Source organism: Ochotona princeps, chromosome 24 (assembly GCF_030435755.1).
Source record: "Ochotona princeps isolate mOchPri1 chromosome 24, mOchPri1.hap1, whole genome shotgun sequence".
Taxonomy (NCBI): domain Eukaryota; kingdom Metazoa; phylum Chordata; class Mammalia; order Lagomorpha; family Ochotonidae; genus Ochotona; species Ochotona princeps.
Window position 1 is genome coordinate 31,355,667 of NC_080855.1, and position 487,587 is coordinate 31,843,253.

Consider the following 487,587-nt stretch of genomic DNA (forward strand, 5'->3'; position numbering starts at 1 on the left):
TAGTTTCACTTTGGGGTCTGGCTTATTTCATCGAGTGTAGTAATTTCCAGCCATAGCCATTTTGTTGGGAATGTCAAAATTTCATTCTTTTTTATGACTAAGTAATGCTCCAGTATGTGTATATATTTTTTTCTTTAGTCATCAGTTGATGGTCATCCGGATTGTGTTTGTATGTTAGCCATTCTGACTTGAGCTGTAGGTGCTCCTTTTGAATGCTGCTTCTGTTTCCTTTGGGAGGTTCCCAGGATGGGCTAGCTCGGTCATTCGGTAGATCTAGCTTTGCTTTTCTAAGGAATTTCCATACTGTCTTCCATAATGATGGTGCTGCTTGCCAGTGCCATCAACAGTGCATTCAGGTTCCCTTTTGTTCACCTGAATCCTCACCGCAACTTCAAAAGATGAACTATTCATTAGGCAAAAGTTACTGTAAAGTAGTAACTGCTAGATTCTGTTTAAGAGAGTGTTCTTTCAAGCAGCTTTTCTGGAAGGTGGTACGTGACTATGTAAAATGATCTTTAAAAAAAATCTATATCCTGCCGGTTTTTGCATAAATAAATAAATAAGGAAATGAAGGAAAGAAGGAAGGAAGGAAGAGAGGGAGGACAAGCCCCCATCTAAGCAAGTTGAATGTCTATGAGGGAGGAAGAATGAACCTTAGAGAGAGAAAAGGAAGTGAGGATGGGGAAGGGTGGGATTTCTCTTGCACGTGTTAATTTACACAGTAGTGCTATTTCTTACACCTTCTGAAGAAATGAACACTTAAAATCAACCAAGATGTAGAGAAAGCCAAAATAGAACACAGAGAACAAGAGCGAGCCTCAGTGTGCTGCGGAGGATTGCCGAGCTGAAGGGAGAAGGGAAAAGAAAGCATGGACCTTAGTCACTTGGGCCATGAGCTGTCAGGCTGAGCCCACCCGCCAACCAGAGCAAGCCTGCCCACAAACGCATGGGCTCAGGCTAGTGAATCTGATCTCCGGGAGACTTGCTAGGTCTCTACATAGTTTCTGACACTAGATGCTTACCAGATGTTTGGATATTTCTTATTTATTTCCTTGTATTTGATAGGTAGACAGAAACAGAAATGGGTCAACGATAAACAAATAGAGATATTTTCTATCCTTCCATGCATTGGTTCTTTCCGTGAATGCCCGCAACATCCAGGACTTGGTCAGGCTGAAGCTGGAAGCTGAGAATTTATTGCAGGTCTCCACATGTGCATGGCAGAGACCCAGCTACCCGAACATCCTCTGCTACCTCCTGGTGTGCACACCAGCAGAAAGTTGGGACTGAAAGCTGAGCTGGCCCTGGAGCTTTGCTAGTCTGACTTGGGGGGAGGAAAAACATTTTGCTTATTACAAAGGCAGAGTGAAGAGACAGCGAGAGATTTCTCATCTGCTGGTTCACTCCCCAATGCCGACAATAGCTGGGACAAGCCCAGGCAAAAGCCAGAAGCCTGGAAGTTCATCATGGTTTTTTCCTCCATGGGTGCGGAAAGCCAAGGACCTGAGGCATCTTGTGCTTTCCCAAGTACACAAACAGAGAGCCAGCAGGAAGTGGAACATCCGGGACTCAAAGTAGCACTAGCGTATGGTTTTCCAGAGTTGTAGGTAGCAGTTTAATGCATTATGCTGTGGCACCAAATCCCACATAGCTTTCATTTCATTTTTCCAGACATTTTAGAGTGTGTGCATGTGCGTTTTTGTAAAGCTTTTTCTAATTATAGGAAGAAAACTTAGCCTCCAAGTTTCTGGATCCTATTAAAAACTTGAAGGGAGAGCTATTAAATCATGGCTCAACTAGTTCAAACCTCTCTCATAAAGCAGCTTTTCACACTGAGTCCACCCCAATCCCAGGCACTGCACAGCAACTGCATCCTTGCAAAACCACCTCCCAATAAGTGTCAGAGTTTATGGCTTGCTGCAAAATCATGGCCTATGCTAAACCACGCTAGGGGAACCCAATGCCTGTGTCAAGTGCCTTTACCCTGACATTGTCCCTGTAACAGGGGTCCCATTAGGAATGGTTCTAGCTTGACAGTGATCAGCAAGGGAGAGATAATGTTCAAAATTCCCCAAGGTGAGAGTGTTACCCCTCAGAGAGCAACAGCATTACCCACTTTAGAACCACAGGGCAGCTTGCTACAAAGGAGTGTTGGCAAGCCACATTTCAGAACTTTTCGAGGTCTCTAGGGCAATGTGTGGACTGAATGTGCACACTTAGTGTCACTTCCCTATAAACCACTTAATATGGATTTTGGTCTAAATTGTCACATGGAAACTGTACATACTTTTCATTACTATTTATTTTTCTTTGTTGAAAGAGAGAGAGAGAGAGAGAGAAATATCTTTCATTTGCTGATTTACTCTGCAAATGGCCTTAGGAGCCAGAGCTGAGTAGAAACCAAATGAGGAACCAGGAGCCTCTCCCAGGTTCCAGGTCTCCCACACAGGTGTAGGGTCCCAGAGCTTTGGACCATCCTGACTGCTTTCCCAGGCCACAAGCAGGGAACTGAAATTGGAACTAAAGCAGCTGAGACATGAACCGACACCCATATGGAATGCCAGGGCCACAGGTGGAGGATCAGCTTACTACACCAGAGCCCCAGCCCCTAGACACAGTAATTTTGTATTAAATGTTGGACTCTGAAACTCCCAGGGCTCTTTGTCTCAATGCATGATGTTAAGTTTTATTACCAGGGGACTCTGAGGGAGTGTATGCATTCTGTGACAAACCCAACCCGTTCAACAGGGAAGACCTAGAGGCAACAGCACTTAGGGACAATGGGAGCAAACAACTCACATGGGTGAGCTGCCATTCCAAGCAGCGGAGGCCTACCAGGGGCTTGTGGAGTGGTGAGCTCCTGTCGCAAGCAGCCAAGGCCCACCTGGGGGCCGGGTGGTGAGCTCCAGGGGCCCATCCCGGGGCCAGGGACTCCGGGTGTGTTTTTATTCCCACTTCCTGGTGGTAAGCACACAGTTGAGAATGGCCCGACATCCTCAGGAAAGCTGCTAATGTGGAGAGTAGGTATCAAAGCCCCAACCAACCAGCAAGCCATTTTGAAGCCAAACACAAGTGAGCCAGGCAGAAAAATACTGTTTTTAACACTACGTCATTCACAGTTTTAGAAAGGTAAAAGGCAAAATACTGCATTCATGAAATATAAGTCAAAAATTAAACAAAAAATTTAGAGATCAAATGCAATGATTTTAAAAATAAAAAGCATGACAAGAGGGGCCTGTCTTGGTGGCATAGCAAGCAAATCCTCTGCCCACAGTGTCAGCATCCCATTTGGGTGCCTATTCCTGGCTGCTCCACTTCTGATCTAGTTTCCTGCTTGTGGTCTGGGAAAGCAGCAGAGGATGACTCAAGTCCTTGGGTTCCTGCACCCACATGGGGGACCCAGAAGAAACTCCTGGCTTCAGATTGGCTCAGCTCCAGTGGTTGCCATTATTTGGGCAGTGAACCAGCAGATTGAAAACCTCTCTTTATCTCTGTCTCTCCTTCTATCAGTAAACATGCTTTTCAAATAAAAATAAATGAGTCTCAGGGCCTGGTGCGGTAGCCTAGTAGCTGAAATCCTTGCGTTGCGTGCACCAGGATCCCATATGGGCACTAGTTTGTGCTCCAGCTGCTCTGCTTCCCTGCTTTATGACCTGGGAAAGCAACTGAGGACGGCCCAAAGCCTTTGGATCCTGCACCTGCATGGGAGACTGGGGAGAGACTCTTGGCTCCCGATTTCAGATCAGCTCAGCTGCGGCCACTTGGAGGAGTGAACCAGGGCACGGAAGATCTTAATCTTTGTATCTCCTTCCCTCTGTTTGCCTTCCCAATAATCAATAAATAAATCTTTAAAAAAATAAATTAATCTTAACCCTCTTTTTTTTCCTCTTTCTTTCTCTTCCTCTCTCTCTCTTTCCCTTCATTTCTTCCTTTCCTTTTTAAAAGCACGACATGAGAGGTGAAAAAAAATTCAATGAGTTTGAAAAAAAAAGATGAAAGACATACCCCCAGAAGACAGGGCAAAAAATAGATGGGAGCAAAAGGAAAAGAATTCTTCCCAAAAAAGAAAAGAGAACAAAACCAAAAAACAAATACTGATGATCCAATATCTAAGGAATAGGTGGTATTGTAAGTGTACATCACACCACATCAAAAGAGCAAGCAGATAGGTGAGACCTAAACGGGATGAACCAAATGAGATCAGCACCTGCTATCGAGACTCAAGGAGAACATGCAGATGTCAGAAGAAACCAGCTCTGGTGAAACAGAGCAAAGGAAACAGTGATATTTTAGGTCTAAAAGCTGCTTTATTTTAGTGCTATTGATTTTTTAAAGAATATATATGTGTTTGTGTAACAAAACAATATAATAAATATGTAATAATTGCTAATGAGTACACACAGGTAAATGAGTATGTATCGCATGTATTCCATGCAAGTATATGTGCGCGATCTGTGCACAGATACATAGGCATATATAGCAAACAAGAAATGTCATGTATCCATGAACTCAGACTTTGTTCTAAAGCAGAATTTAAAAAGGCTTCATATGAAACGTTGATAATCAGTCACTTTCAGAAGCTATTGACTCACCAAAGACCTGCTGAAGTGCCAGCAGTACACTAACCAAGGAACACACTGACACTAAGCACAGAATTAGACAATAAGGATGGTTTTGGAATTTATTTACTTGAAAGAGTTCATTCTTTAAGTACCTGTCACCAGCTTGGGGCTGGGCCAGGCTGAAGCCGGGAGCCTGAAACTCCATCCAGGTCTTCTAGGTGGGTAGACGGGACTCGATGACTTAAGCCATTAGGCTGCTTCCAAATGTGTGCAAGAGCTTGGAGTGAGCAGGAAGCAGATCGGGGAGTTGAACACGGGCACCCAGATATGTGCATTCCGGGAGGCATCCGGACTCCTGTGCTCAATGCCCACCTGCAAAATGGAGGCTTTTTGCTGTCCAAGAGTCCACAGTGAAAGATACTCACACTCCGTCAGCAGTCATCGTAGAAGTCGCTGCATGAAATGCCAGAGATGCTCCAAGGCTGGTGGGAGCAGAGAACCAGGGATGAAGTGGAGGCTGGACTGGATACCTTTTCTGTGTCTGATGCTACTCGAGCTGAACCTGGTGGGCAGGTTTAGCGCTTGCAGGCAGGGAAGAGATGACATTCCCAAGAGGGAGGCTATCTGAGCCACACAGCAAAGACAAGAGCCCGTCTGCAGACTCCAAGGAAGAGTGCACATCCTTGCTGCAGGAGTGTGACGCGGAAACATAGCAGGTGGAAGAGTGTTGAGGGTGCAAGATTAGGTGCCGGGGTTTGGACCTTGTTCTAAAGGAACGGAGGACAAATGGTGGTTGTGATGCAAGAGCCAAGTGTGTTCGCTGTATGCCTCTCAGGCAGCTAGTGATGACTTCTGTGTGAACAATTGGTGCAGCTTCAAGTAGAGGCAAAGAGACCCACAGACATAAACTTGTGTTATCATGGGTGTGGAGGGGATGATGATGGTAGAGATGGACAGCAAGGACACAGTTGCATAGATTCAAGAAGTAGAAGTTGGAAGGACTTGCGATCAGTTCGATATCAGGCTTGATGGAGATGCAGGGGGTGGGCAGGGGTAGGCTAGGAAACTTCCAGAGTTTTGTCTCGGGTAGCTGGAGGAAAAAGTGGTCTTCAATCAAAGAGAGGAAACTGGGGCTAGAGAGATTCTGGACAGAATACAGCTTGGCACCCAAATCCTTGTGCCTGTGGGACCTGGGTCCATCTTGAGAGAGTTTGGTGAGGCAAAACTTCCTGTGTGCTTCTCCCAACTACCTAAAATTAAACACAGGCAACCCAAAATAAACGTCAAGAAGCAACTTTGCAATGCAAGGGAATTTCAAAAGGGTTGTGTGAAACGGAGCTGAAAGATAAGTTTATTTTGGTGTGAAAAAATAGAAATATATGCCTACAAGGGATATTCAAAAGAGTTCGTGAAAAAAAATGTGTATAATGAAAATAACTAGACATGAACTTCTTTTGGCACCAAAGTAAACTTATCTTTAGATTCCATTTCCCAAGAGCTGTAAAAAATGCCATTATACAAGACGAACACTTGGGGCTGGCAAGGTAGCACCGTGGTTAAGCTGCCACCTGCATTGTTGGCATCCCATGTAAGTGTGGGTTTTAGTCCTTTCTGCCCCACTTCTGATCCACCACCCTGCTAATGTGCCTAGGAAAGCAGTGGAATATTATCCAAGTGGTTGGGCACCTGTTATTCATGTGGGAGATCAAGATGGAGTTTGGTCTCTTGCTTTTGGCTTTGCCCAGCTCTGACCATTATGGGCATTTGGGAGAGTGGACCAGTGAATGAAAGCTGTCTCTTTGTCTTTCTGTCTTTCTGTACCTCTCCCTTTCAAATAAACAAAACACAGGAATGTAAACAGGGTGAAAATTTGAAGGTTAATTGTACATAATTGAGATATTTTTCCCCTGGCTCCAATCAACTAAATTCCAACCCATTATGCACTTCCTCTAAAAATCATGAAGTTTGTACAAACTGCCTTGGGTAATAATATTCTGACTCTCAGAACTAAAAGGTAACTTTACCTAGGAATGCACACAGCCTTGATCCAGAGACTGTCAGCTTCCTAGAATTTCTTTCGTGTCACCGACGGCTATAAACACCTTTGAGTTACACATTTCTGACATTCATCAGGAATTTTCTTCTAGAAATGTACTGAAATGTCTTTGTCTCAGCCCAGAGGCTTCATTTTTTAGCTATCTGAATTCAGCTCCTGGTCAGACACAGTAACCTGCCAGCGGACCAGGTCCAATGTTATTATAAAACCACTTTGAAATAATTTTTGTGACAGGTTTGAGCAGTAAATAGACAGCTTAGTGTAGCCTAGCGTTTTTCAGTTTTAAGTAAAAAATCTCCTTTAAAGAAAATAAAAACTGCTCTCAAACCTTTAGGACAGCTTCATAGTATTTTTATTGGTTCCTGAAACATACACAAACATTAAGCATGATATGAATTCCTTAAAAAGTTTCCACTATAAAACCCAGGCAGATATTGCAGTTGAATTTTAACAAACCACAGCCAGAAAACCCACCATGCTTTTAAATGGATAGCACTGAGTCCCGCTGTCATTAGGTGCAATGCCTGAATATGACTGTTCTATCCATAATGACCAGGAATCCAACGCACACAGTTCTGTGTGTTTTTCAAGATATCAGATTGGCATAGGCAGACACTTTCAAGGAATGAACGTCCTTGGGCATATGGTCTGTAGAGTTAAAGCGGGCAAGCCAAAAAAGAAACAAACCAGTAAGAATGGAGGTACCAAAGGGAGGGCATCAGAATCCAGAGTTGTTACAACATGTTAGGTAAAACATTTCCTTCTCAATAATAATAACAACAACAAAGGCATGGAGAAAAACAGAAGAGTGTGATCAATACCCAGTAAGTGAAGACAGCAATGGAAACAGCCTGTGCTAACAGGAGAGGCTGTCACAAGTTGGCAGAGTTAAACACAGTGGAAGCTTCACCGTGAGATTACAATAAAATATGCTGATATGTTTTCATCAAGGAAAATATCAACAAAAGTAAGGACATTATAAGTTAAGCAAAATATACAACAAAACTAAGTAATGAGAGCCGGAAAATGCTGGCTTTGACTAGTACTGAAATGAGTTTGTCAGTAGGATCAGAAGAGCATCCAAGGTGAATACGTAGAAGAGTCAGTGATCTGGAAGATAGATCAGCAGAAAGTACTCGATTTGAAGTACAGGTAGAAAAAAGAATAAAGAAAAGGGAATAATAACTCACATGAAACTTTTGAATCAGAGAAGAGAAGGGGTGGGGGAAGGGGAAAAATCCCAAATTTCATGAAATGCATACATCCAAGAAACTCAGCAAACTCAAAGCACTACCAATACAAAGAAATTCAGTACTAGTTACTTCAAAGCGAGAGAAATCGGAGATCTCAATCAGGAAAGAGAAGGCCATGTTCTTGTATTGGAAGCTCAGCATATTTAAAATGTAATCATCCCAAATCGAGCTATAGAAGGAATGTAATCCCTCTTGAAACCCAACTAGACTTTCATTTTTTTCTCAGAAGCTAGCACACTACCACTAAAATTCATATAGAAAAGTAAGAAACTTAGAATCGCTGAGGCTGCTTTAAACAAGAACAAAGTTTGAGGACTTTCAAACTTTGATTTCAAACCTTATTATAAGGTAATCAAGAGAGCATGGTAGCGGAATGTCCAGAAATAATCCTCACTTATTATGGTCAATTGATTTTGATAAAGATTTTAAAGCTACTTCAACAAATGGTTCTGAGACATTAGGTATTCATAAACTAAAAAATAAAAGGCTTATACTTCAAAACAGACTACAGATCTAAATGTAAGAAGTAAAATTATAAAGCTTCATAAAAACTTAAGAGAAATCCTTGCAACCTAGGAATAAGAGTGCCTGTACATATAATACCTTATTTTTAAAATTTTGATTTATTTGAAAGGATGGAAGAGTATGCAAGAGATAAACACACAGAGAGGGCTCTCATCTGTTGATTTGCTCTGCAAATGCCTGCAGGGGCCAGGATGGGGTCAGGCCGATGCTATGAACTGGGAGCTACCTCCCAACGTCCACACTGGCAGGAAGCAAGAATCAGGAGATAAGATGGGACTCAAACTCTAACGCTGCAATATAGCAAACTGGCATTCCAACTGGAATCCCGACAAGTTAAACTCTGGTTCCCCAAATATGATTCTTATGAAATAATTTTAAATATTTGAACTGCTTTTAAATGAAAAAAAAAAAAAAACACGGTATTCCGAAGAGAAACTGAAGGAAATAAGAATATAACAGTAGCATGAATGAAATAAAGCAGCTTTGTACACTGATGTTGAGTGCCTTTCTCTGTCCCTCTGAACCAGTTCTATATCAACTACGGTCAACTACTTTTATACATCTTTCGACTATTTCTTGATTGGGTCTCTTTTTAATTAAAGGACTTCTTTTCTCTTCTTCCATTCTGAAAGTTCTCTATGTGTTATAGACGAAGGTCCTGTATCAAATATGTGAGTTGCAAATAGCTCATCCTAGTTGGTGACTTATTTTTGATCATCTTAGTCTGATCGCCAAGCATTGGTGTTCTCGGGCCACAGGAAGATCTTGCCAAGTATGTACATGGCTTCACTGGTTTCAAGGGACATGACACCATGGCCAGCCACTTAAAAATCACCAACTGTGATTTCTTAGAACACTTATCAAGTGATGGCAATAATGAGGGAGCGCAGAAGTGATCCAATGCTTGAAGCTTAAAAAAAAGAGATGTATTTATTTATTTATTTTATTGGAAAGTCAGATTTCCCAGAGAGAAGAAGAGAGAGAGAGACAGATCTTCTGGCCTCTGGTACACTCCCCAAGTGGCTGCAACTGCCAGACTTGTGCTGATCTGAAGCCAGGAGCTTCTTATGGGTCTCCCGTGAGGGTACAGGGTCCCAAGGATTTGGGCTATCCTGGACTGCTTTCTCAGGCCACAGGCAGGGAGCTGGAACGGAAGTGGAGCAGCCGAATCACGAACTGGCCCCACTCATATGGGATTCCAGTGCATGCAAGGTGAGGACTTTAGCTACTTACTAGTCTACTGCACCAGGCCTCCAATGCTTGAAATTTTAAGAGAACAGTTTTTCTTCCCCAAAAGAGAAGGAATGGTTACTGCTAAAAGAAAAAAATAAAACAACCCACTTATTTACTTGTATCATTACAGTCTTATTACTGTAAGTTCCCTATCAAATAGTTCCTTATGGTTAGAATACATTTAAACATATGATGTGACTACCCTACTATATTTTTAATGTCTTATTAAAATATTACAAGAGAACTAAAAGGGTTTATTTATAAAGACAAGCTTTTCGTTTTCCTTTTCTTCTCCTCCTTTCTTCTCTTCCCTTTTCAATTATTTTCTTATTTTCTCTTCTCTCGCTTTCCTAGGTATTCCGGTCCTGAAACCATGCAATGGGGTAGAGCAGAGAGATACGCGCTGGGCCCAGCACCGTGGTTTAATTGAGTAATCCTCCTCCTTCAAGAGCCAAGGAGTCACATGGGTGCTGGCTCCTGTCCCAGCTGCTCCACTTCCCATCCAGCTCCCTGCTCGTGGCCTGGGGAAGTGAAGGAGGATGGCTAAGGCCTTGGGACCCTGCATTTGTGTGGAAGACCCAGAAGAAGCTCCTGTCTTTGGATCAGTTCAACTCTGGCTGTTGTGGCCATTTGGGGAGTGAACCAGCAGACTGAAGATCTTTCTCTTTGTCTTTCCTTCTCTCTGTAAATCTGTCTTTCCAACTTAAAAAAAAATCTTAGAGAGAGAGAGGAGAGAGAGAGAGAGAGAGAGAGAGAGGTATCCACGGTGAGAACCCTCGAGGCCAAGTGTCAGGTTTGGTGAGTGGGCTACCAAAGCCACGAAGTGCAATCATTGCAAACATAACTCAGTCCTCCTTTGGTTGTGGAACTAACCTGTGTCGTTCCAGAACGACACAGGTTCTGGAAATCAGTGCAGGAGGGTTTTCTCATCTTGGGGTAGGATAAAATTTCTTTTAAAAGGCTATAAAAAAATCACTACGACAAAAGAGCTTCAACATAAAAAAAACAAAAAACAAACAGGAACTTCTGCTCAACAGAAAGAAACGCTATGGAGAGAATGCAAAGGCCTTGAACAGAGTGGAAGCAGATGTGTGTGACCCGAAGAAAAGGGCTACAAATCACCCGGGGCTGGAGAAGCAGCGGGAAGACTGGACAGGAAACTGAAACAACGCTGCAGAATAGAGAGCAGAGCTCTCTTATTAAAAAGTATTAGATTTCATTAATAATCATGAAGTTAGAATTAAAACCATAAAGTTTTACCACTGCACATTCCTATAGCATGGCTAACCAAAATTTTTTATTTGGCAGTGAGATACAGGGATAAAAACACATATATAGTTTCTGTCTGCTAGCTCACTGCCTGAATGCCTGCAACATTTAGGGCAGGACCCAGTCAGGCCAAAATCAAGGAGCCTGAACTCGATGTAGGTCTCCCACGTGGGTGTTTGGACTCAATTCGTTGAGCCATTGTCATTGCCTCTAGGCAGGAGGCTGGTATCAGGAACTGGGAGCAGGAATCTAACCTAGGTACTGTGATAGGGCACCGATTGTCTTACTACTGGGCTCAGTGCCCACTCCCAGTCACAAGATGGCTAAGAAAGATGCGATCAAGTGGAATTCTCCTATATTGTGGGACTATGACTTGTTTAAAACTGCTTCGGAAAATAGTTTACATATTTTAACATATTAAAATTAGAGACACACTTATCCCATGACCAAAAAATTTCAATCCCCAAATTTTCATCCAAGATAAATGCATCCTTGTGCTGAAAGATGTGAAAATGGATATTCTTGACAGCATGACTCAGAACATATGTCACCAATAAAGGCATCATGGCCAAACTATGAAAAAACTTTTAGAAACGAAAAAGGAAAATAATCAACAGGAATACAGACATAAGTCATAGTTAATCTTTGTTAGAGAAGACACCCAAATGGCCAATAAATACAATTCTTTGAAAAAAAAAATGCTCGTCTCTTGAACGTTCATGGAACTTCAAGCTAAAGTCATGATCCAATAAACCTATGTAACCAACTGAAAAGTTCAAAGGAAGCCAGGAAATACTGACCAGTCAAGCGGTTCGTGAAGATATGAAGCCAACCTGGCTGGTGGAAATGAAACTTGGACAAAATGATTTGGCAGTTTCCCCTAAAGTTAAGCGCAACTGAACTGTGAACAAGGAATCTTACTGGCAGGGCATATACCTGAAAGAAATAGAGCTAAATAAAATGTGACAAGTGAAATGAGATAACTCAAAACCATAGATAAATAATGGTGACATATTCATTCGGTGGAATCTGCTAAACCAGCTAAATTCACAAGCCAGTGCTGCATCCAACCAGTCAAATGAAGCATAATGTGTGACATCATTTGTGTCACACCCACAGGGTGCACACTCAGGTAATAAACCCATAAGGAGAAGCAAGGAAGTGCTTGTCACTGACAAAGTCTCCCATGGACCAAATTCTAGTCTCTCAGCACCTTGAGCTGGACACAGGCATTGAGCCAGAACTCAAATCCAGGCACTCTGATAGGGCAGGTGAGCATTCCTGGCGGTGTTTTCATCGCACAGCATGCCAAATGTTTTTACTGTTTCATGTTTGGAACGTATTTAAAACAGAGGATAATCAGTTTGGTTCCTACCCCATCCTCAACCCCGAAAGTGCTGCACTCAACCCACTGCATTCTAAGAATGTGAACAGAAAGCACCACTCGTGGTTGGCTTCAGGGTAAGAACTATGCAGACTTGGGTATTGCTGATAGGATTCATCATACAAAGAACACGGACGTATTCGTGCCTTTTGGAGAAGCCACTTAGATTAGATGTTAAGCCTTACATATTGAATATTTCTGTATACCTAATGGCTTCTTTGCCTTTCCTAAAGTCTGCGCCTTGTGGCAGCAGAAACTGCTAGGGAGTAGCATTCTGGTAAATCAAGGGGTTTGAAGGATGGTCTGTCTGGATGTTGTGTTTTTGTTGTTGTTTTTTTTTTTTTTCTCAGCTGCAATAAAACCAAGCACTTTACAGAGTGCTTCTGTGCCAGGCCCAAGAGGTTTACGTCTATGCTGTCTTCATCCATTTTTCTGTTGCTGTAACTGAATGGTAATTTGTAGAGAATGGATGCCCATTCAGCTCATGGTTTGGGAGGTTCAAGGTCAAGGATCTTCTTGCTGGTAGTGGGCTCTCTCAGAACTTGGAGGGGTACAGAGCCATACATGGCCAACAAGTACATGAACTCAGGCTCTCTCTCTTTCTCTTTCTCTCTCTCTCTCTCTCTTTTATAAAACTACTAATGCAATCACAGGGCACCACATTCATGAGCTCACCCAATCCCAATCACCTACCAAATTCCATTAACGTGTAATTTTGGGGATTAAGCTTCATCACGAGTCTTTTTATGGGGGCAAACACCCAGGCCATACCATATATGAACTCACTTAATCCTAAAAATAAGCCTATAAAGTGGATATCATGTTTGTCTCTTTGTCCTAGACAAAGAAACAGGTCCAGAAAGGTTAGGCTATCAGCCCAAGATCATGTGGTCTGACTATGAAAGTCATATTTTTAGACAGCATGTTATGCTGCTTTGCGAATATGAAGTGTGTCATTTGCGTATGGCAACAAGTTGTGTCATTTACACACCTATAGAATTAAAGCAGATGTGAGCAATGTGTCTACAGATGAACAGTGGACAGATCATGTATACAACCAGAACAGTCTGCAGCGATCACCCCAAGAGATCCAAACCTTCAGGGACAGTAGGCAGCTGCAAGATGAAACCTCTGTTCACATAGGCAACTTGTCCAGGAAGCCAGAAGACAATCTGTAACAATTAGTACCAGGTGGCCAGGAGCTGGTTAATGACTGACACCCTCCATAAGTTTTGTTTTTATTTCCAGCTTAACACCACTAAGAGAAAGCAAATTAGGCTCCTTTAATGCTTTCTCTTGCTGGTCCTAAGTTGAAAATAGGCCAAATTCGCATAGAACGCCTGGTTTTTAATTCATCCTTTGCAGCCTTCCCAGGTCAGTCTCTTCCAAACCCTTCCTTTTTTGTTTTACATTCTAAAGTTTTCCCACTCCAAGGTCTGCCTTAGAATCTCTGCCAAAGACTCCAGTGACAGTAGCCAGTACTCTTGTTTGGGCAAGTTTTGAAAATGAAACGTTTTCATTTGGATCGTATTCGTTTACTTCCTTAAATGGCAACAGTAGCCTGACCTGTAAAAGCTAGAAGTTCTGTATTTAAATGGAAATGGCCAGTATTCAAGTACTTGGAATACTTTCCTGAGTCACGAACTCTCTGGACACGTGATCCCAGCCATTATCTGATTGTTTCTACAAGTCTGTCCTCGAGTTTAATTACCGTGATAAATTGTGTCTGCGCTATCACAGCCAGGCCATCCTGCTTCACTCAACCTTCTCCCAGACTCTGGCATCTCTTTGATGCGTTTCTCTCTTTTGGCATTTTACTTCCGTTCAGGCCTCCATCCTGCATTCACTTCCCCTCTTCTCTGGCTCCCAAGGCCAGTCTTGGTCCTCAGTTCCAAACAAGGAATAAAAAATTCAGAAGAGGTTTCCAAGAACAGTCTTGTTACTTCCTTTTGGGATGCATCATGGCTTGGGGCCACAAGAGGGAAGGCCCGCTTGGTTCTGCACAGATGAAGGAAGAAGGCCTGTTTGACTTTCAAAAGCCCTGTTCCAACTGTGAGATTCTGCAGTCTGCTGATTAGACAGAATGAAGAATGGAACCCCGGCTCCCACCCATTAAAGCAATGACGAGTTGGTCTAATTTGTGGCATCTCTTACTGATAGTTTGCATTTTAAGGTTAAGATATTTTATTGCTTCCAGATGGTCAGCTAACTTCCAGCCAGAGGAGCATTATTGCAGAGTTTAAGAATAGCTGTGATGCTGAGAGAGATTTTAATTATCATGTAAAGGATCAAATTAAAAAGACATACAGTAGTCATCTTTTTACATGCTCGAGCCTATAAAAATCAGTAGTTTAAAAAATTAGCTTAAGGAGGAAACTGGAAAATTATTCAATTTGAGGCAGAAACACTCGAAGAATTTCTCAAATTAGAGAACAAGAAGTAGGTTAACTACTTGTTCCTTAGGTGCTTTGTTACAAAGAGAGACAGAGCCAGAGAGAGACAGAGAGGTTTCCATCTGTGGTTTACCCTCCAGATGAACACAATGGCCAGAGCTGAGCTCATCTAAAGCCAGGAGCTCTGGGTCTCCCATGTGGGTACAGGAACCCAAGGACTTGAGCTACCTGCTGGTTTACAGGCCACAAGCTGGGAGCTGGATCAGAAGTGGAGCAGCTGGGGCTCAAATTGGCACCCATATGGTGAAGGATTAACCTACCATGCCACCCCTTACATTCTGTTTCTCAATTCTTTTTACATGTTTATTATTTATTTGTGGAATAAGGCAGATGTGTGCCCATCTATTGAACCATCCATCCACCCAACTATTCATCTATCCATCCATCCATCCATCATCCAGTTGTTTGTACACCCAACCGTCAGCCCACCTACCCACCAATCTTTCCATCCATTAAGCAAGCAAGTAACTGGTTTCTTAGTCTGTGTACTTGGCACTCCACATTCATCCCTGATGCTGTCCCTTGTTGGATGACCTTGGGTAAAGCACATAACCTCTTTGAGCCTTAGTTTCCTGATCTGTAAAATGCTAAGCCTTCCTTGGAGGATTTCAGGAGCCTATCACGGTACATTGAATGTTAGCAATCATTATCTGTGAGTTTTCAAACATGCCCCTGCTCACAGAGGAGGCCAAGAACTCAGTGGAAAGACGATGATGAGTTGGGACTATTTCAAAACCCTGTGAGGGACATGCACTTAGCCTAGTGGTCTAGATGCTGGTTTGGATATCACGTACATGGAGGCTGTGGACTGTGTCCCAGCCCTGGTCTTTGATGATGTTTCCCACCTTGATCACATCAGTGAGGGCATTTGGGAGTATGAGCCAGCAGACGGAAGTCTCGCTCTTTCCTTTTCAAATTAAGAAAAAATTATAAATCATGGAAGTAGAATTAAAAATGTATGTATTTTGATGCAACCTCTTCTCCCTCACCTAGATATCCACATGTAGTTTCTTCATTAGGGCACTGTGTTGTCCAGGACATCCTCTCCCTAGAGTCTAAGTTCTGCAGCACAAACACACTTGGCTGGAAGAGCATTGATGCTTGGAGCAAGATGGAGCAAGGGGTCCTGCTGGAAGGCAATGGGACACTTCAGACTTAATGGTTTGGAACCTGGAAGCTGCTAATGTGTGACATAGCGACCTTGAAGCCACACTGTCATTCCACTTCATGCATGACGTCATGTGGACCTCCCTGTCTACTCCTCCCTCTGCATTCTTCGGGGTGGGAGGATGCCAGTTTTCTCCAAAACAGTTCCATCTCAGCCATGCACCATGCCTTCTCGTTTTCTCATGGCCTCCTGCTGCCTCAACGATGTACTCTCACTGTCCCCACATCTCCTCTCTGGTCCCCATCTCATCCTAAGTTGATCCTGGGGATTAATTTAATTAGGATAAACTGGAAGTCTCTAAATGTGCTAATCCCCCTCTCAGTGGTGCATGTTTCTACAGCACAGTGTCCTTCATAGCTCTGCTGCGTGCAGGGAACCATGTACAGCTGCTAGGAAAGAGGAACAGCTTCCTCCTGCTGCTCTAACTTGAGAGCCCTAACACACTGGCACCAAGGCTGTTCCCCTGGATAAGAAGAAGAGAATCTGACAGCTGACCCCCACCTGCAAACTGTAGTTCTCAGCTCTCAGTTATCACACCTGCCATTTCACTAAGCGGAATGGATGAGACACAGGGAGACAATTAAGGAAGAGGGAGGCATCGTCTCCTGCCTTATATGTCAGCGGGTAACAGAACACTCTTTTTCTGGACACAGTAGGATTTCAAAGACAGAAAGTTGGGCCAGGTCAAGGATGTTTAATTCATCACTTGAGTGACTGTAATAACCGGGTCTAGGCACCGTGGGACTTGTGGGTAGCTCATAAAGCCCTAAAATATTCCTTTCTTTCTTCATTTTGTGTTCAGAAGTCAGATTTAAGAATAGGAAGAAGATCTCTAGATTATACCTCTTTTCCTCCAGGCAAAAAAAAAAAAAAAAGAAAAGGCATTAACTAAATGCAGCAGCTGTCTGCCTCATACAAAAACCCAACCTGGTGCATGGAACTACTGCAGACAGAGGAGAGTTAATTCTGATACCAGGCCGAGTGATTCCCTCCTGCCAATTGCATATGAGAGCAGGACTCACACCTAGCATATGCACAGAACTCATACAATGCAATAATGAGAGCAGGACTCACACCTAGCATATGCACAGAACTCATACAATGCAATAATGAAATACGTTAAGCAGAGGAAGGAGATTTGAAAGAACACTTCTTTACCCAAGACCCATGAGTGTGACCCAGACACAAGAGAAATGGCTCATCATGCTGGTCTTCAGCAGAAGAGCATAGTATTCCAGGAGGAGGTCCTGTTTTCTACCCACTCGTGTGGGTGGAGAGTGAGAATGAGAACGGCTGACTATAGCCAGTACTGGTGAGCACACGTGAGAACTTTTATGTTGCTGACGGGAATACAAAATGGTAGAGCCATTTGGGAACCAGATGGGGAGTGGTTACTTAGGAGGTCAGCCACACCTTCAGTTGTTGTACCTGCTATTTGATGAAGATGGAGAAAGTCATGAAAGAATAAGGCATGATCCCCTTTCTACACACCAGGGACAGGCACTTCTTTTTTCTGGAATCAGTAGTGCTCAAAAGACAGAAAGCTGGCCCAAGACAAGCTATGTTTAATGCATTACTCAAGTGTCTGTATAGTCAAGTGTCTGTATAGTCAAGTGTCTGTATAGTCAAGTGACTTATCCACTTATCATGTCTTCCAGCAATTCCTCTCCTAGGCATGAACTCAAGACAAACAACATGCACAGCTACACAAAGCCCCGTGTCTGTCCACAGCAGCCATGTTCATATCAGCGAAAAATGGAGACAATTTAATGTCCACCAACATGTGTGTAAGCAAACAGCCTGGAAGAAGTATTATTTAAAATGGTAGAATGAATGAACAACTGATTTGTGTTACAACATGAAGGAATTTCAAAATAACTATGCTGAGTGAAAGAAGAGCAACAGGAGATGGGCCACTTTTTTATATATAGAGAGAAAATCAGTGTTTTCCTAGGATTGGAGCTGTGACATCAGGGGACAATTTGGAGAGATGAAATTTTATTCTCTGTCTTGAAAGGCATGGTTAGCTTGGCGCTTACCAGAATGAATATGCTTGCAAAAATTCATTGAACTATGCACATAAGCCAGGAATATTTTATTCTGTGTAAATGATCCTTCAATAAAATGGGCTTGAAAAAGGAAGAGGATGGTCCCACATTGTGGCATAGCACAAAAACACTACGATTTGGAATGCCAACGTCCCATGTGAATACTGGTTCAAGTCTAGGCTGCTCCACTTCTGATCCACCCAATGGCCAAGGAAAAGCAGCAGAAGATGATCCAAGCATTTGCACCCCTGCCACACATGTAGGAGACCTGGATGAAGCTTCTGGCTTTAGGCCTGGTCCAGTCTGGCTGTTGTGGCTATTTGGGGAACGCGCCAGTGGATGGAAGAGTCCCTCTCTCGTTCTCAATCTCTGTTTATATAATTCTGTTCTCATATAAATAAATACCTTTTAAAAAGAAAAGTATAATTCTAAATTTGAGCCAATAAACACAACCCCAAAACATTCCTATGGCTTCTTCATGGTGTCAGAATTGTGATTAAAACTCAAGGCAGGAAGGCTGTCAGTAACATCAAATCAACATGTCTGTGATCCATCAGGAAGATACCCCCCGCCCCCGGGGGGAAATTGCCTGTCCACAGTAAAGCTTCCTCAACCACACAGCCGTGGCCAGTGTTTCTTCAGCCACAACCATTGTCTGACCGGTGAAGCCTACAGCGAGGATATTGTTAGATGCTGCTGTAGAAAAATCACATTTATCATGCAAAGAGTAAAACAAAGCAACTTGTAAGTGGCAGGCGATAATGGAGAATCAGGGATTTCTGTACTCTGAAAATGTCAGCTCCCAGGCTTTTATGGGTCTGCACTGAGACATGAATATTCTAAGTTTGGTGATGCTCCTATGGTCTGGAAGACACAGGGCAGATGTTTTGATGTCGGTTTTATGAGATCCCATAAGGAAAGCTCCAGTGGACTGTGCACAAATGGGCTTTCTCCTCACATCAGATTCAGAGCTCTCCTTACTTTCTTTCTCTAGGAATAACAGTCTGCATGTACAACAGCAAACATGAACCGAATCTCGGTGGAAATGCTTGATATTCTAGTCCAGGACCCTTCTGGATTGGGGACCATTCACTCATTTCTTCAGTTTGTGAACTTGTTCATTCCTTTCTTCGGCTCGTGAACTTGCTTGCTGATTTTTGCACATGCTCACAATGAAGTGACAGCATGATTATTTTTGGAGCTGTAGAATATGATTTCTGATTTTTACCCTGGATCCTTACCATCCACTGGGTGACAGAAAAGGAAAATATTCATGGTGCAACGTTGACGATTGGGATGAACTATGAGTATGCAAATGTGGAAATTAAATCAATCTGGGAAATGTGGAAAGTTTTTTTTTTTAATATTATTTATTTGAAAAGTAGCACTGTGGGGTGAGGGGAGGAGGAGAGAAAGAGAGATCTGCCACTTTCTGGTTCATTACTCCTAAGGCTGCATCAAACAGTTATAGAGCAAACTGAACCAGGAGGCAGAAACTACCCTGATCTCCCACGTGCCCCACGAGGATCTGAGCACTTGAGTCATCCTCCCTCGCTCTTCCAAATGCGTTAGCAGAAAGCTGGGGCGGAAGTGGAGTAGCCAGGACTTGAACCCACACTTTGCTGTGGGATGCCGATATCACAGTTGGCAACTTAATACCCTGTTCTAAAGCTCTGGTCCCTAGGAAAGAGATTTTTAAACGCACACACTTGCATATACACATTGGCACACGACACTCACATTACAGAGTTGTCAAGGACTCAGTATGTTCTTCAACAGCACATAACGAACAAGAACATGCTTCAGAAAGTTCATGGAAAACAGAACTGAAAGATGAGTAAAATCTGGAGCCAAAGTTTTTGAAAGTCGTGCATCTAAGCGGTCTTCGAAAAGTTCATGAAATATGTATCTTGTGAAAAAATTGTGTGCATTTCAAATACCTTCGGCACTCTAATCAACTTCTCTTTTCATTTCATGTCTCCATGAAATTTTTTTGAAGCACTCTTGTATTTTTTTTTTTTTTACTTATGTAAGGCCAAAGTAGAAGAAAATAAGAGAGAGGAAGATGTTCTGGTTCAACTCCAGAATTAGGATGAAGAAGATGGTAATGACATGAAAAGTAGAGCTAGGAGGTGGTGAAGGGAAACCTTATTTCTTTCATCCTACTAAAACATAAGCCATCTCCTGGATGTGAAGACGAAAATAGCACTCTGGCATAATTTATTTATTCATCTCATTTATTAATGTGTGTGGATGTATTCATCGATTGCTATTAGTGCAATTATGCAGACGCATCTCTACGGATTCACGGGACACATAGATTTGCTTGCATCACTCCTAATCTCCATTCTTTACTCTGATTTTCCTTTTTTCCTTTTGTACTTTGAGATGCCTTCAACCTCCTCGTCCCCTTACATAAAAAGATGATAAGAAAATGCTGCGTGTGAATTCTGCCATGACATTCCGAAAACCGCAGTTGCATAACACAATACTCTGGCTGACTGTACAATGGGACAGGAAGCGGATGCCTTGATTTCTTACTCTCTGATTTCAGTCCAAAGCAAATTGACGTCTGTTAAGTCATGATGTTCTAAGAAGCCTGGGTGTCGGGTTCTGCCACCTGCTTTCTGCACATTCCATTTGCTTCCGCTTGTAGATGCTTATTGTCAACCCTGCATCAAGCCATTCCCAGGCTTAACCCAGCCCGCTCATCTGGGAGTTGGCCTAACTTTGAGCTTACTCGGGTGTAGTAGGATGCTGATCTGGATCTGACCACATGGCCAAGGTCAGGGCCTGCCCTTGCACCCTGGTTCCCCATACCAGAGTCCCTCCCTCAGTGTTTGACCCGATATTCATTAATTAGGTCATCTTTTACCTGGTCCGTGTCCTCCCCTAGGTAGGTAGTCAGATCTGGCACCCTGTACCTATAGTCCCCTTTGTGGCCTGATGACAAGAAAGGGCATCACACTTCTGCCTGTTTCCATTCCCCCAGGTGATCTGAACTTGTTGCTTGCTGTGGAGTCTCTCACTTCACCTGTCTTCCTGTGCATCCTTCATCATTTGCTTTGACTCCTACGGTCATGCCTACTATCATTGCCTTCCATCTCATGGATACCATCTCCTAGATAGCACCCACCTTCCACCAAGTAGGCCACCTTAGTCTGTCTCTTCTCCCTGTAGTTGGAACTCTCATTTAGGGAAAAGATAATCCATTCAAAAGATTTTTTTTCCAGCTTTCCCTAGGGCATTGCTTGCCAGTGTGATACGCATAACAAAATGGAAGAAGTACCCTTTGGGTGGGTATATTTTGTAAAAAGCTAATATAGATTTTTAGAACAAGCTCATGAGAAAAGTGAATTCTCGAGTGAATTCTAGAGTCAGATTACATGGTTCCAAAGCTGGCTTCTCCATTCACCAGCTATGAGACATCTCTGTGCCTCAGGTTTGCTATTTGTTACAGGGGAGAGATACTATTCGTACCTTTCTTACAGGATTCACATGAGGACTACAGCAAGCTAGTGCACACAAAGCTTTAGACAGTTGAAACACGTATGTTGAAAGCACCTAGTAAAATGTGCTGTATTACTTTGTGTATATTATTGTATACAATAAAAAAGAGAAGTGAGCTTGTTTAAGCAAACAAACAAACCCCCTAAAGAAGATAATGCAGTTGATACTGAGTTAATGAGGAAAATGTTACTATATCCAGCTTGCAAGACTAAGCTGCGATAACAGATAACTCCCCAACCAACCAATGCAATGATTTAAAGAACCAGAAGAGCGGATGTTTGCACAGTGGTGAAGGTGTTACTCAAGGCACCCACATCCCACATCAGACCGCCTAGATTTGAATCCCAGGTCTTCTTCTAGCTTCAGCTTTCTGTCAGTACTCAGCCTGGAAGGCAGAGGTGCTGGTGCAGGTAGTGGGATCCATGCCATCCATGTGGGAGACCAGGATGGAATTTCTGGCTTTAGCCTGGTCCCGGCACAACTATTGCAGGTATTTGGGGTGGGGAGAAGGAACCAGGAGATTGAAGATCTCTCCCTCTCAAATAAGCAGCATGACTGAAAATAAAAATGCAAGCATCCATTATTTCTAAGCAGCATAGGTGGAGTTTCTCGTGATCAGGTAGTCTTGAGAAATCCAGGACCCTGTTCCCTGCCATCATCACATGCATGCTGAAGGATGGATGTTGCCTTCAGGTTCCAGCACATAGAGGGAAAGAGGAAGAGGGCCCAGCACGGTAACCTAGTGGTTGAAGGCCTCACTTTGCACCTGCCAGGATGCCATTTGGGCGCCGGTTTGTGTTCTGGCTGCTCCATTTCCCATCCAGCTCCTTGCTTGTGGCCTGGGAAGGCAGTAGCGGACGACCCAAAGCCTTACACTGTACCTGCATGGCAGACCTGGAAGAAACCCCTGGCTCCTGATTGGCCCAGCTCTGGTTGTTGTGGCCACTTGCGGAGTGAACCAGAGGCCAGAAGATCTTTCTCTCTGTCTCTCCTCCTCTCTGTAAATCTGACTTCCAATAAAACTAAAAATTAAAAAAAAAAAAAACTAAAGGAAGAGAACAGAGAGGCTCTTAGCTGTCTGAAGTCCCAGCACATGTCACTGCAGCTCCTGTTCAACTAAAGCTTAACCCTGCATACACATGTCATTGCAAGAGAGAAAGGAGTCTCACACATCTTGTATTGTGATGAAATCTGGCTGGCTCTGAATGTCAACAACCAGAGTTTGGCCAACACTGCATTTGGAACAGGTGTTAAGATTGTTTTTGGAACTACAGGTCAAGGCGCCAAATGGGAATTAAAGATTCTTCCATCAAAGGGAAGCCTAATGGATGTGAAGCCCACATTATAATGCTTACTGTGGAGCTTTACCCTTCTGCTTGCTGTATTGCAGTTCCTACAGTGTGATCTGCTCTTCCATAAAATATCCAGGTCTGGCTGCTCTGCTCACAGGAGTCTGTGTAAACAGAGTTTTTCTTGCTGTGGTCAGAGAACCAGAACAGGGAGATGATCTCAGTTCGAGGCTGTTGGCTGTGAAAATGGAGGAAGCAGACATGCACTCAGCAACGTGAGGTGGCTTGACGGATCTCCAGGAAGAAGTGCAGTCCCTTTGACACCTTCATCCGTGTCAGACTTCCTGACCTCCAGGAGATAACAAACTGGCTCTGTGTTAAGCCACTAACGTGGTATTCAGCTTTCTTAGCAGTAGTAGAACGCTAACTGATATGCTTAATGCTCCCTTGAGAAGAGGTGGAGTGGAGACATAGACAAATAGCAATAAGGTCATAGGAGACAAGGATCCCAGGTGAAGGGGAGCGTGCTCAGAGACCTCTGCTTTCCGACGTACCTGGGCAGGTATTGCACTTCCTGCAGCAGCAGAAGTGAAAGATGTCGTAAGATGCAGGGAACTGGGACACAGTTTATATGCCCTTAGCCTTTGAAATGATTTAATGATGGCAAAGAGAAAAACTTATCAACTGCTATTCATGATCTGGAAATTGAACCTGTGCTCTGAAAACCTCAGCAGTCTTGCTCATTTCTAAAGAACTGACTGAGTTCTTGGGGGGCTATTCCAGGAGAACCACTCAAATCATGTTTTCCTGGGCATCTTCTCCAAAGAGATTTCTCCTTCAGCTAAACCTCCTGAGAAGCTGTAATACCGCAGGCCGCCTCTGGGGACTTCAGGAGAGTTCCCAGGTAGCTGACCTAGAGCGTCAATCTGAGCCTAAGTCGCCACACTTCAGACAGTGGTAGCTCCTTTCGAACCAGCAAATCCCAGAGCATTTCAAAAACGACATGGGAAAACAAAATTGAAAGATGAATTGATTTTGGTGAGGAAATTATTGAAAACGATGCATAACTTCCTCTCACAATGTTCTACCATGATGTTTCGAAGACTTCTCATGTCATGAGAAAGGCATCCTGGGGAATATGGGCTTAATTGGGTTCTGGTGCACAGGTTAAAGGATATGAGGTTGCTGGTGAACACAACTATGTCAGGGACATGCAGAAACAGAGTTACAGAGGGTGGAGTCAGTGGCTTAGCAGCTGTTCAAGCTTGTACTCCTCTGCCCCATGAGCTACCTGGAAACAGGAGTGATCAGTCAGGACTAGAGTCAAGCTGCTGAAGTAGACTGGGGTGCATCAGAGGGTGAGGATTAGTGCGAGGGACTCCCTGCTGCAGACCTTGTTTTGAATGAAGTTCCTTCCTGGATTGAGTCCCTGGATGCCCATTCCATGCAGCCTTTCCCAGCTGCGTCTTCCACAGTCTCTCTGTGGCTGTGACCGGGGCTGTCCAGTGCTGTAACTTCTCAACACACCCCAAAGCCAGCCCTGACCCTGGAAACAGATTTGTTCGGAGTAAACCTCAGGCAGTGGACAATTACTGGGAAATCAGTTCCAATGCTCTTCCTTCAAACCATTCTCTTTGGTTCACTTCTGGTACCCCAGGACAGAAAATATTGTGGTTCTGCAAATATTTGCTGAATGGACAAAAGATGCATCCATAAATAAAATCAAGACATAAATTAAAAATGAGGATGGGCGTGAGCTTTGTCTACGTTTCAGAAGAATGTTTTCAGGCCCGGATATTGGCAGAGGTGTCATTCTTAGGAGGAATGGGTGAAGAGGGGTAGTGATGAATGAAAATGAGGAGGTGCAGGTGTAGGGAGCATTTCCAGGCAGCTTGTTAGTCTGGACCCTTTGAAACACCATGACTTTGCGGATAAACAGGAGGAGGCTGAACTGGCCCAGGCGCCCTCGTTTCTCCTATGTTTACTCTAACAATTTCACTGTTATGATTTATGTTCTGTTTGCCTTTCCTGCTGGATCCTAAGTCCCAAGTGGACCAGGAATGCCCATCTATGGTATACAGAATGGCACATCACAAGCACTCCATCCATCTTCAATGAGTGAACCAGTGAACAAGCAGGGCATTTGTGGAGTTTGTAAGATAAACTTGTGGAAGATTCAGAGACGGAAAGCTGCCCAGTCGAGGAGCTCTTTGATAGGACTCCACTGAGCACAGGTTGCTGAACTGAGTTGTAGAGGGATCCAGCAGCAGAAAGGAAGTGGTAAGACAACAACCTGAGGATCTCTGTGGAACACTGCCAGTGGCCTTCGATGGCTTTTTCCTTGTGGACTTGATCAGGAAAAGATGAGAAATGTGCATTCCTGTGATATGCATATATATCCTCAGAAGTTATGCACATACATGACCATGGGCACTGATTGCATAGATTAGAATGTAGATGTTTCAGTGTCTTTTTAGTGGCTTTCTGGTGGGCTGTCTTGTGCCACACTCTGGGAACCACTGATGTGGGCTGATGAGATTTTGGGCATAGGACAAGGCCTTGGAGTGAGGGTGGTGAGAACTGTTTCTAAGACCGATGGATTAGGCTTTGCTCTTGAAATGTTTGTTTAGTTTGTTGAGAAGGAGAGTACATATGGTCCCATGTGCTGATTTAATCCCCAAGTGCCCACTATGGTGGCCAGTACTGGGCACTGGGAGTGTTCCCAGTGCTGAAGCTGGGAGATAGGAAGTCAACCCCACATGGGTGGTGGAGATCCGATTACTGGAGTCATCACTGCTGCCTCCCAGGCAGGGAGCTGGAGTTGGGGTCCAGGTCTGGGTAACAAACTGAGGCATTCCAATGTGAGAAGGAGGTATCTGAACCAGCACCCTAACCTAGAAGCCAAACACTTGACCCTTGAGTAGGTTGTGATGTTCATTTCCAACAACTGCTGGCATTTATCAGTTATAATGATTTTATTAGTAACAGTGTTAGTAAGTGCTATTTATTGAGTGCTGAGAAGATGGTACAGAAACAGACAAAACCAGGCCTAATGTCACAATGGAAGTTGGACCTGTAGTTTGGCAGCCATTAGCCAAGGGACCCAAACACAGCATCTGTCAGGATTGGACCAAGCTGACTAGGGCTTGATTCAGCATCAGCAAGGGATGGTTCTGTACTTGGGTCGCTTTCACCCACCTGGGATGGGATTCTGGGCTCCTATTTCCCCCCTGGCTGTTGAATTCACTTGGAGAATGAACAAATGGATAGAAGACCCACCATTTCCCTTTCTCTCTGTCTTTCAAATAAAATGAAAATAAATAAAAATCTAAAAAATTAACCACCAGCTTCTCCAATTTTTGCTAACTTCCATTTTAGTGCCAATGCTCCAAAGTCTAATGTGTTCCCCTAACCAATCGCCTGAGAAGCAACTACGGAAGTGGTTCTTCTGACTTGGGACATGGGGTCTTAACCACCAGACTGCCACCTGCCCTGGGAGATGCAGGGCATGTTAAACAGGCAAATAAAGGCAATAGAATCGTGCCAGAGGTATGGATCACATGATTTGTGTCTGAGTAACGTACACATTTGGAATAAAAATCTTTACTGGCTTGTGGGCAGATATATCAATCTCACCTCTTTCAAATAGGCCATATGACCAAAGATGAATGAATGAATAAATAAATAATTAAGTAAATAAAACCCTCTTTAGAAAGCTTCTATTGGGGCCAGTGTGTAGCATAATGGTCCAAGTGTTGGCATCCTGGCTGCTCCATTTCTGGTGCAGCTCCCTGCTAACCTGCCTGGGTCAAGCAGTGGAGGATGGGCCACGAGATTGGGTCCCTTTGACTCCCAGGGGAGACCAATAGAAACTCCTGGCTTTTGGCTTTGGTCTTTACCAGTCCTGGCTGTTGGGACCATCCAGGAGTGAACCCAGTGGATAGAAAATTTCTCTCCAACTCTTTCAAGTCAACCAATCAGCCAACCAACCAACCAAGCATTTTTTTAAAAAAGCTTTTGGGGGCCCAGCATTGGTAACCTTGCAGCTAAAGTGCTCACTCCATTCCTGGCTGTGGTCACAGGCTGTGGGAGGTCATGGCTACTGACTCATGTGGGAGACCTGGGCTGTGTTTCTGCCTCCTGACTTTGGCCTTGGCCTGGGCTATTGTGCATATTTGTGGAGTGAATTACCAGGTAAGGAGCTTCCTGTCTCCAAGTAAATAAGTAGATTTCTTTTTTTTAAAGTAGCTTTGGTTGTTTAACTAGACTTTTTGATTGGAAAATGTTTTTGAAGACATTTGATTCAACAACTGATTTTGCTCCTTGATGACAGGAGTAGGCTTAAAGCCCAGACCTCCTGTGGGCAGGCTCTACAGCCCTGGAAGCATGTGGGGACTTCGAAAAGTTCACAGAAAATAAAATTAAGAGATGTCTATCAGAGTGCAAAAGTTTGGAGATACACACATATGCAGCACTTTCAAAAAGTTCACGGACACTGCATTATATGCATGGATTTCGACCTTTGTTGGCACCAAAATAACTTCTTTAACTCTACTTGTCCATAAACTTCTTGAAGTGCCTTGCTATAGTTTTGTTGGTTTTATCAGCTGGAGAGGGGCAGTTGGCTATCACCAGGTGAGGGTGGATTGCCCACCACATAGGGAGCTTCTGGAAATGATACAAGGGATTACTCTGCAAACGTGTTTCTTGATGTTGGTGTGTGTGGTTTAGGAGTTAGGAGTGTTCTTCCTGGGCCCGAGAATTTATGCAGTAGTAGAATCTGTGTAATGCTATTCCTTCTTGAAAATTCAAACCTCACTCATTTTGGAATAGGGCTCCTTTTATTATTATTTTTTAAAAAGATTTATTTATTTGAAAACCAAGGTGTGTGTTTGGAGTTGGGGCGTAAGACACAGAGAGAGTGAATGAATGAGAATCTTCCATTCACTGATTTACTTCGTAGATGGTTAGGACTATACCAATCTGAAGCAGGAGCCAGCAACTCCATCTGGGTTTCTTGCATGGGTAGCAGAGACTCAAGCAATTTGGGCCATCCTCTTTTGCCTGCCTTTTCCAGGTACACTAGCAGGGAGCCAGATTGGAAGTACAACAGTGAGTCTTGATTCAGTGTTCATATGGGATATTGGGGATGCAGGTGTTGGCTTAATCCCCATGCATGGTGCCAGTCCCAGTGCGTGGTTCTTTAAGGGTGGAGCTTCTTCTGCGTGATCTTGAATCTTGGAGAAACCTGTGTTCCACCAGCAGCGAGGACCCTGTCACGGCTGCTTTCCTGAGCAGCCAGCATGACCCCACCCATCTCAGACGAAAGTGCCTGGAAAGGGGAAAACAGGCCCTGTACTGAACAGGAGCAGGTGTTTTCTGGTCATTTCTGTCTCCATAACGCAGCACCACAGCTATTTACACAGCACTTGCATTGTGTTAGTATTATAAGGAAGTAGGGTCAGGAACCTTTTCTCTGCCAAGGCTATTTGGATATTTATAGCATCATTTGTGGACCATATGAGATTACCCACTTACACATTAGCCTGCTATAGATGCATTGAATTTCGAGTTCCAGCTGCTGTTGCCTTGGCAGGGCCAGACTTGCCTGCCTTGTGTGGCCATGGGGCTACATTTTCCTATTCTTCATTCCTGACAGGTATACAGGAGGCTGTGCACAGGTTATACCTAAATACTGCACCCTTTTATTTATTTTTTAGATTTATTTGAAAGTCAGTTAAAGAGAGAGGGACACACTCTCTCTCACACACACTTAGATCTTGTTCACTCGTCAATGATGGAAATGGCAGAAAGTGATGTGGGAAGGAACTTTATCCACGTCTCCCTCCTGGGTAGCAGGGTGGTAACGACACCTAACTGACCCAAGCATTCGACGATATAACGAGTCCATGTCATCTGACCCAGTGCCTGCCATTCCAGAAATGCCCAGTGACCCACTTCTTTCCTCCCCCTGTTCCTATGGCTAAACCTGTGTTTAGAAATTGTCATCTTTTCCTGGAGGCATTGGATGGGCTTTTCCACTGAGCTGTTTTGCATCTACTTTCTTGTGGATTACAAAGCACTCCCCCTCCCCCCCCACACACACAAGGCACCCACCCAACCTAAGCACAGAGTTCCTGGAGAATAAAGGAACAGGGCTATTCCTTATCTTAAGTGCTTTGTATATTAGAAATCTAAACTGAAAAAAAAAAAAAGCCAAACCCAACTAAAGCTCAAACAAAACTCACCCCAAGTCAAACAGTCCCAAAGAAAAAAAGAACTTTGAAATAGAAACGATAATACCAGACTCTTTGGTCTTTACCGCCTCGTTTTTAATAGTTGGGAGCTTGGGCTTTTGTTTGTTGTCGTTTTTTGTTTGTTGCGCCCCCCCTCCCTCCTTTCTTTTTAGGACCAAGGAATTAAATGGATCAGACAGAGGGTTTGGATTCCGGTGGTTGGAGTTCCTGGGTTCGAAGAGGAAGAGGTCGTGAAAATCGCAGCAGCTAAGTACGCAGCGGCTCTGACAGTGCCCGGCGGACCACGGCGTGGGCGGACGCAGAGACAACGCGTGGGATCCGCAGAATCCTCCCTCCCAGAGACCCTACCGACCTATGAACGGGCCCCGGCCTGGCTCCGAAAAGTGACAGAATCCGAGTCTCCAGGCCAGATTTTCCCTCTAGCCATCCCGGCCACGCAGAGCGAAGCAGCGAGCACACACAGAAAGGGACGTCTTCATCGCCAGCCGGGATGGAAGCGACCCGCCCGCACAGCCAGTGCTGAGAGACGACGCGTCCCCTCCAGCGCCTGCCGCAGCCGGCATGCCTTGACCGCCCCCGGCCAGCGCGCTCCCCGCTTTCCAGGCGCTCCCCCACCACCCATCTCCACCCCAACCTCCGGTGCGCGCGCACGAGTCGGCGAGCCCCGGAGAGCCGTGTGCCCGGCAGCCTGAGGGCGGCGGTGGCGGCGGCGGCCGACAGGCTCGCTGGGAGGAGGGTGGCCCGGGCGGCGGCGGCTGAGCCTGAGGAGGAGGAGAAGGAGGAGGAGCTGGCGCTGCAGCCGCTCCCCTCGGGGCCGCGCCCCGCCCTCCGCCGCCACCTGCGCGTCCCCTCAGGGCTCCTCAACCCGGGGCTGTGCGGGCGCTCGGTGCCGCAGCGGCGGTGTCACTACGTCCGCCAATTGGGAAGCGGCGTTTGGCTCCTCAGGGCGCGCGGGACGAGCTGCGCCGCCGGCGCTGGCCAAGCCGAGGGTGCGCCCGGCACGCGTCCCTTACCGCAGCGCTCCCCGCCACGTTCCGCGAGGGGGAAAGAGAACTGCTGTGACTTTTGAGGTCCGCGCGCCTCCTTCCCGCCCGCTTTCTGACGCGCCAGGCCAGTGCGCGGCAGGCCCCGGAGGCTTCCCTGAGGGGTGTTAGGACTTGGAACGCGACCTGGAGCCGGCGGCGCTGGTGCGCTCTGGTGAGTTTACCCGGAGGAGTGAGGTGGCTCCCCCGGCGCCGGGGGCTGGGAACGGAGAGGACGTCGCGTTTGGCCTCTGCGCCCGCTCCGCACCCTGCCTGAGTGCCGTCTTCACTTTGAGAGTAATTGAGACTTGAGCGTGACTGCGGAGTCGGGAGGATGCGGTCGCTCGGTGCAAGCTTTGCTTCTACCGGGCGTGATGTAGCCGGCTGGTGAGCGAACAAAGACGCCCGCCCCGGGGGAACCGATCCTCGGCTGAAGAGCGCGCCCCGCGCCCCGAGACGGCCGGCTGCGGACCAGGGTGGTGACAGTGTACGGCCGAGGCGCGGTGCGCTCCGCCACTCTGTGTCAGACACCTGCGCGCCGCTCCCGGGCAGACCCGCCTGCCAGCCGGCACGGACCCTAGGATTCGAGAGGTCGGCAGCGCGAGGTCCAGAGGTGCAAGGGAGACCCCCTTCCGTCTCCTTTCCTATAGCCCCCACCCCGGCCCGGCCTTTCTGAGACACCAACGAAAGATCTCGTCCTTTGACTGCCCCGTCCTACGCGAGCCGCATTTGCTACCCAAGCGTCCCCGGCAGTGTGAGGCTCTCACGGTCTCCGGCTCTCCCCCGCGCCTAGCCGGAGTCCAAGGGGGCGCGGGGTCCGGGGCAAGGGCCGGCCGGGCTGTTTGATGGCTTCACTGAGAAGAGTGAAAGTGTTGCTGGTGTTGAACTTGATTGCTGTGGCCGGCTTCGTGCTCTTTCTGGCCAAGTGCCGGCCCATCTCGGTGCGCAACGGAGACGCCTTCCACGAGTTTCGGCCGCGCGCCGAGGCGGCCAACCTCAGCGTGCACAGCTCCAGCCCCATCCAAGAGGCGGTCCTGAAGCGCCTGTCGCTTCTCGAGGACATCGTTTACCGGCAGCTGAATGGTAAGGACGCGTTTCGGGCGCCCACGGAAGACTCGGCGCGCCGGGCAACTTGAGCACTGGGCGAACCCCAGGGACCTACGCGCACTCTGCTCGGGAGCCGGATCTTCCCTTCCTCCCTGCCCAGTCTAGGGTTCGAGGCTGGGATGTGGGGGAACGGATAAGGGACGTAGGGAGGAATAACTGCCTGTTCTTTTTCTTGTCCCCGCCCTCCTAAGTTTGGTTTTATATTCCGGAAGCCGGTCGGCAGAGTTTTCTCCCAGGCCCTGGCATGCCAGGCAGGAACTCGTTCCCTGGGCGACTCCAGAAAGAAGTGGCGCGGTCCCACGACTTGTAGGGAGGGGATTGCTGTCAGCCCTTAGCATTCTGCGGCTGGAAAGGAGAGGGAAGGAAACGGCTGGCAGGGTCAGGCCAGGTTAATTCACTTCTGCGAGTAGGGGGTGCCTGTGTCGGTGCTCTGCGCAAGCCCCCCAGGATCTTCATTCTGAAGGAGGACTCCTCTAGGGCTGCTGGAGTGGGGCAGCAGCTCTTCCAACTTCCCAGAGGCCCGAGGGAAACAGGTGTTTATGCAGAATAGCAAAGCCAGAGCTGGTGTTTGATTTAGTCAAGATGTGCCCCGTCTTAAAGTGTTTTCCCAGAGCTTCGGGAGAAAAAGAAAGCGTTTACTGCATCCCCAGCTGCCTGAGGGACTGACGGTGCTGGGAATGGCTGGAGTACCGGTGGCTGTCCGGGGTGCTCCCAGGGACACCCAAGGCGGACACATGCCATGCTGCCTCCTCGTATGCTGAGCGTCCAGCTTGGGTTCTCACTTGTTGTGCAGGTCATCATTAGGGGAGGCAACAGCAACTGATGGACATTCTTGCCAGGCGTCAGGTACCGCACGGGTTACAAGTGTATAATCTCATTGAATATTCATATCCCTCCTTCTCCTCTCCACCCCACACCCGGTGGTGGGGAAGGTCTACCTCTTTACAAGACAAACACAGCTAGGGGAGATTGACCAGGTGGCCGCGGCTCCCTGGCTCTGCCCACAAAACCTCTGGCCACTAGACACGAACTTCAGTCAGTGGCCTCTTCCTGATGATAAGGAGTATTAGTTTGTGGAGCAAAGAATTGGGGGAGGGGAAGAGGGGTGAGGCTGCACCTACAGCCAGTGTGAACTGGCGAAGACCAGCTCAGTCGTGCTACTGCTGTGGGATCAAGACCTGAGCCTTGATGGGCAGGTGGCAGGGGCAGGGCGGAGAAAGAGGCAGGGCTGTTCCTACTCTCCAGTTCCAGGGAGGCTGTGGTCGGATCTTGCGACACTTAAAGGACATGGTGATTTCTCATTGTTAGTTGCCTTGAACTTGTTTCTGCTGCAGTGGGTAACGTGGCTCAGCATGGCCCATGGAGGTCGTGCACATGAAACCAAAAACCCACTGTCCTTTGCTAGAGGGGTTAGAAGCATGTGGGGGAAGGGTCTCAAAGTTCTACACAAATATGTTCCTGAGTCGTACCCATGAGACCCAAAAGGTCGACCCTCTCAGGCTGTATGCCCATGGCACAGTTCATTTTCATGTCAGTTATGCATGATCTGGTCACCTTCCTTGGGCATTCTAGAAAGAAGAGTACAGTTTTTAAGTGCTGCAGATACGCGTGAATCCCGTTTGGACTTTCTGGTGTCCGCCCACCTCTGTGGTTCTGTGCCCGAAACTTCACTCATAAGCAGCGGCTGGTAATTGTCACAGCTGGAAATGCTTGCTGAGCCATCTGGCTCCAGAATGGGGGTGCTGAGCTGCTGTAACGGCGTGGCTTGATCTTTTGTGGGCAGCAGGAACACTAAGAGGACCTGCAGAGACAGAGAGTTCTGCGTCCCACCTGTCAAAGTAGGATTGAAGAGGTACCGCCTGGCCGCCTGGGGATTGGCCTCTCTAATGCACTTGGGGCTGGGACTAGGATTGGCACGGCCTGCATGGAGCCCAGCCCGGGTAGGCAGGAAACCCACCCCAGGTCGACTCCCGAGACACTGCCTGCTTGCTTCTCTCTGTAAACAATTCCCTGGACCCTGTGCTGGAAGGGCTGAGTTTTCTTGATTTGGAACCTGGGAGGAGGCGCTGGCAGGAAGACCCAGTGGAGAGCCTCCCTGGGCAGGCAGAGGTGTTCAGGCGTTCAGGCTGGGATGCCAGTAGAAGTTATCTCCTTGACTATCCAGGGTAATTTGTAAGGACTGGATGCCTGGGGTGGGGGTGGGGGGTGGAAGAGCTGGGAGAGCTCCGCCCTCCTGCAGCATCCCATCCATCCCCATCCGTCCTTCGTCTGGACTTGTTTTGCTAACACAGGTTCCATCTGTTCCTGCAATGGGCTTGCCTGCTTAGGCCGCCTGCTGTTCTCAGGGAGGCTGCAGAAGGGAGCTGAGGTGTCCCCAGTGCTGGGGGGACCTGGAACCTGGACATTGTGGTTGCTCCTGCTCTGATTCTGTCTCTGTTTTTGTGGAATGGGAAGGAAACTTGACCTCAGCGTTGCTGGTTCTTCAGCTAGAACTGAGCCCTGACCATACGGCCCAGCAGGCATTTTTAAAGGCTGCTCGGGTCTCCCAAACCTGGTTATGGAAAGCCCCGTGCCCTGGTTGTTGAACATCACCACCCCTGTTCTCTTGCTGAGGGAGCAGGTTTCGTTGGGTGGCCTGGGAGTGGCCCATGGAGGACCAAGAGGTGACCCAGAGGTTCCCAGAGTTTTTTTCTTTTTGGCCAAGAATTGGTGTTAGGTTTCCTGCGTCTTGCCTTTTGCAAGACCGTGGAAAATTATTGCTGTTGACATTTTGATTTTCTTAGTGCTGGTTACGCTTTCCGGAGCAGGTGGACTTACTTGCTAATGTGCAGAAGAAAGCACAGGAGCAAACAGAAACAATGACTTCTGGATTCTGTCATCTACTCTCTCCGCTGGACCTGTCCCTGGCTGCCCCTGGCCTCTCCGTCCCTAGCCCTGAACTGTCATCTGTTCCCTCACATCCTGCCTCTGAGCCCATGATAACTCCAGCTGTCTGAGAGGGGTACACCACCCACGAGGGGCCCCACCATCTCACAGTGGCCTCCTGTGTCCTAAAGCATCGGAGTTCAGCTCCAGTGGGCCTCTCAGGTGCTCCGTATCTCGCTTGGAGCCTCTGCCTCCTCCACTGACATTTCTTGCACTTGGCCTTGTGCTATTTGGCCTCCATATTTTAGCTCCCACCTGGGAAGCGCTGAGTGTCTTGCTTTCTTGTCTTTGCTCTGCCTCCATCTTTGGGGTGTCCATCCTTCCAGGTGTCCTCCTGGGAGGAGGCACTGTGACAGGTCACACGGTCCACACTCCTCTGGACAGCACTGTTTTCTTGAAGCTTTGGTGCCCATAGCCATTGGCACTCCTGGCCTGCTGTCTTGTGGCTTCTTAATCCACGCCTGAATGATGGGCTTTCTAGGGACTGGCATTGTGGTTTCCAACTTTTTAAATAGCATCTCCGTCCAACACCGTGATGTAGGTGGATTCAGGTTTGTTGGGTAGATTTCATTGGAGGGGAGCTAGTTTTAGGACATCAATGAAAAGCAGGAGGAAGTAGCCTCCAGGCCTGGATTGGAGGGGGCGGATGTGGGAGGGAGAGTGGGGTATGCTGACTCAGCTGGTGAGGCTGAGTACGAGGACGGTGTCTTGGCCCTGTAGTATCACATCTTTTGCCATTTTGCCTCCACCATCCTGTCTATGCCGTCTTGAGGCCGGTCTGCTCCACACCCTAGGAACTGGCCAAATGTCAGAGTGTTTCCTGTGAATGAATGATTTTATAACATGAATATGGGTTTAACTTGTGGGTAGCAGGAACTGGATTGATATTCATTGTAGAAAAGTGAAAAGATCTAAAAAAAATTTTAAGGAAGGAAAGAATACTATGTTGAAATATTTGTTTAAAATGGCGGTGACGTGGGAATTTCTTTTCCCCCAGCCTTAGGAACATGGACCAGGGGCAGATTTCCTGTTAGAATTCCGCCACATCACCTTGCACGTGGGTTTTGGCGTCTCTGCTTGCCTTTGCATCAGTGTCTGAGAAAGTTGTTTCTGTCCCTCATCGTAAAGATCAGAAACAGAGAGGCTGTGGGATGGATCCAGGATGACACAGCTGGGGAAGGGTGGAAAGCCAGGGTTCTCAGATTCTGCTGCGATGCTCCACAGCTCAGCACCTGCTGGTGGGGATGCGGGGAGGAGCAGCAGGTCAGGGGCAGGGGGCTTTGCTTGTCTCCTCCCCTCCCCTGCCCATGTTCCAGGCCCTAGCTGGTGATCGTGACCAAGGGCCTTTGCAGAACCGCTTGCGCAGTGAGTCTGAGTGGTGCAGGTCAGTGAGCCCAGGGCAGTGCTGTCGTAAGAGGAAATGCAATTGATTTGAGTTAGGATCCAAATTTAGATTTCAGAAGGATATTGAATAGGAGCAGAGTGGCTTAAAGAAATTGAAAAATCTTTGTAGAAATGGAGAGGAGTCCAAATGACCTTACCCAGCCCCGTTCCCCACCAAGTCACACGGGCACATGAATGCGGAGTCTAACTCACAGGGAGGTCCCTGGGATCCTCATGACTCCCGACCCCTGCCCTCAGCAAGGCCAGCGGTCAGTGAGGATGGGGGAGTGGCAGTGCAGGAGATGCACTGTGGGGTCCGAGGGGGAATGGCCTTTGCGGAACAGCTCTTCAAGGATGGCAGAGCCGGCCTGGCAGAGTTTCCTGCTGGGATATAGATGTGCCCCTACAAACCACAGGCGCTGGATGCTGCAACATTTGCTATGGGCAGGAGGTCAGAGGGAAGCAGGGAAGGGCCAATGTGAAAATGAAGATCAGCCTAGTTTAAAAGCAGCGCTAAGTTGGGTCCAGCTACTCTGCTGCAACTCCCTGCTCAGCACAGGCAGGGGAAGGCACCGGAAGACAGCTCTCAAGTGCTTAGGCCCCTGCCACCCGTGTGGGAGCCCCAGAGAAGGTCCTGGCTCTTAGCTCTGGTCTGACGCATGCCTGGTGGTGGTTGTGACCTCTGGGGAATGAGCCAGCCGATGAAAGATTTCTCCTTTTCTTTCTGTCTTCTCTCTCTGTGTCTGTGTGTCTCTTCCTATCTGACACTTTGCCTTTCAAATAATAATAATTAAAAAAAAAACTTTAAAAAAGTAAAACGCAGTGGTGAACATCAGAGGGAAGCCAGGGCAGTGCCCTGGTGGGGGTGTGGAAAGGGGTGGGTGGGAGGAACTGGAAGGTTCTGTTGCTAGAGCTACAGCTCAGGCGCTGGCGGGAGGCCCTGGGCATCGGGTCACAGCTGACCCCTCCTGGAGGAACTGGGAAGCCCCATGAGGTGCTCATGGCACATCTGTGCTGACCACTGTGGTGTGTGTGTGTGTGTGTGTGTGTGTGTGTGTGTGACAGGCACCCTGCCAGCCAGGGCAGCTGCCACCAAGCTAGCCCAGAGGTAGCAGGGCAGGCGGCCAGTGTCAACTCTCACAAAAGAAATTCGACCCCTTGACCTTTGCTAGTGGCCACATGGGGACAGGAAGAGAAACTGAGGATGACACGGGGAGGAAGGGACCCTGAGAGGCCCAGGTCAAGGGCAGAAGGAACCTGGGTATGGTGGTGGCTGCCTTTGGCTTTTGGCTCTGTCGCTCGTCAGCTCCATAACCTTGAAAACTTGTCTTCACTCTACCGCTACACCATGGGGTCTTCGGATGTCAGGATGGACGGAGCTGGGAAATGTGGAGCAGCAGCCTGGGGCTCACACGGGGTTGCTGTGGCAACAGCAGCAGTAGCTCCCCAGTGGGGGACCCTGCTTGCTTGTTCCTGGAGGACCCTCAAGCCAGGGGCTGCCCGGGCTCCCAACAGGGGCTCTGACAAACTTTTTCCGAGTGTGATGCATGGGCAGCTTGGTGATGTCACAGAGCATGTTCTGTGTCATCTCTAATGGGAGTTTCTTTATTGGACACTGTGTGTGCTTTAATCTGAAAGGCGGACTCAGGGGAAGGAGCTGCTTCTAGTCACTGGTTTACTCCCCTACATGTTAGTAGCAGCCAGGGCTGACTAAGCCAGAGCAAGCACCTGGCAACTCAGTGCGGGTCCCCAACACGGGTAGCAGGGATGCCAACCCTTTGAGCTGTGCGATGTGAATTTGCAGTGAGGAGGAGGTCCTGCTGTCTCAGTGTCTTGCATGAGCTGTCACCACTGTTCCACGCATGGGTTGGCTTCTTCCTCCTCCTCTCCGTCTCCCTGCCTCCTTTGCAGAACGATGGTGCCGTCAGGTGATGGCTGGGAGGTTTGGGGGAACACATCGCAGCCTGTGCCTGGCTACGCCGTCTTACCCACAACTTCACTTCCTGTGCCTTCAGCTGACCACGGCCAAAAAGGGATTAGGGGAGAGAGGCAGTGACAGGGAGACAGACTACATTCATATACATTTTATTATACTATGTGGTTATTTTTATTGTTCACTTCTTGTCGTGTCTACATTAAGCTCATAGGGTGTGGCACCATCTGGGAGTTTCAGAGGTCCACTGAGGGTCTTGCCTTTGTGCTACATGCTGTCATTGTAGCTGGGTGTGCGGCAGGTACAGAACGGGGTCTCCTTTCTGTTCCCCGGAGTCAGAGAGGAGTTGTGGCGAGTGGGAGTGAGTTCTGCAGGAGGCCAGGATATGGGGAGGAGAGGGTTGACTCCTTGGTCTGTACACCTGTCCCTGGCTCTGACTCCGCCTCCCCAAAGGAGATGCAGAACCTTGTCCTGCCTCAGCAGACGCAATAGCAGCTGGTGATCTGCTGGTCTTGTCCCAGCTGTGGTTGTGGCTGTCATCAGGTACGCACAGGTGGCCCGTCAGAGGCCGCACCAAGCCCCTGGGGCTTCCCGCTGTTTCTGGAGGTGGAGGGAGGCCATGTTCCTCTGGGAAGGACATGGCTTCCTCAGCAGCAGCTTCAGGGACCAGAAGATGAAACTTAGGGATGCAGTGAGTCTTGTGGCCAGGGTTAGGGTTGCAGGGGCCTGTGGTAGGGTTGGTGGAGCAGATCAGTCTGAGGTGCCCAGTGCCATCCAGCGAGGAAGTTCAGTGAATCGGAGGACTTGGCCCTTGGTGCCTTGGCCCCCTTCTGCTGCTCAGCTCCCCTTCCTCCATGCTTTCCTTCCGTGGCTCCCACACTGAGTGTAGGACTCCCAAGGTGGAGAGGACTCCCTGGCTGCCTTAGGAGCAGTTCCTCCCGGGTCTTTAAAACCCTCTGACATGTGAACGACAATTGGCTCAATGCTGATAGAGGGATTTTGACTTCCAATAATGCCGATGGCAGCCAGTGCCATGGCCTTGTCCGGTGCCAGCATCCCAAGAGGCCGTGTCCACATGGGGAGGTGAGGTTGGAAGCTGATCGGGAGCAGGTTTGCCTTGAGACCTCTGCCTTCAGAGCCTGGACATAGCAGCTCATGGTGCGATTGGTGTGTATGGAGGGTTGGCCTGTGTGGCTGTGCAGTGCATGTTGGGTACCTCAATTCACACAGCCCAGTGCCCTGGATCCAAGTCCCAGCCTCACTCCCGACTGGGAGGTTGTGTTGATGGCTCGAGTGACTGGGTCCCTGCTGCCCATGTGGTGGGAGACTTGGATTGAACTGCTGGCTCCTGCCCAAGCCTTGGCCAATGTGGACATTTAGGGAGATGGGAGTTCTGTCTGTCCCTCTGCCTCTCACATACATGAAAACTAACTCCACAAAAATTAAAAACATCTCCTGCACTCACCAAGGGAGCACAGCGGAAGGCATCGTTCCTTGGCATGCTGCCTGAGTACCATGAATTCTCCTTGCTTCTGGAGTTTGAGGCCGTTGTTAGGGGGCAGCTTTTAGCCCTTGTTCATCTCTGCCTTTCTTTATAATGAGTGGTCGACACGGCCAGACCCGGTAGTTGGAAAGACTATAGGCCTTCTTCAATGTTGAAAATGTCTCTGCGTCATTTAGCAACTAATTCCATAGTGAGTCACTTATTCTCCAGTAACAAGTTCAGAAGTAGTGGTGGCAAGCATTGTTTTGGCATTACTATGTCAACGCTCACCTTAACATGTTTCTCTTGGTCTTTACCTCATGGTTGCAGGATGGCTGCTGTCATACCAGCCATTGCAACTCCATACAAGGTAGGAAGAACTGTACCTGTGAGAACATCTGTGCCTGCTGCTTGATCAGAAAAGAAAAATCTTTGCTAGAAGACTTCCACATGTGGGCCGGGTCAGAGTCCCATGGGAGGCTGTCCGATAACTACATTCTGTCCATGTCACACCCCTGACATTGGGATACAGGTCAATGTCAGTGGTGTGTCATTATTAACTGGTATCATTTGTTCCTCTGTAGGTACCTGGTTGACAGCATCTTAAATTGGATGAAATGCAATAGATGGTGTTTGTCCATACGTCATTCCAAAAATGAAATGAAAAGATAATGCAGGGCCCGATGCGGTAGCCTAGCAGCTAGAGTCCTCGCCTTGAATGCGCCATGATCCCATATGGGTGCTGGTTCATGTCCTGGCTGCTTCATTTCCCATCTAGCTCCCTGCTTGTGGTCTGGGAAAGCAGTTGAGGATGGCCCAAAGCCTTGGGATCCTGCACCCACATGGGAGACCCGGAAGAGGCTCCTGGCTTCAGATCAGCTCAGCATTGGCCGTTGCAGTCACTTGGAGAGTGAATCATCGGATGGAGGATCTTCCTCTCTGTCTCTCCTCCTCTCTGTATATCTGACTTTGTAATAAGATAAATAAATCTTTTGAAAACAAAAAAGACAATCATTTGGAATGCAATAAAGATAATAAGCATTCCATAATGATGTAAATTTTTGCTGATGGTATGTTCGAGCTTTCAATTGACTGGGATGATGCTCTGCTGGCTCTGTCATCAGACCAGAGAGGGTATACCTAAGAAGCCGTTGAACTTGACGGGACAATAAGATGCTGGACTCTATGTTTGGTATACGCTTGCAATGGGGAAATCTCAACTGAACTTGAGCTGTGGTTATGCAACAAGGTGGAGGAATCCACCATGGTGGGAGGGTTTGGGGAGGGGTGGGGAGAACCCAAGTATCTATGTAATTGTGTCACATAATACAATGTAATTACTGAAGTTAAACAATAAATAATTAAAAAAAAAATAAGCATGAAAAGAAAAGATACTGTATATTTCCACAGACTTTTCCAAGTAGCCTGATGTGTGCAGTTTACCACACACATCTATTTTTATTGAGCTGTTAGTACATGCTGGCAAAGAATTTTGCGTGACTTTAATTGATACCACAGCTACTTGTCGGGGCTGGAGTTTTGCATAGAGGTTGACGCGTGGCTTGGGATGCCTTCATTCCCTTTCAGACGACCTGAAGTTCAAGTTCTGCTTTCAGTTCCAGCTTCCTGTAAGTGTGTACCTTGGGAAGGCAGCTGATGATGGCCCAAGGCCTTGACGCTCCTGGCTCCTGGCTTCAGCCTGGCCCAACACTTACCAGCAGCCTCCCTCAGTGTCTCCCTTTGTGACTCTGACATTTGCTGATCCCTGGGTGTGGGGTCCAGTCCTGGACAGAAGTCATCAGTGGGGGTGGGGGAGCGGAGTCGGTGCAGGGACATGGCCGCCTGTGCTTGGCTGGTGGCAGGAGCCTTCCTTCTCCCCTGGTCGGCGGACACTAGTGGGCAAAGTTACAAGGCTGTTAATTCCAGGGCTTGGAATTATGCTGCGTGAGCTTTAAATCCAGTCCATAATTAGAACAAAATGTGAGAAAAGTGAAATTGATATTACGTTAATTAAAAGGCTCGGTTTATATCTGCAAGGAAATTAACACAACAAAACAAGAGTGCTGGCGAGGGGGCATTGTTAATTTCTTCTTCGTCCTGGTGATTCTCAGCTGGCCCCAGGCAAGCTTAGCGAATTGGCTTCTGCCCTCCAGGCAATTGCTTCTCCATCTTATGATAATATGTATATTTTTATCTTTATTTATGTATTTGACTGTGGAGGGGGGGAAGAGAAAAAGAGACAGATGGAAAAAGAGAGATATTCCATCCTGTGTTTCACTCCCAAACTGACTGAAGGCCAGTAGCCTGAATGCCCTCTGGGTTGCCCTCATGGGTGGAAGGGGTCCAGATATTTGAGCCTTCATCCGCTGTTTTCCCAGGAGCATTTCCAGGGAGCTGGATCAGAAGCCGGGCAGTCAGGACTAGAACTGGTGCTTTGGCACTACAACACGAGCCTCTCTCTCTCTCTTTTTTAATCTTTATTCACTCTTTTTTAAATTTTTTTTTTAATTGGCAAATCAGATATACAGAGAGGAGAAGGAGAGATGGAAAGATCTTCCACCCACTGATTCACTCCCCAGGGGGCTGCCACAGGTGGAGCTGAGCCGACCCAAAGCCAGGAGCCTGGAGCTTTTTCTGGGTCTCCCACGTGGGTGCAGGGTCCCAAGGCTTTGGGCTGTCCTCGACTGCTTTCCCAGACCACAAGCAGGGAGCTGGATGGGAAGTGGAGCATCTGGGATTAGAACCGGTGCCCATATGGGATCATGGCGCATTCAAGGCGAGGACTCTAGACATTAGGCTACCACACCGGGCCCAAGCCCCTTATTTTGGATACCTGGTGGCGTTCATTGAGTATGATCTAGCTTGTCCTCTTGCTACGATCTGTTCCTGATGGTTACCAAGCGCTGGTCAGAGCTGCTTGGTCCAGTGGAAGGCTTCACAGGCTGCATGTCACTGTGTTAGATACCTGCCGCTCAGGAAGCAAGTGCCTGATATATAGGCCCCTTTGTCCAGCAGTAAGTGCTTTGGCTGCAATGCTGCCTTGGTCTCATTTCTGTTCGCTATGTGTTGCCAGGCACCCCATATGCGTACACAGATCAGATCTGCATTAGGGTAGCTGATATTAGGCAACGTAGAACTGCCTCTTGTTTTTCTAGATGCTATGTTCACCGAGGAGTTTCTCCTTCTCTTGGACACAGAACTCATTGAGGCAACTCAGTTAGGCAAGTGATGGCTAGAAAGTGGGTGGACACAGTCTTTGGGAAGAAGTGGTGTTTGCTGACCTCAGGCCTGTTTACAAAAGCTCGTGTGGGGTCTTCTGTGCCATTGGTTCTGGTCTGTTTTGTGTGACTATCACCAAATAGCCCAGACAGGCTATTTCTGAAGAAAAGAGGTTCGTTTAGTTTATAGTTCTCAAGGTTCAAGGTCATGGTGCCAGCGTTGGCTCAGCTTTGGTGAGGACCCCATGGCCTGGGAGGAGTGCACTTAGGAGGCAGAGATCCTTGCTGGAAATAAGAAGCCAGGGAGTGATTCCAAGGTCAGGCCCAGGTTTTTGTAGCAACTCATGCCTGTAAGAAACTCAGGAATCTCATGAGAGCCACCTTAATTCCTTCTACAACCCCCTCTCGCACCCATAGGAACGAAGACCTCTCACTGGGTCCCACTTCTTAAAGGGCCACAACTTGTCCACACGGCGGATCAACCTTCCAGGAGGGCAGAACGACACACATTGAAACCATGTCCGAATAATAGCAATTTCCTTTCCCTTTCCCTGGAGGCCTGGGAACCCTCTTGTTGGTAGCCTACGAGAGAGAAGGAACCTGAGTGCCTGGGTGTACACGTGGAGCAGAGCTCCAAGCTCTTCAGCTCTTGTTGGCTTGCCTTGGGCATCGACCATATCACGTGAAGCTCTTAAGATGTCGGCGTGTAGCTGATGTGGATTGAGTTGACCAGCAGCACCGGTCTGCTCAAGTGACAGGTCGCTGCCTCTCCTCCTAGCCTCTGTTCTTGGTGAGCATCATCCACGGATGTGGGATGGGAGAGGGAGCTCACGTGGCTTGACTGGGCTAGCCTCTGTGTTTGATCAACTGTTGAAAACAGTCTCGCTTCTCGGTGTCCCGGGGTTCTATTTACAGAATGATGGAATGATTATAATCATCCCCTACTTATGCTCCTTGTTGGAGCCCAGGGATCAGTATTGAAATATAGCTAAGTTGTTTGCAATTATAAACAACTAAATAATATATGCATTGTCTTTATTACAGCTTCTGCTGATAGGAATTGGCATTTTTCAGGATGAGACGAACTGAAAAGGTTAGTTTAAGAATTAGCAATTAAAAAAATCATGGTCTTTCTGCCACGGCGCTTTAAATCATGCAAACATTTATGTTTGTGCCAGAGTTTCACAATTTCCTTTAGAGCAATTACTGAAACGCATTCAGAAGATAAAAATGGAGTTGAGGGAAGAATATTGAAGAGCTCTTTAATGAGGTGAAAAACTTGGTTAATTTGCCAGATTCTAAAATCCCTTTTTAAGTTCTCCCCTTGGCTTACCTGTCATCCCACCACAGAACTGGTTCCAGAAGATTGCGGGAAAGGGACTGAAGCTACTGTTAAGATGCACACGTCTCCTGATGTGTCGTTTCGGGAGCGTTCCCTTTGCCTTGGTGAGCTGAGGGTGAGCACGCAGGGAGATGGAAAGACTCTAGGGTTCTGTTTACTTGTGTGAAGCATCTGGGGAGAAAACGAAGGCTGAGCCATACTTTCTAAGGGGTGCTTGCATAAAATGCTCCCTTTTGGCTCTTCCGTTACTGGAAGCCTCTGGCTTCTCCCTGCCGTCCTCCTCAGCTTGGCATCACTGCAGGAGGGGCATCACCTGTATCCCTACCCTGCACCCCAGCATCATTCCTTCTTGCTCCAGTTCCTTCTCCACAGTTCAGAAAATGCAAGGACCCCAGGAGACCCCGATCTGTCCTCCTTTGTTCCTCTCACTCGTGCCAGCGATGCATGTTTTTGTGGCAGGGGCGAGTTTGTCGAGACTGGGCAGGTGTGAGTGTACTGGAAACCTTATCTTTCCAGCAGAGGAGGTTACAGACTGGAGCCCGAGATGTGAGCCTGGCCTTATGACTGCCTCTCCTCACATGCTCCTCGAATGACAGTCTAAACGCTGGACTGGGAATTGGACAGGTGGAATCTCACACTGGTTTCTGGTGACTTAGCAGAGCCAAGCCAGAGCCTGGACTTTGTGTGATGAGCCTCACTGGTTGAGGGGAGTCAGTAGCGGCTCCTGTACGTATGACCGGGTGATGTCTGTGGCGTGCCTCGGAAAGTGTCTGTACGTTGGAAAGCGATTTGTATTTTGAGGATGGCAGTAATGACCATAATTGCTCCTTAGAAGAAGTCAGTCATCCCCTCAGAACTCAGATGTCTGCCACCATAAAATTTAGATAAGCTCTGGGTGAGCATTTAGTCTGGTGGTGTGATGCCAGCTAGCACGGCCGTGTCCCGCGTTGTGTCCTGGCTTCTGGTTCTGACTCCAGCTCCTGCCTCTGGCTTTCTGAGAAACAGCGGTGATGGCTCTGGGTTTGCATTGTTGGCTCCTGGCTTTGACCTCAGACCAGCCTCCATCCACACTGTGGGCATTTGGTTAGTAAATCAACAGCAAACAAGTGGTCTCTCTCCCTCTTTCTCAAATAAATAGTAATAATAAAATTGAGCCAGTCTCAGTTAAAAACAAACCTAGGGGTTGATGTGGTGGTGTAACGGATTAACCTACTGCCTGCAATGCTGGCATCTCATATGGGCACTGGCTTGAGACCCAATTGTACTACTTCTGGTCCTGCTCCCTGTTCATGTGCCTGGGAAGTAGCAGAAGATGACCCAAACACTCAGGTCCATGCACTCCAGACTCCAGTGGAGATCGTGGCTCCTGAGTTTGGCTTGGTACAACCCTGACCAGTGAGTGTATTTGAGGAGTACATTTGTGGATGGAAGATCGCTCTCTTTCTCTCTCTTTCCCCTCCCTCTGTGTAACTTTGCGTTTCAAATAGATGAAATACATCCTTTTTTTTTTTTCATTTTTTAAATTATTTTATGATACAGTTCCATAGGCTCTGGGATTTTCCTTAACCATTCCTCGAGTTCCTTCCCCCTCTGCCCACAAATTCGCTTCTGTTATTACAATAGACTAGTTCTGCATAAAGAGTCTGAGTTCATCATTCTGCTATTTAAATGTATCCTGACTTTGCAGGCATGGCCAATGGTAGAGGATCCAGCATCCTATTCTCAAGATATGTTTAGCCGTTTCGTTGGGAATCCATCTTTTTTCTGGAAGTAGAGATGCATACTGTTGTTGCATCCTCACATCTGGATGTGATAGTCTCCATTACACAGTTACTATACATCCCCTCAAATAAAAATCCACAAAACAAAATCAAGATAGGAAGAAAAATAGAAAGTTACAACACCATGCAGTTAAAGAACATGCTACTGAATGACTAATATGTCGCTGAAGAATGAAAAATAAAATTAAGAATCTCCTTGAAGAAAATGATGCTACTGTATGACCTATGAATCAGTGAAGAATTTGCTATGAGAAAAAAAACTGTTTTGAATAAATTAAAAACGAAAAACAGCAAAATCCGTGAGGTATAGTTGCTGCTGATCTTTGTTGGTGAGGTATAAATCCATAGGCAGCAGATAAATGGGTTTTGTTTTTCAATCCAGCCCACTAATCTGTGATGTTTGATTGATGAATTTAAGCCATTTGCATTCAGGCTTATTATGGATATGTGGTAATTTGGTCCTGTCATTTTGGCAATGATTTTTTTTTCATTATTTCATTTAGTCTTCTGCTGTTATTTTACTGGGATGTTCTCCACATTTGCCTTTGGTTTTGATAAATGCTATTCCTTTTCTCTGTTAAGAGAACATCTTTAAGTATCTTTTATAGGGCAGGTCTAGAAGAGGCTTTTCTTTGAGCTTTTCTTTTCTTTGGAAGAATATTCATTTTCAAAGACAAAAGAAAGCTTTGCTGGTACGTTATTTTTTCCTTTTAGAATCTGGAGTATGTTGCTCCATTCTCTTCTGGCCTGTAGAGTTTTCTCTGAGAGGCCAGCTGTGAGTCTGATTGGGGTTCCTCTATATGTCAGTTGATTTTTTTCATGTGCACATCTAAGGATTTTTTCTATGTTTGATTAAAGAGAGCTTGATGATCATGTGTCGTGGTGAAGATCGCTTTTGGTCAACCCTGTTGGGAGTTCTGTGCTCCTCCTGGACGTTGTGTCCAATTCTTTCTTCGTATTAAGGAAAGTTTTATTTATTATTTTATTGAATATTCCTTTAACACCAGCTTCTCTTTCTGTGTCTCTGGAACTCCTATAACTCTTACATTTGGCCTTTTAATATTTCAATAGTGTCTTTTAATTATTGAATACTTTTTTTTTTTTTTGCTTGACCCAGCTCCACATCCAGTTTTTTGATTGTTTCCTCGTTATGGCAAGCAATGTCTTCCAATTCTGGGATTCTTTCTTCTGCCTCCTTCATTCTATTGTTGAAACTTTCCACTGAATTTTTAATTCATTGAGTCCTTCATTTCTTTTAAAAGGTTTATTTATTATTATTGGAAAATCAGATTTACAGAGAGAAAGAGAGACAGAGAGATCCTCCATCTGCTGATTCATTCCCCAAGCGGCTACAACGGCCAGAGCTGAGCCAAGCCAGGAGCTAGGAGCCTCTTCTGGGACTCTCATGCAGGTTCAGGGTCCCAAGGCTTTGGGTCCATCCTCAACTGCTTCGCCAGGCCACAAGCAGGGAGCTGGATGGGAAATGGAACAGCATGGATGTGAACTGGGCACCCATATAGGATCGCGGAGCATGTAAGGCAAGGACTTTAGCCAGAAGGCTACAGTGCCAGGCCCGCGTATTTCATGTCTACTATTCTGCTTGATTTTGTCTGTGTTGCTATTTCTCGTGTGATGTATTCCTTAAATTCCTGTTTGAGTCTCTTGTTGATAGGAAGCTTTATAATAAGTTTTTAAAGTTCTCTGTCCACCATTTCCTTGATTTATTCCTCAGTTAATTCTGAGGTTGGCAAAGGGTTTTGCTCCTTTGCAGGGGAATCTTCAGTAATATTCATTGTGCCTCTGTCTCTTCTTTTGCTCTTGGTCATTGCACTGCTGGTTAATAGATTATTTTCCTTGGGGCTGGTTTACAAGCTGCGGTTCGATTATACTGATTGCGTTTGGTATCCAGTTCTTCACTTGTATTACTTGTGCCATTCCTTCCAGTGAGTTTCAGGTCTGTGTTAGGCTTCCCCTACGGTCTCTGTAACCTCAGCTCCTGGTTCACCACTCTTCATCTCCTGTGATCCCGTGCTGTGGCTGCACTGCTGCCTGTATTACCTTTCTGCCACTTGCTGTTCAAGCAGTCCCCAGGATTAGGGAGACACCAGGTGTCCTAAATCACTAGGTTGTTGGTGGTGCTGCTCTTACTGGAACATACTGGCCTTTAGAACTGAGCACCACCCGTAGCTATTTTTGGTGGAACCTGTAGGATGCTAAGGTCGGTATTCTTTTCCCTGTGGGACCAGTGCAATATACTGAACTGAAAGTGAGTTTACTCCCAGCTTAGCACATATACAGCTCTCTGTTGTCCCTCCAGCCCCACAGTCTCTGTCACACTGATGTGGCAAAATTAGATCTGGGGACTACCTGAATCTATTTTGGTGGGAACCTGTAGGATGCCATGTCAATACTCTTTTGTTTATGGGACCAGTGCAATGCACTGAACCGGAAATGAGTTTGCTCCCGGCTTAGTGCATGTACAGATTCTGTGTCTTTCTAGTCCCTCAGCCTTTGCCTTGCTATAAAAAAATGGCACATGATGTGACTCTGGTGTGGGCCTGGGCTGTGAAATCTACCCTGTTCCTGCACTTCCTGTTTGAGGTCTTCTGCACTGTCTATGTTCCTGGTGGGAGCAAACAAATCTGCAGGATGGGCAGGTTTTTTTTCTTGGCCTGGGTTCACGTTCTAAGCTCCCTTCCCTTCCCACTTGGCTGCCAGTGGGGCTCTGAATGCTGGTGGAGCTCAGATTGCCACTCGCTGACTGCCGCTGGGGTGTCTGGTCACTGCAACACGACTCCGTTATCTCCACTGCTTCTGCATGTCCATCAGTCTGGAGGTGTCCCTCTGCCATCAGCCTGTCTTCTCCTGTTTCCTGGAATCTGACTTTTCTGCTTCACCCTGCCTAATGATTCTCTGCCTGTTTAAACCCTAATCCACCATCTTGATTCTGTTGAAATAGATACAAATATTTTTTAAAACACAGCAAATCTAGCTGGATCTAATGTGGTTGGGGTTCTGTCATTTTGTAGATCAGAAAGATAGTGATACGAAGTGTTTTCATGTCAGTGGTGAGTAACCAGCACTTGAGAGCTTGTGTCTTTAGCAGCCAGGAAGACTTCATCCCAGAGGAATTGGGGAGAATTTTCCACTGTGTACTGGTTTGGCCATGAGTCTGCAGGTTCTCCATCCTTCTGCTAGCAGCAGGTGGAGTTTCATCCACTTGTTGCCGATTCAGGGGCTGGCCTCAGTACCTTGCTTCTGGTGGGCAGGATTCAGTGGAAGTGAGAGCTCATGCCTGCTCTGGAGCCTTTAAATAAAAAGGGTGGCTACCTTGGCGCCACTGTTCTGGATGATCACATGGAGACAGATGCAGAGATACATCCGAGAACTTCTGATTGTCCAGGTTCCCAGCCATTTGTGTCTGCCCAGTGCCAGTGCCACACCCATGAAGGAGTGAGCCTTCAGGAACCTCAGCCTCTGGCCTTTGAGTCTTCCAGCTGATTCCAGGTGGCCCAGAACTAAGTTGTGATCCCAGACCAAACCCCAACACCGGCCTAAATCTCAAATTCATGAGGAAGTACACGCAGTTGCTTTACGCTGTTAACCTTGTGGGTGGTTTGTTAGGAAGCCGTAAGTGGTTAGAACATTAGGGCAGGATTCTGACTGCTGACTCGATGTTTTCTTTCTTCTAAGCCTGGTAAATAATAGGCTGCATAAATGATGACAGTGATGTGATCAGCGAGTGATGTGCTATGACCTAATGTTTTTGCGCGTTGGATGTGGTGCTAAAGACTTGGATGTAAAAGTGCGTACCAGGATTTATTGGGTCCATGTTGGGCTTACACTGCCACTAGTAAACTACGGATAGCAGTTGTAGGAGAGAGGAGAGTGGGAAGGAAATATACCTTGGCCAAGCATTTCAGATGCCTTTCAGCCAAGTCTGGTAGTTGGTCTGGGCCACTGGGCACTGCTGGTGTGTAATGAAAGGAGAAGGAAGGGTGCCTGTCCTCTAGTGGTTCCCTTCCAGTGGGTGTCAGATCACACTCTGTCCCCACTGTTTCTACATTATACTCTAATAGTTCTTTTTTTCTAAGCTTTACTTGTCTGGGGCCCAGCACAGTAGCCTAGTGGCTACTAGGAGCCTTGCATATGCCTGGGTCCCATATGGGTGCCAGCTCATGTCTCAGCTGCTCCATTGCCCTTCCAGGTCCCTGTTTGTGGCCTGAGAAGGCAGTCAAGAGTGACCCAGGGCCTTGGGACCCTGCACCCATGTGGGAGACCTGGAAGAGTCTCCTGGCTCTTGGCTTTCAGTTAGCTCAGCTCCAGCCAGTGAGGCTACTTGGACTCTGCACCCATGTGGGAGACCCGGAGGAGGCTCCTGGCTCCTGCTTTGAATTGGCTCAGCTTTGGCTTTGGAGGCCACTTGGGGGAGTAAACCAGTGGATGGAAGATCTTTCTCTCTGTATCCTTCCTTCTTTCTGTAAATTTACATTTTCAATAAAAAGTTAAAAATAAATAAATCTGTGTCTACTTTTCCCCTAATGAGCATTTTTCTAGGAACTCTGGCGACGACTCATATTAAAGCGAATTCAGTGGACCAGTGCTCACCGTTTCAGGCTGAGCTTCTTGTTGGACATTTTGGCAAAAACGACCAATTCCCAGATCTCTCAATACAGAGGTACCTGTCTCACATGCAGGAAATGGAACCTGATTTAAGAATATTTTATTTTTTTCAGGTGCTCAGTGGGTGACTGCAATGAGTCCCCTAAAATGGTTGACACCCATCTTTCGAAGTACAGTGGGGCCTCGTTAGCCATGATGCAGTCAATTATGGTGCCAACAGAATAAATGGAAACTTCCAGAACTAAGCAATTCGTACATGTGAAGTTGCACTCAGTTTTGAGTAGCACGATGACATATCATGCTATTCATTTGTCTCACATATCCATGCTATATGCCATTGGTTATTTAATGTAAAACATTACCTGTACCTCCTCTGGCTATATAGCATCCTCTGTCAGAGTACTGGCTCGAGTTCCTGCTGCTCTACTTCTGGTCCAGCTTCCTCTGGTTGCATCCTAAGAGGTGGTGGATGATGCCCCAAGTGCTTGGATTCCTGCCACCCAGGTAAGAGACTCGGCTGGAATTTCTGGCCTGGCCCAGTCTTGGTTGTTGAAGGCATCTGGGGGAGTGAATCAGGAGATGGAAGATCTCTCTCTCAAGAAGAAGGAAATAAATAAAAACCATGGAAAATGTGCCGTTGCCACTTTGGGTTTTCTTGAAAGTGCTCATGAGGGTTAGAAGAATATATCTACGTGGGATGTTTGAGAAATTCCTGGCTTGTGGCGGATTGCAGGTCCATGGCAGGTGTTTTTGGAGGCGAAGTCGTTGGTATCCCTTGTGGGGCCGCTAGTGCCAACTGTGAACACTGTCTTGCCTCTGGCTGTGTTGTCTGCGTTGTATCCTGGCCTTGCTCTGTTCGGGGTGTCTGTTTGCTAAGATGGATCTTGGGGAATATGTAATGTTCTGTTTGGTATGAGTACAATCTCCCCCCCTGCTCCGCCTTCTTTAAATGTGCAATCTCTCTTCCTCTGGTGTTTCCTTCCAGGTTTGTATGACACTGCTTTCTGGTTTTGCAGACACTCGGGGTGTCTCCTCACACCCAGAGCTGGCTCTTGCTACCTCACATGTCCTCTGCCCTCTTCCTGGTTCCACCTCCTGTCTGCCCTGGACTTGGGGAAGAGACCATGCCCCTGGCTCTGCCTTTTCCAGCCTGGCTTCCTTCGCCAGCCTGTTCTGCTCCCCAAATGCAGTTTGGATCATTTCGCTCCCTCCCCTGCCCCTGCTGTTCCTTGGCCTGGATTTTGTCCTACATCTCTGAAAATGTTTCTTATCCCGTGGCTCAGGAGTGCCTTTTCTTGGGAGGGTGATGTCATAGCACAGCTTCCAAAAGTAATGGGCGGCTTGTTGGATACGGTGTCCTCGTTAGTAAGGAAGGCAGAGTTGGGACAGGCATTATGATCCAGTGGGTTCAACTGTCATGTCGGATGTTCCCACCATTTGAATTGCTTGGGATGGACTCCCATGTCCACTTCCAGTCCAGCTTCCTGCTGACGTGCACCTTGGGAGGCAGCAGATGAAGGCCTAAGTACTTGGGTCCCGCAACTCACATGGGAGAGACCCAGATGGAGTAATTCCTTGCTCTTAACCATGTTGTGGTTCTGGGTCTCTGTGGGGTTGAATCAATGGATGGAAGACCTCTTTCTTCTCTATTGTTGTGCCTTTCAAACACACAAACAAATCAATGAGACTTCAAAAAAAAAGAAGGCAGCATTGTGATACTGTGGCAGAAATCTGTATTTTATGAGTTCGTCCAAAGCTTTTGTCATTGTTTTGCCCCAATCTGACTGTGTATCTTCCTCTCTCTCGTGTGTGTGTGTGTGTGTGTTTTCAGTCTTTCCTAAGCATTCCACTTGTTTTTCACTGAAATGGTAACCTTCATTCTTTTCTCACTCGTCTTGCCATCAATTCATGTAATTTAATCGAATTACATAATTAGAATAACATGCACAGCTGGCATGAAGAGGTTTGGGGCAGAAAAAAAAAAAAAACAGCAAATTGCTGGCAGGTAGACAATTCAGCTGGTAACAGCCAGAGATGGCCGGGCCTGATGGATAGACGTGGGCTTTGCCAGCCGCAAGCATGCCCCAGGCACCTGCTGTCACTGGTGTACGAAGATGGAGAGTGACAGTCATGTGCAGAGTCAGTTAAGAGCGTTTACTGTATTCGGTCAGCATGGCCATTGCTACACATTGGGGAAAGAGGGCAAACTAGAAACATGAAAATAAAATTGTTATAATGCGGTAGCATTAAAATGATGACCTGGCCTGGCATTGTAGCCTAGTGGCTAAAATCCTCGCCTTGCTCATGCCAGGATCCCATATGGGTGCCGGCTCATGTCCTGGCTGCTTCCTTTCCCAACTAGCTCCCTGCTTGTGGCCTGGAAAAGCAGTTGAGGATGGCCCAAAGCCTTGGGACACTGCACCCACATGGGAGACCTGAAGAGGCTCCTGGCTCCTGGCTTCGGATCAGCTCAGCTCTGGCCATTGTGGTCACTTAGGGAGAGAATCATCAGATTGAAGATCTTCCTCTCTGTCTCTCCTCCTCTCTATATATTTGACTTTCCAATTAAAAATAAAATGATGGCCATTTACTGTTTCTTCCTATACACATATCCTTAAGTTCATGCTGTTATATTAGCATTTTTATCCTGTATCTTCATTTGACATTTGATATGAATGGCTTTCCCATGCTATGTAAAACCCTTATAAGTATTAGTTGTGATTGTTGTTATTATTTTCTTGTTACAAATATTTATTTATTGACCTAGTTATTTGAAAGGCAGAGATTGAAAGAGCAAGAAACCTCTTATCTGCTGATTCAATCCCAAAAATGGCCACAACAGCCAGGTCTGGGCCAGGCTGAAATTAGGAGCCTGCAACTCCATTTGGGTTTCCCACAAGGGTGGCAGGCCCCACGTGCTGGAGCCGTATTCTGCTGCCTTCTGAGGTGTCCCAGCAGGGAACTGGATCAGAAACAGAGTAGGGGCTTTAAATGGTGCTCTCCTATGGGATGCCGGTGTCCTAGGGCTATCTTACCTGTGATGCCATCCTGTGGGACCCTAGTCGTTATATATAATTTTATTCAGTTATTTTACTTGGTAAGTTATTTTTCCCACTTGGCTGTAGGTAGGTTTGAGTTTTTATTATACACAATCATGTGATAGGCATCTTTATATAGAGAGCTTTGTGTTCAGTTTCAGAGAAGTAGGATGTGGAATTATTATGTACTATAAGATATGGCCCCTTTAAAGGCTTCTGATGTATTTTGCCTAACTCCTTTCCATTTGGTTTTGGTTCACCAGCAATGTATAAAATCTCATTTTCTTCCACAATGAATAGATGTTATAAATTTTAAAGCCTCACTAATTTGATAGATTACAATCACATTTTTTATTTTCTTGATTGGTGATAAGCTTGAATATTTTCCTAAATGCCGTTTATTTGCATATGCATTTTTGGGGGTAAAATTTTTAATTCTGATTTGTCTGTTAAAAAAAACAGAATTTATCCGTATCTGTTGATTAATTCAATTGTTGATTTGCATGCGTTTTTATGTAAAAGAGAAATCATGTGTGTCTTCAATATTTATGATGAATATCCTTTCCACACTCTTTGCTTACCTTTTAATATGGGTAATTTGAGGGGTGCACTCTGTGTAGCTGCCACATTTTCATAGATCATTGAAGCTTACAAAGTTGTCTGTTATGCTGAGTGTCTGAGAATTGACTCAGACTACAGTTGAATTTGAGCCTGCAGCCTTCTCGATGTGTAGGAATGAAGGTTCTAACTTGAGCTTTCCCACTTGCTTCAGTTACTTCAGCCCAGTTGGTTAGTTCTGTCTTCCCGAGCTGATTTGCGATTCTTTATCTTGCTTTCAATTTACACAAAGAAGGATGATTTTTCTGTGTTGTCTATTCTGTTCCAGTATCCTACCTAAATTTGAATCACTGCTGTGTTGTGTTATATATATGGTCCTATTAGTCCTCATCACCTCATCATTTATCTTCTTTTCATTTTTGCAAGGTGCTTGTTGCTGTATCTCCTCATGGTCATTACTTCCGCTGCGTGGAATATTTTTGTCTACCAGAGACTAGTGGCATTCCTAAAGGGAAGGGACATAGATGTTAGCTTTTTAAAAAAAGAGGATTGTATTTATTTAAAAGGCAGAGCCGTGGGATGGGGCAGACAGGGGGACAGAGGGGACTTACTTTTCATCCTGTGGGTCACTGCCGACATGGCCGTAACAGCGAGGACTGCTGCAAGCTAAAGCCAGGAGCCTGGAGCTCCCAGGGGTCTACCACGTCGGTGGCAGGAGCCTTCTACTGCTGTTTTCTCAGGCATATTAGCCTGGAGCTGAATGAGAATCAGAGCAGAAAGGACTTGAGCTGACATGGTGATATGGAATGGTTGGGTTGAAAGCAGTGACTCTTCACTCTACACCTCAGTGCCAGTCCCTGATAATAGTTTTTTTTTTCAGAGAGTTTGTTTTACATTTTCCTTTGTTTTTAGCCTATATGCATTCTGATGACGGTAGGCTCCCATTGTCAAAATCTGCTTCCTAGCGTCTCTACCATAGTATTGGCATCCGGCAGCATGTAGCTGAAGTGAAATCCATCTGCCCGTCACAGACCAGATACAGAATCTAAAGGGTCCAGTGACGGGTGAAGATGGAAAGCCCCTGGTTCAGAAATCGGTAGCAATTTTAAGATGATAAAAACAGAGCACAAAGCCACGTACATCCTGGATACACACACAATCCATGGATGCTTACGATTGGGCATCCCTGTGTGTGGTGTGCTTTGGGGGAGAGAGCCCTGTAGATACCCAGAGTGAATGAGGACAGTGGTGAGTCTGCCGTGTTGCAGGTGCATGCAGGGTGCGTGGTCGTTCAGGGGACAGAGCCCTTCACCAGATCCAGCTCCCAGAGAGGCTTTCCTGGAGAACACAGTGCTTGTTTATGCTCTGAGAGGGATATGGTAGCCTTGGGAGGGTTGTGAGCTCAAAGCCACACACCCATTCCTCTGCTTTGCAGTAGTTATCCTGTGGCATGGATACAGCCCCTGCTGTAAGGAGCATTGATGGAAATAGTTGGGAGGTGGATGCAGTCATCCAAGGCCGGGCAAGGTGAAGCTGATGATTTGGATCTCTTGGGTGGTGGCTGTGGAGGTGATGAGAAATGGCCAGATCCTGAATGTATTTGAAGATAGCACTGCTGAGATGTGGTGATGAAGTAGATCCGAGGCATACGAGAAAGACCCATTCATGATGACTATGAGGATTTAAAGGGTATCATTGTTCAGATAGCGCTCAATAGAGGCACTTAGAAAATGGCCCGCTAGTTGCAAGAGTGGATCTGCACATTCACTGAGGTGCAAGGCTTATAGGAGGGTGGGTTTTGGGAGAAATGAAATTTTATATTGGATGGGTGGAGTGTGAAATGCTTCTTCAGCAAGTGGGTATGCTGAGTAGACTCCTTGGTGGGATAAGGGCTTGGTCTAGAAGAGGAGAGAGGGGAAGCAGATTGGCCAGCCAGACCCTTGGCTAGTAGAGGCTAAGAAAGATGCTGTTGTAAAGTGTGTGTGGTAGGTGGACACAGGGCAAAATGTTCTTGGTGAGTGATATGAACAAGGAAATGGAACCGGCCAGTATCTTAGGTCTCTCTTCCCTCCATGCCTTCCAGGCATGACTCCACAGAGGTTTTGGTCATTGGAATCATCAACAAGAGCTAGCCTTGTTCAAATTCCTGTGAGTGATGGGGAAGGTAATTTCTTGATATTTATTTATAATGAAAAGAGAGTACGCTGCTGCTGAAATGTTGAATTATTAATGGCCTAGGAGGAAATGGCTTTTTTTTTTTTTCAGAAACACCTGCTCTGAAGACCCATTAGATAGAGGCCAGGAAGTAAATGACCTCACCAGTGACAGCCCCGAAAGCTTGATGCAAATCAAAGGGAGACACGGATTGCCTTCTGCGGCCTGGGATCAATTTGTTTACAACTCTCGATGCACTTAAAATTTCATCTGTACTTGTAGCATCCATTAATCCCGTTACTTTTCAGCAGCTGTTTTGCAGCAATCAGAAGGTGCTAGAGATCCTGAGACCATCCACTGGGTATGGTGTTGAGAAACCCTACTGTTTTAGAACCAGTGGATTTGGACCTGAAACAGGACAGTTTGCAAAGGGGGAAAATCATCCTCTTGTCCCCTAAAAGAAGTAAGGGGAACTTTTGCAGAATGGGGGAATGTGTGCACTTCAGTGGAATTTAATATTCTATGTTTTCCCTGTGAAAAGGGAACAGAGAGGGGACATTACGTTGAGCCTATTTTAAACAGTTTGGTGACCCATTGGGTGCGAGTGGGTATGAGATACAAGATGCTAATTTTGTCAGCCTCTTGGTCATTTCATTCATTCACCTAAAGAAGGGGTTAAGTTATCTAAAGGTGCTGGCTGTGTTCTGAATTGGATTAAAAGTCGCCTCACTTCCAATGAGTGATTTAAATATTGTATAGCTCATTTATAATTGAACGGAAAAATGGTGGTGGCTCGTCACAGATTGTGGAATGCATTCTCTCCAAAAAGGCTGTTTTGTTTTCTCTTTTTGAGGTAAACACTGAATTTGCATAAGAACTAGGGAGCCCGTGAAAGGAATCAATAAAATTAACTAGAATTGGGTTTCACACTTTGAAGGCATTACATGTTCCTATTAGGGGAGATGGGTTGGGGGGAACAGGGATTCAGTTCAAAGAGAATCTGAGAATCATAAAGGAGTGACCTACTTCAAGATGATGAATATTTAAAGTAGGAAAAGCTTTAAAAATAATGCACCGTACATTCATGGACCAAAGCTCAAAATTACAGGAAAGCTGAGGTATAGGTGTTTAGGGATGGCCAGGGGCAGGGCTGGCACTGGGTAGGGGGCAGTACTGGACACTTGGCAGGGAGCCTGGGGGTCTGGGTTCGAGTTCTGACACTGTACGTTTTGTATTTCGAGTGTATGTTTTGGTTTTGACTCATAACCACTGTTTTCCTTGGTATTAGAAAGATAATGTGTTTTACTTGGTACTAATGGTAAAAATGAAGCCTCAATCTCTTTGTATTCATCCATTCAGAGGTAGAGACACAGAGAGAGCTGTGATCCACTGGGTCACTTCCCAGGTGCTCATGGAGCTGGGCGACGTGGAAGTCCGGTGAAAGGGATGCATTCCAGGTTTCCTGTGTGTGTGTGGGGGGGATCCAGCTGCCTGAGCACTGACGCCTTCCTGCGCCAGCATCCATAGGACTCTAAGGTCCGGAGCCACAGCTGCAGGTCAAACCTGACTATGCCGCTGGAATCATTGGCCAATCCCTCTTTCTTGTCTTTGGATGTAAAAAAACAAACCAAGCACTGTCGTGCCCAGGATAGACGGGGTCCAAGAGTCAAGAAGCCGAGTGTGTGACTCTGAGCAAGGGTGGCTCATGGCTCCCCCTTGACTGTACATGGCTGTCCCCTCGCTGGACTTGGCATTTAAGGACGTCTGTGAAGAGACACTCTCCTCTCCTACCTCTTGCCCATGAAGCCTTCTGTAAATAGGACCCTGCACCTTGCTATTGGAAATATCCTGAGAGAACCTTTTTGCATGTCCTTCTGGAGGGTTGTTCTTCTTGCAGTTGTCCTGCCTTCTCTCAGTGCAACCTGCACGGCGTCAGGTGTTCGTTTAAAGGAGGAATGTTGGTCCTGAAAGTCAAGTTACCTTGCACAGCCATGGGAAGGTCGCTGTTTGCCCTTGGGGAAGTACAAGGGGACTTCAGAAAGTTTGGAGCAAAATAGAATTCCAAGATGAGTTTGTTTTGGTGCCCCAAATTTTGAAATCTGTCCTTTTTTTTTTTTTAGCATGCATTTTCTATGAGCTTTTGGGAACTTTCCTACAAATTGAGTGTCCCCCTTATTTAGCGTTGGGACCAGGAGAAGTTCAGATTTGGGGCTCCTGTAAAAATTATGGAATAGTGGCTAGACTTCAGTAGTTAAAGATTCCTGATCTTCAATCTGAACTGCTTCAAACTGAATTTTTGGAAGCTCCTGACTTTCGCGTAGTCTGCATTTTGGATTTTTGCTGTGTTCGGATTACAGATCCTCAACTTGTAAATCTGAATTTGCTCATGAATAAGGTGGAGATAATGGCCATCTGTTTGGCTCGGCAATCTGTATTTCTTGATACTTTCTTGGATCGAAGAACCAGGTTTCTGGAAGTGTAATTGATCTTCAGTAACTGTGTTTAACGCTAATTGCGTTAAGGAGCAGTTGCAGCATCCCTCAGTTTCCGTGTGCTCCTTGGTCCATCCTCCCTCCCCTCCACTGCGAGGCAGCCTGTTATCTCTCTTTCACATGAACGGGATCCTGTTGTAGGTGGTTGTCTGCCTGACTTCCTTTGACATTTGCCCATGTAACGAACATCATTAATGCATTCTTTTTTATTACTGAGGACATGCCCTGTTACTATGGATCTAGCATCGTTGATTTCTCCGTTTTTGTCACTTTTTAAAGATTTACTTAGTTGGAAGGCAGAGTTTTAGAGAGAAAGGAGTGGGGGAGAGAGAAGTCTGCTGGTTCACTCCCCAAGTCATCGCAATGGTTGGGGCGGGGCTAGGCAGAAGGCTGGAGACTGGAATTCTACTCGGTTCTCCCACAAATGTGACCAGAGCTCAGGCACTTTGGCCATCTTCCATTACTTTCCTAGGTGCATTTAGTGGGGGGCTGAATTGGAAGTGAAACAGCTAGGACTTGAGCCGGCACTCCCTGCGGACTGTTGGCATAGCTGTGAGCCTTCATGCAAAAATTTGTATGTGAACATACATGTTCTTTTACATATGCACTTGGGTGTGAAGTGGCTACAACAGACAATACATGTATCCCCAGCCAACTAGCATGTTGTTTTCTGCTACCAGCAGCAATATATGGAATCCCAGTTCCTTCCAGTCTTAGCTTACACTTTTACGTGTAGCCGTTTCAATGCATTTGTGTATCTCATATGTGTATGTGTGCTGTAGGCATCGATTTTCATGTTCCTGCTGACTAATGATATTGATCGTCTTTTCCTGAGCTGATTTTCCATTATATATCTTTGTGGTATTCCTGTTAAGTGTTGCCTGTTTTTATTTTTTGCTTTTTATGACTTCATTTTCAGAGTTTTGTTTGTAAAGATGTATTTTTTTTAACGATTCATTTATTTTTGTTGGAAAGGTGGATATACAGAGAGGAGGAGAGACAGAGAGGAAGATCTTCCGTCTGATGGTTCACTCCCCAAGTGAGCGCAACAGCTGTAGCTGAGCCAATCTGAAGGCAGGAGCCAGGAGCCTGGAACCAGGAGCTCTTCCGGGTCTCCCACGCGGCTGCAGGGTCCCAAAGCTTTGGGCTGTCCTTGACTGCTTTCCCAGGCCACAAGCAGGGAGCTGGATGGGAGTTGGGGCCATGGGGATTAGAATCTGTGACCATATGGGATCCTGGGCATGCAAGGCAAGGACTTTAACCACTACGCTATCATGCTGGGCCCATTTGTAAAGATATATTATATTTTTGTTGGAAAGGCAGATTTACAGAGAGAAGGAAAGAGAGAGAGAGAGAGAATCTCACATAGGTGCAGGGTCCCAAAGCTTTGGGCCGTCCTCTACTGCCTCCAAGGCCACAAGCAGGGAGCTGGATGGAAACTAGAGCAGTGGGATGTGAACCAGCACCCATATGGAATCCCCGTACATGCAAGGCAAGGATTTAGCTGTTGAACCAATTTTGCTGGGCCCATTTTCAGAGTTCTTTACGAATTCAGTAGGAAACCTTATCAATTGTATGACTTCAAAGTGTTTTATTCCAGGACCCAAGGCGGTAGCCTAGCTGCTGGGATCCTTGCCTTGCACACGCCAGGATCCCATATGGGCATCTATTTGTGTCCTGGAGGCCCCTCTTCCCATCTAGCTCCCTGCCTGTGGCCTGGGAAAGCAGTTAAAGATAGCCCACAGCCTTGGGACCCTGCACCTAAGTGGGGAATCTGGAAGAGGCTCCTGGCTCTTGGTTTCGGTTTGGCGCAGCTCCGGCCATTGTGGCCACTTGGGGAATGATTTAAAGGATGAAAGACCTTCCTCTCTGTGTCTCCTCCTCTCTGTATATCTGACTTGGCAATAAAAATAAATAAATCAATAAAAAATGAGGGGCGTTTGCTTTTCTTCCTATAAACATGTCCTTAATATCATACTGTTAACAGTTTTATCCTATATGTTCATTTGACATTTGATATACATGGCTTTCTCATGCTGTGTAACCCCTTATAAGTGTTTATTGTAGCTGTTGTTACTATTTTCTTATTTAAAATATTTATTTTTTGAGCTAATTATTTGAAAGGCCATTTGGGGAGTGAATCAATGAACAGAAGATCTTCCTCCCTGTCTCTCCTCCTCTCTGTATGTCTGACTTTCCAATACAAATAAGTAAATCTTAAAAAAAAATTTCTTCCAGTTTGTAGCTTATGTTTTCATTCTCTTTTTTATCTGAGAAGTTGAGAAATAGATAAGCTGAAAGAGAGGAGAGAAGGTTAGAGGGCAGCAAATGTGATTGACGGGAATCTAATTCCTTGGGTCAATACCACTGGATATGCGTTAGCAGGAAGCTGGAGTGAGGAGCTGGATCTGAGGGTTGTATCCAGGCTCTTGGATGTATGATATGTGTGTCTTAGCGCCTGGGCTAAACACCTGCTTCATATTTTCATTCTCCTGGGTTTGTCTTTCAAAGAGCAGGAATCTTGAACTTTGATGAGCTGCATTTTTTCTGCTCATGCTTTTATTGGTCGTGCTTTGGGTGCCATTGTTATAGAGGGTTTCTTGGTAGTTTCCTCTATAACTATGATCCATTTTGAGTTAATTTTTGTGATAGAAAGAAGTACATTTTACAATTTTTGTATAAGGATATCTAATTGTTCCAGAATATATATTTAATATATATTTAGTTAATAATTGATAATTTAGTAATATTTATTTAATAATTATTTCAGGAGCTGGTGTTGTGGCATAGCAGATAAAATTGCTGCCTGCAACGCTGGCACCCCATATTCCCTTATGTCAGAAAGAACATCTGGTATTTGTCCTTTTGGGATTGGCTTGTTTCATTGAGCGTAATGGTCTTCGGTTGTGACCATTTGGTTGCAAATGGTAGATTTCATGCTTTTTAATGACTGAGTAGTATTCCACAGAGTAGAACTCTTGATCTATTATTCTTTCAACAAACATACATGTTGTTTTCCTGTTTTGCTATTGTGCTGCTGTAAATACAGGGGTTCAGGTCACTTTGTCATATGTGTATTTCACTTCCTTTGGATATATTCCCAGAAGTAGTGGGATAGCTGGTCAATTTTCAGTTGTCTGTGCACTTTCCATACCAACTTCCATCGTGGTTGTACTAATCTACACTCCCTGCAACAGTGAAATAGTGTACCTTTTCCCCCACATCCAAGCTAGAGGGTGTAGTAGAGTTCTGAATGTGTAAACAAGGAAATCTAGTGACAATTTTCTGTGTCTTTAAGAATATGTTAGAGACGCTGTCTTCTCTCTTCCCCCTCAAACAGAAATGCAGATCAAAAAGGGATAGATTGTATTTGAACATGGGAACTTTTAAAAAAATTGTTTTGACTTTTGTGTGTGGGTGTCTGCATTCGTCTGATAATGGTGGAGTGATTGATGTCTTGGTTTTGGTATAGGAAGAACTAGGTGGGAGTTAAGTAGCACCTAAAGTCAGTTTCCTTCTAGGAGCTAATGGTCTGGGACCATATGATATTGTTTTTTAGTGAAAGGTCATTAAATAAATTCCTTTATGGTTTATAGCTATCTTAAATGGTATGCATTGTATAATTACTTTAACATACATATGTTATATATACACATATGCATATGGATTTATATATAAAATGTATTTGTTTGACAGGCAGAGTTACAAAGAGAGAAGGAGACAGGGAGAATTTTCCATCCATTGGTTTATTCCTCAAATGGCCACAACAATTAGGGTTGGTATAGCTCCCAAAACAGGAGCCTGGAACTCCATTTGAGAATCCCTTGTAGGTGGCAGGGGCTCAAGTATGTGGGCCAGCTTCTGCTGCTTTTCCAGCAGTGTCAGTAGGGAGCTGGATTGAAGTTGGGTCAGCCCGAACTTCAGCTGTTGCTCAGAAGGGCTCCCAGTGTTGCAGGTGAGTGCTAAACCGGCTGTACCACACTGCTGGCTCCTTCATTAGAAATGTTTGATTGCAGGTTACACCAGGAGAAGGAAAGTTTACTGACTCCTGGTGTATCGTACTTGGTCAGTTCTCTGTGATTTCTACTTGTATCCATCACAGAACATAAAACGTAAACAAAACAAAACAAAACAAAACACAGGGCCTGGGTTTTTGAACACTCGGGGGAGATGTGTGTCCCACAGGATATGCAATTTGGCTATGTGGAGCTGAAGGGTTCTTATCCTTCTGAAGTTCAATATTATTTACTTTTTTAAATGTTAAAACATTCTGGGATGTTGCCAAGCACAACTTGGAATTACTTGTGAGTGCCTTAGAAATGCACACGGCACAGCCGAACATGGCAGCACAGCTGTAAGTGTTGGAAATGAGACCTAGAACTGCTGTGGGGCTGGGTAACGGCTTTCTGTAAGTAACTTTTACAATCTCATTTGCAGAGAGACAGGCAGGCAATATTGTGGAACAGGTGGGTTTGTGGGAATTTTACAGCTGGAGCAATTGGAGTGGATGTTTTTAGAATGTTTTCTGTGTTTCTGATTTTCCGTTCATTTTGCACTTACTTTCCAGAGTTTCCCTCTCCTGCTCACTTATCTGGACTTTAAAACCATAATCTCTTTATTTGAAAGGTAGACCAAGAGAAAGAGAGAGTGAGTTTGCCCCTACTGGTCTATTCCTCAAAGGATTGCAGTGTCTGGGGCTAGGCTAGGCTAGGCCAAAGGAGCCAGGAGCTCTGTCCTGGTCTCCCATGTAGAGGGGGAAGCCATCTGGTGCGTTCTGCAGGTCATCAGCAGGGAGCTGCATTGGGAGCAAAGAGCCTGGGGCTTGAACGAGTGCTCTGATATGGCATGCTGGCATCAAAGAATCAGCATAACCCATAACACCACAATGCCAGTTCCCTGATTGTCTTTCAACATTGCTAGCTTTTTAACTAACAATGAGCGCCCTTGAGTTCAGGTTTCTTCTTTTATGTTATTGCTTCGTATTCTCAATACCTATCATATAACTTACTTGGCACACAGTGGGCACACAGTAGGTGGAATTGAATGTGTAAGTTTTTGCCGCGCACTGAAGTGCAGTGAGTCAGGGGTCAAGACAGTGAAGGACTAAGTGCATTGTGCCGGAACCCCTTTCTGTGCAGTGCGTTCCTTTTTCCAAGGTGGCAAGAGGTTTTCTGCCTCTGCTGTGTCCCAGCACAATGCAAGGGATCTCATGAAGTGACAGGGGGAAATCCTACTCAGGGCTCATGTGCAGGCAGAGAACAGTGATGGAGGTGAATAAGCCAAAGCTGCTTAGAGAGCTGCCTTGGGATCTGCTTTGGGCTCAAGGCATTCTGGTAGGAACTGCAGGACCAGGGAGGCCCCTGTGGAGAAGGGACCTCTGCATGGAGTGCTGATCCTGCTGCAGGTTGACCAAGGAAACAGCTAGGAGCGCATGGCCTCTAAGAATTGGCCCAGAGGTGCGAGCCTTTGAAAATATTTTAAGTGGGAAAAGTTCAAACATGCATAATAGTTGAAAAGACAGCACAAAATATCCACCAACTAAAAGCCTGGATTCTGCAATTAATATTTTGCCACGAGTGGCTGGTGTTTGGCCCGGTGGTTGAGTAAGGGTGCCAACAGTGCATTTTGAGTAATGGGTTTGAGTCCTGACTGTACTAGAAATTCCAGCTTTCTGCTGATGCATACCCTAGGAGTCAGCAAAGGTGGTTTATGGAATTGTATCCCTGCCACCCATATGGGAAGCCTGGATTGAATTCTCAGCTCCTGGCTTTGGTCTAGTCCACTCCTGGCTGTTGTAGGCATTTGCAGAGTGGACCGCTAGGCTGGCTTTTTGCCTAAGTGTCTCAAATCCATCCATCCATCCATCCATCCATCCACCCACCCACCCACCTAAGTTTTCTATGTAAAAACCCATGCAGGAAAATGGGCAGCATTTCAGAGGGTCCCTCTGTGAGGAGATTGGAGGGTTACATAGGGAAGGGAATGGAGGTTGTGATGAGAGTGTTGAAATTGTTGAGGTGAAGTGAACTAAATTCGTGTCAATTGGGTTGGAAGACGGAGGACTCAGGGATATTTATTAGGGCTATTTCTGCAATTACTACTCTCTAACAGATTGCTGCCAGATTGGTGGTTTAAAATAATGACAGTATTCATTTGGCTCGCAGACAGGTAATTTTGGTTAGGCTTGGCAAGACTGCCTTGATTCTGGTCAGATGGGGCCACCTCTGGGGGCTCCAGAGTGGCGCTCTGGAATCAAGTGAGTTCCATGTACTCACCTCTGGCTGGTTAATGCTGCTGTTGGCCAACAGCAAATTTGCAAACCCTCCTGTGGATGGGAATTTTCACAACACAGCATCTGAGTTATAAGGATGGATAGGCAAAGCGCCAGAGGGAACAAAGGATATTTTCAGTGGAACAGTATTGATTTTTTTTTTTTTGATGTAAGCATGGTTCTGAACCTTCAGTGTCACCACCTCATTTTGTTCATCAAGGCAGGCTAGAGGTGGGATGGAGTCTCTCTCTACCGCCTGATGGAGTGTGCTAAGGTCCTGGAAGAGTATGTGGATCTGGAAATACTGCTGTTGGCCACTTTTGGACAATGCAGGCTGTCCAGAGGCAGGAATGCCAAGTGCTGTGGTACCGATGTGATCTCAGAGTATCCCCTGATGGATTGTTGTGCTTGAGGCTTGGTCCTCAGTGCTGATGTTGAATGACCTGCACTCATGGTCTTAGGTTTATTAGCAGTATTGTTCACCTGAGCCAAAATGTAGGATCCAACGTGATGCCTGCCGTCAAGATGAGCAGAGAAAGACAGTGTGGAACACTACTCACCCTTAAGAAAGAATGAAATCCTATCCTTTGGAGGATAGAACTGGAGGACGCAGGGAGACAGATGTCACATTCTTCCTCCTACGTGGGAGCTAAAAAAGGAAAAAAAAACTCAAATGAACACAGAATGTTGATCACTATGGGCTGGGATTGGTGGGAGGTGTAGAGGGAGCATGGGTTAAAAAAATCAGGGGAAGTTAAGTGTGGTCATTAATTGTGACAATTATGCTAACATGAGATGTTAATAATAGGGAAGTGGGGCGAGGGACCTGTGGAACTGTTTGGATTGCCACCTCATCATTTTCTCTTTGTACATTTAAAATTGCATTGAAATAAAGTGCTAAAGAAAAAAAGAAAGGGGTGGTGGTGGGATCTTTAAGAGGAGGACCCTCCTAAAGAGGTCACAGGGTTCTAAGTGGCTTCAGTTGGTTCTTGTGGGACCCCGAGCGAGTTGTTGCTGATGGGTTTACTGTGGAGTGACCAAGCCCACCTCCCAGCCTGGCACTGACTCCCTGTCTCCTCTCATTATGCATGCTCCCTCCAGGATGCTGTCCATCATGACACCTGCTCCAGAGCCCAAGAAAAGCTGGCGCCATGTCCTTGAACCTTTGCTTTATAAAGTTTGCAGCTTCCGGCGTTATAGGATAGGAGGGGGGGAAACGAGCTTGTATAAAGCTGATATGGCACCAGAATTCTGCCTGGTGTCTCCCAGATGAGGGTGTTATGCCCAGAGAGCACAACATGTGTATTAGGATAGAAGATGAGAGAGTTTGTTTGCAAAGGCCGTCAAAGCAGCAGAAACTGCAGACTCACAGAGGTGGCTCGTTCTAGGAACAGAGAAGTATATTTGCTAGGAGCTTTCAGCTGAATAGGGTGTGCTGTCTTCCCTGGATCCCCGATGGGGGGGTGCTGCTGTACCTCCTGAGCCCATGGGGAGGCAGCCAGCCCCTGGAGTGTCCCCCAGCCTGCTGGAAAGGGTGTGTCATCATTGTTTTTCCTGTGTGGGTTCAAGAGCAAGCTGGCAGGATCCACCTTGGTGGAATTCATCCAACAGGCATTTATGAGACGCCTGCTGTATGCTGGGCTCTCAAAGCAGTCAAGTGTGTTTCAGGTGGATCCAAATACTTCTTGGGCCATCATGTTCTATCTCCTGGGCTTGTTAGCAGGAAGGTTGCTCAGAAACAAAGTAGCTGGAACTTAAGCTGGCACTGGGGCACGGGGTGTAGGCATTCCTGGTGGTGGCATAGTCTGTGGTGCGTAACACCCACCCTGTGTAATCTTTAGTTTTCTGCAAACTCGAAGCTCCTTTGTATTTTCAGTGAAACTGCTTGAATGTCTGTATAACAGCGGCTTCAACATCTTTATCCATCCATTTCAGCATCTGGGCCACTCTGGATTTGAGTTTTTAAAAACATGTGTCTATGTTTCTTTATATGTCTAATGATTTCTGATCAACTCCTAGATATGATTGAATATATGCTATAGAGATTCTGGATCTTGTTGTATGTTTTTTGCGACAGAAATTTTGTTTCAAGATGGTTAACATGGTTGTATTCAGACTTCAAACGTGGTCCCTGTGCTGAGATCTCTATTTACTCTGCTTCCAGTTCCTGCTTTTCCATTGTATCCCCTGTGGTTGCTCACGTGCAGGTATAGTTGGAGATCAGCAAGGATGTAGGAGGACTTTTATCTGTGGAATTTGAGAACCACCGCTTTCTCATGATTTCAGTCCTTGCTTTCTGTAGTTAGTTCTTCTAGTCCATCAGCTTTCCCATGGTACTTTCAGCCAACCCAAAGTGAATTTAGGTTTCTGTCACTCTAAAGTAGATTTAGTACACGTGCTGCCGAAGTGAGCACCCCAGAGTGGATAAATCGGGCGGGGGGGATGTTTTAGGACCTACTATGGTATCCTAGTGGCTAAAGTCCTCGCCTTGCCTGAGATGGGATCCCATATGGGCACCGGTTTGCATCCCTGCTGCTCCACTTCCCTTCCAGCTCCCTGCCTGGTGAAGGATGGCCCAAAGCCTTGGAACCCTGCAACCATGCAGGAGACTTGGAGGAAGCTCCTGGACCTTGGCTTCGGATCAGCTCAGCTCAGCTGCAGCTGTTGTGGTCACTTGGGAAATGAGCCAGCAATGGAAGATCTTTGTCTCTGTCCTTGTTTCTATAAATCTGACTTTTCAATAAAAATAAATAAATCTTTAAAAAAAATTGGGGGGCATTTTCAGACAAAAGGCCATTGCACGTGCACAGATCTTAACTTCCAGTAGTTGTCTCAAGGATGCTTCTGTCCCTCACTCTTTGGTATCTTTACATTTTAAATTCTAATTAATTGTTTTCTGAACTTGATTGTTGTAACCTACAGGATGGATATCATTGATATGCTTGGATTCCAATGTGAGATTCTATTTAAAACCAGTGAAATTTTATTTAAAATTAATCGGCACTATAGTTGATATCTGCTCAAATGTGTCCATGTTAAGTCTGTAATTTGGTGAGTTTGGGCATAGGTTTAGATCTTGAGACCTACAATCTACTGTCAAACTGACAATGAGATTTTGAGTTTTCTTAAAAAATCATGGGAAGATGGATGGTGAGAAAGAGGGCCTTTTCATGTTGACCCACTGCTTTATATTTTTATGGATTACTTTCAAATGCAATATGTCATTTTGATCTTCACAATACCCTGGCGAATGCAGAGTGCTTTTTAACACCATCCTCTGCAGATGAAAAACTGAAGTGTGTTAAGTGGCTTGCCCTTTCCCTGACACCTGCCATGTTTCCTTACACCGCTCCATATCCAGGACATGCAGAAACTGTGGCTCTTCCCTTTAGGAGTTATATTTCCCTTTCAGCTGTGCCAGGAGAACTGTTTGGAGTGAGGACAGAGAGGTGTGGAGTGGAGGAAAGAGAGACGTTGAAAGCCAAGGGGAGGCCTTTTGGGCTCTGAGAAAGGAAGGGCTGGGGAGGAACAGCGCCGAGGAGCTCAGCTTGGTAATGAGGTTGTTGTAATGTGGTTGCGGAGATAGAAAACAGATATCAAAACTGTGCAAAGGAAGGAGTGCAAAGAAACAGACCGGATGGAAGAAATGCAAGGGGATATCAGAAGTAGCCTCTATATTTCATTCCTGATCCTTGGGTGTTAGAGCTGAGCCCCTGCCACAGTGCTTGCTGTGGCTTGGTGTTCTTCATCTTTCAAATGGCATGGTACTGGAAGCTTGGTTCCCAGGATGGTGGTGTGGAATGGTGGGTGGGACCTCAATAGTTGGAGTCTCCTGAAATATGATTCGGCCTGATTGCCTTTGTGAATGGGATTAATGATCTTCTCGGGCGGAGGGGAGTTCTTGCAAAAGTGGATTAGCTTCTGCAAAAGCAAGTTGTTGGGTAGATGGGAACCTGGTCTCCTCTTGCTTCCTCTCTTGCCACGTGTCTGACGTGTTCTTCTGCGTGTGGTGTCATTGGCCATCCCGTGATACAGCTAGGAGCCCCTCACCAGAAGCCAGACAGATGGGGGCTGCCCAAGCTTGGAATTTCAGCGTCAGAAATTATGAGCTTAAAATTTATAAAGTTCATTGTGCATGAAATACCTGGCCTCCTACATTTAATTACAACAGTCCTTAGACAGACTAAGGCAGCGTTCAATATTGGATGAAATGAATGAGGTGAACAATTAAAAAAAAAAACAAACCAGAAAGGAATGACCTAAAAGGAGAAGGAGTAGAGGGTGATACTTGTGTATGAACCACTGCACTAGCACTTGCCTCTGCGTGTGCGCATCAGGAGTCACCGGGAAGGTGATTGTTGGATTCCCCCTTGAATTTCTCATTCTGTAAGTTGGCCTTGGGCCCTCAGATCTGCCTTTTGATTGACAGCAAATGCGTCATGCTGCTGATGCTGCCTCGGGACCCACATTTTGGGACCCAACTGCACTGAGCCAAGAGAACCTTCTGTGTCTTGCACGTTTTCGAAGCATCTGGGGAGGAACACTTTCCTCCCAGCCTTGTCTCATGGAGTGGACAAAGGGTTGTCCTGGGATCATTAATCATGATGGAACATTTATAGGAAATCTACTTTATGACATCTCTTAAAACTGCAGAACTCAGAGCCTTGTTTCGGGGGCCTCTCGGGCAGCATTTGGACAGCACTACGTATTCTGCCACAAATTGTTCATGAGCAATCCAGAAGGCTTTTGAAACATCCCAGCAGACCCAGTGTCCCAGACAGATCAGAGCTGGCTGACCTCTTCCTGGCAGCTGACCGATTGGGCCAGACACGCCTGGGATTCTGTGCTAAGGGCAGAATTGCTGCTTCACGTACCATCAAGTGGGCATCCTCATCCTGCAGCCCATCTGTCAGGGGTCTCCTTGGCTTGCGGTTTGGACTCAGAAGAAGGAAACATTGCCCTGCCAATGAGCCGCTGCATGTTTTCAGGCCTTGCACGCTGGGCCTTGGCATGCAGAGGATAATTGCTTCTTAGAACAGACTGTGAGCATTTCTGGCCGGTGAACCACGGAGCTGTTGGGGCCTTGTGGACCTTGTCGAATTTCCTTTTATGCTTTTATGACTCAGATGTGCAGAGTCGGGGAGAGGTGGGAATTTTTTTTTTCCATTTAGTGTCTGTACCAGACAAGATGCCAGTGACCCAGCTGCCTTCCTCCTTTCTCTAGGAGCCAAGTCTGAGCCTGGTGTCCACTCTCTAGCTGCTGTTTAACCCTGTCTGCCACACACATGGTCCCAGCACCTGTGGGCTTTGTTCTCTTTCTTCTTACAGTTCTTCCCAGGATAGCTCCTGAAAGCAGGAGCCATCAGCCTAGAGAAGACCACTGGCCAAGACTTGATGTCCCTCCAGACGTTGCTGTTTTCCCCCAGATCCTGGTCCTCCATTAAGATGGCATGCAGTTTTTTTTTCCAAAGGCAGCACAATCACATTTTGAAATCTGGGCACTTCTCAGTGTTATTGATGTCTTCCCGAGGAATTTTCCTTTTAAGCTCATTCTCCCAGGTGAGTATTTATTCCCGGCACCTCTTGCCAACAACCTGAGGTCTCCTGCCTTTGAGAATTCCTCCTGGAGCTCCCCCAGGCCAGAGTCTAATGCCTGCTGACTTTTTGTAAAACCAGCAAAACTGTTTGGGCAACCACCAACCACATCTTTGCTAAGAATGTAGTAAACCATAGACTGAATTAGGTCCTCTAAAACTCATTTTGAAGTGTGGACCTCTAGTACTTCAAAATGTAATGTGTAAGATACCTACTGCCTGAAGTTCATGGGGAGTGAGTGTTTCCCCTAGTGGTTAAAGGTGCTCATGTTCTCTCTCCCCTACTGTGGGGTTCCTGGATTGAATTCCCAGCTCAAAGCTTTGGACTGGTATAGAAGGGCATTGTGACCCTAGAAGGTCAGTGAGCACAGATTGGATAATAGTTGCATGAGAAGAGTTGAGTGGACAGCATGTGAATGGTGGAATATATAGAACAAAAGAGTTCCAAATAAAAGTATAGAAACAGTTGATGGGTTTTGTTGATAAGCTGTATACCTCCTCCTTTATCCTATATGACTCTCAGTGTATGAAGTCTGATGCCGCTAATAAACTTCAGTTTCTGACCATCAATCAGAATCCACAGGTGTTATTATCGGCTCCGTGCACCAGGTCCATTGCTGCAGGACAGTGACAGACTGGCTCAACCCCAGAGATGTTGAGTATTTGAGGAATGAAGTGGGAGATGGGAGGTCTCTGTCAAACAGGCGAAATGAAATGCAGAATAGTTTCACAGAAAAATGGTCTTAGAAGGTAAATATCTTTTGGAGGAAAAATTCTGATATCCGTGCATCATTGCTTCATAATACATTTTTCTTGAACTTTTTGAAGAACCTCACAGAAGCACGCACTTTGAAATTTTGGGGGCTCAACTTTGTCTTCCCATTCAATTTTCCATTATGTATAAAAATATTTCTTTGTTTTACTTATTGGAGAGGGTGAGAAAGGGAGGGAGGAAGTACCCATTTGCTGATTCACTCTCCAAATGTTTACAACAGCTGAGGATGGATCCGGCCGCAGCCAGGAGCTGGAAACTCAATCCAGGTCTCCCAGCTGGGAAAGAAGCCAGCTGTGTGAGCCATCACCTGCTATCCCCCCAGGATGTACAGTGGAAGGGAGATAAATTCAGAAACTTGGGCCAGGTAGTCCAAGAGGGGATCAGATGTCCAAGTGGCAAGTTAACCACCGTTATTAACACCTGCTCTCATGTTGATGCGCTTTTTGGAGTCCACACATAATTGGACATAGTATCTTAAAAGAGTAATGAGCTGAAAATGACAATGTCCTTACAGGAAGAGACTAGGACACCGACAAGCACAGAGAAGGACCGGGGAGATGGGAACTCGGAGGACCCCATCGCTGCTGGCACTTTGACCGCCTTCCCAGCCTCCAGGACTGGGAGTAAGCAACTTGCTATTGATGGGGAACATGGTGCTTTTTATGGCAGCCCAGCAGTTGAGCATACAGTGTTGTGGCAATGAAGTATTTGTGAGCCTTCACTTGTAGATGACTTGCTCTGTGTTAGTGTGGTTGCTGGGGACCAACTGCACTGACTTTTCTGGTTCTGTTTTGCAGACTTTTGGCTGGAAGCCATTCCGATGTGGCTGTTGTCCTCACTGACATCCTGTTTAGCTCAGGGTGAAGCTTCCCCAGTTTTAGCCGTACCATCTCACAGCCTCATCCTCTTAGGATGGAGACCAAAGTCACCAATACCCCAGCCCAGGGGTCACACCTCCTTTTCCTTTCTCAAAAAAGCAACTGGCTGCTTTAAAAGGCTCATGTACAATTTGTCCTCCTTCTCTTTAGTGTATCATGGGCATTGGTAAAGACCTGTTTTACATGAGCCTGTGCATAGCCACACCTTGCAAGTGCTGAGTCAGTGAGCATTAGCTGGAATCTCAAATGAACTGTTACAATAGCACTAAAAATAGGATGGGGAGTGGTGTAGAGCGGGTAGGTCCGGTCATGAGAGTTCTGGATCGGCATTCATCCGGCTACAAAGTTGAAAAATGGCAAGACACTGAAGGTATTGTCTGCTTTTTGAAAATCCAGATTCTTCAAGATTTATTTTTATTTACTTGGAAGGCAGAGAAAAGAGGAGAGACAGAGCGCAAGATCTCCCATCTGTTAGTTCACTCCCAAATGACTGCATTGGCCTGGACTGGGCCTGGCCAAATCTGGGAGCCCAGAGCTGCTTCCAGGCTTCCTAAATAGATGCAGTCCACTGCTTTCCTAGGTGCATTCACAGGGAGTTGGGCCAGTAGTGGAGCAGCCAGATCTCCAACTGATACCCATAGGGGATGCTGGTATCTCAGGTGGCTTAACTTGCTATGCCATGGCACCGGTCCCGAGGACCTCGATTCTACCTTCGCAAGACGGGGCTAGCGTTTGTAGAATCCTGTGGAGCTCACAGTGACAAAGAGAGGCTGTGCCTCATGAAGGCTCCAGAAACACTGGCTACTTGTGACTATGATTGCTTTCACGGTAGACATGTTCGTGGTAACTCAAGACACCTGGACGCCTGCTGAGTCAGCAGAAATATTAAATGATGGTGCTTGTAGTCTTCATGTTAGATATACATGTAATATTCTCCAAAGATCATAATCTTTGGATCCACATTCTTATGTTTTAAGGACTTTTCTACTTGTTTGGAAGGCATGGTGAGAGAGAGCAAGCCCTTTTAGCCACTGATTCACTCCCCAAATACCTACAACATCCAGGGCTGAGTCAGACCTCCATCCAAGTCTCTCACGCGAGTGGCAGGGACCCAGATACTTGGGGCAACACCTATTGCCTCCCACGTTGATTAGCAGGAAGCTGGATTGCAGGTGGAACAGCCAGGACTTGAGCTGGCTTCTTAGTATGGGATGCTGATGCTGCTATGTACTGTATCACAACCCACCCTCCAAAACAAAACAAAACAAAACAAAACAAAACAAAACAAAACAAAACAAAACAAAACGATTTTTGAACAAAAAGAAATATGCTTTACTGTGAGTCTTTAAATCCTTAGTTTTAGAGTTCCTGGCAAATTTGCATTATCTTTTCCCCCTTGTTTTTCTCCAGGAGGAGGGGCACATTGCTCATTTGGGTCACTAATTAGGATCTCATGGGCTAATGTCACGGTGAATGGAGTTGCTGCTTTTGAAAACCTTGTACATAGGAGTCAAGGCCCCTCGCATTCCTCTCACCCTGCTGTAACTCCAGGCTGAATGAGGCACCTCCTGCTTGGGAGACCCAGCTCTCCTGCCACCCCATATTGTAGCTGGGGAACCAAAGAGCATGCATTCTCGGTTCGGATTCAGCAGGTAGAAGAGGCCCTAGGAACTTGGTCCTGTAAGCTGCAGGCCCCAAGCTGATTTCTTTTCCCATTTACCCTTTCCCTTGAAGGCTGATCAACTTTAGAGATGATGGAAAGTGGAGCAATGGAAGTGTGAACTCCAAGCTCAAGTCCCTAATCGAGGTGTTGACAGCTGTTTATTTCCCCAGCCAGGACCATGGGACTGTACACATACACAGAGCTACTTGGTCATATATTCAAGACTGATGCTATCCTGGGAAAATAGATATTTTCCCCCAGGCAAGAAAGGCTGGGCTTGCAGCAGCCTGGCAACTCATTCTCCAGGGAGAGACCCTGCGTTCCTCTCCTTTTCTCTTTTCTCTCTCCCCGAAGGTGAAACAAGCAGGCGGGCAGTTTCTCCGACCTTCCTCTTCCTGTCTTCTCTGGATTTTATGTTTGAAAGTAAAGCTTAAGGCTCTGACAGATGCATTTGGCTGTGGCATGAGAAGGCGCTTGCTGCCAAAAAGGGAAGCAGCCTCTAAGTATTAGGAGATCCCTTGAACTTGTTCACTCGGTAAGAAGAGCTGGGATAAAGGCATTAAGAAACATGAGACGGTTTGTCTACTGTATGTCATCGTTATTAGCTTGGCTGGTGGTTTTGCCTTTAAAATAGCACAAAAATAGCATGTTTTCCTACCACTCCTGGTCCAGTTTTCCATTGTGGGATCCTTTTTTAAAAACAAACAAAAAGATTTATGTATGTGTGTATGGATGGATATTGGAAAGGCAGATTTACAGAGAGAAGGCAAGACAGAAAGAAAGATCTTCCATCCTCTGGTTCACTCCCCAAATGGCCACAGCAGCTGGAGCTGAACCAATCCAAAGCCAGGAGCTAGTAGCTTCTTACAGGCCTCCCACATGGGTGCAGGGTCTCAAGGCCTTGGACCATCCTCTCCTGCTTTCCCAGGCCACAGCAGGGTGCTAGAAAGAAGTGGAGCAGCTTGGACATGAACTGATGCCCTTATGGGATGCTGGTGTTTGCAAGGGGACATTTAGGCAATTGAGCCATTGCACTGGGTCCTTAAACAAATATTTATTTGTTTATTTGCAAGGCAGAGTTACAGAAAGAGGGTATCTCTCTCTCTCTCTCTCTCTCTCTCTCTCTCTCTCTCTCTCTCTCTCTGTCTCCCTTCCATTCACTGGATTATGCCCAGACTGGCCTAGGCTGCAGTCAGGAGCCAGAAGCCAGGAGCTTTTTCCAGGTCTTCCATATGGGTAGCAGGATACCAAACACTTGGGCTTTTTTTTCCCCAAGCGCATTAACAGCGAATTGGTTTAGAAGTGGAGCAGCTGCGACTTGAACTGGTACCTGTATGGAATGCTAGTGTTGCAGGTGGTAGCTTTACTCTCTGTGCCACATTTTGGCCCCCGTCAGATTGTTTTGAAAGGATGATTTGTGCTTCAACTGCAGTACATACTAACTTACAGTAGGCTGTGATTGTTTCTGTGCGTTGGAAGATGGCTGAGGACGGTATTCCCTGCTGAGGGCCAAGTCACATGCCATGTAGAAATACCCACAGCGATGGTTTCGACATGTCATCAGGTGGACCGCAGAAGTACATGTTGATAGGAATGGGGCCACGGGGAGACAGTGTGTGGGAAGATGGGCAGGCCTGATATATGTGGGCACCTTATGGAAACAGGTGCAGACCTTAGTAGATGAAGTGCTGTGGCTTCATTGCGTCTTCCTAGAGCTCCTGTGTTGGAAGCCTGCTTTGATAACAATGGGAGGTGGTGGGGTTTGGAGGGAAGAAATTAGGTCACTGAGAGCCTTGATCTAGGAAGGACTTGGTGTAGCTCTCCCAGGACCCCAGTTAGCTGGCGAGAGTCAGCTGGTACTGTGATGGAGCTTGCTCCTGCCACACTGTTCACCACAAGACTTGCTCACACAGTACTGCCCGCTAGTGTGCCTTCCCCAGCGGCCACTAGCTTTGCTTTATACAATACCCAATCACAGCTATTTCACAATAGCAAGACAGTAAGACATCAGGACGTGTGGTTTGGTTCATTCTCTAAGCACTTGAAGACAAAATGAAGTTTTCAAAGAAGTGCAAGGGTTTGTTGCTCATTAGAAGGCTGCCTTTGGCACGGTCCTTCAGTGCGAAGTTGCTGTGCGTGTCGAAGGTGTAGGGATAGAAGTCTAACCTGCATGGTATGCAAATGAATGATACGACATGGGAACTGGGTGGCCTGCAGGCCTGGGTCACTGGAGAGAAAGGGCAGTTGGAGAGAAAGAAGAGCACGGACAGTGTTGGTGTCAGTGTGGTCTGGTGGTTAGCGCAGGGCAGCGAGACTGTAAGGTCATGAGGGGCATGTCCAGGGAAGGCCCCTCGAGTGTCATCCTAGGTAGCAGTTCAGGTGAAGGTTCTCGCTTCTGCCAGAACATCCTGGGTTGGAGGTTTCTATGCTCTGGGCACATCCTGCAGGGACAAACCACTGCTTCTGAGGAATCTCAAGAGACCCAAGGCTTGGTCATGAGGAGTGCATGATCATTAAAGAGAAAGCAATTGCACAGATGGGCTCGAGATTGAATTTTAAATGTGACGCTAAAGAAAGCACAGAGTGCAAAGAAAAGAGATAGTGAGCCCAGCTGAAAGCTAGGGGCCCGTTGCTACTGAGCTATAAGTTATGGGCAAGGTGAAATACACAGAACCTAAATGTATAGTTGGATCTGTTTGGGAAGCCAGCCTTCTAACATAGCATGTTAAGTTGCTGCCTCTGATGCCAGCATCCCATATGGTCCTGGTTCTCCTCTACTTCTGATTCAGCTTCCCATTGATGTGCCTGGAAAGGCAGTGGAGAATGGCCCAAGTGCTTGGGTTCCTGTGCCCATGTGAGAGACAAGGATGGAGTTCCAAGCTCCTGGCTCTCGCCTGGCTCAGCCCCAGCCATTGCAGTTATTTGGGGAGTAAATCAGCAGGTGGAAGGTCTCTGTCTTTCCATCTGTTTCTTTGTAACTGTGCATTTCAAACAAGCAAATAATCAGGCTTTAAAACGACTTGGCCTGTTTTGACAAACACATGTGTGTATCAATGCACATAGAACTGTCCCGATGCTTCAGAGGGTCTCATCAACCCTTTGGATCCGCCAGAAACAGACACTGATCCTGGTATTTTTAACCATTCTTTTGCACTTTCTAAAGGTATGCAGTACCTTTCTTTAGAAACTCCTTGGGTTCTGTGTTTTACATTTTGCTGCATTCGGAAGTCTTCTGCATTTGTTAAGGGTCTATAGTCTTTTTCTTTTCCTTAAAAAAAAAAAAAGATTTATTTATTTGAAAGGCACAGTTAGGGGTGGAGAGAGAGAGAAAAAAAAAAGCTTCTGTCTTCTGGTTTACTTCCTAAGTGGTTGCACTGGTCTGATGGAGATGGGGAGATGGAAAAAAAAAAAAAATGTGCCTGAACACTCTCAGCTATTGTGTTTGTGTCTGGATGTGGAGTTCAATTTGTGTACAGAAATAACAATATTCTGATTTCATTGATGTCCTTTTTTTGCTGTTTTCATAAAAGGGCTAAATGGAATCTGAGAAATTAGCTACAGAAATTGCAAGTGAATAATAATGTGATGTTGCTCTGTGTAATGTTAAAAAGGGAATGATATTTTCATCTCTTTCGGTCTGTATTGACAGTTCACACTGGCTCCTTATCTGTAGTCTCCTCCCCACAACCCCAAGCCCCTCGGGAAGATGAGATGCCTGTTTTGTAAGTGAAGAGTCTGAGGGTCTCTCAGAGGGGACTGATAGTCACTAAGCTTAGACAGTGGGCTTTGGCTAAATGAAGATGTCTTTGTTTCAAAATATTTCAGTGAATTTATTTTCCCCTTTGCCTGAGAAAAGAAAATGTGGGATCTTAAAAATAGCATACAAAATTTGGATTGGGTGTTTGGCGCCATAGTTGAGAAGTGCTTGAGACACCTGCATGGCATATTGAAGTGTCTGGGTTTCAGTTCCATCTCAACTTTCGATCCAGCTTCCTGTTAACACACAACCCAGGAGGCAGCAGGTAATAGCTCGGGAACTTGGTACTCTGCCCCTCACATGGGAGAACCAGGTGGAGGCTAGCTTTGAATATTATGAATAATTTGGAAGTTTGGATGATATGGGAATTTGGGGAGTGAACCAGTGAGTGGGTGATTTCTTCTGTACCTGTTATTCTACCTTCCAGATTAACATGAAGGCAAAGGCTGCCATCCCAGGGCGTGGGAACCCTGTAATCACCTTCAGCCGCAGCTTCTGACCACTGCACCCCTCTTCTGGGTCCGCAATGTAATTGATATAGAAATGGGTTTGCCTGTATCTGGTTTGAGGTTGAGAAGGCAAATGGGAAGTAGCTGTAGCTAATATGAGGGGGCTTCCAAGAATTCACATAAAAAACACACTATAATATAGTTATAATTGATGTCAATTTTTTTTAACTCCAAGATAAGCAGATTCTTTAATTCCATTTTCCATGAACTTTTTTGAAGGCCCTTCATATATATGGGGACATAGGAGAGTGTTTCAAAAAGTTCTTGGAAAATGGAATTAAAAGCGAAGGTAAACTTTACACAAACTTAAAAATTATTTAAGAGGCAGAGAGAAGAGGAAGAGGGAGAGAGAGAAATGCTCCCAGTTGGTGTTTTACTTTCCAGTTGCCTACACAGATTGGGTCCGGATGAGGACAGGAGCTGGGAACACAATCAGAAGTGCCTCATGTAGGTGACAGAGTCCTATTGCCTTGAGCCATCTGCTGCCTGCCAGGGTCTGCATTAGCAGGGAGCTGGAATCAGGAGTGAGGCTGAGACTCAAATTTAGGCATTCTGCTGGGGATACTGGCACCTTAACCTCTAGTTCAAACCCCTGTCCCCTCTTCCCATGACTTTTTGAAGCTCCCTTCACATTCTTGGCTTAGCATCTGCTCAGAATTTTGTATACTTTAGCTTCTTATAATCTCATAAAAACTTGAAGAGGGTGGGTTCCAGATTCACTCCATTTTATAGACGAAAGCTGCTAAAAACCTTTGAAGATGTGATGAGATGTGGTTTGAATCTGCGTTTGTCTAAATTTTGGAGCCTGTGATCTTAACCATGATTAGCTATCATTGAGTAATACCCAGAAACCAAAGCCTCTTGACACTGTGGCAAGTTCTGTGCTCTCTGTTGACCTTGAGTCTACCAACTAAGTTTGAAATTGTGAGGGCCCAGTGTGGTAGTCTAGTAGCTAAAGTCCTTGCCTTGCATGCACCGGGATCCCATATGGGCGCCGGTTCATATCCTGGCGACCCTACTTCCCATCCAACTCCCTGCTTGTGGCATGGGAAAGCAGTCGAGGACGGCCCAAAGCCTTGGGACTCTGCACCCACATGGAAAACCCGGAAGAGGCTCTTAACTTTGGATTGGTTTAGCTCTGGCCGTTGTGAATCATCGGACGGAAGATCTTCCTCTCTGTGTCTCCTTCTCTCTGTATATCTGACTTTCCAATAAAAATAAAATAAATCTAATAAAAATTGTGAGGAAGCCAGGAGACTGACCTTTCAGAGTTTTCTGACGACCACTGGTCTGCATGAGTAGTAAGTGGCAGATGGCTGCAATAAAGGAACGATGCCAACCCAGGACTCCAAGAACAAGGAACCTGCTAATTAGCCACACTCCAGCTTCGTGGGATGGGAGACAGTTACCTAAAATGGCAAATGAAATGCTTGGGGAAGTCTCATCAGTTACTCACTCATCTGACCCATCTATCTATCAGCTCGCTGAAAGCCCATCCATCTGTCCATTCACACGTATACCCAACCACCCTTTCCCAGCCACTCATCTGCTTCCGGTTTCCATCCATCCCTTCAACTATCTCTCAATGCCATTATGTTGGTGGACTGCAGAAGTAAGTTCTTGGAATAAGGAATTAATTAAGGGATGAATTTATTTGGATGCCACAAATTGTTGAAATTCATGGCCAGTGTGTGTTATAAACAAAAAACTCACATGCGAATTTCAACAATGTTCACACGAAAAGTTCATTTTCTAGTCCCATTTTCCATGGATTTTTTTTCATTTTTTATTATATTTTTGACAATCTTTACATAGTTAATTAGGGTAAAAAGGTTCAAGGGCTAAAGGAAAGTGGGTAAGACTATTATTTCCATATTGTTTCCTTCATGCACATGAGGTAAAGGGGGATATTTTGAGGGAGAAGCCCCACCCAGTTTCCCACCCACCCCAGGCCCTGGATGTGGGGCATGCTCCGAGATCCTTGCTCAAGTGGTTTTGATAGTTCACCAGTTATGATTCGCTGCCAATCTCGCCACTCCAAACATGATGAGGTCGTTGAAGAATCCACTGATTGACGTAGTCCATCATAGAGTCTCCATTTGCCCAGTATTTTGCTGCCAACATTTAGCTGAGGTGGTTGATTGACTTGTTCTGTCTTCTGTCTTTTCTTGGTTAGGGTTCTGAGTCCAGCAGTTCGATTGGGGAGATCCCCAAAGAGACTTTGAGGTATTCCCAGACCAGCTAGGTGTGACCAAGGAGCTTGCCATCAATCACAGGTAAAGGAACCCGCAAGAGTCTGGACTGGTCAAGGCAGCAGCACCCGAATGTGCATCTTAGATAGGGTGCGGGGTGGGCCGGGCTGTAACATTCACCACCCCATACAAGGCCAAATGGAAGGCCAGACTGTGCTGGGCACTGGCCTAAAACCCAATGGCATGTATGAGAACTGGGTCTGGGAGTGGAACAAGTGGAGGAACTTGGGAAACTCCCCTGGCTAGTCATAGCTCCCGCTGGTGAACATATGGCTAATGTGTGAATTGGTAATGGAACAGGATGTACTGGGCAGGACTGAGCAAACCTTAGCCTATGAGCGAAACTAGAAATCAGGATGGAGCACAGGTCATGCCAAGCTAGGCTCTTGCACCTACTGGTCTGCGTGAGTCAGGGACTCTAAACCACAGTGTCTAAGGCAGAGGCCGGGACAGGTGAGGGGCTGAGCTAAGCTGAGTCAGAACAACCACTGGCATGCGCGTGATCTATGGCTGGGAACAGGCCCGGTTGGGGAGCTAAGGGGACACCCTAATTGGGTTGAGGTTCCCACCCCGGGGCGTGTGGGCTGGAATGGGAGTTGTGTTCTGATCAGGATGTGGTTGCAGTCTCCCTTGGCACAAGTGTGGACTGGGACTGGATGCACCAAGCTGGACCAGACACCAACATCGTCTAGTGTCCTGGAGGACCAGGTTAGATGTGGGATGGACTAGGCTAGGTCTCAACCCCTTCTGAGCCATGTGTGAGCCATATGTGGGAATGGACGAGCCGTGGCTGGGCTGAAACATCCAACAGCAAGAACCAGCTTGGGTTGAAGGCCAGTCAGGAAAAGGCACTGTTCCTGCTAGGACAGGAGGTGAACTGAGTAGGACTGGCTCATGGACCCCCTGGTATGTGCAAAATCTGGCACTGGAAGGGGTTCTGATGGAGGAGCCTGGACAACTCCTCTGGCAGGACACAGACCCGGCCGGTAAGTGCAAGAAGCATGATAGGAAACAGCCCAGAATAGGCCACGGAAAGTTTCCCACGCGCATATATTTGGCATGGGTCGGGGGCAGACCAGGCTGAATCAGTCACGTCATCCACTGGCAAATCCGAACATCAGAACAGAGTGAGGGTCGGGCCAGGTTCGGTCGCGACAAAAACCAATGCATAATACGGAATGCCAAGGTGAGGTTACCTGTACCGGACTTGACCACAGCGCCCAACCAGCACGCGTGAGGGGGCAGAGCCAGCAGGAGGAATACGGGGGGGGGGGTTCCCTTGCTGGACAGCTACTCCCATTGCAGAGTGTGAGCTGGGATGGGAGCAGACCAGTCTAAGCAGGGATACAACACCAATGGGCCTCATGTGGACTAGATCAGGGAAAAGCCAGGCTGGGCTGATTATTCCTACTGGTGCAAACAAAATTATAGTGGGTGAGGGTTGTTTGGGCTTAGCCATGAATTTTTTGAAGTGCCCTGCTTTAAAGAAAATGATGGCCAAGCTCCTTTCTTCAGAGGGTTTATGGCACTGAGATAAAAGTTCCTTTTTTCTGGGCTTCGTTAGAGCACAATGTGCTTTCCTTGTTTTTTAGGGAGTTGAGATAATAGTTGAATCCATTAGATTAATATTGACTGTTCTTGTAAACACACATCCCAGTAAATGTTTCGAGAAATGTGCTGACTTGTGGAAGTAAAGGTCTGAATGTCTTTAACCCACCACCTTTTGCTAAAAATCAATTCCTTTCACAGAAGCTTTCTGTGGTCTCCCGGTGCTGATGACAGGAAGGGTTCCTCTGTTCCAGAAAGATCTGCCATGAGTCCAGGTTTGCTTGTAATGGGCCCATGTTGGCTTCTATCCTGGGCCACAGCACTGAGCCAGATGTTGGTGAATGACTTTGGCCATGATGGGAGCGAATCTGTTGACTCTGTGTACTCTCAAACATTCATGTGAGCCCCGGTATATAATTCTAGCCCTGGTATATAATTCTAGCATCTTCCTTAGGATCGTTTAAGCAGACACGTGTTGGCATTTACTGCCAGGTGGGGTCGTCATGCAGGTGACGGCGTGGCTGCTGGTGGCAGCTACTTGGTTAGTTTTCCAAGGCTAGGTTGTAAATGTTCTTTGTGTTCCTTCAACGTGTGCAAGTGCTTATGAAGATTTGACTTTATATAAAAATAGATTTGATTTTATTTAAATGTGAAACTATCTGAATTCTTTTCCTCCTTACTTAAGCACGTGGAGCCATTTACAAGATTGCATTGATTATGGATATTCAATTTTCCTTGCCTGTCTCATTTCAGATTATTTGGTAAACGTTCTTTCTTGCTCCTGTAAGCCTGTGATGACTTTGTGACACTCCGTGGTTTAATACACTTTCATTGCTGTTCCACTTCGTGTTGCTGGGTATTGGGTTATTTCTATTTTTAAAAAATCATGAATAGCTCCTCTATCCAACATCTATAATATAGAACAACGCAAGCAAATCTTTTCTTTCTTACGAATTACTAACACACACTTACATAATGTCATTCATATATACAGTCATCAAAAAGTTTCATTTATATAGTGTTATTTATATAGGTGGCCTTCGGAACGTTCCTAGAAATGTATATTATGAAAAAAATGTGCATGGATGTCCTTTTTTCCCACCAAAGTAAACCTAGCCTCTAAGTCTTATTTTCTCATGAAATGTTCAAAACGCCCTCTTCTGCTCTTGTTCTAGTTTTAATTATTCCTTATTAAAAGATGTATTTGTTGGAAGTCAGACTCACAGAGAGAAAGGGACGGACAAGAGAGATCCTCCACTTGCTGACTCATTCACCTGAGAATCCCAGAAATTAGGCGCTTCTTTCTGGTCTCTTACCCGGGTGCAGGGGCCCAAGGACTTGGGCCATCCTTTGCTACTTTACCAGGTGCATTAGCAGGGAGCTGCGTTGGAAGTGGAGAAGCCAGGATTTGAACCTGCACTCATATGGGATGCCAGTATCATAGCCAGTAGCTTTACTTGTTACAGCACACTGCCATCCCAAGTGTTCATTCCCACCCCCCCTTTTTTTGTTTGTTCTTAAGATTTTTTTTGTTATTGGAAAGGCATATTTTACGCAGAGAAGGAAAGACAGAAATATCTTCCATCTTCTAGTGCAGTCCCCAAATGTACACTATGGCTGGAGCTGAACTGATCAGAAGTCAGGAGCCAAGAACCTCTTCAGTGTTTTCCACGCAGGTGCAGGGTCCCAAGAGCCTGTGCCATCCCAGGCCACAAGCAGGGAGCTGTTTGGGGAGTGGAACAGCCTGGACATGATCTGGCACTGTTTAGGATGCTGGCACTTGAAGTGGGAGGATTAGCCAGATGAGCCATCGTGCCAACCCAGTTTTCATTACTCTTGACACAGCTAGTCGTATTTCCAACCCTCCCCCCATGTCCTCCTAGTTGAGCCAATTTAGTTATTTCTCCCTCAAATTTGGATTGAAGCATTTTTCTTGACTTTCATTATTTCGTACATTTTAAAAGGATTCGCCACTCTTAACTTGCATTTCTTCAGTCACTAACACCACCAAATCCATTTTGAGCGATGGGTTAAGTAAAGGGATTCTTCTTAAAAGTTCCTGAGTGTCTAAGGGTTTGTAGGATTTTTTAAATATAATGTATTTGCACATTTATCATTTGTGTGTGCATCTCTGGGTATTAATAATGTATGTGTCTGGATTTCCCAAGGTTGTTATTTCCTTTTCATGCGTTTTTTTTTTTTTATTGCTTCACGAAACTTGGCAATTTTTCTAAAATTATGTGTAATAATGCCTGCTGCTTTGGTAGAACTCAGATTTCTTTAACAAACGAATGTTTATCTTCCCTTTAAATCTCTTCTACTATAATAATTTGCAAAAATCTTAGAAAAAGACTGTTCTTTTGTGTTATGCTAGTCTTTTCTATTTATTGTAGTTAGCATTTTTGGATCACTGAGTTTAGACTGGGTGTGGATCTAAGATAATTTTTCTCGATTTTTTTTTTTTACTTTGATTCTGTTATAATGTGTGAAGTTGTCTTTTCTTTCACTTTTGTAGTTATTTCATTTTTGGTTAATTGGGCCTATCTCTGAGATGACTACTTTGTCTCAGTAATCTGTGGCTTGGTTTGAGTGCCATTATTACTGGTTAGGAGATGTTTGTTTTAAACAAATTCAAGTGCTTAGTGGCGAGCATCTTTCCCTTCCAAATAGTGAGAGTTTGTGTTACTATTTATTTATGCACTGATTTTTTTTTTAATTCTGAAAGACACAGAGACAAAGGGAGAAGGAGGGGTCTGGAGAGAGAGAAGGAGGGAGTGACCGCCTCCTCCAAATGCTGACACCAGCCAGGGTCAAGCCACGTGGAAGCCAGCAGCCAGAGTAAAGTACTCAGCACTAAAGTATTGGAGCCATCACCTACTGCTTCTATAGGGTAGAATCTAAAATCTGAAACAGAGTTGGGACTTCAACCAGGCACTGCAATATGGGATATGGGTATCATAAGCAACAGCTTAACCGCCTGGCCAAACACCTGTGCTATTCGTACTATTGTTTTTATTTTACTATTTCTTCTTCTTATTATTATTATCATTATCATTTTATGACACAGTTCCATAGGTCCTGGGATTTCCCTTACCCTCTCTGCAATTCTCTCCCCGTCACTAGGTTCCCCTCTGTTCTTACTGTAGTATAGTTCTCCCTGAGCAGTTGTATGTCCGTTGCTGCAGGTATGAACAATGGCAGAGAGTTCAGCATCCTATTGTCAAGATAGAGTAACCAGCTTCATTGGGAGTCCATCTTTGTCTGGAAGTAGAGATGCATACTGCATTGTATCCTCGCATCTGGGTATGATAGTCTCCATTACACAGTTACTATACATCCTCTTAAATGAAAAGCCACAAAACAGGATCAACAGGAAGAAAAATAGAAATTTATAATGCCTTGAAATTAAATAACATGTTACTAGACATGATAGTCTGCATTACATAGTTACTATACATTCCCTTAAATGAAAAGCCACAAAACAAAATCAATAACAGGAAGAAAAAAGAAATTAACACCACCATGCTGTCAAATACTATACTACTGAATGACTAATGTGTTGCTGCAGAAATGAAAAAGAAAATCAACCTTCTTGAAGAAAAGGATGCTTCTGTATGATCTGTGAGTCACTGAAGCATGTAATCACAAGAAAGTGTTTTTGAAGAGGTGACAGTCACAAAAAATCCAGAAACCGTGAGATACAGTTTCCGCTGATCTTTGTTGGTGAGCTATGTCTCCTGTAGGCAACAAATAGATGGGTTTTGTTTAATGATACAAATAAGTCATGAAAAGCATCAGAAGAAAGTTTTAAGAATAGCTTTGCAAAATTAAAAAAATAGCTTTCCACTCTAAATTTCCGGTGATTGCATATGTATGTGTGTGTGAATATAATATATATATATATATTGTTTATTTATGTTTATGATATCATTCTGTATGTTCAGGGACTTCCTCCTTCTCCTCACTATTTCTCCTCCTTCCCACTGTTTTCCTCTATATTACCTATGTTCTTAAAATGTATCACAGATTAAACATTACAATAGTAAAAGTTCTGTGAAAGATTAACCCGGAGTCAGCAATGACAGTTTCTTTTAAGTCACATGTGAAGTTTAGAGTTTCATATTGTAACTTCTCCATTCGGCTTTCTATCACATTCATTTTTTTTTTTTTTCGAAGATACAGTGCTTGTACATGAACATGACCTTGGTCAGTTTGTGTGATGCGTCTCCAAGCTGTTCCTCCCGTGTTAAAGGATCCTTTGCGAATGGCCTCCTACTTTCCAGGCCCTCCTTGGTGGTCACTATGCCACTGTCCTCTAGGTTCCACATGTGACTGTAAATGACGTCATAGAAGGTCTTTATGTGCCTGGGTAAATTCATTTACCATGGGCTTGGCAGCATGGCCTAGTGGCTAAGGTCCTCGCCTTGATCCCATATGGCCGCTGGTTCTAATCCCGGCAGCTCCACTTCCTCTCTATCTCTCCTCCTCTCAGTATATCTGACTTTGTAATGAAAATAAAATAAAAAAACTTTAAAAAAAAAAAAAAAAAAAAAAATTCATTTACCATAATGTCCCGCAATGTCCCCATCATCCATAATGGCAGAATTTCCTTCTTTTTGGTGACTGGCTGAGAATATGCTGCTGGGTGTAAATGCTATGTTTTCTTTCATCTGTTCACGTGGATTGTGTGTCCTGGCTGTCGTGAATAATGACACGATGAATGCGGTATCTCTTCTGTTTGTTGAAGTCAGGTCCTTTAGATATGCATGATCGGATAATGTGATGCCTCCAGTCCTATTCTCACTACTTGGTGCCTTTCGTGGTTCCATAAAAATTAGAGAATTGGGGTCCAGTGTAATAGCCTAGGAACTAAATCCTTGCCTTACATGCACCTGGATCCCATATGAGTGTTGGTTCATGTCCCAGCTGCTCCACTCTCCATCAAGCTCCCTGCTTGTGGCCTGGGAAAGCAGGAGAGGATGGTCCAAGGCCTTGAGACCCTGCACCCACGTTGGAGGCCTGTAAGAAGCTTCTGGCTCCTGGCTTCAGATTGGCTCAGTTCCGGCCATTGTAGCCACTTGGGGAGTGAACCAGCAGGTGAGAGATATTTCTGTCTTGCCTTCTCTCTGTAAATCTAAGTTTCCAATAAAAGAAAATAAATCGGGCCCGGCGGCCGTGGCCTAGCGGCTAAAGTCCTCGCCTTGAACGCCCCGGGATCCCATATGGGCGCCGGTTCTAATCCCGGCAGCTGCACTTCCCATCCAGCTCCCTGCTTGTGGCCTGGGAAAGCAGTTGAGGACGGCCCAATGCATTGGGACCCTGCACCCGCGTGGGAGACCCGGAAGAGATTCCAGGTTCCCGGCTTCGGATAGGCGCGCATCGGCCCGTTGCGGCTCGCTTGGGGAGTGAATCATTGAACGGAAGATCTTCCTCTCTGTCTCTCCTCCTCTCTGTATATCTGGCTGTAATAAAAATGAATAAATCTTTAAAAAAAAAAAAAGAAAATAAATCTTTGAAAAAAGTTTGAGAATTGATTTTTTTATCCTTTTTTTTAAAGAAAATATCATTCCTATTTTGACTGGGATTGCACTAACTATGTAAATAGTTTTGGGTGGCATGAATGCTTCAACAACTTTCACTTGTTTAGTTCATGCACAGTGGATAGTTTTCTGTTTTTGTGTGTCCCCTTTAATTTTTTTCTGTATTACATAGTATCTGATATTTTAGATAGTAATGTATACATAATTTTTCTCATGGCTTATAGTTTTGCTGTGGCAATTTTTACCTTTGTTTGAATTTTTCCTAACTATTTTATTTTTATGCCACTGTACTTTGGATTATTTTCTTGATTTCTTTTTCAATGACTTCCTTGTCGGTGTATGGAAATGCCGAATTCAGTGCCTTCTCCATATTGCTATGTTTTAAATAGTATTTCACACAGCTATTCCCTTAAGTTAGTGTTTATTAATCTACTTAACTAGTTCATTTGGCTTAGTAAGTAGCTCGTTTCCGACATTTTGCTGTTACAGATAATCCGATAACAAACTGCAATATAGGTGAATCTCTTGCAGAGAATGATTTTGAAAAATTTTTTGAATGTTTTGTTATTTAAAAGGCAGAGAGACAGATAGAAATTTGAGAATTGGGGACAGGTGCATGGCTTAGACACTGCGTTGTGTACTCTTGGATCCTATATGGGCACTGGTTCGTGTCCTGGCTGTGCCACTTCCCATCCAAGCGGAGCACTCCTCCATTGGTTCACTTCTCCAAAGCTTGTACCAGCTGGGACTGGGCCAAGGCAGAGCCATGGTCACAGGACTGACTCTAGGTTTCCTGTAGGAGTTTCAGGGCAACAAACACTTGGGCCATTACCTGCTTCCTTCACTGGTTCTCTAGGCAGGAGACTGGAACAAGTGGAGCTTGAACTCAAGCACTGTTTTATAGGGTGTCACTACTGTGGGCTCACTGAGGTTACATGTTCAGGTGTATATAAATTGCCAAGTTGCCTTCTTAATGAGAATTTGTGTAAACGAAATAATGTTTACGCAAATGCCCAGTGAATTTCAAGACAGTTCTGCTCCATCATTGAAATATGATAAAAGTGTTTGAATAGGGCCCAGCACGGTAGTCTAGCGGCTAAAGTCCTTTCCTTGAACTTGCTAGGATCCCCTGTGGGCACCGGTTCTAATCCTGACAGCTCCGCTTCCCATCTAGCTTCCTGCTTGTGGCCTGGGAAAGCAGCCCAGGATGGCCCAAAGCCTTGAGATCCTGCTTATGCTGACGCAGAAAAATGTCAAAATCTGTGCACAGCTTTTACGTACTATGCATTGTTTATGAACTTTTTGAGACCTCTTGTATGCCATTTCACTTACAAATAGGAGATTTCTGTGCCGGACCGATGTTTCCTCAAGACCCAGGCCTCCTACAAATTGCCGATTCGATCAAGGGCAGCAGGATTCTGAAACAGTCTGACCTCAGGACCCCTTTGCTATCTTACAGATTATGGGGGATCCCTTAGCTGCTTTTAGTTTTGGAGGTTGTTCCTTTTAATATTTAACATATTAAAATCCCAAGCTGGGAATGGCTCACAAGTAGATGTAGACTTACCCTTTCTCTGCTGACAGAGGTGATGTTATCACATGTCATATACTTTCTGAAATTTGGTAGAGAACAAGTGTGATAAGAGCAAATAAGTCTTGTGAAAAGTGCTTAGATGTTTATGGTCATTTTCTAGAAAGACATAGTAACAGAAATAGAAACATGTGGAGATTTTCTATCCGTTTGGCTCACTCCCCCAAAGCCTGCGGTAGTCAAGGGTTGGACTAGGCCAAAGCTCAAAATCCAGAACTCTCTCCTGGTCTCTGATGTGGGTGGCTAGGATCCACGTGTAGAACCACCGTCTGTTCTCTCCCAGGGTGCAGTAGCAGCAAGCTGCATGATGAGCAGCAGAGTAGCTGGGATTTGAACCAGCGCCGTGATCTGCCATGCTGGTGTCCACTATAGTACTTTTCCTGCTGTGGCAGATAAGTGTTGATATTACAAAGAAAATCGTGTTGATTTTCTTGGCCCTCTGATGCGGTCCTGGGAAGCTCACTGAGGGCCCAGGCCACCCTTGAGAACCAGTGCAATCGGAGGGCTCAGAAACATTGGGGTTCTTGTGTTTGATGCATTGGTGGTCCTGTGTGCCTCCCTCTGCCCATGCGAAGGACACACGCTGTCTGGTGGGCCTGGGAGTGAGGCTCAGGTAACCCACAGCTGCAGGGCACGCTGCAGCTCTGGAGCCTGAATTTTTGAATATCTCACCTACGTCGTGGTACGTATCCATTCTAGTCTTCTGTTGCGTGCCTATAGCTAATTTAGTCTACATTCTAGTTTCTTGATTTGAAGCATTTTATTTTCCATATAATTATCACAGTAGGATACCATCTCCACCAGAAATTTCTTTCTGCAGTTTGTGTCAATTTTACACACACACACACACATACACACAATTACTGCTGTATTGTTTAGAGATGCAACTTTAATATTTTGGTTACTTATTTTGTCCTTATTATATAAGACTACTTGGTGTGTGTGTGTGTGTGTGCATGCTTGCACATGCATTGGTTTGTTACTATTATTTTACTTCACATTTTTGGCCTCCCTTTTCATGTGTATGAAGGATGCTACACTTGCATGTGATTAACCCAGTTCCATCTTAGCTGTGCTTAGTTTTCATGAGCCGTCAGTAATCAGCATATTGTTGCATTTCCTGAGATGGAAAATTTCCTTCTTTTTATCAGCCCAATTAAATTGTTTATATCTGGGACTGTGATTGTTTAGATTTGAAATCTCTTGTATTTGTCTCGTTCTCCCTCCTTCTTAATCTGATCATTGGAAGTCATGCCTTCAGTTTTCCTTATTTTAAAAAAAACACCGAAGTCATATGTGTATATGTTCTTCTTATTAAAAAGTCCTATAGTAGGGAGGGGGAGAGGAACGAGGCCTCCTTCAAGCTACTTGCTGTCCCATGCTAATTAACACCATCTCCAATGTAGCGTGTACCTCTTTGAAAACCTAGAAGTCGGTATTTATGCAAAAAATTGTCATCCAGAGAAAGTCCATTTTAGGCTTTTTAGAAACGATGAATGAGTGCGTGTGGTTTGTCTTCGTCTGTAGCCTGTTTTGTGTTTGAGGCTGACTGTGGCGCGGGGAGCCGTGTGTGCCATTGGCATTTCTGTGCCTGCCTCCATCACCTGCGCCAGTGTCAGCACTGGACATCTGACATCACCAGCTTGCAGTTGCTGGACCTTGGCCGCTCTCATGTTGGAAGTGGTCTGCAGTTCATGTCCCATGGCAATCCCTTTGGGATGTATGTAGGGGTTCTCCACACAGATCTCTGAAACAGGAAGACTCCACTGAAAGTTGTATCTGCCTGGCATTGTGTTGGCTGCCACCAAGTCCTTCTCCCAGCAGCTGCACCAAGCAGTCAGCTCTGTGTTCACACCTCCTGTCCATTTTCTTCCCCCTGGGTTGTTTGCTGACACCGTGTATCCTCGACATTATTCCTTCACTGTATTTATTGTTATGGCAGATGTTTGCTTCCAAGGCTTTGCCCACTGTTCAGCTTTGTCACTGTTTTTTTTTTTTTTTTTTTGCAAACACATTTCTTGGTATCCTTTTAAAATGGCTTATTTATTTGTATTTGAAAGGCAGAATGAGAGAGAGAGTGCAGGAGCTTGTTCATCTACCGATTGGCTCAACCAGATGCCGATAACAGCCAGAGCGGACTGAAGCCGGGAGTGTGGAACTCCATCAGGCCCTCTCTTGTCAGCGGCAGGGACCCAGGTCCTGGAGCCATCATCTCCTGCCTCCCAGGTGTACATTAGCCGGAAGCCAGGAGCCACTGCTGCAGTTGCTTTCTGAGCAATCTGTTAGCCACTATACCGAGCATCAGCACCGCCCCCCCCCCCCCCGCCCCTCCTTCTCTTGGCAGTGTTTTCTGTTTCCAGCATCTCGGCACACTTCAGCTGTTTTGATGGCTGAAACATAGTGTTTGGCTTCTTTGTAATTGTTTTCTGCTCTCACCATTATCTCTACCAATGCCTCATGATGCCCTGTTCTTCCCTGTATGGGAGCAAGGCCCTGAGATCTTGGGCTCAAGAGTTTTCTGTGCACTGGGACTGGGGATTGGACACTCAGTGATCCCTGCTGTTGGAAGCCCAGACAGGCTTACTGGGTGTGGGGAGCTGAATTCTGTTCCCCTCTAAAAATCATTACACTGAGGTGCATACCCCCAGCACAGCACGTGGTAACTGTTTAGAGATGGGGCATTTAGAGGAGTAAACGTGAGCCATAGAGTGGCCCCTAATCCGGGCTGACTAGTGTCCGGATAAGATACCCCATAGGCAGACTGTGTGAGCACACTGGGCACATGCAGCCATCCACATGCCCAGGAGGGAGGCCCTTGAGCGAAGCCGACCCTGCTGGGACCTGATCTTAGACTTGCAGCCTCACAACAAGAACACACATTTCTGATGTTTCCCTAGCAGAGAGACGTCCAGGCTCCTGCTGGGTCCTAGCCGTGCCTGTGTACATCCTTGGGGACTGACTTTTAGGAGTGGCCCGGAGCTCTGCACCAGGCATGCAGATGTTTTATTGCGACCTTCCTGAGATCCCATATCCCAGTACCCCAGCACGGGAGCCTGCGGGGATACGATCAGGTGTCTTGAGCAGACTTGTCGAGGAGCTGGGTGCTGGAGGGTGGGAGGCCCGGCAGCCCCTGGCAGAGAATTACGGAATGCCTGTCCAAGCTGCAGTTTCCCTTCAGCTTCAGGGTCCCCTTCTGGGGATTCTGGAATTGCACTGGCATTTCCTCTGATATCAGTTGGTGGTCCACTCTGCCGGCTTCACCTTTATTTCTTCTAATGTTTCATTGCCTTTCAGCTGTTTTTTTTTCCCCCCACGATCTGGTCTTTGTAGATCTCTACATCTGCCCTTATTGGAAGACAAGGAGAATATAACAGAGAGTGCACAGTGGTCAGGTGGAATCCAGCATGTGGCAGACCTGGAGAAATGTTACCCACTACCTATTCTTTTTGCATCTTACCCTACTGCTACTGGTTTTTGTAAACCTTATTTTTAATTTTGTATTTCAAGATAGTTATAGATTTTTTTTTTCAGAAGAGTTGCAAAGATAGCTCAGAGAGCTCCCTGATGGTAACATCTTATATAACTGTGGCATGATTGTCAAAGCTAGGAAATTAACACTGGTACAATTCTGCTCACTAACTTTAGGCAATCTTTAGATGTTCCCAGACTCTGGTGTCATGTTCTTTTTCTGTCCCCAAGCCCGACCCAGGATCCTGCATTGAGTTCAGTCGCTAGCTTCTCTCATTCTCTTCTCATCTGTCAGATTTTCTCAGTCTTCCCGGGTCTCACGCCTCAGACACTTCTCACAAGGGTCCATCTACTCTGTTGTTGGCTCTCTTTTCATGGGGGATTTGTCTGCTGTTTTCTCATTATTTGATTTCTATTTGGAGACAAGACACTGTATTCGCTTGTTGTTACTACTACAAATTAGCTGAGGGAAGTGATATTATAAAGAAAAAAGGTTACTCTAGCTTCTGGGCTTAGACATTCAAGCCCTGGATCAGGCAGCCTCATCTGATGAGAGTGGCAGGTGGCAATAGGAAGCTCGTTTGATAGGCCAAGGAGAGAGAGAGAGACATGCTGGGCCCAACTCCAACTTTTATAATCAACCTCTGCCTGAGAATGACCTTCCATACACCTCCCACTGGGACCATATCCCAAGCACCATAATTGGATAGGTCTCTCCCTACACAGTACCATTAACTTAGGACTTCCGAGTTCAGACACTAGAGGGGTGCCCTTCTCTGTGCGTCATGTCGAGTGGACCTGATGTTTGTGTGTCTTGCTATTGGGGATGTCTACACTACTTACTGAAGATGTTTTCTGCCAGGCTCTCCCCAGTGACATACCAGTGGAGATTTCTGCTTTGCAACTGAAACATATTTGGAAGGCGGGTATTTGCAGGATGTGCAAATATTCTGCTGATGTTTGAAACTTGGACCCCTATGGTTGGCTTTTTTTTTTTTAATAAAAAGATTATTCGTTTGAAAGAGTGAGTAAGGGGGGTGGGAACGGAGACAGGGAGAACTTCCATGCAGTGGTTTATTCCCCTAAGCAGCTGCCACAGTTGGCTCTGGGTCATGCTGAAGTGAGGAGCTTGGAACTCTAATTGGGGTTTCTCACATGGGTGGCAGGCGACCAAGAACTAGGGCCGTCTTCAGCTTCCTTCTCAGAGGTAAGATTGAAAGCAGAGCAGCTGAGACTCAGATTGGTGCCCTTAGATGGGGTGCCAGAGTTGCAAAGTGTAGCTGAAAATCTGTGCCACAATACCAGCCCCTCGTGGTTGGTATTTATGGAAGGATATTGCCTGTAATATTGAGGACTGTGGTTGCTAAGCTTGACTTTTCTATTTCTTTTATTTTTCCCAGATTTATTAACTGGAATGCTCCTGTAAGGAAGAGCTGCCTTTTTGCATTTCTTTGTTTACCAGTCATTAATTCATCTGTTTTTTCCCCCAGTATAGCTCTTGGATGTTTATTGTATTCTTCGGGTTCGGATAGTACATTGATTTCTTTTGTCGTCCAGGTTGTTCCAGCTTTGGCCACTGGAGGGTCTTGCACGTGGGTTCTTGGGGGTTTTCAGCCCTCCATGTTTTAATTTACTTGTTTTTGTCAGTGCTTATTTTCTGGCATCACAAGATGCTCCAAGCTCTTCTTGTATAGCTCACGCATTTTTAAATTCCTATACCTCTCTTTTGATGAGATTTTATGAAGACTCCAAGAAGGGTATTTCAGATTCACATTCTCCTTAAGCTCCTTTGCTTGTGGAGAGCGTCTTTGTCTCCTGTGATGGTTTTGTTGAGTTAATTTAGATTCTCGGCCACCTGTGCAGCTAATCTTGACTGCAGACATCTGTTTGAACAAGTGCTTCTAGTTGCCGTCCGTCCAGTGTCAGTGAAATAGAAACGGATGTTCTCCCTGTGCCTGATCTGGTGAGCTTGAAGCTGGCGTTGCATCCAGGTTGAAGCCATTTGATGTGTTGCATCCCGGCGACAGCCTGCCGCCGAGGCTTTCTTGAGATCTCACTTTGAAACGTCACTGCTGTGGTAGTGGTGTCATGTGGGCCCTTCAATGGGTGAGGAGGTGGGGGAGGGGTTTGATGTGTCTGCTTCCTGCTGATGTGCACCCTGGGAGGCAGCAGAGGATGGCTCCTGGGTTTCTGCCGTCTGTGTGTGAGAACTGGAGTGAAGTCCAGGCTCTTGGTGATGAACTGGCATGGCTCTGGGTGTTGTGGGAATGTGGCAAGTGGGCAGGAAAGAGATCTCTCTGCATCTGTCTTTTCCTCTTCTTCGCAAGGTAGTAAAATAAGTATGTTCTTGTTAATCTCACAAGACAGGATGTGATTAGGTTGAGGGAGTGAACTGTGGCTCTGGCTCCCGCAGGACTGGATTAGTCACCATGACAGGGGATTGCCAAAGCAAGATATTCGCATCTCTTCCAGGGCCACATGCGTGCCTTTCCTGAGTTGAAGCAGCATGTGGGCCCTCACTGGCACCGTGCTCATAGACTTGCCGGCCTCCGGAACTGTGGAATCTCTGTCACTGTCTCAGGCAATAGGAGCTGGAGTGAGAAAATGAGAGAACTGTGACTTCTGGAAAAGGACAGCTTTCTGTTTGTTCACAGAGGCCGCTGCAAGAATTGTGCTCCTTTCATTGGGCGATGATGTGTTCTGCAACATCAAGTGTAGAGTGGCTGCAGCCCTTTTAGCACCATGAGTTGCAAGCCTGGGGCTGCTGGGAGCCCGAAGTGAAACCAAAGGCAGCAGGAACTGGACATCTGAGGAACCACCTTGGGGCTTTGTTTGAACTATTGCTTTGGGCAGCCTCACTGAGCCCCTTCTTTGGGCATCGGCGTATGAATCAAATCAGTCTGTTTGTGACTGCAGCCAATGGACTACCCATTCCCTTGGCACTTGCATTCCCAGCTGATGCTGCTTGGTTCTTCCAGAAATTGTACTGTACTTGTTTAAAACTGCAGGCAGACATGCCATTGAGATTATGAGATCCAAATCGATCTGCGAATATTTTGGAGTGAGCGCGTCTTGTTTTCTGCTTCCAGGCTGGTGAGAGCTTTTTTTTCTCTTAATGACGGTGGCAATTATGCTGGAAGCTGCCATTCTGATATCTGAAATGTCTGAGGCTGTGAACTGCTGCCTCAGCCTTCTCTCACAGATGCCAATTAAGTCCTCTGAGCAAATAGGGACTCGTGTTCCCACTGCTATCTAGAGACGTCCTGCATCCTGTTATCCAAGGAACCTTCTGGAATGTCTTATTGCCATGGCTAGTTCAGCCTACCCTTGGCTGACTGAAAAATTCCATCTCAGGGATTTATCTAAAGAAAATAAACTTGGAGGGAATGTGCCAGAGGGTTATTGCAGTGTTATTATCCAAGAATATTGGTCATGACATAAATGGCCAATAAGGAGCAATTGATTAAGTAAAATTATGATACAGTCATGCATTGGCATACCATGCAGACATTAGCAATGATGTCCATGTGGCTATTTGTCATGAAAAGATGTTTATGGTGCACCATTACATTATACAGGAAGCTAGTCCAATCATAGTAACTAAAATACGGTTGCATTTTGTACAAAATTATTTGTACGTGTATACATCATGTGTGAAATGTTGAGAACTTTATTGCAGGTGTTTTGGTCTTATTATTTATTCCCTCTTTTTTTTCCCAGTCAAATATTACTTCTGTATAGCACATGAAGAAGGTGAGTTAAAACCAAACATCAGCTGTGTGGCAGCAGGAGACTTCTTGGGAACTTAAGTGAAGGGGGTGTGAGTTGCTTTTTCAGTCATGAAGAATTTGGGGAAAAAATAGCTCCTTTTTTCACAAAAGGTTTATTTTATGTATTTGAGAGGCAAAGCAACAGAGAGATGGGGATACAGAGAAGGGGATGTTCCTCTGCTGGTTCACTTTTCAAATAGCCACAATAGTCAGAGATGGGTTGGTCTGAAACCAAGAGCCAAGAGCTTCGCCCTTGGCTGTGCAGCCCAAGCACTTGGACCAATCTCTGCTGCTTTCCCAGGCATGTTAGCAGGGAGATGGTTATGAAGTTGAGCATCTGGGACTTGAACCAGTGGCCATATGGGATGCTGGTGTCACAGGTCCTGCCTTGCCTGCTATGCCACAATGCTAGCCCCTTGGATCTTCCATGTGCTGGTTCACTCCCCAGTTGGCTACAACAGCTAGGTATGAGCCAGGCTGAATCCAAGAGCCAGAAATTCCATCTGAATCTCACATGTGGGTGGCGGGGGCCCAAGTATTTGGACCATCTTCTGCAGCTGCTTTCCCAGGAGCATCAGCAGGGAGCTGGATATGAAGTGGGGAGGCTGGGACTTGAACTGACTCCGCAGCTGGGATGGATGCCAGTGTAGCCTGCTGTAATTGTCACAGCAGCACCTGGACTTGGATTTGCATTTGGGGCTCTCCTTCCCATCCTTGCTGTCCGGGTTCAGTGGTTTCATTGGGTTCAGGCGTGGTAAAACCAGCTTTCCCCACATCATAGCGGTATTGTAGAAAGTGAGGAGACACACCCAAGAGAGCATTAAAAACAAAAAAGAAAACATCCTTCAGCAGGCGCTGTGGTCCCTTCAGGTCTCCTTGGAGAAGGAATGCAGCATTTGCATGCAGTTCCACTCTCCTAGGGGACAGTCTGACCCCATCCTGTGCCTTTGGAATGGAAGGAAGCTAGGGACCTCACCTCTGCTCCCTCCAGTCCGGGAGCTTTTCTTGGAGTCTGATTTTGGAATCTTCAGAAGAGAACCTATGGGCTTGGCATGGTGGCATGGCAAATTAAGCTGCTACCTGCGGGGTTGGCATCTCTATGGATGGGTTTAGGACTCACCTGCTCCATTTGCAGTCCGGCTCCTTGCTAATGCATCCAGGAAAGTTACAGGAGATTATTCAAGTCCTGTGCCCCTGTGTCTCTACCTGGGAGACGCAGATAGAGTTACAAGATGCAGGCGTTAGTCTGTCTCAGTTTTGGCCTTGACAACTGTGGATGGAAGCGCTCTCTCCCTCTCCAACTCTGTCTTTCAAAAAAAAAAAAAAAAAAAAGGCAGAGAGAGTCTGCTGGAAGTTGGATTGCAGGTCCCCAGCTGAGCAACAAGGACAATGAAATTCTATGGAGTCTGGCCTGTGTAGACACTTCCCTGGGGCATCCTACCTGACTGTATTCTCACCCATCCTGCTGCTTTCCATGGACACACAGACCTGCTACTCTGTGCCCTCTGCCTAAGCTGTGGCTGTGTGTTTGTGGCAGGAGGTCTTTGTCCTCCGGCCCCACCCGTGGGCCCTGTTAGCTGCATGTCATTTGCTCCCCACTGTTTGATGTGATTTGCTGGTGGGCTGGGTAAGGTCCTCCAGTCATTTCTGCCTGTTAAGCAAACATATATTTCTGCAATGCATGCTTTAATTTAATGAAGCACATTCTAATGAGGGTCAGCTGCAGCCATGAATTTTTGATGAGTGCAGCGCTGAGGGGTACACAGAGCGCTAACAGCCTTTTCCGGGGGAGTTTGAGAGCATCTTCGTGTAGGATTCTGAGTTGAGGAGGATGCTCAGGCTGTGTGCTCCCCTTGACTGGCCCTTTGCTCCTGGGCCTGTGGCTTATCCCATGCCTTGTTCCTAAGGTGGTCTTTCACTGTCACAGATAGAAATGATTCAGCTCTATAGAGAAAGGGACACTGACACCCCCATGGATCGCAGCCTGATTTTTTGTTCGGTGGCCCATCTTCAGAATATAGCTCAACAGAGGATCAGGAGGACCTTGCCTCTGTGTGTGTGTGTGTGTGTGTGAGTGAGTGTATCAGCTTCCCATTAGCAGGAAGCTGATTTCAGAGCCCAAGCCCTCCAGTATGGAATGTCAGCATTCCTAATGCTGTCTGCACTAATGCCTACGCCTGGAGGAACTCCACCTCAGACCTATCACTGTCTGTGGTTTGGATATGTTATGAATGAAAACCCCAAGGTTTGTGTGACTTGATCCCCAGGATGGGGCCATTGAGGGGGTGGAACCTTTAAATGGCTTGGTAGGAGGTCACTGGGTTGGAGGAGGAATGGGGATGGCCCATCTGGGGGAGGGTTGGGTCTTGTGGAACTGGGTTAGCTCCTGTAAGAGTGGGATGTTGTGCAAAGAGCAAATGCTGTTCCTCACTGCGGGTTCATTTTCTGTCTTGCCATGGGACATCTCTCTGCGCCCTACTGTCCTACACATTCCTGCTCTTGTCATGAGACCGTCACCAGAACCAAGTAGATTCTGACACCGTGCTCTTGAACCTGGCAGCTGTGAGTTGAGTAAGTCTCTTGTTTATGAAGTGACCGTCCTTGAAGCATTTTGTTCCAGTCACACAAATGGACGAAGACACCTGTTGATTCACAAACTCTGGCCTGGGGTCCAGCTGTGTCTCCAGATGATCCTGATACACATTCGGGTTGCAACGCCTCTGACTTTCGAACTCCGAATTTTGAAGCAAGAACTTTGAAGCTTCTGAGCGTACAAATTTTGAAGCCAGACATGGCAGGGGAAGTGAAAAAAGATAGGAAGAAATTCCATCACATTTGTAAATCACTCCTCTTTTCCTCTACAGTGGTCGCAGCTTTAAATGTGTTTTCCCTTAGAGACAATTAGCAACATTCATGAGGAGAGATGTGGAAATTCTTCCATCTGTGGCTCGCACTGAACTGAATGATTTCTTTCCTGTCTCATCGGGTAGACCCTAGGATGATTGACCTCAAACTTGAACGTGCATAGGAATGCCCTGGGAGCTTGTTTATGAGGTACCTTTACAGACAGATGTCTGAGCTTCCCCTAGAAGTTTCTAGATTCAGCAGATCTAGGAGTAATTCAGGCACATGTATTTGTGAGGTCACCACAGAGGTTCTGTAAACCACACTTGGAGAAGTACAGGGACAGGCCTTGCTGTGGAGGGTTCCTTAAAAGAGCAGAGGGGTGTTTTCTGTCAGTTTGGGCTGCTGGAATAAAACCCTACGGACTGGATGGGTTAAACAGGAGTCCCAGGGCCAGTGTAGCTGTTGTGGTGTAGCAGGCTAAGTCGTTGCCTGTGACACTGGCATCCTGTATGGGAGTTGGCTCAAGTCCAATTCACCCCCCTGCTAATGTACCCAGCAAAGCAGCAGAAGATGGTGTGGATGCTTGGGTCTCTGAACCCTCGTGGGAGACCTTAATGAACTTCCTGGTTTCCGACTTCAGCTTGGCACAGCCCTGGCTGTTGTGATCATTTGGGGCATGGACCAGATATGTCTGTAACTTTGCCTTTCAAATAAATTTATTAAAAAAAAAAAACACAACAAGAAACAGAAAGCCCACTGGACTTTTTTCCCAGGGTTCTGGAGGCTGATTGGTCTGATACCGGGATGCCAAATGGTCTCTATGTGCCCATCCATGTCAGAACAAGTGAGCAAGGGGCGGGAGAGAGCCCTCTAGTGTCTCTGTCTCTGATTGGTATTCTTTTTTAAAGTTCCAAGCACTGGCTCACTCCCCAGAGGCTTACACCAGCTGGGGATGGGCCAGTTGGAAGCTGGGAAACTGGGACTGTGGGTGTCCGAGGTGGGTGCAAGGGCTCAGTCACTGGTGTCATCACCGACTGCCTCCCATGGTCACACTAACAGAAAGCTAGATCCAAAGTGAAGTTGCTGATACTTGAACCACGCAGACATTGCAAGCGGTGGCTAAACTTGCTGTACCATAACATTTATCCCTCTAATCTCTTCCTATAATGCCATGGACTCCCATGGGTCCTGGGTTCTGCACCCAGGACCTCATGCAAACTCTATGACTGCTCAGAGGCTTCCCTCCCACAAGCGTGATCACACTGGCATTAGGGTTTACGTATATGAGATTTTGAGGTAAACAACCGTTCAGTGCTTGACCACGGGGCAGAAGGTTCTGATGGGAATGGAGTCCGGGTTGCACTCATTTGGGACTATATGAAGGTGGTCCATTCAATGTCTCCAGTTGCATTGGAGAGTTCCAGACTTGCTGGATAGGCCAATGACCATTGGGAGATTCTGTGGGGATAAGGGTGGTAGTGGTGGGGGTGGTGAGAAAGAGTGTGTCCTGTGAACCTTGAGCTGTAATCAAAGTATGTGGCTGATGGAGCCTGCCTCTGTGGGTCAACTGGTAAACCCTGAGACTTCTGCTTAAATTTTAGCTCCTACTGCACCATCCATCTAGGTTTTATAAGGCTGAAGGCTCCTCCTGGAAGCAGTGGAGGTAGTACAGCCATTTAGAGCAAGACCCCTGGCCACTGCCAGGTCACTGGTCTTTGAGCAAGTGCTGTGGGCAGTGGGCATAGTGAGCTCCAGGTTCTCTCTCACACACACACAGTACCCCTGCAGCCTTTTGATGGCCTTGTGAAATATGCTTACACCCTCTGTGTTACGGGGGGGGGGGGGGGGAGGCGGGTCCTGGAGGAACTGGGAGGTAAACAAAGACTCCTGAGCCAGTGAGGAAGAAAGCCGGGTTTTAAGAGGACTGTGTTCTGCTTCCCACAGACTCCTTCCTCCAGCTTCCACACAGCTTCCTTATATGTGTGGCAGCTGTACGGGACCGAGCTACCTGTGGGCCTGGGGTGAAGACCAGAGGCAAGAGTCAGGGCCTAGTCTCCATACCGTGATTTCACGTCTGCTTGCACAAGATTGGGATAAGATGTCAGAGAAGGCTGGAGCAGGGCCTGGCTTGTCTTGTGTCAGCTTCCTAGCCTCTGATCTTCGATTTTGTAACATGATTTTATTTGTGAGAAAGAGACAGATCCTGCCGACTGGTTCACTCCCCAAAATACTCACAACAGAATAGCCCGGACTGAGTCAATCCAAAATCAAGAGCAAAGCATCCACTCCAGGTCTCCCCATGGGAACAGAAGGGACTTGACTGCTTGGGCCATGACTATGGCTTCCTAAGGGACTGCATTGGCAGGAATGTGGACTTGGGAGCAGAGATGGACTTGTGTCCAGACAGTATGATATGAGATGCCAGCATCCCAAGCAGCGTCTTAATTCCTGGACCGAACACCTGCCCACTGATTCCTGTCCTGAAGTTTGAAATCTCCAGAGTTATATTAGTGGAGAGGCATTTCCAATAGAAATAGGCTTTGGGATGCCGAAGAATTTAATTGCAAAGAGATACGTTGTTGTTCCTTGTTATCCCCAGGGCATTGATTCCACTGATTTCATACAAAATGGTGTCATATTTGCATAAAGCCCCTGCATATCCTCCTGTGTGTCTTAAATCATCTCTGGATTAGTTACAACAAAGCAGACGGTCTAAACAGTGATTATAGTATATTTTCAGGGAATAAGGACAAGAAAAATGTCTGTGAATGTTCAGTACAGATGCAATTGAAACGCAAGGTTTTTTCCATCCATGGTTGGGTGAATCTGTGAACGCTGTAGAGCCCGAGGACTGACTGATGTCACTGCTTCAAAGCCGGGACACTGCCCAGCCACAAGAGCTTCTGGTTGACCAGAACACTCAGGAAGTTCCTGGGGGAGCCTGAACTCAGCATGAAGTGGGGTTGTTGGCAGATGAAAAAGCTGTGTGATGGATGAGTCTAGGGCCATGAGCACCTGTGCTGCCTTGTGATGGGGTGCTCCTGCCTTTGGGGTGCTCATTCTCAGCCTCTGTATTCACCCAAGGTATCTGGTAGCACACATCTGTGGCACAAATATATTTAAATAGTATATACTTATATCAATACATTACATATACTAAATTACACATTATCCATGTCTTTATATTTAATACATGTTTACATTTTGTTTGAAACGTGGAGGAACAGAGATCTCCTCTATTGGTTCACTCTCTAAATGCCATTAACAGCCAGGGCTGGACCAGGCTGAAGTAGGCTCAATCCAGGCCAGTCCCATGGCTGGCAGGGATCTGGATGCTAGAGCCATCATCTGTTGCCTCCCAGAATGTGCATTAGCAGGAAGCACAGGGGCCTGGACTTGAGTCAGGCATCTATAGGATGCAGACATCCTACAGTGGAGACTAAACTGCTATGCTGTGCCTGGCCCTTGCTTCTAGGATTTAGCGTAGGTTACAGTCTGGGAGCCAGTCTGTCTGTCTTTGGTGATTTTGTGTAACGAAGGTCTGAGCTGTCAGATGCTTCATCTTAAGGACCAAGCTGAGTGGGGAGGGGCAGAGGCAGTGTGAAAGATGAGAGCTGTACTGAACCGCCCACAAGGCCTGATTGTGCAGGGGAGCAGATCTTGGTTCTATCCGTGATAGTAATTCCCTTGTTTCTATGGAGCTTTCTTCTGTGATAAACCACAGTTGTTGGGCCACGCTTGTTTTTCAGTCTGATTGGTGCTGACACTGAATTCAGGGGCTAGGAACTTTGTTTTGTGCCTAGTAGGTGGCCTGGGCAGTTCTATATCACTTGCATATATATTTTTATTATTATTAAAGATTTATTGTGTATGAAAAACAGAGAGAGAGAGGGAGAGACAGAGAAAAAGATCTGTCCTCTGGTTCACTTTCCAAATGACTAGAAAGCTAGGATTGGGCCAGGCTGAAATCAGAAACTAGAAACTCTATCTTGGTCTTCCAAGTGGGTGCAGAGACCTAAATACATGGACCATCCCCCATTGCTTCCCAGGTGCATTGACAGGAAGCTGGATCGGAAGCAGAGCTGCCAAGACTGGAACCAGTAATCCAACATGGGATGTTGACATCGCATGCTGCAGCTTAAGACACACTGTGCTGCTGTTCTCTGGGCCTTGGCCACTTGGGTCTTGCTTTCTTCTGCACATTGACTCCTGGACTTTGGGGTCTCCTGCCTGCCTAGAGGCCACTGGAGAATTGGTTTGGACCTTAAGGATACAGACACAATCTGCTCATTTGAGGTTTTGCCCTCAGTTGACAGTCGGTTCAGCATTTGTGATTGGGCCACACTACAGCCCGTGGGCATGCCTGGTGTCTCCCGTCTTCCTGTCACTGCAGCATCTCACTGTGACATGGTTGCTTGCTAGGAACCCTAAGTGACTTGGAGAGAATGACTGCTGGAATAAATGGTGTATGAAATGAGAAATCTTTGTGTCCAGACTGCAGCGGGGAGGGAGAGGGGCAAAGGAAGCCCTTGACAGAGCCATGGTGGAGAATGCACAAAACACAGAAGAGTAAGATGGAGAATCACCCAACATTTTTCTTTGTGTTTATTGAAAAGTTAAGCTCTCGTCAGCTGTTCATCACCGCATCTGGGTTCCTGGCAGTTTAGTAAGAGGGTCTTAGGGCTGGTCTTGTGGTGTAGCAGGTAAAAGCCACTATCTGTGTTGCAGGCATTTCATATGGTTGTCGGTTGGAGTCCCGACTGCTCCACTTCTGATCCATTTCTCTACTGATGCACCTGGGAAGGCAGCAGAGGATGGCCCAAGTGCCAGAGCCCCTGCCACCCACATGGGAGACCCGGATAATGCTCTTGTCTCATGGTCATGGCCCACCTCATCCTTGGCTGTGGCAGTCACTTGGGCAGTTAACCAGTGGATGGACGACTTCTTTTCCATTGTAACTGAATTTCAAATAAACAAATCTTTAGAAAAAGAGGGTCTTGCATCAAAGGAATCATATTTGCACAGCACAGCCTGTGTCCCGTGTCCATAGCCCACCTCTGGCAGCCTTATAAAGGGGCATTGCTGTACTCCATGTCTTCTCTGCTTTCAAGTGACCCTGCTTTTCCCTAAAGTTCCAACCTCTCACTTCCTGTTTCCCTCTCCAAATGTGCTCTCTCTGGAAAGGAGCTGACAGTCTCATTCATGCTGATGTTTCAAGGACTTCACTGCACCCCTCATTTTTTTTTCCTACTATTTTGAATGACATAAAACTGAGACACCAAGGACTACATTAAGAAAATTGGAACCTCCTGCTGCAGGATTCAAGCTGAATTTTTTCAGCACTAGTGACTGCGAGTGGTGCTGAGAGGGGCTGAATTTGCAGCCTTACTGTGGGCTGGGCCTCAGTTCCTTGTTCCCTCACCTTTCAGTACTGTGCCAGGCACACAGCCAGGGCGGCTGCACATGCTTGGGCATCACTTTACCTCTGTTCTCTGCCATCCCTTCTGGGAGGGTTGCGTTGGTGTTGCCCGTGCGATCCGGCACTGCTGAATCCAAGCAAAAACTGCAGGCTCTACTACAGATGGGTAGCAATGGAAACAATTGGAAGCAACATGGGTGCTGGCAGGACCTCAATAGGAGCATGTAGCTTTGACCTCCCTCTTGGTGCTTCTGTGGGATGTTTATGAAAGCAGCACCTACTACAGGAGCTAATGGTTCTACTTCAAGAAAACAGCCATCGGTACTGTTAAGAAAGAGAGGTAAAGAAAGCCAGAGCCCAAGAGGAAATGGTCCACCCTCTGTTCTATTTCTGTCTTTGCAGCATGTTCCTGAGTGTCCTTGACGGAGCTACCCAAGTTCCTGGTCTCGGTCTGTTACTGCAAAAATGTTCTGTGTTGTTGGTTAGAACTCATCGAGGTCGTGTGTATCCGAACAAGTCACAAACACACTGCCCTGCCCTTCTGGGGAAACTGGACAGTAGGCAGTAGGGCCATACATCATGGGATTGGGACAGAAATGCCCACAGTATATCAATGAGAGAGAGAGAGAGAGAAGAGAAGAGAGAAAGTGCACTCCACTTTTCTGGTTTGCTTCTTAAACGTCCATAGTGGTTGGGCTGTACCAGAATCTGGGGACTCACCTTGTGTTCCCTCTCTTGTAGGTGACAGGGTTCCAAGTACTTTGAACCATCTCTGTTGCCTCCCAGAGTGGAGAAATAGTCAGGAGCTGGAGCTGGGTGTTGAAGCCAGGAACTCCAGTGTTGGGTTCAGGCTAGGTTAAGCATCTGTTTGTAAACTTCCCCTTTGAAAGTAGCCTTCTTGTCCCTGTATGTACCCCAGTAGACTGCCACCCCACTAATAGGCAACATTTATTGTTTTTTGAATGTGCCAGTGTCATGTGCATTTGTGTATTTGGATCCCATTTTCAAGATGAGAGAGTTGAGCGTCAGAGGCATTAAGTCATCAGCCTGGGGAAGAACGCGGATGTGTCTGAATGGAGCCACTTGCTGCACAGAGCTTAGTATGTAGCAGGTGTTTGAGAATTGGTTGGAGGCTAAATAGAAGGGTTGGGCATGCTGTGCCAGTAGTGGGGCTGGAACTTCCTGTGCCTGAGCTTGAAATTGCTCGATACACCAGCATTAACGATAAAGCTAATAGTGTAAGAAGTTTTCAGTCCACTATTACCAGAAGTTGTGTTGAAGGGTGTGGCTTAGATCTGTGGTCACAGAATGTTCCCTACCAAGTCACCCAGTGAGTCAGTGTATCCCACCAAGCACAACCAGAACTGGACAGTTCCCATATGTCACGGAGCACTCCCCACGTGGCACCAGACAAACCTTGGGCAGGCAGGGTTGCAGGAGGGAACCCCACAGGGCCTGAGCTGCACCTGCATCAAGTGCTTTCAGTGTTTATTAAATCAATGGGTTCAACAATCAAGAGCAGGGCCATACCTCTTCCTCCAGCTCTGTGAATCGCTTGCTGCTGCCTTTGATGGTCTTGAGCTGATGCCAGGTGGGTGGAGTTCAGAGTCATTTGCTGGTGTTACTAAAGGAGTAGAAACTTCATTCAGATGGTATTTGGGAGGTGGCTTTGGTGGGAAGTCCTTAGGTTGAGGATGGAGGCTGGCAAGAGGCGTCATTGGAAAGTAACTCTTAGGAGAAGGTTGGTGATGGTGTGCCCAGTGGCTCTTTCTGCCTCCTGGCCTGCCCTGTGACCCCTCCTGTGTGCAATCGCCACTTGCTCTTTTCCAGCCTCATCAACTGCTCAAACCAGTGAAGTTGTTTTTAGGGATCTCATTTTGGTACTACAAAGCCCATTACTACGATAATGGAATGAGGCCTCTCTCTAGATTCTGGTATAGGCCCACTAAGACCATTGCAGGGAAGTTGTGGCAGGCAGCTCCAAGGGGGCCAGTGTGGCCCTTGTCCCTGACTGTAACACCCTCCCTGCCCAGTGCCCTCCTGTGAAATACGGTGATGACTTTCTGAGTCCTAATGAATGCATTGCAGCAGAAAGAACGTGTGGTCCTTTGGGAATGAGATTATAAAAATATCATGGCTGCCATCTTGGCTTCCATCTTGCTGTCCTGCCACTCATGTGGAATAACACAGTTGCTGTGTTCTGCAGAGGGACCCATGGGAGCATCTGTGTGTGTGTGAGGCTGAAAGAGAATTCCTTTCCTCCTTGAGCCCTCAGATGAGGCTGCAGCTCCAACTAATGGTTTAATACCATCCAGTGAAGCATTTTGAGACATAGACACCAGCCCATGCCATGCCAAGATTTCTGACACATCATCAATGTTGCATTAACTCTTAAGTTAAAAGCCATTTGTTTCACAGTAAGAGATGACACATAGAGAAGGCAGCAGTACCAAGAAGGTCCAGTGATATCTTAAGCTGTGGCCTTGTGTTCCAAGAAGCTGAACTGCCTCTCTGAAGCAGTATAGCTAAACAAAGCCTAGGGATATTTTATTTTATTTACCCCAGGCTCCAAGCTAGGGACACAGACCAGCTGGGACATCTGATGAAATTCTGGAAACGGTTTTACAAATAACTTTTGGAACTCACACTTTAAAATTGAAGCCATCCATTTAGGAAATACAGAGTGTCGCTGGAAAAGCGATTTTTTACATGATTACTCTTCGAGAACAAAGTGGTAAGTGACTCTGGAGTGAGCAGCAGAAGTGGTTGTTTGCAGAGTGTATTAAAAATAAGCTGTCATCTTGGCCTTGTATTACATTGGAGTCATCGGGGGTTAGAACTCAGTTTTCTTACATTTGGGTGTTTTCAGAGACCTCGGATGGATGGAAATGGAAGACTGCTTCCCCGTTACACAAAAGTGACATTTCCTTCTTTTCCCCTTGGACAATGGAACATTTAGTACACTGAACTCTTGGATGCTGCCCAAGCACAGCTACTGTGCAATGGGAGAGTGATGGAAGTAGAGCTCCGTGAGCTGCCCCGGCCACCTCGGCTGAGACCAGAGGACTTCTCAGTTGTGTTTAGACAAGACGCTACTCTCATGTATCTAACATGTTTTCTTATGGCAGTGCTCCTGGCTCTGAGCCTGCTGACTTCATAGCACTGGTCTTCATGGGTTCTTTGAGGGTGTCTTCTTGTGCCCACCATACTTTGCACATTTCAAAAGTCAAACATTTCCCTGGAGACTTAACACCCTTGGGCGTCTTGTTAATGTCTTGACTCTTCTTGGTTTGGTTGATCTGGTAAAGGCTCTCATGGGTGGCATTGGGTGAATATTTTTGTGGGCAGGTGTCAGGATCTTGGTATCCTTCGTTTTTTGTGGGGGCTGATGTTGGGTACAGCAGTTTAAGCCACCACATGTGATCCTTGCATCTTGTGTTGGAGCACCAGTTCTAGTTTGCTTCTTAATAGTGCGCCTGGGAAGGCAGCAGATAATTGCCCAAGTGCTTGGGCCCCTGCCACCCATGTGGGAGACCCGATTGAGTTCTGGGGTCCTCACTTGGGCCTGACCAGGATCTGCGTGTTGTGGTCTTTTGGGGAATGGACCAGTAGATTTAAGACTAATTAAAAATTTCAGCTGTTGATTCTCTCACCACTTCTGATCTCTTCATTTTCCTACAGAGAGGCTCTTTTTAACTGGGTATCTGATCACCCAACTGAGAACTGCATTTCCTATTCTCCTTTGCAGTATGGTTACAGCGAGCTGCAGTGTTGAGATATAAACTAATGAACAGGGGTTTGAACAGATGTAGAGGCTGCTGTTCCCAATTCCTGTCCTCCAATGTGAGCAACATCGTCTCCCCTTCCCTTTTCCTCTTGCTCCTGGCTGGAAAGCAGATGTGGTCTTGAGCCAGTTTGGATCCCAAGGAAGAAATAATGGGAAGAGCCTGGGACCCTGAGGACTTGGACAAGCTAGATGTTATCTTCCTCGGTTTAAGCCTCCGTGTCATTTTAGGTCTTTGGCACAAACAGCAGATCTTGTTTTTTTTAACTTCTACCCCTTTATATGCTCAGGATCCCTGACCCTGGCAGAGTACCCAGTGCTCCTGGAGTTGATGTGTTGAGCAAGTCCCCACCCTGGTGAAAACAATTGTGGAAGATGATTTTTCTGTGTCTTTTTTGGTTTGACCATTAGAAGCTTAGAGCTGGAAAGAATTTTCTAGATAACACATCTAGTCCATCTTGCACTAACTTCAGTTTCCACCAGTCATTCTTGTCCAGTATGACTCTTCCTGTGTTATCACATACAAGGTCTTTGTTGTGCCAAAGGCCTTCTTCCCAACCAAGCAGAAATCTTCTACCCTTGAATTTCATTATTTTCTCCTTTGAGTTCTCTCAAAATAGTACGTTCAGGGTCACATTTCTCAGGGTGTCATGATCAGCAATGTCTGAACTTTTAAAGAAATGAAAAATGGCCATTCATGTGAGGACTGGCAAGTTTCTGTTAGATTTGGCAAGGGATCATGGGTGTTGCTGCCTGGGATAAGCAGGAAGGGTTCTCAGAAGCCACAGTGAAGGAGTGTGATATTGGAGGTGATACTGGGCAAATGGAGAGAAGGGGATGATTATTTCAAGAAAACTTTGTTGGGAATTGGAGGGAGAGAGGTGGAGGAGCAGGGCAACAAGGAAGTGTTTGTTCTGCCTTTCTTTTAGGAGGGAAGGCTTTGAGTAGGTTTGGTAGCTAAGAGAATTAATACAAGAAGAATCTTGCTGTGGAGTCCAGCCGCCACTATGACATGCGCACTCCTGCTTGGTTCAGATCTCTGCTCCGTTATGCAAACATCTTAACAGCTCGCGTTCAATGCATACTTCTTGGCTCCCATTCACTCAGATGTAGCCTGGATCTGCTGTTAGGGTAGAGAAAGCTCATTATGAGTCACTCAGGTTTGAGCACTAAGGAGCTTTATCTAGTTCCCAGCATTTATTTCCAACACCGTTGCAATTGGGCCTATTCTGGGTACGTTCTTCTAAGACAGGAGAAGAGTGTGCAGTGAGGAGTTGAGAATTTGGCATCACAGAGGCTTACGTTTGAACCTCACCTCCTCCTGTTATCAGGTGATAGCTGTATGCCTTTGAGCAAGTTAAGCAGTGCTCCCTGGCCTTGTCTGTAAAATGGGGTAATAAAAATGCCACTCTCTTAGGTTTGTGGGAAAGAGTAAATGAGATTACAGGACAAATTTGTGAGCAGGAAGCTCATGGAATGAATGTTGAGCTCAAGATCCTTCATTTTGTGAAGACTTAGAAACCCAGCCAAAGTCCATCAGTGATATGAGAATATCTCAGTGAGCTTGTGAAAGATGGAGTTAAAAGACAAGTTTGCCTTAGTGCAAAGATTTCTGGAATCCATGCATACAGAGTGTGTTCCAAAAGTTCATGAAAGGGCTAACATCATGGTGCATTGGGATAATAACCCCATCTTGTAATGCTGACATCCCCTATTGGAGTGAGGTGTAATATTCTAGGCTGCTCTGCATATGGTCCAGGTCCAAGTTCAGGTCCAAGCCCGTGATAATGTGCCTGGAAAAATCATCAGAGGATGGTGCAAGGTGCCTGAGTGTTCTGCCACCCATGTTGGAGATGTGGGGGAGCTCCTGGTTCCTGGCTTCAGCCTGGATCAGCTCTGGGTGTTGTAGCCATTGGAGGGCGTGAATCAAAGGCTAAAACACACACACTCTTTCTGTCTTTCCTATTCCCTCTCATTCTGTCACTCTGCCAGTGAATCACATAAATGTATTTTTGAAAAGTATACAGAATATGTACATTATGACAAACTAAGCATGGACTTTAGTTTCTTTGATACCAAAATCAGATTGTCCATTAATCCTACTTTTGCCCATGAACTTTGGAAGTATGCTTAGTTCAATTCAACTGGGTCATATGCCCCCACCCTAGACATTCTCAGTGTTCCATGGCATTTGTCTTCCCTAATGGCTCCCAGATCACAAACAATCCAGTAATTGTGTCTTCATTTGTTTGGCACCCACGTCTTCTCCCCACTTACTCTGTGTAACCTTTGTCACTGTCGACAAATAATATGACCGGAATCTGTGGGTTTTTCTAGCCCAACTGATGATGTATACTAAGTGGGAAGATTCTGTGGGGGCTGTGCTAAGAATATGTGCTGAAAAGACAGCCTATTTAAAAACCTTGCTTTTGTGAGGCCAACTTTGGTTGCCATTTTTGCTTGGCACTGCCTGTCATCCATGGAGTGAAGGAGGGCACAAAGTCCTTATGCCTGTTGTGACTCTCCCAGCCAATCACTGTCCAGGGCTGTGTGGGGAGAGAGAGGCAGGTGGAAGGAGGGACAGCACCAGGCTGAGTGCAGGGAGGGAGACCCTGCTTTGCCAACAGAAATATGGGGGCTTTGGCGGAACCCCAGGCTTTTGTGCAAGGTCCAGTTCTGAGTTTGTGATGGTCAGCAATTCTGTAGACACTGGGGGAACCGAGCTGGTTGATTGTCTAGGTTTTCTCTAATGGGCAGAGATAATTCAAGTGAGGTCAGTGTGTAAATTAGTATTTCAAATTAGTTTTCAGAGATGGAGGGTTTTATTATTGCTACTACTACTACTACTACTATTCTTCTATTATTGATACTGTAAAACAGAATACAGAGGTCACTCCGTCAAAACAGGAAAATCCAAGGGGTGGGGGGGTGAGGGGCTGGTGTGACTTCTGAGGAATGGACAAAGAGCAGAATTGTTTTGCAAATATACATTTGCTTTCTTGCCCAGAAAGGTCAAGAGCTTTACCTGGGCTCATGAAACTTCAGCTAGCTGGTGGCCCTGGAAGAATTAGAATTACACTTTTGGGAGCCATTTGGAAGTGTGTCACGTGAGGCATACCCATAACTCATAGCTCCGAAGTGGCCATCTCCCCTCTGCAACTCTGTCCTGGGGAAATCAGTCTGCAGCGGGAAATGGTGCCATATTCATGAAAGTCCCAATAACCCCCCAATTTTATTACTGAGTGATTAGAAGCCATCCGTGAGACCAGGAGGCAAACAAGGTCATGGAAAGTCTGACACAATTGACTTAGCGGATGAGTATGTATTCACCAAGATCGTAATTCAGAATCTACATCCAGGGGCCTGTACAGCGATGGCTCATTGGCTAATCCTCTATCTAAAAGTCCTGGCATCTGATAAGGGTGCCAGGTCATGTCCGGTTGCTCCTGATCCAACTCCTGGCTTATGGCTGGGAAAGCAGCGGAGGATGGTCCAAAGCCTTGGGCCTCTGCATAGGAGACTCAGAAGAAGCTTCTGGCTTCTTGGCTATGGAGCTTCTTGGCCAGAAGCTTCTTGGCTATGGATCAGCTCAGCTCTGGTCATAACTGTCATTTGGAGAATGAACCAGATTTCTCTCCTTCTCTCTATAAATCTGCCTTTTCAACAACAACAACACAAAATTGTTAAAAAATGAAAGACTCTACATCCAAGCACAGATCTCTCTATACTGCCTTTCTTTTTATTTTATTATTTTGGTAAAGACTTGTTTATTTGAAAGGCAGTGTTACACACACATCATCTGGTGTCTGATGTAAGTGTCGTGGTCCAAGTGGTCCAAGTGCTTGGGCCATCTCCTGCTGCTTTCCCCAGTGCACAGCAGGGAAGAGCATCAGAAGAGGACCAGTCCTGCTTGGCCACACAGGCAGCGGCTTACTCCAGTAAACCACAGTGTTAGCCCCAAATATCTGCCTTTTGTAATATATGTATGAAAATAAGCATTATGCATGTTTTTATCTGTCTATGGCTTATATAGAAAATAAGGAAATATACACGTGGACACGGCCTAGGAAAAGCATGTGGACATTGAGAGGGATGGATGCAGTCAGGTATTGCAAACACTGTTCTTTATGTTCTAGACTGTTTCTCCAAGTCCATCCTCATTTCATCCCTAAAACGCTTCAGTTTTGTCATCTGTCAAAGGAGATGAGGTGACTTCAAAATGCTCATGGAGAATCATAATAAAAGATGCTAATGTGGTGCTCCAGACATCTGAAATTCATGCATTGTTTTTGTATTAAATATGTTTTCCACAACAGTTTTGACGATCGCTCATATACATGGATTTCTTTTTTTTTTTGCATAAAAAGAAGCATATCTTTTTGATTCTATTGCAGCTGTTTTTTGAAGTGCTCTCGTACTGTGATACTTTCTACAAAACAAAAACAACCAAAACGCAGTTCATTTCCTCTTTTTCAGAGTCTGTTCTTAGTCTTTCTATCAGTTCCTTTACTCTATCAGGTGCTAGCAGACAGGGCTGGAGGACTCAGCATGGTATAGGTTAGCGATGTGAGGCAGAATGGGGTTTCCAGATCCGAGGGGACCCGACCCCAAAGGCGAAGACACCTGTGTCCAACTCAGTGAGCTTCCTGTTCTCCTGCTTTTCTGGCTGTCTCTAGATGTGTTGTGGGAACTGGAGTTAATATATGCTCCCTTTGGGACTGGCATTTCATAGGAATTCAGTAAACACCAGCTGATAATTAACATCATCATTATAATATTTGTATAACAAAGCCATCGGAATAAATCATAGAAGCTGGCATTGGGGCATGCATGGTTTACCTGCTTGCAGTGCTGGGATCTCCTATGAGAGTGGCAGTGTGAGTGCTGGCTGCTCTGCTTCTGGTCCAGCCCCTTGCATATGTGCCTGTGAGCAGTGGAAGGTGGCCCGTGTACTTACTACCCACATTGCTACCCACATGAAAGCTCTACATGGGCTTCCTGGTGCCTGGCTGTTGTGGCCATCTGGAGAGTGAAGCAGCAGAAGGAAGTTCTCTCCTGCTTTTTCTGTCTCTGTCACTCTGCCTTTCAAATAAATATATCGTCATGAAAAAAAATAGTAACAAAGAGTCAGCACCTTGATATTCAAGTAAAGGATAGGAAAAAAAATTACAGTTAATATTTTCAGCTGTGTGTCTGATTTTAATAAGTTCTTAAGGTCTCACTTGAAATAGCAATGGCTGTCCCAAGTGTTCATTCTTACCTGAGTTTGGCACGTTTCCTGCAAAGATGTCCACAGTGCCTTGCCTCTGTTTAGTTCTCTGTCCTTTGTTAAAAAAAAATGTCCTGTGTGTTTTTTCCTCATTACCTTGGAGATGCCTGTGGATGGTCTCTCCCTTTTATAGATTTGTGATTTCTCACCTCTGTTTGACTCCTATTGATGATTAAAGGTAACTTCCATCCACTGATTAACTACCGAAATGGTGCAGCAGCCAGGGTTGGGTCCAGCTGAAGCCAAAAGCCCAGAACTCAATCCAAGACTGTCAAGTGTTTGACAGCATGATCTGCTGCTTGCCAGGGTGTGTGTTAGGAAGCTCAGGCACTCCAATGTGGGATGCTGGTGTTTCGATAGTCAATGCCAAGACTCTCCCTTGGCAAAAAAAAAAAAAGTAAAAAAAAAAAATTAGGGGCATTAAACTGTGTTTGAAAAGTTTTAATTTAATAGTGCAGAAGATCTGTTTGTTCTCCTTCCAATGACATTACACGTCTCTTCGCCATGACGCCAGTGTTAGGACATATGCTTTATTATTTCCCCTGTCTTGATTTAATACTTTGTGATACAGTAATTCACATGTCTGGTTTTAATTCACTTACTTCTGGTTTCAGTACCTGCAAAGATTAACCACCAAAAGATAATGTAGATCCAAGTGGAAGAAATTCCTAGTTGGTGTTGCTTGTTCCATGTTGCTACTCATTTTTCAAACCTACCTACGTGATATGCAAACGTTTTCGTTCAAATCCCGCTAGTACATTTTTGTTTCTTATGACACTCGTCACTGTTCTTGCCAACTAACAGGAAGGTGCTGAATTTCAATACTTTTAGCAAATGGGTTCGAAACCCGCTGAAACCCTTCATTTAGAAGATGCTTAAAAGGCTACAGAAATCCCTTTCCAAGTTTTTTCGAGCGTGCAGCTAGTAGTTTTTATAAATCAAATTATAGCATTTTCAGCCACAAATCATTAATCACAGAAGCGTTTCCAAACATACATTTTCCAAATGCCTCTCCCAATACCATGAGTACTTTTTTGGAAAGCATTACTTTCTCATTCATTGTGCAAATGTCACCTTTACCTTGAGGGGACACATTAAATATATATATATATTTTTTTTCTGAAAATATCTGTGAGAGCCCCTCTGCCCTTGATAGCCACCTATCATTTAAGAATAAGTCATTACATCTTGAGTTAAAGACCTACAACAAGTGATGCATCGTTTATTTTTTAAATTTGTATCTGTTTCCAAAATTTTCAGGCATCTGCCCATTTTATGAAACCAGTGTTAAAAAATCTGACTTCGTCTAAATTTACTTTAATTGAAAGGCGGAGAGACAGAGACAGAGATGGTTCACCTACTGGTTCGCTCCTGAGATGCCTGCAACAGCAGGGGCTGCACCAAAGCCAGGCGCTGGGAACTCAGGCCAGGTCTCCTACTTTGAATGACAGTGAACCAAGTACTTGAACCAAGCCCTCCCTGCTCCCTGCTGCCCTTCGCCACAGGTGCACACCAACAGGAAACAAATCACCTATGTCTTTCTGATCAGTATGCGTCAGCCTTCTGCACGCCTCGCTATGATCATCTGGCGAGGATGAAGGAGTGAGTTCTGCTGTGCTGGTGTTCTTGTCACTTTGTCCCCAACCATTGCTGTTATTTTAGAAAAAGCGGTCATTGAGTTCTGAGCCATAGACAGCTCCTCCTGGAACAAGATTTCCCTTTTAGAAGTCATCCATTCAGAAGAAAGACCTACTGGAAATCTTTCATTAATTGACTCACAAAACCCAGTACTTTGTGTTGTGTGTCTTGAGGGACACTGTAAGTGGCAAATTCCAGAAACTGAAACGCTGAGAAAAAAAAAATTTGTCCCCAAGCACAGCAAAACACTCTGACGCCTGTGGGCTCTTTCTCTTCTCTCTCTTCGGATTGTCACTCAGGTTTTCAGTACGTTTTCTAAAGGTATTTGATAACACAGAGAAACATTTAATTGGTTACCAGTTTGTTCTCTGTGTAACAGTTAGGCTGTCTTTGCCCTAGTCAAAAAGTCTTCAGTTGGTTGCTTATCTTTTGGTGTATTTTTAAAAACAGATTTATGTATTTATAGGAAAAGGAGAGAGAGAGAGAGAGAGTCCATCTGCTAGTTCATTACCCAAATGACCACAGTGGCTACAACTGGGCTGAGTCTGAAACTCTAATTGGGTCTCCCATGTGGGTGGTAGAGGCTTAAGTAAGTACTCAGCTGGTTTTCCAGTTGTATTTGCAGCACCGAGGATTTGAACCAGTGCTCCAGTATGAGATGCCAGCTTTGCAGGTGGAACCGTAACCCTCTGTGCCACCACTCTGGTTCCTACTTTTTCTTTTTTTTTGCTGTTGAGTAAAGAGCCTTAAAAGAGAATCAAAATGTGTGTCATTTAGGCAGGGGACAACATGGAAGGTGCTGGTACCCGGTATACAGCACAGTGCTGAGTGTCATCTTTCAGCTCCATATCTTTCACTGTAAAGCATCCTTGGTGTGCCGGCCCCCATGCTTAGCAGGTGTTGCAGGCACAGGTGTTGTTGCTCAGGTAAATGCTGCTGTGCGTGGCATTTGAGCTGCTCCTGTACCCACCTATTATCCTCGCCAGCCCTTCTTATCTCATTGGATTGGCATCAGATGGTTCCTGTTTTGTCTTGTATGACAGATCTTCAGAACATTCATAGGAAGGGTACGTGTCCCACTGCTTGGGACAGCTGCCTCGCCGTGTCTCATCAAGTCCCGGCTACTCTGCTTCCTCTCTGGCTAAGCTGCCTGGGAGGCCACAGCTGATGGCCCAAGCACTTGAACGTGGACTAGCATAGCGGTCCTGAGCCCTGCTTCAGCCTGGCTCAGCCCTGACCCGCTGCGGGCACTGGAGGACTGAAGCAGTGCATGGAAGATCCTTTTCCCCTCTCTGTCACTCTGCCTTTGAGATAAATAAGCAAATGGTATTTTTTTTAAAAAAGGAGAAATTATAGCATAGGCTTACAATAGCTAACCTGTTAGCCTGAAATTCAAACAAATTTACTAAACCTAAGCCTAACTGGGTATGAGGCTACTGAAGGTACTGATCCCTTCAAGTTTAGTCATGTGTGAATTTGGGGTGCTGGTTCAGACTTTGCTAACCAACACCACTCCCCTCCAAATTTTATTCTGCAGTCCAGTGTTTTGGATACAATACTGTCATCCTATATGCTGTTCCTCGGGCTGTGGCATTCCCCAGTGTGTGGCATGTGCACCCCACTTTTCAGCATACAGAGTGAGGGACATCTGAGCCGCTGACTGTCTAAGATCTGCTTTTGCCAAGGTAATCACGGGTGGGACTCGAAATCCAATACAGCTACAACACGCTGATCATTTTGTATGCCCACAAAATGCTGTTATAAATTCCGAATGGCACATGACAGGGAAAGAAAACGTTTCCTAGACTTGGTTTCATTTAAATCTGGAGATTTCCAAAGAGAATGTGACTTCCAGGGATCTTCTGCCAGGAGAGACTTCAGTCACTGTAAGATGATGTTCCGGAGAGAGCTGCATCCACAGGCTCGGGCAGGTGAATCTGAACACGCCTAGTGCGGGTCCCTGTGCACTTACTCACCCATTCGGAAACCTTTCGGGATGCTGTGCCTTGAATGCGGCTGCGCCTGACTCGCTTCTGCCTGTCCTGAGGCTCCTCACAGTTTGCTGGGGCAGACAGGTGGATTTTGTGGGTACCACTCAAGCCCAGCCAGAGTGCTTTGGGCTCAGAAGGACTGATTTCCCAGCAGAGTGAGGGGGCAGGGAGCTCCTAGGGCAAGCTGCTTCCCAGTGGGGATCTGCAGCTTGTGCCTGGGCCTTCCTTCGGTGAAGACAGGCTCGCTGGGAGGAAAGGCACAGAGCCCCTGGGATGGGGCACCTGCAAGAGGAGACAGGTTCTGTCTGTGCATCCCAGGATAGCACAGGAGCCCAAGGAAATGAGATGAGCCTGGTGGGCCGATGCTGTCCTGACAGATGCCCATTTCTAGGGTAGAGGTTTCAGTGAGACCTTTGAGCAGGTGAAGGGTGAGCTTGTCTAAAATCACATTCCCTGGGGCTCGTGCTGTGGTTCAGTTAGTTTAGCTCTCACCTGTGAGGCTAGCGTCCCATATGAGCACCAGTTCGCGTCTTGGTCGCATCACTTTTTTTATTGAGCTTTTTTGCAAAATGCACCTTGGGGAGCAGAGGAAGATGGGCTAAGAATCTGGGTCCCTGCCACCCACTTGGGAGATCCAGAGGGGGAAATCGGTTCCTGGCTTCACCTGGCTTGTGCTTGGCAGCTACAGCCATTTGGGGGATGAATCAAAGATGGAAGATCTCTCCTCCCTCTCTCTTGATCTCCCTTTCTCTGTAACTTAGCTTTTCAAGCAGTCAAATGACTCTGCTAAGATGCATCCCTTTCCTCTCACATCTTGCAGGCCCCTTCTGCAGCCCCACTCTCCCGCTGGATAGCAGCCTCTTCCCGACCATGTCTTGGGAACCTTTTAAAGTTAATATAGAAATCCGTTGTTTTTACAGAGCCCATAAATTGTAAGCTCTGCTGGTTTTAGAGCCTGGTACGAAGATTTTCAGCCATAATTCCAGCTTGTTCCTTTTTGGGAAATGGGTACAGGATACTGGCATTTAATTCATTCTGCGTTCTCATTTTTCACACCTATTGTCGTCTTATTCTTAACTATTATTAAAAGGAATGATAAAAAGTAATTAACCATCTGGAATAGATTCATGCTTCCCATTAGTCAGGGCATTCACGCTAAAACCTCCCCAAAGTTCAGCCTTGAAAATAAATTCTCTGAGTAGGTGGATTTACTAATGAATTTTTCTTCTCCAAAGATGTGGCATTTTTTTTTTCCCAATACAGCCAGGACTTCCAGCACCCATTCATCAAAGGGGGGAAAAGTAGAAATGAAAAATAGAAACAGCTTGCCAAAATAATTTACCCGAGTGCAAAAGCTGCAGGTTTGATGTGGTTTGTGTAGGCTTCTGTGCTAGACTCCCCTCCTTACATCTGTAGTACTTGACACTGGCTGCAGGAGGATGACTGTAGTTCCAATGGTGCTGAGAATCAACCCTGGTTAGCTCAGGGCAGGGAAGCTGTGTAGAACCAAGCAGGGCAGGGTTAGGAGCTTTTGCCTGTCTAGTGTGGGTCCCACAGTGAGTTTTAGGGACACTTGGAGTTCGGCCAAGGATGTATTATGTTGCAAGAGGATGACCTGTGTGAGCAGCCTGAACTCTGTGTCAGTGTTTGCTGTACAATTTGGGATATAGACAGACTGTCTCCTGGGAGCCTCTGTGAACTTGAGACCTGCATGTTGGTCCTTTGTGCCTGTAAACCTGAGTGTGACTTCTTTGGGAGTTGCCCTTGAACTCAATCATTCAAGCTTTTTGAGGAGATGTTGTTGTCCTTGGGTGTAGAGCAAGGGACCAGGTCTCCGAGAGCATGTGATTCTGTGGGCATGTGTGTGCAGAGAAATTGCAAATGCGGTGGTAGGTGCTATGAGAGAGGTCTCAGGAGCAGGTGCCGAGAGTCCCCAAGTAAAGCAGGGAATGGCAGGTATACCAGAACTTGACATGTTTGCAGGTGCTTTCCACCTAGACAGCAAAGTGAGTAAATGGGAAGGCACTTGAAATAGACAGGGTGCATGCGATACACCCACTTTGAAGGGTGACTCCTGAGATGATACTGAGTGAACACACCTTGCTATGTGCATCTAATGATACTGTACTCACCTTAACTCTGAGCTGGGCACACAGTTCCCCCGGATGGATTCCTGAGCTACGGCTGGGACCTGGGTCTCCTATATGCAGGAGGGGTTACTGCCTCTGAATGTAAAGTAGATTTCCTGTGCAGAAGTGTCAGAGGCAGGGAAGAAGGGTGCAGGTCTGTGAGTCAGTGGGAATTGGGTCTGAGGAGAGAGACAGGTGTGATTGAGGCCGTCTTCTTGACTCATGCAGGCATGTCTCTCCTATGCGTACATTTGTGGGTGAAGTCTGACTCTTTGTAAATCTTTGTGCATTTGAAAGGTGAAATGACAGAGAGGAAGAGATTGAAATAATGAGAGAGAAAGAGAGAGAGAGAGAGAGAGAGAGAGAAATCTTTCATCTACTGTGTCTTTCATTTATTGAACTGGTGCCCATATGGGATCCCATATAGCTGCTGTACCAGGCCTTGCCTTTATCTTTTATTGAATTGTTTGGGGAGTCAAATGACAAGAGTTGATGTGGCATAAATGCTGGCTATTGTGTTCCATGTTGATGTTGACCAGCTCAAGCTTGAGCATTGGGAAACAACAGTGTGACGTAAGTACAGAAGTCAATATGTGACTGCCTCAAGGATATCCTAAAGTACACAGTGGCCTTGGGGCATGACTCATCCGCAGACCCTCATCTATAGGCCTTGGCCTTGGGTTTGGACTTTTGCCCACCCATGGACCATTGCCCATGGACTTTGACCTCAGTCCCTGGCAGCAACAGTCTGTGAATTCAAGATTCCAGACACAACCTGTCCTACCCTTATCAAGTCACACTGTTCCTTTTTTACAAACTGCCTGGATCAGGAAGCAAGGGCTCAAGCACTTGAGCCACCTTCTGCTGCCTTCCCATGGGCATCAACGGGAAGCCAAATCAGAAGGGAATTGCCCGGAATGCAGATTGGCACTCATAATGGGATGCTGCTGTTGCACGTGATGGCTGCTGGATCCACTGTGCCACAATGCCAGCTCCAGATGAGGTCTTCTTAAAAAATGTATTAACTTTATTTAAAATGCACACACAGAGAAGTCTTCCACCACTGCTTCGCTCCCCAGGTGCCCAGAGTAGCTGAGCCTGGGTGGTGCTGAAGTGGGATTAACTGCCAGAAATCCATGGCTGATGCCAGTTTCGGTTGTGTTACCAGCCAAGAGGAGGACAGCTCCTGTAGGCTCTTGCTACCTGGATGGCTGCTGTTGATTCTTGGGACTTTTGCTGGATCCTTCATGGACACCTGGCTGTGCTGCTAACCCCAGAGGAGGCAGCAGGTTGTCTTCTTGTGCAACAGCTGTCACTTGGCTTGTGTCCTTAGTCTGGAGGCTGTGAGTTTCTGGAACACGGAGCAAGGTGTCTGCCAGTCATCAGCGCTGGTGGCATGGTGCTTATCTATCTGTATGTGAGGCTCCTGACACCCATGAGCAGCTACGCAGCCGGTGACTAGCGAGATTGGCTGTTGCTAGGACACCTTTCTCATGCTCCACACCTTCCTGGAATGATGATGCCGGCTGGGCTGTTAACCTTGATACTCCTGAAGATGGGCTTTTTTTTTTTTTCCTCTTTCAGGAAGGTCATGGAGCGTTTAAAATGGGTGTACATACACCAAAGACCAGGAAATGACTTAAAAATAATTTATCAGAGATGGAGATAATTCAGCCTGAAGTATCAGAAGACAATTTCCAAGGCTTCTCGCTTGTGCCTTTCTGGAAATGCACTCTCCCTGGAGACAGCATTTCTTGCATCTGTTTCAGCAAGTAGCTGTTCTCTTCATTGCCTAATGGATTTTCAACCTATTTTCTTTGCCTTTGCCTCTTTTTTTTTTTTTTAAATCCCCTTTATGCTGTTAATTCCTTAAAGCCATGAGGAATAATAGGACTTTCAAAAATGTTATGCAAATGTTTTAGAAGATTTTTGTAATTTGTTTGAGACCCAGAAGTAAAGAGACAGAGAGAGAGAGAGAGAGAGAGAGAGAGAAAGAGAGAGAGATCTTCCATTCACTGGTTCATTCTGCAAATGACTTTAACAGCCTGGGCTGGTCCGGTACAAAGGCAGAAGCCCAGGGCTTCATCCAGGTCTGCCACATGGCTACAAGGGCCCGAGGATTTGTGCCATCATCTGCTGCTTTCTCCAGGTGTGTTAACAGGGAACTGGATAGGAGGTGGATCAACCGGGAGTAGAAGCGAAGCCTATGTAGGAGGCTCCTGGTGGCTCAGGAGGTGGCTTAGCCTGCTATTCCACAATGCTGGCCACAATTTAGGACAGGGCCTGGGGGTGCCCTTGTTTGGATCAGTGATTGAGACACTGGTTGAGATGCTCTCATCTCATATCAGAGTGTCTGACTTCTAGTCCAGGGTTTGATTCTTGTGTCCAGCTCCCTGCTAATGTGCATCCTGGCATGTAACAAGTGGTGCCTCAGGTCCTTGGAGTCCTGCCAGCTACCTGGAAAATGCATCCTGAATGCTAGGCTTCTGGCTTTGGTCTGACCCAGCTCTGGATGTTGTGGCCATTTGGGGAATGTACCGGTGAGTACAGGTCTCTGCCTGTCTGTGTCTCTCTGCCTTTCGAATACATAAAACCTAAAAACAGGGCATGGGATGTTGAAATACATATCTGCTTTGGCTTGGGGATTCTAGTTCATATACCAAAGATTTATTTATTTTGAAAGAGCTACAGAAAGAGAGACGAAGAGCGAGAGTGAGAGTGAGAGAGATCTTTCAACCACTGGTTCACTCCCCAGTTGACCACTATGGCTGGGCTCAGGCCAGTCTGAAACCAGGAGCCAGGGGTTTCTTCTAGCCCAAGCTCTTGAATCATCTTCCTCTGCTTTTCCCAGGCCATTATCAGGGAGCTGGATTGGAAGCGGAGCACCCAGGACTTGAACCAGTGCCCATCTGGGATGCTGGTATCAGAGGCAGTGGCTCTACCCACCATGCCACAATGCTGGCCTTGAAGTGTTCTGGAATACTGGAGGATGGTGATGTCTCCATGGGGACCTGCCAGGGCCTCAACAGGAACAGTGACTGCTGTTTCTGTGTAGGGAAAAGATGAATTCATGGAGGAGAGATTTCTTTCTTTCTTTCTTTTTTTTTTTTTCCCTCTGTTCCTTCCAAAAGCAGCAGCTCTTGCCAGGGTCATATGGGGAAACCGAAGCAAGCCACCTGGAGCGATTGGAGACACCTGCTGGTAGAGGAGGCTGATGTCTCCTTTCCTGGCTGGACACTTGATAGCATGGAGCTGTCACAGACCTGCCTCCATCTGGGGAGCGTGGAGGGGGCGCAGCTTAGTGGATGTACCTGCTGTATGGGAGACACTGATGGGACATCTCTGGACCAGGGTCCTTCATGCAGGGATGCATGTCTCCTAGCTGGGGATTTCAGGAGTCAGGAAGCCAGTCTGACAGCAGCGTCATGAATAGGGATCACTCAGGGTCAGTGGGAAGTAGAAGTCCTGCCACAAAGGGGGCGCAGATGCGGTCTGTCCCCAGAAGGCTCACACGTTGGACACTTGGTCCCTTGTATCATGGTATGGGAGTGGGGCCTAGGAGGATCAAAGGCCATGGAGTCTCCACCTGCATGAAGGGGCTAATGCTGGTCTCCGAGGCTAAGTTTCACAGGAATGGATTCATTTGCACAAAAACAGGTTGTTCCAAGGGTTGCTGTCTTGCTTTCTCACTCGCAAAAATGTTCTCTTTGCACGGGTCTGGTTCCTGGGCCACTTACAGGACACAGCCAGAGGCCAGCGCCATGCTGTTGGGAATTTCCAGCCGGCAGAATCAGGAACCAAGTTCCTTTGCTTCGTCAGTTATCGCCCAGCTCCAGGCATTTCCTTAGAAGAGTACTGAGCAGGGACAAATCAGGGCTAGTGAACCCAGCTGGAGGACCAAGAAGCCTTGCAGAGCGCTCCTGTTCCTAAGAAGGGGTCTGGAAGGAACGCTCTGCTGCACCCTGCAGGGACCACTCCTGTGAGCACCTGCCCTGCACTAACAAAAGGCCTTGGTGGGCCATGTCCTCTCTCGTTCCTTCCAGGCCACTGTCTCTCTGCCTGGGTGTGGGAGGAACCAATGCTGGTGGGGGCTGGAGACAGGTGCAGCAACCTCTCTCTGTTGCCCGTCTGTCTTCCATGGCGGGGCGGGGCCGGGGCTGGGAGTGAGATGTGTACTGAAGTGTTCACAGTAGGCTGCCCCACGCTTTCTAAATCCACAAATTGAGCTGTAATTTCCTCCCGTATTTTGTTCTTGTAACTGAAAGTGACTGTAAAGCCAAGGGATTATCATGGGGCAGGGAAGCGGAGGCCTGGCCGAGCGCAGCTGAGGGCAGCGAGGGGAGAAAATGAAGCCCAGGGCTTTGTTCCTTGCACGTAAATGCACTGTGAAACCTGACGGGGACACAGGCAGCTGAGGTCAGAACCTGTGATTGAGAGGACCTGAAAAATGTGTGTATGAGCATGTGTACGTGATGTGTCTCTTGTGTCCAGCACATAGTAGGTACTTGTACATGGCTCTCCCTGCTTCCTGCATATTTAATAATTTTGGTTTCTAATGCGTTTAATCCTCACAGCAACGGTGTGAGCGGACACTAGCCTTCACTATTTCACAGGGGAAATATAAGCACAGAGAGGGTCAGACACTTGCCTCAGGGCACACAGCTGGTGGGGAAGTGTACCAATGCATATTCAGGGCTTCTGACTCCTTGGCTTTTTATTTTCCTCTTTAAAAAAAAAACAAAAACAAAAACAAAAGCTATTTGTGTTCGTTTTATTGGAAAGACAGACACAGAGCTGGAAAACTCTTCTTTATAGATTCACAACCCAGATTCTGGCAGCAGCCAGGGCTGGTCAATCCAAGAGCTTAGAGCTCATTCCAGGTCTCCCAGATCACCCGCTGATTCCCAGAGTGTATCCCAGCTGGGCCCCCGGGCAGAGTCAGGGACCCCCGACCCCCGACACTCCACTATTCCACTATGAGAATGTGGAGGCCACAAGCCTTGCCCCCTTCTCTCTTCTCTGTCTTTCTTCTCTCTACTCCAGCCAATGTCACCTCTTTTCTTCTTTTCTTCTTCTTCTTTTTTTTTTTTTTTTTTTGGTTTAATTCTGGAATTTTCTAAACAGATCGGGAGAGACTAGTGTAATGGATTTAATGCAGGCATCTGCTGAAACCCATCCCCCCACGCTCTTCTGCTGCTTCTAGCATATTTGGTTGAGGCTGCTGAATGTTTGCTGAGCGAACGGATTAAGGAGGAAGAGTTGAAGAGGAATTGCCCTGTGATAAAGCACAGAAGCCCCAGCTCCGGTGTAAGCTGTTCCTTCCCCTCCCACATGTTGAGGTTCAGCTGCAGCATACAAAAAAAAGTTGTCGAGATCATTCAAATTCTGTGCGCTGACTTAGTGCTGTCCTCATCTTATCTGACCTTATTGGGTTAGACACACACACACACACACACAAGTGAGGAACAGGTTTTCTAGGGATTTCTTGCTGACCCTTTAAACAAAATTTTCCTCTATGCTTGTGTTAATTGTTTTTTACTGGATGGTCTTAATACTATCCAATTTCATTTCTAAAGCGAAGCCACAAAGCTCTGTAAAGACTCACTCATTTGAAAGTGTGAGAGCAGCTGGGGATAACAGTCGGGTGTTGGTTCATTTCCTTTCAGAATTCTCTGCCTGAGGACGCCACACTTTTACTCTACAAAAGCCCATAATTGCAGCAAAAACTGCACTCTGACCCCAAATAACCGTCCCAGGTTCCACCAATCTCCAGCAATGTCCCCGCAGTGACTTATAGGCACTTCAGAGGGACCCACACCCAAAGGGGCCATACTGGCTGAGACCTGCAGTGGGTCCCTGTCCTGTGTGTTTGGTTTAAGTCAGAGACAATCTGCGTTAAGATTTTTCTTAACTGGTAGAGTGGTTAAAATTCTACCAACAATTCCAAGTGCTGACAAGGACCTGGAGCAGCTTGACCAGGAAACAGGCTTGGGTCAAGGCCATGGAGCAAGTTTTGAAAGAGTATGATTTCACAGAACTGAACTTCAAAGTTCTCTGGTCCTCATGTACATGTTTTGTTCTTTGAGATTTTCTTATTTGAAAGACAGTGACAGAGAAAGAGGTAGAGAAAGAAATCTTCCACTTAACAATTCGCTGTCCAAATGGCTGCAATGGCCAGGGCTGGGCCGCGTTGAAGCTACGAGGTTAGAACTTTAGCTGGGTTGTTGATGTGGATGTCTGGGGCCCAAGTAATTGGGCCTGGTTCTGCTGCTTTTCCAGGCACATTCGCAGCGAGCTGGATCAGAAGTCAGACTGGATCAGACTGAGTCCTAGCTGTTGCATGCTGGTGGTACAAGTAGCAGCTCAATTTGCTGTGCCATGATGCCAGCCCCTCGATTTATTTTTCTTTCAACAACATTCATTGAAGTACAATGTATATGCAACATACAACCACCCTAACATTTTCAGGTGCGCAATGTAATTTTTAAAAAATTATTTGAATCTCATTTGAAAGGCAGACTTACAGAGAGAAGGAAAGACTGATCTTCCATCCACTGGTTCACTACTCAGATGGCTGTCATGCTGGAACTGGGCCCATCTGAACTTGGGAGCCAGGAGCTTCTTTCAGGTCTCCCACATGGATGCAGGGGCCCAAGGACCTGAGCCATCCTCCACTGCTTTCCCAGGTCATAAGCAGGGAGCTAGATCAGAAGTGGGACATCTGGGACATGAACTGTCACCCATATGGGATGCGGGCACCTCAGGAGGAGTCTTAGTCCACTATGCCATGACACCAGCCATGTGGGGTACATTTCAACAGTATACACAGCCACACACCTAGCAGCACAGCCAAGATACAGAATAGCTCCTGCACTTCAACAAGGTCCTCTGTGTCCCCCTCCTTGGTCTGTGTCCCTCCTTCAACTCCTGGGCTGCTTCTTAGCCCTGTCGCTTTGCTTCTCCACATGGCCTATAATCGGAGCCATGCTGTGTGCAGCCTTTGGGTCTGGTTGATTTCACTTATCAGGCTGTTTTGTGTCTCAGGAGCTTATCCCTTTTAATTGCTAAGTAGTTCTCAGTGTATGGCTGAGTGTCTGATACAATCAGGAATATATGCGATGACTATATGAATGTGCATCCAGTCCCAGGGATGGATGGGGGAACCCTTTGCTGGTTTGTAAGAAACCACTGAGCCTTCTTGTGATGGTGGCTGTGTCATGCTGTATTCTCACCAGCCGTGTAGCAGAGTTGAGTTTAAGGGCACGTGATATTCTCAGCATTTTTTTTTTTAAAATCTCTCCTAGGAGGTGTGCGTTGGGTACATTTGGGGACATTTTTAGACACTCTGGACCAGGACATTCTGGTGGAGACACTGCAGCCCTTGAGCCTGTAGCTCCAAGAGGGGTCAGTAGGATTCTGTGGAGGATATGTTCACTCTGTTTGTTCCACTTCCCAGGTGTAGATTTTGCACCTGAAGGCCTCATATGTTTTGGAGAGAAGTGGATGTGGTAGCCAGGGTGGTTGAGGGCCAACCTGGGGCTGTGGGAGGGATGTGATCTAGAGAGCAAAGGACCACATCGCTTGCTTAACATTTGGCGAGTCCCCCAAAAGCCCACACCTGCCTGTTTTCTTCTGTGGGAAGCAGAGAATCATGACAGCAGTCCATTACACTAGAGAGCCAAGAGGAGCCTTGAATGTGGCGAAGTGTGCCACAGAGGGTGTGCTGATTGAGTTACTGCTACTTGAAACCTCAGGACCTACGGAAGGTGTTGTGGTGTTAGTCGTGAAGGTGGACGGGGCTGCTTCTCAGCCACATGGCTGTGTTCAAACCATTTGCTGCACATATGATTCCAGGAGCAGGTGCAATCACGGCTTGCAGTGAAAGCTGCTTGCCACTGTGCGATTTCTCATGCAAAACCCTCGATGGATGGAGCCGCGTCTCAGCAGCCCTCATTGCACTTGCCAGATGCAGGTCCTCAGGAACGCTGGGAACGTGATTGTGGAGTCCTCTCCCGTTTCAGATACTGTCAACTCTTCGCTCGTAAAAGGAGCTGTTTATAGTTTGTGGGTTCTCTCTTGTCTTTCTTGGGCTGTTTGTTTTACTGCTCAATGCCATTGCCGGTTGGTCTCAACAGGAGAAATGGGAAACAGTGAAACGCAGGCCCAACTGTTTTTTCCCTGATGACAGCTGCAGCGAAAGTTGGGAGAAAATGTAGTTTGAGGGCTGTCTGGGGTTTTGAGTTATATCCTGCTCTCTGCTGTCCTCTGTATGCAGAGTCAATGCAGCGGTGAGCTGGAGGTGGATAGTCACAACATTCCTTTATGGAGTCCAGGGTGCCCAGCCTACAGTTGTTAGGAGGTGCTACTTGGAGTCTGTGTGAAGCAGAATTTCTTGGTGGCTGAATTCTCATCTGCACTAGGAGCCAACCAATGTTTCCCTGGCGGGGGATGGAGGCAGGAGGAAGAGGGAGTGGCGTGAAGGGCTTTTGGCTTATCATTCCTTCCACCAGTCATGAAGAGTTTGTGACTGATGGTCAAATACAATAGCGGCATTTATGGGAGTTTTTCTCTGATGAGGTGATGAATGTAGGAGAGAAGACATTGGAGGATAAACACTTCTTTTGTAAGTTTTTTAAAAAGTTGTTTGGCTCACTTCCCAAGTGGTTGCAATGGCCAGGATTAGTACAGGCCAAAGCCAGAAGATAAGAATCACCTCCAGGTCTCCCACATGAGTGAAGGGGCCCAAGTACTTGAGCCATCTTCTGCTTTCCCAGGCACATTTGCAAAGAACTGTTATGGAAGAGGAGCAGCCAGGACTCAAGCTGGTGCCCATATACGATGGTGGTGATTTGACCGACTGTGCTGCCGTGCCAGCCCAAGACCTCCATCTTAGTACCAGCGGTCTGTGTCCTAAATGGACACCTACAGGAAAATGCTAAGCTTCCAAGTCATGACCAGTGCCACCCTGGAGAGTGCTCATTCTTCATTCCCAGCTAGATTTGTAGCTTTTACCAATTTCGTCCTTCTTGGTGGGTGTTGGACGCCTGCCTCGCAGAGACAGCTCCAACGCACCCCTTATATCTAAGGACTTTCTGTTGCTTCCCCCACAGATACCTTTATAAAATACTGGGAACAGGTGTGGCATCCATGCCTGTGCAGGTAGCACTAAGTTGTAACTCTTTACAGGATGTCAACTGTGCTGTGACTGGCAGCTCCTTCACTTCCTTATCCTTGTGTGTTGGTAGTGATGGGCTGAGGGTGGGGATGGGGGGCTTGATCTCGGGGGCCCAACTGACCTCTTCTGCCTTCTTGACCCAGGGGGCCCACACAGGGGGAGAGGGCTTCTCTTGGGAGTTACACTCCTAAGCAAATCTTCCGAGTGATTTTACTTCTAGAAAGTGCTGTAAGGAATTATCTTTCCTCCTGTGGTTTCTTCTCCAGAGGCTTCATTTGCTCTTCAGTTAAATAGATTTGATCATCCCTTCCTTACGATGGGGTTCTCAGACCCAGGCTCCCCGGATCAGCAGCGGCAATGGCAGTGCTTGGGAACTTGTCAGAAATGCACATTCCCAGGCCCCACCTTAGCCCCCAAGGTTCTGCAGCTCTGGGTTAGGCTCAGCAGCGAGCTTCTGTTTAGCAAATCCTCATGGGTGCTGTTGATGTGCCAGCTCCTGGGTGGTAACCTGCTGAGTCACAGGGATGCTGATGGCCATGATGGGTCTGTGGGAACTGCTTTTTGTGCCTGGCAGGTGCAGGGACTGCTTTGGTGGCAGGAGGAAGACACCATTCCGAGGTTTCTGTGGTTTGGGGAAGGGGACCTGCATGCTGCCAGCTTCCGGGTGGAGAAGGGCACAGCTTTGGTGCTCCAGGGCCGGGAGCTGCTGCTGCTGCCTGCCTTGGATGCTGCTCCACTTCCAAAGATTCCTTCTATAAGATGGGACCTAGTTCTCTGTCCTGATGCAGAGTCTGGGGAGAACTTGAGTCTGAATAGGTAGAAATGGACAGTGTTGATGGATTCCGCTTTGTGTAGCCCACAGCCCACAGTCCTCACATTGTGGCCCCTTGATGTCTGTAGCAGACTGGTTCCAGGACCTATAGTGGATGCCCAAATCTTGGCCTGCTGAGCTCCTTTCTATAAATGGTATCATATTTGCATTTAACCTCTGCACATCTTCTGTCTGTGTCACCTCTAGGTGACTTGTGATATGTAATACAATGTAAATGCTATGCAAATCATTTCTGTACTGTATTGTTTAGGAAATAATCATGGGGGGACGCTTTACATATTCAAAACAGGTGCACTTTTTACATATATTTCTGTCCTGTGGCAGAGGATGTAGGGATATGGAATTCATGGATCCAAAGTTGGGGGTATTACTCTTTGCATTTACCCCCTTTTTTATCATCATTTTTGACATTTTAAAATTTATTTTCGTGTTATTTGGCAGACCTGGGGTGAATCTTCCATCTCCTGATTCATTCCCCCAAATGTGCAAATAGCCGAGCTAGTCCAGACCAAAACCGGGATCCTGGAATTCCGTCTAGGTTCCTCACATGAGCGGCAGGGACCCAAGTACTTGAGCCATCAGCTGCTGCTTCTCAGGATGTGCGTTAGCAGGAAGCTAGACTCAAGCAGGGTAGCTGAGACAAGAACCAGGCACTGTGACGGGGGCTGTGGGCATCCTGCGCCACACGTTAGCCACCTGTGACAAATTTCCATCCCAGTCCTTCATTCCACCATATGAACTTGCCTGTGGTCCCTCTCACCCACCAGCGCATTAGCATCCTGAGAACAGAAACCTGTTCTATTTGCTGCTTCTCTCCAGCACCTTAGACGTGAGGGCAGCAGGTGATCAATGTTTCTGTGAATATCTGTGGGATGAGTGGGGTGGGTCAGGGTGACTGGGAGTGAGGATCACCGGAGACAGCTAGTGTGCAACCCCAGTGTGGTACAGGGAGGAAGACAGTGTGGGGGCAGGGAGACAGTATGTCGTGTCCTTGGTGACCGCAAAGCAGGAGCCAGTCGAGAGCACACAGCTAGCTGCCCACAGGCTCCGGAAACCATTTCCTTCTGCAGGAACAGTGATGACCTCCATCTGGGGCTGCCCATCTGGGGCTCTCCCCCTGTTTGCTCCTTAGCTGCTTTAGCACCATGGGTGGTCGGTCACCCGGGAAGGAAAACATTCCAGTTACCCAAAGGGGGAACAAACTTGAAATGCATTGTTTTTCTTCAGGTTGAACAATTACTTTGGGATTAGAGCTTGGAGGCAAAAAGAACTGAGCATGCTCCCCTCACTTCTCTCTGCAAGGCCTTGGTCTCTGAGCTGTGCCTTGGGGAGGAAGGGTGTGGCATGAGGCAGAGTGTGTTGGTACCACCAGCACCAGGAACCATAGCTCTGGAGGTGCTGGTCTTTCCCCCTCATCCGCATGCTGTGAGGCGTCCTTTTAGCAGTGTCTCTATTTACAGATGAGCAAATTGAGGGTTCAGGGGTTTATTGACTTGCCCCAGGTTACCTGCACTTTAGCATGGGTTTCCTAGCACTGCTGTAACAAATCACCACCAACTGGTGGCATAAGCAGTGGCAGTTTATTCTCTTAGATTTCCAAAGGCCAGAGTCGAAACTAAGCTGTCAGCCGGGCTGTGATTCTTCTTAAAATTCCTTCCTTAGGGCGTGCGTGGAGCGGAGCGGGAAGACATCACTTAGATGCCTGCATCCCTTGTCAGAGTGCCTAGGTTTGAGGATAAGCTCTACTCCCAATTCCAGCTCAGTGTGAATGCACACCCCGGGCTTCAACAAGGGGATGGCCAAGTATCTGGGCCCCTGGCACCTATGTGGGAGACCTTCAGTTCTGGCTTGGCCTGCTGGGTATTTGGGAAGTGAACTAGTGGTTAGGAAGGAACTCACTGTCCGCTTGTCTCTCTGCCTCTCAAATAAGTAAGTAAAAATTAAAACTCTGAAGAATCCTTCCTTCCCTCTTCTGGATTCTAGCTGCTGGCCATTGGAGGGAGATGGCCACAGGGGGACTGCTCTTTGCCTTCCGGCTGCCTGACTCTACCCTTGTTTAGTCTTCTCTGTTCCCGAATGTTCGCTCTTCTTCTATTATACAAACACCAGGAATTGGGTTTTGAACCTATCCTAATCCAGGGTGACCTCATCTTAATTCCCTTACATCTGCAAGGGTCTTCCATCCAATCCCATCACATTGTGAGGCTGTGTGTGGACAAGACCTGGGTGCTCCCTGTTCACCCGCATCCCCTACATCTCTGTTGTATCAGGTGTCAGAGCACCATTTCACTCAGCATGGAAGGCCTTCGGGGGAAGGTGTTCCAGAACAAAGGCAGACAGGATGACCTGGCTGTGCAAGTGGGAGAAGAGCTCCCACTTGGCTTTGTGCTTGCCTAATGACAAACACTCTTACCTTCATGGCGTGGGGAGGGGTTGCACTTTTGATCAAAGTTTGTTTCCTGGCTCACTGAGTGGTTTTGGGTCATGTCCTCTGTTTTTTTTTAAAAATATATCTATGTATCTTTATCTATATATTTCTATATATTTATATATCTATATTTCCATATATTTATATATCTATATTTCTATATATCTATATATCTTTATATTTATATTTCTATATCTATATGTCTATATATCTATATTTCTATATATCTATATATCTTTATATCTATATATCTTTATATCTATATTTCTATATATCTATATATCCTCCTGGAATTCTTTCTCTGATTTTGTATGTGTGTGATGCATGTTAGGTCATCCCTTTAATTGGCCTGGGTTATTTGGTTTTGTTCAGGTGTCTAGAATAGCATTTTCTGTTGCATTGAGTTTTTCTCCTATGGAAGGGTGAGGGAGAAGGAGGGGAGCTTTATGGATTATTATGGGGAATGATTTGGGGGTGGCTTACTGATAGGGGATGCTAGGGTTCAAGGCCCAGGAGAGCCAGATAGGCACAAGGGAGTCTCACTGTGGGCCGCCTTTTGCACGTATTTGACCTTTGCCCTTCCAGGTTGTCATGTCAGGTGACCTGGGAGGTGAGTCTCAGCTAGAGCTCCGAGGAATGTTAACTGGACTCTCCCTCTGTGGTGACCCAGTGGCTCGTCCGTGGCACTGGATGGAGCCTGACTCTGCTTTCCACTTCTACCCAAAAAGAACCCTTCAGGTGAGAGTGGGCCTGAGAAGGATCAGCATTGGAACACTGAGGTCACAGCATATGTAGTGTTTTTCAAGACCCTCCTGGCTGCAAGAGACCCAGATTTGAATTGGCTGAAGTTTTAAAAGGAGGAGGCAGATAGAAGTCTAGGCTTACACGTGGGTTCAGATAAGGCACTAAGAAATTGTGCCGTGTTGCGCATCTCATGGATGGTCTCCCTGTCTCTCTGGAAAGTTCCGTCAGAGATGACTTAGAAAGACTGGTCTGATCTGTGATATGTGCCTGTCTGAGATCATCTCAGGAGTTGGAGGAGTCTGGGGATGGTGCCTGGGCTGGTCTGCCTCACCTGTTCACATGTGCCCTGGAGGAGCCGTGGGATCAGAGAAGGGCACATCCCATGAGCAAGGGCTGAATCCAAACCACGGATGTCCAGGGGCAATGGTCATCCAGAATGTGAGCATAGAGAAGGACAAACAGAGGCCATGGGACCAGCTGTGGACAATGCCAAGGATGCAGAGGGAGGAGGCCTGGCTGACGTCAATGTAGTGTCATTCCCAGATGTTGAACACCATCAGGAAAGTCAGGGCTGTGGTCCAAGAGTGTGGTCAAGGTGGTGCCTGGGCTGCTGAGGCAGAAATACGATGGCGAGGATGGCTCAAATGGCAGGCACTAATTTCTCACAGTTGTGCAAGCTGTGGAGGTAGAAGAGTACAAGGTCAGGTGTCCCTGTGATGGCAATGCTGGGAGGGTCGTCTTACTGGTTCACACACAGCTGTCTGTTCCATGTTCTCATGTGGTGGGAAGCATGGTGTGGGAGGGCAGTAGCTCTCTTCTTCCTCTCCCAACACGGAACTCAACCCTCTTGCCCAATTTCTTCCCAAAGACCCTGTCCCCAGCCTAGCACTTTTGAACATACTGCAGAAAGCAAATGATGGTTAGGCCAAAAAAGAGGGCCTATTCTTAGATGGACCCACAGACAGGTTCTGTGCACAGACGTTCTAATTCTTTCATCTCAGAAGCTTGCATGGTGATGCAAGTCTAAATATGGTCGTCTTTTCTTTTTATCTGGTGTCACGTGACTCTTTACATCTGAGAATCCGTACTTCTCTGTCCACTCTTCGGCTAGTGCTGTGCTCTGTCAGGTCTATGGTCTTCTCCTGGCAGGATCTCGAGGCCTTCCTAACCATCCTCAGGAGATAGTCTCGTGAGAAATCTCTCTCTATGCGTTGACCAGAGGCATCTTGCTAGGTTCTGGCTGTCCCTGCTCTTCACTCCATCCTAGCAGTCTACACACAGTCAGTGCACGGATTCCAAAGACACAGGTCTTCTTCCTGAGCTTTGGCCATTGTCCTATCTGCCACATGAGACCATCTTCATGGGCAGGGAGGAAGCAAAGAATGCCTTTTTTTTTTTGCAGGAAAGGGTTAGCTCACTTTAGCGCCAGCTCAGGTGCAGATGGGGAAGTAGTCCATTTTCTGGAATTTACAGATGCCCGGATGCATGGTGTAGAGGGAACAGGATCTGGAAGGCTCACTACAACTCTGATTGGATTTGGCTCCTGTGCAACCCGACTGCCCAGAGACGATTGCAGGGCCCGTGAGATAGCGTCTCAATTGAACTCTAATGAGCATCCCTGAGAAATGCAATGTCTCTTTTTTTATTTGTAAGCCCCTGACACCTCTCACTCTCTCCTTTGTGATCTTATCACTGAGACGAGCGCTTTCTGAAGTCGGCCATCGCCGTTTCCTCAGGCTGGAAATTGTGTCAGCAGTTTTGAATTTGGGAGAAGATTATATATATTTTCTGATATCAGAAAAAAAATCCATTTTGACCTAACCACCTCCCAGGGTGGGAACAATTTGTGATTTTCTACTTGATGTTTTGAAAATTCGTTGGGAATAAAAAAAAAATAATAAAAGTGACCTGTGGATTTCAGGTTAGTTTCCTGGGATGAAGTAGAGAACTGCCAGACAGAGCCCATTTCATTCTGGAACAAATTGGTTTCTTTCTCATCTCTGGTAGGGACCACCCCGCCCAGCCCATCCTGCCTCACCCCAACACTTGTTAACTCTTTCTGTGCCAAGCTTCTTCAGTCTTTCTTCCCACCCCAGCAATCAGTGAGAGCCTCACCACCCATGTGGGCTCTCTATGCCTTTTTGGAACATTTGGACCACATTTTCATCTGGTTGCCTCCAAGCACCGCACACATGGGTTAAGGACACTGCCTCACATCTGCTTGTTTTTGTGAGTTAAAACTCAGGCAAAAGCTTGTACATCCTAATGACGCCTGGCAGGCTTGGGACCCCTGACAGCGAGAGGGATACCTACAAGAGCTGCCTTGGTTCAGTTCAATTTAGCAAACATTTGGGCTTTAAGGCAACAGCTAGATGGGGACCTCTGAAGCCCCATGGGAAAGATGATCATCAAACTCACACAGCAGGAAGGAAAAAGAGCAGTGGTTGAGAGAATGGAAAAGAAAAAAAAAAAAAAAGGCCCTGCTATTCTTTGCTTTCCATTAAAGGGCCAGCGTTTAGCATTGTCCCAGGTGGCTAGTGGAGATTTATTCTGTATTTGTTGAATGAGAGGATGGATGGAGGACTCTCGCCAGTCTGTAGTCTGGAGCATCTTAAGGTGCTGAAAGATTGTGTGCCAGGACCTGGGAGGGAGGAACCTTGCTCTGCACGGCTCAGGCTTAGGTGATGGGGTGAGTCTAGTGCAGGAAGAGGGTCTACCTCGATGAAGCAGGTCAGGTTTCATTCCAAGCCAGAAAGGAGGGGAAGCTTCCGGGCAAGAGCCCACAGGAGAGGCACCTGCTGTGGGACTGGTTAGTAGAAACTGCCTGGGCAGTGCTGGCTTGCAGGACAGAGGTGACGGGGTGGCTGGCAGGTCAGAGCACTCAAGAATGACTGAGAAAGACTGGAGCGCCCAGAGTGATGGCATTCACGGGGGAGTCTGCTCACAGCCACAGTAGGAACAGAAGCTGTGATGCTTCTTGGACACATGGTTTCCTGAACACATCTCCCCTCCCTCCTTCCTTTGTCATTTGCGGTTCCAATTTTTGTCTTGGATTAATTACATTAATTTTATTGTACCATAAGCCGCCTTTAAATTATTCTCATGTATCAGCACTGACACACGAATCACTTAGTTACAAAGTAGTAGGTTCTCTACTGAGCTTGAAAAGCCCAGCTCCACTCTCTCCCGGGGAGGCAGCCCCAGCAGGCACACAGCAGCCAATCCAGGCAAGATATTTCCTTAAAGAGTTCCAGGAGTTGTAGTGCAGCATGTTAAACTGCCGTCCAAAACACAGCATCCAGTGTTGGAGGACTGGTTCAAGTCTTGACTGGCTGTTCTGTTTCTGATCCTGCTTCTTGCTAGTGTGCCTGGAGAAGACGCACAGAAGAAGATGGCTTGAGTGCTTGGGGCCTTGACACCCACATCGGAGACATGGACGGATTTCAGGGACTCTGCTTCAGCCTGTCCCAGGCTTGGCTCTTGTGACAATTTGGGGAGTGAACCAGCGGATGGAAGATCTTTCTCTCTTTCTGCCTCTTTCAAAGTAATGAAATAAATCTCAGAAGAGTTTTAGAGAAGGGTTCTATGAGCATTCATGGTTAAAAGATTCTTTCCCATTGCTACTGGGTACTTCAAAGAGTTCATGGAAAATGTGTATTATGGAAAAAAACTATGCATGGATTCAAATTTTTTGCATCAAAATAAATACATCTTTAATTCTTAAAAAAATACTTTAAAGAACAGCTTTGGGCCGTTCTTGACTGCTTTCCCAGGCCACAAGCAGGGAGCTGGATGGGAAGTGGGGCTGCTGGGATTAGAACTGGCCCCCATAGGAGATCCCGGCACATTCAAGGCGAGGACTTTAGCTGCTAGGCCACCGGGCTGGGCCCTATTTAATTTTATTTTTCTGTGAACTTTCCAACAGCCACTTGTACGGAATTGTTCTACCTGCTGTTGTTCCTGCTGTTCAAGGCTGAGGCCTTATAGTTGCTGTATTTGTTTTAAGGATAGGAGGTTCTTTTTTCTTTTTTTTCCCTGAGCTCATTGATCAATGTGAAGAACCCAGAAGCTCATGGGGAAGAGAACTTCCCAGGCTTGGAGTCTAAAACATGATTTTGGCTTCTTCTTGAGCAAAAGAAAAATGTTACAATACCAATAATATGGTCTTGGGTGTAAAAGTTAGTGTTACCTAGAGTGAGAAAAGAAATCCTAACAAATTTTGAAGTAAAAAAGCTGACACTACCCCAAAGTCTTTAAACATAGTATTTTTTGTTCACCACCCAACACATCTTCATGATCCTTTTCCCCAACTGTTTTCCAACCATATGTAAGTTGACTACCTTGGTCCTATAAGAGTCATTTGGAATATCTTTTCTTGTTCAACGAATAGGAAGTTAATCTGGTTCTTCTTCCGGGACGCGTGACAGATACTTGCTTGTTTTTAAGAGTTGGTCATTTAGAAAATCATTTTTAGGGGCAGGCATTTGGCCTGGAGATTGCGATGTTGGTTAGGAACCTTGTGTGTTGCATCGGGACACCTGATGCAGAGCATCCTTGCTCTGGCTGCTGACTGTGGCTTCCACAAATGCAGACCAACTGTAAGACCAACAGGGATGGCCAAGTGGCTGAGTTCCTGTATCTATGTGTGGGAGACTTGGCTTGAGTTCTTAGCTCCTGGGCATGTGGGGAGTGGACCAGTGAATGGGAACTCTGTCTCATCCTCTTTCTCCAAAATTAATAAATGCAAATTTTGAAAAGGAAATGAACTAGCTTTTTTAACTCGGTGCTGTTAATATGTTGTGAATGGGTAGGATTGTTGTAAAATTGGATGGAGATATATTCCATGTATCCAGGAGCTATGCAACGCAATCCAGGTCTCCCGTAAGGGTAACAGGAATCCTAATCCTTGCATCATCACCCTTGTCTCCCAGAATGGGATTAGCAGAAAGCTGGAATTAGGAGCAGGACCAGGACTCAGAGCAGACACCCCAATGTGGATACAGGTATCCCAAACAGTGTCCTAAAGGCTAGGACAAATGCCCACCCTTGGGCCCTTATATAAAGGAGAAACAGAGAGCATCCTCTCACCTTTCTCTGCCATGGCATGACCCCATGAGAAGAAGGCTGGTTGCATTTAAGTGGTCAAGCGGGTCCTTATCAGACATCAGATCTGTGCAGACCTTGATCTTGGTCTTACCACCCTGCAGGTTGATGAAAAGGAGATGCGTGCTGTTGAGGCTTCTTGTCTGTGGCATTTGTGTTAGAGTGCTTGAGTGGACTTAAATACATGCTGTATGCATTGATAAAATAATGAGTATTCCTGGAAGCCCTTCCTCTTCCCTGGACCTCTAGAGACTGGAAGCCACCATCCCAGACATCCCTCTAGAAAGCTAAATGAATTGTATACTCAGCACAATGCCCAAGGCCACATCTCTAGCCATTTGGGCCCTTGCTGTGTGGAAGGCAGTGGACAATAAAACAAAACACCGGACAGTTAGCTGACTGCATTAAAAGCATCTTGCTTTTGCAAGGTGTACCATGTGCACACATGCCCAAAGATTCTGTGAGGAGCCAGGGAGCCGGAGTTCCAGGAGCTTCGAGACAGACCCAGCTCTGCTGTTGCTGTTTGCATCTGACAGTGATGACTTATTGAATCCCCTAGGTGAAGGAGCTGGGATCACACACGCTGGGTAGTCTCTCTGGTTTCTCAGACTGTAATTTTTCCCCCCGGATTTCACTGAGACAGACCTTCTGGTAATGGCATTGCCTTACATCTGTGCAGGAGTTTACCCTTTGTAGGCATTCACAGTATTTTACTTTGTTCCATCTGCACTCCAGCCCTGTGAGCGAGACAGGGTCAGAATTCTTCGTGTTCACAGCCAGGGAAACATGTGCTGGGGTTGCCAGGGCTTTTTCCATCTGCCTCTTAGGAAAAGGATTTGCAGCGGGAGGCACTGAAATGTGATTTTGGGAGCACATGGCACTGATCTGGAGACCGTAGTGACCTGGCCAGCCCTGACATGAGTTGACTGAGTCTTATCTTAAGCCTTGCTGAGCTTCAGTTTTCTCATTTGTAAAGCAGGAATGATCTCCAGGAGATGAACTTTTTAAAAGTTGATTTTTCTTATTTCATTTGAAAGGAAGAGAGTCAGAGAGCTTCCATGGACTTGTCCACTTCTCAGATGCCTGCAGGAGGAGAGGCTGGGGCAGGCTAAAGTCAACAGCTAGGAACTCTGGCCATGTCTCCCGTGTGAGTGACGGCAACCCAAGAGCTGGGGCTGCCACTGCTGCTTCCCAGGAAACTGGCCTCAGAGGTGGAGGGTCTGGACCTCCAGCCAGACAGTGGGATGTGAGAAGACAGGCATCTTAAATGCCCATTTAACCACAGTGCCCAAACTCTGCCTTTAGAGGTGATCTTGAAGGGTCCATTGATTATTTGTTGTTGTTGTTAAAAAAAAACACTATACATTATTTGAAAGGCAGAAGTACAGAGAGAGGAGGAGAGGAAGAAAGAGAGAGCTCTGTGGCTGGTGCCATGGCATAGGAAGCTAAGCTTGTGCCAGTAGTACTGGCATCTTATCTATGCTCTAGCTTGTGTCCTGGCTGTTCCACTTCTGCTTCAGCTCCCTACTTACGGCCTGGGAATACAGCTGAGGATGACTCAAGTCCTTGGGCTCCTCCACCTACACAGGGGACCTGGAAAAAGCTCCTGGATTCTAGCTTCAGATCAATTGGTGTTGCCCTACTGCAGTTCTGAAATCTTGAGATCCCCTGAAATTTCAGGACAAATGGGTGCACCAAAATGGGAAATGAGAGAGCAGACTCACTACCCGGGAGCCAGTTCAAGTGCAAGGCTACTGCACCAGCGCTGGGCCCCTTGCAGCACAGCAAGATTACCTGGGGTAGACTCGGGGTGCTTGAATGCCTCTGGGAGGCACCACTTCCAGAATGAAGCAGGGCGGCTCAGGGCTTAGCACTGGGCAAGCACAAGTGCACTGGATGTCAGAGAGATACCCAGAGGCCAACTTGCTCCGCATGATCGGATCATTAACCGAGACCTGGATTTGCGACACCTTCTTTGTCCAATGTTAAGTTCTTATACATCCTTTGGTCTGCTATTGGACACATTTTTCTTCTCTTGGTCTTTTGTCTTATTAGAATGAGATTATTATTATGGTGGCTTCACTTTTTTTCCTGTTTTTTTTTTGCGCCAAAGTGAACTTACATATGTTATAATTCCACTTTCCATACAGTTTAAAAAATATTTTTTTATCTCCATATCCATTAGAATGGTCATCAAAACAGCCAGCTAGAAGCTAAACAGTAAGGACAAAAGACAAGTACATTTTCTAATACTTTTTTTTTCATATTATTGGGCATATTGTTGTTTCCATATTGTATGGTTTCAATAAAAAAAATTCTATTTTTTTCCTATCTTCCTAGTCTCTTGTCACTCTTAAGACTTATTTCACTGACTTGCCCTGGAACCTGCCTAGTGTTATGATTAGAATCCAATTATATTGCATACATTTGTGTTCTGAGAACTGGCTGCGTAAACAGTATTCAGTTGACCATCTGGGGAGACACCATACACCCATTTCTGTGTGTTTATGGACATTGTTTTCGACATTATTTCTAGAAAGCTATTTATTTGTTAATATTTTTACTAATATTTTCACCACTATGTGTTTTAGTTGGATTTTGCTTTAGGGAAGCTATTGAAGTTTTATTTTTATGTTACATGCACCTTATATGCAACCGTATAACTAGATCTCTGTACTAGTTTTTGAGTTATTATTTTGATTATCTCATTATTATGAGCTATATACAATGGTCTTTCTTTTCCTTTGGTTTTGCTTGTTGAGGTTTCAGTGCCTGGACAAATAATAAATGGACACTTCCAGAAGTAAGTAATTGACACGTTTCTGAGTAATGTGATGAAACCTCACATCACCCACTTTCTTATGCTGGAACCTGGACTCAGCACTTTGTCCAGTGTATCCACGTGTCCATGCTACGTGTTTCACTCACGTGTAAATGGAGCTTACTGCCGTCTCAGTTGTCAAATCGTCTGCCCTGATCTCATGGAGCTTTGTGTTTAAATTAAAAAAGAATTAATGCTGGTGTGGCTTTCACACTTCGGAAGGCAAAGGCTGTGGACCTTTGTGGAACAGTTACGGAACTTAAATGGAAAAGAAGGGCCGGGCATTGTGGTGCCACAGGTGAGGACACCACGTTGGGTGCCCGCATCCCACATAGCAGTGTTGATTCAGGTCCTGGCCCCCGAGGCTTCCCATCCAGCTTCCTGCTAATGCACCTGGGAAGGCACGGGGCGATGGCCCATGTGCTTGGCCCCTTGCCACCCACTTAGGAGATCATGATGGAGTTCTGGAGTGTTGGCTTTGGCTGAGCCCACCCTCCCCAGATGCTGCCATTTGGGAAGTAACTAGCAGATGGAAGAATTTTCTGTCCTTTGTCTCTCCCTCTCTCTCTTTGTCACTCTGCCTTTCAAATAAAAGATATGGGAAAGGAATTAAATGCCTGTATGTGTGCACAGGAAAAGCAGTGCATAGAAGGTTTGCTACCCTGTAGTGTTGATCGTCCCCTGGGAGTCTTGGAATGTGTCCCCTACAGGTGAAGAGAACTAGCATCATGGTACGGTTAATTATGCAAATAGTAAGCTTATCTGCCATATAAGCTTGCTAAACCAGAACTTTGTCTTTTTGGTTATTTTAGAACACATCTTGTATTTATTTAGCAGCCTGGTCATTTTTTTTTCCTCCTTGCTTTCTGATTCAATAGTGTTTGCTTCAGTTCCTGCTCTCTGTTTCCTTCGCTTGTTCTTCTATACAGTGCCTGCTTGGTTCGTTTATTTTCAATGTGTGGTTTATTATTAAGATAATTAATGCTGTGGATTGTATTCTGGTAGGGATTCTTTGCATTTTGGGTGTTTCCAGACTTGCTTCCTATAGATTTGGTTTTCATTTTTTTTGAACGGTGTGAGTGGTTTTCCCAGCTCCATTCCTGTACCAGGTGGTTCTTAGAGAGTGAAGTCATTCAACTGAAAAGTCTAAAATGAGTCACTGGTGAAGATGCCAGGCTGAGCACCAGGAAGTGGCTTACGGGGAAGCAGGGAGCTAAGCACTGACACACCAGAGGACACAGGTTTTGGTGAGCAGCTGTTCGGCACCTCTGGGAGAGGTGCTCTGAGAGGTGACCTGGGAAATCCTGGTAAGGTTTCAAGTCCGCGTAGTTAGTGTCCACGAAGGAGCTGCTTTCCAATAGTCATGTGCTTCATGGTTTGTTTTATTTAAAATATTCTTGTTTTGTTGGCTAGTAGCTTGAACATGGATTTGGTACTTTAAAAATAGCTTTGCTGAGATAGCTGTGATATATACAATTTAAGATGTGCCACTTGATGTTTTGAAATGCATTGTGAAATGATCACCCCACATTGGTTGCATGGAACTTCCTATCGTGTAAGTGTGTGTGTGTGTGTGTGTGTGTGTGTGATATCTATCCTTTGAAAATTGCAAGTGAATAATGCAGTTACTGTTTTTTAAAAAGATTTATTTATTTATTTGAAAGGCAGGTTTCCAGAGAGAGACAAGGAGGGAGGGAGAGAGAAGGAGGTCTTCCAACCAGTGATTCACTCCCCAAAATGGCTACAGTGACTGTGGCTGGGCCAGACCAAAACCGGGAGCCAGGAGCTTATTCTGAGTCTCCCACATGGGTGCAGGGGTCCAAAGAGTTGGGCTATGTTCCGGTGCTTTCCCAGACACATTAATAGGGAGCTGGATCAGAAGTGGAGCAGCCGGGACTTTAACTTTGTCTTTTTCTAAGGAAAGGTATTCCCATAAAGAAGTGAACACCAGCAGGTAGGAAGTTGTGTCCGGTGCCTCTCACAGGTGGTGTTTGGAAGGGTCAGAATCATAGATATGCAAAATTTCCTGGTTGAAAGGCAAAGACCTGGGGCCTGGGCCAGCACTGTGGTATAGCGAGTTGAGCCACCTGGTGCCCCTCCCATGTGGGTCAAAGTTAAGCCAGTGCCAGCATGTTACACGGGTGCCTGGTTCCCTTCCCAGGTGGGTGGAGGGGCTGGTGCGGGATGAACCATAGCCTGCAATGCCAGGGTCTCATACAGACCCCTGATGCCCCTCTCATGTGGGTGTACAGCTGGTGCAGGATAACCCACCACCAGCTGCAGTGCCAGAATGTCACATGGGTGCCTGGTGCCCCTCCCACGTGGGTATAGGGGCTGGTGCAGGATAAACCACAGCCTGAAATGCCAGGGTCTCATACAGACCCCCGATGCCCCTCCCACGTGGGTGTACAGCTGGTGCAGGATAACCCACCACCACCTGCAGTGCCAGCATGTCACATGAGTGCCTAGTGCCCCTCCCACATGGGTGTAGGGGTGGTGCTGTGATACAGTAGGTGAAGCTGCTGCCTGCAGTGCTGGTAACTCAAGTATTCGGTCCATCACCTGATGCCTTCCCAGGTGTGTTAACAGGAGCCTGGATGAGAAGCAGAGCAGCCAGGACCCAAGTCGGCAGTCTGACAGCAGATGCTGGCGTTGCAAGCGGTGGCTTCGTTTGCTGTAGCACAACCAATCCCCAATTCAGCGGTTTTAGATGTCACTGGTCAGTGATAGCAGTACTCTTTCTGTCTTACCTGTGTTTAGCATAGTGTCCTCCAGTGCCATCACTGTTGTCACAGTGATCGGAATCCCTTCTTGTTTAAAGCTGAATAATCTCCAGTGCATTGTACCCCTGAATCACCTTTTTGAAGTTCATTCATTTGTCCAAAGACATGTCAGTTGTTCCCATATATTGACCTTCGTGAATAATGCAGCAGCAAATACGAGTGTGGAGATGTCTGCTTGAAATGCTGATTTAAATTCCTTTAGATATAGACCCAGACATGGGCTAGTTAGATCATAGGGTAACTCTACTTTCTCAATTTTGGGGCATTCTGTCTTCATAGTGGTTGTACTAATTGTGTTTCTACCAGCTGTGTTCGAAGGCTCCCTTTTCTTCACGTCCTCACCGATACTTGTTACCGTTCGTCTTTCGGTGTAAAGTTGTAGTTCGTGGTAGTTTTGGTTTGCATTGCTCTGATGATGAAAGATGTTGAGTGCCTTTTCACTGATCTGTTAGTCATTTGAGTTTCATCTTCTGAGAAGTGGCTGTTCCGATTTTGAACAGGCGTAGTTCTATCTTTGGAATGGAGCTGCCCATTTTTGAATAGACTTAACTCTATCTTTGGTATTGAGTTGTGTAAGTTCCATATATTTTGGATACAATCCCTTTATTGAACATATGGTTTGCAAATATTTTTTTCCCCTTTCCATGAGTTGCCTTTTCCTTTTGTTGATTACTTGCAATGCTGGGCAGAAGTCTTTCAGTCTGATGTAGTTCTACTTATTGATTTTTTTGATTGTGCTTTTTAAAATCTTGTTCAAAAATTTATTGCAAACACCAATGATGATAAGTCCGCCTATGTCTTCTACATTTCTCATGGATTCAGATTTTTACATCCAAGTTGAGTTGATTTTTACATACAGTGTGAAATGTCCAATATCTTTCTTTGGCTTGCGGATGCTTGGTGTCGTTTGCTTGAAGAGGTCATCCTTTCCACATTGTGTGATTTTTGGTATGCCTGTTCAAGGATGACTATAAAATCCAACACTAATGTGGAGGTTGAGTTTTCTATCCTATTCCATTGGTTTGCAGATTTGATTTTATGTCACTATGATACTGTTTTGATTACTATAACTTTGAAGGCTTAAAGTATGAAACCAGGTTTGTTCTGTAATTGATTTCCTAGTTTCACTGTGTTGTTTGTGTTTTCGTGTAGCCTGCTGATCATCTTCGGGATAATTATTTTGAGTTTATGCCAGGCACTTTATGGATCTCTTTCTTTGAGAGTGGTTACGGGAAGTGTGCATTCCTTTTGTTATGTCATGTTTCCTTGATATTTTGTGTTCCATGTTTCCCTGTGCTGATGTCCGGGAATGTGGGAAGGAAGTCCTGGACTCACTCTGGTAAGGAAAGATTGTTACCTGTAGGGACGGTGGGGCCTGGGGACATCGATTGGAGGGTGTGCAGGACTGTGCTGTTGCAACTGGCCGGTTAGTGTACAAACCTCAAAGTTTGAGTGTGTGTGAGGGATTTGAATCCAAGCAAATACAGTGGTGTGGCAGCTCAGGAAGCCGGAGGTTGTGGGATGCTATGTGACTGATATCTCTGGGTCCAGTGACAGGTACACCTGATTGAATGTGAATGTGGGCCAGGGCAATCACTTGTGAAAGCCAGGTTGGGAACGGAGCTGGTGGCATTGCAAACACACGTTACATTGGAGGTTGGTTGCAGGTGTATGTGTGGGTAGCATCATAGCGCAGAGTAGATGGCAGTGGACGTGGCTGATCATAAATAGCAGGTGCATGGCAGTAGGAGGCAGGGCTGTCAGCAGGTCCAATGCAGGGTGTAGATGTGACTGTGCTTAAATGTCCTAGGGTCCAGAGACCTACACAGTGATGTCTGGAATGGATCAGGAGGTGGGTATGAGGATTGGGTGGCAGGTTAGGCAGCTGCGATCCCCTGGAATGAGCATTCCAGGACCCTAAGTGATGAGAACTGCAGGGGATCCATGGCTTCTGTGATGGTTGTTGGGATGCTCAGTTGCAAAAGCAAGCATTGAGGATGCCAAATGGTTATAAAGTCTTTGGTGGTAGTTGCTTCCTGAGGGCTTTGGCGGCTGTGAGTGCTGCTGAGGTCCTCATTGTCAGAGGCTGCAGGGGTGCCCTGATATCCTGGAGGGGGAGTTACTGGAGATGGCAGGGGCACTTGCCAGGTGGTTGATACTGATCGCCTTTTGTATGTTCCTAGCCACATCCGGGCATCTTGGCTGTGTCTTGCTTCCCACAAATCTAGGTGGAGAGTGATGTCTTCAGGTCAGGCCTATGGAAGGCGGGGGAAGGCAACTGCTCCTCCTGGCCTTTGTTTCCTCGCTCTGCACCCTGGAGGAAACTCATGGGCCAACTAGTCCCTCTCTTCATTGAGCTGTGCAGGTCTGGGGGCTGAGATGGCGTGGGCAGAATGAAGCTGCTGCTTCTGCTCTGCCTATTCAGTGATTTCTGGGTTTTTCCTTCACTCTGTGGTTATGGCTTCTTATAATCAGTGATAATTGGTTTCTGGAGCTCTGCCAAAGCTATTATTGTTGTTGGGAAGCTGTTTAATTATGTTGTTGTCGGTGGTGGGTGGGGGGAAATAAGAATTGGAAGCTTCTACTCCACCATTTTTCTGATGTCACCCTCCTAGATATTTTACGTTAAAAAATGTCATTGTTGTATGTGTGGCTGTGTATTTTATTTGCTTGAAAGGCAGAGGGACGCAGATCTAAAGACAAAGACTAAGATACTTTGCATCTGTTGGTTCATTCCACAAGTGCTTGCAGCAATTGTTGGTGATCCAGGCGGAAGGCAGGAGCCCAGAGCTCAAGCCAGGTCTCAACACAGTGGACAGGGACCCAAGCACATGGATCATCACCTGCTGCCTCTCAGGGTGCTTTTCAGCAGGAAGCTGGGATTGGAAGTGGAGCAGGGACTTGAACCCAGGCACGTTGATGTAGATGGATATCAAAGGACGTTTAACTGCTACAAAAAACATCTGCTCTCTGGGTTTTGAACTGATTAAGGTTATTGCTTGTGTTATAAGAAATGTAATACATTTCTGTGGACAGTTGGGATAAAGACTTGTAGTGTTGGGCCCAGCATGGTGGCATAGAGGCTAAATCCTTGCATGCACCGGGATCCCATAAGCGTGCCGGTTCTAATCCTGGCAGCCATGCTTCCCATCCAGCTCCCTGCTTTGTGGCCTGGGAAAGCAGTTCAGCACTGCCCAAAGCCTTGGGACCCTGCACCCACATGGGAGACCCAGAAGAGATCCTGGCTCCTGGCTTCGGTATCGCACAGCTCTGGCTGTTGTGGTCACTTGAAGAGTGAGTCATTGGACTAAAGATCTTCCTCTCTATCTCTCCTCCTCTCTGTATATCTGACTTTGCAATAAAAATAAATAGATCTTTTTATTTAAAGACTTGTAGTGTTGTAGGATCCGGTAGTCATATCTCATATATGCCTGTGTGAGTTCAGGTATTTCTATTTAAGTGCATTGTGTTTTCTATGTTTTTAAACTTCATCTATCCGATTTAAAGAGATGGGGGTCATTGGAAAGAACTATCCTGGTCTGATTTCCCAGCAGCTTGATGTTGTGTTTTTTGCTAGTAGGGTACTTTCTTCTCCCTCTCTCTGATACCATGACATGACGACACTTTTAGATATCTGTAGAAAATGGCATGAACCCATGAGTATTTTGGCACCAAAAATACATCCCCAGTTGTTTCACAAGGTGCATGAAGTGCACCTGTGATCTGCCCATAATACTTCTCCTTTTTCTTCCGTGAATGTTTTGGGCCAAGTGAACAATCCCTCCACACACCCTTGTCTCCTTGTCCCCTGTAGACTAGCCAAGGACACGCTCTCTGTATCCCCCTCTTTCTATTCTGGGAGCTCTGCTGCTTCTGTTTCATCAGCCTTCTCAGCCCCAGCTTTCTCCTCCAGACGGTCTGTGTCCTGGATTTGCTGCCTTGATTAGCTCCTTTGAGTCTAACTTCAGCCTCTGACATATCTAGCACATGTCCTTGGACTTCACTTGGCAGTTGTAGGTGGCTCTTCTGCAACTTGCCTACCTCCAGGAACTGCAGCCTGCCTCCCACCCGGCAGTTATCTAAGAGGAGGAGGCGGAGCACACAATCTCTCTGGTGCTTCCTTTCTTGCTCCCTCCTTTCCTGCCTCCTGGCTGTATGCTTTCCTCCCTCCCTCCCTCCCTCCTTCCCTCCCTCCCTTCCTTCCTTCCTTCCTTCCTTCCTTCTTTTTTTTTCTAGCCTGTGACCCAATTTATTATGTTTCTTCGTCACTACTGTGGTTTCAATGTGCAGTGTCCTCCCATGATTTTCTGTGTTGGGAGCTTCGGCCCCAGGGTGGCGCTATTGCAGAGCCTGTTGCAAGGCATGTAGGTCCATGGACCTGAGCTCTTGTAAAGCAGTTCTTACTTGACCCCTTGAGTTCTTCGTAGTGGATTTTCATAAAACAGCAAGTTTGACCCCTCCTTCCTTTCTCTGCTCCAGCTGGAGATGTGACCAGTGCCTTGACACCTGCTCCTGACTCTGCCATCCACCATACCCCAGGAGGAATTCAACAAAAGTGACATGGAGCAGGTGTCGTGTCCTTGAAGCTACAGCAGTGCGAACACAGTCAACCGCTTTTCTTCAAAAAGATACCTGTGTTAGGCATTTTGTTGTAGGGATGCAAAGGTGAGAGACGCAGACACACAATGGAATTCTGTTTTGTTTTGTTTTTTTTTTCAGTCCTGAGGATGCCAACGTCCTTTTTAGTGTGTATGACTTGTTTTAAGTCGCTGGAGTGATTCTCTGACCCCTGATGTGTGCCTGTCCTCTCGTGTTCCCCATCTCTGACTTTCTGGATGATGTTTTGTCTGTCTTTATCATTTTTATGAATGATTCTCTGCTGAATGTCAAAAGCAATTCTTGATCCTATGTATCTGTGCTTGCTTTTCTGAGACAAGAATTAAGCTGTTTCTTTTGATTCCTTGTAAGAGATGCCTTAGTATTCCTTACTCTTGCCCTCCTAGACACACTTTTGATGAATGTATCCTTGGTATGTGGAGCCTAGGGCATGTGTGTATGTTTGGGTGTTTGTCCATCACACCTTATTACATCCTGTCGTGTATCGAACGTATACTACACATATCTTCCGTAAATATAATGCATACTGCATACACTATTTTGAGTTGATACTTGTGTGTGTACAAGAGACCTCAAAGGCAAGTGTATTTTGATGTAAATAATTGGAAGTCATGCATAGTTTCCTATATTGAGTGTGGATGTTCGTCTCTCTCTCTCTCATACACACACACACACACACACACACACACACCAACACCCCTCCACACACACATACATAGTTGTCCTGTTGGTCAGTCTTGGTCCCCATCAAGATGCATGTATCACTACGGAGTCCTCCTCTCAGGGCTGCAAGAGCCAGCAAAGATCGGAACCCAACTTTGAGTCCAGTTGACACCTATGTGTTGCCATTCTTGTGTCCTGACTCTGGTGGGCTCAGGAGCTTTTCCAACCTCCAGTGTGTGCTCCTCCATCACTTTCTCTAGATGGGATGAGTGACAGCCATGCTCAGGGCTCTTCTTTTCCCTGTGAGATCTGCTGCTGTTGGCACAGCACGATGCTATAGCCTCTGCCCTTCGAGCTGAATCATCTCGTACAGTAAGTGAGACTTAGCTCCCTAAAGGCACAGCAGCCTTTTGCACAGAAGCATTAATGTGGCCAATGTCCATCAACAGGTGGTCCATCAACAGGTGGAGGAATGAATAGGTATAGTCATGATGTGCAGTATTACTCAGCAATGGGAAGGAATGAAGTGTATGACAGACTGAATGAATTTGAAAAGCATGTTGGTTGGACATTCTGCTGCACTATGTGAAACATGGTGTCAGAGTGCTTGAATTGGAGCACTGGCTACACGTTGGAGTCCGGCTTCCTGCTAATGTGCACCGTGGGAGACAGCTCGGGTACTTGGTTCTCTGCCTCTCTTGTAATTTGAATGGTGTTTTCCCTTCTGAAATCTATATTGAAATGTAATCTCCCAGGTGAAACTGCTAAAGGTGTTATTGTGGGAGGTGACTGAGTCTGATTAGGGCTGGCTTTGCCCCATGAATAGTCAAAGTCTTTTTCTTTCTTTTCTTGATGAAAGAGTGAGAGAATCTTGTCTTTGTTGGTTCACTCACCGTGTGGCTGCAACAGCCAGTACTAAGCAAAACCAAAGCCAGGAGTTAGGAGCTTCATCTGGGTCTCCTATGGTGGGTATTTGGGCCATCTTCCATTGTTTTCCTGGGCTATTTGCAGGTAACTTGATTGGAAGTGGAGGAGCTGAGACTTGAACTGGCACTTATTTGGGATGCCTGCTTTGCGCACAATAGTAAGCTTTACCTGTATACACCACAGCACTGACCCCTAGGATTTAGCATCCTTGCCAAAGGCTGGAGATTGAAGGACATTCGCCCTTGCCAATTCCATCCTGTCTGCCATGTGTGGTCACAGCATCATTCCAAATGCTCTGCAAACCAACAAGGGGTGCTGAGGCTAAGACACTGACCCTAAGGAACTAGCGGGCTGCAAGTCCAGGCTGCTTTTGTTGGTTTCTGATCCAGATCCTATGTTCACCTCTAAGCTGAGCTCGAAGGACAGCAGGAGTCAAACTGTTCTGTCTTCTTTCCGGGTGGCTGGATTTTTCTATTTCCAGAGGTCAAGGTGCGTTCAGGTCATTGTTTGTATTTTTCAATCTAGTGCTGTTGGATTTGTCCATACTTTTTTTTTCTTGCCGTCAATTTCAGTATGTGTATGTGTGTACAGAGTAGCTCCTGCATCCTGTAGAGCACTGATAGAAAATTATTTGGGGGAGGGTGTAAGTGGTGCAGGAACCTGCTTCAGAACTTGGAAGGCCAAGATTAATTGAATCCCAAATATGGAATATAAGTTTTAAAAAGTATAACTGGACTGGGCAAATGACACAGTGGTGAAAATGCCACCTAGGGGACTAGCATTGTGCTGTAGTGGTCTAAGCTGCTATCTGCAGTACGAGCATTCCGTAAAGGATGCTGATTTGAGTCCTGGATTCTCCACTTCCGATCTGGTACTCTGCTAATGAACCTAGGAAAGCAGCAGCAGATGACCCAAGTCCTTGGGTCCTTGTCAGCTCCATGGGAGCTCCTAATGAAGTTCCTGACTCCTGGCTTCCTTTTGGTCCAGCTCTGGCCTTTGCAGCCTTTTAGGGAGTGAACCGGCAGATGGCAGATTTCTGTTTCTTCCTTTCTCTGTAACCCTTTCAAATACATCTGCTAAAATTGGTATTTTTATCTTAAAGATGCTGCTTGGGATGCCAGAGAAAACCCAAGAATGCTTGGGTTTCAGTTGGCGCTCCACTCCTGATTTCAGCTTCCTGCTAATGTATACCTCAGGAGGAGGCAGCCGGTGATGGTTCCAAATACTTGAACTCTGCATTGCATGTGGGAAATCTAACTCAAGTTCCACCCCCACCCTTTTTAAATGTTTTTTTTTAGTCTTTGTTGCAGTCTAGCTTTAGCTGTGGTGAACATTTAGAAGGAGAACCAATGAATGGAAGGTCTCTGTTCACATGTCTCTGCCCCTCAGAAAAAAAAAAAGAAACAAAACAAAACAACCCCTCCTCCCTCCCAACCCCCTGTAGGTGCTGAGGACACTGGAAGGGGACATGTGTTCTCACTGCTCTGTGATAGACTTGCAGGGTTGTCACAGCAGAGACTTGCTGAATCCCCACCTGACTGACTGACCAATGGGAGTCCAACTGCGAGAGGACAGAGTCTTGCAACCATGCACCTGCACAAAAAGGTGAAGTCTGTCTGCAGGGACCCAGGTCACCTGCCTGCCCACCACCCATTCTACCAATGAGACCCCTTGACCCTGCTATAATTGGTGTTAAGTTCCAGCACTCTTGCCCTATTGTTGACTTGCCTTCTGGTCAAGGTATTCATACGTCTGCTTGAAATGATTCTGCCATCCGTCTTGCATGGAGTGTCTTTGCATGGAGCGGAGTGTGGGAACTATTGATGGTGAAGTTATCGCCAGTGTGCCAAGTCCTCACCCTATGAAATCCTTATAGTAGACCTGGGATGGGAGAATTCTGTTCGCGTCGTACGAAGAAGGAAACTGAGGCTAAGCCAGTATTCAGATTTGCTGTGCTGTTGATTTTTTTTTCTTCTCCCCAGTCCCTAAACATCCTGCAAGATTAACAACCTCAGGATATGCCCTGTAGGAATGGACTCAGTTGTCTGCTGTGTGCCGGGAGCTGCAACATGGTCCTGGTCCTTGTAGAGGTGGTGGGCTGCCCTTCTCCTGTGCCATCCGTTCTGCTGTTTGCTCAGAGTGGACGGGGTTTAGCGCAGAGAAGCCTGGAAGAGGCGGATGCCAGGGGTCAGGCTGAGCGAGGTGTGGTTCGTACACCTGTACTTTCAGCTCCCTGGGAGGGGGGCGGTGGATAACCACCCCATCATCACAGCATCCCCACACTGGTGGCCAAAACGGCTGCAGCATTTCAATTCAACTTTTGAGGGAGATGATTGAAATGACTGTGATAACACCCACTGGGGATTGAGGTTCTGTTTAAGCATGTAGAGGAACGACTGTGTGCATTCATTCCAGAAAGGAGATAGATTTGTGCTGCAGGCTTGAAGCTCTCCCACGAGGAGGAGGTGGCTCCTGGAGTTTAAAGACCTGCATGACAGGTGCAACGAGAGGGGAGTGCTGTCTGCTGGAGCTGCAGTGGCTTATCTTTTCCAAGTCACTGACTTTGGGACATCCATGGACTCGGACAGGCTAGCAAATGAAAGCAGGTTGTTCTCCCCTGTGTGGAGGATACCTCCTCTGTTGGCTGTGTCCATGCAGGCACACCCCCATCCATACATATGTCCATGGTGTTAGCAACTCTTCTTTTTTCTTTTAGTAATTCATTTTGGTTTTATTGGAAAGGCAGAGTTACATAGAGAAGAGTCACAGAGAGGAAGATCTTCCAACTGCTGATTCATTCCCCAAATGGCCACAATGGCTGGAGTTTTGCCAACCCAAACTCAGGAGCCATGAGCTTCCTCTGGGTCCCCTACATGGATGGGTGCAGGGGTCTAAGCACATATATGAACAATCCTCTACTGTTTTCCCAGGCCATTAGCAGGGAGCTGGATTGAAAGTGGAGCCGCCAGGACACAAACCACTACCCATAGAGGATGCTTAACTTGCTATGCCACTGCACCAGCCTCACACCCGTGTGTGTGTGTGTGTGTGTGTGTGTGTTCAATGGGAAGCTAACCAAAGGGAGTTCATGGATCCGAAGCCTAGTCCATGTCACTCCACGCAGAGTGGACTTCCTGGACAGAAGTGTGGAGCTGGCAGGCAGGAGGCTGCTGAGGTACACTCGGGCATGGAAGATGCAGAGTCAAATACCATTTTCCTGACAGGTGTTACAAGGATGTTGAACTCTGATCATGTTTGATGCTGTGATGACTGACACTTGTCATGCTGTTGTGTGACTTGGGCGGGATTCCCTTGTTCTTCCTGTGGGGGAATTACTGCCTATGTTTCTTGGCTATTCAGCGTAAATTGGACTCCCTTGCAAAGGCAAGGCCCTGAAAAGTGCGAGAGAGCCACATTCTCTGCAGGAACTGACCCCAAATGTGTGAGATGGACCCTTTGAATTTCGCTTTCTACAACTGTGACAGCAAACCCTGGTGCATTTTCCCCTGCAGAACCCAACTAACTGCTACACTCCCAGGAAGCAGCGGTGAAGCAAGCTTTTTTACAAACAACCACAATGGGGCTGGGGTTGTAGTGAAGCTAGTTATGCCACTTCCTGCAATGCAAGCAGTCCCGTATCAGCAGGCACTGATTGGTGTCTCTGCTCTTGCTCGTACAACTAGGAGTTAATGTTAATACAAACCTCTGACATCAACAGCTTTCGCATACTTTTTATTCCTGGGCTGGCTCTCCTTAAGTTGTGGATCAAATAAGGGCTGCAAACTTAAAGTGTTAATTCATGACTAGAACACATTTTTCTGCCTCTTGGGATGGCGGCTTGTGGCCTGAAGATTCCCAGAAAAAAATGTTCTTGTGATTGCTTAAAATCTAATGCTTTTGTGAAGATGCCTCTGTGATTGATTGTGTTGAGAGCAGGAAACCCGCAGCCCCTCCTCCTGCCAAACCCATGTGTTGTGTGGAACTTATTGTAGGGTGAGGGGAGGGTCCCGCTGGTTGCTGTGTTCATGCCGCTGAGTGTGGCCAGCAGTGAAGCACTGGCCACGTGATACCGTGCACGGCTGGAGAAGTTCCAGCTGTAGTCCAGCAGGCTAGCTGGGCTGCAGCAGAGGTCATGGCTATCCACCAAACAGGATGACTTCGGAGAACTCCTCCCCTGAGACAATGCAACACACACCTTCATTTCTTCTTTTCCATTGCCGAATTCCACGGAGAAGACTGCAAATTCTTTTTATTTTTTAAAAAATATAATGTACTTTTAAATGTTTCTGTGTACCCGAAGGACAAAGAAATAGACAACTGTAAACCTTCCATCCGTTGATTCACCCCACCTATGTTTGCACAGCTGGATCTGGGTTGGCCAAGCCCAGATCTGTGAATACAATCACATATGAGTCCTCAGAGCTTGAACCATCAACTTCTACTTTCTTGGACGTGTTAGTAGGCACCTGTCACTGGAAGTAGAGGTAGGGCTTGAACCCAGCAACCTGATGCGGCATCCTGATACAGAAAGTGACATCTTAATGCCTACACTCACTGAGAATTCATTATTTGTTTATATTACCAAGAGCTGATGCCCTGTTGCCATTAACAATAGCTCCCTTCCACCTTCATGCGGCCTCTGCTACTATATATATATAGTAACTGACTTCACTTTATATAGGGTCCTCATGGCTCATCTATCTGTTTTGAAAATAAGAGTTCTACTTTTATTTATTGTAAAGTCAGCACGTCAGAGAGCAAAGGGGAAAAGAGGAGACTCTTCTGTCTACTAGTTCATTTCCCTGATGACTGTAACAGCCAACCATGCCTGGGTTAGGCCCAGCCCAGGAGCCTGGAGCTCCATCTTGGTCCTCTATATGGGTGTAGGAGCCCAAACTCTTGGACCTTTTCCAGCTGCCTTCCCTGGCACGTTAAGAGAAAGCTTGATTGAAGGAGAGCAGCCCCAACTTGAACCAGAACTCCAACCAGGGATCCTGGCTTTACAAATGGTCACTTAACCTGCTGTACCAAAATGCAGGCACCTTCCTTCCTTTGAAAACTTGAATGGTGATCCATGTTATGTGTAGACCACATTTTATTCTCCATTCATCTGTTGATGAATGCTGGGGATTGCTTCCATTTCTTGCTTAGGATATATTGTGTTGCTGTGCACATGGGCTGTTCAATTTGGGCTGCCAGTTCTTTGGGGTAGTATACATTCAGAAGCAGAATCGCTGGGGCCACATGATAATCATAGTTTTAATTTGAGGCCTCCTTGTACTGTTGCCTATAGAGGCTGCACTGTTTCTGTGTTTATCAACAGCACAGAAGTGTAACAATTTCACACCCTGATCCACACTTGTTGTGTTCTGCTTTCTGACAGTGGCCATTTTGATAGATGAAGATGCTATGTCATTGTGGTTTATGCTAGATCTTTAAAGGGCTGCTACCTTGGCATTATCTCTTTAGGTGCTGATGAACCAAAATAAGTCCAGTTCCTATCGCAAAAGGGGAGAACTCACAGTCTTTTGGAAAAGGCAGGCAGCTTGACCTAAAGGTGTCACATGACTTAGCAAGTATCACGCCCAGCTGAAGATCATAAGAGAGCAGAGCATGGCTGCAATTAAGGAATTCTTGGAGGTGGGAACACTCCATTTGGTAGAAAAAACTGAAAAATGGGAAATCAGAGGTTGGTAGGTTTGGGTTGGAGCAATATGTTTTTTAAATTTTTGAAAGATTTATTTCATGTTTTTGAAAAGGAGAACAAGAAAGGGAGAGAGATGGGGAGAGAGAGAGAGCGCGCGCTCGCGAGAGAGAGAGAGAGAGAGGGAGAGAGAGAGAAAGAGGAGAGAGTCTTCCATCCTCTAGTTCTCTTTTCAAATGGCTGCACCAGCCCAGGCTAGTCCAGTCTGAAGCCAGGACTCCAGGACTCCTTGCCCCACCCCACCCCACCTGCCAGCCCGCCCCCACCCCAACTCTATCTGGGTATCCTGTGTCATGGTCCAAATACTAGGGCCATCTTGTGATTTCCAAGGTGCATTAAGCCGAGAACTGGGTCAGAAGTTGGGCGATGTGGACTCCAGTCAGCAGTCTGATATGGAATGCCAGGGTCTCAAAAGGTGGTTTTTGAACCCACTGCTCACTGATGCTGGCTCCTAGCACAGTATTTGTAGACTAGAACAGGGTTTATTTTTGGAAGCATTTTTGCTTTCCATTTGTATGCTTCTGTGACCCGGAGAGATTGTCTGCTGCAGGTGTGGTATGTGCTTGCTGTTTCATCCAGAGTGGGAAAGGCTGAAGGCTACAAGGTTAGCAGGGGCAGGGTGGTGGGGGAGCTTGCTGCTGGAAGCTGGAAGGTGTTTGGAGGGACAGGTGTCTGGACAATGTAGTGGCAGGTGGTGTACATGAACAGAGAGATGGGGTTATAATGACCTACTAGTTAAGAACAGCACTATTCTTAACCTGGTGACTCACATTTGTTAGCCTGCTGAAGACATTTGCAGAAGAGGAAAAAGATACAGGCTGGTTGCTTGCCAGTGAGCACAGTCTGACATCCAGGATTGGAACCAACACCGTCAGCAGCTCACCCGTGGTCATTCTAGCATCTGTTCTCATTTCTTGGCTCTGTCTTTTTCTCAATATTATTATTATTTGTAAGGTAGAGTTACAGAGAAAGAGGAGAGACAGATCTTCCATCCACTGGTTCACTCCCCAGATGGCTATAAAGGTCAGACCAAAGCCAGGATCCTGCAGCTCCATCCAGGTGTCCCACAGAGGTGTCAGGCCCAAGCACTTGGGCCATCTCCTGCTGCTTCCCCAGGTGCATTGGCAGGGAGTTGGATCAGAAGTGAAACAGCCAGACTTGAACACTTGCTTCAATAGGATGGCAATGTCACAGACAGTGGCTTAGCGTGCTATGCCTCAATGCCAGCCCCTGTTGACACTACCTTTTTTTTTTTTAAGATGTATTTATTTTTATTGGAAAGTCAGATATGCAGGGAGGAGGAGAGACAGAGAGGAAGATCTTCTATCTGATGACTCACTCCCAAAGTGATCGCAACGGCTGGAGCTGACCCAATCCAAAGCCAGGAACCAAGAGCTTCTTCTGGGTCTCCCAACGTGGGTGCAGGGTCCCAAGGCCTTGGGCCATCCTTGACTGCTTTCCCAGGCCACAAGCAGGGAGCTGGATGGGAAGTGGAGCTTCCAGGATTAGAACCGGCGCCCATATGGGATCCCGGACGTGCAAGGCGAGGACTTTAACCACTACACTATCACACCGGACCCTGTTGACACTACCTTTTACAGAACTGTTAGAAGAGCTACTGAGTCTGATGTTATAACATCTCTTACCTTTCTTGAGTGGTGGGAAGATGCAGCCTGGAATAGAATTTTGTTGAAGGGGTGCATTTTCTCCTTTTAGACTCCTTCTCCCCAAAGCCTGTCTACCTTGAAGCTTTAAATACAGCTTGAACCATGCCCTCTGTCTTCAGTGGTGTTGTCTGAGTAGATCTAACCTCGCATTCTGCACACCTGCTTGAAAATATGACAACACGTTGCCCCCTGTGAAACAAAGCAGACATTGTCATTCATCTACCAGGGGTGCCTGGGGTTCCAGGCCTCTGGCTTATCTAGCAGCTGGCTTCCCAAGTCAAGTGGGTGCTTCTCTCTAATCAGCTGCATTCTCTCCTTTGTGGTTGATACATCTGTTCTATCCAGACGCCAGCATCTCAAGCAGATGGAAAAGGGTTACCTCTTTATTAGCGTGGAACAATCCTTCCAGAATCCTTTAGGTGACTTTTTTTTTAATGGGCAAAAATCACATGGGCACCCCTGGCAGTAGGGGGTGGGGCTGGGAAACCTATCAGACACAAGGGGGTGATTGGCTCGTCCTGGCCCCCTAATTCTTCTGAGAGCTGGACAGAAAGCCACAGAGTCAATGTCTTCTTGCAAAGGAGGCAAAGACGAGGAGAAAGGGCCCTTGGGAAGTCAGCTGAGAGTGACTGCCTTGGAGTTGGGTGAAGTCACTGCTTGCACAGAAGTCAAACTGCTTACGACGCCAGTTGGAACCCCAACTGCTGTTCCAATCCAGCTTCCTGCTAAAGTGCCCGAGAAAGCTGTCACCTGCCATCCACAAGGGAGATCTGGATGGAATTCCAGGCTCCTGGCTTTGGCCTGGTCCAGCCCAGATACTTTCTGTGGATGGAGTATCGATCTCTTTCTTTTAAATCTCCATCTCTGTACAACTCTGCCTTTCAAATAAATAAAATAAATATTAAAACAAGAATGACTGCCGTGGTGGGCCTTTAACTCAGCACCTGTCCAGTAAATCCTGTTTGTGCAGGAGGCAGGACCTACACACAACTCACTGTTGATTAGATTTATTCCCTAAATAACTTTTGAGTCTTGAGAGGGTTGGCTGCTCTATATTTCATTTCAGCAAGCCGCTGTGGGTATTATTTTTCTTTCCACTGACCTCATGTACTACCTGCATTGCAGGGAGCATGATTATCAAGCTCCCTGATACTGTCTGGGGACAGGGCTTGCTGTGTGACCAAGCCACCATGACTTTTATTCGCAACCACTGACAAGGTTGCATGGTTCTGAGGTGTGCCTGGGGGTAGCTCCTGGAGGAACAGCAGACTCATGTGTGGGCCAGCTCCTTTGCTTGGGTCTTCTGGCTGAGCCATGCTGAGATGGGAGTCTGATGACCCAACCAGATGAGAAAGGTTTATGGTTGCAGGGATCCTGAACAAGACCCAAGGCGGTGAGTGAGTAGTTAGGTATTGTTGTTGAAGCTACTGGCAACCACAGTAAGAAAGGTTGTACAGTTAAAAAAAAAAAAAAAAAAGGACAGGGTAGAGGAGCAAATGCCCTTAAATTGGTTGCTGTTTGGTAAACCAAGAGGCACATGTATTAATAGGGAACTGAATCTTATGAGTTGCAGATATTACGGTAATGACCTGAGCTCTAAAAAGACTGTGCAGACCCTCTAGGAAATTATCCTTGTCCAGGTCTCCGCATAGGAGACCTGGATGTTGTTCCAAATTTCTGACTTTGGGTTGGCTCAGCTCTGGCCATTGTGGCTGTTTGGGGGAGCGAGCCTGTGATTGGAAGATCTTTTTCTATCACTTTGCTTTTTCAAGTAAATGAACAAATCATTTTAAAAAAGAAGCTAAGAAGGAACATTGAAAATCAAGAAAAACAAGGTTTAGAGGAAATAAAACAAGTAGACAAAACTATGGGGGGTTTTGGATAAAGGAGATGAAAAAGAAGAAAAAAACTTGCAGCATTAAAATCTAAGAATACAAACAAAAGGGACAAGAGATAAGCATTAAAAAGAGGTCCTTAAGGGAAGAATGCTTTTTCAAGGGATAAAAAGTAATTTTTTTATAAGAAATATTTATGCACGTAAGAAACAAAGATTGAAGCAGGGAAGATTTTTTTAAATAAAAATAGGAGTAGCCGTTTTAAAATGAAAAAGAACTGAGAGTGATTGATGGCAGCTTGTGCAGGTGGGAGCCTGTGGTCTCTGCATTTTACGAATGAGGACGCTGACATGGGTGAGAAGGGGCTGCAAGCTGCAGTCCATAACCCTGGAGGTGGAACCCAGCGACACCATCGAGAATGTCAAGGCCACGATCCAAGATAAGGAAGGCAGCCCTCCTGACCAGCAGAGGCTGATCTTTGCCGGCAAGCAGCTGGAAGATGGCCACACCTTGTCTGACTACAACATCCAGAAGAAGTCCACCCTGCACCTGGTCCTGCGCTTGAGGGGAGGTGTTTAAGTTTTCCCCTCATGCTTTCAGCACATTTCATCACACTTTTCTTTCAATAACGTTCTTTTTTTTTTTTTTCAAAAAAGATGTATTTATTTTTATTACAAAGTCAGATATAAAGAGAGGAGGAGAGACAGAGAGGAAGATCTTCCATCCGATGATTCACTCCCCAAGTGAGCCGCAACGGCCGGTGCTGCGCCGATCCGAAGCCAGGAACCAGGAACCTCTTCCAGGTCTCCCACACAGGTGCAGGGTCCCAAAGTCTTGGTCCGTCCTCAACTGCGTTCCTAGGCCACAAGCAGGGAGCTGGATGGGAAGCAGGGCCACTGGGATTAGAACCGGCGCCCATATGGGATCCCAGGACTTTCAAGGCGAGGACTTTAGCCGCTAGGCCACGCTGCCGGGCCCTCAATAACGTTCTTGCATTCCACCCCTGGGGACCCCACGGGGAACACCCGCCCTCGACGCATCATAGTTCCTACTAAAGGTATCTTTCGTGTATTTGATTGAGTGATGGAGAGACAGAGGGCTCCCATCTGCTGGTCAGCTCCCCAAATGCCTGCGGTGTTCAGGGTAGACCAAGGCTGAAGTCCAAGAACTCCATCTGGGTTTCCCAAGTGGTTGGCAGGAACCCGATGACTTGAGCCATCTCCTGCTGCCTTCAGGGACTGCATCAACAATAAGCATGAGTCAGGGGCCTGAACTGGCACCCAAACTCAGGCACTTCAATATGGGATGTGGGCATCCTAAGCAGAATTTTAATTGCTGTGCTAAAGGCCCGCCCTTCCTGAATGCTTTATATCATGTCTACATGACTTATAACAACTCGTATGATGTAAATGCTGTGTAAATAGCTGTTTCATATTGTTTAGAGAATAATGACAAGAAAAAGTGTTTATCTGTTCAGTGCAGATGTAGTGTTTTAAGAAAGCCATTCTGTCTGGAATTGGTTGAAGTCACAGGTGCAGAACTCATGGACATGGTTGCATCAATCCCCTTTAGGGTGTAATAGGCACCAAGCTAGGAATGGTGTCTGTCTTCTGTGTAGCTGCATCCCGAGTTCTGGGTCACAACCTGCTGCCCAATAAATCTGTCCTAGTAGAGGCTGGGAATGATTGCTTCTTTCTAGTTTCCTTTGCTATGTACTTGTCTCATGACTCCTGATCCCTCACTCTTAACTCCCTTAGCAGCATGCTCACTTGTGGAGGGCACGGTGGCTGTACTGGGTGGCCTTGGCAGGTGAGGACCTTCCCAAATTCAGATTTTAACAATCCCAACTTGAAGGCAGCTGTGCATCAATGAAGTTGCCACTTGAGACTCCCCCATTCCATACCTGAGCGCCTGTTTCAGGTGCTGGGTCTTGCATTTCTGATCCACTAATCTGTCCTTGGATGAAGCAGGTTATGCCTCACATCTTAGGCACCTGCTACCCACATGAGGACTCAACTTCTGTTCCTGGCTCCTGACTTGGGCTTGTTGGTCCATTCCTGGCTGTTATGGTCATTTAAGGAGTGAACCATCGGATGGAAGATCTCTGTCTGTCTGCCTTTCGTTTGAAAAAGATGTTTATTTATTGGAAAGACAGAGCAACAGAGAGGGAAAGAAAGGTGAGAGAGATCTTTCAGCTGGATCAATTGCACAATGGCTGTAACAGCCACGTTTGAGCCAGAGCTGGGGACTCCATCCAGATCTCGCACATGGGTGACAGGAGTGCAAGCACTTGAGCCTTTACTGCCTGCCTTTTCAGATGCGTGATCTGGTTGTTGGATTCTCTCTGGGACTTGGACAAGTGTCACCACCAGCCTCACTGAATCCACTGCATCACAGAACTGGCCCCAAGCCTGTCTCTCTGCCCTGACATAAAATGAAAACAGGCTCTCTAGCTATCAGAAAAATATGAATAAAAAATACATCGAGGTTCCACCTAACTCCAGTGAGATTGGCCTACATTTGAAATTCTACTAACACCACCTGCTGGCATGGATGTGAGGGAAAAGGTACCCTCTTTCACTGTTGGTGGGAGTGTAGGCTAGCACAAATACTATCCAAGTCAGTACCCAGAGTACTAAGACAACTGAAAATTGATCTGCCATATGACGCAGCTATCCCGCTTCTGGGAATGGATCCAAAGGAAATGAAATCTGCATATGAGAAAGTGACTGGCAACTGTGTGTTTATAACAGTACCCTCCACAATAGCGAAGATGTGGAAATAATACAGTTGCTCATAGAAAGATGGATACATAAACTGGTACATCTACTTCTTAGAATACTATTCAGCGATTAAAAAGAATGAAATTTTACTGTTTGCAAAAAGAAAAAGAAGGTCCTAATTAGAGACCGTTATGCTCAATGAAATGAGCAAATCCCAAAAGGACAAATATCATATATTCTCTCTGATATAAGGCAACCTTCCTGCAAAATATAAGGTTAATAGATATATAGATAAACATGTATATATATATGCATCTCTATTCCTGAATAAAAGATGGACTCCAGTGCAATTATTAAATGTATCTTGACAGTAGGATGCTGGACTTTCGTTGTCTATACCTACAATGTCTTCATACACTTAAATAGCAGAATGACAGCCTTGTGACTGTTGCTGAAGGGCTGTACTATGGTAAAAACCTAGGAGTAATCAGTGAGGAGTGGGACGGAATAGGAACAGTCAAAGGGAAAATTCCTGAGCCTAGGGAATGGTATCATAAAAAAATGAATGCCAATAAATAACTAAACATCCTGCCAAAAAAATTAAATAGGGAAAAACACACAAAAAACAAACAAAAGCTCAGAGTCCACACAGTGGAGAAGCACAAGCGCTTTTCTGTTGGTTGAACCAGGACACTGCTGCCTATCATCCGCAGATGCAAAGAATATTAGTGTTTACTTCTTCGCCGATGTTGATCATCCTGTTCTCTGGATCACCGTGCAGACCATTCTCGGGAGGATGAGCGTTGACCATCAATGTAAGGAGAACCTCCTCGCTCTGTTTGGACTGCACCTCCCAGAAAGGTGGGGATGCACAGTCCCAAAGTGATTCCCTCCCAGGTGTCTTTCTGATGCCATTGCACAATGGACACTGAAATATGCAACAGCAGATGGAACAGGGTAAGAACCCAGGAAGCAGGGATCTTCGGGCGTTGTGGCCAACTTGTCTTGTGCAATAGACCGGATGCTGCATGTATTGTCCTTTTTTCTCTTTAGGAAACTATAATGATCAAGAATGAAAGCAGCCCCTGTGGTGGTGGTGGTGGTGGGGGTGTGTGTGGGATCCTCCTAATGCAGCAAGTAATATCCTATAAATCAGATTTTGACCCTAAATAAACGATGAGCCCTAGCTCAGCAAAAGCTCATTAGTGGAAAGATCAAGGCAGTCCACAGAGAAAAGTGTATATGGCCTCAGAATTCTCCCCATAGAGGGAATTTTTATAACAATGTTTGCATACTGGGTTTCAAGCCTATATTGTACATTGAATACATTCCATTTTTGCTATTGTGGTGGATACCAAGCCCCTTTTCTCCACTCCCTTAGAAACCTGGACTTAAAATCAATAGAATCAAGATGGCAGAATAAGGTAAGGACATGTTTAGACAGACAGAGAAATATTATCCAGTGTGAAGCAAGGTGGACACATTCCAGGAAATAGGAGAGGACAGAAGGATGGCAGAAGGGCACCTGGAGATTGACAGACATGGGAAAGCAGTGGACATACCAGTGTGGTATTGCAGTGACCCCTACACCAGTGGCGTTCAGCGAGTGGCGATCTGAAATGCACTAGCAGCCGGAACTACACCAGCAACAAGGTGGAAGGAACTTTAAAGAACTGCCCCTCCTGCTGTCTGTTTGATTTGACTAGGAGCAGAAACAGAGTGAAAGGTCCCAGATGGGCAGTGCAGGAACAAGGTAGATTTTACAGCCCAGTCCGCTCCCTAGAGCCTAATCAAGCACCATCTTGCGTAGGGAGGCAAAGGCTATAGACAGTACTGTGCATACACTGAGCTGGAAGTGAACTCATTTCTGGCTCAGTGAACCACAACAATGTGGCATCCTACAGGTTCCACTCAAGACAGGTCTGGGTAGCCCTCAGACTCTCAGACTTGATGGCCAGCAGATTGAGAACTCTAGTAGTGGCACATCAGGTGTCATTTTGTACAGTGTGGCAAAGAATTTAATACTGCAGGGACAACAGTGAGCTGCGCATGCGCTGAGCTGGGCAATAACTCAGAGCTCAGTGCAGTACACTGGTCCCATAGGGAAAATAATCCTGACTTTGCCATCATACAGATAAAAATAGATCCGTGTGGCCCTCAGACCTAACGGCAAACAGGTTTTGGCAAGATCAGCACCACCAACAACCTAGCTATATAGGACACGTAGTGTTTCCCTAATCCTGGGACCTGCTCCAACCAGAAGTGGGAGAAAGGTTGTACAGACAACGGTGCAGCCTCAGCATGGTATCACAGGAGGTGGAGATGGGTGAGCCAGGAGCTGGGGTACAGAGATCATGGTGGAATTCTAACACAAGAACCCAGACCTGGAACTCGCTGGAGGGAGTGACACAAGTGACTGCAAACAAAGGGCCGTGTACCAACCACAATAAGTAAAATCAAATTGTAGACCTGTGGGTGACACAGCTTAGAAACCTGCCCAAAGGAGAAGACTCTGCTAACCAGAAGTGCAATTACCAAGAGCAAAAAAAGAGACAGAGGCACAATGTCTATTACTGAAGACTCCCCTGCAAAGGAATAAAGCCCTTTTCCAACCTCAGAATTAACTGAGGAAGACATGGAGAAAATGAGAGATACAGAATTCAAAACACTTGTTATAAAACTTCTCATCAACAATGAGAAGCACGTAAAGCAGGCATTCAAGGAATTCAAGGAATATGTCACACTGGAAATGAATCAAATGAAAGCTGATACATTAGAAATGAAGAACACAGTGGAGCAAATTAAAGGTGCACAGAGATTCTCCAAAATAGAATAAAGGAGGCAGAAGAAAGAATCTCAAAATTAGAAGATGTTTCCTCTCACGAGGGGGAAACAAACAAAAAGCTGGAAGCAGAGCTGGGTCAAGCTAAAAAAAGTATTTAAGAAGTAAGAGACACTATTAAAAGGGAAGTATTAGAGTTATGGAAGTTCCTGAAGGTTCAATAATAGAAGCTGTGATTAAAAATATATTAAATGAATTAATAAGGGAAAACTTCCCTATTATAGAGAAAGAATTGGGAAACAACATCCAGGAAGGGCATAGACCTCCCAACAGGGTCGGCCAAAAGCAATCTTCACCAAGACACATGATAATCAAGCTCTCCTTAATTGAACATAAGGAAAAGATCCTTAAATTTGCACATGAAAAAAATCAATTGACATATAAAGGAATGCCAATTAAACTCACAGGAGACCTGTCACAGGAAACTCTACAGGCCAGAAGAGAATGGAGCGACATGTTCCAGATTCTAAAAGTAAAAAAAGAAAATTGTCGGCCCAGGATAACATATCCAGCAAAGCTTTTCTTTGTCTTTGAAAATGAAATGAAATTCTTCCACAGTAAAGGAAAGTTAAAGGAATTTGCCTCTTTCAAACCTGCTTTATGAAGGATACTTATAAATATCTAGCTTGAATTCTTGTCCATCAGTTCAACCACCCACCTAACCACCTGACATGACTTGTACATAAAATTTGACTGTGTATTCTTTTTACTACACAGTTACCTACCATGTTGATTTACCCTGATTCCAATAAATTAGGGGTAATTTTGTCATACCTTCTCTGTTACACACACACACACACACACACACACACACACACAGAGTTTTGTTACTCAGGAATCATTCATTAGTACAATATTCCATCCCATTATTTAGAGAGTAATACATTCCAGACTCTAAAACCCACAGATTTCAGTTGAGAGATTTCATAGAGAATGAATACAACTCACTGTCTTCATAAGCATCATAGGCAGCGTCTGCCTCCTTCCCTTATCCACAGCAGGTAGTGAATGGGCAGCAAAAATTAAAACAGCTTTTTCAAGATCCATTAGAGGTAAGATTTTTATCTGTAAGAAGACAGCCTAGTGAGTGTCACGTGAATTTCCATGACATTTCATGTGACAAAAACATTCCTTTAAATCCCTTCCTAAAGCTAACCACAGCAATGACTCAACAACCCCTTCACATTTGATTTACTTAATTTTTTTGCCTCTTTTTAAATTATTATTATCAACAAGAAGTCTAATGTTTTTAAAGCAAATAAAGGTATTTAAAAAATTATTATTATCATTTAATAATACAGTTCCATAGACCCTGGCATTTCCCTTACACACTCCCCACAACCCCATCTCCCACACTGAATTCTCATATATTATTATTATAGTATAGTTCTTCATAAGCAGTCATATGTCCATCGCTGCAGGCATAGACCATGGCAGAGAGTTCAGCATTCTATGGTCAAGATAGAGTAACCAGCTTCATTGGAAGTCCATCTTTGATCTGGAAGTAGAGATGCATACTGCATTGTGTCCTCACGTCTGGATATGATAGTCTCCATTACACAATTGCTACTGAATGAAAAGTCACATAACAAAATCAACAATAAGAACAAAATGGAAATTTACAATACCATGAGGTTAAATAATATGCTACTGTATATGATAGTCTCCATTACACAGATACTGTGCATCCACTTAAATGAAAAGCCATACAACAAAATCAACAACAGGAAGAAGAGATTAAAACACCATTAAGTTAAGTAACAAGCTACTGAATGAATAATGTGTCAGTGAAGAAATGAAAAAGAAAATTAGGAACCTTGGGACCTGCACAGTAACCCACTGGTTAAAGTCCTTGCCTTGCTAGCGCCGGGATTCCATATGAGTGCTGGTTCTAAATCCAGCAGGCCTGCTTCCCTTCCAGTTCCCTGCTTGTGGCCTATGAAAGCAGTTGAGGACTGGCCAAAGCATTGGGATCCTGACCCTGGGTGGGAGATCTGGAAGAAGCTCCAGTCTCCTAACTTCGGATCTGCATAGCTCCAGCTGTTGTGGACACTTGGGAAGTGAATCATCAGACAGAAGATCTTCCTCTCTGTCTTTCCTCCTCTCTGTATATCTAACTTTCCAATAAAAATAAAGCTTTAAAAAAATCAAGAATCTTCTTGAAGAAAATGATGCTACTGTATGATCTATGAGTCAGTGGAGAATTTAATAAGAATGTGTTTTGAAGGGATAAAACTAAAAACAAATCATCATAATCCATGAGATATAGCTTCCGCTGAGCTTTATTGGTGAGACATGTCTCCTGTAGGCAACAAATAGGTAGGTTTGTTTTTAAATCCCGTCTACTTACCTATGACATTTGATTGATGAGTTTAATTCATTTACATTCAGGGTTAATATGAATAAGTGGTAATTTGGTCCTGTCATTTTAGCAATGGATTGTTCACTGATTTAGTCTTCCGTCCTTATTTTACTGGAATGTTCTTTGCATTTGTCTTTGGATTTGGTGGGCGCTATTCCTTTTCTCTATTTCTAATGTGTCTGCTACTTGTTTGTCTTATCCGGGAATTGTACAAGGGAAGAAGCCAAAGTTGCCTGCAACAATCAGTGACAGGTTGGATGAACTGGGCAAGAGTGGAGATGGAGAAGTCTTGTACGGTCATTGGCCACCTTTTGCTCAGGGCTCTGAGGATATCAGCTTTCTTTTGCTCAGGGCCATAATGAGAATCAGAATGTTGAAACTGTGATGATGAGGCGGACACTCATTCTTTACTCAGAAATCAGCTTGGCTGGCACAGTCATTTGGTACTGTAGTTAACGCCTCTTGGTGAGCTTGCAAGCCATATCTGAATGTCTGGCTTTGAATTCTGCCTCCTCCACTTTGAGCTCAGCTTCCTGGTGGTGTTACAGATACAAACTGTGGGTTCCTGACGCATGTGAGAGGCGAGGGACACAGACTGATGTCCTTTTTCCTTTGTTTCGGCCCCACCTCAACCAAGGCTGTTGGAAGTATTTAGGGAGTGAGCCAGTACATGGATGATCTATCTCCCTCACTTTGAAATAAAATGAAAAAAAAGAAGAAGAAAAAGAAAATGCACCCAGTGCAGAAGGCTGCTTCTGGGGAGCAGGCATCAGCTTGCACACCTCCAGGTGTTGATTCCTGAGTCTGGGCTGTGTGCTGGCCAACTGTGGAGGGTGTTGACGCAGCAGGCTCCTGTGAGTCTAAAGCTTTGTGCATTTGGTCATCTCATGTTTATTCAAGAGGCTACTTTTGGATCTGCTGAATTTAGCAATTCTCCAAGAAATTGGATTTTACCACTTATAAATCTGCTGGATTGTAAATCTGGTGGAGAAGTCGTGTGCTGTCTGTGTTATTGCATCTGGGCCCACCCAAATAAAGAATTGTGCTTTTAGCTTTCTTTCAGTTGCTTAGAATGGCACAGTGTCCTGAGGTTTTAATCAGGTGTTAGGGCCTCATAATTTTCCATTGACATGGGTCACATGAGAGTCATAAAGCCTCTATAATGAATACCCAGGAAATCTGTTGAGTGTGGAGGTACAACTCTTATTTTCAGAGGGATGCACTTTCCTGTTGTGGCTTCATTTGTTTCCTCTTTGTGGTCCCTACTTGTTTGAGAGTTCAAGGCTCTGTATTTGGATTTCTTATAATCTCTCTATAGTGCCTTGCTGTCCTTTCTTCAGGGGACATTAAATTACAGTCAGACACAAGTGAATCCCAATCTACATCTTCAGACCCTCTCTCTTTTCTGAACTCTACATCAGATGCCGTCATAGCTCTGTTTAGATGTCTACTGGATACTGCCCCATTTAGTCTGTCCCAACCAAGCTCTTAACTGTGTGTCACAACCCTCCAATCCCCTCCCCCCCCAAAAAAAACCTCTACTGTGCTTCTCCGTGTTAGTAATTGGCACCAACACACACTATTATTTTTTTACTCAGGCCACAAAGTCATGATGAGTGAGTGGAAGCTTCTTTCTCATGTGCACCTTCAGATAAGGTGAAGATTTGGCTGAGGTCAGCTAAGCCTGTGTCTAAACCACAGATTGGCTCCAAGAGCTCCATATGTCTCATCCTGCTTGGGCCAGCAGGTCTCCCAAAGCATATGGTCCTGAAGACACTTGGATAGAGGGGCCCAAACCAAACAACACAAGCACAGTTCAAGCTCCTGCTGATGTCACATTTAGTGGAATCTTGATGGCCAAAGCAAGTCTCACAGCCAAGCCCAAAGTCAAAAAAGGCATGTCCTCTGTCCAGCCAAATAGTCAGGTCCAACTTAAATGTCCTGGGCCTGTATACTCTTTCCTGTATATAAAGAGAAAAGAGTATGATTAGGTGAATAAAAAGCTAAGGGACCCACTTGGAGAAGTGCTCAAGGCTGAAAAGTTCCTAATGGTAGAAGAGCCTTTATGAGGAACTGGATGTAAGTTTTTCAAAATTCATGGTAGTTCTGAACACATCTTTTAGAATAGGCATTTGAGGGTTGACACCTGGCTTAACAGCCTGGCTGTTAAGATGCTGGTTTAAGATGCCTGTGTCCAGCTCCAGCCCCTGACTGCAGCTTCTACCAAAGTGATACCTTGGAGGCTGTAGGTGATGGCTCATCTGTTGGATTTGTACCTGGATTTATTTCCTGGTTCCTGGTTTTTGCCTTTCTGAGCCCTGGATATTATAGACATCTGGGGAGTGAACCAGTGGAGGAGAGAGCTTTTTATTTACCTGTTTCTCTTGTGTTTTCCTGCTTTCCACCTTAAAATCAATCACAATAGTGTTCTTGTTGTTGCCGGGTCCTATGCATTATTTAGAGAAGGCAATGGTGGTGAGTGTGTGTCAGACAGTGATACTGATGATCTGGGAGTGAGGGAAGTAGCGATGTTTTCCTCGGGTGGTTCATTTTTATTTTGCCTTACTCTGCCTTACCCCTCTTCTGATTTCATGGCTTAACACTTTATGATACAGGCTGAGTATCACCTGTCTGAAATGCTTGGGATCAAAAGTGTTCCAGATTTCAGAGACTTCCGGATTTGTGAATATTAGCACAGACGTTACTAGTTGCAAGTTCCTAATCTGAAAAGCTCCAGTATCTGACACTTTTAGTGGTATCCTGTTGGAACACATGGAATTTGAGATTTTGGGTTTCAAGTGTTAGGGGTCCTCAGTCTGTATCGTTAGAATTACTGTCAATTAAATCTGAGGTTGCACATATTGGACGCTAGTAATTCATATGCTTTTGGCAGAATTGGTGAAGGTTAGTATTTCCCAGTCTTCTCTTTCTCCTTTCTAACTTCTACTATTAGTAGTAAAATCCCACAGGGAGGCTTTGGGTCATCAGATTCAGTGACCTGGGAATTGCCAATGCATGCTGTTGGGATGGACAGTTGCTCAGCAAATGCAGCGGATGGCAGCAATTGGTTGGGTCATGTCTGTATTTGATTCCAACACATTTTTTAGATCATCGCAGGGGGTCCTCGCCGGTTCAGCCCATTTTCTAACCATGCTGATGTCAGCTTTCTTACTTTTTGTGCTTTATGACTGATGTGAGGCTAAATGATCCGATTAACCCATTTGTCCATCTGCTCCAAGCCCATTTTGATGGCTGCTAGACTCTGCTGTATTTTTTTTGCACCTGCACTTCAGGCCTGTCCACAACCAAAGCTGGAGCAAGCCTGAGACTTACGCTTATCACCTCCTTGCACAGAGCACTGTTTGTGCCAGTGATCGTTTGTCGAGTGAGGCTCAGGTCTCCCCGGTCCTGCTCAGCACCTTGGCAGGAACTCTGAGAACACATTCCCTAAAGACACACTTGACGGCCTGAAACGTGGAGATCTCAGGTTCCAGATGCACCTCTCGTTGCTTGCGTGCTCCCAGAAGCATCCCTCGTTTTTGTGGGGTCTCCATGTTCCTATCTCCTGAATGTGGCTAGCGGTCTTCTCCAGACAGATGAGAAATAATCTTTGCTGAAAGATTCCAGGAAGGAGAAAGTTCATAATACATGTAAGACATGTCATTTTGAATAAAACTGCAGTTTGGAAATTTATGGACAGTTTGTTCCAAAGGCAGTTCGAGCACATAACTATGATTCATGTCTCTCAGAACTGTGTATGCTGCCTGAACAGTTTGGTTAATGGGAAAAATTGTACTTCCACGGTACTGGGCTCTGGGGGATGCACACATCCGCACACCTATTAGTCACTGTTGTATCTTCCAGGACAGCAGCCAACTGTGCGAAGCCCTGTGTCACAAACTGAGCTGTGTGCTCACAACATTTCACACTGGGGTCCTTGCTACTGGTGTGATGGTAGTGAGCAGGGGCTTTGGATGGTGATTAGGGTTTGATGAGGTTTCCTGGAAGTGGAACCTCAGGGTGGGATTTGTGTGATTATAATGAAGTGGAACAGACACAAGAGCTTCCTCTTGTTATGTGCGAGCACCACCGGAAGATCACTGTCTGTAAGCCAGGAGGAGAGCCCTCACTGGGGACCAACTCAGGCCGATTTCTATGAATACTGCTGACACTTTGAACTTACACTTCCCAGACTCCAAAACTGCGAGAAATACATGTCCATTGTGTAAAAGCCCCACCATCTGTGGTCTTTTAGTACAGCTGCCTGAGCCAAGAAAGATGCTGTGGAAGGGGCAAACATCCAGTGAAGTGGTTTAGATGGCGTGCGGCACACTCACGTCCCATATTGGAATATCTGGGTTTGTGTCCCTCCCAGCCGTGCTTCTGATGTCAGCTTCCTGCTGTATGAACCTGGGGAACAGCCAGTTATGGGCACCAGTTGTGGAGTGTCTGCTACTTACAAGTGACAGTTGACTTCCTGTGTCCCCAGTACCTGGGATTAGGAGGAAGGAGCCAACAGATGAGAGGTCTCTCTGTATATCTATTCTCTGTCTCCCAAACCACACAAATAGTTAAAAAAAAAAAAACAGCACTCATGGCATGATCTTGGATGGAGTGGATATGCTTACCCTAAAATATGGAAGTAGAACAACATATCATGATAATGTCTTGGAATATTTGAAAATCATGTGGAACTCTTAAGATTTTTGCATGAGCTTTATAGAGAAGATCCCTGGTGGATTAGTCAACTTTGCATAACTATGACAAAAACCAACTGCAGCCTCTTTTTATAAAACAAGGGGGTTTATTTTAGCTCGTGGGTTGAGTGGTTCACAGGGTAACACTGAGCAGATCCCATTGGTTTGACCTCTAGTGATGGGGTTGTCTGCAGGTAGGGTCTCAGTGTAGCACAAAGCATAACATCAAGACCAGAGAGGTGCTTGTGTCTGGATGGAGGAAACCAAGCTACACACGTTTCAATTTTTCTCTGAGTCATGAGCTAGAAATGCGCTGTCTTTGTGTTCCTGGGAGAACTTAGTGTAAACCAAGTGGCCCCAGCATTGCACTTCCTAAGCCAGCTGGGATTTGGAGCTGGCAGTCTCCGGCTTCCTTCCCATTCAGATTCCACATTGCCCAGCATGTGTCCTTGCACTTACAAGACATTTGGACTCAATTCTCTTTCCCCAAGTAGCAACTGATGCTGTTAGACTCTTACAACTTCATTGAAAATATGAAGACTCACATAACCTTTGCATATCCTGTCTGGGAAGCCCTGAGGATATAGGATGCAAAATGTCAAAATCAGCATAATACTGCAGATACCAACAGATGTCAGGACCAGCAGACTATTATGTGAACTGAAGAATCCATTATGATTTCACATGTGTTCATGAAAAGTTGCTTGTCTATTTCTGACATGTCACCAGATTTCTGAATTGACGCCAGAACATAGCAATACATTGGGCCCACCTAGCTGATAGCTCCCTTATTCGTTTATTCACCTACGTTGCTCATCCATCCGCTCATTGAGGTACATCTGTCTCAGACATTGTGTGAGACACACAGACGTCTTCTTGTTCTCAAGAACCCAGTGCTCGTGAGGGTCACAGTCAAGGGTGGGCAGAACACGGTGTCAGTGATTCTGCGTAAGGTTTCTACAGGGCGCCGTATCTGACTTTGTTTTGGGGTGGTGTTTACAAGGGATTTGCAGGTCTGTGTTGGTGGCAGCAGCACGGAGAGGCAGTGACATTTTAGGAGCGCCAGGAGAGGGGTGGGAGAGCTCAACTAGAAGATACAGCAAGGAGGAAAGATGGAGGGTTAGGCCAGGCAGGGAATTTGTTAATGAGCGGCTCTTCAGATTTATTTAAAAACGTTTGGATTCTTTTCCAAAGGCAACAGTAAAGCATGAATGAATTTAAACTCACACTGGCGACAAGGTTTGGGATTGACTGCAATAACCCAAGCAAGAGATGACTTGAGCGTGGAGCTGTTGGTTGCACAAGAGATGGAGCTCAGGCAACAGTCAGTAGAACTGTAAGATATGCATGACTAGACATCAATTGTTATTTGACTAGTCTGTATGCAAATATGATGCATCATGACTTAAATGAACTTTGAACATGCATACTTGGGGGTAGGTATTGTTGTGCAGTGTGTTAAGCCACTATTTGGAATGCTCACATCCGAAACCAGAATGTTGGTCCAAATCCTGAGTTTCAAGTACTGGCCACTTCACTCTTTTGATCTCACTTCCTGCTGACATGCCTGGGAGGTAGTGGATGATGTCCCAACTACTTGATTTCCTGCTATCTACATGGGAAACCCAACTGGATTTTCTGACTCCTTGCGTGCCCTTGCTGTTGAAGGCATTTGAAGAATGAATTACAAGACAGAAGATTTCTTTCTATTTCACTTTCTTTGGCACTGCATCTCACCAAATAAATACAGATAAACCTTTTTTGAAAAAAATCACCAAATTATATTTAACATATATAAGAGCATTTCAAAAAGTCCACGAGACATGAAATTAAAAGACAAATTTGGGTGCAGAGATTCTGAAAACACATACTATGAGAGGGTCTTCAAAAGTTTATGGGAAATTCAAAATTATGGAAAACTATGTGTGGATTTCAAATTCTTGCTCCTAAATAAACTAAACTTTCGGTTCCAGTTTCCATGAACTATCAAAATACGCTTATATTTGATATATAAGAATTACAGGCTTATTATACTGCTCCATAGCTAATAGAACTGTCATTTGTAAGTAGATCCAAAATGGTGCTACCCTCACTTTTGATGGTATTTCCTTACTGTGTTTTTTTTTCTATTCTACCAATCTGCCTGTCATTTCCTGTGTCATTTTCTCACCCTCTTTATTATTTGAGTTCTCAGTGCTTTTAATAGCTGGGGGTAAGCCCCATTGCTCTGTGTCCTCCCCAGGTACCCACATTATCGTTCTGGTCCCTCACAAGAAGTTACTAGCCAGGAATAAACAGCATTGCTCACTAGGATTTGCTTGAGACTTGCACATTGCCCACAAGTTTTGTCAGCTTCCAAAGGATTTGGCATGGTTTGAGATCTTCAGGACTCCGACCTACGGGAGGAGCTGGAGTTTCTGCAAAAACCCCTGGACACCTGCTTGTTTAACTGAAGACAGCCATGGGACATGCCTTGCTCTTTGCATGTGTGTGTGTGTGTGTGTGTGTGTGTGTGTGTATGTGCATGTGTTAAAGCATGTGTGGTGTGTGTGTCAGTGTGGTGTGTGTATGTGTCGTGTGTGTCTCTGTGTGCATGTATGTGTGTGGCATGTGTGTTGGTGGTGTGTGTGGCATGTGTATGTGTCGTGTGTATCTGTGTGTGCTTGTATATGTGTCTTCGTGTGTGGCATGTGTGTTTGTACATGTGTGTGTCAGTGTGGTATGTGTGGCATGTGTATGTGGCATTGGGATATGTGTGGAGTGTGTGTATATGTGTGTCATGTGTATCTGTGTGTGCATGTGTGTCTGTATATGCGCACATGCATGAACATTGAATGTGTGTGGTGTGGGGTGTTGTGTATGTGTGTGTCATGTGTGTATCTGTGTGCATGTGTGTATATGCATACATGTGTGAGCTTAGCATGTGTGGCATGGGGGTATGTGTGGTGTGTGTAATGTATCTGCATGTGTGTGGCATGCGTTTGCATGTGAGTGGTGTGTGGCATGTCTGTGTATTGTGTGTGTGGTGTGTGTGTATCATGTGTCTCTGGAGTGTGTGTGGGTGTGGTGTGATTTTCCCATGCTGGACTTTGGCTGTTGAGCTCAACAGGAGCTGTAAGAGTTGCCAAGGCCACACACGGCAGGCTGATGCAATCTCTGTATTAGAGTTTATCCCTGTGTTGTGAGTACCATCCCTGTTCCTGAAAGAGTGATGCTGGTTATCTGTAAACTCATAAGTTTAAACTGTAACCCTGGAGAAAAATATGTCCTTACTGGAAAGGAGGGAGGCAGGATTTACAGCCGTGGCTCTTTATTTTTTGCTATCACTAAGGACTTTGTAGCTAGAACCTAAGACAGAGTGGGCGGAGTGATTTACTCCTGCTGAGCTGTTATCAAGCAAGTGAACCTCACAGACTATCTGAGCTCCTCGTGGGACAGATGGAGCTGCCCAGTGTTCCACATGCCGTATTCTGCGAAAGGGAGTCAGTCTACATAGGTCTGATGTTATTGCATTGAGTAAAATTTTCTAAGCTTCTTATGGCTCCACATTATTTCTATGGATCCTGCAATATTTGCTGCTTTTATAAATAGGTTACTTTTAACATTCTATAATCTAGTTGGCTATTGTCAGAATAGAAAACCACTTAGTACAGCATCTCTGCTCAGGCAGGCCTAGACACCTCACTGAGCAATGGCCTCCCCCTGTTGCCGTCTTCATTTAATCACCCTGGAAACACTTCCTGTAGTGATGTGGCTGTCTTGATGGACACCAGATCTTTTTAATGTCACACCAAATGGCCTCTTTACAGACTTGAGTTTCCTGTGACACTGGTGTAGATTCACTTGAAAAAAAAAATCGGTTTATTTATTTATTTAATGGTACAGTTCCATAGGCTCGAGGATTTCCCATTCCCCCTCCCCAACTGGTATCCCCTCCATTTTTACAATAGTACAGTCCTTCAAAAAACAATTGTTAAGTTCATGATTCTGCAATTCAAATGTGTCATGACTTTATAGGTATAGGAAATGGCAGAGAGTTCTCTTTTAAAGATTTATTTAAATTTGAAAGGTAGAATTTCAGAGAGGGAGAGGGAAAGGGAGAGAGGGAGGGAGGGAGAGAGAGAGAGAGAGAGAGAGAGAGAGAGAGAGAGAGAGAGAGAGAGAGAGAGAGAGAGGGAGAGAGAGGTCTTCCATCTGCTGATTCAGTCTCCAAATGACCACAATGGCCAGGGCTGGGCCAGGTCAAATCTGGGAGCCAGAAGCTTCATCTAGGTTTCTCATGGGGACACAAGGGCCCAAGTTCTGGGCCTTCTTCTGCTACTTTCCCAGGAGTATTGGTGTAGTAGTAGGGAGCTAGATCAGGAGGCAGCTTAAGGGATTCTGTGTAAAGGCTGTGGCTTTATTCAATTCACTGCAACATTGGTCCCAAATGCTCTTCTTCTTAAAGGTATAAATACAGGATGCATGGGACCTGCGAGAGCTTCAGAATGCTTGCAGGGAAATGAAATTTAAATTTAAATTAATTTTGGTGCCAAAATCTTGAGAACTATATATGGGTGGCAGGGACCCAACTACTCAAGCCATTACCTGCTTCCTCCCAGGCTGTGTATTAGCAGGATGCTGGAACAGAGGGCAAAGCCAAGACTCAAACCTGTGCATTCCCATATGAGGTGTGGGAATCCCAAGAGGCATTTTAACTGCTGTACCAAACACCTGCTCCCAAAAACATAGATGGTTCATTCTGTTTTTCATGATGTTTTTGAAATGCCCTTATGTCATAATATTTAGAGGTTTTCTCATAGATATTTACTTTTTTCTTCAGATCTACTCTTCATCTTATAGTAGATGGCTCCACGTTGAATCTGGTGGTCTTATCTAGCTTCACATTCCCTACAGTTTTGAAGAATGTTTTATTGGTGATGCAGCCTGTTAAACTGCTGCTGGCAATCCAAGAATCCCATGTTGGTGCACCGATTGAGTCCCAGACGTTATTCTTCCGATGTAACGCTCTGCAAATGTGCCTGGGAAAGCAGTGCATGATAGCTTAATTGCTTAGGCCCCAACCCCCCAATATGGAGTTCCAGGTTTGTGGGTAGAAGGTGTCTTTATTTCTGCATCTCTCCTTCTGTCTCACACTGCCTTTCAAATAAATGAAATTAATTCTAAAATTTTTTTTTAAATAAAAGCTTCCCATGTTTTGGGCACTAGGGATGGCCTCTGCCTGACTCTCATAGAGGGTGTCGTAGGAGAAGTCCTCCAGTCGTACCAAATAAGATTTGTACCTGTGAAAATTCTGCTATGAAACAGCACGTTCTAAAGAGGAGTTGAACAGAATAAATGCAATATTCACAAAGCGTTTGGGTAGAATTAAGGAAAATCAAAAAGGAATGGTAATGGATGGTGGATTTGTCTGGGGGTAACAACAGAGGAGGGAGCAGATGCAACCCCAAGGCCTTGCAAGGAAAGAGCAGTTAGTGGATTGCAGGGATAGCTGTGACACTAGGGCGGGAATGACTGGTGACTGTTGGGGACTGGCCGAATGTGGACTCTGCCAAACTACTCCAGGCTGGGAGGGTGCATATCCCTGACTCTCTTCTCAATTTTTAGCTTCGTTGATCTGTTTTCAATTGGTTAAACCCAACACAGAGCCAGAGGGCATGGAAACTCTTGATGCTGTCCATGGAGTCTACTGTTCTTTCCTTGACCTTCAGCTTGCTGGCACAGAATGGTGTTTAGATCTTCTGACGGCATCTACTATATAACACAGGAGATCATGGGAATGCTTAGTCCGTCTTGGCCTGGTGTCGGTTACCCTTGTCATTCCTTTCTCCCTTTACCTTTCTGTTGTTTCAGTGAGGAGAATTTAAAATATTCAGGGAAAAAAATCCTGAAAAGGTAGGTTTCTTGCAGTGCAAAATTTTTTGAAATCCATGCATAGATGTTCATGACAAATGTGTACTGTGGAAAAAACCGGCATGGATTCCAATGGATTCCAAGTTTTTTTGTTTTTTGTTTTGTTTTTTTTGTTTGTTTGTTTTTTTTTGGTACCAAAAACCTTATCCTTTAATTACATCTTTCCATGAACTTTTGTCAACTTTTACACTTACCTCTGTCTTTGTGCCTTCCATGTCTTCAGGTTCGTATCAGAGACTGCACCTGCCTCTACACAATGACCAAGGGGCACTTTAAAAAAGATTCACTGGGTTGCTTCCATGTCTTTGCTATTGTAGGTTATGCTGCTGTAAATATAGGATTACAGATGACTTTCTCATATGCAGATTTCGTTTCCTTTGGATAGATTCCCAGAAGTGGGATAGCTGGCTCATTCGGCAGATCAATTTTCAGTTCTCTTAGCGCTCTCCGTACATAGTGGTTGTACTAGCATCTCTACTCCCGCATCAAAGATGGATTCCCAATGAAACTGGTAAATATATCTTGGCACTAGTATAGTGAACTTTCTGCCTTTGTTTATACTTACAATGTCAGGATACACTTAAGTAGCAGAATGATGGACTTACAGCTGTTTTTGAAGGAATGTACTATTATAACAATATAGGGGATATCAGTACAGGGAGGGGAAACTGGGGACTGGGAGGAGGAATCCCTGAGCCTATGGAACTGTCTCATAAAATAAAGAAAGAAATTAGAAAGATTCACTGATTTGGAAGATGCACACACAAAGATAGATATTGAGAGAGAGAGAGAGGGATGGAGGGAGGGGGAAAGAGAGCGAAAGAGAGAGAGAATATCATCTGTTGGTTCCTTCCCCTAAATGGTGCAACAGCTGGTGCTGAGCCAGACCAAAACGAGGGTCCAGGAACACTCTCCAGGACTCTTAAGTGGATGACAGAGGCTCTTGTACTTGGGCCACGTTCTATTGCTTTCCAAACACATTAGCAGAAGACTGGAACAAAACAGATTTGCTAGGACTCAAACCCTTCTTCGCATATAGTGTGCTGGCTTTGCAACCAGTGGCTTAGGCTGCAGTGCCCCCATGCTGGCCATGGCTGGGCACGCTCAGTGAGTGCATGGAGTTATCCCACTTGCTCTAGTGGCAACCGTCCCTGGCTCAGACCAACTTGAGCTTTGTTGGTGGATTGGAACTCTAATTTATCTTCGCCAACTATTTCTAGTATCTGTTAAGAAAGCACACTAAAATACCAGAAGAAATTTTTGCTGCTTTGTTGAACCTTTCTGGCAGATTAAGTTGGGGGGAAATGGGAGCACCTGGACCACAGAAAATATAATTCATAGTTGTCCCATTGTGCTGTGAAGAATGATCTATTTTGAAGTTGCTAACTGGGTGCCTTTCATAATGGCATATGAAGAGAAAAACAGCCGGGGTGGGAATCACATTGTCCATGGGTCCATGGCAGGATTAACGTGCAGTCCTGGTCTTAATTTTGGTGCCTTTTGTGTGTGTGTGTGTGTGTGTGTGTGTGTGTGCTGAAGTCCTCTGCCTGCACTGGAAAGACTGCTGGGCAAACAAAACGGAAATGAGCTCCGAGCTTGAATGAAAGACTTAGGGGGGGTAGCAAGCTGTTTATTTAGATAGAACAAAAGAAAAACTGTATCATCACATGAGGAAGCCAAACCACATAGAGGGAATAGAAGAAAGAGTCAGATTTTTTTACGGACGATCACTTCTACCCTGTTCTGATAGGCACCTTACCTGTCCCCTCTGTATCCTAGAAACACAAGACTGCAACTGCATGAGTCATGAACAAAAGAGGTTTATTTTGGCTTATGATTGTGGGTCAACGTCAAGGTTAAAGGACCACTTCTGAGGAGGACCTTGTTGCTGGCAATCCCAAGCAAGGTGGGGCAACACATGGCAGAAGAGCCGAAGCGTATACAAGATACCCAGCCAGATGGCTTGTATGTCAGATCCACCCTTGAGATAATCCTTGGACCCATTAATCACGTAAAGAGATTGATTTGTTCCTGAAGCCAAAGTCCTAATTACCTCTTAGAGAGCTCACCTGTTCCCACCTCTTAATAGTAATGACAATTCTGTTTCAACATGACTTTGTGGAAGGCACACACCATGTGCACCGTTGCAGTAGGGCTCTGTGCTGGCAGGAGAGCCACAGAAGCTTCGTTTGCAGCTTGGAGCCGTCAGCAAACACCAGGAAAAAGGAAAGGGAAAAGGAGACACAAACTCAGCGGGAAGAAATACTGTTAGTAGTTCTACCACTTTTCAAGTTATGTGATATTTGACACCGCGTCCAAAGGATCCTTATTAAAAGATCATGGAGAATTGGTTTGAAGGTTATGATACAAAAAAATGTTGAAATTCCTGCATAGCTGTTTATAGTATGTAATTTTTCATGAGCTTTGGAAGACCCTTCATATAAATGCATTTCAATTTTTTGCCCTGAAATACACCTATCTTTTAATTCAGTTTTCTTTAAAACCTTTTAAAATTCATTTTCAGGCTTGAAAGGGGGAGAGAGGGAGAGAGACTGATTTTCCATGAACTTTCTGAAGGGACCTATTGTGTATGTGTTAGGTTATAATTATGCAGTGCCTGCTTTATCTGCCACCTAGACTTACAATCACTTAGATCCTTTGTGGCTTCTTTTTCAATCATAATCTGTTTTGCTGTTTGAGAACTGTTCTCCTGGGGTGGGCACTGTGGCTTGGTAAAGCCACTGCTTACGGTACCTGCATCCCATGCAGGTTTAAGCCCCAGGTTCAAGCCCCAGCTACTCCACTTCCTATCCAGCTGCCTGCTAATGCACCCGGGAAAGCCGCAGAGGATGACCCAAGTGTTTTGGTCCCTGAAACCACATTGGAAGACATAGAAGAAGCTCCTGGCTTCAGACTGACCTAGCCCTGGACATCATGACTGTTTGGGAAATGAACCAGTAGATTGAAATCTCTGTCTCCTTTTTCTCTTTCTTTTTTTCTCCTTTTTATCTGTCTCTTTCTTTCTCTCTGTAACTCTTTCAAACATGTAAATTGATCTTTTTTGAACAAAAATATTATTAAAGAACTACTCCCTTAATAGTGTTATAATACTACCATCCTTTACAGTTTTGTAGCATAAGTTTGTATTTCTCAACTGTGCTATCTGAAGATCTATGTAAATGCAACTTCATGCATTAATGATTTCTTTGCTTTCCATGAAGACTGTTGTGAGATTCCTTCAAGTGATTCATGTGTCCGCAGTCTGTTCATCTTCCTCGTTGAATGCTTGGTGCTTCTTTTCTTCAAAATATCCTGAATCAAGTGATTTAAAACAGAGTGGGGATGAGGTGGAAGTTTTGTGAAGTGTTTAAGTCGTTGTTTGGTATGCCTGCATCCCAGGTTCCTGCCTCACATGTTAGCTGTGATTCCAAGTCCTGCCGCCTACTAGTGCACATTGAATGGCCTGAGTACCTGAGGACCTGCCTGCTGGGTTCGAGATTCGGATGGAGTTTCAGGCTCTTGGCTTCTGCGTAGCCCAGACCTCCAGATCTGTCTGTTATGGCATCTGGGAAGTGAGCCAGTGGATGAGTAATCTCTCTTCATCTTTCTTGCCGTATCTCTCTCTTTGCCTCTCATATTTCTGTCTCCTTCACTTTTGGATGGTCAGGTAATTACTCCTATACCTCTACTTCATCATCTCTAAAGTTATCACGGTAGTATCTTTTCTGCCTAAAAGGATACAAATTCTTTATAAATATGTATGTAAAGCAATGATTGTCAGCAGGTGGTGAAAGAAAATGGACCAGAAGATCTACAAAGACGAATGGGATGTTTGAGCATCTGGCTATTACTCAGCTGTTAGGTGAGAGGACGTGCATACAGAACAGAGAAGATACAGGTTTTAAAATGTACAAATCCTACTGTAGAAATAGCGCAAGCATCCCTCCACATTGGTCAGTTTCCGCACTTGTGGGTTTCACCCACCGTGTGTCAGAAGTATTAAAAGGAAATAGAACTGACAAAACATTAATGACAAGTCACACAAATTGGAACTGACATTGTGGGAGCAGTAAGTTAAGCTACCACATGCAACATGGCATCCCAGATGGGGCTTGGTTTTTCTTATGAGTTCTTCACTTCTAGCCTAGTTTCTTGCTAATGTTCCTGGGAAATCAGTGGGTGATATCCCAAATCTTTGGGTCCCTCTCCTCACATGGAAGACCTGGATGGACTTCCAGGCTCCTGGTTTCAATCTGACGTAGTCCTGGCTGTTGTGGTTATTTGAGGTTTGAGCCAACAGATGATGGAATTCTCTCTCTCTCTAACTCGGCCTTGCAAATAAATAATCTTTTTAAGAAACAAACACTAGCAAAAACTATAAAGATACACAGTGGGATCCAAGAGTGATCCTGACAGCCTCTTAGCAGGAGGTCATATGCACAGAGCAGGAGGGGACCCCGAAGTGGAACAAGAGGACAGGAGGAGGCTTGTATGCTAACTCCGAGACTCCCGGATCCTCACCAGAGACTATCAGTATGGCACCAAGGACTATATCCTAACTGACAATGAGATCACAGGGAATTGGAGTGCCCTCATAGGCTGAGAACTCTGAGATCAACCATTCCCTGTCGGATCTCCCACACGGGATGGAAGCAGCCCAGATCCTTCCTCACAGGATGTAATGTCATTGGAACATCAGCCCAGGAGCCCTGAGTGGTCCTCAGAAACAGAAGAACAGTAAACTTCCTTTGGGACTCGGGAGAGGAGCTTTCCCTGGTCCTTACTTAGTTCCAGCTTTGGCTCCCCACCATCTCTTGCAATGACCATCAGGGTCGTTCCAGAGTCCCCAAAATTAGATCAGATAGACAGAGACCAATAAGGAAAGCTTAGAACAGACAGGATAAAGTCAGCGTGGACTACCATATTATACCATATATATAGGTAGGACACAAAGATCAGTTACTCCTCACTAAGGTATTGAAGATTTCTCTGCACACTTCTCCTAAAACTGTTATGCTGTTCAATTATTAACATATGGCTTGTTAGAGTTATAAGCCTGTTTAGACTATCCGAAAACTCGCGGCGTTCAGTAAACATCATGCTTGAATACTATAAACTGCTAAATATAAAAATGAAAATAGACATGAGACAGCTGAATAGTACCCTGTAACCATTGTAAGGTTTATAGCAGCCGGTTTGGTCCCTCTCCTACCACCATGTCAGGAGGTCTTTCTCTTGATCTCCTTAAGTCTTTCCTCCTTTGCAGCCCCCTTCTACCACTAGGCTGGGAACCTTTTTTTTCTTCTGCTTTGCAAACTAGAAAAAAAAAGACCGTGTAACTCTAAATCTTGTTCTCAGCACTGTCTCACAAATTTTGAGCTTAAATTCTTCATAGTCTTATCAGTTTTGTGCCTTTTTAATGGATTATTTAACTTGTTGTGGGTGTGTGTGAGACCACACCAGACAAGTCTAGGGTTTGTTAGGGAGTCTTTATTTACCGGGGCCCACTAGAAATTAGCAAATGACAGTTCCACCCGGTAGTGCAGGCTGAATTGAAACCCCAAGAGGAACAAATGAACATCACCCTGAAGTCCATTCGTTCAACGGAAGATCTGTGTGCCAGCTTCCCCAGTAATAGAAGTTATCCTAAGAGACATACAGCAAACAACCTGGACACACTTAGAAAGCTGCAGACATTCATGTTTCCCTGGCTTCTCTTCCCACATTCCATTACTGCTAGGCCTCACCTCTCCTGGAACTCTTGAAAGTATACAAATTAGACATGCAAAGCATCTTAGCACTTGCATCTTCATTGACTTGCCCAAGCAATGAACAGAGGATGAGGAATACAGACACACAGGGGCCATGCTTAGGGGTTATCTGTCCTTTGAGTCGGTAAGTTTTCTGTAATTGCTGTAATAAATGACTGCATACTTGATGGCTTAAAATCACTGACATTTATTCTATGGTTCTGTGGGCTGGACTGCCGAAGACAGGGTGTATTGAGGAAGGAAACACTGCTTGCTCCTTCTCAGCTTCTAGGGGTTGCTGAGATTTCCATGGCTTGTGACTGTATTCTTGAGTGTCTGCTAATGGCCTTCTTCCCTCCATGTCATTCTCTACTTGGGTGTCCAAATATTTTTCCTCTTGTAAGGATACCAGCAGTCTCAGTTTGGCTACATAAACAGAGATCAAATTTCCAAATAAGACTGTAGTCATGGGTGATGGTAGACAGGAATGTTGGGAGGATGCTAGTCAACCCAGTACCTTCCACTTTAAAAGTGATAAAACGTGTAAGACCCTCGAGAGGTAATGTGAATACGCTGAATCATCTCATAATTACCACCCGGATTCATAAGGAGAGCCTTGTAAACAGGGGACACCCACTCTGTTGTTGCTTATTTATATCTCCCCGGCTATCCCTTGCTAGAGCTGCACAACCTTAAAATAGACCATTTTGCATTGTTATAATCAATGCCTTCTAGACACTCTCTTCCAGTCCAATTTGTGCTTCAAGTAGAGTCCTTGTCCAGTTATGTGTATGATGTATGTGGCTTTAGATAGGATATGCTATTTTGTGGGGGGTTTTTTTGTTATGTATGATACTTTGCCATTAATTATTTTCATTCCCTGCCACATTCCTGCCTTCAGTTTAATTGATTGGATTTTAATTATTTCCTCTGTTCCCTCTAATGGCTTGGAGTTTATAATTTAAGTAATATCGTTAGTTGTCGATGAATTTTAATACACACACTTAACAAAATCTCAATTTAAACACTATTTGTAGGCCATCTCAATTAGACTGCTGAAAACTCTAGTCAGTCTCCTCCCATCTTCCTTGCCATTGTTCAGAACATGACTTTTGTTGGGTTTTATATGCCTTTAGATTAATTACATTGATCATGTATTAAGCATGCACTGCTTATTTAGACATGCTGGCTTTAAAAAACATTCTGGTTTGGATTTCAGTCCTTTCTTCTGGCTTTGGTTTTATTCATGCAGAAATATCTTTTTGTTGTATTTCTTTTATAATCTTAGAACAATTATGTTAATGAAATTATGCATGCTCATAGAGGTCCAGTGCAATCTTTAAATACACGAATCAGAGTAATCCCCGTCTCCCCCTCTTTGACATTTCTGTATGATTGGAGTCTTGAAGTTCCTTTCTCTTATTTGCTCATAAAATATATAACAGGTTATTGTGAACTGTCATCACCCCACTCTGCTCTACAAATTAGAAGCATATTTTCTAGTTACTTTTGACTCGGTATCTATTATCCAGCCCTGCTCTCTCAGCCCCTCCCCATCTTTGTAATTACTATTCTGTGTTCAGGTTGGGTTGTTGTCAAGCTTCCAGAACACGCAGAGTTTGTTCTTTCATGACTGGTTTACCGAAGAAAGATCTTTCATGGTAACATTTTCCATGACTAGTAAAAGGCTTCTGTTTTTATTTACTATGCTGTCTGAGTTGTCTTCATGCCCCTTTACTCTTGAATACCAGTCTAGCAGGTTGTGCAATTATGGAATTATAGTCACACACAAGCTTTTTGTTCACATCCCAAATGTCCACAAAGCCTGGAACCAGGGTGTTCCAGAGCCAGGAGCCTCCTCCAGATTTCCCACGTGGGTGCAGGATCCCGAGCACTTGAGCCATTCACTGCTGCTTCCCCAGGCCATAGGCAGGGTGCTGGATGTGAATTGGAGCAGCTAGGATTTGAACCAATGCCCATATGGGATGCTGGCACCACCTGCTATACCACAATGCTGCCTCCAGCCTTTCTTTCAAGGCATGTTCTTAACGAGACCAGACTTTCTGCAGACATTTTGATTCCCATTATTTTTCTCCAGGGACCCTACACTCCCACACCCTGTGTATGCTTGAGCTGTAAACTTGTAGCCTGTAGTTAGTAAGCTCGCAGCAAGCAAGGACTCAGTCCTGATTTTGAAATACCCCCCTTTTTTTCTTGAAAGCTCAACTTGGGTATCTTAAAATCATTTCCTTTTATTTCTGTATTCTAGTGTATGATGTTTAGTTCTGTGTATTCCTGGAAATAGAATTGCCTCTTACAGAAAGTTTTTTTTTTTTTTTTTTTTACAATTTTATTGATGCACTTGTTACTTATTTTAATAAACCACATCTGTTTAAAAAGTATACACCTGACTGGCTTGGGGCATCGTCACAAAGTGATGCAATCAGCATTACAATCATATTGCATAATATTTTCATCACTCCAAAAAGAAATCTTGCACATATTAACAGTCACACTCCACTTCCTCCTTTCGTCCCTTCCACACCCCTGTACCCTGCCTCCCCCATTCCTGAGCAACCACTACTCTATTACCTGGCTCTGTGCTGTTAACTAGTTTGTGTATTTCACATAAATGGAATCATACACATTATGGTCATTTGCGAGCAGCTTTGTTTACTTGATAGCATTCTCAACTTCATCCAGTCAGCAACAAAAATCACCGGTTCCTTGTTCTGACCTGTGTGTTTTGTCATTCTTGTTTGTGTATTCATCAGTTGATGAGAATTTTGCTAATCTGAGTAATACCACTGTGATTATCTGTGTACAAGTATTGAAAGTAACAGTGTTCTTATTTCACCTGGGTATCCACCCAACAACGACTGTGGTTGACATCTTGAAGCACTGGCAAATTCTTTCGAAAGGTCTGTCCAGTAGGCATTTCCATTGGTGATGCTCCATCAAAGTGATCTTCTAACCATGACCCTAACAACTTACCCCTAATCCTAATAACCCTAACCCTAACAACCTTAACTCTAACCCTAACAACCCTAACCCTAATTACCTTAACCCTAACCCTAAAAAGCTTAACCCTAACCTCAACAACCTAACCTTAACCCTATCCCTAACCACCTTAACTCTAACCCTAACAACCCTAACCCTAACAACCCTAACCCTAACAACCCTAACCGCGGTTGGATATGCTTGACTGATGCAGAGTTCTTGTTGATCTCTGACCTTGATACAGGTGATGTGATGGGAGGGTTTGTTACAGGTTGATGTTGAAGGAAAAATTAAGAAAGCAGGTAGGCGGCCTAGAGGGTCTCTGATGGTCAGCTTGTGGAATCTGTAGAGAGGAGGTCGGGTTTCCTGAAGGGCATGTTGGACAGTGGGCATATGCTCAGGAGACAGAATAATGTTGTGCATCTGAGACTCCGAGCTGCTCACCTCACCTTCCTCTGTCTCTCGATAGCACAGAAATCCCATCTGTATCTTCAGAGATGTAGCAAGAGCACCAACTTTGCCAAGTATGTGATGGACGGCCTTACATTTCTTAGGAATCGTTTCCTGAGAGTCCGGGGTCCCAGCATGCTCTGTTGGCTGCCACCAGGAAAGCCAAGAAACTGTGAACTCTTGCAGTCTATTCTGCTTCTCCCAATGGTGGCAATGAAGTGCTGGATGTTGGATAGAGTGTTCAAATGGATCAAGTGTGCATATGTGTGAACAGGTGTGAGTATGTGCACTGAGTAGCTGAAACAATCAAAATGGCAAAAGCCAGTGAGAATCTTGACAATAAAAACTTTCCTAGCTATGTAGTAAAGTCTCCCGTGACTTCAGAATTTAAAAATCTCTTATCTGCACTATTTATCGTCTTATGGAACAACAGGCTTATATCTGCCACCACCCTGGAAACCTGAAATTGCTCAATGAGGCTTGTTCCTGAGGCCTCCCACTCCGCTAAGCATGATTATCAGCCTTCTGGGGTTTGCTCTCTGTGATTTATTCTCAACCATCTTGTATTTCCTTTTGCCATTTAGATGAAATTTAAATAAAACCATTAGGTAAAGGATTGTGTCAGACCATTGCATGTTTAAAACTCAGGATAAAATCAGTCTGCAATTCTCTGTGTAAGTGAAGCAAAGATTCCTACAGGGTACCTGCTGCTTGCTGTCTCAGTTCTGTGACAACACAGGGGCCTCCTGGAAGAGCTCACCTCATTGTCATTGCCTTACAGACACAGGAACACAGGTGTGAACCGTTGCCCAGTTCTGCCTCATTTCCTGTGTCCCTCTTGGTGCTTACTGCTCACATTTCTGGTGCGCTCTGTTTCAGGAACTTAGTTCGTTAAAGCAAGTGCCAGGATCCTGATTCCTAACCAGACTTTAACCCCAGAACACGATCGACTTGACCTTTTTTTTTTCCCATACAAGTGCTTCTGGGTACAGAATTGGGTTTGATGCATTGGGAACATGGAGAGGTCATGGTAAAGTTTCCATTGAGTCTATCTGAGTGTGAATGACACATCCTGATAATGGTGATTTTGCCCTCATTTTTCTAGGCTTATCCAAATCCCTTGGACTCATTGAGGGCTACGGTGGGCGAGGCAAAGGGGGCCTACCTGCTACCCTTTCCCCAGCTGAAGAAGAGAAAGCCAGGGGACCCCATGAGAAGTATGGCTACAATTCCTACCTCAGTGAAAAAATCTCGCTGGATCGTTCCATTCCGGATTATCGCCCCACCAAGTAAGTCTTGTTTGTGTCATGCAGAGTTCTTCACTCAGCTATGCGGATGGTGTACACTCCGGTCTGGGAAACTTTCTCATGTCATTTATAACCAACAGGAGAGTCAATCTCACTTGATCCCTGCCACTTATAAAGAAATGGTGGGCTACAGTTGCTTATGATATATGAACCAAATAAAATGGTTGAACTTCCAGTCAGAGTGGTTTAGACACTTAGAGTCATAAATACAAAAGTTTTACGTTAAAGAAAAAAATTGCCGTAATATCATTACAAAAAGACAGGTGGTTAAAGTTCTTGTATATTATTTTCGAATCTTATTTTTCTAAGCAGATTATGGGCATAGGGTATGTTGTTTTTATCTTTTTTTATTTACCATTATGTCATGAGGATTTTTGATGTTATTAACTGTGATATTTATTCCATTGTTAGAAATGTAGGTTTTTAATTGTTGTATATAATATTCTGATGAATATTTTCTCATATATTTTCCCGTTCATTGATTTGGTATTTATTTTCGTAACCACCCACCCAAAGGTATAATCCTTACACAGTGTTGGAAGACAGGGCAAATTAAAACATCCAGGTTTTATGGGAAATGAAAGTAAAAGATCAGTTTATTTTGGTGCAAAAAAAAATTGAAATCCATGCTTAAGGCAGACTTCAAAAAGTTCAAGGAGATGCAATTTCTAAAAAAGCAATGCATGGATTTCAAAGTTTTTTGTTCTAAAATCCTTATCTTTTAATTCCGTTTTCCCCCATGAGCTTTTGGAAATGCTGTTGTATTTTGGGAGGTTCTTTATCTGTATTGCTTTATTTTCCTCTACAACATTTAATTTTACCAGACCCTTCCAGTTCTGGCTACTAGCATTTCAAAAAACACTTTGCCTTGTTGATAGATAAGAAAGTGCATTCTGTTTTTGTTGTTTGTTTGTTTGTTTTTTCAATGTATACCTTTTGGTTTGATTGTCTTGCGTTTTATGAGGTTTGGTTGCTGGGGTAGGTATTTAGTGCAGTGGTTAACTGCTTCCAGGGATGCCTGAATCCCAGGTTAGAGTGCCTGAGTTCGTCTTGACTCCACTTCCGATTTCAGCTTCCCGCAAATGGACTTGCTGGGAGGCAGTAGTGATCCCGCAAGTTCTTGGACCCCTGCACCCACAAGGAAGACCTAGCTAGAGTTTGAGCTCCTGTCTTTTGCCTGGCCCAGCCCCAAATGTTGCAGGCATCTGAGGAAGTGAGCCAGTGGATGGTTTATCTCTATGCCTTTCTGCCTTTCAAATAAGTGAATAACAATTCCACTAAAGCAGTTTACAAAGAATAGAGTTTTAAATGCATCTTGACCTGTCTGATCACAGATTAGAAATGATTTATTTTCTCTTTGTGAAACAGAGACATGAGCTTGAACAGTCAAGGATCTGGAGACAAAGGCCCTGCTTTCTAGCCTGGCCTTGACCTTGACCTCTCAGGCCGACTCTTCCCCCATCTGTTAGACTTGCAGTGTCTCTTTTTCCATCACAGTTTGCCCTTGTGTGGAGTCTACTATTTCTTTTTTTTTTTTAATGGATTTTCCACAAATCAGTTAAGTATTCTGGTTACTGAGGAAAATAGACTCAAGATAAAGAAAATTATCTTAAATGGATTTAAAATTGCAGCATTAGCTGAGAAGCCTGTTAAGCCTGTCTCTCTCCCTTTCCCTCTCTCTCTTTTTTTCCTTTCTCTCTCTAATAAGCATAAATTCAATTTTTAATCACTTGGAAAACATACATCACCCCTACTGGAACATTCCTGGACTTTCTCAAAAACATCTGACTGTTTTCATTTCCTGATGCTCTTTGATTAGCCTTTCTTATTGGGACATTGGCAAATAAGTCCAGCCATATTTCTTGTTTTTCTAGTACAAGGAAAATCCATCCAGTGTGCAGCTACTGGAAATGGGGCAGTTGAATATGTATTAGTGATCACGTGTTGTATGTCTGATAATTTTCTTCTATGCCAGAGTCAGGACACTGGAGGAACCCCAGTCCTTGCCTGGTGAGGGAGACAGATCCACAGACAGCTTAGTTCAACATGTCGTAGTCTATAGGTGTAGGGCAGCCTTGAGATACATGCTGGATATCCAGAGGGAATCTCTGAAAGGTTCTGGCTTGAAATGATGCTTAAGTGAAATCTTAAAGACCCATCAGGGCTCAGAAAGCTAAAGAAGGTGGAGGGCTCAGGGTGCACCTGGCAAGGGAACAGGAGAACACTTCGGGATGACTTGCTTGGGCCAGAGGTGGAGGGGAATGTACCTTTCAGTGTTGCTGTGTGGTGGACGTGGTGGCTTTCTCCTTCCGCTCACATCTGGCTCCTCCTGAAATGCTGTTCAGTGAGAGTCAGTCAGTAGAGGGGGAAGTAAGAGCAAACTGAGCAGCTTAGGTGGTGACTGCAGTGATCAGACACCTAAAAAATATTGGAAGTTGGGAAGAAGTCAGAGGTGTTCAGAGCAGAAGAATGCCACATGGTCGGATCTCCCGAGATTTGGGAGGTAGAGGTGCCAGGTGTTTCTGACCTAAAAGGAAGTAAACACAAACCTGCAGTAGTTTCTTTAGCTCCTTCAGCTCTGAACAGCCAGGGACTACCTTGTCCTACCTGGCAGGTTATGGGAAGTTTACTTTGTGGTGAGAATCAATTCTGAGCTGTAGAGTCTCTCCATCAAATGGGGAGACTTACTGTCCTCACTATTCCGATAGTGGAGAGTTTGCAGAAGCCACCTGAAGGTAATTATTCACTCTCAGGGAAAAAAAAAAGTGATGGATCTGACTGCTGGGAGTATCCTGAAAGGGCCATACCTTGCTGTACACCTGCTGTAAGGCTTCTGTTGAACCGCACCTGCCTGATTCCGAGAAAGAAGACGCATCCCAGCATTCAGAGTCTCTGTTATCAAGCACTTAGCAACAAGCAGCTACTGCGGGAAAAGGTGTTTGGAAGAAACAAGCTACACACTCTAAAATGATGGCTCATGGTTTAGATGAGAGGTTTTTGCTTCGTTCCCAAAGACTGTGTTAATATACTAATCACAGAATAAAATATTGTAGAGGTTGAAAATTAGAGTGAAATAAATAGATGTTCAGAAGGTGGCCTGGAGTAAATCTTTTGAAAAACAGTAAAAAAAAAAAAAAAAAGAAAGAAGAAGAAGAAGAGGAAGAGGAAAAAAGAAAGTTTTAAAAAGGGAGGAGAGAGAGAAGATCAAAAAAGAATTGACCCAGAAGGCTCAGCATCACTTATTAGAATATCAGAGGGAACAAACGATGCAAGGATGTTTCCAAGAACTGTGGGATATGAGTTTTTACATTAGAGGATACTGCCCAATGTCTACCTAACTTATGAGAAGAAAAATTGTTAAACCTACATGAGTAAATGTGAAATTCCAAAACAGCTTGGATGAAGAAAAGTCCCGAAAAGCTTCCAAGAGAATGTGCCGAGCAAATACACGAGGGTTGGATGGGTTGGTACAGTGTAAAACACCAGCACACAAGGGGGGGGGGATGGCAAAATAATTGTGAGAAAATCATCTTCAAGTTGGAATTCTTTTATATTCATTCATCTGAAAGCTGTAACGAGAGAGAGAGAGAGAGAGACATTCCAGCTGATTCACTCCTCAAATGGTCACGATGGCCAGGGCTGGAACTCTGTGTTGGTTCTCTGTATGTGTGGCACAGACCCAAGCACATGGGCCATGTTCTGTGTGGTAGCATAGAGCTTGATTGGAAGGAGAGCTACCAGGACTCCAACAGGGACCCATATGTGATGCTATAAACGCATGAGGCAAACAAACTCGCTGTCCACAACGATGCTGCCTTAGCTTAGAATTCCCTCACGAACTAAAGAGTATCTTAGATCGGGTGGAATGACAAAGCAAGTATACACAGGTGTTTCGCCTTCCTTGGATCTGTTCTTGGGAAGCCGTGTAAGCATAGGCTCCAGGAACACAAAAAGTAAAATGAGAAACAGTGGGTTCTAGAGAACACAGGATTCAAACAGGACAGACCTGGCGGCAGATCCCAGGAACAAGCTAAGATATTCCAAGGTGGCAACCCGGGGTGACAGCTGGGAGAGAGAGCAGGAGACCAGTCATTCCATATTGGATCAGGAGGATGGAAGGCTGAAAAAGTTGGGGATGGGGTGGGATTGGAACTGTTGGATTATCTTCTATATTTAACCGCACTAGAATGTTTTGTAACATTTTTTCCCCCACAAAGTTTGTGGCTGTTTACTGATGGTCACTGAAAATTAAGCTTGTGAAATGGCAAAGCAGTCATCAACTACAGAAAGAAATAAAAGCATTCCAAGAGAGTAATTTCAAATCTATATACTCTGTGGATCAACTCTGAATGATGTCATTATATAAATGTAAGTATTGCATACTGACTTACACAGAAATTATGTTAGAAGAAGGGGGAGGTAGAATGTGTACAGAAGGTATCAGTATATAAGAAAATTAAATCTACATCGTCAATCACAGAAAAATAATTGAAAATAGCTCAAATGTAAACATCAAGAAATAAGAATATCTTTATTTAGAAACATGGAAATTGCAAAAGTGATATGAAATGTGTTTTACTTTACTAAATAGTAAAATTAGTCCCAATGAGTATAAATTATATAAAAAAGCTTTTCTTAATATGGAAAGATCAAAGAGATAGACTGAGATTTCCCATGCAATGATTCACAACCAAAGGCCTACAATAGCAGGAGCTGTTCTAGGCTGAAGCAGTGTGCCTAGGCCCCCATACCCTTCTCCCCATCTGGGTATCAGGAGCTAATTCTAGGGTTATCACCTGATGTCTCCCAAGATGTACGCTAGTGGGAAGGTGGAATTGGGAGCTGGGCTGGGACTTGAACCCAGGCACTCGGATATTCGGTTGCAGGGGATCCCAAGTGATATCTTCACTGCTACACCTGACACCCTCCCACGTATGGGAAGACTAAGGAGAAGCTGGATGGCGATAGTTCCATGATCACGCCTGCCTTTTGCGATCGTTCTGGTAGCTGCATGTCGGATGACTTTGAAGGTGGAATCTGAGATGAGTTTGAGGGTTTGCCTATAGGTCACATGTGATCATCAAAGACATATTGTAAAATTTGAGTCATCCAGCGAAAGGCACCAAGGTAACCATTGTTAATTGCAGATAAATCCTTGTCATCAAAGACCGGCAAGGCCAAGCTGTCTCTCTGATGTTTGACGCCTGGAAATAGGAGGAAAGGCAGCTGCTTGGGGCCAGAGTGGCTTTCCTGCTTCTGGTGAAGTTATTCCCCAATGAGCAGAGCCCTTGATAAGCCCTATAGTTCACACTGGTTTGAGAGGATTAAAATAGGCTAATTTCATTGTGATTTTAAATAGAACCTCAAGTCACTTCAATTCTTGTGGTTTTATTACTACATTACACTTGAGAATATTTTCCTTATAAATATGAATGAATTTTTAGGTAGTAGCAAGATTAACTACTTGCATGTCCCATCTCGAATGAATTTCAAAAACTTTTGTTATTATTTTATTGTAACTTTGTGATTCTTTTTTCTTTTTACTGGAAAGAATCTTTATGAATACTTGTCAGTCTTTCCATTTTCATTTCTTCACTGCTTTAAAGCTGAGAAAGATACCATCCTTCAGAGCACTTATACATATTCATTTCTGTTTCATATTTCTTTGTTTGTTGTATTTGATGTTCTTGTATTTCACTCCGCCATCCATCTAGAGTTCATTTTGGAATCTGGAATGTTTGTATGTTGTGTTTCCAATGTCTGTCTATCTTTTTTTCCAAACAGTTTTTTTTTTCAAAATAATTTTGTAAATAATCTCTTTCTGATTCAGGGAGGATGCTAAGTATATTACATTTTGTGTGCCATTTATGTATAAAATGGGTTTTTTTTTTCCCCAGACTTCATGCTATTCTTATTGACCTACTTTTTTTCCCTCCCTTTCTAGTTTTTAAAAAGTCATCAGCGATGGTTGTATTCTCTAGTCTGTGAAGCATGATGATGGCAGTAGAGAGAAAAGCACGCAGTGTCTTGGTTCACATTGAAGAGTTGGGGAGGCCAGTGGCTAGAATGGTGCTTTGGGTCACTTTCAGAGGGCCTTGGAAACTAAGAGAAAAGGCGGAGTTAGGAAAGGCAGAGCTTTGTTGAACAGGTGTCCTTGATTTGAAGAATGAGTTGGAATTTTACCTCTTGAGAGAAGGCAAGATATGAGAGAGAGAGAGAAACTTCCATTAACTGGCACACTCCCCCAGATAGCGACCACAATAATATCTGGAATCCACAAGCGTGGAACTCCATAAAGGTCTCCCACTTAGATGTCAAGGGCCTAGGTACTTAGGCTGTCATGCCTTGCTTTTGCAGAAACATGCGTAGGGTGCTGTATCAGAAACAGAGCATTCAGGGTCACAGGGGATTTCTTAGCTTGCTGTGCCACAGTGTTGGCCTCTCTGCTTAGGTCTTGAGATCAGCCCTTGTAAGAGCCTGGGCCCTGCTCCACCCAGGACCTCCCTGGCTTCTTGTTCCTAGCCTTTTTCTCTGCCTTTTGCACACACTCCCACCATTGTGTCTGCTATAAAGAGGCGTCATTAAGGAAGGAAGGCTGAATAGGGCCTGCGCTATGCCATTTGGACTCCAAAACGGAGCAAAGCAAGCTTCTCCCATCCTCCTGGGTGGCCAGCTTCAGGTGTTTTATTACAGTTGTGGCAAGCTGATGACCGCATTGGCCCACACATGAATGAGAGTGAGAAGGTAACCTTTGGTCCACTGGAAGTCATGCATGCCTTTGCCTTGTTGAGCTGCAATCTCATATATAATTTTGTGGCACAGTAATTGTCAGCTTGCCCACTTACTATATGGTGGGAAGGAGGAGCCTCCTAGAGCAGAGAGGTCTGGCTGCGGTTCTGAATGCCACCAGTGAGATCCCCTGTGCACATTCTGTATCATGCCTCCTCCTTTCAGACCATGTAGTTAATTTATGGGATGTTTTCACTGCTGTTATCTTCAATTTCTCCTTTGGCCTCCTGCTTATAAATCCAGATGTCAGCTTTCTTTGGAATTCATTTTGCTTTGCTCAGAAAGCTGCTTTTTTTCTTCTTATTGCTACAGATTCTTTTTTTTTTTTAAGATTTATTTATTTTTATTACAAAGTCAGATATACAGAGAGGAGGAGAGATAGAGAGGAAGATCCGTCCGATGATTCACTCCCCAAGTGAGTGCAACGGCTGGTGCTGCGCTGATCTGGAGCCAGAAGCCAGGAGCCAGGAACTTCCTCCAGGTCTCCCACACGGGTGCAGGGTCCCAAGGCTTTGGGCCATCCTCGACTGCTTTCCCAGGTCACAAGCAGGGAGCTGGATGGGAAGTGGAGCTGCCAGGACTAGAACCAACGCCCATATGGGATCCCGGCACGTTCAAGGCGAGGACTTTAGCCACTAGGCCGTGCCGCCAGGCCCTGTTGCTACAGATTCTAAGCCACTGTGTCCCCACCATTTCTGCTTTGGATACGAATGGTATGAGGCAGTTGTTGACAGATGCAGGCTGGGGGGCACTTGTGGTATCTGGGTTGACTTTGAAGATTTGGAAATCATTCCAGGGTTGTGAATAGTTTAGGCTGGGGTGGTGCATTTGCGAGTTGTGTGAGTACATGAGTGATGGCATTGAAATTGAATGGGATGAATCTGCTTGTTGGTCAACACTCCTCTCAGATCTCCCTCCCCTTGAAAGGGACATGTCTGATGACTGTAGCTATGACAGCTTCTTTTACCTGCGTCATTTTCCTAGCTTGAGCTACCTACATGGGTTTTCAGCAGAAGTGAAAATGCCTTAAGACAGACCAGAAATCTCAGGGTAGACTTTCTCTTTCCCAGAACTGGACACAGAGGGTAGCTGTCCACTAAAAACTTGTTGGTTGGAATAATAAATAGGTGCATGCTTGAAAGTGTTCGGGTATCACCAGCCACAATCTTTCTTCCCGTCCATTGACTGCCTTTTATGTTTTTGTCAGTGTGCTGTATGTGTTATTGATCTCATTTAAATTTAAGCACCCTCTGAAGTAGCTGTTCCCATCTCTGTTTTAGAGATGAGGCAAGAGAGCCTGTGAGAAGTAAAGCAACTCGCCTAAGGTGGCATAGCTAGAAAGTGCTAGAAGTGGGATTCAAATCCAGTTTGATGCATGTTTTCAAGGTTTCTGCCAGCTCTCTACCCACTGTTCCGATGCCAAGATGGCTAACCTTCCATGCATATAGAATGGAACCTTTCACTCCAATCTGGAGTTGCCAGAAGGGAAAGAAATTCTGAATGTTAGAGAAAGCACACTTCTTCAAGAGAATGTGTGTGTGTGTGTGTGTGTGTGTGTGTGTGTGTGTGTGTGTGACTACTTCTGTAGTTTTCTCCTTTTGGACCCTTGTAACTCTTCCAAGTATAATGAATTTCACCACCAAAGAGGCTGTTTGTTGAATTGATTAACTGTTGCTCATTACAGTCACCTAGTATATAATGTGATGTGCAGTTGAAATCCTCTTTAAGGGATGCAGTATTTTTTTAAGTCAGGGACAATAAATTATGCAAGATCATTAAGTTTAGGAAATGTTTTACAGCAGAGTTTGTTTAACCAAGAGCAGGACTCTATTTTTTTCCTAAAGCTGCTTCTCACCCACTGTGGAGGGAAGAAAGAAGTGGTATGCTCTCTCTGTGAGTGTGAGAGGATACTGTGTTCCCCAGGTATTTATAGGTCACTGCTGATCTACCTTCACGGGTTCCCTAGATGTAAAGAATGTCCATGGGTCATGTGAAAAGCTCACTAAGAAAGATTTACATGGAGGTCAAGCGTGTAGATCTGGGCTGGCATTGTGGCAAAGTGGTCCAGTGCTGCTTGGGATACCCGTATCCATATCCCAAGTGCCTAGTTCAAATACCTGATACTCTGCTTCTCATCCATCTTACCCTGCTGAAGTGGTCCTAGGTGACCATAGGCGATGACTCGAGTATTTGGGTCCCTGCTAGCCACACAGGAGATCCTGATAGAGTGCCCATCCCTAGTTGTTGCAGAGATTTGAGGAATGAGCCAATGGACGGATGATGTGTATGGTCTGTCTGTCTCTTATGTCTGTTGCTGTGCCTTTGAAATAAGTAAAAACACCTATACTTCAATTTAGTTTATACACAACATATAACATTCAAAACATAACATGTTATACATAACATCATATCATCTTAAATTAAGGCAAACATGTGGTGAGGTGGTCACAGAAGGTGGCTGGGAACTCGCATTTACTTTTAACATATTGGTTACTCATTACTATGTCAATTAATTCCATAATGATGTAAATCTTTGCTGATGGTATGATGGAGCGTTCAATTGACTGGGATAATACTCTGCTAGCTCTGTCTTCAGACCAGAGAGGGTATACCTAAGAAGCCGTTGAACTTGACTGGACAATAAGATGCTGGACTCTATGTTTGGTATATGCTTGCAATGGGGGAATCTCAACTGAACTTGAACTGTGGTTATGCAACAAGGTGGAGGAATCCACCATGGTGGGAGGGTTTGGGGAAGGGTGGGAGAACCCAAGTATCTATGTAACTGTGTCACATAATACAATGTAATTAATGAAGTTAAATAATAATAAAATAAAAAAAAGAAAAAAAATGAAAATTAAAAAATAAAAAAAAAAAAAGAAAGAAATAAGTAAAAACAAACAGGTAAAGCAGAAAAAGAGACTGGGCTCAGAAATCCGGATTCCAAGCCCAGCTTTGCCTCTTGTGTAACGTTGGGCAAATGACTTGACCTCTCTTTTACTCATTTGTGAAATGGTGCTACAATGATGCCTGCTCCCTAGAATTGCAGTGGGTGTTAAATCAATTGCAGTCAGGTCTACAGCTTGTGCTTCTGTGGATTCAAATGGCTGCAGCTCAAAGTCACTGGACCCATAGAGCTGTGTCTGGACTGAACGTGTTTAGACCTGCTCTTCTTACAACCCAACCAACTATTTCCATAGTATTTACATGGCATTGGGTGTTATGTGTCACCTAGAGACAATCTCAAGTCTAGGTGAGGAGGAGGAGTTTAGGGGATGTGCAAATCCTACACCATTGCCTATAAGGAGGAAGAACATCCTCACATTTTGATAGCCACGGGTGCTCCTGGAACCATAAGCCCTGGTGGGCACTGAGGAACAACTCTAGCTGGTGGTTGATCCAACTTCCATCACTTTGCTCTTTCCCCACTCATCCCTTCCTGTCTCTTTTCCTAGAGAATATTCTTTTATCTTATACATGAAAATGAATAGCATCAACATCATGGGGAAATGTTTTGTGTTCAGAATGGCAGGATGCCGCATGACATGGTTGGCAGGTCTCGGGCAGTATCATACTACAGACACAGAGTCAGAGCTCCAAAGCATGGATACTGATCGACTTAGGAGTGAATGGTAACAGACAGCTGGTGAAAGCCAGGACCTTGCTTAATTTTAGGAGAGGATTCTCATTTCTTTTAGAAGCCGTGCAAGCTTGCCTGTCCAAAGGCTCATCAGCTGGCAAAGTGAGCTCATTCTTGTGCCCTGAAAGAATTCCCACCTAAATGCTTTGCAACGAGACTTGCAAGAAGTTTCCCTCCCAGTTCTGTTTGAGAGAGTTCTCTGGACAAGTTTCAGTGTCTTGCATGAGAAATTTGGGATCAGTGGATATGCAAGTGGACCTGAAATGTAGCCGACATGTAACCTCTGGAATCATTGAATCCTGAAGTCACATTGCCCACAAACGTTTTCACATTCTCCCCCTGGGAGATGGAGAAGGTCTTAAATTTATCAGATGCAGTCAAATCTGTGTTAGGATTTGTTGCAATGCTTCACATTGGTTTTGTCCAGGCGTTTGAGAGTTGCTGTAAAGATGCTCAGACTAGCTTTTTTCTTTTAAATACTCAGATTCCCATACATGCCTGTTATTGTGGATTCTAGGGTTAGCAACCCACAACCCACGTGTTTCTAAGGAGATTTCTCCATCTGTTTAGTCCCATGGCCCTCACTGTAGCAGTGTTCTCAGAACAAACCCACCCGTAACTCCAAGTAGGCACACAGTCACCCATACACAGATGCACATCCCACAAGCCAGCTGGAGCTAGTCCGGAAGAACCCAGTTCAGAGCATTCTGCTCTGATTTGTTCAATAGTTACTAATGCTGCTTGCCTGTGAACATTTGTTTCTTAGCTCAGTCATCAATGGAGGCACACAGTTTTGCAATCCCAGCTCCTTTCACTGTGTGGAGCTGTTCGTGGCTTTGGGTTTGTGGGTAATGGAAACTTACCCGAAGTGGCAACAGCAGAGTGCCACTGTGCTTTGTAATGAGGTAAGATTTATAGTGCTGTGAGAGCTTGGGGCCGTAAAACAGCCTTCTGGTGCAGTGGGCAACATGGACAGGGTTCAGGTACGGATGCAAGCGTCACGTGTGCACTGCAGAGGGAGCTGGGCTCGTCAGGATTACAGATGGCATGTCCTCTTAGTTAATTTAGGAGAAATTCTGATCAGCCCATGGAGCTTTGAGGATGGATGCAGGGAAAAGAGAAGACTGTGGCATATGGAGAGAACATATTTGTTCTTGGAAAATCAGTAGAAAATGTTTAATGTCATCATAACCTCATTTGCATAAAAATCGTCATACGCAGCAAATCAAATGAAAGTGGAGATGGACACGTTGGAACCAACACTGTTCCCAGTCTCATTTCACTCTGAGTAACATAAATAATTCAATTGAATAAATGCATTCCAACCTGCCTCAAGTCGACGTACTGCAGATTCTTATGCCTTGAAAATTCCCTTAATGGTACGTGTCATGATAATAAACTAATGAGATGACACACCATGGGCTCCATGGTGCTCCTGACCCCTGCCAATACTATTGAACTCTCTACAGTTCTCAAGTCTTTTACAGACACAAATGAATTTTTAGTTGCATAGTCCTGTTCTCACCACGACCTTGAAGAAAGTCAATGAGCCATGTCTTATCTGCATTGTCATGAATGCAGTCCCACTTCTGCTTAGGGACTATCTGATTATCTGAACTTTGAAAAGTCACAGGCTGTGTTATGCTGTATGCATGATTCTAAATAAATATGTGGCACCCTTGAGGCAGAATTAAAGCCACTGTTTCTGTCTTACCGAGTCTGCCCAGGGGGTGGTTGTATGACTATAAATGGTGACATGGAGAAAAGTGATGGAATTTATTTATCTCTGGATGGCCGCATTTTCTAGAACTATGTAGAGAGCTATGGAAAGATATTGTAGGAGCCATGACAGATGTCTATGCTATAGTCCTTGTACTGAGTTGATTTTATTTATTCACTCAATAAATATGCATTCATCAGTTCCCAGGTCCAAGGAACTGTGTTGGATGTTGAGGTTGTAATTGGAAACAGATGGTAAACTGGAAAAAAGAAATAAATACAGGATAATTTTAAATGTTGGTAGAAGCTTTGGAGTAAACGGGTGCTAATACATGGAATGACTGGAGCACTCAGCTTACTGAAGGTGCACTGAGGAGCTAGAAGAGATGGAGAGAAGAGACTGGCATGGTTGGGTGTTGTGGGCCAGCTGGTTAGGATGCCTGGATACCAACACCTCCACTTCTGATCCAGCTTCTGTTGATATATCTTGAGAGGTAGCAAGGGATGCCTTAAGTGCTTGGGTTTCTGCACCCTGGTGGGAGACTTTGATGGAGTTCCAGGCTTTTGGCTTCAGCTTGGCCCAAGCCATTGGCCATTATCAGCGTTTGGGGAGTAGTGAGCCAGTGGATCAAAGATCTCTCTCTTTCTCTGCCTTTGAGGTGGCTGAAAGTTAATTTGTTCATTAAAGATGTGTAGAAGAAAAAGAAAAGTTCTCCTGCCATAAAAAACAGTGGATGGCATGTCTTTCTTTAGAAGCTGATAGAAGTTTCTGGGATGAAAGGGTGGGTGGGAACCAGATCAGAAAGAAGTACAGACAATACTAAAGAACCTATATTTATTTCATGGGAATGCAAACAGTATCTTACATTGAACAGTGTTCTCCAATCAACACTATTTCAGGTCCACCTGGAACTTTTTGGTTGTGGATGTCATGAGTTCAGATGAACCCTATGGAAAAGGGAGGGCCCTAAATCCAAGATGATGGGTTTCTCCTAAGAAGAATAAGCAGAGACAGACACACAGAGGGGACAAGGAAAGATGATGCGAAAGACAGAGATAAGCGGGGTGCAACTCCAAGCCAGAGTTGCTGCTGCAACCTCTAGAGATGATAAAGAGGCACGGTTGAAGTCTTCCCCAGATCTCAGAACTGGGCCCCACTGACACCTTGATCTCAGACTTCAGGCTCTACAAGTTTGAGATTCAGACTTCCTCGCTGTTCCCTTGTTTGTGGTGCTTTCTTAAGGAAACCCTGAGGGAAACTCATATTAAAGGTGGTGTGAGTCCCTAGAGATGAAGGCCAGCATAGGTCATTATCCTGGGAATGTCAATGGAGGATGGTTCCGAATGCTACTGGAGATTGGGTTGAGAACAGGAGGCAAAAAGACCCTGTTTGGAGAATGCTCCTGGAGAGCAGGAGGCAAGAAGGGGTTCCACTTAGAAAAGCCATCCAAGCAGGAGAAAGGACTGCTCTGAGTCAGGTGAGTGTCCTGAGCAGAAGAGATGAGGTTTATGTTGGAGTCACTAAGAGAGATTTCATGCCTTAAGGTTGAAATATTCAAGTGAGCATTGGTAACACTGAGCTGGGAAGACTGTGTAAATAGTTTATTGAAACACTCCACTTTGGATATGTTACATTTGGGTTGACTTGTAGCAGGCAATGGAAGATACCAACTGGGTGATTGACCAGTTTTTGAGTCTGAAGCTCAGGAGAGAAGGAAAGATTGGAAGTGTATCCTTGGGAGTGACAGCCTGGCAATGACAATCAAAGGTGCCATCACTAAAAAGAAAGAGTTGGAAAGGTGGCATGGGCCCACGACGAAGTGCCACGTCCCTCCGTTACTTAGACTTTGGAACAAGGAGGGTATTTCAGCATCATGAGGAGGAACAGCGAATGAAGAAAGGATGTGGAAATACAGAAACTTAGAGCACGGGATTCCTCGTTATTTTAAGACCATAAACGTGCTGTTATTCTGTTGAGAAAGCTCCAGGAATTCAGGGCAGACATCCTGAAGCAGTTGACATGGGACTGCAAGGGCTAGGAGCTCCTTAAATCCTCAAGTTTACAAGCAGACCAATATAGATCCTTCTTCTTCCTATGTTGTTAATCATTTAGTAGCCTGCTAGAAGACTACATTGCCTGCTGACTAACCTCCCCCCCCCGCATACCTGCATGTAAACAGCATCTTGTTTCAGACCCCCTTTTTGCCAACATGACCCTCTGTATTTACAAGTCTTATGTTTTTAATAAACTTACTGACCATCACTTGGTAGTCCATGCACCAATTCCATTGCTGTCGGATAGTGAACTTCTGTCTTGGAGGAGTGTGTTTCTAGAAGGAAGCAGAGATTACTGGAGGGGAGGTCCTGAGATGTCAGAAATGCCCAGTACATTTGGTATCCATTGACTGTCTTGAAGCTATTCAACCCTGGTTGTGTTGGCTGAAGAATCCATGAAAGGGACATTTTGACAGAGCAGAGAAGACACTGCTTGGGAAACACACATCTGAAATCAGAACTCCTGAGTTCAAGTCCCAGCTGTGCTGATGATTCTGTCCTCCTGCTAATATACATCGAGGGTGGCAACATGTGACGACTCAGTTTCTTGGGTCCCAGTCACTCACGTGGGAGATTGGAATACGGTTCCCAGATCTTGCCTTTACCTTGGTTGACTGACGTTGGCCTTGGTCGTATGGTGGTCATTCGCAGAGTGAAGCTTGTGATGAGCTCTCACTGTCCATCTTTCTATCTCTTGTCTTTCAAGTAGGTAGAAATTAATGAAAACTGTTATTTCTAAAGGAGTGAATGTGAAAGAGAAAACGAGGAAGGAGTGAACGAGAAAGCAAATTCACTTCTTATGATAGACTATTTCCAAAGGAGAGAAGGGGCGTGCGGATGTCGCTGCAGGTGGTGGAGACTGAAGGTCTCCCTTTTTGCTTGTTTCTTTCCTGATTTTCATTGGTGTAACTGTCAAACTACAGAGAAATGGCCAGAGTCATCAAAACATTTCATACACCCATTGCTCAGATTTCTCAGTTGCATGTGCCTCGGTACACCTTTTCTTCCAGTGAGTCACTTGAGAATAAGTGGCCCATTTGATATGCCCCTTTGACCTGAATATTAAAATTTGTGTATTGCTAGAAAAAAGGACATTCTCTTACACAGTCACAGAGCAAGAATGTTACTTGTCCAGACTTTAATTCAGATTCCCCAGTTGTCTTTGTGACGGCCTGTTCACAGAAGAGGAAGTTTTGGGTTTCTCAAGAATTTCTGATTTGGGACAGCTGTTCAGCCTCTCGTTATCTCTCCCGACAATGATGTTTTTGAAGGCCGTGGTCCTGTTACTTCATCAAGTGTCTCTGAATCCAAATCTGGCAGACACATCCTCAGAATGAAACTTGGGTTTTGCACTTGCAGGGGAATGCTGAAAGCATGATGTTGTGGGCGTCTTAGGGTATCCCACCTGGCGCACACTGCCTCACTGCTGGCGGTGTCGTCTTGATCCCTGGATTAATGATGCCTGCATGGTACTTTGCGACTTCAGGACAGTGCTGGGTCCAAGCAGAGACTGGACATCCTGGCCAGGTCCTGTCCTTGAGGAAAATACCTCCATTAAGTCGATGATATGGCATAGTTGTTTCTCACATTGCAAAAATTATCTATCAATTCTTGTTTTCTTAGGGATTTTTTTTAGTAGAATATATGTTGGATGTGTCAAACCCTTAACACTTGCAGTATTCATTACATAATTCCAGAGGTTTTTTTTTTTTTCGTTGCTACCTGTTGTGTATGATATTATTAGATTTCTTGACACTGAACCAAATTGGTTATCCTGGAATACATTCCATTATGTCATGTATATTGTTTCCTTAACGTGATGTTGGATTCTGTTCATTAATGTTTTATGTTGGACTGTTGCGTCAATATTTGTAGTTTTCTCTCTCCTTGTGCTACTCTTGAAGGGTTTTGTTATTAATACATTATACCAAAAAAAAAAAAAAAAAAAAGAAAGAAAGAAAGGAAGAAAAGAGGTAGTTTCCCTGGCTTCTTGGTGTTCTGGAACAATCTGAAGCATTGTGGCTCTCTGATCCCTGAAGGGTAGATAGAATTCACCTGTAAAATCATTTGAGCCTCATGTTTTTTGTGGAGTAATTCATTGATCATTTTCTCTATTTTTCCTCGGGAAACAAGTCTGTTTAAGGTTTTAATCTCCAAAGAGACCCAATATCATATACTGCTTTTCGTTAGAAATTAATCATTTCATTGAGCAGTTCAAATTTATTTGCACAAGAGTTCTGCAGACTAACATTTGTTTGTTTTTAAAAATCTTTTGTTTTAATGGTTTCTCTTTCAGTAGATTGCTTTTCTATCTTCTTTCAGTTACAGGTTGCCTATTGTGCTAATTACTACTTAAAAATAATTTTGATTTGAAAATAAAATGGATTAAGTATAATCTTTCTCTAACTCACAGTTTCTGATTTTTATAATTTACTTGCCTTGCTTTTGCTTCGTTTTGGTTTTCTTTGCTGTTCTTTTCCTTTCTGAAAGAACTTACCTCCACTTGGGGTGTGATTCAGGTGTTTTTGTTGGCTGAAGTTTGTGAGGCTTTGAATATCTTCTTTTTGCTTACAAGTTTTCCTTTGTTTCTTATAGGTGATGTTTTCGGTGGCATTATATATTTTTAAAGACATTTTTAAATTTGAGTTTGCATTTATCCTGTCAATTTGTCTAGTAGGTTTTTTTGGATGTCCGGATGATTGAATGATTTTTTTTTTAAAAGAAGACAGTTATGAAGTTAAAACCTACGGTACTGTGGTCAGAGAGTGTTGTTTGTGATATTTCTGTTTTATGAAAGCTACCACTGTTCACTGTGTAGTTCTGTTTTACAAGCTTCCCCTGGGGTTGAGAAGAATACATTGTGTCATTGCTCCAAGTAAACATTAAATGTCGCCACAGGTTCTGTGTGTCTTACTGATGGCATTAAGTCGCATTTTGATCATTGTTATTTGTATGGACGTTGAGTGCTATTTCTCGTATTACTATAAATTCTTGCAGTCTCAGCTTACAGCTCATGTACCACTTCATACTAACATTTGCAATATTCTACCATGCATAGATAGGAAAACTATTCTACATGCTGAGTATTTGTATCCAAAATACTTGGAAGCAGAAGTGTTTCTGATTTTGAAGTTCTTCAGATTTGGGAATATTTGCGTCCACTTGACCAACTCAGCATCGCTAAACTATAACATCTCAAACTTCTCCAACAGTGCTCAGATAGGACGGAATCTGGGGGACATTTGGATTTGGGGACTTGGAGTAGGACTGCTCAGCCTAGATTTCACTTGGGTGTGTCACTGTTAGTGTTAACAGAAGCTCTTCTTGGTCGCATTGGCTTGTCTCCTTGAATTGCTGCTATCAGGATCTCACTCTTACTATTTCCCTTTGCCTGGTATTCCTGCTTGTTTCATCTTTCTGATTCACTTCTCTTAGATGAGTTGTTTGTATGCAAAGCATGTTATATATTACTTTGTTACTTTGTGAGTCATACTGAGTTTTTGTTCTCTTTTTAATAGCTGAATCAAGCCCATTCTTATTACTAAATTGTTGGTGCACTGGATCTCAGCTTTGTTCTAGTAGTTTGCTAGGATAACTATGTGTGTTATATTTGCTTATGTTTATTTTTCCTGTGTGAGATTTTCCCCTTTTGAGGAATTGATTCATTCTAATGATATTTAATCGCTTTTAGTTTTGAAGTTATTCTTTCAAAATGTCCTTGCTCCTTCCATTATGTTGTTTAAGATGCAGTAAGAGAGACAGAGAGCAAAATTAATCCCACAAATTGATCTATTTCCCAAATGCCTGCAACGGGCTGGACTCCAACAGGCCCATGGCAGGAACAGAAAATGCAATCCAGGACTTCCTGTGGGGTATAATGTTGACCTCTTGAACCATCATTGTTGCGTCCAGGTGTGCATTCGGAGGGAGCAGGCAGCAGGAGTGGAGCTGAGGCTAGAACCCAGGCACTCAGACACAGAGTCGCAGTTGGCAGCTTACCCAGCAGGCCACAGTCCCATTCCAGATTTGTTACTTGCACACAAATACACAAGCAAAATCAGCTTATTCTACTTTTGTCTCTTCTCTTTAGCTGCATCATTTCTGGCAGGTCAGGGCTTTGGTGTGTTACTCACATTGCTCCATCTTCTGATTTCACTTTTTTCTCCTGTCTGTAAGAAGCTCATCTTCTCATTCGTTCATCCCCTGCGGTGCGGTTCAGTGAAACTGGAAATTCCCTGAATTACCTGTGGGGCGTGTTTTTATTGGCCCGGATATTCGAAGGACACTTTCGTTGGACACGAAGTCTTTAGTGCACATTTATTTTGGTTTCTCAAAACTGCTGGTCCTGTTGCTGTGTGTGGAGAGTTGTAGCTGAGAAGCTGGGTATCAGTTTAGTGTGTATCTGCATCCTGGTGGTTGGGAGGCTATGCCTTGTGCATTGGAGGATTCTTCCCTTAACTTTTTAAAATTTAATTTATTTCTTTTAAACATTTTATTGCAAAGTGAGATATACAGAGAGGAGGAGAGATAGAGAGGAAGATCTTCCGTCCGATGATTCACTCCCCAAGTGGATGGCTGCAATGGCCGGAGCTAAGCCGATTTGAAACCAGGAGCTTCTTCCAGGTCTCCCACATGGGTGCAGGGTCCCAAGGCTTTGGGCTATCCTCGACTGCTTTCCCAGGCCACAAGCAGGGAGCTGGATGGGAAGTGGAGCAGTTGACACCCATAGGGGATCCCGGCTTGTTCAAGGTAAGGACTTTAGCCTCTAGGCTACCTGCACTACACCTTTTTCCTTAACTTTTAAGTCAACTTTCTAAAGCACCCAGGGGGTTTCTTTTTCGAAAGATCCAAAAACCAACTCTGAAAAGTTTGCTGAATTTACAGTTTTAAACATCAGTCCCTTCCTATTGCGTTGTGTTTTTCCTTTCTCAGGAATCCCAGCAATGTGGTTGTTTCAGGTCTCAATCACTTTTTCACTGAATACATTCCTTTTTTCTTTGTTTCTGGTGTGTCTCTGTTTTTTGAAATGATGTGGTTAAATTTTCTTTGGTTTTTATTCATCTAGAACATTTCAGGAGTTCAGCCAAGGTGATCTTTCCATCACAAACTGCTTTTCTTGGCTCCCACTGAATTTTTGAGATTTTTTTTTTCTTGCACTTTTTAAAAATTTGTAGCAACTTATTGCTTCTTGTTTTGCCTCTTTTTCCTCTTAACTTTTAGTTTCCTGACATAAAGCAGTTTTTTATGTTTTCAAATATGAATAATGGCTTTTGGGATGTTGATAGCTTTCTTTCTATTTTGTGGTTAATACTTGCTGAAGGAAACCCCCCTCCTTTTTTTTTTTTTAGGAGTTTCCTGATTTTCTGCTTCCTCTCTTTTGTTTTATGTTAAAAATATTTATTTATTTGAAATGTAAAGTTACATAAAGAGAGGAAGAGAGGCAGAGAGAGAGAGAGAGAGATCTTTAATCTGCTGGTTGATTAACCCTGTGGGTGCGGGGACCAGGTGGAAACCAAGAGCCAGGAACTTTATCTGAATCTCCCATGTGGGTGCAGTGGCTCGAGTTCTTGGGCTATTCTCTGCTGCTTTCCAAGGCTAATTAGCAGGGATCAAAACTGGAGCAGCCAGGGCATGAGCCAGGCCACCATCTCCTATGGGATGCCAGTGTTGCGGGCAGCATCTTCACCCTCTGTGCTGGAATGCTAGCCCCTTGTTTTTTTTTCCTCTGTATATATTTGCCTGCATATTAATTTTGTCAATTCTGGGTCACTTAAAAGATTTACAGTTCACAGGGACCATTGTCAGTGCCTCAGGACAGCTTCTCTAGTGAGTGTATTGCGTGAGTATGTGTGTGGTGGGAGAGGCATTGTGTGGTCTTGGTTTCCAAGCTCTCACTTGTGTAGGACTGCATGGTTTTTCCTGTACAGTTACTTAGCATCCCAGGATGCTTCTTCTGTCCTGTCAGTTGCTCTCTGTGAAGTGATGCCTGGGATCTTGCATACCCAAGTTCATTTTTTTGTTGCAAACACTCCTGTCTCCTGGGGCACCGTTTCCATACCCTGCACTCTTTGGCTGAGCTTGGTGTTTCTGGGTGCTCGTTTAGAGTCCTCCCAGGCTTATTGTCAGCTCTCCTCTTTCTGGTTCCACAATTATCACTCAGCTGGCCTTGTTCTGTTTCATGGCATGAATGACTGGGAAAGAGAGAGAGTGTGTGTTTTCTGACAAGTTATGTTTATATTTCCACTTAAAAGTGAAGTTTTCTCTCTCTTATGTTAATTGCTGTATTTTTATTTGTTCTTTTAGATGTCACACTACTTTCTTAAGATTCTTTTCATTTATTTGCTTGAAAGGCTGAGTGATACAGGGAGAGGCAGAGTGGGGTGGAGGGAGGGAGAAAGAGCTCGAGAGAGGCAGATAAAGAGATGTCTTACCTGTTAGTTTACTCCACACATAGCTGCAACAATGGGTGTTGCTGAGCCAGGACCAAGAGCTAGGAACTGCACTAATACTTCCCACAGGAGAGCAGGAATTCATGTACTTGAGCTGTCAGTTGCTGCTTCAAAAGTGCATCGGCAGGACACTGGATCAGAAACAGAGTAGCAGGGATGTGGTGTGGCACTCTGATATGCCCATGAATTCATTCTTCAAATGCCCGCAAGAGCTAGAGCTGAGCCAGACCAAAACCGTGAGCCACCAGAAACTTCATCTGGAGTGTCCCACATAGGTGACAGGGACACACCTACTTGTGCCATCACCTGCTGCGCCCCGCACCCCATTGCGTGCATTAGCAAGGTGCTGGAGTTGGCCACTGAGCCAGAACTCCAATCCAAGCACTGTGTTATGGAATGCAGGCATCCCAGGTGCTGCCTTAATCACTCTGCCAAACCTCTGCCTCTCGTTGTTGCTCTTCAGTGGGAGGATACTAGCTGTAAGACGTACGCTGATGGGAATACGGACCTCCCTCCTTAGGCCTATGGTGACAGCATCCGTGAGGTTCCTGTTGCAGTACAGATGCCCTGGCTTCACCTCATGTGGGCTCTTCTGATTCTAGGAATGAGGCCCAGGGAGAGAGTTGTGTTTGAGGCGACTCCTTAGATGTCCCATGGCATAGGAAGCTTGAAAGTCACAGCAGAAATGGGCAAAATCTGTACAGTCAGGTACAGGAATATCACCACCATGGGTTACAGCAATAAAAAGCACAGAGTTTGGAACCCGAGTAATTCATACAGTGTTTCTGGGCTGCAGTAAGTTATTCTTTTATACACATGTTCAATAAGAACTTACAAAGTAGCAGTGAGTAGCTAGTCAATAACTTCCATGTTTCTCCTTTTGTAAGAAGACTTATTTACTTATGTTTTTAAGGTAGATTTGTAGAAAAGGGGTTGGGGAGACCTTCCATCCACTGGTTTACTCTGACTCCTCAAATGGCCACAATAGCCAGTACTGGAGAAAGCCAAAACCAGGAGCCCAGAACTCTCTTGGGGTTTCCCACATGCACTTGAACCATTATCTACTGCTTTCCCTGGTGTATTAGGATCGAGAGGAATCTATGGTAAAGCAGCCAGGATTCAAATTGGTGCCCCTCAAATGGGGGAATCAGGAGTATTCCTAACAACCTCTTAACAGGAGGTCATGCGCATAGAGCAGGGAAGGGTCCCCAGAGCAGAGCAGGAGGACAGAAGGAGGCTTTTATCCCAAACCTGAAGACTCCTAGATCCTCACCAAGGACTATCAATATGAGCACCGAGGACTACATCCCTACTGCCAAGGAGACCACGGGGAAATGGAGTGCCTTCGGAGACCAAGAACTCTGAGGTCACCCACCCACCCCCATTTGGATCTACCACATGGGATGGAAGAAGCCCAAATCCTGCCTTGCAGGATCCAAGGTCATTGGAACAACAACCAGGATCTCTGAGCGGTCTGCAGAAACAGAAGAACAGTAAACTTCCTTCGGGACTAGGGAGAGGAGCTTTCTCTGGTCCTTGTCTGCTTCCAATTTTGGGTCCCCACCCCCTCTCGTAATAACCATCAGGAGCGCTCCAGAAACCCCTCAAAACAAACAAGCAAACAAAACTAGAATAGATAGACAGAGAACAACAAGGAAAGCTTAGAAAAAGACAGGAAACGGTCAGCGGGGATGCACTTATAACTCACTGGGTGGGACACAAAGATTAGTTACTCCTCACTGGGGTATGGAAATTTTCTCTGCACACCCCGCCTAAACATGCTCACCTAAACAGTTGACATATATCCTGTTAGAATTATAGAGTTAGACCACCTGAAAAACAGCCAGGTTCAGCGAAAACATGCTTCAATGCTATAAACTTCTAAATACTAAAATTAGAATAGGCATGAGACAGCTGAATAGCAATCTATAGGCATTTTAAGGTGTATAGAACACGGTTGAATATAAACCAAAATTGAAATGTCTATGAAGCAGTCACAGGTTGTGGTTGGGAACCTGCATTTTCCTAGTAACATATTAGTTAATCAATACCATGTCAATTAATGTCACAATGTTGTAAATGGTTGTAAATATTATGTTGGGGCTTTTAATTGATTGGGATGATACTCTGCCGGCTCTACCTTCAGACCAGAGATGGTCTCACCAAGAAACCATTGAACTTACCAGGACAATAAGATGCTGGACTTTATGCTTGGTAAATACCTCCAATGAAAGAATGTCAACTGAATTTGAATTATGGAAATGCAACAAAGTGGAGCAATCCGCCGTGGGGGGAGGGTGTGGGGAGGGGCGGGGGGAATCCTAGTGCATAAAAAATGTATCACATAATGCAATGTAATTAATTTTAAAAAAATGAAATGCAATAAAAATACGTTTAAAACAAAACAAAACAAAAAAAAAACCAAATTGGTGCCCGTGTGGGATGCCAGTGTAACAACCCACTGTACCACAACGCCAGGCCCTCCATTGGATGACCAGCAGGAAGTGTTTCAACATTCTCTCCTCTTAGGAGATAAGAACAAGTGGCAGGTTCCTTGCTTTAGTGACTCACCTGAAACAGAAGTTGTTCTGCTAGATAACAGTCATGAATGTGGAGATAACATCTTATCTGACTTGGTAGTAATCTCAAGACCTAATCATCAGACAAACTAATGTGGAAAACAAAAGTTTGCTGATAGTCCTTATCAAGTGGCTAAGATGTCTAATGGTGCCCAATGGGTTTCCTATAGTACTGGGTGTTGTTCATTCTATTCAGTTGCATCATAAGAAATTGCTGCTGTCTGGCCAGAAGTGACAGTTTCAGCCAGTGCAATTGAAATGTCAATTCTTTGAAATGTGGCCCTGCAGTGGTTTAGCTAGTAGCTTCCCATGTATCACAAGACCCACTAAGAGCAACTTCATTAGGGATAAATTATTTACTGCAGCTTGTCGGAGGTTTGGAAAGTTCTTCCTCTATACCCGGGACTGAATGAATTATGTGAACAATTTTACATATGCAGCTGTATACAGATGTTTTTTGAGTTTTGATGGTATTTCATGCCAATAAAACCATTGTAAGTTGAAAACACTGCAAGTTGAAAATTCATATAGGAGTTGTCATTGTGGTGCAGTGAGTTAAGCCTGTGCCGCATCCTTTATGAATGCTGGTTTGAGGCCTGGCTCCTCCACTTCCAATCCAGCTCAATGTCCACGCACCCCGGAAGGTAGCAGATGGTGGTCCAAGTGCTTGGGGACCTGCAGCCACACTGGACTCCTGGATGGAATTCTGAGCTCTTGGCTGCAGCTTGGTCTGGATCTGGCTGTTGTGGCTTCTGGATAGTGGATCAACAGATGAAAGATTTTCTCTCATGTGCCATATAACTCTGTGTTTCAAATAAACAAATCTTAAAAAGAGGTGTGGGAGGGAAATACGAAAATACGCCTAATTAACTGACATCAAGGTTCAAGCTTAAGGTACGATAAACATAACTGGAATGCTTATGTTAGCCTTCAGGTGGGCAGAACCGTATAACCTGAGGAGTATTTTATGAGGGGCTACCGAGGGTGTTTACTGAATTTACCGAATACTGAACTGGAAGTGCAACACCCGGTGGTTGTACCGGTGCACTTTTGCAAGGTATTCTAAGAGCCAACCCAGGACTGTGTGTAAAGTCTTACGTTGTTAGCTGTGGTTTGGGAATCAGGAGGTACCTTAATGTACCTCTTTTGGTCATTTTGAGCACTTTGGCACCCACTAACAGTGTTTCCTGTTCCATCAGATGGTCCTCAAATTCCCTTCTGTCTTTATTGGCCTCCTCTCTCCTTAGTCGCAAACTTTTGGGACGGTACCTACAGTTCCACTCAGCAAATGGTCACAGTATATTTACAGTGAGAGAGACCCGCAGCAAAGTGCTTGAGGAATGTGAGAATTAGCAAGACGTGCCACCTGACTGCAAGAGGTTTTTAATCTAGCGAGAGAAGCAGGCACATCCGGCTCTAATAACTTGACAGAATGAAATAGCCATGACATTGAGGTGTTTTTTTTTTTTTCCCTGCCGTTACATAGATTGGATGTCTTTTGATTTCAGGTTGCAAATCCTGGTGACTGCAGCACAATATAGGTTATAAATAGCACCGCATCTAGACAGACAAGTGAAGTCAGGGAAAGAGGCGGCAGGGAAGAAGATAAAAGGTTGAACACAATTTGTCCGGGAATTTGTTGTTGAGATTAAACTAGGGCTGGGGCCAGGTGCCATTCATGTGTGCAAGAACAGGGCTGTTTTCTGCATGATCTTTGCTCTCTGTGATGAAGCGACTTCTGGTGACAGTGGATGTATACAGACTCAGAGCCCTCCTGCCCGGGAGCGTGTGTGTTCATGCTTAAGTGATTCCGTGACGATGTTTCCCCCAACATATTACACCAAATGTACTTAACAGCAATTAGAATGTTGGCTGCCTGCTGGGTACAAATCTCTGCAGAAAACAAAAAAAAAAACTCTCCTAAACGGCAGTGTAAGCAATTCCGAAGATTAAAGGCAGTGATTTGGAGAACGCCTGGTTCGCTTGCTTCCTGCAAATATCGAGATTAACAAAGAAACGCATTGAGCCCCGTTTCGCCTTCTTGTGCGTGGGCCTGAGGGAGTACATGACGTGTGGCTGTGTGATTCAGAGGGAGCCTTGCCGTTGTTGCTGTTCATGGCCAGGAGGCTGAGTGAGTGGCATTTCCCTCGATGCAAAGTACCATAAAAGAACAAATCCATGGATGTGTATCTTCAACTGGAAGAGCTGGACCCACCTCTGCTCCACTAAGAACCTTCTCCATGGGCTGGCAAGGAAACATGGCCAATCTGTGATTTTTGAAAGGGCAGTTCAGATCTCCAACATTCCCTGGTTGTTCAGGCCTGGCTGAATCTCACATACAGGGACTTGTTAACAAGTTGCTCTCTGAGTCTCTAGCTTTGAGTGTGTTCATTTACTCAGTAGCCAACAATTTTGGGAGCATAAATGCTGTGGCTCAAATATACGAGGCGTAAGAGTGGTGAGTGTGGGACCTCGTGCTTGTACTCAGAGCATGAGAATCTTCCTCAGGTCACACTCAGGATTCCAGCAACCGGAGTCGGCCGCCATTGCGCAAGTTTTCTCAGGACAACCCAACCCGTCCCTGGTCTCTCTGATCTAGACCCTCCTGTGCCCTCCTCTCTTCTTTCAGCCGGAATTCTCCACTCTTTGACTTCTTCATTCTATGGCTTTAAACCCTGTATCCCTGTATCCCCCCTCCCAGCAGTTAAGTCAGTTTGTTCACAGCATGTAAGAGGTGGACCGAGTGTGTCAGACCTCAGCCAATACTCACTGATCTCCCTTCTTTGATTCCTGGCCTTTGGGGTCTTCGAGTTCTTGCACTGTGCTTCCCTTTTCTACTCTGGGTGCTTTGGGTAAAGGTTTTCATTCCATCCCTGGTCTTCATAGGACTGAATACCCTCAGCTGGTATCCCTCCTGGATCCCTCCCAGTCCCACTCCTGTGAGGGGTGTGTGCAGGGGAGAATAAGTCCAATCTCACCCTCCTTTTTTTTTAAGCCAAAATAATGATGTTCTTCTAAACATTCCTTTGGACTTGTGACCAAAGTGACCAAAGTGGACTGTTTTGTAGAGTGTTGAAGACATATGGCTAAAGATACTGTATCCAAAACTGCTTACCATTACTCACTAGGACAATCTTTAACCACACTCATAGGGTCAGGTTCAAGTTAACCACCTTCAGAAGAAAAAAGGATACCCATTTGGAAGAAGTGGTTCATTTGCCTCCTAGAGCTGAACCTGTTTCTGCCTGCAATCTGACTCCACTGGATGAACAGGAAACAGGGTTCATTAAGGATATAGGCCCGCAGACCAGAGTGAGGCATTTGCTGAGAGCTGATACCAAGTGAGAATTCCTCTTTATAACCCCCTCTTTATAACCTCCACCCCCCAATTCCTCCACTCTAAGGTTTCTGGAAGCAATAGCTCTAAATGATTGCATCTTTCCTCCCTCCTACTACTCATCTTTGCCAAACACTGTAGCAATACGCAGATGTGGGCTGGTGTTGTTGTGGTATAGCAGGTAAGACATCCCATATGGGCATCCAGTCCATGCTGCTCCACCGATGATTCCACTCCTTGTCAGTGGACCTAGGAAAGCAGTGGAGGGTGACCCGGAAGAAGTTCCTGGCTCCTGGCTTTGGCCTGGCCCAGCCTTGACCATTGTGACCATTTGAGGAATGAACTAGTGAATAGAAGACCTCTCTCTATATATATTTCTTTTTCTCTGTAACTCTGCTTTTAAAAAGAGAGATATGAGCAGTTGTTTCCTATGATTATTTGCCAAATCTAATACATTTTTAAGACTCTGAGCATTTGCTTAAGATAAGGGAGAAGAAAAGAGACAAGGGGAGTGGGAGAAAGAGAGAAAGAGACAGAGCAAGAGAGATTTCTCAGACGCTGGCTCACTCTCCAAATACCCACAAATGACTGGAGCTGGACCAGGCCAAAATCAAGAGCTGAAAGCGCAATTGAGTTCTTCCACTGGGTTGTAGGAGCCCCACTCTTTGAAATATCACTAATATCTCCCAATGGGCATTGACAGGGAGCTGGAATTGGATCATGATCTGGGAATCATACCCAGAGCATTCATGTATGGGATGCTTGTATCTCAACCTTGTATCTAAACCACTCTGCCAGACCCCGTGCTTAAAATCTTTTTTAAAATGATTCTACACACAAAGTGCTGTTTGTGAATTAAGTAATGTACATAGACTTAAAAAAATTTCTGTAAAAACTGTTTCATGTGTGTCTTTCTGACATTTTCTTATGTTTTGATATGTTAGCCATGCCCACTTTTAGTTGTGAAAGCTTCTCTCATGTGCTGTCCCAAGAATCTTAAATAAATATCAACCGACAATACAGAACCATCTTTCTCTACTGCCAACACCGCGTGAGACTATTCTGTAACTTATTTTGACAAAATGAAGGGCCAGCATGTGTCTTTAGAGTGGCTGGGTCTTTGCTTTGACTGATACAGAGGTTGATGGTCTTTTCACATGCCAGGATTTATTGCATGGTTTGGCTTCTTCAGGGGGATATCTGGGAGGGAAGTATTAATGTGTGTCACTGTGATTGTGAGTTTGTCTTTGGCCTTTTGGATTTTTCAGTCCAAGATGTGCTTAGCATATTTTCTAACTCTGCCTTAAGTGCAAGCATTCGTGACTGTGGATTGGCCTTGATTTATGTAGGATGAAATTGATAGGCATGAGCTAAAATCGTGCGTCCCATTTTGAATTTGTATCTTTCGTGGGCTAGGAATCCATGCCACCCTAGGCTGTCACAGTACTGGATTACAACACTGGCTGCAGACCCCAGGCACAGGCACAGGCGTAGGCACGAGAGGAAACAGCCAGTGCTCCAGGGTGCCCTATGTTGCTGAACTGGATGTTCAGTAGGTTAGATTTTTTAAAATTTATTGATTATTTGTATTGGAAATACAGATATTCAGAGAGGAAGAGAGACAGAGAGAAAGATCTCTGTCCGATGATTCACTCCCTAAGTGACTGCCATGGTCGGAGATGAGCCGATCTGAAGCCAGGAGCCAGAAATTTCTTCCGGGTCTCCCATGTGGGTGCAGGGTTCCAAGACTTTGGGCCATCCTTGACTGCTTTCCCAGACCACAAGCAGGGTGCTAGATGGGAAGCGGAGCTGCTGGGATTAGAACCGGTGCCCACATGGGATCCCAGCGCATGCAAGGTGAGGACTTTAGCCACTGGGCCACCGTGCTGGGACCTCAGTAGGTTAGCCATTTTCAGTGAAGCTTCCACTTCATGGTGTTTCCAACCTGCCAGACTTGATCATGACCTCACTGTATTGTAACTGGGGGACCTATGTGTACAGTTGTCTGAAATAGTGTCATTTAAATCCATCTTATTTTCCACAGAACACCTGAAAACACTATAGTAACTTTTAAATTTAAAGTTGTATTTGTTTGTTTGAACGATGAGAAAGAGAGAGATAGAGAGACCTCATATTCTGGTTCAATTCCCAAGTATCTACAGCAGCTGGAGTGGTCCAGGCCAAAATCAGGAGCTGGAAATTCAACCGAGGTGTCCCATGTTGGGTGGCAAGGAACCATCTCTCGAGTCATCAGTGTTGCTCCTCAGGGTGTTGCCTTAGCAGGAAGCTGAAGCAGAGAGCAAAGCTGCGACTCAAACCCAGGCACCCTTGGGATACAGACATCCCAAGAGACATGGCAACCACCATGCCAACGTTGATTTCAGTAATCTTCTGATGGATCTTTCTGCTTGATTGTATTTGTCACAGCTTCTTCTTGATCCCCTTCAGAGTTATCTTTCCAAAATGCTGACTTGGTTGTAGCCTGGATGTTGGCACCAGGATAAGCTAATACAAAAAGAGTCTGGCTGGAAAGCAGAAGTCCCAACAGCAAGTTGTGGGTTTTCCTTTATGGCTGTGCAGGGAGAGGGGCAGGGCCCTTCCTTGTTACCATTATAATGTGTGGTCTCACAGTCTTTGATACAGGCAGAGGGGCTCTTCCATTGGATGCATTTGTTGATTATTTCTGGATGGGTCCTCCCAAGTTATGTTGATTTTCCTTTGAAGAGTAGCACTAGTTCAGGATAGGGTCCCCTAATCTTTGAGGTTCTTCAGCAATTGGGAAAGTCCCATGTGGCCAGTTGCCTATTTGTTTCACTGGTCTTACTCGCCATTGATGCATCTACCTGCTCCTCCCAGATTTAAGTGCAGCATCAGCTACAGTCCATTTGGAGCTTGGCTTGCGAGTTAAAATGCCTTGATCATTTCTGATGAGTTGAACTGAAAAACACCATCTTCTGCCAATAATGCAATGAACTGTGTAGAACAAGCTGCCATCGTATCCTAGGCAATTTCATGCGGTCAGGAATTTACTTTTTTTTTTTAAGATTTATTTTTTTTAATTGAAAAGTCAGATATACAGAGAGGAGGAGAGACATATAGGAAGATCTTCCATCCATTGATTCACTCCCCAAGCGACCGCAATGGCCGGAGCTGAACTGATCCAAAGTCAGGAGCCAGGAGCCTTTTCTGAGTCTCCCACATGGGTGCAGGGTCCCAAGGCTTTTGGCCATCCTTAACTGCTTTCCCAGGCCACAAGCAGAGAGCTAAATGGAAAACAGGGCCACTGGGATTAGATCCAGCCCCCATATGTTATCCCGGAGTATTCAAGATGAGGGCTTTAGTCACTAGGCTACTGCACTGGGCTCAGGAATTTACTTTTTATTAAGGTCTTTCTTCAGGATTGAGTAGAGGGAATTTTTCAGAGATTCATGCAGAGGAGCAGTGCTTAGAAGATAACTTGTGGTACAGTTGGTCTCCATATTCCTGGGTTCTGCATTTGTGGGTTGAAAACATGGTTTAAAATGTCGTGCGTGCAATGAATATACACAGGATTTGTTCTTGCCGTGATTTTCACTGTTTACAGAGCATTAACCTTGCTTAGCAGTGTTGAGTAGGATAGAAGTAATTCAAAGTATCCAGAGGATGTGCATAGGTGAGATGAGAATACTTCAGACAGTTTGTGAAGAACAGAGTGATAAGAGAAGTTTGTTTTGGCTTTATAATTTTTGAAACTTATGCATAGGAAGAATCTTCAAGGATCTTGAAAAATGCACGTTATGAAAAAGGTATACTTCCAAATTACTTTTTCACCAAAATAAACCTAGATTTTCTTAAAACTTTGGTTTTTAGAAATTTGAGAACCAGTGAGAGAGAGAGAGAGAGAGAGAGAGAGAGAGAGAGAGAGAGAGGCTTCCTTTCCTCTGCTTTCCAAATGCCAGTGATAGGCAGGGCTGGGCCAAGTTGAAGCCAAGAATGAGGAACTTCTTCCAGGTCTCCTACATGAGTGGCAGGAATCCACTCATTCCCTCAACTCCAGGATCTGCATTAGCAGGAAGCAAGAAGCTGGGAGCTGGAAGAAGGTATTGAACCCAGACACTTTGATGTGGGACATGGTGGGCATAATCATTATCTTATAGTCATTAGGCCAAATGCCCATACTAAACTAATATTTTATTTTTCAAAAGAGTTATTTATTTATTTGAAAGTCAGAGTTACAGAGGGTGAGTGAGGGAAAGGCCTAGAGATCTTGCATCCCCTGATTCACTTTCCAGCTAGCCACAACAGCCAAGGATGGGTCAAGCCAAAGCCAGAATCCGGGATCTTGCAGGAGCCAAAGCATGTGGGACTACTCTTCATTGCTTTTCCCAAGACATTTCCAGGGAGCTCTATTGGAAATGGAGCAACCCAGATAGGAAATGTTTACCCATACAAGATGCCAGCGTCTCAGGCATTGTATCACAACTCCAGCCCCAAAGATTTATTCCATGTATTTGAAAGTCACAGTTACCCAGAGAGAGGGAGAGACAGAACTCTTTCATCTGCTGGTTCACTTCCCAAATGGCCATGATGATCAGGGCTGGAGCCATGAACCAGGAACTTCTTCCAGCTCTCCCACATGAATGGTAGGGACCCAAGCGCTTGGCTGTCCTCTACTGCTTTTCCTAGGGCATGAGAAGAAAGCTGGATTAGAAGTGGAGCAGCCATGATTTGAACTGGCACCCATATGGAATGCCGGCATCAGAAGGAGTTTTACCTGCTGTATCAAACATATTTCCATTTCATTTTCCATGAACATTTAAAAGTACTTTTGCATGCAAATACTGTACAAAGATACAAGGAACCTAAGCATCTGCAGATCTGGACACACGGGGAGCTCCTGGAAGAGACCCTGTAAATACTCAGGGCGGCCATGCCTTGACAGATTCCACATGGTTGGGGCTGACAGGAGAGGAGATGAACACACAGGGGGGAGTGGGGGCTGCCGTGGCAGCAGCTCTACATCAAAGTACAACTTAGACAGGGAGGGTGTGCACCTGCCTGCTTTGTGAGGGTCTGCACCACTGCCCCTAAGGTCCTGCCTCTTTTCTGACTCAAGTAGACCCTGTTCATTGAAGCGCAAACATGTCATGTACAACCATGTACAACTTGCAACTTCCCAGCTCTGTAGTCGACACCTGTGCTTCCTGTTGCTGGAGGATCAAGTCTGGATTTCATCCACCCGAGGCGGTGCTGTTTTCTGCTCCTTGCCCCACTTAGTCTCTAAAGCACTGGTTCCCGATTCTGTTCCTTGGCAGGATACTACATGTTTTGTCTCTTGCTTCTGCACCTGCTGTTCATTTCACTTGGAGAGGCTCATCCTTCCTCTGGGCTTTCCCTTTGCAGAACCTCGCCTACTTGCAACCTGTAGCCCAGATCAAATTATATCCCCATTCACAAAGCCTTCACTGGGCCCTCATCCTTCTCCTGCAAGCAGAAATAAACTCAGAGTGCCTTGAACACCCCTCACTCCATAACATTTGTCATTCTAAGTCATAGTTAGGGTTAATATGTTACTTTCTCTTATGCAGCAGTGAACTTTTTCCTTTTATTTTAAAGATATTTTTGGAGATTTATTTATTTGAAAGGCAAAAGGGTAGGAAAGGGGTGTGTGTGAGAGAGAGGATCTTCTATCTACTGGTTCACTCCCCAAACGATGGAAATAGCCAGGGCTGTGCCAGGTAGAAAGCAGGGTCCTGTAGCTACAGCCAGGACTCCCACGTGGAGTCCCAAGTGGAATCATCTGCTGTCTTTCCAGACACATTAGCAGGAATGCTGAATCTGAAACAGAACAGCTGGAACTCTCAGGCTGCTAAATGGGATGCTGGCATCATAAGCTCTGGTTCAACTCATTGTAGCACAACACTGACCCCAAGATATGAGTGTTTCCAGGGTATCAGTAAGGTTTTTTTTTTAAATTTTCTGTGTCTTCAAAACTTTGCTGGCCCATTGTGGATGCTCAGTCATGTCTGCATGGTCATGGTTTAGTTCATATTGCTGGGAGACAGGCGAACTTGTCTTTGGTGTGTTAAAATGAAGAAACAGATTTTTAAAATGTATACAAGAGCCATGTGAAGTTAAGGTCAAGGTGTAAGCACTGTGCACCCTTGGCAGCAGGCACTGGGGCCAACCTGTGCTGCTCGGGTTCATGGGAATTCTCTGTCATTCCTTTCATCTATGGCATGGGAAACATATGAAATCACCATCCCTAGGAAGATATGTTTTATTCTGCATTGAGCTGACACAGCATCTTCACCAGGCTCAGGCAATATCCTGGAGGAGACTTGGTCCTCAGGAACTGCTTGGACCCCTACGACTGTGGGCTCCACACCACCTACTTAGGCCCCAGGCAACTAGAACACCTCTCACCTCTTCCTTATTCATGTATGTGATAGATATATATCACATACATACATATATATATATATATATATATATATATGAGTGTCTTGGTGAGTTTTGATTGTGCTGGGATTATATTTATGATGTTGACCAAGAAGATGTGGCCTCTGTGTCTGTGTAATCCACAGGCTACTGATGAGAAGGGCAAGTCCTCTGAATCAACATCTACCTTCTGTGGAGAACCCTGGCTTCTTACTTCTTGTATCTTTTTTTAAGTTTTACTCATTCATTTGAAAGTTGGATAGATAGATTATATGGATTATCCATCCAGTGGTTCACTTCCAATTGCCCAGGGCAGCTGGGGTTAGCCCTAGACCTAATGCAGGAGCCAGGAGTTCAATCTGGGTCTGCCGTGTGCATGGCAGGTAGGTACCCAGTTACTGGAACCATCCCCTGCCACCTCCCAAGATATGCATTACCAGGAAGCTGAGATTGGAGACAGCTGGGCCTTACACGAGGTTCTCCCTATGGGTTGAGGGTCTTCTGAGTAACGTGTTAGCCACTACCACCAATGTCCACCCCATTGGTCGTATTGTTGTACCTCCTGGACATACTGGGTTGAGTCCACCTGTCACATTCTGACTTTACGTGCTGTCTGACTTGTGGGGTTTTAGAAGGGAAAGCAGTAGGTGGGACAAGATTAACAGGGAGGAAAGTTACATTCCAGTATCCCTTACCCAAAGTGCTTAAATCCAGAAGTGATTTGGATTAATCTTTTTCAGATTTTTGAATGATATGCATATACAAAATGAGCTGTCTTGGGCCTGATATTCAAATCGAAGCATTAAAAACATTTCATATATGCTTTATTCCTATAGCCCAATGGTAACGGTATACAATATTTTTAATGCTTTTTGTGTGTGTGTTTTGACTGTGACACCATCATATGAACTCAAGTGTAACATTTCCGCTGTGACACTAGGTTAGTGCTCACAGAATTTCAGATTTTGGAAAATCTGGATGGCACATGCGGCAGAGTGAATTTATAAGATGTGGAAAAGCCACTGGGAGCTAGGATTTAAGAGGATTGAGATTTTCTTTTCATATCATTTTATCCTGCAGCAGGACAGCCTAGAGGTAGGAACTGGTCACAAAAGCCAAGAGGTTATTTTATAAATGGGAATTAATGGATGAGATTAGATGCCAGCGACGTTCAGTTGGACAGGTCAGCTTCTTTATAAAATGCCCAGCCTTGGGCTTACATCCAAGGCGGCATCATCATTGCAAATGACAGTTCCTATTACCTTAAGAAATTGGCATAGAGCTTCAGCTAACTTAGTTTTTCAACAAAAGGACAGTCATTTTATGTTTGAGTTTCAATGCCTTTTCAGGCATCTGTATTCACTGAGAGAGGAAGTGGCTATGTGCAGAAACTGATTTTGTTTATTATACAAGCCCTTCATGGAGTAGCTGCAGGAGAGACAAGAAAGTTGGTCCATGTTAGAATAGTAGTTGTGTTTGTTGTCCACAGTGGGTGATAGGAGGTCAGGCCAGGCTATCCTTCCCTCCAACATCTGCATTTTGAAAAGATAACGTAGTTGCAGTTTTGCCTCAGTACTCTGCTTCCAACTGTGGCCTAAGAGGACGCTGGTGGGATGAGACAGTGGGATGCTGATTTGTGTCTCTTGATGTCACGGGCCGTGTGAAAATCAAGGGCTTTGAGTCAAACATGGAAGTTCCCTTTCACTTGGCAATGCATGAATTCACCTAAACTGATGTGTTTTTCTGTGTTATGTTTGCTCATTATAAAAAAAATAAGAATAGGAAAACTATAAAGGAGCAATAAAAATGATTTATAATTTCACCACCTAGAAGCAAAGAGACATTGTTCTCCTTTGAATGACTTTTATGACTGGCACTAAGTTCTACCTGTTTCCAGGGATTTGTTAGTCATTTGGTCCTTCTGTTCTCTTACTTGTGTGTTCCTGTTTTCCATTTGTTTATCTGATTGTGTTCATTGGATTTTTAAGATTGAATAGTGTAAGATCTTGTATTCTTTTGTCGTTGCTGCAAATTACTTTGTTTTTGTAGTTTGCAGTTGTCTTTTAGCCTTATTTTGACGAGCAGAGGCTTTTAATTATTATTAAGCTACTTGGAAATTGTTCTCTACCCAGAATTTATGTGAATAGCCACTTTAACTTTTATTATTTTCCTTCTATTTAGAAGAAGGAGGAAGTGGGAGTTAGGGGGAGGATAGGAGAGATTGTACATCTCGCCTAATATCAGTAAGAGCCCAGGGTGATCCAAGCTGAAGTCAAGAGCCCCAAACCCCACATTGGCCTTCCATGTGCAGGGCAGGAGCCTGAGAACTGGGTCCATCTTCCACCATTTTCACAGCAGGAAGCAAGAGAGATCATGGCTCTAATTAGTGCTCCAATGTGGGATGCCTGCATCACAAACAGTGGCTTAACTCACTGTGCCACAATGCCAGCCATTGACATTTATAAACTGAATAGTTTGATCTATCTGAATTTCCTTTTGAAGTGGGCTTGGAGAGAGGACTCTCACTGCTTAGCCCATGGAAAAGCAATGGAGCCAGTGTCATTGTTTGATTTCCCCTTCCCAACCTCCCCACAACCTTTAGAGTGCAGTACCTTCACGAAATAGACTCTTTCAGGTCAGTTCTGTTGTTTTTTTGTTTGTTTATTTGTTTTCATTTTTGTTTTGTTTCTTGGTTCTATTTCATTTATCAGCTGGCTTGGTCTAGGACCATGCTGATTAAATTACATGAGCTTCAGCTTGTATTTAATATCATACAGGCCTCTAGGTTTCGTTTATACTCTTTCCCCCTCAACTTTTTGGCTATTTGCTTTTTCTCATTTCTCTTTCATGTTCAATGTTGAAATCATTTGTCAGATGTTAAGAATATTTCCATAGGAGTCTTTATGAAAGCAACACATCTTGTGTTTTGTAAGGTGGAAAAGTAACACATGTTTGATATGGGGGAAAAAAAAACAGACAACAATGAAATAAAAGTTAGATACAGAAGCCATTGATCATTCCTGCACTCAAACCTTTCTCAATAAAATTCTCCCTCCTCTTAATACTAGGAGCTTTGTGGCTAGAAATATCTTGGCTAAAAGTCAAGCTGTCTTTACCACTCTCTTGGCTTTGAGGGAGTACTTCTAAGCCTCAGGTTTTCTCCTGTTGTTGTTTATTTGTTTTTGTTTTGGTTTTCATCTCAAAATGGGGATGCCTTTTGGCATTCCAGGCTCATCGGGACACGAAAAAGGCTCTGTAAAATCTGACTGTACATCTGTAATACCTGAACTCAAACAGACGTGTGTTCCTGCTGGAGTCACTTTCCCCCCCACTCGCTTCCATCCTGCATCAGTTAGACTCTCCAGAGAGAGAACCAATGGGAGATAGGAGTAGATAGATGGACCCACAAGAGACTGCTTTTAAGGAGAACCAGTTGAGAAGTCCTACATCAAGTGATCTGCAAGCTGTAAACTCTGGGAGTTGGTGGCGTGGCTCAGTCCAAGTCTGGAATCAGTGAAGCCAGCGGTTTAATTCTCAATCCAAGGCCAAAGACCCAAGAACCCTGGGGCCACTGGTTTCAAGTGCGTGAGTCCAGAGGTGGGGAGCTTGGAGCTCTATGTCCAAGGACTGGAGCATGAGAAGGAAGCCCACCTCCCAAAGACAGTCCCACTTGCCTCTCCTCCCTCTTAGTTTCCTGTGGACCTCAGACCACTGCATGTGACCACCCACAGAGAGAGTAGAGCCTCTGCACCTGCTGTGCTCAGAATCATGTGCTGAGCTCACAGACTCACTCCAAAGGTTTTCCTTCATCCAGCTGAGCCTGACACCTAATTCTCACGATAACACATCTTCTTCTGGGGCCTGGGCCAGCCCCGGGCTTCTCCCGACGATGGTCAGAGGTGTGAGACCCACATGAGAGGGTCTTGCTTGCAGTGGGCTTGTTTGATCAAAGCCATTCACGTGGCCAAGCCTGGTTCTAAGAGGTGGGGAGAACAGGTTTCAGAGTCCATCTCTCTGTTTTTTCAAATAAATAAAATTTTCAAAAATGGTGTCTACAACTCTTTTGCCTTTATAACAAATGAAAGAGAGAAGAGGAAAAATAGTAGTGGCGATGTTTCTCACTGCGGTGCTGGAGGTACAGGGTCACGACCTTAAGGATCAACTTGGAGCTGTGGAGGGGAGCTTGGAACTGTTAGCCAAGAGTGTATGTAGACTTCTGTGAAACATCCTGTTGGCCAAACTGGGGGTCTGCTTGGCCTTGGCGTGAGGCTATTTATTATTTACAATTTGTATCGGCTCCTAATTTGTTTGCCTCTCCCCTCCTGCAGCACTTGGGGCTGTCCCTTCTTGTTCCACTTCTCTTAGGAAGGTTGCAGGATCAATACTAGGCATGAGTATTTCCTGTAACTTCAGAGCGTGAGGACTTCCTGGTTCTGGTCTCAAACTGTCTGCATTAATTTTTTTGAGAAATTCTATTCCTGAGCCATTGCTTAATAGAACTCTGGGGATTTTCTTTTTCTTTTTTCCTTTTTGCCTCTGTTGAGCACAGTGAGCTAAGCTGCCTCATATCTAGGCTGATTCATCTCCTGAACTGAAAATCCGAGGGATGTGTGTGTATATGTGTGTGTGTGTGTGTGTGTGTGTGTGTGTTCTCTTTGCTTTTAGGTAAAGCTGTGCGCTACAAAGCAGTGAATTAGGATCACAACTGAACTCAGTAAAAAAGAATGGGCTCCTTTCACTTAAAGTACCCTTCTGCCAATAGAGAGGACAGGTAGAATCGGCCCATGCCAGCATCTCCTGCCATATCTTCCACGTGGTCTTGGTCAAGAAACACAAAACTGCCTCAAAATATATATGTGTATATATATATACACACATACATATATATATACACATATACACATATATATATTTTTAAACTAAGGATAATTGCCTTGTCTTTGGCAAAGCAACTCGATGTGACTCAAGAGGAAAGAACTTCCCTGGAGCCAGTAAGTGGTCAGTCCAAGAATCAGAAATATCTGGAGAATACTCCAAAATAAATGCTGGTTGGAGCCAGGTTGGCCAAGAAGCTATAGAGTTTGTTGTCCCCTGGGTAGTTGACTGCAGAGCCTTGGCTAGTTGCTGGTTTGTTACCATGACCTGGAATTGCAGGCAAAAGTGTTCTTTGTACTCGTGGTCTGGGTCCAGCCCTTCCAAGGGAAGCCGGTGAAAGCTGTGTGTTCTTTGCTGAGAAACAACAACAACTTCATTGTGCATGCCCCCACAACATCTGACCTTCAATTTCAGGGAGTTTTCCTAGGGCTGCATACACTCCAAGATCAGGGCTCACGCCACAGAGCTGGCTGAATCTTGATTCATGAAAATTGCCCCAGTTCAACCAATAGGACATGCACCCAGGGACTCAAATGCTAGAATAGGCAGTTTGTCCGAAAGACAGCTCTGTGTGGGATCTCAGCTAATGAGGTGTGCTCCTCCTTCCTGGAGGAAATTAAAGCACTCAGCAAAGTGTGTATTTTTCCTAATAATGAGTGCGTCGAAAGAGGGACCTCGTACATCTCAGTCACTCTACCCCATGTCTTTTCTTGCAAGCTCTGCTGTTCCTAAAAATGACACCAATCTTTCTGAAGCTTGGAGGAGAGCCCTGTGGAAGAAGGAAACGAAAAGGGCTATTTAATGGAGTTGGCTCAAGAGGCTTTGAGAATTTGAGCCCTGATTAGTAAATCAACAAAGACAGAAGCACAGTGGTGTTTGTGATGATGGCTTTTAAGTGTTTGAGTGTCATCACCGATGTTATCGCGGCGGTAGGAAATACGGGATGTCTTTTATCGTGAGAAAGGTGGAAGGAATACGTCAAGAAAGGAGGAGGATTCCTCTTCCATAACCATTTCCTTCCCAAGCATGGTGAGCTCCAGGAAATAAAAAAGAAGCAAACCGCAGTAGCTGTTCTGCAGTGTTAAAATACAGAAGAGTGGTCATGTTAACTTGTACGGCGTGAGAAAGCCACCAATGAGAAGCCTCGGACATTAGGCAGTGAAGGAGGAGGAAGAATCAGGCGGGATTAAGGACATTTTAGGTAGAGCTAAGTGTGTGTGCGATGAGAGGCAGTGGACTATTTATATTGGCTTGCAGGGAAGATAGGAAGAGGAAACCCAGTTGGAGGGATGAACTGGGTCTTACCCTGGGTGCCCAGCACAGGAGGTCCTGGGAGCAGAGGATGGAAGGAAAGGGGATTATGGTGGTTGATGTTGGTCACAGCCCAAGTGCAGCAGCTCTGGGCAGTGAGGAAGTCTAGGAGTGTTGGACTGCAGGTGTGACGTACCCAAGCTGTGACGGGGATGAGTGATTGCAACAACAAGGTCCCAGGTCCTGAGGAGGCGTGACCACATGATCTCCTATAGTCTTGTCTTCTAAACTACAATTTGGATTCCAAGGGATGCAGAATAAAGGTGTGTGTGTGTGTGTGTGTGTGAGAGAGAGAGAGAGAGAGAGAGAGAAGCAAGAGAGGAAAAGGCATATTGTCAATTTTGTATTGTGATAAAGTACACTCTTTAACTATTAAAGTTTATTTATACGGATGAAGTTGAGAGAAGAGAAAGCACTTTTGTTCCTGAGTCACTCCCCAAGCACCCTTAGGGTGCAGGGTTGAGCCAGAGCTAAAACTGGGAGTGGAGTCAGTCCAGATGATCTGCAAGTGAGGCAGGAACCCAAGCGATCTCCATCTATGGCATCCCAGACACATTAGTAGGGAGCTGATTGGGAAATGAACTTGTCTGGACTCAAGCCAGTGCTCCGAGAATGGAATGCAGGCAGTGCTGATGGAGGCTTAACCCTCAGTGCCACAATGCCTGCCCCTCGTTTTTTGTTTGTTTTTAAGACTTTTTTGTTTTTAATTGGAAAGGCAGATATACAGAGAAGGGCAGAGAAAGGAAGATCTTCCGTCTGATGATTCACTTCCCAAGGGGCCGCAACGGCTGGAACTGAGCAGATCCGAAGCAGGAACCTGGAACTTCTTCTGGGTCTCCTATGCAGGTACAGGGTCCCGAGGCTTTGGGCTGTCCTCTGCTGCTTTTCCAGGCAAAAGCAGGGAGCTGGATGGGAAGCAGGGATGCTGGGACTAGAACCAGCACCGATAAGGGATCCCAGCGTGTTCAAGGCGAGGACTTCTAAGCCGCTAGGCTATCGTGCTAGCCCCATGTCCCACGTTTTAACTAGGATCCTCCCTGTTGGACTCCCAGAGCCAACATGGCCACCGAGGTCCACAACAAAGAAATAAGATCCCGGCCTCTATGACAGCTAAATGAACTCAGTGGCTCTGGGGCAGAGGGTGGAGGAATGGGAACAGTCGCCCTCATGTTCAAGTTCAAGGAAGCATTCCAGGCCACATGGAAAATGGATGGACTGATGCACAGGCGGGCAGTAAAGGCCTCACGGTCTTAGAGGCCATGCTGGGTTGGCTCATTTGGCTCTGCCTTTCCTCTGAGCACAGCTTCTCTAATAACTCCTTTCCCAATGAGCCTTTCCAGGGGAATTCAGTTTTGGATTTCTTTTTTCTTTTTTTTAATTAATTTTTAATAATCTTACTTAGTTGATTAGGGAACAAAGTGTCAAGGGCTACAGGGTGAAAGTGGGTAATACCATTGTTTCCACATCAATATCATTTTACCCTGTATCTGGGGTCAGGGAAAAAAAACAAAGGGAAAAGCCCCACCCAACCTTCCACCCATCCCAGATCCCCAACGGGAGGCGCGCTCTGAGGGTCCTACTCATACAGTTTTGATAGTTCATCAGTTCTGGATTGCTGCCAATGTCTCAGTTCCAATCGCAATGAATCCTTTTCAGAATCCACTGGCTGACAGTCTCTTCATGGTTGGGGTCCTAAGATCAGCAGTTCAGTTGGAGGGATCTCCAAAGAAACTTCATCTGAGATGATCCCAGGCCTGATTCTTGCGCGGGTTTGCTAGTACAGAGTCCGACACCTTCTGTCACACCAATCAGCTTATGCTCACGCTGGTCATTGGGATTGCTGGGTTCGTTCTGTTTCCAGCCCTGCCTTCCTCGTGAACCAACGGGTGTTGTAGTCCAGTTCGATCCTACCCACTTCATACTCGGTCCTCACGCAAACTAGTCGGAGCTGCAGCCTAGTTGGGGCGACTCCCCATAACGCCCACCAGTTCTGCCCCCTACCCTGGTTCTCCATGGTCCCCAGTGGGCCTTGGTATTGATCAAAACTGATCCAACGCCTAGATCGCTTTCCTGCCAGAAGTGTTCCTTGTTATCAAGGGTTGTTCTTGGCTTTCTGACCAGTTACTGAAAGGGTGACTTCTGGGACCCACATCCATATTGGGTCTACGGAGGCAGTGCCCAAAGCCTCCCGGTGGCATCCCAGTGATGCATTTTGAGTTTTGCAGTTCTCATGGTGTATCTGTCCCTGCTGTCTCAGCTCTCCCCTCTTAACCGCACGGCCTCCCATGCTGTTCCTACCTTACCTGGCTTCCATCCCCGCAGAGCCAATGGGGAGGCAAGAAGCGTACCGAATCCCATACATCCCATTTCATAAAAATGGGCTCCAAGCCAGACTTGACTGATGCCTTTCCACCCAGTGGGCACCATGCCTGCCTCCTGCCACTGTGGCACTGGGTACCCAAATGCCTTTGGTAACTGTGGGGATGATGGAGGGGCTGTGGGTGCAGAGGGTGGGCCATCTGGAAGGCCAGCAGCTAGGATGCACTGAGGGGCCGCAGCAGGGATCCAGCCAGCATTGTCTTCCAGGACAAGGGGCTACTGCTGTTCTGGACTCTGTGTGGGCTCTGTGCAGCCTCTAGAATTCCTGTGCTGGTGGAGAGAAGAGGAGGGGAAGGAGCTCTCTCTTTCTTTCTCTCTCTCTCCCTTTCTCTCTCACCCCCTCTTTTTCCTTCTCCTTCTTTCTCTCCTTCCCCCACAACCATCCTTCATATCCTTCGTTTGCTCACCTTCTGCCCAGTGTGTGTCTGATGGGAAGTAATATTTGTGCCAGTCAACACTGAAGCCTATTCCTTAGACAAGGATCTTCAGTTGCCTATCTTTCCTTCTTTCCAGAATATTCTGAGTATCTTCCCATGGGCCAGGCAATGGACTAGGCTTAAGGACTGGAATTATGATGTGGAAAAGTTAAGCCATCCACATCTAGGGATGCTGGTATCCCATAGCAGAGTGACAGTTCCCAAGCACTCCTTGCTCTGCTTCCCATTCGGCTTCCTGCTACTGTGCCTGGGAAGGCAATGGATAATGATATAAGGAATCACATTCCTTGCCTCCTGTGTGGGAAACCAGGCTGGAATTCTGGACTGCTGATTTCAGTCTGGCTTAGCCATGATTGTTATTGCCATTTGAGAAGTGACCACTGAATGGAAGATCTCTCTCTCTCCCACTGCCCATCTTACTGCCTTTCAATAATTAAAACCTCACAGAACAAAAGGATATCCCATCACTTAAGAGACAGCAGGAACATTGGTGATGTTCATAACAATTGTTGTCTTTATGCTGTTTGCCCTCAGATCACTGTGCAAAACTGATACCTTGCTGAGGAGGGGTGATCAGTGCCAGCTGGACAAGGTAGAGAGAACTGGACCATATCCAGCAGTCCTGTAGGAAGGATCTGGGTTGAGAGGATGCTCTGGAAGCCTCAGTCATGAGACATGTGCAGAAGGGAGCAGGGAGTCTAGGAGGGAGCACAGAGGAGCCACCAGGCAGATGGGCCCTTCATGAATGGCACACTACCTGCCCTTGGATGGGCCTTTCATACACGGCACATCACTTGCTCCTGGATGGGCCCTTCATGGATGGCATGTCACCTGCTTCTGGATGGGCCCTTCATGGAAGGCACATCACCTGCCCCTAGATGGGTCCTTCATGGATGGTACGTCACCTGCTCCTGAATGGGCCCTTCATGGACAGCTAATTCCCTGCTCCTGGGGCTCTCAGATGTGGCATCTCACTGATTCTTATAGGAAACCTTACTGGCATGGGCTACTTTAATGGACACATGACAAGACTGAGGTGCAGTGGGTGAGGTGAGCAATGGTCCATGCATGTCGAGCATTTTTCTCTTCTGGTATCTTGGAATGTTGTTTATTTGAAAGGCAGAGAGTGAAAGAGAGAGTGTGCACGCGTGAGAGAAATCCTCTATGTACTAATTCATTTCCTGGCTGGGCCTGACACTCCATGCTGGTCTCCCACGTGGGTGGCAGGGACTCAACTACTTGGTTTCCTCTTTTGCTGCTTTTCCAAGAGCATTAGCAGGGAGCTAGATCTGAAGTGGAACAAGCAGGACTCAATGAGGCACTCAAGTGAGATGTAAGCATTACAGAGTGTGGTTTACCACACTGTGCTACACAATACTATCCCACCCCCCAAGCTTTGAAGGCCTCCTTGACCTGAAAGCATCTTTGCACACTTCCACTTGATCTCTGATTGCAGCATGAGCCCGCTAGCTGGGGATGGAGAAGAGAGGCAGGGCCTGTGTAGTCTGGCCTTTCCTCTTCTACTGTTCAAGGGCTGGTAGCTGTGGTGAGCCGGGCTCAGCCTTCAGGTGCGTACAGTGTTTGCATTCCCCATGTGGGCTAGTGAGTCAGCTCTGCCAGATCTGCAGGCTCCAGATGGCTCCTGGGGCTCCAAGGGGTTTTCTTAGGTGCCCTCATCACTCAAATCACCATGCGGTCCCTAAGATAGTTCTCACCAACTGCCCGGGAGCCCTTTGATAGCACTGGCAGCCCCCAGAAGTGGATTTACAGCATCGTGGTAAAAATGAGCCTGCATGATCCATGTGTCCCTGGATGATCGCCTCCAAGAGACACCGCTGTATACTGTAACAAAACTTTATTTTCTTCTGAAAATTGCCTGCATGATTCATACAGCCCGACACAGTCCAAGCTGTTCAGCATAAAGAACAGCCGTATTTCTTGCTCCCTGCTCAGCATCGTAATCTCTCTTGCTCCATCTCTTGGTCCTGTGTTCCTTTGTTTTGTTGGCTCATAACATTGTATTGCGCATTCTCCCCCAAAGAGGGGGAAGAATACATTCAAAATGTGCGTATCTCTGCGCTCCCTTCTACTTTGTTTCTGTTTGTTATTTCCAAAGTGGCTTAGGACAAGCATACAATAACCACCCCCCACCAACACACACACACACACACTTAGTGGTGCTACCTGGAGTACAAGGTGTTCCTGTGACTGAAGGATGCAGTATGTTCTCCAGGCACTAAATTATCCCAGCCCATCACTGGAAGCACTGGCAAAGAACCATTGCTGCCAGCCCCTGAAGCCAGCCCTGATGTGCCCTTCTAGGGAGGGTCTACAGGAGGGAAGCTCTTGCCAGAGGGAGAGTTGAGGACACCTGAAGGCAGGGCTGGATGTATCAGTTAGGCTTAGGGTTAGAGTTAAGGCTTAGGGTTAGGAATATGCTAGGGTTATGGTGTGACAGCTGCAGGTGGGAAAATCCACTTCCTTTATTGTGATGGTTGGCAGGTGGCTTCATTTCTTCTAGAGGGCATCTTCCTGAGACCAGAGATGTTTTGTAAGGCACTGAGCACCTAGTGGATTCGGTGGATGTTCTGACTTGAGTTACCCCGGGGATGGATCCTAGAACAAAGGCTTGGGTGCAGGTGGTGTTTTGGGAAGGTGACCAGAGCCATTTTAAGGGAAGTAAGACTAGGAAGGGAAGGTCTGTGGTACAGATTACAAGTATGGGTGATGGAGGCTTACTCCCCCTGGGGTCAGGGGTGAGAGTTAACTTGTCAAGGGGTGATGGAGCTGCGGTACATCTGCTTCCAGTGGTCCTTAGGTAAGAGCTGCCAGAGGTCAGGCAATTGCCCAGGTGGCAGAAGAGAAAGCTGCAGGCGGGCCCAACATGGCAGCCTTGCGGCTAAAATCCTCAGCTTGCACGTGCCAGGAACCCATATGGGCACTGCTTCTAATCTTGGCAGCCCTGCTTCCCATCCAGCACCCTGCTTATGGCCTGGGAAAGCAGTCGAGGATGGCCCAAAGCCTTGGGACCCTGCACGTGTGTGGGAGACCCAGAAGAAGCTCCTGGCTTCAGATCTGCTCAGCTTTGGTCATTGCGGCTGCTTGGGGAGTGAATCAATGGATGGAAAATTTTCCTCTCTGTCTCTCCTCCTCTCTGTGTATCTGACTTTCCAATAAAAAAAAAAATTAATCTTAAAAAAAAAAAGCTGCAGGCAGGCAAATGCAGGTGCTAGAAATGGGGCTTTGGACAGGTGTGCACTGAAGTGGCCAGGGAGATAGGAGGGACCTGTGGGTGACACAAATTGATGTGTTTGCCCGAGATTAATACTGTGCATTTCCTCTGGAGAGGTAAATTTGGGGGAAGTGGGTCTGGGCCCTTGAATCTCCTCCATTTTTACTCTGTAGCACATAGGAAGCCAAGAGAAGAGTCCCAGCTTGCGGGGGAGGCCTGGACGAACGTCCTTGCCATGGCCAGCTGCTGTGTGCATACCTTTGTGCTTCCGCTAACCCTCCTGTCCCTGGCTCCTCCTTGTCCCCAGGTGCAAGGAGCTCAGGTACTCCAAGGAGCTGCCGCAGATCTCCATCATCTTTATCTTTGTGAACGAGGCCCTGTCAGTGATTCTGCGGTCAGTCCACAGCGCCGTCAATCACACGCCGACGCACCTGCTAAAGGAAATCATCCTGGTGGATGACAACAGTGACGAAGGTAGGAGGCAGTACACCTGCCAGCGAGGACGTGATGTCAACAGCAGGAGGATGCTGCTGCCATCCCAAGGGCAGCCAGGACGGCTTGCATCTCGCCTGCTGCACTGAATCTGGGGGTGGGCTGTGCTGTGGGTGGAGGGTGATGTTTTTGAGGAAGGGGATCTAAGCATACGATGCCTGTTGATGATACGTTACTGCTCATTAATCTAGATTAACTTCCATTCCTGCACTAACCTAAAATAGATGACGGTAAAGGGCTGAATTCCTGTCCCATCCTCTTCCTCCTCCCCTCCCCTGCCCAAGTCTCCATTTTCCTCCAAAAGGCAAAGATAAAAATCCACTGTGATCTCTTCATCTGACTTCAGAACCCATGTCGGAGTGTGGGTTCCACGCGCCGCTTCTCTGCTTCTGTTCCAGCTTCCTGCTAATGAACACCCTGGGAAACAGCAGGTCCCTGCCACCCAGGGAATAGTAGAATGACTAAACAATGAAAGAGCAAATAGATGAAAATCAGTGAACATTTTCAAAGCATGATTGTGGGTCAGAGTTTACAGATTTTTTTTTAATTCTTCTGTACTAGGACACAGGTCAATTAAAAATATGAGGCAAATGAATATTTATGACAGTAGCACAACTCCCGGGGTGGGTGCGGTTCTTGCTGAGATAGTTGTACTAACTGGAGAAAAGGGTCAGTATTGCTCACTGTGCCTTTGTGTGGCCTCAGTGGGGGAGAACCCCCAGGAGCTCCCAACAGCTGCGGAAGCCAGTAAAGGAGCCTGCTTGCAGGTGCAAGAGGCACATCTCCTGCACTGCGGCAGGGTTAGGAGTGGGCTAATCCCAGGGCTTTCAGTCTGCACAGTTGGAGGAGGATTTTCCTGCCAAGGCCTCCTGAGTCAAGATGAGGACAAGGAGGAGGAGAAGAAGGAGAAGACCGTGGGTCCTGGGTGAGGAACCCACTTCGAAAACTTCATGGATAAGGCTATTAAAAATAATTTCTTTTTGGTGTAAATTTTTTTGAAAGCCATGCATAGATCTCTTTTAAAGATTTATTTTATGGGGCTGACATGCTGCAGCACACTGATCCTCTGATTGTGGCGCTCACATCCCATATGGGTATCAGTTCTAGTCCCGGCCATTCCACTTCCAATCCAGCTCCCTGCTAATGGCCTGGACAAGCAGCAGAGGATGGCGCAAGCCCTTGGATTCTTGCACTCATGTGGGAGACTTAAAGAAAAAACTGCTGGCTCCCAGCTTCGGACCAGCCTAGTTGTGACCACTGTGGCTATTTTGGGAGTGAACAAGCGGATGGCAACCTCTGTCTAGCCTCCTGCTAGCTCTTCCGCCCTCATCGGGTGAGATGAATCCATTAAATGCCAAACCCTGGACTGCAGCAGCCAGCTGTGACATGGCTGAAAGCAGCAGTGAGAGTTCAGTGCCCTGTAGCCCAGGGTGTTGGTCCCAAAGAATGGAAAAAGAAAGTCCAGTTAGTTCCTGCTCAAGACAGCTGGGTGCCGCAACCCAGGACTTGCCATTTGGTGGATTCATTAGGTGTCTTAATTTTTATTCTCCTAGAATAAAGACATGTGTGCAAGCCTCATATTTGGGAGGTAGCTAGAATAACAGTGCAGTGTAGACATCTCTTAAAAAAAGATAGCCAATCTAGGCAGCAGGAGCTGAATTCATTGCGAGAACCAGGGGAAACCCATCACCCAGGGTGCACCTGCTTGGGAGGGCGAGGGAACAAGGGTGTTTAGGCAAAATGCATCAAGTGTCAGAACCCCTGCAACCCCTGCAACCCCAGCCTGGAGAAAGTGCTGCCTCAGGAGGGTTTGGTTGGCCTGAGGATCTGCTGCTCTCAGCAGCTCCTGGGGACCTGATCCTGCAGGTGCAAGGAGCATACTGAGCCTGTTCTGCTATACATCACCAGGGTTCACCTTCCCAGTTTACATGGAGATGCTGTGTGACGAGGAGCGGAGGGGGAGTTGTCTGGTCCCATCAGAACATTGAGTCCTGCTCCTCCTAGCTGACCCCCAAATACCTAGGGGACCAGGGATTCACCACCCTAAGCCTACTTTCTTCTTTTCGTTTCTTGACTCTATTCTGTATGTATTTTTTCTTCTTTAGACCATATATGCTTTCTCTTTATACTGGAAGAGAAATTATATATATATATATATATATATATATGTGTGTGTGTGTGTATATATATATATATACATATATATATATATATATATATATAGGGAGAGAGAGAGAGAGAGAGAGAGAGAGAGAGAGATATGTTCTTTGTAACCAGTATTTTGGAGTTTTGTAAATGTTCTTTATCCACCTTGCAAAGACCACCCCCCGCATCCTGTATAAAGAATAAAATTTCTTGCCTGACATCAATTTTGAGTATTTAGATAGTGAGTTGTTTTCTTAAACCTTTTTTTTTTTTTTTTGGATAATGGTGTTCTAAAAGCCCCTACAATGGCATTCCTTCCTGTGTTCTTAATAATGTTTGATATCTGTGTCTCGTTGTCATCTTCTTTGGTGAGTATATTTGTATCTGCATGCCTTCATTATCAGCAATGGTTGTTTATCATTATGTAATGTTGTCTCCATCTGAAAAGCCTGCCTTCTTTATGCCCTGAATTTACATTTTTTTCTAACATTAATATTGCTATGCCTGCTTACCTTCTGTTGGAGTTTGATTAAAACATTTTTTCCAGCCTAACAATTTTGTTTTCCGATCTTAAAAAGTAATGCATGCTGTTTGTAGGGGGAATTTGAATATATCAAAAAGCAAATATAATTGGGAAAAACAAATACTGAAGGGACTAACCGGAGGCAACTGCTCATTTATTTTTGTTCTCACCCTCCTTTTAAAGGCACATTTTACGTACTGAAGATCTCATAATATAAACAAGTTAATGCTCTCTTTACCCCCTGAAGAATACGGCATAATCATTGACCTTCTTGGTTTTTCTTTCTCCTTTTTAAAGAAAAGGCTCTGGAAATAGCGCTTAATGAGAGCTGAATGGTCAGTACTCAGACTGCACTGTGCCATGGCCACGAGGGGCTCAGGAATGGGTCAACACAACCAGGTGACTGCAGCTGGATGTGCACAGGCCTGGGAGGTCTGTGGTATGTACCCTGTTAGGATGTCCATTTTGATTATTGTTTTATTGTAACTCTTCTGCTGCTTTTGGTATATAGTGAGGCTGTCATACGTAATTCTGACTCTAAGGGGTGCTGTTCTGCCCAGCTGGCAGCTGGCAGCTGGTATTGGGCCCTTGGGTGGCTCAGGCATTTCTGACCTACCGTGGCAGCCGCTCTCCCTCTCCTTGGCTCTTTTCTCAGCTTGGGGACACTTGGCACAGTAGGTATCAGGATGGAGTGGGCAATCGCCTCCACGATGTCTATTGTCAGGGTTCCCAACTGCATCCTTCTAGCCCAGAACAAAAGTGTAGGCCATCTGGGCATAGATGGTGACTTCGGGTCCCTCAGAGACCCGGGCTCCATGGATCCCAGGATGCACCTGCCTATCCTCTCTCAGCCCTGGACACCTGCTCCTTGTGCTTCATTGCCTGCGTTGGTGCAGGGCTTCCCCTGTGTTAAATGATCACCTCATCCACACCTGGTAGTAGCTGTTGAGGGAATACACCTGTCCTGTCCCGTCTGTGCTCTCAGCTGCTGCAGCTTTGCTCGGACCCTCAGCATGTTTGGCTTCAGTCTGACGGAGACCAGCAATTCCGCCGGAGGCAAAAAAAAAATCGTATTAGGCATAATAACCGAAACACCTCATTGTTAGCCTCTGCATGGCCATCCTCTACTCATTTTATTCTTATTTTTAGTTGACGTATAATTCATAGAACAGAAGAAGTACATTATTATCAAACGTACAATTCAGGGGGATGTCAGTTTCTTCCCAGACCTGTCAGTATTATCCAATTCGAGAACATTCATTCTATGTCTCACCTGTTCTTTTCTGTAAAACAAGATGCTTGACACCAAGTGATTTATGAGATGTGCATTTTGTGTTTCTGCAGTAACTTTTTAAAAATGCGTATGTATTTATTTGAAAGGTATAATTACTGAGAAAGAGCTAGAGATGGTCCCAGATGGCCAACGACATGGTCCAGATGGCTGACGCCAGGAGCCAGGAGCTCCATGTGGGTCTCCCACATGCTTTCAAGGACCTTAACACTTGGATTGTCTTCCACTGTATTCCCAGCTGTTACGGGGAGAAGTGAAGCAGCTGGGAGTCGAACCCGTGCCCGTGTGGGATGCTTGCATTGCAGGTGGTACGTTTACCTGCTAGGCTACAATGCCTAGCTATATATATATATATATATATATATATATATATATATATATATATATACACACATATATACATATATATATATATATATATTATGATTCTGAGAGGTAGAGAAGTTGAAGGTCAAAGAACTGCATTTGAGGACCTCCTTTGGGGTTCTGGTCTGTCCTTAGTGCATCCTTATGTGACAAGGGGACTCACCGAGATGACCGGCCTGGCCTTTCTATACAGCAGGCCCGCTCGTGTGGTTACTCACCCACTCCTCGATGACCCATGGAATCCATAAATGCACGAATGCACTCACCAGCAAGCGTTCTGTCAACCCCATTCCCTTCCCATCTTACAACACTGCTGCCCTGGGGACTCAGTTTCCAACAGTGAAATTTAGGGAGATTGTTCAGATCTTAACATCCCTAAAAGAAACCCTGAAGCCGCGAAGAGTATCTCTCCCGATATACTCCCATCCTCTCTACCATCCTCTTCCAGGCAGTAATGTTCTTCCCACCTCTACGTATTTGCCTGTTGCCGGACATTTAATAATAAATGATATCCGCAACATAATCGCCTTTTGTTGTTTGGCTTCGTTTACTCACTCGCTAGATTCAGCTAGGTTGCGATGTCTAGAGTACCTCATTCCTGTTCATTCCTACAGGGTAGTTTGATGTCTGGAGAGGGAGTCTTTCATTTATCTGTTATTCAACGGGTGTTTTTTTTTCCTTTCTGTCTACCGTGAATAGTCATGCTATGAACATTCATGTGTCCTTTTTTTGTGTGGCCATAGGCTCGATTTTCTTGTCCATTTCCAGAAGCAGAGCTGCTGGCTGATAGAAAAATGCTCTGAAAACTTGTTGAGAGGAAGCTGTCACAGCTGTTGTCTTAGTGTACACCATCCGTAGCGATGCCTGAGAGTTCCCATTTCTCCACACTCTTGACAACACTTGTCTTGCTTGCATTGTGGTTCATCTAGTGGATGTGAAGTAGTAGCCTTCTGCTTGTAATTTGCATTTTTCCTAAGCCTAATTTTCTTCAGCACCTTCTCATGTGCTGATTGTCCAATAGTCCATCTTCATTACTTTTCTCTTTTGGGGAGAAATATGTATTGAATTGTTTGAGTCTCTTAAAAAAATGCTGTTTTTATCTTTTTTGTTTTTGACTTGAAATTGTCTGGGTCCTCATTCTCACCAACTACACTCTACAAATATTTTTTCACAAATAAGTTTGCAAACATTTCCTCGAATCCTAGGGACATCTCTGCGTTCTTGATATCCTTTGATGCACAAACCTTTTAATTTCCAAAAAGTCCTTATCATCTCATTTTCCTTTGAGTGCTTGGAGTAATCCAAGGTCATAAAGATCTGCACGTTTTTATTATGAGTTATATTTTATCTGTCATTTGATTTGGAGGGTCCAAATATAGTTTTAGTTCTTTCATAAGAAGGCTCTGCATAGTTGTCTCCTCATTTGTAGAAGAGGCTGATTTATGGCCATGGGATGGTCATGAACGGTTGTTGAAAATCGACTGACCTGCGGGAATAGTTCCATGTTCTCAATTCTTTGCCATCAACCAATATGTCTGTTCTTCCTTTTTTTTTTTTTTTTTTTTTAGCTTCATTTGTTTGAAAAGCAGGGTGAGAGAGAGAGAGAGAGAGAGAGAGCGTGTGTGTGTGTAGAGAGAGAGAGATAGAGAAACAGACAGACAGAGAGATCTTTGAACTACTGGTTCACTCCCCACATGGCTTTATCAGGTGGGTGTGGGACAGGCTAAAGCCAGGAGTGGTGAACCCATCACATCTCCCGCGTGGGTGGCGGAGGCCCAGGTAGTTGGGCCATCTTCTGCTACATTCCCAGATGCATCAGCTGAAAGCTGCCTCAGAAGGAGGACTCAAATTCGTGCCCCAGTAAGGGATACGGCTTCACAAGTGGCTTCAGGGGTTTCACCTACTTGAACCTCAACACCAACCCCTCATGTGGCTATACTTGTGCCACCATCACAGTGTCTTGGTGAGGCATTTCTTTGTAATAAATTTTAAAGTTGTAGTGTGATCCTCCAATTTTTTTTTGTTTGTTTGTGTACAGCTTATTGAGTCCTGTGAATAACTCCCAGATTTCTGCAGGTAGTCACAGCAATATCTAGACCTCCAAGATTGTCCTGTTTATTCTGGATCTCTTCAATTTATGCGTTAGTTTTAGGACCAACGCATCATTTCTGCAAGAAAAAGCAGTGAGAATTTTGGTAGGGATTATGTTGAATCTGGAAATCAATTTCGGACTTATTGTCGTGTTAACCATGTTAACATTTCCCATCTTTGAACACATTCTCTTAGGATTCTTAAATCTTTCAATCATGCTTTACAGTTTTCAAGATATACATCTTAATACTTTTTTACTTAAATCTATCCCTGAATATTTTATTCATTTTGATGTTGTTGTCAGTGGAATTGTTTTCTTCATTCCATTTCCAGACTGTTCATTGCTAGTGTATAGAAGAACAACTGACTTTGGTTATTTCTCTTGCATGCTTTAACTTTCCTGGCCATGTTTTCTAGTTCTAAAGGAGTCCTGTGGACTGTGAGTGTTCTAGTATCATATATCGTTTTCTAATAGTGATCATTTTATTTCTTATTTTCTTTTTAAACTATTTTTATGTACTCATTTTATTGTTTCTTTTTAAAATTTATTTATTATTTTTAATTCATTAATTACACTGTATTATGTAACACAGTTTCATAGGTACTTGGATTCTCCCCATATTGTTTCTTTTTTTGAAAGGTAGAATATTAAAAAGAGAGAGAGTAAGCTCACATCCACTAATTCATTCATTCCTCCAATACTTGGACTGGGCTGGGCTGAGCTGGACTGGACTGCACTGGGCTGGACTGAGCTGTGCTGGGCTGGGCTAGGCTGTGCTGGGCTGGGCTAGGCTGTGCTAGTCTAGGCTGGGTTGGCTAGGCTGGGTTGGGTTAGGCTGTGTTGGCCTGTGTTGGGCTGGGCTGTGCTAGGCTGGGATGGGCTGCGCTGTGCTAGGTTGGGCTGCGCTGGTCTGGGCTGTGCTAAGCTGGGTTTGGCTATGCTGGGCTGGGCTGAGCTGAGCTGTGCTGTGCTGTGCTAGGCTGGACTACACTGGGCTAGACAGAGCTGGGCTGGGCTAGGCTGTGGTGACCTGTGCTGGTCTGTGCTGGGCTGGGCTGGGCTGTGCTAGGCTGGGCTGTGCTGTGCTGTGCTGGTCTGGGCTGGGCTGTGCTGGGCTGGACTGAAATGGACTGGGTTGGGCTGCGCTGGACTGGGTTAGGCTGTGCTGGGCTGGGCTAGGCTGTGCTGGGCTGGGCTGTGCTGGGCTGCGCTAGGCTGGGTTTGGCTGTGCTGGGCTGGGTTAGGCTGGGCTGTGCTGTGCTGTGCTAGGCTAGGCTGGGCTGAGCTGAGCTGTGCTGTGCTGGGCTGGACTGAACCGGGCTGGGCTGTGCTGGGCTGGACTGAACTGGGCTGGGCTGGGCTAGGTTGGGCTAGGCCCTGCTGGGTTGGGATGGAAACTGGGAGATCTCCCTGTGTTTGATAGGGACCTGAGTTCTTGAACCATCAATGCTGCTTTGCAGGGCTGCGTTTATCAAGGAGGTGGAATCGCGGGCAAGGTGGGGCGGGGGAAATTCTGTCTAGCCACTGGGACCCAGGATGGGGATACCCTGTTGCCGTCTTAGATGCTGATCTAAACGCTAGTCCTTTCTTTCTTTCTCATCTACATGCCTTTTACTTCTTGTTCTTGTTCCATTCCCTGCACTTCTTTATGTGCTTAAAAATGTGTTATTACTAAGCACCCGCTACGCTACCAGGTCAAGAACAAGAACCTTGACCTTTGTGCTTTTCTAAGAGCAGATAGGTTGTCCTTGGGGAGAAAACAGCTAAATTGTTAGTGAGTCTGTGAACCGTGGGACTCACTGTAGTGGAAGCAGCTGGCAGGGCGATTGTGTGAACCAGCTACTGGGTAGAAGGGAAAACCTGGACCAGTGGATCCATCTGCTTCTGAGCCCAGCCACGCCAAGTGCCTGATCTCAGGAGTAGGACGCAGCAGAGCAGGTCTGGAATCGCAGGAATGTCCTCAGCTGACCCGGGAAGCAGGTATGAGGAGAAAGCCTGCGGTTGGAACATCCAATTATCTGAGCAGGTGAGCATGGAGACCAGGAAGCATTCTGTCCACGTGCAGCTGAAAATGAGAAAATTGGCAGGAGTGATAGTGGAAATGACAGTCTCAGTGTGTCTCCCTCAAGTCCCATGGCCGCTCTGTGGAGCTGACTTCTCTGTCTCCTCTGCTGAGTGGCATCCCGGGCCTCTCCTTTTCATAGATGACACGCAGCGATTCCAAGCTTTTGATGAAACATCATAGGCAGTGGCTTAATGGGCTAATCCTCCATCTATAAGCACTGGCATTCCATATGGTGTCTGTTCATGTCGGGGTTCATGTCAGTTCATGTCCTGACTGCTCCACTTCCTATCCAGCTCTCTGCTTATGGCCTGGGAAAGCAGCGTAGGATGGCTCAGGCCCATAGTCCCCTGCAACCATGTGGGAGCTCCAGAGGAAGTTTCTGGCTAGTGGCTTTGCTTCAGTATTGTGGGTATTTGGGTAGTAAACCGACAGATGAAAGAACTCTCTCTTTTTGTGTGTAAATCTGCCTTTCAAATAAAAATCATCAAGAAATATTAGGAAAAACACAAAGAGGAGAAAATCTTTTGAAATCTGTTGTGTCTAAAGATGCCTTTATCCCAGTCTTTCTGTGGCAGGATGCCTGGTCAGCCTTCTTTCAGGATTTTGATGTTTTGGACAAATGTTTTACACCAAAGTTAAGACATCCGTCTTCTTTATTAGAATGCCACCTAAGATACTGACTTCAGCTTCCTCTGAATGCAGAGCCTAGGAGGTTGTCATAATGGCTCTAGTGTTTGCATTCCTGCTGTTCATATGAGAGTCCTGGATTGAGTTCCTGGCTTCTGGGTTCAGCTGGGTCCAGCCTTGGCAGTTGTTGGCATTTGGGGAGTGAACCAGCAGCAGATCCATCTCTGTCTCTTTCTTTTTCTCTGATATTCAAAAACAGAAACAAACAAACACCAAAAGAAAGCAGAGAGTAGAGGCCAGTGCTTTATGAGTAGTTAAGCCCCAGCCTGCGGTGCCAGCATTCCACATGGCTGCCAGTCAGTCTCAGCTGCTCCATGTCCAATGCAATCCCCAGCTTATGTGCCGGGAAAACAGCAAAAGGTGGCCCAGGTTCTTGGGCTCCTGAACCCACCTGGAAGAGGAGGAGAGACTCCAGGCTGCTGACTTCCACCCAGCCAACCTCTGGCCATAGCAGCCAGATAATTGTTCTCCATTATCTTATGTATTTTTTTAGAAGATCCAAAAATGTCCTGATTCTTTACCTTTTGATTTTTTTTCCCTGTTTTCTGGGTGCTTGTGGAATCTTCATTGTGTCATCAGCGGTTTGACCTTCACCCTGTTGTGTATGGTCATCGTTAGACGGGACATACAGTGGTCTCCATCAGGACCCTGACGTCTCTCCCGTTTGCAAACCTTTCCTGGACTTTTTACTTGATAACGACGCCACTCCCCCATCCTTTGTCAATAATTTGGCTTTCCGCAGTTTGGGTTGTCCATGATCAACAACTGCCCAAAAGTGACACATGGAAAATTCTGGAGATAAATAATTCGTATTTTTTAGCTGCAAGCGTTGCAAGTGTTCTTTACTTAGTGATGGGACCTCTTGCTGTCCTGCTCTGTCTCTCTGCAATATGATCAGCCCACACTAGATACACTGCCCAGGTGCTGGTCGCATGGTAACCATCTCAGCCAACAGATCAGCTGTCACAGTAGCACTGTGTTGGTGTTCCTGTCACCCTTACTTAACATTGGCCCCAAAGCATAAGAGTAATGACATTAGAGACTTGGATATGTGGAAGAAGAGCCATAATGTGCTGTCTTGAAGTGCAAAGGTGGTTAAAAAAAATAGATATTAAGGTTACTGATACCTCCAGTACAGTAAGACATGGTGGGGGAGAGAACAGATTCATATAAATTTGAGTATAATATGTGATTGTAATTGTTTTATTGTCTAATTAAGTAATCATTGCCAATCTCTTACTGTGCCTGATTTATACATTAAGGTTTATCAGAGTTATACACAAATAGAATAAAAAAACAGCCCACATAGCATATAGAGTTTTGTGCACCTTGATTTCAGGCATCCATAGGACTCATGGAAGGTCTCCCCACGCCTGCGTAGTTCATAGGACAAGGCCCAACAGTACACGGCATGTTACGCTGTTACACTGGCTAGCTCAGGCTCATTCTCCACCCTCCTGCTTCAGATGCTGACCCCGCTTTCCCAGGTGGGGCCAGGCTCCGGGTCCTGTGTGTGCTCTAGCACAGCCATGCTGTCCCGTATGCGTTTCCTTGCACATCTCTGAACTGCAGCATATTCAGTGACAGCAAGGACGGTCCCTTCCCTGCGGAACCCCCTGAGCCCATCACGCCAACAAATATTTGGCGAAGTTCAACTGCAAGTGTGCGAAGGTTTTCTTTTTGCTGGCATCATTCTGGATATTTCTTTTAAAGATCTATTTTTGTTGGAAAGGCAGGTTTACACAGAGAAGGAGAGACAGAAAGATCTTCCACCTGCTGGTTCACTCCACCAATGGCTGCAGTGTTCGGAGCTGAGCTAATCTGAAGCCAGGAGCCTCTTCTCTGTCTCCCACATAGGCATGATCATCCTCCACTGCTTTCCCAGGTCACAAGCAAGAGAGCTAGATGGGAAGTGGAGCAGCCAGGAAACGAACTGGCACCCATATGGGATGCTTGCAGGTGGAGGATTCGTTAGTTGAGCCATCGCACCTGCCCCATTCTGGGTGTTTCTATCAGAGTCATCAGCTTTGGAGTTTTTCAGGGATCTGTTGGTTGTACCCCGCTGTCACTAACATTTCCCTCAGGAGCAATCACATCTGTTGAACCTTTGTTGTTGGCTAATGACTTTGTAGGTTGCAGGCAAGATGGCTCCAGCTAGAAAACTTTTCTGAACAGCAGGTGAAACCCTGTGGACTTGCAAAAGGGATTTTAAGAGAAGAGGCCATACTGGCATTGTTTGCTTTTCTTCTTGGTTTGTAATTGCAGAGATAGAAGGAGTCTTGTGTTTCAGGCAAATAACACACACCCTGTGTTCCTGAGGCTCTAGGTGTAATAGCCAAGAGACACCTTGTTATCTTAGGGTCCCATGCTCAGCCAGGTTCTTCTGATGTGAACACAACCTGCCATTCCCCCTTGCCTGGAAAGAGCTGCCCCCATCAAAAAGTAAGAATTGTTTTTGCCCCAAACCAAATCATTGCAGCATGACAGCATTTACTCTGAGTCTGTAAGCATGACGGGCTTGTGCATTTACATTTCTATCTTTGGGGAGGACAGGATGAGCGAGATGGTGCATGTCTTTGCACGGGAGGTAGCTGGAGAACCCTAGCTTAAAGATTCTTTAGGCCAATGCTTTACAAAACAGTAATGGTTAAGATGCCTTCTTGGATGCCTGCTTCTGAGTGGGAGTCCTGGCTACTCCGCCTCTGATGCAGCTTCTTGCTGATATACACCCTGGGAGGCAGCCAGTGAAGGCTTAATTAGTAGAGTCCCTCTCTGCTACCCATGCGGAAGGCCCAGGTTGAGTGTTGGCCTTCTGGCTTCAATCTAGTCCAGAACTAACTGTTGCAGGCATTTGTGAAACAATGTAACAGACGGAGGCCATCTCTCTCCTTGCTTCTCTCTTGCTCTGCCTTTCAAGTGGATGGAAATAAATAAACATTAACTGGATGTGATTGAGCAGTATTTGCAAGGTCTTCCTTGGCTGCCATTCATGTGTCTGTCTCTCTGTCTCAGCCTTTGAAGTGAGGTGAAAGGAATTGAAGAGCAGTTTAAAAAAATAGATATGAGAAAACTGCCCTCCCCCTCCCACCAAATAAAACCCTCCAGTACGTACAGCAAACTCCTGGTTAGTGTGGAATAATTAAAGACTTAGAGGAAGTTGCAAAAATGTGTAGGAAGTCTTGTTCCGTTCCACTCAGTTTCACTCAATAGTGACATCTTACAGAACTGATGTACTCTCATCAGGAGGAAGTTGACTTTGGTACCATCCAAAGGGTTTATTCTGATTTCCCCAGTCATGTATGCATCTATGCACATGAAGCTGTGTATGCATGGGTAGTTCTATGCGATTTTATCATATATGTTAATTTCACAACCACCACCAGAATCAAGATAGAGATCCTCCCCATCACACAGCAGGCTGCAAGCCCACTTCCACTACAGTACCTGGTCTCCACTCACTTCTAAACTCTTGTCATTCCTGGAATGTTCTATAAGCTGAGTATATAGGCTTTAACCTTTGTGGGTTTTGTTTGTTTGTTTCACTTTGCAAGGTGTTGGGTGCACCAGAGCCTGTCCCTTTACATTTGTGAGAGGTATTCCTTTGGATGGGTCTGTCACAGTTTGTGTAACCATTTGCTTTTTGAAGGGCAGTCGAGATGTTTCTGTTTGGAGTTTCACACATACAGTTGCTGTGAGTATTTGTATGTGGGTGTTTGCATGCAAATGAATTTTCATCTCTCTGAGATAAATGCCTGAAGGCTGTTGTTGTGTCCTGTGATAAATGCACGTATTAAGACTTCAGGGGTCATTTTTTTCTGTTGATGTGACATCCCCCCAGAAGATCTTTTATTAATTTTTAACCTTCTGGTCCAGCCTTCGTGGAGAGAAGGTTGTGTTTAAGCTCCTGTGCTAGCATTTTCTGTGGCTGATGATGAAATACCACAGGTAATTATAGAAGAAAGGACTTCTCTTCTGACTCATGGCTCTGCTGGTTCAAGGTCAAGGGGTTGCACTGAGTGATAACTGTTGTGCTGGCAGGATCCTGGGATGTGCAGGGCACCACGTGGGCAGAGATAGGAAATGTGCATGCTTGTGCAGATGTCTGTGTGCTGCACCCATGGGGGTGTCTCCCTGTTGCTCTCCTTTGGACTCATCAATTATGGGGGCCTGACTCTATTCCCTTTATCTGATCCTAATCAATCTCGACCCCAAGACCCCGTCTCTGAACAGCTTGGTGACCATGGCAGTGAAAAGCAGTGTCGTAGTGTGGTGGGTTAAGCTGATACTTAAGTTGCTCATATCAGCAGCGGTTTGTATCTTGGCTGTTCCATGTTGGATCTGTCTCCCTGCAATTGCACCCGGGAAGACAGCAGAAGATGGCCCAAGTCCTTGGGCCTCTAGTGTCCCTGTAGGAGAGAAGGATGGGGTTCCTGGCTTCTGGGTTTTTCTAGGCCCAGACCCGACTGTTTGGGTAATGAAGCAGCAGAGAGAACAGCTCTCTCACCCTCTCTGTGTCACTCGGCCATTCAAATAAGTAAAATCTGTAAGAAGCATATATAGAAACGAGGCTGAATTTAGGACAAGCAAGTGCATGTCAGTGGCTGACAGAGCTGGGGCTCCGCTTCACTTTCCTGACCATGAGTACCAGAATACCTCAGTTCCCCCAAACTGTAGCCCCTTGTCCTGTGTTTCAGCCCTCTGTCCAGTTCACAACTCTCCTGGCTCCATCCCTCCCGCACCCCTTCCTGATTCATCTCTTTATTTCCCAAGCCATCTCTGCTGTCATTCATTCTCTCTCTCTCTCTCCACCCATCTGAGGCACTGCACATAGTAAAGAATGAATCATAACTGCCAGCGATTAGTGGATGTGTGCGCTATGTCCCAGACCCTGAGCAAAGCCGTTTGCATGAATTATCTGATTCTAATGCCCCAGATGGTCTCTTCAGGTGGAAATCACTCATTACTCTGACTGTGCTGATCAGCAGGTGGGATTGTCTTTCCCCCAGTATTCCCAGACACGCACAAGCTACAGCCCCAGGTTACTTTCCTGGAGATTTTCCCGTTTTCTCTTTCCTGTCAGGTGCACTCTTTCTTCTACGTAGCTATGAAGTATGAGAAGGTACCAGAGGATCGGTTTTAGCCAGTCTGCCTTCCAGCTAAAATGTTCTGCTGTGGCTGCCCTTCCACATCTGTTCCGATTGGTCAGTGCCCACTGTTGAAGCTGACCTTTGTCTCCTCCAGCTAGAAGAGACATCCTGGCTCCTGCACTCCTGTTGGATGCATGCATGTAAGGACTGCTCTCTGCAGAACCCTTCTCAGCGCTAGAGCATCTTTTATGGCCATTTCCTGTAAGCATGCATGAACGTGTTATTCTTTCTTCTTTTTTTTTAAGGTTTATTTATTTGAAAGGCAGAGTCACACAGGATAAGGAAAAATAGATAGGGAGAGATTTTCTATCTGCTCATTCACTTACCAGATGGCTGCAATGGCTGCTGTGAAGGCAGGAGCCAGGAGTTTCTGCTGCGTCTCCCATGTTGGTGCAGGGGCCCAATTCCACTGCTTTCTCAAGTGCGTTAGCATAGCTCTGGTTCAGAAATGGAGCAGGCAGGACTTGAACCAGCACCCATGTGCAATGCTGACGCTGCAGGAAATCTCGCAACTGGCCACAGGGCTGGTCCCCTGGGCATGTTACCTGTATGTAGAGCCCAGGTTGCCCTTGGCCTTGGAGAATTCAGGGCTGTGAATCCAGATGACTCTACAGTACTCAAAAAAGAGGAGCCAGAGGAATGCCTGGCTTCACTGACTCCGTTTCCGGCTGCCGATTGCGTTTCCAGAAAGACCCAGGAAAGCATGCTGTGGCCCTGTTCTCTCCAGGACTCTGCCCTCCACTCCTTCTCTCACCTTAATAACTCGGACTTTTGTTCTTTCAAGGGAGAGATTTGCCAGCGTCCCAGCCTTTAGGATCAGTATGGCAGCAAATAAGCAAGACAGTGAAAGAAAAACACTCCAGTCTGTAGGCAGGTTGTATCGCTTAAAACCACATTATTATTAGAATGCCGCAAATCCCAGAATGTCCATCACCTTTTGATAGGGTAGAATAGGAGACTGCACCTTTAATTTTGGGAAGCAATTTGCATGTCCTGCTTGTTTCTCTCATTTGTCTGGATGACTTAAAGGCAGGGGAGGGTGAGGTCGAGGTAAATGGAGGAATCAGGACCGAGGACTTTCTAAGCCAAGGAATCAGGAGTGGCGTTGGCTTTCCTTTTGCAAACACCTCCCGTGGACATACAGCTTCTTGAGACATCCTTGATTTAACATTTCGGTATTTTGTACTTCACACCTTTTTTTTCCCGTGTCTTTTGCTTTCTTTTGTCCTCGCTTTGATCTTGTTATGGAGTCACCCATAAAATGCTTTCACACACAGAGCAAAAACAAAAACCACCTGCTTTTCATCTCCCCCATTCTTCTTGAAGTTTCTCGCTTGAGCCCTCCTCCCCGTTGTCAGCAAGTGCACTACGGAAGTCGGCAAAGCAGGAAGAACCGATTGAAGCATGAGCCGTGCATTCCAGGAGCTCTCTGTGCTGTTTCATCCTGCATTCTGACATGCTGATGGCCTCACTACACACGTTTTGGGGAGCCCAGGGTTCCAGAGACACAGTGCTTTGTCATCATCGCAGAAACAGTCACAAGGTTGCCTGTGTCACCGTGACTCCTCGGGTAGAGCTCACAGCCCAACAGGTCCCCTGGGTGCTCCACTCTTATCAGAGTCCTCTTGATCAGTCTTCCCTGGACAGTGTGGACCCATGACCATGGAAGACCACCTAGGAAAGATCAAGGCTCATCCGAAGTTCAGAGCCTGGTCCAGCCCGTGGAAGACTGCTGCTGTTAGGATAGAGACTGCAAATCAAATCAAATGGGATTCTTCCTTTGCTGTGTCTTGCCCTTCCCTTTGGTCTTGGCACATCCCCGGGAAGTGGGCAGTAGAGTAAAAGTGTGTGCCAGACAATTTGCCCGTTGGCATCAGGGAAGCTGCTTCTGACTCCCGATGGAAGAGGGGGCAAGCCAGGCTTCAGGAGAAGCCTACGGCAGGGGCCTCACAGGTTTAGGGGAACAGGGGAGCAATTTCAGATTTCACAGCATCGTGTCTTCAGGATGGGAGGTGCCTGCCCGTGTGCTGGCAAGAATGCTGCTTTGGGAAGGGCACCATCTTGGTGCACCAGGATACCTGTAACCAACATTTTACATTCAGTCCCTTATGAACAGCCATAAATGTGCTACCTAAGGGTCTGCTGCCAGGAGGCTGTGGATCAGAGAACCGGCAGATGTATTGTTTGCAAAGGGCCTGTTCTCATCAACAGGGCCCCGTCAGCATCCCACAGAGCAGAGGGGCCAAGAAGCTCCTTCAGACACTGACCCCAATCACGTTCTTCTTTCTACTGCATCCACCAGCCTCGAGATGGATGGATGAAACTTTATAAAGAAATTAGAGTGGAAGAGAGAGAGAGAGAGAGAGAAAATCTTCTATCTGCTGGTTTATTTCCCAAATGGCTGTATTAACCAGGGCAGGGCCAAGCTTCAGCCAACATCCAGGAGCTTCTTCCACGTCTTGCACATGGGTGGAAGAAGACAAAGCAATTGGGCCAAAGCACTCTGGATCAGAAGTGGAGCAGCCAGGACTCAATCCAGTGCCCATACGGTCCCACTCCAGGCAATGGTTCTACCCACAGTGCCGGCCCCTCATTATATGAATTTTTATCAGATGCAAACTTTCAGCTCATAGCCCCCTATCTGCACCTCTCTTTCCTCATCCACAAAATGGCAATGATCATACCCTGACCTCTCAAAGGCCTCTGCAGAGTACAAGGAGTTGATGTAGGTAAAGTGTTTGCAGGTGCCAGAGCACATGGTCGTTATCAAAGCCAAGTTTGTGGGGTGTCACACATAGGCAAGGTAGCGGCTTGTGCTCCTGTTCAATGATTGTGGGGGATCGAATCCGACTGAGTCGTGTGTCTTGGAGCAATTCATGCTTCTTTTGCTGGTGTGGCTAGCAGTTTGGGATTAAAAACATTTCCTTATAGATGCAGACAGGCATATTATTTCACATGGTTGGAAATCACGATTGTCAGTAGAAGAGGGCCTTTGTGTGGGGGCGATTGAGCTTAGCAAGTATGTATGCATCTTGGAGCTGAAGAGTTCAGGGCTCCTGACTGTTACGGGTGCCCCCTATCTGAGGGGCCCTGCCTGTGTGCTTTCAAGTGCATGTGTTTTTGTAACATTTACAAAAGCAAAATTTGATCTTCTGTAGAAAGAAGAGGACCTGCAAATTCTATAAAATCAGATTCCACAAAGTTAAGATTTCTGTCTTACCCTTGTATTCAGTTTACAGAGGAGGAACCCATACTTTGCATGATTTGACTATGGAATAAGAATTCTTTTAAAAAAAAATTCCTCCTCCTCCCAGCTTTTCCATCTTTTTTTTTTTTTCTTCATTTTTTATTGGAAAGTCAGATATACGGAGAGGAGGAGAGACAGAGCAATATCTTCCGTCCACTGATTCACTCCCCAAGTGGCTGGAGCTGAGCCAATCTGAAGCTAAAGGCCAGGAGCCTCTTCTGTGTCTCCTACACAGGTGCAGATCCCAAGGCTTTGGGCCGTCCTCAATTGCTTTCCCAGGCCACAGGCAGGGAGCTGGATGGGAAGTGGGGCTGCCGGGACTAGAACTGGCATCCACATGGGATCCTAGTACATGCAAAGCAAGGACTTTAGCCACTAGGCTACCACGCCATGCCTAGCTTTTCCATTTTTAAGGTTAATATTTAAACATGAAATGGTCTTTGGTTGCTTTTTTTTAAAAAAATATATATTTATTTATATGAAAGGCAGAGGTGCAGAGAGAGCAAGCGAGCGACCGAGAGATTGACCTTCTATCTGTTGGTTGCTGCCCCAAATGGTTGTCTTGGCCAGGGCTGAAGCAGACTGAACCCAGGCATCAGAAGCTTCTTCTGGATCTCCTATGTGGATGGCAGGGTCCAAGTACTTAGGCCATCCTTCACTGATTTCTCAAGCACATTAGCAGAGACCTGGCCTGGAAGTATAACAGTCAGGACTCAAATTGATATCCATGTGGGATGCAGGCATTGCAATTGCCAGGGTAGCCCACTATACCACAGGCCCCACCCTCATAGGCTGCATTTGCATAGTTGCATTATAGGTTCTCAGACATGAAGATATTATCAGGTACAACTGGAAATCCAGATATTTTATGTCATCGTTTTGGCTCTTCGTAGGGTATCAAATGATTCTTATCTATAGGAAATATTACAATACCAGAAAAAAAAGGAGAAGCTGCAGAAATGTAGGGTGTCCTGTTGTCTCTGCTAGTGTTGCCTGCCCATCCTGACTGCCATGAAGCCTCATGCGTACAGACTTGGGAGTTCCCCTCAGGGTTGGAATGAAGAGAAGATGGCAGGGAGACCTCAAGATGTGCACCCAATCCAGAAACCTGAGCTTCCCCTTGGGGAGTCCAGAGGAGTTGGGCCACACGAGTCTCATGGGGCAAAGACATTGAGTGAAATGACTCAGATTTTCTTCAAGATTGGGATAGCCTTGGAACAAACCAGGGCAGGGACCTGGCAGGAGGAGACTGGCTTTTGGGGAACCATCAGCACAGACAGCATGGATCCCTCACCCATGGTTTTGCTTTCTGAAGTTTTATTTACCCTTAGCCAACTGTGATCCAAAAACTTTAAATGGACAATCCCCAAAACAACCAAATCGTAAGTTTTAGATAGTGCATCCTGCTAAGTGATGTAATGAAATCACACATGGTCCATTCTCTCTACCAGCAAGACATGAATTAGTTTTTTGCCTTGTGGATCCATGCTGTATGTGTTGCCCACCCTTTAGTCACTTAGCTGCCGTCTTGGTGATCAGATTAACTGTCCTGTTAACACCATGTTAAATACATGTTGTTTTATTAAATAATGGCCCCGAAGCATGAACTTTATTACATAATGCTAACATTGTTCTACTTCATTATTCTTAATCTTTGTCCCTGATTTACAAATTTAAACTATATCTTAAGTGTGCAGATGAAGAAAAGAACCAAAATGCAAATGCATAGCATGTGGAATTATCTGGTTGTGGGTAGCCGTTGGGTCTTGGGAGTTTCTTCTGTAGATGGCAGGACACTGCTGTGGGAGCAGAAGCCGGGGATAAATGGCGCCTTCATCAAGGGGCTAATTTAATGGTGAGATTGCACCTTGCAAGGCATATACAGTGGCTTAGCATGTTAAACATCCTCTTGTGGTACTGGCATCCCATAAGAGTTCTAGTTCCAGATACTCCACTTCTGACCCAGCTCCATGCTTGTGGCTTGAAAAAATAGAGAATGGTTCAGGTCTTGTACCCCTGCACGCATGTGGGAATCCTGGAGGGGGCGCCTGGCTTTGGATAGGCTCAGCTCTGGCTCTTGGGGTTATTTGGGGAATAAACAAGCAGATGGAAGTTTTCTCTCTGTCTCTCCTTCTCTCTGTAAAATCCACCTCTCAAATACAAAAAAAAAAAAAAAAAAAAAAAATCCCCAACAAGGAGTCTGTTTGTGTTTTACATTGGGCAGGACAGGAAGACTGCTGGTAGTGGGAAAAGCAGACGTGGAAAGGACAATGCTGGGATTCTGGAAATTCAGTGTTGGTTAGGATGTGCCTTCCTGTACACAGACACACACACACACACACACACACACAGGTTCATCACAGATATGGAGTCAGACCAAGAGCAAATGCTACGCCTGAGCCACAAGAAGCCCATTCAGCACAGCTACAATGGCGACAGCTCCCTTGGAGCTTGTCAGTGGTGAAGCAGCTCGGGACAGACCTCAGACCTGCTCGTGACTGATGCACATTCAGGTTTGAGAAATGCTTATCTGAACTAGCAATATTTTTACTGTTTTTTTTTTAAAGATTTATGTATTACTGTTGGCAATTCAAATCAGATTTATGGAGAGGAGAGACAGAAAGATCTTTCATCTGCTGGTTCACTCCTCAAATGGCCACAGTGGCTGACGCCAATCTGAAGCTAGAAGCCAGGAGCATCCTTTGGGTCTCTCAGATGGATGCAGGGTTCCAAGGCTTTGGGTCATCCTCTACTGCTTTCTCAGGCCACAAGCAGGGAGCTGGATGGGGGGTGGAGCAGCTGGGACACGAACCAGGACCCTTTTAGGATGTCAGCACTTGCAAGCTGTCGATTTAGCCATTGAACCATTGCTCTGGTCTCTGAACTTGCACTGGTTTAAAACCAGGCATCTCCATGTCACTGGGGAGTATGGGAGCATTCAGTGGGTCTCATCAGCAAACCCTGATCCCTGTGTGTGGGATGATGAGCAGTCAGATGACTTGCCACTGTAGACACATGCACTTGGCTCACCCTGGGCAACATGGCCACTTCTAAAGCCCATGTCCCTGGGGTGCTGAGGTTGCCACACAGGACCTGGAGGCAGCTGGAGTAGAGTCAGCTTGGTGGATACTTTGACCTGAGCTGGGCTGACTGATGAGGGACTGTATTGATGGTTTCTTCTGTCATGTCATTCAGAGTGTGGTGTCTGGATGGAGCTGTGCAATCATCCATTTGCTTGAGTTCTCACTGTGGACACCTTTCTTATTGCAAATTCTCACCCCTTAAAACTAGACGGCAGAAGTTTTCCTTTATTATGAAAGAACCGATAGATTTCTCTTGCCTGCCCCCTCCTCTGATGCCGGCAATGTTTGCTGTTCCTCTCTCGACTTCCCCAAATGTTGTTTATCAAAATCTGAAGAAACACTACGATTCCCAAATGGCGTGGGGCTGATTTAGTATTGGATTTCATAGAGCCCTGCAAGGTAAACATTTATTTTTGCGGAAATGAGTTTTTTATTTTTCTCTCTGAGTTCCTTGGTGAGAAATAAAGATTACATAAAAAGCTTTTCTTATCATTTCCAGTGACCAGTTTCATCAGTCAAAGGTGATAAAGGGTCCAGGGTGACAGGGGGGACATTTCTAACTGCTCTCAGGATGAATGTCCATTTATTTCCTTGGGGAGCCTGGGTGCCGTGTTCTGTCAAGTTCATATGTGCACGTACTAGCTTTAAGGAGAGTATGGGCTTTGGCACCCCGATTCCTTCCCCAATCTGGTTTTTCTCCTCTTTTTCCAAAAAGGGACACTGAAAACCCAATGTACCCAGACTGTCACACTGGAATTCCCAAAGCACGAGCCTTTCTAGAAATCTCTCTTTTGCCATCTCACCCCAACTCCAGTTGCCTCTGGGCTGATTCTGTCTTTGCAGGACTTGGCTGCAGAGAGAATTCCTTTTTGTCACCGATCCCATCAGACACCCTCTATTGGTCTGTCCTCAGCCCTTGTTTCCTCTTACACAGATGACCTGGCTGGCTGTTGAGTGGCTTAAGCTCTTGTGAGTGTAAGGTGCATGTAAGATGCTCTTGGAAAGTCTGTCCATTCCAGAATTGTGTGCAGACGGTGCTGTTTCAAGGTATTTTGTGCCACAGCGCTGGCCCAGGCTACATAGATTCTATGCTAACATGTTTTAATTTATATTCACAAATTCTGGATGAGTGAGGGCATGAACCGTAAACCTTCCGCTTAACTGAAACACCTTCCTTATGAGCACTTCTCAGCAAATCATCCATACCTCTGGGTCTCCTCCTAGCACACTTTTTTTTTCTCTCTGTGTCCGCTGATTCCATCCACCTTACAATACTATGTATTGTCATTTTTGAGCATATCTCATTGATGTAAGTAAGCCATCATCCCTGTTGAAGTTACTGTTTAGTGCAGGTGGAAGCACAGCCCAATACTTTTCCGAATTCAGACTCCCACTTCAGGACCTGCAAAGAGCAGCTTGTTCGTCATTCCATGTCCTTGGATTCTGCTCATGGGATCTTGGCATCAGTGTTCTTAGAAATGCTATTCCTTGGTTACTTTTGGATCAGTGTGTCCCTGAATCTTGGAAAAGTGACTGGTGTCTGTCATTTTCTGTCTGGGGGTAAAGTAGTCCTTAGACTTTAAATGAAACTGACGAGAGAGAGAGAGAGAGAGAGAGAGAGAGAGAGAGAGAGAGAGAGAAGCTATTGTTCATGGGAAGTTATAACATTGAGCTGTATTTTTAATAAGGCCATGATTAGAAGTAGCACTGAGTGAGTGGATATTCAGGATTTATGCACAGCTTCTCATTTCCTCTAAACAGCCACATGGCTGGTACCAAATGATTAGCCATTACCCTTTTATTCCTTTATACTTCTTCATGCCCTTTGATATTCATGTCTCAGGATTGTTGAGTTATAGAAAGAGCAGCTGCAGTAACTATACTTTCTTTCTCCATCCCTGTAAATGTGTATTATTTCCTCCTCCTTGAATTTTCAATCACAGCTAGTTAGCCAGTGGGGAAATTGCTAGATATCTAGAAAAGGTGATTGACACAGCTAGGGGCTGACATCTAGTCACTGGTTAGAGCCACAGCTAAGTCCTGGGTCCTTCTGCAACTGAGAGTTGACAGCACTTGCAACTCCTTGGGTGCAGGGCTCATGCTCAGTGCTCAGAATAGCCTCCTTGAAGTTACATGGATTCTTGCCCTTCACACACCAACCTGGGACAGGCTTCCCACTGTAACAACCCATGCTACACTACGTGTGCCATGGTCCATTATTTTCAATGACAGATCCCTTCATCCGCTGCCACCCACTTGGCACTCCTGGGAAATAAATGAAAAAACCAAGCAGGCATGAGGTTTCAAACGGTCTCTGTCCATTTTCTGTAGCTGTAACAAAATACCTGAGGCAAGGGAAAGTTATAAAGAAGAGATGTGCTCAGCTCATGGTATTGGAGGTAGCGAAGTTCAAAATGAAGCAGGTACCTCTAAAGAGGACATCACACTGCATCATAATGTAAAAAATGCATATGAAAGTAGGAAGTGTGTGTGTCTTTATATCAACCCACTCTGAGGGCCACTAATTCAGTCCTCAAGTCCCAGATCACTTCCATGAGACATACTCTGGTCTTAAGAGGCCTAACATAGTGCTTTTCAAAAGACACTGATGCAGTCAAGATGGTAGCATCCTTAGCATCCCTCACCTAATCACCTCTCACTGGACATTTTACTGGGGACAACCCATATCCAAATCCTAGCCCAACCTTTGTACTGCCATGTTTGCTTCAAGGAACATACTTAACTAGTAGGAAAACTCAACATTAAGACAGCACATGGCTCCTAGAAATTGGAAATTCATTGGGCCACTGCAGTGCCAATTGCTTGGTTATCCATCTTTCAACGAGAGTGAAGAAGCAATCTGCACAGCCTGACTTCACCATGGCCTTTCAATAGCTCTGGGAAGATGGTTGTGAGAGGGTGGTACAGTTGTAACATCACAGGGGCAGGCACTGGGCACAATAGCATGCCTACCTCCATGTGTCTGATTTCCTTTTCAACCTCTGCTTCAGATTTGTACTTCATTCTTGCTGATCATCAGCCGGAGAAGGTTCAAGTACTTGAGTTCCTTGATTGAGCTTGGGGCTCCTGGCTTCAGCCTGGCCCAGCCCAGCAGTTGTGGATATTTGGGAAGTGAACCCCAATGAATGGAAGATCTCTGCCTGTCTGTCTTTGTCTCTCTTGACTTTCAAATATGTGAAAACAAGTAAATGAAAAATGCTTTAAAAACCACAGTCATACATGACTTTTACTAAGGGTATCCTGTCTGCTCAGCATGTGGTTAAGCCTGCTCTCTACAACTGGAGCTCAAAGGTTCGCAAAGTGTGATTCTCCATACCAAAGCCTTGGCACCCCAGGCTCTTGATAAGTGCATCAATGCTTGGACCTTACCCTATACCTGCTGGCAGTGGAGCAGAGGTGGAGGTGTCCAGCAAACTGGTTCCCAGCACCTCCAGATGATGCTGATGCAAACCTGGCTGCCTCAGATTCGCTGACCTCCTCTGAAATCTCCGTACAGGTTCTGCTCACCTATGTGGCAGAAAAGAGGAAAAACAGTCGTTTCTCAAACTGGCAGCTCAGTGTTAAGCATTTACGCAATGCCAGGGATAATGTCAGGCATCCTGCCTATACTGACTCATTTAATCCTCACAGTAGCCCTGTGAGCTCGGCACTGCTATTATCACGGCGCTTCTGTAGATGAGGAAATTGAGGTACCATCAGGTTGGCTGACTTTCCCAGGGTTGCCAAGGCAACCAGTGGCAGCATCTGAGTTTGAACCGGAGTCAGTATCCCTGCGCTCTCAACACCCAACCTCCTGCTGCACCTTGCATGATGTTCAAGGCTCTCCCCCCCACACTCCTACCCTCACCTCCTGGCTCCATTCTTCTCCTTGATTCTGATTGTATTTTACCTCCAACCTCGCTGTCTCACTCTTCTCAGTGGCCATCAGAAACACCACGCACTTGGTTGCTTTAACAATTTTCTAATGGCTTTTGAAGCCTGGAAGTTCATGGACAAGCTGTGGCAGGATGGGTTTCCCTGAAGCCTCTCTTCTTGGCTTGTAGACAACTGCCTTCTTTGTGCCTCTTCATGTGGCCTTCCCTGTGTGTACACAGGGCTCTAGTATCTCTGTATGTCCATATTTCCCCTTCTAAGGACATCAGTCAGATTGGCTCAGTGGTCACCTAATAGCCTCATTCAAAGTCTCAGTAACTCTATAAGGCATTAAGGTATGAGAGAGAGAGAGAGAGAGAGAGAGAGAGAGAGAGAGAGAGAGAGCAGTCTAATCATTCAATCCCCAAATACCCACAATGGCTGGCTGAATCGGCAGGTGCCAAAAGTGGAGAGAATTCAACTTACAAATCCCGCTTAGATGGCAGGGACCCCACTACTTGAACCACCACTATTGCCTCCCAGGGTCTCCTTTAGAAGGAAGTTGGAGATGGAAGTGATGCTGGGTATTAGAAGCTGGGCTTTCCAATGTGAGACAGGGGTGTCTCAATGGGTGCTTTATCCTCTGGGCCAAATACTCTCTAAGCCATCTCTTTACAGACTTGTCTCCAAGTACAGTCACATTTTGAAGTTGGTTGGCTTAGATCTCCAATAGATGGGTTTTGGAGGGACACAGTCTAGTGCCTAACACCCCCAACTGCCCCGTTGCATTTCACCTTTAACTAACAGTAACTATTTTGTGTCTACACCCTTGGAGACTCTCTTACCACAGCCACCTCACTCCCTCTGTGATTTCTAGGTCACATGGCCATATCTTTCTAGGTACAGCACAAAAAGCCAACCTCTACTTAGGCTTCAAATAAACTCCATGTATACCCAAGATAACAAGGGATCTGAGTTATATCTGTTAATACAGTGCTTTTAAAAAATCTTTGCACCAAAGTCGGAGATAGCAATGCTTCTTGAAGTATGGGGACCCATTTGCATCAGGACCACATGGGATGCTCCTAGACTTAAGGAGAGACCCACAAAAGAACTCTAGACACAGAGACTGAGGATGAGAAAAATGTAGATCCCCTCTCTATATTTGTGCCTTTCCCAATCCTCCTTGTATCTATTGACTCTTACGTGTACAAAGTTAGAGGTACATAGACTGTGCTTCATCTCTTCTCTACCGAGCGTGTGACCATTGCGACAGGTTAGCCTCCTTGCTCTATCATGTCTGCGTTTATAAAATGTTGTTCATCTAGCAACCTTAAAGGTTTGTTGTAAAGAGCAAGTTGCATCATAGCAATGAAGCACTGCCCCATCTGTTTGTTGCCTGGAGAACATTCAACCTCCTGGGACCGCTGCTTCTGACCACAGTGACACTTCTACTCCGGGACTATGGTTGTGTTTGCATCTGAGACCCATAATGTAAGAAAATGCCTGTGAAAAAGCAAAGTCTGTATAGAAATCGGTAGGCAGGACCCAGCAAGTAGTGGAAGGACAGGTAGTCTGGCCAAGGAAGGAAGAAGAACCTGAGTGGGAAAAGAGAAAAAAAGTCTCAAAGGACACCTGCTGGTCTGCAGTAGTTGCAATACAAAAGCCGGGTCCAGTGTCTAGTGCATGTACCTTAGGCTGTCCACATTGTCCTGGATGAGTCTGTTGAGAGGACTTCTGACCAGGACTTCTGTGGCGAGGCTATCTCTTCTAACAGAATTTCTTTCCTTTTTTTGTTTTAATTATTTTTGTTGGAAAGTCAGATTTCATCTGCTGGTTCATTCCCCAAATGGCCATAGTGGGCTGATGCTGAGCTGATCTGAAGCCAGGAGCCAGGAGCTTCTTTCTAGTCTCCCATGCAAGTGCAGGGTCCCAAGGCTTTTGGCCATCCTCTACTGCTTTCCCAGGCCACAACTAAGGAGCTAGCTGGAGGGGAAGTAGAATAGCTGAGATATGAACCAACACCCATATGTAATCCCAGCATATGCAATGCAAGGACTTAAGCCACTAGGCTACTGCACCGCCCGCCGAGCTCTTCTAGTAGAATTTCTAACATTTAAACGTCTTTGTGCTCTCTGAGCTTCCTGAAGACCTGGAGACCTCATATGATGATGGGGAGGAGGAGTTGGATGCAATTTTGAAATGACCACGTACAGACCTTCTTGCTTTCTGTCATTTACAGAGGAGCTGAAGGCCCCCTTGGAAGAATATGTCCACAAACGCTACCCTGGGCTGGTGAAGGTGGTGCGCAATCAGAAGAGAGAAGGCCTGATCCGTGCCCGCATCGAGGGCTGGAAGGTAGCCACTGGCCAAGTCACTGGCTTCTTTGATGCCCACGTGGAATTCACTGCTGGCTGGTAAGTCTTGAGCAGCAACCCAGGGGCTCTCAGGTAGGGCTGGAGTCCAGGAAGTGGGACGTTCTTGCACATTTCCTCTGGATCCACTAGAAAATAAACCTAAGCAAAAAAACATGGAGAAGGATTAGTTGAAGAAGAAGGTGAGATGAAACTAGGAAGCAGGGAGAAACTTGGCTGCTGTCTGTGCAGCCCATCATCATTGCGGCCACGGTCATTAACACCATCATCATCACCAACTGCATCATCATCTTCATCAAAACTCCCAGTACAAATGCTAGGCATGGTTAGAGCTCAAGATAATTTTTGCTTCAGATGTAAGACAGTTGTGTTTATTTTGTATTGTTATCGCAAGATGCCTGATGCTGCGCAATGCATAAAGAAAAGACATGAATTCAAATCATGAGTTTGGAGGCTGCAAAGCCAACATCTGGTCGCTGGTGAGGGTCTGCTGGCTGTATCACAAGGTAGAGGAGCAGGAAAAAACCAGGCCTTGTGCAAAAGGGACAGTGCGTGAGTGACGAAACAGAAAAGTTGAAAGGAAGTGGTCTGGCTTTTACAATAACCCTCTCCTGAGCCACCGCCCCACCCCAGGTTATATTCCTGAGGATGGAGTCCCCATGACATCAGTTACCTAGCATAAACTCCACCTCTTAAATGCTCCATCATCTCTTTGTCAAGGATTCCCTTTGGCAGCGTTTGGAGGACTAGAGAGTTTTTGTTCTGCAGGTATGGCCCTGATGATTTTCCAGATGAAAAGAACAATAGGAGAAAATTGGTAGCAAGCACAGAGGGAGCAGACAATTCCAGATCCATAAAGAGTAAAGCACCAAAAAATGGCCAGCTCAATGAGCCTGTTGAAATTCAAATAGAGCTTTACCATTTAAAAGCATGGTCAAATGATTATTGCTCACCAACCGACCATAAATCGTGGCAGGGGTTAAATAACCTGTGCCCTGGATTGCTTAATTAGTAAGAAGAAGAATCTTGTATTTCACAAATAACGATTATTTACATTCAAAGATACCCCCTTGAGTAAGTGTTGCTCATAGTACTAGACCGGGAGAACCAATATTCCATCACTAATTGGACATTAGCAGGTCTGTGCTTCTTTGTTTGCGACAAATGGTGGATTCCTTTTGAGTGGATGAAATGGCTATGCATAGAAACCTGGGGTGACTCTTAACGCTGGCCTGTCAAACTGCGTGTTGCTGTCTGTCACATCAGACGCCGGTTTTCTCTTTGACTTTTGCTGCCATGTACCCCTGTTGACTCTCAACTGTCTGTCTCCTGTCTCCTGTCTCCTGTCTCTGCCCCTTCCTTGAGTTGTTTATCTCCACTTATAACTGTTACTTAAAATGAGGTGCCCAAACCAACGGCATCTGCAACCTGGGGAACTTGCTAGAAATGCAAATTCTCAGGCTTCACCCAGACCTGTGAACTCAAAAGATGATAGCCAGATGTGGGGTCTGGCAATGTGCTCTAAGCAGCACCTCCAAGCGCCTCATGTACACTTGAGTTTGAATACCAATGAGCTAGGAGTCTTCTGAACAGATGTACTTAAATGTTCCATTGCCGCCCCAGGCTCCACATCCCATCTCGGACGCCTTTCCTCCGTATTATCCCCTCCTCATTTCCTTGTGCCCTCAACTGGCAGTATTGCTATTGTCATTTCATTGGATTTGCTCCTTTTCATCATATTATTCAGCTCACCAGTGTTACCTCTGACTGGTGTTATCTTCTTGTTTATATGAGAGAGAGAGGCACTGTACTCTTATAGATGGTTTATGTCCTGCATGGCTGCAATGGCTACGGCTAGGCCAGGGCTGAAGCTGGAAGTTGAAAATTCAAGCAGGGTGTCCCATGTGGGTGGCAGGACCCTGACAAGTTGAGCCATCACTGCCACCTCCTAGAATCTACTTTGCCAGGAAGCTAGACTCAAGAGGCAGAGCTGGCATACCCACGAAGTCCTATATTGGATGCAGATGTCTTAACTCTTAGGCCAAATGACTGCCCTGAGTCATCTCCCTGTTTCTCATTTCTCTGTCTTCTTGGAGGTCTTGACCACCATCTTCCCAGCTCATTCCTTCATTATTATTCACCTGCCAAAGGTGGGAAGTGCCCAGCCCATGAGTCATAGAAGGCCTTCCAGATTGTATGGTCTGGTCCTGCCAAGGCAACCGCAGATGGGACCTGAAATTGAAGACGTCTATATCAGACTGATTTTCTTTCTTTTTTTTTTTTACTTTTTTTTTTTATTAATTATTATGCATTATGTGACAGTTTCATAGGCTCTGGGAATCCCCCCACCCCTTCCCACGCCCCTCCCCCCTGGTGGATTCTTCCACCTTGGTGCAGTATTACAGTTCAAATTCAATCAAGATTCTTTCCTTGCAAACATATACCAAACATAGAGTCCAGCTACTTATTGTCCAGATGGGTTGAACAGTTTCTTGGGGAGACCATTTCTGGTCCAAAGTTAGAGCTGGTAGAATATCATCCCAGTCAATTAAGAGTCCCAATATAACATTAACAGCAATTTGTAACATTATGGAATTGACATGGTTTTGCGTAACCAGTATGTTAAAAAAAAAAACAAAAAACAAGTTCTTAACCACAACCTATGATTTGCTCATTGACATTTCAATTTTAGTTTGTATACAGGACCGGCTGCTATATACCTTAAAATGGCTATAAGGTACCATTCAGCTGTCTCGTGTCTATTTCATTTTAGTATTTAGCCATTTGTTGTGTTGAAGTATAATTTTACTGATCTTGGCAGATTTTAGGATAATCTAGACTGGCTTGTAACTCTAACAAGACATTTGTCAACAATTAAGGTGCAGAACATTTTTTTTTGGGGGGGGGTGCAGGAAAGTCCCCAACACCACGGTGAAGAGTGACTAATCTTCGTGTCCCACCCAGCGAGGCATGAGCAAATCCATGCCAGCTCTTTCCTGTCAGATTCCAAGCTCTACTTTTTGTTGTTTGTCTATTTATTTTAGGTTTTTTTAGTTTGTATGATTGTTTGTTTGCTATGAGGGGTTTTCGGAGCGATCCTGATGGTCATTGCAAGGGAGGGTGGGGGTCCAGAGGTGGAGCCAGGCTCGGACCAGAGAAAGCTCTCCTCCCTGGTCCTGAAGGATGTTTATTGTTCTTCTGTTTCTGCGGACCGCTCAGGGCTTCTGGTTGTCTTTCCGATGACGTTGGTTTCTGTACGGTAGTGTTTGGACTTCTTCCATCCCCAGCGGAAGCTCCGGTTGGGGGTGCAGACTGATTTTCAAGCTGATGATTTTGTATGGCCCATGAATGATGTTGTCAATATTCAAATGGTCCTTGGCAGGTAAAAGGGTCCCCACTCCTGGATGCAAATGCTGCCTGAATTCATTCCTAGGATGGTATTTGCTAAATGCCAACTATGACGCTGGTACTCTTTGAGGCTTGGGCTGGGGGGAACCAACTTGTCCCCATGTGCTTGGTTCTGAGGGGTTGGTTCCTCAAGACTTGCAGAGGTAATGCTTGACCTGCCCTGGGAAAAGTTGGCTGGCCACCCAGCTGGAGTTCAAAATCTGTCAAGATCTGATATCTACCCTCAACACTACACTCTAATTGTAGTCTGTCCAACTCTGATCCATCACCAATCTACCATCTCTGGGACTCCAGTCTTAGGGAGTCAGACTCTCTTCCCACACTTCTACCAGAATGGCATAGACCCTCTCCAAACTAAAAACATTTCCAAGTTCATTCTTGCAGGATGACATGTGTCAAATGCACTTTGTTCTAGTGCAGTAATCATCTCCAGTCTCAATGACTTGCCAGCCTGTGCCTTTCGCACTTGGCTTGTAGTTTGTCAGATCTTATTTTCTGTCTGTCCACGGCTTCCCTTGTCTGTCTGTCCTCTGTGTTCTGGGATCCAAGCAACGCACCTATCAAGAGCATATGAGCTCAGAGTTAAGGAACACCGGCCGAGCCTCCCAGAGACCACTGAAGTTTCTGCTCAGTCATGACATCGTCACACCTGCTCATGACTGTTGGCAAATCCATTCACAGAGCCAAGCTCTGTGCAAGTGGAGTGGATTCCTTTGGTGAAGTATCGCAGGGCATCCCCAGGGAGAGAAGCAAGTGCATGGCAGGAATCATAGCTTCTCTTGGCGACAGGTGCATCCAGCCCTCAGCCACGCGGCATGAACCATGGTGTTCGGCCCCCTTGCTCAGGTGTCTTTTACCACACTGTGTTGGGGGTGAATGGAGTGCTTCTACCAGACCATTCTAGGGGGCATGGCCTCTTGTAGGAGGCAGTGGAGCTCTCTGCAAGGTTAGGACTGAAATGAAAGTTCCTAGGTTAGAGACTGGATTCTCCCACCCACGGACCTAGTGTCTCGACCTCATTTGTTTCTTTATTTGTCAAGTGGTAAAGAATCCACTCTTCAGATTATTGCTGGGAATGCACTGAGCAACACCTATAAAGCATTTAGAATCCTGTGTAGCATTGATCAAGTGCTCAATAATCAATTCTCACGGGCTGCTAAGGAGAAAGATCGTGTGTGCTATGATTAGCAAAGGCAGCATGAGCACTTGGTGTGCCTTACAGAAGGTGGAGGAAATGGTTTAAGCGTTGAGAAGAGGCAGGGAGGGTTGCAGTATAACATGTTAAGCCATTGTCTGGGATGCCTGCATCCCATGTCAGACTGCCTGGTTTGAGCCTCACCTCTGTTTCCAAGGCTACTTCTTGCTAATATGCAGCCTGGTGGGGTGGGGCAGTCCATGATGGCTGGAGTACCTGAGTCTCTGCTACTCACATGAAAGACCCAAAGACAGACCCTGGCTCCTGGATTCAGGGTGCCCTTACCTTTGCTATTGTGGGCAGCTGAAAAGTGGACCAGCAGATGGAAGATCTCTTCCCATCTCTTTGCCTTCAATTGTCATTAGCAATAATAATAAATTTAAGAAAGTTGGAAAGGAGCAAAAAGTCTTCCTAGTGGAAAGGTGGCATTTTGGCTACAACTTCTTAGGGACCAGACTTTCTGTCACTGTAAAGGACGTTCCCAAGGCAGACTAGCATCAGTGGACTTGGAAACAGGTCTAGAATATTCGGCGAGTCATTCCCATTTGGCTGCAGCCTATATGGTGTATGCAAACGCATTGGGGGGGGTAAATGGCCCAAGGTATGTTTTATTGCTCATTTTAAATAGAAAGATGAGCTGTGCCAACAGGTAATTCAATAGCTGCAAATGAAAAGAGATGGGTTGTAGACTGCAGATTCTCATTATTCTTCCAAATAATGCAGAGGAATGGAATTTTTCACTTGACTCTATTCCAAGGCATGCACTCTTGGTCTAAACCAGGAGATTAATGTGTTGGCTTCTGAGGGCCATCTCTTCCTTCTTCTCCAGGATGGGAAATGATCCCTTCCCACGCCTGCCTCGGAGGAACATGTTGGCAGAGCTCTCTGACCATCTGCTTTGTCCTAAGCCAGCGAGCTACACCTTGAACCTGGAGCCAGTTGCCTGCGTGTGCCTGCTGCAGAGCTGAGCGGGGAGCTGAGCAGGATGGCAAGATTCTGCCTGCCTTTGCATTTAATTAGTTCCCAGCTTTCCATTGTTAACCAATTCAATTAGATCCGTTTTAAGAAATCAATTAAGTAATCAATTAAAACTGCTGAAATAGTCACACACAAAGAAGCTGATGAAACACTTAATAAAACCAAGCCAGCCAGGGCAGAAGTGACCTATTTGGGCGAAGAGAACTGAGTGCCAGCGTGACAAAACAAGAAGTGGCAGCAGGCACCCTGAAGGGAAACTTGGGACTTGATAAAGATCGAGAGCCATGCAAATTATACAGCTCTGTGGCACTTGCTTTAAAAAGTTTATTTGAAAAGCAGAGTTACAAAGAGAGGGTGAGAGACAGAGACAGAAATCGATCTTCCGTCCACTGGTTCGCCTCCCAAATGGCGGCTACAACTGGGGCTGAGCAAACTCCACCTATCACCTACTGGGCAGGGACCTACCACCTACCGCTTTCACAGGTGCATGAGCAGGGAGCTAGCTAGATGGAAAGTGGAATAGCCAGGCTCATAGGAGATGTCAGTGCTGCAGTCAGTGGCTTAACTCAATGCAACACATGGGGCATGACTGTGCCTGGTGAAGGGACTCTGTGTGCTGAATTCTTGCTCCAGGCTTCCGAGACCATGTCAAGTGTCGAGATGGTGATGCCTGCATAGGCACAGGCATGCCCTGTGTCTTATGCACTTCCCTGCCCTCGTCTGCAGTGCCTTGGTTCCACATAGGTAGACTGCTGGACTTCCGGGGAGGGTGTTAATTTCCCTCTGAGTTCCAACCCACTCAAAGCCCAGCCTCTTGGCTAACTTCCTTCCGCTCCATTCCCCTGGTCTTGGCAGAGCAAAGAGATTCCATGCCTGTTTCTCTATCTTGCAGGGCTGAGCCCGTTCTGTCTCGTATCCAGGAAAACCGGAAAAGGGTGATCCTGCCCTCCATCGACAACATCAAGCAGGACAACTTTGAGGTGCAGCGGTACGAGAACTCGGCCCATGGGTACAGCTGGGAGCTATGGTGCATGTACATCAGCCCCCCGAAGGACTGGTGGGATGCCGGAGACCCCTCCCTCCCCATCAGGTAAGTAGCAGTTCAGCTCTGGTGGCCAACATGTCCCCAGACCCAAGGGGAATGAGGTGCCACCTGCAAGCAGGTCACGCTGCCATGGTCTTGGGTAGCTGGATCCAGACAGCTGCTTAGGAGTTGGACTACCTTAGAGCATGGATTTTCTTCTGAAGGAGGACCTTGTGTTTTGCTCTTTCATGTACAGAGTCCATGTGTGGCTCTTAAGGACATTTCCTCTGTGTGATGAACTGTGTAGCGAGCTCTTAATCGTGAAGTTGAAAGGTCACATATCCCAGCCTGTCTATTGCACAATGTTAGTTACCTGTGATCAATCATGCTTGGAAAACATTACATGGAAAATTCTAAAAATGAATGGTCCATTATAAAAACACTTTTATTATAGTATAATATTGTATGTTGCTGCTTTCCATTGTTAATCTCCTACTGGTCCTGACATATTCATGTGACTTTATCATAGGTGTATGTGCATAGGTTAAAAACAGTACATGTAGGGCTTGGTGCTAGCCAGTGTCAGTCATCCATGAGGAATGTTGGGATGTTCCCTCTGTGGCTAAGTGGGATTGCATTTAATTCTTGAAAACTTGTATAATTGCAGCAAGACTCATATCACACCAAATAGTTGTGAGGTGTCCTGGGTGATTAGGGGCCTTTTGAAAGCTCCATGTACTTCTGTCCCCATATCGTGTCTGCCCCTTTGGACTAGGAGATTGGGAGTTCATGATATACCCATCAGAAAGGTCAAACTGAAGGCTTTCGAATGACGTAAGTTGGTTTTGTGTCCTATTGAATTCTTACTGTTGCTAGTCAACTCACAAACAATACAGTGACTTAAAATAGTGTCGATGTGTTCTCCTGCAGTCCTGGACATGCTCTACATGAAGCAAAAGTCAGAGTGTCCTGGTGGGCTGGGTGCTTCGGAAGGCTGCAGAGGCATGTCCTGCCTCTGCCCTCTGCAGTGTCCAGAGGCCTCCTGCTTCCTTGGCTCTTGGCCACCTCACTTCTCCCCTTCTCTCTGCCTTCCTCAGCCACATGGCCTTCTCCGTCCTTTGCCTTTTGGTCTCTTATTGTGAAGACTCTCATGATCACATCTAAGGTCCAGACACGCAGCACAGGATAATCTCTCCGGGTCTGAAACTTCATCTTAACTGCAGTGTTCTTTTCACTGTGTGATGCGACATGCACAGTGCCAAACGTGAGGTTGTGGATGTTTGGGCTGTTGAGGGAGGGTGGAGAGGAGGGCAGTTATTCAGCTCACCGGAAGTGCTGTGGGTTTCAACCAAGATGACGTGTGAGTGACAGTCCACTACCTCCTGTGAGTTCCTCTTGAGGGCTGAACTGACTCTGTAGTGAGGGAGGATCTGTCTGAAGTCACAGGAGGTGAAGCCTGTGACCTTTGTTAGGTTTTAGGGGATGTGCTTATTGATATTAAGGGGGACAAGAAGAAATCATGGACTGAGCATGAGAGCTCCTTATAGGTGATGGTAAAGAGCCTCCTCCGTTGACAAATCTGTGATAAACAGAAATAAGATTTCGAGATATTCTCTCTCTCTTTTCTTTTCCTGCTCAAGCTGAAAAATTGCATCAGAGCAGAGCCGCCCACAGACACATTTGTGCACTGGAGAAGGTCATCTTTGAGTCTTGTGACTTTCTCAGCCAGAGCCATCTCGTGGCTGAGTTCCCACCCACAGCCATCCCTGTGAACCTGCAAGACTATCCCCCTGACAGCCTGCACACGGCACTGTCATTGCTGAGATGTTACCTGAGAACCTAAGTGTGGCTTTTAGGAATACTGAGACCATAGTCACAAGTGCCCAAGGAGCCGTGAGCCTTCATCTGGGAGGAAGTTCAGCTTAGGGGTAGACAGAGTGGGTTTGATATTTTGGTATTTCTCCATGATGCAGTAGAGACTGGCACCCGGCCAGTAACAGAATAAGGAGGTGACTGTACGCATTAGCAGCAGAAGGAAAGATACAGGTGCCTGGGGAAGCCCAGCCAACCTCTCTAAAGGCACTGAGCAAGAAAAGCTAGCTTCTGTTTCCCGAGTTATGGCAACATTAACTGATGATTAATATGCACTTTCAAAAGACTGCAGAAACTCAAGTCGTGATCATGAGTCATTAATATTACATGCATTTCCGATGTACAAAATGGAATTGAGTCCCAGTGATCTCCTTTTAATGTATCTTAACTTGTTCAGTGCTTAATTTGTTAATGGTGGATGGGGATGTTTAATTGGAGGGAAGCCACTTTATGGCTTATATGGTGTCTTAACCATTAGGACATGAAGTTTTCTCCTTGTCACGACAATATCAAATCTTTACTGGTTATGATTTAACTTTGGTAAAGGTGGGGATGAGGAGAAATTCTCATATTCCCCAAAAAACGTTAGCTTAGGTAAGAGAGGAAACCTGTGTCCCTTTTCTGTATTAGTCCTTGCCCCGTTCCTTCCTGCCTATTTCCCTCCTGCCTGATGAGTAGTTATTTTCCGAGATTTTCTATTGGTCCTCTGCTCATCTCCTTTTGTCAGCAGCATTTTAGACATAGGAAGTGGACAGGTGCCATTCAGAAAGGCTCAAGTGTAAAGGTGGGAGTGATACTGGGCAGCACTTCTTGGCTCCCTCATAGCAGAAATGAACAAGCAGAGACTGGCATTGTGGCACGGTGTGCCTGCGAGACCCAGATCTCATGTCGGGCACTAGTTGGAGTCCCCAGCTGCTCTCCTTTAGATCCAGCTCCCTGCTAGCATGCTGGCAGCAGAGGTGGCACAAAAACTTGTGTTCCTGCAACCCCACATGGGAAATCCAACTGGAGTTGCTGGTTCCTATCCACTTGGCCTTGGCCTGACCTAACCCTGACCATTGTGGCCATATGAGAGGTACATGTGTTAAATAGAGGAGTTCTGTCTCTCTATCTTTCTCAGGTTTTTTCTCACCCTCTCTCTATTCCTCTACTTCTCAAATAAACCTTCTCAAACAGAAGTTAACAAGCAGTCAACATAAACCGAGAAAAAGCTTACTGAGCACTTAATTTACTCTAATATAAGGGGTACGACATGATGGAGAGGAGTTCCACCTCTGGGTCTTGGTGGGGGCACAATGGTAGCTCAGCAGGGATTTGGATTGAGTTGGGGAGAGATGACTGCATCCTCTTGGCCTCCCTCTCACCTTGCTGGACACATAACACTTCTCTTTGGCCCCAGCTACGTGTTCTGTGTAGGTGAAGCTGCTGCTTTCACACATGACACCTCAAAATGATGGTGTTGCTGCCAACTTCTGCCACCCCCAGAAGGTCATATAGAGGTCCAGGTGGGCTGTTCTGCACATGTGCATTGGTTGGAGAGGCCCCTAATTGGACAGTAGGAGTCGTTGGCTGTTAAGATTTGAATGCCCCTTGCTCCTGATTGGCTGGGAGCTGAGTGGAGACAGGCACATGTGCAGGTCAAGAGATGCATCCGTGCTCTGGTTTGCTTTTGAGGCAGGTTTCTGCTTTGTTTCAGAAGGACTAAAAATGCTCGTCCCATCAAGGAGGCACCTGCTACCAGTCCTGTGTGGTGAGCTGGGGAGACACAGGATCCGTGCGTTGGGTCCTCTGACTTAGAGGAATAAATCAATAAATCCAGATCCTTCAGGAAATCTCCTGGCTTGGTAATGCTGACAGTCCCTCTCCACAGCAGCGAGTGCTCACACCTGTGTGTTAGGTGGCACGTGACAACCTTGGCCCTCAGGATAGGATCCTTGCTCCACACTAGCGCTCCTGGAGCCCTCAGTCATTCCCACGATAGCCTTGGTCCATGCACCTCCCTGTGGGAGTCGTGGGCACCCACAGCATGAGGTGTTATTATGGGGCTGGAGCATTTGACAGAAGCATCGTGCAAAGCCTCAGATGTTACACTGCCACGCATTGACAGAATTAGAATGCAAAGGCTTCTAGAACTTGTCCTCCTGCCCCTGTTGTGTGTCCACAGCACTGTCTACCAAGGTTCTTCCGTGAATGTTGGAGAAGCACTCATTTCCCTATGTAGAGAAGGGACACAGATTTGTGTTTTACACCCTCATTGGTCTCCGGAGTGATTTATTTACGTGTTGGAAAAGCAGAGTGAGAGAGCCTAGAGGGTAAGACGGAGAGAGAAATCATTGGTTCATTTTCTAGGTGACATCAAAGACCCATCGTTAGATCGAAGGGTTTTAAAACATCCTTTGAGTGAAGAATCTATCTGATGATTTGATGAAAGCCAGAGATCAGTGTTTCCCTAACCATGAATAAAAGGGTAGAACTTTCCATGTGAATTCATAGCGGCTTACAAATGCTGCTATGGTTTAACTGGCCTCTCCCAAGTGCAGCTTGAAATGTTGTCACGTGGGACCAAGTGGGACCTTTCCAGGTAATTAGAATGGATTGTTTATCCAGTTTATCCAGGACACAGCTGTCTTATGAAATTCCCTCTGGGTCACTTGCTCCACCTTATAATGGGATGCCCTGTATCACCCCAAGACCTGTCAGGGTCCTCACCAGCAAGAAGAACCTCAGCAAATGCAGCGTTTCAACTTTGTATCTTCCACGCTTTGAAACTGTCGGCAGAATGATCATTTTCCTCTGTAAATGAACCTAGCCTGTGGTAGTCCCTTAAAGCAACACAAAACAGAATAAGGCAGGAGCCTTGAGGCCAGTTTCCCCAGGAACCCAAGGGTTGGTACTGTGAACACTGGGGGCTCTGCTGGCTGCAGCGCCCTCCCCTCATCCTTGGTTACACCCCGTCCCGTCTCCTGTTAACCTGTCTGCTTTAGGAAGCCAGGACCTGGCAGGCTATTTTGCAGCTGCAGTCTCTCAACTGCTCTGTGATGCTATTGTCCTCCTCCCCAGATCAAAGCCTGCCTTTCCTTGCTGGTCTCCAGTGTGAAGTCTCCCCCATCCCAGAAACATCTGTGTGCTTCTGCCTGTCTAATGAGGTGCCTCTGGCCAAGCCCCACTCTTTCTACTCAACTATGCTCTTAATCTGACCTCCATTTGAGCCGCAGATTGCACTCTTCATTCATTTAAAAAGTATTGCACCACAGCTGCTAAGGGCCAGGCTACCTTCTGAATCTTTGAACTATTTGGAACATTTCATATACGTGGAATCACACAAGAAGTTGCTTTTTTGTGTTTAAATTTTTTATTAAAGATATATCTTTACTGGGAAAAGAAAGAATTTTTCATCCACTGGTTCATGCCAGCTATAGCTGGACCAGGCCAAAGTCAGAAGTCGGGAACTCCATCCTTTCTTCCACATAGATGGCAGGGACTCAAGTAGTTGAATCATTGTTTGCTGCTTTCCATGTACAGTAGCAGGGGACTGAATCAGAAGCAAAGTAACTGACACTCCAAATAGTGCTATAATACCAGATATGGACATCTCAGGCAGTGGCTTAACCCACTTCACCCCAGCACCTGCTCCTCCATGGTCTCTTGATTGACACAGTTCAGAAGATTCTCCCATGTGGAAGCACCTCTCGTGGTAGTCATGAAGAGTGGTTCTGTGCAGTGGTCCAAGCTCCACATGCCTTCTCTGTGTTCCATGGCTAGTTTCAGGGATCCACACACCTTTGTGCCCTGTGGCAGGGAAGGGGTGAGCCTTTACCCTTTTAAGCAGAAGCACTGTTCTGGCGATGTGCTTGTCCAGTGAGTGCCAGGCTTCAGGTTCAATGGTGGGACCCCAGATCCCACTATTGGGTACATCCCACTTCTGGCGCTGTGCTCTCTGAGACCCTACTCGCTCTTCCTCAGCAGTCAGCCAACCCGTTCCACTTACCCATGGAACTCACAGCTTGAACCTTCTCAGCACAGCATCTGCTGTCCAAATGCGCCCAGGAAGGGTCTCTGTTTCAACACAGCCCATTCACCTGTTCTACCTCAGGGCTCGGCTTCTGTGGATTCAACCACAGAAGGTGTTTTCTAATTGCATCTATACTGAACACACGTATAGACTTCTTGTCATTCTGCCAACGATGCTACATCCAACAGTGATTTCCATAACATTCCTATTGTCTCAGGTCTCCTAAGTGATCCAGAGAGGATTCCCAACAAGCAGGAAGATGTGTGTGGGCCCAGTGCAAATTCTGTGTCATTTTGTAGAAGGGACTTGAGCATGCACACTCTTTGGGATCTGCCAACATGGAGGCGATCCTCTGCAAATATGGAGGAAAGACTGTGGATGTATAGATTCGCACCAGAGAGAGAGGGGAGTTCCAGACACGGAAAGGAAAGGGAGCCTGTGGCAGCAGAGGGTGAGCTCAAGGATGTGAACAGGATACTATCTCTGACAAAGTGGAAAGAGGGAGTTCAGGTTCAGTGACTCACATGTCCATTGTGCATGAAGAACTGGAGTCATTGACCAAGAAGAAAGAGTTGGGTTTCCATGGCAAGCTATGGCAAAGTGGCAAAGATCTGGAGTCTTCACTGAGAGCAGTGGGGTTGGGCAAACCAAGCAAGAGCATGCCAAAACAACAACAACAACAACAACAACAACAAAAAAAAAAAACAACTGGCAGCTGTTTTGGCTTTTGTGAGGGCCCAGGGATATAAATTCAAGAAAATTTTCATCGAGACTTTGTGACCAAGAAGTGACTGTGGGTTGTGCGTTAATATCTAGTTAATGAGGGCCAGGTCTAGGCACAAAATGTCTGTATGTTTCATATACGCTGGATGCACATAGCCTAACGTTAATTGTGTGCTAACTCTACTGGAATTGTCAAGTGCACCTGCCTTTTGGCTGTGACCCATCTCCTGAGTACAGGTGTGGAAATTTCCACTTGGTGCATCACGACAGTGCTGGAAGAATGTCAGAGTTTGGAGAGTTTTGAACTGAGGATTTGAAGAGTCGAGGTGCCCAGTCTGCATGTCGCCTGAAGCCAAGTACTTCAGTGAGGTGTGCCATGAACTTGTGAAAGCTTTCAGAGGACTGTAGCTCACAGCGTGGGAACTGCTGATCTGTGCAGTTCTCTCCGGCTATAAAATGTCCGGACGTTTGCCACGGAGGGGCAGGGTCCATAGTATCGTCAGGCACATTGCTAATCCAGGGCACTGGCTGGGAGCTGAGTCAGGCATCTTCATGAAGAAGACAGTGACACCTCTCTCCTCAAGTTACATGACCCTGTAATTAGTGACATTATGCATTAATAACTAATTTGAGCTGGTAGTGAACAATTAGCAATTCTTAACCCAACATGCAATTTAATGATAAATTATGAGGTGCAGGTTCATTAGGGCCTGCTAGACACACTTAGTTGAAAGGGCTGCCCTGGATGTGTGGTGCTGCTGGGATCTCGGATTCTGTGCACAGATGTCTCTAAGGGGAGACAGTTATTTATTTTTTTTCCTTCCCTAGAGAAATACGGCCAGCTTAAACAAGAGGAGAGCTTTAAGTGAAGAATCAGAGTTTTTTTAGACTTTAAAATAGACATATCTTCCCCATGTATCAGCAGATATATTTTAGGAAGCAACTGTGTGCTCAGCTGTGAGGAAGGCATACAGCTAGGAGAATGGTGTTGGTAAGTGGCACAGTTCTCCTGTCCTGGAGTTCATGGGCTGGCTGGAGACACAGGGCCTCATGCGTGTGGTAACATTTTTGGTCTGAGTGAGTGCAGATTCATGGGAGTAAAGAAATTTGGGGGGGCCCGGCGGTGTGGCCTAGCAGCTAAAGTCCTCGCCTTGAATGCCCCGGGATCCCATATGGGCGCCGGTTCTAATCCCAGCAGCTCCACTTCCCATCCAGCTCCCTGCTTGTGGCCTGGGAAAGCAGGAGAGGACGGCCCAAATCCTTGGGACCCTGCACCTACGTGGGAGACCTGGAAGAGGTTCATGGTTCCCGGCTTCGGATCGGCGCAGCACCGGCCGTTGCGGCTCACTTGGGGAGTAAGGAAGATCTTCCTCTCTGTCTCTCCTCCTCTCTGTATATCCGGCTTTCCAATAAAAATGAATAAATCTTTAAAAAAAAAAAGTATAGTGATACATAGAGAGAGAGAGAGAGAGAAATCTTTCATCTTTTGGTTCACTCCCCAAATGGTCACAATCGGCAGGACTGGGCCAACCTCAAGTCAGGAGCCAGAAACTCCATCTAGGTCTTCCAAGTAGATAGCAAGTGCCCAAATACTTGTGCCATCTTTGGCTGCCTTCTCAGGGTCATTGTCAGAGAGCTAGATAGAAAATGGAGCAGCCAAGAGACTAACTGGCACTCTCATGTGGACAGGCCCTAATCCATTGCACCAAACACTGCTCCCAACCATTCTTGTGTTTTGCACGGTGCAAATCCACTTGTTGCTCATATTGGTCCCAAGGGAGGAGTATTATCATTATCATCCTTTTACAGGATAGGCACAGTTAAGGAAGGAGCTTACCCAAGGCCATGCTCCTAGTGAGAGGTGGAGCTGGACATCTGATCTTGGGCCCAGAGTCTGTGCTCTTCCTGCAGTGCTGTCTTGGAAGACAGAACTTGGAAGTAGAAAGACATTTCCATGGGCTAGGTTCAGCAATCCACCCTTGTCATCTGTTTCGCTTCTCTCATTCTCTGTTATATATATATGGTCAACCAAGGCCCAAAAAATATTAAATGAAGAGTCCCAAGCGTAAAGAGTTTCTAAGGTTTTCTTTTTGCCAGATTTTTTTTTTATTAATTACATTGCATTATGTGACACAATCCCATATGCACTGGGATTTCCCCCCACCCCTCCCCAAACCCCCCCCATGGTGGATTCCTCCACCTTGCTGCATTACCACCGTTCAAAATCAGTTGAGATTCTTTCATTACAAGCATATACCAAGCATAGAGTCCAGCATCTCATTGCCCAGACAAATTCAGCGGCTAGTTGGGGAGACCATCTCTGGTCTGAAGGTAGAGCCGGCACAGCACCATCCCTGTCAATTAAAAACCCCGACATAACATCAGCAACAATTTACATCATCATGGAATTAATTGACATAGTATTGAGTAATCAACATGTTTAAAAAATGCAAGTTCTTTACACATACTGTGACTCCTTCGCCAACACTTCAACTTTGGTTTATACATGACCAGGTTCTATACACCTTAAAATGGCCATAGGCTACCACTCAGCTGTTTCATGTCTATTTTCTTTATACTATTACATTTTACATACAGTTTTTCATATTGACTTCATGTCATCTTAAATTAAGGCAAACATGTGGTATCTAACCTTTTGCGATTGGCTCATTTCCCTTAGCATAATGGTTTCCAGTTGAGCCCATTGGGCCACAAAGAACTACATTTTTTTTTTAATAGCTGAGTAGTATTCCATGGAGTAGATGAACCATAGCTTTCTTATCCAGTCTTCCGCTGATGGGCATTTCGGTTGCTTCTGTGTTTTTGCAATTACTGATTGTGCTGCTATGAACATAGGGGTGCATGTTGGTTTCTCATGAAACAGGTGTTTTGGATATATTCCTAGGAGTGCTATTGCTGGATCATACGGTATGCAGATTTTGAGTTGTTTGAGTGCTCTCCATAAGAGTTTCTAAGTTTTAAACAGCATGTTGTTGAAAGAGGTGTGATGACACCTCATGCCACTCCACTTCACCCTGACTGGAACACGAATGATCCCATCATGTGGAAGGGGAGTGGCAGAGCAGCACAGACAGGTGTTGCAAATGAATGACTGAGTCCCAAGCAGAGATGCAGATCCCATGAACTCTGTTCTATCTTTGATAAAGGGGAGATCTGGGACAGACACTGGGGCATCAAGTGCCTCACCTGCATCTCATTAGAGTGCCTGAGTTTGAGTCTGCACTCTGCTTTCAATCCAACTTCCTCTACTGTGCACCCTGGGCATCAGTGAGTGATGGCTCCCACACATGCACTTGGGTTCCAGACACCTGGGTGAGAGATCTGGTTTCATTTCCAGGCTCTTGGTTTTGGTTTGACCCGTGCCCGGCTGTTACAGACTCTTGATTCTTGAGCCAGCGGGTGGAAGATGTCTCTTTGTCTCTTCTGTCTTTTGAGATGAATCTAGAGAAAAATCAGGCTAAGGGAAGTCACTGAAGCACTGAGAGATAAATACCACATGGTCTCACGTGTGTTTAAAATCGAATACAGTGAAACTCACGGATGTAGAAAGTAGAACAAAGTTAACTTTCATTTTACCAATGAAAAGATGTGAATCTCTGATCCAGACATGCAAAGGTTCACATGGTTGGGAAGAATAAGCTTGGGCATCTGTTGCTCAGCAAGGTGATGATAATCAATTACAATGTGTTACCACTTAAGAAGAGTACATTGGAAATGTCTCACCCTAAATAATGATATGTAAATGAGGCAATGAGTATGTTCATCAACTTGGTTTAACTATGCCCATTGCATACATGTATCAAAACATTGCATCCCAAGTTGCAATAATTAGGATTTGTCAATCAAATTAATAGTAATAATGAAATTCTAAAAAACAGCTTTTAAAACTAAAGCACATTAAAATGAAAGAGTCTTTTGAGAAAGAGAGTTGTGGGTGTTGTGGCACAGTGAGTTAAGCTGCGTCTTGGGTGCCTATGTGTTGGAGTGCCAGTTTGAGTCCTAATTATTCCATTTCCGACCCAGCCTCCTGCCAAATGTAACTGGGTAGACAACAGAAGATGCCCCAAATGCTTGGGCTCCTGCCACCCTCGTGGGAGACTAGGATGGAGTTCCTGGCTCCTGACTTCAGCCTGACTCAGATTTGGCTTTCGGGGCCTTTTGGAGAATGAACTAGTGGGTAGAAGATTTTCTTTCTTTCTCTCCCCACTCCTCTTATCTCCCCCGGAGTGGAATGGGTCCCCTGGCATTTTCTCTGCTCTTTGCTATCCCTTCCAATCATGTATAAGCCCCTGCTCTAAGCAGGATGGAGGATCATCTCTTTGTCATTCAGTCCTCTTCAAATATCTATGTATATACATTTCTGAGACTCCAAATGCAAACTCAGTGAAAATGAACACATGAAAACCAAAGAACGTGTTTGGCTCATGAGAAGACCCAGCCATATCTTAGACACACATGGCTGCTTGCACAGGTAGCTGGAAAGAATCCCTAGGAGAGTGCATCCTGTATCAGGGCCTTTGCAAAGCATCATGGGCAACGTGGGAACTCTGAGAAAGGTACAGGTGTGCTCCCGAGGGGCCAACCTCATCCCGTCCCAATTGATCCAACTGCTCCTGGTGCTTGAAGAACACCTGAGTTCACAATTGGCAGCAGGTGACTCTCAAGTGACTCCATGTGTCGGTGGCAGATGCAATACCAACGAGTGTTATACAGGCCAGCTCTGACCAGTGCATAGAGTGAAAAATATCGAAGATGGTCTTCAGATCTGTCCTGTGTCCTATTTTTCATTTGTCGCTGTCAGTGTTATAAGAGTCCCCTGGCAGCCTTCCTTGATTCTACCTTCCATGCTTGCAGTTACCCATGGTTAATGGCAACTGCCAAGTAACTAATGCTTATCATGACTTCTTTAAGACAGAGTGATGCCACGTTCACATGTCTTTATTATTTGGTATATTGCTCTGATTTCCTATATTTAGTTACAGTTGACTTCTTACTCTGCCTGATTTATACGTTTGTCATAATAATATATGCATCTGAAAAGGCATAATCTATAAAGGCTTAGTGCTACCCATGGTTTCAGGCAGCCACTGGGTTGTAGCACTCGGAGTGTGTTCCTTGTTGATAAGGGAGGAAGACTGGGGTCATTGTACTGTGCAGAGTTAAATGAACTAACCATGCAATGTGTTTAACATGGACTAAGGTATAACAGTAAATGCTCCAAAAATATCATAGTTCTTGTTGCTCTCATTACTCTTCCGTAATCTGTAGTGACAATCCCTACTCCTTGCAGTAGGATTCTGATAACCTATGTCTCCCTATCTGATCTAGTTCATACAATTAAATGGCCATGATGGAGAACATAAATATTAGGTTATCTTTGATGTAGGGTCCTCCAGATGAAAAGAAAACTCTGGGTATTACTAAGGCAGAGGGACATTTATTTACTTTAAAATATGCTTGAAAGGCAGAGTGACAGATAATGGGAGAAAGAGAAATAGAGACAGAGAGAAGGGTTTTCTATTCACTGGTTCACTCTCCAAATGGCCACAACAGCCAGGATTGGGCTAAGCCGAAGCCACGAACCTGGAACTCCATCTGGGTCTCCCATGTAGGTGGGAGGGACTCAAGCACTTGGGCCAGCTTCCTTCTTTTTTCCAGTTGCATTTGCAGGGAGCTGGATCAGAAATGGAGCAGCAGATCCTCAAGCTGGTACTCTGATAAGGAATGCTGGTGTTGCAAAGTGACAGCTTCATCCACTGTGCCAGCCAAGGAGAAGCAGTTGTGTGTGTGTTTTTTTCATTTAAATTTTTTAAAGATTTATTTGTTTATAAAGTCAGAGTTAGAAAGAGAGGGATCATAGAGAGAGATGTTTCATCACTGGCTCACTCCCCAGATGGTTGCAACAACTAGGGCTGGGCAAGGTCAAAGCTGTGAATCAGGAGCTTTATCTGGTCTCCCACATGGATGCCTAAGCACTTGGGCCATCTTCTGCTTTTTTCAACTGAATTAACAGGGAGCTGGATTGGATGTGAGATGCCGGCACCACAGGTGGCAGCTTAAAAAGTTATACCAACACGCCTGCCCTGCCTAGGCACTTTCGAATGCTAAGCAGTCAGTCTCTTCAGGGAGCTGCTCATGAACAGATGGAAGCATGCTCAAACTAAGGTGAACATACCGCTCTGGGGTAAAATACATAGTATTTTTTAACATCCCTTAGGTGCCTTCAGCACCAGGCTTTTTCTCTGTGTGGAGCAGGCTTTTTCTGTGTGTGACACTCTGATATTGCTGCTGGATCCCTTTGCGTTGGCAGCAAATGTCCCAGTCAGTGCCCTGGAGCTAGAACAGCATTCCTCTCCCAGAGAGTTCTCTGAGATGACAGGTGGAGTCCCACCTCCAGTAGCCGGGGAGTATTGTGACAGCTTGCAGCAGCCAATAGATTCAACTGAATAATGTGGGGAAGGTTGTCCTCCTCCAGATGATGAAGAGATACAGTGTCTGGGCTGCTGTTGAGGCGACAAGGTGTGTGCATGTTACATGAACGGAGTTGAAGAATTGAAAGTCACTTCTTTGTGTTCAGTGCCCAGCTCCTGAGTTACTGCTGGCAGTGGTGCTGTGAACTTAGTCAACTTGATCTGGGAGGGAGACGAGCTAAAGGCTTCAGCTCCTGCTTGGCTTGAAACTGGACGCCTACACCTGTGTGGATGGAGAGGGCCAGGCTCCTGCTCTTCTTTTGAAAGCTGTAATTTCCCCTTTTAGATGATTCCAGAATGTGACATTTGCTGGCTGTTCCCTTACTTGTTTCTTCTGCTGCCCTTTCTGCTTTTTCTTCTTTTCCCAATCTATCTTCAGATCCCCGACAGGAACTTCAGAAGGCTCTCTGCTTGAGTTCCCCTCAGAAAACAAGCTTCCTTTGTTTTTCCTTGGTGATGATATTTTTCATAGATTGAAAGGTGTGTGGGAGCGTGCGGATTGAGGAGAGAGCTTCCATCCGCTGATTCGCTCCCCAGATGCCCACAATGCCAGGAGCCAGGAATGCCATCCAGGACTCCAGTGTGGGTGGAAGGAACCCAAGTATTCAAGGCACCACCTGTTGTGCATTAGCAGGGTGTGCATTAGCAGGAAGCTGGAGTTGGAAGCAGAGCTAGGACTCAAACCTGTGCACCCTGACAGGGGATGTGGGCATCGCAGAGGCGTCTTAGCCATTGTGCCAACAGCCTGTCCTGATGCTCTGCTTCCATGACACCCATAGAGCCCTTCTCAGCCCCTGGTCTATGTAGTCCTCCATCCATTATGACTTCTTAATTTAGAGGGTGTCCCATGGGTGAAATAATGAAGACACAGGTTCTAACTTGTCCTCAAACCCAAATGGCCTTTTTCCATTTAGCCAGAACTCTTTCTGATGGATTTTCTGCCTCCAAGGCCAGTTAGTCCACATTGGGCCACCCACGTGCATGTCATCTGTCATGCGTGAAACTGGGTTTATAGCCTCACTCTGTGGACTTTCCCCTCTCGTTTATGGAAATACACGTGGCCGTTTCATCTCTGTGAGATTGGAGAGAAAGCAACTGGGATTTTATTTCAGAGCTTGGGAAGTTAATCAAGAGTACTGATGACAGGGTATTGTCCAGCCTACCCAGGTGACCACTAGCTGTTAAGTGCCTGGACCATTTATTTGATTGAAATGATCCTTTGTGCAGCTGGCCCAACTTCTGGTCGGAACTCTCAGCAGCCTAGCTCAGGGCCCCTTTGGCACAGGGTTTTTTTGTTTTTTTCTTAGGCCGAAGGAGATTCTTTTTTTTTTTTAAGATTTTCTCCGCAGTAGCAAAATATGGGCTGACACTTTGCCGTCTTGATTTGCAGTTTTAGGTCAGAGACTTGGCTCTTTTTGCTGTCAGCGTGACTCTAAAAATAGCTCCTGTTAGCAGGCCAACAGGCAGCCAGTTGGGCCAGTGGACTTGGTTTCCTCCTACAAGTCTGGAATTCTGTGTCAACTGCCACTGCCTGGGAGCACGCGCTGTAAGCAGCATAGAGGCCGCGGCGGGCTTGCTTAACTGCCGGGGCCGATACAGCTGCCAGGTGTGCTGGCTCTGGCAGCATTCTCTTCAAAGCCCTGCAAGAGCCCACAAGGTGTGAGACCCAGGAAGGCTTAACCACAGGGGAGGCCCTTCATGGACTTGGTGGGATGCTCGCATCCATATATTGGAGTTTGACTTCTATGCCTGAGCTTCAGTGGACCCCCAGGTGCCTAAGAAGTTCAGCTTCAAGGGAAGACAAGAGCACTGTTCCTTAAGTGGCTTTTCTGAACAGTGCCTTTCCGGTGGTAGTTTGTGTGGTGGTGGCATGAGCCACAAGTGAGTTGGCAGAGGCAGGCTCTGAGGGTGTCCCAGAGCTCAAGTTCCCTTGTTTAATTTTAGAGGTCAGCTTCTTCTCCATTCCAATTCAGCTCACTCCAGTAAGAGAATTCAGATGGTTTCTTTGGTAATGTTCAGTCTCTTGCAGGCAAAAAAAAAAAAAGCCACTCCATCTCAAGCTGCTCAGTTCTTTCGCTTCGCCTGGTGCCTTCCTGGTTCCCTGGCAGGATGGCACTCCCTGGCACTCCCTGCTCACCTAGCATTCTGGTAGACACCATCAGCTGCTGGCCTGATTTTTTAAAAGAAGAAAGAAACGTTCTTTGTTTTACTTTGTTCGAAAGACAGAGAATAAGAGAGAAATCCTCCATCCTTTCGCTTACCTCCCAAATGGCCATAACAGCCAGGACTGCACCAGGCTGAAGCCAGGAGCCTAGATCCTCCCACGAGGGTGGTAGGATCATTTTCTGTTGCCTTCCCAGGAACATTTTCAGGGAGCTGAATAGGCAGCAGAGAGTAGCCAGGACTCCAACCAGGGCTCCAATACGGGAGGCAGTATTGCAAGTAGCTTAACCCCTTATGCCACTACACCAGCTCTTGTTGTCCTAACATGCTCTCTGATCTCCCAGCTTGGTTAGCTTCTGGAGTCCCCCGTGGCTTTTGCTGCCTGTAGACGTGTGAGCCGTGGCTGTATCCCCCTGGCCAGCCCAGCTGTAAGGGAGAGCTCCTGGCTTGCTTCTCCAGCTCTTTCCCTCCCATTGAAGCTGAACATGCAGGCAACGGCTCATGGCCTCCTTTCTCGCAGCCACATGTCCGTTTGGATGAGCAGGCCACTTGTGTTTGCACCCCCACACCCCGCCAGTGCACAGTGGTGGCACAAGCCTCCCACGTTAACAGGGGGTCACATCGAGCTTACCTCTCAGCCTCTCTTTCACTTCTCTTTGACCTCTGCGGTAGTGCTTTTGTTTCCAGTGCGTCGCACTTCTAGACACAGCTTTACTCGGGGCCTACACTGTGCACAGCAGGTGAAGCCACCAGCTGTGGTGCCAACATCCCGCATGAGCACTGGTTTGAGTCCAGGCTGCTCCGCTTCCAGTCCAGCTCCCAACATGTGCGAGAACAACGGCTCAAAGCTGGTCCCCACTCTCTTTTATAAGGACCATCAGGATTGCTCCAGAAACCTCTCATAACAAACACGAACAAACAAGTTAGAATAGACAGACAGAGAACAGATGGGAAGGCTTGGAAGCAGACAGGAAGTGGCCAGCCGGGATGCACTTGTGACTCACTGGGTGGGACACAAAGATCAGATACTCCTCTCTGGGGTGTTGAGGCTTTCTCTGCACACCCCTCCCAAAAATATTCACCTGAACTGTTGACATTTGTCCTGTTAAAGTTATAGAGTTGGACTACCCGAAAAACAGCCAGGTTCAGCAAAATCACGCTTCAATGCTATAAAATGCTAAATACTAACATTGAAAAAGACAAGAGACAGCTGAATAGCAATCTATAGCCATTTTAAGGTATATAGACCATGGTTGAATGTAAACCAAAGTTGAAATGTCTATGGGGAAGTCACAGGTTGTGGTCGAGAACATGCATTTTCCTAGTAACATATTGGTTAATCAATACCATGTCAATTAATGCCATAATGCTGTAAATGGTTGTAAATATTGGGTTGAGTTTTTTACTTGATTGGGATGATACTCTGCTGGTTCTGCCTTTGGACCAGAAATGGTCTCACCAGGAAGCCGTTGAATTTGCCAGGACAATTAGATGCTGGACTTTACGATTGGTCAAAACCTCCAATGAAAGAATCTCAACTGAGTTTGAACTATGGAAATACAGCGGGGTGGAGCAATCCACTGTGGGAGGGGGAGGGTTTGGGGAGGGGCGGGGGGAATTCCAGTGCAAAAAAAAAAATGTGTGTCACATAATGCAATGAAATTAATAATAATAAAAAAAAAATTTCAAAAAAAAAAAAAAAAAAAAGAAATAAAATTAAAAAAAAAAAAAAATGTACAAAAAGCTGAGGCTCCTGTCTTCAGCCTGGTCCAGTCCAGGCCATTGTGGTCACTTGATGAGTGAACCAGGGGATAGAACATTTCTTTGTTCTTCTGTCTTTCTCTCACTAATATTCTGCTTTTCAAATAAAGAAGTAGATAAAGCTTTTATTTTGGAGGACTGGGGCATAGTGAAAAACCGCAGGATCTGGGTGCTGCAAGCTTCCCCCAGCGTCTCTTACTGAGCAAGGGAAAGACTCGCGAAGCATGGCCGTCACCCAGATTGCAATCCACAGCCAGAGGTTATGCAGCCTAAGAGAAAAGCCTATTGCAGCTGTCCCCTCCCCAGGCCCCAGGCACCCCTGCAGCCCCAGTATTCAGAGTTCTACCAGCCCTCCCTCAGCCTCGATCCAAGTCTCACTCATTCCTTCTTCTGTCATTTCCACTGAGATCCTCACTCCCACCCTACATTCTAATCTGCATATGCAGCCCCACTCCAGATGCTGGGCAGGAGGTGACCAGGGCAGTTCCAGGCTTGGCGCTGTGAGTGGAGAAGCAATGTTTGCATCTTGAAGCCTAAGCCACCTGCGTGGACCTCCACACTCCAGTCTTTGCCGGGCTGATGGTCACTGGCTGTAGGACATTTGCTCTGACCTTAAGGAACTGGAGAACCCCAGCCTGGAATATGAAGCATCAAAGAATTTTGCACCCAGAGCCCTTGCTCCCTGCTGCCTGTCTGTCTCTCTCAGGGCACTCCAGTTGTCAGTGCTGAGTTCTAGGCTCCTGGATTGTTTTTTATTGAGCGGCAGCGAGACAAAAAGAAGGGAATAGCCAATGCGGTGGCTCAACTAGTTAATCCTCCACTTCCAAGCACTGGCACCTATATGGGTGCCAGTTCGTGTCCCAGCTGCTCCACTTCCGATCTAGCTCCCTGCTTATGGCCTGGAAAATCAGTGGAGGATGCTCCAGAGCCTTGGGGCCTGGTGCTCACATGGGACATCCATAAGAGGTTCTTGGCGCCTAGCTTCAGATCAACTCTACTCCAGGCATTTTGGCCATTTGTGGAGTGAGCCAGAGGGTGGAAGACCTTCTCTCTGTATTTCTCCCTCTCTCTGTAAATCAACCTTTCCAATAAATAAATCTTTAAAGAGAGGGAAACAAAGGGCTCCCATGTGCTGGTTGCTTCCCCAGGTGCCCGCAATGGCTAGGACTAAACTGAAGCCAAAGTTGGAAGTCAGTCTCAGTCTGCCCTGTGGGTGACAGGAACCCCAGAACTTGAGCTGTCCTGGCTGCCTCCCAGTCTGCGTTAGTGAGAAAGCTGGAGTCAGGAGCTTGAGCTGGGTATTGAGCCTAAGGATTCTGACATGGGACAAGGGCATCCTAAGTAGCTGATATCTTAGCCACTAAGCCAAATCTATCCAAGAAACCCCCTGGTCATAGCTCTCCGGTGCTCAGCTACGGGAGCTGTGGTTGTAAGTGATCTGTGGCTGCCACACTGCATGCCTTGAGTTTAATTTGCCACCTTAATCTTCTCTGTTCCCGTCAGTCTCTGTGGGTCCCCAGAAGTGGGCAAAGCTGCTGGCTGAGAGATGGTACATCTTTATGTCACTCAGACGTTGGTCCCTCCCCCACTGGAGCCTATAGTGCTTTCTGGAAAGTAATTAGACACAGGAAGTTAAAAAAAAATCCCCTATATCTTGTAATCATCTCTGGGTCACTGAAATATTTGCTTGAAGGAACTTGAAATTGCAGAGACTTTAACTCCTAAAGAATATGAGGAGGGAGGAGCCGAGGCTGACAGCCAGGAAATGAGATCTCTATAATTTGTCCATAACCATTCAGGAAGAGAAGGGCTGAGAACAGTTGTCCATCCTGCTACTATTCCAGATGCTGTGGAGATCCAGATGTTGTCCAGCTCCAGCCCAGCAGAGAAAAAGAAAAAAAGGCAGAAGCACTGAGGCCAGAGACTTCCAAAGTCAGAGCCTGTGAAATGACTTTTCTTTACAAAATAGATTCATTGTGAGACTTGTATGAGGTTCGTGGTAACTTTAGTATTCGTTGTAAGAATTAGAAGGACAAGGATATTGCATGATCGTTCAGAATCACACCACCCAGTGATAACCACTGTGAATGTTTCATGAGTGTTTTGCATATTTTACATGGTTTTTTTACTTTCATAAAAATTTTATACATACATACATCCTTAAAAGTCAAATCTGCATTCTGCAAGTCCCTCCTCATTCTCCAGAGGCACTGCTCGCCATTATTCTTTTTAAGGTTTATTTATTTATTTGGAGAGAGAGGGAGAAAGACAGAGCATGCAGTCTTCCACCTGCTGATTTCCTCTCCAGATGGGTGCAGCAGCTGCTAGGGCTGGGCTTGCTGGAGATCAGGAGCCTGGAACTTCATGTGGAGCTTTCACAGCAGTGACTGGGGCCCAAACGCTTGGTCCATGTTCCGCTGCTTTACCTGACAGATCAGAAGAGAGCTGGCTCAGAAATGGAGCAGTAGGGGTTTAAACCAGCCCTCACACTAGATATTAGCATCGCAGGGGCAGTCTAACTTCAGACCCCCACGCCCCCCGCTCCATTCTCTTTTATTTAATATGAGTTACTGATTTGTGTGAAAGGCACAATGGCAGAGAGAAAAAAGGGAAGAAAGAGAGAGAGAGAGAGAGAGAGAGAGAGAGAGAGAGAGAGAGAGAGCACTTCTCTCTGCTGGTTTACTTCCTAAATACTCACAGCAGCCAAGGCTGGGCCAGGCTACAAAGTCAGGAGCCAGATTCTATCCAGGTTTCCTGTGTGAGTGGTAGGACCCCAGTTTCGTAGGCTGCTTTCTGCATTACAAGTTGTATAAACAAAAAGCCAGATCAGAAATAGAGGTGATAGGACTTGAATGATAATTCTAATATGTGTTGCTAGTGTCCCAAGCAGAGACTCAATCATCTATGCCACAATGCCCACCTCTACCCACTCTTCTGAGTGATTGTTCTGTGGCTCTTTGCATCTCCATATAATACTTGAATGGTCTATGTATTTTTTTAAAGCTAAGTCAGATATACAGAGAGGAGGAGAGACAGAGAGGAAGATCTTGCATCCAATGATTAAACTCTAAGCGGCTGCAATGGCCAGAGCTGAGCTGATCCAAAGCCAGGAGCCAGGAACCTCTTCTGGGTCTCAAGGCTTTTATGTCATCTCCACTGCTTTCCCAGGCCACAAGCAGGGAGCTGGATGGGAAGTGGGACTGCTGGGATTAGAACCAGCGCCCATATGGGATGCCAGTGCATTCAAGGTGAAGACTTTAGCCATTAGGCTACCGCACTGGGGCCCAGAATCTCATTCGTTTTAAAGACTGAGTAATATTCCATGGAGTAGTTGTTCTGCAGTTCCTTTATCCATTCTTCTTTCCACAGGCATTTGGGCTGCTTCCTTCTATGCTTTCGCTATTAAGGATTGTGCTGTAACTATAGAGCTGCATGTCACTTTATTATATGTAGATTCCATTTCCTTTGGCTCTATTTCCAAGACGGGGACAGTTGGGTCATATGGTAAATCACTCTTCAATTCAAAATTTACTAACACCTGCTGGCTTGGATGTGGGGGCGAAAGGTTCCCTACTCCACTGTTGGTGAGAGGTTAGGCTGGTGCAGTTACCATGGACAGTGATGTTTGTGTGTGTGTGTAAGCTCTGCTTTTGTAACCCTTTTCTTATTTAGGTACCAACCTTTGCTTTCAGACTCATCCTTCAATGTTGTTATCGTTTGTCTGGTTTCTCATCTTTTATTTTTGGTTGTGCTTAGAGACGTTTCCTTAGCGGTGTTTTATGAATGTTTCATCGCTGATGTTAAAATGTTTGCTTTTCAAGCATTGTGTGTGGTTCTCTAGTAATTTTTATGCAAAAACATTCAGGTTTTGTTTTATTATTGCTGTATCTCCTTCACTGATTATCTGAGGACATTAATGCCATTTTTTTGAAGCTAAAACCATGCGTAGTTTTCAAACATAAACATTAAGCCAAATCAGTTGTATGCAAATAGAGCATACTATTTGATTTTTTATTTTATACGTTTCAATTCCAAAACATCAGATTATATATGTTAAATATGGACAGCTTTTTATAGATCAATCTCAATGAAGTGGTTTTAAAAATAAATAAATTTTAAAAGGAGGCAGTTAATGCTACAGTGTTGAAAGTCAATTAACTTCAGGGTCAACTTAGAGAATGTAAAGGGAGATTATTGAAGGGATTAATCATCTTTTGTTCTTTCATTTTAAAAGATTGATTGATTATTGATTGATTGATTGATTGAAAAGGCCAAGCGACAGAGAGAAGAGGAAGTTTCCATCCACTGATTCACTCCCAGATGCGCTGGCAGTCAGTGTTGTGTCCGTCTTGAGCTGCAAGCCAGGAACTACATCCAGGCTTCCCATGTGGGTGGCAGGGACCCAAGTACTTGGACCACCACCCGCTGCCTTCCCAGGCACATGGGCAGCTGCATTGGATGTGTTAAACGGACACGCCAATATGGGATGCAGACTTAACCCACGGTGCCACAACTTGAACCTGCTGCCCCATCGTCTTTTTTTTCTTTATGTGGATAACGGCTTAGTGGTTATGTTCAATTTGGGGAAATTGATTGATCTGAACACTTGAGATTTTTTTAGTTGGTTTGCGCTACTTCAGTAGAGCGTTTTCATGAGAAATCACAATTGGCTATTTATCTCAACTCTTGTGAGTTCTGCTAATTTTTATTGATTTTCTTTCGTTTCTTCTGATAATCACTTTGTGTATAAATAAGTATCATTTAGTCTTTTTTTTTATTTCCTATCATTATGTTATCTTTCTTTTGCCTTCAGTCCGCAAAGCAATATTAAATATTAATGGGGACAGCAGATCTTTATCTGATTCCTGACTTAATGAGATGTCTGCAACATTTCACTATTAAAACTACCAGTGGCTGTTGGTTTTAAATTGATAGAGATCAGGCTGGGGAAATTATCCTTCTAATCCTCTAGGATTTGTTCTTGGGAGTACATATTGAATGTTTTCATGTGCCTTTTCAGCATTTATAAAGCTAACAATGCTTTTTTTTTTTCTTTCTTTCGTGTCATGAATTTTATTCAAGGATTATCTGAAATAGTACTCTGCTTTCATTTCTAAAACAAGCATCACTTGGCCCCAGTATAGTCACCGGTAGTGCTTAAAACTGACCCTGCATTGATTAGGTAATCTTACATATAGTTTTCTCTTTTGTATGTCTATGCTGTCCTTCTGAAAATAAAACCCTATTGGGCCCGGCTCTGTGGCCTAGCGGCTTAAGTCCTTGCCTTGAACGTGCTGGGATCTCATATGGGTCCCAGTTCTAATTCCAGTGGCCCCACTTCCCATCCAGCTCCCTGCTTGTGGCCTGGGAAAGTAACTGAAGACAGCCCAAAGCCTTGGGACCCTGCACCTACATGGGAGACCTGGAAGAAGCTCCTGGCTCCTGGCTTTGGATTGGCTCAGCTGCAGCAGTTGCGGGTGCTTGGGGAGTGAATCAGTGGACGGAAGATCTTTCTCTCTGTGTCTCCTCCTCTCTCTGTATCTGACTTTGTACTAAAAATAATAAATTTTTTTAAAAATAAATAGAACCCTATTGAGATCTTATTTGTGTCATACATTTTACCAGTGGTTTGTAATGTACTTGCTGAGGTCCTGCAATCATTACCATAATTTTAGTCCATGTCCATTACCTGTCTCATTCCCCTTTCCCACAGCACACGGACAGTCACCATTTATTTTCTGCCTCTTCGAATTTGTTCCGGACATTTCATCAAAAGGGAGTGGGTGGCCTTTTAGGACTGAGTTTTTCCACTTAGCAGAGAGTTATCTACCTGTTTGTATGATGGAAAATGATCAGCTTTCCCATGTTCGGTTCTGTTCTCTTCTTCACCAATTGACAGGATGCACCTGTGCCACCACCAGACGCTCCCTCACAAGTTGGCATGGACTCTGAGAGTGTTCTGGACAGACCTGTCTTCTGTTCATTATTTAAAATTTTGAACCTTTTTGTTTTGCGGTCAAAGCCCTCTTCTCAACTCTACTGGCTTTTATAAAGATTTCTTCTATCCTTTTAAAATAACAGTTAATTTTAAATTCCTGGGGCTGGCATTGTGGTATGGAAGGTAAACCCAGCTTCTCATATGAGTGCCAGTTTGTGTCCTGGTGGTTCCATTTTGTTGTTGTTGTTGTTGTTTTTAAGATTTTACTTATTTATTGGAAAGGCATATTTACAGAGAGGAGAGACAGAAAAAATCTTTTATTCACTAGTTCACTCTCCGAGTGGCCACAAGCTGAGCTGAGCTCAGGTCTCCCACATCTTTCACTGTTTTCCCAGACCACAAGCAGAGAGCAGAGTGGGAAGTGAGCATTCTAGACAGGAATTGACGCCCAAATGAGATTCCCTGCTCTTAAAGGGGAGGATTAGCCAGTTGAGCCATTGTAGTCCCCTCCCAACCCTTTCCCCCAGCCTTCACACTATTCCATTCTCAACCCAGCTCCCTGATAATGCCGCTGGGAGAACAAATATCTGGGCTTCTACCACCAGAGGAGACCCAGACGAAGCTCCTGGTTCCTAGCTTCAGTTTGGCTCAGTTCTGGTGGTAGTGGCCCCTTGGAGAGTAATTTAGTGGATGGAAGATCTCTCTCACTGTTTTTCCCCCTTTCTACTTATGAATTCCAAATTATTTGCTTTTTCAAGAGCTACCTACTTACCTCATTTCCCTTTTTCTCCATCTTTGAATTCTGCAAACTTACTTCTGTGAAAGGCACAGTGACAGAGAGAGAGACTGAGAAAGAGAAATCTTGAGTCTGCTAATCCAGTTTCTTAATGCCCGGGCCTCAGCCAGGCCAAAGCAAGGACCCCAGAATTCAGTCTTAGCCTCTCACTTGAGTGATCGAGCCACCGTCCACTGCCTTCCTGGATACACTGGCAGGAGTCTGGTTTAGAAGCAGAGTAGCTGAGCCAAGGCTCTGGCCGGCAGCCTGAGATAAGATGTAGATGTATTCCAGTGACCGCACAACCTGCTTACTCCAATATCCAACCCCTAGAAAGCCATTTTATCCCATCGCTCTTTTCACCTCCTGTTTTCTTGCCCTGTTTCTACCTTTTTGAGTGGAAAACTCCATTTATTTTCTTTTGTGTTGCTTAATAGTGAAAGCATTTAGTGTTATGTTTTCGCCTCTTAGTATGACTCTTGCCTCAGTCCATAAGTTTTTATGTGCAGTGTTGGAGAAGTCCCTGTTGTCTAAATAGTCTGCCATTCCAGGTTTTATGTCCTCTTTCATCTAAGAGTTATTTAGAAGAACTTTTATGTAAAGTGATTTGGTTTTTATCATGTAAGCTTTTCTCCTTAATTTTTTGTTTTTATTGAATTGTGGGGTTTTTTGAGTATTAAAATAGTTCTTAGGGGAGCTAACGTATAATCAGTTTTTATATGGTTGGTGGGGAAAAAAGCAGTATGATCCACTAAGTAGAGAATATATTCATTTCTAACAATAATTTGTGCTTGCATCTTTTTTTTTTCTGGAACATTCTGTGATATGTCGTCAGTGTCTTCTTTATGCTGAAGCCTGTGTAGCTTTTTCTCAGTGTTGTTCCATCTTCCTGACACAACTGCCAATTCCTTCAAGACCCTGGCCTCAGTTCTCCAACTATCAGTATCTGGCTTGCCCCATGCGTTACTGGCTCTCTTCAGTGAGCCCCACGCTGGAAATCCAAGGAGTGTCAGATTCCGGTTCACCTTGTTCAGTGTTCCTTCTTGAGGCCCCCAGACCCTGCCTGTAACCTGGGAGCTCATGTGACTGGGATGAATTCACATTGACAGGTTACCACGGGTTTTGTTTTTACCATCATTCGAATTATATGCCAGGGGCTGGTGTTGTAGCACAGCTGAGGAAGCCATTACTAAATAGGCCTACACTCCATATGAGTGCTGAATGGAACCCTGGCTGCTCCACCTCTGATCCAGCTTCCTGCTAATGCACCTAGGAAATAACAAAGGATAATTCAAGTTCTCGGGCCTCTGCCACCCTTGTGGGAGACCTGGATGGAGTTCCAGGTTCCTGGCTTTGGTCCTGGCCCTAACCTTTGCAGTTGGTTAGGGAGAGAGCCAGGAGATGAGCTCTCTTTCTCTCTCTCTTCCTCTCTTGATTTGTCTTTTCTTCTATCTGTAACTCTCCCTTTCAAATAAATGAATAATTTTTGAAAGACATATTCCACCTGTTTTGTATGACATAGCAACCTAGTGTCTTGGCCTGATGCAATGACTCAATTGACTAATCCTCCCCTTGCAAGCTCCAGGATTCCAGTGGGCACTGACTTGTGTCCCAGCTGTTTCAATTCCCATCCAGCACCCTGATGATGGCCTAGAAAAGCAGCAGAGGATGTCCCAGAGTCTTGGGACCCTGCACCCACATGGGACACCCAGGAGAAGCTCCTGACTTCAGATTGGCTGAGCTGCAGTCATTGCAACCATTTGGGGGAATAAACCAGTGAAGATCTTTCTTTTCTTCTCTTTGTAAATCTGCCTTTCCAAGAAAAATTAATCAATAAAAAAAAGTAAACAACTTAGTTCACTGGAAGGTTTCTTTCCAAATTATTCTTGCTTGACATGTTGAAAGTCAGAGTTGTGGCATACTTGGACAGAGAAACATGATACAGAGGCTCTAGTGAAAGCAGAATATATATTTATATATATATATTTTTTGTGCCAGCATAAGGGCCAGTGGGTTCATATATAAAAAATCTAGGCCCCCAATACATCAGGAACTGCTTTATATACAACATTTTATATACCATCTTTCTTCCTTTGTCTCCCTTGTATGTTCACATGCATTTAGATTAGGCTTTTTATGACTGTGAGATCCCTGTACGATAGTTGCACATGAGGACATAGTTCCTGGTTGGATCAGGATACCCTTTCTTTGATCTGGAAGAACCTTTCATTTTCTGTGTGAAAGTTTCTACCTCAAGACTGATAGATACAGAGAGAGTTGTGTACATGCTGGGTTTCCTCCACAGCTGACCACACCAGGTGAGTCTGGGCCAGGGTGGACCCGAGGACTTAGAACCGACTCTAGGTCTCCCACAGGAGTGGCAGGAACCTAGGAACTTGGGCCACTTGCCGGCCACCTTCCTTGGTGTGTGTTAACTGGAAGCTGGAAAGGAAAGTAGAGCCAGATTCAATGTTAGTCATTGAGCTGTGGGAGTCCCACACAACATCCTAACCGTTGTGCCAGATGCCCATCCCTCACTGATGTCTGTTAATACCAATCCTGCACATGTGAGGTGGCTGTGGAGGAGCAAGGGAAAGACAGATCTTTCATCTGCTGGTTCACTCCCTAGATGAATGGCTTACACTTTTATCAGGCCAAAGCCAGGAGCTAGGAGTTTCGTTCTGGTCTCCTGTGTATGGAAGAAACCCAGGTACTTGGGCCATCTTCTGTTACTTTTCTCAAGCCATTCACAGGTTGTTGTATTGGAAGTGGAGCAGTCAAGCTCAAACTGTCATTCCTATGGGATGCTGGTGTTGCAAGCAGCGGCTTAAGGTGCTGTGCCATGATGCTGTCCCTCTTCTCCTCTTGACTGTGTCGTGTACCAACAGTACCTTCTCTCCCTCTGCCCCCAAGTCCTCACTCAGCATCTTGTTCACCTCCCTGCACTGCCCTCAGAAGATGCACCTGCTGTTCCTTGCTGCCATTCTAGCCCCAGCTGAGCTGTCCACAGCCGCTGATCCTGGGAAGGACTCCCTGCAACAGTCTGGGGCCTGCTCAGTTACTGCCGCCACCACAATTTTGGAAATTCATTTAGCCACATAATATGCCCCAGGCTGTCAATGTTTTCTAGGCATCAAAAGCCAAAGTGGCAACAATTTGTGTTAAAGACTGTAATTGGTTTTATTTGTGATTCTATTATCAGGCAGCACTTCATCCCATACAATAGAGTAGTTATTCTCATGGGCCAAGTTAAGGAGATTGGTTTTGCAGGCAGAAAAGGGCTGGCATGAAGAGAAACAAGGAGTATACTATGCCTGCCTCATTTCTAAGCTGGTTTCTCCATAAGGTGTAGAAAGGAAGACAGAACAATAGAATAATAGCTTCTTAACATCAGGCTGTCTCAGCTTGTTTTTCAGAAAATATTTTATTTATTTATTTTTTTTATTAGTTTGAAAAGCTTATAAACAGAGAGAAACAGACAGACACCTCACAGCTCACTGACTCACTGCCCGAATGCCTGCAGCAGCTGGTGCTCGGCTAAGCTGGAGCCAGGAGCTGGGACTTCCATCTCCACCCTCCATGTCAGTGACAGGGACCCAAGCACTTGGACTCCCCAGAGTATGCCTTGGCAGGACATGCCCCAGGAGCAGAGCCAGAACTCAAATCCATGATTCTTGTCTGAGGTGCCTCTGCCCCAAGCACTATCCTTGAAGCTCTTGGACCATCCTCCATTCTGCCTCCATCCGCCCCCTCCTGGAACTGGATGGAAGTGGAAGAACTAGAACTCAAACCAGTATTCATACAAGACGCCAGCATTGTAACTGACCATTGAATCCGTGCACCACAATGCTGGCCAGACTTCAAACCAAGGAGACTTGGGTCAAATGTTATTCTCAGCCATTGTCAGTTGTTGGACCTGGTAAGATTCAGTGAGCCTTGGGTTCCCAGGAGAAGCCTCAGGAGCCAGCACGTACCCCTTGGGGTTTCTGGAAAGATCCATTTCCGTAGAATGTTTGATGCCGTTTACATGAGCACTCGGCATACCCATTATGGCAGAAGGTTCAGTGAAGAATTAAAAGACAGACGTTTATCTTATCGCAAAGAAAAATCTTTGAAATACAGAGCAGACATTTGGTATACCAGTGGAACATCTGCCACCCACAGGAGAGTACCTGGTACAAATCATTACTGCCCTGCTTCAGGTCCAGCTTCCTGTGAAGGCGCATTTGGGGTGGCAGCAGGTGGTGACTCTGTAGTATTGAAAACAAAGTGGAGGGCCCAGCGGCATGGCCTAGCAGCTAAAGTCCTCGCCTTGAACGCGCCGGGATCCCTTATGGGCGCTGGTTCTAATCCTGGCAGCTCCACTTCCCGTCCAGCTCCCTGCTTGTGACCTGGGAAAGCAGTCAAGGACGGCCCAAAGCTTTGGGATCCTGCACCCATGTGGGATACCTGGAGGATGTTCATGGTTCCTGGCTCCAGACCGGCACAGCACCGGCCATTGCGCTCACTTGGGGCGTGCATCATCAGACAGGAAGATCTTCCTCTCTGTCTCTCCTCCTGTCTGTATATCTGCCTTTGTAATAAAATAAATAAATCTGTAAAAAAAAAAAAAAAAAAAGAAATACGCCTTTAAAAATGGAGTAAACATGGCTCATTGATACTAAGAAACTGTGTGAGCTTGCAGGCCAAATGGCCTGTGTGACCTTCAACATCGATGGGCCTCCATTCTCATGAATCAAGCAAGGTCCAAGTCTGTTATCTCACAGGTGGCTCTGAGTAATTAAGTGGGTGGTTACCTTAATTGCTGGACCAGAGAAGAGCCTGGCTTGGACTGTCCAGCCAAGATAGTCAGGGAATGTGTGGTATTCCTCCCATCACCTTGCAGGCTAGTGTGGATTGCCCCTTTTCAAGCTATTGTGGACTGTCCTTATAAAAACCTGTGAATGTGCTATTTGGGATCACACTGTGCTAAGGGGTGCTGGTTCTGGCTGGCCAGTCCACCCGGTTGGCCAATCAGTTGCCTTGCCTCTAATTGATAATAAAACGTTATTGTGACTGTCACTGATGAATGTAACATTTGTTTTAGCGGTCAAGTGGATGCAACAACTCAATTCGGTCCCTGCCGCTCACATAAGAAACCTAAATTGAACTCGGGCCCTTGGCTTCAGCCTAGCCCAGCAGCCCTTTGGGAGGTGAACCAGAAGATGGACGTTTTCTGATTTCTTTTTGTTTGTTTGTTTGTTTCTTCAATTAAATTGAAAACAAAATAATCTATTCAAAATGAAATAAAAAAATTGAAATCCATGCACAGGTTTTGTTGTAAGACCTAATTTCCATGAACGTAGATGCTGTGAACCAGTAGATTGATATTTTTTTTTTCTCCCGTTTCCAAAAATCGAGTATGAGTCCTGGGATTGGAAATGAAGGGATTGGTTGTGACACTGCATTTGCATTTTAAAATAAGGCTCTTAGTAGCAGGGCGCTGATGAGATCTTCTGCAGAACAGCAGGTGTCAACAGAAGGCAGAGAACACAGCCGCCCACCCGTACACTCTTCAGAGCTCTTCTGTTGTTTCCCAGCTTGGGAGTGCCACAAGCAGAATTCAGTGTGAGGGCCATGGACATCGTGACTTCCCAGTCCAGGTAGAATGGGTGCACTGGGGAAGTAGTGCACCCAAGACCCCACTACTAGACCCCAAGGCCAAGGGGGTAAAGTACCATGACTTTCCTATTCCTTAACACAGGATTTTTGGTCACGTCTGGCTGATGAAAATGAGTAGAAGGTAAATCACCACTGTCCCATTGCAAAACCAAAAGTCTTCAGACTGCAGAAGCTCTGAAATCGAAAGGAGTTATTGAGTCATCACAGATGCTGGCCAGAAAAAAAAAAAAAGGTGGGGGGAACAGGGGATCGGACCTGTACAGGTTCCCACAACACCAGCAGCTGGAAATATTTTTTGCTGACAGGAACCAGGAGCATCGATTTGTAGCGAGGATGTTGGGGAAGGGAAACGTAGGATGTTTACATGGGACTGACATTGGTTACAGATGAGAGGGATGGATTTACTCAAAGAGGGGTAACCGGGGATAGGACAGCCTAGAACAGAAGCAGCTGTTGTTCCTGTATGGTTGGGATCGTGAGAAGGGAAGGGCAGTGCCCAGTGGGGCCATTGTCGTTGGAAATGACCAGTTGAGGTCCCTGTTCCTGGTGACAGAGGAACTGCAATCTAAGAGGCATTCTTATAACTGCAGTATCTGTTAGAATATAGGAACAAAACAGACCACAAACACATAAGCCATAGCCGATTCATTTGGACAAAGCTGAGATGGAGCTGTTAGAGATGTTTTTTATAATCAGGTATGCTTTTGGCTTTGCAGGGGCAACTGTTAGGCATACTCCAGCTCTTTCGGAGTTAGGGAACAGTGGAATTGGTTTTGAGGAAGAATGCAAGAAGTTTAGAAACTGCTCCTAGTTTTTAGGGAAGAAACTGAAGCTGAGTTAAGCTTATAGTTCTTGCTCCATCAGTATCTTTACACTGAGGGTCAGGTTTCTCCCATGATGCAACAGATGTTCCCAGGCAGGTGATTTGCATTTCTGGGCAGAACTAGGAAGCCTGCACCACCCTTAGCTCTGGGACTTTTCCAGTCCCTTTTCCAGCCTGCACTGAGGTTTTAGTGTGCAGTCAAGGATGTGAAGGAGCTTCTGTTTTTTTGGTCTGGGGCTTGTTGGCTAACTAACCCTCCCTTCCCATGTCTTCTGCCATCCACCATTTTGCCCTTGTGATTACATTTATGACATCTCAGAATGTTTCTGATCACCATCAACAAGCCAACCTCTCTTGTGTGCGGCCTTAGAAATGGGTGGATGTGGCCAGACTTTGGTGGAGGAAAAGTCTTGCTCTGAGAAACTGGGTTTCAGACTAAAACGAAAGCATGGGGGAAAAAAAATGAAAGTGACACAAATCCTGACATTCCTCGTGCTTTGGAGTCCAGCGCAGCTGTGGAAGAGGACATTAGTGGGAGGCCTAAACAGTAGAAACACACATCAGTTTTTGCCGGGGCTCATTGGTGTCACCCAGGACTTGTCCCGGGAATCCACATTTGAGTTTGGAGGCTGGAGATGTTATCACACGGCTTTTAGACCAACACTTACAAGGACCTTTTCATTCTTCTGAAGCAGGAAGCTTTCACGCCTTGATCCACTGCACTGCCTGCTCATTAAGAGATTATTTCATGACTTTGATGAAATTCAAATCAAGGAAGTGATCTTAGAAGGCTTTCCATCAGCCATCCTTCGTCCAAAAGGCCTTGGAAGAGTTTTTGAAGAATGATTGCTCAAGGTTGTAGCTTCTTTTCATATGTATATTAATTCAATGTCTTTTTCATTCAGTGAGGCATAAACATACCTCATTGAAATTTACATAAAAAATCAGAAACCAGACCCCTATTAACATATCCACAGGGGAGGAAGAATTGAGTCCCACTTGGCTGCCTCTATGGGCTGCCCCTCTCCCAGGGGATGGGCTGCCTGGCAGAGCCTCTTGCCTCCTCCCTGCTCTCCAACCCTTGCCATCCCATTCTGGGAAAGTGAATCCCAGCAGGCCCTCTTCCAGGTCAGAGTTGTTTATTTCATATCTGCAGCTAGCTTGCTGGGTGGCCCACTGGGACAAGACATGATGCGAGTCTTTAGTTTTAGGATCGGTTCCAAACTGTCTTCTCTAGCCCCATGTCCTGTGGTGCCATCAGTGGGCTCCCCTCCCCTCCTCTGCCCCCTTCATTCTCACTAACAGTACAGGGGCTGGGAAGGCAAAGGGGTCCTTTACCCTTTGTGGTGGTCAGGGTAGAAGGTTATAAAGACGCCCCCTGTGTGGAGACTGAGGGTTCTCCAAGTTGCCCAGCCATCCAGAGGCACCCATGCTGCTGTTCCTTGGGGTGGGTGGTTGCAGACTCAGGTTAGGGCTGTCTTCTAGCATGGAGAGTCTGAAATCCTGACCCTTCTGTTGTGGACAGTTGGACCCCAGCCTTGGCTTATCCCAAGCTCTCGTCTCCAGGTGAACAAACAATTCAAGAAGGAGACACGCCTAAGGGAACACAAAGCAAGATTTATTGACACAAACAGTAGGCATTGAGTTGTGCATGTAGGCAACCTTTTTTCACAAGGAAGGGAGGGCAGCTGTCCCCACCAACGTTGGGTTGTCCCTTTAGATGCTAGGAGGTGGTGCTCATGATAGGGCCCAATTGAACAATCAAAGGAGACTGACTTGAGTACCACTGGTCTTGAGTACCACTTACCTTGTTTGGTGGAGTGCAGGGATACCTAGAAAATGCCTGGATGACTGATACACGTGGGGCTGGTAAACACACGGGGCCATCTTCAGGAACGTGTCAAGGCATCACATGCATGGTGGGAAGTGGAGCTCAGAGGCATTACGGAACATAGGTGAGCAGAGCCTGCCATCAAGTTAGATGTTTCCAGTCAAGCTGCATGGAAAGAGTGGGGTTTGGGTCATGTGCATCACTACCATTCCATAACCGTCGTTCCCTCCACTGACAGAATGCTAAGCAATTCTTCTGACACGTGTTGAAAGGGTGGGGGAGATTTCATTAAAAAAATGTTGCAATAAAGGTTGACTCTGTTGCAGTATTGGAAGATCATCAGCTCATCCCTGAATGCAGTAAGATCAAGCAGGGATTTGTAGTCAAGAAACAGGGTCAGTGGATGGACAAGGGGTAGAGTCAGAGGACAGACAAGGAACAGGGTGGGTAGATGGACAAGGATCAGGTTTGGTGGACAGGATATGCATCAGAGCCCTGGTTCGAGTCCTGATTGCTCTGCTTCCTGTGTAGCTCCTTGCTGCTAGTGCTGCTGCTATTGGAAAGGAAACAGAAGTTGGTCCAAGTATTTGGGCTGCTGTCACCCATATGGGACACCTTGATGAAATTCCTGGCTCCCGACTTCAGCCTGGCCCAGTCCTGGCCTGTACTTGCCATTTAGTGAACCAATGGATAGAATCTCTCTTCTCTCTCTTTATCTTCCTCTCTCTCTACTTCCCTTTCCCTCTGTAACTATGCCTTTCAAATAAATAATGTATATCTTTTTGAAACAAAATTTAAACACAAATAAAAACAGTGTGTGACAGACACTAGTTTGGGTGAGATGATCAGAACATTTTTAAAAAAGCCTTTTAAATTTATTATTTATCCCCAGATGTAGGCAACAGCCTAGGTTGCATTGTAGCTAGGCAAGTGTTACACTGTAGGGAGAAAAGCAGCTAATAGCTGGCAGGCTATACAAGTTAACACAAAATTAACTAATTGTCAATTAATTTTTAATTATTTAAATTTAATTGATTTTTAATTAATTGCCAATTAATTTTTTAACATATGGGGGCAGATTCCTGCACACCAGTGGACAGGGTCTGGGGACCCAGGTGCGAGTGTGCATGGGCCCTGGGTAAGCAGGTAGGGCCCCAGGCTGGCATAGCACACTGCCGGAGGATTGGACTTGGGGATTTGCACTCTCCTAGGCATGGGGGGCTGTGTATTGTGCAAGGAAAAGAGTGTGGAGAACACTTCTCCACACATGAGGGAGGGCTGCTGAGGGAGAATGTAACAGGTGAGGAGTGACTTCTGGGGTACTTCCGCCAACCAGGCTACTGTGCTTATAGGTAAACAAGGGGGCTGAGACTGGGTGTTTTAGAGGATGGAAATTAGAGGACCTTTTGAGGCCAAATCAATACACCCAACCATGTGGGAGCCGTGAACTGGGCTGGTTGGTATTGATCACCACCTACCAGTGTACACAAAAGCCATGGCTGGGGGGCCTGCCTGGCATGCTTGACCATAGTACCTGCCAGTGTGTATCAAGGCAGAGTGTGGACCATGTTGGGCTGAGCCTTGACACTAATCAGCTCATGAGAGAACTGAATCTGAGAGCATATTCTTTGGTGGACTGTGGGCTCACCCCTGTGGGATTGCCATGCCAGCTGGTTTGCTTGTAGGCTGGGGGTGGTGACAGGCTGAGCTAGGCATGACCATGGAACTTGCCAACACCCATGGATACTGGGTTTGGGAACAGTTTGGGGTGGTTCAGGTTGTAGCAGCCACAGACACATTCAAGAATTGGGGATGGGATGATGCGAGCCGCAACATCCACCAGCACACACAAAGACCAACACGGGTAAGGACCTAGCATCCACTTGCATGCATGAGACATGGTTCTGAGAGTGAGCCTGATCAGGAATCTTGGGGAACTCCCCTGATATGCCGTCACTCCTGCTGGTGAGCGCATAAGTCAAGGATGGGTGTTGGTCAGCCCAGGCAGGGCTACTTCGCTTCTTGGCAGGTGTGTAGATTGGCTCTGGGGATGGAGTGGAATGGGCAGGGCCAGACCAAACCATAGCACAGTGGCATTGCCCTGCTGAACCACTGCTCCTGCTAGTTAGCATGAAAGCTGGGACTGGGGGCAGACCAGGCTAGGCAGGACTACAAAGCACATTGTCCTGCATGTGAGCTGGTTTAAGCGACCATATCCATTGGTGCATATATTAGCCAGAGTAAGTACCAGCTGGTTGGGCTAGCCTCAGCATTGGTTAGCAGGTGCTGGGACTGGGGCAAGCTCTGTCAGACTAGACCATAGAACTACCTGGAAAGTGCAAGATCCAGGACTGGGAATGTGCTGACTAAGGAGACTTTGGCACCTCTCTGACAGGTTGCAACTCCCACTGGTGAGTGTGCATGCCAGAGCTGGGGACAGGCCTGGCTAAATAGGTGGTGGCACCTGCCAGTATGAATGTGGGATGAACAGTGGGATCAGTTGAGTTGAGCTAGGCTCCAACACCCAGTGATGTATACAAGAGCAGAGTGGGATGTGGAATACACTGGACCAGTCTGCTGCACATACTGGCGTGTATAGGAACCAGGGCTAGTGGCAGGCCTGGTGGGGGTTCTTAGGGGTTGCCATAACTAGGCTTTCATTCTTTCTGGTGTGCATGAGGGCTGAGTTTGTGGTGGGCAGGGTTAGGTTGGGCTGCAGCATCCATTGGTTTGTGGATGAGATGGGACTAGGGGCAGAACTGACTGGGAGACTGTATCTACCAGAGTGTGTGTAGGCCAAATTGGGTGTCCACACTGGCGGACACACAAAGAAGTCAGGTCTGGTGAGGTTTCTTTGGGGACCCGCCAACTGGACCACTGGACTCAGAACTCCAGCCGTAGGGAAAATCACAGCAAATGTGGTCTGATCAAGCAGTGCATGTGTCAGAACTGGGTCTCCTTGGTTGTTGAAGCCTATACAGTGGACAGCATGCCCAGATGCACATGGGGGACATGACAACCAGTTCATTGAAGCCACGGACGATGTGTAGTACCATGGAGGGCAGAAAAAAAATTGGACATGTCTCCCGGACAAGTATCTGGGTGAATGGAGACTCTAAAGTGGACTCTATCAGCCAATGGACCTTGGAAGGACTTCTCAATCTTGGAGCAACGAAATCAGTAACATCTCGGAACTATCAAAATCACTTGAGCAGTACCCTCAGAACACGCTCCACACTGGGGACCCTGGAGTGACATTGGGTAGCCTTTTCCTATTCCCAGGTACTGATGCATTTGGGTTGCTGGAAACATCCTTCTCCTCTTCTCTCTCTACTTTCCTCAGATATAGGAAGAAAAATCAGATTTGAGGCAATTGTCTCATCCATTTTCCCCCAGTTCCTTGACCCTCCCCACCCCAATTAACGGTCCACGTGTGCGTGCACCCCTCTCCACTGTGTAACCAATATCAAAAATGAAATGAATTAGTGTTAAAAGGATGTTAAAATAAATTTATTATTTATTTTTTAAATTTAGTTGAAAAGGAGAGAGAGGAAGAGAGAGAAAGAGAGAGACAGAGAAATATGCAAATGAATGGCAGTGGTTTCTCATCTGCTGATTCCCATCCAAAATGCCCACACTAGCCAGGGCTGGACTAGGCCTAAGCTGAGAGCCAGAATTCAGTCCGTTCTCCCAAATGGTGGCAATAACCCAAGCACTTGAACCCATTATCTGCTGCCTCCCAATATGCACAATGGAAGATAGCAATAATGGGGAATGGGGACGGGACTGCAACCCAGGCGGTTTAACATGGGGTGTGTAGGCATCCCAAGTGATGTCTTTACCCTGTGCCACACACTGCTACGCAACCCCCAAACCAGTAAAACACAGGTAGGATTGGTGATTCAGGAATAAGTGAGACATTCTCCTGCAGTCAGCTGACTCTTCTTGGTACATAGATCCATTTCCAAATGAAGATTTCCTCTATAGATGTAAATTTATTTTATAAAAAGAACTTTCAAGAACTACTTTGATATCTGCAGTGTTTCAGAATAACCAGCTTAAAATAATCAGTATGTCAAACAGGCTTATTTTGGAGTGGCCTGTTTTGGCTCTGCCATATTTTGGATGCCTACAGGCATATTTGGGGGGGTTTATGTCATGAGTGCCAACAGTGGAAGATGAGAGAGTTGATCAAATATCTGGAGAACTGGTGCTGTGGCTCAGTGTGCGAAGATGCTGCCTATAACACTGGCATCCCATATTGGAATGAACACTTTGAGTCCCAGCTGCTCTGCTTCCTACCCAGCTAGCTCCTTGCTAATGTACTAAGAATGAAAGCAGACAATATCTCAAGTGTTTGGGTCCTAGCCCCCTATGTAGGAGAAAGGTTTTGGCTTCTGGCTTTTGCCTGGCTCAACCCTGACTACGGTGGTCATTTGGGAGAGTCACCCAGTGGATAGAACATGTCTCTCTCTCCTTTCAGATGAAAGATCTATCTCTATTACTGCCTCTTAAGTAAATAAACACTTCAATGTTTTTTTTTTAATACCTATCGAAGGAAGTGATTGACTGAGGCCAGTATTCTGAGTGGTGGAAGTAAGATGGCATGAGCAGAACAAGACTTAAGGAAGAACAGGGAAGCAGGATGGGCAAGGGTGACACCAGCTGCAGCAGACCCAGGAATTGGAGAGCCATGCTTGCAGCAACAGTCCCTTCTTGGTTAGAGTGACTGGTGGCCTTTGCTTGTCGGAAAGTAGCACTACAATCCAGGGCTGAGTTTCATGGGGTCCAGCAGGTTGTTCTAGGTAGGCGAGTTACATTCTCCATGGAGCTTGAGAGTTTATTTGCTTCCCCATAGGGACATGACCAAAGGCCTGGGGCCACCCTCTACAGAGTCAAGGTGGGGATTCTTTCTAAGCTCAAATCATAGGAGTCTCGCTGCAACTGGACTTGGTCAGGACAGGCACAAAAGGCCAAAGTCAAGTCCTTAAACAGAGATGAGGGCTCTAAGGAGCCTACCAAAGATTGGTCAATGATAACTTTTTTTTTTCTGGCCAAGGGATACCCTCTTTGTCCTCCTCTTCTTTGAACCCTTTAAGTACACAACCTCCAAACCAGGGCAAGGGTTGGGGCATTTTTTAGAGGTATCATTGAAATAGGGAGCCTTTTCCAGAGTCACACCTGAATTGGCAGAGTTCAAGGACCTGGGCCATGTTATGCTGCTTTCCCAAGTACATTAGCAGGGTGCGGAATTGGAAGTGGAGCAGCTTGGTCTTGAAACAGCATCCATAAAGGATGCCATCGTAGCAAACAATGGCTTTACCCACTGTTAGAGCCCCAGCCCCCTATCAGTATATTGCTTCTGCATGTGGGTCTCTTGGATAGGGGCTGAGTGTCTCTGTCATACCTCAGCTCCCAGCATAAAGCCTTCAAATTGCAAATATTTGCTGGGGAAATGATGTTTTCATTCTTTCCCGTATTTCACAAAGACTGGCATTCAGAGGTTCTTCATTTCTTTATGGATTGATTCTTCTTGCCAGTCTGACTTGTGCCTGATTTTTGTGCATATTGTCAGGACCCCCAGAAACCTGTTGCCAAGGCTACCATGGTAGCTGAAAAGCTGATGCCAGGAACACTGGCATCCCATATAGATGCATGTATGTGAGTCCTGGTTCCACTTCTGACCCAGCTTCCTGCTGATGCACCTACAAAGGCAGCATCAGGTGACCCACATCCGCCGGCCCCTGCGCCCAAGTGGGAGACTAAGATGAAGCTCCTTGCTCATCTAGAGCCTGGCCCAGTCTGGATAAAAGATAGAAGAGATCTCTGTTCTCTGAATCTCTGCTCCTCTCTCTCTAACTTCGCCTTTTTTTTTTTTAAGCTCGGTCCCAGGGGACTAATGAGAGAAGAGAAACAGAGAGATAAGAGATTGTCTTTTGTTGTTTGTTTCTTTCTTTTCCTCACTCTTGTGGTCCCATGTGTCCTAAATAAACTCCAGTTCCCCAATTAGAAGATAACTGAAAGGCAAAAAACAAACAAACAAAAAACCAAAAAAACACTTTAGGGGAAACCTCATTTAGCTTCCTCTGCCTTGCTGTCTTGGGAGAGACTGCCAAATTCACTGCTCCATAAGTGAATTTCTGTAGCTCTAGGCTCTCCACAAAAGTGCCAGAGAGTCCACAGGAGACTTCAGCAGAGCTTTCCTGTCCAGCTGTCCTGGAGAGGCACACACACACACGGAGAGAGAGAGAGAGAGAGAGAGAGAGAGAGAGAGAACTCTATTTACCTGCAATAGCCACAACTCAATTTTGGTCTCTTACATGAATGACAGGGACCCAAATACTTGAGTTATCATTTCCTGTCTCCATGACGCATTTGCAGGAAACTGGATCAGAAGCAGAGCTGGGACTTGAACAGGCATGCTCCTGTTGGATGTAGGTGGCCAAAGTGGAGACCTAACCACCTGTTTTACGTGCCTGCCGTCATGCATAATGAAGAATAGACGAGTGAGCCGAGGAATGGGCACAGGGCCTGGGGTAGTCAGCAGCAAGTAGCAGGAGGAAGCAGGGGCCGTCATCTCCGACAAAGTGTCTCCTTACGCAGACAAAACTCCCCAGGTAATCCCTGCTCTCTGAAAACCGGCTCTGGAGTCTACCTGCTATGGAAAGACTTTGAAATTCCCCTCTTCTCTGGTGGTTGGTCCTTCCTGCTAGTTGATGAAATTTCTCTGGATGGAGTTGAAGATGATTGCATGATTGCATTTCTTCCGGAAGAGGTTGTCCTGAATCTGAAACATGCCAGGCTGAAGCCAGATAAGGGACCTTCGGTGAGAGCTCCGCCTGCATTGGAGATGGAGACTCAAGGGAAGACCAGAGGGACTAAGGCAGTCTCTAAGTCCTTCCAATAGCGACTAGTCTAAAGAGCTTAGCAAGTCCAAGTGTTGCAAGCTGGGGTGTTGCTTCCTGAATGCCACCGCAAGTTATGCCTCAGAATAGCTCCTGGGAGGACAGAAGCAATGGCTTGTGACTGTAATACCAGAGCCCGGGGATAGCCCTGTGATTAGAGACGACAGGGTCGGCCTGAGAGCCATTTGCAAATACTCAGTATACCATGTAACCATGTAACACAGAGCAGCGTATTAAACTGCTTTCTTCAAAATAAAAAAAAAAAGATTTATATAGGTATTTATTTGAAAGGCAGAGTGAGAGAGAAAGAAAGAAAAAGGAAGAGAGAGAGTAAGTGCTGGGCCCAGTACGATAGCCTAGTGGCTGAAGTCCTCACCTTGCACACGCCAGGATCCCATATGGGTACTGGTTCATGTCTCAGCGACCCAACTTCCCATCCAGCTCCCTGCTTGTGGCCTGGGAAAGCACTCGAGGATGACCCAAAGTCTTGGAAACCTGCTCCCACATGAGAGACCCAGAAGAAACTCCTGGCTCCTGGCTTTGCATCGGCTCAGCTCTAGCTGTTGCGGAGACTTGAGGAGTAAATCTGTTGATAGAAGATCTTCCTTTCTGTCTGGGTCTCCCACGTGGGTGCAGGTTCCCAAGGCTTTGGGCCATCCTTGACTGCTTTCCCAGGCCACAAGCAGATGCTGCAAGGGAAGCAGAGCAGCTGGAATAAGAACTGGTGCCCATATGGAATCCTGGCACATGTAAGATGAGGACTTTAGCTCCTAGTCCACCATGCCAGGCCCGGGAGTGTGCCTCTTCATGGCCTGGATAGGCATCACGGCGCAGTCAGGTATGGCACTGTTATGAAATTATAGCGGTCTGGCAGGCAACAAAATTTGAACTTAAAGTGCATGTGAATCTTAAGGAAGCCGAGATCTACGGAAAGCAGATATTTAAAATAGTACCGAGTCTGGACCCAGCGCGATAGCGGAGTGATTAAGGTCCTCACCTTGCATGTGCTGGGATCCCATATGGTCGTCGGTGGCCCCGCTTCCCATCCAGCTCCCTGCCTTTGGCCTGGGAAAGCAGTCAAGGACAGGCTGGAAGAAGCTCCTGGCTCCTGGCTTCGGTTTGGCTCAGCTCCAGTCATTGTGGCTGCTTGTGGAAGATCTTTCTTTCTGTCTCTCCTCCTGTCTTTATATCTGACTTTCCAAAAAAAAAAAAAAAAAATGGCAGGGGATCTTGAGGAATGTGAAGCACTCCTTACACGTGACTTATGTGAGTTTGAGCAAAGCTCAGTTCTCGTCTGTCTTTGGGGTTTCGAGGTTCAAAGTCATTTGTGGAAGATAATGCTAGTAATGAAGAAATGCAAGCACAAGGAGCCCTGCTTTTCACTCAAGACTCAGAAACAAGTCACTGTACATAAGATACACTTTTTAATAAAAGTGGCGTGTAACTACTGCAGGGGACCTGGAAGAAGCTCCTGGATCCTTGGCTCCTGGCTTCAGCCTGGCCCAGCTCTGACTCTTCCAGCCATTGGGAAAGTGAACCAGCAGCTGAAAGAATCGGTCACTCACTCTCAGTCTCTCCCTCTATAACTGATTTGCAAATAAATAAATACTTTGAAAAAGAAAAACCACAAAGAAAAGGAAAAATGACATTTGAGGGATTCACTGCATTTGACTATTACGTAGCTGGCCCCCTTCCGGTGGCCAACGTAGGCTGGTAGCTGCAAGAAAAGTTTAGTGTTCTGTGGCTCTAAGGGTTGTGCATGGAATTCTGCCCTAGAGAGCAAACAGCAAACACAGAAAACCAGAGAAATAGTTGAAAGTTTATGGGGGAAATCTGCATTCCAAATACTGGAAAAATAATAGAAGGGTGACGGTTGTGATGGGTGATCCGGGAGAAGCAACTGTGGGTGCCACGTGGGAGGAGCCCTTGGAACTGAAAGCCCCTGGGGCTTGGTCCATCCTCTTCTGGAGGGATTTCCATCTGGAGGTGAGACACAGCGTTGGGAAGGAAACACTCTCCCCACTGCTGACGCTCAGAAGTGAAGAGGTTGATCCAGGCAGAAGGAGGAAGGCGATGGGGTGTCAAAACCACAGCCCAGGCAGAGAATCGGAAGGCGTCAGCGAACACACCAGAGAGCCCGCTCCCATCAGAGGCTCCCAGGGGAAGCTGCAGTTCTGAAAACAAGTTGCTGAGGCTCATAAACCAAGGCAGCTGTCAGGTTCTCCGATATCAGAGAAGGAGGGTGACTGCTTTGCAATTTGAATAATAACGGAATTCATGCCGTGTGTGTGTGTGTGTGTGTGTGTGTGTGTGTGTGTGTGTGTGAGAGAGATAGAGAGAGAGAGAGAGAGAGAGATATCACTGGTCTTTTCTGTTTCTTTTTTGGAAACTTTCTGTTTGAGTGCAGGTTCTTTCCATTTGAGGTGCAATCCTGCCCGTCTGACTTTCAGGGCTGCGGTGGGTGCTGTGCACGTCTTGGGGATGTTCATGCAGTGTGATAGTGTCATTGGGCTTCTAGGAGCACCCTCCATTCTGATCCTGAGGCCTTTTGCAAGTGTCCGGGAGGAAAAAATGCAGTGGCCAATGCACGTTCTGTATGAGGCAGATTTTACTATGGGTGCGGGACTTGCAGAGGTGGCTTTGCCCCACACCGCAGTGGAAGGTGACTGCTGCGCCATACGGAATGCTACTCTTCTCCCCCTGCACCTTTCTATACACTACCCTTTCTTATGCTAAGCAGATCACCTCTGAGCTTTTCTGATCTCTTCTCAAATGCAACATCCCTTTTAGCAAGCAGAGGAGCCTTCCATGTCATTGGTTTTCACTGGGGGTTTAGAAACAACCCATACCATCTCTGCTGTCGCAGCCGTTTATTTGCATGTGTGGGTTGGCTGCATCCTGCTATTTGTCTTGCGTAACTGTGCGCCGGAGCAGGAGACAGTCCAATTCCCTTGTAGCAGGTGCACCCTACTGTCTACCCTCAGAGCACCAGATCTCTGATGCTGTTCAATGTGCTAGGATCTCAGGATGGGCTGCTACCTCTCACAGACCAAGTGCCTTATTAATCAGAGATACGATTCCTCATGGTTCTGCAAAGGCCAAGATCAAGGTGCTGACTGATTTAGCGTCAGGAGAGGACCCACTCCTGATGCATTAACAGCCAAAGTCTAGCTGTGTCTCCACATAGCATAAGGGTGACAGAGCTCTCTAGACTCTGGGTTATTATTATTATTATGGACACTAATCACATAAATGAGATCTCCACCCTCATGACCACTTCAACTCCCAGGGTCCTCCCACTGAGAGATAGGAATGATTTTTTAAGATGTATTTATGTGTTTTGAAAAACAGCAACAGAACGCAGAAGAGGCAGAAAGAGAAAGAATCTCATCCTGTGGTTCACTCACCCAATGTCCAGAATAGCCGGGTCTTGGCCACACTGAAGCCAGGAGCCGGGAACCCCATTTAGATCTTTTTACCAGAAAAGCCCGGTGGATTCTTGCCTTGGCTTATTATAGAAATAAAAAGCCAGAAACTGGTTGCAGACAGAGAAATATTTGCGAAGGGACCAGGTGAGCAGGGGAAAGAAGAGGGAAGGGGAAAGCACCCCTCGAGAAAGAGAGCCAGGAGGTGGAGTGCTTATTGAAAGGAAAGAGGGAGAGAGAGAGAGACACCAAAGGTTTGAGGAAGGATCTTGGGCTTTTAAGCCTTCCCTGACCCCTCCTTGTTGGGCGGGAACCTACAGGTAAGATGTTCCCAATTGGTGGTCTCTTAACCAGTTGGGAAATAGGTGGGCAATGCTTGTGCCACCCATTTGATGGTGTAACTGGGACCCCAGCAGGCGTGGATGGTCTCACCTGCTATGCGGATGGTGAGAAACTAGACTTGAACTATCATCGGTGCCTCCCATGTAGAGCATTAGCAGAGAGGTGGAGCCTTCTGTTGTTGGATGGAGGGCCTCCCAACTGGCCTGTTAGCTGCTATACCAAATACTTGCCATAGTCTCCACTGTTTTAAATAACTCACCGAGGAGATTACATTTCATCCTGGGAAGCCTTAGTGGACACACTGAAACCGTATCCAGATTCTAATGATAGGTTTTGGAAGACCTCACTAACAACTGTGACCTTTAAACAGACCCCAAGTTGTCTCTTTCAGCGGGATTAAAACCGGGCGACTTTGTGAGAGTGGCTTGGCCAACCTCATGATGAACTTGTGTGTGCTTCAATCCTCCCACCCCCCGCCTTCAGAAAGCTGCATGTCAAGTGAAAATAAAAATTCCATGTTTCTCACTCCATTTCTTACTGTGTTGCTTAGAGCGCGTGTGTTCTCAGGTGGGCTCTGTCTTAACAGATCCTTGGAAGGAGCCAGAGAGACGGGAGCTGAGGCCATTTGAGAGAGCATCCTTGATTATAGCTCAGCGTGGCTTCAGGTTATACTCTGGTAGTTAATTGCTTCAGGCAGGAGAATTTGGGCACAGTCAACAGAGGAGACCTTTTACGCTCAGCTGGTTAGTGGGAAAGAGGTCTTCCCCATGCAGTCTGAGAGTGACTTCTCTTCCTCCTCATTCTGAAATTTGTTTGCAACAGAACGCAGAAGAGGCAGAAAGATAGATGTGGCCAGATTATGTTTGTAAAACTATGTCTGACTCCTGCTCACAGGAATAAGAAAATCAGAATGCGCCAGGGTGTAAAGGGCTGCTGAATGAAGGCGTGCTGATCCACGGCTCTGCTGGCTTTCTCCGCAGGCCCTCCAGCTGTGTCTGTAGCACAGCTGCTTCTGTGGGATGGTGTGCCATCCTCCGTCGGGAGTCTCGTGGAGCCGTCGCCTTTCTCCTATGCAATGATTTCAAGGACCCGGTTCAATGTCATTGTCCTTGGAAAAGATGCTTGAACCCTAGTGTGTTTGGATTCTTGCGCAGGTCTTCTTTGTATTTCCCAGGCCTCACCAACACCCATGGGGCTGATGGGGTGCACCATAGAGGGTACCAACAGGCAGGTGGCTCTTGGGGATCGTCTGAACGATGTCCTTCATCTTCCTGCTCGACTCCAGGGCAGCATTTCCTGTGGCTACGGATGCCCCAACAGCCAATGTCATGGGTAGCACAGTGCCCAGTGTAGGATTAGCTGCCCACATTCACCAAAGGTGCTTGGGGGGCATGTGATGCCTGTTGGTGGAGCCACTGATACCTGATATCACAGGCTTTGTGCCTCTTCCTTGCCAAGGTGGCTGCTGCCAGTCCCGCGGGGACCTTAGGCTCTCATAACCCAAGAGAGACTTCTCTGAATGAGACCTTTCCTGGCCCCCCTGGACAGCACAGAGTCTCAGTCTGAGGGAAGCATTGCAGACATACGGACCACATCCTGTGTAGGAGGTCACCCCTCTGCCTTGGATTGGGCCTCCTCACTAAGCCAGGCGTAGGCTTTTTTTGTTGTTGTTGTTTTTCAGCAGGGACTTTGCAATCCCTTGTCTTAGGCTAGTTGTTCTAGACCTGACCTGTGGCCAGGCTGAACTACACTTCCCAGAATTCCTTGCTCTGCATGTCTTCTGGGAGGGTGGAGCACAGGAGAGGTTTTATGGACCATGTGTGGGTAGAAGTGAAGCAACAGCCACCTGGCAGGATACCACAGGTTCTTGCTCTTCTGCTGCTGCACCTGCTGCTGGTGTTCCTTGAGCTTGCACACCTCTTGGAAGGTGTGTTTTACATCGTAGTGGAGGGCCCTAATCAGGACCAATCACTTAGGCAAGAATCGTGTGCCTTCCTGGTTCCCACTTAACATTTGTAGGCTTCAGCTTGTTCCTCCTCGCCTGCTTCATAGCCATCATCTCCCCTTCCTGTCTGCTCTGTGGACCCCAAGTGTGAAGTGTTCTAGAGACTGTTTAGCCAGTTTTGCAGCTGTGTAAGCCTAAATCCCTGTGATAATTCATGTATATACACCAATGTACATATATGAATCATGGATAGATAAATGCAAGCACGTGTGTGTTCATGCGCACACAGGGTACTTCAAACAGTTTGTGGAAATGGAATTAAAAGTTTATTTTGGGTGCTGACATTGAGGTGCAATAGATTAAGCTACCAGCTGGCACCTCACATGAGCTCTTGTTTGAGTTTTAGCTATTCCACTCCTGATCTGCACCCCTGCTAATGTATGCCAGAAAGCAACAGAAGACGGCCTGATCCTATATGGGAGACCTGGATGAAGTTCCAGGCTCCTAGCTTCAGTCTGTCCAAGCCCCAGTTATTGCAGCCATTTGGGGTGTGAACCAGTGAATAGATCTTGCCCTACCCACCTCCTCTTTCCCTCCCTCTCTTTCGTCCTCCCTTCTCCCTTCTGCTGCCCTGCCAGCTGCCCTCACTCACCTCACTGATGACCATCTCCATTCAGGACCCCACATAGTCCAGGGGCCTCTGTCAGGATGACAGCATGTCTCCTCCTTTGGTGTCTTCCCCGTCATCGCCAAGTTTGCTGCAGGATGAGCAGTGTGAATTGGTTCATCCGTACCCCTTACTGGTCTTTGATATAGAGTAGACCAGGAGGTACTAGAATCTGGAGAGGGAAGCACACGGGTCAGAATCAGGTGCGTACAGGAAACTGCACCAGAGTCCAGGGCTTAAACATCAGCATGCATCTAGACCAGGAGCAAGACTCAGGCAGTGTGAACCAGAGGCAGTGGATGAGGTAAGAGCAAAGGATTTGGACCCAGCAGAAGACAGAGGCCAGTGGTGCAGGCAAGCAAATGGGGCCTCCTCGCAGGAAGCAAGACCTGTGTGTGTGTCCAGGCATAAGGGAATTCTTCCAGAGTATGACATATGCCTCATTTTTTTCCTTCTTTTTAAGTCTCTATTAGATTTTTCTTAACCTCAACTGATCCATAATAATTAACACATGATGACAACACAACCTGGAGCTCATCATGTGACATGGGAGCTGCCATCAGGAGCCTCTGGGAGCCAGGCCCAATCCTCAGGTTTTCTCATTCAGCAGGCCAGGGGTTAGTGAACCCAGCTGCTGAGTTCCAGGAACTACTGGCACCTCTTTCCTTTCCACTTGTTTTTTTTTTTTTTTTTTTGAATTTTTATTGGAAGTTCAGATATGCAAAGAGGAGGAGAGACAGAGAGGAAGATTTTCCATCTGTTGATTCACTCCCTAAGTGGCTGCAACAGCTGGAGCTGAGCCAATCTTCCGGGTCCTCCACACGGGTGCAAGGTACCAAGGCTTTGGGCCGTCCTCTCCTGCTTTCCCAGGCCACAAGCAGGGAGCTGGATGGGAAGCAGAGCTGTCAGGATTAGAACCGGTGCCCATATGGGATCCTGATGTGTGCAAGGCAAGGACTTCAGCTGCTAGGCTACTATGCCGGGCCTTCCTCCTCACTCTTTTAGGACCAGACAGAGCTATGTTGGGTGACAGCTGCTCTGTGCCTGTTTATCCTTGAAGAGGGGACTCGCACAGCTGTGCATAGAGCTGCTGATAGACTTGAAGGAAGCGGCCAAGGCTCTAAGGCTCCCTTGAATGTCTGAGTTGTTTGTGAGAGAGGGCACCCAAGCAGAGGGGCATGGCTCGAACAAGGTGTCTGTTCCCAGCATGTGGAAGGGAAGGCAGGTGGAGGAGGGAAGCTAGTCCTTTCTGACTTTACCCCCGAATGCCCTGGGCTCTATCTCCTTTTCACTTTTCTGTAGGTGGTCCCTGACTTTCCTTGGCGACTTTCTGATTTAACACTGATGTGCAAGCGAAGTGCATTCAATAGCAGCTGTACCTTGGCTTTAAAATTGGATCTTTCCTTGGGCTAGTGGCGTGTAGCAAAAGCCTCTCTCACTTTGCAAGGCACCAATGGGAAGCGCAGCTCCCTGTCAGCACCTTGGACACAAGAGGAAGCATCTGATGCCCTGTATTGCTGGTCCAGGAGCTTGCTGGGGGAGGTTGACTCAATACATGTCCAGTCTACAGTATTTCCCAGCATACAACAGGTTTATCAGGATGATGTGCCATTGTAAGTCAGGAAGCACCTGAATTGAACATGGTGTGATGAGCAGTGGTGCAGGAACCCTGTATTTTTTTTCATAGATGGAGAATAGAAGAACTTGACAAGATGTGTTCTCTCCACCATTTGCGTCTTCGGGCTGGTGACTGGCAGTGAGGCCCACACCATTCGTTATGTGTTGGTAACCTGTTTGCTCCCTGTGAGATTAAAGACAGCTGCAGAACTCCAGTAAATCCATCTACGCTCTGTGCCACAGGGAAAGCAGCCCCAGCATGCTGGATTGTTGAAGCAGTCTTCGTGGCAACCCCCAGTCCCTCCTGGTGCAAGAGGATCTAGACCAACTGTGCCAGGTTTCCAGCACGTGAGCAAGTGCTGGGATCCCCTGGAGTGTCTGTCTGCTCAGTGGCGGATTGCTGAGCCCTGTCCCAGAGGGTCTTATCCAGATCATCTGGAAATGTGCACCTCTCCCAAGTTCCCTTCGCTAGGGGACTCACGTTGATGCTGGCCTGGAGAAACACACTCCAAGGTCTTCTTTCTAGAGCATGAGCTGCAATTGCTGTGTTCACATTCTGAGGATGTCTGGGTGTGTGTTAGATGCTTGGTCCACCTGCTGCTGGGAACCTCTCCTATGTACTCATCTTCTTGAGATGTGTCGGAACATTCAGTGCCTGGCATGTGTGTCACCTTTGGCTGTCATCCTTGAGTCCTTTTGGGGAAGCAGTGTCCTCACCTGATCATGTGTCTCACTATGGCATCAGATAATGAGGAGGCTTCGTGGGCAGAGGACTTGAGCTCAGGAGGGACGTCTGCCAAGTGCTTGCTGAGTGAAGCTGGGTCACTCACTTTGGTCCTCTGTTGATTCATCTGTGATGTGGAGAACACAGTGCAGTTTCATAGAAATGCTGTGATGATTCAGTCTGGTAACTCGGAGTGCTGGATGCACAACTTCTGCTCTCTGTCATTCTTCCCCTTCTCCTTCTAAAGTAGAATTCACTAGGAGCCTTATCTTGAAGTGACCCGGATGGAGCCATTCAAAGGTTTATGATGAACCAAAAGAATGGTTGTGGGAAGCTTTGGGGTCCTTGGGATCCCCTTATTGGTATTCCTTAAACTGTATACCCTCATTTTCATGTTTAAGTGAATTGCATGATAGGATGGACAGGTGGCATAATGGTTCGGGAGCTGCTTTGGATAGCTGTACCCTATGAGAGTGTCTGGACTTGAGTCCCAACTCAGCTTCCTGTTCCAGCCTCCTGATGATGATGGGCACCGTGAGAGGCGACGGGTGATGGTTCAAGCACTTGGGCCCCTGCCGTGCATGTGCGAGGCTTGGCTTGAGTTTCCAGGGTCATGGGTTAAGCCTGGCCAAGTTCCAGCTGTTGTGGGCAGTTGGGGAATGGAATCAGCAAATGAAAGATTTTTCTCTATTTTTCTAACTCTTTGTATCTCTTTCTTCAAAATAAAACAAACAAACAAAACTGTAGTTTAAATGATCCATCCCAAGAGAAAATAGTTTCAGCTTATGCTCCTGCTTGTGTCCAGATGCCAGACAGCTGGGCTGCATGCTGGGGATGGAGAGATGGAAGGAGAAAGCATGGCCTTGACTCAGGGAGCCCAATGTATTGCTTCAGTCCAGCTGGTACCTTCTGGACATCTCCAGGGCATAGGCAGTCCCCTCAGCACAGCGTGGCTCTGGAGAGTGCCAGGCATCACTGGCCAGTCTGCCTGAATGTTCCTGTCTGGGCATTAGTTCACCTGCCTGTTAAATAACCGTACTCAACTAGTACAGAATAGAATCAGCTTCCATCATGCCTTCTCCCTCTGCCTTTCCTAACGCTTCACAAGACCCTATCTCCTTGCCTTTCCTCTTTGAATGATGGCAATGTTCTCCCCTTGGCCCCAGCACTCGTTGTACTCTGACATAAACAGAATTTGGCTCCTGACCTGGCATTGACGTTTAAACTCCAAGGCCAATATTGACTACAGCCTTGATCCAGCTGTGGCATGTTAGAGGTTTGGGTCTAGCGATTCACTAAAGGGGAGCCACTGGAATGTAGTTCTCCTGGCAGAAATGACTCCCTGGAATTAGGTTTACTCAGGGTGTATCTCTATTGTTTCATAGAGTTGTGCAAAGCCATGAGCTTTCTGATGAAGCTGAGGAGAGAGGCCAAGCAAACCCCGAACTGCGTCTCCCTTGTGATAACCATCATATAACAGTGACAATAACAGCTGTCATGATTGGACACTTGCTGTGAGCCGGGCACTCTGCTAACCTCCTTCCATGGAGTAGTAATTTGTTATTCCTGCAAAACAAGGCATGGAGGAAGTATAATTTATAATAATAGTAATCACTATTATTATTATTTAGAAGATGAGACACAAAGAGACTAAGTCACCTCTCAGATCTGGCAAGTGGCAGATCTGGATCTCACTAGACAGCCAGGGTCTAGTCTCCGGAGCCAAGCCAAGTATGGAGGCTTTGAGCAAGCCTGGAGAGGGGGCAAGCCCAGGAGGTGGAGGCTGTGTGGTCTGTGATCACTTGTGGGGGCTGTCACTTCCTGTGTGAAGTAGAAATAACATGGATATCTCTTGGCTCGTTAGGATCGCCTCCCTCCTTCTTTCTCCGTGTGGACTGGAGGCTGCAGGGTCAGGAGGAGAAGTTTTTGGCAGTGTCTATTTTTGATTTAAAGATAGATGGGGAGCTCGCAGACTGAGAGCATTCCTGGGCAGAGGTGCCACGAACATGTGCCAGGGAAACAAAACAACAGCCATATCCTCGATTCCGTGTCTCTGAAATACATGGAACCTTGGGCTTTTAACTACTTCCTGGGATGGGAGGGTGCATCGTTCCCCAGGTGGGCAGGGCCAGGGCTCACAGGAAGCCCAGGAGACTAAAGGGGGCGGGGGCAACAGGAGGTCTCACCCGCAACATTTGCTGGTTCAGTGCAGGGTGCAGTGTGAGCAGGCTTTGCTGGGGCCAGGAGCATCTTCCTGGAAAGCCCACATCGCACGTGACCAATCTGGTGGCCAGCATGAGCCACTGGAGCCAAAATGAGGCCAGGTACCTCACCCAGCCCTGATGTCAGCCAGTATCCCAGAACTTTCACCCCCCCCCCCATTCTCTTCCTCCTGCACCCTTCATCTTTCTCCCTTCCCTTTGGCACCCCTGGGTCTGACCTTGGAGGTATAGAAGAAGGGTGAGGGGGAAGAGGTGTTTCAGAATCAAACCCCCTCTGTCCTATCACCCAGCTGCTCTGAGGAAGGGTGAGGAGCTGAGGCGGAATGAGATCCCAAACATCCGTCCTCGCACGCAGGCCTGAAAGCGAAGGAATTTGTCCAAAGAGGAAAACGTGGCTCCATCCACATGGCCTGGACTGCCCAAGTCTTTTGATGTTTTTTTGCAGCGAGCTCCGTTGGCTGCATGCTGGAGTCTGCTCAGAGCACTGCAACATGCAGAGCAGAGACTGGGTGGTGAAAATGACAGCAATTGGTCTTTTCACAAGCATGGAGTCTGGAAGACCCAGGCACGGTGTCTGCAGGCTTGGTTGTTCCCGAGGCCTGCAGACAGGCAGTCTCCTCTCAGTATGCCCCAACAGTTGGCCCTCTGGGTGTGTCCTCATTAATCATGGTCAGATTAGAGCTCATCCTAGATTCTCATCTCAACCGAATTATGTCTGGGAAGACCCTCTCTGAGCCCCATGTTGAGGTATTGGACTTCAGCACGTGGGCTTTTAGGAAGCATAATCATCCATCGCATGTGGACTCGCCACGGCCCATTGGGAAGTGTGCTATTTCCTGCAGCACATGCTGTGTGCAGCCTGCCAGGCTTAATGACGTCCACGCTGCCCACTCCTGCTGTCCTTGCTGATCCTGAATGGGCAGAAGGGCCGGGAGCACCATCTGCAGGGGCTCTCAGGGGAACAGGAAGCCTGGGGAAAACGGACTTTCAGTGCGTTTGCCCTGCAGATGGCTGACATGTGGGGGAAGCGGAACAGTCACGGCGTACTCTTGTTATAGAAAAAGCACTGTGTGCAAAGCACCAAGTTTGTTTGTTTGTTTAAGATTTATTTATTTTTATTGCAAGGTCAGATATACAGACCGTGCCTGCCCCTAGAATTTGGAATTCTGAGGCAGGACTTAACTGTCAGAGTGATGGATGTGGGACACATAGGAGAGTGGGATGTATAAGGAGGAGAGAAACATTTGCTCAGACTCAAGGCAGCCACAGGCCAGTCCTGAAAGGGGCAGAGAATGAGGACCCTGGCATGGTAGTGAAGCCTCCAAGAACCCTGGGGATAGCTTGCTCCGGCAGGAGCTGCATCACCACAACAGACAGATCGAATAGGCTAGAAACAGATGACATTTAAAGTTTCTCCGAACTCTGAGACTGTGGATCTGTAAAAACGCGAAAGCTCCGAGTCAAGCTATCTTTGAAGACATGGTGACATTTGATGCTAAGAGCATCTGTTGATATTTTCTTTGAAATCTGCACTGCGCCAACTCCACCTGCAAAGATGACCTGCAGGACACGGGATCCTTTATGGATCTCCATAGCAACTCTCTCAGCAGAAGTGCAGCCAAAGTCAGAAAGACAGTTAAGTATTATTCTTTCATCTCCATCCTTCATGTTCAAGTTATTGATGGCGTGGCACACTTCAGATCTCTGCCTTTCCTGTGTACTGAGGCTACAGTTTGGATGGGGCCTGGGGATGACACCATCACCTATGGGTGTTTTGCCTGAGCTGATAACATGGATTGCTTTGTCTGAGGGGGAGATTCAGTGCAACTTGAACTTGGCACATGTAGAGGGCAGGTTCAGGCCCTAGCGCGAGAAGTCACTGTGCAGAGCAGTGCTTTCTTTTGTAACCGTGTCGTGGTGAGTGCTCTAAAGGTCCAGGGGAATGCATCCTCACAGTCAGACATGCCACGAACAAGACCATTGTCTCTGACCTCCTGCCTCAGCTGCGTGTTTTGTTTCCCTTCCGCTACCCAGCATCCTTTGAAATCCACACCCTTCCTGCAGAAACCCGATGGCCTCATCTCCTAGACTGATTGCTTTCTCCTGTAAATTTCCTAGAGCAGTTATTGACAATTCATTGCACTGCTTGACACTGTCTGTGATTATGGCATGTGTCTATCAAAACCTTGCTTTGTGTATCTGTGTGCCCTCGTCGTGTTTAGCAGAGCACTCTGAAAACACCAGACACTCAGTAAAGATTTTCTGATTCATTCGGATGGATGTTGTTTTTTTTTTTTTTTTTTTCTGAGCAGGAAAAGTATAGTGCATGATGATATTTTAAAAATTTTATTTTTCTTTGAGAGGCAAAGACAGATCTTCCATCTATCCACCCTCTCTGCACATGCTTGCAATGATCAGGGATGGGCTAGGTCGAAGTCAAGAACCATGAATTCAATGCAGATCTCTCACAAAGGTGGTGGGAACCCAATTGCTTGAACCGTGTCCTGCTGCCTCTCTGAACATTAGCAGGAAACTAGCAATTGGGATTGGAATCAGGACTTGGACCCAAGCCTTGTGATGTATATGATGCATTCTAAGTGGTGTCTTATCCATTGTAACACAGGCCTGCCCTTGCACAATGATTTTGAACTGAGTTGAGACAATTCCTGATTGTGGCTCACTATGGTCCTACCACCATCACAGGTGATTTCAGCAACTACAAGAATGCGTGCCATCCCTGACATTCTGGCCTCTGACTCTATACTTTCACTTCTGATGACCGTCTCCACTGGGCATGGACCATCCAGACTCATGCCACTCTTCCAGGGCTAGTGGTTATACCCTCACTCATCTGCTCTCCTCCTCCATGTATTCTTTGTTGGCATCAGAATGGGGGACACGTTGGCTCCTCTTTCTTTCACTTTCCTCTTATCTGGTTGGGATTCAAGGGCTCATCACTTTGCTCACGCTGTGGCTTTTCCTCTAGGCATTCTTTGTCCCTTCGTCTTTTCATTGTGCACGGATGGCAAAGCCACCATTAGCTTGACTCTCCCCCCTCCAACCAAACCCATGTGTGCTGGGGATCACACAGCAGGGCAGTTAGGGCCTTGATCACCAACACCAAGCGCCACTCAGCCCCACGGTGGTGATTATGGTCATTCTAGTGCTCTGATGCATCTGAGTGAGAAGGCAGTGAACGATGGCCACAGGACTCAGGCTGCTGGTCCCCATGTGGGCCACCTGCATGGTGCTCTGGGCTCCTGCCTTGAGCCAAGCCAACCCTAGTTATTGCAGTCATTTGGGCAGTGAACCAGTGGTTGGAAAGTCTGTTTCTCTATCTCTTTTTCTCTCACTCTCTCTCTCTCCCTCTCCCCCCATCTCTCTCTCTCTTTGTCACTCTACTTTCCAAATAAATAAATATTTCAAACAACAGGTAGATTGGCAAGAACCTGTTTAAGGCTGGCTCCCATGAGCCACAGACAGAACAGGTGGAGAGAGGAGAAGCTCCGCAATGCAGTGCTGCGTGTTGAGTTTGTGGTTCTTTGGCTTTTTCCAGTTTCCAGTGGGAAACTAGACCTGTGGCTCTGGAACTCCTGGACATGATGTAAAAACATGATTTGTATGCACAGAGGTGACTGCTGAACTGTGTGAATCTTATCTCAGTACAGCCTTTATCAAAATCAAAACAAGTGAGCAATTGGAGATGAGCATTCAAGAGCGTTGGTCATGGAGAGTGAAGCAATGGAGAGCCCACGGTGGGAGCAAAATTACAGAAGGAGTCTGATGGTGTTCACTGTGTGTTCCAGGGTGCAGGGACCTGCTGAGCAAAGAAAGCAGAAAGAGGGAGGCCTGGACAAGGTCGCGATGGGAATCCAGTATGGGTGCTCGGACCACAGCATGATGGACTTTAGGCAAGTTCAAGGCATGTACTAGTTTAAAAAGAGCTTTCAGCAAGTGGAGGCCAGGAGACCAAGTAGCACACAGTGGTGATCAGTGCAGTAATGTGGGAATGAGGGCAAGAACTGGGTGCATTGGGGGTGCCCTTGGAGATGCTGTGAGCAGAATGTGTAAGCTGCATCGTTACATGTAGGGAATGTAGATAAAGGAAGGATTGAGATTGCTGCCCACCCCTTGAGCTATAGGATGGGAGGTTGTAGTACCGTTTTTCCAAGGCAGCAAATACTTGTAAGTTGGGTGGTGTGAGAGAACTGAATATTGAGTTTACGATTGGCTACATTCATGCTGAGATCCTAGGGGATATTCGCAAATCCATGCTGGTAGAGACTGGCATTGGAGAATTGGGGGCTCAGTGTTGGTATACTTCAATCCCTGGAGCCATGCAGAGCACTTAGTGGAAAGAGGGAACACTGTTGTAAGAGACAGTAAGAGACAGAGATGAGACCCCTGGCCAGACAGCAGGTGAATGCTCCCCACTGCCACAGCCAGTTACCAGCCAGAACCTTCATGCACATCCCCCGTCCTCTCTGACACATCAACTATCACTGCTGGGTTGTGAATATCACTCAGCTCTCTCTGCTTCTCTGCCTCTCAGCTGCAGCCCTTTGGCTGTGCTGCTGCCATCTGTCCCTTGGGCCTGTTCTATAGCCCTTTGATTGGCTTACCTCCACCTCCTGCTAACATTCTTGAGTTTATATCCCGAACTCCAATCTCATGGCTTTGCTCAAAATGCAAACTGGATCCTGCACCATAAGCTTGAGCACTCAGTCTCTGGGTATTTCAAGGGCTCCCCTGGGCTGTTAAGATTAAGGGTTTAAGCTTTGGTTCACAGAGCCCTGCGTGTTCTGGCCTTTCCCTCCTCCCCAGCCCCAGCGTCACTGGTCTCAGCCCCTTGCATGGTATACTCTCACTTCTTGTTCCTGGGCATCTGCCCTGTGTATGCCAGTCCTACTGCTGGGAGATTTTCTTGTCTCTCTCCCATCCATCAATCCCTTCTTTTCTTTCGGAAGTCAGGTTTTCTGCAGAACGTTTTTGCTTTCCCAACAAGATCAGATTCCACCATTGCGTGTTCTTAGAATGCCCTGTGCTTCTCCTCCAGCATCCAGTACTCATTGTGTGATTGTAATTTGCCATGAGCGTAAATTCCTGGATGTCTCTAGAGTGTCTATCCTCAGAAAACTTGGTTTTTTTTTTTTAAAGATTTATTTATTTTTATTGCAAACTCAAATATATAGAGGGAGGAGAAGAGACAGAGAAGAAAATCTTCCATCTGTTCATTCCGTCCCCAAGTGAATAAGAGCCAGGGAATCTGATGTTGGCCTCTTCAACATTAAGCTGAATGCTCACACTCTGTCTTCACTTTAAAACACAAAAAGGACACAGTTGAGGTTGAGATCCTAAGGGATATTTGCAAATCTCTAGGAGGCAGCAGAGATGGCTCATACCCACATGGGTTCCTGGCCCTGACTCCAACTTTGGCCAATCCTCATCATGCAGCCATTTGGGAAGTGACCCAGCAGATGGGAGCTCTGTCTCTGTTCCTCTCAAATAATCCTTTTTTTAAAAAAAAAAAAGATTTATTTATTTATTTTATTGAGAAGGCAGATCTACAGAGAGGAGGAGAGACAGCGAGGAAGATCTTCTGTCCGTTGATTCATTCCCCAAGCACCCGCAGTAGCCAGAGCTGAACCAATTCAAATCCAGGAGCACGGAGCGTCTTCCAGGACTCCCACACAGGTTCAGAGTCCCAAGACTTTGGGCCATCCTCGACTGATTTCCCAGGCCACAAGCAGGGAGCTGGATGGGAAGCAAAGCTGCCGGGACCAGAACTGGTACCCATATGGGATCCTGGGGACCAGAACTGGCACCCATATGGGATCCTGGTGCATGCAAGGTGAGGACTTTAACTGCTAGGCTACCATGCCAGGCCCTGCAAAATTTTTTTGTAATCTAGAAAATAAAAAGATGAGATCAGAGGCAGAAAAAGGGAGTGATTACTTTTGTTTTGGTGGTGCTGAGCATTAGTATCTGTGATTGCCCAATGGGGCATTTTTCTTCGCTCCGCATAAGGCTCGTGTGTACCTGACATACAGACACCATCGGCTCCACTGCGTTGGTTCTTACTGTCTGCCTCTTGGCAGCAGCAAAACCCAGAATCAAACCAAATAGGAAGGGCTCCCACTGAGGGAAAAGGGAAAACACATTCAAGACACCGGAAAACCCAAGGTGATGTGTGCGCCCACCTCCCTTCACCCCCTTCTTCTATGTGGACAGTTCTTCTGTTATGATCTCTTTCTTTATCTAAAAGCCAGAGTGACAGAGAGAGAAGAGGAGGCAGTGGGAGATTTTCCATCTACTGGTTTACTCCCCAAATGGCCAAGAGCCAGGAACTCCATCTGAGTCTCCCACATGGGTAGCAGGGGCCTTCCCAAATGCATTAGCAGAGAGCTGGATCAGAAGTGGAGCAGCCCGGATTGGAATCGGTGCTTGCATTTACCTATTTTTAAAAGACTTGTTTTGAATTTGAAAGAGCAGAATCGGAGAGACAGAGAAGGAGAGACAGAGAAGGAGAGACAGAGAGAGGTTTTGCATCTGCTGATTCATTCCCCAGATAGCCACATAGGCCAGAGTTGGGCCAATTCAAAGCTGAGATCCAGCAGCTTCTGGGTCTCTCACATGAAAGAGAGCCATCTTTGGCTGCTTTCCCAGGCCACTAACAGAAAGCTGGATTGGAGGTAGAGCAGCCGGGGACTTGAGCTGGTGTACATATGGCATTGCAGTGCACTGCAGGTGGAGGTGTAGCCTGCCACACCAAGGCACCTACCGCCTGGAACCACCTACCACCTGGAACCACTTACCGCCTGGAACCACCTACCACCTGGAACCACTTACCACCTGGAACCACCTACCACCTGGAACCACCTACCGCCTGGAACCACTTACCTCCTGGAACCACCTACCACCTGGAACCACTTACCACCTGGAACCACCTACCACCTGGAACCAGTGCTTTGATACGGGATGTTTGCATCACAAGTGTGACTTAACGTGCTGCCTTGCAACATCAGCCGTGACACACTGTTTTGATCCTAAAGTTACTGGTTAGTTCATTTTTTTATTACAATGAGAATTAAATGCAGCCGAAATGAAGAAAACCTATGATAATTACGAGTGCCATCAAGTGCTGTCACATGTCCAGAATCGGTTCTGCTACAACCACTACCTGGCAGGCAACATTCACCTGCAGTCCCCTGGGACCCCAGGAGCTGAACCTTTGGGAGCACCCCAAAAATGAAACCCAGGAAATGGACACAGGCTGGGCCCAACACTGGTTGTTTGCTCCATCTGTGGGGTGTGTCCTTTTAACCCAGTCACCAATTTGCATCTTCTGATGACCTATTTATTAGCTGTCAGGTGAAAGAGTAAGCTAGAACACTGCACGCTTTCCTGGCAGAGCTGTGGGGCTGGGAAGCCTTTGAATGAGGTGTGGTGGCAGGAATGGAAGCTTCTGGTTCCCTGATAAGCCTAATTGTGGGAAGCAGGGGATCCCAAGCATCAGCCTCCTCGGATCAGCATGCAGCTCACAGCCTTTGTTAAGCCTGTGTGACAGGGTAATCTCCTTTGTTCAAGGCCCGAGGAAGAGATTTTCTGCATTATTAGACAAGTCAATGGAGATAAAACAAAATATTAACTATTTTAAGCCGCGCTAGTCCACCCCCAAAGAAATTAAGCCACCTCCTTCTAATTGTGTGGGACATGGGATTCTGATGACACAGAGGCTGGGCCCTGAGAAGGCAGGTGTCGATGCCTGGTCCTCCCTGAATCTCACTGTCCCTGGTGGTGACTGGTGCAACCAGAGACCTGAGTTCTAGACAAGGATAGAAGGAGGTGGAGATTAAGGAAAGACTAGTGGGGTGTGAAGTCGATGCTTGTGTCTTGGCAAGGGTCTCTTATATCTCCCTTAGAATCAGGCTAAGCCAGCTAATCTTGGGGTCTCGGCTTTGGTGACACAGAGATGTGACAGTCAGTCACCCAGTGGCCTCAGCGTTCGACCATATGGAAGCTTTTGATCTCACACGTGTGGGTGCAGGGCCGTGTCATTTCCAGCTGGCTTTTGGAGACAGAAACCTGGCCGTGTTCACCTCAACAGGGAACAACCCGAGCTTGCTTTTCTGGCGCCATTGATCCCAGAGCCGACATCAGACATCAGGGATGTGAACGTACGCAGTGCACACAGTATACTTTGTTGGAGCCCTTGGCTTCACTGATTACTCCAGACTACTGTCTGCATCAGCCCAGATAAGCCTGGGGATTCCAGGTCCCCAGCTGTCAGCACCCAGCTGGAGCTGGATCGGTGCTTCAGGGGGATTTTATGATCACAGAGGAGTTACCTTGTGGGAACAGCAGGTTCTTTCTGTGTTCTACCCTTTGCCTGCTTCTAGACTCTTAGAAGATTCCAAGCAAAGACCGTGAATACATTTCTGTGCACACACACATGCTCATGTGTATGTGGGTGTTTAACCCCTAACTGCCAGGACTTCTGGCCCCTTGCCTGTATATTCATTCTAACCCTTTGATAAAATCTGCTCAGGAGCCAGCATTGTCGTGGGTGGAGTGGATTAAGTCTTCTCACCTGGGATGCCAGCATTCCATATCAGTGTTTGTTAGAGTCCTGGTTGCTCCACTTCTCATCCAGTTCCCTATAAATGCTCCTGGGAGAGCAGCAAAAGATGGCTCAAGTGCCTGGACTCTTGCCTCCCACGTGGGAGACTCAGGTGAGTTTCAGACACCTGGCTGTAGCCTGGCTAACTTCAGCCTTTGCAACCCTTATGGAAATGAACCAGGAGCTTTCTCTCTCATCTCTTTCCCTCTGCTTGCTCTCTCTCTCTCTCTCTCTTTTGTTCTGTAACTTTGCCTTTCACGTAAATACGTCTTTAAAAAGAGATCTCTCAGTGCTTTCTAGGTAGCTGATTTAGCCCTCACAGTAGGTGTTATCTCTCTCATGGAGCCTGAAAAATGTTCTTGAGTTCCTGACTTTTAACTTACCCTAAGTCCCAATGCTAATCAGCTTGTGGCAGGGATTAGGGTGCAATCCAGGGTCTGGTTCCCCCTCCTTCTCTTAAAATTTTGAGGCTAGGATTTGGGATCCCCAAGAAACCACATTAAAAAAATTTTTTTTAAATATTCTTGAAAGGCAGAGTGAGTGAAAGATACCCAAGAGAGAATGTGACCTTCTCTCTGCTGGTTCTCTTCCCACATAGCCACTGTACCCAGGCCAGAGCCACCCTCTAAGCTCCATCCAGGTCTCCCACATGAGTGACAGTAGCTGAAATACTTGGACCATCTCCCACTGCCTTCACAGATGCATTAATAGGAAGTTGGGTAGCTGAGACACTGGCACACAGTTTTGGGATGTGGGCTGCCCGTGGTACTGAGGGACCCCAGATCTTTTGCTTTTTAAATAAGTTTCACTTAGATATGTTTCATGGACTGTAGAATTCTTTGGCCATGTGCAATTCATGAATGGTTTGATTTTGTGCGATGCTTTCTTTACTCTAGAAGGAAAAGTCCCTGCTTCTTTCTTAACCATCGTCTCCTAGCACCCCAAACCCTGCCGGTCTAAAGAAACCATTCAGCTACTATCTCTGTCTTTTTAAATTTCTCTGGCACACACAAGCCCTGTCCCCCGTCCACCAAGTCTCTTCTGAGTTCTATCTCACAAAAGTTTGTAGTCTTCCCAAGGTGCAGTCTCACAGGCCAAGTCCATGGCCACATCCACCCACAGAGGTCTGGGAATCTGCAGGCCTGGGCAGGTTCTGTTGACCCTGCTTCCTTCCAAGGTTGTGTTTTGCTTCCTTCCATTCAATCCCCCTACTTTCCACCTAAGATCTTGGAAGGTTGTTAGGAAAAGGTCTCCATCCTCGTGTTCATTCTATCCATTGCACCCTTTCCCCAGTGGGAGAAGTTTGGATGGAGTTTTTCCCATGAAGATTTCTGTTGAAAATTTGATCTCAGTGGTGGTAGGAGGGTTGAGAGGTAGTAGATTAAAAACTGGGGCCACATGGAAAGTCATAAGTGATGAGGGGTGCTACTCCGGGAAGGAACTCTGACTGACAGCTCATGTGGAACCCTTGTTAGTTTTGACGAGGGGGTTGTTATCAAAGAGGACGCATGACCCCTGACCCCCACTTCCTGTCCATCATGTGATCTCTCCCTTGCCCACAAGCTGCCACCATCCACCATGATGTGCCATAATCCAGAGGACCCTGGGAAGAGTGAGCACCGTGCTGTCTTGAGAACAGAGCTAAATAAACCTCTTTATACAACACCCAGGTTCAGGAATTGTGTTGCAGTAACGGAAAACAGATGAACCCAGAAGGTGATGTTGGTGGGGTGGTCAGGAAGGACCTCCCTAAGTTGAAAGAGGTTGAACGAGCTAAGCACGTCCAAGTGTGGAGCATCAAAGCAATAGGTTCATGTGCCCAGGCAGGGAAGCAGAGATGGGCTTAGCAGTGGCAAGAATCAGATGGGAGACCATGGGGAAAGGAGTGAGGGTTGTTTGGGTTTTTTAATTTTCTTTTTAAGATTTATTGATTTGATAAGCAGTGTTGCAGGGAGAGCTGAGAGAGAGAGAGAGGACTCTTCCAGTGCTGTTTGACTTCTCAAAGGGTCTGTAGTGTTTTTGAGTACTTTCTGTTCCATTGTCTGGGAAGTGGCCCACTTTGGCTGCGCCCCATTTCTTCTGGTAATGAACTGTGCCCAGGTTCTGCCTTAGGCCTTGTTGTCTCTCTCTTCTGACAGTCAGACACCAGCTTGGCTGGCTGTGTGGGGAGGGAAAGGAGGGAGACAGTGATGAAGGGTAAAGGGGAAGAAGCCTAAGGCCCAGGTTGGCTCTCAGAGGAAATATTTCATTGTCGTCAAATGGGCCAAGGTTCCTTAAGCTGCAACGCGACCTCCTCTTTCTGAGCTCCGTGATTTCCCAGACTGGCAAATGGAAACTGAAACACTACATTAAATCGCATTTCTATGCAATTAAAACACATTAAAATGGCAATTAAGTTTGGCAAACAGCTTTCTCTGTGTTCCCGGGTTGATTAAGCTGTTTGTGGTGTTGTTCAAGGGTGATTGTTGTAACTAAAGGCTGAGTCGGCTTTTTATGCCTTGAGCTTTTTTTTTTTTTCCTCCCACAGGAGGCAAGGGACCCTGAATTCCAAGTCTTCTACTCCTTCGTTGGTGATTTCTCTTGATTTTTTTTTCTTAACTCCTTCTTATGGTGTATTTCAAGAATATATAAAAATAGAAGCTGGTGTGTCTATACTGTGGATTAAGTTGCCACTAACATGATAGTGGTAGCCCATATCAGGATGCTGGTGCAAGTCTTAGCCGCTCCACTTCCAATCCAACTCCCTATTAGGCTCCTGGAAAAGCACAGACCGCAACCCCATTGCTTGGGCTCCTGCCACTCAAACGTGGGAAACCTGGGTAAAGTTTCTATCTCCCGGCCTTAGCCTGACCCAGGTTTAATGTTGTGGCCATTTGGTGCATGAGCCAGTGCATATAGGATCTCTGTCTCTCTCTCACCTTGCCTTTCCAAATAAATATATAGAGAACAAACACAGAGCAGTGCCACAAATCTCCCTGCACCTGTTACTCCACTTCAGCAGGGATGTTCTGACGGCTCATCTCCCCTTGGCTCATGTTTTGTCCCTCTAAATTAATGGTGAATTCTCCCCAAGATAAAAACCATGCAAGAGGATTGTAGGAAAAGCAATGGATGCACAGGAAAAGTAGGTGTTTGGCAGCTGTATACCTGGGCCCGTGGGTGCAGTAATGACTAAGGCACGTGGTCCCCGTGCCACCTGGGGTGACTGCTACTGTTGGACGACATTTGTATTCCCTTTCTGAGTGCTGGCGATCAGAGCGTGAAAGTCACCCGGGTTGCTCTTACAGCAGTCTGGGGATGTCAGGAATTTGATGGCTTGGCTTGGACTGTGAGAAGGAAAATACTGTCCTGACCGAGGAGTTGAACAGCCCAGTTCTGAGGCTGGGGAGGCCAGCATCAGGAGCCGGTGTGGTCGGATGCTGGTGAGGGCTCTCCTGGCTTGCAGACAGCCACCTTCCCACTGAATCCTCTGTGTCTTAGAGGACACAGTTCCTGCCGTGACAGGTCCTGTGTGCTGTGTCACATTGAGAGAGCTTACTCCACTGGTCCAGCCCCAGCTGTGGCCTTCCTTTCCCAAACGCTCCTTCCTCCACCCTGACCTTCACCAGCCACTTTGAAGTCATGGTTGGGGTAGGGGAGAGAAAGATCTATCTGACAGTTCACTTTCCAGATGACCACAATCGCCACTCTAAAAAGCCAGGAGCCTGGAGCTTCATCCAGGTTTTCCATGTGGATGGCAGGGGCCCTGACGCTTGGACCGTCTTCTGTTTCTTTTCCCAGGCATATCAGCGGGGAATGGGAAGTAGCTGGGACTGGAACAGGTGCCCAGATGGGATGGCGACATGATTAGTGTGGCTGTTTTACCCACTATACCAAAGCACCTGCTTTCAGTCCTGTGATGGTTGGTCTTTCTGTGAGATTAGACGTCCTTCCTGTAGAAGCCGTCAGGACACAGGTGGGAGAAGGACAGCCATCTCATCAACAAGAGTCCCTGACCATCAAGTCCAATGCCAGGGGCCTTTTGCCAGCTTAGGGAATTCAGTGGTGGACAATCCAGGCAAAACCTTTCTGTGGCACTAACTGGTCATTTGGGAAGTGAACCAGAGGGTGAAAGATCTTTGTCTTCTCTTCTTTCTGAAATCTGATCTGCCTTTCCAATAAAAATAAATAAATCTTAAAAAAAAAGATTGATTGATCTATCTGCCTAACCATTTACCTATCTGTTCTATCTATCTATCTATCTATCTATCTATCAATCAATCTATTTATCTACCTGCCTACCTACCTATCAATCTATCTGAAGTGCACTGGGAGTGACAGAAGGGCCCAGCCTTGGGGTACAAAGGGAGGGGGTGTTTTTCTCACCTCCGGAGCAGATAGTGGTTGGTCCCTTCTGGGAATGAGATGCCAGCCAGGGAGGCTGGAGCCTGCGAGGAGAGGAAGGCAGAGACCAGAGCCAGTCACACAGCCTCCTCTGACAGGACAAGGAGGCCACGTTCTATTCTTGGCTCCTGGTGGAAGCCTTTGGAGGGCTTTAAGGGGCACGACAGCCTGGCACGACCTGATCCAGTTTGTAAAAATAGAAACACTGTGTCTGGAGGCCCCCGGGGCAGATGCTTTCCTGTGTCTTGTCGTTCTCATTTTCTGCTGCATCTGTTCATTGCTTGTTTTCCCTGGATGTCTAAGCAAGATGTTGATGTGATCTTCACGTGGCTACTGTGTCTGCTGCTTTCCTTTGGGGTCCTTGTTCTTAATCCAGAGAACTGTGGGTGGGAGATTTGCACAGTCACTTGCTGTGCTTTGAATTTCCCATTCCTTAAAAGCCAGGGTACATTGTGAGATGTAACCGCCATCCAGCCCTGCAAGTGTGACCGGAATCAATGTGGCTTGAGACTGTGAGTTCCACGATGTCTTGAAACTCAGAGTGTCGCCAGGAAGCTTCAAGGAACACTGTGTAGATTTTTTTGTTCTCCTCGGGCAGGGGGAAAGGGTGGATATTGTGAACATATATTGGGTTTTTTTGTTTGTTTGTTTTTTATTTTTTTTTATTTATTTTTACTAGAAAGGCAGATTTCCAGGGAGACGGAGAGACAAAGGGAAAGATCATCCACTGATTCATTCTCCAAGTGGCCACAACTGGCTGGAGCTAAGCCAATCCAAAGCCAGGAACCAGGAGCTTCTTCCAGGTCTCCCATGTGGGTGCAGGGTCCCAAGACTTTGGGCTGACTTTAGGCCACAGACATGGAGGTGGATGAGAAGTGGAACAGCCAGGACACAAAATGGCACCCATATGTGATCTTGGTGTGTAAAGGATGAAGATTTGGCCCTTGAGCCATTGCTCCCGGCCTGTGGATATGTTTCTATAAAAGGTGAACATTCTGGAATTAAAAACAGCTGGGAGTAGAATTCAGAAATCTGGCAATATTGTCAAAAGCTAACTGCCAGATGAGATTGAAGCCTTTGTCTAGAAGGAAATTGGGAAGAAAATAATGTGAGTATGGGACCAGTGTTGTGCTGCGGTGGGCTGTGCCACCACTTGGAGACTGGTTCTGGTCCCACCCCTGCTCTGTTTCTGATCCAGCTCCCTGCTACTGCTCCTGAATCGGCAGTGGGAGACCTGGAACAATCTCTGGACTCCTGTTTTCAGCCTCGCGTACCCTCAGTCATTGCAGCCATTTGGGGAGTGATCTAGCAATTGGGAGATGTCTCTCTCTTTTCATCTTTTCTCCAGTCTCCGTGACTCTGCCATTGAAATAAATAAAATAAATCTTTTTCAAAAAAAAAAAAAAAGAATAAGATGGTAGTTGGTCAGTGACCGGTTTTTCCCCAGGGTCCCTTGGGGGCCTGGCATTGGGTGACTTCTGACCCTCTGTAACCCTTCCAAGAACTCTTCCTGGTGGTACAATTCTGTGGTAGGGGAACTTTCTCATGGGAGCCACATGCAAAAGGGAAAGTAGGAGGTTTATGTGTGGAGTTGACCAGGTGGTGAGAAAGGCAGTGAGAGGGAATCCCCACTGGCCCACTCTGGAATTCTGGGTGCTAGCGGGAATTCAGTGTGGTCCCTGGAAACAGTACTCAGCAGGAGGTGGGAGTAAGAGACTGCAGCAAGCGTGGGAAGACAAGGATGGGGTCCTGGGATGCAGAGAAGCAGCATAAGGGCTGTCAGGGAGAGACAAGGAATGGAGGGACAGGAGCCTTGTTCAGTAGGTAGTGTGGTCTGAGTGTTGCTGAGTCGCCAATGACCTTGCCGACTCAGGGTCTAGTCCCTCATGGGTCACCCCCTGCAGACGCTGCCTGTGGGAGATCCCTGAGAGCCACTGGGAACCGCTAAAGATTCTGAGCGCGTGTGTTTGTGTGTGAAAGTGCCTATGTGCTTTTATATGTGCGCGCGTGTGTATGTGTGCTACCAGGTGCCAGGACCCCAAGAATGTCGCTCACACCTCTCTGCAGCTCTGTGACTATGGATGCTGGCATTGACGCCAGCTCCTTCTGAAGTCACATTCTAGGGCCAGCAGGGGTGCTGAGCCCCGGAGGGATCACAGCAATCTGCCTAATGCCCAGGCCACCTTCCCCTCAGCTGCCTCTTCCAGCAGGAAGAGGCCCTTCCTGCTCTTGTACCCTCCACCCCCACCATTCCCGCTGCCGTGTCTGGAGAGGCTCTGTGAGTCGCACTAGCCTTTGCTGCAGGCTGCTGCAGCCAAATTTGTATTAACTTCCCACCCATTGTAGGGGAGTTCATCATCTTACTGTTAGAACAGTTTCAATTCTTGCACTGGGAGTCCATCTCTGGTCTGTATGCATAGAGATATACAGCACTTTGTCTTTGTATCTGAACGTATCAGTCTCCACTTCGTTTCCATTATATATCCCCTAACTCACAGAATCAGTGAGCACAGTCCACATCGAGGTGAAAAATAATAAATTTTCATCAATGTGAAGTTAACAGCCATGCTACTAAAATAAAAATGCATCACAAGAGTGGTGAAAACAGGAATCAAAAACCTTCTTGTTGGAATAAATGCCAGTGCATGACTCTTGTTGCGTTGGAGGAATTACAATAACTAGAACTTCATTATTCACCATATGTAGCAAAACGCTGTTGAAGTGGACATTTGCAATCTCATGTGTTACAAGCAATCCATCTCTTATGGATGATCAATTAATGAATCACAAGAACTTATTGGGAAAGATGAGAGATACAGATAACTACGAAGTGCAAAAAGAAAGACGATGCCCGTGTCTACATTGTTGAGAAACACTTCAACAACACCACGATGGACTTGTGACTGTTCATGAAGGACATCCATTGTAAAACCAAGAGGGGAAAACAGTGTGGTGGGGGAGGGACCTTGGGGAAGGGCACGGGCAACCCCAGAACGTATGGAACCATATCATAAAACAAAATATGTTAAAAAAAAACCCGTACCCACCACATCTTTTCTTTGGAAGTCTTAGGAGCACCAGTGTCTGCCCAGCCGTTCCTATGCCCTGCCCTGCCCAGCAGCTACCATACCCTGCCCTGGATGATGCCCGCAGCTCCAAAACACAGCAGGAAGGCCAAATCAGCTCGTGGCTGGCTGCTGCCATCCAGTTGCCCTTGTTTTTTTTTTTTTTTTTTTTTTGAGTTCTCTGCTCAGGCCCTGAGCCAAATATTTTTCATCAGCTTGACTGGCTCAGAAAATGGTTCCTTCCTGATAGATGCAGTGGCAGGTGGAACATCATTAGTCATACCGTGAGGGAAGGACACAGCTTACCAGCTGATGGCATTGTTGTGTTTATGACACGCCTGAAACAGGAACAGATGGCCTGGATTAGAAGTGTAACTGTTGAGTGAGTACACTCATGATCACAGAGATTTTTTTTTTCCTCCCCTTCGAGTTTTGATTCTAGAAAGAAGCATGGAACATTAGATCCTAAAGTCCCCTAGACACTTTCTTGTCCAAATGTCTCAGACAAAAACCACAGTATAGTGTGATTCAGGGGTTGGCCGAGGTCATGGGCTAATGAGCAATGGTGCTGAGAACCTCACCGAGGCCCTTGACATTTAGTCCAGGATTCTTTGCACAATATAATATAGCCTACTGATTCTTCCCTTTGAAAATACAGTGGGCTATGCTGGAAAATCTCCCAGGTTGAGAATGTTCCTTGGAACATCCGCTGTTCCTACAGATCGTCTTCCAACCCTCCTGAGCGTGGCTGTTCGTTCTGGGGAAATGCAGGGCATGCTTTGGATTCTTAGGTCCTCTGGTCATGTGGGCTGAGCACAGCTACCTGCCTCGCAAGTCAGGGCTGGCTTCACAGGCCAGTTACATGGCTAGGGAGCCTTGGGCCTCCTACCTGGTTTGTGTTGATCCATGTGGGGATCTCTGGGTTTATAGGAACATAGTTCTTAGATTCATGATTCACTACTCCTGGGATGGTACTAGCAATGCAGGTTCTCAGGCCTTAGAGTAAACAACTCTAAGGGCTGAGACCTAGTCTGTCCTTTAGGCCTTTCTGGAGAGACTCACTAGGCCAGGCTATCCCCAGTAGATGGAATTCCGATGATGCGCTATCCAAGTCCGTGCCTACTTCAAGGCTGCAGGGGCCAGGGCAGGCAGCCTCAGTGGGCCAGATGTATCCCCTGTCTCTTATCATTGCCTTGGGGAAAGCTGGGCAAGTGACTGAGGTCATGGTGTTCTAGAGAGAACAGCTTTGCTGCTTCCCTATCTTGCAAAGTTGTAACACACAGAGACTCGTCTCTGACTTACACCTGGGAAGCAGGTGCTATGTTTCCTTCTAACATTAATGCTGCCTTGGTTTCTTTTTGTTTGCTTTTACCCATGTTTTTAACCCTCTTCAGTTGTTTCCATTTTATTGAAAATGATACAGTTTAAAAACATGATCTCCAATGAAGGTAACATTGATAATATCTTCCAGAACTCTCCGAACACTGCACATTCTTGTCAGCATCAGAACAGCAACACCAAACCAGGGTTTGGCTGTAGGCTCGGTGTTTAACACGCCCGGGTCACATATCAGAAAGCCTTACTCCAAGTTCTGCCTCTGCCTCTGAGGATTCCAGGCTCCCACTGATGCATACTCTGGGAGACATCAGGCTTGGGTCCCTGCCACCCGTGTGAGCTGGGAGACATCAGGCTTGGGTCCCTGCTACTCATGTGAGAGACCTGGATTGAGTTCCAGGCTCTTACCTTTGACCTGTCCTAGTCCTAATTGTCGTTGATATTTGGGAAATGAACGAATGGATAGAAGCTCTCACACTGCTTGTTTCCCAGTATTCCAAATAAAATGAAAATAATAATGAAAATAAATACAGAGAAAAATGTTCTAAATCCAAAGTCACAAATTCTTAAAGGCAGTGCCACTTAGATTTGAGTATGTTGCTATACGAAGTACATAGATGGGGCAGGCTTTGTGGTACAGTGTGTTAAGCTGCTGCTTGCAATGAAACATATAGCTCATACCAGAGTTCAAGTATTGACTACCCAGCTTCTAACCCAGTTCCCTATTAATGTGCCCGGGAAAGCAGAGAGTGATGACCCCATGACTTTAGCCCCTTCCATGAACATGGGAGTCCTGGAGGGAGCTCTTGGCTCCTGCCTCCAGCCTGGGCTGTTCTGGATTTTGGGAAATGAACCAGCAGGTGTTAAGACTTTTTTCTCTCTCTTTCTTCCCTCCCTGCATCCTACAAATAAATACATCTTTTATTCAAAAAAGTACATGGATGGATCATAATTTTAATTTTTGTTTATTTGAAAGAGAGACAAACAGAGAAGGTAGAAATCTCCCATTTGCTCATTCACTCCCTAAAAGCCTGCAACAACTGGGGTGGAACCAGACAAAAACAAGGATCTCAGAATTCCCGTCATGGGCTCCTATGTAAGCAACAGGGACCCAAGTTCTGGAGCTATTACTGCTGCTTGCCAGAGTACAAATGAGCATGAATGTGGAAATGAAAGTGAAACCAGAAAAGTGGCACTGGGGTCTCCAGAAGCATCTTAGTCACTGCCTGGACCAATCGGTCTGGGGTTTTGTGTTTAAGCACCAAGCTGGCATCTTTCTACCGTAGCACAGGAGTCTGACCTACACGCATCCGTCATTAGAACTAATGCGCTACCATTGCCCTGTGTGTTGGTGTGCCTCCTGGGTTTTTTTTTTCTTTTTCCTCTGATAGGTTTTGTTTCTGTTGATTAGAAATTACATTTTACTTTTAGTTCTATTTGTGTTTTCTGAAACACTGGAAGCCTGTATTTTTCAGTCATCGATGTCAAGAAAAAAAAATTCTCTTGAATGAGCACAGGTTTTTTAACTCGTTTATGTTTTTCCTGTCAAGGGGGCAGACATGGTAGTGCAGTAGGTTAAGATACTCCTTGGAACACCTGCATCCCATACACCAAGCTTCCTGCTACCACACCTCCTGGGAGGCATCAGATGACAGCTGCAGTACTTGAGCCCTGGCTACCCAGATGGGAAACTAGGGTGGAATTCCTTCCTGGCTTCTGGCTTTGACCTGGCCTCCCCTTGGCTATTGAGGCCAAGTAGGGGGTGAACCAGCAGATCAAAGCTCCTTCCTCTCTGAGTCCATCCCTCTCACTTTGCTTTTCAAGTAGATGAAAATAATTCAACAGGGGCTCAGCACAGTGAGTTAATTGGCTAATCTCCCCCCGCCCTTCAAGCACTGGGATCCCGCATGGGCACTGGTTCATATCCCAGCTACTTTACTTTCCACCCAGATCCCTGCTTGGGAAGGCAGAGGAGAACGGCCCAAAGCCTTGGGATCCTTCATCCATGTGAGAGAGCTGGAAGAAGATTCTGGCTCCTGGGTTCAGATGGGCTCAGTTGCAGGAATGAATCAGTGGATAGAAGATCTTTGTCTCTCCTTCCCTCTATAATCTGATCTGCCAATAAATAAATCTTACAAAAAAAAAACAGTAAACTTTAAACATCAGTTCTCATATCCTTTCTCTTCCTGTCTTTCCTGCTCTCTGTGAATAACATCTGAAGATTTTCATCCAGGTGTTGCAGGGTGCGAGCGAGATCACACCAGACATGTCTAAGGCTTATTAAGGAGTCTTTATTAACCAAGCTTGGTGGTAATAGAGCACAGTAGTAAATCACAAGTCCATACAGCAATAGAGCACAGTAGCAAATCACAAGTCCATACAACAATCCACCCAATCATAATCCACCCAATCATAATCCCAAAAGAAACAAATGGTCATCATTCTTAAGTCCAGCCATTAAGCTGAAAACCTATGTCCCAGCTTCCCCAACAATATATGTTATCCTAAGAGACATGCAACAAATAACCTGGACACACAAAGAACCTGGACACACTTACAAAGCTGCAGACATTCACCTTTCCCTGGCTTCTCTGCCCACATCCTACTACTGCTAGGCCTCACTCCTCCTGGAACGCCAGATAGTACACAGACCAGAAACAACATTATTATAACCATTGCCTCATCTAAGCAGCACACAGGGACCATGCTCAGGGGATTACCTGTCCTGGGTCAGCCAAGAGTCAGGGTGCCAGAGTAACGGAAGCACCTGGCCAGAAAGAGAGAGAGAGAGCCCCTGCTTCATGGGCCTTTTTAAAGGGGCTTGTGAGGGGAGTGGTTACACACAACACCTCTCAGTTGATAGGTGAGTCACAGGCGGGCAGGAGCGAATACCTAAGTGTTGTGGGCTAAGGAGTTGATTAGTGCTCGTTAGGATGGACAGGAACAGGAACAGGGCTGGTAGCTAAAAATACCTAGACTAATTGGACTTCCAGTATCCTGGCTCATTTAGGACGTGGGGGAAGTGGTTGAGGATGCAATTACTATTCCATTGCTGTTAGGATCCACCTTCAGGACAGAGGTTGGGGGACCCAGCCAAATTTCATCTGTCCGCTTGTCAATGGGTGCTGGCTATCACAGGCTGCACCCCATAACACAGGTTTTTATCTGCTGATGATTAATTTTTGCATAGCCATCCCTGTTTTGAAGCGTCACACTTATGGCATTTATCCGTAATGCTTATTAGACAAATCTGTTGGGCTGTTTCTCAGGCCAGCCCTGGCTTCTGTTATTCCAGATTGTTCCTGCTGTGCCTCCCTGTGCCTCCCCTGCCGGTGGGAGGTTGGCTTGTTCTCCCAGAGGAGATCTGATTGCTGTTTGTAGGCATGGCCAGGAATAGAAACAAGACCTGGGGGGTTTTTAATTTCCTTTCACTTCCAAACACTGACTACTTTTCCGGAAACTGCTCACAAAGAGGTTGAGCCTAAATGCAGGAACAGACAAGACTTTTCACACCGAAATGCAAAATGGCTTTCTCTTGCAGAATGCAGCTGCGCTTGGTGTTCTACACTTCCAGACACCTCTCTGCCATGGAGGCTCTTCTCTTCTGATTTTTATTTATTGGAAAGGCAGAGTTACAGAAAGGGGAAGAAACAGAGGATGAGAGACAGAGGGGGGAACACTTCTATCAACTGGTTCACTTTCCAAATGGCCACAGCAGCCAGGGTTGGGCCAAGTTGAAACCAAGAGCTAGGGACTCCATCTGAATCTCCCATGTGGTTGGCAAGGCTGTCGTCTGCTGTCTTCTCAGGCACCTTATCAGGGAGCTGAATGGAAGGCAGAACATTCAAAACTGGACCTGGAATGTGTACAGGATGGGACCTGGAATGTATATAGGATGCTGGCACTGCGGGCTGCAGCGTAACGCGTTGTACCACAACACCAACCTCTGGTGGTTTTTGCAACGTGGTCACAGCAGCTGAAAGTGTCTTCCTTGTTTGCTGAAGCCAAGAAGAAGCCTCACCCTTCGCAGTGCCCCCTCCTTCAGGAAGCCCACCATCATCTCCACCCACCAAAATTTCTCTAGGAACCTCCATCTGTACCCCACTTAACAACCATTGCAATTTTCTTTGCTTTCTCATATACGAAAATCTCTCCATCCCTTCCCCTGACCCCTGAGCTGTGTCAGACTCCTCCATTGGAATGTTAAGTGATAATTTTGTCTTCTTTTGAAGTCCAGCCCGTGTTGCACATAGAAGACTTTTGGCCCATTGTTTTCTTGACAGTTAATGTTGATTAATGTAGATCTTTATTAAAGATCCACATAGATGAAAGCATTTCTGCCATAACATCATGAAAATGAAGAGACGCCTGAAAGGGTTAGTGTTATGACACACCAAGGTAGGCCACTGCTTGTTCCATTGGCATCCATATTGGAGTGCTGGTTTAAGACCCGGATATACCACTTTCACTTCAGCGTCCTGCTAGTTCACTGGGAAGGCAGTGGAAGATGGCCCAAGTGCTTGGGCCCTTGGCACCTATGTGGGAGGTGTGGATGGAGTTCCTGGCTCCTGGCTTCAACCCGACTCAGGTGCTACCTGAGGAGTGAATTAGGAGCAGCTCTTTCACTACCCAACTCTCTCTCTTCTCCCTCTCTATCACTGCTTCACAAAGAGGCAAATCTGAGGGAGATCCCTTATGCTTACTTTTGGGCAATTCAAATTCAAAGACAAAAATCATGACCAAGCCCTCACACAGTGAATGCTGTCATTTAGTTGTCAAGAGCTGCCATGCCCCTCGGAGGAAAAAAGCTGTGTCCTCTGAGAACATCACTGGGATTTCTGGTTTCTCAAGGCCATGACCGCATGAATTTCCCTCCTCTCTGGCCTGGTTATCATCCTGCTTTCCTGAGGCTGACACCAGAGCTCACTTTCCTCTGGGCTTGCAAACTTATATAAACTCTTAACTGTCTTTTCTCTCCGTGCTCATTTTAGAGTTGGCTTGTTAATAAATATTTGCCATCTGCAATGACACTTCAGATGTCACAGGAGCTGAAAATATCTGTACACAGAAAGCAAGATAAGGAGGCTGCTATTCCCCAAGAGGAGACGTTTATTATGTCCTTAAGTCCTCACACGTGTGCATTTGGATGAACACACACACACACACACACACACACACATACACACACACACACACACACTTTTCTTGCCAAAACCCTCTTCTATTTATGCTTCCTGGCTTCATTTTGGAAGCATGACAGCTGAACCACGATTTTTGCCAGCATGGCTTTAAGCGTAGGCCAAATAATTAAGGCAAGTGTGCTTAGCACCAAGGGCCTCTCAGCAGAGAGCCTGAAAATGACCCACTCTGGAACTGGAGCACACACGCACACCTTGGCAACCCAGGCACAGAACTAGCGAAACCCTTGGAATTCGTTGTTGCCATGGTTGTTATCATCTTATTTTGTTTTTGTCTGCAAAATAGATCAACTGGGCCAGAAATGCTTTTGTGTTTCGGCTGCTTCTGTTTTTTGTGGAGAAGGCACAACACACTATGGTCTCTGCCTGTACTTTTGGAGGTGGTGTCCCCATCAGAATGTTTCCATTATAAATGGCCAGTACTTCAACTCCAATTCCATCCTTTTATATTAGGAACAGCAATATTAGCTAGAGTGCTTCCTTCCTTTCTCTCTGTCTCTCTCTCTCTCTCCCCCTCTCCCTGCCTTCCTTCCTTCCTTCTTTTTTCTGTGGTTTGCTACATAATCAGTGACCACAGATCTTGCTGGTTTCTCTGATGAGCAACCATTGGCTCTCGTGTTATGTGTCATCTGTAGGAGGCAACAGAACTCTTGCTCTCTACTTTCTAGTCTGTTTGGGAAAAAGGTAGATCAATTAGAATGAACCACACAAGTGCATTTGAAGATCTAATATGAAAATAACCTGCATCGTATCCATCACATCCGCTCGACCCAAGAAGGTCACATGATCGAGCCAAAGGGCAGTACCAAGAAAGCTTGATTAGAGCAATGAGAGGATGGGTAAGTGTGCCCAGCTCACACAAATTTCTGATGATAACTCCAGGATGTTCAGAGGAGGGATTAGAAAACCTAAGAAAAGTATTTACCCAATTTCAGCTCTCATGGATGTAACAAGGGCAAATAGTTTGAGTGGATGACTGAAAAAATGAGTAGATGGATACATTTATAAATTATTTAGTTTCAGAAAACAGGTTGGATTTATAATGAAGGCACAGAGGTCTGAGGCTTGAAGCATGAGACATGTGTCTGAGTGCATGATAGCACGCACGTTTGCGTCTAGGATGGGAACCTAAGTCATGAGTGATGGAAGTATTCCACCAGCAGGCAGGTCAAAGAGAGAAACAGAGTATGTAGCCCTCATTTGGTGGTACTGAGTTGCGACAATTTCATTAAGAGAAGATGTTGTTTTCCAGCTCTGGGCTTCAAGAAGCTTTCATTTTTTGTAATTCTTTGCCCAGAGGGATAGAGCAGTACCAGATTATGTTTCAGTGTATCTCCTCCATAAGAAGAGGGTGGGTACCTTGTATCATTGCGCACCAATGAATAATTTGTGAGTATTAGTTTTATTTACTTTAGTATTTGCAAGCTAGATTACTTAATCAAGAATCCACAGTTACAAAAATGTTGTTGAAGTTTGACTCCTGGGCTTTTGAAGGGAAAGCTGTTGATATATAAATACCTAGAAAATGTGAACACACCTTTGTTTAAAAATTGAGACTAATTGCAATCATCAAAGCAGAACATTGAATTAAGCAATGAGTTTCGTGATTAGGAAGGCAAACAAACACATAATTAATGAATTGATTACTGCTATAGTTTGAACATGATTTGATGCCTGAACTCATGTAGGCTGTTCAACTGCAAAATCAGAAGTTATAGTGATTGCAGCTGACACCTAGCAGAGTCCTCAGGACATTGGAGATGTGTCTTCAGGACACAGTTTACACCAAGGAATGGGAGTTTGCCTCATGTTTCATCGTGTGATCTGTGCTTACCATTGCTGTCCTCATGATAAGCCAAATGAGTGAGGCCACCTGAGCTTGAAGTTGACTTTCCAAACCTGTGAGCTCAAGAAAGTCTTTCTCTTCATAAAGTTAGCTTGCTCAGGCATTTCATGACAGTGGTGAAAAGCTGACAATACAATGAGCCCTCTGGTGTTGTCTGGGGCACTGTTGGTCTACACGTCAGTTCTGCTTAGCCGGTTAGCTGTTGCCTAATGTCAAAACTAAGTTCTGATGAGGACAAGTTCTGGGCTCCTGCTGGCCCACCCTCACAGTTCATTTGCTTCCCATCATCAGGGCTGATGGAGGCTTTATTCTGAGTTGAGATCACCTCCACCTTTTTCTTTTTAATCTCTGCTATGTTAGTTAATCATGAGTTAATAGCGGTTGTGTATGTCGCTACAAAACACACACACATACGCTAATCTCTTAAAGACTTTGGAGGAGGAACATTGGGATATAAACGCTCCAACCCCCTTCTCAGTTACTCTTGCGTTGTCGTCCAGGAGTGCCCACATCAGCAACACTTAAGCGCTGGATTCCGACACTGATTGCACAAGCCTTCCAGATCGGTGTCTTTTGCAGTAGCAGAGGGCTCTTATTTTTAGCCAGCTTTCCAGGCGCTGCTTGGGCACGTGATGATTTAGATCAGCACTGTCCAGCAGAACTTTCTGTGGTGATGAAAAGCTCCAAATCTGCACCCACCGATGTGGCGGCTATTGTGGCTGCATGAGCACCCAAAATGTAGCCAGTGCAACTAACTGAATTTTGCATTGCGTTTTAATTATGTTAAACTCTTCCCTGCGCTAAACTACTTTATTGATGCCTGGTTGACACATAGACAAGCCATACGTTCTTGATATAGGTGACTTTGTTAGGTCTGGAGAGAAGTATATGCTGGTAAAACCAACACCATGATCAATGCTACCCACATATCCACCATCTCCAAAAGTTTACCCAAGTTTAAAATTTATTATGGTTAAAATTTGTTGATAAAAGCACTTAACTTGTCTGCTCTTAGAAAGTGCTAATATAATACAGCATTAATAGCTCTAGGAACTGTGCTGTAGCTACATATGGCTAGTGGCTATTGTTTTGGCCAGTGCAGAATTGCATGATCATTCAGCAGTGTTATAGATATATGTCCTTAGTGGTCACAGTGACTTAGTAGTCATAACAATAGCCAATATTTGTATATGGCTAATGTTTTGGGTTTTTCAGATTTACTGTGTGCCAGATATTATTCTTTTTTTAAAGATATATTTGTTTTTATTGAAAGGTCAGATATACAGACAGGAGGAGAGAAAGAGGAAGATGGTCCATCTGCTGATTCGCTCCTCAAGTGGCCATGGCAAAGCTGATCGAAAAACAGGAGCCAAGGACCTGTTCCTGGTCTCCCACATGGGTGCAGGGTACCAAGGCTTTGGGCCATCCTTGACTGCTTTCCCATGCCACAAGCAGGGAGCTGGATGGGAAGTGGGGCCCCCTGGACTTGAACTGGTGCCCATATAGGATCCTGGCATGTTCAAGGAGAGGATTTTAGCCACTAGGCTACCATGCCAGACCTGCCAGATACTATTCTAAGTACTTTCTATGTTTTAGCTCACTAAAGCTTCATAAAAATCTTAGGATAACATATTTCCTAGAGGTAGCAGATCAGTCAGGAACACAGAAGTCAAGCTAGGCCTCTCAAACAGAGGGGCTTTAGTATAGGGTATTGGTAATTTAAGTTAAAAGACTAAAGGGAGGAAAAGTAATGCTGGGGCAACTCAGGTTAATAATACTGTTCAAGAGGTAGTTATAATCCCTCAGGTGGACAGATTAGGCTGAGCGGAACACAGCAGGCACCTGGGTCATCAAGGGGCATCAATGCCAGTTGCTCATTGGAGATGTAGGGTGGCTGGTACGAGGACCTCACATGCAGAAGTAGCTGGAGGTTGGAGTTATTGGCTGTCGTCACCTCTTAAGAAACGGGGAGCCAAGCCTAAGAGAGGAAATGAGTCCTATTTCCTTCTCCCAGCCTTGAACCTCTTTACATTGTTTCTCACTGGCAGGCTCTAATTTTATGGCACATCGCATCTGTCTAGCTCAGTCTAATCAGAATCTAATCAGAAATCCAATCAGAATCCTAATCAGGCACAGGGGTCTGGGTATGCTCTCTGGGGACTCCGTTCCCCCAGTGTGATAGTGCAGGCCACAGAAGAGTGGGCTTGGGGCTGCAGGGGAGGACACAAGCCGTCTGCATGGAGTGTTTTGATTAACACCATCTTCAAGGTCAATATGGCTGAGTGTATTAGAGATGTCATCATTTGATGAGCTTAATAGCACCACTGGACATTATCCCCAGTGATGGTGTGGGTGTGAATGACCGAGTTGGGACCTGTTTCCACTGTTATCAACAGCAAGGGTCTGCACCCAGATGCCATCCCTAGTGCTGTGGTTTGGGTGTGAGTTGAGTGTGACCCCAGGAATTCTTGTTCTGGAATCTAATCCCCATTGTGAAGTGTTATAAGAGGATAGAGACTCCAGGGAAAAATTATGGCAGCTGAGATAGGCGCTTGTGGCCTGGCATCCCACATTAAAATGCCTGTTCAACACTTGACTGCCAGCTTCCTGCCAATGAGTCTTAAAAGTCAGCAGAGAATGGCTCAAGTACTTGCATCCTTACCACCCACATGAGAGACAAGAATAGAGTTCCTACTCCCTGGCTTCAGTCTAGTCAAGATCTAGCTATTGTGGCCTTTGGGGAGTGAATCAACATTTGGAAGATACGTCTTTCTCGGTGTCATTAGAATGGATAAATAAATAAATCTCTTAAACTTTTGGTAAAAATTAGAATTTACGGAAGTTTATTTTGAATTTTTAAAAATTTGAAAGGCATAGAGAGACAGAAAAAAGAAAAATAAATGGATCTCTCCCATGCACTGATTAATTCCTCAGATATACTCAACAGCCAGGGCTGGATCAGGTTGAAGTCAGGAGCTAGATATTCAATCTAGTCTCATGTGGGTAGCAAAGACCCAAGTAATTGAATCATTATTTGCTGCCTCCAAGGGTGTGTATTAACAGGGAGCTGCAGTCAGGAGCCGGAGCTGGAATCTTTTCAAGTGCATGCAAATTCTTATTATTAAAAAGTTATATATAGATTTTAAAAAGTATTTTTTATGTATTTATTTTTATTACAAAGTCAGATATACAGAGAGGAGAGACAGAGAGGAAGATCTTCCGTCCAACGATTCACTCCCTAAGTGACCGCAACGGCTGGTGCTGCGCCGATCCGAAGCCGGGAACCTGGAACCTCTTCCAGGACTCCCACACGGGTGCAGGGTCCCAAAGCCTTTGGACCATTCTCGACTGCCTTCCCAGGCCACAAGCAGGGAGCTGGATGGGAAGTGGAGCTGCTGGGACTAGAACCGGCGTCCAAAATGGGATCCCGGCGCATTCAAGGCGAGGACTTTAGCCGCTAGGCCACGCTGCCGGGCCCAGATTTCAAAAACGTTTTACAGCAAATTAAAGTTGTCTTTTAATTTCATGTTCTGTGAACACTGTAAAGTGTCCTGTGTTTCTCTTTTTTTTTAAAAAAAAGATTTATTTATTTTTATTGTAAAGTCAGATATATATAGAGGAGGAGAGACAGAGAGGAAGATCTTCTATCTGCTGGTTCAGTCCCAAGCAGCCATAACGGCTGGAGCTGAGCCGATCTCAAGCCGGGAGCCTGGAACCTTTTTTGAGTCTCCCACGAGGATACAGGGTCCCAAGGCTTTGGGCCCTCCTCTACTGCTTTTCCAGGCCACAAGCAGGGAGCTCAATGGGAAGCGGAGTCGTCGGGATTAGAACTGGTGCCCATACGGGAGCCCAGCATGTGCAAGGTGAGGACTTTAGCCTCGAGGCTACTGCACTGGGCCCCTGCGTATCTCTTAATAAACATGTGGCTGATAGAGAATTCAGCTTTATCACCTGGCTTAAAAGTAGTCACATAAAAGTGAAGCTAAGGAAGATAGGAACCAACATGTTAGTAAGATAGGTGAGTAGCTTATGAATATTCAACTTTCAGGGAATAAAAACATGTCTACATTCCCTGCCAGAATCCACAAAATAAGTATGAGGCACAATATCTTAGGTAAAAGATGAGGGAAGATCATAAGATTGCATCTTGCAGCTGATGGCATTTTTTCCCTAAATATCTGATTTCTGTACCAAATAATTTCAAAGCTCTGGGCTTCCTTTGAGACATCAGGGAGATATTATTTGCCTTGCAGTTGCAATGTTCTTCCACAGTCTCTCACCCTCAGCGGAGCTGCTGGGTCACACCGGGTGATCATCTCAGGCTGGAGCTGCTGGCCAAAGCCAGTTTTGCACTTTGACAGGTGAGAAGCCAAGCAGCAGTCAACACTCATGGTGTGCTCCCAGAGAATTCGCCCTGGGCAAGAGGGTACCCAGCCTAGACCCCATTCCAGGGCTCTCGAAGGCTCTCATCATTTGCTTTGTGTGCCTTTTGCTTTCTGTGTTGGATGTGTTTGCTTACTGAATGTTCTAGTCTTGGCTTCTACTACGTGTTGCCTTCTCCTTTTCTTGGACACTTAGGAGAGCTGCACTTCTGCGGACCCAGTGTGTTCCTCCCTGCTGTATTTCCAGCCTATTGTTTGCTGGAAATTCCCCCCACCTTTTTTTTTGTATAAATAATGAAACTACTATAACCTTGCCCCTAAAGCCACAGGAGCCAAATCCCAAACTCTGTGTGTGTGTTTGTGTTTATTTCCATCTACCTGAAAAGCACAGTGACAGAAAGACATGTGACAGAAAGATACACACACACACATAGAAGAGAGAGAGAGAGCACCTCTTTTTGGTTTGCTCTTCAGTTACCTACAACAACCAGGGCTGGGCCAGGCTGAAGCCAGCTGGGAGCCAGGAACTCCATCTTGATCTCCCACATGGCTGGCAGAGTGGTTGGGACTGTAACTGCACTCTGATGTGGGAAACAGGCATCCTAATGGTAGCTTGATTCACTGTACCACAATGTCTCCCCCAAGCTGTCTGGCTTTTATTCCCCCAAATCCCCAAGACCTCTGGCCAATGGAAACCTGGGAAATAAGAGCCTTGTAGTGTCCCTGTGGTTCTTCCAGAACACAGGAATACTATATGTCCAAAGAGAGATCATGGTTGTATGTCTCCACCCTATTACATGAATCTATACTTATTAGTCACTTTTGCTGGCATGTTGCCTATAGATACCCAGAATCAAATCTAAGCTTTGGGATGAGTAGAATCTTCTATTTTCTTGCATGCTCCAATGTATGTTACCAGCAGACGAAGAAGTGGCATGGGGACGTGCTGGCCAGATGCTAACACCTGGATCTGGCACGGGCTGGTTCTACTCTGCTGACTCTGTTTTAATAATTGCCTAAGTCCATGCTTGCTGCATATGAGGACATCCACAGAGAATATGCACAACAAAGAAGGGTGACAGGGTAGAATCCACTGTATGACCTTTTTCTTTCTGGGTATTTTCACATGCAGACTCAATGTACTTGAAAATCATGTGTGAGGACTATTGAGTTCTTCCTTCTACACAGCGATACTACACATAAGGCTGTGCTTCCTTCCAGAACTCAGCCCTGAAATGCCTACCCAGGCTTCATTCCTGGAGTTGGCATCAAGGATGCATGTTAGAAAGCAGGGGTGAGCATGAATTCTTAGTTGTGTAGTCATGAGTTTGCTTTATCTGTGTATTAAGATGGCAGGTGTCATTCTCAGACCCACTGTCAGAACACAACAAGGCTGCTTAACAATATATTAGTTGGTAAATCTTAAGTCGTTCCACACTTGAGGCTACAATCCTCTCCCGGCTACCACCTCTGGGCAGTCTAATTTGTAGAAACATGTGCATCTAAATTCCAACAATTGGAAATGTTGACTCCATGTTCCATAATCCTGAAGTCATCCATGTCTCTGGAACGCCCCAGCCAGGCCATTATTAGCGCTTGTTTAGTCATAAAAATCAATGAATTCAGCCTAGCAGCTCATTTTATGATTCAACTGGCTGTCTTAACAATCAGTCTGTTTGGGCATTTAGCTATCAAAGATTAAAGACCACACATCAATGACAGCTTCAAGCAAAGGAGATTGTTTATCTTTAGTTAGCTTTCCTTCCTTTAAGCTCTTTCCCTAAGGAGCATGCAAGGCCTGGCCATCACTGGTGAGAAGTCAATATTGCAGGTTTCTCATGAACTCCTGCTTTGGAGAGGTGCTTGTCTCTGGGTCTTGAGGCATAGAGCCCTAGGTCCTGAAAACGGACAAAGCCTGGGCATTGTTCAAGGCTCCCAGGTGGGTCTGCAGCCTAGCCGTGCTCCTTGCATAATAAGGCAATGATTGGGCAAGCAGGACTTGGGTTTGGGATAAAAAGATAATTCATCTTCCAAATCCATGTAGCACATGGTCTTGCCCTCTGGTCCCTTACTTGGGGATCCTTTGCTTCTGGCTCCTGGGGAGCTACTTTACAGTTTCATGCCCCACACATCCAAACCTGCATCCATTCTCCCATGCTCCATGTCTTCTTGCTCCCTGGAATGCCATTCTTACGTCTGCTTCTATAGAGTGATGGTTTATTCATTCCTTAAAGCTTGACTCAGTCACTGCCTCTTCTTTACAGCTTCCTCCTAAATCAGTCTCACAGGAATATTGCTTCAGACACCTCTTTAGCTCTTTGTTTCCCATTGCATTGTGTCCTCCTTCTTTGTTTACTGGACGTAACACATTATGAACTCATCAACGGAAAGAAGTATGATCCTGTATCCCTAGCATCTCACAGTGTGGTGAAATCAGAGGTGGTCCCCAAAAGGACTTATTCACATCTTGACCCCCAGAACCTTGGACTGTGATTTTTTGGGGGAGGGCAGAAGAGGTCTTTGCAGGTATGGTTGAGTTGAGGGTGTCAGGAATAGAACATTCTGTATTATCTCAGACAGTGAGAGTCGTTAGAGAAATGGAAGAGGAGACACAGGCAAAAGAGAAAGGGCCAGGTGAGAATGCAGGCTGGGATTGGAGTTAAACCGTTATGTGTAAAGGCATGCCTGAGTGTACCAGTCACATTCCCCGTTGTAGCAGCTAGAGGGAGTGGAGCTCACACATGTCTCCATCTGAATTTCTGCTCTGCAGAACTGTGAGTGGACACATTCCTATATGGGCTTCCCAGTTTGTAGTGCATAGTTAAGGCAACCCTAGGAAATCGTTATGTAGAGCAACCAGCACCTAGTCAGGCCTCAGCTGTTAACTAGCTGGACAGTGACAAATGGTACTTAAAATGTTGAAAGTGTTTGAAGATATTCAAGTGGAAGAGAAAATTCTTAAGGTCTCTTCTACTCCAGTCACATCTCTGTGAGTTGCCTTGAAAGCTGGGGGAGCAGAGCTTACCTGTACTCGGATTTCAGGCACCTGCTCCAACAAGAAGCATGCAACACCTTCGTGGTCTTCCTGGCCCTCCTACCACAAGTAGGCTAGTTTATGACAGGGACGGAGCACAGCACGTCACGCTCTTCAGTCAGGCCGACAGGACACGAAAGATTGCAGAAATGTGGAAGATATCATCAATTAACCTAATAAAATTGATTTAAAGGCCTTTAAACTTGAGAGCATGCTCCGTGGCTGTGAATGATCTCGCTCGTCCCTGGAAGTGATGAAATAAAATGATCAATTGCCCTTTACCACCTGCACGTGTTGGGAGCACAGTGGTGGGAATAGCTTCTCTCCTCTCAAATTAACCCTTGTTTAAAACTCGGTTTCTACACTGTCTTTCCCCGTCTCTCTGAGCTCAGGGAGGAGCTTGTGGAAGTCCATAGAACTTCTTTAATTCTTTATCACTAGCTCTGTGTTCTTTTTACATTATGTCTATTCATTTTTATTTTATTTGAAAGACAGAGAGAGAGAAAGAGAAGGACTTTTATCTGCTAGTTCACTCCCCAAATTGTGGCAATGACTGGGACCAGGCCAGTCTAAATCCAGGAGCCAGGAGTTTCTTTGAATTCTCCTTTGTGAGTGCAGGGACCCAAGCATTGAACTATCTTCCCAGGTGCATTAGCAGGGAACTGGATGTGAAGTGGAGCAACTGGGATGTGAATTGGTAATCCTATGGGATGCTAGCACTACGCAGAGGCTTGGTCTGTTAAGACATGGTGTTGGCCCTAAAACTGAGCTTTTTCAAGTGTCTCTGAATGATAGAAATGTTGATTGCAAAAATGTCAACCCGTTGAGAACTATATAAACTAAACATACTTTCTAACACAGTTTTGTCTATCTGCTATTTAGAACTGCACGCCTGTGCAAACCTGCAGGCATTTAAAAGGAACAACAATTTTCCTACTCTCCGTTACTTTCTTTCCCATTAAATGCAACAGGTGATAGTTTTAAAGTATGCATTTCATTATGCAAGTCTACTTCTAGGCAAACCTTCTGGAAGTAAAGTAGAAGTGTTCTGTCCCATCACAGAGCATGACATGTTAGGTGTGACTCATCGACCAGGACAGGGAGTTGAGGGACCTGTGGAGACAGCTCTCACCAATGGACCATATTCACAGTTAATACAAAACTGTTTGGGTCTTGACAGTTTCATCTGCCTCTCCCTGCTTTCTATCAATACAGTTGTCCTTTGCTATCTGTGGAGGTCCTGGGACCCCTGCAGGGATCACAGCCTACACCTGTAAAGTCTGCTATGTAAAATGGTATAGCAATTGCATATAACCCATGCAGAGCTTCTTCATACTTTAAATCATCTTCAAATCACTGAAGTAAATATCTATATGATGCCTACACATCATTTCATACAAATGGATTTGCTATAGTATGTGATGTGTGGCAAATTCAAATTTTGTGGGTTTTTTTTTTCAGGGGGTGGGGAGAATTTTCTAGAAAATTTCAGGGTCTATTTTCAATCCATGGTGGACTCTTGGATGTGGAACCTTGATACAGAGGGCCAACTGGGCTCTGCACGTGCCTATTCTGACTGCTCTGGACCACAGCAAAGAGCTGAGTTTAGGAAATAGTGACCACAGCTTTCCAAGAATATGGAGAGAATCCCCTTTGAGATCCCCTTGAGAGATTAGTCTTGTACCTGCATCATGCAATGTTCTGCCAACACCTGGCATCCCCAACAAGGTGAGAAGAAGCGGGGAGATGTTGGAGAACCTTGCTGTGAGGTTTCCCCCAAAACCCAATGTGATCCCGCCACAGATCCCCAAGGAGAAAGAAAAGGACAGCCCGTTTGTAAACAGAATCTATGAGTTACTTGCACATCATCTGTTTCTGGAGTTCTGCTTCTCTCGTATGAATGTGCGTGGGAACCCTGTTGTGAGAAGAAATCTTGGAGGATGAATGCCATGGAGGGATCTGTCCATTCATTTCACTCACCACCCGACAGATATTGATACATTGGGCTAAATGCTGGGATCATCGCTCAAAGGGATGGAAACCCGTGCATGTGTGTGGAGCAGGAGCACTGGACCTTGCAGGTGGGTAACTGCAGCGCTGGGCAAAACACAGGCAGTGCCCGCCCTTGCTGGGATCTGGAGGAGGGAGACCCCTTTGCCTTTGCTGTTGATTGCTCTGTAACTCTGGGGAAAGTCACTCTTCTTCAATAAAAGATGATGATCATCTTGAGACTGTTATTAAAATCATCAGCATTGTGCATAGAGTAGTCTATGGAGATGTGCCTTCTACTTTCCTTGCCCTTTGGAGAATTAAAATATATAGCAGGTATTTTGCAAGCAGATTCACTCAGACTGCCTGCCAAGGTTAATGAATCCAGAGCCTCATCTGATTTAAGATCCCACCTGGCATGATGTAGTTGAATCCCAATAAGTTTAAAAAGAAAAAAAAAAAAAACGGAGCTCTGAGACAACAAAAATCCAGACTCTGTGCCAAGGAAGAGTTTACAGGGAGCAAGAATCCTGAGCTGCGAGTTGCAAGGTTTAGCATGTCCTTTGATCAAACAGTTTGGACAATCGGTAATTGAGTTACGGTTTCAACCTGTCTGCATTCACCCTTTGCCTTGTTTGTGAGCTTGACCCTGATGTGAGTTCCTGCCTCCTTCCCCACTTTATAGCAATGAAAGAAATGAATGAGGCGCTTGCTTCTCCCTCCTCTTATCCATTGTGGCAGGAGAAGCACCTGCCACAGAGAACTGGCTGTGGCCAACAGTTCACCTTTCCTTCTGGAAGCTGCTGCTATCCTGTGCTTCCCTGTTTGCAGTTGCAGACTCAGTCAGGCTGAGCGCGTAAAGGGAGTTCTTCAAAGCCAAGGGTACAACTGGCCCGTGGCTGTCATTTACTGCACACTGTGGAGCATCAGTTACATCCCAGGCATTTCTGCCGGTAGCGCTACAGTTGGCATCTTTGTTTCATCCATCAAGGGGGGAGGCAGTGAGGCCAGGCTCCTGCACTCAGAGATTCCTTCTGATTTTCAGGTTCATCATCAATGAGCGTACGATTCTGTGCAAGTCTCCTAAATCTTTCTGAGCTTCCGTGTCATCATCTGTAAGATGGGTCGTTTCATACTTGCGCAACCCCATCGTGTGGATTGAGGATCAAGGCAATTAAATGAATTAACCTTTACTTATCAATCAGAAAGCTTTATTTCAATAGCATTTCCTCATTTCCGGCATTGTTAGCAACAGGAAGAAGCAGGCAAGGTTCAGCTTGCTGGCTGGGCTTTGTGTGGTGGAATCCATCCTTCTTATCTTCTAACCTCTCTTTCATATTTTCCATCTCTTTTTGCATGCATGAAGTGTGATTTCATTGATTCTCCCCCTGTGTTCCATCTCTGTCTTGAGCCAGGTGTAATCTGCTATTCGCTTTGGTGGTGTTTCAAGTTCCAAAGACTATATTTTTCATTTTGAGAAGTTTTGTCTGCCTATTTTTCCCATTTGCCTGTGACCAAGACATCAGAATAAATATTGAAAGAAGATAGATACCCATTTCCAGCTGCATTAAAGAAAATGCCGTTAAAATTGATACTGCTTGTTCATACAAATTGAGATGCCAGTTAAAGTGTAGCTGTAATTAATACTGATGAGACAAACTATAGTGTTTGATGTTGAGTTGTAGCTAGTGGTTGTATGTTCATGAATTTTGATACCTCCTGAGATTAAGGAAACACCTGCCCTGGATTAGTTGTGTGTCTCTCCAGGGAGGTTTTGCATTGGCTGTGGGTCATCATTGCCAGGTGTCATCCAGCAGCACTGTGTTTCACATGTATCTCTAGGCTTACTAAGGCTGTTAGCATACGCTGAAATCTTATGCCCAAGCTCAAGAACAAGAAACTGAGCTGAGGGTTCTCAGCTCTCAAGAGGCAGCCACAAAGCCTTGGTGCAGAATCAGATCATAAAAATAGGGGAAAGTCATGGCCAAGAAACAGTCTATGAACAAGAGTTGTTCATCATCTGTTTCTCCATTTCAGACACTGAGATCCAGCGATCTTGGTCCCAGCGCCATTGGTGTAGGCAGCATCCTCCCAGCATGAGTGGGCCTTCGGTCTCCTCTTGGGCACCCCCCACCCACTTGGAGCCACTCCTTCCCATGCAGGGAAATTTGACCATGTTTGAACAGTGGAAGAGCTAAGGGGTTTACTTCTGTCTTTGTCTTTTGTCTTAAATTCTTCCTCACACTTAACATCCAGTCCCCTGACTTCAGCCTGCAGCATCCAGGGCGGGCATTTGGTGCAGCAGTGGAGTCGCTGCTTCGAGTCGTGTCTCTGCTTCTGATGCCTGTGAATGCTGACCCATGTACTTGCTTCTTATTTCAGACCCCAGGATTGAGCTCCTGGCTCCTGGCTGTGGCTGGGCTCAGTCCTGGCTATTCTCTCACTATATCTCCTCCTCTTTCTCCATGGGTCTCTGCTTTTCAAATAAATTGGGAAGGGCCTGGTACAGCAGTAGCCTAGTGGCTAAATCCTTGCCTTGACACCGCCAGGATCCGATATGGGCCCTGGTTCCTGTCCCACCTGCTCCGCTTCCCATCCAGCTCCCTGCTTGTGGCCTGGGAAAGCAGTAGAGGATGGCCCAAAGCCTTGGGACCCTGCACCCATGTGGGAGACCTGGAAGAATCTCCTGGCTACTGGCTTTGGATTGGCTCAGCTCCAGCCATTGCAGCCACTTGGGGAGTGAACCAGCAGACAAAAGATCTTTCTCTCTGTATCTCCTTCTCTGTGTATATCTTTCTTTCTAATAAAAATAATCTTAAAAATAAATATATTGGGGGCAAAATCAACTGAAAAAAAAATAGAAGAGAAACCCAGTCTGAACAAGGAGAAACTGTCACTATTTTCACTGATAATGAAAGCAATTTTCTAACAATCAAGCACAGTAAAAGCCATCTCACATAATGACTTTCATTACCCATTCTCCAGCCTTTTCTAACAATCAGTTATTAGCCATATGCGGTGGGGGCTGAAGCTAATTGTTTTGCCTATTTTTCAAATAAAGCAATGAGTTGTACACAGTGATTTCTTAAGAACACTTCTAGCACCAATATTCTGTAAATTGATTTAGTGGAGAGCAGGGTGGGAGAGTTAAACATTCAAGGAGACTGGGGCCAGGAATGCTTGTTCCTCTTTTTGTTTTCTTGAGTGGTTGAGACTCATTCCTGTCGCATTCCGACAACTGCGGCCATCTCTTCTTATACCCTTTTGCACAACGGTTGGGTAGACTTGGCCTTGTTGCCATGGACCCTGCTGCCTTTTTTTTGTTTGTGAAGAGGGAGGAAATGGCCTCGTGTTACACAGTCCAGTTTTCTCAGTCATTTTCTCTGCAAGTTGGAAAGAGCGTCTCAACCACTGAATCCCTCATCCACAGAGGAACTGATTCCTGCCTGCCTCTTCTACTCAGTTACCTTAACAAAGAGCAGCTTTGAAAGTGAACTCCTCTGCCACCAATGGAAATGTATGTTGAGAGCCATTGCAAAATCTGCATCGTGCTGTCTACGGGAAAGACTTTAGACAGCAAGCCTAACTACTTCCCTTTTCAAAGAGTAAAGCTAATCTTACTTGAGTTATACTTGATCCATAATGAACTGCACAGGTTTTATATATCTCATTTAATGGGTCTGAACATAGGCATACTCCCGAAACAATTAATCAAGTTGAAAACAACCATGACTTTCCTTGTGTCTCTTCACGTTGTCTTGGTTTGGTTTGGTTTTCTATTATACTAAGAGCGTAACATGAAATTAAATAGTCTGCATATGAGTCGGGTCCTTGGATGGAATCAAGGCTTCTTTCTTTGTTTCTTTTGAAAAGATGTGTTTGTGTATTTGAAAAGCATAGTGTCAGGTGAAGAAGAGACACAGAAAGAGGCCCAAATGGCTGCAACAGCCAGATCTGGACCTGGCTGCAGCCAGGATGCCAGAACTGCATCTGGGCCTACCACATGGGTAGCAGGGGTTCAAGTAATTGAGCCATTATCTGCTGCCTCGTAGGCTTATATTAGCAGGAAGCTGGAACAAAATGGAGGATCTGGGACTGAAATCAGTACTCTGATAAAGGATGCAGGCATATGAAGGGGTAGCTTAACGTGCTGTGCTGTAACACCTGCCACCACAAGTTGGGTTTCTGAAAAGAGTGATTTGTAACGACGCAATGTTTGCACACATAATATATGGCTTATGACAAGCACCATTTATTTTTCTGAAAGGCTAGACTGTGGGTCTATGCCAGGTAGATGGTGCCCTCCCCCTACCCCCAGTCATCTTCCCAAGAAAAGTCCTGGAGACAGAGTCTCTAATGAGATTGCCTGGCGAGCAGTATCTCACATGGTCGCAGGTTCCTCCTGGGTGAGTGTTTCACAGGTGACTCCGCAGAGAAGATCATCCAAAGCTTGCCCCTGACTTGCCCTGTGTGCATTCCCGTTGCAGATTTTTTTCTTGCAACCTCTACTGTAATTAATCGGATATGTGAAGATGGACACACGCTGAGTCCCAGATTCCTGTTAGTGGATGATCAAGCCCAGCCAAGAGAAAAACTCGAGGCCACCCTGACATGAGTTGTCACTAGATCTGAGGCTTAGGTAGGGTCGCTCCTCAGTGTCTGTGTGGAATTGATTCGAGCACTCTCTGTGGGTATCCAAATTCATGGGTTCTCAAGTCCTTTATATAAAATATTATAGTATTCACATATAACCTATGCATCCTCTCTCAACTCTGAGTTTAGGACCCTGTGGAAGTCAAGCTTTGCGCTGACTCCCCGACTCTCTCTCTGCAAAGTTCCCCCAACCTTCCCAGGTGTCCCCAGTGTGTCATGGGTCAAAGTTAACCTAGTGTCCCATCCCTCTCTCCCCGCTCGCTCCCAGGGTTGAATGAACATGAAAGCTGGGATACAGTTCTATGACAATAAACAAACTAAAGACATCTGCCGCTGCTGGGACTCCAGAGCTCCCCAACCCCAAAACCATGGCCCATCACTGGGCACAATGACCATTGCCCCGGTGCTGGGATGGACAGGTAGGGGAGAGAGAGACAGGAGACATTGAAAAACAATTCATCTGCCCAAGGAGAGTGCCAGACCATGGATACTCACTTCACTGAGAACTTTTGTGTACTGTTCGCAAAGGATTCATGGAGAGGACACAGCGGAACTGAAGCTGGTCTCATGATACACAAGGGACTTGCAAGGAGACAGCAGGGGGCAGCCTAAAAAGCAATTGAGCAGAGAGTTCTCAGAGGAGGATTGTGGAAAAGAGGTATGGGAAGGAATAGGAAGGAGTTGGATCTGGGTGCATCTTGAGCATCACCCCAGGATTCTGGAATCCACCAGGCAGGTGTAGAGGACATGAGTGGCCTTCAGAGAACTTGAGTTGTCCTGCTAGAGTGCGGCTATGAGAAAGCATTGAGAACATTGCATTGTGATTGGAGGCAAAGCCAGCTGGGGTCACCGCACTTAGAATAGATGTCTCGGCTCCTCTTTCTCAGCACAGGCACTTTGGGAAGGAATATAGTCATTAAGGGAAAAGGTAACAATAGGCTTGCTACTGTGGAGAATTGCTAAATTACGTGTTACATCTGTAATTATCAGCGAAGCAGCCTCCTAGCAAAATGACTGCTGCATTTGCAGGTGGTGGCATGCAGCCAGGAAGGCAGGGACAGGGTGTGTGTGAGCAGGAGCTCAGCTTCCAAGCCTCTGAAGCCTCCTGGAGTTCGCATGGCCTCTGGAAGCAGCCCCATCAGCATCTCATTCTCTCCAGGGAGGCACTGGTGGTACTGTCCCTGTTTCCAGTGATGCTGCTGTTATTAGCCCAGCAAGTCTATTGGATCTCCAGTCCTTCTGGACACCTGCGCTTGGAATTCCAGAAGCTGGAAGGGATAGAAGGAATCATCTTCCAGGTAAATAGAAAAGAGCCTGATGTACAACTTTATAAGACTTGGTCTTATACCCAGAGTCACTATTTACTTTTTTCTACTTGAGTTGTATTAGAATAAAACAACCTTTTTAACAATCATAGGCTGGTGTATGTCATGCCCAGGAGTGAAGGGGAACAAGCCCAAGACCCTGAAAATATCTTTGGAGAATCAAATCCCAGCCTATTCAAAGACCTTCAGGGAGAACAGAAATGGAAACTTAAGAGAGAAAGGTCAGGGAAATCTCACATTATGTAAAAAAACAAAAACAAAACAAAACAAAAAGACAAAAAACAAAAAAACAACCTATACATGAATTTCAAGTGTTTTTTTTTTTTTTTTTTTTTTTTTTTGCACCAAAATACACTCAGAGTCAATGTGGTGGCACAGAAGGTTGAGTTGCCCCTTGGGATGCCACCGTCCTGTATCAAAGTAGCTGGGATCAGGTCCTGCTTCTGCGTTCCAGTTCAGCTTCTTGCTAATGGTCCGGGGAAGACAGCAGATGCGGGCTGAAGTGCCTGAGTTTCCGAAACCCACACAGAGAACCAGGTGGTGACCCTGACGTGTGGCTTCGGCTTGGCCCAGTCACAGCTGTCATGAGCTTTTAGGGAGTGATCCTAAAAGATTCTCCCCAGTCCTCTGTCTTTCATATATATATTAAAACTAGCATAGATTTCATTTTTAAATGAGAAATAAATGTGTCTTGTAATTGCATGTATCCACACTTTTTTGGGAGTCCCCTCCTGTGTGATGTCCTTGGTTGTCCGTGATCTGGTTCAACTGCTGTGGTTGAATGTAGTCTCATCTCCTGCCTGTGTTTCAGAGCACACCCTACATAGTTTCCCAAAAGAATGATCGACCTGTGATCCACACAGATGAACTCCTGGCTCTGATGAGTCTTGCCCCAATTTGAACCTGAGATCAATCGTAACTACTTTAATCGTGACTTCTTTAAATGACACAGAACAAAAGGCATGTTTTCTCCCAGATTATAAAAGTCAAAGTTCATAGTAAAGGCAATAAAAGATTGAAAGAAAAACAACCCACAACCTAACTATAATGACGAGCTACATTTTACATCTAGTGGCTTGTATTATCCTTCATCTATTTAAACTGAAGATTGTATGTGTATGCAACTGCATTTTGACGTTTTTGTCAGCATTAAGACACAAAAATTTCCCTGCATCACTCAGTATTTATAAAAACGTTTTATAGCTGAGGCATTTTATGATAAGAATATGCTGAAATATACTTCACTATATTACTGGTGATGGAAACTTTCCAGATTTTTACTTTTTCATTATGATAATGTTTTGATTGAAATTCTTCTATGGAAGCGCATTTTGAATGTCTGATGATAAGACTTGTCTAAGTTTTTAAAAGTTTAATTGTAATTTGTGGAGGTGTGGATTCAGTTCTAACTAGTCTGCTTGAGGGGTTTTTCCCTGCCTCTATGTGAGGGCTTTCTTAGCCATGATCTCATCAGACACTGTCCCTGCTCTGTTTCTTCTGCTCTGGAATTTGGCAAGCAAATGTCAGACCTTATTTCTGTATTCTCTGTGTTTTGACCTTCGTCTGTGGGTTTTCCATCTTTTTGTGTCTCCCTTTTGCCTTCTGAGGCGGGTAATACATCCCTTAGTTGGGTACTACTCTATTCCATTGTATCTAATCTACCATTAAACTATCCGTTGAGTCATTTTAATTACTGAACTTAAAATTATATATATATACACATATATTTTCATATATATATATATACATATTTGAAAGGCAGATTTATGGAGAGAAGGAGAGACAGAGAGTGAACTTTTTGATTCTGGACTTTTCATCCTTGAACAAACTTGTGGAGTCCCCTTTTGTCCTTTCTAACTTCCTGCCGAAATGGTCACAGCGGTCAGAGGTGTGTGGTGCTGTATACAGACTTATAGGCTGTTAGGAGGTCAGGTTGATTCCAGGCTGTGGTTATTCACAAAGGACAAGGGGCCTGCTTTAGATCCCAGCCAAAAACCAGAGAGTGGTGTACCGGGTTACAAATCAGTCGTGGACATGGAAGTCCAACTTTGGACTCCTGTGTTTTGAAGTGAGCAGAAACATGACTCATCGCCCACTGCTCTCTCCAGCTTAGGACACACCTCAGGGCAGAAACAATCCCAGCGCTGGCTTCTTTCTGCCTCTCTGTTCTATTCTCAACCAGATATCAACCCAATAATGTTCATTTTTTTTTTTTTTTTTGGACTCTCAGCTTTGTTTTTACTGCAGAGGGAAGGAGATGGGAGAAACCTCTTCCATCTGCTGGTTCGCTAAGTTCCCACAACTGACCCACACCAGGAGCCTAGAATTGGAGCAGGATCTTTGTACCATCACTGGCTGCCTCCTTGCATGTGTTAGCAGGAAACTGGAATCAGAAACAGAGTCAGGTCTCAAAGCCAGGCACTCCATGGGAGATGTGAAAGTCCCAGGCAGCAACTCGGCAAAGACGTCAGCCTCTCACCTTCCTTGGCGCACATCATGCATGACATATAATGTTGATTTTTTTTAAAGATCTATTCATTTTTATTACTGCCAGATATACACAGAGGAGGAGAGACAGAGAGGAAGATCTTCCGTCCGATGATTCACTCCCCAAGTGAGTCGCAACGGGCCGATGCGCGCTGATCCGAAGCCGGGAACCTGGAACCTCTTCCGGGTCTCCCACGCGGGTGCAGGGTCCCAATGCATTGGGCCGTCCTCGACTGCTTTCCCAGGCCACAAGCAGGGAGCTGGATGGGAAGTGGAGCTGCCGGGATTAGAACCGGCGCCCATATGGGATCCCGGGGCATTTAAGGCCAGGACTTTAGCCGCTAGGCCACGCCGCCGGGCCCCATATAATGTTGATTTAAAAAAAAATTCTATGCAGCTTCTGTGTTTGTTTTGGACATTCTCAGAGGTAGAAGTCATTACTGCCCTTCACGGTAAATTCCTGGAAGTGGCGTTTCAGGCTGTAAAAACATGCACATGTTTACAACTCAAGGGATGGATGGCCAATGACTCTCCAGGCAAGTTTCTTTTCCTAATGTCAGTACTTGATGCCCTCATCCTTCCTCCCAGTTTTCTATTGGCCGATTAGAGATCACTCAGTGTTTTTCTTTGAAGTCCAACACCTGAGCATATTTTACATTCTAATTGTCACCAGGATGTAGAGAAGGCTGACTTTATTTCTCTGCATTTGAATGCCGCTTGCTCGTCGGCCCTCATCTTCACTAAGCAGGCACAAGAGAGCCCACCTCTTCATTTCTAAACCAGTTGTCTACAATGGAAAGTTTCATCTCTTCTAGGACAGTGAGCAATTTTGGCACTGGAAGAGGCTGGTCATCTTCCGGGAGATCCCTGCACCCAGGAGCGAGGGGGAGCCGCTGCTGCCTCAGGGTGATGGGCCAGGAGTCTGGCTCTGCCCCCTCCTCTGGGGCCTTCTTGGCTTTTTTTTTTTTTTTTTTTTGACTGGGTTCATATCTGAAGACTTTCGTCCCTTCTGTTCAAGGCTACTTCAAAAAGATCTTGGAAATGGAACTTAACCATAGTTTAGGAATCTAAGAATTGAGACACCCGTGATTCATTTTTTTTAAGTGTAATTACTTTAGAGATTAATTTTAAACATTTATTTGTTTTTTTAATACATATTTATTAAAAATTCAAATACAGCAATAAAAGCACAATATCCCACCCAGTATACAGACAGCCACATAAATCCCCTTCCCTCTAATCCCATTCCCCAGAGGTTATCACTGTGAACAAGTTAAAGTATATCCTTTGAAACATTTTCCTTTGTATATACAAGTATATATAAACACACATAAATGCACTTTTGCCTTTTACAAAAATGAAATCATGTAAATGTACATATTAATCTTCAATTTCTACCTTCATTCATTCAATATTCAGAAAATTTACAACAAATCTGATTATCAGTCCTCTTGGGTTTGCTTTCCATTATACAAAATTCATATTCAAGCATCAATTACAAAACTCTTGATAATATACTTCCTGCCATCTTTGAGTCTCATCTCTAACCACTCCAGTATGAAAAGACTGGAACATAAATTACCTTAAATTCTTCCTGAAACAAAGGCAGTACAATCAAACAAACAAACAAACTAGGAACACACTCTGTCATTCCTAGATTTTGGCCTTTTCACTTTGTGTTAAGGAAATAAACCAAATAGAGACCAAGAGGACTATACACAAGATTAATCAATCAAAGAGTTGGTTCTTTGAGAAAATTAACAAAATAGACTCCCCACTAGCTCGACTAATTAAAAAAAGGAGGGAGAAAATACACATCAATAGTATTAGAAATGAGAATGGAGATATAACAACAGATACCTTAGAAATACAAAGAATCATCAGGAACTATTATAAGCAACTATATGGGAACAAATCAGAAAACCTGGAGGAAATGGACAGATTTTTGAACATATACAATCCACCAAAATTGAATCAAGAAGCAATTGACAATCTAAATAGCCCAATAACATGCACTGAGATTGAATCAACAATTAAAGCCCTCCCAACCAAGAAAAGCCCGGGACCAGATGGCTTCACTGCTGAATTCTACCAAACGTTCAAGGAGGAACTAACCCCAATCTTACACAAGCTTTTTCAAACAATAGAAAAAGAGGCAATTCTTCCAAACTCGTTCTATGAAGCTAATATCACTTTAATACCAAAGCCAGAGAGAGAAACAACAGAAAAGAGAACTACAGACCGATATCCTTGATGAACATAGATGCAAAGATCTTCAATAAAATACTAGCCAACAGGATCCAACAACACATCAGGCAGGTCATTCACCCGGACCAGGTGGGATTCATCCCAGGCATGCAGGGATGGTTCAACATTCGCAAAACAATAAATGTGATACATCACATCAACAAGTTGACTCATAAAAACCATATGATCCTCTCAATAGATGCAGAGAAGGCATTCGATAAAATCCAACACTACTTCATGTTAAAAACCCTAAACAAGATAGGCATAGAAGGAACATTCTACAACATAATCAAAGCAATTTACGATAAACCCAATGCCAGTATCATACTAAATGGGGAAAGACTGGAAGCCTTCCTGCTAAAATCTGGAACTAGACAGGGATGTCCACTCTCACCACTACTCTTCAATAAACATTTATTTGAAAGGCAGAGTAAGAGACACGCAGAGAGAAATCTAGCATCGATTGGATCACACCCCTAATGGCCACAACCGAAGCCAGACAGAAGCCAATGAGTCAGGAACTCACATGGTTGGCAGGAACTCCAGGTTCCAGGCCATCTTCAGCTGTATTCCTCAGTCTGGCATTGCAGGTGGCAGCTTAACCTGATGTGCCAAGACACCAGCCCACCCTGGCTCTTCTTGAATTAACCTGGTCCACCTTTTACAACCCATTTCCCTGGGGGCGCCAGCAGTGAGGATGCTATGATATGGTCTCTGACTAAATGGTTGCCACAGTTCGGCTTCACCATAAGGGGCGCCAGGCAAGGCGTTCATCCTCCTTGCTTCCAGCTCCTCTTTCCAGCAGGAGGCTAGACAGCGACTTGGTCTCTTTCCCCTTCCTAACTGGTATGCAGAATCTCCCATCTCCTAGAATTCTCACCGGAGCAGTAACCTAAGCTATGAATCCCCTGTATCTGTCTCTCTACACAGACTTTGCTCCCAAGCCAGGAAGGATCTGCCTTTTCGGGGTCTTGGAACTTTCTAAGTAGCAAAGGCTCTCTAGCTGGTTTGCACTTGAGAAGCAAGGTTGAGTGTGGCCCAGTCATGAGTCTGGGCATGAGTCTTGGTACAGATCATTCAAACATCCCGGGTCACAGACCCGGTGTGCTAGCCTAGTGGCTAAACTCCTCACCTTGCACGTACGTGCTGGGATTCCATATATGTGCCGGTTCTAATCCCGGTGGCCCCGTTTCCCATCCAACTCCCTGAAGTGGAGGACAGCCCAAAGGCTTGGGACCCTGAACCCACATGGGAGAACCAGAAGAGGCTCCTGGCTTCAAGTCGGCACAACTCCGGCCACTATGGCCACCTGGAGAGTGAATCAGCGTATGAAAGATCTTCCTCTCTATCTCTCCTCCTCTCTGTATATCCAATAAAAATAAAAGAAATCTTAAAAAAAAATTCAGGTCAGCCTCAGGTGAGGTGAATTCCAGGTGAGGCAGCCACCAGGCAAGGTAGCTCCCGAGACAGGCAGCATGGAGAGCCATGGCTGTGCCACAGCCCCACCCCCCCCCCATCATCTGGCTCATTCTTGAGCTGTAAAGGGAGGCTTTGGAATTTCTCTTCTCTCCTCTCCTCTCTTCTCTCTGTCTTGTCTCAGGCCCCTGAGATCTGGGCCCAGACACAGCTGTTTCGGAAGTCAGCCTTGGCCGTCGGGTTTTATAATCACAACAGCAAATTCCTCCACCACCTTGCTTCTTTTCATCCCAGCTGCGACCCTCTGTACCCTTCTCAAGGCTCCGGCTGCTTCTGGGTAAAGTGAGACATCCGGAAGAGGAGAGCTTATTCACTCATTTCAAAATCATATATTCTGTTATTTTATGTGGCTAATTTCTTGGAGCTTATTCTGTTCCATATGGAGTCCTTAGGAAAGCTGAGCTATCAGAGAGCTGGGTTCTTAGGGGGGGGCCTCAGTTGGGTCCTGAAAACAAATGCTGTCAGTTGACTGGCCCTTGTTAAGCACCTTGGGCCTATGCAGAGGTCTGTGGGAATTGACTGTGGACTGGCTGGACTGACTGAAGCAGGGTTGTTGTAAGGACAATGTTCATCAACTTGCTTTGTAGAGAAATTTCTTTTAGGGCTTAGTGGTCAAGTAAGTTTACTTTTTAAAAACTTTAAGCTCTAAAGATCAATGGTTTTGTTTGCAGTGAGTATAAGAGAGCTTAGAATTGAGTTTGTGGTCTACCTTTGTTAAATTTGTAATATATCAAAGTCTGCATTTTCTACATTAAACTTACTTTTGACATCATTCTTCCTGCTTTTTTGTCATCCTATTCTTAAAAAAAAAATCTTTGTGTTTATTTGAAACAGAGAGAAAAAGGGAAAGAGAGAGTGAAATCTTCCATCTCCATCGGTTCACCTCCTAAATGGCTGCAGTAGCCGGGACTGTGAGAGGCGGAAGTCAGGATTCCAGGGCTTCTTCTGGGTCTCTTGTGTAGGTGCAGGGGGACCAAGCAGTGAGACCATCTTCTGTCGCTTATTATTAGTGAGCTGGATTGAAAGTGGAGCAGCCGGAACTCAAATCAGCACCCATATGTGATGCTAGCATTGCAGAAAGAGGCTTAATTTGCTATGCCACAATGCCAGGCCTTCATCTTATACTTTTTTCAAAAATACTTTGAGAGCAAGAGATAGAGTTGATGGGATAGGGGGAGAGAGAGGCAGAGACAGAGAGAGAGACACATACACACACACACACACACAGAGAGAGAGAGAAATGGATAGACACACAGGCTGCCTGAGCTTCCTTCCCCTGATCTACTCCCCAAATGCCTGTTACAGACCAAGCCAGGAGCTAGTAACTCAAGCCAGATCACCCACATGGGTGCCAGGGACCCAGTTGCCTCAGTCCTTCGTGTTGTCACGTCCATGTCAGCATTAGCAGCAAACGAGAGTGGGGAGCTGGCATTGGCACTGGAAGCCAGGCGCTTTGAAATGGGATCCCAGCACCTTAACCAGTATGTTTCATGCTAGACCAAAGGCCACTTTGTCCTCTCTTAACTGTTGACTTTGAGTGTCATTTTGTGGTTGAGGACCTATGTGTTCCTGGAAGGTTGAAGAACCCAGTCAGAGAACTTCCCTTCTCTGTACAAACCCAGCACTCTTCCTCTGTTAATAGAATACCATGTTCAAAGGCACAGCCCAAAGCCTTCATCATAGGCTTTGGGACCTTAGGCCCCAGAGTCGGGGGCAATTCCCATTTCCCTGTGAAGACGTGAAGGACCTGATCTCTGTTCCAAGTCTTTTTCTCTACCTACATCCCTCCTCTGTCCTTTTGCAGTCCCTTCCTGCCAGCTGCCCGTTATGCTGTCATTTCCCTGAAGTCTCCCAGGCCATCACAGCGTAGAAGGAATTTTATCAGACATGTCCATGAATGAATGGTGAAGGTTTAATATTGTAAGCTTTGTGAGCCAAGAGACAAAAATCAAGGCTATTGTACTGGTGCTTAAAAACAAGAGCTAAAACTAATTTCCAAACACATTTGGACATAATTTAAAATGTGATAACGATGCACACAGTTTCTTGTGATTCAGGTCTACTGATAAGAAGGCTTGGATTTCTTTTAGAAGGTGGGGATAGCATTTCACTTCATGACGGTTCGGGGTTGGTTATTATGTTGATGATAACTATTGTGTATAAAAATCATTCTTAGCTCTCTTGCTAGGCAAAAACAGGCAGTAAGGGTCTACTGACATCCATGCAAGATCCTCATTTTTCTCTTCCCCAAATATTCACCTATCTATGGCTCAGATTACAAGATAGCTAACCTAGGGGCCAGTATTGTGGTACAGCAGCTGAACATACTGTGTGTGAAACTGGCATTCCATGCAGAATGTTGGTTCAAGTCCCACCTGCTTGCTTTTTTTTTCTCTTTTTTTTATTCATTAATTACATTGTATTATGTGACACAGTTTCATAGGTACTTGGGTTCTCCCCACCCCTCCCCAAACCCTCCCACCATGGTGGATTCCTCCACCTTGTTGCATAACCACAGTTCAAGTTCAGTTGAGATTCCCTCATTGCAAGCATATACCAAACATAGAGTCCAGCATCTTATTGTCCAGTCAAGTTCAACGGCTTCTTAGGTATACCCTCTCTGGTCTGAAGACAGAGCCAGCAGAGTATCATCCTGATCAATTAAAAGCTCCAACATACCATCAGTAAAAATTCACATCATTATGGGATTAACTGACATAGTAATGAGTAGCCAATATGTTAAAAATAAATGGAAATCAGTATGGAGAATATTCAAACAACTCGAAATCAACATACCGTATGATCCAGCAATAGCACTCCTGCTTGCTTTTAATCCAGTTCCCTACTAACACACCTGGGAAGGCAGTGGATGATGGTCAAAGTGCTTGCAATGTTGTCATCCATATGGGAGACCAGATGGAGTTCCTGGCTCAGATGGAGTGCAGCCTGGCCTGGATCTGGCCGTTGTAGCCATTTGGGGAATGAACCAGCAAATGGAAGATTCTCTCTCTCTCTCTCTCTCTCTCTCTCTGTCACTCTATCTCTTTCTCCTCTTCCATTCCCTCCCCTCCTTCTCCCTCCCATCTCTTCTTTTCTGTACTGTCTTCTGAATAAATACATCTTTTGAAAAAAGATAGCTAACCACTTTTATCTTTATGCACACACACACATGTTTGACTATATATGTATGCAAAATGTTGATAACTGATAATGGCTTAATGTATTACTCCTTCTTAAGAAACATTGTGCTTTTACCAAAATACCTTTCAAAGGATTATTTGCAAATCAGTCCTCAAAGCCAAAAGAAAATATGATTAGCAGAGAACAAAAGTGTTACATGGAGAAAATTGCTTATGGGAAACATCTCACTCAGAGAGCTCTGATATGGTCTTTATTTTATTCCAGCAAGCCCAGGCAGCATCGTCAGCCAGGGAAACATGGCTGGGACTGACAACTTCAGTCCCTGTTGGCATTTCTGCATCTGTGAAAAATCACACCCAGGAGAGATGAGCATTTCCTTTATCCTCCAAAAGGAAAGAGCCGAATGCCCACGCAGTGCCCTCCCCAATCCACAGGAAGTTGCTGTTTCCTTGTGAATTATCTTTTCAGCTCTCAGTGGCAAAAGCAGAGAGAGAGCGTGCTACCTCCGTTTAACAGCAAAGCACTGGCCTCTGGGTCCTATTTCCTTGCAAAATCTTTTGTGTGTAGGCTACGGCATTTGATTTTTAAAAAGGCAGAGGTACTTAGCCTTTTGGTATTTGTATGTGCAGCGGAGGCAAATGGAACTCTGAGTATTAAATTACTCTACGACGCCAGTTGAGAATTCTACGTGAGCCAGCCAGCTCCTTTCCCCCAAATTATATTTTTAGTGTTTAGCAGCTGCACGTTCCCAGAAATCTTCAAAGTGGGACCACTTATTCCACCCAGTGTGAGAGCTCTCAGCTGCTGCTGGTTTTAGATGATCTCGTTTGGGAGGCGACGGGGTACCTGGGAGGGGCATGGAGTCATACACCACCAGCTTGCTCCCAGCTCTGCACTTCATGTACGTGTGCCTGTCCTTGGCTGCTTACCTTTAATGTTAAGCCTCAGTTTCCTTAGCCAGGCAATGGCAGGCTTGCTAGAGGATTAGAAGGAATGAAGACTTGTTCCGGTGATGCCCAGTAAGGGTGCATTGAGCCTGGAGGAGACAATCCCACTTGGTTCTCTCTCCTTGTCTCTTGGCTGTCTCACTGTGCCACTGCCTGTGCCAATGGGTAACTGAAGAAGAGCCTCAGCTGCATCAGGCTGTTAATCTATGTATTTAAAAGTGGGGTCCAGCATTTGTCCTTGTAGTTAAGAGGCAGGTTCAGATACCTGCCTCCCAAGTTGGGATGCCTGGGTTTGGTCTTCTGCTTCGTGCTGCGGCAAACCCCAGGGTGCAGTGGTGACGGCATAAATAATTGGAGTTCTGCCAAGTTACATGTTCCCCAAAGAGCCTACGGCACAGTCATCTTGTTAGTAACCATGGAGGATAAGTGCCAGGATCACCGTGGACACCAGAATCTACAGATGCTCGTGCTGCTTACGTCCAAGGCTCTGGTGTTTGCATACAATCTATGAACACTTTCCCATCTAGAGAGATTACTCACAATACCCGGTACTGTTGTATATCATTATATCACACTGCTAAGGGAATGTGATCAGTTCCAGAGGTGGGCCAGCTGGAATCAGGGAGAAGATGCATAGCAAGCCCAGGGCTTCTAGTGAGCTAGATTGGGGATGGGGTTCAGGGGTTCAGGGGCTCAGGGGCTGGGTAAGGAGTGAAAGATGGCATGATCAAACCAGGGGCAGACACCAGCACCGAGACTCAATATCAGCCCATTTGTCTGTTGCTAGAACAAAGTGCCTGAGGCTGGGTACTTCCTAAGGAGAAGGGTTCATTCAAGTCACAGCTTGAGGCTGGAAGTGCAAAATTGAGTGGCCCCATCTGTTGTGCTGGCTGACACCATGACAGGAAGAGGACACTTGGTGAGATCGGAAGCTAGACAGACAGGACTGGGACGGGCCAAGACCAGGAGCTTGGAACTCAAGCTGGGTCAACCCAGTCATCACTTGCTGCCTTCCCGGATGTGTGTTTGCAGGAAGCTGATTGGGTGCAGAGCCAAGACTCAAACCAGGCAATCTGTTAGAAGAGGTAGGTTGTCACAAGAAGTGCCTTAACTGCAGAGCCACTGCCCTCTACTAACAGATTTGTGAAATTTCTAGAATGTGTGAGCTGTTAGAAAGACCCTCTCCTCCCCCAACTCCCTTCCATTCCAGGGCTGAACTGTTGCTGTGTGCAGTATATGAGGAACAAAGTTGCCGCAGGGAGGCCTTTGGGTAGTGAGAAAGGCTGGGCTGTTCCATGGGAGTGCAGGGCTTGGCCTTAGGTAAGAGTGCGCACAGCACATTTGCAGTCAACAAGAAGGAAGACAGGTGCAGAAACCAATTGTGTGTGGGTCCAGGTGTTGCATGTGGCTGTTCTCATTGTGTTCCATTTTCCTGGGGAAGTAGGAAGCCAGGTCTTTAAGTGAGAGTGAATAAGAAGGAGGAATGGAGGGATGGAGATGAAAGGAGGGAAGAGAAGGTTTGGGGATCCCAGTAGGGGAATGAGGGAGGAGTACCTTGGGCCTGTAATGTGATGGAGGGCATCAATGAGAACCCATTGAAGACTCATAGACTCGGCTGTAGAGCAATCTCAGCCCATGCAATTGTGTATTTCTCCAACTACGTGCAGAGCAGTGTGATGTGACGTAGGCTGAGTGTTGAATCTACCAGTCTTGGGTTTTGTCGTCAGCTGAGGAAAGCACAGTGAGAAGGCAATGCTAGGGCCCCCATGATCTGATCATGGCTTTAAAGCCAAGGAAGTTCAATGTCAGGGGCGAAGGACTAACAGATTGGATGTCCCAGGGTATAGAAGCATGGATGGCTTAGAGGTATCTGACGATGGTGATCAGAGAGCTGAGTGCTTGCAGTTAGAGAACAGGCAACGATCCTCATTTCATTTTTGCTGAGGTTAGTTTTCTGATATGTCTATGTCTCCCATTCAAGTACTAACCAGGCCTGATCCTGCTTAGCTTCTGAGATCGGACAAGATCGTGTGTGCTGCAGCTATAGACTATGTTTAGACTCTATGTTTATATCGATTTGAAGGATGTATATTATTATTTTTATATTTGAAAGATGTATATTATTATTTTGTAACGTAATGGGTGTTAAGAAAGACATTTGTTTTAAAGGGCAGTCGGATCTGGATTGCTGCAAATGGTCTCGTGGAAGGTATTTCAGGTAAAGGAAGTGCAAGACATAACGTGGGACATAGTTCAAGTGACAATGTGTAGACCATAAAGGACCGGCTAGAGCCAGGCCACAAAGGGCACTGGGTTGATGGCTGGAACGGAAGTGAGAAGACCAGAATTGCCAAAGAGGAACACACATTTCACTCAGACAACAGGGAGCCAAGAAAGTGTTTGTTGGAGGGGAGTGATCTTGAATGCTGATGACCTCTTAGTTGTCTATGCAGAGAGAGTGAATGAGTGTGGAGAACGCTTTCCTGTTTCAGCAGAAATTTTGGGGGGCGACAGTCCTCTCCTCACCATCGCTGTATTCCTTTGTTCATCTCTCCCTCTCAGTGGGAACTGTTGTGTGTGTTACATATATTTTGTGTAATGGCAACAATGAAAGCAATTATTTTTAATTTCTGTTCTTCTCCTCTGTAATAGAGCTATTAGACGTTGGCAGATCCCTTAATATGATTATCATTTTTGAATGATTTTGAATGGAAATGTTTGCACTAATGGCAGCAATTGCATTTGAGTTTGACGAATGAGGCTGTGGGCTTACGTGCACAAATCTCACTGGCACCAAAGTGCTATTCAGTGTGGCTCACATGGCTCAGCAGGTGGTAGGGACATCTTGAAGCAGATATGGGGCTGCATCTGTCTCCCGGGGTTACTGGTTCTTAGGATGAGACTGGCTGTTCTGCCACTGGCATAAGGGGATCCTAGATGGGGGCAGATGGTGTCCACCTATTGTACGAACCCTCTCCCTAGCCTGACTCTGCACCTGTCTCTGGCTACCTGTGGAGGGAATGCTGGGGTTGCGTGCAGACCAAAATTCAAAGTCTTCATTTGCTGAGTTTAGCAGCCATAGTGGCAGCACTGGCCAAGGATAAAACTGGTTATTTCATGTCTCCTGAGCTCACCACTTGACCATTGCCCACCTGCCAGGAGCCTTACCTGTTCTCAGAGCCATGAGGGAGGCCCTCGAGTGCTGAGTGTGAAGGAAAAGGCTACCTTTCGAGGTCTCATCTTGGGGGATAGTTATGGCCGCTCCTTTCTTTTAAGTAAGGATGTGTGAAAGACCAGGGTTGAGAGAGAGAAACGGAGAGAGAGAGGAGTGTGTGTGTCATCCATCTGCTGGTTCATTCCCCATAAGATTTCAACAGCTGGGGCAGGGCCAGACCAAATGCAGGAGCTGGGAACTCCATCTGGGTCTCCCACATGGGTGGCAGACACCGAAAATTTTGAGCCATTTTCTGCTGCTTCCCCCAGGTGCATTAGCAGGAACTGGGTCAGAAGCGTGACAATCGCAATTTGAACTGGTGTCCCACTTTGGATGTAGCTTTTACCAACAGCAGCCCAATGCACTGCACTGCAGCCGTACCCAGTCTTTCCTTTCCCTGGTGGCTGCCGTGTTCTTCATGACACAGTGGCAGATTTGGAGCCTGACCTTTCGGGGACCTTATCACATGGTCTAACAGAAAATAATCCCCGATTGTTTCTTCCATGTCTCCATTCCTGCAGAGCATCCTCCTGGGCCTTTGTCTTTGGTTTCTGACAGCCCCACCCAAGGATGCAGGCAGAGACCTGGCTTTGCAGTCACCTCGTGTGACCCCTTGTGCCATCTGGCAGCTGTTCTGTCCATGCTTGACCTGTGTGGGGATGCCCAGAGGGATCTTCACCACTCTGCAGTGAGAATTCCCGGGAAGTGTGATGTGGACACAATTGCAGATGCTGCCCAGAGCTGTGCCCAGCAGAGTGACAAAAGGCAGGTCCCCCGGGCAAGATTTCTTCTCAACAGCCCAAACTGCAGAATAGCACCAAGCACAATCAAGCAAGGAATCACAAAAAGGGCAAGTCTAGAAGGATCTGGAAGGAGGGAACAGCTTGTTTGCTCCCCTTGGCACTGCCAGGGAAGTACTGGGAATCCCCAACCTCCTCCTCTCCCTCTCATCTTTTTGACCTCCTCCTTACCTTGCTTCCTCCCTCTCTACCTTCTTTCCAGCTCCAGCTAGAACACACACTCCTGCCTTCTAGGTCCCTGAGACATCACTCATTCATTTATTCAGCAGTATTTAGCAAGTGTCTGTTGTTCTGTGGCTGGCAAGGCACCAGCTCCTGGGAATGCAATGAGCAGTTTCAGGGATGACTTCTCTGCTCTCAGAAGGACCCGATGCGCAGTGAGGGAAGAGGTTCCACAGGATGGTTCTGCTGCTTATCAACACAAATAACTGAGAGCCAGCTCTGTAAATGAGAAGTCCATGGTTGTGGATGCAGACCTCGGAATCTGCATTTTCCTCTTGGGGGGAAGAGCAGGGACACACAGAGAGATGAGGCAGGGAGACCCATTCATCCCCCCCCCCCAAATGCCCCAAACAGCAAATCCTGAAACAGGAAACTCAATCAGATCACCCATGTGAGTGAATAGGAGCTCATCTCTCTGAGCCATCACCTGCCACTCCCCTAACCTCCAGGATCAGGAGCAGAGTTGAGCCCAGCAACTTGATATGGGATACGAGTGTCCCAAATGGTGTCTTAATGCTGTATTGCACTCCTGCCCAGGGACCTGCAGTACCTGAGCAGCTACTGGGATGACACTGATGTCGATGAATGCTGGATCAGCCTCTGGGAAGCTCTGGGAGTCTTTGTTGCTTGACGTCCGCTTCCCTGCTGGCCTTTGAGGGCTTGGAGGGCAGAGTCTTACTTACATGTGTTTGTCGCCATTCCATGTCTTGGAATTACAGGCACAGGCTTTGTGGAGGTTGCTCTACCTTACTGGAATCTCTTGTTGTGCTCACAATCTCTGTCTGGAAAGCCAAAGTAACATTCCTGCCCACCCACCAGCCCCAGCACCCCCTGAGTGAGCCCTGGAGTGCTCCTCACTGCTCCAAGCTAGATATGATTAAGATGTTTCCATCATTTGGACAGACCTTGACTCAGTTCTCCAGGAAAAAAATTCCAAGCTGTTGGCCTTTCCTGGCTGTCTAATGTGCCTCTAAGTTTGCTCTTGTGGCTACATAGGAGAAAAATCGCGTTTATCATCATCATTAGCATTCGGCTCTAAGAAATACAAACCTAATCCAACTCCATCAAAGACAAGAAAAAGCAATCAGCATGAGGCAAAGGATTCTTATGAAACTAGAGGCAGACAGCAGAGCCAGATCTCTCAGCAGACTGGAAGCCAGAGTGTCCAGTAGCCACTCCTCAAATGGCTTCCTGTCTCCACAGTGTGTCTGCCTCCTCCATTGGTTCAACGAGAGCCCTGTGGAGGATGCCTCCACAACTGCTCCAGCATGGCACCCTTCACCCAGCCAATGTGCAAGACCAAGCAGTTCTAGCTCACAGGACTATCTCCACTCTGAATTTCATGGAGAACATGATTTGATGGACTCAGGCACTGAGATGTATTCCACGGTAAGAGAAAGCTGGACAAACTAGGAATCAGAATGAGCAGGTGGTGGCAACTGGGCAGTGTCGTCACTGCAGCTTAAGCCTCTTCTATTTGATAAGGTTGTTGGTAGCCCCGGTGAAGTGTTTCAGTGACTAAGGCAGTATCGCTTCTGCTCTGAGGCAGTGTGAGAGGCATGCCAAGCTCTCCCATGAAGGCTTTTCTGAAAAGGTTCTCAAGCTAAAATCAAGGCCTTTCAGTTCATACAGGTGTTGAATTCTTTTGGTGACTGTGGGCAGGCCACCCTGGCATACCTCTACTGCTCAGTGGAGTTACCTCAATGGATAATAATAGTATTGCATTCACTCTTCTTTGCTTGAAGAAGGGAAGTATGTCTTGCACTACCATACCCTCTCCAACACCAGGAAAATTTCTTAAACGTGGTGGATGCTGAGAAAAATATTGGCTGAATAAAAAATGTTTTTTGATTCTTCTACCTATAAAATATAGAAACAGGGTGAAAAAGACCCATAAACAGCTTATTGATGCTATACTGTCACATATGATATAATACAACATGTAGGAGGCCACTTGGGTGCCCATCCTTAGCAGTTCATGAACCTGGTGCATGAATGCCATATTTTCATCCATCCCTGCGCATCTACGCATGTAGCCGTATTTGCTACTGTGCTTTTTTGTCTGATTGTCACTGAGTCAAAAAGCCACTAAGGATATGAGTTCAAGCAAAGATGATATGCAGACTCTGGGGTCCACCTAGAGCTGTCTTCACGCCTCCCACCTGTCTGTGGGCATAGGACATCTCTCTGCCATCTGCCATTGATCCTTCTGTGTCCCAGTGGCTTTGTCTCTGAGTTTCCCTTCCAAAGACCAGCACCCCTTTTCTCGTCCATCGTATGAAGATTGAGCCGTGGTGTCTGGCCTTGTTTTCACTGGCTTCCCTACATGCTAAGTCTTTGCTCTCTGCTGGGGTAGGGGTCTTGCTCCCCACATCTGTACTTCCTTGAAACTGCCTTGGACCCCTCCCTGTCCCTGACCTGCCGCCAGAGTACAGGGAGAGTCACCTCCCCTATGCACACTCCTGGGTGCTGTCCAAGGTAGATAGGCATAGGTCTGTCCACCGGGAGGGTTGTCCTTTGACACTTCGGCCACCCTGGTGGATTTTCATTTCCTTCCTTCCTTCCTTCCTTCCTTCCTTCCTTCCTTCCTTCCTTCCTCCCTCCCTCCCTCCCTTCCTTCCTTCCTTCCTTCCATTTCTTTGTAACTGAAATGCCCCATAGAAAGGAGGTATGGGAACCAAGGCCTTCCGTGGAGTGGCTTGATTCACTAAAACAGAGCCAAGTGGCTGTGAATGGGATGCCTCCACAAACTCAGTTTCTTTCTCTCTCCCACAGGACACCTGCCATGATTGGCTGTTCCTTCGTGGTCAACAGGAAGTTCTTCGGTGAAATCGGTCTCTTGGATCCCGGGATGGATGTGTATGGAGGCGAAAACATCGAACTTGGAATCAAGGTTTGTGGCATGGTGGCCCTGCCTCTCCACTTATCTGTGTTAGCACACAGAGCTGTGTGGTCATCTGTGAGGTGACTCGGGGCAGTCACCTTAAGGCTGCTTCTAGCAGCAGATCGAGGGCAGATTTATCTATCCCTCCGCTGTTCCAGAGTGGGCATCCCAGCAGGATTGTAACTCATCCTAAAGGGGAGAAAGCTGGGCCTTTCTTTCTCTGAAGGTTAACGGTTTGGTTTCTTGCCTTGGTGGTCTACACTGCACAAGAGCTGGGGGCTTGATTTCCTACTGATGCCTGGTTTTCCTCTGGTGTTTTTTTAAAAACTAAGTCATGGATTTAGATTTTATCATATATGTATGTGAGTGTGTGTGTGTATGTGTGTGTGTGTATAAAGGATTTATTTTACTTTTATTGGAAAGTCAGATATACTGAAACAGAGGGGAGGAGAGACAGAGAGGAAGAGCTTCCATCTGTTGATTCACTCCCCAAGAGGCCGCAGCAGCTGGAGCTGAGCCAATTTGGAGCCAGGAGCCTCTTCTGGGTCTCCCACACATGTGCAGTGTCCCAACACTTTGGGCTGTGCTCGACTGCTTTCCTGGGCCACAAGCAGGGAGCTGGGTGGGAAGCAGGGCTGCTGGGACATGTGGCGGCACCCATTTGGGATCCTGGTACATGCAAGGCAAGGCCTTTAGCCACTAGGCTACTATGCTGGGCCCCTGCCCTTAAACTTTTTGGAACATAGGTGGTCTCCAGAAATGACTGTTTTTTGTGTGTGTGTTTTAATTTTTATTTTTTTAATTTAAATTTTATTTTTTTAATTTTATGATATAACTCCATAGGCTTTGGAAACTGCCCCCAAACACATATTAATTTTCTCTATATTATCACAATGACATAGTTCTTCATAAACAGTCATAAGTCTATCATTCTGCTATTTAAGTGTATCCTGCCATTGCAGGTATGGACAATGGCAGAAAGTCCAGCATGCTATTGAGAATTGACAGTTTCTATCCTGCAAGATTTAATGGTTTGTATACATTCCCATGGTGCCAGAGGAGGGAGGCACCATGTTTTTCCATGGTACCCACCGTTTTCTCAGAAACGCTTTGAGCAGGTGACTGATGGCATAGGGGAACCAGGGAGGAAAGAGGGACTATAGCTGGGTTTCCCCCAGGTCTGCTGCACTGGGCTGTGGATTCCAACTAAGATTTTATTCCAAAAAGCTATTTTGCTGTCAACAAACAGAGTTTGGAAACCTTTGCTGCACTCCAATTTCTTCATCACGCAGTTCAAACCTGTGACTCAGCAAATAGACAGGGAGACTGCTTTACCACCTAGTGACAAAGATCCTCGGCTGGACCAGATTGTAGCCAAGCTCCTGTGCCTTCTGCTTGGCTCATCCATGCACTTCCTGAGGAAATCTGTTTTCAGCAAGAACCCTGCCATGTCGGTTAAGCAGATCATATATACCATTGATATCTTGTCCTATTCCTTATCCTTCATCTAACCCAAGTAGTGCCTGGCCACCCAGGCCTGTCTTCAGTGAGAAGCTTGTAGAACCAGAATCCTCTTTATCCTTGATGGATCTTCGGTTTCCAGCCACCGCCTCACCCTGTTCTCTGCCTGTACATTCCCCTTGCCCATCATGCCGTGTTCGGATTGGAGCATGGTCTGTTTCTGTCACTGTGAAGTTCCATTGCCTTGGTCCCTTTACTGATTGCAGAGGTCGTGATATACCCATTGGGATGTTCCTGAATGAAGTGTACCTGATTGTGCTCAACAAGTCGCAAGGGTTTTCGTTAACACCAGTGACCGTGTCACAATGCGCTCGCTTCTCCTGCCTGGTGCATCTGAGAAGATGCTGAGAGTAAAGCCAGGCTGGGACTTCTGTGACCACGGCCTTTATTCTGGTACCTTTCACGCTTGGGCCATTGGGAAGCAGGCTTGTTAGAGACAACAGGGGTCAAACTGTGAGGTTTCATGTTCATTGTGTTTCTTCTGCTGCTTCCTCATGTGGATGTTCTCCAGGCAGTGACCCAGTGTAAAATCGCTGCTCCCTGTTAGAGGCAACTGCTGTTTCTGATTTGTTGATTTCAGTTTCATCCCTATTTTTTCAGCACCTTTAAACCACTCACTTGGCCTCCCCTCCAATCTCAATGTCTCTGTGGGATGAAATGAGTATTCTGGCAGTAGAAATCTCCCCTAGTTCTTATAATCACTTCCTCTTCATTTCTGAAGGCCCCTGCCCTCTACTTTCAATTCCAGGCTGGGTTCTTTCTTCACTGGAGTTTGCATAGGATTTTCTCACAAAACTCAGCAATTCCAAAGCCTGAGATCTCAGCTAGGGGGCAGTGTCGTGGTGGAGCATGCTAAGCCTCCGCCTACAGTGCCAGCAGCTCATATGGGTGCTGGCTCAAGTCTTAGCTGCTCCATTTACAACAAACTCCCTGCTAATGGTCTGTGCTAAGTAATAGAGGAAGGACCGCTACACCCACATGGGAGACGTGGAATGCATTCCTGGCTCCTGGCTTCAGCCTGGCTCAGCTCTGGCTTTGGCAGCCATTTGGGCAGTGAACCAAGCAGAGAAAGATCTCTTTCTCTCCGTCTCTCTCATAACTCTGTCTTTCAGACACAAATAATTTTAAAATACGATTTTAGCTGCTATGTTTGCTATTCGTCGTTTTTCACTTGAATTGAAGGGCCCAGCATGCTGATCTGTTTCCTGCCACTTGTGTTTCAGCCCCGATCCTGTCTCTCCGTGCCTCCTTGTTATTTTCTGGTTATTTTTTTTCTGTGAGCACAGACCAGCTTTTGTAGACCATAGAACTGACTTGGTATTTCTGTATTTGTTTTATTTTTCTTTCCTTTCGCCTCACTAGACCACAAACACAGTAAGGCACGGATCTGTGTTTTGTTCACCTTGGCATGCTGGCCTTGTAGACCCACGTGTGGTCCATGGCTCAATTGGAATTTGTTTGATGACAGGTGGGTGCTGTGGTATAGTAGGTTAAGCCACTACTGGGAGTATCAGTTGGATTCCTGGCTGCTCTACGTCTAGTCCAGCTCTCTGCTAATCATTTTCCATCTACCACTCCCTACCCTGATCTATGACTATAAATTCCACCTGCCCATGCTATGATCAGAGTTGAGCCCAATCTCTGGAAGCGAGAAGCAGATGGCCTAGGTACTTAGATTGCTGCTACCCATGTGGAAGATGAACGTTGAACTCCAGACTCCTGATTTTGGCGTGTCCCATTCCTGGCTGTTGTAAGCACTGGACTGGGGTTCAGGGCGGAAGTGAACCAGTTGATGAAATATCTCTATCTCTTTAAAATACAGGAATATGTTTTTAAAAGAGTTTGCTAGATTAATAGTTATGCCTGGAAAGCTAAAATGGGTAGGTATAATGAAATATGGGACATAAGTTAGACAGAGATGAGTCAATAGCTAAATAATAGAGATATGATACAAGTCCCCTTAATTTGGTCCAGGTCCTTTCCTGAGAGAGGCAGGAGCTGAAAAAGTCCAATTTTGGGAAAGTCAATTTTTATTCTTTTTACTATTATTTTTAAGACAAGAGAGATTTTATTATCTCTGTATGGAGGGTACAAGAAGGCAGCCAATGAAGTGATGAAGTAGATCCTGGCCCTGCAGAGGTGAAAATGCAGTAGGAGAGGGATTGCTGGGAACAGGAGAGACCCTTCCAGGTTTAGTGTTGAGTCCAAACTATGCTCTGGGGATCACAGAGCTTGTGACATCAATCAGAATGCATCATTCAGACTGAAGGGAGTGGATGCTTGTCTCCATACACTCACAAGAACATTTGCTTTCATGTTTTACTCATTGATTTATTTCTCCTTGCTCACTTGAAAGGGCGGGAGGAATAGAGATAAGTCTTTCATGCTTCTTCATGCCCACAGTAGTGAAAGCTGGACCAAGATGGAGGCAGTAGCCAAGATCTCAATCTGGTCTCCGATGTGGGTGCCAGAGACTCAAGTAACTGAGCCTTCGATTGCTTCACATGGTGCACAGTTGGTGGAAGCTGACGTCAGGAGAGGAGCCAGGATTCGAACCTAGGCACTTCAGTAGGGAACATAAGTATCCCAAATGGCATCTTCCTGCTGCATCACATGTCCAGCCCGTAGACTTGCATTTTCATAACTACTAGCTGTCCGGGACATGTACAAATTGCAGTTGTTTAAGGGGCACAACAAGATCTTTTTTTTTAAGATTTATTTATTTATATTGGCAAGGCAGATATACAGAGGAGGAGAGACAGAGAGGAAGATCTTCCATCCGATGGTTCACTCCCCAAGCGGCCACAACGGCTGGAGCTGAGCCAATCCGAAGGCAGGAGCCAGGAGCTCTTCCTGGTCTTCCATGCTGGTGCAGGGTCCCAAGGCTTTGGGCCGTTCTTGACTGCATTCCCAGGGCACAGGCAGAGAGCTGGATGGGTAGCGGGGCCACCTAGATAAGAATTGGCACCCAGATGGGATCCCGGTGCATAGAGCGAGGACTTTAAACTGCTACGCTATCACGCCAGGCCCAACAACAAGATGTTTTGATAGACATGTACACTGTGAAATGTCACAGCACTATCGTAGAGCTAATGAACTCATCCATTCCCTTTATATGGTTACTGTAGAGGGGAGATAAGGAGGTTTCATTTAAGATCCATCCTCTTGGATTACGCATACACGACGCAATACTGTGAATCTCTCTCGTCTCCTAAATACTGGTGTCGCCCTGCTACACATGGCAGCTCCAGGAATAAGTCACTCTGCTTTGCAGAGATCTGGCAGGAAAGCTCTCAGCCAGGGCAACATGTCCGTGGTATTGATGGAAACAGCAGGCAGGCAGGACTGTGCGGCTGTCTCCATCCTGCATGAAGGAGGTGTCTTTGGTTCCCCTCTGTAGCCAGCATGCCTGGGCCACCAGCTGGTAGTAACCAGTCTCACTCCCCATGTCTTTAGTTACTGGACTGTGCTGAGTACATGCAACAGGATGGAGTCCACTGCCAGGCCATGGCTTGCTGTCTTCCCCATGACAACTTAGCTCACAGTTGCTCAGCAAGGATCTTTATTAGGATGTCAGATGGACTTGGGGCATGGATGCCACGTCCTGTATTGCTACTGCCTCTTGCTGCGCCCTTTGTTGCACCCAGCGCCCAGCAATGGAAATGGTTTAGTCCCTTGCCTTAGACCACATCATCCTGCAAGCTTCCAGCTACCTCTGTACAGGAGCTTTGGTGTTCTGCGCATTGTGGGTTCCATCAAGCTCCAGGCCCAGGCTCAGGGTCTGCATGGTCATCTGTGCTTCTCAGTGATCATCCATGACCGACAGTGTGACCTGGGAATTTGTTAGAAATGCAGATTCTTGGGCCCTGCCCTAACCCTACTGGATCACAAACTGTGGGGCTGGGTTTAGCAATCTTTGTATTTTCTTCCTGAATTTTTGAATATTTGAAAGGCAGAGAGACCCATCTACTGGTTCACTTTCCAAATGCCTGCTGCAGCTGGGACAGAGCTGGGTCAAAACCAGGAATCAAGGTCTCCCACATGGTTTCACAGATGATGTCAGGAACTCAAGGGCTTGGCTCATTGTTTGCAGCCTCCTGGGTGCATTCTCAGGAAGCTGGATCAGAGCAGAGTAGCTGGGATTTGAACCAACCTCTGATGTGGGATGTGGACATCTCAAGTGGCACCTCAAACTGCTGCCCTGTAATTCCCACCCCAGCAGCCTTCCTGTGTTTTAGCTGGCCTGCCAGGTGGCATTGCACCTGTTAGACTCCAAAGTTGGAAAGTATTAGGTCTGCACCCAAACTCATTTTCCTGGGAAATGCATGATGCTTGTCAGAAAGAAACCTGAAGGTGAGAATCCACCTTTTTCTAATTCATCTTCTGGGTACCCTCTCTATAACCACTATGGGCCTTGGGGAGTCCTTTTCCCTCCTGTGACCCCTGCATAACCACTGCAGGCCATTGAAAGTCTTTCTCCCACCTGTGACCCCTGCATAGCCACTGTGGCCCCTGGGGAATCCTTCTCTTACCTGTAGCCTACATAGCTGGACACCTCAGACACCAGCATCTACTGCTTGTTAACTTCGCATACAGGTGTCTCCACCAGCGGACTGCAAGCTTCCTAATAACAGGACTCCTTTTAAAATGAATAATGCGTGTGAAGTACTTTGTTTTACAGAACTTATTTCTTTTTTGATTTTGGACTATTTTATATTTTCAGAGCATGAATTGGTTGAATAATCAATGTGTTCCAAAGAAATCTTTTCCTACTGTTTAAAAAAGGTCAGCGATTTTTGTGAATGTGTATACATGCATATACTAGGAGATTTCTAAAAGTGTCTGGAAGGTGGGATTAAAAGATAAGTTTATTTTGGTGCAAGAAAATTGAAATCCATGAATAGTTTTTTTTAAAGACTTCTTTATTTTTATTGGAAAGGCATATTTAACAGAGATACGGAGAGATGGAAAGATCTTCTAATCACTGGTTCACTCCCGAAATGGCAACAATGTACAGAGCTGATCAAAACTGAAGTCAGAAGATAGGAACCAGGAGCTTCTTCCAGGCTTCCGCTATGGACGCAGGGTCTCAAGGCTTTGGGCCATCCTCCACTGCCTTCCCAGGCCTTAATAGATAGGAAGTGGAGTAGCTGGGACATGAACCTGTGCCCATATGCATGCAGGTAGAGGAACAGCCCGTTGAGCCATTGTGCCAGCCCTGGCTGCTTCATAATTCACATCTTCCATGAATTTTTTGAAGATTCCACATATTTTTTTATAATGTGCACATATAAAAATTTACTTACAAGGAATAACATAAATTGCTATGCTCTAGGAGAAAAAAATAGTATATATATATATATATATATATATATATATATATATATATATATATATATATATATTTATATATATATTTCCATCAAGACATAGGTCCATCTGTGATCCATTTTGTGACTTTTTAATTTTATCCTCAGCCAGCAAAGAAGTGCCATGGGATTAAAGGGGATGGAGAATTTAGGGGGAAAATAGCAGAATTGGCTCTAGAGCTGTTGCTAGGATGAAAAAGTACTTGCCTGTGATCAAAACAATCGATACCATAAAGGAGAAAAATGCTTTCCAGGACACAGAAAATAAGTGGGATTAGAAATGGGAAGCTTCCATTCCTGTACTAAGCAATATTAATCGGAAACTATTAACAAGACAAATGATAGGGGGATGTCGAAATGTTAACAGGAAAGAAAACCCTCCGAGGAGCAAAAAACAGATAGCTGTTAAATGATGTAAGATCAAATGGCTTTAGATTTCTCGAACGAATCAGTCGATCGGAGAACAGGCTTTCTCATCTTCTGAACTGTTGCGTCAAAGGGTAAATAGTGCCCAAGCCTGCTGACACCCACCTGGCAGCCATTCTTAAAGGGAGCCAATGGATTCTTCCAGGGGTTGGCAAGGTGGTGTAGCGAGTTAATCCTCCAGTTACAAGCACCAGCATCCCATATGGGCACAGGTTTGTGTCCCGACTGCTCCACTTCTAATCCAGCTGTCTGCTATGGTCTAGGAAAGCAGTAGATAATGGCCTGAGACCTTGGACCCCTACACGCATGTGGGAAGCTGGGAAGAAGCTCCTGGCCCCTGACTTTGGTCAGTTCAGCTCTGGGAATTATGACCATTTTGGGAGTGAACCAGTGGATGAAAGACCTCTCTCTCTCTCTCTCCTCTCTGTAAAAATCTGCCTTTCACATAAAAATAAATAACTCTTTTTTAAAAAAAGATTATTCCGGATTCCCCAAACTATAAGGAACCCCAAGGACCAAATAAAGGCAAAATTTCTCTTCTGAACAAAATACTTGTGAGACCAGCGACCCATTATGGATGCACATACATAAGAAGGCTGGGAATGCCCTTCTGTGATAATCTTCCTACCTAGTCCAGGCTAGTCCCAGGGCCAGTGCTGGGGGCTCCCCAAGTCTCCACAAGTCACTAGTAAGGGATTCAAACCTAGCACTGCATGGTTTTGGTCAAGTCATGTTCCCCAAACCCTTCTGGGATGAGCTGAGCCGTGTGCCCAGGGTCTTAGCTGACAAAAAGAAACTGGGACATGGGACTGGTGCCGTGGTGTAGCATGCTAAGCCCCTGACTGTGATGCTGGCATCCCAAATGGGCACTGGTTAAAGTTCTGGTTCCTCCACCTTTGATCCAGCTGCCTGCTTATGGCCTAGGGAAACAGCAGAGGATGATCCAAATGCTTGGGACCCTGCGTGCACATGGGAGACTCAGAAGAAGCTCATGGTTCCCAGCTTCCGAACAGTCTAGCTCTGGCTGATGTGGCCATTTAGGGAGTGAACAAACACAGATGAGATCTTTATCTCTCCTTATCTCTCTCTGTAACTCTGCATTTCTACTAAAAATAAATTAATATTTTCGAAAGATTCTGAAACAGAAATCTGGAGATTTTTTTTCCCTGGGTTGAGCCAGTGGACTACAGTAAGTCATGGAAGAATTGAAGCATTTAAAAAATAATAATTTTTTCCTAAAATCTATTCATCTTTTTTGCCTGAAATACTTTTAGCAAAATAAAAAAATGATTTATTAATTTATTTGAAAAGAAGAGAGAAGGAGAGACAGAGAGCTTCAGTCCTTTGCTACATTGCCCAAACAGCCACAATAGCCAGGTCTGGGTGGTGCTGCTGCCAGGAGCCATGAACTCCATCCAGGTCCCCCATCAGGATGGCAGAGATCCAAGCACTTGGGCCATGAGCTGCTGTTTTCCCAGGAGCATTAGGAGGGAGTTGATCGGAAGAGTATCCAGGTACCAGTATGTTGATATGGGGTGTTCATCGATGTCAGTCTGAGAACTTTGTTTTCAAAAATATTTACAACATCCCTGCCACTGCTGCCTATGTCAGTTTCAGGCAGGTGCATGCAATTCCACGTTTTTCATCCAGTTCCACCTGCTGGCTTGCTTGGGACCTCCCAGGAGGTGTGAGTGAGTCTCCACCAACTCCCACCAGGAGCCACAGCCAATGAGTCACCTCCCTGGGCAGATGTCTCTGCAGTGACACCTGTTCCTTGCAGTTTTCACTGCTGCACAACATGTGGTTGTACCGAAGAAATTTAAACGGACTAGCTGGCATTAGACAGCAGATTCATTTGCCATTCTTACGTTCTTACTTATTTGATTGTGTGCATTTGAAAGGCAGAGAGAGAGAGAGAGAGAGAGAGAGAGAGAGAGAGAGAGGCTGGTTTTGTGGTGTATTGGGTCAAGCCACCACCTGCCCTGCTGACAATGCTGACATCCCATGTTAGGGCACTGGTTTGAATCCAGGCCTCTCCACTTCTCAGCACGCTCCCTGTTCATGTGCCTGGGAAGGCAGTAGAGAATGGCCCAAGTACATGTGCCCCTGTCACCTGTGTGAGAGGTGTAAGTGCAGTTCTGAGCTTATTGCCATTGGCCTGACTCAGCCATTTAGGCAGTGAACCGTAAGTAGAAGCTCTCTTTCATTCTCTTTAGTTCTCCTTCTCTGTCACCCCACCTTTCAAATAAGTAACTATTTTCAAAACTTTATTTATTTTATTATTTTATGATACAGTTCCATAGACTCTGGGATTCCCCCACCTCACTCCCACTGATTTTCCCTATATTATTACAATAATATAGCCTCCATAAACAGTCATAAGGCCATCATTCAACTGTGTGCATCATGCCATTGTAAGTATGGACAGCGGCAGAGAGTCCTGCATCCTATTATTGAGATATATTTAAGAGTTTCACTGGGAGTCCGTCTTTGATTTGGAAGTAGAGATGCATACTGCACTGTATCTTCACATCTGGACATGATAGTCTGTTACAAAGTTACTATACATCCCTTAAATAAGAAACCATAAGACAAAATCAACAATAGAGAGAAAAATAGAAAATTTAGAACATCAAGTTACATAACGTGCTACTGAATGACCAATGTGTCGCTGAAGAAATGATAAGGAGAATCAAAAACTTCTTGAAGAAAGCGATGCTACTGTGTGACTATGAATCAGTGAAGAAATTAATAAGAAAACAACACTTTTTGAAGAAATGAAGATAAAAAATATCAACATGCATAATATATAGCAAAAACAGTATTGAAAGGGCTGTTGACCTTGTATTTTGCATGAAGGCTGCCTTATATCAGAAAGAACATATTATATTTGTCCTTTGGGGGTTGGCCTATTTCACTCAGAATAATGGTCTCTGGGGGGACCACTTGGTTGCAAATGGTAGACTTTCATTCTTTTTAATGGCTGAATAATATTCTGTGGAATAGATGTACCAGTTTCTTTATCCACTCCTCTTCTGATGGGCATCTGGTTTGTTTCCATGTCTTTGCTGTTGTAGATTGTGCTGCTATAAATATAGGATTACACATCTCTTTCTCAAATGCAGACTTCATTTCCTTTGGCTATATTCACCGAAGTGGGATAGCTGGGTCATATGGCAGCTCAATTTTCAGTTGTCTTAGCAGTCTTTGTACTGACTTCTATAGTGGTTGTACTAGCCTACACTCCCACCAGCAGTGAACACAACCATGCTAGCAGGTGTTGTTAGTAGAGTTCTGAATGTAGGCCAACCTCACTGGAGTTAGGCAGAACCTCGATGTGGTTTTCATTTGTATTTCCCTGTTAGCTAGGGAACCTGAGCATTTTTTCGTATCATGTCTATGAACCATTCAATTTGTTCTTTTGGGAAAAAAAAGTCTGTTCATTTCCTTTGCCCATTTCTTCATGAGTTTGTTTTACTGAAAAATCAGAGAGACACAGACAGGGAGAGCTCTCCCATCCACTGATTCATTCGTTCACGTGCCCGCCATGGCGGGGCCTGTGCCAGGCTGAAGCCAAGTGATGACAACACCATGTATGTCTACAGCATAGGTAATGAGGAACCAAGTATCTGAGCCTCACTATTGACTCTCACAGTCTGTCTTAGCAGGGAACTAAAGTCAGAAGCTGCAGTGAGGATTCAAGCCTGGACATTCTATGATAAGATTCAGGCACGTCTTAGTTACCAGGCCAGATACCTGCCCCACTGCCATCTTTGTTAAAATGCCTTTCCATTCTCTTAAAGAAGACCTAGGACAAAGGGACTTGGAGAAGTTCATAGGGAAGTAGAATACAAAGATAAGCTTATTGTAGTGAAAAATGTTTTGGATACCCAAGCACAGTTTTTTTCATAATATGCATGTCCATGAACTCTTTGAACAGCTCTTGGATGCTTGGACTTAAAGATTTTTTTGTGTGCTAAATCAATGTATCTTTTCATTTCCGTTCCCCATGCATTTTTGAAGTATCTTCATATGTAGGAAGCTTAATCACGCATGCATGTATGGGGGACTTCAAAAAGTTTGCGGAAAATAGGGTTATGTAAGTTTTTATGATTCAAAAAATATTGAAGCCTGTGCATATTTTGTCCAATACACATTTTCCGTGAGTTTGTCGAAGTCTTCTGGCACACGCATGTACTCACACACATGCACACACATACACACACCGAGAAACCTTCCAGGGGCCAGAGGTATGGTGCAACAGGTTAGCTTCTAATGCTGCTTCTAATGCCATTTATGCCATAGCAGAGTGCCAGTTCAAACCCCAGCTGCTGTACTTTTCATCTAGCTCTCTGCTAACACACTTGGGAAAGCAGCCAAAGGGGCCCAAGTACTTGGGTCTCTACCACCGATGTGAATGTTCCAGATAGAATTACAGGCTCCTTGTCTGTTGCAGCTATTGTGGTTATTTCGGGGAGTGAACCAGGCGATGGAAGTGCTCACTCGCACATACTCTCTCTGCCTTTTAAGGAAGCAAACAAACAAACTGGAAAAAGAGAGTGACCTTGAGGGTGCCAAGAATGGGATGCCTATTGCTGCTTTTAATTTATTTTTGACGATGTTTAATAGTTGATCAGGGTGGGCACAGTCCAAGATCAGGGGGAAATGGGTGAGGTCACAGTTTCCACATTCTCTTTTTCTTCTTCCTGTATCTAGGGGAAGGAGAGAGACAAGAGGAGAACTCCCACCCAGCCTCCTAACTGCTCCAGTACCCGGGGATGGGGAATGGACACCTGACATTTCCCAAGGTCTCCGACATGGAGCATGCTCTGGAGGTTCTGCTTGTTTTGATAGTTCTGAAATGCTGTCAGTCCCACAGATGCAAGGACAAGGACAAGGATGTCCTTCCAACTTCCGTTGACTGACACAGTTGACCTCTGAGTCTCAGTTCACCCAAAATTTGTTGTCATGCTTCACTGGGGTAGTTAACCAATTTGTTCTGCCCTCCATCCTCTGCTATGGTACCAGATGTCCTCAGCAGGTCACAGTGATCTGACATATCCTCCATGTGCATCTGGATATGCTGTCCACTGCTCTGTCAAAGCCACTGAGGAGGCCCAGCTCTGACACATGCACTCCAATCTCTGATCACAGGTCCTGCCATTCTCCTCATGGGTGGAGTTATGAGTCCAGTGATTTAGTTGGAGTCAAAAAAATCTCATATGAGGTGATCTCAGACCTATCTCTTGGGTGTGCACCTGCCTGAACGGGGTCCAGTTCATTCTGTCACCCACGTCAGCCTATGTCTGCACTGGTAATTGCAGTTGCTAGATTAGATCCATCCCCAGCTCCACTTTTTATACAAACCAATGGATACTGCAGTCTTGCCCAACCCTCACATACACCATCGGGAGATGCAGCCCAGAGTGACCCCCAATAACCTCCACTGGACCAGCCCCCAGCCCTGGTTCCCATGCCTCCAAGCATGTGCAGTGGACTGGTCCAGTCTGTCTCACCTCCTATTCAGCTCTCATACACATAATTGGGCTTTGAAACCTAACTCATCCCAACTAACCCTACCCTTCAGCCCAAACTCATGCAGAAGGTGCCACCACTTGTCTAGACAGGCCTGTTCTCAGTCCTGGTTCTCATGTTCACCAGTGGGATCACAGCCCATCAGTTTCCCTACTGGACCCATTCCCAGTCCTGGATCTTACACTCTCCAGGTGGTTCTCCAGTACAGCTCAACAGCACTTGCCCCTAGTCCCAGCCCTTGCCAGCTGATGCTGCGGCAAAGCCCAGCCAGCCTGCCCTTGTTCTGGCTCATGCTTGTTTATTTATGAGTGGATACAGTCAGTTAGCCCAGCCTGATTCTCCCCCTAACACCCCTCCCCACACTAGGTCTTGCATGTGCTGGGGGCTGCCACAACCCAGTCTGGCATGGCCCATCTCACCTCGGCATTTGTCAGCAGATGCTGCAGCTTGGCCTGGCTCAGTCTGCCCTCATTCTAGCTCAAGCTGGTGGGTGCTGCCACCTAACGTGGCACTAACTGATGTTGTGGCCTGACCCATCCTATCCTGCATCCTTTCTGGTTCTTAGTTCTGCCAGTGGGTGTTATAGGCTGGCCCAGCCCGGCCCACTCCCAGACCTGACCCACACCTGTGCCAGAGGATACTGTAACCTGGCCTGATCTGAGCTGCTCCTTTCCTTGGTTCTTGTGCTTGCCTAAAGGCACTACTCCTGATAGAGTTCTCCAAGCTCCTCCACCAGTTCTCCCAGCAGCAGACCTAGTGCATACCAGTGGGTCCTTGGCCTAGACTGACTTAGTTAGCATCCTCTCCTGGCAGAAACAGCGACCTTGCCCAATCAGCCCGTATCTGTTTTGGTTCTTACTGTTGGGTGAGACAGCTCAACTACATCTGGTCTACACCCAGACACAGCTCTCACATAGTTCAGCAGAAGCTGAGACCTAGCCCCAGTCCATCCTACACCCATCCTGGCTCTCATGAGCACTAGTGTGTTCTGCCTTGCACTCACTAATGGGAACCACAACAGGACGGTGTGTACCCTTAGCTTTCCAGCCAAGCCTGTTCCCAGCCATAGCTCTTACATGTACCAGCGGTTGCTCTGACCCAGCTCAGCATAACCCACCCCTATCTTGGCCTTTGCCATTGGATGCTGCAGCCTGGCCTGACCAGCCTCCAGTCCCAACTCTCCCGGGCAGGTGCTGCAGCCTAGTACTGCTCCCATTCCTGATGCATGCAAACCGGTAGGTGTGATAGCGGTGTGATAGCCTAGCACTGCATGGTCCAACCTGGCTCTCTGCATTTGCCAGTGTACTAAGGATGGCCTGGCCCTGCCCAGTCTGCCCCCCACTACAGAACTAACCCAAACATTTGTTGATGGGTGGAGCTACCTTGCCTAGGCTGCCCAACACCCAGGCCTGAATCACATGCTCACCAGTGGGAGCTACATCCCACCAGGGGAATTCTCCAAATTTTCCCACCAAGCCCACCCCCAGACCCAGATCCCACATGTACGAGCAGATGCTAGGCCATTTGCTTGCATAGGCTACGCCTTCTGTCCTGGCTTATGCATGAGGTGGTAGATGTTGTAGCCTGGCCCGCCCAACACCCCATTCTTGGGTGTACCTGTAGGTGCTACAGCTCGGTCCAGCCTGGGCTATACCCATTCTCAGTACCCATGAGTGTCAGAGGGTTCCACGGTCATGTCTGGCTCATCCTGCCACAACTCCCAGCTCTGAAGCAAACCAGCAGAAATTTCAGTTCCACAAGGATTGGGGGCGGGGCTCACATACACTCCCACAGATTCTGCCCCAAGACCTGATTCCCTTGTGTGCTATTGTCTTAGGCCAGCCCAACAATTGCCAGTCTTCTGTTCCAACTCTCACAGGCAGTCCCCTAGTCCCAGCTTTAGTGTGCACCAGTGAGTGGTATACCTAGGTGGTTGATGCTAACTACCCCCAGCCCAGGTCCCCCATATGGGCCAGCATTTCAGTCCGACCCTAAAATGTCCTCCAGCTCCCCACTCCAAACCACGCAGTCTCAGCCCCCTTGCTTACCTGCAAGTACAGTTGCTTTGCCAATGAAAGTGCCTCAGTATTCATTCCTCACCTGCAACACACTCCCTCACTGGTCCTCCCTCCCACATATCTACCCACCCCTGCCCTGGGCAATCTGCCCCCCTCCTCTGCTATGGTAATGGATGTTTTCTACAGGTCCTGATGGACTTCTTTTTGCATCTGGGAATGCCACCCTCTGCTCCGTCTAAGCCTCCAAGGAGACTCAGGACTACAGGCATACGAACCTTGTCCATGCGGGTCCCTCGGAGGTCATTCCTCACCCCGAAATGAGCCTTCAAGTCCCTGCATGTCCCCATCTGTGCCATCTCCCAGACCACCTGTGAGCCCACACCCTCAAATACTCAAAGGGCACCACTGGGCAGCCTGTGGGCTTTGCCTGGCACCATTGGAGCCTGGGCCACCTGGGCCTAGGTGGGTGACCCAGGCCCCAGCAGGCCATCCCTCCTCTGGGGCTCAGCGGCCCAGTCCAGTGGCACAGCACATACTAACTAAAAAGGTCTATTGCTTTTTAAAATGGCTTACTTACCTAGCATTTCTAGCACTTAGAAATGTTGAGAATTGTAGATGAGTACATTTAGGGTTTAGATAATTTTGTCTCCTACTGTCTTTTTTTTTCCCTTGTGAAACAAGTTGGAAAATGAAGAATTCAGTCATTCTATTTTATGTTAATTTCTTTTACTTTAATTTAGCATTTTATTATGGTAAATATGAAACGCACATAAAAATAGAGTAGCATAATTGATCCAAATGTACTAATTCAGCTTTAACAAATATCAACGTTTTTGCTATATTTTTTGTTACTGCTTCTTGGCTTTTTTTAAAAGCAGACACCAAAACATTATATCATTCCACTTATAAATACCTCAGAATGCGTTGCTAGCATAAAAAGACTTTTTTAAAAACACACTCCCAACACAGCATTTCACATAACAAAATCCAGCATCTAGTTTGTGCTTTCTCAAAATGATTTTTCAAAATTATTTTGGGTGTTCTAAAAAAGAAGCCTGAGAGAAAAACAGGGAGAAAAATTTTTTTAAGATTTATTTATTTTTTTTATTGGGAAGTCATATTTACAGAGCAAAGGAGAGACCAAAAGCTCTTCTACCCGCTGGTTCACGCCCCAAGTGGCCACAATGGCTGGCCTGAGCTGAGCCGATCTAACGCCAGGAGCCAGGAGATCCCTCTGGGTCTCCCATGTGGGTTCAGGATTCCAAGGCTTTGGGCTATTCTCTACTGCTTTCCCAGGCTATAAGCAGGGAGCTGGGTGGGAAGAGGAGCAGCTAAGACATGAACTGGTGCCTATATGGGATCCCAGCGCATGCAAGGTGAGGATTTTAGCTGCTAGGCTACCATGCAGGGCCAGGAGAGAGATCTTGCCTATTGGTTCACTCCCACACATGCTCACTACAGTTAGGTTAGAGACCAGGAGATACGAGTGCCATCACCAGCTGACACTCAGAGTATACATTAACAGGAAGCTAGAGCTAGGGGCAAGGTCAGGGTCAGGGCTTGAATCCAGGCATCCAATGTGCAGCCTGGGCTTCTGATCCGTGTCCTAACTGCAATCTAACAGCACGTTATTTCTGTTTGGTTTTCACAGTTGTTTTGTTGTTTTGTTCAAATAAGGATTCAAAACCCACACATTGCATTTGGTAGATCAGTCTGTTTTAATCTAAAACATTTCCCCTCACCTTTTTTGCTTCCATGTTAATTATTTGTTGAAGAAACCAAGTCACATGTCCTATATAATTTTGCACAATTTGGATTTGGTTAGATTGTTTGCCCTTGATGTCCTAACTATGTTCCTGTAATTCATTTTCCCTAAGCTGCAATTAGATCTAGAAGCATGAGCCATCCCCTCTTCCTCCTTGCCTTCTTCTTGTTTGGAAAAATGCATTAGATGTTTCTGATCACATACAGGAGCTTAAATTCCGATTATATACAGGAGCTTCCAATTACATCCCATCAGGATGTACGCAGTGTCTGGATGTCTCCCTTGTAGTGATGTTAAGATTCAGCTCTGGGTCCAGGTGTTGTCAGCCTGATTGATCCATTATAAAGTTTCCCATCAACTTTTCACCTAATCAACAGTTTTATCAATCACAGTTACCTACATCCTTTATTTCATTAGAGGCTATGCAACAAGAGTTTTAGATGCTACATCCATTCTACATTTGCAATCCATGACTCTCCTTTTGGAAGCATCGTTTTCCTCTCAATTATTTGGAGGCTGTGCAATACAGGTCAAGTGAAAACAACAGGATGCTTGTCTGAGTCATTCTTTCTACTTAAAAAAGTTTAAAATAATTAGTTATTGGGCTACCAACCTCTGGAGGAAACCAATGAGGTTCTTTCTCCCCCAGTAGCACTGTGGACTAGTCATTTTCTTTTTACATTATCTTTTCTGTGTGTATGCACGTTATGCCATTATGCTCATTGTTTCTTATCCATTCTACTTTTTTTAAGGTATAAATTAAAACAATCACCACAGAAATCAGTCTGGTGAGTTTAACATTCTGTATGCTTCCATGGTCAGTTTCCAGAACATGATATTGAAACGTGAGCTCTCAGTGTCCTTTCATCCTTTTCTTGTTGATTCTTCCCACTCCACGTCCACCCTCTCCCATCCCATGCAGCGAGTTCCTGATTTTTATCCCTGTAGATGAGTTTTGTCCTGTTTTAGAACTTCACATCAATGGAATCATCGTATCTTGTGTACTGAATAGAATCATCCCATTGTGTGTACTGCATTTCATCTAGCCCTTTTCAACCAAAGTACTATTTTGTCGATTTTTCTATGCTTTTCAATTGTCTGGGCCAACAGCTCTTTTTCCTTTTGAGAAGTAGTCCAATGTGTGCATTTATGAAACTGTCTCATTGATTTTCCAAGGATTGGTTGCATTCTGCATCTGTTAGGAGCATTCCTATATTGGTCTCTCTTTTTTTTCAAACATTTTAAAATGATTACTTATTTTCATATTTACTTGAAGACAGACAGTGAAAGAGCTCCCATATGTTGGTTTACTCCTCAGATGGCCACAGTGGCCACACTGGGCTGGGTTGTGCCTATGAGCAAGGAACCCTAACTAGTCTCTTGGTGGGTGCAGGGATGCAGTACCGAGGTTGGGCATTCACAGGAGGTTGGAATCAGAAATGGATTGAGCTCTGAACCCAGGTGGTCAATTATTCGGATGTGGGTGTCCCAACTGGCATTTTCATTGCCCCTAAATGTATTTTTGACTTCCCACAAGTGCCTGGGAATTAAATAGTTGGGATATAGGAGAAATGTTTGAATTTTTAAGACACTGTCACCCACATCTCCAAAGTGCATCATTTTCTACACCCCTCAGCACTGTGTGAGAATTTTAGGTGTTCGACAAGTTCTTTAACACATTTAGTAGGTAGCAGGTTTGAAGTGAGGCCTCATTGTGATTCTAATTGGCCTTTACTCAGTGGTCAATGATAGCGATAATGATAATTTTTCTATCTTCTTCCATCCTTTTTTAAACATTGTGCTATTGTATTGTTGACTTACACACCTTAGTTATGTGTATTCTCGATGCAATTCCTTTTTCAGATATTTACATTATGAACATTTTTCTATACTCTGTCTATATGTTTTCTTGTATGCTTTCTTCTAATAGCTTTATGATTCTTTCTTCACATATAGTTCTCTTATCCACTGAAGACTGTGAGTAAAGGCCCTACCAATTTGGACTGGGTTAAAAGAAAAACACTAATAAAGAAAGAGAAAAAAAAATGCTAAATTGGGTTCAATAACCACTTAATGCTTAAATTCATCACAACATACAATGGAAAAAAATGGATAGAGGAGGTGGGCCTTTGGTTCAGTGGATAAGGAACATGACATCACCCTGGCAGTGATGTCTCAAATACTTGGGTTCCTGCCACCAACATGCAAGACCTGGATTGAGTTCCTAGTTCCTGGCGTTGGCCTGGACCCCAGATGTTGTGGGTGTTTATGGAATGACCTGCAGATGGAAAATAATTCTCTCTCTCCCATCTCTGTAAATTTGCCTTTCAAATAAAAATAAAAATAAATTTTGAAATATATTTTTTTTTTAGAAAAGAAAGCAAACCAGTAAATGAGTACTGGTTTTAAAATCAGATTAAATAAAAATAGACCTTCAAAACAGTGCTTCACCAGGGACTAAGCCTTTATCATTAAGCCTTTAGGGGACAGTCAACATCTGAGGCATAACCCAGTGACAGTATTACAGATTCTTAGTGATGTAGGCATATGGGTAGGGTAGTGCTGAGGACATTGCTTGTACATAACTCATACCATAAAAGCCAGTTCTAAGAGGCACAATGTTCATAATCCTTGTGTAGACAGATGTCAGTCATGTCTTACATATCTTTCCATGTAGTATACCGTCTCCTACATAGAGAACTGTACTTATGTAATAAACAAAAATGTGTTTGAAACAGCATGAAATTGGATTTCCTCACCCATAAATTGCGCTATATTTATGTCTAAGTTACAATTCAAGACACAGAATGCAATGTTGATATTTTTATAAATGGTGCCTAATGGATTTCTATTAAGGGGAGATATATTTGCTGTGCTGAAATGTATTATCATAATAGCCAAACCATTTACTCTACCGCTGGAAAAGAGTGGGGTGTTCTGTACGGAAATTTCACTTGCCTGCTCCCAGCCTGCCAGCTCTCTTGATAAATTATTGTAGGTGTCGGTGAGTTATTTTATGAGAGGCATCCATCTATTTTTTACAGCCCCCAAAAGTCTGTCACTCTCATTCATCTCCTTGGGAATAAAGCAATAATTTGATTCTCTATAAATGTGAACCTGAATTTACACCATCTTCCCCAGTTGGGACGTTGGTGACGTGGTTGATCTACGGCTCTGATTCCACGTCAGGGGGCCAGGCAGTGGCATCCTGGTATGTTTCTCTTCATTTTTTTCACTATGTCCACGGAAAAGAGGATGAGACTCAACCTGCTCTATTGTTTCCTCTCCCTAGAAGCTTGTGAACTCTTGGACCACAAGGAATAGCCGCTAGGGTCTTGAGTTGTTCCCTGTGGCCTCAGACAGTAATTGGGTGGATGTCTGTGAACAAGCTCTAGGCACTGTGAGCTCCTCGGCTTTCAGGGATCTCTGCTGTCATGACTTGGGTTCCCCGAGATTCAGCAGAAAGTTGCCCAATACCTGATGACTTCTATGGTATTTGCTGTCTGTGGGACAAGCCCGGGCCATTCCTCCTTGGTGTTATTCTTGGGCCCGCTGAGACATCTAAGTGTCGGTCCCTCTTGCCTTACTAAGATGTCAAGAGAGGTGTTGTTCCTTTGTTGGCTTCCTGAGATTGTGTGAGACCAAGGGTGTCTGTGCCTTGGGTGGTGGACACGTCCAGAAGATTATCACTGAAATGAGGAATGCGGGTGTGTGAGCAGGAAAGAGTTGGGGCTTAAGTGTGTGGCCAGAGTATGGGAGGGCCAGGAAGCACAGTGACATACAGGGACAGGAAACATGGAGGGCAACCCTGAAGGGGCACTTGGGACAGGTGCCCCTGGCTATCTTTTCACAAGATTTTGTTGTTGTTACAGATTTATACATTTATTTGAAAGGTAGAGTTACAGAGAGAGAGAGACTGAGAGAAGCTGAGAGAGATTATTTCATCTGCTGATTCACTCTCCAAATAGCCACAAGGGCCAAAGCGAGGCCAGGCCAAAGTGTAGAGTCAGGAGCTTCTTCCAGATCTCCCATAGACATACAGGGGCTCAAGCACTTGAGTCCTCCTTGGCTGCTTTCCCAGGTACCTTACTAGGGGCCTGGATCAGAAGTGGAGCAACTCTGAGTCAAACCAGTACCCTAATGGGGTGCTGGCATTTCATACTACAGTTTAACCCGCCTCATCACCATGCCAGATACCTGGCTGGCTGTTTTGAAGCACCCCCCTCAAAGGGGTGGACATTTGGCTGGACAATTAGGAAGCTCACATCCCAAAATGGAGTGTTTCAAGTCCTGGCTCTTCTGTCGATTCCGGCTTCCTGCTGTGGTACGCCCTGGGATGAAGCAAATGATGGCTTATCTAGTTGAGTCCCTGCCACCTGTATGGAAGATCTGGATGAAGTCCCTGGCTCCTAGGCATTTAGGGAGTGAAGTAGTGAACTAAGCCCTGACTCTCTTTCTCATTCTCTCTTCCTTTTACTCTGTCTCCACCTCTACTTCTCCTTTCTCCCTCTCAAATAAAGTAAATGAATTTAAAACAAAGTCCATCCCTTAGCTGCAGAACACACTGAGAATTCCGGGACTACGCATGACAGCGTCCTTCATTAAGTCTGGATGGTGTGCGCTCAGGATTCCCCCTGATCTGAACCTTGAAGCTTTCCTTTTAAGTGTTACATGCTGACCTAGCACAGTGAGAAAACGGCTTATGCCAACAGCCGTCATTATTAGGGAGCTCTCATTTAAACCGTTTAGTTTAAGTGGCGATCTGGTGGGTGGCCTTGCCAATTTTGACTCTTTCTTTGAAGCCACTGCCTATGCGTATCTGGTCACGGCGCCTGGGCACTTGTTCTGCTGGACAGCCTCCTGCGGTCACACTTAGTGAACTGTCACCTTGATTGCCTAATTGATCATTGATTCCCTTCCCTTCTGGAAGTCTAAAAGGGAAAGCCATGGTGCACTTGTCAAATCCGTCGATTTTCAAGTGTTCGAGCTGGGAGCCACAATGTGTTTCCTCTGGGTGACCAAAACAAACAGAATAAAACCTCACTCATGTTTCCAAGCTTGCATCTGTACTTCTTTTCAGCCCTTTTCTGAGACGTGTTCAGCTTCTATTCCTTTTCTAGGAACAAGCAAGCCATACCGGAAATCACAATGCTGTATTTTCTGAATGTAAAAGCGACCAAAGAAATGCACAGGGCTCTGGGAGAAGCCATCATCTTCTTTTATAAGAGCGTTTCTGCCCCCTGTGGATACTTGTACCAAGTTCTTCCCTGTTGGCTCACCCAGAAAATCAGCCTTTCCTTTGGGCTTAGAATGGGGATGGGAATTTGGTAACGGAAGATTATTCTAGAGGCGTGCTAGAGAGCTGGGGTCAATCGGGGTCAGCTAGCGCTGTGCCAGAGAGCTTGTTCAGCATTTGGACTTGCTGCATGAGGCAACAGGGTGCTCCTTCAAGACTTGGGAGATGACAAAAGGCTACAACCAAGCTTTTAGGAGAAGCTCTGAATTCAGACAGGAGGACTAAAGCAGGGTTTCTTGAGGATCCTACAATGGAAGCACTGGTCAGTGGTCTGATTCCACTTGCACAGCAACTCATCTGACATGAAATGGCTTAAAGCAGCAATGAACATTTTATTCTGTCTCCTGGGTTTCAGGAATTTGGACAGGGACTACTACTGTATTATGAGTTGAGTTGTATCCCTCCCCCGGCAAGCCAATGTTTAAGTTCTTCCTTTGGTGGCCTTATTTGGAAACAGGGTTCTAGCAGGTGTAACAGAGTTAAGATGAAGCCATTAGGTGCCGTGCTAATGTAATACAGTGGGAATCCTGACAAGGGCAGGGGAAGACAAAAGCGCACATCAAGGTAAAAAGAATCCAATGGAAATGTCAAGTTCAGTCAATCAACAAGTATTTATGGAGAGAGTATCACAGGCTGACACTTTGAAAAGCTCTGGGGAGTCAGCGGTCTCACGGACAATCTGCTTAAGGGAGAGCAGACATTGTGTAACTAAGGCAGTAACCAGATGGAAGAAATGATTCAAAGAAAGGACAGAGAAAGCCATGAGTAAGAACAGGGGTGTGGGTGGGGGACAGGAGTGTTGGTGCTCAGGGACAGTCTTTTTTAAGGAGCAACAGTGAAACAGGTCCTACAGAGAGAAGGACACAGCTGCGCAGAGCCCAGCCAAGAATGTTCTGGGTGGACAACAGGACTAGCGGGGGCCTCCTAGTGTGGAGGCTAACAGGCTTTGTTGAGTCCTAAGCCCTAAGGAAAGGCCAGGATGAGCCTGGTGCAGACAGACAGAGATGAGGCTTGGGAGGATGAGAGGGGCCAGGCCTGTGAGGCCACGTGTATGAACAAGAGCCTTAGAGATCTGATCTGCTCGGCAAACATGGCAAGGGAGGACCATGCAACCCCACCCAATCTCAGCACCAACTCAAGCGAGGCACAGGGCTGAAGGGAAGATGCTTGGTCTGATGGCACTGGAGCAACCCTGTGTGCAGTGCCCAGTTATAGGATAGATGCCACCTGCTGGCCAGTCAGCCTCTGTGAGTCTCTGGTGGATGACTGTCCTGGACAGCCAGGATGTGGGACCCACGAGGGGCTGTGAGCCTCGTTGAACCATGGTAGTCATTAGGAACCCCAAGTTGAGTCTGGTTCTGCCACCCCAAGAAATCCTTTTCCTTTGCTGGAGCAGCCCTGGAAGCCAGCCAGTGGCTGGAGAACTTGATTGCTTTATTTCTTAAAAAAAAAAAAAGCTTAGCTATTGCAATGGTTTACAGTCCTTTGAAGAGCCACATTGAAGAGACAGACACACAGCACATCCTTGGCATTAAAATATCATCAGGGAGCAAAGCAATTAGGGAACAGTTGTCTCCAAGGGATCCTTAGGAGGAGTCACTAATGAAAAACAAACAAACAAGGTTGAGAAACATTGATTCAGATCAAGAGCGCTAGTTTTTCCAGAAAGGCAACGGGTCGGGAACTAGAAGTTGAAATGGGACACACAAGGTACTAGGGGGAGCTCCAGGCAGGGGATGGGCCAAACAAAACAGGGCAGGGAACACCAATTAGGATGGCATCTCCTGGCAGTTGCTCAGCTCATGCCAAACACCAGGCCAGGTAGTCTGGGTGCTCAGGGCAGAGCCATGGTGCAGTTGCTTTCACAGTTTTTCCGCTTCTCAGGTCATAAACTGAGGGATACAACTGATGGAGCAGTCAACAGTGCAGCAACAGGCAGCGTACAAAGCTGTGCCCTATGGCATGATGGGTTAGGACCTGAAACCTAGAAGAGCTTAATCGGAAAAGGTTGCAGACGCAGTGAGGGTTGATCAGACGAATTAATTAGGGGCTGATCAGATTGGCCACATGGGTCAGTGGAGAGCAGATTGGAGGGCGTCAGTGGATCTGTAGAGGTTTGGTTGGGCCCAGTAGACTTCCTGTCCGAGGGAGTATCAATATCCAGGGAACTCAGCAAACAAGAAGGAGTAGAAGGGAGGAGAGACTGAGGCAACAGAACGCTGAAAATGAGGAGTTTGGGCAAGAGTCTCCCAAGCATGGAACCTCGGATTTTCAGTTCCTTTATGCGTCTGCTTCCTCCCCAGTGGCTGCAGCCTGGGCCTCCAGCAGGCCTGGCTGAACATCTACACGAGGATTCCACCCAGCTGACCCTCTCTGCAAGGCTGCTGGGCTGAATCCTTCACTCTTACTAAGCACATCAGCTTCTGTCAGCTGCCCCACCAGACCTCTCCCAGCTAAGTTCCCCCTCACCTTAAATTCATATTTTATTTTCCTAGGAAGGAAGTGTGTGAGTACACCCACTTTTGAAAATTAAATGTATAGAGTATTTCAAACCCAGGCTGGGTAACTACAAAAAAAAAATTGCTAGTGTGTGCCATTTGGGAGGCAAATAATTGCTTTCTTCTTAGATCTGAAATTTCAGTCTGAAGGGCCCCTGTGGAAGCAACAGCTTCCTGCCCCAACATGCAGCTCTGCACAGACTGGCCCACTTTCTCTCACCATTGCTAACCTGGGAAGACAGTAAGGGCTGCATATTTGATGTTTCAACTTTGTAAAACTGCTCTAATGTGGAGTAATTGAAGCATTTCCAATTAGGAATGGAATTATGATAATTGAGTCTCTGTGTTGGTCTCTCCAAGATGGTCCTTGCACACAGATTAGGCATAGCTTCTCTCTCTCTCTTTCTCCCTCTCTCTCTCCCCCTGCCTCAGTTGCTGGGGGATCCAGAAGGCCTGTGACTAGGTTGCAAGGGTGGTCCCAAATTAGGTCATTTGCAGGCTCAGATTAGTTGAGGGCTCCTGTGTGGAGCCAACTCCAAGTGCATGCAGCCTTAACTGGCTGGGGCCAGTGTCAACCAGCCTATGCTTGAATCCCATCAGCAGCAAGTCTCTCATTGTCTTCACTGCTGCTGGTGCTGGAGTGCAGGGAACCCTGGAAACTGTGTTTTAATGGTCAACATTTAAAGTGCTGGCCAGGACCAGCCAAATGGCATCATGGGTAAAACCACCACTTGTGACGCTAGCCACCCTAATGAGCACTGGTTCAAGTCCTAGTCGCTCTGCTTCCAACCCCACTCCTTTCAATGCCCGGAAAACTCAGTAGGACAGGTTCAGTCGTTGGGTCCCTGCTATCCATGCAGGAAACCTGAATGGAACGCCTGGCTTCAGCCTGGCCTCGCCCTGGACATGGCTGCCATTGAGAGAATGAAGCAGTGGACAGAAGATTCTCTGTGATTCTCTCTCCCCCTCTGTGAAACTCTGCCTTTTGAATAACTAAATACATCTTTTTTTAAAGATTTATTCTATTTATTTCTATTGAAAAGTAAGGTTTACAGAGAGAAGGAGACACAGAGAGAAAGATCTTCCATCCGATGATTCACTACCCAAGTGGCTGCAATGGCCAGTACTGAGCCTATCCGAAGCCAGGAGCCAGGAGCTTCTTCCAGGTCTCCCACATGGGTGCAGGATCCCGAAGTCTTGGGCCATCTTCGAAGGCTTTCCCAGGCCACAGGCAGGGAGCTGGATGGGAAGCAAGGCTGCCAGGACACGAACCGGCACCCATATGGGATCCCAACGTGTTCAAGGCGAGAACTTCAGCTGCTAGACTATGGTGTTAGGCCCAAGATTTATTTCATTTTTCTTGCAAAGTCAGATATACAAAGAGGAGGTGAGACAGAGAGGAAGATCCTCCACCACATAATTCACTCCCCAGGTGAGCCAATCCAAAGCCAGCAGCCAGGAGCTTCCTCCAGGTCTCCCACGCAGGTACAGGATCCCAAGGCTCTGGGCCATCCTCAACTGCCTTCCTAGGGCACAACCAGGGAGCTGGATGGGAAGCAGGGCTGCCGGGATTAGAATCGGCACACATATGAGATCCTGTGCATTTAAGGTGAGGACTTTAACCGCTAGGTTACCATGCCGGGGTCTTAATAGATTTTTAAAGTAGCTTTTTTTTTTCTTTTGGGTATTTTGAAGGTTCCAATCAACGTCTTTATTTTTAATTGTCAATTAATTAATTTAAAAGGCAGAACGTGAGAGAGAGAGGGGGATGGAAAGAGATTTTCCATCTTCTCATTCACTCCCAAACAGCCTTGCCCAATAACCAGGCCTGGGCCAGGTCAAAACTAGCTGGGTTTCCTATGAAGGAGCTGGATGGGAAGTACAACAGCTGGAAATCCACACTCATATGCTATCCTGGCAAATTCAAAGCAAAGACTTTAGCTACTAGGCTATTGTGCTGCACCCCTAAATAAAGCTTTTAAAATTAAAATAATTAGGGCCCAGCACAGTAGCCTAGCAGCCAAAGTCCTCACCTCGCATGCACCAGGATTCCATATGAGTGCCAGTTCATGTCCCGGCAGCCTCACTTTCCATCCAGCACCCTGCTTGTGCCCTGGGAAAGCAGTCAAGGACGACCCAAAACCTTGGGACCCTGAACCCACGTGGGAGACCCAGAAGCTCCTGACTCCGACTTCAGATCGGCTCTGCTCTGGCCATTGTGGTGACTTGGGGAGTGAATCAGCAGACAGAAGATCTTCCTCTTTGTCTCTCCTCCTCTCTGTATATCTGACTTTCCAATAAAAACAAATAAATCCTTAAACAAAAGTAATTAATGTACTGGCCCATAAGCCAGGTTCCATACCAACTGTACATTGCTTTATGAGAGGACTTCAAAAAAAATCATGGACAATGCAATCAGAAAGAAAATATAGCTTGGTGCCAAAAAAAAAACATGCATATGTTTATGAAGAAGTCCTCAGGGTGTCAGAATTTTCACAAATCCCCTTGTATTTTTGAAATTCCTTTTTGTTTCATTCTTGGAATTGCCCCATGGGCTGCTATGGTTACGACCGTGGCCCAGGCAAACAAGTCAGTTCCTGGTGCTCAGAACGGAGGGACTGATTTGAGCGCAGGGAGTGTGACTCAAGGGGTTTAATTAGCCTTTACGCTCTGCTGCCTTTCTGTTTGTTTCGCTGTAGCTTTAATGCCAATGTCTCTCCATGGCAATCCCCAGGGTGATGGATGCTACTGACCGGAGTGTTACAGCACATGTTCCTCCCTTGTGCAAAATCCTGCATATAATTGACCTCAGCAGAGTGACCCTAGCCCTGCTGCGCACTTTGCTCCCCATCCTTTCTGCCGTGGCCTACACTTCTTGGTTCCCTGCTTCCAACCAAGTCCTCTAATCCAGCAGGACAAACCTTCTGCTGGGATCCGTCTCTCTCTCTCTCTCTCTCTCCAGGTTTTTCTTCTGAATTGAGATTTGCTATTTTTGAATTTTTGCAAAAAACATTACATTCAGCAAAGACTGCATGAGAGAGAAAGAGATCGTTCATGTGCTGATCCAATCACCAGATGCCCCCTGGAGCCCAGAACTCACTCGCTCTAGGTCTGTTGGTGAGTGGTGGGCACCCAGGGACTTGGGTCATCCCTGCTGCTTTCCAGAATGTACATCAGCAAGATGCTGGCGTCACAAGAGGAACTGGGACTTGAACCCAGTCCCTCCAATAGGAGATGTGGCATCTTCAGTCCCGGGTGCACCAGGCACACTTCCTCTGAAGAGCCCTTCACATGTCCCTGAAGGATGGATGGGTTGGAAAGCAGAGTCTGTACTTCAGATGTTTGTAGCCAAACCAACTTTTGTTTGAATTCTGCTTTTCATAACTTTTCAAAGTGCCCTTACACAATGCATGCTAAAAACAGGGAGTGAGCAAGGTAGCCGTTCAATCCTTTATTCTTTTTTTTTTAAGATTTATTCATTTTATTACAAAGTCAGATATACAGAGAGGAGGAGAGATAGAGAGGAAGATCTTCCGTCCGATGATTCACTCCCCAAGTGAGCCGCAACGGCCGGTGCTGCGCCGATCCGATGCCGGGAACCAGGAACCTCTTCCAGGTCTCCCACACGTGGGTGCAGGGTCCCAAAGCTTTGGGTTGTCCTCACCTGCTTTCCCAGGCCACAAGCAGGGAGCTGGATGGGAAGTGGAGCTGCCAGGATTAGAACCGGCGCCCATATGGGATCCCGGCACGTTCAAGGCGAGGACTTTAGCGGCTAGGCCACGCCGCCGGGCCCTCAATCCGTTATTCTTGATGTTGTACTTGCAGCCCATGAATGCTAAAGGCCGGGGACACCGGGTGAGTAACAATACTTGTTCTCCCGTGAGGAACACCCAGGGGGCGCTACCCTGAGGAGGCCTAATGCTGCCCGCATGCCTCAGTCCTAATCAGGACAGTTTAACTTTGTACTGACATTCTGTGTCATTCTCCTAAATCTCCAAAAAGAAAAATACTGTGTTCTGAGGATATAAAGGCCAAGTTTTTGTATGTGAAGTTCTCCAGGAAGATAAAGCATGAATCAGTAGCTATTACTATTACTGTCATTATATTATTATTATTATTATTATCATATCATTATCATTTTAAATTATAGTGGTGACTAATGTGCCCAGGACGAATTGGAGTCACCTAGAGTTGAGCAGCCCAGGTCCTGGGGCATCCAGAGTCACTTCCGACTGTGCCTTAAAAATGCGTGGGAGTATGGTCAACATCATGGCATAGCAGGCTAATCCTCCACCTGCAGCACGGCAGACCATGTGACGGCCAGTTGTTGTCCCAGTTGCTCCACTCCCAGTCCAGTTCCCTGCTAATGTGCCTGGGAAAGCAGAAGAGGATGGCTCAAGTTCTTGGGCTCCTGTATCCGTGTGGGAGAGCTGGAAGACACTCCTGGCTCCTGACTTCAGATTGGCTCAGCTCTGGCTGTTGCAAACATTTGGTGGGGGGTGGGGGGAGTGAACCAATGGAGAAAAAGAAAATCTTTCCTGTTTTCTTTGTAAACCTGCCTTTCAAGTAATAAATAAATCTTTTTTTTTAAATGCCTAGCAATGATAGTATCCCGGGAGAAGAACTGAACAATGCAAAGAATGCTTACTCTAAGGGGAAGTTTTCCACATTAGCAATGGTGATTGTAAATCGTGGCAGCCCTACTGTCAGTTTTTATGGGCTGCAGCCAATGAGTGCAGACGCACCCACCCCACTCCGAATCTATTCACCCTTCCCATTCTCGGCCCTCCCAGTGGTTGGTGCCTGGCTCTCAGTGGATACTTGATTCTGTTGAGTTTTCTTCTGTAGTCTTTACCCATCATTGCTGACTCTTGTTCATGCTTGTACGTAGGGTCATGTGCAGAAACATACACGTGCTCACATATACACACGCCAAACAGGCACACAGATCTCTTCGATTTGCTTTGTTCACAATTTTGGATCTGTTAAAAATGATAGCAAGTCTGGTGATCTTAACTGACATTTTAAACATTTACGTTTTTTTGAAAGGTTTATTTGTTTTTATTGGCAAGTCAGATATACAGAGAGGAGAGACAAAGAGAAAGATCTTCTGTCTGATGACTCACTCCCCAAGTAGCCGCAACAGCCAGAGTTGAGCTGATCTGAAGCCAAGAGCCAAGAGCTTCTTTCCAGGTCTCACGGGCAGGTCAGGGTACCAAGGTTTTGGGTCGTCCTTGACTGTTTTCCCAGGCCACAGGCAGGCAGCTGGATGGAAAGCAAGGTTGCCAAGACATGAACCTGTGCCCATGTGGGATCCTGGCACATGCAAGGCAAGAACTTTAGTTGCTAGGCTACAACACTGGACCCTTAAATTTACTTTTGAAATTAAGATGAGCAGAAGTTCACAGATACAATTTTAAGAATATGGTACTTTACTCCTTAGCCTATCTTCCTTTTTTTTCTTTCTGTAATTCTTGCAGTAAGGTATGTTTAATTTTTCTTTATAGCCAAAAGTTTAATGCTGCACTAACTGGAATTCAACAAGTAAAAAGTAGGAAGACCACGGCTCAGCAAGTATATAGATAAGAACTGGCAACAATGACCAAATCCAAGCCTGTCAATTTCATTCCTAGTCATTCATTCTTTATATTTTCTCTGTGTATTAATTAGTTCATATGTGATGTCTATAGTTTTGTGGATGCCTTATTTCACTAAGCATGATGTTCTCCAGTTGCATTTTGTAGCTTAGGATTTCATTTCTTTTAAAGTTTTATTTCCTTTTATTGGAAGCGCAGGTTTACAGAGAGAAGGAGAGACAAAGGTCTTCTGTCTGCTGGTTCACCCCTCAAGTGGCTGCAACAGCAAAAGCTAAACTGATCTGAAGCCAGGAGCCAGGAGCTTCATCTGGGTCTCCCACAAGGATACAGGGCCCAAGACTTTGCTCCTTTTGCAGGCTAGAAACACGAAGTTGGTTGGAAAGTGGAGCAGTCAGGGCATGAACCAGGGCCCACATGGGATCCCGTGCTTCAAAGGAGAAGATTAGCAAGTTGAGCCGTTGTACTGGGCCCAGGATTTGATTAATTTTTATGGCTGAGTAGTATTCCATCATATGTATGTATAGCATCTTCTTTGGTTATCAGCTGATGGACCCCAAGAGGTGGGCTGATTCTAGAATCAGGTGTGACCCCCTGTTGAAAACAAAAACAAAACAGTGAATCCTGCGACAAGCTAATATACGAGAAGGTTGGCTTTAGAGACACGAAAGAGCCCCAACCAGAAACAGAACAAAAAGTGAATGAAGTGTTATTTTCACACTTTCCTTGAAAGCATGAAAGCATGAAAGCAAAAGGGAGAGTTTTATCATGCCGGTTCAAACTGGCCTGTTTGGGTCTACGGCTATTCTTTTTCTCTCTCCTAACTTTTTTAGATGATAAGCTAAACTTCCTCGTCTTTTACAGCCAGTGTGTGGGGTGAGCGTAACTCTATGTAGGCTTTGTCTCTTGTGGCCTAGAATAAATTTTGCAGTTCAAGTCAAGGCCTCTACCAATTGGCTTTGACAGACCACAGTTTGCTGCAAGACGGTGAGACAGATGAGATGAAGAAGGCTTTAATGGTGCGAATGGGCTCTATGATGGAGCCCAAAGAGGTGCTCAGCGGGTTGGAAGACAAAGCTCCTGAAGTATTTTTTTGTGGTCAGAAATACAAAGGAACTTGAAAACGCACCTAGAAAAGTAGAATTAAAAGATTATTTTGGAGAAAAAAAACCCTAAAATTCATGTGATTTTTTTCATAGTACACATTTTCATTGAACTTTTTTGAAGATCTCTGCATGCATTTTAAAGATGTTTAGGTGAAAATAAACTTATCTTTTAATTCCATTTTCCATATACTCTTTGTAGTCCCTTGTAAGTGACCCCCCCCGAACCCCCACAGAGCTTTCTTCTCTACTGGCTGCCTTGTTAAAATACAAAGCCGATATCAGAGATGTTGATACGGAGAGAAGCTTATTAAAAATATTTTCATACTGCCTGAGCAATTGAACGAGTTTCATTACCAATTCACTGAATTAAAAAAAAAAAACAGTAAGCACACAAACAAAACAAAAATCTAAAGGCAGAGGAAAGATTTTATAACACAAAAGAACAGATCTATGGCAAACTAAAAGCTGCATCCAAATCATTTCTTCTTTGAAACAACCATGGAAAAGTTAAGAAGCAATTTTTACAGATTTTCGATGGAATAGAAGAGGACCTTGCATCTGTTTATCATAAGCAGAGCAGCACGTGATAAGAATGTAGAATAAAACCTGTAAAATATATAAATACAATAAAACCTGTTTTTTTTTTTAAAAAAAAAAAAAACCCTGTCCTATTTTTGGTTGTTGTAAGAGGTGCCTCTGAAGGATTGGGAGAACAAATAATTGACATGGTGACAAAAACCAGAGACACCATCTCTAAATAATAGGCGTGTTCAACATAAGAGGGAGGACAAAAATTCCTAGATGTAAAAAGAGATTTTTTTTTTCTCTTTCTTGATTTTTTCACTCTTCTCTTGGCGCCTTCTCAACAACAGACTGAAGGTGAATCACTTGTGACCCTTGTCGGTGGGTGGCACCCTTGGGACATGCGCTGGCTGTCCTTTAACACCCGTAATAGTCAGGATTAGGAGGAGGCTCACTGCAGTAACAAGTGTACGCCGAACATTTGCCAAGTGGCTTAGCACACAAAGGCTGTGCGGTTCACTCATGTGAATCCCCATTGGGATTGAAGAATCCTCCAATGCAATACCCTGTTCTGTTTTCCCACTAAATTTTTCCTAATTATAGCAAGATGCATGAGGTTGGGAACCCTATAAAGAAGTTGATTTAACTCACCATTTGGGAAGCCGAAAGTCCAAACAGCATGGTCCCAACTCTGGTGCCTGCATCAGCCTGTGGCAGATGGCATCATGACGACAGGAGTGAAAGGGGAGATCACCTCCCAAGTCAAGAAGTAAAATCTGGCACAAACGTTTGTCCTCCATCCTCTCACCAGAGCATCCACTTGTATGATACAGGATGGCTACAGTCTGTTTTCTCCAGCAACAGTTTGATTTATTCCTGCTAAATTGGTGTCATTATTGTAAGTGCCTCTTTTATTCTCAAACACATGTGTGTAAGTGCATGAATATGTAATCGCCTCACGGTTTCACCATCTGGAGCTGGCTACCAGGTCAGTGCAGCCGGGAAGAGAGAATGGGCACTCATGGGACCAGCGTGGCTCTGAAATGCTTTGGCCCATGAGTGATGCAAATTACTTCCACTCCCCATCCATGGGAGTCCTTGGGGGTCCGCCTGACCACAGAGGAGGGGAGGAGACCATATGGCAACCGTGTAGACAGTGAAGAGTAAATATCACCTTCACAATAACCTCAACCACAACCAGATGAGCGGAAGAGAATCAGACAGATACAGACAACATCAGAATCATAAAGTTTCCCAGGGCCAAGGCATAGAATTTTCAGCTGTGCTATTGTTAGCTGTGGGAGGATCTGAATTCAGCATGGCTTACTCTGGTCTCTGGTCTGGCCCACGAAGTATGTCATCTCATTTTCTGACTCCAGTGTATAGTCCCCTGGGCATCCTCTGTGCTTCCTGCTGGAAACCATCCAAGAGTGTAGGCGTTTGGCATGATGGTTAGACCCCAAGCTGTGGCTGGGACACCCATATCCTGTATTGGAGGACCTGGATTCAAGGCTCAGCTCCTCTCCCAGCCCTGGCTTCCTGGAAAACAGCCAATGCTGGTTGAAGTAGTTGGGTCTCTGCCACTCACATGGCAGCATTGGTTCATTTATCCTGAATGTTTCTGCCTGGGATTGTTTGTGAAGGTTATGGATTCAGAATGAATGAGTATATACAATCTTTATTTATTTTTATATGAAAGATGGTAGGTGGGAGAGCTGTAGGGGAGGGAGGAAAGGAGAAGGGGACTCTTCAGTCCATATCTCCATTCCCACTAATGTCCACAGCTGGACCAGAGACAGACCAAAACCAGAGACTAGGAATTTGGTCAGGTTGCCCATGTAGGTAGTAGACAGACACCCAAGTACAGGAGCATCACTTGCTACATCCCAGGGTGTGCCTCAGCAGAAGTTCTGATCAGAAGCAACCTGGGACTCAAACCAAACACTCTGATATGGGATGTGGGTATCCCAAGTGGTGTCTTACTGTTGTACCAAACAGCTGGCCTTTCTGAGGGATAGTCAGGCACCATTACACTTGTAAATGGAGGACTTGGTCACCAATGTTCCTTTCTGCATATTAAGAGCTTGAAAAACAAGTGAAGGACCAACCACTGGTGATGAGGAAGGATCCCATGGCGGGAAGCCTCAGTTGAATCAGAGCTTCCACAAGAAAGAAGAAACTTCCTTTTCACAGTTCAATATATGACTGAGAAAAAGGAGAAAGACATTATGCACTGGTATGAAAAGTATCATTAGGCATAATCATATACACAAACCTTAATTCATCAATTAGATATGCATGAATAAATACTCACAATTAATTAAGACATGTATTCCTAGAACTGGAGTCTCTCCCAGAGGGAGCATGTAACTTGTTTTCAACTGTACACATGGACCAATCACAAGAATGGATTATATGCCCAACTCAAAATTTTTCTTAGAATTCAAAAAGCAGAAAATGTATACATCACGTTGTCTGATTACCATATACTAAACCCGGAATTTGATCATGTAAAATTCACACACAAAAAAAATGATCCTGGAGGGAAAGACATTCATAGCATTCATGTACAAAGGAAGAAGGCCAGGAAATCCCAGCAACACTAACAGCTCAAAGGGCTGGTATTGTGGTGAGCTCACCAGACGTCTGGCAGCGATGCATCATCTCTGCTCCCACTGCGATCCTACCATGGACCATTCTCTCCACTCCCAGGAGATCTTCCATCAATCTCTACTTTTCCGGGCAGATAGGGTGGCCAACACACCCCACCCTCAGCCCCATGAGAAACATTGGATTTGCAGCAGCCCCCTCTTATCAGAATGCTGTCTGCCCTCAGTGGGCAGGCACTCAAAACTCAGTATGTGGTGGATCCTGCCCAACTCACCTGGCTTCAGTGCCATTTGACCTCCCCTTGCAAGTCCTCCTTCTCACTCCAGTCCCATGCTCTCTCCCAAACCCTGTTTTGTTTGATACTGTTATGCCAAGAACAACAACGTCTCTGATCTGCCCCTTTCCCCGTTAATTTCTTTCTTTTTTTTTTTTTTAAGATTTTATTATTATTGGAAAGCCGGATATACAGAGAGGAGGAGAGACAGAGAGGAAGATCTTCCATCCGATGTTTCACTCCCCAAGTGAGCCGCAACGGCCGGTGCACGCCGATCCGATGCCAGGAACCTGGAACCTCTTCCGGGTCTCCCACACGGGTGCAGGATCCCAATGCCTTGGGCCGTCCTTGACTGCTTTCCCTGGCCACAAGCAGGGAGCTGGATGGGAAGTGGAGCTGCCGGGATTAGAACCGGCGCCCATATGGGATCCGGGGCTTTCAAGGCGAGGACTTTAGCCGCTAGGCCATGCCGCCGGGCCCTCCCCTGTTAATTTCTGTGGTCTCTTTACCATAGCCAACTGGCTCTGTAGATCTCTCGCCTCCTCCTCTGTCTCACTCTGCCCCACTACAATGCTTGGAGCCCAGAAATACAAGATAAATGCTTGCTAGATGACAGGAGTCTTTCTCAGGGCCTTAGCACTCATGCACTATTTTTAAAAGGCGCTTGCTTTTTCTTTTCTTTTGGTGTCAATACATTAGACTTGGAGGAAAAGGAGACACTATATAAGACCAGTACCAGGAAACTGCTAAAGGAACTCAGAGAAAGTTTGTGGAAGGAGTTCTGGGTCTGGAATTTCTAGCTAAAGGAATGAAACCCAAAGCAGAGAGGAAGGGAGTATGATACGTGGGTGGGGCCCCATGAGGAAAGTCCCAATAAAAAGCACAAGAAATGAGTTCAGATCCACAAGTCCATCACCCAGACCCATGTCATGGTTGAATCCATTGGCATCATTCATGGTGAGGTAGATTTCTTAATTCATGGCAGCCTCACTTAGCTTGTCTTTGGACATTGAGTACAAATTGAATGTTCCTTCAGGACAAAAACTGTAGCTACTGTTTATAGACTTAGACCCTAGGAGTAAGGGGATCTCAGGTCACACATGAATGAGAAAAGCTGGGAATTTTTCTGGATCATTAGGATCTTCCCTACACGAATTTTCATCCCACAGACCCCATCCGAAGCACTGTGCAAATGGAAATAACCCCTTTAGACGCTCTGGATTAGTCGCTTAATATCGTGCATGTTGGCTCGGTGTGCATCTCAGTAGAGCTGACTGGCTGCCAGCTCCATGCCCTTCATGCCCATGATGAAAATTAGTCCAATCAAAGGAGCGCGTAGATAAGAAGTTGTGTTTAGCAAGCCTTTGTGCTGATAGTCTGATTAGGCGTGAGCTTTTCAGCATACCGTGTCAATGAGATGCGCTGTTGTATTAATACGTTGTCAATTTTAAATTATTGCTTGATAGAATGAGAACCTTTCTGGAATGCTGATTATCTCCCCTGGGGAACAGAAGGCAAGGGAGCCCAGGCTTGCCATTGTTTCTCTTTGGAAAGCAAAGGATGTTAAGGGCCTGTCATCTTGATAGAAGACACTAGAATCACCTTGGTGACTCTTGTTTCCATTCATCTGAGCTCCTTGCTTGTTCACACCCTTGCAGACATAAACAGGGCGAGGTGAAGACTTTCCCCAAGAGTGGCCTGGTGTTCTCTCTTTCTGCCAGCCTCCCCATCAAAAAAAAATTCTGTTTGCTGAGCCAGCCAAGTCCCCAGGTACTGAGAGAGCTTCCCGAGGTGTCTTGGCTTCAGCGTGGACGGACTCGGCCACTTTTGAGCCCCAGATTCCAGTAGACATTTCTGAGGGTGCCGAGGCCAGCTCTGAATCCCAGCCAGCTCTGCTTGTTGCGCCAATTAAAAAGCAATTGCATTCCCAGCAGTTCAAGACTGCAGCCAAAAATACAGCATGTTCAGAAAAGCATGATCTTTTTTGAGAAGAACTCACTCCATCAAAGGCCGGATGCTGCCTAGGAGAGCCAGTGAGTATGCATTAGGCTGCGATAGATGCTTCAAAGTCCGAAAAAGAACCTCACCCCCCTCTCTCCACCGCAAAGTAGAGTTATTTGTAGATCACAATGAGGGTTTTTATATGAATCTGTTTCATTCCCCTCCAGCAATAAGCAACCCATTTATTAGTGAACAAATGGAAATTGACCTTTTTGTCAGGCAGCAAGGAAAATGGAGCCATCGCATTAGGGAAATCGAAGGCGAGAATGTCGAGGGGTCAGCATTCCGCTGGAAAGCTGTCATTGTGTGCTCGCTTCCATCAAATCAGTGTCATTCATCTGTAGAAGAGCATCGTGACGACCAATGAGCAGAGACCTCGAAGGGAGAGCCAGATCACTGCACTTGCTGTCGCCCACAACCTTGTGGTCAGTCATGTCTGCATCTCTTTAGTTATTTGCCCTATCCTTGTTGGCCCCAGGCCACACAGTTCCAGGAAAAAGAAATCAGGCCTAAAATGACTCCTATCCCTGAGAATAAAGGAATCAGGCAGTCTGATGCGTTTCATTCACCATGTGATCTGGAACCCTGAGCTGAACCTGTCTGCGTAGTCCCTCAGAATTTTGCAACTGGCACATTTTATTTTAATCCTAAATAGCCCAAGATTTCCCTATAAAACTATTCAGCCTTATTACCGGCAAAGTTAGGATTTCCAACTTCTTTCATCTCCAAATGCTTATAGTTATCTTAACTAGGTTTAATCTAAATTTTTTCCTCTAGAGAGGCCCACGATGGGGTCATAATGGGGTCATTTCCATTTCCACCTTCATACGTCTAGTTTTTGCTCGTGGAAGGCATGGATCACTGATTTGTGCTGTCACAGTGACTGGCAGGAATCTCCAGGACCACCATGGCTGGTGCCTCTTGTTCAGGAGGAGCACAGCCCTGGAATGGGCAGCTGCCAGGGGAGGGATGAGGCCAGAGCTTCAGCAGCCGGCACTCCAGGGCACAAGGCCAGTACCTCTTGTAGCTGAACAGGCTGTTTGTCATAGTTAATTTTAGATGTGATGGTTCAGTTGGGAACTTCTCCAGACTGGCTTCCAACCCACAGTCCTTGTCCTAGGCCCAGTCACTATCACTTTCCCAGCTCTCCATCTACTGGCCAGCTTTACAAGATACCTGGTATGGCTCCAGGTATGGCTTTTTGCTTGCTGGAGATAGGCTGTGATTCCTGGCTCCCTCTTGTGGCTATACTCAAAAGGCAAAGTCCTGTCCTACTCTCTAGAGCAACTGCTTTTCCCTTCAGAGAGTCCTGGGGGCCAATAAAAGAGGCTTGACCTCCACTGGCCTTCATGGGAGGAAGACGAGGGAACTGATGTTAATAACAGGGGAACAAGTTCTGGTCCTCCTTCTCTCCCACTTCTGCCAAAGGCAGGTGCCATACAGAGCAGCAGGAAGAACCCTTTGGACTGGGCTCCAAAACCAATCCTAAAGGGAGTGTTTGACTGGGCAAGATGGTGCTTCCTTGGTTCATTCTATCCCAGATTACCTCACTGCTCTATGAGGTTGGGGGGGGGGGGCAAGGTGTTGTGCTCTGGGATCATCAGGTGCTGGGGCTCTCTAATTTGTTGAGATCTGAACACATGTTCCTGACCCGTGTTCACAGCTGCTGCCTCGATCAGACTTGTGAAGGACCCTTTCTGGAACCCGGACCCATTCGTGGAGCGTAGGAAGGATGCTCATGGCAATGTTCCAAGTTGACCTTGAAGTCAGCACCATCCCAGATTCCTTCTCCTTGTCTCCTCAATGCCTAATTCCCTTTTTCTTCCACTGTTTCTTTTCACTGGCTGCTTTTCTCTAACTCCCCATTGGAGGCTGTGGTTTTCTTCAGTACACTCACACAGGCACCTGGAAATGCAAGCAGACCCTCACTCAGGGCTGTTGCTCCTCTCTGTGGGTCCCTCACCTCTGCCCTCTGTCCCTCTGTGGAACTCATCATCAGATTTTGCATAAAAAACTTTTGAGTTTTTTTTCTAAAGATTTTTTAAATTTTTTATTGGAAAGGCAGATATACAGAAAAAAGGAGAGACAGAGAGATCTTCCATCTGCTCATTCACTTCCCAAATGGCCACATGACCATAGCCAGGAATCATGAATTTCTTCTGGTCTCTCATGGAGTATAGGGCCCCAAGGAATTGCTTTCCCAGGCTACAAGCAGGGAACCGGATCAGAAATGGAGCATCTGGGATTAGAACAAGTACCCATAAGGGTTGCAGGCCCTGCAAGATGAAAGATAAGCCTGTTGAGCCATCACACCTGCCCCAACTTTTGAATTCTTATTTTGCCATCTACCATGGCCATTTTTTCCCCTCTTCTTTTCTCCTCTCTTTCTTTTGGAGGAAACTGTTTTAAATTCGATTATAAACTAGCCAAAGGATTGTGGCATTGCATAATGGATTAAGCTGCCACCTGCAATCTGACATCCCAGCCTCTCTACCTCCCATCCAGCTCTTTGTACTGAGGGGACCAGCTTGAGGCCATGCCAGAGATACTGAGAGATGTTTGAGATGCCAAGAGTTGCCCAAAGCATTCATCATCATCAGAGAGCTGTCTGCAGGTGACAGATCAAAGTTTAGAGCAAGCCTTTGCAAGCTCTCATTACCACCATCTATTCTAGTTCCAGCTGGTGGAACTACTGGGTGCTCCCCTCCATGTGTGCCCTAGCCATGGTGCTGATATTTTGCCTTTATGCCTGAGACAAGGGAGAGAAGCATCCAGTGTTAATCACTCACTCAACCCACGGAACCTCTCCGTGGGAAATAACGTGTGTGTGTGTGTGTGTGTGTGTGTGTGTGTGTGTGTGTGTGTGTGTGTGTGTTTGCCTTTCCTCCTACATTCGAGGCAAACAAGAACTGTTCTTGTTCACTTGAGCTTTGCTATGTGCCTTTTGATCCGTCAACTTTTATTTTGATGTTTCTTCACTGTGTAATTTATTTACTATAAACATGATCTTTCAAGAATGTATCTACTTAGATGTATGTACATATGAAACAGTCAGAACTCATGATGGTAGGGCTCCTGCCTAGTGGTTAAGTTGCTACTTGGGAGGCCCACATTCCATATTGAAGTGCATGGGTTCTGATCCCAATCCTGCTGCTGATTACAGCTTCCTGCTAATGTGCACTCTGGGAAGTATCAGGTGATGGTTTAAATAGGTGAGTCCTTGCTACTATATAAGAGACCTGGGGTATCTTGCCCCCAGCTTTTAGCCAGCCTAATCCCAACTGTTGGGAGCATCTGGGGAGTGCACAAGCGTGTGTGTGGGGGGGGGGGCTGGAGTGTGCTTCTCTCTCCCTCCCTCTCTCTCTCTCTCTCTGCCTCTCTAATTAAAATCAATCAATTATTCCAGGTTCTTTTTTATTAGAAAGGTAGGTTTTACAGAAAGAGGGAGAAGCAGAGACAAAGATCTTCTGTTGGTTCACTACCCAAATAGTCACAATGGCTTGAGTTGAGCCTGTCAGAAGCCCGGAGCTATGAGCTTCTTGCGGGTTTCCTCTGTGGGTGCAGGATCACACAAGACTTTCGGCCATTCTCCACTGCTTTCCCAGGCCACAAGCAGGGAGCTGGATCGGAAGTAGAACAGCCAGGGCACAAAGTGGTGTCCATACGGACAGAGGATTAGCTAGTTGAGCCATCGTGGCGGCCCCCGTTGTTCCAGTTTCTAAAAAAAAAAAAAAGACAAGTGGGAGCCCCTGCAAGGCATTGTGTGTCATGTGTTGGTAGTCTGAGTCTCCTTGTCCATCCACAGCTCTCTGGCCCACAACACAGATGCATCTCCTTTAGCATGTACAGAGCCCTGGACTGTCAGTCTCCAGGAGACCTGGGCTTCTTCACCCAGAATCCCTGTTGACCACAGAGGCATGATTCACCATGACTCACTCGGTAGACTTTCTGCTCTAGGTGGAGACAACAGCCTCTATCCAAGGGTTGGCTCCTTGAAACATGGCTTTGGCCACGGGAGTTTTTCTTTGGGGGCACCTTAGGGGATCAGGAGGGTGGTGACCAGTACCAGCTGCCTGAGGCATCTCTGCCCAGACTTCACGCAGAGCCTGAGCTGGAGCTCAGTTGTGCTCTGACCCTCACTGTGGTACCTGAGGTGCCAATGGAGACAGGGGAGATTTTCCTGGTCTTTTTGCCCCTAAAATTAGTTGGTAGAGCACCATGGTAGAGCACCTGCACTTTGTTGGGCACTGATAGGAGGAAACGTGAGCCTTTCTGCTTTCCTCTTTCAGCAATGCATCCATTTTCTCTTTTTTTCCTTCTATTTTATTTTTAATTTTATGATATAGTTCCATAGGCTCCAGTGCATCCAGTTTCTACTGTGTCTGAGAGATTTGTGAGACCAGAGAGTGAGTTTTTGTTGTTGCTTTTGCAAATGTGCTTATTTTAAATTATTTACTTATTACTGTATTTGAAAGGTGGCGAGACAGAGACACAGATAGAGAGATCTTCCATCCTCTGGCTCGCTCCCCAAATCCCCACAACAGCCAGGGCTGGGTAAGACTAAAGCTAGTGGCTCCAAACCCAATCCAGGTCTCCAGAGTATAGGTGGGAGAGACCCAGACACATGAGCCGTCATCTGTTACTGCCCAGGGTGAACCTCAAAAGGAAATGGATACAAAGTGAGCCAGGATGCAAACCCAGGTACTCCGTTGTGGGAAGTGAGCACAATTCTTTTTTTTTTTTTTTAATTTTATTTTAAATTCATTAATTACATTGTATTATGTGACACAGTTTCATAGGTACTGGGATTCTCCCCACCCCTCCCCAAACCCTCCCACCATGGTGGATTCCTCCACCTTGTTGCATAACCACAGTTCAAGTTCAGTTGATATTCCCTCATTGCAAGCATATACCAAACATAGAGTCCAGCATCTTATTGTCCAGTCAAGTTCAACGGCTTCTTAGGTATACACTCTCTGGTCTGAAGACAGAGCCAGCAGACTTTAACATGTCATCTTAACCAAGCACCAGAGGCTGGCTGAGGAGGAAAAGAAGCCAAACACGTGCTCCTGTTCTGGGTAGGAGAGCGCTAATTGTCAAAACATGAAGACTTCTCACTAGCAAGCTTCTGCCGACCTCTTCAGCTGTTAGGGTTGTCATGCTCTTCTGGCATCAGCAAACCTATTTTTCCCTTTGGATAAGTATCAGGTTTATTCCCATTCTTAGTGCACAGAGGCTTGCAAATTCACATTACACTGAAGACCAAATTACTGCCTGTGGGACAATGGCCTTTGTCTGAGTTCTAATAGGGGATTTAGTAAATAACCCAAGAGACAGGATTTGGGTCCGATATTTCACTGAGTTGCAAAAAACTCAGTTAATTATAGGCTTAAGTCATATATTCAAATGCAGATATAAGACATACCGCATTCTCGTGTTTTAATTGAATCCGTAGGTAGAAGGAGTTTTAGCCGGGTATTAATTTAACCTGAGTAACTCTGCTATGAACGCAGTTCCTTTGTCCTAAGCTGCTTTCTTTTTTCACTCCCTTGTCTGGCATCTGTGCTCTCATGACACCCTGCACATTCCTTTTCTTCTCATTGCGCTTGAAATACTTGTAATTGTTTCATTAGCTCGTGTTCTTTGTTAGCCTATGAGCTTCCTAAGGAGAGACTCTGAGGATCTGAGGAGTCTACTTAATTCTTCAGTGTATCTACCTCCTGATCAACCTAGCATGGTGCCTGGCCTGCCACTGGCCTTCAGGAAGCATTTTAGAATGGTTGGGTGGATGGATGATGGATGGGTAGATAATGGGAAACATATGGGTGTTTTGTCAGTGGATCAATAGATCAATGGGCAATGGACAAAAACATTTTTCTTCAATTTGTGAAAAACATGATAATACCAAAACACTATAGGATAGAAATGAATCCTTAAGTGTGTATTCGAGGGGTCTCTCAGCTTCTTTTCCAGAGTAACCGCACCCTGTGTCCCTAAGCAGATTCTCATCCTTTTCTTTACAAGTTCAATATATTAGTTCATTTTTTTTCCATCGCTATAAGAAAATGCCTTAGGGTGAGTATTTTATGATTTCCCCAGCAACTGGTTTTAGAAGCTCAAGAGTGTAGCACTAGCATGGACTTGGCTCTGGCGATGACCTCATAGCATTAGGGTGGAAAGTTTTGAGACACAGAAAGATCACTCAGCAAGACAGAAATTCAGAGAGATTGATGTCCAGTGGAAACCGTGCTGATCTCTTGTGTGGGCATGCCCAAGGTGACTCAATGTCTACTAGGACATACCACCTCTTAAACGACCCATGTTCTTCATATCAACTCTCTGGAGAACAAGCTTCCAAGACAAGCACTTCAGTTGTGGGTGGGGCAAAGAAATGCACTTAAACCATGTCCAAACCGTAGCAGTTAATCAAGGACATGACCTTGGATCATGGTCTCTGCAGCTCAGCTTTTTTTGTGTTAACAGTGCAGAGTACACTGTTCCCAGACCTGTGTTTGAGAATCTGTTTGTTTTTCATTCTTTGGGTGCAATGGCCTGTAGACCCCACCTTGGAATCTGCCCAACGCCTTTGCCATGAAAGATGTTCCAGCACTGGATGCTTTGGGAAGCGGGCTTGCCGCAAAAGAACCTGATGGGTAGCACCACAGGCTGTCCAGCTTTGGAGAGTACCATTCAGGGGCCTGGGGACTCAGCACACAATCTGCCTGAATGAGTCCCTAGCAGATACAGTACAGTAGCCTTGCCCCTGGGCAGGCAGGAGTCCCATTCTGTGTTCCAACACTAAGGCATTGTTCTGCTGCATTCAGCAAACTCTTTCAGGCATTCTTTCTCTGGGCCTATCTAAGTATGGATGTTGGGATCTCACTGCTCCAAGTTCAAATGCAGGTGGCTTGGAGCCTTCCTGAGAGTGATTGGACCCTTGCCTCTGCACAGAAGCTTAGGCTGCTCTGGAGACACATCATCCAGTCTGCAAGTGCCCCTTGGGGTCTGTGATTAATCACCCCTGGGTCTGTCTGAGCTTCTGCTGCTTTGAATCCTAACCACCTCACAGTATAACAGCATCGCAGCCACTCCAGCATTGGCAACATCCTGGGTGTGACTACTTTCAGGGGCTGCCCTGAGTCTGTCTAGCTTGTTCTTTGTCACCCCGTTCCTTAGCTGAGAAATTGTCCTTCCAGTGTGATTTGCTGTGGAAAGAGCTGGAAGGAAACATTGGGAACTCTTCGGATGATCCTGTAGAAGCAGGGCGAGTTCTGAGGCACCGTAGGCAGCAGGGAGTCAGGCATGGTGCCGATTGAAATTATTTGGGGTGACTTTTACAAGATTCCTAGCAGGATTCGTATTTATCAGTTATCTACCTATCATTGATTTGTTTATTTGGAAGGCAGTGTGAAAAACAGAATCTTCTATCTGCTGGCTCATTCTCCAAATGGCTGCAACAGTCAGGACTGGGTCAGGAGCCAAGAATTCCATCCATGTCTCCTGTGTGGAGAGCAGGGACTCAAGTACTGGAAGCAGCACTTGCTGGTTCCCAGGTGCTTCAGCGGGAGCTGGATAGAAGCAGGAGTCACGGGGATTGGAGTCAGCACTTCAATATGGGATGCAGGCTTGCTCAGGAGTGGCCTAACCCTCAGGACCACCATGCCCACCTCCTGGCAGGACTTTGAGGTTCTCCAACAACATAAACTCAGATCTTCATTCCCAGGCTTGCTCCTGGCACTGCCCCTTCCCTGTTTACCATCTCTGCCTGACCAACCTGAGGCCCAGTTCTGTCCTCTGAATGAGTGCAGAGTCTGGCCTGAATGATATTTCTACTGGCCTTTGCCATCTCCGGGGTCCAGACCTCATTGTTCCTGAACTGGGAGCTCTTGTACTCAGTAGGACTGAGCATGGTATCAGGTTCTCTCTGTACATCCTGCCAAGCAGAATACTAACCTTTCCCACAGCAGGCTTCTTTTGGGCTGTGGGCAGGTTATACAACCTCTCTGTGCCTCCTTTTCATCAGCAGAGTAAGGCTGTGGACAGCACATACCTCTTGGGGATTCAGAGAGACTTAAAGGTTAAAACAGGACTGGAACCAAGAAAGCCCGCAGCTCGGGCTATTGAACCCTGCTGTTGGGCAGTATCTGAGATGGGAATCTGTGTACATATGTGTGCGTGTACATAAAGGCCTGCAGCCATCACCTCACTTCTGCATGTCACCTGCCTCCCTTCTCCTATCTCCTATCACAGGTTGATTGCAAAAGGAAAGACCAAACATTTGAGTTGCTTAAAACCCTAAAAGATGAATCTTCAGAGATCTCACCTAGTCCCCATCCCCTGGGCAGAATAAGAGCTCCGATTGTCCTACAAGAGAGCCAGGGAGCTGAGAGGGAAATGGACCGTCACAGAATGGAGCGAAGGCATAGCCACCCTAAGCCGTGCTCAGCCATGTCGGTGAGCGAGGTTGTACTGAGTTCCCACATGCCAGGGGCTCCGTGTTAAGCTGCATGACAGCTCATCGGGCACCAATAGTTGCAGAGTGAAAAGCCAGGGAGCTGCTCCCATCCTTGAGTGCCCCCTTGCCAGAGCAGAATGCAGCCAGGGGACACATGTGTAAGCAGAAAAGTGCCAAGGCCTGGATTCTCAGGAATCTGCCAACAGTCCACTGCTGTCTGTGCTTGCTATGAAAGCCTGAGGGAGACTGAATCAAGTGCTTTTTTTTTAAATGAGTGATTTATTTTTTTTGAAAGATGGAGTAACTAAGATAGAGGAAGACAGATAAACAGAGAGAGAATCTTTCATCCACTGATTCCATTACCAGGTGGCTGAGACTGCTAGGGACAGGTCAGACCTGAGCTAAGAGCTTGGAACTTGATTGATGTTTCCCGTGGATGTGGTGGGAGCCCAAATACCTGGGTAGTCTTCACTGCTTTCTCAGATGCATTAGCAGGGAGCTGGATTAGTAGAAGTGGAGTGGCCGGGACAGGAACTGGCACTCATATGAGATGCAGCATCACAGGCAATATCTTAATCTTCACTGTTCCACAATGATGGTCCTAAGCCACATCTTTTTAATTACCTTTATTTTAAAAGATGTACTTATTTATTTGAAAGGCAGAGTTGCAGAAAAAGAAGGAAAGAAGAGATCAAGATCTTCCATCCACTGACTTTCAGTGTGTGTGTCTGGGCCATGTTGAAGCCAGGAGCTCCTTCCAGGTTAACCACATGCGTGCAGTGGCCCAAGCACTTGGTCCATCCTCCACTGGTTTCCCAGCACGTTAGCAGGGAAGTGAATCAGAAATTAAGCATCTGGGACTCAAACCAATGCCCATAAGGGAGGCTGACGTAGGTGGCAGCTTCACCTACCCTGCCAGCCCCTTACTCAAATATTAAAATAAGTCAAGTACAAGGAAAGGAAATAATAGCATGATGCAGAAGAAAGAAAAGATGTGGTTTCCTAAGTAAGCTTCGCTTTTATTAGCAAGCTTTTTGGACTTTGGAGTTTCCAGCACTTATAATCTTAAAATCAATGAAGGGCCCCAGAGAACTTTTGCTTATTTATGCCCCATCTATTGATTTTTGGATTAGATTCAAAATTGAAATGGCAAAATCAAATATTTATTAAGTCATTCAAAAACAATAATAATAACGCTATTTCATGGTTAATGTAAATAACACTTCGTGTGTGTGTGCGTGTGTGTGTGTGTGTGTAAGAGAGAGAGAAAGAGAGAGAGAGAGAGAGAGAGACTATGTTCTCCAAAACAGAAACCACAATGGAGGCTAGGAGAATGCCATTGTTTTATCTTGCTGCAAATCTCTTCACATCTGGATTAATGGATTGCCGCTGAATTCATATATCTGCTTCATCCAAGGATGCTTCAGAAAGAATAGGATAATAGATGCATATTTTGGTACAAAATATTTTTAAGTCCATGCCCTTTTTTTATATTTTTTTTAATTCATTAATTACATTGTATTATGTGACACAGTTTCATAGGTACTTGGATTCTCCCCACCCCTCCCCACCCCTTCCTCCACCTTGTTGCATAACCACAGTTCAAGTTCAGTTGAGATTCCCTCATTGCAAGCATATACCAAACATAGAGTCCAGCATCTTATTGTCCAGTCAAGTTCAATGGCTTCTTAGGTATACCCTCTCTGGTTTGAAGACAGAGCCAGCAGAGTATCATCCCGATCAATTAAAAGCTCCAACATACCATCAGTAAAAATTTACATCATTATGGGATTAACTGACATAGTAATGAGTAGCCAATATGTTAAAAATAAATGCTAGTTCTTAACCACCTTCTGTGACCACCTCATTGACATTTCAATTTTAGTTTATACACAACATATAACATACATAGCATGTTATACATAACATCATATTATCTTAAACTAAGGCAAACATGTGGTATTTAACCTTTTGGGATTGGCTCATTTCCCTTAGCATTATGGTTTCCAGTTTGGCCCATTTGGCCACAAAGAACTGCGTTTTGCTTTTTTTTAATAGCTGAGTAGTATTCCACGGAGTAGATGAACCATAGCTTTCTTATCCAATCCTCCGCTGATGGGCAGTTTGGCTGCTTCCATGTTTTTGCAATTATTGATTGTGCTGCTATGAACATAGGAGTGCATGTTAGTTTCTCATAAAACAAGTGTTATATATATCCAAGTGATATATTCCTAGGAGTACTATTGGTGGATCATACGGTATGTTGAATTTGAGTTGTTTGAATATTCTCCATACTGTTTTCCATAGAGGCTGTACCAGCCTGCAGCCCCACCAGCAGTGGAGTAGGGTTCCCTTATCCCCGCAACCTCGCCAGCAAGTGTTGTTGGTGCTTTTATTTATGTGGGCCAGTCTTACTGGCGTCAGGTGGTACCTCACTGATGTCTTCATTTGGATTTCCCTTATTGCCAGGGAACTTGAGCATTTTTTCATATGTTTATTTGCCATTTGGGTTTGTTCCTTTGTGAAGTGTCTGCCCATTTCCCGTGCCCATTTCTTGAGTGGCTTGTTTGTTTTGACATTTTGGTTGTTTTGTAGCTCTTTGTATATTCTGGAGATTAGCCCTCTATCACCTATGTCATGCGCAAAGATCTTCTTCCATTCTGTGGGTTGCTTTTTCACTTTATTGATTATTTCCCTTGCTGTACAGAAGCTTCTTAGTTTGATGAGGTCCCATTTGTTTATCCTGGTCTTGATTGCTATTGCCTTTGGTGTCCTTTTTAGGAAGTCGGGACCTACCCCTAGATCTTGCAGAGTATTTCCAACATTTTCTTCCAAAAGTTTGAAGGTTTCTGGATGTAGGTTTAGATCTGTTATCCATTTAGATCTGATCTTAGTGTATGGTGAGAGATGTGGATCTATTTTTTTGTTTCTGCAGGCTATCAACCAGTTATCCCAACAGCATTTATTGAATAGACCTTCCCATTTGCCTGGATTGTCGTTTGTCTTTTTGTCAAAGATTATTTGGCTGTATCTGTGTGGGTTCCCTTCTGGTGTTTCTATTCTGTTCCATTGATCTTCCTCTCTATCTTTGTGCCAGTACCAGGCTGTTTTGATAACCACTGTCCTATAGTATGTCCAGAGGTCCGGAACTGTGATTCCCCCTGCTAACTTCCTGTTCTTCAGGATGGTTCTAGCTATTCGTGGTTTTTTGTGTTTCCAGATGAACTTTTGAATCATTGTTTCCAGTTCCATGAAGAATGTTTTGGAGTCCATGCCCTTTTAATTCACAACACACGTTTGTTTTTCATGAGCCTTTTGAAGACTTCTCATACCCATGGACTTCAAAAAACTTTGTTCCAAAATTAAAACTTTCAATTCCATTACCCATGTACTTTGTGCAAACATATATTTGTGTATTTTTCCATTCGAAAGGCAGAAAGAAAAGGCAGAGATCCCTCAATTGCTGGTCCACTCCCTAGATGCCCACAACAGCCAGGGCTGGGTCAGGCCACAGCCAGGAGCCAGGAACTTCACCTGGGTCTCTCACATGAGCAGTACTTCTGCTGTCTTCATTGCCTGTGCAGGCGCATTAACAGGGAGCTGGATCAGCAGTGCCACAACAGAGACTGCCATGCTCTGCCATGGAACTCTAGCATTGCATACAGTGTCTCAACTCAAGGAGTTCCAAGAGCTCCTTGAAGTCCTCTTATATGTTCTGCTCTTCATCAGAGCAGTAACATCATCTCAGGTAGCCTGTCTTTTAGAAAAATCCACCATTCAGTGATGGGAAAATGAAAGGGAGGAGGGTTGATGACATGTTAGTATCACTATGAAAATAGTCTTGGGGTCAGCATGGTGGGGTAGCAGGCTAGGGCTTTACCTGCAATGCTGTCATCTCATATGGGCACCAGTTCTTGCCCTGGCGTCTCCACTTTTGATCCAGCTCCCTGTTTGTGACTTCAGAAAGCAGTGGAGAATGACCCAGGGCTTTGGGACCCATTACACATGTGGGAGACCTGGAGGCAGCTCTTGGCTCTTGGCTTTGGAATAGCCCAGTTCGGGCTATTGTAACCATTTGGGCAGTGACCCAGTGGACAGAAGATCTTTCTCTGTGTCTCTCTTTGTAAATCTAGCTCTCAAGTAAAATAAATCTTAAAAAAGAAAGAAAGAAAAGTCTGTTCATCTTCTGGGCCCCAGAAGAGGTTCTCAGGAACCCTCAGGATTTTCTGTGGACCATGCTTTGATAACTAGGGCTGAAGTGCAACAAAGGTCATCACCATTCCTTTAGTCTCCATCTTTGATTAAACCGTACTCCAAGCATTTGCTTTACCCTTAGGGTAGTAACTTTTTCTCTTCTCTCTTTGGGGATTTCTTGTATATTTTTGATGTTCTATTTTGTGGGGTTTGTGTGTGTATCTGTGTGTTGTTGTTGTTGGAAGTACATGAAAGCAGTCTCATGAATGTGCCCAACATGGAGCCCTATGTCAGAGCCTGGAATACATAAGCTGTATGCTAGATGCAGGTACCTCACCTCTGTTTTCCAGATCTCTCCTTTCTAGCTTATGAAGTAAATGAGTTACACAATGTCCAAAGGCCAGGCAGTCTGTTTCTTAGACTGAGATGAGCAAAGAAACATACCACTTCCATCCGCTGGATGTTCAATTTGTGTCCGAGGTGGAAGCCGCAATCCACCTGGCGCCTCTGAATATGAGTGTGAGGAGACAGGGTCTTCAAGGGATTCAGAAGTCAGGATAAGATTGCTGGGGTGGGCGTTAATGGAACCAGGATCGGCGTCCATGTGACAAGCTAGTGGTGAGAGAATCCAAAAGAGACAGACAGAATGACCATCCACATGTCGAGAGGAAGGGCCTCCTAGGAAAGTACCCTATCACCACCTTGGTCTCTTGAGAACAGAAATAGCTATGGTTTAAATCACATGGTCTGTGGTTCTTCATGATGACACCTCTAGCCACTCATGCACCTGCCGCCAGGTTCCTAAAGCTTGAGTCCCAGTGTCTCTGACAGACAGTGTCTCTAACAGACAGTGGCTTTGAACTCAGACGTCCCTCTTGATGTGCAGACTGATTCATTTGGAAGAAGTTTCATGACCACCATTAAGGAATAAGCAACAGATTCTTCCAGAAAAAATAGGCAATCTGAGCAAGCCGGGGAGTGCAGTTCACATGTTTGGACCTTTATCCAAAAAAGAGGGAAAGTGGGATTTCTTCAGGGGAGAATAAATCCACTTTTGGTTAAACAGAAATCAAGAAATGAAATTGAGAGGATTGGCGTTGTGGAATAGCAAGTTAATTCGCAGTCTGAAACACCAGCATGCTGTAAGAGTGATGATCTGAGTCCCGGCTACTCTGCTTCTGATCTAGCTCTCTGCCAATGTGCTTGGGAAAGCAGTGGAAGATGGCTCAGGTGTCTGAGTCCCTGTATCCACTTGTGTGACCCACACGGAGTTTAACCCTGCCCATCCTGGTCTTTATAGTCATTTGGGAAGTGAACTAATAGATGGAAGATCTCTCTTTGTCTTGGTCTTTCTCTCACTCTCTTTATGTTACTCTTCCAAATATATAAACATGAAGAAAAGAAGTGAGGTTAACTTGCCAACGCCTGCTGAGTGACCTTGTTAGTGACCACGGACAAGGACGTGGTCAGTTCAGGAGTTCCCATAGTCCATACACTTTTGCTCCAGGAGCAGGCAGGGAAGACACTGGGGAACCCCAGGACCTCTGCCTTTTCAATGTCAGCACAGCTGCAGAGAGGGAACCAGTTGACTTCCAACTGCCCATGGCCTTGGGACAAAGGAGCATGAATGAGTAACATCTGCCTCTCAGTTTTTCTCAGAATGTGTTTCTGGGAAGGCAGTGTTTTGGGTTTCAAAAAGTCAGAGTTGTGTGTGCTATAACACACTGAGCAGGCTTGAGTTTCCCCAGAGCAGAATGAATTTGGCCACCGAGTCGCACCGCTGCCGGCTCCTTGGCAGTATTCTGTGCACAGCACATACAGCCGTATTCTGTTTGCTGCTGCGGCTCTTATGGCCTGAAAAATGTGTTGCTAGGTGATCCCATCGTGGTGAGGGCATCAGTGCACTTCCACAAGCTAAGAGGACTGTGGCATCACGGGGCGCTAGCATCCCCTGGGACCCCAGCTGCCTGTGCGGTTCACAGTGGAGCCAAACATTGATATGTGATGCACGTGGGCACCTCAGAGAAAAAAAATCTCTCCAATGCGCACTGTTGTGTGCAGTAGCCTGCTGCGCTCGGAGACCACAGATCAGGAATGGCCTGTCCATATGGCACACAGTCCACTGGGGGGAGCAGTGGGCGGTCCCAGGGCTAGTAGCCAGAGCAACAAGAACAAGGAGGAACCAACGTGACTTCCTCCCCAACATCATGTGTCGAAGAATCACAAGACCGGACATGTGCATTCTAGATAGTTGAGTTTACAATCATCCATTTTCTTTTTTAAAAAAGAACCTTTCTAATGCTGTAACAGATAAGGGACGTTAAAGACAGTTCATTTACAATATACGAGTTTCAGTGCTCTGGCACATTAGCTGCCAAGGAGGGCCAAGCAGGGTCTGCGTCTCCATCCGGAGTGACATACCACTGCCGCCTCCCTAGGGGCCAATGTTGGCTCTTGGAAGGGAGCTCTCATAGACATTCAGGGTATATCTGTGGTTTTAACTTGTTAAGCATTCCATGTTTTTAAATGAAAGAAAAAAAATGTTGTAGTGGCAACAGGGAGGGATTCTTGGAGGATCTCCCTAAAATTGCTCTTTTGGGGTGTGATCATGAAAACAAAACAAGCAAAAAGCTCTGAGCAGCACTGACAGAGGCTAAAGGACCAGATCTGCTTTTCTTGTTTCCAATCTATCACAGCGTGATACTGTTATAAAATAAAAGTGAGCTGCTTGAAAAATAACACCACAGAACAAAAGAAGCAAATCTAAGGTCTAGACTTTCTTTTTGTGTGTGGTTTTTATTAGATTCAACTGACATGCAACCGTTTGGATGAACTGTCATAAATCCTTTGCAAGCTGACAGTTACCACCCAGATCTTTCTGCAGACTTGTGCTCAAGCTGTGATCGCTGGGCCACTCATTGGGTAGCCCTGGTGCTGGGAGGTGCTGGGGTGGGAGGAAAGCAGAAGACAGATCTTAGGGAAGGGTTCAGAAGGACCAGCCAGGGCCTGGCTGGTGCAGAAGAAAGGGCAGGGTTGGTTCTCTCTGAGAAGTTGCTGCTCCTCAGACAGGACCCTGCATAATCTCAGATGATGATTTGGGGATCCCCTGAATCCCCTGAATGTAGCCTCCAGATCTACATTCCCAGTTAGATCCCTGAGCTGCTAAGCCCTCATCAACATGTTTGCAATCATTCAGGCAGTCCCGCTGGTCCACTGTACCACCTCCAGTGCTGGCAGACACAAGGCAGTCACCACCCAGAGGTAGTTAGACCGGATGCAGATAAGCAAGGGTAGTACTGAAATGAGAAATTAAACCTTTCCCTGGACAAAGCAGTCATCCTGGAGCAGCTAATGATAAACCCAAGATACCATCACTACGTGGGAGTTTGTGGTCCCAACACACCCAGAAGGCTCCCAGCACAGCGCGTCTCTTTCCCCAGCCCCTACTCTCACCCTCTTCCTGTCCAGCTGATCCCTGTTAGCATCCCTTCCATGAGCTTTAGGGGCCTCACTGGATGAAACGTGGCCAAAACCACTCAAGACTGGAATTCCCCCGAGGTTTGTTAGGATTGGTGCGAATTGAGTGGACAATTTTCTCGGTGCTTGTGCAGAATGTATAAATGAGCTAGACCAGTGGAAATGTACCCAGAGAGGCAGCTGGTGTAATTGACCCTTGCAAATGCACAAGCGTTCTTCCAAAAATAGCCACACAGGCAGGCAGGCCAGAGGCTTAACTCAGCAAGACTTTGAAACCACAAGGACACGAAGTTTGGGTCTTCCAGGGAGACCTAGAAATCTAGATATGGAACTTGGGACTGGGGGCAGGTGCTGCTTTGGATTTAAAGGAAACAGGGGCAGGTGTTTGTTCTAGTGAGTAAGATGCCAGTAGAGGCCCTCACTTCCCATGTCAGATCCTGACTCCAGCTTCCTGCTAACATAGACTCTAGAAAGTGGTGCTAATGGCTCAAATAATCTTAGGATTCCTACCATCCACATGGGGAATCTGGCGCCTATATTTTGTTATTTTGTGTTCCACTTTACATTTTACTTGAAAGACACAGAGATGGACACACATATACACAGTTTCTATCCACTGGTTCATTATATAAATACAGCCAAAAGCCAGGGCTAAGCACCCCTATGAAGGAGCAAGCTGATATGGAACAACCCCTACAATGAGTTGGAACAATTACTGGATAACCCAGACAGGTTTTATTTTGTTCAACTTGATGGAAATCAGTCACTGGCGTGGGAATGGTGGGAAAAAGGAGGTGTTTAGTGCAAGCACAGAGCAAGAAGCCAGGCAGCGAATCCTCAACTCCCAGACTCAACAAGGGAGTGAATCTTCCAGTACCAAGGTGCGGGATGATGGGGATGTGTTCAGTGGACATGTCCAGGCCCCGAGTCGGTATTCTTGGACTTCTTTCATTGGTCAGCAAGACGATATTGCTTAGGATGGGGAAAATGGGCTCCCTTCAGCGGTTTTCCCTGTGAGGAAATTTCCAACCATGAAGATAATTAATAGTTGAGGACATTTTTTGCTGGGCCAGCTGCACCACTGCTTCATTTCAATTAGTTACTTTCCAAACTGGTTAATTGGCAATAATCAAGGAAGGACAGGGGCCAGAGCAGTGGCATAGTTGGCTAAACTTCATCCTATGGCTCTGGTATCCCATATGGACCCTACTGCTCCACTTTCTATCCAGCTCTCTGCCAATGGCCTAGAAAAGCAGCAAAGAATGACTCAAGTCCTTGGGCCCCTGCACCCACAGGGGAGACCCAAGAGAAACTCCTGGCTCCTGCATAGATGACTGATGTCGGGCAACTCCTGGATTCCCCAGTGCAGTGACAGGTGATCCTCTAAGACCTTGCTTTTCGGGGTTTAAGAGCTCAGCAGTGTCCAAGCAAACTTGAATCCCAGTCCTCAAGGAGTGGGGACAGTGGAAGGCTCATGAGGATTTTTCATCCAGTCTTAGAGTGAGTAGAGTGGTGTCCATGACCAGCCTAGGAACATGGGTACCTGCTGCAAGCTGAATGTATCTGTGAGTCTCTGTATGTTGGGGAGGAAGGTAAGAAGAAAACCTGGTACCTTCCAAGGTGTGGAAAATATAAGGCGTCTCAGAAAGTCCATGGAAATTGCATGTTACCAAAAACATTCGCAAGGGTTCAATTTTTTTTTTTTGCACTAAAGCTTTTTTTGCATTCCATTTTCCATTTACTTTTTAAAGTCCCCTCCTATGGACAGTGTTGGAGTGAGTGAGAAGCATGGTGGGAACTTGTCTCTGGGCCAGGGCTGAGGCAGACTGGGAGACGGGGCACCTGCTATGGTTTGAGAGTGCCCTCTGGAATGAATGGGTTTTAAACTTGATCCCCAGAGTCAAATGTGAGTGGTATTTGGAGGCAGGGTGTTTACAAGGTGATGAGGATTTGATGAGGTAGTAAGATGGGGCTCTGGTGGCTTAAGAGACCTGAGTCAACTGCTTGTTCTAGTCCACCCTCTATGTCCCTCTGCTATGCCAGGACCCAGGCACTAGGGCTTCTTCTGATTGCAAGGCTATACTTTTAGCCTGCCATAAACATGAGCTACTGTCTGTTTTCCTTGTCAGTTATCCAGCCACTGACATTCACTTCTATTGATTCACAAATGAGAGAGATTATCTGTCTGCTCATTCACTCCCCAACTGTTCCCCAATAGCTGGAAATTGTTGTACCAAAGCCAAGGTCCAGAAATTCAGTTCAGGTCTCCCATGTGAGTTCAGGTACTCAAGTATTTGAGCTGCTTGCTGCTGCCTCCCAGGGTGCCAAGCACTGGGAACTAGACACCCCTGTATGAGTATGTTCCAAACAGTGTCTGAACCAGTTCACGAAAGACCTGCCTGAGTCGGAGTAGGCGATATTCAGTGAGAATAAAAGAAAGCAAATTGAAACACAAACTGCCTTTGCTTAAAATGTTGTCATTTTGCTCATCGTGGATTTGTAGTGTTGCTTTTAAAGTATTGCATCAAAATATTATTTATCTCCATACCTGAGTTCTGGGGCCACCTTGAATGCCATCCACGTACAGCCACCCTAGGGATGTGGCAGTGCATAGAACAGGATAGTGTGTGCCACTCTGGAGCCGTGTGCAAATGGTGCCAATTAGTCCTGAAGAGGAGGTCTTTAATACAGGCCAATTGGGTTAAACTCTTTGTCCTGAGGGCCGGGATAGCCCTCCCGCCAGCTCTCTGTATCGGGTGCCATGTTCTCTACCCAGACAGCAAGCAGTCAGGAAAAGTGGCTACGGAAACGAAGGCGACTGTGTGTTTACCACCTCATTGTTTATTTATTTAGAAGCCTTGGCTGTTCTCCCTGCTAATCTGCACATCATATGCCTCATTGCCCTGTGAAGGCCCCCGGAGGAGGCGCAGAGCATTTGTTTGGTTGCATTTGTTCCTGGAGTCTCATTTCTGGTTGTTCATTACTCGCTTGCCTGGAAATACAAGGCAGGAAGTGAGTCATGAGAGAACCAAGCCTGCAAGTCATTCTTACCAGCTGATAACCATCCCAGGGCACAGTTGGCTCTGCAGGTAGGCACCAAAGAGACAACAAGAGCCATTTTTACTTTCCGCCTGCAGCCATTCGCTCAGCCAGTACCAGGAAAGGCAGAGGCAAGTTGCCGGCCGGCGGGGGGGGGGGGGGGGGAATGGGGGCAAGTTTATATGCAAGAGGTGTCATGGGAAGCGATCTGTTGTGGATAGTGAAAGAACTCACTGTCAGAGTAGATAGAGCAAGCGGAAACAGGCCTGTTGAACACACAGCAGGGAAGAAACAGGCGAGCAAGACAGATAAAGGCTGGCTACTACTGCTTCCGGGACTGCGATCCAAGGTGTGTGCTTATAAGGGCAGGTCCTTAGTTGATTTTGCCATGTGTTTGCAAGGGAGCAGCAGCTAGAGCAGCTAGAAACTGCCCCTTGCAGTATGAATATACTTGTACGTAAACATTCTTGTAAGTAAACTTGTACAGTATTTTCTCAGTTAGGTTTTCCCAGGTTGATAATGAGCATCTCCTGGCGGATCTGGGAAGTCTACACTGCCTTTAGCAGTAAATGCTCTGCTATTCCAAGAATGCACCTGCATGACCATGGAACCCTCTGGTGGGAGCCCCATTGTTCCCCAGCTGCCCTGGGTCTCAGACTGCCAGGCTACTCACTCCAGTCCTAGTACCTGTCCCCAGTCTTAGTTTCCACTGCAGATCCTAGCTGCCCTACCCCTTGATGTTCTAGTTCCAATCCTAAGTCCTGACTCTTCTTGCATTTGTGCACTCAGGCATAGCCACCTGCCCCAACCCTTTCAAGTTGCTATGTTTTGCCAAAAGTGGTGGAAAGAGATTGAACAGGACTTGGCTCCCCAGATTTCAGGCAGACATTGAAACCTGAAAGTCTTAGGTTAGCAGTAAATGGATCTGGATCATGCTAACAGTTGACAGATTCCGGTGGAAGCGTGATCTGATTATGGTAGCTGATAGGTGAACCCAGTGCAAGGGCTTTAAGTCACTGGCCCTTACCCTTGGAAGGCCTTTCTCATGAAAGGTTTGGTTCTTGGGGCTGTCTGACCTGGCTCCTCTCTCTGTGTGATTGCCCCTTCTCTGAGCATGCCCAGACAGCCATCCTCCCCCAAGACACCAGACAAATGGAACCACCCAATCTTAAACTGTGAACCACCAAAGTGCAAGCCATGAGAGACCATCTCAAGTTACTCCTGCTGGACTTCAGTGAAAGTTGCCAGAAACTGACTGTTTCAGGGGACATGTCCATCCAGTGGCTGTTTAGATGAGGTGGTCCTCGCAGTCCTTCTGAGATCCCAGCTCCCTTGGGTCCAGTCCCAGCTCTTGATGCTCCCTTTGACTGAAGACCTTAGGCTTGGCAAGTTACCACTTTGTACATTTTCTAGCATTTGTCCCTGATTGCACTGAATTTCATTGGCAGTGGATCTTCATCCTGAACAATTCACTGTGTTTTTCCTCATGAGGAGAGGACTGTCTAGGCATGACCATCCAGGATTAGGCCAAGGCAGCCATGTTCAGCCCTCAGTGGCTTTTATAAGCCAGCGGCACTCCAAAGCTGATCCTAACAGAATCCACTCCCTTGCTCCCTAAGGTTGGCTAGGATAGATGTTGCAGCAGCCTCAGGAGAGTCTGAAGTCCACTGGTGGCCTGGCTTTTTGCCTGTGTGCGATTTGGGCCACTTGCTGTGAGAAGCCCCTAATCAATGAGGCGGGAACAGGTGCAGAAATAGAATAGCCCAACGAGCTGTTGGTGCAGACTCCTGCTCTCAGAACCATCCCTAAGGAGACCAGACCAGAGACAGGGCCAGTGAAAAGCTCCAGGCAAATGCTCCTAATTCCCAAGCAGGGAGTGACTACAAGACAAAAGCAGAGCGCATTTTCCTTTGCACTCTGAAATTTAAAGCTATGTCAGCCAGAAATAAAATGCATGCAAACTGGAGCAGGAGGGGTGGAGAGCAGTTGGGAAATTTGAGGATTAGGAAGATGACAAATCATAATAGAAAGTAAGAGTTATTTTCACTGTGTTTTGGGCACTAACTCAAAGAGGGTTATGAGGGAAAAAAGTCACATTCCAATCCTGCTTCTCATTAGCTGGGGGCGGGGAGGTGAAAGTTATTTAGCTTCCCACAGCATTGGGTTTTCATTTATGAATGAAAATCGTGAAGCTAACTTCATAGGATTATTGTGAGAAGCAAATGGAATTATGTATGAAGTGCTTAGTTTAAGGCCTTGCAATTTGTGGTTGTTCAAAACCAGAGCTACCGATGTAAATTTAAAATTACTTATGTATGCCTTTATTTTGTCTCAAAGGCAAAGAGAAAGACAGAGAAGTCCCCACAGTTGATTTGTTTCTGAAATGCCTACAATAGCTAAGACTGAAACCAGGAGCTAGACATGCCATCCAGGTCTTCCACATGGATGGTCAAGATTCAGCTGCTTGAGACATGACTGCTGCCTCCCGAAGGGCACATTAGCAGCCAGCTAGAACTTGAACCTAAGCACTCTGGTATTGGGTGCTTACGATTATTTCTGAGAAGATGGCAATGTCCGTGGTCATGGAGGTTGCCCCTGGTGTCACTCAACACCAGTGCAGGCTTCAAGGAGTCACTTTTCTACTCAAAGAACAGCCTCGCCTCTTAATATTTTGATATTCAGCAAATGCCTCTGATTTCTGAGACATCCCTCTGGGCTGGATTCTGATGCAAACGAAAGAGGCTAGACAAAAGTCCTACTGACCTGACACCATGATGAGGACACGAACAAGGTTGCAGGCAGGCAGTGTGGAGACAATGTGGCCAGAAAATGAAGTAAGGTCTGGGTGGCAGGGGCTTGAGGCTGGGGCGGGGTGGGGAGAGGGAGTCTCAGGGCAGGAACAGGGAAGCTTCTAGAAAAGGTGCCCTTAAGAGAGATGTGGAGCGTGGCTTGGAACAGATGCAGGTAGGATTGTTGACTCTCAGGTAGAATTGCAGATGACAGGGCTCTGTCCCAGAGTGTGTTCCTGGGGACTGACTCTGACTGCAGCTAGAGCGAGTGCTCAGCATAGGAAGCAGGAGCCGGTCAGCAGAGAGCTGACCTCAGGGACTCATGGGCAGAGGTGAGACCTTTCCTAAGGACATTATGGAGCTGGGGATGGGCCAGAAGATGGGGTGCACTGTGCTTGGATCTTCACTCTCAGTGCTCCCTCTGGCCCAGAGAAGTGGCTCTGGAATGAACATGGGCTGAGCATGACCCATAAGGAGGCTATAGCTGGGAAAGATGGAAAGTTAGGGAGTAATGGTGGGGAGGGAAAGAAGTCCCTGATTTCCAAAGCTGCACAGGAGGCAGAAGCAGCACCTGCTAGGGGCGTGTTGGCTCTGATGGGAAAGGTGAGCAAGTTCTTATCTGGGCAGGTGGGTGAGCTCCTGGGCGTCATTCTCCTGCTGAGTTTGTGTTGTTTCTGAGGTCTGGCCCATCTAGGTAGAGGAAGGAAGAGATCATGGAACTTCACGGCTGGATTTGGGACTGGAGCCCAGTAGAAAAGTAAGAAATGGGGCTTCAGGGGCTCAGTCTACACACAGCCACTGAGCCCAAGTGTACCTGAGCCCAGAGATTCCAGCCACAGATGCCCTCAACAGCAGGCCAAGAAGGAGCATCCAGCCTGGCAGAAAGACACCATAGGATGAGCAGTCTCAGTGGCCATGCTCACGTGACCTCACCTCCTCTCTGCATTGCTATGGAGCCCTCTCTCCACTCCTCAGACATCTGTCCTGCCCTCGCCATGGAGTCATGCTCTTTCTCTTTTTTTAATTTTACTTCTTTTTATTATTATCATTTTATGATACAGTTCCATAGGCCCTGGGATTTCCCTTATCCCCTTCCCAACTCTCTCCCCCCTCACTGAGTTCCCCTATATCATTACTATAGTATAATTCTTCATATAGAGTCATATATCCTTCATTGCGGGCATGGACAATGGCAGAGTCCAGCATCCTATTGTCAAGATATAGTAAACAGGTTCATTGGAAGTCCTTCTTTTTCTTTTTTTTTTTTTTTAAAGATTTTATTATTATTATTGGAAAGCCGGATATACAGAGAGGAGGAGAGACAGGAAGATCTTCCATCCGATGTTTCACTCCCCAAGTAAGCCGCAACGGGCCGGTACACGCCGATCCGATGCCAGGAGCCAGGAACCTTTTCCGGGTCTCCCACGCGGATGCAGGGTCCCAAAGGTTTGGGCCGTCCTCAACTGCTTCCCCAGGCCACAAGCAGGGAGCTGGATGGAAAGTGGAGCTGCTGGGATTAGAACCGGCGCCCATATGGGATCCCGGGGCTTTCAAGGCGAGGACTTTTTAGCCACTAGGCCATGCTGCCGGGCCCGGAAGTCCTTCTTTTTCTAGAAGTAGAGATGCATACTGCATTGTATCCTCACATCTGGATATGATAGTCTGCATTACACTGTTAGTATACATCCCATTAAATGAAATGCCACAAAACAAAATCAACAACAGGAAGGAAAAAAAAAGAAATTAGCAACACCATGAAATTAAATAACATGCTACTGAATGACCAATGTGTTACTGAAGAAATGGAAAAGAAAATCAAAACCTTCTTGAAGTAAATGATGCTACTGTATGATCCATGAGTCACTGAATAATTTAATCAGAAGAAAGTGTTTTGAAGTGGTGAAACTAACCCAAAAAATCCGTGATATATAATTTCTGCTGATCTTTGTTGGTGAAATGCGTCTCCTGTAGGCAACAAATAGATGGGTTTTGTTTTTTAATCCAGTCTACTAATCTATGATGTTTGATTGATGAGTTTAAGCCATTTACATTCAGGGTTAATATGAATGGGTGGTAGTTTGGTCCTGTCAGTTTAGAAATGGGTTGTTCATTCATTTAGTCTTCTGTCATTCTTTTACTAGGATGTTCTTTGCATTTGCCTTTAGGATTTGGTGGATGCTATTCCTTTTCTCTGTCAAGAGAACATCTGTAAGTATCCTTTGTAGGGAAGGTTTGGAAGAGGCATGTTCTTTCAACTTTTCTTTACTGTGGAAGACATTTTCAAAGACAAAGGAAAGTTTTGCTGGATACCTTATCCTGGGCCAACTATTTTTTGCTTTTAGAATCTGGAATATGTTGCTCCATGCTCTTCTGGCCTATAGAGTTTCCTGTAAGAGATCTCCTGTGAGTTTAATTGGTGTTCCTTTATATGTTAGTTGATTTTTTTCACATGCACATTGCAGGATCTTTTCCTTATGTTCAGTTGAAGAGAGCTTGTTGATCATGTGTTGTGGTGAAGATCACTTTTGGTCAACCCTTTTGGGAGTTCTGTGTCCCTCCTGGATGTTATTTACCAATTCTTTAGGAAAATGCTTCCTTATTATTTCATTGAATACACCTTTAATCCCAGCTTCTCTTTCTGTACCTTATGGGATTCCCATAACTCTTATATTTCCCTTTTAATATGTCTTTCAATTCTTGAATACTTTTTTGGCCTGATCCAGCTCTACTTCCAGTTTTTTGTTTGTATCCCCCTCGTGAGAAGAAACACCTTCTAATTTTGAGATTCTTTCTTCTGCTTGCTTCATTCTATTTTGGAGAATCTCCACTGTACTTTTAATTTGCTCCACCATATTCCTCATTTCTGATATATCAGCTTTTAATTGTTCTTTTCTTGTGTGACATATTCCTTAAATTCCTTGAAGGCCTGCTTTATGTGTTTCTCATTGTTGATAAGAAGTTTTATAGCAAGTGTTTTTAATTCTGTATCCCCCCATTTTCTCCATGTCTTCCTCAGTTAACTCCGAGGTTGGCATAGGGTTTTGCTCCTTTGCAGGGGAGTCTTCAGTAATATTCATTGTGCCTTTGTCTCTTCTTTTGCTCTTGGTCATTGTACTGCTGGCTATCAGATTCTTCTCCTTGGGGCAGGTTTCTAAGCTGTGTCACCCACAGGTCTATAGTTCGATTTTACTTTGTGGTTTACTTTGTTCGCAGTCACTTGTGCCACTCCCTCCAGCGAGTTTTAGGTCGGGGTTCTTATGTTAGATTTCCAGCATGATCTCCGTAGCCCCAGCTCCTGGCTCACCCGTCTCCACCTCCTGGATACCGTGGTGAGGCTGTACTGTTGTCTGTACAACCTTTCTCCCACTTCCGGTTGGAGCAGGTCCCAGGATTAGGGAGACACCAGGAGTCCCACTTAGCTAGGTTGTTGGTGGTGCTGATCTTGCCAGAACCTGTTGACCTTCAGGTCAGAGGGCCACAAGGACTTATTTTGACCTGTCTAATGCCTTAGTCGGTATTAGTTTCCTGTGAGACCAGTGAGCTCAGTGAGTTCTTGCCCAGCTCAGCACATGCGCAGCTCACTGTTGTCCCCTGCAGTGTTAAATTCTTTGCCACACCATACAAAATGGTGCCTGCTGTGCCACTACTAGAGTTCTTGATCTGCTGGCTGTCAGGTCTGAGGGCTACCAGGACCTGTCTTGGGTGGAACCTGTAGGATGCCACTTTGTTGCACTTCACTGAGCCAGAAATGGGTTCACTCTCAGCTCAGTGTATGCATAGTACTGTCCATAACCCTTGTCTCCTTAAGCAAAATGGCATATGATAAGGCTCTAGGAGGCAGGCTGGGCTGTGAAATCCACCCTGTTGCCACACTGCTCATCTGGGATCAGCTGCTCTGTCTGCTCCTGGTCAAATCAAACAGACCAGCAGGATGGGCAGTTCTTTGTCTGAATTTACCTTCTGAGTTCCTGGTAGACATCCTTCCCCACCTTGTTGCTGGTGGAGTTCTGGCTACCAGTGCAGTTCGAATCGTCACTCACTGAGTGCTGCTGAGGTATGAGTCACTGCAATACCACACCGTTATGTCCACTGCTTTCCTGTGTCTGTCAGTCTCCAGGTACCCCTCTGCTGTTGTTCTGTCCTCTCCTATTTCTTAGAATGTGTCCTCTCTGCTTCATCCTGATTAAATGTTTCTCCATTCATTTAAACATGTCCTTACCCTGTTCCGCCATCTTGATTCTCTGGAGTCATGCTCTTAGCACTTAAGTCACCATGGAACTCTGCTCCACAACTGTCAATGGCTCCCTCCCAAGTCTCCCAAAGCCAAAGCCAGTGTCCTGTCAGCCATGTTCATCTTTGACTCAAGTCCTTCAGTCCCAGTGGCCTTCTCACTGTTCCTTGAACTTGCCCAAGGACCTGCTAGGACCTCCACCCTAGCGCTTGTTGGCAACTGGTCTTCCTGCAGCTTGCTCAGTCCTGTAACTTCTCCTTCACCTGTCTGCCACCATCTTGCAATACTGTTGCTTGACCTTGAGACCCACCACCTTTCAATCTATTATGCCACTGATGTATCTATTCTATGTCTGTCTTCTTACTTATCTCATACAAAAATATGAGGCCAGGAATCCAGGTCAGAGATCTGCTGGGTTTGTTTCTTTGATACATCCAGATACCTAGAACAATTTCAGATACATTGGAGGTACTCAGCAAAGAAGTGAATGGTTGAATAGATCAAGAAGGCTGAGACACTAAGTGAGATGATGGTTCAATGTGACTTCAGATTTCACAACAAAGATCCATCAGCCACGTGAGTGTGGAGTGATAGCAGAAGAAGGGCAGAGACAAGAATCTATGGCAATGTGGTAAGATGAAAAAGGGAGGAAAGAAGAAAGCATGGGCATAAATGCTTGTGTGGTGTCACTGTATGTTTTTGGTATCAGATTTGTTTCACACTGTTTTTAGAGACTAGGCTATATACATGGTGCTGATCTATCTAGAAGCTATCTAGTACAAAAAGAGACACAAAATCTAAGGGCACAAAAATAAGCTAAGAGTACAGCAGGAGAAAAATCACAGAGGGTTCCAAAGGCAGAGGTGACAAGCACATCTTCCCCACAACTGGAGAGAAGGTGGCGTCTGGCATCCATGACATCATTGTCTTGAATAGAGCCACCTTAAAAAGGGACTGGGAGACTAACACTATGACACAGCTGGTTGGATGCCTTGCTTTGTGACACCAGCTTCCCGTAAGAGTGCCACATTGAGTCCCAGCTACTCTGTTTCCAATCCAGTTCCGTGTTATGTGCCAGGAAAAGCAGTGGAGGATAGTCTAGATTCTTGGGTCCCTGCCACCCATGTGGGAGACTCAGATGGGTTCCTTAGCTCCTGGCTTCAGCCTAGACTATCCCTAGCTATTGCAGCCATTTGGGGAGTGAATCAATAGATGTAAGACTTCTCTCTCTCTCTCTCTCTCTCTCTCTCTCTCTCTCTAAGAAAAATAAATAAAATTTTTTGAATGTAGTTGAAGGAGGCTTGAATGATACTCCAACAGTTTGAATAGATTCCCTGCAAGAATAAATCCACAGCTAACAGCTCCACCCTCCTCTCCAGTGCACATCCCTGGCAGGAAGGTAACTGGTTCATGCCCCAAATGTTCCCATCGGCTGGATCCATTCCTGATGGAAACCAAGAGGCAGGGATGGCATTCAAGTATCCCATGTGGGTGACAGTAAGTAACCAAAGTAGCCTTTGGTTGCTGCCTCCTAAATTTATGAACAGGGCCGTTTGGGTATTTATCACATTCTCGGTGGGCCATGCAGCACAATCAATATAAAGATTAACCTACTATAGATTTATTGAATTTTTGAGTACTGCTTGCAAGTTCCCTTGGCAGGGCCAGATGAAATGATTTACATGGCCAATTTGCCAAACTTCTATTCACCCTTGGCAGATGAAGGTTTTTCTCCATGGACCCTCTTCTAAGGTTTTCTAAAACTTTCTATTGATCAGTCCTCTCTGGGAACTTGGAGGGCAGTAATACTGCCTGGCACAAAGTCCAGGAACATGTAGGAAGGATATGATTTCTTTCCAATCCCTGAGCACCCCTCAAAGGAGCCAAATGATGAGAAAAACACAGGTGCAGGGGTCTGAGGAAGAGTGAGAGGCTGTCAGCCTCCATTCCCAGGATGGGCTCTGCATCCAGGTGTCCAGGACAAAGGCCTGGCCTGACCCCTGGAGACGCTCCAAGCTGATAGTTCTCTGAGGTTCAAGATCAGTGCCATTCAATGGCACTCTAAGAGCTATTCAACCGTGTTCACCTATATCAGCTCTGTTGTAACAGGGCAAGCAAAGGAGTGCATTCCTGATAAGGCAACGCCATGTCTGTGTTTGCTCTCAGCCAGAGAGCAGAGAGACATATTTCGGTCTCGCTGGCTTTCTTTTCTCTTTGAGCAAGCTTTTCTGTGAATGGGTAGTGTGCGCACATCAGGCTCAGTGGGAGCCAGGCTACTGGCTGTTTGCAGCAGCAGAAGTCAGCAGGTAGCAGATGACATTTTAGAATTGTTCAAATAGACCCTGGGCCTGAAAGATATGCTGGATACAGCGTTAAGGAAAGCAAGAACAAAACAGCACAGGAAGAACTGTTTAAAAATTTAAAAGACCATTTCCCTTGATCAGCTTCACCGCTGGCCACCGCTGCAGCAAATTTCTCAAGCATGGAGCAGGGCCTCAGGCAGGGGGCCGAGAAATGAATGCGTCAGGGTGGGTCAGTGACATCGGCAATTTGCAGTCTCCATCCATGGTGAGCCATGGATAGTTTTGTGGGAGAGAAAGAGAAACAAAATTTCTGGTTGGCAGTCGGTGCTGTGGCATAGCAGGTAAAGCCACCATCTGCTACACTGCCATTCTATATGGGTGCTGGTTGGTTTCCGTAGAGGACAGGGCTGGAGACCCAGCAATCACAGCCACCAGTGTGCGTGTAAGCTGACTGGGGTGACAGATCATACCGGACCCAGTATTGGCAAGCACACACAAGAATCAGGTCTGGGATTGCCTCAGATGAAGTTTCTTTGGGGATACCCCAACTGAACAACTATAATCAGAACTTCAACCATGGAGAAAGTTGCAGGGTCCATGATCTAACCATGGAATGCTTGTGTCAGACCTGGGCCTCCTCAGTGGCTTAGACGAAACAGTGGACAGCATGGCCAGTTGCATATGGAGGATACGATGATATATCAGAACCTGCAGAGGACACCTGGTACCAGTACAGAGGATGGAGGACAGAACAAATCAATCAACTACCCCAGCCAATTCTTGGCAGTGAAAATATAGGCAAATGGAGACTCTAAGGTGGACTATGTCAGCCAGCGGATTCTGGAGAGATTTCATCATGTGTGGAGTGGTGAGTTCGGCAGCCATTCAGAACTGTTGACTGTACAAACCTCTTGAGCAGGACTCTCAGAGCAGGCCCCACATCGGGGACCCTGGAAAGGTTGGGAGGCTGGATGTGGCTTTTCCTCTTACCTCTCCCCACCCCCAGATGCAAGAAGGAAAAAAGAGAATGTGATCATAATAGTCTTATCCACTTTCTTCTAGCCCTTAACAATTTGCGCACTAATCAACTATGTAAAGATTATCAACAAAATTAAAATAAAGAGAAAAGAAAAAAAAGAATAGTAGGTCCTCATATCAGGGCCAGTGTGAGCGAAACAGCCCTGGCCTCTCCCAGGAAGACAACTAGTAGAGTTTCCTGTTTGCATCTGGGAGTGATTATGCCCATTAGGAAGCTACTTCCAAAAGATCACAGAAAATGGAATAAAAGGATGAGTTTAAAGATTTTGAGATGCACACATGGTTTTGCAGAATTCACCCTTTTTGGTGAGCTTTTGGAAGCCCCTCTGTGCTTATCTAACCACATTGGGTTCAGTGAGGGGACTGGATCACCCCGAGAGACCACGCCATCTCTGAGCGCATCTGGGAGCAGTGAGAGACATCAGGATCTTCCAAAGCTGCGGCCATTCTCTGCACTCTGCTTCCAGATCACCGAGCACCTTCCCCAAGCCTTGAACTTGCCACAGCTGAAGATACAGGATGAAATATCATTCACTCTCTTCCTGTGGCTCAGTGGGATTTATCTGTAATTGTACCCTACCAACTCCTCTTTAATCCAAAGCAAAATACACGCTGAATTGCAGGGGGATGGATGATGGGCCGGTAAGGTGGGGAATGAATACGGCGTTATCACCCGCCCCCTCCTGGCAGCTTCCGCACCAAGGTCTTCACGCAATTTTCAGTGCTTTCCTGGGCATTTTAATTTTAAGCTCCAAGGAAACACGGGAGACTATGAAATGTAGCGCAACTATATTGCTGGTAGCAGTTAGTTCTGAACTCCGATCTTAGCGTGCCTGTGTGTGGCACTGAGGGTAAACTGATACAGGCTACAGACATCAGCAGGAGGGCACTGCCAGCGCCAAGGCTTGGTGGCCGATCAGCTGGAGAGGTGAGACAGGAAGGAAGGGCGGTCCCAAGAAGAGCGTTTGCAGGAGGGAAACTAGTAGGGGAGCAGCCAGATGTGGGAGACTGCTAGGGACAGAGAAAGAACTGCAGGAGGCAGAAGGGATCTGGAGGGAGAAGGACTGGGTGCAAGAAAGCAAGGAGAGGGGAAGTGACAGACTGGGCAAAGCAAGCACTGCAGCAGCTCTGATCTTTGCCATTTCTGCAAACACACCAGTCCACGCTGGGCAGGAAGGCTCTCAGCTTTGCAGGTTTCCTGCCTCTCATTAAACAGTAACACTTAGAGAGAGAGAGAGAGAGATTGATCTTGGCTCGCAGTTCTGAGGGCTGAAGGTCAAGGGGCAGCAGCCAGAGGCACAGTGTCAAAGCAGCAGAAGTTGTGCTTCTTCTGGTCTCTCTCCTTGCAGAGCCACCAGGATTCAGCTTGGTGATCTGATCAGATCATCACCTGTCACCTGTCACCCTGTAGAGGCCTCTATGCACTGTGGGGGGCGGAATCAGGTTTCAGTGCAGAGACCCTATGAGGCACATCCACACTGATCACCAAGCCACAGCAGCTGGGGTGAATCGCATTTCTTTTTTGATGCTTATTTTGTTGTTCTGAAAGGCCAAGTGAAAGGAGAAAGGCAGAGCGAGAAAACTTCTGTCTGCCGCTTCAATCCCCAAATGGCTGCATTAGATCAAAGCCAGCACCTGAAAGGCCATCCCAGCCTCCTACGTGGGTAACTGTGTCTAAAGAACTTGAGCCATTGTCCCCTGCTTCCTCAGGCACCAGGGAGGCAGAGCAGCTAGGACTCAAACCAGTGCTGCAACGTGAAATGCAGTGGCTTACAACGCTGTACCATGACACCTCCCTCTGGGGTGAATTTTCAACTGGCGAACATAGATCAATATTGTTCTCCCATCCCTCACAGTATTTTTGGCGCTTAAGCAATAGCAGTGAAAATCGAAAGAAGCAAGTTTGCCCAGCACCCTGTCCATGCTCAATAAATCAACCTGGTTTTGCTCGGCGTTTCTTCCCTCTCCCGTGTTACACGTCACTTACCAAACTTCATTTTAATTCCTCATCTTGTATGAGGAGAAATGACTTGCATCAACTGGCAATAGAATCCAAGTATTTAGGGGTTCTCGCCACGGTGGTACTTAAATTGAGATATGTCTCCAGGTCCGTATTTGTAAATCCTATTTCAGAGAAACAGCAATAAATAAAGCCGAAGATTGAAATTGAATTTTTGTTAAAGGACTTTGGGAGGAAAGCCATTATGTGTCTGTCCCATTTAGTGGGAGAGAGTGTGTGTTTCAGCAGGGAAAACCAGCTCACCTCGCTGTCAGAGTAGAAGAACACTGAATGCCGCAAACTCTGCTGATTTTCAGCCCGATGCACCTGCTCCTCTAGGATGATCATCAATTCAGAAGCCCTTAAAAATGTCCATAGGAGGGCCCGGTGCAATATCTCAATGGCTAAATCCTTCCCTTGCAAACGGCTGGATCCCATATGGGTGCCAGTTCATGTCCCGGCTGCTCTACTTCCCATCCAGTTCCATGCTTGTGGCCTGGGACAGCAGTAGAGGATGACTCAAAGCCTTGGGACCCTGCACCCATGTGGCAGATCCGGAAGAAGCTCCTGGCTCCTGGCTTTGGATCAGCTCTGCTCTGGCCATGGCAGCCACGAGGGGAGTGAACCAGCACATGGAACGTCTTGTCTGTCTTTGCTTCTCTCTGTAAATCTGATCTGCCTTTCTTGTAAAAATAAGTAAATTGTAAAAGGTTAGTAGGACATTTTAAGTGTTTGGTTCCCCTGACACCACACAGGGAGATCCGGATGAAGCTTCTGGCTCTAGCTTCTGCCTGGCCCAGCTCTGGCTGTTGCAGCCATTTGGAAAGCAAACTGGTGGATGAAAGACCCTCTCTCTGTCTCTCTCTGTGTACCCTTCTGTCTGTGTAACTTTGATTTTTCAAATAAATAAACTTTTTTTTTAAAAGTAGGATGCAAAAAAAAAAAAAACACTAAAGTGTCCTCTTAGCCAAAAATCTGTGTGATTTTGAACCAGATTGAATCCACGGGCAAAAGGCTAAAATTTGCCTGTGCTTGAATTGCAGGAGATTAATGCCTATCCACATCCCATGCTCTTCCAATGTTGCTGTTAACCATGTGAATGAGTTGAAATGACTCCAAGGTGTCCTCAGTCTTAGAGAAGGAAGACATCCTTCCTGCATTGTCAGAATTCTATTCTCTAGCATAGGAGGCAGTGGGCAGTGTATGGCAGGTGGGAGGTGGGATTTGTCCTGGTCCATTTGGAGATGTATAACATCATTGGAAGACCATACAAAATGATCAACTTATAAATCAACTCGTAGATTTGAGGCCCTGCTGTGATTGCCTTGGCAGGACCAGACCAAATGATGTTACAACGTTGGACATTCCTCTCCCTTGCCAAGAAATGGAAAGCTCCCAGGGACGGGGAACGGTCTGATGCTTCAACAACCTTGGTGTCCCTTTTTGGGAATATTAAATGAGTTGCAAAGGTCAGGCTGTAAAAGGACCCAGTGGGACTGATGATCCCGGAGCTGAAGCTTGGGATGAAGGCCACTTGTCTCAAGGGATTGCCTAGGGACCACAGGAGCCTATGAGGCCAGAACAAGCATCAAGCCCTCCCTGGGGTGCTGGTCCCAACCCACACAGATACCCATCAAGGGGTTACTTTTGACTGCCCCTGACTATCACCTTGGTTTACAGGTTGAGTTTTTCCGTTAGCTGTCTTCTTTTTTTTAACAGTTGAAAAAATGGAGAGGAAAGTGTAGAGATGTGTGCCCCCTGCCACCCTATGTAGTTACTTCCGACTACCGGCATCCCCGGCCAGGATGTTGCAGTCATCACAGTGGATAACATCATTCTCACCCCAGGTCCAGAGTTCACATTGGGGTTCCTGCTTGGTGTTGTACAGTCCCTGTGTTTGGACAAATGAATCATGACACGAAGCTACCATTACAGTATCAGACACGGTAGTTTCAGAGCCCGCAATCCTCTGCACCCATTTAATTGCCTGAAATTTCGCCTTTCACACCACTGGAACACACGAGACATGGAACTAGCCTTTTCATAGACAAACTTTATTTTTCTTCCTGTGGTGCAAATGTACATGATAAAATATAGCAAAAACCATGCTTCAGTGTTTCCTGAGAGATGTTGGCAAAGACTCTTTGAGAGTTATGGGAGTATATAACCAAGGAGAATGCTGAACATAAATGGGAGAGCTTCCAGCCTTCACAAAGAAGCCTGCGTTTCCTACATCTTTTTCTGGCTCACCTGTCAACTACCTGGGAATTTTCTCGCTTGGAAGTCACAGTGCTTTGTCACTCAGATGGAGCAAAGTCAAATATACCAGGGGCGGGAGTCGAGGTGTCCTGGGGGGAGGACAGAGCCAGGCAGCTCAGACCTGGAGAAGCAGTGAATTTCCAGGTTCCTAAGAGTCCTTGGATTACAGAGCTTGGTCATGGGGTGAGTGCCATGGGGCGTTAGTGGCTGCCAGTAGCATCCTTCTGTAAGAATCCTTTGCAAAGTCTATGGACAGTAGAATTTCTATGCCAAAATAAATAAAGAAATAAAATCTCTGCATACGCATTTCATGAATTTTATGAAGACCTCTCATGCATACGCTTTCAATTCTGTTGATATTGGGCCAGTGATGTGATGTAGTGGGTAAAGCTGTAGCCTGCAGCACCAGCATCCCATATGGGTGCCGATTCAAGTCCCAGCTGCTCCACTTCTGGTCCAGCTCCTTGCCAATGCACCTGGGAAAGCAGCAGAGTAAGGCCCAACTGTTTGGGTTCTTACACCCATATGGGAGACCCAAAAGAAGTTCATGACTTTGGACTGGCTCAGCTCTGGCTGTTGCAGCCATTTGGTAAGTAAATCAGCAGGTGGAAGACATATGTGTTTGCTCATTCGCTTGTTCTCATTTTTGTGCAACTCTGTCTTTTCAATAAACAAATTTGTAAAAAAATATTTTGTTGCCACCAAACCAAGCTAACTTTTAAAAAAAACTGAATGTGTTATTTATTCTGTTTGAAACATGTTTTTAGTATTTTAGTTTACATTGTAACCAAAGGCTTAATGTTTCACTAAACAGAGAGTTCATCAACAACAAAAGTAAAAAAACAAAAACAAAAACAAAAACAAAAACAAAAACAAAAAAACCATAGTTTGGTAGAAAAGGAGGCAAGGTCTAGAAATAGTCATCAATGAAAAAATGTTCAGTTTCACTCATTTCCAGTAAATTTTAAACTAGTTGCAAAATCATTAAAACTATGGTAGTTTGTAATTCTTAAAATCACTTAAAACTGGACTTGTAAAAACACAGTATATGTAGCCAAACTGATACACACTGGAATTTCTTTTTGTCTTTTTGTTTCTTAAATGTCTCTCTCTCTCTCTCTCTCTCTCTCTCTCTCTCTCTCTCTCTCTCTCTCTCTCTTCTTTTATTGTAGCTCTCATCTTTTAAGGAGAACATGTAATATTTGTTTTTCAGTGTCTGGCTTATTTCTCTCAACATGATGTCCTTCAGTTGCAACCATTTTGATGCAAATAAACTTATCTTTTCAGTTTTTAAAACACTTCATTTATTTGAAAGACAGGGTTACAGAGACAGAGAGGAAGAGAGATTTTCCTTCTGCTGGTTCACCCTCCACATGGTTGCAATGGTTTGGTGCTAGGTCAGACAGAAGCCAGGAGCCAGGAGCTTCATCTTGGTCTCCCACATAGGTGCAGAGGTCCAAGAAACTGGATTGGGAGTGAAACAGCCTGGCCTTGAACCACATCCATATGGAGTGTCCCACTACAGTGGGCAGTTTAATTCCCTATGCTATGCTACAATGCAGGTCCCATAAACTTATCTTTTATTTTCATTTTCCATGAACTGTTTGCAGTCCTTTGTAGACTCCATGAATAGACTCCTGTCTGAGCTTGCACAGAGTAGATGATAAAGGATCTGGCTTTGGGGAGGCTGTTGGGCTCTGAAGGTGGAGTTCCCATCTGCAATTCAGGTGTTTAGGAGAGGACACTCACTGCCTTTCCCCGTGCCACGTGACAGCACACAAGTCTTACCAACATACCCAGAGCTTAATCAAGGAGGAGCTTCCCCAAAACATCTTCTATCTCCCGGCCCCTGCCCCTCCGTCCTCAATGGCTTGACTATAGGGGAAATGTGGGGTCAGAAACCTAACACCGAATCCTTGGAGTTCCAATCCCCATGGTGACACAGATGCCATATCCTCTGGGGGCCTTTGGGCTCGTGTATGGCTCCAAGCACCAAATACATGCAAACAGGCTAGCACTATTTCCACTCTTCACTGTACACACTAAATGATGGAGACAGAATGGAGAAACTGCCCAAGGTCAGCTGCTAGCCAGTTGGACCCAGGCCGGAAGTAGATAGCCTGCAGTGTGAGCCAATGATCATGTTGCTGGGCTACCCCTGGAGGGCTGCTGGACTCTGAGCAGTTGATATATTGTTATAGTCATCATTTCAAGTGGTCCTGGGAGCAGCTCTGCCATGCAGTCACGGGTGTGATAGGATTCTACCTGATAGGTAAAGGTGAGCTGAAGCCAGATACGTAGGAGAAGGTGGTGGTGGAGGAAGAAGAGACTCACTTATAGCTCCGTGCTTAGCTTTGAAGGAGTAAAACAAGCATACAAGCCTGTATTGCACAGGCCTTCCCTTGTACCCCATTGCCTTCGCTATACCAGCTCCGCCATCACATATCAGCCCAGGGAAGAAGCCTTGAAGCTTAGAACCTCTAAATGAAGAGTAAGGAATGGAACTTGCTGGTCTTGGATGTCACTGCATTTCTCCTCAAAGGCCTCAGCGAACAGTAAAATGACAAACAGCTCAATGAAAAATTACACAAAGGATCTGAATGGACATTTCTCCAGGGAAGACAAACAAGTGGCCGATACTCACAGGAAAGGGTGCTTGAGATCATAAGCTACCTGGGAAATGTAAACCAGAGCAACAATAAGATGCTACTTGACACCCCTGTGGGCAGCTCAGATCAGAAGGAGAGCCAGTGGCACAAGGGTTGATGAGGGTGTGGAGGAACTGAAGCTCATGTGTTGCTAGTCAGAATGAAAAATGGCACATTGTTGTACAGAGTTGGCCTGTGACCCAGCGATTCCACCAGAGACATGATCACAGAGGTCCCCTACTCAATGTGAATTGTTCCCAGCTGTGCTATTCCCAGCAGGCAAAATGGAAGTGACCCAAGTGCCCAGTGACTGATGAATGGGTGAGCAGATGTGGCACGTCCATATGATGGAATTGAATAGTTGACAACATGCTACAGCGCTGATGAACCTGGAACTCATGCTGTGGCAGGCATTGTGGTGCAATAGTCAGATCACCTTTTGGGACAGCCATGTCCCAGATTTGGAGTGCTGGCAGCTTTGCTTCTTTGTTTGTTTCTAGTAAAAAATTTATTTCATGTATTTGACAGGCAAAGTGACAGAGAGGAAGAGAAAGAAACACACATCCACACACATCCACACAGAGCAGGGAGGAGTGGGGTGGAGAGGGAGATCCTCCTTTCATCTACTGGCTTAGACCCCCCAAATGGCTACAACAGCCAGGACTGGGCCATGCCAAACCCAGGATCCCAGAACTCCATCTTTGTCTGCCATGTAAGTGTGTAAGTGGTAAGTGGCAGGGCCCAAACATTTGTGCACTTTTTTGCTGCTTTTCTAGGTACTTTAGCAGAGAAGTAGATCAGAAACAGAGCAGCCAGTGCTCTGATATGGGATTCTGGCATCATAAACCATAGTTTAAAGCATTGCACCACACCAGCCCCTCCTCTGCTTCTGGTCCAACTTTCTGCTAATGCATCCTGGGAGCAGTGCTGGCTCAGTGCATCCTGGGAGCAGTGCTGGCTCAATGCATCCTGGGAGCAAAGCTGGCTTAATGCATCCTTGGAGGGAGCAGTGCTGGCCCAAGCACTTGGGTCAACTACATAGGAGATGGGGATGGGGTGCCTGGCTCCTGGGAAATGGGGATGGTACCCCTGGCACCTGACTTGGGCTACTCCAGCCCTGCATATTGTGGACATTTGGAGAGTGAACCAGCAGCTGCACTGTTCATATTCTCTCTGTCTCCCTTTCAAGTTGAAGATTCTTAGATGTTTTGCTAGGTGCAAGAAGCCCATCGCAAAGGGCCCCATGCTGCATGACATCACTTAGACTAAATGTCCAGGAGATAAGCATATAGAAACAAAGATTAGTAACTGCTTGTGGCTGGGATGCAGAGGCAGTGGCAGAAGGACAATGGGATCTGACTCATATGGACTACTAGTAGTTGTTGTGGGTTGTAAGTATGTAAATTAGATTGCAGTGACAGTTGCACATACTCATGAAAAAAAATAAATAAATAAAAACTATGCATACTCAGGATGAAAGACCACTTGAGTTCTGGCAGGACTCACTCAAGTGACCAATGTCCATTGTTTGGGAGATGTAAGGTTTTCCTGTTCTGTGACAGTTGTCTCAAATTCTGATCCAGGAAGGTCTTGTCTGAGGACACCAGACTGGGCTCTTGGGGAAGGGACATAGTGGGAGTGTCCAGGGGCAAAGGTAAACTGTGTGAAGTGTGGTTGAATCGTGTGACTAGGCACTGCAGACAGTACACAGGGAGTCTGGGTCACAACTGAATGGGAGTGAAACTGAAAATGTGCCAACACCATGGGTCATTTGGGCTTAAATAGCTCACAGCAGGGAGGCTGGTGTTCCAGGGCCTCCCACTCAACTCAGGTGCTCATCTTAGCATTTTTAGGGAGTACTGTCTTGTGGAGCATTGAATATGTCCTCCTGAAGACCATACCCTACTCTCCTTAACAACGGGATCTGAGAAGGTGACCCAAGACAATGACCATTGCTAACCAGAAAGAAGTTGGGGACAGGTTTGACACTGGTGCACACTGCAGTAGTCCAGAGCTGAGATCTGGTAGTGCGTCTCTTACAGGATCTGGAAATCATTCCTGAATCAGTTAGTTGGGAGAATGCCTGGCTCCAGATCCCAGTGCAAGAAGGTCAACCCAGCATGGTGGACCCCTGCAAGCTGGTGTGCTCTCTCTACACAATGCATAGCTCTGCAGGCTTGACCATGATCTTTGCTTCGAAACTCACAAACTATATAGCATTACCTTCCCTCTACCCCATATTTATAGATGGGAAAACAGATCCACAGAAGAATAGGTGTGCCTTTATTTCAGGAGAAACGTAGCCTGTGATTTTTGTTCTCAGCCTGCCATGGTATATTGATCTGTCTTATTTATTTATTTCACTATTCCCACCCTCGCTGTTAGGACTCCTTCCGCAGACACACTCCATTTGGGTCACCTCCAGCACCCACCTCACCTCTGCCATGCACTCAGGCAATTGTTCATTAGACAAGAGTTCGTTTTGCTCATATGCCAGAATTAGTGCCAGGCATAGGAAATGGTGGATGACAATTTCCATTGCTCAGTGAACAGGGAAGCTGGTAAGGAAGGTGGGTGGAAACACCCATGCACCCACATGCTGACACACTCACAAAACTCCAGCTATGAGAAGCATTACTCAGGCATTTCGGAAAGGGAGGTTCTGATTTGCCCTGGAGCTTCCCTGAGGAAGTGATGTTAGAGCCAGAGGAGAGTTTGGTGAGGCAGGTTTCCTGGGGTAGCCCAAGCAAGAGTGTAGCACATGGAAGAACATGAAGAAGGATGGTGGGGTTAGAGGTAACTGCAACAGATGATGCTGGTGGCAGGGGGCAGTGCTGGTACAAAGCCTTGAAATCCACATGGATGTCGTGGGCTTTGTTTTCCAAGCCTTGGGAGTCAATACCACATTGGGGCACGGCATGGGTGTGGCAGCATCAATCCAGCTATTGAGTGGAGGTCAGAATGGACAGAGTCTGGGTGAGAGTTGGTGGCCGTGGTCTAGGTGACAGATGGAGGAAGCTTGGAGAAGGGAGAAGGAGGGGGTCTGGTGGTCGCCGTGGATGAGGAGGGAAGCAGGTGGGACCAAGCTGCAGTTGGGCAGAATCATCAACTGGATTGCTGCTTGGGGAGGAAAGTGTTAGTGATGGTGTCTGGGCTTGCTTTCTGCTTTACGTGGCCTCCATGCCACACCTTGGATATTAGGGAATCTATGAAAATAGGAGAAATGCATCCTCTTGTTCTTGGGACAATGGCTTCCAGAGTGGGGTTCTCTAGAACACCCATTGGATGTACAAGAAGAAAATTTTAGTTGACATGTTATGTAGTTTTCAAATTTCTGTGTTTCTGTACATTGTTTATGTGTAAAATATTCAACTGGTTCTCTGCATCCTTCGGTTTGGCTTCTTTGATTGAAGGTGTATGTATTTTTAAATCACGTCTGCATTGAACACTTACAGATTTTTTTTCTAGTCATTATGCCCTAATCAATACAGTAAAACAGCTATTTACACAGCATTTCCATTGTATTAGGTCTGATCCGTCATCTCAGGATGATTTAAAGTATATGGGAGGACAGGCATAGGCTCTGTGGCAACACTATTGCATGAAGAACTTGACCATCTGAGGATTTCAGTATCTCTGGAGGTTTCTAGAATGAATCTTTCAAGGACGCTGAAGGACAGTGGCATAGCCATATGTGCATGTGATTAAAAATGAGTTAAGCAAACATACTGGCTAGGGTGCAATTCATGCTTTGGAACCATGATCAGGAATATCTAGAACCCACAATCTGCAAGAATAGTTAATGTGAACAAACCAGTAGTCTAGGCTTTGAGTGATCCATTTCTTCTGCCTCTCTTCACCTCCACAGAGGCGGCCACATCCCTTTGCGGGATGCCAGTTTCTCCAGGCCTGTGCTGCTCCCCTTCGCTCATGGACCATAGCTCTGAAATGGCGCATTTCTCACCATGGTCACCTGGCTCATGTGTTTCCATTGCCAGACCATCAACTTGGCCGAAACAATGACTTCGTTGATGCTGCCCATTTCAGTCCCATGCCCTGACAAGTGCAGTGGGGAATTTTTGAATGAATGAATAACAGTTTTCACCAAACCTCCTGAGAATCTAAGGCCAGATATTTTTTTTCACTCCTCTAGCAAGGGCCCACCAAGAACCCTGCCCTAGGACTGGCCCCAGGGATTTGGGCTTTCCTGGTCACTGGCAGCCCTCTTAGAGGGCGGGGGTGTCTCTTCCGTGTCCTGTGTGAGCAGCTGCAGCCTGGACACTTCTCCACCAGGGCAGGTCCCTCTGCTCTTCCTCATCAGTGTCAGAGATGCACAATCAGGCCTTTGTTCCCCCATGGAGTTTCCCCTCTGTATTATTCCCTACAGTTCCCAGGTACTCGTCATTCTGTTTGCTAAATGCTCATGGAGAGAACAGATCCTGGAGACCCTTCCTTGGGGTACTCGTAGCTGGTCTGGGTATGGCGGAGGGAGCTCCCTTTGCTGTGTGTGTGTGTACAGTTGGAGGGAGGCCAAGTGGAGCATCCATACTCTCTGAAATACTCCTAGGTAGCAACCTCATTGACCTGTGAGTCAATGCCAAAACCCCCAAAGCATTCAGTTCCTTTCTGTAATGTCTTCACTTCTGGGTCGCAGAGCCGTCCTTTGTTGGATGCCACCCACCAGCTCATCACCGCTGTCCACAGGACACTTAGGCCTCTGACCCTGGGGTCAGATCTACTGGGTTTCCTAGGGGCACGAGCTCGCATGCTGCCCCAGCGTCCGGGGAACCCTTCCCTGTTGCCCTCACTCAACTCTGGTTGCCATGCAGAAAAGAGGCTGCACCCACCCACCGGGGCTAGAAGATCAAGGCCGTGGTTGTGGATCACTGAGGGTCCATGGGCTGTTACTGTTCGGCCCTCTTGGATTGGAGGAGTAGGCCCTTGCAGCACCTACTGAGCTCTCATGTGAGGCTGAAGTTGGAGCTCAGACTCCCCCTCTTAGTTGTGGCATTTTGAACTACTTGTTCCACCTCCCTGACCCTCAGACACTTCTGCTGTGAGGATTTAGTGATATTGTTGGTGTTTGGTGGACACTGGCCTCTCTGAGAAGGAGAGAAGGGTTATCTGAGGATAGGGAGGAGGGAGAGAAGGCTCTCTGTCTTGCACAGGCTGTGCCCAGCTCTTCTTCCCTCTTCCCTCTACTCCTAAGCATACACTTGAGCCCTCTCATGCGTTCTCCCATACTTTCGACCTTGAAGCCTTGATCTGAACAGCAGCCAGTGTTGACTCAAGTACCTGGTTCCCTGCTGTTCACATAGGAGGCCCCAGTTTCAGGCTCTGGGTGTTGGCCGGGTCAAGCCAGCCCTGGATGTTATAAGCATTTGCAGAGAGAACTAGTGGGTTGAAACTCTCTCAAAATAAATAAAATAAGAAATAATGTTCCCAAGCCACTCTTCCTAGCAGGGTGTGTCAATCCTGTTAAGGCATACTACACTATACTGACACCTAAAATGCTGTTTCTCACCCTTGCTGAGCTGGCTCATCTGAGCTGTGGTGTCCAGACTAGAGGGTTAGGTGGTGGTGGCCTCAGGAACTGACCATCTCTCTGTGTTCCCAGGTGTGGCTCTGCGGGGGCAGCATGGAGGTCCTGCCCTGCTCACGGGTGGCCCACATCGAGCGCAAGAAGAAGCCCTACAACAGCAACATCGGTTTCTACACCAAGAGGAATGCTCTCCGAGTGGCAGAGGTCTGGATGGATGACTACAAATCGCATGTATACATCGCATGGAACCTGCCCCTGGAGGTAGGGCCCAGCAGCCTTCTCAGTCACCCTTACCACCTGGCGGTCACATAAACCCCCAGAAAGATGCTAATGCTTGGAAACCAGTGAGTAGGTTTTGGGGAGTTTATGGGTCCTCAGATGCTGGCACAGTAGAGATCCCATGACCCACTTGCAAAGAGAAGTTGCTTCTGCTCATCTAGGTGCCCTGCTCCTCAGCTTGTGTGGTGCCCAGAGGTTCTTGCCCAGAGTGGTTGGCATGAGACCCCTCATGCATTCTCACTGTGCCCTCCCATGCCCTGTGACACATGCCCCCGCTTTCAAGCCTGGTCCTTTTGTGTCAATTTTTCATTCTGCTCAGAAAGTCCCCGTGGTCCTCAGGCCCTCCGGGAGCGTTGCACAGTGCTTGTGCTCTAGCCTGGTTTGCATCCTGGCTCTGTCGCTCCTCGTCCTGAGTTTAGCCAGACCGACTCATGCTGTGCACACCTTTTCTTCCTGTGCTATAAAAATGGGGGTCATAGCAATTCCCCCACTTCTCAGAGCAATGGTAAGAGCTAAATGAGCTAACCATGCACGGGGTGTGCTCACAATACCATTTGGCACAGAAGGTGATGGACCTCCTCCATGGCCCGGGAACGAGACCTGTGACCACAGCCACAGCACCCATGGGGATCTGAGCCGTGCCCTGGGAGATCCACCTGGGAGAGTTCACAGTGGAGAGATGGCAGCCTCTGTGTTTCAGGAGGCTCAAGCCCACCGGTTGAAATGTAGCTCAGTATGTGCAAGATGGAGGGGTTAAGAGGATAAAGGGATTTGGGTCACAGTGTTGGAAACACATTTTCAAGAATTCAGACACTCCCATGGTCCCCTAGCGTTTTGTAACAGTGAAGCTGTGAGTACTTATGTGGAGATGGAAAGTACCCTTACTACAGGAATGCCTTTAATGGGGGAAAGAGGGACTTATTTATGCTGATGATCATCTGGATGTTTCTGTCATCATTCATGGGCCTTACGAAGTGATCAACTTAAAAAGCATCCTGTTCTAGATTTCTTGAATTTCAACTCACACCTGTAGTTGGCTTGGTGGGGCCAGATAAAATGATTTTACAGGCCTAATATGGTACACCAGCTGGATGTTTCCCACACGTGCGGGGGGAAAGGGCACATGGAATGCCCATGTTGGTACAAATACTTTGAAAACCATGCATAGATTTCTTACTGTTATGTTTTTCACCATCTTTTCAGAGTATTTCCAGATATCCTACATACTTGATAAAGTCCAGATTTGCAGTATCTCACGACCTAAGAGCTATCAACCTCAGTTTCCTCATCTGTAAGACATTGAGTTTTGTTTTCAATCTGCCAGGGCTCCTGCGCAGATAAAGTGAGGCTCAGGGGAGAGCCTAGCAGATATGAAGTGCTCACCATGTGCAGGCTTAATCTGAATGGGCAGGGTGTCCATGTTACAGATGAGGAAACCAAAGCTTCATGAGGTTCAAAGTGCCCTGCTAAGGCCACAGACACGCTACATGGGCAAGGATGGGACTTCACATCTCCACTGGACCACCACACAGAGCTGTGAAGGCAGGAGGAACTTGCAGAGATGGCCTTGGGATCTAGAATGCCGATGTAATCCACATTGCATTTGTGCAATTCTTCTGATGCTAGACGAGTGATCGATCCATGCCAGGTGCTCTCCTGGTTCTCAGAAACGATTTCAGCATGTTGAGGAGAGAATGGTAATGGCCAGGATTCTGAGCCCTGCCTGTGTAGGTAGAGCATCCCTGTGGGGAGACAGCCGGAAGCTCAGAAAGTTTCAGAATTTGAAGCGTTCTGGATTTTTGATTTTCAGATTCGGAGCGTTCAACCAATGATGTTTACACAAATACTCCAACATCCCTCCGAAATTTAAATTTATTAGGAAAAATCGATTGAGACATTACTACGGGGTGCTTCTAAAAATTTATGAAAAATAAAATTAAAAGAGACACTTAATTTTGGGAGCAAAAAAAAAAAGTGAAACCCGTGCATAGGTTTTTCATAATTAGTTGTTTTCCATGAGCTTTTCTGAGTCCTCTCTTGTGTTCTAGGTACATGATAAATTCTTGATCTGCTATATCTCATTCAATTCTCATAATAGCCTCATGCTGCTCAATAGTATGACTCATCCATGCCTTCCAAATAAAGCACACTCAACTTGTGTGTATTAACGATGCTTCCCCATACACTTGTAGCTGGGATCAAGTTGAACAAATTAGGCAATGGAAGAAGTTGCCAACAATCACTGATAATGAAATCATAGCATTGTACTGTAACAAACATTATTTAAAACTTATGATTTGTTTCTGGAATTTTCCACATGAGGGTTTGTGACTCATGGTTGGCCTCGAGTAACTGAAATGAGGGAGGAAAGGTGAAACTGTGGATGCAGGGCACTTGTCTCACGGCTCCTTATTGCCAGTGGAAACATACGCCGCTTTTGGCCATTTTTGTTAGCTGTGCTAGGAATCTTCCGACAAAACATTGGTTGCTCAGGCCTGCCTTCGAATTTTGGTTAAGTTTGACATTTAAAGGAAACTTCCTTTAAGATCTCCGCATGGTTGCCGAAGGGATGTTCATGAACTGATTCAACAAAATGCTACCTGGCTGCCCCTCGGAACAGCACCTGCTCCTTGTGTGCAATAAATCATGGCCATCTTGCGGCCGCATCTGAGGAGTGGTACTTCAGAGACATTTTATTTCCCGCTCTGGGCTCCCAGCAGCCAGCCGTCACAGGTTCGTTTCTGCAAAAGCACAGTGAATTATTCATTAGAACATCATTACGAGCTTTGCGCTGGAAAATTATTTTCCCTTCTGCCTATAATGAACTTCACAAAGGGCCAACGCAGGGCAAAATTACACATGGAGAGAACAGGAAGGCAAGGGGTGGCTCGCTCTAGGCAGCTATTCTTGTGTCTTTTTCAAATAATTCCTGTAATAATCGCCTCTGATCCGTTACTGAAGACACATGGGAAAGGAGGAGCTGGGCGTGTAGGTCGTCAGCTTTCGTCTGTCCCTGGAGCCTGTTTGGTGAGGCCGGAGCTAATCCGGGTGCTGCAGGTTCCTGACCTCTTAAGGGAAGAGCATGCCCTGACCAGGTCTGCATGACCCAGGGAATCTCCTAACTGCTTCTCCTTGCCAATGAGCACATGAGGCTTGAGATCTTCTCTTGGTGGGTTGGCCCTGAGACCTATGGCCACCGCTTGCAGCCCCAGCATCCCCTATGGGTGCCAGTTCTAGTCCCAGCTGCTCTGCTTCAAAAGCAGCTCCCTGCCAATGTACCTGGGAAAGCAGCATAAGATGGGTCAAATGCCTGGGCCGCTGCCACCCACACGGGAGATCCAGATGAAGCTCCTGGCTCCTGCCCTTAGTCTAGCCCAGCTCAGGTTGTGTAGCCATCTGGGGAGTGAACCAGCAGATGAATCTCTCTCTCTTTTCCCCTCTTATTATGACTTGCAAATAAAATAATAATAATAATCTTTAAAAAAGATTTTCTGGCAGAGAGTGACCCTGTTTGGTCGGAGCTCCACAGTCAGTGATGCCCACCTGCTTCTCTCTTGTTTCAGAATCCGGGGATTGATATAGGTGACGTCTCCGAGAGAAGAGCACTGAGGAAGAGCTTGAAATGTAAGAACTTCCAGTGGTACCTGGACCACGTGTACCCAGAAATGAGAAGATACAACAACACCATTGCGTATGGGGAGGTAACGGCCACCGGGCTTGCCTATCCTTTGGGGGTGCTGTTGGATGTGCAGTAGGTTGAGTTGCTAAAGGAAAGTGGCATCACTTATTCATCCACTCATGCATTTGTTCATTCTTTCAGTGAGTGCCTGGGGGAAGTTCCAGGCCCTGGCAGCAAGCTCTTCAGCCGGTGGTGGCAGACACTGAAGTCATAAATGCTAGGACAGAGTCAGGGACTAAAGGCTATGGCAGGCTGCTCCGGGCAGTACTGGGTGATGAGATCTGGTGCAGACATGTGGACTCAGGTCCTCTGACACCTGGCTGTACGGCCATGGAGCAGGAAGCTGGGGATAAAGAGAAGCAGGGACTGGCACCTCCATGAGTTAGTATCCGGCTGAAGGCAGCTGTTGTGGAAGGACAGGTGGAGATTCACAGACTGTGTACGAGATACATCCCCTTTCTGACCAAACGAATCATGTTTTTTTTTTTTTTTTGCTTTGTTGAAAACATCATACATATGCATTGCAGAACATTTTGGAAATAACAATAATATCCATGAATATTTATGGGGGGCTTTCAATATGCCAGGCACCATTCTGAGCATTTTCCACATACAAAAGTATTTCACCTTTCCCTTATGACATAGCAGCATCATTTCCATTGTGTTGATAAGAAAAAGCTGAGAAGACTCCAAAACCGCTTTAGTGACCTGAGGTCATGTAGCTCCTAAGAGAAGAAGCTGAGGTCGGAGGTAGCCGCTGTGATGTCAGAGGTAGAATGTAGTTCTTGATGGATGTTCTTTACTGTGTATGCATGAGTGTGCACACACACACACACACATTTACCAATACCACTGTACACACACACCACCATTTGCAAATACCATGCTGTCCACCAGACTGGCTAATATAAAATTTTAATAAGATTCGGAGAGTATTTTCCATGTCATTAACACATTGGTCAGCACTGTTCATATCTGCCTGTAGTTCTACCCGTGTGCGTTCTATAACTTGTGAAAGAATGAGGATCTTTGTGTTTGCTTCCGTTGTTTTTAGGTGTTTATGTGTTTGTGAGGCAGAGAGACAGTGAGCTCCCATTGGTTGGCTCATTCTGTCATTGCCTGCAATGGCTTCAACTAGAGTGAACGAAGGCTGAGGGCTCCATCCTAGTCTCACCCATGGGTGACTGGGATGCAGCCACCTGCTGTTACACCACTGCCTCCCATGGTGTGCGTTAGCACCCCAGTACTTTTGTACTGATCGTGAATGTCTTAGTGGGCAGGTCAGACGCTTGCCTTGATTTCTACTTTTAAAATATTGTAAATACTTCTGCTGAGGCTGTTATAGAGAAGTAATACTTCCTTGGCATGACCAATCAGAGGTGGCCCGGGTAGCACCCAGCCAGACCAGGTAGCAGGGAGGTGGCCTGCTCTCACCCCGGCAGATGCACCTGCTCACTGCAGAATTCGGTTTTCATCCCAGGGCCACCTGAGGCTCCCTCTAGCTGCCAGGCTGAAGCCAAGAAGACTCTGTTTAACTTGGAGTGTTTACACTTTTCTACCAAAGTGGATTTGCTGCCCTTGTTGCCATACACAGTGAACATCATTAGGATGTGCCGTGGGGAGCCTTCCCAATTGAAATTTGGAAAAGGCTGCCTATCTCATGCAGGGACAGGCTCAATGGTGGTGAGAGTCCTGTTGTGCCCTGGAGCCAACGTGTGCTGGATACGGATCCTGTCACCAGCTGTGTGGCTGTGCCTAGCTTCTGATCCCTCCCCAAACAAAGGAAATGGAAGAACCGAACCTATGGGATTACTGGTAGGACAGATGATACCTGCTGTGTAAAAGTTGCAGAACAGTATCTGGCACCATGATTAATAATACTATCATTATCATCATTTGAAAAGGTGGAGAGAGATCTGATACCTACTGGTTTACTCCTCAGATTCCCTCAATATCCAGGGCTTGGCTACACCAAAACCTAGAGTTCAAAACTCAGCTCTGGGTTTCCCATGTGGGTCACAGGGATTCAAGAGCTTGAGTCATCCTCTCTTGCTCCGTAGTGTGTGTGTTAGCAGGAAGCTGGATTGGAAGCAGAGTAATCAGGACTTGATCCAGGTACTCAAACACACATTGTGAAGATCCCAAGCGGCCATCTGGTTGTCGTACCAAATTCCTGCCTCAGCAATAGTTATGAACAGGTTGTGTCCACCTCAGCTTGGACTCTTTAGAATAAAAGAGTGTGTGTGTCTGGTCATCAAAGTCAGATCGAAAATAAAGGCTGTATCAGAAATGATGGCGAGTGAGTGGACAGTTCCTCATACCTTTGAGTTAACTGCTCATCACGTTTGGGGAGAAATCAACTGACATTATGACAGCTCGCCATATTGCTGAGTAGACCATGGCATTCAAAGAGAAACAATGAAAGGACCACACAGACGCAGAGATCAGTGTGTTATCTGAATGGGGAAGAGCTTTCTAAGAATGAAAGTCATGGAAGGCAGCACGATGGGTTTGAGCTCAGAAAGAGTAAAATAATCTGGAATCAACTAAATAAGGAAATGATATGGTAGCATGAGAGCAGGCATGTTGCGAATCCTACAAATACACGGATAAAGCCATTGTGACCATTACTATGTAGTGAGCTCTTTAGACCGATTTTTTAAAAAAAATTTTTAAACACCTTTATTTGCTTTAAAAACATAAGCATGTTTCATCTGCAAAGTCAGAATGTCTTCCTCATGGAACACGCAGGAAGAAAGGAAAAACACACACATGGCAAAGTAGTCACAGATTTCCTCTAAAATAATTAAGACTTTCGGCCAGAAAAATTAATCTTTTGAAAACAAAAGTATAACAATAACAAAAAGCCATATTTCACACCTGGTACTAACAGTAAACATTCATAGTACAAAATTATCTGTTAAAATCAAATTCCTATATAATGAAAGTATTAATATCATCAAAATAGCCATCGTACTCAAAGCAATTTATTGCTTATTGCAATCTCAAAATACCAAAGACATTTTTTTTCTCATATCTAGAACATTTTTTTAAACTATTTTTCGGATTGACATCATTTCATAACAGCCACATCAATCACAGCATGAATAACAACAACAAATTGTAGCACCTTGATTAAGTAATGTGCCACTGAGTAGACTGATTTTTCATTCAAAAATGGCTTAACTAGCAAAATCAAACATCCCCTAAAAAGGAACAGGCAAAGTGCAAGGAGGGTTATTTACACAACAGATCATACATATCAGATATTTAAATGTCTGACATAATCAAACATTTAAAAACCATTAAATACACACCAAGGAGGCCTTTTTGCTCCTCTTGACAACCAAATCAAGATTCATTTTAGGCATGTGTGTTAGTCCTTTGCAAGCAAGGTCCTAATAGTGTGAAAAATCACATATCCTCCAGTGAGAGCATGAATGGAAACCAGCTTTTCAAAAAGCAATTTGAGCCACATATATTAAAAAAGCTTAATAACAGTCATATTTTCTCCCCCGCTCTCATCCTAGGCAAATAATCTGAAATAGGAACAAAGATTTGAGAGTAAAATTGTCCCTCGCTCAGTGATATATTTTTTTTTTGGCAGCAAAAATGATTGCATTTAACTGGAAGTTTAGTTAAATAAAATAGAACCACAGTTTAAAATATTTTAAGGCCTGCAGACATGGTGTGTATGGTTTCAGTGACATGCAGAAATATTAAGACTCTAATGCTATAGAGGCAAGAGAGCGATCAAACCACACTTGTGACTCTGTTATCACGGAAGCTAAGTGAGAGAAAAGATACGAGGGCTGCAGGCTATTCGGGGTTGTCTGTCTTGTTATTCTGATTGCCACTAACGACACGCCGATGTTATAAATTGTAGAAAACTAGTTATTAAAAGAGAAAAGATGCCCATGGGAAGATGTCAGAAGGTGGCCAGGACTGCTGTGAACAACTGCACAGAGCTGTGCCCGGCACAGTCCAGGGATTGCCATCTATCTTGTTCACTATATACAGCCATGCTTTGGTCTTGGGCATAATGTAGAGATCACATTTTTGTTTGTCCAAATATCCGTATGTTTTGGAAATTAAAAACTTAGTAGACCCAATCTCTACAAAGTAGAAAAAGATGGAAACAAGATCTTAGCAAGTGCCAATTCCTAGATATATCCGCTATGGCCATCTTAGGGCACCTGATTCTGTTCTCCATTCTCTGCTTGCTCAGCTCACCGTACGTGGAAATGTGCTTTGCCTTAGCATATATTTATTTTTGTTTATTTTTGAAAACTCGAGAGGCATAGAAATACAGATACACACACATACGCACACAGGAAAATAAATAGATCTTCCATTTGCTGACTTACTCCCCAAATGGCTGCAATCCCAAGGACTGGCCAGGCAGTACCCAGGAGCCAGAAACTCCATGCCAGTCTCTCATGTGGGCAGCAGGGGCTCAGGTCCTTGATCCATTTCCCACTGACCCCAGGGTATACATTAGAATAGAGATCCCAAATGGAAGAACCAGAATTCAAACCAGCCATTCCAATGCGGGATGCAAGCGTCCCAAGGGGCACCTCAAACTGTTGTGCCAAGTGCTTGTCCTGAAGCGTATTTTACGACTGTCAGCATTCAGTGACAGAAACCAAGCGATTCACATTTAGTGGAGTCACAAAGTTTTCAGTGCTCCCACTACTGATTTGTTTTTCCATCTCCACACTCCCGAGAAGGAAGAACACACAGTATTGCCTTTCTGGGTCCAGCTCAGTTCACTCAATCTGATATGCTCCAGTTGAATCCATTTTGATTCAAACAGTAGAATTGTCATTCTTTTTTAAAATAGCTGAATGGTAATTCATTGTATACATTGGTACATGCACACATATGTGTGTGTGCCAGATTTTCATTAGTTCATCTGATGATGAACACATTGGTTGATTCCATATTTTGACTATTGTGAGCTGTGCTGCTACAAACAAGGCGGAGCAATATCTCTTTTTATTTTAATTTCTTAATTACTTTTATAACAAATTTAATGTGATTTGTAGATATAATGGTAAGAATATAATTATATTCACATCCTTCCTCTATCCCACTCTCCTTTCTTCTCCCTTCCTCTTTTTAAAATATATTTTTATTTTGAATTTTGAATTATGTGGTACAACTTCATATAGGCTGGGTTTCCCCCCAAACTCCCACCCCCCAACAGATTTTCCCCATTTTATTGCAATGGTGTAGTCCTTTATAAGGAATCATAATTCTATCAGTCTCTTATTTTGTTTAAAATAAACATTTTAAATTTGTATTACAGTAAAAAGGCTTACTATTTCACTGAATAAAAGTTTAACCAAAAAACAGTCTAGTCTAGTGGGTATAAGGACAACAGCTATAAACACGAATTGAATGGAAAAATGACTATTTCACCAACATGTGGTAAATTTTAAGTAATCACAGATCATTAAATCTATAGTAGTACAACATTCTTAACCCTGGTTTGACAAAGGCATAAAATGAAGTTTTATAATACTGATACACGCATGCCTTTCTCTGTTTAAAACTTTAGCTCCTTCATATATGGCAGAACATGTGATAATTCGTCTTCCTGGGTCTGGTTTATTTTACTCGAGAAAATGTCTTCCAGTTGTCCATTTTGCTGCAAGTGGTAGAATTTTATTCTTTTTTATAGCAGAATAATATTTTACATTTAGATATATATATATCTATATATATCTCTCTCTGTCTATATCACATCTGATGGCAGACTTTTGATTCCAACTTTTGGCTATTGTGAACAGTGTATAAAAGAAACAACACAAGTGGCCAACAAATATATTGAATTTACACTAGCACCAATAGTGTGTAAATGTTTCCTTTCTCTACATCCTCACCAGCATTTATCCAACTTTGTATTTTTGATTTTAGCTGTTCTGACGCAGGTGAAGTGATATCTCATGGTGCTTTTGGTTTGCATTTTCTAATGGCTGATGTTGCACATTTAAAAATGTATTTGTTGGCCATTTGTATTGCTTCTTGTAAGAGCTGTCTGTTGAAGGCCTTTCCCATTCCACAAGTGGATTGGTTGTTTTTTGTTGTGACTGAGTTTTTTAAGTTGTTGCTACATTGAATATAAGAATCCTTCATTGTTAGGTAGCTTACAGACATGTTTCCCTACTCTGTTGAATGTCTTGTCACTCTGTTGATCATTTCCTTTGCTGTGCAAGAACTTCTGATTTTGATAGAATCCTATTTGTTCAGTCTTGCTTTTGTGGTCTGTGCTACATCTTGCACATCAATGTCATTTCATTCTTCTACATCTCTTGCCAGCACCATTTGTTGAAGAGATTATGCTTACTCTACTATCTTGTTTCAGCATTTTTGTGGGTTTCTTTCTAGCCTCTGTATTCTGTTTTCATTTTACCTTTTTTTTTCTGTGTCTACAATACTGTTTGTATTACTATATCTTTGTAGTATGCTCTGAAGTCCAGCGTTGTGATTCTTCCACCTGCATTTTTATTGCAGGGTATCACTTTTTTCTATTCTGGGTTTTTTTGCAATTCCATATGAACTTTAGCATTGCTTCGTCTTATTTGATAAAGAATGTCATTGGTGCTTTGCTAGGGATGGCATTGAATCTATAGATTGCTTTAGGTTGTAGAGACATTTCAATGATTTTGATTCTCCAGATCCCCGAACAAAGAATAAATATCTTTCGATTGTGGTGGGAATATCCTTGATGATTTTTTCATCAATTTTGGATAATTTTCTTGAGGACATTTTTAATTTCTTTGATGAAGCTTATTCCTAAATGTTTGATTGTTTATGGCTATTGTAAGAGGGATTTCTTTGTTGATTTCTCTTTTTATGACTTCATCATCAACATACAGAAGGTTGCTTTTTGTGTATTTATCTTGAAACCTACGACTTCACGGATTTGGCTTATCAGTGCTATTTTGGTGGAAGGTCTAGGTTTTCCATGTACAACATCATGTCATCTGCAAACATGGATAATTTGACTTGCTCTTCTCCCAATTGTGATGCCTTTTGTTTCTTTCTCGTCACTGATTGTTCTAAAACTTCCAGTCATATATGGACTGAGGGGTGAACATGGTGTGTCCATCTTTTTCTAATGTACAGTCCTGTTTCAGAGTCTTTGAGTCAGTGAATATTTCTGGGTTGTGTTCATTGATTTCCCTAATTCCTTTTTCTTGCTTCCAAAAAGGTTTCTAAGCATGTGGATTATGTAGTGTATCTATATATACTACATATATATATATCATGTGTATTTATTTATCTATCTATCTATCTATCTATCTATCTATCTATCTATCTATCTTCCCCCTTTATTCTCACACATACATACCAAGACACTCACAATTCTCTGATACCTTGGCAGGTGACAAATTTTCAATATGTCTTTGAAAAAGTTCATGGAAAATATGGATTACAAAAAAAAAGACTGCATAGACATATAAGTACTTGTGCACCAGGGCCAGTGTTGTGCTACTCCAAGAAAAGCCATTGCCTGCAATGCCAGCATCCCATATGAGGCACCAGTTCAAGGCCCAGCTGCTCCACTTCCTGTATAACTGCTTGTCAATGTGCCTAGGCAAACAACCAAAGATGGCCCAAGTGCATGGGACCCTGCACCCACATGGCAGACCCAGATAGCATTGTGGGTTTCTGTTTCAGCCTAGCCCCGCTTATCTGTTGAAGCCATTTGGAAAGTGAAGCAGAGATAGAAGATTATGCTCTTTCTCCCGCTCCCATTTCTCTCTGTAACTCTGCTTTTCAAATACATCTTTAAAAATATGTATTTTTAACCCTAAATCAATTCCATTTTTCAAAGGCCTTTTGAACTATTCTCATACTGGTTTTTTTCCCTTTAGGCATACATACCCTATGATGTTCAATTTGTAATTTAGCAGAGACTAGCAACAATAATGAAATAGGATGATTCTAACATGATAGTGCAATAAAAGTTGTTTCTTCTGGAATTTCCCCTTTAGCCACCTCAGACCATAGCTGACCTTGAGTCCTTGAAACCACTGTTTGGGATGAGGTTGGGGGAAACCACAGAGTCTTGTGCTTAATTGCATTGTGATTATCTTTCATGTGAAAGACTCTTGGGGTGGACATTTGGCCTCCAATAAGATGCTAGTTAAGATACTCACATCTCACTGTCAAGTGCTGGTGTTCAATTCTTAGCTTTGGCATGTGACCTCTTCCTGCCACTGTGAACTCTAAAAAGAAGCAATAATAGACAAGTAGTTGGGCTGCGGCCACCCAAGCTAGCCATCAAGTTAAATCCTTGGCTTCTAGGTTTGGATGAGTTCATTGGGGAGATAAATGACAAATCTCAAAAATGGGGAGTGAGTATTTGACATAAAATATTCCAATGTACTGTTAATGGTAAATCTATAAAAACGTCTTTTCTCTCAAAATGCATACTTTTTATAAATGGTGAAACCTGATGTGCATGAATTAGTATGAATTAGTTCAAAGCTCCCAGCTAGCAGCTTGCCAGCATGTTTACAGAACACTAAGGTATTCACACCGTTTCACACTCTAGACCCAGTGCTTGGACTTCATCTTAAGACCATGTGTAAACCAGGTTTATACATCAAGTCGTTTATCACAGCCTGTACTAAATAACATTACATTGTCCAAACCTGGGGGGGGAGCAAATTAATTTTGTGAAAAGATGTTGAACCATTTTTATCTTCTACATTTTTCTAGGTGTCTTCACAGGATGTGTAATCCTTAAGAAAATGATAAGAATTTTTAAATCTTATGTAAAAGATGCTCACTTACCTGACCCTTGATACAACTTGGTTGCCTGAGTTCCTTCCTTTGTATTTGCCGCTGGATAATTTGTTTATCATGGGGAATGGTATCTGGACGAAAACATGTGTGTGAAGAACAACAACCTTACCTTTTTCTTTTTTTTAATTTTCATTTTTAAAGATTATTTTATGATGCAGTTCCATAGGCAACCTTACCTTTTTATAAGTCATGGAGTTCATGGGCTGTTGGTGGGGTGGGGCGGAGGAGGAAGAATGCCAAGAGAGAGCCACAGTGAAAGGATCTGGAGCAGATCGGTTTCACACTTAACAATGAGAAGCACCTAGCTCCAGGGCTCCGTCTTGGGGATTGTATCAATCAGCTCTTCTCCACTCCCAACAAATACCTGGGAGGAGCTCAGGAATGAAGGAGGTTTATTTCAGCTTGCCCCTGTGGAGGGTCACAATCAGAGGTCTTACAAGGACAGCGACAGGGAGCACGGTCATCTTCTACATGGTCTCCCCTACGGCCACCCGGGTTGGGTCATAAAGGCTGCCCTCACAGCTACATCAGATCCAGTCATCCTCCAACACCCTTATAGGATTTATCTCCATCCTCAATCTATTAACATGAGACACTGGGGTTCAAGCCTCCAAAACGAGGTCATTCAGAGAACATCCATGGTGTTATCCAAACCATCACCAGCATCTCAGCATGTTTCCTGCACAGGTGCCTTCTGGGCACCTAGGAGAGTACTTGACACAGCACAGGCATTTGGTACGTAGTTTCAGAATCTATACATAATTCTTACTAGAGCTTTTTGCAATGGCCAAAAATTAAAAAAGCCTGTTTGCTTTCTCATGCCGCCATACCATAGCTAAGAAGCTGACCTGGAATTCCCAGGATTCCTGACATCCGTGTTGGTGCTGAGGGTCACGCAGGATTTATCCAGACATGGCAGCTCCCACCTCTTGCCTCTCTGAGATTCTTTCAAATGTACCATCTGTGTGACCAGTGTTTCTATGTCTAAATCTTCCCTGAGAGTCTCTGATATGCTAAAGGAGGAGCTTGGAGGGTTGGAGGCAGGGCACCCAGGACACAAGCAGGTAGCCAGCCCCCATGCCACCCACTCAAGGACTTTATTTTTAGTGGTGACCTCTTGGACTTGAGACTTGTTCCTACCTTGAGGTGTCTTGTAGCCTCCCCAATATGAAGCCAGAACCAAGGCATGGTGGGACTCTGGCTATTGAAGAGGGGAATCTTCAGGAGCTGAGCTCTGATGGATGATGTTTGGTCTCTGTCTGCAGCTTCGTAACAACAAGGCGAAAGATGTGTGCTTGGACCAGGGGCCACTGGAGAACCACACAGCAATACTCTACCCATGCCATGGCTGGGGACCACAGGTAGGAACCCAACGCCAACCTAGAAGGGAGGAAAGTCAACAGCCCATGGTGGGAGGGGGCGCTTGTAGGATTTCTGGAAACTTCTGTTGCCCTCTACTTTGTTAGCTGTTATGAGATCTTATGGAGAAGGTGAGAGGCGTTCTGTTTGTTTCTCTAAAGAAATCAAAGAGATCGTTCGTGAGTGGTGTCTTCTGCTCAGATGTTAAGAAGACCTGCGTGTTTATTTCATCCTGAAAGGAAAATGTGAAAAAGTTCATAGTCATTTGCTAATCTGGAAACCAAAAGTGTGTGTGCATATGCTGTCACTGCAACTAATGTATCTGCTTACCACCTGTGAGAAATACTGAGCAGATCCTGTCAGAGAACTTGAGTGCAATCCCAATCTTGGAAGACCAGCCATCACTGGGTGGATTGTGAGAAGACCCAGATCATAAGTGCTGTCGAGAAGAGGGGAGCTTTTGCACAAGCTTTTAAGGAACTCCAGAGGTTTCTGGAAAGGGGGAACATGGTTAACAAGCAAGTAAGAACAGAGCTCTGATCACGAATTTCTTTTGGTAACTTTATACTATCCAGGGGGCCTGTGTGTGTGTGTGTGTGTGTGTGTGTGTATCTGTTCACAAAGAGCTTTACATAAAACTTTGCATGATTTGCAGAAAATACTTAAAAAATGATGCTGGACCTGATGTTCTCATTTTATTTTTAAATATTTACTTTATGTATTTGAAAGACACCATTATATATAAAGAGGGATGGAGATAGAATCTTCCGTTTGCTGGTTCACTCCATGAACGGCCTCAGCAGCCAGAGCCGGGATGGACTGAAGCCAGGAGTCAATAACTTCTTCCGAATCTCCTGTGTGGGTGGAAGAGCCCAAGCTTTTGGGCCCTCTTTCTCTGCTTTCACAGGTACCTAGCAGGCAGCTGTATCAGAACAGGACGAGAACCAGTGCCCATGTGGGATGCCATCATTACAGATGGCAACTTCACCCACTAACCATGACACAAAGTCCAGATCTGTTTCTTTACTAAAGGTTCTCCACGAGGAAACAAGGAGTTAGTGTGCCAAGCAATGTGAGTAGTGAGTATCTTTATTTAATCAGTCACTGAACAAGTAGGATGCTACTTCTAACGGTTGATGGGAAGGTAGCATTGAAAGATAAGGTTGGGTTGGTACAAACATTTTTGAAACCACACATGCTTGGGATCTTCCAAAGTTTGTGGAAATGCGTGAGGCTATTTTTCTACACCAAAATAACCTGATCCTGATTTTTTTCCCTTATATTTCTGGAGTTTTGTGAAGTGCCGTATCCATCTTGATCCTGTGTTGGGAGTCTCATTACAGCCATAGACAGGCACATGGCAAGAGACCATAGGTCCCCACTGCCAGCTGAAGGATGGGGAAAAGACAGGACTCAAAAGTAAATGCAGCGCTAAATGCTGGGAGAAGAAAGATGACATGAGTTTCACTGGGACTCAGGATGAACGATGGCAAGGAGTGCTGAGGTACAACAAGGCAAAAGAGATGGAGAGGCAGATGGTGAAAGACCCGGTGAGATGTGCTTCTAGGCACAGGTGCCTGTGCCACAAAGCACCTGTGTCTGCAAGGTTTGTACAGTCAACTTCTGGGAGCTGCCCCTGCATGTCTGGATCAAGAAGCCCGTTGTGGAGCCTTAGCTTTGGCATTTTGAATGGGTTCCTAGGTGATGATGATGCAGCATGGGGCTGGCTGAATTAGGACTTGCTCCTGAGAGTAGGAGGGGCCACTTTGAGTTCAGGAAGAAATGAGATGTCCAGAATGGGCCTAGGCAGCCCAGGGTTTGGTGAAGGGTGGCGGATTGCCGATGAGATTGTATGTTACAATAGAAAAATTGGAAAATGTCCCCTACTTGGCTAGTTTTGGCCCAGAAAGGTGCAGAAAGGCATGGTGACAAGTGGTATTGGACCAAGAGGGCCCGAGCAAGGGCATTCAATGGGAAGGAGGCAGGACCTAGTTCACCTCCACACTTACTGCTTTCCTGTGACATATACAGATTCCCACCCAGGAGGCTGCAGAGTGCTGAGCTTAGTGCATTGCTTTCCTGTTCGTTCCATTTTTTGCTGTACTTGAGCACCATTTTGGAAAATGCCAGAAACAGAAATTAATGAGAGTACTTCACTTCCAGGCTTCCTCTGCCACTCTTGTGAATAAGTCACACACCATCTGAGCCTTTACTAACTGTGACATGAAAGAGATTGGCACATATAGATGTGTGCCTAGTTCAAACAGTGGTCATAGTGGTTAAGATGCTGTGTGGGACACCTGAGCTCTACATCAGACTGCTTGGGTGTGAGTTCTGGTTCAGCTTCCAATCCTAGCTCCCTGCTAATGTGCACAGCCTGAAAGGCTGCAGTTGGTGACTCTAATAGTTGGTTCCCACTACCCACATGAGGGCTCCAGGTTAAATTCCCGCCTCCTGGCTTGTGTTTAACTCAGCCCCAGCTGTTGCAGCAATTTGGTGAGCAAATCAACAAATGGGCAATCTCCCCACACCCACTCTCCATCTCCCTCCCTGCCTCCTCCCTCCATATTTCCTTCTCTCTCTCTTTCTCTTTTTCCCTCTCACTCTTTCTTCTCTTCTCTCTCTTTCTGTATCTCTGATTTTTTTTAATTTATCCAAAGAACTGACCTAAGGAAGCTTCCTTCTCATGCAAATAAGAACAGAAAGCTGCAAGTGTCTCCTGGGACTTGCAGGCTTCCCTCCAGGGCTCTCTGCAGTTGTTCTCTGCTTCGGACATCTCAGGGGATGGTTTTATGAGCCATTCATGAAGCTTTCTCAGCTCAGCATGAGAACAGAATTTGAGAATGGCCATCATCTGCCTCCTGTGGCCCTGTGGGCACCTCTTCCATGCATCCTCTGCCCTCTCCCTCAGATCCCTGCCCATTGGCCACCTACTAGAACATTGCAACAGGATTGCCCAGATGTCCACACCTCCCCTGACCATACACATGGTCAGTGTTTGCCAGGATCCTTCACCTTGAAGTTGGCCAGCTGCCCATTCCTCCCCAAGCAGGAGACACTCACCCAGATCCTTCCTTCCTGGGAGCTTCACAGCAAAGCCTGCGCTTTTGTTGGGAAATTACTGAAATTCCCTCTTGCTGCTTCCACCTGCGTGCACAGCTTTTCCAAATGAATGCACCTGCCACATAGCTGATGATGGGAGGACAACCCCAATTAGGTTTCTCACCGCTCCCCCAACTCCAGGACGAACAGCTTTAAGTGGGCCCTGGCTGACTTCCACCAACACATTCCTTCAAGTGGATCAAATGTTGTTTTCTGTGCCACTTCACGTTCTGAATTAGAGGGGGTCCTTGGCTGGGCTTGGCAGCTGCCAGGCTATTCCTATACCCACTCATCAAGGCTCCCTCCCTCCCTAAACCTGCTCCCTCTGGCACAGACTCCTGCTGCCTGCCAGGCACGTGCCTTGGAACCATTTTAAATAGCTTCACCAAGTCCTGTGGGCACAGAGAGGTGGCATCAGATCTTCTCCAGCCAGGCAACTCCCAGGAGAAGTGACTGCTGTGCCATGGACATTGTCCGCTTAATGAATGGACTTTTTGTTGTAACTTATCATCAAACAGCAATTAAATGGATAAAGTCAGCATGGGGCGGCGGGGGGAGGCATTTCCCATCTTACAGCATGTACGCATCCGTGAGATGGAGTGCCCAGCCACTCCAAAACCTGCCCACTCCAAAATGTCTGTTAGGAAGCTCGCTATGAACGATAGCTTTGTCTGAGTACAAATTTGAATTAGACAAACATCAGCTTCTTTTTGGATCTTAAGCTTTCTTTTCAAATAGAATGTCAAAGATGTGAGCACAACCTGAAGTGCCAGCTCACACATATGTGGAACAAAGTAGCCTTTCTTTAACATCTATGCATTTATCTATGAGGCAGAATGAGAGAAGCGGGAGAGATACACACACACACGGGCTGACTAGGGAGAGAGAGAGTCTCTTTCCATCAGCTAGTTCACTCCCCAAATAGCTGGAGCTGACCCACACCAAAAATAGGGATCCAAAATTCTACCTGAGTTTTCCTTGTGAATGACAGAGACCAAACCTCCTGGGTCAAGTTCTGTTGCCTTCCAAGGCTGATCGACAGGAAGCTGGGTTGAAAGCAGAGCAACTAGTACTCAAACAAACACTCTGGTACAGGCTGCTGACTTAACAAGTGGCAGCTTAACTACTGCACCATAGAGTAAGTGGTCTTCTGTATGGAGAACCACAGATCCCCACTTCAGCAGCTTGTTCTGCTTTCCTGGCCCATAAATGGGCTGGTCCCCACACTGGAGCAGCTGGAGCAAGACCCCAGCAGCTTTGGTTGCCCCTAGGGTGTTGTCCATGGAGTGAGCCCCTCTGGCTGCTAGGCATTTACTGCTGCCTCTTCCAGCCCAGCCTCACAGCCTCCTAGCCCCAGCTTCTGATTTCCTGGATATATATAGCTATGGCAAGATAGGGTGGACATTGCCCTAGGGGTCCAAGGTTTGCTATGGCAGCTTCCTCCCTCCTTAGCTACCCTGATGCCCCCTGGTTGCCCAAGCAAATCCCAGATAATTGAGCTGCTGCCCAAGGTCCTGACCACGCAGCACTCAGTGGCCCAGTATGGGGCCTCTGGACGGCTGTGAAGGCTCTGAGCCACTGCTGGGCTAAGACAGGGAATGAAAATGTTAGATCCACTCCTGGCTCTGGGTGCGCATTTAGTCCCCTTCACTACCCTGTCTGCTAAGCAGTCACAATTCCTCACACTCTTCTTATTCAGGAGAATTTTGAAATTCAAGTGGGGCAACACTGGGCTTCAAATGAGCACCCAACTACTTCTAGTTTTGAATCTCTTTGGGGTCATCTGGTGAAGTCTTGGGAAAGTCTCTTCTGTCATTGTGCCCGCAGATGTCCTCCAGCCCACAGCGAGGATCATTGAAGGATCCTAGGTGACTGGATCACCCTCTGTATGCATCCAATCCAGGACCACCTTTCCAGGGTGTGTTGCTCAGAGACACCTGTGTGCCCATCATTGCAGATTCTGATCTGGCTTCATCCTCAGGCTGAGGATTCCAGCTCCTTCCAGTAAGGGCTCTTGGAGGTCTCAGCAGCACCCTTTGGAGCATCACTAGTTGTGATGGTGAGTCCATAAGGTGAAGTGTGCATCATGAAGAGAGGAGTCGAGGCTCCATGTTCTAAGGGTGTCACACTATTTTGAGGATCAAGACCTCAGCCCTTTCCCTCTGTTGGTCCTCCCTGTCAACAAGTTGTGCTCTCCCTTCTGCCTTCTTTTCTCAATGGGCTCACATTCCCTACCTCAATGAATTCATCACCAGCACGACAGACAAGGATTCCTTTATCCCACAGTTAAATTTAATCAGATGCTGGATTCATTCTCTGATGGCTTGATCTTTTAAGTGATACATCATTCAAGTACCTTCTCATTGTGATGCATTGTGCCAATGAAGCTCTCATGACCAACAAAGTGACACAGTTCCCACAAAATATTAACATGGAGGAGGCAGTACCAGTCCTTGGCTAACACAGGCACAGATAACATCCAACAAACTCTTGGCTTCCAGATTGGACCATGTAAGTGCTGTGGTTCAGGGGATGGAATCATTTGAGAACACTCTGAAGTTAGCACCCAAGAAAAGATGATTTTACCCCCAAAACAGGTCTGTGCTTCTGTGAACAAATCTTCCCTATTTGGTAAGAAAAAAAAAAAAACACCCATGAGCTTTTCAGTGGGGGGAGCTACAGCTCATGGGAAAAATCAAAGGAATCACAACAGGGGATTTTAGGCCTGACGGGAACAGAGTAGGGATTTATAACAATGTGTTGTCTAATTTATTTGACAGGCAGAGAGAGAGAGAGAGATATCTTTCAGCTTTGAGTTTTTTCTCCCAATGCCCACCACAGCTGAGTCTGGGCCAGCCCAAAGCTAAGAGCCTGGAATTCCATCTGGGTCTCCCACACGGGTGTCAGGGGTTCAAGTACTTGAACGCTTACCTATTGTCTCCCAGGCATGTGAATAGTAAGCTGGCAGGTGCATTGAATACTTAGAAAACCTACCTGAACTTGCAAAAGACAAGGCAAAAAAATAAACACCGATGTTGTTTGGCCCATCTGTAGTTCCACAGTATAGACTCTGTGCCACTCATTTCCATCTTACAAACCCTCACCCTAGCAAGGTAGGGCAACTCTTGTCAATTCATTTGGCCTTATTGCAGGTAGTGGGACTAGTTAGAGCCTTCTCTTCTTGTTCTTCTGACTCACTCCCTCTCAATATATTCAAAATATCCCTGATTATATTACTTCAGGGTCGTTAACTCCCGTTTCCTGGGCCCTGCTTCCAGCTGGCAGCCAGTGTAGGCATCCCCTGGGCCCACTTTCTTTGCCAGCTCGCACTGCATTTAGACTTCTATGCTGGGGTTTCCAGGGACCCCAAAGCCCATACCATCTGCTCTCCTTACCTCTTCTGCTTGGAGTCCCAAGCTGCCCATTTCCAATAACCTCTGACAAGTAACTCTTAAGGTTCACATGCAGAGAACGGCATTACTTGATTTCCTACATGGTATCCGAATGTGAATGCTTATGCATTTGATCTTGTTTAAGGCATATCCAACTTTACAGAGCAATTACTGCCCTCTTTCCTTTTGGCCAGAATGGATGGATGAGCTATTCCTGTCAGGAATGAACAATTAACATCATGAGTTGTTTCTCTCGGAGATTCTTAGTTAAAAGTTTGAAATCTCCTTAAAAGTTTAGCTGGTTTTTCTTTACACCCAGCAATTAATTGAGGTAGGTGCTGGGTGCCTGTTCGCCTTGGAATAAGGAAGTCAAGATGAACAATAGGGTATGCCCTCATGACCGACTGAGCCCTCCTACCATGCCCTGAAATGTCATCTCCTTGATAACATTTTTGTAAAGGCAGCAGAGGATGGCCCAAGAACTTGGAGACCTGGATGGATTTCTGGGCTCCTGGCTTTGGGTGGGCCCAGTCCTTGCCATTCCTGCCTTTTGGGGAGTGAACCACTGGGGGAAATTCCCCCCTCCCTCTGCTTTTCAGAGCAATAAATAACTCTTCAGGAAAAGAAGAAATGACAAAGCCAAGTTTTCACAGGTTAAATGTTGGGCTTCTGACATCCTGGAGAAATTATAAATGTTGATGGGGTTTGGGAGCTGAAAGAACGCCATTGGACAACAACCATAGTGATTCCCACTGTAATCCAGCTCTGGATTACAGAGCTGTTGTCTGATAAAATTACTGGAGGAAAATATGAAGAAAAAGTAGAATGTGACATAGTGTCCAAGTATCTCCCCTTGCACAGGTGGAAAGAGTAACTATACAGGGAGAAAATCAGAAAATATCAGCTTAACGAAGTGACCAAGATTTATGTGATCAATGCCATAACCTATTCCCCCAGAGGATGCCTTGGAAGCACACACTTCTCAGTTTTCTTGTAAACCATCAGACAAACCCAGCGGAATGGAAGACAGTCTACATAACACTGGCCCATGGCTCTTCAAAAGCATCGAAGGAGGCAGGCACTCTGCTTACTGATAACACACTGCTTGGGATCCCTGCTTCTCACACCAGAGTGCCTAGGTTTGTGCCTGAGCTCTGCTATCAACTCTGACTTCCTGCTAAAGTGCACTCTGGGAGGAAGTCGAGGACAGCTCTACTACTTAGGTCCCTACCCCGCAGACGGAGACCTAAATTGAATTCCATGCCCTTGGCTATGACCTTTGCCCAATCCAGCACTGGATGCTGTGCGTATCTGGGAAATGAACCAGTGGATGGGAGATCTTTGTCTCTATTTCTGTCTCTGTCTCTGCCTTTCAATAAATAAAAAATAAATGAATATGATAGATAGAATGAAGGGGAAGAAAAGACGGAACAGAAAGGAACTAGTTATATTTCCAGAATGTGAATAGGAACTCTCATAAACATCAAGGACAAAGAGTCAAAAAGTAGATGTTGTGTCATCTTGATTTGAACAAAACTCTACCAAAGCCATATTTCCCCTGGGTCACACTATGGGATTTTTGTAGCAGAAATTTAGAGTATTTTTTTCCCTGACATTAAAGCACATTAAAATGGACTGGTCTGTCAGCCCAGGTTTAACCTTCCAAAAATCACAATTTCCAGCTCATTTGGCAGAGTTTATAATGCTGAAAGCTCGAAGTTCCAGGGAAAGGCATTCTTCCAACGGATTCCCAGGAAATACTCTTGGTGGTTGAGAAGGATGGGGTGCAGTAGCTGGTGTGCAAATGAGAATGCTGCAGGAAGTGCACACAAGGGGCTTATTGCTTGCTGTGTCATGGCTGTGGGGGGAACCCACAGTGGACACTGCCTGGCCTCAGCTCCAGGACATGCTCAGTGTGAGGGGAACCACTCTGGGTGAGGAGGTCTACCCCACAAGCAGGGGTAAGCCACACTGTATATAGGTGGTGCGAGTTTGGCTTCTGAAACCAGGAAGAAAATACACAATTTGATCAGTGCAGAGAGGGCAGGGGGAATGCCTTGGAGTTATGCAAATGAAGAACCCAAAGCAAGACCTGAAGCATTGCAGATGGTCAGTGAAATGGGGGCCCTAGACTTGAATCTATACACATTGTACCACACGTGAAGATAACCAGGGCCACCTCTGACTCCGCTGTCATGGTAGCTAGCTCTGAATCCTAGCATGGGTGAGACAGAAGAAGGCTGGCTCCCAGGAGACATGCAGTTCCTTGCTTAACTGTGGCTCAGGGTTTTCACCTTTACAGTGGTGCTAGGCCATCCCCATCCTGCACTTCTTATTGAATTGGATGTTGTGTTGGATGAGTCTGTTCAGCTGTAAACTAGTGTTCGTGCTCTGAGCGTGACTAAGGTTGGTCAGGCTCAGCTACCATGTGCAGCAGGTGAAATGTGCTTATCACATTTTCATCTTACAGTGGGGTTTGATGCAAGGAGCATCTGAAGGCAGTTTGCCTGATCTGCATCAGTGAATAAGCCTAGAACAGAGTTCTTCGCCTACATCCCACCCACCCACCCACCAGGAGGCATGAAGGGGCATGAAGGGAGTTCACCAAGATTTGAGGCTACATGAACTGAGTCCCAGAGGTGTGAGCAGAGCACAGGGATAGCTTTGAGGGATGCAATCTCGAGACACCACCAGTGCAATCCAACGTTCAATCCTTCCAGGAAGCTGGTCCACTCCAAACAAATACACATAGGTTCTGGACCAAAACCAGGGAGACAGAGTAGGAGCGAGAGAATGCTAACAGGGTTAAGCAGGTGGGGATGGGAAGGGAGAGGGGACAGGTCTCACACAAGTAACCCAAGACCCAGTCAAAGGGAGTCCAGGGCCTACTCAACAAGATAAGAGCCTGAACATGGAAGTCACCAGTCCCTAGGACAAGTGGCTCTGGGAAAGAACAGAAAATCCAGAGAGCTGAAAAGGAGCTAGGGCCAGGAAATGCTGGCCCCAGAGGGTCATGTTGAAGTTGGTGAAGCAGGAGCAAGATCTCAGGCTTCCAATGGTGGATGAGAACAAGCAAAATAATCACAACAAATAAATGCACATGTTGTGCTCCTAGGCTTATTTCTTCTGCACAATGACCCCATGGGGGAATTCCTTAACTACCTCGTTTTGGAAGTTGAGGAAACAGAGTCCCATAGGGCTAAATTCAATGACTCGGAGTCATAAAACTGTCAGCTGAAACAGCTGAGATTTCTTAAGCAGACCCCACTGTCCCCACTTCATGCTGGTGATACTGGTACATCAAGACACAACTTCCTTCCCCATGTCACAGCTGATGAAGAAACACATCGATTCTACTCAAAACCACAGTCTTGATCTCATCACCAGTGGGGTGGCTGGGTGAGCTTCATGCCTAGGATTTTCTTCCTGGTCTCTGGTGTGCTCTCCTGCTACCATCTCTCCAGCCCTCCTTCACTCATTCCTTTCAGTTCTCATTCTGCTACTGTGCGTGCGGGTGCACACACACACACACATACACACACACACAACCTGCATAGTCCACGCTCAAACCATTACTGAAAATGTCCGGCAGAACAATCAACCCGGTGTTTTGTAGCACAATGAACGTCTTTCCATTCATCCTCAGAGCAAAGTACACTTTCTGGAAATAGGGCTGAATCCGGCCCCACGAGTCATACAGTAGGAGAGGAAAGGCTGAAAAGGGAGGCCCCCTAGGACCAATACAACCCCAAGAACTTGCCCTCTGTGTAGAAGACATACCAGGAGACTCAAAAGTTCATGGATAATAGAATTAAAATATAGATTTACTGTACACATTTGTAGGTAGCTGGAATCTAGGGTGGAACCAAACCTCTTAACTCAGGTGCTGTGATACGTTAACTCAGGCGCTATGATAAAGCATAAGGATGTCCCAACTCACATGATAACGATGAGGCTAAATGCCCCCAACAGGTTCCCCACCAGATGTAGCTTTAAGTGCTCCTGATGTTGATATAAGGTGAGGACACTAAGCCATGTCCATTTAAAGTGTCCAGTCAGGTGAGTTTTGATAAGTGTACGTTTGTACTTATGATGCTGTCTCTCTCATCCACAACTATATCCTAGACAGCCACTACTGATTCATTGTGTGACAACTTCTCTTTTCAGTATTGAATTTGGTGTCTGGGGCCAGAATATCCCATTTCAAAAGCTGGTGGGGACACAGCACCCTCTTAGGCCTGGGTCCCCAACATAAGGCCCCATCTTAGCGCTCAGCACAGCCTGTAGAGTCCTTCTCCATTGCTGGACTGCCTCTTAGTGTCCCAGCTTCCCACCTGCCCATGTCAGCAAAGCAATCAAGTCTTGTTTGATTTTTAAAATACGTGGGTGAACACACAGTCACAAGAAACGTGTGAAAGTGAGCCAAGAAGTAAAGAAAGAAATGTACCCTAAATGATGACAAAGATCTTTAATAGGAAAGCAATTTCAAGCTGTGTTTTTATTGGCATTCGAATGCATTTTGGTGTGTTTTCAAGTTGTTCCACGGTGATCTGTCTGGTTTTTCTTGATCTGACTAAAACCTGCCTTTTTTAGTTTTCCCTCAAGGCCTTTAAATTTGGGTTAATAGTTGTGTGCATTTCCTAGATCATCTCCAACAGAATATTTTTTTTTCCTCCTAAATGAGAATTAATTGTATTTACACTCAGATTTTTTTTTCTTAGTGCATCAGGATTGTGGGTAATGAGCTCATTTCTTCTCTTGAGCCCAACAGCCAAACTTAGAATAATTCCTGAAAGCCACAGCAACAATATCCACAAGAATACATTCACAAAATACAGCATTACATAAGGTACAAGAGAGTGCATCTGCATGGGAACTTTAAAATGTTTTTAAGGTTTATTTCTTTGAAAGGCAGAATGACATAGAGAAAGGAAAGGAAGGAGGGGTGGAGAGATGGAGAGAGAGAGAGAGGCCTTCCACCTACTGATTCACTCCCCAAATGGCTACCATGGCCAAGGCTGAACAAAGCCGAAGCCAGGAGCCAGGGACTCCATCTGGGTCTCTCACATAAACGTCAGGGACCCAAGCATTTGGGCCATCTTCTGCTGTTTTCCCAGCCTCGTTATTGGGAAATGAATCAGAAACAAAGCAGTTGAGACTCAAATGGGTGCTCCAATATGGGATGCTGGAGTTGTTAAGTTCAAAGTGCTGAATCACGATGCAGCCCTCTGGGTGGGGTCTTTAAGGAACCAGTGGGGATGGGGTGAGATGGGAGGTCAGGGACATCCTTTCTGCGCAGAAGACTAGAAGGGCTTTTGACTTTTTGAGAAACCTCAAGTCGTCTGTCAGGGTAAGCCCAGAAACCAAGACGATTCTCATAAGATTGGTAAAATTCTCAACTCATGAGCACCTCTTAAAGCTGCCTTTCTTCTCCACTGTGGCCTTCACTCGATAGCTCAAATCATCATCAGGCCGTCTACTTCCATGAGACCTCCCTGCCATCATTCTCACTCAGCAGCCGGTATAATTATCCTAAACCTCACGATGAAGCCAGATGCCTGAGCACAGTGTGTGTACACAGGAGTCTCCCTGCACGATACCCTGACCTTCAGCTCCACACTCTGTCAAAAGGAACTGTGCATAGCTCCCAAAGCTACATTTCCTCTCGTCTCCAGGCCTTTAGGCATGCAGCTTCCTTGTCAGAGCTGGCCTGCCCTTGTCCTCCCCACTCTGTTGGCTGGTTCTGTAAGGCTGGCCTTAAATGTCATCTGTTCTGGGAGTCATCTTCGACCTTCTTCCCTCTTTTAGAGAGGGAATCTTCCTATTCTGACTCTAAACACTTTGTCATCCTTGCCTTTTTAACTGCTTGCATCACCAAGCACTTTCTGTAAAGGCAGATACTGTGTATTCACTCATGATGTCAACACATATTTACCAAACATTCGTCTAAGAGCTAGAGACACAACAGTGGACAAAAAAAAAGAGCTTTTTCCCTCTGTGTTACTCACATTCCATCAAAGGACCAGACAATAAACTATGTAAATAAGGAAAAATAATCTCTTAGAGGATAATAGATCCATGGGGAGGTGAGTGTTAGAGGTGAAATTTTAAATAAGACAGGACGTCAAAAATATTGTAGTTGAGCAGTAACATGAAAGAGATAAGGGAATAATAAGCCATTCAAATGCCTGGGGAAAAGCATTTGGGAGAGAAGGATCAGCCAGTGTAAGGCTCTGAGTAGGAGCTGGCGTGGACTGTTCAGAGACCCACAAGGAAGCCAGGGTGGCTGGTGCAGAGGCAGCAAGGAGTGGCGTGGAAGGCGTTGAACTCAGAAAGCTGTTGTTGGACTATGTTGGGTCTTGGCAATTTGTTGATAGAGTCATGCATTTTGAGGTGAAGAGCATTGGATTTTTGAACAGGTAATGGTATGATCTGTCCCCAGTTAAAAGTAGCATAATTTTACATAGTATCAATTTTAAAAGGAATCCCTTCCCATATGGAAGATTGAGTGGGGTACAAAGTTGGAATTGGGGCATGAATTAGAAGGCTACTACAGTAGTTCAGGGATGAAGGTGACCTGGAACAGGAGTATAATGGTAGAGGTCTGATCTGGGTAGTTAGTTAAGGTCTGAATATGGCAGGTCAGAGAAAGAGGCAAGGAAAGGGTGAAACCAATGTGCTTGGTCTAAGCAACCAGGAGGATGGTAAGATCATCACCAGGACAGAGCCTGTACTAGAACAGTGGACAGGGCATGTTGAATGCATCAGAGAAGGAGTTTAGGTTCTGTCATGTATATCCGGAATGTTGATGAGACATTCAAGCGGAATGCCAATTAGGAAGTTGGATATACAAGTTTAGAACACTATTTGGAGCTGGAAAGTTTGGGCAGAAGTTTCTAAAATAGGCTACAGATACCATTAAAAACCCCGAGAATGGAAAGCTGGAGAGGAGAGGTTGCATCGTATGTGCCCGGCGTGTTATCGTCAGCCGAGTCGTCAGTGCATTATACAAAGTAGATGAAAAAGCAACTGAGAGAAATAATGAAAACTTTCAAAAGAGAAAATTCAATAGACTAATGCTGGCAGAAAGAACTTGGCAAGGCATTTAGAGATAATAGAAAGGATACCCAGGGCCAGTGATGTGACTCAGAGTTAAGCTGCCGTTCCACAGTAATGCTAGTTCAAATCCCAGATATTCCACTTCTTATCCAGCCTCTTGCTGATGGTCCCGGGGAAGCAGAGAAAGGCAGGTCAAGAGCTTTGATCCTGACATCCATGTGGGAGAAGGCGTTCCAGGCTCCTGGCTTTGTCCTGGTCCAGCCCTAGCCATTGTGACAATTTGGGAAGTGAACCAGCATATGGAATATCTTTTTTTTTTTTTCTGTTTCTTCCTTTCTGTCTGTGACTCTGCCTTTCAAATAAATAAAATAACTGTGTTTTAAAACATCAAGAAGAGAGAGAGAAAATCCAAGAGCAAAATTAGGAGGCAAATAAAATCGTGATTATTGAAAAATTTTCTGGGCACAAAGTTGTGGTTATGTCTGTAGCTTGAGTGAAGAAGTGAAAGAAAAAAAAAACTAAATAAAAGAAATGATCAAGATAATAGCTTGGGGTTCCTTCAATGGGAAGTAAGTCATAGACTGAAGGAAGTGACAATGGGTGAAGGAAGACAGCCATTTCTGTATAAGGGAGATAAAATCTCAATAGAATAGGAGATAAGATTGATGGCCTGGGTGACTGAGGGAAGGACCATTCTGGCTGACTGAGACACATGAGGTGAAAAGAAGAGAGGCCCAGGCACAGTAGGAGTGTTGGTCTGCAGTCCATGCAATTGTCCCCTGTTATGAAAACAAGAACCAGGGCGATACACAGAGCCCACAGTGTGGACTGACCTTGAGGTGTCAAAGCTGCCCGTGGTCATGGCAATGTCTCAGCAGCACTACTCGCACTAGCAATGGATATTCTGAAAAGGGAGTTAAAGAACACAATGTGTTTGCAATAGCCTCCAAAAAGAAAGAATGTTTAGGAATAAATTTAACCAAAGAAGTATAAGACGTGTACAGTGTAAGTGAGAAAACATTGTTGAAAGAGATGAAAGCCCTGGGTGAAAGGGATATCCTATGTTCCTAGACAAGGAGGCGTAATGTTGTTAATATGGTGACGCTGGCCAAATTGATCCTTGGATTCGGTACAAACTTATCAAGATTCCAATGGCCTTTATTTGCCCAAATGGAAAAGCAGGTCCTAAAAGTTGGAGTAGTTGGAACACTATTGAGAAAAGGAACCAACGAGTTGGAAAACCTATCCTTCCCAGGTCTAAATCTCATTACAAAGTTAAAATAATCAAGACAGTGTAGGACTGGCATAAAGAGAGATGTGGAGATCAAGGGGAATAGGATTGAAAGTCCAGAAATGCATCGCCACATTTCCAGTCAATTGATTTGTGACAGGGGTGACAAGAAACTTCAGTAGGGAAAGAACAGCCTTTTCAACAAACGGTGCTGGGACAGCCAGATAGCTACATGAAAAGAAAAAAAAAATAGGACCCCTACCTTATGCCATACAGGAAAAAAAAGAGCTCAAAATGGATCAAAGAATAAGTATAAGGGCAAAAAAATGATAAAATTCTTAGAAAACATAGGGAGGAGTTAATCCTCCTGACCTGGGATTTTGTAGTGGTTTTTTTAGATATGATCTCAGAGGCATGGACAACAAAAGAGAAAAAGATAAAGTGGATATATCAAAATTAAACGCTTTTGTGCACACAATCAAGGAAGTAGAAAAAAGCCTACTGAATGGAAGATGTGTGCCAGATCTGAAAAAGATTGAGGTTCCAATACATGAAGAATCCTTACTACATAAATACATACATTCTCTATACACAAAGAAGCACTCAGCAGCAAAATACACAGTATCCTTTAAAATTTTTTTTTAAAAAACGTGGAGGAATTTTTTTTTCCCAAGCAAGATCATAAAATGACCATCAGCCCAAGGAAAACAATGCTGAACATCATTAATTGTTTTTTTTTAAAGATTTATTCATTTTTTTATTACAGCCAGATATACAGAGAGGAGGAGAGACAGAGAGGAAGATCTTTCATCCGATGATTCACTCCCCAAGTGAGCCGCAACGGGCCGGTACGCGCCAATCCGATGCTGGGACCAGGAACCTCTTCCGGGTCTCCCACGCGGGTGCAGGGTCCCAATATATTGGACCATCCTCAACTGCTTTCCCAGGCCACAAACAGGGAGCTGGATGGGAAGTGGAGCTGCCGGGATTAGAACCGGCGCCCATGTGGGATCCCGGGGCTTTCAAGGCGAGGACTTTAGCTGCTAGGCCACACCGCCGGGCCCTTGATCATTTCTTAGTCCGTTTTCCAGGTGATGGGAATCTGGATGGTTGTCATTTTTTGGCCATTAGGAATAATGCTACTGTGTCCACCCATGTTTGCTGTTTATAATGTGAGTACGTTTTCAGTTCTCTTAGGTATACATCCTGTTCATTGTCGGGTCATATGGTAGCTTGCTGTTTTAACTACTTGAGAAACTGCCACACTGTTTTTTCCAGGCAGCTGTAACCATTTTACACTATCATCAGCAGCGAGTGAGTGACGCTTCCAATTTCCTCACATGCTGGCCAGTTCATGTCATTGCCTGGTTTTTTGGATTTTACCAAGTGTGACGAGGCTTTTATGGTTCTGATTTGCATGTCTTTAACAATTAATGATGTTCTGGGCCCTGCGGCGTGGCCTAGCAGCTAAAGTCCTCGCCTTGAAAGCCCCGGGATCCCATATGGGCGCCGGTTCTAATCCCGGCAGCTCCACTTCCCATCCAGCTCCCTGCTTGTGGCCTGGGAAAGCAGTTGAGGACGGCCCAATGCATTGGGACACTGCACCCGCGTGGGAGACCCAGAAGTGGTTCCAGGTTCCCGGCATCGGATCGGCGCAGCACCGGCCGTTGCGGCTCACTTGGGGAGTGAATCATCGGATGAAAGATCTTCCTCTCTGTCTCTCCTCCTCTCTGTATATCCGGCTTTCCAATAATAATAAAATCTTGTAAAAAAGAAAAGAAATGATCAAGACTGAGAAGTGACACACAGTCATGTGGATGCCTGCCATCTGAGTTTTTAACAGCAGGTGACGGGGGCGGGGAGGGGGTCAGAGCAGTTCCAGAAGCCATGGAGGTAGAGAATCCAATGTGGCCAGAACATTCTTGAGGCAATCTATGGCATCTCTCAACAGAAAGCAACTGGGGCGAAGTCTTAGACTTGAACATGCTGAGGACAGACTCCAAGCAAGGAGCCATGAGGGTTGAGGAGCCACAAGAAGCAGGCAGCACCGTGACAGACCCCACCCAGGGCTGGGACAGCCTTAGGGAGAGCTCTGCACACGGTCAGCCCCAGGGCCCATCTCCCTCTTGCCTTTTTGGGAGGGGAGCAGATGTGAGCTCTGTTGGTTGCATTGCCCTTCAGACAACAGTGACTTCCTTATAGAGACATCCTCGGTGTTGGCCTCTTGGCCAGGCCAGAGGGGCCTCTGCACATGAGGCAGCATTTTCAGGGTGAGAATCCACCTCCTCTAGGCAGTGAACCCTGCTCAGGACCTCAGAACCATCCAAAGCCATGCTACACAGCCTGGGGCTGGCATTTGGCACCTGTCAGGTCTTGGCAGCCTGGGTCTGGCTTTTCTGCCTTCGCAGGCCTCGGGAAGGAGAACCACCAACTCCCAGTGGCATTCAGCTCCACTCTTTAAACATCTGGGTCATAGACACGCTCGGTTAATTAATGTGCTTTGCACTGCTCACTTGCCTGCTGGATAATGGATTGATTCATAATTTCAGTAAGCAGCTGTGTATATCTTTCCCCGGAACATAAAGGCAGCCGGCTGCCATTCATCACTTTGCATTTGGTGAGTTTAAATATATTCAGGGAGACATTGTCTGGGGAGGACTCCTGATTTTCAGATCATTTTTTGCCACTGACAGTTATGCTGATTTGGAACTAATTTTGGTTTAGAGCACATGTTAACCGCATCTCTCTCAAGGGCACTTAATAAAGACCCATTGCTTGTTCAGGGGAGCCGGCAGGCTCCCCTCGTGTGATGACAGCCAAGGGTTTCTAAGCAGCCACCGCCAAGAGTGATAACCCCTGTAGAGACTCAACCCCTGGCTTCCTCCAACACAGGATCTTCCCTGTCTAGACCCAGGGAACATGTGTCAGGCATTGTGGGACAGATGAAACACGCACCAGGCAAAGATCCGCCCTGCTGTGTGTGTGAAAGGGTAGGGAAAGGGCCCCCTGTTGCTTGGCTGCCAGGCAAAGGACAGCCAGGCTATGGGTCTCTGGGAACCCATGGAGAGTGCCAAACAGCCTGTAAGAAGACCAGAGGTCGTTATGCCTTTGTTTCATCAGCTACGACATGGGAAGAATAATAGAAGCTATTTCACAATGGCTGACATCACCAATTCCTTATCCAGTGTTGAGACATGGCACAGTACATTCCTTCAGTGCAAGTTATTTTAGGCCCCAGCTACCCGTGTAGGAGTTCCTGGCTCCTGGATTCTGCCTTCAACCCACCATGGGGATTGTGGGGAGTGAACCAGCAATGAGCTAACAAAATCTCTCACACACTCTGCCTCAAAAAACAAACAACAACAACAACAAAAACCTAACAAACAAATAAACAAAAAGGAATGGCCTCCAGGAGAAGGAAAACAAATGTGTCTGATCTGTGAATTATTATAGGAAGGCTTGCCAAGACAACACCATCTCTGGATCAGTTGACCACTGCTGTATAACAACTATTTCTGATCTGTGAATTATTATAGGAAGGCTTGCCAAGACAACACCATCTCTGGATCAGTTGACCACTGCTGTATAACAACTATCCCAAAGCTTACTTAGCCTCATGTCCTACCAGCTGCTGGCAGATTGGCAGTCTGATCTAAGATGACTGCTTCCTCTTGCTGGGCAGTTGACTGGCTCTTGGTTGGGCCACACATCTCCCATCCTCCAGCAGGATAGCCTGGGCTACTACCATGTGGCAGCAAAGATCCAAGACACTGAATGATTGAACGGAAGTGCGCAAGGCAAATGGTCCGTCTGGAGACAGGCACAACCTCATTTCCGCCACATCCTACGGACCAAGGCAACACTGCGAATGATGCAAAGTGTGGGCAAACGTGTTGATGGCAATTACTGCAAACTCATATCGCCAAGGGTTTACAGAGGGAAGAGGGAGATTGGGCGTATTTCCTCACTCTCCCACAACCCCCTGGGCCTTGCAGCGGCACTAACTTAAGGCCACTTCTGCTTGTTATCAGCAGGAGAGGCCTTCAGAAGCTCTTGGAAAACGCATATTTAGTGAACAAAACTGCGCATGGACTTCAAAATTGTAACTCCACTTTGAAACCAGCTTTTTGCAACATCCACCTAATGTTGCACCAAACACCTTGCACATAAAAATTTCTCTTATTATTTTCATCGTGTGTAACACATTGCTAAAGGTGGAGTTACTGAATTGGGGCAATGGACCCTTGACAAGCGTGGAGTATCTAGTTAGGAGTCCTCCACTGGAAAGGTTGTTGTGATCCACATGGGAGAGGGTGCGTTCCGGGGTGACCTTGCCAAATGACAAGAGTCTCCTTTCCTAAGTGTATTCTCTCCTTGTGGTTTTGCTTTTCATTTATTTTGGTGCCGATGAGGTTGAATACTGTCTCGTGTCCTTCTCTCTCCTTAACTGATTCTTTGGGATCTTCGATAGGATGCCAATTCATAAGTGATAAGGAAATGTTGACCCAGAGAGGCCAGAGCTCTGACTCGGGATGGCCCAGCCATCTAGAAGCAGAGGCAAGCATTACAAGTCGCCTCTGCAGCTCTTTGTACCCCTTCTGCCGTCACTGTGCTGCTGGCTCAGGCGCAGAAACGTGTGTTATGTATGTATTGAGGCATGTGCCCATGTGTGTGCTGTGTGTATGTTGCTTCCATCCTGAGACTAGAGGAGAAGATCAGACAGCGGTCTCCGGGAATCTGCATCTGGTCCTAGAGTTTCCTAGAACAGGATAGTCCTGGGAGTTGGGGCAGGGAGGGGTGGGCAGGTGGAGGACAGGACCCAATGAGTGGCTTGGTCTGCAGTGTTGGCAGAAGGCAGGACTGAGGCTGTGGGTACATGCACCCTCTGTGCCCTTGCAATCTCACCTCTCCCTCCGCCTGCCTCTCCCCGACCCCTCTGTTCTCTCTGCAGCTTGCCCGCTACACCAAGGAAGGTTTCCTGCACTTGGGTGCCCTGGGGACTACCACTCTGCTCCCTGACACCCGCTGCCTGGTGGACAACTCCAAGAGTCGCCTGCCCCAGCTCCTTGACTGCGACAAGGTCAAGAGCAGCTTATACAAGCGCTGGAACTTCATCCAGGTGAGTGTTACCTGAACAGCGGCCAAAGGCCACAGCACGTGATGTGCTGTCAACCACAGAGGGAAAAATCTGACTTTTACAGGGAGCCCCAGAAAAGAGCAGTGCCCAGGGCAGGTCTTCCAGCTCTGACCTAGATCAGGGACTCAATGCCCTTTCAAGGGAAACCATCGGGCAGGTACCAAGTGCAGTGCCCTAACTAACTCTTGCACAGGTACTGGGCTGGCCTTATACATCCAAGGAGGAGAATAAAGCTTGAAGCCTCTGAAATCTGCTAAGTACTCATAGTCAATAGCAGGGAACAGCCCAGAAAAGTTCCCATCCTGACTGCATCTGCCACTCAAAAACTTAATGAAGCTTAAGCTGATGTTAGGGTCCCCAGAAGGGGTCCTCATCATCTCTACCCAGATCACTGTAATGGTATATCATACCCTGTGAGAAGCCACATGCAATCATCTATGCTGGCTAAACATCTCCATGTTTCTCTCTATCTTACCCTCCCCTCCCTCCTCCCTCCTCGCCCCACTACCCCTACAGAATGGAGCCATCATGAATAAGGGCACAGGGCGTTGCCTGGAGGTAGAGAACCGGGGCCTGGCTGGCATCGACCTCATCCTCCGCAGCTGCACCGGGCAGAGATGGACAATTAAAAACTCCATCAAGTAGTGGGGAAGGGGCTCGGGCACCTGGAGCCTGGCTCTCGGGACACAGCCCTTCTAGCCTCATGGACCAGCCACCCTGGCGGAGAGACAGCAACGAGCCAACAGGCGCTCGGGGGGCCTCCCAGGATTTCTCCAGGACAGCAGGGGATTCCAGGATGGAGACTTCATGTTCCCTACTCGGCTGTCCTGGGAGGCTCAAGAACCCCCATTCTGGAAAAGAGCCCCTCGCCCAGCCTTTTCCTGGGAAGCCGTGTCTTCTGCAACCTCGAATGTGGGCCTGGCAGCCAGCGCTGAGGCTGTGTGCACCTCTTCAATGCCCTCTTCCACCCCCTGTCGGGATCAGGGCTGGGTCGAGGGTCCCTCCTCTTCCTGGTCTTTACAGTAACCACAGCCCCTCAACATGGCGGGAAGTAGCCAGAGGCTTCTGCTGCAACTGAGCTTCCTCTCCTGGGCGGAGGCAACAACATCCCAAGACTCGGCTGCTTCCCCTGAGGTTGCTTCGGCCCATATGCCCATTCATACCCCAAGGCAGCTGCCACCCCCCAAACCTTCCCATCAGTGTGGCTTCGGGGTTTGCACCTCTGAGATGTCCCAGAAGGAGCTAATGCCTCTATTCCTGGTTATTGGGGCACTGGACTGCTAGAAATGTGCTCAGACCAGCAAGCCCGCCTGGTTCTCTGGAAGGATCCAGAGACAAACAGGCTGAGCATACCAGAGGGTCTCTGTGGCAGCCCCGCGCTATGCTGGTGCTAGTGAAGGAAGCAGCAAACGTCTCCACGTAGGGGCTGGAGCCAGTGCAGCGTGGGGATAGGGGCTGGTGCCTGGAACCTTAAGGTCGCTTCCTGTAGTCCCTCACCCCCACCACTCGCACCTCAGCCCTGCTGGGGCCAGTGGGGAGATGATCATATCCTCTCTT

The 487,587-nt window shown here is 45.9% G+C and overlaps 1 protein-coding gene across 1 annotated transcript; it reads left to right on the forward strand.

Moving 5' to 3' along the window:
• Window positions 1-30,732: 30,732 nt before the first annotated feature.
• On the forward strand, window positions 30,733-486,835 carry GALNT17 (polypeptide N-acetylgalactosaminyltransferase 17). Its single transcript, XM_058680547.1, has 11 exons — window positions 30,733-31,112; window positions 186,901-187,084; window positions 232,632-232,798; window positions 259,578-259,752; window positions 266,184-266,381; window positions 373,352-373,469; window positions 452,045-452,230; window positions 455,812-455,949; window positions 466,016-466,111; window positions 485,845-486,012; window positions 486,547-486,835. The coding sequence occupies exons 1-11, from the start codon at window positions 30,875-30,877 to the stop codon at window positions 486,673-486,675; spliced, it is 1,797 nt and encodes a 598-aa protein (XP_058536530.1). The 5' UTR covers window positions 30,733-30,874; the 3' UTR covers window positions 486,676-486,835.
• Window positions 486,836-487,587: the final 752 nt, after the last annotated feature.

Excerpts from the sequence above, each read along its gene's own strand:
- GALNT17 (XM_058680547.1), top strand. The coding sequence starts at position 30,875 with ATGGCTTCACTGAGAAGAGTGAAAGTGTTGCTGGTGTTGAACTTGATT. Across the intron at positions 232,799-259,577 it reads GGATGACAACAGTGACGAAG|AGGAGCTGAAGGCCCCCTTG; the intron begins GTAGGAGGCAGT and ends TGTCATTTACAG. Across the intron at positions 452,231-455,811 it reads CATGGAACCTGCCCCTGGAG|AATCCGGGGATTGATATAGG; the intron begins GTAGGGCCCAGC and ends CTCTTGTTTCAG.